This window comes from Telopea speciosissima, chromosome 9, assembly GCF_018873765.1.
Source record: "Telopea speciosissima isolate NSW1024214 ecotype Mountain lineage chromosome 9, Tspe_v1, whole genome shotgun sequence".
NCBI classification, from domain to species: Eukaryota; Viridiplantae; Streptophyta; class Magnoliopsida; order Proteales; family Proteaceae; genus Telopea; species Telopea speciosissima.
In genome coordinates this window covers 1,003,348-1,566,801 of record NC_057924.1, presented here as the reverse complement: position 1 = coordinate 1,566,801, position 563,454 = coordinate 1,003,348, and the positions used below count along the sequence as shown (strand labels likewise).

General features: G+C 38.9%; 40 protein-coding genes, 3 long non-coding RNA genes, 1 other non-coding gene and 4 pseudogenes across 64 annotated transcripts; 31 read left to right on the top strand and 17 right to left on the bottom strand.

Moving 5' to 3' along the window:
- The first annotated feature begins 3,566 nt into the window (after positions 1-3,566).
- Positions 3,567-5,351, top strand: LOC122639978 (E3 ubiquitin-protein ligase At4g11680-like). Its single transcript, XM_043833047.1, has 3 exons — positions 3,567-4,136; positions 4,264-4,642; positions 5,107-5,351. The coding sequence occupies exons 1-3, from the start codon at positions 3,646-3,648 to the stop codon at positions 5,251-5,253; spliced, it is 1,017 nt and encodes a 338-aa protein (XP_043688982.1). The 5' UTR covers positions 3,567-3,645; the 3' UTR covers positions 5,254-5,351.
- A 3,046-nt stretch (positions 5,352-8,397) lies between these two features.
- On the top strand, positions 8,398-16,434 carry LOC122639977 (farnesyl pyrophosphate synthase 1-like). Its single transcript, XM_043833046.1, has 12 exons — positions 8,398-8,559; positions 11,357-11,381; positions 11,575-11,690; positions 11,832-11,918; positions 12,074-12,190; positions 12,274-12,362; positions 13,100-13,151; positions 13,971-14,066; positions 14,166-14,210; positions 14,321-14,410; positions 14,502-14,573; positions 16,118-16,434. The coding sequence occupies exons 1-12, from the start codon at positions 8,428-8,430 to the stop codon at positions 16,244-16,246; spliced, it is 1,050 nt and encodes a 349-aa protein (XP_043688981.1). The 5' UTR covers positions 8,398-8,427; the 3' UTR covers positions 16,247-16,434.
- Positions 16,435-20,548: 4,114 nt separating this feature from the next.
- LOC122639974 (C2 and GRAM domain-containing protein At1g03370) lies at positions 20,549-30,031 on the top strand. The gene is made up of 9 exons (XM_043833042.1): positions 20,549-21,007; positions 21,303-22,550; positions 23,057-23,239; positions 23,433-23,716; positions 23,805-23,921; positions 24,179-24,441; positions 28,637-28,805; positions 29,174-29,446; positions 29,640-30,031. Exons 1-9 carry the CDS (start codon positions 20,662-20,664, stop codon positions 29,856-29,858), a joined length of 3,102 nt encoding a protein of 1,033 aa, XP_043688977.1. The 5' UTR covers positions 20,549-20,661; the 3' UTR covers positions 29,859-30,031.
- Positions 30,032-32,690: 2,659 nt separating this feature from the next.
- Positions 32,691-35,172, top strand: LOC122639976 (protein phosphatase 1 regulatory inhibitor subunit PPP1R8 homolog). Its single transcript, XM_043833045.1, has 2 exons — positions 32,691-33,309; positions 34,061-35,172. Exons 1-2 carry the CDS (start codon positions 32,837-32,839, stop codon positions 34,887-34,889), a joined length of 1,302 nt encoding a protein of 433 aa, XP_043688980.1. The 5' UTR covers positions 32,691-32,836; the 3' UTR covers positions 34,890-35,172.
- An 8,520-nt stretch (positions 35,173-43,692) lies between these two features.
- LOC122639975 (GPI ethanolamine phosphate transferase 3) lies at positions 43,693-60,318 on the bottom strand. The gene is made up of 20 exons (XM_043833044.1): positions 59,987-60,318; positions 59,095-59,129; positions 58,653-58,774; positions 57,345-57,434; positions 57,124-57,243; positions 56,933-57,016; positions 55,372-55,449; positions 54,589-54,714; positions 54,418-54,507; positions 54,165-54,200; positions 53,818-53,873; positions 51,825-51,963; positions 46,278-46,734; positions 46,083-46,174; positions 45,415-45,949; positions 45,117-45,252; positions 44,539-44,580; positions 44,153-44,318; positions 43,958-44,041; positions 43,693-43,870 (listed from the first exon to the last, which is right to left on the bottom strand). The coding sequence occupies exons 1-20, from the start codon at positions 60,301-60,303 to the stop codon at positions 43,706-43,708; spliced, it is 2,970 nt and encodes a 989-aa protein (XP_043688979.1). The 5' UTR covers positions 60,304-60,318; the 3' UTR covers positions 43,693-43,705.
- Positions 60,319-62,389: 2,071 nt separating this feature from the next.
- Positions 62,390-68,023, bottom strand: LOC122639431. Its single transcript, XR_006329509.1, has 2 exons — positions 67,988-68,023; positions 62,390-62,607 (listed from the first exon to the last, which is right to left on the bottom strand). It is a non-coding gene; the product is annotated as an uncharacterized LOC122639431 (long non-coding RNA).
- A 523-nt stretch (positions 68,024-68,546) lies between these two features.
- LOC122639429 (60S ribosomal protein L27-3-like) lies at positions 68,547-69,242 on the bottom strand. The gene has a single exon (XM_043832287.1). It carries the CDS (start codon positions 69,155-69,157, stop codon positions 68,750-68,752), a length of 408 nt encoding a protein of 135 aa, XP_043688222.1. The 5' UTR covers positions 69,158-69,242; the 3' UTR covers positions 68,547-68,749.
- Positions 69,243-71,112: 1,870 nt separating this feature from the next.
- On the top strand, positions 71,113-71,185 carry TRNAK-UUU. Its single transcript has one exon. It is a non-coding gene; the product is annotated as a tRNA-Lys (tRNA).
- A 12,626-nt stretch (positions 71,186-83,811) lies between these two features.
- Positions 83,812-86,306, top strand: LOC122640527. Its single transcript, XM_043833742.1, has 2 exons — positions 83,812-84,000; positions 85,870-86,306. The coding sequence occupies exons 1-2, from the start codon at positions 83,925-83,927 to the stop codon at positions 86,169-86,171; spliced, it is 378 nt and encodes a 125-aa protein (XP_043689677.1). The 5' UTR covers positions 83,812-83,924; the 3' UTR covers positions 86,172-86,306.
- A 1,657-nt stretch (positions 86,307-87,963) lies between these two features.
- On the top strand, positions 87,964-96,664 carry LOC122639801 (BTB/POZ domain-containing protein At5g47800-like). The gene is made up of 6 exons (XM_043832779.1): positions 87,964-88,127; positions 92,782-92,969; positions 93,068-93,137; positions 93,646-94,044; positions 94,149-94,883; positions 95,945-96,664. Exons 2-6 carry the CDS (start codon positions 92,911-92,913, stop codon positions 96,560-96,562), a joined length of 1,881 nt encoding a protein of 626 aa, XP_043688714.1. The 5' UTR covers positions 87,964-88,127; positions 92,782-92,910; the 3' UTR covers positions 96,563-96,664.
- An 82-nt stretch (positions 96,665-96,746) lies between these two features.
- LOC122639803 (probable E3 ubiquitin-protein ligase XERICO) lies at positions 96,747-97,572 on the bottom strand. Its single transcript, XM_043832782.1, has one exon. The coding sequence runs from the start codon at positions 97,509-97,511 to the stop codon at positions 97,059-97,061; it is 453 nt and encodes a 150-aa protein (XP_043688717.1). The 5' UTR covers positions 97,512-97,572; the 3' UTR covers positions 96,747-97,058.
- An 11,178-nt stretch (positions 97,573-108,750) lies between these two features.
- Positions 108,751-119,800, bottom strand: LOC122639802 (zinc finger protein CONSTANS-LIKE 9-like). 2 transcript variants are annotated; one of them, XM_043832780.1, is made up of 5 exons: positions 119,706-119,800; positions 118,105-118,876; positions 111,156-111,383; positions 109,426-109,736; positions 108,751-109,069 (listed from the first exon to the last, which is right to left on the bottom strand). In XM_043832780.1, exons 2-5 carry the CDS (start codon positions 118,690-118,692, stop codon positions 108,940-108,942), a joined length of 1,257 nt encoding a protein of 418 aa, XP_043688715.1. In that variant the 5' UTR covers positions 118,693-118,876; positions 119,706-119,800; the 3' UTR covers positions 108,751-108,939. The 2 variants fall into 2 exon arrangements, with proteins under 2 accessions (XP_043688715.1, XP_043688716.1); XM_043832781.1 differs by having other exon boundaries at positions 108,751-109,078; positions 109,426-109,718.
- A 10,880-nt stretch (positions 119,801-130,680) lies between these two features.
- On the bottom strand, positions 130,681-168,154 carry LOC122639690. Of its 6 annotated transcripts, XM_043832586.1 has the most exons (16): positions 167,700-168,154; positions 166,139-166,884; positions 163,304-164,809; positions 162,760-163,155; positions 162,568-162,639; positions 162,162-162,242; positions 162,003-162,010; positions 161,646-161,880; positions 160,983-161,174; positions 160,806-160,885; positions 160,625-160,697; positions 160,437-160,538; positions 159,806-159,911; positions 133,027-133,114; positions 130,881-131,066; positions 130,681-130,764 (listed from the first exon to the last, which is right to left on the bottom strand). In XM_043832586.1, exons 1-15 carry the CDS (start codon positions 168,061-168,063, stop codon positions 130,886-130,888), a joined length of 4,230 nt encoding a protein of 1,409 aa, XP_043688521.1. In that variant the 5' UTR covers positions 168,064-168,154; the 3' UTR covers positions 130,681-130,764; positions 130,881-130,885. The 6 variants fall into 6 exon arrangements, with proteins under 6 accessions (XP_043688521.1, XP_043688520.1, XP_043688522.1 ...); XM_043832585.1 differs by lacking the exon at positions 130,681-130,764 and having other exon boundaries at positions 130,796-131,066; XM_043832587.1 differs by lacking the exon at positions 130,681-130,764 and having other exon boundaries at positions 130,796-131,066; positions 162,003-162,007.
- Positions 168,155-170,349: 2,195 nt separating this feature from the next.
- Positions 170,350-184,285, top strand: LOC122639691. 3 transcript variants are annotated; one of them, XM_043832592.1, is made up of 11 exons: positions 170,350-170,559; positions 175,621-175,713; positions 176,215-176,336; positions 178,240-179,081; positions 179,821-180,473; positions 180,939-181,175; positions 182,070-182,149; positions 182,259-182,354; positions 182,439-182,512; positions 183,025-183,157; positions 184,030-184,285. In XM_043832592.1, exons 1-11 carry the CDS (start codon positions 170,475-170,477, stop codon positions 184,111-184,113), a joined length of 2,499 nt encoding a protein of 832 aa, XP_043688527.1. In that variant the 5' UTR covers positions 170,350-170,474; the 3' UTR covers positions 184,114-184,285. The 3 variants fall into 3 exon arrangements, with proteins under 3 accessions (XP_043688527.1, XP_043688526.1, XP_043688528.1); XM_043832591.1 differs by having other exon boundaries at positions 179,821-181,175; positions 184,030-184,284; XM_043832593.1 differs by lacking the exons at positions 170,350-170,559; positions 175,621-175,713 and adding an exon at positions 175,946-175,965 and having other exon boundaries at positions 179,821-181,175; positions 184,030-184,283.
- A 1,669-nt stretch (positions 184,286-185,954) lies between these two features.
- Positions 185,955-191,993, top strand: LOC122639338 (DNA-directed RNA polymerases IV and V subunit 4-like). 2 transcript variants are annotated; one of them, XM_043832167.1, is made up of 9 exons: positions 185,955-186,075; positions 188,149-188,223; positions 188,442-188,516; positions 188,734-188,835; positions 190,842-190,953; positions 191,080-191,157; positions 191,269-191,302; positions 191,411-191,479; positions 191,737-191,993. In XM_043832167.1, exons 1-9 carry the CDS (start codon positions 185,997-185,999, stop codon positions 191,809-191,811), a joined length of 699 nt encoding a protein of 232 aa, XP_043688102.1. In that variant the 5' UTR covers positions 185,955-185,996; the 3' UTR covers positions 191,812-191,993. The 2 variants fall into 2 exon arrangements, with proteins under 2 accessions (XP_043688102.1, XP_043688101.1); XM_043832166.1 differs by having other exon boundaries at positions 191,269-191,323.
- Positions 191,994-192,159: 166 nt separating this feature from the next.
- Positions 192,160-224,706, bottom strand: LOC122640025. 2 transcript variants are annotated; one of them, XM_043833117.1, is made up of 8 exons: positions 224,563-224,706; positions 224,061-224,329; positions 223,529-223,754; positions 222,544-222,636; positions 221,911-221,998; positions 220,084-220,373; positions 192,967-192,977; positions 192,160-192,170 (listed from the first exon to the last, which is right to left on the bottom strand). In XM_043833117.1, exons 1-6 carry the CDS (start codon positions 224,631-224,633, stop codon positions 220,092-220,094), a joined length of 1,029 nt encoding a protein of 342 aa, XP_043689052.1. In that variant the 5' UTR covers positions 224,634-224,706; the 3' UTR covers positions 192,160-192,170; positions 192,967-192,977; positions 220,084-220,091. The 2 variants fall into 2 exon arrangements, with proteins under 2 accessions (XP_043689052.1, XP_043689051.1); XM_043833116.1 differs by lacking the exons at positions 192,160-192,170; positions 192,967-192,977 and having other exon boundaries at positions 219,747-220,373.
- Positions 194,413-206,428, top strand: LOC122640026 (protein transport protein SFT2-like). Of its 2 annotated transcripts, XM_043833121.1 has the most exons (5): positions 194,413-194,815; positions 197,137-197,404; positions 197,511-197,615; positions 199,225-199,361; positions 206,408-206,428. In XM_043833121.1, the coding sequence occupies exons 1-4, from the start codon at positions 194,619-194,621 to the stop codon at positions 199,333-199,335; spliced, it is 681 nt and encodes a 226-aa protein (XP_043689056.1). In that variant the 5' UTR covers positions 194,413-194,618; the 3' UTR covers positions 199,336-199,361; positions 206,408-206,428. The 2 variants fall into 2 exon arrangements, with proteins under 2 accessions (XP_043689056.1, XP_043689055.1); XM_043833120.1 differs by lacking the exon at positions 206,408-206,428 and having other exon boundaries at positions 199,225-199,694.
- Positions 208,207-227,601, bottom strand: LOC122640024. Its single transcript, XM_043833115.1, has 4 exons — positions 227,504-227,601; positions 227,352-227,409; positions 226,249-227,276; positions 208,207-208,217 (listed from the first exon to the last, which is right to left on the bottom strand). The coding sequence occupies exons 2-3, from the start codon at positions 227,392-227,394 to the stop codon at positions 226,288-226,290; spliced, it is 1,032 nt and encodes a 343-aa protein (XP_043689050.1). The 5' UTR covers positions 227,395-227,409; positions 227,504-227,601; the 3' UTR covers positions 208,207-208,217; positions 226,249-226,287.
- Positions 208,259-213,569, top strand: LOC122640022 (leucine-rich repeat receptor-like serine/threonine-protein kinase RGI4). Of its 2 annotated transcripts, XM_043833114.1 has the most exons (3): positions 208,259-211,285; positions 212,687-213,078; positions 213,115-213,569. In XM_043833114.1, exons 1-3 carry the CDS (start codon positions 208,381-208,383, stop codon positions 213,184-213,186), a joined length of 3,369 nt encoding a protein of 1,122 aa, XP_043689049.1. In that variant the 5' UTR covers positions 208,259-208,380; the 3' UTR covers positions 213,187-213,569. The 2 variants fall into 2 exon arrangements, with proteins under 2 accessions (XP_043689049.1, XP_043689048.1); XM_043833113.1 differs by having other exon boundaries at positions 208,261-211,285; positions 212,687-213,569.
- Positions 227,602-231,259: 3,658 nt separating the features above from the next.
- LOC122640597 (kinesin-like protein KIN-14F) lies at positions 231,260-243,764 on the bottom strand. The gene is made up of 17 exons (XM_043833818.1): positions 243,584-243,764; positions 242,280-242,443; positions 240,442-240,585; positions 239,211-239,573; positions 237,860-237,928; positions 237,467-237,691; positions 236,652-236,733; positions 236,202-236,297; positions 235,909-236,088; positions 235,294-235,400; positions 234,218-234,396; positions 233,800-233,964; positions 233,454-233,707; positions 232,948-233,111; positions 232,669-232,863; positions 231,873-232,576; positions 231,260-231,461 (listed from the first exon to the last, which is right to left on the bottom strand). Exons 1-17 carry the CDS (start codon positions 243,732-243,734, stop codon positions 231,302-231,304), a joined length of 3,402 nt encoding a protein of 1,133 aa, XP_043689753.1. The 5' UTR covers positions 243,735-243,764; the 3' UTR covers positions 231,260-231,301.
- A 25,578-nt stretch (positions 243,765-269,342) lies between these two features.
- On the top strand, positions 269,343-282,467 carry LOC122640494 (uridine kinase-like protein 3). 2 transcript variants are annotated; one of them, XM_043833709.1, is made up of 16 exons: positions 269,343-269,379; positions 269,476-269,631; positions 271,190-271,281; positions 271,960-272,029; positions 272,430-272,548; positions 273,803-273,899; positions 275,384-275,463; positions 278,203-278,397; positions 278,582-278,665; positions 278,786-278,846; positions 279,144-279,204; positions 280,963-281,056; positions 281,145-281,217; positions 281,555-281,637; positions 281,943-282,128; positions 282,235-282,467. In XM_043833709.1, exons 2-15 carry the CDS (start codon positions 269,478-269,480, stop codon positions 282,114-282,116), a joined length of 1,437 nt encoding a protein of 478 aa, XP_043689644.1. In that variant the 5' UTR covers positions 269,343-269,379; positions 269,476-269,477; the 3' UTR covers positions 282,117-282,128; positions 282,235-282,467. The 2 variants fall into 2 exon arrangements, with proteins under 2 accessions (XP_043689644.1, XP_043689645.1); XM_043833710.1 differs by having other exon boundaries at positions 269,363-269,379; positions 269,500-269,631.
- On the top strand, positions 269,745-270,423 carry LOC122640495. The gene is made up of 2 exons (XR_006329669.1): positions 269,745-269,960; positions 270,055-270,423. It is a non-coding gene; the product is annotated as an uncharacterized LOC122640495 (long non-coding RNA).
- A 1,735-nt stretch (positions 282,468-284,202) lies between the features above and the next one.
- On the top strand, positions 284,203-309,393 carry LOC122639384 (fructose-bisphosphate aldolase, cytoplasmic isozyme 1-like). Of its 2 annotated transcripts, XM_043832228.1 has the most exons (4): positions 284,203-284,263; positions 284,350-285,035; positions 285,147-285,510; positions 309,367-309,393. In XM_043832228.1, the coding sequence occupies exons 1-3, from the start codon at positions 284,236-284,238 to the stop codon at positions 285,504-285,506; spliced, it is 1,074 nt and encodes a 357-aa protein (XP_043688163.1). In that variant the 5' UTR covers positions 284,203-284,235; the 3' UTR covers positions 285,507-285,510; positions 309,367-309,393. The 2 variants fall into 2 exon arrangements, with proteins under 2 accessions (XP_043688163.1, XP_043688162.1); XM_043832227.1 differs by lacking the exon at positions 309,367-309,393 and having other exon boundaries at positions 284,350-285,031; positions 285,143-285,644.
- On the top strand, positions 286,115-287,694 carry LOC122640204 (Werner Syndrome-like exonuclease). The gene is made up of 2 exons (XM_043833354.1): positions 286,115-286,258; positions 287,168-287,694. The coding sequence occupies exons 1-2, from the start codon at positions 286,115-286,117 to the stop codon at positions 287,651-287,653; spliced, it is 630 nt and encodes a 209-aa protein (XP_043689289.1). The 3' UTR covers positions 287,654-287,694.
- Positions 291,062-292,216, top strand: LOC122639385 (annotated as a pseudogene).
- On the top strand, positions 294,313-296,363 carry LOC122639381 (pentatricopeptide repeat-containing protein At1g28690, mitochondrial). Its single transcript, XM_043832223.1, has one exon. The coding sequence runs from the start codon at positions 294,426-294,428 to the stop codon at positions 296,001-296,003; it is 1,578 nt and encodes a 525-aa protein (XP_043688158.1). The 5' UTR covers positions 294,313-294,425; the 3' UTR covers positions 296,004-296,363.
- Positions 297,807-299,154, bottom strand: LOC122640203 (the record flags this gene model as incomplete). Its single annotated transcript, XM_043833353.1, is given in 6 exon segments — positions 297,807-298,113; positions 298,116-298,559; positions 298,562-298,650; positions 298,652-298,688; positions 298,691-299,012; positions 299,014-299,154. Coding segments are annotated over 6 exon segments (1,215 nt in total), but the record flags the coding sequence as incomplete, so codon positions are not given.
- On the top strand, positions 302,168-304,600 carry LOC122639383 (probable glycosyltransferase At5g03795). Its single transcript, XM_043832225.1, has 3 exons — positions 302,168-302,402; positions 302,817-303,171; positions 303,657-304,600. Exons 1-3 carry the CDS (start codon positions 302,176-302,178, stop codon positions 304,320-304,322), a joined length of 1,248 nt encoding a protein of 415 aa, XP_043688160.1. The 5' UTR covers positions 302,168-302,175; the 3' UTR covers positions 304,323-304,600.
- Positions 305,288-307,921, bottom strand: LOC122639382 (glucan endo-1,3-beta-glucosidase 6-like). Its single transcript, XM_043832224.1, has 2 exons — positions 307,467-307,921; positions 305,288-306,639 (listed from the first exon to the last, which is right to left on the bottom strand). The coding sequence occupies exons 1-2, from the start codon at positions 307,814-307,816 to the stop codon at positions 305,547-305,549; spliced, it is 1,443 nt and encodes a 480-aa protein (XP_043688159.1). The 5' UTR covers positions 307,817-307,921; the 3' UTR covers positions 305,288-305,546.
- A 2,871-nt stretch (positions 309,394-312,264) lies between the features above and the next one.
- LOC122641028 (ATP-dependent 6-phosphofructokinase 2-like) lies at positions 312,265-315,643 on the bottom strand. Its single transcript, XM_043834344.1, has 2 exons — positions 315,015-315,643; positions 312,265-313,103 (listed from the first exon to the last, which is right to left on the bottom strand). The coding sequence occupies exons 1-2, from the start codon at positions 315,606-315,608 to the stop codon at positions 312,282-312,284; spliced, it is 1,416 nt and encodes a 471-aa protein (XP_043690279.1). The 5' UTR covers positions 315,609-315,643; the 3' UTR covers positions 312,265-312,281.
- Positions 315,644-326,695: 11,052 nt separating this feature from the next.
- On the bottom strand, positions 326,696-362,602 carry LOC122639551 (splicing factor 3B subunit 2). Of its 4 annotated transcripts, none has more exons than XM_043832419.1 (19): positions 362,588-362,602; positions 339,999-340,265; positions 339,627-339,748; positions 339,413-339,541; positions 339,255-339,317; positions 338,838-338,945; positions 338,177-338,254; positions 336,323-336,415; positions 334,413-334,499; positions 330,878-330,979; positions 330,586-330,705; positions 330,423-330,485; positions 328,029-328,159; positions 327,877-327,958; positions 327,718-327,776; positions 327,549-327,597; positions 327,143-327,234; positions 326,992-327,061; positions 326,696-326,913 (listed from the first exon to the last, which is right to left on the bottom strand). In XM_043832419.1, the coding sequence occupies exons 2-19, from the start codon at positions 340,252-340,254 to the stop codon at positions 326,842-326,844; spliced, it is 1,776 nt and encodes a 591-aa protein (XP_043688354.1). In that variant the 5' UTR covers positions 340,255-340,265; positions 362,588-362,602; the 3' UTR covers positions 326,696-326,841. The 4 variants fall into 4 exon arrangements, with proteins under 4 accessions (XP_043688354.1, XP_043688353.1, XP_043688355.1 ...); XM_043832418.1 differs by having other exon boundaries at positions 339,627-339,752; positions 340,003-340,265; XM_043832420.1 differs by lacking the exon at positions 362,588-362,602 and adding an exon at positions 358,276-358,286.
- Positions 344,500-352,714, bottom strand: LOC122639555 (39S ribosomal protein L46, mitochondrial). The gene is made up of 6 exons (XM_043832424.1): positions 352,446-352,714; positions 352,201-352,266; positions 351,053-351,127; positions 346,704-346,833; positions 346,479-346,604; positions 344,500-344,915 (listed from the first exon to the last, which is right to left on the bottom strand). The coding sequence occupies exons 1-6, from the start codon at positions 352,595-352,597 to the stop codon at positions 344,772-344,774; spliced, it is 693 nt and encodes a 230-aa protein (XP_043688359.1). The 5' UTR covers positions 352,598-352,714; the 3' UTR covers positions 344,500-344,771.
- LOC122639554 (BTB/POZ domain-containing protein At1g55760-like) lies at positions 358,675-360,957 on the top strand. Its single transcript, XM_043832423.1, has 4 exons — positions 358,675-359,024; positions 359,306-359,451; positions 359,874-359,989; positions 360,263-360,957. The coding sequence occupies exons 1-4, from the start codon at positions 358,903-358,905 to the stop codon at positions 360,863-360,865; spliced, it is 987 nt and encodes a 328-aa protein (XP_043688358.1). The 5' UTR covers positions 358,675-358,902; the 3' UTR covers positions 360,866-360,957.
- LOC122640201 lies at positions 362,516-368,280 on the top strand (annotated as a pseudogene).
- Positions 368,281-369,624: 1,344 nt separating this feature from the next.
- On the top strand, positions 369,625-375,286 carry LOC122640200 (annotated as a pseudogene).
- A 21,471-nt stretch (positions 375,287-396,757) lies between these two features.
- LOC122640199 (subtilisin-like protease SBT5.4) lies at positions 396,758-402,426 on the top strand. The gene is made up of 7 exons (XM_043833352.1): positions 396,758-396,928; positions 397,042-397,151; positions 397,259-397,356; positions 397,464-397,628; positions 398,673-398,781; positions 400,567-401,744; positions 401,873-402,426. Exons 1-7 carry the CDS (start codon positions 396,842-396,844, stop codon positions 402,424-402,426), a joined length of 2,301 nt encoding a protein of 766 aa, XP_043689287.1. The 5' UTR covers positions 396,758-396,841.
- An 8,336-nt stretch (positions 402,427-410,762) lies between these two features.
- On the top strand, positions 410,763-416,087 carry LOC122639550 (subtilisin-like protease SBT5.4). The gene is made up of 7 exons (XM_043832417.1): positions 410,763-410,945; positions 411,048-411,157; positions 411,266-411,363; positions 411,471-411,635; positions 412,680-412,788; positions 414,231-415,408; positions 415,534-416,087. Exons 1-7 carry the CDS (start codon positions 410,859-410,861, stop codon positions 416,085-416,087), a joined length of 2,301 nt encoding a protein of 766 aa, XP_043688352.1. The 5' UTR covers positions 410,763-410,858.
- Positions 416,088-424,862: 8,775 nt separating this feature from the next.
- On the top strand, positions 424,863-456,938 carry LOC122639548 (subtilisin-like protease SBT5.4). 3 transcript variants are annotated; one of them, XM_043832412.1, is made up of 7 exons: positions 424,863-425,045; positions 425,148-425,257; positions 425,366-425,463; positions 453,210-453,374; positions 453,748-453,856; positions 455,060-456,255; positions 456,334-456,938. In XM_043832412.1, exons 1-7 carry the CDS (start codon positions 424,959-424,961, stop codon positions 456,885-456,887), a joined length of 2,319 nt encoding a protein of 772 aa, XP_043688347.1. In that variant the 5' UTR covers positions 424,863-424,958; the 3' UTR covers positions 456,888-456,938. The 3 variants fall into 3 exon arrangements, with proteins under 3 accessions (XP_043688347.1, XP_043688348.1, XP_043688350.1); XM_043832413.1 differs by lacking the exon at positions 453,210-453,374 and adding an exon at positions 425,571-425,735; XM_043832415.1 differs by lacking the exons at positions 424,863-425,045; positions 425,148-425,257; positions 425,366-425,463 and adding exons at positions 452,517-452,698; positions 452,779-452,900; positions 453,030-453,127.
- Positions 438,473-440,862, top strand: LOC122639556. The gene is made up of 3 exons (XR_006329531.1): positions 438,473-438,537; positions 439,363-439,471; positions 440,822-440,862. It is a non-coding gene; the product is annotated as an uncharacterized LOC122639556 (long non-coding RNA).
- Positions 452,517-471,015, top strand: LOC122639545 (subtilisin-like protease SBT5.3). 2 transcript variants are annotated; one of them, XM_043832410.1, is made up of 8 exons: positions 452,517-452,567; positions 467,498-467,634; positions 467,730-467,845; positions 467,970-468,067; positions 468,163-468,327; positions 468,489-468,597; positions 469,108-470,321; positions 470,420-471,015. In XM_043832410.1, the coding sequence occupies exons 2-8, from the start codon at positions 467,548-467,550 to the stop codon at positions 470,971-470,973; spliced, it is 2,343 nt and encodes a 780-aa protein (XP_043688345.1). In that variant the 5' UTR covers positions 452,517-452,567; positions 467,498-467,547; the 3' UTR covers positions 470,974-471,015. The 2 variants fall into 2 exon arrangements, with proteins under 2 accessions (XP_043688345.1, XP_043688344.1); XM_043832409.1 differs by lacking the exon at positions 452,517-452,567 and adding an exon at positions 458,001-458,050 and having other exon boundaries at positions 467,500-467,634.
- On the top strand, positions 460,695-464,221 carry LOC122639549 (subtilisin-like protease SBT5.4). The gene is made up of 7 exons (XM_043832416.1): positions 460,695-460,817; positions 460,904-461,025; positions 461,164-461,261; positions 461,356-461,520; positions 461,681-461,789; positions 462,314-463,527; positions 463,625-464,221. The coding sequence occupies exons 1-7, from the start codon at positions 460,734-460,736 to the stop codon at positions 464,176-464,178; spliced, it is 2,346 nt and encodes a 781-aa protein (XP_043688351.1). The 5' UTR covers positions 460,695-460,733; the 3' UTR covers positions 464,179-464,221.
- Positions 471,016-476,189: 5,174 nt separating the features above from the next.
- Positions 476,190-480,624, top strand: LOC122640198 (annotated as a pseudogene).
- Positions 480,625-483,357: 2,733 nt separating this feature from the next.
- On the top strand, positions 483,358-487,290 carry LOC122639547 (subtilisin-like protease SBT5.4). Its single transcript, XM_043832411.1, has 8 exons — positions 483,358-483,473; positions 483,572-483,681; positions 483,823-483,920; positions 484,038-484,202; positions 484,529-484,637; positions 485,246-486,444; positions 486,548-487,118; positions 487,254-487,290. The coding sequence occupies exons 1-7, from the start codon at positions 483,390-483,392 to the stop codon at positions 487,102-487,104; spliced, it is 2,322 nt and encodes a 773-aa protein (XP_043688346.1). The 5' UTR covers positions 483,358-483,389; the 3' UTR covers positions 487,105-487,118; positions 487,254-487,290.
- Positions 487,291-489,661: 2,371 nt separating this feature from the next.
- LOC122640197 (subtilisin-like protease SBT5.4) lies at positions 489,662-494,106 on the top strand. Its single transcript, XM_043833351.1, has 7 exons — positions 489,662-489,799; positions 489,904-490,019; positions 490,160-490,257; positions 490,365-490,529; positions 491,445-491,553; positions 492,245-493,440; positions 493,544-494,106. Exons 1-7 carry the CDS (start codon positions 489,713-489,715, stop codon positions 494,104-494,106), a joined length of 2,334 nt encoding a protein of 777 aa, XP_043689286.1. The 5' UTR covers positions 489,662-489,712.
- An 8,378-nt stretch (positions 494,107-502,484) lies between these two features.
- Positions 502,485-506,888, top strand: LOC122640196 (subtilisin-like protease SBT5.4). Its single transcript, XM_043833350.1, has 7 exons — positions 502,485-502,616; positions 502,715-502,824; positions 502,955-503,052; positions 503,163-503,327; positions 504,206-504,314; positions 505,030-506,222; positions 506,326-506,888. Exons 1-7 carry the CDS (start codon positions 502,530-502,532, stop codon positions 506,886-506,888), a joined length of 2,325 nt encoding a protein of 774 aa, XP_043689285.1. The 5' UTR covers positions 502,485-502,529.
- Positions 506,889-509,382: 2,494 nt separating this feature from the next.
- LOC122640195 (probable galacturonosyltransferase-like 1) lies at positions 509,383-510,321 on the bottom strand. Its single transcript, XM_043833349.1, has one exon. The coding sequence runs from the start codon at positions 510,319-510,321 to the stop codon at positions 509,383-509,385; it is 939 nt and encodes a 312-aa protein (XP_043689284.1).
- Positions 510,322-514,734: 4,413 nt separating this feature from the next.
- On the bottom strand, positions 514,735-549,210 carry LOC122639552 (protein DNA-DAMAGE INDUCIBLE 1). Its single transcript, XM_043832422.1, has 16 exons — positions 549,068-549,210; positions 548,847-548,879; positions 548,630-548,760; positions 534,754-534,862; positions 532,127-532,243; positions 531,828-531,893; positions 531,000-531,062; positions 530,832-530,876; positions 529,907-529,968; positions 523,166-523,259; positions 521,466-521,558; positions 521,321-521,390; positions 521,069-521,142; positions 520,880-520,934; positions 518,551-518,576; positions 514,735-515,010 (listed from the first exon to the last, which is right to left on the bottom strand). Exons 1-16 carry the CDS (start codon positions 549,131-549,133, stop codon positions 514,882-514,884), a joined length of 1,233 nt encoding a protein of 410 aa, XP_043688357.1. The 5' UTR covers positions 549,134-549,210; the 3' UTR covers positions 514,735-514,881.
- Positions 549,211-550,858: 1,648 nt separating this feature from the next.
- LOC122640557 (cytochrome P450 724B1-like) lies at positions 550,859-555,075 on the bottom strand. Its single transcript, XM_043833781.1, is given in 10 exon segments — positions 550,859-551,076; positions 551,170-551,291; positions 552,135-552,241; positions 552,390-552,468; positions 552,919-553,005; positions 553,698-553,785; positions 553,787-553,938; positions 554,060-554,212; positions 554,301-554,625; positions 554,738-555,075. Coding segments are annotated over 10 exon segments (1,548 nt in total). The 5' UTR covers positions 555,061-555,075; the 3' UTR covers positions 550,859-550,964.
- Positions 555,076-563,454: the final 8,379 nt, after the last annotated feature.

Sequence of the window (563,454 nt, the reverse complement as noted above, 5' to 3'; positions counted from 1 at the left end):
GTGATGGGTTGCTACTAAGAATCAATGGGCTCATTTCTCAAAGTAACTTATAGATATTGTTCTTATCATTTAATAAATGTTTATTAATAGATTGTGAATCAAGTAGAAAAGATCATTTGCTAAGGCTTGTCGTATTTCTATTGCAGGCAGATGGTTTCCAATTTTCACATTGGTTGGAGTTGTTATCAATGGAGCTTCGTTGTTTGAAGCACAAACTAATGACAAGCTTGCAGAGTATCTATATGTGTAATCCTATTTAGAAGTGTACTAGTGTAATCGTTTATTTCCGATAGTTTAGTTTAGAATTGCAAAATATTATGGTGTTTGTCTTTGAATAAGTGTTTGCTAGTTTTTTACGTTGAACTCATGCTTAAGGATTTGTTAAACCCATGAAGAGCTTCATTTTGGGGTTTGATTTGAAAATCACAGGTTCAATCTACACTATTGTCATTTTGAGCTTTATTACCTACATTTGGTGAAAAGTATTACTATTTACCATGGGTATAGTTTTCAGATGACAATGGTGTAAAAAACTTCATTTTGAAGTTTGATTTGAAGATAACAGGATCAATCTTTCCATTAATCTAATGATAATCCAATTTAAAGAACAAAATAACACATTTCTAAGAATAGACCAGCTTAATAAAATAGGCAATCGGAGTCGGAAATCGGTAATCAGAGTTGGAAATCCATAAGTTTAATTGTTCATGAATCGGATAGTTTATCGGATCGGATAGTATCTGGATATCCGATAAACTCTCGGATTCGGATACGGTAATACCATTTAAATATCCGTCGGATATCGGATCGAATTCGGATAGTGTATTTGTTAAACTGATTCGGATTCGGATAGTAGTGAATCCGACCCGAATTCGAGCCGTTTACAGCCCTAAATATATCTCAACAAAGGTCCTGTTCGGGCTTAGGGCGGACCAAGGCAGGCTCGTGCCTCCAGGGCCAAACTTGCACCCCTAACCTCATCATTTTTCCACGCGGCAGGTTGCATAGGAAAGGTTCCTAAATTGACGCGTCAATACCTTTTTCACAAATTTTTTTTTGGGTAGAACATTTTCAAAGCTATAAAGTATTATATAGTAAGTAAATATTGAATTTTTCCCCCCTTTTTACCTTGATCGAGGCATTTTATGTCAAAACAAATAGAGAATACAAACTTAAAAAATGGCATTTAAGCATTTGACTCATTTTTCCTAGTGTAGCCAATAATTTTGTTAAGTAATTTGATCATGGAATATTGAAGTATAAAATATAGGCTTGAAACTTGAAAGGATAAAATCCAAATCAATAAATTTTATTTTGTTCTCTTAATCTGGATAAGAATTCACCCGCACATCTTGTGTTTTACATAATGAATTTGAAATTCAAAAAGAGGATAGAGTTTGAGTATATCTGAACTACTCTATACAACATCACCAAGAGAGAGAATAGGAAGAGGAGAGATGGTCAGAACCGTGCATGGAATAAGTCAACATGCAATTCCGTTGATAAGATTCAAATTTGAATTTGAATCTTCGAAACAATTAGCAATGTTTATTTATTTATTTATTTTCATCGAATAGAAATCAACAATGTTCGATGAAAGATGATAAAATAATTCCAACCATTAGATAGAGAAGACACGATCTAAATTAGCTAGTGCCAAACTCAATTGGGTTATATTCAATTTAAGAACCAATTGACCAACTTGTTAATCAACCTTTAGTTTATATTTTTGCACAAAATACATTAATTGATCCTTAATCGAACGGGTTTGTATGTTCGTTCTTATTTGATTGGCTTGTCCGGTCGGCCTAGCCAAGTTGAACTAAGATCAATCGATTAAGCAATCGGTTTTAAACCCTCAAACTAAGACTGGGTCACTTATTAAATGGTTGGTTAGTCCTAATCTGATCGGTTAGTCCCAATTGTGCTAGATTTTGATGCCATTACCTATGTATTGGTATCCTTCCTTCCTTGTATTGTTAGCCACACTTCTTTTCATTTAAGAGCCCTTTATTAAGATTTGGAATTAGAATGAATTTGATAGCTTTATCTCACCACATGGCCAACTTCATTATATTTTTGGTTTCCTTCCAATATTCTAGGTGGCCCACAAAGGAAAGGAAGAACAACATACAAATAAATATGCCCATTAAAACTCTCTATGGTTGCAAGGAAATATAAGAGAATGAAAGTGAAATTAAATAAAAATTAAAATTGAACCTTTTGTAATAATTAGCTGATATGATTTATAACTATCTTGAAATAATTTAGAATTCGGTTGCTAAATTTTTTTTTTGCAATTAAATTCTTTTGATTTAAAAAATAAAATAAAATAAGTTCATAGGAAAAAATATATATAAAAAATGACAAAAGTTTAAAGTAGTTTATACAATTGTCCCTTATCAAATTTATCAATGTTTTTCCATCCAAAAGAAATCTAACAATGTTTGATGAAGGGTGATAAAAGAATTGAAAGTTGTGAAAATGAAAATGATTTTATTTTTTTATCTAAATATTTAGAGGCCTATTATCCAATATATAGGTCGACCAATACAACACTAGGTTGATCATCCTATGTATTGTTTTTTCGTTCATGTTTCAAGGGTAGCCAACGATGTTGATGACTCCCTTTCTGGGAGAGGTCTGTTCGTTCCGTGTTAGACAGTGTGGCCTCAATATTCCATTCCTTTGCTCCTCCAACTTTGTAATGCTATGCCTTGGCTTGGACATAGTCTCCTTTTGAATAAACTTCCTTTTTACCCCCAAAAAAAAAATAAAAAATAAAAAGTCGATATATAAGAAAAGTAGAAAAAAGGTTTATGTTCTCTGTGCCGCAAAGTAGGCTGCGTCCAGACACATGGGAACAGTATTTTTGCCATTTAGGGGGCAAAATGATAATTTTGCCCATACCATGTGTCTGGCACACAGGACCAAAAACATTTTCCCATAAAAAAATGGAAGCAAGTACACAAATTTTGGTCCACAAATAGGCCCCAAGATTCCTAGTCTATAGGTTTAAAAAAGCAATCCAATATGAATTTCTACACGTGATTAAAAAAGAGTCAAAATAATCATATGAAGGTCAACGGCTGAAGTTAACTAGATTGGATCACATCAAACTCCACATGGCTCAAACCGGCGGCGCAATGTGTCAAGTTGGCAAGTCCCCTTCACTCCTCTTCCAATGAAAACGCTTAGCATCAGAAAATCTGGTTATTTTCGCAGATTTTGTAGTTTTGATTTTATATTTTTTCTTTTTGATTTGGTGAAAATGCAGTTGAAGTTGAAGCGCTTTTCAAGTAACAGAGAAGTTAGGCCAACGGTCAGTTTTCATGATTCACTTCTAATGGAAGCAAAAACGGTTAGATTCTTGGTCACCATCTGAGCCCAACTCCACCTGCTTCCTTTCATTCCTTCATCCTCTTCTCCTCTCCTCCTCTGCTTCTCAATCTCATATTTACAGATCTAGTTCATGGTCTCTGGCTATAATGTGATCATCTATCTATCCAATGATTAGTCACTACTCAATACATTTCCAGTGTTTAAGAGGAAAGGTTTTCTCATGAAAAATCTGACATTTAAACAGCAACCATCCTCCTCAAAAGTGTAGGCCAATATCTGTTTGTTTTTTGTTCGCTGTGAAGTATGAATACACGTAACTATTTCCCACCGGATTCTTTGTTTGGCTCTGGCATTCCATTTTCATTTCCATCGATTGCTTCAACTGGAGGTGGTCATGTAGCCATTGGAATCCGAAATGGGTCAGCCCGAATCCCTCCCTTATCGTTCCTGATGAGGACTGCAATGAGGATCTCAAGAGCGAATTGGTTCAATTTTTTGAGAAGAGTGTTCCATTACCAGAATGGGTCAAGGTCTGATCTTGGATCAAATCCTTTCAATTCTGGGTCATGGATCACCTTGGAGTTCATAACCTTGGCTGTTCAGATAACCATCATATCTCTCACGCTTGCGACCTCTAGGGAGGAGAAGCCATCGTGGCCTCTAAACATATGGATTGTTGGGTATGACATTGGGTGCCTTCTCACTCTGCCTCTACTGTACTGGCGCTATAACCATTGTTTTGTGATCCAAGGAAACTCTGATTTAGAACAGCAGAGAAACAATGAAGAATCCAGGTAGTTACTCCACATTGATCCTCCTTTCATTAAATTCTCTTGCTCTCTTCAATGTAAAAATCATCCCATCAGATATTTGGAACCAAGGATTACAAGTAACCTTGATTGGTTCCTTCTTCGTGAACAGGTCAGATTTGATGAACAAATCCAGGACTTTTCTTGAATTGTTCTTTGCAATTTGGTTTGTGATGGGTAACGTTTGGGTCTTTGATTCTCGCTCTGGATCCTTCAATCAAGCTCCAAAGCTTCATGTGCTCTGCATAATGCTGCTTGCTTGGAATGCTGTCAGCTACTCTTTTCCCTTCCTGCTGTTCCTGTTGCTTTGTTGCTTTGTCCCATTGATCAGCAAGCTCCTTGGTTACAACATGGGCATGGGTTCAGCTGATCGAGGGGCATCTGATGATCAGATCTCCCAGTTACCCAGCTGGAAATTTAAACAAGTTGATAGCTGTTCAGAGCCCGGTGATGGTGCTGGGTGCAATTCAGACTCTGAGAATGAAAATTCAGTAAGTAATTTTCCCTACTCTATACTAGGAATTCTTGAGTAAAACAAAGGTGCTTTCATTGTTAGGACTCAGGTAGTTCAACCCTTAAAAACTACGTAAAGGAGAGAGTGTTCTAGTCCTTGTAAATCCGCACATAGGTATTTATAATCCTTAACATAGGCTAATCACATCTGATCTCCTTGTTTTGCTTTCCGCGTGGAACCCCAATAATCTTCTCCTCTATGCGGGAGCACAAGTGGGGAATTTTCTCACAGTTGCCACACTTTGGCTATGATACCACCTGTTGAGATTCTGATAGAACTCTTTTTAAGGAGGGTACCCAAGTCCTCATAAGCCTTAAGCCTTCACATCAGGGCTACTCACATCAGATGTAGAATCATTGTTTTTTGTGTGAAACTCCAATACTCATAATTTGTAATGAACTAATGGATTTCTCTTTTGCTTTTCTCACTGTTGGAATTCAGGAATGCTGTATTTGCCTTGCCAATTACAGAGATGAAGAAGAGATTAGACAGTTGCCATGTTCCCATATTTTTCATCAAAGATGTGTGGATCAGTGGCTCAGGATTATATCTAGTTGTCCTTTTTGTAAACAAGATCTGAAGAGATGATAGAAAATAAGAGGGGAGCTGAAGTGACGAAAACTTTCATTGTGATTGTTAATATTCATGTATCAACCGAATTATGTTAAGTGTGTATAGTTCTGGGTATGTTTGAATCCCAAGGGAAAATCAAGATATCCCTCAAAGGTGATACGGGTACAGATCAGGATGCATCTTGAAAGCGTGTTTGTTTAATTGTCTGACTCAGAGAAGGAAAGAGATTACACTCTTCCATATTCATATTCCCTTGTACACATTAACATAAGCCTTTAGAAAGAATGATTTAAGGAACTTTCAATGAAGTAAAAGTGACCACATTTTGATTACGAAAAGAAGCTTAACATATTTGCTGGCTCGCTTGTTAGCCTTCTACAGGCATTGACATTTTAAGAATCATGATGTAGAACTGAAAACCTAAAATGATGGAGAAAACAAATTGAAATCGCAAACAAAAAATCACACAATTGTGCACAAAGATTTATGTGGTTTGGAAAGATTGCCTATGTTCACCGTGAGATGATAACAACTTCTTTAACAATAGAGAATAGGGTTACAATCACTCGTCCTCATATGGGAGAAGAAAACCCTCGCTATAGATTTATAGCAAAACAAATACATGTACATTTTTACCAAAGTACCCATAGAACCCTAAAAAAATTCTCTGGGCCTCAAGCCCTCAGGCCCTATGAGCTTTTAACGGCCCTTCAGAATAAACCCACAAACCCATGCGATAGCATACAAGACAACCTACCTCCCCCACCCCACCCCCAACAATCTCCACCTTAGCTTGAATTCTGGAGAGCTTCCTGTGAAGATAACCTATAGATGCCTTCATCCCATACTTCCATAAAGGTACGGACCTGTACTCGTCGAGTGCATACCTCACATTCAATATCAAGTAACATTGATTAAATCCAAGCAGGATTTAAACTTCTCCAAAGTAACTGGCTTGGTGAGCATATCTACAAGATTGATATTTGTGTGAATTTTACTCAAATGAATGTTGTCTTCTAATAGAAGCTCCCTGATTCTGTAAAATCTCACATCAATATAATTTGTCCTTGCATGAAACACTTGATTCTTTGTAAGATGTATGACATTCTGATTGTCATAGTATGACACCATATCTCCTTGCTCCCACCCCAACTCAAGAACCAACAAAGCCAACCAAACACTTTCCTTGGCAGCCTCAACCACCACCATGTACTCCGCCTCTGAAGTGGATAGTGCAATTATGGACTGAAGCATCACCTTCCACGAGATAGGTACACTAACTAATGTAAGCACATACCCTGTAGTAGACTTATACCTATCCAAGTCATCAGCATAATCAGAATCGACATATCCCACCAACTTTGTGCAACTTCCCTTACCATTGAACATAATGGCCAAATCCATGGGCATGCTCAGATATCTGAAGATCCACTTAATTGAAGTCCAATGCTCTTTCCTTGGATTACTCATATATCGGCTGACAACACTGACTATATGAGACAAATCTGGCCTATTACAAACCATAGCATACATGAGGCTCCCACCTACGCTAGCATAGGAAACCCGAGACATTATATGTTAAGGGAGAGAGTTATTTGAGCAAGCAGCATAGAGGAGCGTACCAATGAGGTACGACAAAACGGCATCGCACATTGAAGGGTAGCGTGGTCATTTCATGAGAGAAGGAGAGAGATAAACATAGAGATGCTAGTATACTCTACCCCAATGGCTCTTAGAACCTTTTCCCATATATTAAAAAAGAAAAAAAAACATTGCCTCGTCGCTTGGCTCTTGCACCAAGGCACAACCCCGTGAAATGATCACCTTGCCCCCATACAAAATGAGACTCTTCGACACCCCTGCGTTTCCCATCATTGCCCATGTGTTGGTGTAGGGGCTATGCGACCAAGCATCTTTCTTCCCTATTAAAAAAGAATGAAAATAATTTTTTTTATTGGTTTTTGGTTTATTATTGATCGGTCCAATTCAATCCAGTTTCATAAAACCTCAAACCGAAACCAAACCAATAATGATTTGGTATGTCTGACAGGTTCAAGCTTAAAATTGACACCCTTCGTAGTAGGGCTGCAACAGGGTCGGGTTGGGCTGGGCCTTTTAAAACCCTAGCCCAACCTTGAGTTCCCTTTGCTGGGTCTAGGCTCAATCTTGACTTAGGGCCATAAAATCCAACCTTGACCCGCCCTTAGGCTGACCCTAATTGGCCCTGACCATGGGGGGGGGGGCGGAGGAGGGGAAGGGAGATGCATGGGCTGGCTTGGCTGGGAAGAAGAAGAAGAAAAAAAGAAAAAACAGGAAGAAGAAGACAAGGTTGGATTGGGCCACTCAACCCAAAGCCTCAACCCTAGCTCGACCCAACCCTAACTCAGGGCTGGAAACTTCCAATCCTGACCTGCCCTCAGGGCCAAGATATCTCAACCTAGCTTAGGGGGGGGGCTCAGGCTGTCACGGCCAAACTTGCACCCCTACTTCATAGTGGCTGAAGTTTTGTAGAGAAGAGTTTTATCAAAAAATAAATAAAAATTTGTAGACAAAAAGATGATTCTTTCTTGGATCCAAATCTTCAACAGCGCAGGCTGTCTGTCCTGTCGTGCTGCGCAGACACAAGGTGGCGCACATTGACCGCCTTACACCTGCCCTAGTGCCTTACCCGAACAGGGGCAAGGTGGTCAATGCGCGCCGCCTTGTATCTGTGCAGCACAAGCAGGACAAGGTAGCACACCGTAGAAGATCTATGTTGTTCTTTCTTCTAAAATGCAGAGCAGTTAGAACTTAGAACATTTGTTTGGGGTTGTGTGTAATTTGGTAATTTCTCTTCAATTTGAAATTTTGAATAGTGAAAATATTTTGTTTAATTATTATTTAAATATCCTGTCGTTTAACACAGTTCTCTTCTGTCCATACTCCATATATGAATATCTGAATCACGTGAAAGTTGCTCTATGCAATCTACAATCCTCCATTTTTTATGGGCAAGGAATTTTAATTGAGCTTTTTATTAGACTTTCAGCTTTCGAACAAACAAAAACAAAATAGTGGGCCACTTGTATCGGATTAAGACGAACACAGCTACGTCACAAGACAACTCAGAATCTAAGTATATAAACTTTATAATCTTTTTCGCAATTACAAGTCGCTCATTCGTCTCAGCCTCTCGCGATAATTCTCGTCATGGCAGCTTTGAACGGAGCAGCCTCCGATCTCAAATCTACCTTTCTCAAGGTTTACTCTGTTCTCAAGTCTGAACTCCTTCAAGATCCTGCTTTCGAGTTCACCGATGATTCTCGACAATGGGTCGAGCGGGTAATATTATTATTTATCCTTCTACTTTCTTTTTGCCCCATTTTAAACTTCTATTTCAATATTCTCTTGCGGACATCCGTGTCATTTTAGTTTATAAATAAAAATCTTGTCACCTGAATGGTTTCTTGCTATGGAGTTGAATCCTCTAAGTTCCATTTGATCTATTAGAAAGTTCAGTTCGTTGTATGAAGTCCTTTGTAATTACCATCGTAGAGCGGTATATGGAAATTGATGCACTAAATCTACCACTCATTTTTGGGCATAAATTGTCTGTCTCCCTTGCATTGTAAATCCTTTAATTAATGTGGATAGCTTATTTTACCTTAATGCTTTTTATGGATTTGGATTCAGAAGTTTTGTTTGATTCCTTGTAATTTCAGTCATTTTATGGTATTGTTTGCCCACTAGCCTTTCAGTTTCATTGAAAAGCGGGTATGAGTGGGAAAAAATACTACCCTTTTGTTGGTGAGACAACAGGGTAGATCACCTTTCTGCTGTTGTTTGAGTACCTTTCTCTGCTGTTGTTTGAGTAACTTTCTGGGTACATATCCCTCCAAGTGACATTATGTTATTGATACCGGAAATCAGGTATTGTGGCTCTGTAAAATTATAGATTGCCTAAAATACTTGGTCAAATTTTTGTGGCACATAATGTCATGATTTTACCATTGGGTGTGGTTTATGAGAATGATGCGCCACAGCTATTTGATGACATGCCATATTGTGGTCTGTTTTACTCATGAGATGTGGTTTTTTCATGAAATGTGATGAGTTTCGTAAACCAGAACAGTTGGCAACAGTTTAGCAGTTCTTCCAAAGATCAAATATCCTTGTGATGGTCTTGCTAGGAGTATTGAGATTCAAGTTTCACAATCATGGATCGACAAAAATGATTTTTCAGGACATGATTCTTCCAATTGGATGATCCTATATTACCTTTTGGAAGGTATAAAGAAGTTCAAAACCAAGTGAACCAGCTTGAGAAACATTTAGGCATAAATTCATTGTATAGGTTGGTTTGAGCCTGGAAGATCACCTTAAGGAAACCAATTACACATCTAAACATGCATGCACGAATAGGTTAGATGCTTCATTTCATTCCTGTATTCCTTGTACAGCTATTCGAACAAAAAAAACTGAGCTGACTCACCTTGTATCTTCTCATTGAATAAGACATGAAAATGCATTGCATGCCCAAGGGAATGGAATCTTGTGACATTTCTCATAGGTTTGGATAATTTTTGTTTTTCATACCAACAAAAAAATAGCAGAATTTACTTTGCCCCTTTCCATGGGGCTTTAATCTACATAATGGTCCAAAATGTTTCGCTGATATTGCAGTTGTTGCTGCCATACATGCATATGAACTAAAGGAGTATAGCTTCTCCCAGAGGCTAGGTTGTGTAGGAGGTCTAATACCATCATAACAATTCTAATTTTCCTATGGTATGTAAGACTCATGTTGTTGGTACATTATATTAATTTACATAGATAAAACTGCTATGGATAATCCAACTGCTAAAAGCATTAGAAGTTTAGCTGTCTTTTCTGTAAAGAAAATGTTCAAAGCATTAACAAAGATTCAATTTCTTCCCACCTTTACATTTAAGTTGGCCATCCCTTGGGTTATTAGTAGTTTAGCTAACTCTTGGCTTATTAGAAGTTTTGGTGTCTTTTCCATAAAGAAAATGCATCTAGCATTGACCGTATGATGAAATAATATTTTGTTGTCTTTGTTGCTTCAAGAAATTGCTTGAAGACCATATGCAAGAGCATTGACAAACTATGGAACCTTAGAAATCAAAATATTTCATCACTAAAAAGCCACCACCGTGTGCAATATAGATTTCTAATGATTTTTTTGATAGTTGAGCTTGCAAGAGAATATTTTTTTATTGCTGTGTCATGGGAAAACCAAATATAACGCGGAACATGTTGTTGACAGAATTGTTGACATGAGAAATCTGGTTGACTAGATAAGATTTTGTTAAAGCAATAAAGCCACAGTTACAAGGGTCCAGGTAAAAGAATAAGAATTGAAGCATTATAAAAATTGATCTGAAAATACTTTTGCGTTCATGCTGACTTGGTTTATTATTATTCAAAAGGGTTGGATCAGTGTTTGAAACTCTGACCAGACTGAACAAGTAGTTCGTTGACTGGCCATATTTTCAAGTCAGCTTTGCTTCTTGAGACAAAGTGCTTTGAGTACCAAACAGACCCATTTCAAACAGTTCAACCCAAATGGTTGATCCATTTAAACTGTTGGCATGGCTACCATCTATTCTAGATGCAGTGTGGTTTAGACCATTCTGATTTCATCCCACATTGAATCTATGGTGCATGACAGACACATGAACTAGTTCTGGATATTTGGAGTACACCAATTTTGTTCTAGATACTGTGATTTGTTGCACCACACATTACTTCTCAGATTCCCAATTTCATCGTAGAGAGTACATGAATTCATACAAAGATATTTTTAATTCCCTCCTTGGAATTTTAGTCTCTATGCCAACTGGATGTGCAATATTATTCATTTTTGGTCATTTAATTTTCACTTTTCGTAGGGATATGGATATATATAATACCATTCATGAATGTCATCATCTCATCACTTTGGGAGACAGAGTCATTCTACATATATCTTAGTTCCTTGAATTGGATAGTTATTGATTTGGAAGCGTTAGAACTCTATCTTTTCTGTCCTATTCTTAGGATTTGTTTCTATTATTATTTTTTATTCTTTTGGGGTGTTCGAACTCCTAATCATGTCTGTATGCCTTGTTTTTTGCAGATGCTGGACTATAACGTACCTGGAGGTAGGCTATAGTTTTTTATTCTTGATTCATCTGTTTATTAAAAGAAATTTTTGGTCAGTATATAATAATCTTTTTCTGTCTGAGCTTCTGTCCTCTGGGAAAGGGAACTAACTGCAAATGAGCATTAGTTGGAGGAACATGCTCCAATTTTTTTTTCCCGTACAGTCAATTGATTGAATCCTGTTGTTTCCAGGGAAGTTGAATCGAGGACTCTCTGTGATCGATAGCTACAGGTTGCTGAAAGATGGGGAGGAATTGACCGAAGATGAAAATTTTCATGCATGTACATTGGGCTGGTGTATCGAATGGGTATATATAGAGAGAATTCTTCTCCTGCTTTTGGTTGAGTTTGAAGTCATTTTTTACTAGTGCAACTGTTTCATCAGTTGTTTGCCTTTCAGCTGTTGTAGGTGATGTAAATCTAACTCTTTTTGAGAAAAACAAATGCAGCTTCAGGCATATTTTCTTGTTCTTGATGATATTATGGACAACTCCTTTACCCGTCGTGGTCAGCCTTGCTGGTACAGAATGCCCAAGGTGTGTGGATGTTTGTGCTCTGTACATGCATCTATACTGAACATATTCCTGGGTGATTCTGATATTCTCTTATGGTGGTATTTAACTGGTATTTCTGTGGTTGTCATTTAACTTAACATTGAAGATTATCAAAAATCATATGATGGTTGTCTTAGGTTGGTCTTATTGCTGTTAATGATGGGATCCTACTTCGTAACCACATTCCCAGAGTTCTTAAAAGACACTTCAGAGAAAGGCCATACTATGTGGATCTTCTGGATTTATTCAATGAGGTGGTTGTCTCTAATATGGAATTCTCAATTACATTTTGGTCAAATGCTGAAAGTTATGGCTGATTCCTATCATGAATTACCAGGTGGAGTTTCAGACGTCTTCAGGACAAATGATTGATTTGATTACCACAATTGAGGGGGAAAAAGATCTCTCGCGGTATTCATTGCCTCTGTAAGTGGGGAATACTGCAAGTGTCTCAGTAACAGGATGGATCTAGAGATTTTTTATGGAAGTGAAGCATCTGTGTCTCACATTCCGCACCATGCACATGATTCACCTCTTACGATCCTTACCATTCAGTTAGTTGACCTCATGCATTGTATTGATACAGAACAAAAAAATATTTTCCTTTCCTAACAGTCATATGAAGTACAAACTACAAAGAGTGAGAAATTTTCAGCCCTTGGTAAATCATTCAACTTTGTTATCCATAATGGGAACAGTGCATCACTACACACTATATATGTATTCCTCCAACACATCTATGACTGTTCCATTGATTGTCCAGATGTGTGTAATGGTATGGGACAAGATACATGCAACCAAAATTTTGTGCTCATGATGGATAGTAAGCAATTTATAGTCGGGAGACTCGGGATAGACATGCCACATTATTGTGCTGTGCTGTCCTGAATGCTACCCATATGAAGGGAATGGCAAGGTACTATAGAAAATCGTTGTATAGCAGACTTTGAGGCTTCTGAAAATAACTTTCTGCTCTTAGCCTATTACCAAAAAGAAAAAGAAAATACCTTTCTGCTCTTTTACAATTTCACTATGTTTGCCTGTATATGGCTCGTACTTACATTTGCGCTGAAGACACTGTCTATTATTACTTTTATATTTTAATCATATTACTCTTCTATTTGCCCTTTGCTGATGTATGAAGTGTTTGGGATTTAATGCAGTCATCATCGCATTGTTCAGTACAAAACTGCCTATTATTCATTTTACCTTCCGGTGAGTAAAAAGTTTTATGTAATTTATATTTTATTTAACCATATCACGTGGTTCTGATTACGTGAATTCACCCGCTCTACAAACTTGCTCAATAGAACATTTCAACATCCAGTGGTCTAGTACACATCTATTCAAGAGCTATTTCACTATATCTTAGAAGCAATTTGAAATGGAAGCTTTGGTTTCTGAAGATGTGTCTGATGTCCACTGTCTTGGTTCATCTTTGCTTCTTTCTTTTAAGTTTTCAGTCTTCTGTTGCACCAAAAATTGTGGTTTTGGGAGGTACACAACAAATATTCTTTTTTATTTGATTTTAGGCACAATATTCCTATTTCGTACATGTTTGAGTATGATGAATCCCAGTTACTTGGTTATGGTTGACCGATAAATATTTAGCATATTGTACTGTTGAATACATCTTGGACTGGGTCTTCCTTTTTTGGGTGTTTCCAACTTTGACATCACAGATTGGAGTAAAAGCTGACTTTGAAGTTCTTAAATATTCATTTCAGCCGTTTCCTGAGATTTTTCAAAAGCATTTTTCAACCCCTCCCCTCCTCCCCTCCCCCCTGGGTGGAAAGTTTGGTTACCAGGGGAAAGATTACACCTGCATTTGCATGTAGTACATACCTTGCTGTCTTTGTGTGATTTGTATGCCTGTATGCTCTGTGAATCTGCTAAACAGTTCTCTGCACAATTTGCATTTTGTGATAATTAGTTGCACTGATGAAGATGTTTTTACTACCAATAGCACGATTATTTATTTTTAGCTTAACATGTTGTTGACGTGTGCTGTTTATTTTCACTGCATATCAATAGGTCGCATGTGCATTGCTTATGTCAGGTGACAATCTGGACAACCATTTGGATGTAAAGAACATTCTCATTGATATGGGAACCTATTTTCAAGTCCAGGTGATTATTGTGTATAGAAATTCCTGAAATTTTTTCGTCCTTAATTTGCGTGAGAGTTTCTCCGTCTTTGGTTTTAATGAACTGCTGTCTTCTTTGTAGGATGATTATTTGGACTGCTTTGGTGATACTGCAGTGATTGGTAAGGTAAGATTCAAAGTTACACCTTTTTTCTTATTGGTTCCTTTTGATCTCTGGTTTATCAATCTCTGACCTGTTTGGGAGTCTTGACCCTGTGGTAATATGCATTTTATCAGATTGGGACAGACATTGAAGATTTTAAGTGCTCTTGGTTGGTTGTGAGAGCACTGGAACTCTCCAATGAGGAGCAAAAGAAACTCTTATATGTAAGTGGTGCAGTTCTTACTTCCAATTTTATTTTTTCCCCTGTTAAAAGAGGTACAAGATTTACTCATCTGACAAGAGGTTTCTTTCTAGGAGAACTATGGAAAGGTAAATCCAGATTGTGTTGCAATAGTAAAGGCACTTTATAAAGATCTTGATCTTCAGGTTTGAGCTCAGTCATATCTTTTCCATTTCCAGTTACAGGGTTTTAAAAGTTAAAAACAAATTTTGTTTCATATCAAAGTTTGGTGAATTAATACCACCAAAAAAAAATATTTTAGTGAATTAAGGGAACTTGTGTGATGATACAGAAATCTCAATTCTTTAAAAAGTTAATAGAAGTAATTGGCAACTATGGTGGGGTCACCTGCTATAGCTGCCACTTGGCATCTAGGTAGCACTCAAATTCAGTGGACATTTTGTCCAATCATCACCTAGTCATGTTGTAAATTCTGGAGGGTCACGCAGTAGAGATGGTCCACCAAATTTCTTTTGTGGCCTAAGACTTATACTGGGAATAGCCCTTCTGTACAATGGGCAGAATGCCAAATAATCTTATATACATGGCAAAAATGGAGGTCAAGTTTGAAAGGGTTCCCACAACAGCATGTAGCAACCTCTCTCCTATAATTTGTATCTCTAATGCTTTTATTTGTTTTAGGGAAAAATACTTTAGATGTTTTAATATGTCAATTCCTGCTACACATTGTATTTCTGCCGGAATAAATATGTGTGCGCGGATATATGCTTATGAATTTGTATTACACTTAAGGCTCTTTTTTGGATTTTTGAATCCAATCTGCTGAGCATTGGATCAGTTCAGTTTGTAGCAGGATTGGTTGGCATAGATCCCCCCCAACTCCGAGAATCATTGAAATTGAAATCTCCATCAAATAGGTGGATGTTTCAACTCTTATGAAACATGAAGGTTTGCCAATTAGTATTGGAATCTAAAATGCCACCTGAAGCTAAATTTTATCCTAATCTGATGCAAAATGCGAAGTGGTCAAAGTCCTGAGCTGGCCCTTCTTAATATTCTGGAACCAAAGTCTTGAAAGGTGGAACTTTCTGATTGGATATTTTACATTTACAGCCACCCTTGACATAGAGAGTCACCATATGACTTCCAACTATGGTCAGTCTCATATTTCTTTTCCAAATGAATGGTTGATGTATTTATATTTTTGTCATATCTAGTAAATCAATACATATTTCATTATGTTATTACATGCAAATGTGGTTCTTTAGACAACAGTTCTGATACGTTAGCAAAAACAGTGGTTTGGTTTGAGTCATGTGGGGGTTTGTGTGACCAAATCCTATCATGGGATAGGTAATGTTCTCTCTGAAGGACGTGATGCATAGTGAAACACACATGATCTGATCTTCAGGTCAAGTTGATTAATGTCATCTGTAATCTATAAATCTCATTTGTAATCTTTCGGGGTATTTGACCTAAAAGGGTGTTCGATGGAATTGGTAAGGATAAGTGAAGGATGGTATTGAGACTCTGAGATACCATCATATAACAGAAGGGTAGAATGCTGCACTCTTAAGCTTTTAATTCCTGCATTATTTATTGAAGTCTGCTGTTTCTCTGTGACCAAATTTGTGTCTTCCATGCACATACAGTGATTGCATATGAAGATTTGGTGTTTCTGTCTCCCATAAATATGGTACTGATGGTTTGCATAATTTTAATTCTGTAGGGTGCATTTGCTGAGTATGAGAGCAACAGCTACAAAAAGCTGATATCATCAATTGAAGCTCATCCAAGCAAATCATTGCAAGCTGTGTTGAAGTCCTTTTTGGGAAAGATTTACAAGAGACAGAAATAGTTGAAGTAAGAACCAGAGGGGCAGGGGAGGGCCTTGAAGTAGAATTTTGATTCTTTCCCCACCATAGTTTCTGTTTGTTTTTCTCCTTGCGGTGGTTGTATCCTATTGCAGGTTCCTTGCCAGCAAGGTTTCAACCCTTTTAACATTTTGCATTTTGTTGAATATCATTAATGTTTAGTGGGTAAGCTTTAGACCTCTCTCTTTCTCTCTCTCATATATATCAAGTGGTCACGGGTTCGAGTTTGAAAACAGTCTCTCTGCGAAAGCAAGGGTAAGGCTGTGTACATTATGACCCTCCCCAGACCCCGCAGTGGCGGGAGCCATGAGTATATATAATATGGAAAAGACTGGGTATGCTAGCGGTATACTGCAAGCTAGCACCTTATGTGTCTATCTCTCTTCTCCCCTTTGAAATGACACCCTTACGGTATACTGTTAGCATACCCATCCCTCTCCCATATATATAATATCTTTTATTGCAATTACTTGTCTCCAAAGGATCAATTTCCTGATTTAAGAAACCATTTATGCACAAATAACCAAGATTTTTTTTTTTTTTTTTTGGTGAATAAAATAATTAAGATTGAAGGGCTTTTTGACCATGTCTTTGACTGTTTAATCGGGGTGGTGGAATAATAAATCACAAATAGGTTTAAAGTAAGGGGCTTCAGAGTCAGATGGTTGAAATTATCAAGATTTTGTATCTTTTGACATGGGCAATCAATCTATTCATTAGGACCACCTTCAGTGGTGGTTCCCACTGTTCTAAGTATCAGTATTTTATTGATCGATACGTATCGCTGGAGCCCGATACTGATATGGAAAAAATACGGATCGGATAATATGGCCAGAAAAGTGGGGGTTTTTTGTTTTTTTAATCTTGAACCAGACTGATTCACGTCTGTTTCAATATGTGTCAGTATTTGTATCGGCTGAGACGGATACATGAACCGATACAGATCAGATCGGCATTCCTCCGCCCCAAACAGCCCTTTTATGCTAGCTAAGTTAGATATATGGATTTGATGAGTCTCTCTCCATATAGTGGTAGCCTTCTAAGCCCTTCTTTTTTGTCCTTTTTTTTTTTTTTTTTTTTTGGGCTAGAGCATTATATATCGGTATCCTTGAACCTCGATACTGATACAGATAGGATGCATTGGCCCAAAAGTGGAGCAGCCCAGGCAAAATGTTATAGATTGGCTCTTCAGCCTAATACCATGAAGGATTATCGATCAGCCGAAATCGGTCCCAAAAATCTTAGAATCGCTCCTTCACACCTGAAAACTTAGCGATCAAGTCCAAAAAAACCCTAAAATCGACCACTCTAAAATTTCTGGAATCGAGATCAGTAACAATTGATTTCAATCTGAATCAGCTGACTTGACCGATCTGATTCTGATTTTTGAAACTTAAATACCACTGGATTCATATTATATAAGTGATTTGAAGATCCAAGAAGAACCATTATTCATGCTGGAGATGAGTTTGATGAAAGAAGAATGTTCAAACCAAACATCTTGTCTTGGCCAACAGCCCAAAAGGCAAAAGAGCTTGGTACGCAAGCGTTGGTGTGCCGTGTGCCACACATTTACTAAAGATGCCTAGAATAAGCCTCATATATGACTCTCCTCAAGGCCCTCGCCGGCCCTCGCCGGCCCCATTTTACTTCAAAAAAAAAATCGGAATGGGATTGATCAAATTAGCTGATTCGGAAGATTGATCTCAATTCTAGATATTCTAAGCAATCAATTCTAGGGTTTTTGGAATCGATTCTTGATTTCGATCTGTCTTCAAAGATCAATTTGACCCTAGATTTTTTGTTTAAAATCCTTGAGCCCAACCTTAGCTAAATCATGAAGAATACTTTTCCTTTTCATAAATAATTTAATAATTCAGCTCCAATCATAGTCTATTGGAAATATTTTTATTTATTTATTTATTTTTTGGGGGTGGAGGGGGGAGGGGGGAGGGGGGAGGGGGGAAGGGGGTTGTTTGACTAATCCAGTAAGTCTTTGCAGAACTTAATAAAGTAATTTCAATTGTGGAAAAACTGATATTTTGGTCTTGAATATTCTAGTTGTAGTTTGTAGTTTTCTGTCTGGGAGTATGGCCTACAACAACATTCTCATGTATCTATCTCTCTCTTCAAAATAAGGGGGATAAAGGTGTCTTTTTATATGGAGAGGAGAGAAATAGACTTATGGGAGTGCTCGTATAGGCTACACTCCCGGATAGAGTTTTTTTTCCCATAAATTAAATATGAATTTGTCAAGTTATGATTTATTCCCTCAATACATATTTGCTAGCTATGAACCTATGAGATGGTATTTTATATTTCAGAGAAGTTCTTTAATTCATGAAAAAAAAGCCAGATTTCATACATAGTTGTGTATTTTGAATGGACCATACTTCATGTGTTTATAAAATGGCTAAAATATCTACCATTCAAAATATAAAATTCTTAGTTTCCTGTCATCCGAACCCCTCATAATCTACAAGATCTGACCTTTTGACCGGATTGAAAAAGAGTATTTCAACTTTTTTTAAATATAGGGGAGGACTAAATTAATGTTTTTAAGACTCAGGATTGGATCAGACTCATCTGGAATCGGGCGATCCTTGATTCAAAAATAGAATTAGGGCTTATTAGGATCAATTATGATAGATTCTTCAGCAATCTTGACCAATTTTGATCTGTATCAAATTAAAACTAGGGTTAGGGTTTATTGGGATTGATTTTGTTAGATTATTCATTGATATTGATTCTTGATCGATTTTTTTCTGATTCCTAATAAAATTCGAGGGTTAATTCTTATTGGGAATGATTCGGACAATTTCTTTACCGATCTTGGCTGATTTCGATCCAATTCAAATCCAAATCCGCTGAGATTGGCTCGGATCCTAATTCCAAGTATTTAGTCGTTGGATTCAATGATCTCCTTTATTTTATATATATATATATATATATATATATATATTGGTTCAAACGCACATACCAACTCATAAGGGTTAACCAACCTTTTAAATTGTAAAATGCAAATAAATACTATTGAGGTAATATTCCCACATCGATTGTGAGTGCTCCCACTATCAAACTATCAAGTATAAGAACCACAAAATAACAAAAAGCCACATCCCACAATAACAGAAATCCACCACATCGGATTTGGGAGATAAACCCCATTGCGGGGTGTAAGCCATATTTTTTTTTGGTCAAATGTACACGCTAGCTCAAAAGGGGTTAATCAACCTTTCAAGCCGATCAGTTTTACTATTTTAATAATCTAATAATAACATCAAACCACCTTTGTTGATGACATTCTCTTTTGAATGATGAAAAATTTACCCAAAAACTAATGCCTTTTGCTTAATTTTGAAAAAGAAAGAAAGGGGAACCAACGGAGGAAGGAAGGAGACGTAAGCGCGTTCTCTCTCTCTCTCTCTCTCTCAATGACCAGACCGTTTGGCTTTTGCTATTAAGAACATATATAAGGAACCTCCAACTTTGCATGAGTCAAACCTGATCTTTTTGTTTAGGTTTCTTTTTTTTTTTAAATATCTTGTTTAAGGATTTAATTTCTGATTAGGCGTTTACTCAGATATTTTAATTTCTCATAAATTAACTACTCATTCAAAGCTTCCAAAAAGTCTTCTGCGACTGCGTGCGTGCGAGCGAGAGAGAGAGGGAGAGGGAGGGGGAGAGAGAGAGAGAGAGAGAGAGAGAGAGAGAGAGAGAGGGGGAGAGAGAAATCGTTTATGTTCAAACTCTGTAGCTTTATAGCTTTAGAAATAAGGGCACATAAATCGTTTCAAACTCTCTTTGTCTCTATCTCTCTCGCTCTCGTTCTCGCTTTCATCCAACGTTGAAAATGAATCATGCACTTGAAGTTGACGTTGAGGTCCTCTGTAATATTTTTCTGTAAACTTATCTTTTATTTCACGGAAGAACTAGGGTTTTTTTATTTTTTTCTTCCTTCTTTATCTCCTCTCAAACCCTGCAATTCGGTTTGCAAATTAAGAAAAAAAAGTTAACCATATTTCTGTTGCTGCTTTGCTTTGTATTTCTTCTTTTTCTTCTCTCTGGCCACTCTTCTGCTTGATCTCATTCCTTCTTCTGCATTCTTCTTTTCAGTTCTTTTTCACATTTCCGTTATGCTTGTCTTTTATTGTATGCTGCTTTCCGAATTGTGCGGGAAATGAATTTTTATGTCGTAACAATCAGACTTCATCTCTTTACTATTTTTTGACTGATTGATAACTGTAAACAGATAAAGCATTTGCCTTGTTGTATTTTCCATTTTTTTTTTCTTCAAATCTTTAATTCGTCTTGTTTGTTCATCAAATTTCTTTGATCTCCTCCTCCCCTTTTCATCCGGGGAAACCTGTCCACGATTTCAAGTTCATATTTTGAAGTCATGAAGCTTTTAGTGCGCGTGATCGAAGGGCGGAATCTACCTGCAATGGATCCCAATGGTTTTAGTGATCCTTACGTTCGATTGCAGCTCGGAAAGAACAGGTTTAAGAGTAAGGTGGTGAAGAAGAACCTCAATCCTTATTGGGGAGAAGAGTTCATTTTTTGGGTTGAAGACCTCAAGGAGGAGCTCCTCGTCTGTGTTCTGGATGAAGATAAGTACTACGACGATTTTGTGGGCCAGCTGAAAGTGCCCGTTGCTAAGGTCATCGAAGCGGAGAACAAGACTCTTGGCCCTGCTTGGTACTCTCTCAAACCCAAGAATAAGAAATCTAAGAACAGGGAATGTGGTAAGTGATCCGTCCTACTTCGGCTTAAGATTTCCCCCATTCTGTTAATTGGGTTTCTGGGACGTCTTCTTTTGTCTTCCTCGTTTGCTGTTTTTTTTTTTAAAAAAAAAAAATTATCTTCTTGTTTTCGAAAATCAGCAATGTGTAGATTGTTCTTCGAAATGGCACCTTCCCTGGTTCGCTAGTACAAATTGAATTGGATCTTTATTTCTTCTTCTTGTCCTAGATTGTTTCAACTGACCTAAATTTTACTGGTATAATAATCCCAGAAAGTTGTTCTTCGCTTTACTTGCAGGTGAAATCCTTCTGACCATATCATTATCTCAAAGCAATTCTAACTTCGACCAGCCATTGCCCTCTACCGGTGATTTTGCTCCACAAATTGAGAAGCCTTCGAACCTAGCTACTGAATCACTTCAACATTCTTCCAGCGGACCCTCTAGATCACCTTCTGCTATGGGAACTGAGGAAGCTGATTCTGCAAAGGAAGATAAGACATCTTCATATACGTTTGCTGGTCGGCTTGTTCAACTTTTTCTTAAAAATGGAGATACATTATCCAAGACCAGTAAGGTTACAGTTTCAACAAACTTGCCTGAAATGCCAAAACCTGCTGTTCTTGAGGACACATTTGAAGAGCAGTCATCGTGTAGTAGTTTTGGAGAATCAGTGAGGATCATGATGGAAAGAGACCCTGGTGGGGAAGATCCGAGCAATTTACCTGGCGGGATACTTCTGGATCAATCTTATGTCATTGCTCCACTGGACCTGAATTCTCTACTCTTCTCACCTGATTCAAATTTTATGAAATCTCTGGCAGAGTTCCAGGGAACGACAGAACTGCAAGAAGGGCCTTGGAAATTTGAAAATGGCAGTGATAACTTAAAAAGATCAGTTACGTATATAAAGGCTGCAACTAAATTAATCAAGGCTGTGAAAGCCTACGAGGAGCAAATGTATTTGAAAGCCAATGGGAAAGTTTTTGCAGTTTCAGTAAGTGTGAGCACGCCAGACGTTATGTATGGGAGCACATTTAAGATAGAGTTGCTTTTCTGTATAACACCTGGACCTGAGCTTTCTTCAGGAGAACAAACATCAAGGTTGGTAATTTCCTGGCGGATGAATTTTCTGCAGAGCACTATGATGAAAGGTATGATAGAAAATGGAGCACGACAAGGTCTCAAGGACAACTATGAACAGTTTGCAGATTTATTATCACAGAATGTTAAGCCCGTTGAGATGAAGGAGCTGGTTTCTAGAAAGGATGAGGTTTTGGCTGATTTGCAAGTGCAACCACAGTCGGATTGGAAGCTTGGAATTCAATATTTTGCAAATTTCACTGTAATATCCACAATTTTTTTGGGCTTGTATGTGCTAGTACACATCTTGTTATCTGTGCCTAACGCAGTCCAAGGGCTTGAGTTTAATGGGCTAGACTTGCCAGACTCAATTGGTGAAGTGATAGTGTGTGGGATTCTGGTTCTTCAGGGCAAGCAGGTTTTTGAATTGATAGCGCGTTTCATGCAGGCCAGAGGACGAAAAGGTAAATTTCAAGTCAAAACACTCCTTGAGCTTATTTGTGCAAATTCTTTTCCTTGGAGCCTTCACAGGCTGTTTTGTCCTATGGAAAGCTTTGCATTGACTTAAATAGCATTTTAATAATTTTTTTAAGGAAAATCTCTGTTCATTGTACACTGCAGTTACAATGTATAGTTTCAGACTGTGCCATAAGCTTCTGGCCTTTGGTGTATCTTTTGCAAATTTTTAGATGAAACTGGAATCTGGACCTGTTGTCTTTCCTGGTCAGGTGTCAGTCATCTAAATTATTTCCCCCCGGTTTTCTTTGTATTATTTTATTCTATTATTTTTCAGCATGCTCCTCTTGCATCTTTCTAGTATGTTTGTTGTTTTCTACTTACTGGGAACCAGACTGTTTAGTGATCTCTTTGCTGTGATTAACTGCTAAAATTTACTGTTCTCATCTATGTTTGTAGCCTGAATAATTGATGTCCTTGTTAAGAAAATTTCCTTTAATGTTGTTAATTTCAGGCAGTGATCATGGTCTCAAGGCACAAGGGGATGGTTGGTTGCTAACTGTTGTCTTGATGGAAGGATGTAACTTAGCAGCTGTGGACTCAAGTGGGTTCTCAGACCCATATGTGGTCTTCACTTGCAATGGAAAAACAAGATCCAGTTCTATCAAGTTCCAGAAACTTGATACCCAGTGGAATGGTGAGCTATCTTCTTCTGTGGTTTTCCTTTTATTATCAATGTGCTGTATGGAGCTGTCACTTTGCGCATAATTATGAGCTGCCATTGTGCAATCCTGGTTCAATTGGACCAATATTTTTTGTATGCTGGACCTGATATGCTATTTTAGAGTTCTCTGTATTCATTTATGGTCAAAATGCTGTTGGACCTGCAGAGATATTTGAATTTGATGCAATGGATGAGCCTCCATCAGTGCTCGATGTGGAAGTTTATGATTTTGATGGACCTTTTGATGAAGCTGTATCTCTTGGACATGCGGAAATCAATTTTGTAAAATCTAATATATCAGATTTGGCGGATGTCTGGCTTCCTCTTGAAGGAAAATTGGCTCAAGCTTGCCAGTCTAAGTTGCACCTAAGAATTTTCTTGAACAATACAAAAGGCAGCAATGCTGTTCAAGAATATTTAACAAAGATGGAGAAGGAGGTCGGGAAAAAGGTGCATGGTTGTTCTTCCCTGGGACATCTTTTCTAGCACTTTCTTGCTTATGTGCTTGTTTGTTATTAACGATCAGAAATAACTGCAGATAAATTTGCGATCGCCTCAAACAAATTCAGCATTCCAAAAATTGTTTGGGCTTCCACCAGAGGAATTTCTCATCAATGATTTTACTTGTCACTTGAAGCGCAAAATGCCACTGCAGGTGCTGTTATGTTTAATGTTTAAGTTATGTTATTGGATGTTTGCTACTTCTGATCATTAGAGATCTTGACATTTTTATGACACCCTTCACTTTTTAAGGTCTTGCTTGTGCTGTATTTAGTAAGATGAGATTTGAATCCTATGTTCCATTCTTTGTCGTTGCATTGTACATTTGCTCTGAAGTATTCTTACAATCTTATTGGGAGTTTAGCATTCCTTATATTTAATCTTTACTGAGTCCTAGTCACTTCTGTATAGGGCCGCCTCTTTCTGTCACCAAGAATATTTGGGTATCATACAAACATGTTTGGACATAGAACCAAATTCTTCTTTCTCTGGGAGGACATTGAAGACATTCAAGTAGTCCCTCCCACATTGGCATCAATGGGCAGTCCAGGCATTATTATTACTCTCCGCCAAGGCAGAGGTATGGATGCAAAACATGGTGCAAAGACACGAGACGAGGAAGGCAGGCTGAAGTTTCATTTCCAGTCTTTTGTATCATTTACTAAGGGCCACAGGTACGTTTTATGTTCAATCTACTAATACAAGAACTGCCTCATCTTTTCTTCTCCCCTATTTTCGGCTCAACTCCTCTCTCTCTCACACACACACACACACACACACATACACATGCGCATGCACTCTCGAACTGCTGCTGAATCCATGGGCAGGCGAGAGACAACCTGGCGAACTGAAACATCTTAGTAGCCAGAGGAAAAGAAAGCAAAAGTGATTCCCGTAGTAAATTACTCGGGGCTCACGTAGCCCATGCCGAATTGATTGTATTCTGGGCTGGAGCAATGAACCTATTTGCAGTGGCTGATTTCATACCAGAGAAGCCCATGTATGAACAAGGATTAATTTTACTTCCCCATCTAGCTACTCTAGACATTGGTACATTGGAAATTATGAACGGCATAGAGCTATGTTAAGTTTAGAGGCCAAAAAAATAACTCTGAATTAGCTCCTGGGACACTGGCAGTACCAAGAGAATATGTGGAGGTGCAACTCAGGATGGCTCGGTTGGGCAATTGATGAATTTGGAATACAGCCCAAGCCTGATGACCAGCCCAATGTGGTGCAAATTTATGCCTGGGCTGGTCTGAGTTTCACCACTTAGAATATGTTCTAATCTAGTTATGGAATTTGAAGTTGTGAGACATCAAAACCCCGTTATTCCCAATTGGATACTGGTCCCTATCTATATCATGAATTCTATATTATTCAGTATATAGAAACCTTCAAGAGCAATCAAAAAGCATCAAACCTGACACGTAAGCAACTGGTATGACATATTAAAACGAGAGAACAAAACCTAACAAGTAACAATAAAACCAACTGAAAATTAAACATGAAACAAATAGACAAGCATATCTCTATGCAATGCATAGATCATTTAACAACTGAAAATAATAAATGGGGCTACTGTAATATGGTCTTACCTATCTTAACTGATACAGAACCTATGCAATACCAGAGGAAGAAGAAGCCTACTGAAGCCTGCGGTTCTGGACTTTCCAGATTTCCTAGTCTCTCTAGGAATCCTAGTCCTAGTCTGTCATGGAGTTCAGTATTAGGTTTTATTATCCCATTCTGACTGTTATTAATTGGTTTAAGTCAGGCTGGATTAGGATTTGTAATTCCAGTCTTGTTTTTGTTTGGTTTTCTTTAATTGTCAGAGTCCTAGTTGATTTAGGACCTCCAAACAGCTGGTCGATCTGAGGTAGAATCTGAGTTTGTTTCATTCTTTTTCTTTTTCTTTCAGTTCAGGATTGAATTTAGTATTTCCTGTTTTGATTCTGAGAGGGTTTTGCAACAGTTATAAATTCATGTAAGGGCTACAGCCCCACACATTGATTTTGGTAATTAAGAGAGTTCAGTTTTTTTCTGAAACAAGCTGCTGTGGATTCAGTAGCATACCTGATGGATTCTGGATGATACTCCAGTGGATTCCTAATCTGGTATCATTAATCCTTCTTCTTTCTCTTCTCTGTCAATTCAGGCCAGAATTCCTAACTCTTCTCCTCCAGTTTTACTGTTATCAGAATTTTTCAGTTCAGTTTATTCTTAGTTAAACTGATCATTGGTTACAGTTTCCTTAGTGATTTTGATTTATATATTTATTCTCAGATTTCAGTTTCTGTTTTGAATCCAAACTTTCCAGCGATTTCTGGTTGTCCTAGTTAGAGTTTAAAAAAGGACGTACCCATTGCACAAGACTCCCGCTAGGAGGGTCATAATGTACGCAGCCTTACCCCGTGACCACTTTGATTGTCCTAGTTAGAGACTTATAGTTACAATCAAATTAATTTTAAACCCTGAACTGTTGCTGAATCTGATTACATTCTGCTGTTATTTCTTCTGTCTGAATTCCTAAATGATCTCTGTTTTGTGAATCTCTGAAGGTCCCTAGTTGAAACTGCAGATTTTAAGCTTTCCTTGTTGAACTGTTGGGGTAGGTTTACTCCATGTCTTCAAATCTAACCATCAGAATTGGGTCAAACTTTGTAGGTCTCATCTCCCTGTTAAAGTGACCTTTAGGTTGCTGTTTCAAACACATCAGAACTGTTTTGCTGAAATTATTAAAGTTTTTAAATTCTGGTTCTCGTTTCTTTTCCATTTGATCCTAAAATTCTGGTTTTCTAATGATTCTATTCAATCAGGAGACTAGAAACCCCATTATCAACCAAGTGATTTCGCCACTGGAGGGGAAAAGAAAAAGATAACACCATTGGTTACAAGTCAGGCATTCAATGGAAATTACCATATTATTATACTTAGGCAGATTAGTATCTCCTTCATAGTTAAAAAGGCGTCACCTAGGAGTCCAGGCGCCCCTTGCTCTCCATAAGAAGAAAAAATTAATACTAACCAATCAATTCAGCCATAGAACTATAATCTATGTAATGAAATTACCACTTATTTTTGTGAGTAAAATTGAGAGAATTTCGGGGAAATAGGCGAAAGTAAAGAAGAATGTGGAACAATAAAATAAATTTTGTCTAAAATAAACTAGAAACTTGTAAAACACTAGTATAATCACACACAAAAATGTACACAGCCTAGTGCAACCTAAACATACAAACTAAATTCAACTTGAATAGACAATTAAAAAAAAAAAAGGAAAAAAGCTTCCCACGCAGCCAGTGTACCATACGCCTCCTCATGTTTTTTTTTCTTCTTATTTTCTCTCTCCTCCCCTAACCGTGTGGGCACTATGTGGATGATAACATTCACTGCCACCATTGGTGTGGCATGGGAGATTCCCCACACTGGCAGCGTGGGGTACCCTCTTCCATTTAAAAAATAGAAACAAGGAGCCTTTTCTGTTTTTCAACTTAAGTGGAAGATTCCCACCATTGGTGCCTGTCCTGCTTTTGCAGTGTCCCAGGATTGGTAAACTGGAGTTGGTCCTAGCCTTTTCGGTTTGTCAACTTCAGTGGCCACCCTCAAACTTGAACCCGCGTCTTCACGCTGGCAACTGAGCTTTTATCATACGACCAAGTGATGGCCTCCACTATAAAGGTAAAAATAAAATAAAAAGATGGCTCATATTAGATACTAATCATGCACCTTCATGTGTGGGTAGATTTCCCATTCTACTGTTTATTTCTGTTGTGCACAGGGATTAAAAATCGGATCGGATTGGCCGATTCCGATTCTAGCTGATCCATATCGGATCGGTCCTGACTGAATTGGTAGGGTTAGAGATCTACAGGTCGGTTCCGATTCCAGGTTTTTAAACCCTGGTTGTGCACATAGCACCTAACAAATTTTATGGTAGTTAGTGCACAAATTGGGTCATGTGGATATGGCATTTATATCTAGCAACAAGGAAGGATACCGATCTATCTTTCTGAGAAGAGAGTTTTGATGAAAAGGAGGTGTTGGGGTTAAAAATAAGTACATAAGAATTGAATAAAATTGAGAAGTTTGAAGAGCAAGGAAGAGTGAACTTTTGGGAAATTGGTTATAAACCAGGTACTATAGAAGATTTAAAGAAGAAGAATAAAAAAAAAAAGAGTTAGGAACAAATTGGTTGATCCCCAAAGTATAAAATACAACCCAGTAAAAATCATCTCTCTCTCTCAGGCATGTGCAAGATGCAGATAGTTTATTCATAATGAGTATTTCAAAATGAATAAAACTAGGTAACTGGAAAGAAGATTAGATCTTAAGATAGACATTAGAACATACAAATGTACTTATGTACATTGTTACATGCACATGTATGTATACGCAAAGACAGACACATTGACATGTTTTTTCCCTATAAATTGAAAATTTGGCAATTATTTACTGGGAACACTTTCATTCTTGTGACTATAGAATAAACCTGTCATAGAATTTCTTATAAGAACTTACGTAGATATTGGTGACATCAATTATCCTTCACAGGAGTATCAGCTAATAAGATGGAATTCATGTAAATTTCTAAACTTTAAAAACCATTAAAAATTTAGATCTCTTCAAACAGAGATCTTGTTATATGTTGGATATGCATGTCTGCCCTATTGATCTCTGTAGTGTCCTTGCGATCAGATTGGTGTTTTTGGTATAGCTGAGGTTTAGACTTGCAAAATTGGATGGATTCTGCATGTTACCTTTACTTTCTTTTTTACTTGGGTGAAGTGAAAGTACATAATACCTTTCCGTGTGTATCTTATATGGTCTTTATTGCACTGGAATATGACATTTGATGCATTCAAACAGGACAATCATGGCACTATGGAAGGCAAGATCCCTGAGTCCTGAGCAAAAGGTGCAAATAGTTGACGAATCATCTGAAACAAGGAGCTTCCAAACTGAAGAGAGTGATTCTTTCTTGAGTCTGGAGGATGTCAACATGTCAGAGGTTTATTCCTCTGTTCATCCTTTTCTTGTGAGCTCTCTCTCTCTTTGTGTGTGTGTGGGGGGGGGGGGGGGTTATGGAGTTGGACACTTTAGTTGAATTTTCTGCACGTGTATATCTGCTTTATTTCTGCTTTTTGCATCAGGATCCACCATTTGATGGTTTCTTTAGTGAAGATCTTTGCAATCAAGAACTGATCTAATAAAGTGTTGCTGTAGATCAACTGATTATGATATCTAGTTAGAAACCATCAATGGCAGGCCTTTGTGTTTGGCAAAGGTGGTGTTTGATCAACCGTCTTGCCATGGATTTTGGCCATTTCAGTTCAAGCATTTTGAATGGTGTCTTTCAGTAGCTGACTTTCATATTGTCTTTCTAATGTTTCGGTGCACTTCCAGAGCAACTTCTTCATGGAGTTGTTCAGTGGTGGTGACTTGGACTATCAAGTGATGGAAAAGGTTGGATGTCAGAAATATTCTTGCACACTGTGGGAATTGGACAACGATGATGTATGCCAAAGGCAAATTTGTTACAAACTACACAAGAATGTTTCTGGTTACAAAGGCGAAGTGACCAGTACGCAGCAAAGATCCCCCCTTCCAGACAGAAACGGTTGGATTATTGAAGAGGTTATGACCCTTCAAGGAGTACCCCTTGCTGACCATTTCAATGTATGAACACCTCCTTTATTACTCTTTCAGCATACACACACACACACACAAAAAGAAAAACACATGCACACACATGCAGGCATGGAGTTACACATTCGTCTGATAAATCTCGTTGTAAGTGGATGTTGGATCACAGCAGGCATCAGCTTAAAAACCTTGGTTGACGACTAACTGTTTCCCCCTTCATTTGCAGCTTCATTTAAGGTATCAAGCTGAGGATCTTCCATTGAAATCTAAGGGATGTCAGATCAAAGTATTCTTTGGCATTGCATGGGTGAAAAGCACCAAACATCAGAATAGGCTCACGATAAATATTCAATCAAACCTGCACGATCGCTTGAAGTTGATGTTCAGTCTGGTTGAAAAGGAATATCATAGCAGGAAAGTAGGTGGATCTGGTGTATCACTGTAGATATAATTCTTGGTACTCTACCAGAGGTAGTTTTCTCCAAGCCTATTTTTCGGTGAAGAACCACATTCATTCCAAAACTTGACCCTGGGGGATTGAGCATTTGATTGGAGCTGGATTCTTTCGTTCTGGAAGATGACTCGATGTGTATAAGACCTTTCAAAGTTCAGCGGTCTGCAGATGATTACACTCCAGTTTGCAGAAATGCTATAACTCAAGAGCGGCTCAGGTTTTCTTTATGTTGGCTCTACTCAGTTTATTCTTATGGGGCTTTCTTCGTTTCGTTCCATGTCAATATAGAATGTGGAACCCTGAATGGGTTTTAAGAAGACTGGACCAAGAAATTATGGTGGCTTCTTTTTCTGTTGCTGTACAATTCAGTGTAATCCCAGTGACCAGTGACATGCATAGGATCTTAATCAAGAACTTGGAGAGAGAAGTCATCTATTATAGACTTTGTCCTCAATGTACATGTATAAGTAGTAGTTTCAACTGTAGATAACTGTACACAAGGTTCATTTTCTTTTCTATTTAATTTAATGCCATTACTTTCATTCTATATCCTGCTATTCTGAAAAGCAGGGACTTTGCTTCTCGTTTTAAATAAATTTGAGGCCGAAAGACCTTGTTCTTGACTCCCCCAAAAAAAAAAAAAAAATATATTAAGTTTGGTCATAGAAGTGCCTTGATGCTTCATTTCAATGAATACCATTGTGGTTTTCTAGAGGTAAACATTTATTAGGATAAGAATTCAATTCCCTTTACCCCACCATTTCTTTTGGCTTTCTCATGTTCCGATGGATAATAGGTATTGCTAAATCAAGTTCCACTTTGTCTCTCAAAAAATTAAGGATTATTTGATCAGGGAAAAGTATTCTCTGCTCAAACCTTCTTCCTACTCATATATGGGCATTGCCTTTTTCTTTTTTTTTTCTTTCTTTCCAATGAAGATATTTGGCTGAAGCCTTGAAAAGCCATAAAATGGAACATATAGAGGTAGGTTATTGACACCTAATTCATGTATTTTAGAACCCTACCCCTGTTTTCATGGATTTAGGTATTAAGATCTCTAGAGTCCAATCTGGGATCTGATAGTGATCCCTAAAGACCTTGGTAATCCCTGTCATGCCCAAACAAACTTTGGTCTATCCTTGCCTCTATACTCAAGCTAATTAAGGACAGGATTTTTTTTTTAGGGTTAGAATTGGGACAGCGTTTAAAACTTGGAAGCTGTCGGCCGGTTGGAATCGGTCGCACAAAAATACCCCAACCCTAATTTTTGTATAGGCGAGTAGACCTAAAATGATTACAGGAGAAATTATGAGGAAGAACATGCATAGTCTAGGTCTTGGGAGCCTGAACTCTATCAACAAGGCACCAACCAACTGATCAAGCAATTGTCCTCCACACCTTACAGTTTCTGGAGTCTACTCTAGATATGAGTAGGGCATACCCTGCTTTCGCAAATAAACTGTTTCCGGACTCAAACCTAAGTGGTCACAATGGAGCAATCTTTACCGTTGCACCAAGTCCCACCCTCTGGATATGAGCAGACTCTTGAAAACTCGAATTGGTTGTCGCACTTTCTTTAGGCTCATTGGCATGGTTCGTGATCTCGGTATCGGCTGGATCGGATCAGATCTGGATTGGGATCGGCCAAACTTGAACAAATATGACACGTTTGTCCCTGTTTTCCTATAAACAAACTATTTTTTTTTACATTTTTACCCCTATCCTTACAGCTGGATCGGATCGGTATTGAGATCAGTCTCGGCCGATACAGATCCGATCCGGCCAAAATCGGCTGATCCGATCCGATACCTCAAACCATGCTCATTGGTTATCGCCGTTCCCATGTATCCTTGCGCAGATCAAACATGTGTAGCTGGACCCACCAGATAAGACTTATCTCAATCTGACGGTTGTGATAGGATCATCTGATTCAAGTAAAAAAAAAAAAAAAGACGGGGTGATTTTAGATTTTTAGTAAATGCGAAATTATTAGGAAAAAAAAATTAAAAAAAAAAACAAAGGAGAGAGAGAGAGAAAAGGGGGCGCCATATAAGAACCAGTGATTCCCTTCCAAGAGGAAGAGCCTCTCTCTCTCGTCGCTCTTTCCTTTTTTCAGTTTTGCCTCCCCGTCTGCTGGCTTTCAACGATTTTCTCTCTCTCTCTCTCTCTCTCTCTCTATATATATATAGATTTCGATATTGAAAATAGAAGATTTGAATTAGTAATTGGTATCTTTCAGATGTGTGAGGTAAAGTCTCTGACTGGAACTCGTCTTTATTCTTCATTTCGATATTCTTTTGATCCATTTTTTTCTTTGTTACTCTTACTGATAATTTGAACTCCCCCGAAAAATGTGGGGAAAAAACATAGTTTTGATCTGTCGTGGGCTATGTTTCATTTTGTGTTATTTGGTATGTCTATGTCTACTTGCAAAAGCTAATTTCTTCTCATCTGTCTGCTTCCATCTCTCTGGTTCTGTAGAATAAATAAAAACGGAGGATTCGTTTATAGTTACGCATTAGGGTTTCTCTTTTTTGCTTTATGTCTTACTTACTGAATAGGGATTTGGGTCATCTAAATATTTGCGTCATATTAGGGTTAATCTGCTACTCTTGGGTTTAGTGATTGGTAAAGCAACTGAGATGAATGGGTTTTCTTCGAGAATAACTAATTCCTTCTTCTCTCTCTTTTGCCCATCACCCCTGTACTCCCCTAATTAGTTTTTTTACTTTCAGTTGGTTTATTTGAACTTTGAATCTTAATCTTACTGTTCCGGTTGAGGATGTTTTGTGTATATAGATATGGTGCTTTGGTTTGGTTGGAGGAGATCCCTTCTGCTGTGCTAGGTTGGAGATGAGTGCAATGCGAGGTGGCTCGACTACATTGTTGCTATGAAGAGCTGCATCTTAATGCTGTATCAGGTGAATTGTCACTGAATTTTCTGTAAGGACATTTCTGAAAGAAATACAATGTATGGGAGAGCTGGACTTGATAGATTCAAGAAAGCTCAAACCGTAGAGCCATTCTCTGTGACCCTTAATTCAGCTTCTAAAGCATCTGGGGAACCCATTTCTAAGGCATCTACCCACCACTCTGCTCCATCCTTTAAGTCTCAACCGCTTCACCTACAGACGCAATTGCAGCAGCAACACCATGTTCCTCAAAAAACTTTGGGACATGAAGCAACATCAGTTGTGCCAGCGCAGCACATGACTCAGGTTGGAGGGGGACAGTCAACATGGCAGCCTCCTGATTGGGCTATAGAGCCCCGACCGGGTGTTTATTATCTTGAGGTTTTGAAGGATGGAGAAGTTCTTGATCGAATTAATCTAGACAAACGGAGGCACATATTTGGAAGGCAGATTCCCATGTGTGATTTTGTGCTTGACCATCAATCGGTTTCACGGCAACATGCCGTTGTTGTTCCACACAAGAATGGAAGGTAAGTTCTAAAAATCAATCTTCATTTACCCTTAACCTTATTTAGTTTCTTGACTATTGTCTTTCAATTCTACAACATGTGTATTGTTTAGCGTATATTGCAACTTACGGCTTCTTTGAAACATTAAGGGTATAACAAGCTTATCTGGATCCTAATTAATCATGCATGTGACCTGCTAATTTATTTACTGTTTATTTCATTCATCCGCCTTACATGGACCTCGGCCAGAGAAGAAAATGAGAAAAATGATATTGATGCTTTCACCAAATGATGGCTACTTGACCTTATGTTGCTCCAGAATCCATAGGTCAATACATGTCAACTAGTAAATTGGTATATGGAATTATTATTATTTTTTTAAAAGGAGAGGCATTTTGATTAATACAAGCTTAACTGCTTGTGTTCCATACTTCCATTAACTCACCAATCATTACCCAACCATCACCACATAACAGAAGCTACAGTCAAAATTCTAATGGGCTATTTGAACCATATGAAGCAAGGGATGTAGTTTAGTCGGTTTGTATTATGCAATTTGCATTCAGTGGTTTCAGGCTGAGTTTTATTTGAGAGGCACTCTGTGTGCGTAGTAATGATGGAAGCCACATTTTAGGTTTATTGTGTCTAGCTCCATCAACCTGTATGTATTGGCATAACCCATATGTTATGCTGATTGCCTTTAGTACTCTGGGAGGATTTTCCTTCAAGTGTGTGACTTTTTAGGTTCTTACTCCTTTTGTTTCTCTTGTAGCATATATGTCATTGATTTGGGGTCTGCTCATGGTACATTTGTTGCAAATGAGAGATTAAGCAAGGATAACCCGGTTGAGCTTGAAGTTGGACAGTCTTTGCGGTTTGCTGCATCAACGAGAAGTTACATATTGAGAAAGGACAATGCAGCTCTTTTTCCTCCCCCTCCACTACCAACAGAAATTAATCTACCACCTCCTCCAGATCCATCTGATGAAGAAGCTGTTTTGGCGTATAACACAATTCTTAACCGTTATGGTTTGGGTAAATCAGATTTATTGTCCAAGACTCCTGATAATTCAGGGAGCTCGTTGAGTGTGGACAATGATGACAGGTTTTTGGAGAGAGCCTCGAAAAGAATAAGGAAAACAAGAGTGGCTTTCAGAGATCAAGTTGGGGGAGAGTTGGTTGAAGTGGTAGGGATTTCAGATGGTGCAGACGTTGAAACTGAACCTGGTCCAGTTGGTGTGAAAGAAGGCAGTCTTGTTGGGAAGTATGAGTCCCTTGTACAGATTACTGTTGTACCGAAAGGGAAGGAGCATGTCTCATCAAGAGGAGATAACATCACCCCAAAAGGTGTGACTGATAAACTGCAACAAGTTTTGAATAAAGTCAAAGCTTCTCCAAAGACTGGTGGGATGTATAATGACCTTTATGGAGAATCATTCTCTGGGAAAGTGGGTTCATCTTGGGCATATGCTTCTAGTGGTGATGAGCAACCTGGTGTTTCTAAAGATACGGAAGGAAAACCTCTTGGCAACTCAATTGGAAAAGCAGATGCCAACTCCGGGTACGATGATGATGATGATTTATTTGGGGATTTGGAGTAGTAAATGCGAGAAGCCTCCGGTGATTTGATGATATGGACCATATGGTTGGAATCACCAGACTGAAAGAACATTAGGGCAGTGTGGTTTCTTTTGTACAAGGGAAATTTTGTTGTAATTCCTCGCGAGTTTATCTACCAAAATTCAAGCACCATTGAGGGGGTGGACATGTAATGTAACACATTGAATTTTAAGTTTGTGGGCTCAATCCCATGTTCCCCATGGAAGATAAAATGGCAAAAAGGAGAAACATGAAGTTAATGAATCATGGAAATTTTTTTATGGATAGGTGATCTTAGTGCAGGGTTGTCAATTTGGATGCTGTTTAATGGTTCAACTTCTTATACTTCTTGTTGAGTATAATGAAGATGTACTTCGAGTCTTCCACTGAAATTCTAATGTTTGCTTATGTTATATCCACATCATCTGATGACTTCTCATGTTTATGTGTAATCTAAAATTACCTTATTTCTGAAAAGATTAATAATTGGAAATGACTTCTTGGAATGCATTCTAGGTCTATTTAGTTTGGCCTAGATTTTTTCATTTGGGTGGAGTTGAGTTCTAGTGATCTACTAACAGCTTTTGCCGATATACTAGCACAGGAGGAACAGACAACAGTATGTAGATTCTATTGTCTGGCTTGGGGTCTTGAATCCTTTTTCTCAGAGGGGCCATCAGTTTGAGATTGGCCATCAATTTTTGAGAATGGTACCATTTATTTTGACAATCAAAATGCCCAAATGATTAAGATAGACCAAGGCAGCCAAAGGGCTCCTGGCTGGGGAGCAAAAAATGTATTTACAGAAGTTTTTTTTTTTTGGGTAAGTTATTTACAGAAGATTATGTCATGCCATTACTGCGATGGGGCAAAGATGATGGTAGCAGAATACTGAATGAGAAGGATATCAGAAATAATGATCCACGTGAGATATCTTTTGTTTTGGTATTTCTTCTTTTTAATCATTTACGTGACACCTTTTTTTTCTTGGTGAATCTAAACAAACAAAAGGTTAGATTATTGTGTGGGTTAACACTTGTTGGGGAAGGTATTCATGCACCAAAGGGTGAGTTACGATGTGTCAAATAGGGGGTGTTGGTCATTTCGATCCCATTTTGTCGAATGGTAAAAGTCTGTGCTTGATAGTGCATGATGCATGGTCATGCATAAAATCTTTTGCCAAACTTATTATTTCCCCTCCCCCCTCTTGTATGCTTAACTCTTGATTAAAAAATCCAACATGGAACTGCACCTATTTCCACGTTTAGTATTATCTAGTTTAAGTTTTGGGAAAATTACATGATTGGCTACTTTTGGGTTTTCATTTACAAAATTGTCCACCCTATGTTTGAGTTAACAAAAATAGACAAAAACAAGTTTAGTTTTACAAAATAGTGACTCTCCTTCCTTCCTTGGCAGGTACCCCCTGAAAAAATCTCTTTTTTTTTTCTTTTTTTTTTTTTTTCCCTCTGTTACTTGGGATAGCAGAGAATGGCGGTGGTTGGGACAAGGGTAGGGTTGCAGGGAACAAAGGATGCCTGGGCGAGAAGGCAATGATAGGGGTAAAAATGTCTAAAAAAGTAAGTGTGGGAGGGAGAGAAGTTATTTTGTCTAGTTTTGTAGACCTTAACTTGTTTTTGTCTATTTTTATTAACTCAAACATAGGGTGAACAGTTTTGTAAATGAAAACCCAAAAGTAGCTAATCATGTAATTTTCCTTTAAGTTTTTAACTCAAGCAGTCAAGTTCCATTTGGTTCCAAGTAAATGGAAGTAGATGTCCATTTGATTGCAAGTAAATGAAAATATAATGAAATCAATTTGAAAAAGTAAAAAGAAAGTTTTGTAACATGATTGTGTAATCTACCTCTTAAAATTATTAACATATTTGGTAAATATACTTTTTACTATAAAAATTATTTTATTTATTTTTAAACCAAAAGAATTTGATTACAAAGTATTATTATTATTATTATTATTATTTTTATTTATTTAAATTTGACAACTAAAATGGAGACTCGGGGGAATTATCGAGATACCCATAATGTAGAGCGTCCCTAATTACTATTAGCAACACGATGTTCAAAACTTTGCAACTCTTGTGACCTAAATTAGGAATGCAACAGTTTTTCAAGGCGGGCACTCCTAGAGGGGTTATTCAAGTCAGTTACCTATTTTTCCATTTTGCAGAGAGATGTAATAATTCCCACCGTTGGATATGTAGGGAATGGCATGAACTGGTTCCTTACGAAAATTTAAATACATATTTAGTAATAGGGCAAGAGATCTCTATTTGGTCGCATGGTCTCTACACAAGCGTCTAGGCCAATGGGTGAGTATGCCTGGGTATCTACCCCAGGGGGCAAAGGCGTCATCTAATAGTGCCCTGTGAGAGGGCATAGAAACATCATCAAATAGAAATCATTTTCCCTTAATAATATATCATCCCATGTATGTTCATGCATCCTATATATTACCATGTACCCTCTCCAATACTAGATATTTTTCTCTATTTTGTTTTTCCACTTGTTCCACTCTGATTGGACAAAACAATGAAACTTGACATGTGAGCAAGAGACTCTAAGGTCTATCCATTGACAAAATTACAGCCTTGCCTCACTTGCCCATAGTGGAACCAAGACCTACCTAGCGAACTGTCTCTAGACATACCCATGTAGAAATTCTGTCGGGTTTTCATTTGGCCATCGTTTTTGATATTTTATGTAGGGCCGTGCGGATTCTAACGGTACTCGTCCGTAGCTTGGTGGGCACTTTAGAGAGTGATCTATAGGTATTAAGGTGAAAGTTTTCCTTCACCCAAGACAAAGGAAACACCCAAGAATTTATGGATCTGTATGGCAATCATTCTTTTTCAAAATTTTGATTTTGTGTCAAAATCGATATTTTCTGTTTATGAATTTTTAGAGTAATTCTGTGCCAACAAATGTTGTATGGTAAACCTAGTAAAAAATTGTTTTTGATGGGAGAAAAACAAAAGGAACAATCAATGTAAACATCCATGATATTGCTTACCAAATGGTTGTTACAGTCAAGAATGATGGCCAAATCCTTCGTTCTCCATCCGTTGAATAAAACTGGACTAACGAGAGAAGAACGAAGGGAAAAATCACAAAAACCTACTGAGTTTGAGCCAATAATGGCAGACCTTAACAGAGTCGTAGGGTTGTAAAAGGAAGTTTTGTGATTCTTCCATTGAATCAGATTAGAGACCAAAGAGACAGAGAGATAGCGAGAGAGGTTTTTTTGGGCGAGAGCAACGGCGACCTTCCAATGGATGTAGACACGCAACGATGAGATCCGTTGGGTTGATTATCCCTCTACCCCTTTAGTTGCTTCAATCACACAAAGAGAGAGAGAGAGAGGACGAAGCAAATGATGAGGTATCTTGGCTACTCTAGGGTTATGCAAATGGATATTTATGTTTTTTGGAGCAGAGTTGTTGATTGTCGTTGATGGTGGAGCAGAGGTCGCAAGAAGATGGTGACAAGAGGAGTGAAAACCAATTCTGAGAAATGAGAAATGTGATTTTGGTGTTTCTCAAAACCCTGCCAGAATCTATTATATCACCCGGTCCGTTTCAAGAAAATCATAGAAATGGACCAACAACACATATATAATTTGTTTCAATTCTGCCCCCAGAATCAATTTTTTGGAAAGTTACCATACAAATCCTAAACAGTCCACATGTTTTTTCTAAGGCTGTGTCTGGTATGCATTCTAAGTCGATTTCGCATGCTCATATGATAAAAAAAAATAGTTGTTTTTATTGTCCAAGAATGCGAAATCGACCTAGAATACATTCCAAGAATGCATACCAAACGTAGCCTAAGTAAACTGATTTTCCATGCAATTTTCCAATCATTACTTGGACATATGGTTTTATGGGTTCTCTTTGTGCCACCATTTAAGACCACCTACCAGTCACATTTTAGCTCTAGAAATACAAATTAAAGCCTGTATAAGAAGAGAAAAAGAACCCCTAGAATACAATCAAAAGCTCCTCAGGATCATTTGATTCACACTTCTGCATACTAAGCCCTAACAGCTGGCTCTGGCTCAGCATATAATCCTCTATCTTCTTTCTTAATATTCATTCTCTTTACAGAATTATTAACATGTTAGTCATGTGCTTGCGTAGTTATATCTCATCATGTCTAGGGCAGATTTTAATTAAATTTCGTTTAATTAATGCGAAGTTCCTTAAAAACTTCTACCTTCTTTGAAATATCATGAATAGTTCCTGTAGGTTGTGCACCCTTTTCGAGTAAATATAGAATAAGGGGAACATTTAAATAAGTTTGATTTTTTATCGGGTCGTAAAAACGTACTTTCCGAAAATCTCTTCCTTCTCTTCGGGATCGAACATCCATTGCAACGATTCGATAGATGGCTCATTGGGATAGATATAGATGAACAATTCCCCCCTAGAACCGTATAGGAGGTTTTCTCCTTCAAGCCTATCCCAAGCCGGTCTGTTCACAAATCGGATGTTAGCCACGAATCTACTCTTATTGAATCCCCTGCTATTGTATTGAATCAGATGCAAGTCTTTTGAAATGAAATCTTGTTTTTCTATAGATGTTGCGGCGTAAAAAGCGATCATTGCAGTTGTTTAAAGAGGTTTAGGGCAAATAAGAGCTTTCCAAAAAAGGGCTCGTCAAAATAGCGCATCCAATCGAACTAGCATTGTCGGTGAAGAGGCTTCATCCAAAATTCGCGAAAGAAAGCAAATGTTTATGAAACGTTTGACGCGCTCTAACAATGCTGCGTTTGGGTGCAATCAGCGGGCGAGGCATCTCAACCTTAGTGCACTCCTGCACGGAGCCTTGTGTGGAATGGAATGCCCAGAAGGGACACAGAGAAAGTTACTAGGTTATATCACACGGCGAAGCCTGACCCCCAAACTGGAGCAGTTTCAGCTTGTCTTTTGTCCCCTTCTTTCTCATGGACGTTGTAATTGGTTTTCTGTTGGATTGATTGGGAGAGTGGTTCGCATATGATCTCTTCGTTTACGGCTCTTTCTTCCTTCTCTTATTGCTATTTGTTTTCCATTTGGTGGAAGGTTGATTTGGTTTGGTAATCAGATCTCTCTGTTCCCCTTTTCCCCACAAACAGAGACTAAAGCAAGTGTCGGATTTAGAACTGGTGTTAAAGATTACAAATTGACGAATTCTTTTTTCTTTCATTTCCAATTAAAGGGAGAGCACTAAGTTACTTACGAAACGGCACAGACAGGCAGGCCTTATACCATTACGCTCACGAGCAGAACCTTTGAAATTTTCATTTCTTCATCGGGCTTGGATCATGTCTCCCGAACAATCTCAGTACAAATGGCGCAAGATGATTCCACATTTCGAGGTCTGAATGGGATCGGGTGTTTTCACGTCTCACCGAAGTGCCCTGTTTGTCTTGATTTCCGATTGATGAACAAGAAGGAAACTTGGATTGGATTTTGTGACTCGCCCCCGGCTACCTGAAGAGCACCCTTTGCCCGCCCACCACCAGTGGAAGCAAGCCCCCAGCGTAGAAAACCCGAACTCGTTTAGGGTGGTCGTAGATCAGCTAGGGCGTTTAGCGTGAAGAAAACTACAGGGTGGTCGTAGATCAGGGCTTCCGTTTTCGTCGCTTGAGTGCATTTCGGCTTTTCAGCCTCCGCTAGCGTGCTACGGCTTTTTTTAAGCCAGCTGAAAAAATGGATGCGCACGTCACACGCGGCTCGGGTAGCAAGAGGGTGCTTATGCTCTGACGGTGGGGCCTTTTGGGGAAGGACCCAACCCAATAGGGACAGCTCTCCTACTTCTATTACCGGGAATTCGACCGATGGGTAATCCAGATGAGGAAGAGTACTCGCTCGATCATGAACCACACTGTCTGTAATAAGCACGTACCTTTAATGGTTGTCCAAGGGTTTGGTATTGGGATTCCCCCGGCGCTACATACGTTGATTGGTTTAGGCGAGCACTAGATAGATACCTTAGGGGGGGCTATGTTTATTCTACCTTCGAAATCATTCTGCTTACAGGCATGGAAAGGATGTTTTCGGGAAGCCCGGTTGAGGAGAGAAGGTTTTGGGGGAAATGGGGTCCCATGGAGTCTTTCCCGTTCTAAACACTCATGGGCTGATGCAATTCTTACTGCCGTATATATCATCCACAGGCAACAACCCTCTTCCCATTTAGGTGTCCCAAGCTTATTGGCTTTTCTCCTATCACTATCTACTTTTTTGTTGTAAATGCTATGTTCTTCTTTCCTCTTCAGAAAGAGACAAACTATCTTCTCGTTCTGTTCTGTGTATTTTAAAAATTGGTAAAAAAGAAAAAGGATAGTTGTGTTTTGATCCTGTGGCTAGACTACATGTCTAGAGATGTTCGTTTCTTGGCACCAAAGGCACTTTAATTCCAGGACATCTTCGAGACCTCAGCAACTATTTCCACCTTCCAAAACCAAGTGCCATTGAGGTACTGAATAAATGCAATGATGAAAAAGTATGAAGAATACAAAATGAACTGAAAAAGACCACAGTCGGATTGAAGAATCCTACACACTTGGTATATCAGATGGAAAATGTTTTTTTTTTCCTGTAAACCCTAATTTTTTCCCTTTTTCTTGACGGTGGCCCTCACCTATAATCCCTTCTCCATCTGTCAAAGAAATATTTCGTGCAAGGCCGATTTAATGAGGGCCGACGGTTTGCACATTACCATCCACCATCATTTCAGTAATTTCGTTTCTTACTTTCACCTCATTGTACTCTTTTGAGGGTGTGCCTGATGTAGTGGGTGTCCCTCCCATCCACCATCATTTCAGTAATTTCGTTTCTTACTTTCACCTCATTGTACTCTTTTGAGGGTGTGCCTGATGTAGTGGGTGTCCCTCCTAGTTTCCTTAATCTTTTAAAACCGAATGAATAAGGTTGGAGAACAAAGGCATCATGCCATTCTAGTCGGTCTTCCATTTCGCCCCTAACAAGCAATGGGCCCTGGAGCCTTATCTCTACTCATTTGACTGTGTGAAGCAGGTTGGATGGCGTACTTCCTACATGACATCTCACTATTGATTACGTTCTAGAATGTGGGTCGACTTGGGCAAACAGACAAGGGTAAGAGACGATCTCCCTTCCTCATCCCACATGGAAGTGAAGCAGATTCGGCATGTAGATGCTCCAGAAAACAATGACTTCACTGGATTCATGGCCCTACAATGCTGATCAAGAAATACTACCATGCACTTCACTGGATTCATGGCCCTACAATGCTGATCAAGAAATACTACCATGCACTTCACTGGATTCATGGCCCTACAATGGGTACCCTATTTTATCCGATTAGACTACACATCCAAGGATTTAAAATTGATTTCTGGGTGATACCATCTAGATCAGTATGGATCATAGATATTGCAAACAAAGAATCAACCAATTCTTTACCAGATCAACCCTCAAAAATATTATATGAAGTTGGATAAAGCTTTTCATAAGGTGACTTGAGTTGACAACATCTATGAGAACCTCATGAGTCTGTCAAGAACCGAAATATATCATTGTCATCATAGAGACACTATTTGAGCATGAAGAATCAAAATTCTAGTTTTAATGACATTTTCATCTGCTCTTGTGGAGACTATTCATTTTGATTGCATTGCATCAGTTTTAATTGGTGATTTATGCGATGAGAAAAAAGAGGCATTGCTTTAATATAAGTATGGAATGATAATAGGAAATATCCAACATTGAATCCTTTCACTGATTGCTTCCCCTTCCTAATTCAAGAAATACTTGGGATGAAGAATTTTCGAGCATAAAAGGCCGAAACATTTGATAGTTCTCCAAGCCATTCTGCTAGAGACACATTCTCTTTTGATTCACTAATACCAAGGCTTTGCAAACTTATGGATTTCGTCCCAGCAGACATCAACTTTCCTAGCCTCTTCATCAGCACAGCTAAATTTTATTGTTATTAAATTTGTTTCATTTATTATGTTTTTTGTTACTTTGAAAGAAAACAGTGTAAAGCAGATGTAGTTAAAGCACTAGATTTTATAAAGATGCACTAGCAAATCTGTAAGAAGAGGTTTTTGCCATTAATTAACCTTTTAATTTCTTGAGCAAGAACATGTGACTTATTTATGAATATAAAAATTCCCCGGATATTTTCATCTTCTTCAATTTCTAACCCTTTAGCTTTTATCAAATATCAACGGCCAAAATAATGAGACATGGGTTGAAGGTGTGAGGAGAGGGTACTATGTAACCATTAATTTCAGCTAGTGATAGTATGATTCAAATTTTTTAGTATCTTTGGTGGTTATATTCTATCAAATATGAAATAGAATACAATACTAATGAATGTTGAGAATATTGAAAATTTTGTGACAACATAATAACCTTTAAAAGTTTAGGAGATTTTGACTGATTCTTACCCTATACACACCCCTTGCATACATAGCTTAAGATCCAATTCGACCTAGCACATTCTGGCATGAGATTGGCAAATGTATTTCAACCCTAGCCCTAGCAATGTTTCATTCAATGAGCACAATATTTGAATCAATCAAGATAGATGAGTCAGAGAAACGCGTTAAGGGTATAGTGTATAGGATATTTCATCCCTAAATGCAAATCTAATGCACCAAAGATGCGTCCTATTTTCTCATAGGCAGCAGCCAATTAGAAGCATAAATTAGCTAATAAACATAAATAAAAAACCAAAAAGAAAAATTGAAACTGTTAATGAATAAATATACTTCTATCCACCCCTCCCCAAAATAAAATAAAATAAAAGGAATAACTATTCCAATAACCTATAAACCCTTTTCTGAAGAGGAACATTTTTTCATGACCCTATCTTGAGTCGTGTCATCTTCGATTTGACAAAAGTAGTAGAGAGATGCCAAACAAATTAAAACATCTGTTAGAATAAGGCCAATGACATCAAAAACATATTTTGGAGCAAATAAACCCCACACCTGCAAGGAATAGAACTAAATGAGTTGATTGTATGCGTTTTCATGGGGCTCATTGCCATGTAATATCAATGTCAAGAGAAGTCATACCATCAAATGTCGCCTTTGAATTGTGACACATATTATAGTGAACATAGTTGTCATTGCTGTAATGAGCCCATATATCAAAAATACCTAAAACAAAAAATTAAGTATCAATTCCTAACCCTTTAGAAGTCAATCATGATTCCTATGACCAGCTATGCTGAATTGGTAAACCATTTAATGTTTCTTTCATCAGTTTACCTGCAGCAATTTCACAAGAAGGATTCTCTTTGCTTGTTTACTCTGGAAACATGGATATTGGAGTGAGACAAGGAATGGGAGGCCAAAAATGGGAAGGATGTGAGAAACACCAAATGTGTCAATTGCGAGGAGGATTGCTTGACGAACAAGGATGAACTCATCAAACCTAATAAAAAGCAGGATAGAAGTAATTAGTCTACAAGGTAAAAGGACACTGTTAAATCTAAGTCCATCCTCCAAAACAGTTGAAAAGTAGACTTCAACATAAAACAGCACATTACAGCAAGGCCCCACAATTCAGGTTTCTGAATAAATTGCTCAAACAAAGCATATTTTTCAAGACATCCTTAAATTAATAAGGAAAGAGAATCCAGGACTTCACTCACCCAATAAATGCAGCCCCATACCGAAGACCATCGAAAGCACACCTGAAAAGGATTGTTTGGGAACAAAACTTGATCAAAAGCATGGACTAAACCAAGTATCAAACCCTTAAAAAAAACAAATATTAGCTCATCTTTGACCCAATGATTGCTCATTATTCCTATTCAGTGACAACTTCTGCCTTCTCAAATCAGCAACAGTTAAGGAATTTGAGCCTGGCTGGATGGCACAAACTCCAGGCTTTGTCAAGCTTGAGGAAAATGACAACCAGTTCAACTGATTTTTCCAACAGAAAGAACATTGACCACAAAGATTATACCTTGGCATACATGGAAAGTTGAGCCACACTTTTCTCATGGCAACCAACACCACTATTTTCAGTAATTATCATAGAAAAAAATATGAGGAAATCATCTTATTTTATGTGCTTTTTGCAAATCTGCTAATGAACTTTGATATTTGATGGTACCTGTAAGTAACCTTTAGAGCATATGAAGGCTCAGTTGAACTTTATTCTAATGACTATTTGGAAAAATGGCAGTGAAAAAGAAATTCCATAAGGAAATGCCAAGAATCTTACCAATGGCCACTGGAGAAAAACAGACACACAGCTAGAAGATTCCATTGTGTAACAGGAAGAGGATTGGTGGTTAAAGCTCCAACATTACCATGATTTTGATCCAGCTCTGAATTATGCAACCTTATTATGCACCATCCTGTTACAAGTGTGTACATGTTCTTGAAATCAGACCATTTAAATAAGAAGGTTACCTTTAAGATACTTTACAGTTCACCAACAATGGAATATATGAAATATCATCTAATAGACCAAATTGCAAGTAATGCAATTCTGAATTTAACACACACACAAAAGCTACCTCCAATTATGGATCCCAAAGAAACCAAAGGACCTTGTCTTCCGAGTAGGATTATAATTGTTGAACTCCATACAGATAACATGGCTACTGTTTTACTAACTAGGATTCCTCCATAATTCATAGCATCCTCTTTTGGCATGAACGCTTGAGCAAAGACCAATAATATTAGCAGTCCAAATCCAATAGCATAAATTACTTGTGGAGCAAAGTTCCTCCCAATGCCTTTGAACACCAGTTGCTTTGCAAACATGTCACTTTCTAAAGTCCAATGCAATGCTACAAAAACATAGCTTATCAAAGTTCCGGTGATAAGGAGATAACTCAAAATCCTCCAACAAGAGTTGCCATTAATGGTCTTATATAGTAAATATCCCAATAGAATAAGAGTTAGCATTGGCATAATCTCTGCAATAAAAATCAAAGTGATTTGACCACCAAAAATCCCCTTCATAAACACTGTGCTAACAGCATTCTTTGACAGCCCAATTTCAACGGTGAATCTGAGAATGGAGATTAAAAGAAGAAACACAACTACCTGCAAATATAGATTTTTTAAGATTTAGTTCAATATAGTAGTCATTGTCTCAAGACACTTGCAGATATAGTAGTCATTGTCCCAAGACACTTGCAGAAGAAATGGAAGTGAAAGCTGATGTAATGGTTCTTACTTCCATCAACATCTTCTTCTTCTTGACTGAGTATCGTAAATTAAGAAAAACAGTAGTGACCAAAAGAAAGTTTGCCACTTTTCCTTCTGCCACTATAAACAAGAGCAATAAACATAAGCAAAATAGAGATTAAAAAATGTTAGTAAAAGGCAAAGCATGTAAAAGTGAAGCTGGTATAATAGAGTAGACACTTACAAATGTAACTATTAGAAAGGACGCTGCATGCACGTATTGCCACCACAGAAAGAGCAAAGATGGACCTAAAAGAAATCCCAGAATCTCCAACTGAAGGAAAAGAAACCTGATGTAATTTTGTTGCCCTCCTAATGGCAACAAAATGGATGAAAAGGGAAAATACGAAAATGCCCAAACCCAGACCCATCATTTTTAAATCAAATTCAGTCCATTTGGAACGTGCAAGCTCAGCAACACTTTCTAGAAATTCTGAATATGCATCAATTAGCTTTCGGAGAGTAAATAATGAAGTATCAAATCTTTTGTCCTGGATTTCATTTCCAGATAAGAATGAATTGTTTAGAATATTAGTCCACTCATCCTGAGCTTGAGCATAGATATCAGCGACTCGCAGCAAATCTTCAGATGGAAACCCAATAACAGATGATGCTGAATATACATCAATATATCTTTTGACCTGCAGAAGCAAAACCCGTTGAATTTTCAAGGAACGAAAGGTGGAAGAAAAAAAAATTACAGTAGTTGATTAAGACCAACCTATAATTGAAGGCCAGATCCTAGTCCTTTTTTTTTTCCTTTCAGTAGGGGGGGGGGGGTATGTAGATCCTACCAGAAATAACTTCTGAAGATAGTATACAAAAATAGAATATATGCTCTAAGGACACTATAACTGAACTCACTTCAATCACCTTTACAATAAGATTCGATGAAAGAATAATAGCACCAGATAGGTAACGCAGTCTGAAAATCCAGATTAAGGATCTTCGTTGCAAGCAGGCCCAATAATCAAATTTGTGATCAAATCTAAGATAAAGAAACAACTGCATTGTCAAGGAAAGAAATCAAATTGATGGAAGGGGAGGGAAGAGAGATGAGACCGATCTTCTTGGGAGGAAGAAGAGAGAAGAAAAGAACAAAAGAGAAGAGAAAAAATCAGGTTTGGAATACCAATTGCGTATGCATTGCTCAAAAACACTAAAACTCTTAGGAAAAACTTATTTTTTACTCAAATCATCTCTAGTTGATGGGGGATGTAATACATGTATACAGACCTTCCAAAATTCCTAATTTGACTCATAAAAGGACTCATGATCACTCTAATACACTCAGCAAAGTAAATAAACTCAAAAAAAAAAATCTAGCTAGCTATTAAGCATCCTAATCTAACTAAAACACTCAACTTAACTACTAATCCTGTGTACTAATATTATCCTCACTTTATGGGCTTATAATTTAGGAGCATTACATCAATAAACCCAAAAATAAGAAGCCCAATGTCAATAGAGCCCAACCATGACCAAAATAAAGTCTTTTGAGGCCCAATTGACCCAATTGGGGACAGTTTTAACTACATCAAATCCCCTGGTGTTGAGAAAACGCACCCTCAAGTTTTGTAAAACAAGAGAATTAGCATCACTCGATCAACATCCACAATCATCGGCTTTAATGGGGAGATGCTCTAGTGCATCTCACGATCAACCCTCACGAACTCTTGATGATAATTAGCAAACGATGTTCCTCCGATTGGGATTTGATCGTGGGGTTTCACAACTGAAATCGGACCATCGATCAACTCCACAGCTTTAACCTTATCAAATCATTCACTTCAACTTGATCATCGCTTTCATCATCCATCTTTTCTATCACCTCTAATCCATCCATTGAAGCTTCTATCATGCTTAACACCTCATCACAGAAGTGGTTAGTATAATCGCCAAGCTTTCGAAAACCCGATCGGAGATACCCCAAAGTTCGATCGAAGATCGAACAATCCATCCTCAAATTGCTTCGTAAATCTTTCCATAATAGCTAGAAAATCATAGTCAATCGTCATCAGAAATAGAGGAATTTCGGCTCTGATACCAAATGAATGCAGTCTGAAAATCCAGATTATGTATCTTAGATGCAAGTAGGCCCAATAATCAAACTTGTGAACATATCTAAGATAAAGGACGCAACTGCATTGTTAAGGAAAGAAATCAGATTGATGGAAGGGGAGGGAAGAGAGATGAGATCAATCTTCATGGGAGGAAGAAGAGAAGAAATCAGGTTTGGTATACCAATGACCAATCCCGTATGTACTGCTCAACAACACTAAAATTCTTAGAAAAAACTCACATTCTTTATTCAAATCATCTCTAGTTGATGGGGGATGTATTACAGTTATAAGGACCTTCAAAATTCCTAATTTGACTCATAGGACTCCTAATCACTCTAATACATTCAATAAAGTAAATAAACTCAAAAAAGAAACTCCACCTACCTATTGAGTATACTAATCTAAGTCAAACACTCAACTACTAATCCTGCATACTAACATTATCCCCACTTCATGGAATTATAAATTAGGGTCATTACATCAATAAACCCAAAAATAAGAAGCCCAAGGTCCATAAAACCCAACCATGGGCCAAAATAAAGTCTTTTGAGGCTTGATTGACCCAATTAAATAATTTTAACTGCATTAATAAGTTCCATACATATACTGCAGTCTGTACTTTGTATCATAGAACTAAAACTCGCGAGATCTTGTTTTTTCCCAAGGTCGAGACGAGATGGCATACAGAACAAAAAAGTGCAACAACTCAAGCGAGATCTCGACCCAAACTCCTTTATATGAGTGTCATATCTTGAGATCTCGATGGGAAATCTATGTATACAGACACCTATCTATGTAAACCTTGGTATACAGACACTTATTTATGCCAGAAACCAGGACAGACACTTATTTATCCCTAATATTCAAAAGAAAGCTTTCCAACAAGTCCAAGATTGCATAAATCTGAATTATATTGGAGTTAAGTACCGGTCAAACTTAATTTGGTGTGCACGAATTCTGTCAAAATCACTCTGAATGAAAATATTTTTTTGGACACCAAAACTGTTAGGAGTTAGGGAGAGTCGTGAATAGGGGCTGACGCCAGCCTATTCACGATTCCCCCCAACTCCTAACAAAAACAAATGAATATTTTACCGCACTTTTGGTTTTTAGCAATATTTTACCATATTAAGATTTATGGAATTTTTAGATTTGAGAAAAGCCCCAGCATTAAAAAGTTGAAAATTGATCTACTGTCGAAAATCCAGTTTTTGTTCTTGAACTGGGGGTTGACTTTTTTTCCTTTTGGAATTTTATTTTTTAACTATTTTTATTGGATTCAAATAGGGGGGTATTTGCTTATTTATGAATAATATCTTAAGTAAATGAAATACAAATACAAAAGCATTTACTTAACTGATATTTCATTTACTTAAGATATTATTCATAAATAAGTGATTGTCCTGTGTCTGTCCTAGTTTCTGGTATAAGTGTCTATCCTGGTTTCCCACTAAGTGAAACTCCTATTTGGACTTTGTTTTTGCAAAATCTGATAATGTCATTGTGTTTAAATGGCCTAGAAGGGCTGAGTACCAAGTTTCACACCCAAACTAGGTCTAAAACCCACCAAAACCAGGTTTCGAGTTTAAAAAAAAAAATGCACCAACTCGACCGAGATATCTAGAGTCAACTTGGGTTTTTCCAGGGTCGAAACCTGGTCGAGTTCTGAGTTTTAGTTCCTTGCTCTGTATTACTGTTTATGTAGTGGCTCTAGCCTCTAGTTCAAGAGCTTATATATTCTTTACCAATTCAAAGTAGATGGTAACGTAGTCCTAGATTCGTAGGAGACCAACTAGAAGCCAATAAACAAGATCTGCTATGAACTAGGTAATTCAGCTAAGTCAAAATGGGTGAAAATTGAGAAATTAGGGTTAGGGTTTGATGGGACCTGGGGTTAGGTCAAGTCGATGTAGAGGAGTCTATCAGTGAAGGTTACATTAAGTTTTAATGGTGTGAAATGTGCTGGAATGAATCAGCAGCTACGTTAGTCTAGGGTTTTGGATTTTCAAAAGGAGGAAGAAGATGGAATCTAGGGTTTAGGATGGTTAGATGAGGACCAGGTTTGGATTGAGTTTCCCAGTAGGTGAAGGGATGGTTCGATCCAAATATGGAACAGATTGATGGATGGTTATGGCTGGGTGATGTTTAGGCATTGGGAAAATTGAAAACAAAAAGGGGGAAACTTAGGGTTAGGCTGTGAGAGGATAAGATGAAGAATTGTAGGGGATGGGGATGCTTTAAACTCACTGTTGTTGCAGAAAATCCTTGGCAGCAGCTTCTTCGATGGTGAAAACTTGAATAAAAATCAAAACTTGAAAGTAGAGTTTCAAAGGAACCACCAGGACTTCACACCGTAAGGTGTCGATTGGCTCAAACACCAATCCCACCAGCCTTGATCAGACAAGACAATCTCCTATGGAGAAGACAAATTGCAGCAGCAGCCTTAAGCAGAAAAAAATTTCAAAATTGTGAGGTCTGAAGGGAGTCCCCACGATTTTTATTATTTATAATGGCCAAAAGACCTGCTGTCCTAATGAGCCTAGGAGTCTAAAAGCTCTAATAAGGGTAAAATTGTCTATTACATTTCAAAACTAACACCGTCAACCTTCAGCGGTGCGGATGTAATTGTTCAAAACACTAGGGGTGTTTGTAATTGGAGTAAAGTCCAAGGGAGGGGCATGTGATTTGCTCTAATTAAATTTTACTTCATTTTCCAACCAAAATTTACTCCTTTTAATAGTAAAATGTGATAGGGTTAAGGAATGTATTTGAGAAGTCATTAGCCCAAGAAAAATGTGATAGGGGTTAAGAAATCTATTTGAGAAGCACAATTACCATATTTGGTAAGATTTTAAGTTAGTTGCACAATCATGATCACAAAACTTTCAATTTTGTTATTTTAAATTAATTTCACTTCCCTTAATTTCCTTTTACTCGTAACCAGATGGACCCTTAAGGGAGAATTGAAGGCACAATTGTTGAACAAGGAGTTAAGGATGAAGGGTCCACTGATGTCGGGACTACATCTCAAGATCCAAGTACTCTTATGCACCGCATCCCATGGCATTCCACCAAGAGCAAGTACAAAAAGCTATTGACCTAGTTCAGCCCGTGTCATTCCAATTTGTAAAGGGAAAACATGATTAAAAATTGGGAATTATTAAGATCAACAGAGAACCAAAATTGGATGCTTTGCCCATTATTGGAGTTCTGTAGATAATATTTTCATCTGTTGTGCCTAGTGGAAGAACAGAAAAAAAAAAGTCTAGTCAAAAGGATCGCAGTGACCTGATGGTCAACTTTCAGAACCTCATAAGGTGCTGACCTGAAAGACACCATAACCACTTAACTTTTTTCCTCTACATTATAAGGGAACTATTCTAGAATCAGCATATTGTGAAGCAGGATAGTAAGGTTGTATAAGAGTATACAGTATACCAAGGAGTTCAAGCAGCTCTCCTTCACATGGAAGCTTGAGGACCCAGCAGAGCATTAATAGATACCTATGTGAATTACAGCCTGAGATACTGATCCAGCATGACTTCTCTCAAGTTAACAAGCCAAAATAACATCTAATAACATAACTCACTGACCCCAAAGGATTGAGTAAAACTACAAAACATTGCAATTAAAATTATTAAAATTACTCCAGAAGAGTCAAAAGGTACCTGCCAGGAATTGATGCAGAGAACATTAACATATGTTTGCATCCATTCTTCTAAATTTGACCAATTTGTTGCATTAATGGTAGGTTGATTCCATGTGCCAGCACTTAAAGCATATAATTCAGGATTAACTCTGCCGATGCTGAAAAAGAATTTATTCCAGTGAGTGCTATTTCAGAAGAATTAATTATACAAGGATGATAGAAACAAATAAAAAAAATGTACATCTAGCATACACTTTCCATTGAACAAATATTAGCTAATGCCAAATTTGGTATGATATCTATTTCGACTTTGGATTGATTCCATGAAATAGTCAACAAATAGATTTTTGGTCAAGAAATTGAAATTGTTTTGGTTGCATCAATCTGAAATATTTCAAGAATAAGAAATCCATTTGGTAGTTCAATTTCTGAAAATAGACTCTATATTTCTTTGGGAGAGGGCGGTGGTGGCGGGACGGTGCCGGGAAGGGGGGGTGGTGGTGGCAACAGGATGATGATGATGGTGAGACCATCAGGGTGTTGTTTTATTTTTTAACATGAAATTACTCTTTTACGCATAAAATTAACCATGTGAAATCAATTTCAATTTCAAAATTGAAACAACTCCTCAGCTATTTCAGAATTTCTATTCCATTTGATTTCTATTTCACTGAAATAAGGTGCAAAAATCAAACCAAACAATTCCCGAAATAGGAATCACCCCATGAAATTGAAATAGAAATCATGCCAAATCTGGCCTTAGGCTTGATTTGGTACAAGTTGTATTTCAATTGCGGATTGGTTTCAGGAAATAGTCAACAAATAAGGTGGCAGTGGTGGGGTGGTGGTGGCAGTGGGGTGGTGGTGAGACCATTGGAGAAGAAGGGTGGTGTTTTATTTTTAACATGAAATTACTATTTTGCCCATCAAATTAACCATGTGCTCATTAAAGAGCAAGAGTGAAATCAAATGAAATAGAAATTCGGAAACAGCTCCTCAACTATTTCAGAATTTCTATTTCACAAAAATAAGAAGCAAAAATCAAACCAAACAATTTCCAAAATAGAAAGCACCCCATGAAATTGAAATAGAAATCATACCATATCAGGCCTAAGTTGTCAGGGATTAGACATTGTATTAAACAAAAGATTCCTAAAAATTTTTTTTTTTTAAAAAAAAAAAAAAACCTCAAAAAAGGTCCTAATGTACATAGACAACAGTAAAGTAGTAGTCAGAATGAGCATCTAGGATCTTTCCCAAAGACTAAACTAAGAAGTTGCAAATGCTGACTTCAATTCTATCAAAGCATACTGATCATAACCTATGCTTATATCGGTTAGCAACATCAAATAACGTTAGAGAACCCAATTACAGTAAAATATAACCATCCAAACAAGAAAAAAAGTGAATCTTGTTAAAAAAGAGGACTCAAAAAACTGATACAGCACAAGATCATCCACTTCCATATCCAAGATGAATCAGATTATGTAAAAATGTCAAGGAACAAGGTTATGGCCTATACTCCAACAGTCCAACTAAGAAATCTAATAAGACTTGTGCATCACCAACAGAATCTACTGGTACATGTTAAAGTACAAAGTTTAACCAGGACTCTACTACGTGCTGAATGAATTTAATTTGAAACCTAAATTAGTCACAAAGCCTTAGAGGCATCACAGTATGCAGCAAGAATAACATGTAGTCTTTAACACCTATCAAATTCACTCCACCAAAAAACAAATAGAGATAAGAGTAGCAACCAAAGTGAAGAAAACCAAGAAGAGTAAGCAATTTAGGATTGTCGGTGCCTATGTAACAAGAAATGCATGTGGAAGTTATACCCTATTTATAGTAATCATGTCAGTAAAATAGGACTGAAATAGTTAAGACTGTACTTTAAAATAAACTAGTTCATTGAAAAAAATACTGCTATCAAACACATTATAACACATTAATGCCAGAAATAACATGAAGATATCAAATTAAACATTAACAGGACGCTTACACTGCACCTTCCAAAAGGAAAAGGAACACCAAGTAGCGCCGCAATTGTCACTGCAAAATCAAGCTGCAAAGCATAACTGAGTAAAATACATTTCATAGGAGGGGAAAACAAAGTTGGATTTTTCAACTGGTCTGATCCATTTCCAATCCCCATGCCCATGATAATTTCCTAACAAAGAAAAATGCTTCTGATTGAAATTTAGCATGAGTAGATGTTGATGAGGCCAGAAAAAGAACCATTAGGGCCACCAAATAAGCTCCCACGTAGAAAGTTATCTAGATTTCTTTACTATATATATTAATAAAGAATGAAGAATTTCCAGATTTCCTCCTTAGAAAGAATGAGCAGTCTAACCTGTTGGATGGAGCTAAAACATGTCTTTGTTCCATTCTGCGGGGAAAACAGGAAAACAAAGAGAGAGACCATAAGTAGACAAAAAGAAATCTTAACTTGAAACAAATCTTACGCATGAATCAATTCCACCGCTAAGCACAAAAAGGCCCTTTTGCAACAGAACCTAAAAAAGGTTGATAATCTAGAGCACATAAATCTACATGCATGCAGGCACACACACAACTCTAATTTATGAGAGAGAGAGAGAGATTACAGGATCTAATTTGCAAGTAGACGTATCAAGTTCGGATGGCACAGAAGCAGGAGGCTCCTTCAAGCTCATTGCAAAAAGTGATGTCTCAACCTGCATAGCTTTTACTCAAATAGAGAACACCTTGATAACCAAAATAAAATCTGAAAGAACAGATATTAATGGATGTTACACCTCTTCGACAGCCCCTCCACCATGATCACCATTTAAGGTTTGGCCATGATCTCCCATCACAAGAAGAAAAGTATTTTCATGTAAACCACCAGGTCCAGACTGATTCTTGAGCACTTCTATCACTTTCTGAAAAGAAAAGGTGGTCAAATTTGTGAAGAATATTAGCAAAGCAACCAACTAGAAGTAAAGCAGCAGCAGTTCCAAATTTTAAAAGAAAATTAAACAAAGGAAATTCAGGAAAGGAGTTAAATAAATGAATTACTCCAGTTAATCAAGGTAAATGAACATTTTCATTTACATGAAGTAAAGCAAATTTGGCTAAGCTTCTCATGCTCAGCTTACGGTCGAGAAGCACGTTTGGATAGGATTCTGGAGCTCCTGCTTCTGAGAATTCTCATAATCTAGCTTATGGTGAGCCCGAACCTTGTCACATTAGGGAATCTTAAGTTCCTTACTGTCAGAAGCACCATATTATCCAGAAGCCAGGGGTGTCTCTTAAGCTGCTCTGGCTCATGGCAGTAAAGATTCCAAACAAAATAATCTCATTAGGCATGCTGCTCTTTTAACCCCCATAATCACCAGAAGCTGGCTTCTAAAAGCCAAAAAAAACTTTGCCAAACATGCACTTATAGTGAACCATATAAGTAAGAAAAACAATGCAGAAATTGGATTGCCTAAGAACAACCAAAACAAAGCCAAACAAAGAATTTTGAGGCATTCAGAAAAAGAACCTGTACGGAGACATTTAAAGAAGCTGCATAAATGCCATACAATAAACTTTACCTCTAAAATGGCATTGTATTGCTCCAACTTCTCTATCATTGGAGTAGAATCAACTCCAAATATGTGCCCTGCATGATCCTGAACCCGGAAGAGGATCATTAAATTTAGCTAGTGTAAGTCCCGAAAGCAACATGATGAGAAACAGATTGATGCAGTAACTAGGACACAAAGGAAGAAGAACCTCCAGGACTGTTCTTGGTCCTAAGGTTCCAGATTTGGACCAATTTTCTAGTTCAGTTATGGTTCTGTGGTTAAGAGTTGGTTCAGCTCTGGTTAGGCTCAATTTTCTAGTTCAGTCATTCCATCGGATGCCTAAATCAGTAAATCTGTTGGGAGAAAAAGCGGTCCAAGATTAGACTTCTGAGCTGACCATATGATTCCAGATTTATTTCATATAGTGGCAATCCACTCCTTATGCAATTTGATTTAGTTGCTCGATTTTTCCATCCTAGTAATATATATTGTGAAAATTGATGAAATTTTTAATAATATTGGAAAAATTTTCTTGTGTCTCACGATTATTCATATTGTGAGATGAAGAAAAAGGAGCAGCCACATGTTTATCTAGAAAAAGAAAAACATTGTACACCAGCATCAAAAGGTGCATATGATTCTTGTAGTAGCACCACTAAACCCTAAAACAAAAAATGTAAAGTTACCAGAAACAAGGACACAAAGGAGGAAGAACCTCCAGGACTGTTCTTGGTCCTGTGGTTTCTGATTTGGACCAATTTTCTAGTTCAGTTATGGTTCTGTGGTTAAGAGTTGGTTCAGCTCTGGTTAGGCTCAATTTTCTAGTTCAGTCATTCCATCGGATGCCTAAATCAGTAAATCTGTTGGGAGAAAAAGCTGTCCAAGATTAGAGTTCTGACTTCTGAGTTGATCATATGATTCCTGATTTATTTCATATAGTGGCAATTCACTCCTTATGCAATTTGATTTAGTTGCTCGACTTTTCCATCCTAGTAATATATATTGTGAAAATTGATGAAATTTTTAATAATATTGGCAAAATTTTCTTGTGTCCCACGATTATTCATATTGTGACATGAAGAAAAAGGAGCAGCCACATGTTTATCTAGAAAAAGAAAAACATAGTACACCAGCATCAAAAGGTGCATATGATTCTTGTAGTAGCACCACTAAACCCTAAAACAAAAATTGTAAAGTTACCAGAAAGCTAAAAATTCCAATTAACACTAATTGCTAGGTGTGTGCCTTTTTTTCCCTGCATTTTTTTCACCTGCATCATCACCTTTTCACATTGAATTTCATGTTAATGATATAACAATTCCATTGCTTTAAATGATGGAAGAAATTTTTTTAAAAATATTAAGAAAAGGGGAAGACCTAATAATACATTCCCTTAAGCAGGGTAGGAAGATGTAATAGGGTTAGGCTTGGAAGGAAGCATCTCATAGGGAGGAAGACATAATTGGGAGCATTGGATATTGTGAGGAAGCATCTCCTGAGATAAATGTCAATTGAATATATAAAAATTTATAACTATTTTTAAAATAGAAATTTATCCCTCACTTGGCCAAGATTAAAGACAACGTACCACACCAAGGAAATGCGCAATGAGAACATCCCAATCATCTCTATACAGAGAAGGGAACAAGTGTTCTATGCAACCATTATCTACCTGCAAAAGAATCTTATAACAGTTAAAAAGGGTGGGGAGGAATCCTTCCATCTAACAAAAAGTTACTTAAAATTGTGACTAAATTAAAAATAATTTGAAAGACATACAGTATGAAGATCTTTGACATTAAAGGATGGGAAAGGATAAGACTTTTCAAAATGATTGGGAAACAACTGCAACCAGGTGTCGTCCCCCATCATCAGAACCCGCCTTCCATTTTGAACCAGCTGCAAATGGCTCGTTTATGAAATCAAAAGAAATTATAAGTAACCATAATTAGGCTTACTTACTATAAAAGCATATAAAGTAAAATAAAGAGACTCAGAACCTGATTTATCAAATTATCTTCAACAATTGCTGGAGCCCCAAAGCTATTTCCTACATCAATAAATGTCGGGAGTCCACCAGTTGTCAAACCCTAAAACAATTTCAAGGGGCCAAAGCATCTTTTAGGGACAAAATCAAGTTGCATCAACGATTCAAGTACCATGCCAGTGAGACGGGGAATGAATTACGATTTCAGTAAATTAAAATACACATTTTGCTCCACTTTCCTTCGGAGACTGCATACATTGGGAGGTAATATGTACCTACCTATTAACCATTTTATTGAAAATTTTACTAACAAAAAGTAAGTAGATTCTTTCGAAAGTACAAAAAATTCAATCCAAAATTTTAGGAGACGATTTAGATTTTCATCATTACAAAAAGGTTGCCATAAAATTTAAGTAAACGAATTATTGAGGTGCCATTTGTTTGATGGGTGGAAAGGGAAAAAAAAGAATGTAGAATATCTCATCATAGAGTTTGTTTCTTAGGAAATGAAGACAAGAAACACAAGTATTTAACCAGGGTGCACTATATGTAAGAGAATTAAACTATTTCCCTTACTTTATTTTACTTCTAGGCATTTTGCGTCGAAACAAAAGGAGCTTTGAAGTGAAAATAAATTTACCAAGTAAAAGGGTTTCTTTGTACAATACATCTACCCATCATCCATTAAACTTTTTATAGAAGTAAATCTGCACAGTTTAAGCACAAAAAATGATGATTAACTGAGCCATAGGACTTTTACGGGTTAACAATTAACATATATTTTTCTTGATTAACTGAATTTAATGCTTTATGTAATTTTCATATACATAGACCTGAGACTGTTATGAAATGAAATACAGATATAGAACACTTCTTCTAAGCTATAATCTAGTATATAATCTTGTCACTGTTATTGAGGATAAAAATATTATTCCATTTTCTGTCCAAAAGCAAGTCCATCAGACTGAAGGGTAGGTATTAACTGTTAAAATCATCAGAGCTAAGAAAGTCCAAAAGGAAAATAATCTAATATACCACGAGCATGATTAGAATGGGCAAACCAACAAGCTACAAAAGACCTCATGAACAAATCTTGAAAGGTGATAAAAGAGAATTAAAGGAAAAATACTTTTTATGCGCAACCACAACTAAATGCATTTTACGTCGACTACAGTCATTATCCTGTTCAGAATGGTAAGGGCAACATTCACCTTCAGACAAGAATTAAAGGAAAAATACTTTTTATGCGCAACCACAACTAAATACATTTTACATCGACTACAGTCATTATCCTGTTCAGAATGGTAAGGGCAACATTCACCTTCAGACGCTGCAAACTAGTTGTAGGTGGATCTGCAATAGCCTTGAAAATCCGAGCCGATGATCCTTCATCAGAAGCCAACTTTTGTAGCACTTGTAACTTGTCCATCCATGGCATATTTTCTGGAAGAAAATATGGAGATCTCTTATCCTATATGAGGTTCTTAAGATAACACTCTCATTACCTGGCACTAGATAAATGAGAGGTGGAGCAGGCAAGAACGGAAACGACGCCTATGCCCATTCTAATCTTAGCAAATATAAATAGGAATTTAAAATCAACTAAGCCTATTCTCTCTTATTGCTGTAGTTTCATATCAAATTGAAATATCAAACATGAGAGCATTGACAAGTTAATAGATTCATTACATTACATGTGACACATGACTCATCTAGAGTCGGGAAAAGGGAATTTGGGGCAGGGGGAGAGCAGGAATGATTACCGTCAAAAAAGGTACTGGGGGCAACAAAATCAAACCTGCAAAGCAAAAAATGGAAGAGTGAGAAGAAAAGAAGGTATGGTTTACTGCAGGGACCTGGACTACTGACAACAGTCAGTTGTTTAATAAAAAATTGATAATCATTATTCATTACTCAAAAAACATAGCATCATTTCTTTTCACATAGCATTTATTGCCAGTTGGATATATTATCTTCCATTAAAGGTCAGCAACTGAGAAATAGTTGGATAGCTCCGAGCCTCCGACAAACACATGGACTCAAGTAAAGGATCCACTTGCAATAGCTTCAAGGTTGAACCCTATGCACGAGGCCCCCATCACTGCAGGGCTGGGGAGGGTCATAATGTACGCAGCCTTACCCCTGCTTTTGCAGAGAGGCTCCCACCTTGCATTAGCTTCAAGGAACTTAAAAATTTTTAACTTCTCTACTTGACATGTATGCAATATGCACATTAGAAGGCCGAAACAGTCACTCTTTCTATAACAATCCTCTTTTTCTTTTTTCCCTAAAAAGCTGGATCAGACCCACTATATCATGGCTGCAAAAACTAAGTAGACAGATTGACCAACGGGATTCAACCTACTATTACTAAAGAAGACCTAAACGGAATGCCTAATCATATACACATGTACTAGAATATATGCAAAAAGAGACTTAATCAGTTCTCATTCATTTTCATGAATATCAAATGGTTTCCCAATGTAGCTCTCAACTTGATTCTGTGTTTGCCATTAACCAACCCAATTCTGCAATTATTCATCAATCTTAAATTTAAATGTCTCAAAGCATCTTCAATATGGGGAGAAAATTCTCATCTATTCACTTTTGAAAATAAATCCAGCAACAAATTATGATTCAAGGAATGGAGTTCACCTCAAAGCATCAAGAATTATAACCACGAGACGATCGACCGCAGGTCGCGTCCAGCAACGCCCATTTCTATCACCTGCCTCTACTCGATCCGTCATAGAAAGATTTCGAGATGGAGAAGAAGAAGAATTGGAGAGATCCGATGAGTGACGAGGGAAACAAGGAGAGTGGGAGACATCGGAGCAGTGGCTGAAAGAGGAAAGCTCAGTTCGAGTGAGTAGAAACCCTCGAGTGTATAAGAGAATTGCAACACAGTGAAGGATCAGAATCAAGAAGAATGGCCATATTAGCTCCCATTTCCCTGTCGAGGATCCCACCATTGCTTCGAAGAAGCTCAAAGGTTGGTTCGGCCAATTTTCGGTCGGGCTGGCAATGATTGAATCCAAAGCCGAACTTTTAAGGAGTTTCCGGTTTTTGGTCGGTTTCAGGTTCCGTCTAGTTCAGGTTAATTCATCGGCTACTACGGTTTGGATCATTTACTTTTGGGCTATGTGAACCACCATTCCTCTGTTTTCCTGCAAAAATGAATAGCTACCATTTAGATACTTTGTAGTTATCCCATGTTACTCGTTTTGGTCATATAAGATCTCTCCATGCTAGTGTCTAGCCCATGTGTAATGAGAACAAATGCAGTATGAAAAAAACTACACAAAGAAATATGAAATATTGGTTTTGATACTTGTGAAAGTGAAACAACAAATCAAATGGATACTGGAGATGATTCAAGCATTCTAAGGTTAATACAGAAATAGTTGACTTGTGAAACTCACAGACAGCACAACCAAGTTCAGAAAAAGAAACTGAAATAGTATTGAGCTCTATTTGGAGAAGTACATTAGTCTGAGCATCAATATAATCTGAACGATGTAAACCCAGACATTTCCTGCTATAGAAACCGAAAAAGGAATAGTAGTATTATCAGAAGTGCTTCCCCAAAAAAAGCACAGATTATCACAGTTGTCATGGCACCTAAGCGACCCAAGGCATTGGAGGGCAGCATAAGCACTTAGGCAACAAGGTGCCCATCTATATATTTTTTTAATACATGTTATATCTAGTATAGTAAAATGCTTAATTGCTTATATGCTACATCAAGAATCAACACTTTAAGCCACATCAAGAGACGAGAATCAACATAAAATCCATCTAAATGCAAAATGAAATAATTATGATAAATTGCTAGTAATGACCTAAAATAAGAAAATCAACAAATAATTAACAATGTATAACATATAAAGAAGCATATGCACTTTTATTAAAAATAAAAATAAAAAATAAACAAAGTAATAAACTAAAAAGCATAATGACATATAATTTAGAAGCAGAATTATAGAGCATGTATATATTTATTTAAGTGTGTAGTGTACCATTCTTACCTATATGAATGCCACACTATTTTGATTTCCGCACAGAGAAAACATACTATGGCTGAATACTAGTGCGGATTCCAAAGATTCATTAATAAACTAATCTGTAAGGGGGGGGGGGAATTGATCATAACAAAGGAAACATCTGAAAATGGTTCTCTTAAAATGGATTCAAACTTAATTAAAAGTACCAAACTAAATCAAATCCTCAGTTTACATTCCAATAGTCATTTAACCATTTGAATTCACAAAGAACCACCAAATATATAAATGTAAGAAATTCCATAGGCAACCATACTTAAAACAGAAAAACATAAAACCAGAGAAGAATAAGAACTTCTTGCCTATATATCAGGTATAAAAATCCTCTCCAATTCTTTAATCTGGCAATACCCGGCAATGCTATCTTCACTGCGCGATACGTGGCACAAACAGATCTAATGGCCAAGAATGGCTTGCACCATTTCATGAAACTCTACCTGTTTTGGTAACCGGATCCTCTCACCCGAGTAGGTACATCCTAAAACGCAGAAAGACGAAAACCTGAAAATTTGAACAGAGGAACAAAGTGTTTGAAACTTTCAAAACTTATACAGAAGATTAAAAATCCATCTACTCAGAAAGATATAATCAATCAATCGACATTGTTGAAGCACTGCTGGAGATAACGGTTTTCAAGCTTAGAATGCCATTTCTTTGAAAAAAGCTTGAAAACACTGTAAGGGTATTTATGTAATATCCCTTCATATGTCTAACATAATCCAACTTGTATTAATACTCAAGCTGTGAGGGGCAATCTAATAATTAGCCCATCTGAGCTAAACCCTAGTTTTCCTATAAATACTAGGTGAAGGCAGCAATCTGGGTATTTCAAACTAGATACTCAGGATGTAACGCAACCTTGTGCTTAAACCCTAAACCCTAACAAGCCCATCTCCAGTTCTGCATTACTGAACTGGGTTTTGATCTGTTCCATACTATTTTCAGTAACAGGGCAAAATTACAAGCAAGAACATAAAAGAATAAGAAGGATAAAAAAAACGAGGATAAGGAACCTAAATGCCCATGTTGTTGTTGCTTTAGATTTTAACAGAAAAAACCCGAATCACCATCATCGAAGTTGAGTGCATAGCTGAAAGGGTCATAGTGGAAACTGAGCCTCTGCTGCGATCTTCCCTTGACTTGCCTTCGAATCTCTGCTCGAACGCTCCAAAATAAGCTTCTGAACTTCCTCTTCCCGCAATCAAGAACAATCTGCTCTTTTCCTGTCTCTGGTGTCTACGGCGCCAAGAAAAATGTAGAAATGCACTGGTTCACCGAGCAGATCCCCTGTTGAGGAGGACGAGGACGAGCTTTGCAGAAAAATAAGAAGGAAAGTGAATCTGGTGTAACCTCTGCAGCGCTCCAATGGTGGGAAGAAAGGATGAAGATGAACCGAAACCGAGTGTTTCCTTTTTGCTGCATTTTTGGGTTTACCCACTCGGGTTGAGAGGACCCGATTGCCAAAACGGGTAGAGTTTCATGAATTGGTGCAAACCATTTTTGTTCGTTAGGTTTGTTTATGCTATGTGTAGCACAGTGAAGATTGCGTTGCCAGCTGTTGCCTGATTAAAGAATTGGGGAGGATTTATCTGTCTAGTATTCGACTGTGACTGAGACAGGGGTGTAAATATGCTCTGTTGGGCCGAGCCTGCCATGAGCTCGAACAGGGTTGACGATTTGAGGTTGGGTTAGGGTTGAAACTAGGGGTGTTAATTGGGGATCTTTATCACCTCCAGTTTGCTGATCGGCCCATTCCCCAGTTCCTCTAACAAAAGGGGGCTAAAATGACCTCTCTACCCATGCCCAAACGCCATGCCCGGGTGGGGTCCACCATCCCCCTATTAGAGGAACTGGGGAACTGGGCCGGTCAGCAAACTGGAGGTGATAAGTTTCCATTAATTGGTCGATTCGATCTGGGTTCGGCTCGGTTTTTCCGATTTTAGTGTGGCTTTTAGGGAATTCAAAACCGAACCAATAAGGACGTTTTGGCTCGTTTTCAGTTTCGGTGCGGTTTGATTTCGTGTCGTTTCAGTTTATGATAATGGGTTGATAGTAGTTTGGATTCGATTCGATACCGGGTTTTTTAAAACAAGTTGGGTTCGGTTTGTGCCTATTTTCTTCTCTTTCTCTTTTCAACTACATAAAATATTTCATTAGCCCCACTTAAAAAGGAGATCAATGGAAGAAGCATTGTTACAAATCAATTTCTCTATTTTACTCATTGATTTTTAATAATTTTCCTTACAACCATGAATTTGCTCACTAATATTGAAATCAATTCAATTATTCATAATCTTTTACTCAGAATTTTATTGGTTTCATTCGGTTCGGTTTTCGGTTTGTTATCGGTCGATCCGGTGTGGTCCGGTTTTCAATTGATCCTGTCATACCCCAGTCCAAAACCAATCTAATAAGGATCAGTTCAGTTCGATCTTGGGTTTTTTCGATCGGTTTCGATCGGTCTTAACAGTTCGGGATAGGTTTTGACACCCGTAGTTGAAACTCTCAGGTCAAAGTTGAGGCCTCGGATTAAACCCAGCCTGGCCCGGCCCTTTGTTACGTTATGCTTTATAATTTATTGTTTATACTTTACAATTTTTGTGTACTATCTAATTATCCATTGAATGGATATATTTTCAATTTTAAGATTGGACTAAGTTTTTTAATCCAAAGAAAAATTTAATGGTCAATTGAGTATGAAACAAACCAATACCCAATTACATGTATCTCGTATTATTTTTTTATTTATTTTTTGGTAAAAGGGGATATTACTGAGAAGAGGGGGGATGTATCTTGTATTTTTAATACATAGGACAAAGTAAATGGCCAAAAATCAGGGTAAATCGGGCCAACCCGGCCTAGCCCGGCCCAATCAAGGTCAATCAGGGCCGGGTTGGGCAGGGCTGAGCCCGACAGGGGTTGGGCCTAGGCTAAGATATCTCAGCCCGAACTAGGGCCTGGTTGGGCTTGGGTTGAGCTAAGAGGACTTAGGGTTGGGCTAGGGTTTTAAGAAATCTGGCCCTGTTTCACCCCTAGACTGTGTGTACAAGCCAATAGCATTATTAGTAACAGTATTATGAGAAAAATAACGTTGACCGGTAGTGTCCCCCTATGCCCTCTCACATGGGACAGTGAAATGACCACCCCACCCTTCCCCTTGATGCATGTGTGTGAGCCGTGTGGCTCCAATTGACCCAAGTGCTGGTGTAGGCCATACAGCCTAGTAGCAAACCCCTTCCAAGTATTATTTATAAGGGAAGTAAGTTTCCGTCTGGGAGTGTGGCCTACGTGCAATACTCCCATATGTCTATCTCTCTCTTCTTCAAAACAAGGGAGCAGAGGTGTCTTTTCAAATGGGGAGAAGAGAGATAGACTCATGGGAATCCTGGCATAGGCCACACTCCTAGACAGAAAACTTTTTCCCTATTTATAAAATGGGCCGGCATGTGCTACACGATTGGTTGGTGTTCTTTCTCCCATAAAACAAAGGGAATGCATTCTCTGTAAGGGAGCATAGCCCCTGTGCTAGCATGGGGGCCAATGGGAGTGTGCACGGAAGCATCAACAAGGGTGTAGGCCATGCTCCCCCACAAAGAACAATTTCCCTGTCTTTTTAAGGAGAATAAATATCAGATATATTAATCGGGAAAAAGAATGCTACTGAGGCACGTGTGGTTTGTTTCCCCTGCGCCCAGACATAGGGGTGGGCAAAATAACCGTCACACCCCCATGGAAAGGTGGAATTTCTTGGGGGTGCAACAGTCATTTCACCCACCCCTATGTTTGGGCATAGGGGCAGCATATCGCACGCGCACAAGTTGCATTGTCTTTCCCATATTAATATTTTTTTTTTTTTTTGAAGAGAATGCTACCTGGGCGAGTGCGATTCTCTGCCCCTGCGCCCAGACGCAAGGGTGGGTGTAATGACGTCCATGTTCCAAAAAAATTCCGCCTTTCCATGGGGTGTGGCGGTCATTTTGCCCTAGACAAAAGGCGGCACACCACACACGTTGAAGTAGTATTCTTTCTCCCTTTTTTTTTCTTAATATATATTAGTGTATTTGACGGAAATTTATCTTATCAAGTGTCGTGCACTACCCAATGCACCACACTTAAAAGTCTAACTGTCCACTCAACACTTGAAAGGATAAAAAAACGCCACTGCCCATATTTTTACAATCAGATTTTAAGTGTGGTACACGGTGCACTGCCAATTGAGAGGATGAAATCCTGTGCGTATTACAAAAAATCAAAACTGAAACCCTTCTTTTCTCCCCCAACCTCAAGTCCGAGTCCCTAACTACATTTGCAGAGGTGATCATCCCTGAAGGGTCCGATCATTAACAAGTAGCAAAACCTAGAACAGGTTCTTTCTCTCTCTGTTCCCAAACCCAGGTGTCACTCCGCCTCTCCACCTCTGCCTTCTTCAAACGAAGAATCTAACGGCCCTCTTCCAGTTTTGATCTTTCAAACCAGTCCTGTCTTTAAGAATTGAACAATACTAGAGGATACAGAAGGTACAAAAAACATCGAATGGCCCAGGTGGCTTTTTGCCTCACAGAGAACTGCCATACAATTTCCAGTTCAATTTGATTTCTAATCCTTTGTGGTTACATACTTATATGCCCAGAATTAACTGAACATGCGTAATGCATTGAGAGAACTCTTTTTTTTTTTTTCCTTTGTGGCAAGATTAAGGACATGAATTTATTAGTGAAAATTGTTACTTGAAGATTCAGTGTAGAAAAGCTTGATTCTTGATATACCTAAAATACCCACTTATGGCAAATTGACACATGACAAGGTTAGAAAAAGGTCCTCGTCCCGCTTCTCGTCAAAGAAGTCGACAAAGGCTTCTTGCAGCTTGTAGGAGGCCTGTTCAGCCAAGGTAGGCAGACTGCTGAGAAAATACTCGTTGAAATAGAGAAAAACATCAGTGTTTCAGCTCCCAGGTCGAATGTCAACTCCTACCCTCTCCTCTCCTACTTCTCTTGAATCTTCTCTAGGATTGCCAGTACCAGATTCCCCGCCACTCCAACAAGCCGATGATGAAGGAGCAGGTTGGTCGTAGATTAGGTTACCTGCCTGAAAAAATGATTGTATTCCCTAACGATCAAGTTTTTGGTGATTCTATGACCCATATCCGAATCAAGTACTATTTTTGTTTTGGTCTCCTTCCTTCTTTACTTGCTCTATGGATAGAAATTCTAAATTATCATAATCATAAAAATACTTACCAATTGATTATAGGTTCACTAAATCAATGTTGTAGTGTGCCAGAGCTGTCAGAGCTCGCCACCTTCACCCAGAAAGGTCTAAGCACAACCTTCACGCAAACAGGCCTAGACACTCCACCATCATGCTAAGAAACCAGATTCATTAACTATTTCTCCGATAAATAGGAAGGTGAAAATACGAGATTCAAGATAAACTCTCTAGACGACATCCAAAACTATTCCATTCACTACTGCTCTCACATCATGTTATCCGGATTCTGACTTATAAACATCAGAGAGAACATCAGAGAATGTCCCACGGAGTCGAACTCCGTTTATCTCCTATGCTCATTTCCTGGTTTAAGGTGTGCAAGTCTCCCCATTCAGATTTCAGTGGCAACAATTCTGCCATCAGCAGAAAATGATGCAGCAATGTCAAATGTTGAATAGAATCGGTGGTAGTATTGGCATACATCCCACGCATGGGAGAAGAACTAGATTCATTAATGCCTTCTACACGAATTAAGCGTCTATAACACAACAAACTGATGAATCACTAGCTCCAACAATTCAATCTCACAAAGATTGAAACAAAGTGATTCCAAGCACCAAGCACATTATGATCAAGACAAGCTTATGGAGCTGGATCCGACCTTCTAAAGTAGAAGTGGCATCCACTGTTAGAAGACATTTTCTTGCATTTCTCAGCCCAGTGAAACTAATAGCTCATCTAATTAGATTCACACACACTAGTAACTAACCATACACAGTCATTTCCCTTCCAACAAGGAAGGAAAACACAAATGTTTATCCATTAGGACTGCACCCTCAGGGTTTCAAAAAATCTGTTTTGGATCGGGAATCGTGCTACCGATTCACTCTGACTTCGACCAGTTGGACGCCGATTCTGAGTTTTAAAACCCTGACTGCATAAGGTGACTGATACACCACTCTATAAGGTGAGAGTGGTGACTGATACCACGACCATACATAAATCAAACAGAATTTAGATCTTGGCGTCTTGGAACAACCCTATAGACAGAATTATGAACAACATATTCCATATACTAACACCACATCAAAATCCTTAAACCTTGAAGAAACCCTAACCCTAAACCAAAACCCCAGAACTCACCATTCTGTGACATTAGTGGACGCAACAGAGCACATCTGAATGGATAAATAAACCTATTAATCCAACAAATAAAGAACAACCAAAATCCAAAATGCTCATTCTCATTTTCCCATAATTAAGCAGAATATGTTCAAATCATCCTGTTTAACAAAAAATGAACTTCAATAGCTACTGTGATCGGGTTCAACAAGCTTATTCACAATCTTTAGATTCCTAAAGAGTAGGTAAAAACACCAATGCCCACTAAATCAAAATAAAGAAATAACCCAGACCCACCATTCTGTGACCAGAGTGTAAGCAATGAAAACACATCTTCATGGCAAAATAAACCTAATTATCCAACCACTTGGGAAAAAACAAAACTCAGTCATCAATAAACGTAAATAAAGCAGAAAAAAAATCATTCTTATTCACATTAATAAGCAGAAAATGTCCGCATTATCCCACGGAAAACAAAATGCACTTCCATAGCTACTGTATTAAGTCTAAAACCCCTATTATTCCAGATCTATTGATTCCTCAAATCAACATAGAAGGTGAGAAAATAACAATGGCCTCTAAAATTACTAAGCTTGGAGTGGCGTATTTATCTTAAAATGTATTCTGTAACATGCCTTGCCACACACCAAAAGCACATGAAAATACATAAACAAGATAAACCCCTAAACCAAAAGGAAGAAAAGACCCAGAACCACATTCTCTAATCTCAAACAGAGTACCTGTTCCAATTCCACCAGAAAGGAAAAATAAACCTACCAATCTAACCAAATAAGGAAAACAGAAATCCAATCATTAAAAAATGCAAATGAGACAAAGCAGAAATTCATTCTCATTTTCCGGTAATTAAGAAAAATATGTTAAGATCATCTTGATTAACACAAAATGCTACCGTGAACGAGTCCAAAACCCCAATTCTCGAACTATAGATTCCTCAAAATCAACAAAGTAAAGGCATCAATGCCCGCTAAAACAATAATCTCTAGCAGAGTGATTCTATCATTTTGAGTTAGAATCTGAGCTTGGTGAAGAACCACCTGTTCTTTCCCGTCTTGAACCGCTCCTCGAACCGACCCTTAGTCTCCTTCAAAGCCGTGACCTTCTTATCACGAGATTGAAAGATATCGAGAGTGACAACGTCTTTGAGATCGACATCAAGGGTATAACGAGTGGGCATTATGTGGTTGTAGTTGACGAGCTTGATGAATATCTTCACTCGAGACTTCTTCGCAGTCTTCTTGGCTGAGTCCTTACGAATCACCTTCTTTGGATATTTAGCGACCCCAGCAACTAAGCAGTGGCCATAGGGACGATCACGAGTGCCATCATCGAAGGATCGGATGATAACTGCTTTGCGACCTGCGAATCGACCTTGAAGGATGACCACGGCCTTGTTAGGCTTCAAGAACTTGACCATTTTTTGGCGAGCTCTGCAACGGCTGCTCTCTCCCTTTCTCACTTCCTTGGTTGAGCGCTCTAAAACCCTAGATTCTGAAGATGGCAATATAAACGAACATTTGATAGATAAAGGACCCTTTTACTTGATGAAATTACTAAAATATCCGATTACTACCCTGGTCGGCTAGGTTGCCCTAGGGCCTAACCCACCCTAAACCTGGTTGATATGCAAACGGACTTGCTAGCGAAAAAGATTGCTGCGCTGCCTTTTTACAGATTCCGTTATCCCCACACATACAAAACAAGGCCCCATCCATGTGGATCTCACATAGACGATGCCACGTTCTACCCCCTATTTGGGAATAATTATCACTTCCAATTCCTCACATAGGAGGGGAAATGACCATCCTACCCCACCTTGGGCAGTGTGTTCGGGCAGGGGGTAGGGTGATCATTTCCATTCCTATGTGAGGAATTGGAGAAAATTGGAGCGGGCAGCAAATTGGAGGGGATAACGATTCCCTATTTGGTGTAATATGCACATTCCTGCCTTTGTAGGAAACTCTCCCTCAACTTGTTATTATGATTCATAATAGGGGGAGAGTCTTCTATCCCGAAGCAGGGTACAAGGGCCAATAGGAGCGCATGAAAAAGTATCAACAACACTCTGTATAGACTCTTTTTTCCCTTTTTAATAAAAAAATTTTGAAAGAAAAAATGTTGCCCAATTGCATAGACCACTAGATTCTATGCCCAGGCATAGGAGTATGTCAAATTACTGTCTTGCCTTTCATAAAATAAAAAATCTCATCTGTGTTGAGGCCCATATGCACACTGCCATTGGATACTACACTGGTATTGGGGGCTAAACAACCAAACACCGAAAAATATTTTAATTGAGTTTAACTGATTGGAAATTTTTTTTATCACATCTATCATCTTTATTCATGTGGATTCATGATTTAATATGTTAACCATTGGATAGATTTAGAATTAATGAGTTTTTTTAAAAAGACCACACCTAACTTACTCATGCTAGATATAACATAACAAAATTAAGGTTTATGGTTTAGGATAATGATCTAAAACAATTGGAATCGGTTAAGACTTTCAACCCGAAATGCTTAGGAAAGAGATTTTCTTCAACACGCATCCGATGGCTGAAGGCACTCGAAGTGCATGCTCGAATGATCCTAGCCGTCAAATGTGAGGTAGAGGGGATGCAGGTCCAAATGCCTACGGTCTTGTCTTAAGTAGAAGACATTGCCCAGTTAAACGATCCACTATTAAATGATCCAAAAACTGAATCGAGAATTGGCCAAACCTAACCTTAAAGGCTTAATCCGAGTCTAATCTAATGGATATCTTAAAAGATCCATAATCTCATGGATCCAACAATTTTTTGGATCCAAATCATTCAAAGCATTCATTTTCCAAGTAAATGTTAAGCCAAAAAAGGTATCAAATTTGATATTGTGGGCCAGATTTGCATGAGGTTGTAATTTCCTTCTTAATTTTATTTGTTTAAGTAGATTATTCCGCTTAAATAGAATTTAAACCCAATTATTGAGATTATATACATACCAAGAAAAGGTTTGGTTTCGGCTGGTACTTGTTACATATTGTATCTTAAACTGAAGCAAAAAAACAAGGCCGAACTGATTGACACCGTATCTCTTATACAAGATTAAAGCAAGTGAGAGGGGAACTAAAAGATTCTACTAACCATTAAAATCAGGGTTTGAGGTATTGGATCGAATTAGCCGATTTTGGCAGGATTGGATCGGTATCGGTTGAGACCAATCCCGATTTAGTTGTACGGACATGAATAAAAATGTAAAAAAAAATAAATTAAGTACAAAAGTGTCATATTTACCCGAGTTAGGACGATCTCGATCCAATTCGGTTTAGTCGTTATCAAGATCACGAACTATGATTAGACTAGTATTTATTAAAAACATAATCATTATATAAGCCGTCTTAGCTCAGCTGGTAGAGCGCGTGGCTTTTAACCACGTGGTCGTGGGTTCGATTCCCACAGACGGCGATGTTTCATTTTTCCGCCGCCGGGAAAGCGATTCTCTCTTTTTGCTCTCTTCTACATTTACAGTATTTATCGTCTCTATTTCTTCTTCATCCAAAGCTTATGGGGAAGTTTCCATCAATGGCGATCAGGTAAATCCTCAGCCCTATTGAATTGAATATTTCGGCAGAATTACATTTTTTTAAAGAACTTCAATTGGTTGTATCGTGTCTTTTTAATTATTTATAATTACTGCTTCATATATCGAAATGCAAGGGGTTGGGAAGCATATCAGATGCTTTCTCTTAGTTGTTGTGGTAAGGGTTGAAGGTCTGTTAACTACACTTATATGTGATATAAACTGTCCTTTGGGTTTGATAAGTTTGGAGAATGAAAAGTTCCTTCTGGACTTTTCTTCTGACCAACACTCATATGGTGGCAAAAATGAGCAAAGTTTTCTTTTTTACGTTGAGATTCATTTACTTCTATGTTTGACAGACACCCATTCGAAAGACCTGAAAAAGGGCCTGATTCCTAATGAACACAACTTCAAAGGGCAATTTGACTAACACTCAGATGGGGAGAGGTTTTAAATTGGTGAATTTATTTCTGTGTTACTGAAAAATGTGGTATTTCATTTTCAACTTAAATGAATATTGATTTTAGGTTATTAACTTTTAACAAGTTTACATACAATAGAGTTGTTATTTTGCAGAATATTAAATGGTTGTTTTGTTTGGTCGAAATGAGTTGTAGGAGTATATCGATACGTCAGAAGCTCCAGAGCTGATGGAATGCGTTAAATCAAGCCCTTTAACCTATCCCATACTAGGCTGGCCCAATCTAGTGCCCATAGAGTAGATTGAGCCAAATTAGGCACTTAACATAGACGACATTGATAGGAGGGAAAAAGAAGTAACTCAACACTCCCCCTCAAGCTGGAGTATATACATCATCCATGCCTAGCTTCAAACAACCATCAAGAAAAGCCGGATGAAACAAGGCTTTAGTTACATATCACAAAGCTGATTCCCAGAAATAACAAACAGAGTTGAGATCAGTTTTCTCATCACAGCATCCCGAACAAAATGACAGTCCACCTCAATGCATTTTGTCCGCTCATGAAAATCCCGAACCAAGCTTTGTTACTGCTGCAGAGTGATGAAAGAAACAGAATGTCCTCTTGGCGTTGGAAGGAAGAAATTAGAGAACATTGATAATCATTTATTAGTCTTTGAATATGAATACTTATTTAATTCTACACTTGTTTGCTCTGGTTGATTACTCTATTGTTTGTACAGTTTATGGCTTTTGTAGGCTATGTGATTTTTAATTCAATTTTCTATTGATGCTAAGACAAGATTTGCTATTTTGCCTCTTTTTTTTTTTTTTTTTTAAAAAAAGAATTAGTTGTGGGGTACAATAAGGAACCAATGAATGACTATTGTAATGATGCAGAAGAATATAAAGGGATGAAGAGCCTTCTCTGTTTGTCCTTTTAGGTCCTTATTTCTGGTTCATGGATGTTAGTTTTTTCTGTTATCCATAATTTCATTGCTTTAGTTTCTGCCCCAGATTTCTTCCTCTTCATTCTGGAAATGAGTGTTATTGATTGATTTATCAACACATTGCACTTGGTTTATCGAAGCATATATAATTATATACTGGGAAAACAGTTGAAACGCACCAGAGGTTCACTCTGTAGTTGCAATGGATCTTCCTCTACTGATCTAGAATCTTCAGTTGATTAAGTGTAGCTCTGAATTTTGCAGCTCTCTTTCAATAGATAAACCAAAAGAAGAGCAATAAAATCAAAGCAAACACAAAGTCAGATATTTATGTGATTCAATTTTGTGGTCTATATCCATGCATGGGGTGTTCTCTTCTTATTCTTTAGTCTTTACCATGAGAAAGATGAGAAACAGTACTTCAAAGGGCGTACCCAGTGCACGAGGCTCCAGCCACTGCGGGGTCTGGGGAGGGTCATAATGTACGCAGCCTTACTCCTGGTTTCTCAAAGAGGCTGTTTCCAGAGTTGAAGCTGTGACCACTTGGTCGCAATGGAGCAACCTTACCGTTGCACCACAACCCTCTCTTTTCATATTCTCTTAAACCTGAAAAGTACAAATGTACAATGCCTATAACTATCCTGTACATTTTAATTGTTAGAGTTTCCACTCCTACTAAAATTTGATTTAGTCTCCTAGTAAGACCATAGATCACCTCACACAGCCCTTAGATTGGATGTCTATTCAATAGTTGGGATAATAGGCATCTTTCAACAAATAAGAAAGAACAAGCATTTACCTGCATTATTTCATCCGTTGTACCCTTTATCCTCTAAATGTAGGCTTTTTCGCAGCCACGATTGGGGCGGGGTAAGAGGCCTGGATGGGCAGACCTATTGCCCATGTTCGTTACACCAAAACCTGTATTATATATGTCTTTCGGACTAAACAACCTTATACTAGTAAAGGCTTAGTAGTCGTCTAGTTCCTTCTCAAGGTCATTTTACAAGAATAAGACGTAATAAGTGCAGTTCAGGTGAAATCGATCTGATTCAGCGCCTAACCAAGTCCAATCACCAATGAACCTGATATGCAAAGCTATAAGCTCTGCATTAATGTTGGTCTTGGTAAGACTTGAACTCATGTCTTCTCAGTTACATGCAACACCCTAACCTCTATCCATATCCTCACCTCACCAATATAAATACATACACATATACCTCACCCTGTTTTCTATTTATTACCCCCACAAAATACATTACAACTGTTTGTATGAATTTGATTTAAAAGAAGTGGAAATTTGGGACTGGATATGGACTTTGGCTTCAAAAGGAGTAAGTGGATATAGCTGTGCATTTCAATGATAGTCTTTCTGATAAGATTTATTCAAGGGTGTTGGAGGCATTTAACGTGGCAACCTGCTCTCCCAAATAGTGATAGAAGTTTTCTGTTGAAAGTGGATCAGCATCTCCATTACAATAACCATGTATTTCTATTTCTGTTCTACGTGCCATCATATATTAGTACAAAAATTTGATAAAATTGACCTGTGAATTTATCAATGATTTTAGGAAGAATCATTAATTTTGTAGATTGGACTTGACTGCTTAAGTGTGTCTAACAAAGGGGAAAATGGGGAGTGGGCTTAATACCCCTTAGGTTGATGGATGAGGCCTGCCCTAGAAAAAGGCTAGGAGATGTGGACAAGGACAAAACAGCTTATAGGGAGGAGCAGTTGCCATTATGGAAGTAAAGCCCCTTGGTTGGATACAGTAGACATCGGTTTAGCCAGTGTACAAGTCTCAGATGGTGGCAATGTTAGATAGCAAATATTGCTTATAGGGTGGATAGAGAGTGATAATGTATGTATGCTTGTGGGAAGACAATTATTGTAGTAAAAGAAGTGCCCCCTATATTTTTCTGAGTTTTGAGGAAGGTGTTTGGTGTACCTAATTTTCAGTTTTATGTAGTGGAAAAGGAGGCACATCAATGACAGGAGTGACCAGCTTAGTAACTTGTAAATGCACACCTTTAACAGAGGTCATTGCAAAGATGGAAAGTATTTGTTCCTTAGGCCATCTATCCTTAAAACTGTAGATCTTATAACTTGAGATGTTTTAGTATGATCGAGTGGGGCGGACTTATTTGATAAAAATTCTCTTCTAATCAGCTTGTCTATAAAGAGAAGGGAATTTTATTCTTATACATGAATAATATTCAGTTCTTTTACTAATGTCAAGATGTTTATATAGCTCTTGTTTGTATCTTGCTCTCCAGTTTAATTTTTGACCGACAAAGGCTGTTTACCACCACTTTCAATCCAACAAGTCTGGCTAATGGAGAAGGCTCCACATTGGAAGCTCTGATATTTGACATTGAAGAGTTGGTCAGCCTACGGCATCAGTGAGGTCAATTGCCAATATCATAGAATCAGCATCTTTATGCAGAAGCAGTTAGACAAGAATTTGGTAATGTAACCAGGCCTTTATCCCTCCCCCCCCCCCCTTCTTAGTGACAGGATGAACCCATGAGTCCCATCATTTCCATTGAATTTCTGAGAGCATATAAAAAAAAAAATAAAAAAAAATGTACACTTTTTATTTTAAATCAAAGGAATGAAAACGATAGTATAAACAAAATAACCATGTACACTTTTTTGTTTTTTAATTGAAGGAATGAAAACATTAGAATTGCTTATCATTTTCCTTCTTGGATGGAAGCTGTGCTATCTGTTATCATTTCAAACTTAACAATCATTAATTCTACTGGGGGAGGGTTATAAATGGATAATATATTGACTTCCTGGACATTAGGAATTGGGGTACTTTCCATAGGACCCATTTTATTTACGGGATTCATTACAACTTAGCGACTTGGTAGTTACTCGAGATTCCTGATTGTTCAATTTTCTTGATGTGAAAATGTACAATGGTCAAATCAGATAGTTTTCTTGACACCACCCTTTCCACCCCACCCCCCCAAAAAAAAAAAAAAAAAAAATCATGTGGGAGTTAGAATTAATTCCCATTTACCTACTTATTTTCATCGGGGGAGAGGGAGAAATGTCTATATTTGGCTACTTCCAAAAGGGAGATTTTTGTAAATAATTAAAACTAACAATATCCCAATCATGTTGTTATGAATTTCAAATGGTTTTTAGGTTACAAAAAAGATTTTAAATTGATTGGAATTTGGAAATTTCAATTTTGAAAGCTGAAACCAAATAAATAAATGTTCTAATTTTCAAGATCTTGACTAGAATTTCTGCAAAATGAATATTTTAATTACTTGGAATTTTGTTTGAAACAGTCTAATATTTTCCAAAAGTTTCATAGAACTTGTGTAATATTTTGTAAATTTAATTGGGTTTTCTTGTCTTTATGTTTTTTATTCTATTAGTACGTGACTACATGTATTAATCTAAGATAGTAATATAGTCCTAGGCTTGAATAGTCAAACTAGGAGCCAAATAATAAGGATCTGATTTGAACATTAGTTCTAGTAGGTCAAATTAGGTGTTTTGGTTAAATTAGGGTTATGGTTTAATGGGATCTAGGGTTTGATGGTAGGGTTAGGTCAAGTTGATGTTGGGGAGTCTTCCAGTGAAAGTCTCACTAAACTTTATCAAGTCAAGGATGGGTAATCAGAATCGGCAGCAGGTTTTGGGATTAGGGTTTGGGTTTTGTGAAGAGGGAGATTTGGGAAATCTAGGATTTAGGATGGTCAAAAGGGGCTGCAACCGAGTTTCTCAATGGGTGAGGAGAGAACTCGATCAAAGTATGGAGGTTTTTTTATGGCTGGATAGGTCTGGACATAGTTTAGGTCTTGGGAAAATTGAAACAAATAAAGGGGTATCTAGGGTTGGGTGTATGGAAGGTTAGAAGAAGAAAGGTTGGGGGTTGGGAATGGTTCAACTTACTATTGTTGCAGAATTGCTTGGACAACAGCTAACTTGAATGAAGAACCTTCAAGAAAAAAACCAAAACTTGAACTTGAAAGTATGGCTTCAAAAGAACCACCCAGGTTTCACACCGCAAGGTGTTGATTGGATCAAACACCAATTCCACTAGTCTTGATCACACACAAGACAATCTTCATCAATGAAGAACTAGTTGCAAAGCAGCAGCTTAAAGAGAGATTTCAAAATACGCCCCCCCCCCCTGAATTTTACTTTATTTATAATGGCCAAAGGCCTTACACCTATTCAGCCTAGGAGAAGGAAAGATTCCCCTTGCTGATTCCAATTACATATCCAAGAGAATATAAAAGGTCATGCGACTTTTAAGTAGTCAAATGACTCTAATCTAACCTAGCCGATTCTATCATGTGACCACTTAAAAAATAACTAATTTAAATTAAACTGAGTATGAAACTACAAACTGCTAACACTAAAACTACTTGGACAGCTTTGCCTTCTTCTTTTGAACGTAAGTCTTCAAACCTGCATCAGATAGCCTCCTCACCCCCCTCTTTTTGATGCTATAAATGTATTCTGTATATTTCTCATAAAAACATTAAAAAAAATATTTGTATCCTGTTTATAAATCTGTGCTACCTATTAGGTGTTGATGGTGAAAACCAATCAGCTGGTGAATCAGTAACAACGATGAAGTGGACCTGCTTACTAGACATCAGTAAACTTGTTTCTAAGCCATTAATCATCGCCTTTTCATGACAAGTATCTTTCAGTTAGTTCAAGCTCTGTGCCTCACCCATCCCTTTAACCAAAAATAGAATTTCCCCAAGTAGTTCAAGCGCTAAATATTTTTATTGTGATGGTTAGTCTTATTATGTTGTTAGGTCTTCCATCATTGTCTCTTTTGAAGCATTGATAATCCTGCTGCATGTCACAGTGCTTATGAACTCTTAAGGGAAACAAAGTCTTGCCCTCAGCAATCAAAAGTTCTTCTATGTGTCTCACCTGAAATGTCACACCCTGAATTTCGAACCATCGGAATCTATGATCAGAGCGTACAAATACGTTCCCACACTATCGCCAGAATCACAGATGCAATAGTTAAGCTAACTCATCCACACCGCACAAGACATAAATGATCAGGAGAGGATATAATATAAATAAATCAGAGTAACGGAAGCTAAATGATAATATAATAACATAACTTGTCAATGTTTATCCCTGTTCAATAATCCGTCACAAACACAGACGAAACCATGATGACATCCCATCAAGACTTATGTATTACATAGTGTATAAATAATACATTCTTCCTGACGGGATTAAAATAATGAGATAGTTAGTATCAAAAGTAATATCCAAAAAGAAAAATATCCCAAAAAGGGGCCACCGACCCAATATCTCAAGAAGCTACTCTCTTAAGTAGCAAGTCTCACAGTAGCAGTCTGGTCCATGCTCCCCTTCCTCAGGGGCCCACCAGTCCTCGCCACTGCCGCCCTCAGGGGTCATAGGCTCCGAGCCGATTGGCTCCACCAAACCTGTATCATCATCTAAAAAGAAGTTTCCACGAGGGGTGAGCTCCACTGAGCCCAATGAGTAAATCAAATCATGCAAAGGGTTACAATATGCATGGATGATAATGTTATGATGCATGAAGCAATGATTACATGTGCACCTAACTCTAACCTCTAAGTCAGGTATAGTACAACTACAACGCCCTAGGTAGCATCATCGGCCCTCCATCTCTCACACACGGATGGCCTATCTGACGATGTCAAACCCGAGTTGCGCAGGGAGCCTGCCGGTCCCGGTCCTCAATTGGACTCGCCGGTTCCAGTACCTCAACCTGAATCGCTGGTTAAGCCAGCTAACCCCCGAGGTTAACCCCACTGCCACGGTTCTGATCCTCCATCAGAATCGTCGATCTCAGTCCTCAATCGGAATCGCTGGTTTCCCTGTGGGGGATCATCCAACACGTAAACCCCTGATGGCAAGGGTCGTAGCACTGGGTACGCAATGCCTAGCCACAACACCTACTATCTAGTGGTGTATGTACACTATAACATATGGATTCCATCATTGTCAAATCGCATAACATTGTCTTTCACAATATACATCACCATATTCTCAATCAAATATCACATCATGACAGTAATTGAAAGTAAAATGCAACCTAGTGTCTACATTCAACATGGAAGAGTTTCCATCACTAAACAATAGATTTTTCAATAAGTAAACATACATGTACGTGTATGACAATCATATAATGAAATGCAAGTAGGTTCGGGTATCTGATTTCCTCACTTTGAATTTTGGTTTGATCGAACCGTGAATGATCCGGCGCGCTAAAATATGAGCCGACCCCCGTATTTGGGTGCCCTAGATGCACAAAAAGACACACAAGAGACTATTACTAAGGTCCCCAAAAGGGTAGGCATCAATAGGGTTTCAAAAGTGTAAATATTGTAAAACGGTAGGAAGAAATTGGTAAAATGGTAGATTCATTTCTGGACTGTTCCTACCATTTTTCACCGAGAGAAAAAGGTAGGAAGGCAGGGTTTAAAAAGGTAGGAAGGCACTTGGGCTGCTCCTACCGTTTTAGCCCGACTGCAATTACCTTTTTACATAAACAAGTTTATAATGCATATTTGGCTTGGCGCTTTGGTTTCATGGCCCAAATGGGTATGTTCTAAGGTCATGCCATACAATGATGGCCAAGAATGTTACCCTAGTCTAGGGTTTTAGATCTTACCATCAAGAGGGTTTATAAACCCAATCTTACACAAGAGATGGGTGATAGATTGGAATCAATGAACCCTAGCTCATGGATTCTTAAGCTAGAGTTGGCATTGATGGCTTAGGTCACCAAATGGGGAGGATGGAAGCTTTTACTTACCATATCAAGGAGATTTTAGTACCTTCCATTAATGGTTCCTCCAATAGATTGGTGAAGCCATTAATGGTAGGACACCATCCAAGATCCAAGAGTGTAGGGATTAATGGGGATGAGAGAAAGGACAATGGTTAGGTGAGGAACTTATCAAGTGGGGATGGTGAGTGAGTGAATCCTCCTCCCTTCCTCTCTTCCTTCTTCCTCTCCTTCTTTCTCTTCTTCTCTTCTTTTCTTCTTTTCCTCCCCAAATCGATTTAGGGTTAGAGTGATATGGGAATAGTGGTCTTAGCCCTATCTATTCAAAAAGGTCCCTAGGGCATGTTTGGCTAGGTGTTGGTCCTTAGGTCTAAATGCTCTAGAGTCTGTTTGGTTGGACATCAAATCATAGGTTAATGTTCAAGTTATTGGGCCTCAACTTTATGAGGCCCACAGACCATCTCTATCTTTAATTAAAGGGGGTGCTACACACCCAAGCCCAATCAATTATCTATGCTATAAATGGAGTATAAGAATAATGGCTTACTCCCAGTCATCGTAAAGCGGTACATTGAATCGGGCCAGGCCCCGCAGGTCAGCCTGCGGAGGGTAAGCCAAGAACACTCCTTTGTTGACAAACTTCCCTCTGTCCTTGTCGATGAACCTATCCTCGACGACCTCTCCCGTCTCAAAGTTAACGATCTTATGGGACAGTTTGAGTATCATTGCCCATAGCTCCCTGGTGTACACCGTTGTCGATTCTACACAAGTTTAACCAGACCGGTTAGACCGGGCTTTAAACCAGGGTTTGGGCACGGATTTAACATGAAACCTGAAAGAACCTATTGTAAAAGGTCTGTAGTGTACCTTGGCAATATCGACTCACCAAAGGAGGCCCTCTAATGAAACTGATTCTGATTTGATTCCTGGGTTTGACTCAGTGAAAGAACTTTGTTTCTGAATAACCGGGTTGATCGGTACCTTAAGGTTTTAACTTTCAAGAATGACTTCAACTAACTACAAATGCCAGCCCATTTGGTATAAGGCTTTCAGTTGAGTTTACCTCAACTAGCTTTAAATGACTAGGAAAAAAAATACACTTCTACCCTCTAGCAGTTGGCATTGTATCGATATGAAATTTGGACATGTTGACAATTATAGATGATGTAAATATGAAATTTGTATAGCTAAATCTAACATTTGCAATGTTTGATTTTTGAAGTTCCTAGAGTGGTGATTCATGTGAAAGTTTGACAACAAAGCCTCTTGGGGATTTAGCTGAAATATACCTCTTAGTCCTTTGATGTGTGAATACCAGCTCCAAAGGGCTTGTTTTCCAAGCCTAAATCATATACAGAATTACAGATATACTTTGGCCTTTTTTTTCTCTACTGAGAATTTTCATAATTAAAACAGAGGGATTGACTGAACCCAAAATATTTAATTGCATTTTTCACTAAATTGAGCATTCCCTGGAAGCAACGGGGCTCCAACAAAAGGCTGTAACACACACAAGCCCCAACTTTAGCTATTAGTTGGAAACTGGGATTGCCAAAGGGAAGGGGCAATCAAACAAAAGCTGAAAGGAAGCATGCATATGCACTTCCATAGGGTTGCCTTGAAACCATGACTCCATATTTTAAGACCCTGTCTTACATTCTGGGTTTTTTATTTCCTGAATTTTTACGATTTTTTTTGTATATATTAATTGTACTTTTAGACTTTTAGTTCAAAATGCTAAATTTTAAAAATGCTGAGTTGTTTGTTTTTTTAGATGATTCCATGTATGGATTCCAATTAGGCATAAAAAGGACTGCAATCGGCTGGATCATATTGAATCTAGTTTTTAAAATCTTGGCTTGTAGGGCATTAAATGGCAATGAGCGAGCTCCTTTTTTGGGGATTCAAACTGTGAAAGAAACTCAATTCTTGAAGAAACAAAATTTTTTAAAAAAGCTGCAGCAAAAAATGTTCAGCTTTAGGAGAGAAACAAATGAGCAGTGTGGAGTTGGAGTTGGAGTTGCTAGTGAAACCTATTGGAGACCGCAAATGCAGCGGAGAGATTGCTTTGGTTTGGGTTTGGGAACCAAAATTCAAGGACAATCGGAAGACGGAGAGTTTATTAAGGATGAGGAGAGAAGTACTGTCTACAATTTTGATTCTAATCATTCGTTCTTTTATCATCTTTCAAATTTTCTTTTCTTGCCAAAAACTCTCCCTTCTATGGAGGTTGGTCATTAAAAAATGGACTCAATGCGATTGAAAAAGGGAAAAAAATGATCAAAATAGAAATTATTCCATAGTAATTCGAGGAGAGTTCCATTTGTAAATAAAGTTACATGATACAGTTCCTATTATTTTACTCAAGAGTTGTTCAATGAATCTTCACCGCCAGCAGTAACAACAAAACATGCACCCACCTATACCAAAAGGGCAAATCCAGAGATAAGCATCTGAGAATCAATAAAACAATGTAAGAAATAAGCAGTGATCATGAAACTACAAGAGCTACATATTACTGCAAATAACAGAACCTTAAATCGAACACTGTGTAGGAGGTTTTCTCTTCGTATGGCTCGAGAAAGAATGTCATCTACGATAATAACATGATTCATACCAACTGAATTCACTACCTGTAAACAAAAATAATTAAACTAGTTAGTATATTAATTCTCAGTCTTGATAGGCAAAAGAATATAAAAGTGAATATAAGAAATATAGTTAATAACATAATCTCTTTACTTTTTACCTACCTCATAAAGTAATACAAATGAACAACTAAACACAGAAATTAAATGAAAAAACTTGGATAACTAAGTAAATTTGATTGTAGATTAACAATGTCTTGATGCCTGGAACTATCCTCTTAAATGATGACCAAATCTAATATAAGTTTAATTCATACTAGCATATTATTCAAGTATATACAATGCTTGTTCTTGCCGGCAATATAAACACAATATAGTACTCATGAAAGCTAGGTATGGTGCAGCTCACCAGTTGTATTTTTTTGTGTAGCATCTCTTGTAAGCAAAGTGGCCTAATTTTGCCACATCATCGTGTCGGTTACCCTAATTGATTAAGTGAGAATTATCTCATTTATGACTGTCCTATCAAAGAATCAAAATGTTAATATTTATGAAGTCCAATACTATGAATAAGGTAGCTATTGTGTAGGCTCAGGTGATTGAGTATTTGATCCTGATTATGTACCCAATTGTGCTATCCTCCTCTACTCCATTGACAACAATCCTAGCTATCAGTAAAGATATCAATTATCTGTCGTGATGAGAATGACACTGATAATCATACTTATGAAATTATTTTTTTTTTTTGGTGAAAATCATACTTATGAAAGTTGTCGCAATTATGATTGGTTATAGTGTGGGTATGTATATTATCATATCTGCATGAATATAATTGCATGTTTGTTTTTTCTTTTTATATATAAATATATATTATTTGGAGGTTTTTTTTTTTTTTTTTTTTCTTCTAAATTCCTACATTTTTCTTTTGGTACCAAATATTTATTTGTTTATTGTAATTAGACTACTATAAAATGGTAAATCCTAAATCACAAAAAAATAATTTTAACTTTTTTATTCTTCTTATATTCAAATTTATATAATTATATATCTTTTGAATTTTCTTTAAATTTTTCTAAACTTTACGAATTTTTTTGTACATATCAATTCTGCTTTTAGCTCAAAATGATAAATTTTAACAGAATGTAATCTTATTTTAAGATTTTATTCTTCTCATATTAAATATTATATTATTCGGGTTTTTTTTCTGAAAATCTCTATTTCTTTTTAAATTGTTTGTATATTTAATTATACTTTGAGTTTAAAATGATTAATTTTAGCAGATAATATATTATTTTAAGTTTTTTTTTTCACAGTCACATGTTAAAAAAACGTATGGATTTTTAGATTTTCTTTTTCAGTTTTTATTAAATTTTTAGCCGATTTATGGTCCGATTCCGATTCAAGCATAAAAATGACTGTAACCCGCTGGATTGGACCGATTCTGGTTTTTCAAATCTTTTGCTGGAGGACGTCATATGGCCGAACTCCATTTTCGGGGTTAACTGCAACAGAAAGTGTTCAGTTTGGGCAGAAAAACTAAACGATCGATGTGGAGTTGGAGTTCAGACCGCAAATGGAGGGGAGAACTGGTTTCGGTTTGGGTTTGGAAACCAAAATTCAAGGAACACTGAAGATAGAGAGTTTATTAAGGATGAGGAGAGAGGAAAAGGCTCATTGGGTAAGCGATCAGAGTATGAAGTAGGGAGAGAAGACAGAGATTGCTTAGCAGATTAGAATTTCTCTTCATTCATCGGCTGCAGGTAAATTCTAAGTGAAGTTATGAATAGCATTCTATTCTTTGTTTATTGTGATCATTATTTTCTTTACAATTACTTTGATAGAGGCAACAAAAGGAAGGATAAGGAATCAGGATTGATCATCGATGGAGACAGATATTGTAGTTGGGGGTTCCCATCCCTTCAAAATTGAAAAGGAGCATGAGACGTCATCTCATACAGGTTGTTTCACTTTCAAGTCATCTTCAATTGCATTCATTATCTGGTTCAAATTAAACAATCACTCCATCTCCTCTTCTCTTGGTGTGCAAATCACTTCATTTAATTTTGCTTTGGCGTCTAACAAAGATATCCACACACACACAAAAGAAAATGATAACCTCACAATTTGTGAGCGATGACACAGTTCAATTTCAATCACAGTCAGGAAAAACTTTTTTCTTTTTTAATAAAAACCCAATTTTTAGTCCTGATTGATCATCTGGATGTTAGTGTCCTCTTCATGGATGGTTTTGATGGTTAGACCGATTGTCAGCTGTTATCATCGCCTTGATAGTATTTACGTATGTAATTGTAAATTGATAAACCTTTTTGTGACCTTAATATGATTTTGTTCTGTTTTCCTCTCCATTTAATTGTTCAGATATTCAGAATAGCAGAAGAAAATATGTAGAGGTAGGGGAGACGTCTGTTTGGTTGGCTAAGAGAAGCAGATGGAAAAGTTGGTAAAATGTAACTTTCTTGTATGGGTGTGGGTTAGTCTAGATAGATAACAGAGGAGATATCATTCCCTTATCATTACATCTCCGTGACAGATTGCAAACACCAAAAAAAATTTGATGAAATTAGGGAATATGGGACTAAATTAGCTGTTCCATGAGCCCTTTTAACAGTGGGAACCATATGAAAGTAGATGAGAGATAAGTTTTCTGACCTTTTTGTATATGTAGATTTTCATGTCATTATCACCTCATGTTTAAAATTTTACATTCTACTCTGTATCAAAATACCAGGTTATGTTTATAGCAGATTTCAAATATACACTAAATCTTCTTCACCATGTTATGGCCTTGTTATATATATTAAAGATTTTTGTGTATCTCGTATCAACCTAACTCTCCTAGAAAACTAGGTTGATCAAGTTGGGTTATGATTGAACTGTGAGAGATAAGATTGGGTCAATGATGCTTGGCCTCAAATTCATAGACTTTGTGAGCAAGTTGGGCAATTTCAGCTGGTTGACACGCGCAGCCCAATTGCAGCATTATTTAGGTGGTACTTATTGAACTTTGAATCGAGATAAATACGGTAGTCTGAGAAAATCAGATTTAAATGATTCTTGTGGTGAAAATTTGATGTAACGTCCACAAGGAATAAGAGAAGGGGTAGAGGATGGAGAATAAATTAGGGATCAAGGATAGAGAAAGATATCCCATGAATTTCGAGTCTTTGTCGGAACATAAATTTTTTTGCTGTAGTTATACTTTCCTTTCCATGTAGGTGACCATTTATTTATTATCATCAAACATTATTGTCTAATGGTTTTAATCAATACTATGAATTTTAAGTATTTTCTTGTAGATTACTAACCAGAAAACTGCCAACCCCATTTACTTGGGATAAGGCTGAGTTGTTGTTGTAACCAGAAAACTAAAATTCCTTATGGATAAGACTGTGAAAGACATGAATTAGCTGCAAAATAACTAAATCATGTATCAAGTGGTTATCATTTACTACATACACACAGATGGTTAAAGGACAATTAATCTAACTGATTGGAAAAAAGTGTAGAAATTTGTGTATGTTGATAGATTTACATTTTTACAGCTAATAATAATAATACACCAAAATACCCTTGAAAATTATTAGCTAGAAGGTAAAAGAAATATTAGTGGTAAGTTATACAATCAACTTTTCCCCTTGGAATATTGCTAGATTACAGAGCCTATTTCATTGAAAAATGTTAATCATGAGGAGGCAGTTAAATAGGTCTCACATAGCATAAAACCTAGATGGTCTGTACATCAAATGTCGCACTGAACTAGGGATATGGCAGACGATTTCAACATACTGAACAGTTTAACTTTACAGAACTAAAGACGGAAGAAAAGCGCAGGATCCCCAAGATATTGGCTCCAAAGATTAATTTAGATGAGATGAAGAAGACTTCTCCATTGGTTGTCGTGACACCTACAGGGCGAGGGAGACTGCAGAGACAATCAAGTGTAAAGTTAAACTGCCTGTGTTCGCCTACCACACACGTCGGATCCTTTAGGTGCCGACATCACAGAACTTCCAGTCTTAGTCACTCTGGTGGCTCTGTTGGCTCCAACCTTTCCGAGTTAGCTGCAAAATCGGGTGGTTCAATCGGCAACTCACTACATGCTCAGTAGGGCCAAACTACTGTTGGAAAGGGTTTTAACCTTCCTTCCCTTTTAGTTCCATGATTGTCAAGGATGATGGATTTGATTATTGTACGCATTGTAATTGTACTTATATGTGTCAAGGGTTTGAGAAGTTTTATCTTGGTTTTATTTTTTCAGTTTCGAATTTCATTGTATATGTATTCATGTTGAACCGGGAGGGGTAATGATTGCCATAATACTCAAGTAAGCTTTATTCCAACTACCTGTTGGTCAGCTACATGAATATTATTCCACCATTTAACTCCATTTTGGAATATATGATGATTATTAATTCCCATAATCACCATCAAAATTGTTTGAGAAGCAATTATAAGAGGGTTTTTTATGACTAGTTGAGCAAAACCACCTTAGACACTGGTCATGTCTCATTAGTCTGAGTCACCAAGTTGAGTTACACTTCCATACCCCTTTAACCATTGCAATAATCCAATCCAATGGAGTTAACCTGGCCAATTCAGTGAGTCTTGCAACATTATCCTCCACATGACCTATAAAGGCTTTAACACAAAGGGAGTACCAAGCACATGAGTCTGTGAAGATTGAAGAAGTTAACAAAGAATAGTTATGAACTAAGTGTTGTACCTTCCCAACCTGGGAATGAGGCCTCCTTTGATACCTTGATTAGGATCATTCGCTCCCTAAAGTCATGATTGATAGATCAATTGATCATTAATTTTTTTTAAGCGGGCGGTATAGGGCATGCCCAGCATGATTTGATGTTTTGGCTGACTATATTCTGTAGTTGGAGTTGTGTGGTTTTCCAGCCAAGGAATGTCTCCACATGTATCTATACTGTACCTTGATTATCCAGTGCATCAATATCTTTCCATGATTTTCTTCTTCCCACCTTGTGCTTACAGTATCCCTAGCTAGATCTCAAGATTCCCAAATGATGCACCTTATGTAAGAGGCTGGTAATCATCCGATCGGTATCTTCTTGTTCATCTCTTCATTGTTCTCTAGAGAGTACTGAAGGTCAATGTATCAAATCAATAACAAAGGGGGTATATTCTGCAATTTGGATTGAACCATGAATGGACAAGAGCTTGTGGACATCTCATAAGCCTCTCTCTATCTGTACTCATATAAGAGAAGGCTAGAAGCACACACACACACAGACAGGGAGTCTTGTCTGGGAGTGGTTTCTCAAACAACCTACAGTACTGTTAGTGACCAAGAAGGCCCAAGAGTGATTCGGATCCAGATGCTATGAAGGTCAAAATGCATATTAGTTCCATGAGGACAAAGAGGGAAACGATGGGGCCAAGAGGTTGCATCATGATAATATGGGGCACAGTAGAAGGGTCAGCAGAGGGAAGGCATTTGATCGACAAGAAGATCGAGAGAAGCCATGAGGGGCCCCCTCAAGGGATAAGAATATACCCTGAGGCTAGTGGGGAGAAGAATGATGGCCATGAACACACAGAATCTTTCAAGTCTCCCCTCTATTTCCTTATATTTTCTCAAAGTTTCAGAGAAAACCCACTTTCATGCTTTTTTTCAATTTTAATCATAGAGTCACCAAATGGAATTGCAAAGGGAAGAGCACAGGAGACAAAGAGAGAAGGCCTTAATTTTCCTTTCCATCTATTCAACCAGAGCCTATGATAGTGACTGCATTATTCATGATGATGCATTACTATGTTGACTAAATCAATAAAACCAACCCAACCCCTTGACCTTTTCCTTCCCTTCTCTGAAGCTCACTATTTCCAAGGGTTATACTGGTATAGTAGAACACAAACCAATTCACCTCTTTCTCTATAGATTGATTGATTTTCATGTTATATACTAGCGTGTTTAAGTGTGTTCTGATCTGGGTTTTTGAATTCCTCCTGAGTTCGGAGCAGAAAGTATTATATGAAGTCAAGAGGAGTCTTTGAAGGACGGAGTTGCAGGTTTTTTTATTCTATCAAAACTGTGGTACTTCTTTTATCCCTCTCCCTGCTTGCTTTTTATTTTTTCACAACATTAAATTGAATAACCCAACAAGCGGTTTTGGAATTCACTGTTGTTGGCAATTTTGCTTTGCCTGATTGATTGACAGGAACCCGCTTGAATTGTGTGTTCTTTAACTGTTTGATATTTACGTTCACTCCAAACACACAAACAAAAGTTCCTTAATTTTCTCTTTGTCTTCATGGAGGAGCAGGAGGGATTCTGATACCCTGTTCAAATAAGAGTAAGAAGAAGAAGAAGAAAGAAGATTGAATCAAGAATCGGTAATAAAGATCTAAATGCAATAAAAACAATAGAGGAAGTAATGTCATTTATCTTTTTCGATTGTGTTGTGTTGTGTTGTGATATTATGTAAGCAAATCAAATGTAGCGTTTAATTTAATAGACAATCCAAACCTTCTTGATGAAAGGATTTGGACTTTCGAGCGAAAACACCAACTTTAATAAAGTGATCGTTGGGAGTTGAATTTTTCCCACCCACCTGGGTACATAAAGGTCATCATGTATTATGAAACAAATAATTTTGTTTAGGGAGAGGGACAGAGCGTTTATCTGAGCAAGACGGGTAGATCATGGTTTTAAAAAGAGTATCGAATCGGGTCGATACGGCCAAGATCGATATTGATTCTGATACTTATGCTTTCTCTCCGTTTTAATTTTTTGGTACTTTATATTTTCTCTGTATTGGAAAAAGTCTCTCAAACGGTGACTCTTTGTTTTTTTATAAGGAAAAAAGATGTTATATTAAGATAAGGAAGTATATACAATTTTATTTGTTAGAGCATTACGAGCCAAGTTTATCATTATCGTTATATAAAAAGGATCTCCATGATCTATATACTTAATGTTACTATATGAGTCAGAAATATATAACAGATCTTTAAAATACTGCAAGGGCCAGGCTGGTGTAGGTGTTCTCTACTCTACTCTCTCCTCATTAAATGTGTGGATTCCTTTCTCTTTACTCATTAAATATATTTTTCATGAAGTCACTATTGGTTGGGGGTATTGTGTACATCCCTCTCTTTATTTTGTATAGGAGCCAATGAAATCCTTTGCATTTGATGTATTCCCATGCGTTAAAGAAGAGGAAGAGACCTAAATTAGGAGCAAAAGATGAGAGGGCATGTAGGGCCATCTGTCTGGATGGGATTTTGATATCTGAACGATCATTTTGTGTACTCTTGTGATCATTTTGTGTACTCTTGTGTCTGAGCACAAGAACCACATTACCAAACAACTTTCTTTTTTATATTTCCTATCACTTTAAGATATTGGGAAAAAGTTTAATTGAGTAAGCAACTTAGCATGTCTCCTCACAGTGTTTTTTTTTTTTCTAATACATCTTTCCTTTTCAGTATTAGAGAGACTAGAGAAAAGTCTCTCTGAATAGCAACGTACCTTGTGCTTCCTCACATGGTTTTTTTATGGGAAAATGTTCTCTGTGGGGCGAAGGGGGGGAGGGGAGGTCACACTCAGACATAGTGGGAGGGCACCGCCCCTTATGAAAGGTAAAAATTCTGCCCCCGAGATGCCAATGTTTATATTCTCATTGGCTACATGAGTGTGTGATCCCTACGCTCTCCCTTTTTTGTATACATCTTCCCTTTTTGGTATTGGGAAAAATTTTGCCTGAGCAAGTGGCGTAGCGTAGGCCTTCTCATTTTTTTAATACCTTTTCCTTTTTTCAATATTGGAAAAAAGTCTATCTGAGTAAGCGGCATAGTCTATGCCTCTTCACATAGTTTTTCGATAATGTGAAAAAGTCTCATTGAGTAAGCGAGGTCGCCTGCACCTCCTCACATAGTTTTTTTTTTTTATTAGGGGCGCTGTTCTCTGTGCCGCAGCGCAATCTGCGCCCAGACACATGGGGGTGGACGCAATGACTACCCTACCCCTTGCATAGGCTGCCCATGTGCCTGGGGTTGGCTGCACTACGGCACAGAGAACATTCTCCCTTTTTATTATTATTAAATTTTTTAATTTTTTTTATTCATCCAAAAAAAAAATTTCTTAAAAGAATAAAAAATTTCTGTGATGAAGTGAAAGGTTACCTGCTTGCTTAAGAACCCTATCATTCATTATGGACATCTTTAATGACTAGAGATTTTAGGAGGTAGTTCTCAATATCTTTGTCTTCCCCTTGTTTCACAGAGCATTTCTTTATCATTTCAATACAATTTAGATGCTTCTAATACAGGGGACCAAAACTGTTTCTGAATTGCTCTATCTACATTAACCGTTTATATCTGTCATCATTAAAATAGATTTTAGCCTTTCTAGACTGTCTGTCTCCATGAATTCTGAATCCCATTTCAGTTAGATCGGTCAAAAACGGTCGGAAATTGATCAAAATTGGCTGGAATTGATTCCAAGCAATTCGATTCAGAATCCAATCGGATCCTCAATCATGATCCCTTTGGCATATCACCCAACTTATATGATATATACATATGGGAGAGGAATCTCTGAGCAAGCGGCATAGGGGAACACAATAATGAGGTGTGACAAAGTGGTTACATATATAAGAGGACAACAATATCATTTCATGTGAGGAGAAAAAAGATATATACAAAGGGTTAGCATAATCTCCCTAGTGGCTGAGGGAATTTTTTTCATGTGGGAGAGATTTCTTTGAGCAAGCGGCATAGGGTGAGCATACCAATGAAGTATGATAAAACGGTATTGTATATAAGAGGGCAACAATGTCATTTCATTTAACGAGAAAGGAGATAAGTACAAAATGTTAAGGTACCCTATACATATATAAGGGTGTTAATTGGTCGGTTCGATCTAGTTTCAGTCAGTTATTGGATCAACCCAAAGCCAAACCATTAAGAAAGTTCTTGGTTTCGATCTAGTTTAATAAAGTTTCTAATCTCATTTGTTTTTATCGGGTTGGTCCCGTGTTTGGTTTTCGATTGATGCATTTTAGTCGGTTCAATTCGGTTTCTACAGGTTCCAAAGACCCCAACCCGAAACTAAACCAATAAAGGTTCAGTTTGATCCAGGCTGACTGGGTTGGTTTTGATCTATCCCACCGGTTCGAGCTAAACTTTGACACCCTTGCATATATACTCTTGATGTGCACATGCTAGATATTAGGGTTATACAGGAAGCCCTTCCTGTGTGGAGTACAGGAAACCAAAGCCCTATTTCATAAAAGAACTTTTGTAATATATATTGAGCATCATCTTTTGGTCCTCAAGAATCTGATTGCTTCTTTCTTTATTGGGTTTAGTCATATCAAAATATAAAATATTTTTAACGAAAAGTGTACCTTTTTTCAATTCTTAATGCAAGATTGCCACATGGTGTTTCATTGTGGGAAGTTCCAATGACACATCCTGAGTTAGATTTGCTTGGTAATATACAGAGAATTCATCAGAGGAACTATATATTACTAAGAACTCTTCACAGACATCTCACATTTTTCTCTTCCACCATCCCATCTCATCTTCCATTTTCCCCTTCTCTTTCTCTTCTGTTTGGTTTCAGAATTCTGGTTTCCCATCTTGTGATTGATACCTAAAACTACTTTCTGAGTAGGGTCAGGTCCTGGAAAGAGGAGAGCTTGTGGGTTTCTTATTTATTTGAGGTATGTAACTTCCATCCAATTCTCATATATTTTTATCAATGGAATGAGTACTGCAATTCTCAATTCTTAACCAATCTAAGTAAAACAATGAAACCCAAAAGTAAAACAGTGAAACCCATTTTTTCTCTTCCTTTCTTTTCCCTTTGTAGTCTCTTTGTTCCTCTTCTCCTTCCTCTTTCTATTTGTTGTCCTTTAGGAAATATTGTTAATCTTGGCAATCCTTTAAAGAGAGTTTCTCTTCCCTCTCATGTACCACTCTAAAAACTGTTTAGTTATTTTTTATATTGTTCTTTGAAGAATTTGGGCAGATTCTTTTTTTTTTTTTTTTGGGGGGGGGGGGGGGGGTTGGTTTGCTTCCTCTAGTTTGTAGTTGATGCATATGTGAACTAGATATGGATTATCTCATGAAAAACATTTGACAGTTTCTTTATAATTCCACAGAAAGATTGGTTCCCCTATCTATATTTGATGGAGTGATTCGAATAATCACACATTGATTTTGTGAAAGGTAAATCAAAATGAAGTTTTGATATCTACTTTGATCAAATAAAAGTTCAAATTACTCGTTATGTGACTATAAACTTTGTGCAGTTGTCTGCAATAGCTAATATGTTCAGATACCAGCCTACTTCATTGTTAAATTCCTTGTGTTGGGTCACTAAACCATTTCCCAGGCCTGAAAAAAGAAGAACAAGAAGAGATAAAAGTATTTCTTTTGGTAAGTAAAGGAAAGAAAGAAAGTCTGAACCAAAAAAAAATTTAAGGTAAGGAAGGAGGACAGTATGAATAAGACCAAGACCATTTCTATGTTTGAAAATAGAAAGTGTTTAAAAAGGAAAAGTCTATGGCCTTCCCTTAAGAATATCTCAAACATAGAGGAATTTCGTGATTTACATGTTGGCACACTAGCACAAGTATTTTGTGTGATTTTTCTTTGTCTGTGTGTGTAACTTCATTATTTTCTTTTTCCACCATTTATTTTACCTTGCAGGTTTTTCTAATTTTTTACTTTATTCGCAGTGAGGAATAAAAATTGACAACCTTCAGAGGAGATTTTTGAAGGTCAAGGAAGCATGATTTACTTTTGAGATGAAAATAACATATGAGGGTATGTCATAACATTTATTAGGGCAAAAAACAAGCAGAAAAATGAAGTTTATGAAGATTGGGAACAGGTCAGATACCTTCTACACAGATGAGGGTAAAAGGTATCAGGGATCTAAACCAAATTAGACATATTATTAAACTTCATATAGTCCTTGTATTGGTAACTGTGGTGCTAAGGGATTTTGTTTCAATTGTCCAGGTCTGTATCTTCAGATGTACCCAGCGATCTCCTCATACAAATCAACAATACAACATATCTTCTTCACAAGGTAATTTCAACTTAATACCATATCTCCTAGAAGTAGATTTGGTACAACTACTGTGTTGAATTTGAATAACTTTAAGAGGCTCGAAAGCATTGTTTCGCTCATTCAATCAATCTATCATAATCATTTTTGCTGTATACAAATTGTCACTCATCGTGTCCTTTATGTGACTTATGTATGAGGGTTCACACTTATTATATCTCCTGGAAAAAAAAATTGATCTAATTTTCTGATCCTAACTATTTGATCTCTGTCATTATTATGGATTTATCAATCCAGGAGCAACAGCAAATGACCATCAAAAGTTCATACTTCTATACCATCAAATTGCTTCTGTCCTGTGATTGTTTGTTTACACCCAAAAAAGAAGGGCAGGGGAGGGGGAGGGTGGACTGCTTTGATTTAAACATTTCAAGAACCAAAGAACTACTGTAATTCATATAATTTCATAGATATTCTTTTCATATATAACCACTAATATCAATCTTAATTCCGCTATCCTTAACTGTAGTTTCCACTTCTTCCAAAGTGTGGGCTCTTACAACGACTTTGTTGTAATGCTGGCAATCCTAGCAAAGTTCCACTAGAGCTTCATGATGTTCCTGGAGAAGAAGAGGCTTTTGAGCTTTGTGCTAAATTCTGCTACGGAATTACAATTAACCTGAGTGCTCACAACTTTGTGCTTGCATTCAGTGCTGCAAAATTCCTAGGGATGACTGAGTCAGTTGAGAAAGGAAATTTTGTCTTGAAACTTGAAATCTTCTTCAAGTCGTGCATCCTTGAAGGTTGGAAGGATTCTATTGTCACTCTACAGACCACTGAAAAGCTTTTAGAGTGCGCTCAAAATCTTGGACTCATTAGACAGTGCATAGACTCAATTTCTGAGAAAATTCTTACTCACCCATCAAAGGTTAGTAAGAAACTGATTTGTTCGTAAATAGAAGGCAAAGATTGCACAATCTTTCTCCTTCAGGACTGATTTATCTTTTCTTAGCTAATAATGTTTCTTTGTAGGTTACATGGTCCTACACTTACACTAGACCAGGATACAAGGGAAAGCACAACCACTCCGTCCCTAAGGACTGGTGGACAGAGGACATATCCAACCTCGACATAGACCTTTTTCGTACCATAATTGCTGCCATCAGATCAACAAAGATAATCTCACCACGGCTTATTGGTGAAGCTTTGCATGTCTATGCATGTCGATGGCTACCAGAGACATCACAGAGCAGTCCACCAGAGACTTCAGCATCTCAAACTGAATCAGCAGTGGAGAAGAATAGGCAGGTATTAGAGACTATTGTGAGCATGATTCCAGCTGAACGAGGTTCAGTATCAGTTGGGTTCTTGTTGAGGCTCCTTGGCAAGGGAAAGATTCTCGGGGTGTCTTCTTCAACGAAGGCTGAGCTTATAAGAAGATCTAGTCAGCAGTTAAGGGAGGCAATGGTTAAGGACCTGCTCTTACCTTCACAATCTTCTGATCGGCATCTCTATGATACCGACTTGGTATTGGCAGTATTAGAAAGTTTTTTGGCTCGATGGCAAAGACAAACTTCTCGAGAAGATGGTGAGTCTGTAAAGGAGATAAGGAAGGTGGCACAGCTTATCGATTCTTACCTTCAGGTCATCTCAAGAAGGGATGTCAATGTGCCAGCATGGAAGATGGTAACTCTTGCAGAATCCTTACCGGAAATTGCCCGGCCAGAGCACGATGAGTTGTACAGGGCAATTAACATTTATCTCAAGGTAAACTAACTTCTTTGGACCATATATATTTTAGAAAACCTTTTAGTTCATCATTTCTACTCTATACCCTTGATGTGGTTTGAATCCTGTCATTCACTCAAAATGTCCAACCCCCTAGTTGGGTATAAATATTTGAGCTAAACTCCGATTCTGATGATTAGCTAAAGTCTGCAAGGTTAGAGAAACAATAATTATTTTTGGCAACAGTAAGGAGGAATTTTTTGGATTGAAAGGATTGTCAAATTACTAGGCAATGCTCTGTTCATAGTGTACCGGTTATAAGTTGACATTTTTACCATGAAATATCTGGTCTAACAGGGCTTACTATGAACGAGCACACAATGGTCAACCCCATTTTTGGGTTTGCAAGTTGATACCCTAGCCTCAAGCCTCTGCCCTCTGCCTGGCTCATTTTTTAGAATATGTTGCTGCTGATTTAGTTAATCTTGTTCAGGTTAGGATTGGCTTATTTATATCATATATTCTATATTCAACAGGTTTTTAGAATCCATGTCTGGAGGGCTCTTCATTGAGAAATGATTTAGAAAGAACTACATAGCTGATGTTAAGGTTTTCAACTACCTGATTACAAACACCCCCCCCCCCCCCACCCACAAATAAAAAAGGAAAAAGGGCATCCACCTGTTTGTATTTGAACAAATCTCCCTTAAATTCATATCTGGCTTTCGAGTCACTACCCTAAGTCATTTAACTTAATCATGGGCTATAGACAATGGGGCATATTGGCTTGGAAATTTGGTGTTTAAATTTTTCCCGTACTGCAACTGGACTTTGGTGGTGAGCTGAGCCTGTGCCCGGAAAAAACCCTCTATGAGGTGACCTGAGCACAACCCAAGAACCACAAACCCAAGTGAAATACATTGAGAGCACTAGATTTTACTAAGACCATAAACCATTGTTTTAATAGACATTTTTTGCTGGTTCGATTGGGAATGGTTTGTATGCAAGAAAAATACTTGTTTTTGTTACCTTGTGATATCACTACCTTCAAGTTTGAATTGCCAATGTCTTACCACATGAATTGCCTTCATGGGTGCCAGGATCACCCGGATCTAAGCAAGGCAGAGAAAAAGCGTCTCTGCCGGATTCTAGACTGCCGGAAACTGTCTCCGGAAGTATGTGCTCATGCAATAAGGAATGAACGACTGCCGCTGAGAACTGTTGTGCAAGTCCTGTTCTACGAACAAGAAAGAGGAGGCAGACCAACTCCTCATTTACCACTGGGAGCTAAGAAATTCCGTGGAGAAGAGCATCCACAATCAATTGCTCAAGGTGACAATCATGGAAAGTCAAAATCAGGGCTGCAGGATCAATTTGGTGGGGTTGAGAGTATAGGGAAGGCCACAAGTTCAAGCATTGTGGAAAGAGTTCATCAAAGAACAATGAAATCGGATGCAAGGCAGCAGTGGGATTCAGAAAGGAAGGTAGAGAATGGGAAACTAAAGAATGCCACAAGTCCAAGCATTGTGGAAAGAGTTCATCAAAGAACAGTGAAATCAGATGGAAGGCAGCAATTAGATTCAGAAAGGAAGGTAGAAATGGGGAAACTAAGGGAGACCAGAGAGGAAGGGATATCGAGAAGCCTGTCGGAGCCTAAGAATACCAGAGGAAGAAGTAAATCAGCCAACCATAAAAGAGGTGGAGACATAGGTGTATAGACTAGAGAGCTTTTTATATGTTTCTGCTTTTCCATTTCTCTTAAAACATTTTTCAATGTATAGTAAATAATGTTCTTATTCATTCTGAACTGGAATCCAATTTGTGTAGCTTGGATCAAGAGGGTTGCATAGTTGAATTGTAAAAGGTATGATGTAGACAATCTCCATTAAAGCACAGATCGTATGGTTCAATGTCTGCTTTATATATAAACTGTTCTTAGCCAAGACAAAGAGTGACTGAAGATCAAATACAGAAACAAGCTCAGACCTAGCTCAAAAAGAGAAACTGCCTCTGTACATTATAACATCTGTGGCAAAAAGGCTCGATCATCATCATCATCATCATAGGGCAAAACACACGTACAAGAAAGGCGTAAAAATACGCGGCGGCGACCACACAGACGAACAGAAACAGCTGCCACTGGGACTGTACAACACTGCTATGTAACACAGACCCAAGATGAACTCGGGTAGCTTCTCAATTCTCATGGCACATTCACCATGTGCAGGAAGCTTGTTCTTCGGGTAGCAATGGTGTTCTACAGAGCGGACAGGTGATGTTCAAGTAATCAAGCCACCTCTCCAAACAACTCTTATGGAACAAGTGGCCACAAGACAACTGGTTTACCTCCGATTCCGTTTCAAACCGATTCAGACAGACCGGACACTCTTGTTCAGTCTGATTGCAACTGCAGGCAGAGCCAAACCGGGTTGCCGGAGTCCGGTATTGGAATTCCTCTATTAAGGTATTTGATGGGGTTAGATGAAATTCAAATGGCTCTGATGCGGTTTCGACGGAATCATTTAATGTCGATGCTGATAATCGAATACCAACTATGTGAAGGATGGAACGGACTATGCCTTTGACGATTGAGATGGAGAGAGCAGTGTTTACCAGGAGAATACAGAGAACTCCTTCTGATGGAGCAGGGAGGCTTGAGAGACCCATTATAGAGAGATGGGGTTTCGTAATATTGAGATCAACCCAGAGGATGTAGTGACCTGGTCAGAAAGGTAAAAATGAATTGGGTAGAGATATCTCAAATGAGAACTTGAACTGAAACAAGAGTATATTTTGGAAGAGATGAGGAATTTCAGCGATGAAGAGGAGGAATGCAATGACAACGATGGATGGGGAAATCAAAGACTGCTGTGTCTTTCCGTCCAAAGGTTTTTTCTTGTTCTTCGATTTTCAGAGGAGCTGGAGATGCAGAAATTTTGTCCTTCTACTTAACTGCAAGAAAGTAGAAGCAAACAATGAAAGAATATTCAGAATCGATGATCACGAAAGTCATGGGATAGGGATATGATCAATTAATTAAGCTTCAAACCAAGAGCAAACTACAGAAAGCATTTATCTTTCAAATAGGCTATGCCAAGTTTCAATAATTAGAAAGTATCTATGAAACCATCGATCAATTACTGAATCAAACAACAGATCAAATTCCTTGAAGCCGAATAAAATTAAAAAATCTGATAATAAGAAATTGTAGATAAAAAATACGATCTTTTTCTTAGAATAATGGTTCCTTTCTTCCGGGTGGAATACCCAATTACCCAAAAAAGGAACAAAGGTAATAAATGCCTACCTTTTATTCGGAGAAAGTTCTCATGAACAGTGACCAAAACACATCCTAAACAGTACGAGAAAATGAGGTTTTTAAACCATAAGCAGGAAAAAAAAGTAAGAGGAGAGACTGTCTAAGATGTAGCATTTCTTGGCGGAGAAATCCAAAACGCAAAAAATAAGTATGGAAGAAACTCAGGAAGATTAGACACTAGGAAAAAAAAATCAACAATCTAAATTAGATAAAAATCAGATTGAGATTAAAAATCTCTTTTAAAAGTATTGTCTGTTACTCTGGTACAACAAAATTCATGAGGAGAGTAAGAGGGAAAAGAAATCGAAACCTTCTAACCCAAACAACATGAAACAACATGAAACATGCACGGAACCCAACAAGAAAAGACTCGATAACATTCGCAAAGATGGTCTCAAATAACAGAGATTTAAGTAATCTAATCCATAAGATAAGAGAACAGTAAAACTATTAAATACACAGACAGAGCGTAGAAACAGAGAGAGAGAGACTTACATCTTTGGGCGAGCTGTGATTGTCTGTGAGACAAATAAGAAGAAGAGGAAGAAGAAATCCCAGATAGATGAGTAGGAGATTGGTTATATTTTCTTGGTTGTAAAGTGAAAATTTTGTTGCTGAGGAAGATGATGTTCAGGCCGATATTGAAGACGAAGGAAACAAGAAAAAGGGCAGAGGAAGAAGAAGAAGAAGATTCATCGGATCACCAGATGGGGTGGAGTGGATGGACAGTCAATGGAAGTTCTCCTTTCTCTTTATATACAAGACTGGGGATGTAGCTAGGGCCTATCGACTAGGGTGGAGTAGAGTTAAGTTTAACTACGGTTAAGTTCTCACTCTCTTTAGTCTTGACTATGTGTTTTTTTGTAATTTTCACTTATTTATGTAATTATTTTTTAAGGGAGGATTCTCTGAGTAAATAGCGTAGAGTAAAAAAAAGGGTTATTTCATGTGAGAACAAGAGACATAAAAGCAAAAAGAAAAAAAAAGAATAGAAATGTGTGCTCTACTTGGCCGTTCAGAGAATTTTTTTTTAAAATTTTTTTTGATAGGGGTAGGGTTCTCTCAACCAGCGTCATAGAGAAACACACCAATGAGTTGTGACAGAATGGCTTCATACATAAGGGGAGCAAATATTTCATGTGAGGAGGAGAGAAATAGAGAGAGGGTGTTCATTCGATGTAGAATTTCCTTGCAAAAGTATTTTCTTATATATAAAAATTTTCCTTTTTAATGTCATTTTGTAAATAAAAAATAAACAGCAATTTTTTTTTTTGTTACATATGAAGAAACAATTCCCACCATTTTAGATTAAAACAAATAAAGCCTTTGAAATAGAAAAAAAAAAAAAATAGTTTTACTTGAAGTTATTAGCTTTAAATATTAACAATACTATCAAAATAAATTTTACCACGTCAAAGAATGCTTTGGTTTTTCCAAGAACAGTTGATACTATGAGTAGAGAACCATATAATTCCCCAATTATATATGTCTATGCATACTTATAGTATTCCTACGGATCATTATCCTCTCAGGTTTCTTGCCTGGTACTGTTGTTCGGTTCCTCTCATAGGGGGTCAAAAATGACGACCTAACCCCCTACCCAAACACATTGTCCGGATGTGGTTAAGTCATCATTTCCGCCCCCCTATGAGCGAAACAGGACAACCATACTGCACAGAGAACCTAAGAGGAAAAAAATTCGTACTCCTACCACTCACTATAGGGCACTTTTCCATAATCCTGACATTTCAAACATCTAGTATGTTACTTGACGATCTTTTTTGGGTTGAAACTTAATATTTGAGAAGGGACCTAGTAGTCTACTTGTCCATAAAATTTCATCCCCATCCAACATATCATGCATTACATTTTTCTTTTGACAAGATAAACTTAAATAGAAGACATGATTGGGATTAGCCTAGCATCAAATTTCAGATTCTAATTCAATTAAGGGCTCATGTTCTCTGTGCCGCAGTGCAGGCTGCGCCCAGACACATGGGCCTGCCACTTAGGGGGGCAGGGTGGTCATTGCGTCCACCCCCATGTGTCTGGGCACAACCTGCGCCCCCCCCCCCAACACAGAGAACATTCTCCCTTCAATTAAACATGAGGGTTTCCCACAACGCCAGTATGGGGAGAAATCTATCCACTACACCAATAATTGTCCTCGAAAAAAAAATATCATCTACATGGGGCCTATACATTCATAATAGAAGACAGAAAAAGAAAAACATCTGAAAGGAAATTAGAATCGGGCATCCTGGGGGAGTTTTTCCCCGAAAAATATCCATAGTTAGTAAATACTAGATGGGTAGCTTTAGAGAAGACCAAACCATCATGATTCTAATTTCTTCTATAAGAAAGTAAGGCAGGAAAAGAGAAAGTGAATGTTTTAGTTTCATTTGCTTATTTTGGGTTTGTTTCTTATTAGGTGTGACTAGTAACTTATATCAGAAAATATCCATGGTTGTTGGTAAAGACTAGTTGAGTACACTGCTGTCACCAAACCATGATCACTATGGACCATGGTCATCAAGTACATGAAAATACTTCTGTCTAGGTCCAATGCTCTCTTGAATTTGGATGACATATGTCCTTAACCATCTCTCTCTCTACCCCCATAATTATCTACCCTTCTCTCTCTTTTTTTTTTTGGGTAGGAAGAAGGTTATTCATTCATATGCGTCCAACGCCAAACGAAGGAGAACAAAATACATAACACTGATAGATAACATGATAAACGCGAGGAATGAATATATGATATCTAAAATCAAGGAGTGGAAATTGATCCGATCTCACATTCCATCGACTGGGTCATTCAGACTAGGGGTTGGTTCACAACTACTACCCTAGAAGACAGGCTGTAAACACAGCTTAGTTTAAGTGCATACACATACGTGCCAATAAATTTCTATCTACCTTTCTCTCTCACACACACAATTATATATCTAAATTTTTATCTACCTTTCTCTATAGCAATCTCACTACTCTGTCTCATCTGTCAACCTACCTGTCTGCATAGGATTTAAGATTCTAACCAAGAATGCATAAAAACAACCTAATAAACTCTTTGGATTCACATTTGATGTAAGCTTCTCTAAGGCTGTTTTGCTTTTATATAGAGAGAAATTGGTACTTGCATTGGATCACTACCATTTTGATTGCCAAGGTAAAGGACACTCAATAATATCACATTTAAGTGAGCAGATCAGAACAACACACATTCATTTGCCTAATCAAACCCATAATAGCAATGACTTGAGTTATTGAGCAAGATGATAAGTCACCATTTGAGAAAGTGATCCACATTAACTCATATAGGGATTTAAATCACGATATCGGGTATTGTATCGGTCATTGTTGATATTGATATTGGTATGGATCGACTATATCAGGCCGTATCCAGGGCTAAAAAAAAAAAAAGTCCAAATCTAAATCGAAATCAGCCAGAATTGATGGAAAACGATACAAAAAAAATCCTTAAACCCTAGTTTCCGTATAGGATCGGTTCAATCTAGATCGTCTGGAATCGGAATCAGCCTCTGCCAATTCCAATCCAGATGACCAATCCAATCAGATTTTTCAAACCTTGGCCGTATCGGACCAATTCAAGATCAGACCACTTGCTTAGTGAATACTTCTTCTTTTTTTTTAAGTATCAACCATTCCATATAAACTTAATGTCAGTATCGGATTCAATCGATACCGATACATATCGGCCAATATATATAGTATGGAGATTTAAATCCCAGCCCATACCAGTGAAGATAAAAGGGATAAAGTTGAACATATAATTGAGAGTTCTCTTAGACAGAAAGAGGTTCATGCACCTCCCTCTTTAGTAGTCATGGGCTTGCATTGATCATTGATGCTTCTAAAGGTAGTGAAGAAATAGCCGACAACGGTCCTTCACAATATTGTCAATATGTACTGTTTGTGTTGTAAAAATTATTTTTTTGTCTGAAACTAAGGTTGTGTTTGGTATGCATATTCTAGGTCGATTTCACATTTTTTGATGATAAAAATAGTTATTTTTATTTTTTAAGAATGTAAAATTTGCATAAAATTCATACCAAACACAGCCTAAGTTGTCCAAGGTTTTGCAGTACTCGTCTGCCTGTTTAAGCTTGATTAATGTGAAATATTACTAGTGAATAAACTCATCACATTGAATTAAGGGACTAACTTGTCACCTAATTAATCTTGGAGTCGTAATTAATCCGTTAAAGAAGGCATTAGCATAATATTTTGGTATTAAATAAGCTTAAATTAATGTGTAGTGTTTTTTTTTCCTATCTTGTTTTCTTCCATTTTTTCTCTCATCCATGTCAATAGATTTCTCCTAAAAATTTAAGAAAGTGCCAAAAAGAAGGCTTTTCCACAGGCAAAATCCTTGCAAATTTTTTTTTTTTTTTGCTTTAAATTAATTATTTGAAAAAAATATATAGATTGTCAATGTGTATTTTTCTCCCACAGACTGTCTCCTTATTGTATATGTGGGCCTTCCTTCTCTCTCCTCATTAAATATAGGGTTTTGTTGCTCACTAATGGTTTGGCATTTAAGATACCAATATAAGCGGAGATAGATATTTGGTTGATATTGGATACAAAAAATTAATGGGGGTGGGGTAAGATACTAAAAAAGATGTATCAAAATCTTGGGATGCAAAATTATTCGATAAAAGTTTATATGGCCAAAACGTATCAATATCAATTTATTGTTTTCACCGATACTGGTACTAATACAGTGAACTTAATGCAACTTTCTTTTTATTGCCCACTGTCTTATTTCCAAAACTTCGTCAAATCAAGGACCCATAAAAGCCTTAAGTCAACCTTATAAAAGATCAAATCGAATCAAATTAAAATTGATCGAAACTGATCGAACTTTGTCTTAATGGTTTGGCTTAATATCACATTGAAAATGATAATTTGATTTATATCACCTTGAAATCAGATCAAACCCACCAATTGACAACTCTATTCTTGAACATATATGAGTCATGCTTGGAGCAACGGTAAGGTTCAATATGTTTGGGCAAATGTCTGACTTTAAGCCTTGAAAATAATCAATTTTATGTGAACATTGTAAAAATTTAGATAAGACCTCCTAAAAACTTGCACTCTACAGAAGTAACCAACCAACTAATCAAGTAGTTTCTTTAGTTGATCGCTTCAGCTTGGTTTGTAGTAATTTGATGAGTATGACAATTCTATGTCACGTGGCTACTATTGGATTTAGGACATACCACGTGGCACAAATGATAGGCCCGTGGAACCATAATTGATATGGACACGTCGACAAAGATTTGAGGAGGGGGGGGAGGAACCCGGACAACGTCGAATCTTTTTCAGAAGTTTTCAAACTGTTCACGTGACTGGCCGTCTCCCATCGACCACGTGTCAGTTCATGGTTTAGAAGAATCTGAAGGTACACACGTGTCAACAGCACTAATCTTCCACTTGGCTTTCTCATCTCCTGAAATTTGCACTTTCAAGCACTCAGCCATCTGCATTCACGTGTATGTACTGATTTTTGTCAGTTTAATTATACTGCCACGTGCACCAGTGGGACCCACTGACTGTCCACGTGGCTTCATATACCTACATTCACGTGTACACTGCTTCATTATTTATTTAATGAAGAGGACACCCGTCACCCGTTGAACCCTCTTAGTTTCTACATGGCTTATTATTATTATTCCTAACTCCTAACGTCTTTTAGCCTTTTCTCTTTTGATGATAACCATAGCTTTCCTCCTAGGCTATGTTTCGATATCAGGAAAAGCTCACAAAAAAACAAAAAAACAAAAAAAAAGAAGGTGAAATTGAATATGAGGGGAGAGATAGATTCATAATCAATCATTGAATAATCATGATTTTCATTTTTTTATTTTTTCTTTGCTTGACATCCAAACATAACCCTAGGGCAGGGTTTAAAAAATACGGAATTGATGGGTTGGTCCGATCCAATTTGTTCTACAATGAGCTTAAGAGGAATAGAATGTGGATAACTATTTACCCTCTTTTTGATAAACGACAGCATGAGTTGAAGATGCGTACACATAACGATGTCACAAACACTCAAGAGATGATAAAATGATTGAATCTATCTGACTTCTAATCAGGAAAGAAAGGGTTTTTTCAATCGTTCCAAGGACTTTTAATGATAAAAATCACATTACCAAGAAGGAAAAAATATAGAAAAGTTATTGTGTTATTGAAAACAGATTTAATCTGAGTACAATCGATGCCTTCTGAAATACATGCCAAAAGACATATTGTTGTGAAGTTATTCTCCAAGTAAAACCTATATGAATGCCTATTAAAATACGAGTCAATGAGACATTGGTGGCCAGAATCCAACTCCTATAAAAACTACATCTAAAGACAAAGATGAGAGATAAAGATCTGCGATCATCTTGAAAGATAAAAAGACAAAGATGAGAGATAAAATTCGATCATCTTGAAAAATAAAAGACAAAGATGAGCTATAAATTTCGATCATCTTGAAAGATAAAAGATAAAATAAAATAACGATTCTTGAAGAGTGTTGTGTTGTTGATTCGAGGATGCCTTTCCTCTGTGGCTAAAACTCTCTTTTATAAGCATCCTTGGGGTAGTTTCTGCAGTTACTAGGTAGTTTCATAACTACCCATTTCTCAACCACGTTTCGGTCACACACATTTTGTTAATCTCTGACCGTTCGTCCGTTACTCACAATTCGTCGGTTACTGACCATTCATCAATCAGTCACTGTCCGCTGATCAATGACCGTTTATCGATCACTGTCATTGACCGTTTTCCTTTCCGGTCACTGACTGACAAGTTAGTCTTGACTGAAATTGATTTCGGTCTATTTCTTTGCTGACCGAACTAGAGCGAAAATGGGGTGTAAACAATAACTAAGTAGGGTTTGAGGTTTCTTGAAACAAGTAGAAAACCGAATCAGATTAGGCCGATCAAAATTGAAAATCAAACTGAAATAGAGAAAACACAATAAAACACCAAAAAACTAGTGCTTGGAGTGGGGTTTTGGCCATTTTGGCGTGTTTCGAAGGCGAACCAGTCCGCTGAAGAATCACCACAACATTTTCTGAACTTAGATCAGGCTTCACCAATAACATGTCATGTCTCCACACCTAAAGGTATTAATCGATTAATTGGTTTGATTTTGGCTCGGTTCAAAATATGAAGGATAGAAATCAAAATTGAATCATCTATTAAACGGTTTCAATATCCCAAATCGATATGAAATACTAAACGGTTCCGATTAAATGACTTTTACCGGTTTGAGTTAACAGTTTTGGACCCAATTAGGAACGAATCTGTTTTTGAAGTTCAATAAAGAAAGCTGATGTTTGTTGGGCTTGAACCATGGCATCTAAGTCCAAATTGTGACTTAGGAAATAAAAACTGTTTAAAATAATTTACGTGGTGTAAATCTGCTACAAAACACTAGAGAATGTATGTAGAATGTTAGGACTAACTGTTTTTGTTTTTTTTCAGTTGCTTTAGTATGTATAATCGATTCAATAGCACACCGGTAATTGATTTTAATCAGTTCAAAACCAACGGTTTCACTTCTTAAAATCAAAATCAAACTGATTATTAAAGGGTTAATCAATTCCATTTTAAACGGTTTGACATGCAATTTACTTCCTTACATGCTTTAAGTTCACATTTACTTATAGGAAGTAGTTTTCTGTCGAAGGGTGTGACATATGCCAGTACTGTCATGTGTCTATCTCTCTCCTGAAAAAACAAGGAGGTAAATTCATATGACGAGGAGAGAGAGACTCATGAGAGTACTGACGTAGACCATATTTCGGGACACAGTTCTTTTACGATAGACCCTAGGAAAGTTGGAACTTTGACACTTTCAAACATACCTAATTATATTCATTGTTCGTGCTAGGAAAGAGAAACTTACTCCGTGTGTAGTGTGTGGATGATGATTCGTTGCATTTACAGAAAATTGTCTCCTTCAATTCCCTGCCCGGCCCAATTGTTCAGTTCCTCTAATTGGGGGTGGTGAACCCCACCCGGGTAGAGTGTTTGGGTAGGGATAGAGTGGTCGTTTCAGCCCCCTTGTTAGAGGAACTTGGGAACTGGGCCAGGCAGGGAACTGCAGGAGATAAAGATCCTTGCATCTTACACCATCTACATGTACCTAGGGGTGTCAATAAAGCCCGGCTGGCCCGAACCCGCCCAAACCCGCCCTGAGCCCGGCCCGGGCCCGACCCTGATTTTTTGACCTTGAGGGCGGGTTTGGGTTTAGTTATAGTCTGACCCTGGCAGGGTCGGGTCGGGTCAGGGTTTAGATCCTGGGCCTAGCCCGGCCCGGCCCGACCCTGTATTAATTATAGGTATATAATATTACATATATATATATATATATATATATATATATATATATATTATATACTTAATATAAGTATTTTCTTGACAAAAAAAAAAAAACAGAAGAGAATTGTACATAGATAACTACTAGCTTTGTCATCATCATGAAGTGGGAACCCATAAAAAGAGTAGATCATCTACTATTTTGATCAGGACTATAAAAAGAGTCACTGACATGATTGTTATTTAGTTGTAGCCCCTATAAGCTTCCAGGCCTATTAAGGGGACATCGTTACAATTGTAGAGAGAGAGTTTATACACACGCCATTTTTTTCAACATATTTATTAGCTGTCCCATAGGTTGAGATCCTATGTTACAAAAACATGTTCTAATGAGACACGTGGACGGTGCCATAAATCAGAACCAACCCGACCCGGCCCGACCCGGCCCGACCCTGGCAGGGTCGGGTCAGGGTCAGGGTCAGGGTTAAGGCCTCTAGGGTCGGGTCAGGGTTTAGGCAGGCCCGGCCCAACCCGACCCATTGACACCCCTACATGTACCAATTTAACTCATGAAGGGCATAGAGAAGAAAAGAGAGAGATAGGACCTCCTCAAGCATTTTAACAGACCCTTGGTTGGTGGGACTCCATAGAAGTAGGGTGTCAAATTTCGAACCAGACCATCATAAAACCGGATAGACCGGTACTTCTAATGATCCGGTTTCCTGTTGTGGGTAATACAAAAATTAAGACTGTAAAGACCAACAAGCGAAACAATAAAAACACTGAACCAATCTGGTTTTCCTTATATGAGACTAAAATTTCCTTCATCCGTGGAGTAGAGAAATCTCCTCTCTTCTCCACTGCTGAAATAATCATGTGATTAGACTCCTGTATCATCATCAAACTCCCACCTCTTATAATACATGATCGAAAATATCCTTTCACATCGCTGAAATAATCATGTGATTAGACTCCTGTATCATCATCAAACTCCCACCTCTTATAATACATGATCGAAAATATCCTTTCACATCCTAAATCCAAAGGATTAGATGCTCTTAGATGTGGAGATTCCCTCTTCGCCACGGGTTAAGAGAAACTCAGTCTTATTTAGTACCCAATTCTGGAGCCTTCATCTTTGACCTCTTTGGGGTTCTCGCTGCCTGGGTCATCCTTGGATCAACGGTGGTGATGGCTGACTTCAGTTCAGGCCAACTTACCGGGCTTACGTTTGCAACCAGAAACTGGAGATCATAAACAGAAAGGAGTTAAAAGCCTAAATCCCATGAAGCTCAAGGAGTCAGAAACTTGAGTTTCAAATCTAATGTTTTAGTAAAAACTAACCACTTTGTTGCAAGGTTCAATTTCTAGAACTCAACTTGACTAACCCCATGGATCAATAACTAGTGTTTCACTGTACAGGTGAAATTGCCACCTAAAATGAAATATTAACATGTGACCCCACTAAAGCAAGATAGACAAGTTAAATCACCTCTCTGCAACAAGCCAGCTCAAAGATGTATCTCTGTATAATGCTAATAAGGTGCTAGCAATTTTATTCTCTTCCATCAAAAACTTACATCCTGTCAAGTGGTAATGGAAAATTGCAAATAACTATGTGATAAACAGCTTTAATTAGGTGTTTAGAGGAATTCACATAACTTAAAGTGAGACTACTATGAGGTATTAAACACTTTCAGGGCCAATCATCCAGGCCAATTTACACTCTACAAACTCAAATGAAAAAGCTACAACTCTTTTTTACACGAGCTCCTCCTATATCAACAAACTATATTGAGTACATAGATGATCCTCTGCTACATATCCCACACAACCCCCCCCCCTCCAAAAAAAAAGATGCTTAGAAAATAAGAATCTTCTGTGTGACCCGGAAGTAATGTATCATCACCCACGCTGTCATGGTAAATAAACCCCTCGAGTGCATCCGTTAGGGGAAAGTACGAGAACAAGAGTACATGATTGCATCACATCTGCATTGATTTGGTAGAGGGGTGAGGTTGCACAGAGATGAGAAGCACTTCCCTTTCCTAGAAAAGGTGAAACATGTAAGGGGATTTGGCAACCATAGGATGAGTTGTACAGAGGCAGGGGACTCAATTTCAGTATTGCAATCAGAAGACATCACAAACCTCCAAGGTTGTGAATTCACATCATTTGAGCTTCAGAATCAGAACTCACCTCCTACATCAGCCATTCACCCAGCTCCCCCCCCCCCCCCCCTTGTTCCTTCTCTTGATATTATTTTACAGGTGACGACGACACTGTGCCCCTGTGAAACAAGGGTATAATTTGTCATTGCAAACAGAAGCAGAGAACAAATCAAGTCTTTCAAATAAAATCAAGGAAATTTTAAAAGTTGATCTTAAGCCAGCCTGTTTTTTCTTAGAAGTAAAGTTTAAAACTTTACTCTCAGCAGCTTCTGGTTTGGCACAGTGGGTCATAGTCATAAGCATCGCCTGCCTTAATAAACCGGCCCTTCACACGCCTTCTTACATCAGCCCTGGCCTTGCGAGAGGCATACCTGATCTTCTTCTCGAACCTGTTTTGGCTGTAGAAGGAAATAAATAAAATCACCCTTTCATAACATGGAACTATAGGGATATAATCCATTAAAAATTACTGCACATAAAGGCCTGTGAATTATGTAATTTTCATTTCACAAGAGGGGTGCATGAAAGATGCACTGACCCATGGAACTAAAAAGGGAAAAAGAGAAGAAAAAAGTCAATTTAAGTCATCGATAGTACATAAGTAATACACTAAAGACTTGTACCTTGGAAAGACTACCTTCTTAATATATACTTCAATGCTTCAGGTTGAATAAAGGGAAATTGGACATAACAAAGTATTGAAATGTATATTATGTTAATGAAAATAGTATGTGGAAATATTTACCTCCTAGCCTTCTTCTTGGCCTTATAACGCAAGACAGCACTGTCCCTGCTAACTGATGATAATGAATTCTCAGGACAGGGAGTTAACCATGGAGGTTCACCCATTAATATCATTGATGAAGCACCGCAGTCTTGGTAATCTCCACCATTACTTTCTCCAGTCAATCCAGAAAATGAAAGTGAGACACTTGAATGGGCTTGCCTAGCTGCAAAACAGAGGTTTGGTTCGGTTTTACAGCTCATCATGGAATCAGCAGACTCTGGATTGCTACATGCTGGCTGCATCGCTTTGACCTGTCCAGACAAAGACCCCTGGAAAAAGAGATACTAGCTCAAATCATTGCCACCAATGGTGAATTCCAGAGTATGGATGTCACATGAGAGAGAGAGAGAGAGAACAAGACACTCATCAACTTCTGATTGAACAAGAATACACGCAACCAGATTATGTTCATTTAAACATGGCATAGAGATAGAGATCCCTATGGCTACTACCTTCATGTGATAAGACACTAATTATTTTCTTTTGGTTGGGAAGGGAATTTAAGCATAAACAAATCTTAAGCAATCTATGGAGTCTTTGGAGCAATATACAAGCACTGAAGTGGAGAGGAGGCACACAAATAGTGCAAAGCGGTGTATTTCATGCAAAGTGAGTGCAAGGATACAAGGTTCGGGTCTTGGAGACAAAATGCCAAATACTCTACCAGCTGAGCTTCCTGGCACCTTGAGACACACTTATTGATAAGAATATTTGCATCCACAAATATAGGAAATCATTACCTTGGCACCCAGAAGAATGCACCATGCAGCATGCACATCATGGGACCAGGCCCCGCCATCTGCTAATTATTTCACTGTCAGAAACAAATTTAATTAATCCAATAATTACTATCATTTGGGTTGGGCTGCCTTCTTTATCAAGAACTCTCCTAGGTGGACTTACAAATATTAATCATAACCAACCCAACTCCCTCTCAAGGCTTTTCCTTTCTCCCCGGGGGTTGGTGGTGGAGAGAGTTAATTTTACCTAACCGAAATTTCTTTGAAACACATTTTGACCATCAAGGTTGTATTTAGAAACCAAATGGAATGAAATTATTTCTTCTCTCCTTTTTTCTTCTTCTCCGTTCTTCAGTTCATAATGTTTGATTTGCTTTCCCAGATGATAAAATTAAGGATTTCACTATTCCACAGTTATCGTAGAAGCATTCCAATATACGGACAAATGGATTGTGTTCCTAAAAATATGCCCTAAGATGTGAGCAGATATTTGAACGGACAAAAAGGCTAATTTTTTCTTCTTATCACAAAATTTATTGTTTCTACAACAAGTACATAAAAGTATCTAGGCAGTTTCAGTGGAAAGGTTTCATATAATGAAATTTTGGTGAGTCGAAAATGTGAACAAATGATCATAGGCAGAGTAATACCTTTCCATGCTATTAGGTTTGGCCACACCCATAAAAATGAAAGGGTTTCAACTCCTTTTTTTTTCAACTTTTTAATGTTGTTGCATGAAAATTGTAGAGCAACAAAAATTGATCCAAAGGCATGTAATCCAGTGGAACATATCCATGAGACCAAATGGATCTATGAAGTAAATACACAAACTCACCTGAGCACCTAAAGTAAATCCAGTAACCCAGAAGTAACAAATTTAACCATGAGCTTATTCACCATAAGAAAGATGCAAAATTCTGCAATAAAAGAATGAGTTATGGAGCAAACCTCAGTCATAAATTCGCCCTGAATGTTGGAATCCGCAGCACATATATCCTTTGTTCCAAACAAGCTATCAATCCCACCATTTTCAAAAAGCTTTTCTTGATTATTTTGTGACATACCAAAGAGTTCTTCATAGTTCTCAAAGTTCAAATCGAAGTCATCTACATTGAGATCTTCATAAAGATCACTATCTTCATAGTCTTGAAGGACTTTTGTTCCAGGACAGCATAACTGTACATAAGATAAAAGAATAATTTTTACAAGTGATGAAGGAAAGGGGAAAGCTTAGTTTACAATTATAATCTTCTTTTTTTTTCTTTGGGGGGGGGGGGGGGGGAAAGAAACAGGGTTTTTGGTTTTTTTTTTTTTTAATGAAAAGGTTTTCAAGAGTTAAAAAACTATTAGAAGTGGAAAACAAAAAAAATTATCACTTACTTGCATATAACTGAACAGAATTAATCATAGATGTGTAACGATGGAAACTATTTTCTTACTTAAGAGGCTCATGGAACGATTTAGAGAGGGGAAGAATGATCTCAATATGGCTTTTATTGACCCAAAAAAAAGCATACGAGAGAGTCCATTGGGAGTTAATCTGGCTTATGCTAGAGAAGAGAAGGGTTTCAAGTAAATACGATGACATAATTTTAAATATATGTATGATGGTGTGATGACTAATGTAAGAACTAAGAGGGGTCAAGGTGGTGAACTCCCAATTACAGTTGGGTTACTTCAAAGATCAGCCTTAAGCCCTTATTTGTTTACGCTTGTCATGGATGATTTAATTAAAGACATTCAAGATGAGGTTCGAGGGCCGGCCTAGGTGCAACGTAATGTGACCTAGTGGTTGCAAGATCGATTCTAGAAACAGCCTCGCCACAAAGCTGGGGTAAGGCTGCATAACCCTCCCCAGACCCCCACAATGGCGGGAGCCTCGTATACTGGGTATGCCCTTTTTATTCAAGATGAGGTTCCTTGGTGTATGCTTTTTGTTGATGATATTGTTTTGGCGGATGAGACAAAGGCAGGGATTAACAGCATGTTGGAGTTATGGAGATCTACCTTGGAATCAAATAGTTTTAAGACAAGTAGAATAAAGACAGAGTATATGGTATGTAACTTTAGTTACACTAGGATGGCTAATGAGGTAGTAAAAATTGATTGAGAGGGAGATTCCACATGGTAATCATTTTAGGTATCTGCAAGTAACTAAAACTCGTCTCGAGTACAGGTATTGAGCTGGCCAAATAGTGAGTTGGGGTTTTTTTTTTTGTTTTTGAGCTGGCCAAATAGCGAGTTGGGGTTTTTTTTTTTTTTTTGAACTCTATGGCTGGTTTCAGTGGGCTTTAGACCTAGTTTGGTCATGAAAGTTAGTATACAGCCTATTTTTGGGCCATTTAAACACAATGGCACCATCAGATTTTGAAAAATCAAAGTCCAAATAGGAGTTTCACTTAGTGGGAAACCAGGACAGATACTTATTTATGCCTAATATCATTTAAGTAAATGATTCATTTACTTAAGATATTATTCATAAATAAGCAAACACCCCTAATGGGGGACAGAGTAGGGGAAGAGGAAAAGATAGAAAGAAATCAGAATTTCAAGGGGGGGGAAGAGAAGACACCGTGAGAAGAAGAAGAAGAAGCAGCAGCAAGGGGAGAAGAAGCCGTGAGAAGAAGAAGAAGGGTGGGTGTGGACATGCACAAACTCACTTCTTTTTTTTTTAATTCAGTCTTGCATATCAATACCGTGGATTACAGCCCAATTTAAAGAAAATAAAATCCTAACTATATGGAAACTAACAAAGAAACCAGAAACACAATCTTATCTCCTTACCCAAAATAAAAGATAACTAATAAAATAGATCTTAGCGCTAAGACTGGATTTGTGCAAAAGAAAACTAAAAACCCAAACTATCCTGTAGGCCCCACATACAGCTGTAGAAGCAATCCAAATCTGGAGGATCTTCCGCAATCCACAGGAAAATAAGGCTGATCGAATGCATCTCCAAGGGATTGGCCCATCTTAGTCGAGATTACTAAGAGGGTCAACCTGGTTCAGCACTTGTCCTGCATCAACTCTCCCGTGGTTAAGAAAAACTCGACCACAAGTTTTAAAGAAGGAAAGTGTCAGCACCACTTGATCAACATCCACGATCAAAAGCTTAGATGGGGTGATGATCTTGCACATTTCCTGATCAACCGTTACGATCTCCCGATGGTCGTCAACAAATGATACGACTTTGATTGGAATATGACCACGGGGTTTTGCCACTGTAATCGGACCATTGATCGGTTCCACGACTGCAATCTTGATCGGATCGTTCAGCTCCACCTTGTCTTGAACAACTATCGACGCCGTTACATCCATCAGTGGTGGCTCGCCTTTTGACTCTTCAGAGATATCTTCAGTAGAGTTTTCCATCAGTGCAATAGAATCTCCTGGAAGTGATTCAGTCGGTGATGCTTCAATCACAATTTTCTTGTCTTTCTGCGCTGAAGGCACGGATGTGTTCTTGAAACCCTTTGACCATTTATAGTTCGATTGTACCTCACTGAGGCATGAAAATTGAATGTCCAATATATAGCAATCATCATAAATATTATGCACTCAGGAGTGACTGATACTGGATAAGGGCTTGAGAACTAGCAGGCTTATGAAATGTTGTCATGATCTTTTCCACAAATCCATAAGGAGAAAATACCTGATGCAGTGCTTCCACCGTTACAGGACATAATAGGTGATGGATTGTAACCAAGATAATTCGGTTGCATTGTATCTGAGTCCTACTATTGGTCAATTCCCGTAAATATGGTGAAGTGTAGAACATTGATGGCACAATTGTAAATACAATGGGATTTATGATATCAGTGGCAGAATTGTAAATTGGGATGTTTAATTAGAAACACACAAGAAAAGTGTCACAAGTACGGGGAGGGTAAACTTGTAAACAAATTTAAAGTATGGGATAGGAGGGAATAAAGAAGAAAGGAGGGTGTAATATGGGAAAGTGGATTAGAAAGGGTACTAAATAAAAAGGTACTAAAGGGTAAAATGGGGGAAAAAAATAAAAAGAAAGAACTTAGATTTGTGACGGGTTACCGGTGAGGACTGAAGAGTGGAAATAACGAATCAAACAGACTTAACTTGACGAGGGTCTGGAAAGAGAGTTTTGCGGAGGAACAACGAACAAGAAGGAACGACGATGGAAAGCCAGGTTCGAGTTCTGATCGAGCTCGATTAGGACTCCAACTGCTGAGATATCGCAGACCGGAGCGTATCGGTTTGATTACGAGGAGCAGCAACCAGGTATGTACCTTCCCCAGACCCTGCTAAACGCGAGAGCCTTGTGTACTGGGTACGACCTTTTTGTTTCGTTACTCTGCTTCTCTTCTTGCTTCCTCTTTTTTTTTTTTTTTGGTTTTTGGTTTCTGACGGAACCAAGAAGAGGTGATGGGTTGGGGTTTTTGGCAAGGGAAATCGAGGCTGCAGTGGGGGGTGTGGTTACAGGATGTCGAAAAGAATTTTCTGTTCCTTTTTTTTTTTTTTTTGGGTTAAATGTGGGAGTGAAGGATGGGGTTGAGAGATTGCGGGAGACGCAAGGATAGGGCTTGCTGGGGGTGGGGTAGGGCTTAGTGGTATGGTTGCTGTTGAGGTTCGGTCACAACTGCAGCGAGGAGGAAATAGAAAAGAGAAGGACAAAGAATAAAATGGGGAAAAGTGAGACTGATGAAACAGCAGGGAAGAGAGACTGAGAGGATGAAGAATCAGAGAGAGAGAGAGGGAAAGAGATTCACCCAGGTTTGGAGTTTGATACCAGATAATGGGGGACAGAGTAGGGGAAGAGGAAAAGATAGAAAGAAATCAGAATTTCATAATTGCAAGGGGGAAATCTGAAAAGATATCAGAGGGAGGGAGAAGAAGAAGAAAGGGGGGGGGTGCACACGCACAAATTCACTTTTCTTTTAGTTCATTCTTGCATATCAATACCACGGATTACAACCCAATTTAATGAAAATAAAATCCTAACTATATGGAAATTAACTAACAAAGAAACCGGAAACACAATCTTATCTCCCAACCCAAAATAAAAGATAACTACTAAAATAGATCCTAGCGCTAAGATTGGATTTGCGCAAAAGAAACCTAAAAATCCAAACTGTCATGTGGGCCCCACATGCAGCTATAGAAGCAATCCAAATCTCGAGGATCTTCCACAATCCACAAGAAAATAAGGCTGATCGAATGCATCTCCAAGGGACTGGCCCATCTTGGTCGAGATTGCTAAGAGGGTCAACCCGGTTCAGCATTTGTCCTACATCCCCCTATTTGAATCCAGTAAAAATTGTTAAAAAAATCAAATTCCTAAAGGACAAAAAGTCAACCCTCCAATTCAAGAACAAAAACTAGATTTGCAGCGGTAGCTGCAATTTTCAACTTTTTAATGCTGGGGTTTTTTCTCAAATCTAAAAATTCCATAAATCTTAATATGATGAAACATTGTTAAAAACCAAAAGTGTGGTAAAATATTCATTTGTTTTGATGCCCAAAAAATATTTTCATTCAGAGCGCTTTTGACAGCATTCGTGCACACCAAATTAAGTTTCACCGGTACATAACTCCTTCAATATAAATCAGATTTTGGCAATCTTGGACTTGTTGGAAAGCTTTCTTTTTGGGCATCAAAACAAATGAATATTTTACCGCACTTTTGGTTTTTATCAATGTTTTATCATATTAAGATTTATGAAATTTATAGATTTGAGAAAAACCTTAGCATTAGAAAGTTGAAAATTGCAACTACCGCCGAAAATCCAGTTTTTGTTCTTGAATTGGGGGGTTGACTTTTTATCCTTTTGGAATTTTACTTTTTAACTATTTTTATTGGATTCAAATAGGGGGTATTTGCTTATTTATGAATAATATCTTAAGTAAATGAAACACATTTCATTTAATTAAATGATATTAGTCATAAATAAGTGTCTGTCCTGGTTTCTGGCATAAATATCTGTATACCAAGGTTTGCATAAATAGGTGTTTGTATACCAAAATTTCCCACCGAGATGACTAAAACTACCAAGATTTCCCACTGAGATCTTGAGATCTCGGCCTAGACATTGTAACTTTCCATTTCGCCCCTCATCTCATCTCGAGCATTTGAAAAAGCGAGATTTTCGTCGAGATCTCGCGAGTTTTAGTTCTATGGGTATCTGGGCTCAATTATAAATAAAGAAGGTGATATAGAGGATAATGTTGCTCATAAAATTAAAATAGGATGGATGAAACGGAGAAGTGCATCCGAAGTGTTGTGTAATTGGTGTATTCCTTTAAAGCTTAAAAAGAAAACTATATACGACTGTCATACGACCGGCTATGATGTATGGTGCGGAACGTTGGGTAGTTAAGAAGCATCAAATAGATAAACTAAGTATAGCAAGGATGAGGATGTTGAGATGGATATGTGGCAAAACTAGGAAGGATAAAGGAAAAATCATATTAGAGTTGATTTGGAAGTAGCTCTAATACATGATAAGCTACGAGAAAGTCTTTTGAGATGGTATGGCCATGTTCAATGAGGCCTTCGGAGGCTCCAGTACAGAGGAGTGATTTGATTCACATTGAAAGAACTAAAAGAGTCGGGGGCAGACCTAAAATGACTTTAGGAGAAGTGGTGAGGAAAGAGATGCATAGCTTAGGCCTTGTATCAAGTATGACTTCAAATAGAGTTGATTGGAGAGCAAAGATCCATGTAGCTGACCCCATTTTGTTGTTGTGCAACAATTTTACCTACTCTTTCTCAAGTGTAATAACTACAACAGTCATTTATACCTTAAAATTGCATCTAATAAAAGAAAACCTATTGCAGCATTGAACCACACCCGACTTTGAATAAGAAAACAATCAATTTAGCTACATCCTCAGGAGATGCCATCAATGTGATTGCCACAGAATTAGCTATACGCCAAATTAGAAAACATTCAGGATTTCAAGATTCTGGAGGAGAATTCCGGGATTCAAAATCAAGCAAAACTTAAAAGTAGTTGATGATTTAAGGAGTAATACTCATGTCAAAACTAGGAAACTAACATTAAGAAGTACACACAAAGATGTTCAAAAACCATCTGTCAACTCTATGAAACTAAGCATATGTCTACTATCTGCAAACATTACTGATTCCTGTAGTTGTTTTCCATTAAGACAGCCAGTTTCAAAAGCATTGCCATATTTTTTTAAATCACCAAGCTACTTATCAACATAAACTAAGAGCATCAGTAAAATTTATGAAGGTAAATCCAAGGTCATATGAGTTGTAGCATGAAACACAACAGATATATGCATAATAACAAGTTTCAAGTATTTGAGCGGTAGAATATAGTGGCAGTCTACCAATGACAACATCTCAATGCTGTACACAGGCAGGGGATTAGAACCTACATAAATGGGACCAGGCTGAAAGATTTCTGTCCAAAAGAAAAATATTTTCACCACCAAAATAAATTAAAAGAGAAGAAAAATAATATACGAGAGGTGAAAAAAGGAGTGGTTAGAGAAGAGCCTGCCCCATGTACAACTGATTCCAGTCTCTCATGCAACCAAAAAAAGGAGTGGTTGGAGAAGAGCCTGCCCCATGTACAACTGATTCCAGTCTCTCATGCAACCACTGAAACTGTTGGATTTTTTAGACGATCTGAAAACACAAGGGAACAATCCAGAGAAAATGTTTTTAGAAGGAATAGTTATGGTCATCCAGTCAGCACCAGCATAGGAGATCTCTTCCATGGAAACCAAATTGGATAGTGGCCCCATCTCCCTCCCTGCATGTTTGGAAATTGTGCCACGATGTTATTGGTAGACTGTCCTAGGCCCCTGCGTTCAGTCCCTGAGATTTCCAAGATGAAAGTCTTTGGACCCCTTAGATAATAAATATGTTCCAAAGTGATAAAGTCACCTTGGCAGTGGTTGGATCCACAGATCCAGATGGCTGATCTACAACGCATGGCATGGGGTTCGGTGCAGGCACTGAAGAAGATCCCATCCACATAGAAAACTTATCAACATTTTCCGCATCTTCCATTCCGCTTGCAACAGCAAGATCACTCGTGCCGTTATTTTCAGTAGGCCCCCAATAATTACTGGAATTGTTCTCGTCGATGCTCATTAAACCCAATCCCTGTTCGCAGTTAGAATCATCCATTGATGGAGAGTCCCGAACAAATGACCAGATCTTAGAAGTTTCTGCTGCAGAAGGGCACCCAGAATAACAGTCGATTGTCTGCCTCTTATGTGCTGAACCCAAGGTGGAGCTGCCGTGCCCATTCCAATCGCAATTTTGACAAAGTGATATGTTCTCTTCCAGACACCTAACTATGGCAGGTTGAGAATAGCATTTTTCACATAGAAGGGTCCTTGAATGGCGTTTAGAAAGGGCATTTGCCGAATGGACATTTCGGTCACAGGACAAACATAAGCAAGCAGCATCGGGCCGGCAGTATACAATTGATCGTTGCTCCCCACAGAAATCACATAACCGACCCATTATTACTCTCACCCTTCTATTGGATCAGAACCCCAACACAACCCAATAAGTTTTCCCAAAATTCTTGTCAGAAGATAACTCCTCAACTTCCAGAATTCATCTTCTTTAATGAACCATGATCCTAATAAATGGATACAATCTTCAAAGGATGTTTATATAGATGCCTAAACTTGCCAATATGCCACTGCCACAAGACGAATACAGAAAACAAAATAGAATTCGTTAAGAACAACTGAATTGTTTCAATGAGACTTCAAAGAAAATGCTTTACTTATATCTTATCATTAAAGTAGAAGAAGACGAACAATGATCCCTAATGGTTTTCATCTTCATTACGAGTGGCCTAGAAGGGGGGTTTGCTACAGCTTCCTTGTACAAGAGTAAAAGCCCGGGAAAAAAACATTTGGCTATAACCCTTACTCAGGAAAGTGATATCGACATACATAGATCCTTTAAAAGTTAGTTTACTTCAATTCATTTGGCAAATTACCTTTCACCATTTCTTTCTGCATAAAAAGTGTAGATCCCCCCATCCCCCGGGGGGGAATTGCCCAACACAACTCCAATCTAAAGCAAAGGAAGTTGTTAAAGAAAAATTTTTGCCAAAAAAAAATGTACAACATGTTGGGGGAGGGAGGGGGGAGAGAGAAGAATAGGAGAAACGCTTAAAAAATTGAATTCAGTAACAAAAAGAAAAGCAAACTACTAAGGTTCAGAAATGTCCTCCTAATGCCCGAGCTGGTACCCAACCTTAAGCTACCTACAAGGTTCACTGAAATTCTGCTAATATCGGAGCTAGTATTCAGCTTTTACGTTTTCTTCCTGCAGATCGGAAAATATAGGCATAGGAAAAGCAGAACAAAAGAGAATTTCAAGTAAAAACATACAAGAGACTGAAAAGGAGAACAAAAGAAAATTTCAGAAGTAAACACCAACCCATTCGAAAAGAAAGACATCTATGATCACCACTACCCCAAAAAGAGAAGAAGAAAGAGCAAAGGGAGATAAATTACCTATAGAAGCAGATCCAGAAGTGCAGTGATGGCGTGAAACAAGCAGGAAGAGCAGAAAAAAATGAAATAGTTGAAGAAGAAGAAGAAGAAGAAGAGATGTGCAGGAAGTATGAAATGGTAGAACCCTAAATTGATATCCAGAATCTGGGAGGTCTGGTGGAGATTTTAGGATAAAAGTGCATAAAGATGAGGCCCACCACACTACGCCTACCTCTTCCCCGGAAAAAGTTAGGTCCCCGCTTTTTCTCATCACTTTTATTTGTTATTGAAAACGAAAGAACAGTTCTTACCATTACCAAAACAAAAAAAAAATTGAAAAAGAGGGAACAGTGGTTCCCCGTTCGTTAACCATTACTTAGGATAGGCATCCATCCTCCACCTAAGCCCCCCACCGCCACCCCCACCCCCACCCCCACCCCTTCACGGATCTTTATCACCTTGGCTGCCCGGTCCAGTTCCCCAGTTCCTCTACCAAAGGGGGGCTGAAATGATCTCTCTACCCATGCCTAAATACTCTGCCCGGGTGAGGTCCACCATCCCCCTATTAGAGGAACTGGGGGACTGGGCCGGTCAGCAAACTGGAGGAGATAATTTCCCCCCCTTCACCCTATTTTTTGTGCCCTTTCCATCCATGCTATATTGAGAAAGTAATGAAAAAATTTCTTGAAAAAAGCCGCAAGAGTTCTTGTGGGGGAGTGAGTCTAGTGGCATCAACACGGCGGTCATTATTGCCTTTCATAAGGGAGGGATGATTATTTCTTAAATATTTTTCCATTTTTGCTGATTCGGATCAAAGTATCAGATCGATCATGTACAAAAATTAAGGTTTGGCCGATTTTTCCTTCAATTCAAATTGATTCTAATTTGATTCCAAGAAAGATGTTGATCATGATTCCTATTTTTTAAACCCAAGACGTAGAGTCGTAGACCATGCCAAGGTTTTGTATCTCTATCTCTCGTCTCTTCACACTAAAGAAGTCTCAACTACCTATTGTACTTGTAGGTTAATACTTTAGGTATGATTTGGTGATGATACATGTCCTTTGTTTTCATAAATGCCCATTTATGCTGCCATTGCAAGTGTTGAGAGAGGCATTTATGGAAGTAAAAGGACATGTGTCATCAAGAAAATATATGTAACTGCTCCATGTAATGGTAGGTGATTAGAGTTTAATAATCATCTCCTCTCCATCCTTGTTGAAGAATCGTGTCGTGTACTCTCCATTGGTTGGCTGCTAATTAGCTTAGGCTCAGAGAACTTTTTCTCTTAAATAATTAATGAGAGAGGGTTCCCAACATTGACAGTGGGAGGATCTCCCATGCTACACCAATCACGATGTAGAAACAATTTTATAGACAAAAACCCAAATCGTCAAGAGAGATGTCCATGCAATGCCCACATGATCAAGGTGTGGAAAGTGTGAGGATGCCTCCTCCAATTGTTGATGGAAAAAATATTTTTCTCATAAGGATTCTGAGTTTTGGTATGAAGAACCCATAAATGAGGAAAATAAGTTATGAGAGAATGTTTCATGTCCCGGGGAGATTTGATTGAATCGATAGAAGGACGTCCATTGGATCTCACCCAAGGTTTTAAAATGTGGAATCAGACAATGACAATTCTGATCTGGATCAGATCAGAATCAACCTTCAGGAACCCTAGATTCAGTCCACATATCTAAAAACATGGAAATTTCTAAGGTTTTGAATGTGAATCGACCATATCAGATCAGTGAAAACCATGGTCTCGCCTTCCTCCATAGCCTTTGCAACGCAAGAAACACCCTCCCTCCCAGAACAGTTTTTTTTTTTTTTTTTTGGGAGACAGGAGGGGTATCCGACTTTAGCCGTCTAAATCCCCCTAGGCTAGTACATGACCCCAGCGTCACGCACGAACCGGGGGCTTCTAGGCCCTAGTGAGCCTCAGGCGGGTGGCCCCAAGAAATTATGCAACGACGAAGGTATCAAGAGACCTCGCTCCCAGAACAGTTATATTCGTCAATGACTCAATGGGCGGTAGAGGAGAGAGAGAGAGAGAGAGAGAGAGAGTGGAAGCTGCTGATGTAACCTTCACCACCGGCTCAGACATACATAACCCTTTATTATAAAAAGAGAAACAGAAAACTGTGAGAATGTGACCAAAATAGTTCGAGTCAAGTGGATCTAAAAAGCAGTTCTACTTTTGGCATAAGGACAACATGCGACTTAGAAACATCTTTACCCAATGACCAGACGACACGTTGGAAATCTTTTCAGTAAAAAAATTGACATGCTACATAAGTCTATTTACGCTAATACCCTTTTCAATATTTTTTTTAATTTGCACCAACACCCTTATTAGTCCCATCAGATTTTTATTTTTTTTTTGTGTTGGAGGCATGCCAAACCAATTTGAGTTTAGCTCGTCTTCAGGTAGCCCAGTGCTACTACCAATCGTTGGGATGTATCGCACACATCCCTAGATGTGTCGATATGTGTGCGACACAGCTCAATCGTTAGATGCCCCCTGACAACACCCTAGACGCTGAACTCCTAGAAGATGATCTTGATCCAATCTTTTTCCCATATTAGGCAAGGATCGAAAAAATTCTAAGTTTCCTTTTTAAATCAATTTCATTTTCATTCATTTCAATTATACGAGCCAGTAAGATTTCCCATGCAAGGATCCTGTGTGACATGTGGGTCACTCCGGCCCCACATGTTTGGGCATGGGCTTGGCCCCACAATCCTAACTGGCACGGTAAAGCCTAGCATGAGCTTAGCCCCAACTGGCCAAATGCCACCTCTTCTCTAGACATATCATGTGTTTCTTATCTCAAACAGACTACCACAAACCTAATTATTTCCTTCCAAAGAAAGGGACTAATAATATCCTCAACGCGAAAAATATAGACAAAAGGTCATATTTGTCATTTTCATCTTAGACTCGAAATTACAATTTACATCAAACTTGGCATCGACCTAGTTTTGTCGAATGATTCGAAAACCCGGATAATATACAGGGATATTTTGGGTAAAGAAAAAGACCCTCTCTCTCTCGTTAATAGATATTTTCCTTGTCTTGTCTTATATAAAAAGTGGGTTTTGTCTCATATGTGTCATGTGTGAACTTAATATTGTTATTGACATTTTACACCACCACCCTTTATTTATTACACCTAAGATATTTTATCTTTTCCCAAATCAAAACAGGAATCCCACTTTCCCACTACGCTTTTTAGTCTTAGGGGACCTTTACATTTTCGAAGGCCTAACGCGACTTCTCTCTGAGAGGGGTGAATGTTCACGTCGTTCAGATGGAACATTCTCACATTCCATCTAAACGGCTGTGAGCCATTCACGTACGTGAACATTTCCTACCCACTTCTCCTTTTTGAGTTTTGACATTTTCGATTTAGTAGTCTCTTTCTTCCCACTCATGTCGGCACCCCCCTCCCATCTTCTTTCTTTTTACCTAAAGAAATTATATTATTAAGTTACATATAAAATTCATCCAATCTTACCTTTATACTTTTAAAAAGGGCAACTACACTTTTTTTTTTTTTTTTTTGATAAGAGCATTTCATTAGCGAGGGAACAACGTTCCCGATGCATCAACAAATAACAAGGGGGAAATGGAAGGGGGTGGAGGGAGAGCTAGGACATCGTGTGGTGGGTGTCCGCTGCCAGAGAGGCAAGGGAGTCAGCTATACTATTAGCCTGGCAAAATACATGCGAGAAGAGAATAGTATCAAAGAGTGGAATAAGAGAGAGACAATCAGAAAGAATAGCAGATATTCTCCATGGCACCGCAGTCGTGGTCCGTTTAAGTAGATTGATAAGAAGGAGATTATCACTCTCAATGATAAGGTATTTCAGATTGTTGGAGAGCACAAACGTCATCGCCTTCCTTGCCGCTAAAGCTTCTACCACTAATACATAGTTCCAGCCAATACCCTCCGAGAAACCACACATGAACATGGATTGAAAATCCCAACAATCTCCTCCAATACCTGCTGCCCCTGGGTTCCCTTTGCTAGAACCGTCAACATTAAATTTGAAGAACGGAAGGGAGGGACGGATCCAAGCAACCAGCCTTGTCGGACGATGGACTTGGAAATGGGAATGCTGGATTACCTCCTTGGTAGCTGTTATAGCCCTCAGGCGGATACCGTTTGAGTTGAAAGGCACCTGCCGAAAAGTGAAGTCCCAATAACTGACCCACACATTCCACATGATGTAGCAGAAAAGAGTTGTTGTTAAAGTGATATCTCTGCTAGCTTTGTTCTAAACATGAATTAAAGAATCCAGGGTATCCAGGAAGGTGTGATTCCCAAAGAGGTGATTTAACCCTGCAGAGAGCCAGATCTGTGATGTGAGAGGGCAGTCCCGAAACAAGTGATCCACAGTTTGTCGATGAGAAAGACAAAGATTGCAAGACTGATTAATGTTCAGGCCTCTGTTGATGAGAATATCCGGTAATTGGACTTTGTTGTGGAGGGTCTTCTAGATTAGGTGCTGAATCTTTGGAATGGTGGGGAGATGCCAAATTTTGAGCCATTGATGTTGAGGGAGCTAAGTGATGCGTCTAATGGCTATGCTATACGCTGAGGCCATAGAGAACTCGCCTGAGGAGGTAGCAGCCCAAACGTGTTTGTCTTCCACAGGAAAGATAGGGATCGGAATTGAGAGAATTCTTGAGGCAATATTTGGTGGCCACCAATTAAATACCGAGTCTCTGTTCCAAACCCCATTGTGGGCGTCAATAAGATCTTTAATCACTGTAGGGGCATCCCTCGGTAATGGGAACGGGCCTGCAGAAGGAGGAAAGGATGGTATCCAGAAGTCCACCCATGGGTTAATTGAGTTGTCGTTTCCCACTCTATAAAAGAGACCCTTTTGAATCAAATCTCGAGCTGAGCAAATGGATTTCCATCCCCAGGAGGTCATAGAAGGACAGCGAGCATCAAGGAAATTCGAATTTGGGAAATACTTATTTTTCATTATCCTTCCCCACCACGAGGTGGGAGAGACAAGCAATTCCCAAGCCTTCTTTGTAAGTAAGGCTTGATTCATAACTGCAGAGCGTTTGATATTAAGGCCCCCAAATCCATTCGGTTCGCAGATATCATTCCATGCAATGGTAGGGATCATGCTTATGTTGCCATTTGACCAGAAAAAGTTCCTGCTTGCTCCATCCAAGGCCTTGTGAATCGAGGCCGGAACTTGAAAACAGGGCATCATATATATTGGCATACCTGAAAGGTTGATTGAACCAGCACCACCTTACCAGCAGGGCTAAGGAATTGCGATTTCCACCTCTGAAGTTTCCTATTAACCCGAGAGAGCAGATCCGAGCAGTGGTTCTTAGCAATCTTCCCACTGATATATGGAATCTCGAGATAAGTATCAAAAGAGGATGAGGGGTAGATCTGGAAGTAATCACCGAGCTGCCTTTTCACATTTGAGTCGACATTGGGGCTGAAGTGAGCTCTAGTCTTGCTAAGATTGATGGATTGCCCAGAGAATTTGCAATATTCTTGAAGAACCTCATCAAGAGCTCGTGCCTCAGCCATAGATGCTTCGACAAAGAGGATTAGGTCATCTGCGAATGCCATATGAGAAATACGTTCCCCTCCTCGATTAATTGGGATACCATGAATCTTCCTATTGCTCAAAGTCACAACAATCTTAGTGGAAAGAACCTCAGCACACAAAACAAAGAGATAAGAGGAGAGCGGATCCCCTTGCCTAATACCTCTGGATGGACTGAAGAAAGGAAGGGGGGAGCCATTCAGAAGAATACCAAGTTGAGTACTTTCAACACAGAACATCACTTTAGTTACCCAATCATGATTGAATCCATACTTCAAAAGTGTGTCTCTGAGGAAGTTCCATTCTAATCTATCATAAGCCTTCTGCATATCAATTTTGAGGGAAAAATACCTTGTACGTCCACACCTTGTATTTTTCATTTTGTAAAGGAGTTCGTGACAAATCAGTATGTTATCTTGGATGTGGCGGCCTTTTATGAAGCCGTTCTGATTTAAAGAGATAATCTTGTGAAGTATCGGCCTCAGTCTGTTGACCATGATTTTAGAGATAATTTTGTAAATAAAATTGTAGAGGCTAATAGGCCTGAATTCATTCACCGAGGTCAGGTATTCCACCTTGGGTATCAAAGAGATGTAGGTTTGATTCATTTGTAGGGAGAAAGTACCTGTCTGAAAGAAGCTCCTGACACAAGAAATGATGTCCGTCCCAATCACATCCCATGATTTCTGATAAAAACATTCCCGAAAAGCCATCAGGACCGGGTTACTTATTCCCTGACATGGATCTCACAGTTTTTAGAATTTCATGGTCAGAAACTGGCCTTGTAAGAGACCGATTGTCGTCTGGGGAAACCCGATTATTGAGATGGCCCAAATATTCTGTAGCCGCAGGGGGGTGCTTTGTTAAGAAAATCTCCTTATAAACCCTTAAAAATTCCCGACCAATGTCCACTTCATTCCTGGCTCTCCTTTTGACTGTGGTAAGATGAAAGAATCTGATGTTCCGATCCCCATGAACACACCAATTAGACTGTGATTTCTGTTGCCATAAAAGCTCCTTCTTATGATTCAGTTTCCTCATAACGGCAATGTGGTATTTCTCAGTCAAGAACCAATCATCATCCCTAAAGTAGGTGGGTACCTGATAAAGAGAAGTGAGGATCTTTTTTAGTGTCCTCGATCTTTTGAAAGATGTTACCCACACCAAACTTGTTCCAATACCGCAAGTCACCCTAAAGATCCTTAAGTTTTGAGCAAAATTGAAAAGTTACAAATCCTCTATGATTGTGGGAAGCCCAACTGTGTGCTATCACATTGGCATACTCTGGTTCCACAAGCCAGAGAGCCTCCAAGCGGAAAGGACGTTTAGATGAAGGTCTTCTGTCATCTGTGTTGAGAATAAGTGCCCTGTGATCAGAGGATGCAACTAACTCCGATTGAACAAACGCTCGGGGGTAGCGAGAAAACCATTCTGCATTAGAAAGGAATCGATCTAGTTTAGCCTCAATTCTGTTGATACTGAACTGCCGGTTATTCCAAGTGTAGGGGAACCCAATATTTGGCAGATCAGAAATGCAAACATTATTAATAAACTGACTGAATTCACGAGTCTGCGACTGCATGATTGGTCTTCCACCTTGTTTATCTTGTGAGGTTAAATACATATTCCAATCCCCCACCAAAAGCCAAGGGTGCTGGATAGTTGCCGCAAGGTGGGTAAGAGATTCAAATTGAGATTTTCGGATTGCCTCCAAACAACTTAGATACTCAAAAGACATAGACCAGATTTCATTACTTTGAGAGAAGGAAATATTCACATGAAAACACTAGCTAGACTGCCAAACTACCTCCACCTGAACAGCATTACACCACAACAAAAGTAACCCTCCTACTCCATTGACAGCGGGGCTGCACTCAAAATTATCATAACCTAGTGAGCGGCAAAGGGAGTGAAGATGAGTGATAGCTATCTTGGTTTCAGATAGAAAACATACGAAAGGTCTAAAATTTTGAATCAGTAAGCGGATTTCCCGCTTTGTCGAGGGTTGACCGATCCCTCGACAGTTGAGAGCCATAACATTCATATCTCCCCGAGTGACCTATTATGGCTGGTCACCGGCGCCTCAGTATCAAGTTGCATTGCCGAGCTAGTGTCAAGCTTAGCTTTCTTAGACGGACCTGCTTCTCCACTTGGGAACAACTGCAGAGTAAGGGGATCATGATCTTCAATGATGATAGGCCTCTTCAAAGGCAGAATAGGGCGCAACCCACCACTAAAGGACCCATGAAAGAGAGGCTGCCCAGCTAAGGTAATCCCTCCAGCATTAGAAGACCAGAACTTGCTGAAGTTTGAGAGTGCCTGAGCCTGGATGTGAGCCAGAGAACCAGGTTGAGCTGCTAGAGGGTCTTTGGGAACCACAGTTCCCTTCATCTTCAAGGGGGAGGATTTGGGGCTACGAGCTGCCACCGTAGAACCACTCGTCCTTGTAGAAACAAATTGTGGAAATAACTGTTGCAGAGCTGGGTTGTTCTTGACCAAATCCACCATAATCTTCCTAGTATTTGCGGAAGTAAGAGGGAGCTCCACCCCAAAGATATAGGCCAGCTGAATAATGGATTGAAGGATCTCAACACGGCGCAGCTGGGAGTAGGGAACAGAAACCCTACCACTGGCTTGTTCCCCACCACTGAAAGGAGCGTGAGGACCACGATCCATGTTGGATGAAAAAAACTCGTCATAAACTCTACCAATTTCTGTAACCAAACTCAATCTGCGAGGTGGTATCGCAGCCTTAGGTAGAAGGTTTTCTTCAGCTGTGGAATCGGCATTGGCAATGGCAGTTAGATATTCAACTCTAGGCTTGAATGGACATGCTTGGCCTAGATGGCCAAAATGCAGGCAGTTGGAACAGATAAGAGATGGCCTGTTCTTATAAGCAAAATTCACCATGATAGCAGAATCAGAAGTTAAATTGACAATCACTTCCTTGGCCAAGGGGTGGGAGAGGGGCAAGATGATCCTCGCAGCAGGGTTGGAGTTAGAACAGGCGATACCCGAGGGATTCTCTATCTCTAGCCATCGGCCAGCATTGGTGAATATAGAAGAAAGTAGCTCATGTTCATGATACATCCAACCAAGATTCTCCGGTTGAACCCAGCAGATAGCCATAGAAAACAGCATTTGTTCAGGTGGGATGTCAGGGTGCCATCGTTGAAGGGCCACCAAATGACCCTGGTATAGCCATGGTTGAGAGAACAAGATCACACTCATATCACGAGCGTTTTGGAGTTTGACAATGAAGCAGTCTGGTGCATTATCCACCCTAAAAAGCTCTTCCACTCGAATTGCCTTGGAGCTCCTAGCCCTATAGAACATCGACTTAAGTTCAAGCAGAGAGAGAGGTACTTTGTCAAATACCCATCCCACCAGAGAAAACTACTGGTTAGTTTTGGCATTCTGTAAGCTTGCTTCGGAAATACGCACAGAAGGGGTATGTCGTTCTAGTAAATCCAACTTAGCAGCGAAATCAACTGCAAGATGATCGGCGAGAAGATCAGTTGCAGGATCCTCCCCCAAGAGGGAGCGAGATGGAGAAGGCGCAAGAGGATGCATTTTTCTGAGGAAGCACTGAGAAGTAAACAGCTGAATCACAGTGCCTATCACTCTAAGCAGAGGAGAAACAAGGATATATGAAGGTGCAACTCGACTTCCACATACACCCTTTAAATAGGAAAAACTCCATCCAGAAGAAGTCCAAGACTCCCAGAGCTTGCAGGGGAGGGAACCGTAACCATAATCATCCCAAAATATAGGGCCATAGAGCTTATGATGTCCACAAATATCAAAGAACCATAGAAAAGATATGCCACAGACCAGCGACATGGGAACCATTGGCTCCGCAAAAGAAAATCCAGGTAAAATAGTAACATGCAAGACTAAAGAACTAGTAAAAGAGGTAAGGGAGACTCACAATTGGAAGAGATAATAGCAAAATTCAAGAGAAATAAAAAACCTCATTGGGCACCGCTAGCAGTAGCCAACCACAATCGCCATCGCCATATGGGGTGCTTGACCAGAAGAGGAGATCATCCAACAGAAAAACCAGTCAAAGATCACAGATATCAAGCTCCATGCACAAAGGATAGAAGGAGAACTTCAAGTAAGCTATGATCTTTACGCCATACCGTGAAAGCCATACTGAGATTTGAAAGAAGCCTGCAAGGGGCAGTAAACTAGCCAAACACAGCGAACCACATCAGATGGAAGGCGATCAGAAAGAAAAGAGCGGTATGGCTCATGCTAGAAGGGATGGCGAAGAGGAGAGAACAAAAGGTAAAGAAGCGGTGACCGGATTCTTAGCCGTTAGATCACAGGTTCTGGCTAAACAAGGGAGAAGACCCCCCTAGCAGACTCCGCTTCATTAGGGTTTTTTTCCCTCAAGCTGTTCTTGCTGGGCAACTACTCTCCCCCACTAGATTCGTGGCCATTTCAATAACATAGTTTATCCCAATAATTTAGAGCGGTAGAATGCAAACTCCTAAGAGGTCATGGATTTGACTTTCCTATCTTCACCTTGTATCATAAGGCATTCTTATTCCCCCTCCCCTCCCCTCCCCTCATGTAAATATAGTTGAAGTCTCATTTGAGTAATGGGAGAATGTTCTCTGTGTCGGGGGCGCAAGCTGCGCCCAGACACATGGGGGTGGTTGCAATGACCACCCTGCCCCCCTGAGTGGCAGGCCCATGTGTCTATGCGCAGCTTGCGCTGCGGCACAGAAAACATGAGCCCTTGAGTAATTTACATAGGATAGACAAAGAAAAAAGTTGTTGAGCAGCTTTTCCAAAGAAACCACCTGAAAAGGCTCTGAAATATTGGACAACTTGGTCATTGATCCAATGAAGAATACAAGATCCCCCATAAATGGATGTGACTCGAATATTAAAAAGGAAAAGGAAGGAGAAAGAGGCAAGTGAGCCGCAAAAATATCAAAAAAATCATGTGGGTGAGAGAGGGACATTGTTTAGGTAGTTTTGTATTACCAATTTTAGTTTTGAATAATTTGGTTAAAGGAAAAAAATTCCTAAGAATCTAATTCTAAATAAGCATTGAAATTTCTTCACCATTGGTAATTAAATGATACCATCTCCTTTCATTCTTGATTTAATCCAATCCATCATAGGTAGAGTAATACTATTTGCCTTCCAAAAAACCAAAATAAAAGGGGAGAAAAACAGTTATACTAACCGTTTTCTAGGGCTAGAGTCTAGACATTATTGACACAACATTAAAAACAAGAACTCCTAATTCATATCTAGCAAGGGGGTATTTGTGAGTTCCTCAGTAGATGGTCACCTGAAAGATAATGGACAAAACCACTCCCAACCCCCCCCCCCCCATCCTCACCCTCCCCCTCCCCATGCCATATCAACAACCTCCATCTGTAGGAAGAAAGAGACAAGAGTGGCCTTTACGAAGAAAAGTCAGCAACTTTACAGTGAAAAAGAAGAGGCATGCATTTTCTTCCTAATGCATGGAAGACTAAATAGGGGATAGGTTTGGACAACTCATCAATATATGCAATACAATGCACAAACAGATTCCCAAGCACACAGATGGCAACCAAAACAATGTTTGTTTACAAAATCTACCTGCTCCAAGCTTGAACCACCTGGGAAACACACCTACAAAGCCTTATTATCCTCGCATGTCCAGCTTTAAGTCTGTCAACTGCCACTGTAATTTCAGGTGATGGTGACACTGGTGTTTCCACTCCATGAATGTTAGTTAATACAAGAGATGGGACGACATTAGAGGGATACACACCGCTGCTCCAAAACAGGTGAACAGACAAGTCAGGATTATAAGACACTGTACCAAGAGAAGTCTATAATAAAGGATATATATGTCTCATCATAGACCGAGACAACAGCACATATATCAGAGATATTCATAAAGTGTACCTAAGCGGTACAGAGATCCACATTGTGCTACAAAGCAGTTTATAACAAGTCTATACACATTATCACCCACCCACCCCCCACCCCAAAAAGACAATGTCTATATAGATGGAAATGTTTAAAACTAACACTCTTATAGACCACCTAACTGGCATCCAAAGCAATAAGGATAATCATAACCACTTGGAACTCCCAAAGTCCAACCAAACATCATTTTTCGATGTGCTAAGTTTTAGCCCAATCCATTTTTCACACATGGAGACAGCTTTGAGAACTGGTTGAAAACTCCACTGTACTAGTTATTTGTACAAAAACTTGTGAAATCTCGGTCGAGATCTCAAGAATTTCGAGTATCTCGACCAGGACGAAATGAAACGATACTTCGATATGAAAAAATACTAAATCTCAATCGAGATTTCGATCATCTCCTGATATCTCGAGATATTGTTACATCTCGCGCGATATCGAGATTCCCCTTTCAATTCACTTAATACAAAAGACAGAAACTCGTTAGTCTCGGTCGAAATTTCGACCGAGACTCTCAAGGCTGCTCTTTTATAGTTTTTTCTTCTGTGTTCTTCATTCTTCACCTTCCCTTGCTAATAACTCCAACAGTGATTACCTTCAACATGTTGATGATGCAATTTACATGGCAACTGTGGATGACTACACTCGTTTCTTCTCCCAGACTATGACGTGGCATTCATATGTCCTACAGTCGGAAAACAATGCACGTCAGCTCCATCGGACTATGAGTGGGGTCGATTCTGGACGGCAGAGTAATTATTATTAGAATATTTGTACACATTTGAGTCACTTGATGACTACTTGACTTGTATTGGGAATTTGGGCTATTGATATCATCTTGTTAAGTTGTTATTGTTATTGACTTATTGTACTTAATATTATGACTTATGAGTCATTGAATTTATGTTTCCAAGTGAATTTACTTGTTTAAATTGCTTATTAGTTATTATGTGACTTATTTCCTCTAGTACTTAAAATATTAAACAATGTGTATGTGTAATTAACTAAGTTATACATTAGGATTCGACCGTATACTGCCAAGTAATGGTGCAAATCTAAAACACCATTTTGGGTGACTATTTTTGCAATTTGGACATTTACATACATGTGTTTATATAGCCTAAAATAGAGTTTCCATGAAGTTTCAGGCCTTAACTTGGCCTAAAACCCACCAAAATGACCTACCGAAACCTTGCTGAAAAAGTACAATATTTCGACCGAAATATCCGAAATTGATATTTTGGTCAGCCCGAAATACCGAAACAAAACGAGTTTTCAAACTATGGTTGACAGTCGAACATAGAAGGTAAGAGATCAATGCAAATGAGTCATGTGGTACCCAAGTCTAACATATTGAAAATCCATGGTAATTCCAACACAAACAGCAGTGACCTGACCAGAATATGCTTGACCGCAGGTTTGGATTCCAACCCCCCCCCCCACGCAGGGGGAACCAAGCACAATCAAACTACCCGATGCCTTATTCCACATGATCCAGATATTAGTATCAAGATCCTACCATTGATTATTGGACCACAACATTTTCTTAGATGTAACCCACAGCGTGGTCCATCTGCATACCCAATGACCTGCAAAGTGCAAACTGTAAACCACAAGGGTGGAGGAGACTACCCACAGAAACAAGTATGCCTTCGTGTTAATATCTTCTTGATCCAAGATCTTTAATCATACACAACAGGCATACATTATGTATAAAATAAGGGAGCAGTTATGCTACAAAATTGTGAGCCCGTTATATGTCAGCTAGAGCAAGTAAAGAATGAAATCATATAGGACTTACCAATTCAAATAAGTCATGTCAAGAATCAGGATCACCTTCATACCAGTCTTGAAATGAATGAAACAAAGATGCAAATTGAGCTGTTTAGCTGCAAATAAATAAGCCAAAATGAAATTTGTTTTCACATTTACACTTTCAATTTTGTACAAAACAACCCCCCCCCACCACCCAAGACGTAAAAGAGAAAACTCAACCTGCTTGGAATTATAACTAAAAGCACAAAGCATCTTGAAATTTTTTTAAATTCTATTACAAAATTCACGTTTTTAATGCATTTTTTAAATGAAAACAAAAAAAAACTCAAGTACGCTTCTAAGGCATTTTTTGAATGGAAAGCAATTCAAGTACTCTTCTAAGGCATTTGCTGAATCAAATGCAATATAAGTACAGAACCATCAAGGAGATCAACTGAATTGTCAAAGTTAAAAAGAATGTTTTGTAAACTGTACCTAGCATTGTAAAACCTCAGGCCTACGGAGTTGGGACTAGGGTAAGTCAAGCACAAGAGTTAGTAACACGGACCTCACATCATGTCAGGTGTTAATGGGACCTTAAATCCAGGTAATATTAGAATTATCTGTTTTTTCCCTTCTTTTTACTTGTACCAGATAATCTGCTTATTCATTAACCCATGCTGCTCTATTAGTTCAGCGAAATCCTTCTAACAATACTGCCCTTCATCAACACTATCCACAAATTAAACCTAATAACTATCATAAAAGAAGCTGAATATTTCCTAGCCACAGTCTGGAGATTTCATTAGTTATTTATCAAGCTTCCATGAAATACCCAACCTACCAAGCCACCCCGGATGTTTCGACCTATTCCATCTTCAACTTCAACCACATAACCTAATTCAATCTCAAACCCTCGATTCCATCACTTAACCGGTAATTTGGGGAGACTTTCAAACTTTATATTGAAATTCTTGTATTTCAATCTTTTTCTATCTGCCCCATAATATTTGCCATAATAATTCGACCAATTTACATCCTCAAATTAGAACTGTAACTTTAGATATTGCCCTTTTCCTGAGTTACTTTTAACCCTAATTTACTGTCCTTTATAATTCATCTAAAAAACATACCTTTTATTATCAAACTCAATCCCTTTCTACCACATGAGTTAGTGTTGTTTTCCGATCACCAGGCTCTGAAATACTTGAGCGCTTAGAAGAACCTAAACCCAAGGCATGCATAGTGGGATGAGTTTCTCTAGGAGTACACCTTCATACTCAAACATCAACTCAGTGTTGAGAATACAGCAGCAGATGCATTAAGCAGGATGAACATGTTCCCCACTCCCATGAGTGCAAAAAGTCAGATTAATGTGCTACTCCACACAGTGAGTATTGAGGTCGTAGGTTTTGAGCGAGCCAAGGACCAGTACCTCACCTGCCCAGATTTTGGTGCTAAACTCAACAGGGCCAGGTCTTGGCCAACCTATCAGCAAGGCCTGGGCTTGGCTTAGTGTTGGTCTTGGACCAACATGTGGACCAGGTTCTGGAAAAGAACCTTGTGAGGCAATTTCTCCCTGCATCAACCTTAGGCTACGTTTGGTAAATGTCTGAACGGCGTTCAGAACCGTTTTTCCGTTCTTTGAGAACAAAAAAACATGAATTTACGTTTGGCTTGATGGTTCATTTTTCTGGTCTTTTAGAACGGACCGGATGAATCTTTCATGTAAAAAACAAGAACTAAAATTTGTCGCGCACAATTGTGAAAACCCGTGATTTGGGGTTAGAAGCCAAAAGCTTGCGATAGATCTGGGGAAGAGAAGTAGCAGGCGAAGAAGGTAAACCAGATGTCGATCACATCTCTCTCTCTCGCTCTCTATCCCTCTCTCTCTCGCTCCCTCTCTGTCTCTCTTCCTCTCACTCTCTCTCTCACTCTCTCTCTCTCTCACTCTCTCTCACTCTCTCTGTCTCGCTCTCTCTCTCTCTCTGGCTCTGTCCCTCACTCTCTCTCTGTCTCTCTCTCTCGGTCGTTGTTGTGTGAAGATCTGACTACATCTGAATTTTTTTTCTCCCATGTGTCTCAGGAATTGGAGCAACATCCCTAAAATTTGAAGGATTCAGCCAAAAGGTATGGAGTTTATGGATTTATTGAGAAAATTTGATTTTTTTCTGCCTATTTTGGAGAGGGGATATGAAAGTGTTCCCTCGTTCGCACATAGCACAAATCCAGATTGCTGAGAGACTGAATAACAGAAGGGGAGAAGATGCAAGGAGTATTTTATAGCTCTGGGGATTTTTCCTAGAGAGAAGCAGAGAGCCCAACATTAAACGTAACAAATCTTTGATTTCCTTTCTCATTTCTCTTTTCCCTCCTCTTTGTTTTTCTCTATATATCGTTCATTTATAGGATCTACAAACCTGAAGAGTTGCTCAGTTTGGATAGAGCAAAGTACAGTCAAGGAGGAGAGGGGAGAAAGGAAGCACTAAGCAGGATTGGATGTTAGTCAGATGCAGAGACAGTTGATTGATTACACAGCATCCTTGTTTCGTGAGGTTAGTCTTTCTTTTTCTTTTTTTCCTTCTAATTCTGGGTAAATAGACTGAAATCTTAAATGGGTTCTTTTTGTTTGTTTGTTTGTTTGGGATTTTTGGATTTCTGTTCCATTTTTTTATCTGTTTGTTTTGGATGGTTTTATGGAACTACAAATGGGCAAATAACATCCAATGAGAAATAACTGTATGTAATACATAGCAGCAACATAGCATAGGGGAAGAAATAGTGAACTCAGGAATATTTAGGTTGTGCACCAGAAAATATTCAAAGTTTGAACCACAAGGCTGGATTCTGCATTTGTCTTTTGGTGTTTCTCTGTATGTAATTGATTTAATACAGAATTGTTTCTCTGTACTCTATGTTTTAAAACCCAAGATGAATAGAAATCGCAAAGATACATACAAGTGATATTTAGTTCCAACTTCCAATCCCAATCTTGATCTTCTTAGGCCAAGAGGGGAGAATTAAGGGGCTGGGGGTGCTGGTGTCAAGCTGTAATGTTCATATATGACCTTAGGGTGATTTACTAAAAGGAAAGGGGTCATGGTCTTGACCTTATAATGAGAGGCCATCATTAATGGATCTTAATTAAAAAAAAAATTCTTCTAATGTCATGTTTAGACCAATGGGCTGTTGATGTGTGAGAAAACATATAAGAAGATCCAAAAAAAGGTAGGAATAAGTCACCCAGTACAGCCCATAAGGTCAGAATCAAGACAAAACCTATTGGAGATCTTTCTTTAGTTGGTTTTAAAACAAACAAGAATCTGTGAATGGTTGGGATTTGGGAAAAAGTTCAAGACTTGGAGGTAACAAGGAGAAGAGGGAAGATAAATCCATTAATGTCAGAAACTTAGAGAGGTGAATAAATATATGGAGAAAAGCAGCAAATTTAACAGCAAATCTGAGAAGTATCAAATATCAATCCCTTCCCCTGTTAAAATATTTTTTTTAGGTCCATGTCCATCTCTACAATGAGAGGGAGTTAGAGATTGAGAGTAACAAACAAGGGAAGAAGATGTATGGGGGGGGGGGGTGTTGAGATTAGAGAGTTGAGAAGCTTTCATCATTTACTCCATTGCTTTTCAAAATAACTGAGTCAGACAAAAGCTTCTATGAGGAAAGGAACTACTTTTGAATTTAAAGCGAACCCAGGAATCACCAGTCCCTAGTTCCCTTTCTTTCATCATTATTTCACAAATGAAATGATTAGCAATTTACTAGGACAACCAGAGACTATGAAAGTTTTTTTCTCCCTCTCCAATGGCCATTCTCCAACCCACCAAAAAGTGAAAAAAGAAGAAGAAATTATAAGATTTTGAGTAAAGAAAAGGAAACACCAACAGGAAAAGCAAGAGAGGAAAAGGTAAAGAAGACTTAAGGAGAAAAGAAAGAAGGATTTTTTCTTACTTGCTGTTTACTTGTCAAAATTCTCAATACATTCTAACATTGGATTTGTCTCCAATAACTGGTTTTGTGACAATGTAATCAGACGTCAAGAAGCTTCCTTTCCCTTTCTTTGATCCATAATTTTCAGTTCTCAGAGGCATGTATAAATCTGTTGATGATGATTTGGTTGTTAGAAGTTGTCGTAGTAGGGGGAGGGAGTCGTGAATTAGCGCTTGAGCTAATTCACGACTTCTCCCTCAGGGGTGTTTTGGTCTTTTTGGGTTTACCCTATTGTCTTTTGAATTAAGTTAATATATATTGAAGGTTTTGGGGGCAGTCAATCTCACGGCTGTGACTCCCAAACTGTTGCAGCAATTCTCTTCTATTTCTTCCTCTCTTCTTCTTTCTTCTTATTTTATTTCATGGTATCAGAGCTGGATTGATAGGGACTGATCTACACTTACAAATATCAGTCATTCTCTGTTTGATCGAGGCTCTACAGTGGCTGTAATCTGCTTCGACAAGTTGATTGGTTTGTAGGTCTTTTCAGGCTCTCGTTGGAAGGGGTACAGCACCCTATGCTGTTTTTGATGCGTGTCTAGGGACTAGTTCGAGTTTATATGAAGAACTAGGTCTGATTTGTTTGTGTTTTTTATGAAGAATGTTGAGCAGTGATTTTTTATGGTGAGTTGGTTTATGTTTTCTGGAGGAGAGTCACGATTTTTATTTTAATTGGTGACCTATTTGTTGGCTGCCCCTGTGGTTTGTGAGAATGGTTGAAACCAAGACTACCGTGGCTGAAATCTTAGCTTCTCATCGTATTACTGATCGCAAATTAGAAGGCATATCAAATTTCCAGCAATGGAAGAAAGTTGTTTGATTAGCTTTGATTGGCCATGATCAACAGGATCATTTAATTAAACCAAAACCTGATGGAGATACCACATGGGACACTGTTGATGCTAGGATTTTGAGCCAGATGTTAAATTCAATGGAAAATCAGATTGCAGATTTGGTGACTCATATTGATACAGTCAAGGACCTATGGGAATATTTGAATGTCCTATACTCTGGACACGATAACCTGTCTCGTATATATGATTTGTCACAAGCATTCTATAAAGTGGAGCAAAAGAATCTCAATGTTACCCAATATTTTGCTGACTTCAAACGTTTGTATGAGGAGCTCAATTCAGTCCTTCCTATCTCATCGGATGTACAGGCAATGCAAAATCAGCGAGAACAAATTGCTGTTATGGTATTTTTGGGTGGACTTCGTAAGGAGTTTGAGTCGGTGAGGTCTCAACTCTAAATACTTGGTGGGGATAAGGTCACCACTCTTTCTGACACTTTTTCTCGAGTTTTACGTGCTTCCCGTGAGAGCAGCCAAGAGACCACCACTGCTGAAAATTCTGCTCTTGCTTCTTTTCCACCAAACCGTGGTCCTACAGGAGGGTCCGGTAATAGTGGTGGTGGTAGGGGTCATGGGACTGGTACTAGTGAAGCCCAAAGCCCCCACGACTGGTGCTTCAGAGACTTCTGGACAGGTGCAGACCTGTCATCATTGTGGCAAGCCTGGCCACATTCAGCGCTTTTGTTGGAAACTACATGGTAAGCCACCTCAATTTGCTAACTCGGCCAGCAGTGAGTCGGGTGTTTCCTCTTCTTCCAAGTCCGAGGGTAAGACTGTGACGATGTCTGTTGAAGATTATGAGCGCTTTACTCGGTTTCAGAATTCCCAATCATCTCAGTTCTCCGCTGCCACTCTGGTTCAGACAGGTAATGCAACTGCATGCCTCTCCTCCACTTCTCGTCCCTGGATCATTGATTCAGGTCCTTCGGATCACATGATTGGGGTTCCAGGTTTTTTTTCCTCATTTTGTGAGTCTTCTTCCAATGTAGTGTTAGCTGATGGGTCTTTAGCTCAGGTTCGAGGTACTGGCACTGTGCAAGCTACCTCATCTTTGTCCTTATCATCTGTTTCTTATTTACCTAAGTTTCCCTTTAATTTGTTATCTGTTCACAAGTTTACCAAAGCTCATAATTGTTCTGTCACTTTTTTCCCTGGTTATTGTGTATTTCAAGATCTCAAGTCGAAGAAGACGATTGGTAGAGGTCGGGAATCTGGGGGGCTGTATCTGCTTGAAGACACATCAGTTGTGGCATGTTCGAGTGTGGCACTCCCTCATCAGATTCATTGTCGTTCGGGTCATCCTTCATTGGAGAATTTGAAAATTTTGGATAGTCGTTTTAAGTCTTTGTCTAGTCTTAATTGTGAGTCATGTCAGTTTGGGAAACTTCACCGTGTGAGTTATCCCCCTAGAGTCAATAAACGGGCTGCCCACCCGTTTGCACTTGTTCATTCTGATATTTGGGGCCCTTGTCCGGTTGTTTCTGAGTTAGGCTTTCGTTACTTTGTTACACTTGTTGATGATTATTCCAGAGTTACCTGGATTTATTTAATGAAAAATCGTTCTGAGTTATTCTCCAATTTTTGTGCTTTTGTTCTTGAAATTCAGAATCAGTTTCAAACTTCGTTAAAAGTTTTTCGTAGTGATAATGCTAAAGAATACTTTTCTGCTCCTTTTTCTTCATTTATGGTTCAACATGGCATTATTCATCAGTCCTCTTGTGCAGACACACCACAACTAAATGGTGTGGCCGAAAGGAAAAACAAGCATTTAATGGAGGTTACTCGCTCTCTTTTGTTTGAGATGAAAGTGGCTAAAAATTTTTGGGCTGATGCTGTTTTGACAGCCTGTTCTCTTATTAATCGTCTACCTTCTTCGGTTTTGTGTGGGAGTATTCCATATTCTTTATTGTGTCCTTCGCAGCCTTTGTTTGCTTTGCCTCCACGGGTTTTTGGGAGTATTTATTTTATTCGGGATCATCGTCCTGGTCGCTCTAAATTGGATCTCAGGGCTCTTAAATGTCTTTTTGTGGGGTATTCTAAAACTCAAAAGGGTTATCGTTGCTACTCTTTTGATTTGAAGAAATACTTTGTTACTGCTAATGTCAAATTCTTTGAGTCCACTCCATTTGTTGAGTCTTTGCTGCCTTCTTCAGATTTTGACGATGATCTGCCCCTCTATGTTGTCAAGCAATCTTCTCTTTTGCAGGATCCTTTGCCAACAGTGCCACCTCCAGCTAAGCCACCTGCTGTGTTTCATCGTCGCTCTTCTGACGAGCCGACAACTCGTATTTCAGCCCTTGACAAATATAGTAAACGGTTTGCTCCCTCTACCACGTCTTCTTCGCCTCCAGATCCGGATCCTCCAATAGGTACTTCCCCTTCACCTCCTGCTTCTGTTATTTCTGATTTGGATATTCATATTGCTGTCCGTAAGGGTGTTCGGAGTTGTACCCAACATCCTATCTCTAACTTTGTGTCCTATTCTGGTTTGTCCTCTAATTTTGTTGCTTGTCTATCCACTATTGAGAATCATCCTATTCCTAAGTCTGTTGTCGAAGCCTTGTCTGACCCTAGGTGGAGGGCAGCTATGACTGAGGAATTGTCTGCGCTACAGGAAAATCAGACATGGGACCTTGTTTCTTTACCCTCTGGTAAAACCGCAATTGGCTGCCGGTGGATCTTTGTGGTGAAAGTTAATCCTGATGGGTCTGTGGCTAGGTTGAAGGCCTGTCTTGTTGCTAAGGGCTATGCCCAAGTCTATGGTATAGACTATCTGGATACTTTTTCTCTTGTTGCAAAACTTACTTCAGTTCGCATATTTCTCTCTTTGGCTGCTACACATCATTGGCCTTTGTACCAGTTGGATGTCAAGAATGCTTTCTTGCATGGTGATCTCCATAAGGAGGTATATATGGAGCAACCTCCTGGTTTTGTTGCTCAGGGGGAGTCGAGTAAGGGGAGTCGACTGAAGAAATCGTTGTATGGGCTGAAACAGTCACCACGGGCATGGTTTGGCCGGTTTACTGAAGTTGTGTTGCAGTTTGGACTGACTCGATTTGAGAGTGATCATTCGGTGTTCTTCTGGTGTTCTGATGCAGGGAGGATATTTTTGGTAGTGTATGTAGATGACATTGTTATCACAGGAGATGATTCTTCAGGTATTGAGAGCTTGAAGACATATTTGGGACAACAATTTCAGACTAAGGATCTGGGACGTCTGAAATATTTCTTGGGTATTGAGGTAGCCCAATCACGGAAAGGAATTTCGATCTCTCAGCGAAAGTATGTACTTGACTTGCTTTCAGAGACAGGGTTACTGGGGTCTAAACCTTTGGATACTCCTATGGATCCTAATTTAAAACTCGTGGCTCATGGTGGTGACATCCTTGATGATCCAGAGAAGTATCGGAGGCTGGTAGGGAAACTCAACTATTTGACTGTGACTACGCCTGACATCTCTTTTCCTATCAGTGTACTGAGTCAGTTTATGTCCTCTCCTCAGACGTCTCATTGGGATGCAGTTATAAGAGTTTTGTGCTATATCAAGAAGGCTCCAGGCCGTGGTCTTCTGTATTCTAATCATGGTCATGGGAGGGTTGAAGGCTTTACTGATGCTGACTGGGCAGGGCCTCCAGTTGATTGAAGATCCACTTCAGGTTACTGTGTGTTTGTTGGAGGATCTTGTCTCATGGAAGAGCAAGAAACAGACTGTTGTAGCTCGGTCTAGTGCAGAGTCGGAGTATCGTGCTATGGCACATGGCACTTGTGAACTGATGTGGGTTAAACAGTTGATGGTAGAACTTGGGTTTGTTGATGATTCTCCTATGTTACTATGGTGTGACAATCAGGCTGCCATTCATATCTCTACCAATCCTGTGTTTCATGAGAGGACAAAACACATTGAGGTTGACTGTCATTTTATTTGTGAAAAACTGCAACAAGGGATTATCTCTCCTCGTCATATTCGAATTGGGGAGCAACTTGCTGATTTATTTACAAAGTCTTTGGGGAGTGTGAGAGTAGATTATATTTGTAACAAGCTGGACATGATTAACATATATGCTCCAGCTTGAGGGGGAGTGTTAGAAGTTGTCGTAGTAGGGGGAGGGAGTCGTGAATTAGTGCTAGAGCTAATTCACGACTTCTCCCTCAGGGGTGTTTTAGTCTTTTTGGGTTTACCTTATTGTCTTTGAATTAAGTTAATATATATTGAAGGTTTTGGGGGCAGTCAATCTCATGGCTATGACTCCCAAACTGTTGCAGCAATTCTCTTCTATTTCTTCCTCTCTTCTTCTTTCTTCTTATTTTATTTCAGTTGGCATATCTTTGGATAGGCTAGGTTCATTTTGATAAGGTACTTGCCGAGTTTGATAACTTGTCTCAGTCGTATGTTTTATCATGTATTGATGTTTCTAGTCATTTCAATGATTCTTTTTGAGTCCATGAGTTCTTATTGAGTAAATAGGAGGGCTTTAGGTGTTGGTGTGAGAAAACTCCACTGCCCATACTTCAATTATGGAAATCTTGCTTGTTAACTTTCTCATGCAAAGATTCATTTCATTGCGACTCTCTTGATGTATTTCTGTTTTAGACCTTTGCTCATTGCATTCCTCATGTAGAGATTCATGCTACTTTAATTTTTTTTGTTATATTTCTGTTTTGGATCTCTACTTGATGGGTCTTTAGCTCAAATTGGTAGAGCACTTGGCACATGAGCATGTTCCAAGGGGATGGTGGTTCGAATCCACTAAGGCCTTTTTTATTCAACTGTTCGTAGCATAGTCAGTTATGACACTAATCCACACAAGAACCCAATTTTAATGGCATCTTTGAAATTTGAAATATTTTTATACTTACTTTGGTTATGTTAATGAGATATTTTAATTTTATGCTAAGGTTGGTAAGAGAAAAGGATTTTACAAGTATTTTTTCGGTATAATTGACAAGGAAATGGCATTATTGTAATTAATATCAAATAGGGAAGAACAGGTTCTACCAAACACCATTTTCGTTCTGAACGGCGTTCTTGAGACCGTTACCAAACGGTCATTTTCGGTCTCAGAACACCGTTCCAAACCAGAAACGCCAAAGAACGTTTCTAGTCAAGAACGGGCGTTCTTTGTTCAGACATTTACCAAACGTAGCCTTAGCATGGATCTTGTGCTTGGTCTGCCGAAACTTCGAGAGGCCATGATTTAGTCTTCATGGTTGTAGATCGCTTCTCGAAGATGGTGCACTTCATTCCGTGCTCCAAGACTTTCGATGCATCTACCATTGCCAAGCTCTTCTTCCATGAGATTGTCAAGTATCATGGGTTACCAAAGATTATAGTGCCAGATAGGGATGCCAAGTTTACTAGTCATTTCTTGAGGACATTATGGCACACGATGGGCACTAAGCTCCAATTTTCTTCAGCTTTCCACCCACAGACTAATGGGTAGACCGAGGTCATTAATAGGAGTTTAGATAACTTGTTGTGTTGTCTCATAGGTGAGCATCTTACTAGTTGGGTCGTGTTCTTACCCATGCTGAGTTTGCGTATAATCTTTCCAAAAACCGAACCACCGGACTTTCTCCCTTTGAGATATGTTTGGGTTACCAGCCTAAGACAACCATAGATTTTGTCATTGTCATGTCTAACTCTAGGACTTCCTAATCAATCAAGTCTTTTGCACAGCATATATATGATTTTGCATGCAGAGATTAGATGCAGGATAGCATTGAACAATGAACAATGTAAATCTAGGGCAGATGTAAAGCAACGACTGCAAGAATTTCAAGAGGGTGATATGGTGATGGTCAGGATTAGACCACAATGTTTCGTCAGAGGAAAATCGGGCAAGCTACATGCTCATAGTGCAAGTCCATTAAAAATTCTTAAAAGGGTAGGTGCTAATGCCTATGTACTTGAGTTGCTAGCTGATATGGGGGTCAGCATCATTTTCAATGTAGAGGATCTTGTTCCTTAGCATAGCCCATCTACTCTCACCTCTTTCTATCCAAATGACCTTGATAATTTTCCTTTTGCCATTGACCACCCTGCTACTCAGACTACCCCACTTCTTGCTACTTCTTTACCACCTATACCCAAGTTTGACGCAAGAGCCGAAGAAGTTGAGGACATCCTTGATGAGAGAGGTTTTTCTACATGCATTGGAGGTTCCACAAAGTTCTTGGTCAAGTGGCGTGGACGACCCGAAATCAACAACACATGGATCACTGTAGAGCTGCAGGCCCAACCCGGCCATGCTTGAGTACTACACAAGTCTTTATTCACCGGAAGTGAATTCTTCCAAACCAAGGAGAGTTGATGAGGACATCACACCAACTGATCGTGGATTCAGAAAATACCAGAGGAGGCGTCGCAGATCTCAGCCATCCACTGCTTCTATGTATATCTCTATTTCAGTTTAGTTAGTTATTTCCAGGTGTAACTGCCCTGTAATTGAATCTAGTGGGCTCTTTTCTTTTAAAAGCCAAATGGCCATGTAATTTGGCTTAGTTGCTGAAATGAAGAACTAATGGAGCCCCTTTCTTTCTATAGAGTCTCTCCCTACCTCTCATCTTTTTCTTCTCAATTTCTTCTCTTCTCTTCTTCTTCCCCTGCACGGTTGCACATTTTCTTCTTTTTGCTGCCCATTGAATGCTACTGATTTAAAGGTAAGATTGAATTTACATTCTTATTTTTCACTCTTTTTTTTTAGTACCTATTGTCTATGTCATTTCTTTCTCTCTCCCTTTCAATTATTGTTCTGTTACAATAACTTTACATCGATATGCTGCTGTTCTCACATTGAAGTAGGCTGATAGTACTCTATTGTTTGAGCATCGCAATTTCTGGAATTTTGAATGTTCATGCACATATATTTGACTAATTGCTGCCTAGTTCTGATCCCTATACCATCTAATTGGTCTCTTGCTTAGTTGCATACATCTAATCATTAGATTTCTATTGTTCTTGTTCGATTAAGTACTGATTCTAAACATGTATGTATTCATGTATGTTGCTGCCAGCCCATGTTAGACAGTATTTAAGTATGGTTTTGTGTCAGCCTTAGGATAGCAATGTCACTCGTGTAGGAAAACTTAGTTTCTCGGTTTCCTCTTACATCAACATAGACCATGGTTTGAGGAGTGAGCAGAATGCTCAAACCATGGGTAAGGGATTGTATTTATATTGAATAAAAGAAACAAATTACAATAAGACCACCGGGTCCACTACTAATGACTATAACTGGACATAGCATACTGGTAAATTGTATCGTGTGGTAGTGTACCGAGGGATATTTGTGGTACTGTGTACCGTGGGATAATGTGGTAGTGTTGAGATAAACCCTAGACTAATGACACGATAACTCCAATAATCCAATTGCTGAATCAATTGATACCTGTGAAATTTCTAAAGGAAGAGGTGTAATTTGATCTTTAGTTATTTTACTTTTACTATGATTAGACTTGGGTTGTATGATTGTATCTAGATTTTGACTCATAGTTGGTTTCCTATATTTCTGAAGTTAATATAAACAGGGAACTAGACCAGCAACTCTTCTCTCTCAATCGTGGTTCTAGCTTACCCCCTTCTTTCTCCATCGATCTCTCTCTCCTTTCTTTTCTCTCTTCTCTTCTTCTTCTCTATCTTGTGTATAGGTGCTGATTACCAGTGCTTGCATTACTACATGGTATCAGAGCACTCTTAATCAGTACCTATACTATGTTATTTTCTGGTTTGAGGTTCTCTTGAATTTTTCCCTTCATGATTGCAACAACTTATGCTTCCATGTCTACCTGTTTTGCTACTTGCGTGGATCATCATTTGTATGAATTTTTGTTCTGCTAATGTCTTCTTTTCTGCAGAATCGATACTCTATATGAATCGTCATCTGGTAATCAATTTGATCTGAGGTTTCAGGCAATTATTGGCCCTACTGGTAAGGGTCTTCTATCCTATATTGAGGCTGGTTCAAGCCTCTATTTTTACAAATGCTTACTGCATATCTCTCACACTGGCAGCACTCTGTTTTAGGGCATTACTGGCCCTCATCTGATGTAAATAAGTCGCTTAGGGCTTATTTTAGTGGAAATAAGCTTTGGGTTGGGTCATATATGTATTGGGACTTTGATCACCTTGCATGTGACCTTCTAGAAGGGAAGAAGAATAATTGCAGAATTTCAATTTCAGACTTACTTGTTGTTTGAAAATATCTTGAAGTTGGAACTTAAGGATGGATCGAATCTAGTAAGAGAGATGAGATTTACAGCAAGAAGAAGAAGGAGGGAAGAGAAGAGAAGAAGAAGAGAAGGGGATGGAAGAATCGATTATGTGTGTTGAGTTATTCTCAACACACATATTACTTCATTAATAATCTCTTCCAAATTACACAGGCCTCCCTAGGGAGGTAAAGGGAAATAAAATAAGAACAAGAAAAATACAACTTGGTCATGTCTTATAACATGACAATGACAGAACTACCCCTATACAAGATATTCTAACAACTCTAACACTCCCCCTCAAGCTGGAGAATAAATGTCATACATTCCCAGCTTGCACAATAAGGTACTAAATAGACTAGGAGTGAGACCCTTGGTGAAGATATCTGCTACTTGATCACCTGTCTTCACAAAGGGAGTACAAATGCACCCAGAATCCAGCTTCTCTTTGATGAAGTGACGATCAACCTCAATATGCTTGGTTCGATCATGTTGAACCGGATTATGGGCAATGTTTATGGTAGCTTTGTTGTCACAATGAAGTCTCGTTGGCCCTTCAGTTTCAAAGTTCAAGTCTTGAAGAAGCCTTTTCAGCCATATAAGCTCACATGCTCCATGGGCCATGGCCCTAAACTCGGCCTCTGCACTGGATCTAGCTACAACTGTTTGTTTCTTGCTCCTCCAGGTAACTAGATTACCACCCACAAAGGTACAGTACCCAGAAGTAGATCTCCTATCAGAAACTGAACCAGCCCAATCAGCGTCTGTGTAGCCTTCAATCTGCAAATGGTCATGCCTAGCAAATAGAAGACCTTTTCCTGGACAGGATTTCAAGTATCTAATGATGCGATACACGGCATTCAAATGTCCACCTCTGGGAGCATGCATGAACTGACTCACCACTGCAACTGCATAAGAGATGTCTAGTCGAGTCAAGGAGAGATAGATTAGTTTCCCAACTAACCTTTGGTACTTGCTTGCATCTATAAGAGAAGAACCACATTCATCACCAAGTTTATGATTCGGATCACTGGGGGAAGTGGTTGGTTTGCACCCCATCATCCCTGTCTCTTTCAGAAGATCCAAGACAAATTTCCTTTGGCAAATGTTGATCCCTTTCCTTGATCTAGATATTTCAATACCCAAGAAGTATTTCCAGAGTCCAAGGTCTTTGATCTCAAACTGTCTAGCCAGATAAGACTTCAATCTTTTTATCTCAGCAACATCATTCCCAGTCACCACAATGTCATCAACATAGACAATGAGAGCTGTAACTGTACCATTACCTCTCCTGATAAACAAGGTGTGGTCAGCTTGACTCTGATAATACCCATTCTTCAGGATGGCTTGTCTAAATCTCTCAAACCAGGCCTTAGGAGACTGCTTGAGGCCATAGAGAGCCTTCTTCAAGAGACACACTTTCCCTTCAGCTGAGGGATACTTAAAACCAGGTGGAGGCTGCATGTATACTTCCGCTGCTAAATCTCCATGAAAAAATGCATTCTTCACATCTAATTGGTACATTGGCCAATCTTTATTGGCTGCCACCGAAAGAAGAACCCTGATTGAGTTATGCTTGGCTACGAGGGCAAAAGTCTCCTGGTAGTCAATGTCATACACCTGACTATACCCTTTTGCAACCAGCCTAGCTTTGTACCTCTCTACTGTACCATCAGATCTATACTTGACTGTATAAACCCATCTGCATCCAACTGGAGTTCTCCCCCTGGGAAGATCAACTAGTGTCCAAGTATTGTTCTTCTCTAGAGCCACCATTTCCTTAGTCATTGCTTGCATCCATTTTGGATCAGATAAGGCCTCTATGACATTTTTGGGAATAGAAGAAGACTCAAGGGCAGTGCAAAAGCAATACCTGTAGGAGAAATGGAGTCCTAGGAAACAAACTGGGCTATGGGGTTAGTACAGGCTCTCTTCCCCTTTCTGATAGCAATGGGAAGATCTAATTCAGAAGGAGAGGAATTACTTGACTGAGGAGGATGAGACTGAGGATGTGGATCCAAAGAGGGGTTTCGGCAGGGTTACTTAGACCACGGTTGCTTCCCTTATCCCTTTAACAAGCATTCACCTCTTGTGAATACACCATCTTCTTTGAATCTTATTCCCTTATATTCTTTTTTCCTGCTAGCATCACCACCACTACTAGCATCAATATCAACAACACCAACAACACCAGCAGCATCAGCATCATCAACAACATCCACTTCTTTGTACTTTCCAATATCAAATAGGAATGGGGAAGTAGAAGTAGGCAAGGGAGATAGAAAGGGAATGGCATCAGCATTCTGTTCACTGCTAGTACTCTCCCCCTGAATAGAATGTTGAGGGGAAGAAAAATAAGGGATAGACTCAAAGAAGGTGACATCTTTGGAGAGAAGTCGCCTTCGGGAAGGAGGATGGTAGCACTTATACCCTTTGGTTGAATCAGAGTAGCCCAAGAAGATGCACTTGAGAGCTTTGGGGTCAAGCTTGGTATGGGCTGATTTGTTGACATGAACATAACAAACACAACCAAAGACTCTCGGAGGCAAGGAGAAAGCTGAGGATTGAGGAGAAAGAAGAGCCAGGGGAGATTTGGAGCCAAGGAGTGGAGTTGGCATCCGGTTAATAAGAAATGCAGCGGTAAGAAGTGCATCAAACCAGAAGGTCTTAGGCACATGCATACCAAAGAGAAGACCCATGGTGATTTCCAGCAAATGGCGATTTTTTGTGCTCAGCCACCCCATTTTGTTGTGGGGTGTCAACACAAGCCAGTTGATGGAGGATGCCGTTATCAGTAAAGAACTGTTGGAGCCCCCCATACATGTACTCACCCCCCTTATCAAACCTAACAATTTGAATGCGGGTACCAAACTGAGTACTAATAAGTTGATAAAAATCCTTAAAAGCATCACCAACATCACTCTTTTGTTTCAACAAAACAGTCCAAGTAGACCGAGAATAGTCATCCACAAATGAAACAAAGTAACGAAATCCAGATAAAGAAGTAGTAGGAGAAGGCCCCAAAACATCATTATGAACAAGGGAAAAAGGTGCAGTAGCTCTATTACCACAATAAGGATAAGATGTGCGACAATGTTTAGCAAAAATACAAGATTCACACTGAAAAACATAAGATGAAGGGAAAGAAGTAAACGTCTCCTCATAACAACAAAAGAGGGATGACCCAAACGCTGATGCCAAAGCATTACAGACTCCAAAATACTATAGTCACTCCAACCACAAACATAAGCTGCAGCAGTAGATTGGGCAGGTAACCGTGGTTCAAGAAGATAGAGTCCTCCTTTCTCAATCCCACTGCCAATAACCCTCTTTGTCTCCAAATCCTGAAAGACGCAATAGGAAGGGAAGAAAGTGACACAACAATGTAAGGATTTGGTTAGGTGACTCACTGATAATAGGTTAGTAGCAAAATCAGGAACATGAAGGACAGACTCAAAGGAAAAAGAAGGAGTAACTCGCACATTACCCTTACCAAAGACAGAAGAAAGGGAACCATCAGCAACCCTTACCTTGTCCCGGCCAGAGCAAATGGAGTAGGAATCATAGTACTGTGACATACCAGTCATGTGATCAGAGGCTCCAGAGTCAATAATCCAGGAGGGGCAGATGAGACCTGCAAAGCTGAGGCAAAAGTAGCAGACGCTCCAAGGTGAGACATTAGCCGACGGAGGGCTGCAATATCATCCTGTGAGAGGGAATCAGGAGCCGGCTGGGGTCCAGGTGGCTCAGACTCAGATGTCACAGAGTGAGCCCTAGCTCCCCCTCGCTTTCCTCCACGGGCACTAAATGAACTACCACGCATATTAGGGGGTTGTCCATGAAGGTCCTGACACCTGTCCTTGGTGTGTCCAAGCTTGCCACAATGATCACATTTGTATCTCTCACGGTGATCTCCACGAGGTAGCCCTTGGCCTTTCCCCCCACTTTTCCAGTCTCTGTGGGAACTGAAAACAAGAGCAGATCTCTCTGTTGATGGTGCAATATCCATAGTGGTTCTCCTGGTTTCCTCACTTTGCAAGTAGCTGCACACTTCATCCAGAGATAGAAAGGGATATCTTCCTAAGATTTGCAGGCGAAGAGGCTCATACTCTGGGTTAAGACCTCCAAGCAAAATAAGGATCCTTTCCTTTTCTTGACTCCTGTAGACCTTTGCCTAATCATCAGAGTTGGACAACTGGAGGTTGTTATAATGATCATATTCCTCCCACAAGCTAATAACAGAGTTGTAGTACTTAGATATACTCCTATCACCCTGTTTCATATGGATGATCTTTTGGAGAATTTGATACACCTTTGTTGCATCTCCAACTCTATCAAAAACTTTGGAGACATTGTCCCAAATATCTTTTGCAATCTCCTAACTCATAAACCACCTACCTATCTCAGGTTTCATAGAGAATATCGGCCAAGTCATAACAGTGGAGTTCTCAGTCTCCCACTTGAGATAGCCTAGATCAGTTGTAGCAGGAGCTGTGATAGACCCAGTAATGTAGCCCAACTTTCCCCTACTGCGTAGGGACAACTTCACAGACCGAGACCAATCCAAGTAGTTGGTATTGTCCAACTTCACAATAGAGATTTGGGTGTTGGGGTTATCAAAGGAAGCCATGGTTGGGAAACCACTACTGAGGCTGCCAGCTATAGTTGGTCCACTGACCTCAGAATCTTGTCCAAACACAGTAGACATAATGGGCAGGCACTTCAACAAACAATAGTGGACTGCTCAAATGGGGAGTACCCTCAACCCAAACAAAGTAGGCAGACCAGCAAACAAGTCCCCAAACAGCCAAATCAACCAAACAGAGAACCAATACCAAAAAACAACAAGTGTATAGGGAGTAAAGGCTTGTATAACATCAACCAAACTGCTCTAATACCCAATAACCTTCAGTCCATAGCAACAATAGGTGTAAAAAGAACAAACAACTCCATTCGTATACACCAACACACATCCAATATACTGAGCTTCACAAAAAAAAACAAACCAGAGCCAAAAAACAGAGCTGGCGGTACCTTGAGAGTGTCACAATTTGGAGCTATGCTCCTCAAACAGGTTCTTTCTTCAACCGAGTGGTAGGGGGTTTAAAAGAGTACCCCTAGGCGATCCACAAGCAGCAAACCTCTTCCCAAAAGATGAGAAGATGAGGGAGAAATAGGAGAACCACTCCTTCAGCTGGCGGAAAAAACTGGGTGGTTGTAAGCGCTTCAATCTTCAACAACAGCCACTAAACTCCATCCATGGTGTGTAGGTTTGAAGAATAAACCCCCAAAAAGTGTAGTATGTGTATACTTCACATAGTACAGCCTCTAATGGAACCCCTTTGTCCTCTTAGGGTTCCAAAGAGAGGTGAAGAACAAGACAGAAAGCTTAGTCGACTCTCAAACCAGATTGCTTAGCTCTGATACCAAGTTGGAACTTAAGGATGGATCGAATCTAGTAAGAAAGATGAGATTTACAGCAAGAAGAAGAAGGAGGAGGGAAGAGAAGAGGATGGGAGAATCGATTGTGTGTGTTGAGTTATTCTCAACACACATATTACTTCATTAATAATCTCTTCCAAATTACACAGGCCTCCCAAGGGAGGTAAAGGGAAATAAAATAAGAACAAGAAAAATATAACTTGGTCATGTCTTATAACATGACAATGACAGAACTACCCCTATACAAGATATTCTAACAACTCTAACACTTGAACCTTACAGAGAAATTCCAGCAACTGAATATGTTTCTTCAAGAGATCGGCTATGGCAGAATTGAAACTTGAATGGAGCTTGATTGAAGATCGATGGAGGGGGGAAGGGAAGGGGATGGTTACCTCAGCTCACCCTGGGCATCTCACCCAACCTATCTCAGGATTTTTAACAAAGGCTAAAGCCAATATTTCATTAATGAAATTCGTGTACAATGTTGGCCTCCCTTACAAACTTATATAGAAGACTCAAAAATAGACTTAGACACTAAAAAGAAAAGGCCTAACCCTATCCTTAACTAATAAGGTAACCTAAATTGACTAAGAAAGTGAAATAATAAAGAAAACAAACTCAAAATAGGACTCTAACTAAACTAAGTAAATCCCATTTTCCTATTTTTCTACCCATATTTTAGGCACATTAAATTGGTCAATTACAAAATAAACCCATGGGATCACAGTCCCAATACATATATGACCCAACCCAAAGCTTATTTCCACTAAAATAAGTCCTAAGCGACTTATTTACATCATCATCATAGGGTGCTTCGGCCCAAATATCAAGCAGATCCAAACTGTGGATTCTCTGTGACATTAAAATCTCCTTAATCAGGCTTGAAAATTTTCTGGCAGAATTGAATTTTGATATTAACTGGACAATATCACCTTGTGGTATTCTGATTTTTTGTCCATCGGTGATTTGCTGCTGCTTTATCTTGTATTATCTGGTGATCAAAGCAATATCTAATGCAAAAGTCAACCTCGAACCAGTGAGAAACCAGCGGGAGATTGATTGCAGCCAAGATCAACACAATAAGGAAGAACAAATTGAATAACTGAAACTTTATTGCTTTTTTTTTCTGTTTACATATGAAAGAAGAACATTTTAAAAAAAAAAGGATAAGAAGAAGAAGAGGATATAGAGAAGATAGAAGAAGAAGGCGGTAGGGGATGGCTTTCTCAGCCTGGGTCTCTCATCCACAGCTATCCCAGCTGTTGAAACAAGGATATTCTCCCATACACAATGGCAACATGGCCTGAAAATTCTTTTCTCCAAAATTTGTTTCTTCATTACAATGTGAGGCCTATTAATAGCTTAGGCAAGCTTACATTAGAAAATAGAAACTTCTAAAATAAGAACTAATCTAAAATAGAAACTTAGTAAATAGCAACTACTAAATCCTAACTAAAATTAGAAACTACTAGGCTTTATAGTTCAGCCACATGTAAGAATAACTAAAATAGAAACTAATAGATTTAGTAACTAGGTACTATTAAGAGAATAGCAACAATAAAATCAGATCTTCACACCAGCTGTCCATATCAGTCCAAATCACTGTTCACATCAATCACTGTTCATGTGAACAGTACCTTTTTTTTAAATAAAAAATTCTGTCTTGGTCTCTTCTTCTTCATGCTTCTCTCTGGGCTGGGGCTGCCTTAGGTGATGCTCCATCGAACCAACGAAAACTTGTCACATCATCAGACCAGGCTGCTTCTCGTAGCAGTCAAATCCACAACCTTGTTGGGCTGGTTTTGGGGCTTGTTCTTATGGGTACATATGGACTTGTGATCTACAACAAGATTGCTTAAATCTGATTTATATTGAAGGAGTTATGTACCGGTCAAACTTAATTTGATGTGTGCAAATGCTGTCAAAATCGCTCTGAATGAAAATATTTTTTTGGACATCAAAACAAATGAATATTTTACCGCACTTTTGGTTTTCAACAATGTTTTACCATATTAAGATTTATGGAATTTTTAGATTTGAGAAAAACCCCAGCATTAGAAAGTTGAAAATTACACCTACTGCCGCCAGTTTTTGTCCTTGAACTGGGAGGTTGACTTTTTTTCCTTTTAGAATTTGAGTTTTTAACTATTTTTATTGGATTCAAATAGGGGGTATTTGCTTATTTACTTAAATGATATTAGGCATAAATAAGTGTCTGTATACTAAGGTTTGCATAGATAGATGTCGGTATACCAAGATTTCCCACCGAGATCTCGAGATCTGGCACTCATATAAAGGAGTTTGGGTCGAAATCTCAAGATCTCGCTCGAGTTGGAGTACTTTTTCGTGTCGCATAAGATCTCGAGGTCTTGAAAAACCGAGATCTCACAAGTTTTAGTTCTATAATTGATGGCTACTGATATGGTTCGAATTGAGGATAGAGATATACCACAAAGTAACTATTTTAGATATCTGGGATCAATCATAAGTAAAGAAGGTGGCATAGAGGATGATGTTTCCCAGAGAATTAAAGTGGGATGGATGAAGTGGAGAGGTGCGTCTGGAGTGTTGTGCGACCGACGTATTCCTTTAAAGCTTAAAGGAAAGTTCTATAGAATTGTGGTACGACCGGCTATGATGTCTGGGGTAGAATGCTGGGCAGTTAAGAAGTGTCATATTGATAAGCTTTATGTAGCAGAGATGAGGATGTTAAGATGGATATGTGGTAAAACAAGGAAGGATAAAGTACGTAACGAACATATTAGAGCGGATGTGGGAGTCACCCCGATCAGTGACAAGCTCCGAGAGAGTCGCTTAAGGTGGTTTGGTCATATTCAACGGAGGCCTAGGGACGCCCCAGTAAGGAGGAGTGATATGATCCCGATTGAAGGGGCTAAAAGAGCTAGGGGCAAGCCTAAAAAGACCATAAGAGAAGTGGCGAGGAAGGACATGCGTAGCCTGGGTCTTGTACCTAGTATGACTTCGGATAGGGCCTATTGGAGGGCAAGGATCCAGTCATCCAGATAGCAGACCCCATTTAGCTGAGATTCTCCTGTAATGCTGGGTTGGTCTTCTTTCCTCTTACTATCTTTCATCTTTCACTTGTCATTTTTCACTTTCCATTTTGTATCTAGTGTCATATTGCATCTTTCCTCAGTTTCCATTTCTTCTTTCATATTGCATCCCCTATTAGAACTTAGTTTTCTTTTATTGTGTTTGGATCCATGTAGCCAACTCTATTAAGTTGGGATAAGGCTGAGTTTGTTGTATTGAATGAAGATTGAAGCTATTTTGCTCAGCAATTTGAATTGTTTCTCAGGCTAGTACTGAAGGGTCGAGAGACCTGGCAGAGAGAGCCGAAATATCTTTATCCCTCTCCCCTTCTATCCCTCTGTTTGAGCTCTTCTATTGCAGCTGCTGTGAAGACTTCCTCTCTGATCAGAAGACATTCGAACCCTGCTGTTGCTGCTGCTGTTGAATCTCTGCTGGATACATCAAGTTCTCCTTGCTGCCTGTGTTTCCAGATTTGAAGCTGCATTTGAGGAGCCCATAACTCTCCAACCAGCCATCAACTTAGGCTGATTTTTGGAGAACACATCCACCCCACCAGCCCCATCACTCGATCTCCATCTTTCCCCCATCTCATTATCTCAATCTTTCATTCTCACACACTTTCTAATTTTCTGATTTCACTTTCTAATTTCATTCCACCCATCCATCCATCTATCTACCCACCAGAATTGATCCAAACTTGTTGGGCAGAGTCACCACACCAAGTACTACCTTCAGTTGCAGCTGGGAACATCCACAGCATATTTTGGAAAGTTTTTTCCTTAACCTTCTATTTTGGTGTTTCACAGATATCTTCACATCAGGCCACCAGAATTGATTTGAATTTTGAAGGCAGCTTCTTCCTAGCATTCTATACCTTCGATCCAAAGAGAGTGTCCATCTGCTGGCTGGTTTGACTAAATCCTAAACCTCTAATTTCTGGCCTAGTTCTATTCTGAATTTTGTGGGTTTTTTTTGGGACTGGTTTCAGTCTTACATTACATGGTATCAGAGCTGTGGGTGATGAGGAGAGTTCCAACAATCCTCTCCATGCTCCGTTGACTGATAATGAACTGGCTGTAGTTATTCGACCGTTGTCCGCAGATATGGCAACCTTGAAGAGGACTACTCTACAATTGACAACTGATATGCACGAGATGACAGGTCAGCCTACTGTAGGCAAACCCTCACCTCGTCTGCCCCAAGGAGTATCATGCAACCAATACCAGGATGATGAAGAAGCTGCTGGTTATGGTGATAGACAGCGAGACGGCAAACACAAGGTCAAGCTAGAGTTGCGAGATTATAATGGGAAGTCTGACCCTGTTATCTTCTACGATTGGCTGTGTGCGTTTGATGATTACTTTGACTGGTTTACATTGTTGGAGCAACGTAAACTCAAGCTGGCCCGTACAAGGTTGTTGGACCTGCAAGAGAGTGGTGGAGGAACACCGAAAACAGATTGCGCCGCCAACGCAATGAGCCTACTACGTGGGAGGAGATGAAGGGCCATCTAAGGGCAAAATATCTATCTTCCATCTTCCGTAGAAGGTTGCACGATCAGCTCAACACTCTTTGGCAAGGAACCATGTCAATAGAGGAGTATATGGATAAGTTCAATAACCTGGTTTCCCGCACTGGAGTTGATGAGGACGACGAGCAGCTCCCGTCCAGTTTCAAGTTGGGACTTAAAATTGAAATTCATGACAAAATTGTAGTGCCAATCACTAGCCTCAATAACTGTTTTGAGAAAGCCCTTAAAGCTGAGGATTTGTTGAAAGCAGCCCCAAGATGCTACACTGCACAAGCTGCTGAAACAAAGAAGGCCTTCACACCTTCACGGCCTAGTGGACAGCCTACACGACCTGCCTACACTGCTCAAGAGAAAGGCAAGGCCCCTATGTTTAATAGGGAAAACAGTTCTACACATTGCTTTCATTGTGATGGCATAGGACATGCTGCCAAGTACTGCCCCAAGACAAATAAAACAAACACTGTTATTTCAGCAATTGAGAACAACCCTGAGATGCTTGTTTGTGAGCCCCATATTGATGATACATGGGCTGCCGATGCTGGCCAAGAAGGGGACGATGATGAAGCCCTTTGGGATGATGATGGGGAAAACAACCTCTATGAGGTTAATGTAGTCACAAGGATTCTGGTTGCTGAACAGAAGGGAGAGGACTAGAGGCGCCACTGTATCTTTTTTACACTTATGACCAGCGGGGCAACTACAGTGCAGGTCATCGTCGACAGTACCAGCTGGGTGAATGTTGTTTCACAAGCCTATGTGATGGAGGGACAACTCAAAGTGGAACCACATCCACAGCCCTATAAGGTATCCTTGCTTAATAGTGACACTTTAGAGGTTAACCAACGCTGCTCTGTTCCTCTAAAAATTTCAGGTTACAAAGAGGATGTTTGGTGCGATGTGATTCCCATGGTGCTCACCGATTTGCTGCTTGGACGCCCGTGGTTGTATGACAACAATGTTTTGGGACTGGTTTCAGTCTTACATTACTTTCTCTTTCCAAACTCCAACGTATGGTTCCCAGTTGCAAGCACATCTCACGAATTGAGTGTGAGGCGTGTGAACTTGGAAAGCTCCATCGAGTTTCGTTCCCTTCTCGTGATGTCCCTCGAAGTACCTCCTTATTTTCTTTAGTTCATTCTAGCGTTTGGAGTCCGTGTCGTGTCAAGAGTCAAATAGGTTTCTTTTAGTTTGTTACCTTTGCAAATGATCACTCTCGAATGAATTGGTTATATTTATTAAGAGATTGATCAGAAATTCTGTTTGTTTTTGAACAATTTTATAATGAAATTAAGTCTCCGTTTGGTTTGTCCATTAAAGTTTTCCGCTTTGACAATGCCCTTGAATATGCAAGAAATATTTAGATTTTGTTCCGCTAATGGGATGATACATCAAACTAGTTGTACATATATATTCCTCAGCAGAATCGTGCGATTGAGAGGGGAAAAAACGGCATTAGCTGGAAGTTGCTCAATCTCTTATGTTTCACATGCATGTTCCAAAGTTTTATTGGAATGATGCGGTTTCAATTGCCTGCTATTTGATTAGTCGCATGTCCTCTGAAGTCCTTGACAATTTGTCTCCTTTTTCTGTGGGTTTTCCAAAATCATCTTTGTTTGGTTTACCACCACAGGTGTTTGGTTGCACGTGTTTTGTTCACAACCTTAGACCTGGCCTTGATAAATTATTTTTGTGTGCTACCAAATGTATGCTCGCATTCAAAAAGGATATCGGTGTAACGATCCTGTTACACATCAACACTTTTTCAATGGAATCAGTGCTAATGTTACCTTTTTTTATACCTTATTTTTTTATGCGAGTCATAAGTTGGACACTGATCTCCTTAATCCTCCACCTATTCTAGAACCAATTTCTCTCAATAGCTCCACCACTATTACTTCCCCCACCCAAGCAATTGCAAGTTTACAAGCACCATTCTAAGTCGACATCAACAGTTCTGGCTGCTCCTCCGATACCGCCCTCTACTTCAGAACCTTTGCCTGAGGATTCTACCTCCAATGACTTGCCAATCGCTCTTCGTAAAGGTATGAGAACTTGTACTAAAAAATCTAATATTTCCAATCCTATTTCTAAATTTGTTTCGGTTTCTCACCTTCCACCTTTACTTCGTAATTGTGTTGTCTTTTTCTACTGTGTTTGTGCCTACTATGTACCAGGAAGCATTGTTACATCCTGAACGGAAGAAAGCTATAGATGTAGAGATGGATGCCTTGTTAGATCATAAGACATTCCCTCTTACAGACTTACCCCTAGGGAAGGAACTTGTGCAGTTTCGTTGGGCGTACACTGTCAAATACCCTACCACATCTTGCTGTTGAGTGACTAAAAGCTCTCTTGGTTGCCAACGGATATACTTAGACGTATGGTGTCGACTATTTTGAGACCTTCTCTCTAGTAGCTAGTCTTAATGTTGTTCGGATTCTAATATCGTTGACTGTTAATGATGCAGATAAATCACTTAGAGGGCTTATTTTATTGGAAATAAGCTTTTAGTTGGGTTATGTAGGTGTTGGACCTTGGATCCCATAAGCTTTCTTTGTAACGGGCCAATTTAATGGGCCTAAAATATGGGTGGAAAGTAGGAAAACGGGATTTACTTCATTAGTTTAGTTAGGGTCCAATTTTGAGTAAGTTTCTTCATTATTTTAGTTTCCTAGTTAGTTTATGTTACCTTACTAGTTAGGGATTGGCTTAGGCCTTTCCTTTTTAGTGTTTGCGTATGTTTTTGAGTCTTCTATATAAGTTTGTAAAGGCTACAGCATTGTCGACGAATTTGATTTATGAGATTGAAAAAAAAACCATAGCTTTGTGCTTTGCTCTGTGAGAAAGTATGGTGAGATACCATTGGTGAGAGGCCATGGGTGAGCGACCCGAGTCTGAGAGACCACCCTATATTCTTCTTCCCTTCTTCGATTTTTTGTATTTTATTTTATTGTTCTAAAATTTCCAGCAAATCTGAGAACTGATTGAAGTATTAACTGTTGCTGGACTTGAAGTTTGCAATCCTCCTGAGGACTGGTTATCCTAAAAAGGAAAGGCCCCCCAATCCTTAACTAACAAGATTATCCAATTTGACTAGGAAACTAACTCAAACATAGTCAAACTTTAGCTCCTCACATGCCTAAGACTTTAAGTGACAATGAAATAACTAAAGACAAAGACTTAGAGTTGGATTGGGAAACCCATAACCGAACTTAGTTAAACATAGCCTATGCTGATGTGAACTCCACGAACTATGCTGATGTGGATTTCACCAACTCAAAACAACTTGAAAATAAACTAAGTCCTAATAGAGGAAATCCAGTATGCAATCATACTACCCATGTTATAGGCCCATGAAAGTGGCCCATACATTAAAAACCTAATGGACCAATGCCCAACATTTATAGAACCCAACCTCAGACTTATTCCTGATAAAACAAAGCCCATTTCGGTGACGAATCTGCATCAACCCTCTTCCCCACAATAAATAAAGATCACTTTGACCTCTCTCACCAAAAATCCCTCCTCATAAACGTTTCAATGGATGTAAAATCAATTCACCTTAGGGGTTTGATATTTGATTCAGTACCAAGTCATCAATCTTGATATGGAATTTCAAAGAAAACCATGTTTTATGAGTTTATAATAGTCCGTCAAAGGGAATATGAAAACAAATCTTTGTCCCAAGCTGGGAAAGAAATGGAAAGAGACAAAAGAGAATTATTTTACCACAGGGAGAGTGAAAACTTGTCTGGAATAGATCTGGAAGATCTATGCGAGCAGCCTGTACTTCTTCAACCACATCTAACAAATTACCCAAAAGAGAACTGGTAATCTGCACAAACAGAAACAGATGTGCTTAATAAAGATGCTTTGTTCTTCTTTTATTCACATTAAGGTCATTAATACAAAATGATAATTGGGATGCAATCATTTGAATGAAGAACAAACAAGAATACTCTCCCTCACAAAACACAACAACAACAGCAGCAGCAGTAATAGTAACACCACAGATAAAAATGATCATGACCATGGTTATCTTGATGATAATAACAACAGACTGAAGCTGTTAAACTGTGGTTGCCATCTTCAAATAGACAAATATGCTTTTTAGCATTTAAAAAACACTCCATAATACAATCAGTAGTGCTGTAGGTTTAAGCATTATAATTCCATAATCACTTTTTTAACAATGCTTACAAGTGAATTTCCCTGTTTTAGCCTATTCCACTATAGTCGTGTGCACAACATAAATCTCAGACATTATTTTAGACATATCCAAGGAAGAATTATAAATAAAGAAAATAAGTAAAGATATTCCATGTGCCAAAGAAAAAGTCTGGCTAGAGAAAATTGTTACTTGTGTTTCTTCAGTCAAACATTTAAAGACGCTCCTCTTGTCAGCTGCCTCAGCATTGAACACAAATGTGAAGGCTGCGCAAGCATTAATACTTGGGAATGCCTAACTTGACCAAAAAGGTATCTGTTATTGAAGTATAGCACCAAGTAATCAGAAAAGAAGCTTTAGGCAATGAATGATACCATTACCTTTATGATGTTTGTATCATTCAATTTGTTCACAACAACTATACTTGAAATGGGACGGACAGTTATTGTCAACCTGTTGGATATCAACCAAGAAAATATTACAAGAATTATGCATAGTAACGTTAAGCTCAAATTCCTCAACAGATACAAGAACAAATATGAATCAGTAAAAGGAAGCAACCTTTGGAAGAGGAAATTGTGATAATTGAGAGCAATGTTGTGATGACCACTCTCATTCTCCAGGTCATCTACACTCCATAGCTGATTTAATGCAAGACAAAGCAAACAAATCTCAGTCTCTTATGACATATCTATTGTGTTCTGAGACCAAAAAAAAAACACAGTTATAGTAGTGAACCTGCAAGTCCCGACGAATAAAACTGCAACATGTTCTCTTCTTCAGATGATCATTAACTATAACTATGTACTCATCATAGCTCAGTTCACCTTTAACGTGACAAGAATCATGGAAGCAGTCAATTATGGACTTTATTTTTTCATCTAAGGCTCCAATCTCCTGCTTCATTGTGATTACTTTATTACATACTTCCTGGAAAAGCAGTTCATCAACCACACGAATGATTCTTTGCATGGAACTAACATATTGGATTACGGTGTCTGGAACTAGAGGTATGTGTTGCGCAATTAAACAACCACATGAATGTTGTATGGGTTTGGGAATGGGGATTGGGTACAGGGTTTTTAGGAGTCAGATCCACCTGGCCTCAGAAGATCATGATACAGTATGTCTCAAAAAAAATGGATATCGGTACAGAGACTCCGCTAAAATGTTTTTTTTTTTGGGTGAATAGCCAAGACGTTTGAAAAGGTAAGGGAATACAATAAAGGTGATTATTATATCAGAAGAGGGATTAATCTTCCTCTTCTTCTTCACAGCCATGTCCAAGTGACTAACTTTTGGGCGCATGTTGGACACATATCCATATCAATATTGTGCCGTGTTCACTGTACTCCAGGGGTAAATGAGGTGTTTGGGTGACAAAGAGGAAATCTAATATACCTTATTTTTGCCATTAACAGAAAGTGATGTTAAATAAGTTCCCTTATTTTCAGCACCTCTAACACCAGGCACAAAGAGATGATGCAAAGAACATGACTTCAAATTTTGAAATTCCTGAATCCCTGACTGCAACATCTCTATTCTCTTCTGCATTATCTCATGTTTCACGCGCATTAATTGCAACTTTGCCTGTTCATAAACAAGCATCAGTTGCAAGCATCTTGCTTCGGCTACCCTGCACCATCATTAATTCATCAATGTTAATAATATGTTTTAAAGTAAAGCAGCTATTTCTACAACAACCAACAAGAGAAAATGGCATCCAATTTCAAAAAACCTGAGCAGTTAGAATATCACCTTTTCTGCTGAAAGTTTCCCAGATGATCATGAGTTGGCCAGGCATTAGCAGTAAGCTAACAAGTCAATAAATATTTAGCCATTCAAAGAAGCAAAGTAGTCAAAAAAAAATCTGCTTGAATTTCCCACAATACAATATGATGAGCAAATTTAGCATACCTGAAACTGGATCACAGCACAAAGCTTCTCATACTTTTTAGCCTTTTGCAGCTGATCCAAAATATCTTCCAGAATGCAAAGCTATGCATCAGAAAAAAACAAAACAAAATAAATAAATAACTAAATGCATGAGAACCATTGAAGGGTATTAATATCCCAACAGCTTGGATCCTTATTTGAATTCCTCAGCCCTAACCATCTAGGTCAGCCTTCCTAACATAGAATATGATTGTCATTAATGAACTTAGTTTCAATGAATAAACGTACATAAGCTACAGAAATAGACATATCATATTATTATTAGTGCTGAATATTTACAAATAATAAAAATTTACACAAACAAATTAGTATCATGTCCTTCAAATGACAAACAACAGAGAATATCAAACTGGAAAAACGAGATTACCTGCCATAAATTAAGTTCATGGCTTGATTCAGAAAGCAGCTGTTTCATAGCCCCATACAACTTTAAGAAAACCTAGAAGATAGACTCTGAAGTTATATTGAACTACAATTCACAAATATCACGTCTTCCAAGCAAACAAGTTTTTGACAATAGCTAGTCCAGCAAATCAGCAGCAATGTATAGGATACGTACATCAGAGGAAAGCTTGGGCACTCTGTCAACTTGATTCCTGTCCACTTCATTTTCTTTTACAGTTAAATGTTCGGAAGAAAACTCTGGTACACTACCATCCATTTCAAGAATTTTTGGGCTCTTCTGGGTCCTGACAGCTTCTTCTACCTCGATATTTTCCATGAGAATAACTTCTTCATTTTTTCTTTTTCTTCCACAATTCTCAACACATGCGGGTAATGATTGCAGTAAAATATGCAGATCCTGGCGGGAGCTACTATGACACTTTTGGTCTGAATATTTAACTAATTTAGGGGAAAGGGAATCTTTCCCAACACAGTGTTGCACCCTGTCGGTATATAGAAAATTAGATGCCTCTTTCAAGGAGGGGGTTTGAGTTATCTGATCCACCAGAACCTGCATGCCAACAGAGCTAATATCTAGTTAGTACCATTACAAAATAGGCTCTGAAAATGAAACCCTGCAACATTATATTAATATGCCCAAGGCAGATGCATTATAACACTAAAAGGAGATCAGGACTGAAAATTAGAAAACACGTGACCTTTTGAAATTGTGTAGTTGTAGCCTTTTCAAGCACACATGGGAAAGCAGACTCATATAAAGATTCTTTAAGGTCTTCTTCAGAAAGTCTATTTCTAAACATGGACAGGTCTGTCCCTGCTCCATGGTTCTGGACTAGACTTCTGGATTGGGAGTTCAGAGCAGCATTAAGTTGTAATGGTGTTTTACAATCCATAATGTTTCCAGATTCGTTTCGCAGATCATGAAAGAGTTGGTTATCACCCATCCCTTTCAATTTAGCCACATTTATTGAATCCCTACTATTGTTCCCAATGATGGATAAGTCAGAATGTGATCTCTTCTGCTTGACCAAGGAACCGAATCCTCCAGCTACAGGAGTCAAATAACTGACATCTTTTTGGGTGTCAGGAGTCAAACAACTCACATTGGCAAAAATTACTCCTGAATCTGCTACATCTTGTTCACTGCTGCTACTGCGAAGCTTGTTCCTTGGATCCTGCTGCGTCAAAGCCGTTGAAAGGATGCCAGTGTGTTCAGGTGATGCAGAGAACTTATCAGATGTAACAGTTAATTGTTTTTTTGCATTAACATCTTCTGTAATATCTATTAATAACGAACTAAGTCTAGAAGTGATGAAAGTTCCTTCGACAGGATCATGAGATTCCAAAGGATGCTCCTGCATTTGCTTTCCAGAGCTTGAAAACTGGGAAGGTAACACTGCCACTGCCATTGCCTTACTAGGTTGATCACTGTAGAGCATATTGTTAGATATCTGCTCCTCAAATTCTCCATCATGCACAACATGTACATCCTTTTCAGCTTGTCTAGGCATTCTAATGTTCTTAGACATCTCACTCCCATGTGCATCCATATTAACTGTATCTCTCTGTTCACTGTTCTTCTGAGCACTACATAAAAAACACCCTTCCAAACCAGTAGTGGAAATGTCCAGTTTCTTTAGTTTAAGATTTTCGCTATTTTCACCCAACGCAGTAGCATTTGAAGCCAGTTTACAATTATGACCAAAGAATGGAGGTTTCAAATTGTCAAATCCATCTTCAACAGTAACGGAAGTATCAAGAAACTTTAATTTTGAGATGCTTTTCTCAATAGAAGATTCAATTATTCCATGTCCTCTTTTATCATTCTTTAAAGAGGAAGAATGATGCTTCTGAGCAAATAGAATAGACAACTGTTCACTACCTGGTGAAACAGTTCCATCACAAAATAGTTGTCTTCTTTTGGCACATAACAAGGATACAGACCCAGCCCATGGAGATCCACTTTGTCGATGAGAGTTCTGTAGTGTTGTGGGAGTGAGACTTCCATCATCAGTAGGTCCTTCCCTCCTCAAGGTTCTCGGACCACCTAAAAATCCACAATCACGATCTGTGATCAAATTGGCATCAAGTGTTTTACTTGGAGGTTTCGAGGTGGCACAGTTACAAGCACCAACTTCCAATATCGATCCACTAGCTTCAAGAGCATCTCTAACAGGCACCTTATTCATGTCTAAGGGCATCTCCTGCAAGTGATGGAACAAGTTAAAATAGGCCACAATCTTAAATATACAAAAACAACATGCTGAAGAACATCTTCAGATGGTAGCCAGAGGAAATCATGATAATCAGAAAGGATTACGCATGCAACCAAAAGTGACCAGCTCTCATAAAAAAAACAAGGACAAAAGACAAGGAAGAACAAGAACATATCTACAACGGCAAAGAACAAGTTGAAAGCACTAAGTTATTGGACAAGTACAGAACACCTTACACTGAAACAATAAAGCTAGGAAGAATTAAAGCAATAAAATAGCTCTCTTCCACAATAATTCTATGAGAAATAAAATCAATATAATAGCCCTCTTTCTCAATTTCAAATTTTTACTCAAAAACTGACTCCATATATTAAAACATTAAAAAAACAAAATCAAATACATATTGGATTTTATAGAAAATTTAATAGCTACTCTACTTACAATTCTGACCTAAAATTCTAGATTTCAAACTGATCCTAATTGAATAGAATTAATAACAACTCGACTCAAAAGGCCTACTCCCAACTAAATGGGGTTTGGGTACAAGAATCCTTGCATCATCCCTAACACAAACTAAGGGAGTCAATCAGTTCAGTTTTGGTTCGGTTCCATGCCTTGATGGTGTGATCCGAAACCGAACCGAGAACCGAGTCGGTTCGGTTCGGTTATGGTTCTAATTCAGTTCTCCAATAAGGTTCCATTCTGCTAGGCTGTCAATTGTTGCTGCCTTGTTGTGTTCTCAAGATACTCCATTTGTATAGATAAAATGCTCACAAAACCTTAAAGGAACCAGAAATATTAATAAATAAATTAGAATCCCAAGTGAGTTCTCCACTTTCTGATCTTATCTTTCAGCTTACCCATCAATAAAGTCAGAGAAACACATCATTATAGTTCCAAAAGGAAAGGCAACACCATAAAAAAAGGATATAGGGTTTTGGATTAAATGTGGTATTCGGTTCGGTTTCGGTTTAAACCAACGGTTTTTGAACTAAAACCGTAACCAAACTGAACCGAATTAAATGCTCATATACCATAACCGAAACCAAACCGAAATTATTAGGTTCGGTTCGATTCGGCTAATTCGGCTTGGCTTGGGCTTGGATTTGACACCCTTAACACAGACTGTACCTCCAATGCTCAAAAAGTAATTGGAGGAAGAAAATCAGGAATTGGAAACTCTCTTCCTTGTCTTATCAAGAGTTGAAATTGTGAGAACTGGAGAGAAGTGACATTAGCAGTTTTCCAAAAAAATTCATGCAGCACAAGAACAAGAAGTAGACAAATACAAGACAGAGAACAGGAGAAGCATCTAACCTTCACTGAGTCACAGAGAATTTGACTATGGTCACCAGTTGAAGCATCAGTAGGCTGAGCATGTTTTGTACTAGATGAACAATCATGACTGATCTGGTCAATGGGAGGGGTTGCAGATCCTTCACGTCCCTCACACGATTTCATGCTGGCACCAGAAATCACTTCAACCGGCATATCATTGGTGACAATGTTGTGCAGTTCCTCACTTCCAGAATCCTTGAGGTCTTTATAGTTACTCTTACACCTATTGAACATGGGAAACCTACTGTTCCTACTTAGACTTTTAGATGAGTTCGAAATCTCAGTATCATTAGAAACAGAGATAACATGTAAATCCTTGCTGCCTTCAGCCAGAAACGCACCCAGCGTAGGTGAAAGTCTCCCATAATCATACCTATGAGGATTTTCTTCGACCAGGCTCAAGTCATTTGACTCACAGACACCGCTAGATTTTCCATCCAAAACAGAACAGTGAGGAAGTGGCTTCTTGACTCCTGTCAGTGTCATAAAACTGCTTTGGTTGGTTGGCATGGAAGTTTCGGATGGTGTCCTCTCTTCGAAGGAAAGATGATGTGCTGATGGTGTCTTAAATTCTCCTCCGGAGACAGACTGCGCAAGGCTACGAAAATGCATGGAAAAGGCAGTGGAATCCAGAGTAATATCATGGTTATTACCAGAGGCTGCAGAGTCTGATGTCTGTCCAGATTTAATAAAACTTGCTGATACAGGGCCAAAAAAAATTTCTTCTGCAGCAAGGCATATAAAAATTTTACGTCAACTGCCTCATATGCACAGATAGGAAGGCTTCAATGTTTCATACAATGCATGGAACATTTTATATAGGAATAAGCAACTCCATAGAGAAATATAATAACTTAAAGAAACCTCCTTATTTTTGTAATGTGTACAAGAAAAATTCCAGATGAATATGTGCATCAAGCAATCATAGTAATAGAATGCCAATGAATCCATGATAAATCATAAATGCATAAGTAATTAATGCATGTGTCAGCTCTGGAGACAAACTTTGTAGTCAAACCTTTAATCCAGTTGCATTAAAAGGGTAGATCCACTTGCACTGCTGTGTTTGTGCAATACTCAACCCTACATACAATTCCCAAGAGCCATATCTCCATACTCCGGTTCCACAGCAGGAAGAACTGACTACGCTGGTATATGGAGCAATCGATTATCTATCTCTATCTGTGCTTTAGAAAGAAAAAAAAATTGGAAAGAAGTTGTGAAAATAGAAGTGCACTGTAAGCAGGGTCGAATGGGATTTTGAAATTTGAATTCAGTTGAGTTCTATCGGTGCTTCAAAGAAACATATCCAGAATTCCAGATTACTAAATCACGAATCTGGCGATTCACAGTGATAAGAAGTAATATGCAAGAACGTTATGCCTATTGTTCTCTCTTTCGCAAAAGCCAGTGCATTTTCCTATGTTCGCATTGCTCGTTACCGTTTTGTGACTTATACATGTGAGCAGACAGATATCCATAAACAAACCAAGACCAATTCCGGTAAGGAATCAAAACTAAAATTACTTATTTAACTTGCCGTCATTAGAGGTGGCAGAACCGATGGCACTTCCCGGAGAAGATGAATCCATATCTCGAACGATTGCCTTCCTCTCATCATCATTATCGTCCTCGTCGTCTTCTCCGTTCTGTGTTAACTCCTTCCAATCATCGCTGCCGCCGAGATCGCTCAGAAACCCTAAATCCTCGTTTGCTTCTGCTGTTTCCGAGTTCTCAGAGTTAGGTTTGGAGTCTCGAGGCGTCTCATATTCTTCATCTCTGTCAAAAACGTGAACTGAAGTAATCTCCGCGAAGCTAACGCGTCTCGAACGGTTCTTTTGACGGGCCACTGTTTCTTCTTCAGGTCCAGTGTCGCAGAGCTCTTCGCGTTCTTTGGGGTCCATGGATCTAGACCAATTCGATCAATTTCGAAACCAAAATCAGAATGAAACACAGAGAAATAGATAGACAGATAGATATTGTGATTTGTGAGAGTCTGATCTTTTTCAGTTCCCGCTGGGACAGAGTGATGCGTTGTCGATTCTGGGAATTTAGTTTTTTTTGCGGGAAAGCCGATCGGTTCAAAATACCATAAATAGTATTTAGGGTCAGATTTGTTGTGATTTTTATTTCAACTTTTGTATGGTGATTGAGACGGATCCTTACCCGTTCCGGTCCAAAGGAGGTCAATCCCAGAACCGGCGCATTTACTAGACGGTCCCAAAACTATGATCAAGTCCCCATTTAAATAATGGGATGTTTCGGTTCCATTTCATTAATGTACAAAATTCTTTAAGTATACAAATAAATCTCTTAAGCATACAAAAATTGAATGAGAAAAGAAACGCTAACTAGTGTTGTGTGTGGGCGTGTACTTGCGCCTAGACATAGTCCATCGTGAAAAAAACCCGTTGCACCCCTAGACCTTTCCACCTTTTTCAGTGGGTATGGCAGTCTTTTCGCGTCGGATTGTGCCTAGGCGCAAGTACACGCCCACACACAACACTAGTTAGCGTCCTTTCTCCCTAATTGAATATATACCTAAACATTAAAAAAAAAAAACACAAAAAACAAAAAACATCAATTCTTAAGAATACACTTACTCAACTAAGTCTGAAATAATTGATAAGCTTTAATTTTTCTTTATAATTATAAGATAATTCTTATATAAGCGCTAACAATTAAACATTGAGTAATCATAAATAAGTAATTTAGGCATGTTAATTAGGTCATAGTTGTTTCGGTTCTAATCAGTTCGTTATTGGGCTTTTGGTTATGAACCAAGTGTGTCAATTTTGGATCAAAAATTGGGAACCGCACCAAAACCGGCCCAATAGGAACCATAACCAACCCACCCAATAGTTTATTGGTCCATATTTAGATCTACCAATTAAGAACCATTGGAATCGAAACAAATTCACATCTCAACTCTATATAATATATAATTCTTAAGACTCAAGGTCATGACTCATGAGAGTTAAGGTCAAACCTTTCTATTTTTAAATCTTTTAATTTTGGTTGATACCACTTGTCTCGTATAATTTTTTTACCGAAGATTTGGTTGTAAATTTAAAGGTCCATTTGGGAATGTTAACTTAAAAACATACCTTAAAATAATCGTAACTTATGAAGGTGATGGTGTTCCGATTTATTAATTGATACAAAACAAGAGGTAATATAAACAAGTTATATGATTTGAGAAAAAAAAATGAATCATATATCATATGATTGAAATTAATGTCAAATTATAATATAATATTATTAAATATATGTGGCATGTGTTAGAGAATTTTTTTTAAATTGTGGACTACTTGGAACCGTTTAGGAACCATAACTGGTCCACCCATTAGTTATGGTCTTGGATCTCAAGTTTAGAACCGATTAGATTATTGGTCCGGTTTTGGTCCTGACCCCTTAGGGCTTGAACCATTTTATGGAATTAGATTGATAGCCTAAAACCGGACCAATTGACACCCCTATTTTGGATCCATTGGGAAACCCATCCCATTTAATAATCAATGCCAAAACTAACTCCTAGAACCATCCTATTTAATTGTGGGATGGGATCGATTTTGGGTTTTAGCGGACGGTTCCCGGTTCCTAGTTCCTGACCCATAAGTTCACGATTTCTTGGATTATTATCCTCTCCAATTCCCTATAGCTCGATAGTGTGGCAATGTTAGTGTGGATGTCTGACACGTGGTAGCTCGGACATCCAATGGTCGAAACTCGACATAGTCAATGAGCTCAGACCGTTGGATGTCTGAGCTACCACGTGTCGGACATCCACACTAGCACTGTCGTATTGCCGAGCTATAGAGAATTGGAGAGGATAATTTTCCCGATTTCTTTCAACCTTGATCGAAGTATACCAGCCTGGGGGCATTTCAATCCGAGAATAAAAAAAATGGGGGTTAAAAAGAGGGGACCAGTTCCGGCCAGTCCGGTTCAAAACAATGTTTCAGATTGGGCTGGGCTTGGTTTGGCATGGATCAAGGGATGCATGGTCTCGGTCTGAAGTAGGACCTAAGTTGACAGTTGAAACCAACCCAGTGAAGCCCAACCCAGCCCGTTTGTACTTTGGATTGGATTCCAATCTGCGCCCGTACAACAGGCGCACAAGAATCTTTGGTTCATGAGGATTAACATCGACAAATACGTATATAAGGGTTTAGCGGCAGCACACCAGTGCGTTGTAAAGCCAGATAGGGCAACGAAAAACTTTAACCTTTCAGGGCGGTTACCTTCTCCATTCCAGAGAGCATCTCGAACGCGAAAACCTCAAGTTTTAATCGACATCAAAATTCCATCGTCGATGGGGAAGAGAAAGGAGCGCCGCCTTGCTGCTTTAAGCGGAGCTGGTCGAAGAGTAAAGCTTGATCTTTTCGCGGAACCCTCTGGTAATCATTATCGATCCGTGCACCAAACGTAGTATGACTACTGTTCATTAAATAGGTTACTGTCTCATGCCTCGTTTGTATCATGTTTCAGTTCTGTTTTTCGTCCCCTTGTACTGTTTTTTTTTGTGATCTTGTATTTGTCTGTTAGGGTTTACCTTGAGCAGAGTCTTTCAAAGATGTGATGTTTGTTTTTGTTTTTATGAAGTTGTTTGCTGTTATTTGGAGTTTTAACGTATTTTGGCTCACTGTTTGGTAGTTCTGTTTATCATCTTTGGAATTGGATTCAACAGTTCTTAAATAGCGTGATTATAAGGTGCAGTTATCGCTTAATAATTCTGTTTGGAGACATGTATGCTCAGTACTAGGAGTGATTGGGAATTCCTGTTTACCATATTCTTATCCATCATTTTTCAACGTTTTCTTGATCCCTCCTTCCGTAGTTCTTTATTTATTACCTTTGCTGGTTCACTGGTGACGTGCTCCTTTCATTATATTTATTGGTGCGTCAAATAGGCAGCCTGACACCTTAGTATATTCAGCCAATCTCCTTTTGCATGGTTCCTATTTTATGATTACTTTATTATTTTCGTACCATGTCCTACTGGCCTTTTTTCTAGGGCGTACCTTGTAAGCGATGCACCACGTCTGCGCCCGGATATGATGACAAATAGGCAACGGCTCTCGTACAGTGGACACGTGTGAGTTAAGAAATTAGTCCAAAAGTGAAGGATTAAATTAGCTTCTTAGAACATTGGATCCTTAACGGGTAAGAGTCTAGAGTTGATTGATGTTATGAGGAGAAGAAGGATTAATAATTTAATATTGCATTTATTCAATAGATTAGATGAGAAGGTAAGAAAGCTAAGGTGTTGGACGACTTCATACTTTGGTATACAAGAGATCAAAATAATAGAAGTGGAGTAGGCATAGTAGTGGACAAAGATATAAAGAATGATGTGGTGGATGTCAAAAGATTTGAAGATAAGATTATATCCATCAAGCTTATGTTGGAGAAAGAGGTAGTAAATGTAATTAGCGCCTACACACCCCAAGTAGAATTGGATGACAGTAGTAAGTTATAGTTTGTGAACACATGTGATGCAGATATATCACCAAAAGAGGCTTATTTTGATGGGAATATGTCTAGGGTTAGGTTATATACATGTTGGGCCTTTGATCCCATGGGTTTTTAATGTAATAGGTGTTCTTTTATAAACCTATAGTAGGGATATATAGGTTACAGATGAGATTAACTCTATACTTAGTTTATTTTTCTTTCAAGTGTTTAGTAGGGTTGGATTAGGACTCTATTTTGAGTCTATTCCAGTTTCCTTGTTAGTTTAAGTTACCTAATAGGTTAAGGATTGGATTAGGCCTTTCTTTTTTAGTGTAGGAGTCTATTTTTCAGTCTTTTATATAAGGTTGTAATGGGATTACGGGGGCGAACATTGAACACAAATTTTGACTTTAATGAAAAGCTTTTGCTACTCTTTTTCTCCATTGAAGATTTTTGTTTTGTGTTTGATCCGATTGACACCTTGCGGTGGGAAGCCGAGGTGGTTCGTTGGTGAGATTGGTGTTTGATCCAATCGACCCCTTGCGGTGTAAAGCCTGGGTGGTTCTTTGAAGCTTTCCTTCAATTCTTGGAAGATCTCCTTCAAGTTCAAGATCAATATTCAATGATCCAATCTTTAATCAATAACATCAACCAAACAAGCTGTTGCCCAGATTTCTCTGCAACGATAGTAAGTTTGATCCATCCCATCAATACCCATTCTTCTCCTAATCCTCCAAACAACCCCAAAACCTTAATTTTCCCACCAATCTCTTGAAACCACCCATTTCTCAAAATTCTTAACAAACCATTCAACTAACAACACCTTCACATAATTGGATCGAGTATTCTCATGCCCAATTGGAATGCTCGAACCAAGTTGTTTTCCCATTACCCAATTCAAACCACAATGTCCCACCTATTTTTGGAGATCATCCCATTATCCAATTTTTTCACAGACGAAGTCAACCTTCAGAAACACACCATACCTGAATCGAATTTAATTTCCTATACTAAGAATAATCAATCCAAACCCTAGCTCCAAATTCCCATCCTAAACTCCAGATCCCTCTCTTTTCCTCTTTTCCAAAACCCGAAACCCTAAACCTAAGTTGCTGCCCATTCAAATTTACACACTTCCATCCATTAAAACATCTCAGGACCTTCATTGATAGACTCCCCTACCTTGACTTGACATAACCCTAATGTCAAACCCTAACCCTAATTTCACCAAAAACCCTATTTTGACCTAGCCGATTCACCAATTCATATTAGATCCTGATTTACTGGCTCCTAATTGGTCTCCTACCAATCTAGGACTACATTAAGATGGATGAATTAGTGTAAAGTTTTAGTCAAGGAGAAAAGATTATTCTAGGGAGTGCTTGAATCGGCATATTGGGAGAGATCGTAGAGGATATGAAGGCGTCAATGGAGGCTAAGGTTTTGGAGAGAGGAATGAGGGGGGGTCACAGTTCTAGACTTTGCGGTAGCCTTTGACTTGTCCATTGTGAACCTTTTTTTTGGCCAAGAGAGGAGCATTTAATTACCGAGAAAAGTGGGCATCATATCAACCAAATAGATTTATTCCCAACAAAAAGGTTCGACAGACTACTCTGTAAGGACTGTAAGGTTATACCTGGGGAGAACCTAACAACTCAACATAGATTGGTGGTCCTTGATAGCTGCCTCATCCTGCAGAATCGCAAGATAGGGGAGCCTATTTGCCCTAAGATAAAATGGTAGAGTTTAAAGGGAGATTTCTTGAATTCATTTATGGATAAAATGGTCAAACAAGGAAAGTGAGACGTTGAGGGAGATTCTAACATGATGTGGAACGAGGTGTTAGCCTGTATTAAGAAGGTTTCTGAAGAGGTTCTACGGGAAATGAAAGGTATACGTCATGCCCATAGGGAGATTTTGTGGTGTGATGTTGAGGTCCAAGCAGCCATTAAGACTAAGACGTATAGTTTCAAGACTTGGCAACAGACTAAAGAGGTAGAGGACCTAAATTGGTTTAAATTTGCGAGAAACGAATCTAAGAAGATCGTGGGGAAAGTAAGGGCCACAAAATATGAAGATCTTTATGATAATTTGTACCCAAAGGAAGGGGAAAAAGCTATCTATAAGAGTAGAGATTTAGATAATGTTAGATGTATTCAAGATGATGATGGTAGAGTACTAATAAGGGACAAGGACATTTAGGAGAGTGGAAAATGTATTTCTATAGCCTACTTAATGAAGATTATTCGAGTAATAGGGCCTTGGAGCCCCATTACTAAGAGCTTAGGAGTTTGTGGTTTATCTTGGCTAACCAAGCTGTTTAACAAGAGTATGAGCATAAAGAAAATGTCAAACGAATTGAGAAGTGTTGTGGTAATATTCATAACTGTAATAACTATAGAAGCATAAATCTGAAGAGTCATATGATGAAGTTATGGTAGAGAGTTATTGAAACCCACCTAAGAAAGGAAACCACTATTTTAGAGAGCTGATTTGGTTTTATGCCAGGAGGATCCACGATGGAAGCTATTTTCTTACTTAGGAGATTCATGAAAAGATATAGAGAGGGCAAGAAGGACCTCCATATGGTCTTTATTGACCTTGAAAAAGAATCGGGGGGGGGGGGGAGGGAGGTGTAGGTAGTGAATTCCCAATTATAGTTGGGTTGCATCAAGGATTCTCTTTAAGCCCTTATTTGTTTGCTCTTATCATGGATGAGGTCCCTTGGTGTATGCTTTTTGCTGATAACATTGTGTTGGTGGATGAGACAAAAGTTGGAAGTAACTCCAAATTGGAGTTATGGAAATCAACCTTGGAATTAAAAGATTTGAAGATAAGTAGAATGAAGACGGAGTATATGATGTGTAACTTTAGTAACTTCGGGATGAATAATGAGGTGGTGAAAGTTGATGAGATAGAGATTCCGCAAAGTGATCATTTAGGTATCTAGGATCAATAATCAGTAAGGAAGGTGATATAAAAGATGATGTCTGATGGAGAATTACAATAGTATAGATGAAGTGGAGAGGTGCATCCAGAGTGTTATATGATTGATGGATTCCTTTAAAGCTTAAAGGAAAATTTTGCAGGACAGTCATAAGATTGGCTATGATGTATGGTGCAGTGTGTTGGGCAGTTAAGAAGCGTCATATAGATAAGCTAAGTGTAGCGGAGATGAGGATGTTGAGATGGATGAGTGGCAAAACCAGGAAGGATAAAATAAGGAAAGTTCATATTAGAGCTGATGTGGGAGTAGGCCCGATTCAAGACAAGCTTCGAGAAAGTTAATTGAGGTGGCATGGCCATGTTCAGTGGAGGCCTTCGGATGCTCCAGTTCGGAGGAGTGACTCGACTCAGATTGAAGGGTATTAAAAGAGCTAGGGGCAGGCCTAAAATGACTATAGGAGAAGTGGTGAGGAATCACATGCATAGTCTAGGTCTTGTTTCAAATATGATGTCGAATAGAGCTGATTGGAGGGCAAGGGTTTGTGTAGCCGACCCCAGTTAGTTTGTATAAGACTGAGCAATTGTTGTAGTCGTTGTTTTCCTTTCCTTTTTACTTCTATTATTACTTTTTTGTCTTTGCAAGAATCAATGTAGCCGACCCCATTTGGTTGGGATAAGGCTGTGTTGTTGTATATCGTCTTCTGAAACTTAGCACTTGTCTAGATTATGGATTTAGTCGCCTTCCCTTTGTTTAAACGAAAAGAAAAAAATGGAAATCCATTTGAAGTCTAATAATATGAGACCTTTTACTTCATTACCATTTTAATTGATGGAGTGTGGGATAGTGTTCACTTTGAGTAGAATTTATGTGCGTGTCTTCTTTTTCCCTTTCAATCATCATTTATTTATTTTTTCTATTGTATGATTGCATGTTGTCATTGATGCGGGATTGTTTATTGGGTTATTTAAAACAGGAAAACTGCACAAGTAGGAATAACTGGTTTGTGGTTAATTCATAAGGTAATAGTTAAATCTGATCACATTCCTGAATTTTCTAGGAGATCTGGGTGGCTCCTCTGTACACGATGAAGTTGAAGGGGATACAGATCCAAATAGTCGTGCTGGAGTCCCCCGTTCATCATCTACTTCAGGTGGGTTCCGTCAGTTTTCTTCAAAGGACTATGTAGAGAAGACATGCCTTCACAGCATATTTTTGGTGGAATTTGGAAATGTTGTACAAGTCATGTTTCAGACTGTAGGATGGCTATGGTATTGGGAACATTCAATGGTCAGATCAGGTCAGGACCCGTCACCGTGAAAAATTGAATGACTCCCAACCTGTTATGGCCTTTTTGGCAGCATCTAAGCGCTTGGAGATTTCGGCAGGATAATTTACCTTATCGGTTCGTATGTCTCTGGCTTTATTTGGTTTGTGCCTTCTAACAGCTTTCCTCTGTTTGCCAGGTACCCGTGGTCATTTGATACTAAGATGTACAGATATTCATTATAGGCTTTAACAGACAATATTTATTGTCTCTAATTTAACCAATTATCTTAGCGCATTTATATTCTTGATCTTTGATAAACTTGCTTATTGCTAAGTGGATATTTTCCTGATAGAAGTATGTGATGGTCTTTTATGTTGTCTACAGGTCAACTTGAGGAGAATCCTTTGCTGTTGCTTGGGCAATATAGTGACGAGGAATTGGACGAAGGAAACAAAAAGCCCAATCATGATGCCACCGAGAGTTCCTTGATCACTCATACTGGCCAGGTGATCTTATTGCCTTCATATCGTGGTACCGGTGCATTGATGTCTCTAACCACACATTATTCCATTGCATGCTAAAGTGTATCTTATAACAATTTATGTATGGAAATGCATCCTGTTCATTTTGTGGTATGTAGGAGATTGTGAGATGAGATTTAATAGTAAAAAATGAAGCACTTGAGAAAGAGATTAAAGTTTGAAGCCATCCCGGTGAAAGAATTTAAAGGATCACTGCACTATTTCAGAACAGGAATAAGATAATATAGTCAATGATTCTCATTTAATTTTCTACAAAGACATCTCTTTTGCAAGGCTGGCTTAATATAAGCTGGGTTTTACAGCGGATTGCTTGGACTCAGTGCTATGAATTTTTTTACTTTTTTGCCCTTATTTGTAGTCGTTTAATGTTCAATATTTATTCACTGTTTTACCTTATTTATGTATAAGTATAAGTGTTGATAATGCAGATTGATCAGATTTGATTGGCCTACGAGTAATGTACTCACTAGTAAATGGAAGAGATCCCGATCGACGTGGGTAAAGATCTGATCTCAGATCTAATGGTCAGAATTGAAGATGGAAGCTACAAGATCCTAACAATTAATTTCCATAATTTAAATATCATAAAATTGGCAAGTGTTTGAACAATGGATCGATGGGTCTCATGGAGGTGATAAAATGAGAGTAACTAATATAAATTACCAAAATAAGTTGCATGTAAGTTCAGTAATTAGTAAATTGCCAAAGTAGCCACCAAAGATGGAAGTATGATGTCACAGCACTCAGAGATAGGCAGTGAGTTAGCAATAGAAATTGACATCAATGGACTGGATTGAAGGCTATATTGGCACTGTAAACCTGAATAGAAAACTGAGAAGAAAAACTAACAAAAGATAGTTAACAAATTATCAACTTGTGAGAACAAACAGAAGCTGGAAAAAACTGATTTTTGCAGGAATAGGGAAAAAAACAGAATCTGAACTTGTATGCTCAAGGATGGAGAAATCAGAACCTGAACTTGGAACAAAAGTAGAAAAAGAAGGATAGGGAAGAAGTATATGGACTAGGCCTTTCACCTAGAACTTGACTAACTTCTCACCAATCCAACTTGGTATACCTTGGCATCCCACCATGATTCCCATTGCATCTCACAGAAAATCACAGCAAAGAGCTATGGTTTTGTCAAAGTTGTTGGTAGTGGCTATGATCCCCCTACTCTCTGTTTATAACTTCATGGAAATAAGCAAAAATAGGAAATCCCTATGTATGGTAGGTAGAATCCCTTAGAAATTGCGACTTATGTCTCTTCAAAATAAAAGCTATTTTAGACATTACAAAATAGAAACTAACTACTTAATCTCGTATCGGACTTTAATCCCTTATATTTGGGTTTATAGAATTGGCCCATTACAATAGTAAACTCAAAAACATTAAGCCCATGGCTCATATAATCCGTTGGAAACTCAAAATTAAATGTATTGGTCCATTTTGGTCCAGTCCAATGGCCCTGATTGCTGCTGACCTTCTTGTTCTTCTGAACTCCCTCAATACTCCAGTTGTAAGCTGGTTTTAATAATCAATTAGAGGGTTCCAACGTACACCTTCTCTCTCACCAGTCACCACAAGGACTTGCATTTGTACTTTCTAGTTTCTATTCAACTTGTAATTATTATATAATAGATAAGTTATCATTTTTGAAATATGTGGTTCTTGTGTTGGTCGGTGTCATATTTTTTTTATGGAAGCAGACTAGTTGTGAGTTTGTGACATGGCTGGCTGCATATTTGATTATGTAGTGTATCTGCTTCTGTGTTCTGCGTGTGCACTCGTGCATGTGTTAGTTCTTAGAATTTTTATGTCCAGTTATCTTCACATGACAATATAAATTTAAGTTGTGCTGTGTCAGGTAGAGGAAGCTGTGGTTACAGAATGTGAAGAACTGGTAGGAAATGCAAGCAAAGAAGTTGCTTCTCATCAGGTCAATGAAGAGGATGTGGGGAACGATTTTGCTCAACCTGATGCTGCCATAGACATGGGTAGCGCTGATACTGTAGAAACTAATGTTGCTACTTCAGGTGATCCGGGCAACCAAGCAGATTCGGGGGCACAAGTCTCTGATTCAGGGTCTTCTGGGATACAAGTTGTTGGAGATGTGACCTCTGGTTGGAAGATAGTAATGCATGAAGAGAGCAATAAATACTATTACTGGAATATAGAGACAGGTGAAACATCATGGGAAGTACCTGATGTTTTGACTCAGGGAACAGAAATGGCCAGTGAACAGAAAGTTCCTGTTGTTAATGAAGTCAAGGAGAGTTCTCATGTGGATAATTGTGCATCCAATCCAAATTTTACACAACTAAATGTGTTCTCAAACGTGACTGCTGGTGATGAGCCTAATGATTCTAAATTGATACCTGAATTCATGGAAAAGCATGAATTGGGGCTTGAAATGGATAATTGGAATGAAAGATACAAAGATCAAAGTCTAGATGATCTAAAATTGGGTGCCAAAGTCGAGCAAACAGAATCGGATGATGGCTCTGGTAAAGTTACTGCACCGTGTCAAGAAATGTCTTCGCTATGTGGTTATTCCAAAGAGCAGTCAACCTTTTCCATTTCAGGCCTGAAAGACCAAATTACTGGAATCAATGAACACCAAGAAAACTATGAAGCAGGGCGTGCTCTTTCTTCTGATCTTGTGAAGTATGGTGAAAGTTTGTTACAGCGTTTAAAGGCAGTAGAAGGGTATTACAACGTTAACTCTTTAACTTTCTCCCTTCTCCATGTGTCTACATTTTGGGTGCATGTATGTCTACATACACTAACACCACACATTTATCCACATGTGTGCAAACAAACACAAAACATGTCACTCGTGAGTCTGTGTGAATATCAAACTGCTGATACTTCCATATGGATTGATTATACGTTGTGGGTGAAACCTGGCCACCAAATTGGAGGCTCTTGTGAGGAATAACCTTTTCTCAGGATGTTTGTGAAATGAAATGACATACAAGTCATGTGACACATTGCAAAGAGAAATCTTTTCCGGCCAATCGATCTGACTTGGCCAAATGTGTGGACACCTCTTGAATTGTCCATAAATCAAGCTTCATGTTGATTGGACAATCGTCACCGTCTGGAAGTGGAACTTTCAGTTGCATAGCATCCAAGCTCTCCAATTTAGTACCGTGCATTGCATAGATTTAGATGGTCTGGATATTTAGTATATCAAGGGTATTGTCCCGTGCCCAGTACAGGGGTATGTTGTCCAACAATTGGACAGGTTGTATTGATGGTCATGTGTCTCATCTCTTGATGCAGGAAGTGAGAACTGTAGTTCTGCTGCAACGGAAAGTGTGATAAAATTTTGTTGACTGATATCTTTGGAAATTTGTTGTTCGTTCACCATTTGTGCTTCAGTCTGTTCTTGATTATTAATGCTATACCCTTCCCTAATACCTAAATATTTTATTTGATTCAGATACAAGGATAAACCCGAAGGACGTGACTGGTTGTCAAAGTATATCTTAGAAGTTGAGATCAGACTTTCTGATTTCAAGTCTCTCCTTGCTTATGGTCCTTCTTTGCTGCCATTTTGGCTGCACTCTGAAGGACAGCTTAAACGAATTGAATGTGCCATTGATAATGAGCTCTCCCAGTTTGTTAAATCTGAACAACTGCATGAAGCTGAGAACGTGCAAAGCATGGGAGACTGTAGATTGGATGAGAAGGAAGATGTAATAATCTCTAATTCTGAAAATCCACAGATCCTTCCCGCTGTTGATATGCTGAAGGTGGTCAATAAAGAATCACATGACAGATCTGCCGATGATCTTGGTAATGCTGAAGAAACCCTTTTAACACAATCTTCTACTCAGCATTTAGGCAGCAAAGCAGAAGGAAATTTGGAGAAGGCCAATGGTACCAAACTTCTGGACATATCGATTTCCAAAACGGGCCCCCATACGGGTGAAGATGTTGACATGGATGTTGACATGGATGTTGATGATGAAACTCATGCAGACAACACGACTTCTGGATATGCATTGAATGCCAAATCTTTACCGCGAACTGATCAACAAATTCAGCCAACTATCCCTGCAGAATACTTCTCGGTGCCTGAAGTTGAAAGTACTGCTCCACCACTTCCAGATGAAGAGTGGATACCTCCACCACCTCCTGATAATGAACCGGTTCCTCCTCCTCCACCTGATGACCCGCTCCCCTCATATCCCCCACCACCGCTGTATTCCGAAACAGCAGAAACTCCATACACGGAGCAGTTCAATTTGGCTTATCCAATTTCTAATTTTGACTATTACGGTACCACTATTACTGAAGTCCCAAATGCTAATTATTATGCCCATGTTGAAGTATGTCAACTAGTTGAGCCTCCTCCGCAACCAGCATATTATGAAACGATGGAGAACACATATCCAGAACCTGCACCTATAGTAGTAAACCCGCTTCCTGTGGAGTCCATTGTGTATTATGACTATTCTAACGGAACAGTACCCCCTGGAGCTGTAATCAATAGCATAGATTCCTCTGGTATGTACAGTGGATCTGGTTCTGTGAGTTACCATGATACTGCTGCGTCTGCTCAAACGTCATCTGTTGAGATCTTCACAGAATCCAGAAATAGTTCGGTTCCAAGTACAATGGTTGAGTCTGATGTTTCTGCTGTTGGGCATGAGAATGAGACGGTTATTCTACAAGTTCCTCCTACCTTAGCCACTACAGAAAACAAAGTAGCAAATGATGGTGGCCCTGCAACATCAGGAACTGTTGCTTCTGTTGCACAATCTGCTACTGTATCTAAGGTCCAGTCTAAAGGTATATTATATTGTCTAATCATTTGAAATATTCTGATCATACTATGATATAGTGGGAGTTCTTAAGCTTCTGTGTACAGTTATATCTTCAGTATGCCTCAATGTCATTTACTGTCCTGTAGATCCCAGATTCCCAGGGTTCAAATGTCAATTGTGGCTATATGAGCTGTTAAAAGGGTGAAGATACGGTCTTTATTGAAGTTGGGCCTGTATATGTTTTGGGTCCCTCCTTTACAATTTTACTGATGTTTGTGATTATATGATATGTATTAGATTCTATTTATGAAACAAAGTAGTCTAGAAGAGGATTCATTGCATGGACAATTATGTTGATCTGGAACAGTGACTTTCTGCTACTACCACTCCAGTTGGCCTGGTGTGTAGGGATCCAAAAATAACGTTGACATCTCATCTTGTGTCTGTAATGTCACTTCTCCCCCCCCCCCCCCCAAAGAGAAAAAACGATCATGCACCTATAATTTAGGAAATCACTTTCTACTGCCTTGTTGTGAGCCGTTTGATGCAGCAACTAAAATTATTGAATAGGGGCATTTCCAGTCTTTCCAGCACAAACTCTCAACAAGGCAGGCTTCTCTTCTCTCTAATTATTTAAGGTGTGCTAAGCTGGAACCTTTAGAATGATGGTTGCAGGTCTCACATGTCAACACAGGTTCCAATCTCCCCCTCCCCCCACCCCACAAAAAAAAAAAATTTGCCTCTATCATGTAATCAGACAGCATTTGCTCTCTGTGTGCTTGCTGAAATGTGATCTATATTTTAATTGTTTGTGATGTTACCACTAGTCCTAAACCAGACTCTCCCTTGTTCTGTTTGGAGACACAATTTATACTTTTCATTCTGAAGAATTTGTTTTATTTCCTTCTCCTTCTATCAGTTTTGCGAGGCAAGAAACGTACAGTTGCAGTGGCACCTACTTTGAGGTCTAACAAGAAGGTCTCCAGCCTTGTGGACAAGGTATATTTTGTCTCATTTCTTTATGGGCTGATGGATGTTATGCTGAAACTGAGTGCATGTTACCTGTAATGCTTTGTGAGGATTGAGATTGACTATTTTGTTTTATCAGTGGAAAGCTGCTAAAGAGGAGTTGTATGAGGATGAGGAAGATGAACCTCAAAATGCTTATGAGTTGTTAGAAAGGAAGCGGCAAAAGGAAATTGAGGTGCGCCCAGATTAGTCCCCTCTTTATGTCTCAATAACTGCTGCTCTGTGTTGGTTTTGGCAATTTACAGTTCTTTGCTTGCAGGAATGGCGTGCACAACAAATTGCTACAGGAGAAGCTAGAGATAATGCTAATTTTCAGCCACTAGGTGGTGATTGGTATGTTTGTTTTCTAACCTGCCTTGCATTTCTTAGTGACACTGGTAAATCTTGGTTTATTGGCTGCCATCCCTTGATATGCTGGGACTGTTGCTGAGTGTATTCCCCTCTTCAAAGCTACAGCAATGACCTGTTTTTTCCTTGTAAAGTGGACCATAGATGGACCTTATCAAGTGATTGCTTATACTGATCTTCTTTTCAAGGCTATCTTATTAAAATTTTAAGTTTTTGGACAATAGGTGGATGCACGTTATTTAGCTTTCCACACACCCACTGCATCTCTAGTGGGGTGCTAAACTGCTAAACCGTTTTTTTACTTGGTATTTGGGGTGAATTTGGCGAGAAAGTTTAGAGCCCTTGTGTTGCTTTATTTTGAACTCCATTTCTATGGTCTCCAAATGTTTAAATAATATTATTACCAAAAAAAAAATGTTTAAATAATATTTCTAATACTTATTGACACGTTGCATTACATTTCCTTTCTGCGATGTCTTATTTTTTCTATGGCGTAGGCGTGAACGGGTTAGGCGTAAGAGGGCTCAATCAACCAGAGAGGCAGTGGAAGCTGCACCAGAGGTGTCTGTGAAGGAAAAGCAGCAGCCTGATTTAATTGAGCTTTCAAGAGATCTCCCGTCTGGATGGCAGGTATTTCCACTTTCAAAACTTAGTTGACCAACTCCCATCAGTAATTGGCACCTCCCAAGTAATTTTGATCTATTTTTATGACTGCCAGTTGATGATATCTAATTAGTGAAATGGCAGCTGTAGACTACTGTGATATTGTGTCACCAATGTTAATGAAATTGGAAATTTATCAACTTAGAATTTAGATTCTTTGTTTGTACATGGGTTAGAGAAATGATGAGTTTTGTTGGGATCCTATTGAAGACGGTCAGATTTGCTTCGGATTAAAGCCATTGGAAAGGGACATTTCATGCGGAGGAGTGGCAGTGATAGCTGAAAACTGATTTCCTCCTGCCTATATACTGGATGAACATCCAACTATATCTCTTACAGGCTGGAATCTACGTGGGGTCATTTTACATCATATCAAACCAAGGATGAAAGATTTTAACCCAGTGGTTTTAAATTTAGAGTTTCAGCTAAAATAACTAGATAAAAGACAAAGGGAAGAGGTTCTCTGGTCAGAGGTAGTCATGGGTACTCTTTTTGGTTGGTGGATTAGTCCAAGATCACGATGTTCCATCACTGCTCCATCGACCAGAAAAAGTTTTGCGAAATCAAATTCCATATGCTCAATTAAGTTCTCTCCCCACCCCTTCCTTTCTGATAGTTGGAGACCATAAAATGTTGAATAAAATTGTGCTCACTATGCATTGTTTGTTGTTATTCCCAGAAAATGGTGTTTTAATTGAGAAGTATGCATTCAGTGCCGATGAACTTGAGACCTTTCACACTTTATTACCTTAGTATTCTTATTTTCAATTTCATTTTCCAATGCATTTTTTTTTTAAACTTTCTACTTTATTTTAGTCTAAGTACTTCTAACTCTTCAGGCATATTGGGATGAATCATCGAAAGAAGTATACTATGGGAACACGGTCACTTCGGAGACAACATGGACCAAGCCGACAAGATGAGGCATTTCGTGTTTTTGATACGTGTTTCTAAATTTCCAGGGCCCCCGTTTAGGAATTTACATCTCAATATATATTAATTTATTTATTTTTTAGTTCAGATAATGTAAGAGGGAAAAAGAAATGCTCCCCTTTCGTTGGCATGTAAAGGCACCCTCACTGTTTCTAGGTAGGGATTTGTATAATCTGATTCATCCTGTGGGCATTTTGAATTACGAGTAATTTCATTTTAGGGAATACCCTTTTTTTTTTCGATTTGATAGAATTACTCTGTTGACCTGGATCCAGAGGATTCTATTGTGATTTGTGAACCTTCCCATGGTCTGGAACCCACTTGTTGAGTCTACGAGAAATATATTACCAACCTGGGAAAGGTATTACAAACCAGGAAAGTCAGTGTACAATAAGATATTGACAGTTCCCTGGATCCCCTCGGCCTTATTTTACCATCCCGGTACATATCCAACACTCTACCCTCTATTCTTGCGTGGAAGAATTGAAAAAGACTAATGGTGAATGGAATCTCTCCTCTCTCAACGAAAGAACCAAATGATACGATTAAGTATCGGCCTGCTAGAAACAGAGAAGAGGAAGAAGGGATTATGCCACTTTGAGGGCATAATTTCAAATTTAGCTAATCTAATCCCAATCTAGCTAACTAAATAACAAACCACTTAATTAATTACTCAACAATCTAGCTAATCTAATCCCAGTCTCTAACTACTATTCTTTTAATTATACTGATCATAACAGTAAGGCTTTTGGAGACACCCCTTCTCTTGGGTGTCTTTTGGAGACATTTGATTGTATGCCTAGCACACTTGAGCTCTCGTAGTACATAATTTCAAATTTCAAGGATTTTAAACTTGGGAATGGGGATTGAATCGTTCCTATTGATCATGAAGAGGAATCGGTTTTGAATCGGTTGATTCTCATCGGTAGAGATCAATACCGATTCTTGGCCGATTTAGTATTGGTACAGAGTCAGACTAAGGGTCAAAATGTTAAAAAAATGTGAGTTTAAAAGAAAATCATGGGTAAATCTATCCAATTTGGATTGATACGGCGCCAATCCGGATTGGTATCAAAATCAACATTGGTCGAAATTGATGTTTTCGTTTTCAATCCGGATCAAACCGGAATCGACCTGAATTGACCCCTCATATCTGAAATGTAGCGATTCAATAAAACCCTAGAATAGGCTGTTTCGGAATAGTTGGAATCGGGATTGAGATCGATTGATTCCCATCTAAAATTGGCACAGTCGATTGATTCGATTCTTATTTTTGAAACAGTGAGTCTATTCAAGCTGTAACTTGTTGGTTGTAGATTCAAAATTTGAAAACACCCTCTCCTGTGAAATAGGGGTTAAGGCTGTGTACATCTACCCCTCCCAGATTTGGAGTAGCAGGATCCTTGCATTCGAACATTCTTTTTTCTTTTTTATGTATCCTTGGGCACACCAAGAGGCAGCACCAGCACCAGCACCAGCACCAGCACCACCAAATGGAGGGTGGTCTATGATCACAAACGGGGTCAACAAGTAACGACCCAACTATATTAAACGGCTAGTGCGCATGGTGATTCCGCATGCGCTTCAATTGGCCCCCTACGTGCAGGCTCCACGCTTCCCTACACGAAAAACTTCTTTTTTTTTTTTGTTTTTTTTGGTTATAAAAGTCTACTCAACTTGCGAAACGTTTCAGATATTTGAGCTGGTATAGTGGTATCTACAGTTTTTTCACTTCTTTGCCCCGTGCTAACCTGAACACGTGAGCACTGGGTATTCAAATTGCCACGTTTCAGATATTTGCAGAGTCAGGGGAAGACTTTGTAGGTGGCCCGTCAGAGGAAGCTCAGTTGTACAGTTTCTCCTTGCTGCAGTAATGGCGGAGAAAGGTGGAAAAGGATTCTCGCTGCCGAAAGAACGAAAGCTTTCATCGAAATCCCCCAGTAAGAAGGAAGGTTAGACCTTCTTTCTTGTTTATCCCCGCCCCCCCCCCCCCTTGCGATCCTATTAACTACATTGCAACATTGTTTGAACTGATCTTACGAATGCGACGTCTAAAACCAGAAATTAGGGTTTTCTTTAACTTGTAGTGCGCGTTTAGGGTTCTCTCCCACCCCCTTTTGGGTGGGTTTAGTTGGTCTGGAACACGACTCATCTTGGTTGTCATGCGGTATGTGGTTTTTGCAATATTTGAAAAGCAGATGCTTCTTTTAGATTTTGTTTTTTTTTTTTTTTATTAACTTCAGTTGAGAAAGTGAATATTTTCATTGAATGGTTCTCTGTGATGTGCATTGGGTTGGTAACTTGAGCTGTATTAATTTTTTAGTATCCACACCTACAAAGTGGACTATGTTTCTTTGATGTGTTATTTTCTTTTGAATTTCCTTAATGATGGACGCAACGGGTAAACTGGGCGGCGAAAGAATAGTAAGAATACAGTAATAAATGGAAGGCATCTCATTTTGCCCCCATAATTTAAGCAATTTTTGAAGTTGAAGCGTTTAGTTTGGTATTATTGTTGGAATTTTATATGAATTAAAATATATAATTCCAAATAGTATAGGGTTTTGGTCGTTTCCTAATTGACACCTAAATGATCAATGATTATGCCTATTGGAAGACTTGTTTTAATGGTCAACAAACAAGTCTTGTAGGAAAAGACTTGGTTTGTGGGCATATCTTTTGGAGACATCCCTTGGGCAGTTGGGGGTGCCTCTTCTTCTCGTATATAAAGAAAAGGGGTCTTGCCCATTTCTCTGACAATTGGAGACAATCTCAGTTTTTTTTTTTTTTTTTTTTTTTTTTTTGCTCTTTCTCTTGTTTGTTTATATCCAATTGAGTGCAAATCTTTGTGCCCTTAGTAGCTTAGTAAGTGAAGTGCATCACTACTAGATAGCTTCATGTCTGGAGTGCTTTATCTTAGAGACTGATTCACAAGGACCCGATTTGCACCATAGGAGGCGTCTACAATCTTAAGGAGAGTGACTTTTGTCACGACTCAGCCCCATCGATTCCTCTAGTTTCTTTATGTTTTTCAGATTTGTGTCGCGTTATATGGTGCTTGAAATTGCCATCATCAACCTCGGTTTGTCTATAATTAAGATAAATACCCTATCCCCTTTAGTTACATATGTTGATATGTATATTTTGGATTATTATTTCCAACAATTATTTTTATTGTTTATCATGTTTAGATTGTTTGACATCCGGTAGGTAAATTAACAGGCCTAGACATCTTGTAGCCTTCTTAGGTGTTTTATCACTGTGGTTAGTTGTGTTGGAATTGCACTTGCATTGCAGAAAGCAAATAGCAATTATTTTTCTAAGTTAAATGGGTTCCTTGGCTGGAAGTCGAGATAGAAATTAGAGGTCTACTCTTTTGTGGCCCTCAGTCTTGAAAGACTTCGGAGGAATTGTGAACAGCATACACATATTCACAGATGAATGGGATAGGTTGATTTATAACATCTACTTTCGACAGATAAGTAGTTTGTACTCTTTATTCTTTGTAATAGTTTAGTTCGTACTCGTTATACAACAACAACTCAGCCTTATCCCAACTAAATGCGGTCGGCTACATCTACTTTCGACAGATAAGTAGTTTGTACTCTTTATTTTTTTTAATAGTTTAGTTTATACTCTTCATATACCTGACATAATGTAAATCTGTCTATGGTTAGTCATACTACTTTCATTTTTTATTTCCTTTTGTTTGATAACTCAATGGATGGTATCATATATGTGTTTCTTCCATACTGATCCAATGCCTCTGAAACAAAAAAAAAAAAAAAAGAAGAAGGAAACCTGTTTTCTTATATGGGCTGAAACCCTACATATGTTTTCAGAGTGTAAGGCCTAGAATTGTTCAAAAGGGCTGGAAAAACTACTAATGACAGGTCTCCTCATTTTGTTTTTTCCTTAAAAAATTATGAAATGAAAAAGAAAACGATTACTTTCATTGCTATTTTGACATGAAATTGAACAATCACATTTTTTTTTTTCAATTTTTTTCCTGAACTTTTGTGTAGCTTCACTGAAAGGGAAGGATGGCTCATCAAAGAAGGGAAGGAGGAAGGTTCACTTTGAGACTTCGGATTCTGAAGGTTCACACTGCTTTTGACCTTGCTCTTTTTCTCCTCCTATTTTCTCAATTTTATCCCATGCATTGAATGGTTTTAGTTTCATATAAAATTTTATTCTAGAATTTGTTGGGTTTGGGTTCAATTCTGGTGCTAGGTTTCTTTCTTGGAAATATTTTCCTCTAATTAATTGGAACTTATTTTAGTATCATTTCTCTGATATGGTTCTGTGGATACTTTAGATTCGCCAACAGCAAGGATCAGAAGTTCATCAAAATCAGGTGGTAAAATCTTGTTTGAGAGCCCTGTAGCCAAAGGTATGACTTGTACCTTCTGTCATATGTTCAGATTATCATATTAATGGGTCCTTTGGTTACATGAGTTTCTTCTTTATGCAGAACTTTTGATTGTATTTGCTTCCCTTTTTCTATCACATGCTTTGAATTGTCATATTAATAGGTCCTCCGGTTAAATGTGTCTGATTGTAGTGAACCTATTGATAATCTGTCTCTTGTACAATGTTTGATTGTCAAGGAGATGGCAGCAAAGGAGGGAAGAACGATAAGACAGGAAAGACTGGTGGCAAGGGCACTGTGCCAAAGGAACCAACTGTTCTAGAGTTGAATGTGGAAGAAGGTTTGTATTCAAATTGTCTAAGCTCCCTTCCATATCCAAATTCTTATGTTCTTCAACTTGTTTTGAATTTTAAAATAGTTTTATGTGATTGTGTTTATGCTATGTCATTCTATTTTGTTTGCCACTTCGTATTTTTTTGTTTGACTTAGATGACTTTCCATTTTTTCCTGATAAGTCAAGCTTATAAATACAGGATAAAACCCTTTGCTCAAAGCTATAAGCTATAAAAAAAAAGCTACACGTGCTATAATGAATGCAGTGTAGTTTTCCGTTTAAGGGGTAACTGGAGGGAGAAGCTGCAATATTTAGGGGCTTGCTTTTTTGAAAGTCAGTGACTGGAACTTGTTGTCAACCTTGAGTTCATCAAGGCGAAAACCCCCTTATTGAAGACCGTTACCCATCTGGGAAACCTTGCCAATCCATCCATTGACATAAATCTTGGCCTAATAAAACTCCAGGTTAATTGATCATGAATTACTTCCCAATAGATCTTCACAAAGTCACCAACCCAGCCAGTTACTTTAACCCACCCAGTCTTGTTCCATTTACTACTCTGGCTTGGCCTGTTAGCTTGATCATTAAATTGGTTGGCCTTGGGAATGGCCTTGGATCCAATGGGCTAGTGTATACTCTTATTCCAATGTGGACACCTTAACCCATCCAGCCTGCCTTATTGGCCACCCAGACCCATCCAAATCTGCCTCATGTCCAATTAATGTATTTTTATGATACTGAATATCTAAAAACTAAGCTAAAATGTTATCTGTTTATATATTAATATCCGAACCAGCAACCAAAACCTACCCAATAATAAATGGGCTACCCGCCCCAAAAAAAAAAAAGACTCGGCTTGGGCTGGCCTACCCCTCCCCAATTAATAAATGGCTGGGTTTGAATTGGGAATATAACTCACCTAGTTCAACCTGCTCGTACTTGGCCCTCTGTGTGTGTGTGAAATCCAACCTGCCTGGTTGCCAAACCTAACCATATCCATATCCATATCCCCTCTTCCCTTATGGGACTTTACTGTGACCTGCCATCCTGTGGCACTTCTTGAAGAATCATGAAACAGCCTCTTTTGTTCTCCTTTCCAACCCATTAGACTACTTGAGCTTTATGTTAGTTTTGAGTACTCTTCAGTTTTGATGGCTTTAGAGGCTTCATCCACTGTCTCAGTGCGTTTCACATAGGAGTTATTCCTTACCCTCTGACCCTTTCTGTAATGCAAAAGAATGGGTTGTTAATAACTGAAAATTCCTCCAAGTTGAAGTCTTCAATTCAATAACTAGTACCCTTCCTTCTCTGCCATCTCAAAGGATGGCCAAGTCAGTTATTGTTGCACTCATGAACTGCCAAACAGTCAATTCATTCCAAAATTGCCAGTAAAATATTGTAAATTATTTTACTATAGAATGGTTAGGATGTTCAGATGCATGAGTGGAGCACCATAGGTGATAAAACAAGGGAATTTTTTTTTTTTGATAAGAAGCTTTTAGTAATGCTGGAACGAAGTTCCAGTAAAGTCAGCATACAAGGGAAGTTCGCTGAGTAGTTTGAGTGACTTTTATCCTTAATGTTGGTGTTTCTCTTGTTGTACAAAATAGGTACTATTGTACCTTTTGGTCACACTAATATTCTGAAAATACTGCCTATGGAATTCAAGTTAGTGTTGAGTACACATGGAAACAAGTTTTGAGCATGAGACTACGTATTAAAGAAACTGGGAAATAATAAAAATGTCCTTGTGCATTTTCTCACCTCGTAGGTATACTTGTTTTTTGTGCACAATGAGTTTAAATGGTAAAGGTACTGCTTGTTAAAAGTAGGTGAATCTTTGTGACTACTGCATATTTGCACATACCTCTCCCCTTCCTGCCTCCCTATAAGGTACTAATAACCATGTTCTGTAGATAATCCTGTAAAATTTTTTTACCAAACATAGGTAGATGATGGACTATGTGGTTTCACTTGGAAATACTTTTAACATTTTATTTTAATCATTCCAGAGCTTCCGAAGGATGCAAAATGCCTGATGGATTGTGAGGCAGCAGTCCTTTTACAAGGGATCCAGGATCAGCAAGCCAGTCTGTCTGAGGATCCAACTTTTAAAATGCCAGAGTGGGGAATCAGTTCAAATCTTAATTTCCTTTGCAACTTGAGTTTCTTACATACGACTTGCAGTATTGCTGCTTATCTTGATTGGCATTGATGGCTAAATATCTGATGAGATGTTCTGCTTTTCAGATCATTTGACAAAGGACTGCTGTATGCCAAAGCTGGTAACCATTATACGAGTCATCAGTCTGTGAGACGAGCCCTACAGTATCCTTTCTGATGTTTGGAGAACATTGATTACATAGTTTATATTTTGTATGCTTAATTTAGTATCTTTCTCAGGGTTCAACTGCTTTTGAAACATTAACTCATATTTAGAACACTCAAAAGACACGACATCTCTGATGGCGAGGTTTGGAGCTCAACACAAATGGTTTTCTTTTTGATGGATGGATTGAAAAAGATGTTTAGTTATTTAATATCACATGATCAATTAATATTTCATGTCTGCTGACTGCAGATATGCATGATCGCCAACATTTGCCCTGAATCAGTTGATGAAGTGTTTGCTCTTGTCCCATCTTTGAAGGTAATGTTGTTTCCAATTCTTTGACTGATCTGATTCCTGAAAAACTTTAGCGTTATTTGTTTAGATCCTATTATTTTTGGCAATCTGATATGGTTCTAACTGTATAGAGTCCCCCATAAAGTTTCTAAGATTTTGCTCATGAGCTTGTGTGCTTGCACCTATTATATTTGTTGAATGAGTTGGTTACATATCCTATGTTCTTTGGCTTCTAATTTTGTATCATACGACATGGTTACTCTTTGCCTTCCTCTCTACAGACTAACAGGCACAAGATTGAGGAACCCATAAAAGATGCATTTTATGAATTAGCCAAGTGTAAAAACTTCGACTAATCCGTGATGACATAGACAGATCCATGGTAAGCTGTTTCTAACACAACTTAAAGAGCTTGGAGGGGTTCCTTGCTTGGGCTATTGAAATTTGTCTGAAGAGCTGATTGAATTATCATGGTTTTCTGGTGGTATTGTACTCATTCACAAGACTTAAAAGTGATCCATGGATGCTCAATTACCTTTTTTTTTTTTTTGTGGTGAAGATGCTCAATTACCTTTAGTTTCTCACTAACTCAAAAAATGTTGGAATGCTACAATATTTTCTAAAAATAGTTCTACTGAATCGTCATCACACACATAGAGAGTTGGAGACCGATCTTATTCCATGCACCATCCACCTTGCTCTAATAATCAATGCAGTGCGGCAATTAGTGTGTGAATCATGGATGGGGTTAGTTTTGCAATTCAAATGCAGCCTCAAGGCAATGCGCTAACGACCTAAAATGCACTACCGAAGGCAGCCTTAGGCTGCATTTGGTATGCATTCCAAGTCAATTTTGCATTCTCAGATGATAAAAAATAGTTGTTTTTATCGTTCGAGAATGTGAAATCAACCTAGAATGCATTTCAAGAATTTATACCAAACACAAAGGTTATGTATGGAATGCATTCTGATTTGATACAAACTATTAAAATAATTGTTTTTATCATGTCATAGTGCATTACAGAGCTAGGACTTAGAATGCATACCAAACGTACATTTAGGCAGCATTTGGTATGCATTCTTGGAATGCATTTTAGGCCCATTTTGCATTTTCGGAAGTTGTAGGCTGTGTTTGGAATGCATGCTAGGTTGATTTCGTATTCTCAGACGATAGAAACAATTATTTTTATCATTCAAGAACGTGGAATCGACCTAGAATGCATTCCAAGAATGCATACCAAATGCAGCCTATATAGTTTTCCATGTCCACTAATATCTTTTGTTTGCATTCACAGTGGTCCAAAATATTCCTTCTTAGAAAATACTTGTTAGAACTAATTGAACACTAATGCAAAGGAGATCGAAAACAGGACATCCAATAGGAAGGAGTGGCTGATAAAACTGACTGAATCGAAATAATATGGGCATCATAGACGTGGTGATTTGACTTCCATTACCAAACTATTTAAAGCAACCCTCTTGGATAAAGGGTGAAATAACTGAGTACCGAGTTATAAAGACACTCCCTATACATCTCACGGATTTCTTGCAAATTTGAAAACATATTTCTATCCTCAATAGAAACAGTTCTACTATAAAAAAAATTAAAAAAAAAATCATATTTATCATAATTTATTTGTTGTCCTGATAAATCAGAAAAAAGATTCAAAATTGATTTAACAATCAAGACATCATCCTTAGTTGCTCTAACAAACACCCTTGGCGGATACCATAACTTTTTAAATTTGTACCGTCTGTCTGAATCGCGTTAGTGATCCACATCGGATAGGTATTGGTGTTGGTCGATATTGATACAATTCACGATTTTTGGAGAAGTTACATTGGCAATGCCGACCGACACTTCAATCACTGAAGTAGTAGCAAATTCTTGAAAAAATTCTCAATGGTGCCAAATTTCCCTAATACGGCTGATTTCGAACCGATACCTCAGACCATGCTCAACAGATGGAGTCATGTGACTACAAAATTTTCATGTGAAGACACTTAATTACTACTCTCATGGTCTCTCCCCATTGTTTCATATCGGGAGCTTCTGCAAGACTTCTACTTAGTTTCGGATGGCTTCCCCAAGGCAAGCCAATAAAGCCAATGTCAGGCCTAGACTGCTTAATATTCGGTTGAAAGCCGATCGTTTATAGCTTTGTCAGTCGATTTGTAGATTGATCAATCTATTTGTAGTTCAATTAACACGAGTCCGATTATGGACAAGTAATGATTGATAAAAAAAAGAAACGTGTTCATCTTTAGCTTATGAGACCTAATTGACTAAATAGTGCAATAACGTTGTGAGATCTTTAATTGGGAGGGTGGGGACCAATTAGGTCTGATGAAGACCAATTGATGGAGACCCCTATTCATGGTTCAAGTTATCGGTAATGTCAGTACCCAATATCGAACTGATATTTACTGTAGTGTTGGTATCCGTACAAGGGTGGGTAACGTGGATAAAAATTGAAAGAGAAAAATTCCTAGTGAGGGAGTGCATTGCCCACATTCGGACACAAAAGCGGATGAAATGATCGACCCACCCCCATCAAAGGTGGAAATCCTATTTCCATGATATCAATACGTGTGCTCTCATTGGTCTCCATGGGTGTGTTGGGGTCACACTCTCCCACAGAGATGGCCGACCCAATATTAAAGTATTAGTATTTTGAGGGGCAAAAAGGTCCAATCAAGCCAATAGGGCCGATCTGTATTACTCCTACTACACACTATGCTTGATTGTTTGACCCACGCCGAGAGGGGAAAAGGGCCAAAAAAGGTCGGAGTGTCGGACCGTTGGATGGACGGGTTGGGCTGTTTACGATTGGGGCTGACCGATCCACTGTCCGGGTCCGTTTTGGATCAACAGTCAGCAATAGTAGAAGAACAGAAAAGTGCTCTCTGCCACAGTGCCACACGGCTCACACCCCTTTTGGTTTCAGCAGTTTTTCCGATTCGGAAAATCGAACATCTCCGATAGGCTCTCACCGAGAGAGACGCCAGTAATAACACTGGACGGTGCGAAAGGATCAGATCTCTCACTCGAATTGGAACGCTTTCCACTGTCAGCTTCTTAATTTTCCGATTCGAAGCTGAGGATCTCTTTCTTCTTCTTCTTCTTCTTCGTCGTCGTCGTCGTCGTCTCTTACTTCGAATTATGCAGAATACTGCACAAGCTTGGTTTATGGGGGGACCGAGTAATACTGATCAGAAGGAATCCTCGTCTCTGCTCGCCGATTGGAACTCTTACGCGGCCTCGAAAGCTTCTGAAGAGACTGAACCCTCCAGCTTAGGGTTCGATCTCGAAGCCGCTGTAAGAACTGCCAACGATAAGGTCACCGGAACTTTTAATGTGTAAGTGCAAATCTGAAACCACCAATGAAATTTTGGGTTTTGAGTATTTTTTTCAGTTTTACTTCTCTTTCATGGTCGGTTCTACACTTATGACTCTGTCTCAGTTTCTTGTTTGGGACTTTTTGAATTCCGCTGGTCTCTACTTGCTTTTGCTCTAGATTCTGGATTTGTTTTCCTTGCATATTGAATTGTTTTCTCTGTTAGAAGGTTTTTCCCTGTTGCCAAATTGGAATTCTAATGTTGCTTTCATGTTTTCGTTGAGCTGGATTTTAGATTAATTTTCTTACTCTTTTTTTTTTTTTTTCAGAATTGAGAAGGATTTTCTTTCAATTTTTTCCGAGTTGGATCCGGGAGCATTTCTTCATTTTTTCCTTTGTTGCCGAGTTGTTCTTAGAACTGTTTTTTGTCAGAGACTCAGAGTTGTACATTCGCTTAATTTCTTTTACGAAGACACCCATTTTATCTCCAACCTCGTTGCCTTGGTTTTCAAGGTTCCTGCATTTCTTCCTCTCCAAATTGACCGAGCAATTGAAAATGCCAAAAGGCGCCTTCAAGAAGGAAAAAACGCTGATCCTGATCAGCATGTTGACCTCTGCAAATGTCGAACATATAAATCCCTTTTGAAATATAAGGAAAAATGAATATTCAAGGAATTAGAAAAAAGAAAAAAGAAAATATATTTGAAATAGAAAGAAAGACTGCAAGAAGAATGTCAACTATTTAACAATTGCAATTGACTAAATGGTTGATTTAGAGCTCAGAAAAGGCACCATGATAGATCACCCCGTGCAGGTGCAGAAACATTGGATTTGGAATTAGTTTCTGCTGGAGCTTCAGATAAAATGGAGACATAACAGAGTGCAGGTTTGCTGGTGGATCCAACATGTTATGGAGTCTTGTTGATACATTGAGTTGACATATGACAGCTAGATGGCTTCCTGAACTGATCCATCATCCATATTATTCTACATGTCACCCTCTTTCCTTATTGTGACTTTCTTCTGACCAGCTGCTTCCATAAGCGAATATGGATTTCTGTCTCAATCTATCTACCGACAAAGGTATATGCTGCAAAACATGAGCTACAATATCAAAGGATTCCTAGGCCGCCAACACATAATTCGTTCTTCTCTTATCGATGTAAACGTTCCAGTATTCCTCTAGATTTTAGGGATGCAATGGCATTGTCTGAGTGCTTCCCAACGGTTATCATCGTGTCATTTATATCCATAGAGTTGGATTGATAAACCTACTGAAGATCAGCACATAGTAATAATCAGCAATGAACTGCAGTTGCAAAATATAAGATCCCATCTCCAACTCATAGAGACCATGATTCAGCTGTACCCCGTCCTTTGCTTGCCAGAAATCCAGGTACAGGGACATGGTGGAATAATTTGTCATATATACACAGTACTTGTCCAACCTGGACCCAATCCTGACCCTTTCCAGTTCTTTGCCCCGCTAGTCTCTCAACCAGTATTATTATCATGACCAACTTTCTCTCGATGAAGCTGCTCTTGGAACCGTGTATTTTTCAGGAAGAAGGTATTAGCATTTTGTCCTCTAAAGTGAAGCAATTCTTGTGATTGAAAAAATAAGTATAGAAATTCTACCCAGGTTGCCTAGTCATAGTTATGCCTACCACTCTCAGCTGATTTCATCATAATTACATTCCTTGATTTAGCAGAAATTAGCATGAACACTGTGTGATGCAGGGGTTTCTACACAAAGTTTGAGGTTACTCTAGTTTGGGATTTTTTCCGAACTCTCATACCTTGCATCTCTGTTGTGTCATGAACAACAAGCTTTGTGTTTCCTGGTCTTCAGTGAAATAGAAAGTTCCAAAGGGTCCAGATAGCAGATTTTAGATTATTAATAGAGGACTTAACCAAAATAATTCCTCATAGTGGACTTTTAAGGATGGATATGTTACTGTGACTGTGAAGCAGTGGTTTTACATTCTTAAAATTTTGTTTAAAAGTTTATATTTCATTAGCCATTTATATGTGCATGGAGAATATCAGAATAGTTTGTGCAAGTTGGTGCTTGAACTCTCTGGATTAGGGCTTGAGAGTGTAGGACTGGAGGAAGGTGGGTTGTATGTTATGTTTCCCATTCATTATCCAATGCTAAACTACTTATAATGATAGGATTTATGTAGCTGACTCCTAATGCATTGATATATTAGACATGCATTCTTTACTCAATAAAATTGGTAGCAAGAATACATGAGTATCTTTATCTTCTACCTAAATTTGATATTTTGATTTCTTTTTCTCTGGTAGTACCTGCTGAATTTCCCCAATTTGATTTTGTAGGGTTTCGAAAGGAGTGAAGGATTTGCCAGGGAACCTCCAGTCTGCTACCACCTATGTCCCTTCTGGAAAATCTCTCATGTACTTTGGTTTATTCCTGGCGACTGGAGTGTTCTTCATTTTCATTGCATTTACCATGTTCCTTCCAGTAATGGTGCTAATGCCTCAGAAATTTGCTATCTGCTTTACCCTTGGATGTGCTTTCATCATTGGATCTTTCTTCGCCCTTAAAGGTCCAAAAACTCAGCTTGCACACATGTCAACAAAAGAGGTATTTTAACTTTTTGAATATTTACGGGTTAACATTTATCACTTATTCCTGAGAAGGCAACAATCGAATCAATTTGATCATCATGCTGGACACTTCTTTCTACCAGAGACTTCCTTTTACGCTGGGATTCATTGGCTGCATGGTGGGTACTATCTACGTTTCCATGGTGCTTCACAGTTATGTTCTTTCTGTGCTTTTCTCTGTATTACAGGTATGAAATTCCTCTTCATCCCATATACTCTGTCTGATTCTTGCTCGCCTTTTCTTTTTGATAATATTTAGTAAGCATTTCTGTATTATTTACTTTCTCCTTTTATTAAGTAGTTTTTCCATTTTATTCAATCTTGAATCACTGCATCTATTCTATTAGATAAACCAAATCCACCTTCCTACTCCAATGTGTAAAGCTGAACCCATTTTCTCATATTTGCTATATAACCTGCTAAACAATGAACAGTTCTATTTTCTAAAAAGGGAAATAGACCTTCCTACTCTAGTGGGCGAGCCTTGGTGCAACGGTTAAGTTGTGCTATTGCAACCTGTTGGTTGCAGGTTCAAACTTGGAAACACCCTCTCCTGCGAAGCAGGGGGTAAGGTTGCTTACATTTGCCCCTCCCAGACCCTGCAGTAGTGGGAGCCTCGTGCACTGGGTTGCTCTTTTGCTATTGCTAAATAACCTACTAAACAATGAACTGTTCTACTTTTGCAAAAGGGAAATATAGTTTTTACCCCCCCTGATGCAGGAGCTGTTCCATGGGCCAGTCCGAACCCATTTGACAACCCAAACCAAGGTGAACCGGGTTCAATTGGGTCAGTAGGATATTTAATTTATTAGGGTTTTTATTCATTGGGATTTATCTTGTAATCTTCTATTTTAAATTTAATTGATTAATTAGTGAGACTTGCTTTAGGAAATTATTATTAGCTTGTAAGCAACGAAAGGCAGATTTGATGAATGAATGTTTGAGTTGTTTTGCTACCAAATTGGTATGAACAATGGTTGTGTGACCATCTCTTTCGTTCTCCTCCCCCCCCCCCCCCCCCTTCTTCTTCTTTTTATATTTTCTCTTCTTCGTTTCTGGTTTCTCCTCTGTTTCTGGCGGTAACAGCAGGTCCTGTTTTGGGCCTCCATTATCTCTTCTCTCCTCTCTTTTCTCCCTGTGATTAGGGTTGAAGAAACCCTTTTCTGAGCGACCCAAACCTTGGAGTATTACTTGCAGAATCTTTTCTTCTCGAGAGAATCAAACTAAACTTCAGATCTGGTTTGTATTTGCATTAGACAATTGTTGCTGGCTATTTCTAGGATTTTTAGGTTGCTGAATTCTTCTATCGCATACTGAATTTAATAGATGAATAAACCAGCAACACATCTCTTGAATTTTGAGTTCATCTAACTCCATTTGATTGGATTCCAACTTCAAAGCCCATCTGGTATTTCCGCTTCTGGTTTGAGTTTAGTGGTTGAAGACAATAGCCTCCTTCCCACGATTTATCCTCTTTAAACCTTTAATTCCTATTATGCCCCCACCTTTAACCTTTAGTCCCTCTTGAGTGTCATTAATTTCTTCTTCCAACAATACCCCGCCTTCACCTTGCGTATTGTTCCATTCACTTGTTTCTTTTTATATAGTTGATTCCATTAAATTACAATCCTGTTAAAAAAAAATCACTGAGGTAGTCTGTTTAATAGTTACTCTGTCCACTGGCTTTATACCATTTGATTGTGCTTCTATCTAAATTTGTGGATATTTCTCATTTTCAAGGATAATAAGAGGAAACTTGTATTCCAATTTAACTGATGGTTGGTCAAATTTGACTAGGTACTCGCACTTATATACTATGCTATTTCTTACTTCCCTGGAGGATCTGCTGGAATGAAGTTCCTTATGTCGTCTCTCATGTCTTCAATAATGAAATGTTTTGGCAGATGATGTTGATGTCTTTCGAACAATCTCCTCCTGACCCTCTCCCACCACCACCACCACAAAAAAAAAGAATGCAAAATCAAAACGAAAAAGGATAAGCAAAGGATTGCATGTTTGTTCTTTAGATAGGTACCTGTCTATGAGAGTTGTAGTGTTCTTAGATACAACTTGCATCTGCCTTGGATCCATTGATTGGTTTAAGCCTTTTGTTTCATACTGTTTTCATAACAAATAGACAAATATGGATAAATTGGCATAAAGAACTTGTAGGGGTATTGTCCCATTTGGATTCTAATTAGTTTTGGCTATTGAAGATCTGGGTGCTGTAAATTAGAAAAGGGCTCTCTGAAGTGTGATGGTCCACAGTATTCATGCTTTTTTCATCCGAGCCCTTAATTGTTAGGTATTGTTTAACCTAATTAAATACTCTTAAAACATTCTAGCACCGGTGGTTCCATTTCGAGTAGTGTGTTATGATGTCCTGATCGAAGCGATGCAACTATCGTTGGTTGTGTTGGAAATATACATGAATGGTCCACAGATTTAGATCATGGAAACTTCATTCTCTTGGTTTTGTTGGAAATATACACAGAATGGTCCCCAGATTGTCAGTTGGATAGATGGCCAATCCTCTTTTAGTTCCCACGTAAAATCTGGTGGCCTATTTGAACCTTACTCAATGAATAGGATCTCTTCAGGTATGCTTTCAAATCAAACATAGCTGATTTTTAAAACATATTCTGATGCTTATCCTGACATGTGTAGGAGTTAAGTTTGGGTGCTAGTAACATTGTCACAAGGCAGAAAATCCAGAGTTGGCTGAGACTCCATTTTTGGCCATGGTGTACACTCACTGTAGTACTCGACCAATATGCCTGTTCCAGTCTTGATACTTGAATTGTCGGTTGCCACAACCCAATTCCTCTGTTGCTACATATATAGCAGCATGGTTGAACTTAATTTGAAGGGAAAACTCAAAAAATATACAAACAAAAGGAGGAGATATAACAGATTAAAGAAAATAAGTACATACAGAGTTCAACATGGGTCCTGTGTCAGGACCTGAAAACTAGGCAAATCTGGCATATTGAGCAGTCCTAGATGCTATGGAGACATGTAATTGCAACATAATATCACACATCAAAGCGTTCAATATCAAACAAAAGAGACAAAAAGAGTTCATGGCCAGGTTTTACAAATGGTTTGCAGTTGGACGTAATCCAAATCTGAAGTAGCATTAGCTGATTTGCTAGTTTCATTCCTTGGAGGATTCCTTTTATCTCTGCTTGTGTTGTTGATGCTGCTAGTCCAAACCCAGTTAATGCTGCGAAATGTGAGATCAGACATGAAGATTAATGCAGACCACCCTGCTTCTTTTGATTCCTCATCGAAGCTACCATCTGTTTGAACCACGGATTTAGAAATTGGAATCTGATCAGGTGAATAGTTGACTCCTGACATTCTGGAGGAAGGGATCCCATCTGGGTTTCTAGGGTTTAAGTGGGATCTGTCCTATTCCAGCCAATTTCTTACCAATACCGGCGGATCAAATCGAAATCAGTTCAAAATTGGCGGGACTCATTCAGATCTCGGTTTCTTGTTTTAAAACTCTGGTTCAGACTCTATTTCAATAATCCAATTTTAATCCAGTCCAATCCAACAATTTAAAAGGAAGGATGAGGTTTTGTGAATTATTGTCATTTGGTGAAGGACTAATTCCTGATGACAACATGTTTTGCTGTGTTTTAAAGAAAAAATTAAGAGTAGTTTTGCAATGATGATTTTCAGTTTTGGATCAATGGTTTAGGTCTGGTTGTTGCTTAAGCTAAACTGATTGGTTCCTTCCTACCCAAATCTTGTAGGGTAGGACTACTCCACCTGCAAGAAGGTTTAAGCTTCCTCTTTTTTAGATACATTGTGTGGCGATTTACTTTGCACTCACACCATACTCTGCTGTATGATAAGCTTTAGCCCAAATAGAATCTGCAAATAGATGGCTGGGTCTCTTACCATTCAGTTCGGGTTCCGCGGTGACACTTGACGCATGGCAAATCTAGAAGGTCACTCACAGTCTACCAGGTTTTAAAAGCCCAGAATCGGGATCCAAATCGGTGAGGAATCGGTTCAAATATGCCATAACCCTAGTTTTTGGAAGTGGATGGCTAAAATTGGGATTGGTCTTGGCCGATTCTGATCTGAATTGGCCTTTCCGGATCACCTGATCCCGATTTTTGAAAGCCTGCTTTCTACTAGGGTTTAAAAAATCAGAATTGTGTCGGTCAAATCTGTCAATTTGAATCTGATTGCTGCTGGCCTGAATTGGTTGATCCAAGAAGAATTTCTAGGGTTCAAGCTGATTTTGACTGACTTGGCTGAATTCAAAGTGTAATCAAACTGGCCGAGCCAAGAAGGGTTTCTAGTAGGGGAGTAAATGAATAGTCGAAATTCGTTTTTGTATTCGTGTCCGTATCCATTTAGTACTATCCAAATCCGTCCGAAAACTAAACGGATGCGGATATGGATAGGCTATAGCTATTCAAAAAGCTATATTTACATGTAAACGAATAAAATATCTAATCCGTATCCGTTTAGTAGTATCAGAATCCGTCCGAAAGCTAATCAGATGCGGATATAGCACTATCCAAGCCAAATCCGATCCGATTACATCCCTAGTTTCTAGGGTTCAGGTTGATTCTGATCGATTCCTGATTGATTCTGATTGATTTTGGCTGAATTGGAATTGTAATTGAATTGGCCGATCCAAGAACGGTTTCTAAGGTTCAGGTTGATTCCGATCAAAGGGCTAGGCTTGTAAATAAGGATAAGGTTGATCTCGTTGCCAATTCCACTACCCAAATGGTTGGAGTGGTCTGATCAGCAATCCTCAGAGGAAAATCGACCAAAGGAGTAGGCTGTAGGAGGTGTTTTCTTATTGACACCCCTTATAGTGTTAAATAATTTGTAACTTTATATTTTGTTTTTTTAGAATATATTATTTTTTTCCAATGAAGATAAATATTGTCATTTTACATGTACATTAAAAAAATGTGCATGAAAATGACATCTTTAAATAATGACATAATGATATTTCACTTTTAAAATTATTTCTAAAAATCTTTTTATACGCTTAACTTAAATAACCTTAGCCAATTAAAAGAAGATTATAAAATTCTAAATACACCTATAGAGGTGTCATTCAATATTCCTTTTAAAAAAGATAGGTTTTCCTTTAAACCATGGTGAAGCATGGTTCTCATAATCGGATTGGACGGAATGGATTGAGCCTGATCCTGATACAAATGGGGTGAATGGGGGGAAAAATGATTCAATTTTGAAATTATGCCCAATAATAGAGCTTGAATGGTATTGTATTGGTATCTTACTATCTTACTCCCCCCAAAAAAAAAGTATTGTATTGGTATCAGAGGTGATAATGGGGACACCGATACCTAAAACCTTTCAGTGATTCTTTCATCAATTTTATTATAGTGCGTAGATAGTGGTTAGGAAGAACGAAGGACATTTTCAGACTTTCAAGCAAGGATTTTAAACTCGGAATCAGGATCGAATCAGTCCCTAGTCTCTACTGATTTTGATCCAAATCAGTTCCAAAACCGTAGAATTGGCTCATGAGACTTAAAAATCAATGATCCTGTCCCAAAACACCCTTAGAAACTGATCTGAAACGTCTAAAATCAAAATCTATAACCATCAATTCCGATTCAAATTAGCCGATTCAATCGATCCAATTTTTTAAACCATGACGGTGGATGAAGGAAAACTCCCCCTCTCTCCCCCCTCCCCCCCAAACCAAAACAAAAAAAACAAAAAAAACAAAAAAAAAGTTGTAGCTTTCACCGGCTTAAATCTATTCCCAGCAATGCTCCCACCCCTCCCTCCCTCCCTCCCTCCCTCCCTGCATGTGCTGGGAAATCACCTCCTGAGATTTGAATCTGAGATCTTTAAGACTGGTTTTTGCAGATTAAACCGGTGTGATACTTTAGAGAACTTTTTATATATGTTAGGTAATTAGATCCAGTTTATTATTAAGTTAAAAAATAAATAAAAGTTTCACCACTTGACATCCATTATTGGCTCCCTTTCCAATGCTTCGATGAAAGAGAAAGTTTCAACAACAACCACCAAACAAGTGTAGAGAGAGAGAGAGAGAGAGAGAGAGAGAAATCCGGCAATTAGGAAAAGATAAGAGATGACAACCACTTAATTAAGGGACAACGATTTGACTTTAAATCTTTAATGGGAGCCTTTCTTTTTGGTAAACAATCTTTAATGGAGTTTAACCTCGACAATTAGTAATGGTAGCCCAGCCGGGTTCTTATAGACTTATTATCATACATGTGGTAACAACTTACTTTTCTTACACGTACATTTCAAATGAGAATAATTGTCACGTGGTCATGGATTTATTTGATGGTATTGGTGACGGCATCAATATCGAAATCGATTTGTCTTGATCATAGGGTGAATCAGGCCGGGTTCGACCGGTTTTTTTAAAAAAAAAAAAAGAAAAAAAGAAAAGCTCACCCAATTCTGAGTCCTATTAGCTCAGCTCAAGCTTAATTCGACCTAGAGGTCAGATTGATCTCAGTCTAAGCCCAACACTATCAGGCTCAGCTCCGCCTTGATTGACCCTAATTAGGTGGGGTTGGCCTGGGTTGGCCCTAGTTGATCATAAATGTTTTTTTTTTCTTTTTTTTGTCATTTGTGTCCTTATATGCACTGAAAAATGAAAATAAAACGAGACACCATCAACATCAATCATTGTTAAAAATAATCCTAAAGGCTTAAAGCTTTAAACATAATATGTAATAATTAAAATATAGATATTTAAAATCAAGGTGGGAATGTTGGATTAGGCTAAGCCTGGTTTAGCTCGAGACTTCAACCCAGGCTTGGTCTCAAGCTTGAAAACCCCAACTTTGACCCGTCTTGCTAGCTAAAAGCCCAACCTAGGCCCTTTTTGGGCTTAGGGCGGGCTCGGACACAGAGCCAAATCTACACCCCTAATTAGTCATATCAGATCAAAAACAATAATTTTCATTAAAAAATATCACATTTATATATCAATATCAGTATATTCACAGTCGATATTGATATGAATAAGCTGATATGGTTGATCCAATACCAATTCCTAAAACTACGCACGTGGTAGATAAAAAATGAGACCTAAATTTTATAGATAGATAGACCCCTTACATTTTCTATTCATATGTCAAGTTTCAGTCTTATCAGAGTTCTCCATATGGTAAAACCTAACTTTGAAAATCCAAGTCTATGGGAGAGTGCATAGTAATGCTTATAGGTGTAAGGTGTGTATAGAAATATATGAGATACATACCAATATTGACATGAGATATCTTTGATTGAATTAAGCTATGAAATTTGACTTGTGATTAAGCAAGATGATGACCTCTATATCCAACAATCGGACTAGCCACCATTTTGGGTAGTTGTGAACCATTTTTTTCCCCTTAGTTATGTTAATTTATTAGGTAGCTATTTATGTCAAAACGGTTTTATGACATTTTCGGAAGTCACAAGATAGTCGTCCAATTTCAGAGTTTTTCTATCTAAAGTGTCTATTCCTATTCAGAAATGGGCGAATGCATAAAAATGTCTAGAATAAAAGGGATACATGTTGATACAATGGGGTATTTGATTGAATTAAACCCTAAAATTTGACTCATGGCTTATCTAGGTCATGTTGTCTCTAATTAACAGTCGAAATAGATGCATCATCAGTCCATGTCACAAAATAGATCATTCTGAGGTTTGAAAAAATAATAAACCCTTATGACAATAATATTCCATCCCCCCCCCCTCCTAAACAGAATGCCAAGTGAAGCACAACAATGGACGGTTTTAAGAATCAATATCGAACCGACGATATCAAGCATGATACATACCGGTATCTATATTGATATTGGCAGTGATCAATACCGTGAATTGTTAGGTCTTGTTTTGGTCTGAAAATCATGATTTTAGTATTCAATATCGATATCGATATTGGTCTTGGATAATATCGATTCGATCGGACAGATTTACCCCTGTTTTCTGTAAAAATTAAAATTTATATTTTACATTTTTACTCTTGTCTGTACCGATCCACCGACATAAAAACCGCCTGGAGACTGATCGGATATCGATTCCTCAAACCATGCTCCCACCGACTTCCGTCACTTAAAAGGTAAGAGACAGTTGCAGCTTTTATTTCTTTCATAAGTTGCTCAGCTACAAGCATACAAGCCTACAACTGTGGAAATCCGAATCAAAGTACATTCTGTCTCTATGCAACAGATGGTGATGGCCCCATAGAGCAGAGCATGGTTGTGGACTGTGGGGGACGAATAGCTTGGGCCTTGGGGGTTTAATTTTTCTAGCTTCCTCATTATTTGATCATTTGACTCAATTATCCAATGATGTTGGATTCAGGGTTCAAGAGTTCAGAATTGGACCGGAATCAGTGGCATCCAATTCCATTCCGAATCAACCAGAATCGGGTAAAATCGATAACGAAAATATTAAAATCAACCATAAATCATTCTAGAATTGGATTCTGTACCGTTCCAGATTGACTGGGATCGGGATCAATCATGAGTTCGAATATTATTTGAGACCCAAGAAAACCCCTAAATTTTATTACGATATAAAGCCAATAAGAACAAAGGGAAACATAACATGCCTTACCCCAACCCATGAAAAAATAATCACTCTTTCAACTGGAAACCAAATCACCTCACCTCTCTCTCTAATATGATCTTAAAGTTAAGGGAAGGGAAGAGTAATAAAAGACTAAGACAACAAGGGGTTAAGGTATAGCGTGGTACCATCGTGGAAGTATATGTCCCTTAAACTAATCTTAAAGCATAAGCATCTCTCTTATTAAGTCTTAATTATTCTCCTCTCTCTCTCTCTCTCTCTCTCTCTCATGTGCATGTGACGGTGCCTTTCCAATCCTTCCCCAACAGATTACCCCTCACAAGTCACTCTACTAAAGCCCTTTTTCATTTCCCATTCCTTCTCCATCCACCCTCTTCAACCATAAAATAACCCACAAAACCATCTCTCTCTCTCTCTAACAGAATAGTGAAAATCAAATTAATAAAAAAGGAAGAAAGGAGGTCCTGCACAAATGCACTTGCAGGAGGGAGGGACCATTTCCATTTTATTTAATTAGTTTCTTTTCACTTTCAGTGGTGTCACCATCTCTTCTTTTAATGTTGTTGTCTCTTCATTTCTCTATCTTTGGTTCATAGTTTTTTGTCTTTTAATTCTTTTCTTGTATCCATCAACCTTATCAGGCTAAACTGTACAAGAAGAAGCCATTGCAGCACAGGCAGCTTCTTGTACATGAAGAGGAGCCAGCAGAGATGGATATGGAGATGAAAGGGTTAAGATGAGATTAATTACTTTCTCCTACCCTTTTCTCAGTTTAACTTATTTCTTAAAATTAATTAAGAAATCATATTGGTTTAATTGAGTTATTTATCCCTTCCACTTCCACCCAAATTAAAGTTTATTTTCTATTCACAGCAATGGCCAGTGACCACCCGACAACATGACCAAAGAAAGCATTTTATAGAAACTGTAGTTTTCTACTTATTCCCCCTCACTTCCATGTGCAATTCACTACGTTACAGATTCCACACACTGCCTCCATATTATAAACTAATACAATTAGATCTCGATCCATGAACCTCAAGTTTTTTTTTTTTTTTTTTGGTTTTATTTAAAAGGCCATGGAGCATGAACTTGAAATTATTGGTCTGCAAAACCCATTTTCTTAATACCCTTGTTGATTCACCAAAACTTAGGGGTGTCAATTTAGAACCTGAACCCAAAATGGGTCATTTAAAATTGAATCAAACCAGAAGCAATGGTTTTGGTTCGTACATATTGTATCCTGAACCAAATTGATTGATACCCTTATCGTTATCTGATCGACCCTGACTGATTTCGATCTGAATCAGATCGGAAACAACTGAAATTGGCTGCAAATTACCCTATCCCTAGATTTTGAACAAGGATCATCAACCAGGCGGATAGGCCGGAACCCGAGTACACATCTAATTTTCGAACACTTTACAACCAAAACTTGTATCAATTATGCTTCAAGCAAAGAGTATGACACACAATGAGGAACTACAATTTAATCGGGGAAAGTTTTCATATACAGCTGCGTAAACCGTATATGTGAGAGGGTGGGAGTTTCAATGCATTAATTAATAGGTGGGGGTTTATGATTTTTCCAACTTTTTGTGAGAGGGGACACGACCGTACATACTTACACGGTCTTATATGAAAACTTCCCCCTAATCATTTTACGTTTGTTTTACAACTCTAAAAATATGACCAGCCATCTATAAAACTGAGGGAACTTAATGCAGTTAAAATATGGAACAACAGATGAAAGGTAGAACTAGAACCTCATTATTGCACAATGTCTTGTTTAAGAGATGGCCCATCAATTAAACAAATCAGATCAAGAAGTATGAAGGCCACCTGCAATTTATGGGGTTCTGTGAATTGACTTTCAATGTATAAAAAGAATTCCTTCCTTAATTAGTTCTGTTTATTCCAACTCTTCTTTCATTGAAGGAAACCATTTCCATTAGTCCAAGAAATGACAACCCATACAATATATACCACAGAGCTCAAAAGAAGGTAAAGTGAAAAACTCCATTATGCACCAACCAACATTTCCATATTTACTCATGGAGTTAATGTGGTACTATAAGAACAACTAAATTACCTGATATAAACTATAATGCACCTCCACCTGATCTATCAATTTAGAGATGAAAACAACAAAAAAAAACCCACAAGATCCAGTTAACATTAAGCATTAATCAAATCATAAAACCCATCTACATCACCATTCACCATCTCTTAATAAACAAATAAACAGTAAAATAATAGGAAAAAGAAGGTGCTATTGGATCCAGATCTTCTGTTTTTCCTCTATAAACAAAACATGGGGTTCACCCCTCAACAATCCCAACACAGATCAGTGTTCTTTTCTCATCAGCAATGCCTGCAATTCCAAAGAATCTCTTCCCTTCTCCCAATGTCTTCTCTATCACTTTCCTTCTTTCAATAAACTCTCTCTTTTTCTTAAGGTGTTTATCCATTGATGTACAGGGCCAAGCTCTTCTGGAATGGAAAAACAGTCTAAACAGCTCCACAGACATATTAAGGACATGGAATCCTTCGGACCCAAGTCCCTGCAACTGGTTTGGGATCGTTTGCAATTCGAATGGCGAAGTAACCGAGATAAGTTTAAAATCAGTCAATTTGCAAGGTCCACTGCCTTCAAATTTGCAATCTCTCTCGTCTTTGAAGTCTCTTATCCTCACAGGAACCAATCTAACAGGGTCCATACCGAACGAAACTGGAGATTATCAAGAATTGGAACTCATAGATCTCAGCAGCAATGCTATCTCCGGTGAAATTCCTGTTGATATTTGCAGGCTAAGCAAGCTTCATACTCTGTTTCTCAACTCGAATTTTCTTGAAGGAGGAATCCCTTCTGACATTGGAAATCTTTCAAGCCTAGTGTATCTGATGCTCTACGATAATCAACTCACCGGCGAAATTCCCAGGAGTATCGGAAGACTAAGTAAACTTGAGGTCTTCAGAGCGGGCGGAAATCAAAATCTGAAAGGAGAGTTGCCATCAGAGATTGGGAATTGCAGTAATTTAGTGATGTTGGGCCTTGCAGATACCAGCATTACAGGAAGTCTTCCTCCGTCGATAGGGTCACTGAAGAAGATTCAAACCATAGCGATTTACACATCTCTGCTATCTGGTCCCATTCCAGAAGAGATCGGTAACTGCAGCAATCTTCAGAACCTGTACTTTTATCAGAATTCAATCTCTGGTCCCATCCCAAGGAGTGTTGGGGAATTGAAGAAGCTTCAAAGCATGCTTTTGTGGCAGAATAGCCTTGTGGGTACCATCCCTTTTGAGCTCGGGAACTGCAAAGAGCTTATGTTGGTGGATTTATCAGAGAATCTGCTGTCAGGAAGCATACCTACGAGTTTTGGAAATCTCTTGGGGCTTCAAGAGCTTCAGCTGAGCATCAATCAGTTAACAGGTACTATACCTTCCGAGATCTCAAACTGCACAGCTCTGACTCACTTCGAAATCGACAACAATCAGATTTCTGGTGAGATTCCAGAAGGCATCGGCAAGTTACAGAGCTTGACATTGTTCTTCGCTTGGCAGAATAAGTTGACTGGTAAAATCCCTGAAAGTCTTGCAGATTGTCAGAATCTTCAAGCTCTTGATCTCTCCTACAATCAAATTTTGGGTCCCATACCAAAGCAGATCTTCGGATTGAGGAATCTTACAAAGCTTCTGCTGCTATCCAATGATTTATCGGGTTTCATACCACCAGACATCGGAAACTGCACGAACCTATACCGGTTTCGAATCAATGACAACAGGCTCACGGGTACGATTCCGGCCGAGATTGGGAACTTGAGGAATTTGAATTTCTTAGACATGAGCAATAACCGGATCGTAGGTGGGATTCCTCCGGCGATCTCCGGATGTGAAAACCTCGAGTTTCTCGACCTCCATTCTAATGGGCTCACCGGTTCTGTGCCGGAAACGCTTCCGAAAAGCCTGCAATTCGTTGATATATCCGACAATAGGCTAACAGGGCCATTGACTCCGAGCCTGGGGTCGTTAACAGAGTTGACAAAACTCGTTCTTGGGAAGAACCGAATCAGTGGTGGAATCCCCGCAGAGCTAGTGTCGTGCTGCAAGCTACAGTTATTGGACCTCGGGGACAACGGTTTCTCAGGCCAGATACCAAAGGAATTGGGTCGGATACCGGCACTGGAGATATCTCTGAATCTGAGCTGCAATCAGCTCTCCGGTGAAATCCCATCAGAGTTCTCTGGTTTAGACAAGCTTGGGATTCTGGACATCTCCCACAACCAGCTTACTGGGAAAATGGACATGCTTGCGGGTCTCCAGAACCTAGTCCTTCTCAACATATCCTTTAATGGCTTTTCGGGAGAATTGCCAGACACCCCATTCTTCCGGAAACTCCCGCTAAACGACCTGATGGGGAACAAAGGGCTTTACATCTCCCCCAATGGCGGCGTCGTGACACCAGCTGAAAGGGGTCGGACCACCAAGCCCGCAATGAAGATGGCAATGTCAATCCTCGTCAGCGCCAGTGCGGTGCTGCTGCTGCTGGCGGTTTACTTGCTAGTGCGGGAGCGTATGAGGGCGAATGGAGTATCGGCGGAGGATGACAGATGGGATATAACACTCTATCAGAAGTTCGATTTCTCCATCGACGACGTCGTCCGGAACTTGACGTCAGCGAATGTGATCGGAACGGGGAGCTCAGGGGTGGTGTACAGGGTTGCGATCCTTAATGGGGAGACGCTGGCGGTGAAGAAGATGTGGTCTTCTTCTTCTTCTTCTTCTTCTCCGTCACCGTCGGAGAAGGAGGAGTCGTCGGAGAAGGGAGAGATGGAGTCGGGAGCATTCGGGTCGGAAATCAGGACACTTGGGTCGATCCGACACAGGAATATAGTGAGGCTTTTGGGTTGGTGTGCCAATAGGAGCAGAAGCATGAAGCTGTTGTTCTATGACTACCTACCAAATGGAAGCTTGAGCTCTATGATCCATGGCGATGGTGGTGGGCAGGAGCAGGTGAAGAAGGCGGCGGAGTGGGAGACCAGGTACGAGGTTGTGCTGGGAGTGGCGCATGCACTGGCTTACCTTCACCACGACTGCGTCCCTGCCATATTGCACGGTGATGTCAAGGCCATGAACGTCTTATTGGGTCCGGGTCTGGAGCCCTACCTAGCGGACTTCGGGTTAGCCAGGCTAGTGAATGTTGCTGATGGTGACTCCACCAAGTTGAGCCTCAAGCCTCACCTTGCTGGATCCTATGGCTACATGGCTCCTGGTACGTCTCACATCTTTTACCATTCTCTCTGTCTCTTTTAATTTCCATTCTAGTTTTCCCACATTCTCTTTTGCGGGTTTGATGGAGGTAAGGTTGTCAAAGTTCTGCCTGGACCAAATCAAACCAAACCTTTATCCGTTTGGTTCCGGGTTGGATTTTATGGGATTGGGCTGAACCTGATAAAAAACCAAGACCGGACCAATAGTAACTCAATAAGAAACCCCCCCCCCCAACCCCCACAAAAAAAAACATGATTTTTCCTTTACTTTTCTTTTGTTTAAATGTAAACCTTGAAACTGGACCAGATTGAACCTGATTATAAATGATAGAAATTGGACCAATTGGACCGAAACCGAAAAACTTAATGGTTTGGTTTCGGGTTGGCCCACTAGCAGAAAACAGATCAGCCCAACTGAAACTGGACCAAACCGATTGATTGACACCTTTATATGGAGGGTTGCAAAGATCAGGTGGTCGGACCAGATTGGATGATAGCCAATTCCCCGGATGGTCAGTATCACCCCAAAACTAAGGGTTTCAATTCAGAACCAGAGCTGAAACTGGCCATTAAAAACCGAATCAAATTGGTTTGAACCAAATCAAATCGAAAGAATTGTAACCTGTATGAACTAGGGTTATAGTAATCGGTATCAGTCTCTACCGATATTGATCCGGATTGGTCCGTATTGGTTTGGATCGGTCATATTTTCTTAAAAAAACTTTGCTCTTTTTACATATTTAAACTGTGTCCATACTAATCCACCGATATGGGATCAATTAGGAATCATTATCGTTCTCCACCGATACTATTGGCCGATCTGATACCAATTCCTCAAACCATGGTATAAACCAAACCTAAAACCCTTACTATAGTGTCTTTGTTCTCTATCAAAGAAAATTTCTCGATTGAGTAGAGGGAAGTTACATACTATGAGTTTCGTATTGAGTAGTACTTCGTGAGATTGTAATTTTTTTCCTAACTTTATTTGTTTTAATAAAATATTCTATTTAAATCGAATTTGAACCGAATTATCAAAACCGTACATGAACCAAATAAAGAAACTAAATAAAACATTTTGGACTCAGTTTCGATTTGAGGTTATGAATATATTCAATTTCTGTTTGTACATATTGTATCTGAACTAAATCGAAACCAAACAAAAAAAATAAAACCCGAACCAATTGAAAACCTTCCCCAAGACCATTGAAAACCGTTGGTTGTCCAATCCGGTCAGGCCACCAGCCCATGGTACATTGAACCAGAAACCATCCGGACCATTGATCACATCTGGTCCGAGTTTAAACAAGTTATTGTCCTCGCTCTATTTTCTTCAAAAGAAAAATGAATGGTAGAAGCTAAGAAGAGTTTTGGGTTGTGGTTTGTGGTTTGTGACAAAGCAGAGCATGCATCAATGCAACGAATCACAGAGAAGAGCGACGTTTACAGCTTTGGTGTGTTAGTATTGGAGGTACTCACGGGAAGGCATCCATTGGACCCAACCTTGCCAGGAGGGGTACATCTGGTCCAATGGGTCCAGGACCACTTGAAAAGGAAAGGTAACCCAGTGGACATACTTGACCCAAGGCTCCAAGGCCGGCCTGACCCTCAGGTACATGAGATGCTTCAGACGCTGGCTGTCTCCTCCCTATGCGTCGGCACAAGGGCCAGTGATCGCCCCATGATGAAGGATGTTGTGGCCATGCTCAAGGAGATCCACCATGTAGAAGTTCCAAGGTCTGAAACAGATTTAGTGAAGAAGGATGCATCATCCATGGTTGTTTCTTCTCCTCAGGCTCAGGCTCAGGCTCAGGCTCAGGCTCAGGCTCAGGCTCGGAAACTGGTCTTGGAAGGATCTTCTAACTGCTCATTCGCCTTTTCTGATGACTCCATCTCCATTTAAGATTTTAAAACCAGAGGTTTCAGGTTTCAGAGCTCAGGATCATGGAAGTTAATCAGTACCAGGCCACATTGCAGTGGAGAAGTTTGAGAAATAGTATTGTACTTGCATGGGTATCCAATCACCGGATCGGTGCCAACCAATCGATCTCCGATCAACCTAATTCCGATTCCCGATACTCAAGAAAGTCCAACTCCATTGTCAAAACAAGCAAAGAGGAACAGAGGAGGTCTGGAATACAAGCATGTGATGGAAGTGAGTCAGTCCGTATAGCAAACAGATGGAATCTCTCTGAAGTCCAAAACCCAATCCAAAAGGATCATGTAAATTTTTTCTTAATAAATTGATTAATTAATTATTTTATTTCCTTAATGTAATTTCTCATCTAATGCTGCACAATCTTACCAATTCTTTTGTCAGTCACTCTTTCGTAAGGTAACAGTGTAACTAACACCAACTCCTAAAAAATGCAAGAAATGGGTGGAGAAGAAAAAAAAACACATAATAAGACAGAAACAATGATTAAATAATGAATGAGTTTGTGTTTTCTCTTCTTTTTTTCCAAAAAAAAAAAATTCTTTTCTTTTCTTGCATTACAAACATAGCCAAAATGAGAGACCGGAATCAGAAAAAAAAACGCTCCATTAATAGGAGACTTATCTGGTGTAATAGAAACACTTTTGCAACCGAGATTTCATAATTGTGTTGATTCAATGAAAACAACTTCCCTAAATTTTAACAGTTTTAGTTCATAGCTCATATGCATGCATATTAGCTCACATATAATTGGGTGTGTTGAGATGTGTTACCCGATATTATAAGGGTATTTTGGGTTTTTTATTTATGTTTTATTTATGTACTTTTGAACAAGGATAGGATTGTAATTTGGGCTGTGACACTGTTCACGTAAACAGTGCCGTGAACAGTATCGTGAATAGTACTGTGAAAAGTGTTTCCCTTTGTAATCTCTTTTATCATTATTATTATAAATAGAGAGTTTGACTGATCTCATTGATCATTCAAGCCATTCACGAAATTCCTGTTTTGTTAACATGGCATCAGAGCCAAATACACTCTGATCTAGGTTTTCAAAACCCACCTCCCTCCCTTCGATTTTTTTCTCCTTCCCTCCATCGAGCTTCTTCCCTTCTTCTTTCTTCCTTTCTTTTGGTTCTTCTTCTCCCATTAGGGCAGCACTCTGAGGTGATCGTAATGATCTAGCTGCTGCCCCAATATACCTCCTTTTTATGCCTCTTTTTGGATCAAGTAGAGTGAAGCACTGTCTGCGATTTGAAGATTCCTATTTTTTGGAGATCGACCTCTACATCTGTTTCACATCTTCTATTGTGGGATCTTTATTTGATATTGTTCTCATCCCTATTCACTTCATCGATTGGTTGAAGACCCACCCCTTATCGATCTCTCTTCTCGGGTTTTTTCAAAACCCGACATTAATCGATCTTGGGGTTGGGTTCTTGGTTCTCTGCGATCTGATTGGCACCCTTGTCGCCTTCATTCGACATCATTCCCGACCTACATATCCGAGATTTTTGCTCCAATACACCCTTTTCTATTGGGGGTCGATTCCAGAATTTTTTGGATATTTTTGGTCATCTTTCGCTTCATTGAAGATTGGTTACTGCCGCAATGACTGGTTCGATTCTTCTTCGGCCTCTTCGGCATTGATGGCCAGCCGACTGATTTTCTTCCCCTTGCTGCCCCAATCCAACTTGATGGCTCTAACTACCGAAGTGGTCTCGGTCTACCTATTTGACATGAGTGGCCGTGGCCTCACCGGCCATCTTCTTGGGACAACAACTAAACTAGTGGAAGAGGGTTCTCACTCAACAAGTGGTTATCGAATGATGCGATGGTGATGTCCTACTTGATCCATTCTATGCAAGGGGATATCTCGGACAATTTTCTTCTCTGACACTTGCCCATACTATCCGGAATGGTGCCAAAGAGACTTATGGTCGCACGGGGAATGATGCACAGGTCTATGAGATTAGAAAGAAGGCTAATGCCACTACCCAACAGAGAGCTCTCTGTCTCCAAATACTATGCTGCCCTCAAGAACATGTGGCGGCAATTGGATCATTACTCGACTATCGACCCTCTCATCATCGTCCGTCTGCCTATCGCAAACACGTTGACAAAATACGTGTCTATGATTTTTTGGCTAGGCTAAATATGGAGTTTGATCCTATTCGGGTGCAAGTACTTGGGCGGTCCCCTTTTCCATCCCTAGAACAGGCCTTTGCCTTGGTTCATAATGAGGAATCTCGTCGGGCTGCTATCTTGCATTCCTCTCTGTTGATCGCTCCACCTTGCAAGTTGCTTCCAGATTCTCCTTCTCTTACCACTACTGATGGTGGTACTGCTGTCCCTAAAGGTCCTGTCAAGTGTGAACACCAAGGCTCTATCATACTAAGGCTCAATCTTGGAAGTTCCATGGGAAGCCTGCTGATTTTGAGGAAAAGAAAGCCCGTGGGAAGTTTAAGCCCAAGGCTCATATGGCTGATTCTCCTACTCCTGCTCCGCTACCCCTTCATCTGACATTGGGCTTACTCAGGATGAGCTCCTAGCTTTCCGTCGCATGCTACAGGCCTCTTCCGCTGCCTCCACTACGGCATCTACACCCTGCCCCTCCTGGTTCTAATTTTGCCTCGGTACTCCAATGAGTCCGTGTGCATCGGCGTATCCATCCTTGGATTATAGATTCCGGTGCCACACCACATGACGCTCCTCCCATGTATTTCATCTTTATTCTCCATCTTCCGCAAAGACAGTGTTCGAGTAGCTAATGGTTCCCTTTCTCCTATTAATGGGAAGGGTTCCATACGCTGCTCCCCTACCCTTTCATTAAAATCTGTTTTGCATGTTCCGTCCTTTTCTACCAACCTTCTCTCTATTAGTAGTCTCACTAGAGATCTGAACTGCAAACTGACTTTTTTCCCTTCTCATTGTGTCATACAGGATCTGGAGACGGGGTGTACGATTGGGAGTGGTAAGATGCAGGGTGGTCTCTACTTACTTGACCCGGGTCAGCCTTCTACTTTGCATTCGGCTTCCTCTACCACTCATCATTTACAGTCCACCTCGTTCCCTGACCTTCATCTCTGGCACTGCCGACTTGGTCATCCATCCCTTAGTACTTTGTCTCTTTTGTTTCCGAGCTTGATTAAGCATTGTAATAGGAATGAGTTTTTATGTGAGGCTTGTGTTTTGGCCAAACAGACTCGTTCTAGTTATTCTTCATTAAATAAAAGAAGTGAGTTTCCTTTTGCTTTGGTTCATTCTCGATGTGTGGGGCCCGCCTTGTACTTCCCTTTCTGATCATCGATGGTTTGTCTCGTTTATTGATTGTTATACTCATGCCACTTGGGTGTACATGATGAGCCATAAAAGTGAGGTCTTCCGCTGTTTTCGGTTATTTCATCGTATGGTTCAGACCCAATTCAATGCCACCTTGCGCATTTTACGCAGTGATAATGGCAGAGAGTACATGGAGGGTCAGTTCCAACTTTATTTGGCTGCACATGGTATTGTCCATCAAACCAGCTATGTTGACACACCTGCCCAGAATGGGGTTGCTGAAAGGAAAAATAGACATCTCCTTGAGGTCGCCCGGGCCATTATGTTTGCACGGCAGGTTCCTTCTCACTACTGGGGTGATGCCATTCTTACCGCTGCTTATCTCATCAACCGTGTGCCTACCCGTGTCCTTGATGGTCGTTCCCCCGTTGATCTCCTCCAGGGTTCCTCCTCCTTTGTGGTTCCCCCCAAAGTTTTTGGTTGTGTTGGCTATGTCCGCAATCATCATCCTCATGGGAAATTTGATCCACGGAGCATTCGGTGTATTTTTCTGGGCTATTCTGCGACCCAGAAAGGATACAAGTGTTACCATCCACCTTCTCGTCGTACTTTGTCTCCATGGATATTGTCTTCCATGAGTCCTTGTCATATTATTCCCAGACACCTCTTCAGGGGGAGCAGGATCAGGGTTTTGAAGATGTGTCTGCTATTCTTCCGGATTCTATTCAGGGGGAGCCCTCTGTAACTTCAGCTCCTATAGTGGCTCCTATTCAGGGGGAGCGTAGACCAGTCAGTCAAATCCCTGTTGATAAGGTATATACCCGGGAGCGCACAGGACAAGTTGAGACTACCACCACCACCACCATACCACCTCCACAATCGTCTGCACTTGATCCAGATCCAGACCCTACTACATCATCTGGTAAGGATCCTTCCCTTGACTTACCTATCGCTGTTCGTAAAGGCGTTAGGTCATGCACCCAACACCCCATCTCCAATGTTGTTTCCTATGATGCTTTATCTCCTTCCTATCGTGCATTTGTTTCTTCTCTTTCCTCTGTTTCTATTCCTCAGAAATGGCAGGAGGCGATTGCAGATCCAAAGTGGAAAGCAACCATGATGGAAGAAATGACGGCCTTACTTAAAAATGAGACATGGGAGCTAGTTGTTCTTCCTTCGGGTAAGAAACCAGTCGGGTGCAAATGGGTATTTGTTGTCAAGCAGAAGCCAGATGGAACAGTAGATAGATATAAAGCCAGGCTTGGGCGGAGGCTTCACTCGGACTTATGGGATCGACTATCGGGAGACATTTGCCCTGTTGCAAAGTTGAACACTGTCCGGGTCTTCTTGTCTTGTCTTTGTCAATTTTGGTGGGACCTACGGAGTTGGATGTAAAAATGCATTTCTTCATGGGGAGTTGGAAGAGGAGGTTTATATGGATGTTCCTCCGGGTTTTTCCTCTGACAAGACCCATGGGAAAGTTTGTAGGCTCAAAAGGGCACTCTATGGGTTGAAGCAATCTCCACGGGCATGGTTTGGTAGGTTTCATAAAGCCATGGTCTCCTGTGGATACAAACAAAGTCATGCTGATCACACTCTGTTCATCAAGCGAAAGGGAGAAAAGGTCACTCTTCTCATAGTTTATGTTGATGACATAGTTGTGACTGGTAATGATACAGATGAAGTTTCTCACCTGAAGGCTTTCTTGGGACGAGAATTTGACATAAAAAATCTAGGACAGCTAAGATATTTTCTTGGGATTGAAGTTGCCCGTTCTCCAAAAGGCATCTTTCTCTCCCAGAGAAAGTATGTTCTAGATTTATTATCAGAGACTGGTTTGCTTGGTTGTCATCCTTGTGACACTCCCTTGGAAGCTACTACCCGTCTGCAAGAGAAGGATGGTGAACCTGTTGATAAGGGCAGATATCAACGATTGGTGGGCAAGCTAATTTATCTCTCCCACACTGCACGATATTGCCATTCTTGTGAGTCTTGTGAGCCGGTTCATGCATGATCCTTATTCCACTCACATGGTCATGTTCTTCGTATTCTCCATTACTTGAAGTCGGCTCCAGGAAAGGGGATCCTTTTGTCTCCTCATGACCATCTTCGCATTGAGGCTTACACGATGCTTGGGGGTGGTAACCCGACAGAAATCTACCTCCGGCTATTGTACTTTTGTTGGAGGAAATCTAGTCACATGGCGGAGTAAAAAGCAAAATGTTGTGGCAAGATCTAGTGCTGAAGTTGAATTCCGTGCTATGGCCCAGGGCATATGTGAGTTACTGTGGCTTCAGAGTTTACTCCTTGATATTCGTGGTTCTGTTCATCTTCCAATGATGTTGTACTATGACAACAAAGCAACAATTAGCATTGCCCACAATCCAGTGCAGCATGACCGTACCAAACATGTGGAGATTGACAGACACTTCATCAAGGAAAAGTTAGAGAGTGGGCAGATTTGTATTCCTTTTGTGAAGTCTGGAGATCAACTGGCTGATGTCTTCACCAAAGGGTTGAGTGGGAAGTTGTTTTATCCTAGTCTAGTCAAGTTGGGCATGTGTGATATCTATGCCCCAACTTGAAGGAGAGTGTTGAGATGTGTTACCCGATATTATAAGGGTATTTTGGATTTTTTATTTATACTTTATTTATGTATTTTTGAACAAGGGTAGAATTGTAATTTGGGATGTGACACTGTTCACGTGAACAGTATCGTGAACAGTATCGTAAATAGTGCCGTAAATAGTATTTCCCTTTGTAATCTCTTTTATCATTATTATTATAAATAGAGAGTTTGACTGATCTCATTGATCATTCAAGCCATTCACGAAATTCCTGTTTTGTTAACAGGGTGTTTGCTGGGTTTTGTTCCGTCTTCTTTCATTCTATCATGAAGGATTTAGGTGCAGTAGTTTCTCTCCTAGGCCACAGATGCTGGGATTCATCCAACAGAAGATAAAATACAACAATCAATTTTCATCATATTATTTTCATGTCAACCCAAGAAAACCAAAAAAGAAAAGCTTTCATCAACAAAATTCATGCTACATTACAACAACAACAACATCCAAGCCGTATTCCAACTTAATGGGTTCATGCTACATTACATAATAAAAACATACATTAGAACTTTGAGAACTTAGGTAAGTAAAACATACCAATCCTATCAACATTCAATAGTTGCTAAATTGTCCCCCAGCTTTTGGCCAACCCCATGGCACCAGACACTTCTTCCCTCACAGTTTCGTAGTGTGCTAGTCATTCTCATACAATACCTGCCTGGCCAACATAGGCAGCACCTTCTATGTGACAGGCAGGGCAGAATTTAAAGGCAACAAATATCCTTGGCTTTTGCAGTGTATCACATGGAAACTGATACTCCTGTGACCATACACATGAGAAATTAGATACCAGATTGAAGTCGTCGTTTCATATGATCCTCAAGTTATGCAGTGGCTCGGAACTTCTGGATCACAATTTGCATAAAGTTAAAACTCAAGAGGCCTTTATGATGGCATTTTCCTCTTGACTTAACCTGAGAAATGAGGAACCCCTTCATCATATTGTCAAAAATTTTCTAGTGTGCTCTATGGTGGATACTGGGTTTCCAACTTCTTTACAATGTAAATGGTGACGCTCCAGTCAAACCCTCGATACTGTAGCCACCTAATGATTCGTGATTTCCGTGTCTCATGTGGCACATCTCCACCCCGAAGCCATTGCTTGGAGGCCTGAACAAATAGACGTTCCAATGAAGAATCAGACATGCCAAATCTCAACTCCTGATCACTGCCAGAATCAACATGCTCAAAAGTGACTTTCATTGCCTTCTCTGAATCTTCTCTATCTACTCCCTTTATGTGCAGTGCCTGATTCCAAAAGATGAACCATATATAGTAATTATAGAAAATAAGAAGAATTAGCATAAAATTTTCTTATTTTTAAACAAATGGAAATAAGAAGATACTTCCACCTGTATAAGTGTTCTTGACAATCCAAAAAAGGCAGCTGCCATAGTGCCTTATAATATCAATAAACCAACAATACATCTCTTCTAATATTTAATAGGATCTTTCTGAATGACACCTAAAGAGCTGGTGTCATCAGAAGTTGTAACTGGCTTCCCTCTACCCCCATAATAGTAAGGTCAGAAATGTAAAATTCAGTTTCTTACCCATGCCAACAATGAGTCCCTACTTTCTTTGGAAGCACCAATTTTAGGAAAAGAACACGAATTAAGGAACTGCTATTTTGCTACTGTGCTAGGAAGGAATAGTGATTAAGGTTTTGTAACTCAAGGCAACTCGTTGTGAAGGGCAAATTGGAGGTTAAGAGGTCTATATTGGAGTGATTCACTTCAACTTTGTGCTGAACGAAGGGGGAGCAGCACCATTATCATATGGGCATGCAAAATTCTGATCCCATGGCATAGTTAATCTGCTCGGCAGCGACTGAAATGCTGAGTCATGGATCTCAGTGTTCACAATGCTAGTGATTGAGACTGTGCAGCGGCTATATTTCTGGTCGGTTTCATTATTTTCATATCATTCCCATTGGTTTCATCCCATTGTTGCAAAAGACAAGGCTATATTTTGGCCAGTTCAAAAGAGAAAGAGAAGGTTACAATGAAAGAAGAGGGGCGTACAGTCCCCCTTTTTTATTTTACGATTGTGCCCCAATTTGATTTTAGAGTTCTGCCTCATTGACGTGTGATTGAGACGAAGTATTAAAATGCCACAAACTTTTCGGCACTTACATGGAAATCACCACCATGCCCTTCAACAGATTACATTTGTTCATCAGTGCACGATTGCCTCGAGGCAAAGAAAACAAAGTTATAATTTTATCAACAACTCCAACGGTGTCAATCAGATTTCCCGATTTAATAAACCCTAATAAAACCAGAAAGGCTTAGTTGACTGACCTTTAGATGTTCAAGTTTTCCAGCTAAATCAGTTTAGTTCCATGTGATCTTTTTTTTCCCCATTTTCCTCCCCTCCCTTTTCACTTTAGAACTGCACGACATTGGGTTCTAACCCATTCTTAGATCATCTCAACTAACTGATCTTGAGTTATTGTTAGACCATTAAAGGTGCCAAACTCTCTATGTTTCAGGATTTCAAGGACTCCCAGACTGACTTTCGGCATTTCAAACCAGTTCCTCAGGCAGCATGAGAACTATAGATCAAGGTCATATCATACCTTACTGCCAAGGCCTTGGTATCTTTTTTTATTTTGAGATATTATACCCAAAGTTCTGACATTTCAAACATTACTAAAAAGAATATTCATTAGAGCCTAAGCAGCACCAACAAATTTGTATAATACACTCAAATAAGAAGGTAATACTGTGAAACCTCATTACATCCGGAATGGAAGAGCAGTCAGAAATGAGCATTCACTTACTTGCTTGATCCTCCTAGGCCCCCAAAATGACGAAGACCATCTAGACCGTGAAAAAGATTCTGCATATAAGTAATCATTGATCAACCCCCTACAAGAAACCAGAAAGGTTGAGGAGGATCCTGTCAGCATGAAGATAGGTCTTCATCTATCGCAATTTGGTCTGAGCATTTCAAAAGGAGAAATACCATTATCTCAATAGAAAAATGTGGGGAAGAAAACGCATCTATCTGCAAAGGACAGTAGATGAAACATATCTATGGACCTTCAAGAAGATGATCACATTCCTTTCTTACTCACTCTCATCTAAATGTCTACTTTTGATGAAGATGAAGCTCCTGGACTTGTATAGTTACCAATCTAGTACCTATTATTCAATGTTGGTCACTTAAGATTGGTTGATGCAGTAATGAGAGTAATCTCTGTAATAGTTTGTCAAAGTGTCCAAGGAACCACCTATTTAAAATTTAGTTTCAAAAAATTAGCCCAGATCAATGGACATAACAGGAAGACCACATCAGATGGATAGTATCAATCTGAAGGTGGAGAACCTTTTGGTGTCACATGTATGGCTCGGATGCTCTGCCTAAAGTGAATGAGAGCCATTGGGATGACAAGGGGGAATTCGCTACACACCTGCAGCGGCAATCAGTTATTACTTCCTCAATTATATTGTGAGGAAATTTCTTTCCACGCAGTTTTTTCCGCAGCTCAACTTCTGTAAATGCTCTGTGGAAGTATAGAGTACAGTTCAGATTATTGACAGAGTACTTATAGATTGAGACTGCATAGCTAACAGCAAGAGACTAAGTAAAGGCAATGCAGTCAGCTAGACAAAGCATGCACATGCAGTGACAAAGAAAAGCATTTTAAGATTCACAAAGCATATGTGTCATATACTCTCAAGTTTTTCAAAAGACTAATGAATTAATTATTCAACTTTTAAGAGAATATGGTGGTGAAAAAATTTACCCACTCTACAAAAATCGATAGATTAAGATAGCAATTTCTCGGTCAAAAGCAACACTTCAGGCAGTCAACTAGCGGCACGTCCATCTCTAAAAAACTAGTCTAATTCATAGTATTAAATAACTGAATTTATTTATTTAATTTTTAACATATATATCGACCAACTTTACCTTAATACAGTCAATGACATCATGGCTAGTCAAGTCATTACCTAGGAAGGGTTTAACTACATTGGTGATGAGTTCAGTGATAAGGAAAACATCAGCAGCTCTTAAACTTCAAAATTCTCTTACCTGATTTTCCGATAAAATAAAAGTAAGTGGCATTTAGGAAACAAAAAATTTGTCAGAGCACTTTATTGTGGAGTGATCTGAAGAAAAGTCAGGCCGCAAAAAGAACCCAATTATCAATTCAACCACTGAGAGTTCACAATCTATACCATTCAAGATCAACAGTAAAAGAATTTATTTGCACTCAAGTTTTCCTTTTATTTTTTTTCCTGGTAAGGTTTAATTAGAAATACAGAAGGAAAAGAGAGTAACATTTTTTATGGGGAAAATTTTTTTTGACCATGCAGGAGCTCTCAAAGGTAAGAAGTGAAGGAATCGATTCCACTTGAAATTACAAGAAGATACTAATGAGATGTTCTAACCTCCTTCCAAGTGCTTCAATGACTACTTTCTCGGCATCTTGTTTAGTTTTGTTGGCTTCTACTGCATCCTCTTCATAAAGATTCTTCACAAAAGAAGTTCCAATTTCTTCTTCAACCATTTCAAGCTCCCCCATTAAATCATGATCAGGGACCTCCAGCTCAGTATTAATGTCATCATTCAACACTAAAGATTGGATGGTATTCCCAAACTCTTGGATTGAATTCACTATAATAAGAAGAAGAGCACAGATGAAAATCCAGAATAATGATCAGACAATCATAAAAGTAACAGAGACTCTGAATGTGAAAGATTAGGCATAATAAACATATTAAAATGGTAAATTACATAGTACTTCTGAGGCACAATGTGCACCCAAGAACGGCGATACATCAGGTGCGACACAGATTGTAATGGAGCAAAATACTCAAGCAAGCCATGCACCGTAACAGCACTATTGTATACACTTTAATGAAGAGAAATTTGCTTAATGGAGCAATTTATGCAAGCAATGTTTGTTCAGCAGAAGTATACCACTTTCAGCATGACACACTCTATCAGCAAAGGAAGGTTGATCTCGATATTCCTCATCCAAGCCCGACATTCTCCGCACACCTCTCCCACCCTGAGGATCCCTCTCTCTTAAAGAACTGGAATCCGAACAGTTAAACATTTCTTTGGAGCTCTTCGTAGGAGGAGCAAATGATTTCCCGTCGACCTGGCGATACTTCTTAGGAACGTATCTAACGGGTCCGGAGGCTCCATAACCTCTGCAGCAGCTGATGATACTGGCTCTTTTTACCCTAAATTGAAAACCCATAAAGAATTAGCACGAATTGCATGCTTTACAAAAATTTCGTTGAAGATCAAACATCATTTTCCGCAATACCCAATAGATTTGCAAACCAGAGTGGAATTGTTCTGACGTTCTCAACAAAACCCCCCTCCCCCTCCCCCAAAAAAAAAAAAATCTTCAAACATGTTCATTAAAAAAGGATGTAAATCTGTATCAAAAAATCAATAGAGCGAGACATACTGTGGGGATAGGACATGAAATCCAAGCTTGACTGAGAATTTGATGGAGAAGTTCCCCAGAACAATCGCCATTTCGCGCCCTTCTTCAGGCTTCAGGAACGAAGCGGAAGTGCGGAACCCTAATCGAGCGGGAAATTTTGATAAGCTTATTAGTTGGTAAAGTGCTTAATGAACTCTCTTAGATGGGCTACACTTCTTTGTTTGTTTGTTTATTTGTTTGAGCCCACTAAAGATTCAAGATTCGGCATCAATGGGCTTGGGGCCTTTACAACAATTGCGAGGCCTATAATACGTTTAGCCCATTTCTCCCTTTAATTTGGGATGCCCAATGTTAATTAGAAGAGTTTCTTGTTCCTAGTTCTTACTTATTTTCTATAATAGCTTCATTTGATTGCAAGAGAATTGAAAATTTTCAAATCTATAAAAGAAATTTTTATAATTATTAGCCCACATGAGTGTATAAACTATTTAAATTTCTTACCATGTTTAATAATGATACTTTTTAGATGTAATATTTACTTTACAATTCAAATCCAAGGGATTTATACGTTAAAGAAAAGTGAAATTTAATAACCAAATATAGAATGATTTAGAATTACTGAATAACCACTTGGGGTAATGATTACAAAAGTTTTATTAGGTTTGAAATTTTCAATTTCGTTCAATCAAACGAAGACTAAAAGTGAAAAAATGCATAACAGGAAATCATTGGATTGATAATCTTGATTCACCACGGAGGTTCTTTTTTAGACAAAAGTTTTTCGTCACGCAAGACAGATTCTCCTTTCATCGTGGGAGAAGGAAAACTTAGTCCTATTTTCTATTCCCAAAAAAAAGAGAGTGAACTTTAAATAGAGTATACAGAATGGCAATAGTAGATTACCAAAAAAAAAATGGCAATAGTAGATTTACTAGTTGGGATTGAGATAAAGCTTAGTTGAGTTGTATATAGATCGACCTTCATTAATGGATTTCATGGTAGTTCGACTCCCATGATATTGACATTAAAAAGGGAAATGACAAGTATGTATTAATTATGATTTATGGAAGGGGAAGAGGAGGAAACACATTTTGACGTTTTATAAAAATGTTTGAAGTAAGTTTCTCATAACCCACGGTGAAGCGAGAATCTCTTACAGTAAGAGATTCTCAATTGGACTGGAAAAGGGTATTTTGAACCTTCATAAATAAAGACAAGTGTTAATGTTGACATCAGTTAATGTTCATGATCATTTTAATAGAACAAAGAAAGAAAATTTTGAAAGCAAAAGAAACAATTGTTGAACATTGGCCGTACGTGCATGGAGTCAGACTCTCCATCCATAGCATCAAATCATGTTTTGTATTGCTTCAAAAAGAAAAGAAAGAAATAAAAAAAAAACATGTTTTGCAAGGTGGATTTGTGGTTTAGGTGAAGACATCCATAATGTACAGATGAACCTCATGATCTGAAGTAGAAATTATACAACAAGAAAAGAAAAAGGGAAAAAAAAATAGAAAAATAAGGGAAGTGATCAATTAATCTAAGAAAACTATCTAAATTTACAAGATAATGACAATTTAGATTATATTTTGTGTCATCATACCAGGTTGAAATTAAATTAAATTAAAAAGGGCTATCTTCCATGATGGAATTACATTACTCCCCTTAATTTCTTGCCCATGCATCCACTAATCCAAAGAAAACCCTGTATGAGTCTCAGAGACTGATCATCATCATCATCTCTCACTCAAGCTTCCATGCATATAGGAACAGGCAAAAATCTGGTGATGTTGGAACACTCTGCGTGGAGAAATATGCACTCCCACTGTTACTATCACCACTGCAGACACTGCTGCTTCCATCTTTGAAGTCTTGATCAATCCTATACTCAGGTGCACCTGGTTTGAATATGAACACACCATGTCCTAATCCATTGCTGCTAAACAACCAATCATGAACATCCCAAAAGACTTGAACTGGTGTTTTGTTCACTATCACTGTCTCATTTCCCCTAAATTTCCATTGCAGATTTCTAACATGGATCAACACTATCCCATCTATGCTAATCCACATTTCAGGATCTCTTGGTCCAGTTATCGAATTCTCTACCACAATATCATGTTCTTTCTTCCTCTCATCAAATTTAGCTCTTGTGGAAAAACATTTCTTACCAAATACATTCTCTTTCTTGCAGATTAATACTGCATCTATTAAAGAAGGTCTTGATTTTGTTCTCTTATAAGCTTCTTTCTTAGAATCTCCCAGTAACAAAACCACCTCTTCATCTGAAACCAAGGCTACGTAGTAATCTCCATTTGGTTCTGGGCTACCTGAGAATTTCGCAGAACGTAGATCCCAGAAAACATCTACTCGTTTTCCACTTACAGTGAATGATTTGAATCCCTTCTTGCTCCAGAAATGCCATGGCTTTAGGTCAATCTTGCAGGTGTAATTTGTTTCTTTATCTCCAGGATTATCTACTGAGATGTTTAGAGAATGGTTGATGAGATTCTTGCACCATGTAACCGTAACATTGCGACACATTCCTGCAATTTTTGTTAGATACACACACATAACAGTACATTGTGTGGCGGATTTGTTCGTGGTTGGTTCATCTGACCGTTTCTCCCCTGAAGCCCCACTTGAATCTTGAAAACGCCCAGATTGCTGACTTGGCATTTCAGACTTTTTCTTTTTCATGGTCGAATTCTTATCATCATCGAGCTCCTGACCTAAAAAAAAATGGCGAAATTTTAAGAAGAGGAACCAAATTAGGTGAAAAGAAATTTGTTGAGGTTTTGGAATACCTGATCCACCATGGATTGCTTTGTGGAAGATGCTATAGATCATGTTCGCATTCAGGAAACTTAATTACATAAAACCCATAAAAGAAATTTTGATTATCTTTCTTCTAATCCTTTCTGGGTCTAGAGACCTGGAATTCTGATGGAATCATGAATTCTTCACACAGAACCTGTAAACGGTTTCCAAGTCCCAAGTTTCTTATGGGGACAATGGAGGGGACTAGCTAATTCGCCCAAAGTTGCAGAAAATTAAACGTTAACTTGGCATGGATCGAGACAAATACAGTGACCGGCCACCATTCTGAGACCGAAGAAGAACGACAATTGGAGAAGAACCTCAATTGGATTAAGAATTCATTCATTCACAGACACAGATTGAATCTTGTTCTTCTTCCCATGTCGATCATTCATTGTCCGCAGAATGGAGCAGAAATCGGAGATCAACCGGAAAAGGGTCTCAATAATTTTTGGGAATAATGAGGATATCGAGGAACGGAGGAGGAGGGATTGGTTTTGGAAGAAAAGAATTCTCGTCCATAGATCGTAATTGAATTCCCGAAACAGAAGGAGAGAGAGATTTATAACTAAAACGTTCTTTTATTTTTTTTAGATCAACACAAACGAAGCAGTTTCTTCTCCCACGATTCTAGACCACATGGCCGGTTTACCTAATTTTTGCCACTTCGAGAATCCTTTTTGTCTAGGAAATTTTTAACTTACTTTGGCCAAATACAGAGCAGAACATCTTTCTACCCTTTTCTCCACCCTATATTTTATAGGGTTTCTCAACGGAGGAGAACTGTCACGCTAGCGAAGCACACATTAATTACCCTTTTTTTTATAGCTAATATGAGCATTTAGCGAGGTTGACCAAGTCAAACTTTTGACAATGGCCTGTGAGATGTAGCAACCTGTTCGTGTTCCCCCAGCTAATTGTCTCTGCGGGGAACATAGAGTCTTGATTAGTCAACATGTCAAATTTCAAAAAGAATATTTCTATATTTGACATACATGTATCTTTTCTATAACTCAATTTTTTCAATTCATGAATTTCATTTTGGTTGAAATTTGAAGCAGCCAAAGGGTTGCTAGCGTCCCCCTTTTTTGTATTGGGTAAATGCGAGATTTATTGATAGGGATAAGAGAAGTTCGAGGTATTCCAATTACATAGATCAAGAAGCCAAAGATTGGAAACAGGCCACATTCTCTTGTCAAAGACAGGGCCTTCTTTGCTCTAGAGAATGTGCAACATCATTAGCATCTCTAGAAATGCAACAGAGAAAAAGCATTCTGAAATCTATGCTGCCAAAGAGAAGATGAATTTTTGCTATTTCAAAAGGTGGGGATTCATGCGAGCCTTGAAACAAAGATATGAGGCAGAAGTTATTAGATTCGAATAGCAACCCAGTTCAAATAGCTATTGCCTCTCCCAAAAAGGCATCTGAGAGGACAGATGGCTCTGAGAGAGCTATTAAAGGCTTCCCGAGATGGTTGCGGATAACAATACCAATGCCTCCAATATTTGTGTTAATAGGCAGAGCAGCATCGTAGTTCAGTTTCAAGCGGCCATTAGGAGGTAGAAGCTAGTGATGTGGAGGATCCACAGGCTCCCTGCTTGAAGAGAAGCCAGCATGCACCGCTTTACACTCAAGGAATGCTGCTTGTGCTCTAGAAAATACCTCAATAGGTTTACTGTCTTTTCGATCGAAGACTTTAACATTCCGGGCAAGCAAAAGGTGCCAATAGATACAGAAGAAGAGGCTTAATACTTTAGTTTCAATCTTCTTACTTGGGAAGTTGAATTGGTTCCAAATCTGCAGCAGATGGGACAGACTTGGGGTGGTATCAGTAGAGGTGATGAAAGTCAAGTCACTTCCAAACCATGTAGCCTTGCCAAAGGGACATCCCAATAATAGATGATCACTTGTCTCCACCTTGTGTCCACACCATTTGCAATTGGCTACATGGTTTGGAAGTGACTTGACTTTCATCAACTCTACTGAAAACCATCTGCCAGCGTGAATTTTTTAAAGTTAATTTCTTGGCCATTAACCTTGCAGTAGATTTCCAAACAAGCCTTCAAATGGTTTATATCTTTCAACTTCACTTCAAAAAAAAAGAAGCCAATCGTCCGCAAACAAGAGGTGGGAAATTGGAGGCGCCTGATTCCGCACTCTGATGCCCTTGATTAAATTATTTCTTTCCGTCTCTCCAATCACCAAACTTAGTTCCTAGGAACATAAGATAAAGAGAAAAGGAGACTGAGGATCTCCTTGGCGGATATCCCTAGAAGGGGAAAAGGAACATTTCTCCACCCCATTAATAAGCAAAGTATACAAGACAAAAGAAATGCATTCCATAACATAGTCCATCCACCGATTACAAAATCCCAAACTACTAAGGATCGTTCGAATGAACGGCCACTCCAACCTATCATATGCTTTCCGCATATCGAGTTTGAGGTCCAAGAACCTCTTCTTACCTTTTTTCTGATGTTTAATCTAATGGAACAATTCATGTGCTATAAATATGTTATAAGAGATAAGACGATCAGGAACGAAAGCAGACTGGCATGGGGAAATGATATCTTGCAAGGCTTCCTTGAGTTTGTCAACAAAAATCTTTAAACAAGGCAAGACGGTAGAGAGAGCTTGCTGCAAAGATTCCAGGTCCACCCCTTACGAACGTATGGCCTCACTGAAATGGAACAATAGCTCTGAGGTCACCTCGTTTTGAGATCGTGTTCACTCCCCAGATGGTGATTTCAATTTCAAAATATGATTATGTTGTCTATGCTGCACCGTAGAAGCGTGAAAAAAAGGCCGAATTCTGGTCACCACTTTTAATCCAATCCATCCGAGCTAAGACTTCTTTTGGTGCCACATAATCTCCTCTCGGGCTAAGACTTCTTTCAGTTGTCTCACAACATCATTTTCATCATTTTGGCCGTGAGAATTAGCAGAGCAACTTTGAATGTTTTCAAGTCGATGTTTGAGAGCCTGAAGTTGGGGCGAAATGTCACCAAATGTCTTTTTGTTCCAACCTTTCAGGGCAAGACTACAATTACGAGCCTTTTGTGATAGTGGGGACGAATCCCTACCTTGTGGGGGAATATTTCATGATTTAGAAACGACATCTTGGCACCCAGATTGACTAATCCATATTGCTTCAAACCTGAACGAGCGAGGGCCAGTCGATGTGCCTCCTAAGGTATGAATTAACAAACGGTTGTGATCCAAGCTTATGGCCGGTTGTATAAACACTGCCGCATTATCAAACAAAAGCTGTCATTCTATGTTGGCCAGCGGTCAATCCAGCTTGATTCGAATGTTACGTGCACCAGTTCTCTTGTTGTTCCAAAGTATAGATCGGGCCCATTCGAACCCAGGTCCAATAGGCAACACTGGTTAAGTAAATTTCTAAACTGGTTGATGTCACGTTCCCCTTGCCAATTACCACTTGACTTCTCGTGCCATCCAAAAAAGGAGTTAAAGTCACCCATACACATCCAAGGTTCTTGCCGAGATGCTCCCTAGCTTCTCTTTCCTTTTACAACGCAATTTGTTTTAAGGAGTAGAATTATTTTCTTAGCCAAAAACCTGTTTAATGGTTAAGAGGCAAAATGTTAGCATAATAATTAATGATACATTATGCTCCATAAGTCCATATCATTTACATACATAAACACTGCATAAAAGGGTGGGGCAGTTCTTTAGACAACAAAAACAGCAAAAATATAAAATATTACCAACTCCTCCACCCCAAAACCCCCCCTCAAAAACAAAAAGGGAAAACATAAAAACGAGTGTTCTCACCTATTTCAATTTTCAACCCGCCCCCCCCCCCCCTCTTTTTTTGGGATAGAAGAGCTTCAAGCCTCTCTCTCTCTTTCTCTTTACAACCTCTAAAAAAATATTCAAGCAAATTAATGACTCCCTCCACAATATGAACTTTCAAGGTAAATTGGTAAACTTTCCATGAGAGGAAGAGTGGCTTCTTCTAAAAGTAGGCATGGAACTGTTAGTGCCTTCCTTCCCATTGCAAATTACGCCAATTGGTTGCCTGTTTTCATGCTTCCCTATCAATAAAGGTTCCGCTGCCTGCGCTAATGCTCTGCAGTAAAAGATGGAAATGCAACTTTTATCAACTCAAGAAATAAAAACAGAAGGTTTATGTTTCTCTCTGGCCAAATACAATTTATGCATCCATGATCTCTCTGAAGAGTGATGAATTTACTCAGATGGGTCACAACTGGTATAGCAGCAGACACCTCTTTAATGTAAATATTCATCCCAAAAGCTCAAACTATTGGAAGGAGGAAGTCACAGGTATATGAGAGGACGGAAAGCCTCAGGGAAAACCAATGTGGGACTATACTCCCAACACTTAGATTCAGTGCCACTGTAATGCATGTTATCTGAGCTACATGTACAGCCATACCACTAGTATACCATCCATATAGAGGCAACCTGGATGTTAGCCAAGAATTTTTTGACACTACAGCTTAATGCATGATTGGTTTACCTTGGTTCAAGATTTTGAGAATTTCTAGAAAAATTTTGCTGAAACTTTTTCATTCTCCAGCTACCATTTGCTGGCAAAGCAGTAATCCCATTCTCGTTTTCTGTCTCAGAAGAATCGCTTTTTTGAGCGTCCTCTACCTTTCCTCCCATGTCCATTTCAGAAATTAATGTCAATGCTGCATCAGACTTCTGTGTGCTAGCTGTAAGCTGATGCTTGATCTTAGCTTTGGGCTCAGGCTTGATTTTCCTAATGCCACCTTGCCTGACATTGAGTGCTTGCTTAAGCTGCTCTTCCTGATGTTCCAGGTGGACTTTCCTCAAGTTGCCCCTATGGAGGCTGTAGATCGCATCAGTTATGTTATCCTGCTTTAATGGCTCTTGTGGACCCCAAAATACTCTGGAGTTGCTGGCATCTGATGGGTTCACTGGAATTGCAGCGACAGATTTATTCACAGCTACTCTGGCTGGAAACTGTAATTTCACTGTTGGTTGAATGTCAAGTGTATCTTGCTTCATCCTGCTTCTAATAAGGGCTCCCCTATCAGTGGATAAAGATCTCCTCACAGGAGGGGATGGTGACCTTGGTTTTCCAGAGTTAATGGAGCTCTCTTCACGATGAAAAGACGTCTTTGGAATTGGATCCTTATCTGACAATGTAGAAGGAAAACGGGATTTCCTCTGCTTCCCTGAAGAACAGCTTCTGGCCTACAATTCAATTTGAACTGCTCAATAAAGACCAAACTTCCACAAATTTGCATACAATTCTTTAATTAAGTTACCATGGATGTTAAACACACCTCAAAGCTTCTAGTTTCATCCACAGGCCGCTGACTTATTTCAGGTTTCAAGCTGGCACCGATACCATTTCTAGGTAAACGCAAAGGTGAAGCTGTTCTCAGTTTTTGAGGGTCCATACCTACTCGATTATTCCCAACCTTCACTTGTTCCAGCTCAGCTTCCTTTCTCTCCAATGCCAATTTGAGGTTTGCAACCTGTATATATCGAAAACAACACACCAAGTAATTAGAAATTTTCTATTTCCAATTATAATATACTAGTTATAACAATGGACAAACCTCTTCTTTCAGTTCTCTAATTTCACCGGTTTCTTTATTAGCACGGGCAGCCCCTAGCTCTATTGAAGCCACCCTCTCAGCGAACTTAAGTGTGCTAATTGTCTCCCCAATGGCATTAGCTTCAGGATTTATATGTACAAACATCAAGGTTTTTGCTTGGCCACCTAATTAAGTGAAAATTGATGAGAATAATGAGAGTCACAAAGAAAAAAGGGGCATGAACCTCCAAACTTGTGACTGGATGGGTCTCATATATCTCTCCACTACAATAAATTATCAACTCATACAATAAATACACCCATCTTATATGTTGCATTTTGTGGTAAAAAATATTATCAAGAACCATCCTGGATGTGTTCTATATGGATAGATTAAAACTAAAATCATCCAAATCAATTGAACTTCTGAAAATTATTAATGTGCCCATCCAATGGAGGTTTGAAAATCGTTATTTGCGTACAAAGTTGAAAAAAAGAAAAGAAAGAGGATAAGAAGTAGATTATTACCTAAAGAATCTTGCAATACTTGAGTAAGCTTGCTATTGCGGTAAGGAATATGTGTACTCTTTTGTGCAAGAGCAGAGATAACATCTCCAAGAGCTGAAAGTGATTTGTTTATATGTTGGGCTTCCTTTAATCTTTCCCCCACTGCCTCAGATTTATTTACTCTCTCACTTCCAGCTAAATCTACTAGATGAAGGCAACCACGGAGGATAGATCCAGAGGTCAATTCTTTCCCTTGGACATGGACTGTTAACACACTTCAGAAGACCAGCAAAACATACAAAATGAATTGTTAAGGATCATAGCATAAGAATAGAATTAGGAGGAAATAAAGACACGAAAGTCATACCTATGAGAACGGCTGCTCCGCTCATTTAATGCAGTAGCACCCACGGCACGATTCTTTTGGCCAATTTTCATCAACTCTAGAACATCTTGTGTACATTTAACAGGAACCAAGCTTGCATCGGGAACATTAAGGCCATTCAACTGAGAATTGTTTCGTATATCTAATGTGCAAGAAGTTAAGGTACTGACAGCGAATTTGTTCATGGACTTACTGGGTGCAACCTCACTGATGCAATTTATTATATTGACCAATTAAGCTACTGCTCGAACTCAGAAATGAAATGAACTTTGCTAGAATGATTTTCATTCAATTCTGTAAGCCACCCAAAATGGGGGGAAATCCAATGCTGATGTGAAGTATATCTTTGTTAGTTCTTGAAGATATCTATGAAAAAAATAAATAAACTACAAAAGGATATCTTCTGTTAGAACCATCAACAACCAATAGATCCCTCACTTGTTCATTGTATATTTCAATCATTTGAACACTGACTTCATATTCAATAATATCCATCTTTGCATTTGACATGTGGAACAAATCACTCAGGGCTCGATAATTTACACCCCATGTCTCTTCGGTTGTCAAATCAGGTCCACTCTGTGAATACAAAACCAGGGGAAATCAACAACTTTAGATTCAAGAATAAACACTGTGCTGGTATTCAACGGTACGGAACAAAATAGGTTGGATCTCTGCAGTTCTTATTCATTATCAAGTGCTCATTAACATATCCAGATTGGATTGCATCCAACTCAAAACCATGATGATGGATGATATCTATCCAATATTCAAATATATTCTGCATATGAGTCGGATCTATATACTACGTGCCTAGATCGAAACCTTTTTAAAGGATCCAAATCCAGATCCAGGTCCAACTATGATATGAGTTGTTCAACCAAGATACAACTGAAATCTTTAAAGGTCAGATTTTGAGATCCAAACCCAGTTTAAATTGATGCATATCAGATATTAGATATGACTCCGATGTAGGTCTTAGCCATCAAATTATGAAATTTTTCTAAAATTGAAAATTGCAAGGAGTTGCACTTTTATTTTTTGGAAAGTTCATCAAGAGGGGGAATTTGGGTTCCAAAAAAATAAAAAACCTCATGAAAAATTTTCATCTGAAAAACTCATTGATCAAAAGGACTAAGATCTATCCTTTGTTCCAAAACATATAGCCCGATGATGGCTCAACTCGTGAATGTGGTTTTATCCAAATATAAACTCAACCGGCCACTTTTAATAACAGTGACTGATGAGATGCTGGTTATTTACGTCAAAGGCTGTTCTATCATCTTATTTTTGCCATAGAGATCGGAGTGAAAACAATATCCTGTGCTCTAGTATGCAAAAGGATTTTCAGATAAACAAATTTTGTGTAAGGGTTATCTAGGCAATTCCTTCAAATACTTGGGCAATATAAAGAAACTTGCACAAAAAGAATTTTTCTTGCTGCTTTTCCAAATATATGGTTATAGTTCATATTACCATTGTATACGTCTTCCCCGATCCTGTTTGTCCATATGCAAAGATGCAAACATTGTAACCATCTAGAACAGATTTGATCAATGGTTGGGTGTCACCAAATACTTGCTCTGCAAAGCAAAGAACACAATTAGTTTGATAGTATATGAGAATCACCAAGCACAGAAAGCCTGCAGAATCTGTAATAACTCTGCACATTCTTCCCCGTGGTAAACATAAGATAACAGTCTTTTACCTACAAAAATCATACTTAAAAACAATTTGGAAATTAAATTAGGTACATATTGGAACAATGGAAGGGTATGTTGTTGGGAAAAGTATCTCTGCATATACTTGAAGGTTTTATTTAGAATTGGCTGTTCACTGAATTGCTTCAGGTTTTCTTCTTTGCTCCATAAATATCTTAAAGTTGAAGAAAAAAAAGGATAAATTGCTCATTCTCATTGCTTAAGATTCCTTTTCTTGTTCTATTTTGGTTCATCAATTTGCAATATTTCTTCTTGTTATAATTACTACAAGGAAAAAAACCTCAATCCATCCCCTTGACTTCTAAGAACTTGCAAATACACTATATTATGGATAAAAAAAAATAAAAAAAAATTGAGAGAAAGAACTTACGCTGTGTTGCATTGGTTCCAAATACTTTATTAAACGAAAAAACTTTCCTCGCATCTTTGCCCTGCTTATGGGGATTGACAATCATGATATTCCCATTTTCTCCAATATATTCTACAGTAGACTGCCCCATAGATTGCCCTGGCAAGAAGGGCCTCACTCTACAGTAAACCCTGATGCTCCCTGTGAAAACGCATTCTCCATCAGATATGCCTCACCTCTCAGAGAAATAAAAAGAATGAGAACTTTTCTCTCTCTCTCTTGGGAGGGGGTGGGAAGAGGGAGGAAATTTTTACCTTTTAGATCTTGTACTTGATTGTAGAGCATACGATTTTCCTCTAGAACTTTATGATAGGAAGAAGAAGCCACTTCAAGGCCCTTAATGTGGTGCTCTGAAACAAGGTATGCAAACAGCATGAGTTCTGGGAATGTTTTGGCTTGGCAGTCCTGGTCCAACCTAGTCATTAAGGACGTCTCAGAACAGAGTCTAACCCAACTGATTTTGGGTGCCGCTCAGGCCACACCTTGGCCCAGCATGGATTCAATTGCAGAGTCGAAGATTCCAGATATCCAAAGTATCTAGAAATAAGGCCACTGGACAATCCCAAATTCGTTGGTACATCACAATTTTTGTGGGTTTGGGGGGTAAGGCCAGTGATATCCTCAGGCCTTGGAAGGAAATAAAAAATTTGAAGATTTCCTATTTATTTAGATTATCAAGGTCTAACATATGCCCCAATGCTCACCAAGCCTTTTGAGATCATCCTCCCAGTTCAATTGATCCTCCTCAACCTCAAGTTTTGTCCTTTGGAAGACTGACTTTAGCTCCTGAAAATATCCAAAAGAGAAGAAACGGAATGGTATCATAAGAAATTCAATAGACATATCCATTCATTAAAACTAAGTTGGCACTAGAAAACATGTCAAGATGATAACATAGCTAACACAGAGAATAGATATTCTATCTGTGATAATTATCAGACAGGAGAAAACAAGAGCAACAGGTGTTCTAGTGTTCTGCACCACATGTTTATCACTAAAAGCAGAAAGCCATCAACCTTAACTTATTGAGTAAATTCAACACACCTATCAAGTGAAAGGCGGCATTGGCATCTAACAAAATTTGACCTCAGATCATTCCCCCTCCATCCCCTTGCTCAAAAAAAAAAAAAAGAAGGACGATGATGGAAGTATAACATCAATAAAAAAGATCTTGTGAAGAGTTTGCCATTTTTTCTGACCGTATGTAAATAATAATGTAGATGGTATTTTAGAAACATTCAGTTGGGACTGCCAGTGTCTCATCAAATCTTTTAGTTAGGATCGCTTTAGTTTGCGTCCCAGTATCTGTGCCACATATACAGCCACACTATTGGAAAACCTATAACCCCCCAAGTGTTGTACACTTCCACTACGCCAAGACCCTGGTAGGGGGGAAAATCATCAATCATGACAAACAAATGACAAATAAAGCAATGAAGTGAACTAAAAGAACATCAGAAAATTAAACACTAGTACACTTTCAAGCAAACAGAGAAATGTTTTCCAAATGATACTCAACCTCAAGCTGTTTCTGTTGATGATCAAGTCGTTCAACATGGCTGGCATTGTGAATATTGTTGATTGGGGCTTTGCCAAGTTTTCCACCACAAATGCAGAATCTAGAGAAATCAAATGAAATCCCACCATTTCTCTGGAGAAGATATCTTGAAATTGCTTCTCTGAAGTCTTCTTTTGATACAGAACTATTTTTAGCATTCAATATTTTCTTCAAAAGCAATCCAAGCTGCAGATATTGGTAATAGAGATAGGGAAAGTTACGTTATATTTATCTAACTGAATAATTGGAAAATTTTCAAAACTTTCAGAACACAATTCCAGATAAGTACACTTCATTAAATCCCAATAATAAAATACACTATTATTTCAAGTTTAGTTATCTTTACTGTAGTACCTGATTGCTCTGTGAAACAAATAGCTTTGTAAAATCCTCAACTACCTTTTTGAGCACTGTATCGATGAGCTACAAAATTTCATCAGTGGATGATATTAGATCTTGTATAATCTCCATTGAGGGATAAATTATAGTTTATTCTCAATCATAAAAAATAATAAAAAGTATAAATGCTACTGCAGGGAAGAAAGAGTATTTTCAAACTCTTTCCATAGGTCTCTTTCAATTGTTCTGTCAGTTAACTTGGTAACACGAATCAACAAATGCAGCCAAAATCAACCTTACTAATTGACTTTCCATATTTGGTACTCAGATCTGCAAACCTATCACCTAGGTTAATACTGGTTTAATCATGGGTGATGGATAGTGCAAGAGGAGGGCGGGCCTACCTGCATTGTGACCAAGTGGTCACGGGTTCGAGTCTGGAAACAGCCTCTCTGTGAAAGCAGGGGTAAGGCTGCGTACATTATGACCCTCCTCAGACCCTGCAGTGGCAGGAGCCTTGTGCACTGGGTACGCCCTTTTTTTATGCATAGTGCAAGAGAGAAATTTCAAGAAAACTGTGCTCCACTTATTTTTTATTAACAAACTTCTTTAAAAAGAGCGTCCCAGTGCAAGAGGCTCCCGTTACTGCAGGGTCTGGGAGGCACAAATGTACGCAGCCTTACCCCCTGTTTCGCAGGAGAGGCTGTTTCCAAGTTAACATGTTGCATTAACAAACTTTTTTATCGACTGAAAATAAAAACATGCTAGTGTAGCAAGTAATTTGTTAAATCTTTTTTTGTACGCGGAACTTCTCTCATCAGTGTCATTTTGTGTGGTATTGATTGGAGATAGCGTTCAGGTTGAAGTGACTGTGGTTGAAATTGAGCTGAAACCAAAATGCATGAATTGTAATACATGTCAAATGAGTTAATAAGAGAGGATGAATGCATTGATAATGTGCCAACAGGAACTAGGTTACAAAAAGCTCTAAGCTTAAAGCTCCACCACCCCTATTTAAGTATCTCGAACTATAGATTTTATCGATAAACAGTTCCCTATTTGTGTAGATGTAAACGTAGAATTCAATTCATTAACATATTCAGGGGATGGTGTTGCTGGTAGATTAAGCCAGTGTTCAAAAACTTATATCCAGGAACTGATCACCAAGTTGGTTCCAGTTGAATTATCCAGCACAAAAGGATAAGTTATTAGGTGGAGAGGTCCAACTGGTATAAGAAGTCATTCAAGGTCCTAGAGTTAGTTGATGTGGGACTATTCCCAACAGTTCCTCTTACTGGACATATGTACTTTGAAGACAGATCGTGTAAAAATAGTACAGGTACAATAGGGGAAGGATCTTACCTACCATTGCATTCAAAGGCAAGTCTCTAATCCCATGCCATTCTGAAAGATAAGCTCTCAGAAGCTCAAGCCCAAAGCGATCAAAGAGGAAAGTAAGAGCATCTGCTTCTTCAGATTCTTCGAGTGAGATCTTACTAGAAAGATGTAGATACTCTAAGAGTTGTTGGTCATGAGTCCCACTTTCAGAGTCATCTGATGACTCATCAACACTTCCACTATTAATCAGAGAGGATGGTGAGCCCTTAGGCAATGAAGTGATCTTCACAGTCCCACCATACCTCCAAACCCCAATTCCACCTGCTAGCTTCCACTCATGGTATCCTTTAAGACACAAAATGCAGTCTACTACTTTACCTGAAGAGCCCCCCTGTAAAGAAAGGTTTCCAAATTTCAGAGAACAAGTAACTAGGGTAGGCAAAGAACTGCACAGGAGATGAAATATGCAAAAAGAAGTTTTAACAGGTACAAAAATAAATAACTGCATACTAATTAAGTCCCAAATTGTTTTTGGCTTTACCCTAATTCTTTCATCTTGTCACTGTAGGATATGTTACTCCTTCCAACTGCTGTCACCATTGTTCATTAGATTTTCTTTTACACATTACAGAACTATATCAGTCTGACTATCCCTTATTAAATCAGCTATTTTTGCCACTCTTAATTCTGTCTATGTAGTCGGGTACCAGTCCTACAATGGGCAAACATCTAATTGCCAGGTTTTACTAAGGGCAGTTTACCAAACCCTTTGCAAACAATTTCAACCTGAGGAATGCTAGCAATATGAATGGGGTATGTTTACGAGTACTATGAATCAACCCTCCCACTGACACATGGGTTTAAAAATGTGAAAACAGAAGGTAAAAATTATAGGACTGACGTATCAGTGGGAGGCGAGGTTTGTGGAGTTCTTAGTCTCTTCTTGTTCATAGTGCTGACATTCCTCTTTCATTCTTGGGATATTTTTCAATGTTAAAACGGAATAAGAATGGAATCAAATGGGACGATAAGAAACGAGAGATCCTGGAAGGTCTAGCTTCACCTACACAGGAGCCTAGAAAATTAGAAAGTAAAATTAGAGCCCATGTTTACATACAACAACGTGTTTATACGGTTGCATAATGAACCCATTGGTAGTCTTAGGCTCTTGGCTCTTTTTTTAGTTCTCAGCCTGTGTGTATCATTAGTTGTTCTTGGTAGGTAAAGAAAGATTTTGAGTCATTGCAGATCAATAAAACCTTCTCTAAGTCGGATGCTTCAAATGTCAAGAGCTTCATCTCTCCAACTGCCACAAGAAAATTTCTCATGTTCTCAAAGTATTGGATTGCTGACTGAGCCCCGCCATCTGTTGATTGAACATTAATAACAGGACTTTCTACGACCTGTTGCATGAAAATATATCAGATCTTCAAAATTATGAGAAAATTTTGAAATTTTTTATGGGTGTGGGTCGGGGAGAGAGGGGGGGGGGGGGGCGAAGGGGGCTGTATTCTTGGAGTTAGGTAGTGTACCAAAGCCCCATTGTTTCATCAGAAAATATTTTAGAAGAGCTATCTTAAATATTTGGAAAACAATCAGAAAGTCAGATTTTTTTGCCATGCAGTAGTAGAATTTATTGGCATTGAAAATTTGTGGATATGTTTTTCTTGGCGTTATCATCTTAGACATGTGTTCATGTTCAATCCAATTCAATGTTAGGACATGTGATATTAATGTTGTGAAAATTGTTTGTAAAATCATATTTAAAGATAAGAAAATATTTGAAAACAAGGGAAACAACTCTGTAAAAGAAAAGCATGCGGCTTAGCAGTTTAGGTAGGCTACTAAATTTGATACGTCCATGTATTTAATGATCAAAATGACTATTGGTCTTGACAAAAATAGGTAAGTGCCCTATTAGACATCAATGGATGAAGCTTTCATGTATTGGCTGAATAATGTGCTACATGGAAAAATAGTTTGATAAAACCAACCATCGAAGAGGAAAGGCATGACATGTTCTAGATTGGCCACACGTCACTTTTCACATCAAAACTCAATCATTTATTCCCGATATATTGACTTCTTTCCCTTGTATTTTAAGTTATCCATTTGTTTTTCAAAATGTAATGAATCTTCAAAGCTTTATGCTGTCAATAGACAATCTTGATTGAGTTCAAATTTGACAAATAATTAAGATACCAAGGAATTTACATCTACACAAAATTTGGGCCCTGAGTGATCTACCATGTCACGGGAATTAGGTCCAACCATATATCATTTTTATGGTGGATAAACCACTAGACCGGTTCCCAAATAAATAAATCTATCTGACATTTTATTTGATTTATGAAATCACATATTAAAAAGAACTTATACATTAGAAATTCACTTTCTGGGAAATATTTTTTCCCCAAACTGTAAAATGGGAAATATAATTTAGCTGACGTTTGATTGTATTACACCACAGATCTACACAATAAGAGGGGGAAACAGATCATATGCAAATTTTATTTTTTGAAATAGAAAGTGATTTTACTTGAAAAGGTTTTTTTTCACTTTTTTTTTTTAGGGGAGGTGTGAATAGAAATTTTATTGATGCCAAGAAAAAGAAGAAAAAATTCAAAAACCATTGAATTTAAGGAGAGAAACACATAAATCAATCATTGGGTCATCACGATTTTTGTCTTGCTATGTTTTCCCCTTTTTTTTTCTTTTTTTTTTCCTTTTCATTTCTCAACTTCCAAACATAGCATTAGAGAAAAAAGCTATACAAAGACATCCAAAGGGAACAAATACAACTGAAACCAAACAAGGAAAAACAAGACTATTAGATAAGCCGATTATCAAGCCCCATGAAGAAACAATGTGATGGTTCTTGGCGCGCACAATCTGAGTCTATGGCATGAAGATATTTTTAGTTTTAATTAAAAATATAGCGAAAGAGCAAGGAAATTCGGTGGATTATCAAAGCTCAGAGTGAACATGTCGTTCATTCATCGAGAATTCAAATAGTACTTCAGGGGGAAGGGAAATGGGGGAATGTTAGCGAAAGGAAGGCGAACGCAGGAGGAGGAGTTGGTGAAATGAAATTTACCTTGAGGATGGCGCCTGGATTGACCTTGTTGAGGACATTGCATAGAATGAGGCCGTTGCGCAGTTCCTGACAGAATTCCTCTTCCGATGGTTTTCTGGGCAGTGCTTCGGACGCACCTTGATCCATCTGTCTCAGCCATTCTGCCGCCTGCGACCTTCTCAATGCTGGACATGTTTTTACCAAAACAAATATTCAGATTTCATTCATTTTCCCCAATTCTTCCATGAATCACAGGTTTGTTCACTACACTAGTACAGTTCGCTTTCTCCTCACTTCTCCTTCGTTTTACGGCTTTTATCCCTCTCTCTCTCTCTCTCTCACTCTCAGTGTCTCTCTGAGTCCAGGCTCCAACAAACACGTGGATATGTGGATATGTGGACACATGGCATACGGTAAGACCCAACTGCAAATCGTACACGTGTACAACCCCATGGGCATATCCATGGCTCAATAATTTGCTATTTTGTGACGGTTTGAAATTTGAATTTAGTTCCGCTCGGGAGTCTCGGACATCTTGCTATCACATGATGGCACGGAATTATAGGTTTTAGCATTAAACATATACCTCACTGAGTAGCTTGGGGGTGTTTGCAAATTGCAACCCAAAAAAATCCATTTGGGCTCGTGGGCTGGACCGTTTGTCTATTTTTTTTTACAAAAAATAAAAATAAAAAATAGAAGTGCAGTTCAAATTCTGGCCAAGAACACCCAAGAATACCCTAAAACATTTTTTTTAATTAAAAAAAAATCCTAACACATGGAGCCGGATATGGATGGGGTTTGGATCATTCAGGGGTGGATCGATCATTTAGCCCACCCCTATGTGCCTGAACGTACCATGCGTTCCAATGCAGAGAACTTTATCCCTAACAATAATTGTACAAGAAACATTTTAATATAATTATCAGCTTGAACTGGTGTAAATAGGTTATCAATTATGTACTATGAAAAAAGTTAGTTGAGATAAATATACATAAAAATAATTAAAGAAAGTGAAATAGTTATAATTTTCTGTATCATATTTCGGTATCTTATAATATTTATTTCTTTGGTAGGTTGGTTGTAGACTATATGTTACTAAATTAATTATCCACTATAGAACCAATTTAGATGACATGTTTCATACTTTCATTCTTAAATTATCAATGTTTTACCCCCAAAAAAAAAAATTCTTAAATTATTAATTAATAGAGGCTATCATCTCGGTATATTTGTTATTAGGTGGCTAGTTGCAGAAGAGCGGAAACGGACTAGAGAGAAAAGTGAGCACCAACTGACCAACTACTAAAAACAATTACTAGTACCTGCTTCATCTGCTTTTCTTTGAGCCAATTCGTCGTCGTTGATAACTTCATCGGCAATGTAAGCGTCTTCAGAGTTCAATCCTTTCAATCCTGGTCTCAAGTTCTTACAAGGAGAAGTGAATATGGAAATGCAGTTAGCTTCTCGTGGCATCTTCGCTAGTCTCCGATCGAGGAGATGATTTTTGTGTAAAGGAACTCCTCAAAAAGGATGATATCTGTCCATTGACAAAAGCACGCACTCACTCACTCATTCAGATCCTCAACAAGTAAAGACTAAAGAGCATTACGAAGTGGGATTGTAAAATTCTGTAGCACAGAACAAGAACAGAGCCAAAATCTAGCAAAAACTACTCTGTTTTTTGTTTCAACGATTCTACGGAAAGAAATTCCTTCATCAAGAATTGTACAAAAGACATTCATGCTTAAAAGATAATAAAAACCTCAATCTGATCGACGGAATTAGGCGACACATAAAGGTATATGAAGGAAACAGTGGACTAAGATAGCTCTAGTGTTGAATCAAGAAAGAATCTTGATCGGAGGAAAAAAAAGAGAAGCAAAGAGAAAATACAGAGTAAGCTACTGTTTCTGTTTGAAACCGAAGAAGTTCATACAAGTGGTTATGGATCAAAATCGAGATAAACGGCAGAAAAATGATATTTCCTTTTCATTTGCAGTAGTTCTCCTTACCTCCGAGAGGAATTAAGTTTCTTCGTTTAACCGGAGAACCACCGTGGATTCTTTGGAGGCTAGAAGCGGAGAAGCAATAGACACCGGCTTTAAATGGTTTCCCGTCCAATTCTGACGTGATCTTGATGGCGATCTGGAGAAGAAAACAATAACTGAAACAAGCTTCTCGTGTACTTTAGCAACGAAGAGAGGATCACAGTGGAAATATTGAATGCGAGAGTGGCCAGAGGAAAATAAAAAGCCGCTCAAAACTACTCTTTTTTTGAGTTTTTGAGTTGGGAGAAACTTTCCGTTGTCTTACTTTGTTAGACAAAATTAAACGACTCAATGGATGGTGTTTTGACGGAGACATAACGCCGTCAAGCGATCAGCTAGACTTTAGACGGCAAAGGGAAACGACGTTAACGATATTAAGTGCAATCACCATTCACTACCGCCACTTTCCGATTGAAATAATTAGTATGGACATTTTAGTAATCTTGCTTTTTAACTTTTAAGACTGAGAAGATTCCAGTTGACTAGACGTTATCCCTCCAAGTGGCAGGTGATGATGCCTTATCAGGTTATGACAAGTGTCTAAGACGCCAATCGTTTTGAGTTTTCTTCAACTCAGGAGTGATGTGATCATAGCATTAACTCTCTTACCTTTGATTGTCAATCCGACGGCACTGAAAGCCATGGTGAAGGAATGAGTGAAGAGAAACTCGATCCATAATAATACATTAATACGTATCCAATGTTATAAAAAAGAAAAAAGTATCCAATGTTATTAAAAGATTAAATAATGTAAATAAAGTGGGCAAAACTTATCAAAACAACTTCCCTTGGTAAGTTTATCCAGCTAATCTAAATATTTGTCATATGAGAGACTTTGTCTCCACTCATATGTAAAATTTTAATCCAAATAGAGTTTGTCAAGCGTTAAAATAGACGTTTGACATCTCTTTTTTTGGTTTTCTTCAATTCTATCCAGTGTCCAAGGCCAATTAATGGGGAGGGGAGGGGAGGGAAGTCTCGAACATGAGACATGCCAACAACCCACTGTTTCGACAAGCAACACCATTACCAATTGTGCTAACTAGTTGACGTTAGAGATTTGACAATTAAGACTATGAGAGAACGCACAATGGGGATTGGAGTATCATAAATGTGCATAGACATAGAATGGGATGCATAACAATCCATGGAAGGATAATTGATTAAATTAGCTAGACCCGAAATTTCACATATGGCTAATCTAAAGCTTGTCCTAGCTACTTAATGGTTAGGATTGTTACATAGTCATTTCACATGACATAATGAATTCATTTAAATGAGGTTTTTCCCCTCTAAACAATTGAAGGGTCTAATTCCAAACCTTAAGGTCTTGTTTGTTTAACTGAAAATATTGGAACAAGAATACAAGGATTGAATAAATATAAGTTTTTTCATAAAATTCTAAAAAAGAAAAGAACTTATCTGCCTACATGGCAAATCATTTATTCTATCTAACGTTTGCAAAGTCCCACCATTCTAGGTAGAATTTTAGGAGAAAATTGAAAAAAAAAAGAAAGAACGACTTTGTAACATGTGGGACCTATAATTTCTCATTTTTTATTTTCTTTTTGTCTACCAAACAAACAGGGTCCAAGGATATGTTTGGATGCTAACAAAAATTGAATTTAAAGAGAGAGATAGACACAAAAATCAATCATTGCATCATCGTAATTTTTGTCTGATTGTATTTTTTCTTGTCTTTTCTTGACATCCGGACAAAACCTAAAGTATTAGGTGGAGAGAGCTCTAGAAGTATATAATGACACCAATAACCAAAACAAACTGATGTAGAATTATAACACTAATTCTTACTTCAGAATGCACTCTAGACCGAAAATCTATTCTGAGAATACATACCAAATACAATTTATAATTTTCCAACATCTCAACAAAAATATTGATGGACTTTGATTAAAACCACTAAGAGCAATGTATATTGGGCTCGATCAGGTCAACCAACATTTGAATTCTAAAGCTAATGTGCTGAGCTTACCCCGCCTGAACCCCCACCAAAAGCAAGCGAAAACCCTTGTCCGTTCTATTGCTTCTGGGGTGAAGTAGTGAGAAGCTGATGAGCATATGGGTGATGGAGAAGACAAAGCATGAGATTTGATGGTGAATTAATGCACAGTTTGACATCATATTCTTTTACCTAGAATTCCATATGAAATTGGACTTTTTGGTAAGTAAAGTATATATTCAATGATGTTACAACATGCTTCTTCCCTCATTAGTCATTATCAGATCATGAAACCTCTTCTTAACATGAAATTCTCCTTTTTTTTGGGTCCCTCTGTGTAGCAATACTTGGTAGAAGAAGAGGGGAAGGGGGATAATAGTGACATAAAGCCATTCCATCTCCATAGGCATTATTATCTTTACGAGCAATTTGGACAATACTTTTATTTAGAGCCAATTATGTTATTCACAATTTCCTCTGTTTTTTTTTTCAATTTAATTGAATTTTTTTTTATTATTTTGTGAATGAGTTTTCCTTTATTTATTGTAAAAGAAGAATTCCCTCACCATTGCATGGTACCATACAAATGAACTAGGAGGGTTGTTTGCGGTCCTAGATTATAAGGAGTGAGTGGGAGTTTATGATGATCCAAGTGTCAAATCATCAATGATAAGGGCTTCTTTATTCACCATGGTTGAAGGAAAATTTTATCTTTTTGTTTAATACATTGAAAATTGATTTAAGAGTCAATTCCTCCTCAAAATATTTACATTGGGGTGGGAATTAATGTTGGTGTAACCATGGCTTGGTTACCTTAGGATTGTCAATCAGACGGACCCAAGCGTTCTTGGTTGGGCCTGATTGATCTACACCAATTTAAGTACTACATCGTTTCCACCTGTTAAGGAAATCGAGCCTTGTGGATTAGGGCATGAACACATTTCGATTTTCTGTTGGTTACCGTTCTATAATCAGGCTTTAAACGAATTAGTTGACTAATTAGACTATAAACATGCCATAAATAGTCTACAAAACGGGCTAAAAAGCTTAAATGGACTATAAACGGTCAGTTTTTAATTGATCATAGTATTTGATCAGCCTCGATCAAGCTATCATCAGGCTACTACCTTGCACCAAGAACGCCCAACTATTAATCGTTTGATGCTTGAGCCAAACACGTTTAGTAATATCGGTTTAAGTCAGGACTACCAATGTAGGCCACTACCTTGCATTAGGAACGCGTGATTATTAATCGTCTAGTGCTTGATCCTGATACATAGTACTAGATCAGTCGATCGGACCGATCTTGGGTTTCAACAGATCGATTCAGGTTAGGTCTACCGCAGTGCGGGCCACCTTATAACACGCCTAGGTTACACCAAGTTGCCATTAAGGAAAAAAAAAAAAGAATTCAAGTCATTATGACACTGATATCAATATATATCAATATTAAAATTTTGAATACCAAAAATACCCTTTATTGCATGAAGATCTATCTTATGAGTAAAGTAAAACCGTTATGCCGATTTTTTGGTGAGGCTCATTGTAAATTTGTAACTAGTGTTGGTTTACATCATTTTGCACATTTTTCTAAGCTTTTTTTTTTTTTTTTAAAAGAAAAAAAAAAGAGGGCAAGGCCGTCGTGTGCAGTTTCAAGTGTTGAAGGAGATATTATAGAAGACTTTTTAAATAAGAAGGATATTTAGGACATTTAATAGGAGGTGTGCTACAATAACATGGGTGAGGGCATAAAGTTAGGGTTCTAAGCTGCGTTGTGTTGAAACAAACATAAACCCTTAACAAGAATAGAAATCCCTCCCTCCCTAACAAACAGAGAGGAAAAGAGAGAGATATCAAATCCCCGATGGGTCCATGTTGGTTAAACGGTCATTGCAAGGCTTTTTAAATGTGCAAAAAGAATTATGACATGACCCTACTACTTATGGTATTTTCCTAATGCCTCCTTTTTGTTTATGTTAATGAAAGACCCCAGTTATAGGATTTTTCTAATATTGGCTCTGTTTGTGTTTGATGAAATTTTTTTTGTATAAAAGAATAATTTTTTTAACTAGAAACCTAACTATTTATATTGATTTTAATCTCCTAAAAAAACCAAGTTTAATTAGAAATATTTTTCTACCAAAAACAAAAAAAAGTAGAAATATTTAACTCTTTATTGATTGTAATTTTTAATATACAATTTTCCTTCTAAATGGTTTTTTCTTTTTCTTTTTTTTAAAGCTGAAATCAATTGAAGAAACATATATAATTGAATGGGGATCGGCATGCAAATGCAATGGTCCAGTACGGCGTACCAAACTCATAAGCTAATAATATGTATAAGAAACAAAATACACATACCGACAAGCTTATCCCTTACATACTCAGCTTTGGATTTGGTGAAAGGCTTAGAAAAATATATACGTTGGGGACTCCTTTTTGAAATTAGAAAAGGAGGCAATATGGAATTGGAACTTACACTTTATATGAGTGCTGAGATAAAGCTTTCATCATATCTATGCCTACACCTTGTCCCCCGTGGTCCACTAAGAGAAGCCCCCCTCTCTCTGATGAAATGGAATCCGAAATGAGATTGGTTTAAATAATTGGAATTGATCGGTCAAATTAATCAATTTGGATTGAAATTAGTGGTAATAGACCTCAAATGTTAGAAAAATAATGTCAAAAAATGAGGATTTTGCAAAAGAAGAGTGAACAAACACACACGCTTATAACACCAAGGATTTTTATGTGGTTCCACCCTTAAGAAGGTAGGATATATTCACAGTCAGCGATAGAAACTGGTTTCACTATTTCTCTGAAGTAAGTTACAAACCCTCAGTTGTATCCATTTTTTCTTAACGAGATAAGAACACTTTATAAGGAAACCCTAATAAAAAAAAATACAGAAATGTCTCTAGAAACCCCTCCAAAAAAAGTCACTCGGCCTGGTTCGAACCAGAACTGAACATATGTCAAAATACATATCGATTCGAAGGTTTCAACGAGCTCTACAATGATTGGCATTGACATATGCACTTTTAGGCCTTTCTTGCATGTTTCGAAGCCGAAATGCCCCTCCGAAAGATTCCCCACAACACTTTTTGGACTGAGATCAGGCTTCACCAATAACATAAATCCCTCCCCCTTGAGTGATCGGGTTTTTTGAATCAATTCCAAGTAATTCTAATTTTCTGAATCACAATTGGTAGGGACAAATTTGACCCAGGATTCAGAGTTTAAATGGTCTTCATCAATTTTGATTTAGTTCAATGTTTTAAGAATTGAGATTAAATTGACCTGATCGACCGATCTAATCTCTCTCTCTCTCTCTCTCTCTCTCTGGTGAGTCGTGGTGCGCTTCATGCCCATGCTCACCAAGAGGTTTCAAGTTCTAGTCTCATGGCTGTTACCTTTCGCCCTCCCTCCCTATTCCCCCTAAAAAAACTCTCTGTCTCTCTCAAGAAGCAAAATTGATCTCTGATTTCAATTTGACTTAAGATCTTTAGAATCGGGATCCGATTAGTAGGAATGACCAATTCGAATAGATTGATATGTACTAAATTTCTAGGGTCAGGGCATATTTTGATTGATTCCAAACCGATTCTGATCTGAGAAAAAAAATGGAATTAGTCGAGATGGATCAGGATCTCGATTCGGTTTTATTTAACACTGATTTGGTTGGAATACACCTTAGAAATCAATCGATTTGTTTTGTTTTTTTTTTTTTTAAATATGATTAAACTAAAATTGGAAAATCAGATCCAGTCGATTTTGATCCGATTGGATCGGAATGGACAGTCCACTTCCTCTAACATTAATGTTCTCTCTCTCTCTAAACTATTTATTTCCACTTAAGATCAGCTAAAAAGTCTTTTGAGAACAGATGACTTCCCTTTGAAGCACAAATAATGCAAACTGAGTATGTTTGCATTAGATTAACATCGAATTAATAAGAATCGATTAACCTTTTCTTTTTGATCTTTCTAGTTTCCATTGCTTTGGACTGTAGAGGGTTGGAAGACCTTTTTGACTTTGGGCGGGGAAGAGGGAGTAAATGTTGGAGCAGGTGGCAACGGTAATGATGAGTGACTCTCTTCCACAAGTGGGTCCCTCTCCTTAGCTTTCTTTTTTGGACGAGGTTCTCGTTTTGAAATGAGTGGACATGATTATGTACGTGGGTCCCTATGATCATCCATGCGTTATCAACAATCCATGCCTTTGCTCGCATATGCCGGCCTCTCCCTCTCCAGTGAGACACAACTACTCTTTAAGCCTCTGATCCAGGGTTATGAAAGGGATTGAGTTACTCTCCAGGTAGCCTATCACGCTCAGGGAGCATCCAACCATTGGATTTTGCCACACACATCTTTAGGTGTGCACTGAGATGTGTGTAGTACAACTCAACCCTTGGATGCTCCCTAGGTGCTGAGCTCCTTGAAGAGGAGCCAGATCCTTATGAAAGTCGGGATCGAATTGGTCAATACCATGCATGGTTTTAGGTATCGATAACGATATCGGATCAGCCATACAGTTGTTTTATATCGATATCGACCATGATTGATAAGCATATTCCGATCAATTTTGATTAGATTCTAGATTATTTCGGTTGATTTCAATCAATTACATTCGATTCAGATTGGAATTGACACTATCCTATTATATCCTGGTTCTGATTTTCAAACCTTGATTAGTGTCAATTTGAATCGATCTTAGAAACCCTAGAATATGTCTTTTAGATATGTAAACCCTATGATCTAGTGAGGAAAATTTCTATGATCCCATACAAAAGCAGGATTGGTTACCATTGATTATGATCCCAATCACCAGACTCAACCAACCAATCTCATTCTATTTTTGAAAAGGAGCTTAGATTAGAGTTTTAAAATTTGGGATTGGAATTGGCCGAAATCGGATTGGAAAGACTCAAAAGTCTAGCCCAGACCTTGGATTTTTTGCACTTTCAGAAGCTCGAGTGTCAAACTTGCACCCCTACCTATGCTTCAATGAGTTCTTAAAGGAGTTAAAACTAAGGGAAAAAGATCTCTGTCCGGGAGTGTGGCCTACGCTAGTACTCCTATGAGTCTATCTCTCTCTTTCTCATATGAAAAGACACCTCTACCCCTTAGTTTTAAAAAAGAGAGAGATAGACACATGGGAGTGCTAATGTAGACCACAATCCCGTACAGAAAATTGCTTCCCTAAAACTAAATCAACAAACAGACCGTTGTGAAAGAGAAGCTTTAAAGTTTGGAATCTCTATAGTTGCTTTAATCCTGAAGCTATTGCATAGGCACAGCTATCATTAAAAGTGGGTCAAAGATCATGGAGATGTTTCTTTAGTCTACAAGATTTAGAAGGTATCTTAGACCTGTTCCAATATCTACTGCACGTTAAATTTCACAAATAGGTAAATTCTAAGATCTCTTGCTCACATATCAAGTTTTAGAGGACACGATGAATTGATTAAGTGGTAAAGTAAGGCTTTGAAAATTTGATGTAAAAAAAAATTTTTTGTTAGAATAAATAATCAACTGAAAAATGCAAATTTTTATAATCATTACTTTCTCATGATTGTATAAATAACTCAAACATACCAAAATTTGCTCATTAAATTTTACCTTATTTTGCAATCAAATTTCTTTTGATTTGAAATGCAAAATAAACTTTATATTTTAAAATTATATTTACTAAATATGGTAAAAATATTAAATAGGTTAAACAATTATGATTATAAAACTTTAATTGCTCTTTTCAAAAGTGATTTCATTTCCTTTCACTTTCCTTTACTTGCAACCAAACGGAGGCATTAGAATTGGAGGATGTTATGTATGTAAAAGTCCATGGATTACAAATTTGAATTGCTCTTTATCTATATATTGACCTGACATAGATTGTCCAAATTTTCAATATGAAAAAATAAATAAATAAAGAAATGGAAGGTGAAGGATCATACTTGATGGTGCTTTCCACTTGGCAGGTGTGTTACCCAGATGTAGGGGTGTAAATCAATAGCCGAAATTCGTTTTCGTATCCGTTTAGCATTATCCAAATCCGTTCGAAAGCTAAACGGATGCGGATACAGATAGGCTATAGTTATCTGAAAAGCTATATTTACATGTAAATGGATAAAATATCTGATCCGTATCCGTTTAGTACTATCCAAATCTGTCCGATAGCTAATCAGATGTGGATGCGGATGCGGATGCAGATATAGCATTATCCGAGCCGAATCCGATCCGTTTACAGCCCTACCCACATGTGATACCTTAGTTTTTCAAAATTTTGTGTCTTAAACATATACTATCATATGTAGGCGAGTCTAAATGTGAAAACCCAGGCCCAGCCCTTTAAGCCACTGAGATGATGGGCCTTGGTGGGCCGGGCTAAAAATTCCCAAATATGGGTAATGCTTTTCACATGTTGTTTTCCAATGGTTTGTTGTACCAACTAATGTGGTTACTTGTCCCTCCTCTCTCTCTCTCTCCCACAGGTAGGCAAGCATGAGAATGGATCATCTGCACATACCAACAGGTGAACGTACATCTCAGAGCCAATCATATTTTAATTTTGTTTCCATAAAAACCCTTCCTCCCCTTGTAAATGGCAAAAATAGGACAGGTGGTTGGCTCTCTCATGTACGTTCACCTGTTGGTACCTGCAGAGGAACCGAACTCGGCAAGCATTGGCATATGAACTCAAGTTTTCAACTCCCCTCTCCCCAAGTAGGGGTGTTGAGAGCAGGAGGATTTGAAACATCAGATCGGATTGGCTGATCGGGTCAGAATCGATCAATGTTGATCTTGATTCCGGCTGATCCAAATCGAACCAGTCCTCTGCAAAAATTATGGTTTAGGAAGCTTTTTGTCAATTTCCACTGATTTTAGACCGATTGGCCAGGGATCGATCTGGATCCTGATTCCTAATTTTAAACCTTGGTTGAGAACAAGAGGGCAAAAGGCCTCGTTGACCAATGAGTCCTCCATGAAATCATTAGACTATAAATTTAGGTGTCTTACTTAAGAAGTTGATGTGGCAATTCCAACCATTGGATATCTAAGGGATGATGTGGATGAGTGTCAAATCTTAAACTCGAATTTCAATGGTAGACTCACCCAATTATATTGGCAAACGCTCAATCAATACTCCAAGATTCAATGCTTTATTTGTCACTTACCCAACTCCATTTAGTTTGAAACTTGATGTGTGAGCAAGGGACTTTTAATGCTTAGTCTATAAAATTTGAACCAACCCACCATGCTTCTAACGAGCTGCCTATATAGGAAAAACAAGACAAGCATTACAGGTAGACATGTGGCACGGAACGCGTATCCACCGTTTATGAATGAACGTGACAATTAGTGGTCCGGCAAACCCGTATTGATTAGGGCTGCAACAGGGTCGGGTTGGGCCGGGCTTTTTTAAACCCTAGCCCAACCCCTTGGCTGGGCCAAGCCCAGCCCAAGCCCGCCCTGATTGACCCTGCAATAAGCAAATTAAAATAACAAGTATAGGGAAAATGTTAATGAAATGGCTTGAACCCAAGACCTCCTTATAGCAATTTGCTTTTGTGCACCACAATCTACCAAATGCGCCACACACTTCTTTGTATGTATAATACCTTCTATTATTTAATAATAAAAAATTTTCTTCAGGGTCATCAGGGTCGAAATCAGGGTCGGGCTGAGCCCGAGGTCTCAACCCTGACCCGACCCGACCTTGACTTAGGGCCAGAAATCTTAGCCCAGACCTTGTTCGGGCTCAGGCCGGGTTAGAGCCGACAGGACCAAACTTGCAGTCCTAGTATTGACTTTAGGGCCAAGCTGATTCTGGCCAATGGACCTAATAAATAATCTTATAACACGGTCAAGATTCAAGAACCCCAAGCCTTGAAAGCCCATAAAAGTGTAGTTATCACTAATGACAAAATTAGCCATTAGATTATTGGATGGATACGGTGTTCCCGAAATGAATATCTAAAGGCATAAGGGTGTAAATTTTATATTTTGGTTTCTTTTGGGTCTAGTTGTAGGATTTAATTTTGATTAATTAATTGGTGTCTCACATCACAGGACTTATTAATTATTGACCAAGTATATCTTAACATAGACTTGGATTTATATTAGGGAACCCAATCATAGTTAACTAAAAGGATTAGAGAGTTCTATTTCTATTCTAATTAATAATCCTTGATAGGAGAAGTGTATCACAGTATCTATATAAAGGACTCTAGATTTTCTTTCTACAAGAGGAAGAAACTTAGAAACTCCATTATTCGTTCTTGTTGCAGCAATTCAAAGACGAACGTCACCATGACTAGTAAAATTCTAGAATATTATTGGCAAGATCCTTATGTATTCGTGTGTAATGGGGTTATCAATCCCACATTGGCATGATAAGATCAAAAGATCGATCAAAAACTAATCGAATATATCAAAACTGTAAGGACTAATAAAATCTTGGGAAGTAGTTTTCTGTTTGGGAGTGTGGCCTACACTAGCACTCCCATGAGTCTCTCTCTCTCCTCCTCAAAACAAGGGAGCAGAGGTGTCTTTCATATGGGGAGGAGAGAGACAGACTCATGGGAGTGCTAGCGTAGGCCACTCTCCCAGACAGAGAACTTTCTCCCTAAAACCTTTTATTACTTAATTGATTGTCCCATCTTATTTTCAAAAGTTATTTAATATAGTGTTTGATACATCGGTAAAGGGTTTTCAAAAAAATTGGAAATTAAATAATGTAGTATTTATGTGAAATGAAACGATTTACTCTCATTGAAAAAAAAAAAATGTGTGCTATAATAAACAGGGAAAAATGTAAAGTTACAAATTTTTTTTACCAATCTTGATTACAACAAGATTTTATCATATATTTATATTGATTTTTATATATTTTAAACCCGTTAAAAGGATCACAAGCCAATCGATAGAGCAAACCGATAAGGGGCTAAGCCCAAAATTTAAAGGACTAGGTCAGCCCGACCAAAACCAACTAGAATTGACCGATTGACTGACCTATTATACAAGGACAAAAATCTTTAGTCATTTGAAAGTATTGGTGAAACAAGAACTACTTGTACACATCTTTAATACACATCTTTAATCCATTGCTTAAAGATCTTGCGTAACTTACATCCTTTGGTCAATTTTTTTATTTAAAATTAGATTAAGTTTTCCTTCACCAACAACGAATAAAACTAAAGCAAAAAAGTTTATTCTTTAAGATAACAACACCAAAACATAGAGTTGGCTCATTGGTCACAATCATAAACGTAAATTCTTAATCAGGATAGATGCTTTATTACCTTCAACTGGTAATGGGTTTGAACTACACGTCTAGGTGCATTCAATCATGCAAACCAGATGTTAGTTGTTTAAATAAATTATTTAATGCAAGGTGTGTGAAATATAACCATAAATTAAATTCTAATCCCACCACCTATGGTCCTACTTCTATCAATAAAAAACCACATATGTGTGTCCATGAATATTCCAAGAAAGGTGGCGTGTAATGGCATTGTCCTATTGTTGTTGGGGATCAAATCTTACCTTCACCTTGAGGGGATTGGTTGGAACTTGGAATGGATAAAGGGTAGGAGGAATAATAAATTTGAGGCCGAAAGGCCTTGTTCTTGACCCCCCACAAATAAAGGGAAGGACGAAAAAAAGAGGCATTTGTCGTCAAATGTGGTGGCCCCTATATAACATAGGACCCATTTCTTTTCATCAATGGTCAAGAAAGAATATCTTTAATCATAAGATTTGACTCTTTTATTGGACTAGGGAAGGATAGTTTTTCCCTATACAATAAGGGGTGGGAGTTTAGGATGATACTAGAAGCCAATCAAAGGTCACTCTTCTCCATTGGAGGATGAGAACTTAATCATGTAACATAAACTCCTTAGATATAACACACAAATCTAATCCGTAAAACAAAAAAAGGAGAGGGTTTTGGAGGAGGAGAGAAAAGCTACAAAAAGTTGAAGAATTTACCTTGACTAGAAATTCAACTTCAACAAGAGAGTTTTCCTAATCCAGTAGTAATACTTGTTGCATGATAGATTAGAATAAAGTTTCAGCCAAAATGGAGTTGGTGAAATGTGAAATAAAACTATGAAAATCCATTGGAAAAACGAAACATAAAAAAAAATAATCAATGACTGCAAATATATGGGAAGGTGTATGATTAAATTTGAGTCTGGAATTTAGCATGTGATAAATCTAAATAATTTCTAATTTTTGACACGGTTAAAATTACCATCACTATTTCACACACAATTTAAAAAAAAAATCAGAATCAGATCCGTCCAATGTGTTGATTCATATCAAGATCAGTCGTGATTGATGTCAATTCTGGCTGTTTCAGAGCAACTGTTTCTAGTTTTTTTTTTTTTTTTTTCTCTTTTTGGACTAGATCATTGAGTTTCAGATCGAAGGGTTCGCTTCTAGGATTTTTGGGACTAATTAAATTTTCAATTTCCAGTTTAAAATCCTTGCTTCTACATGACACAACTTAGTATTGACTAGAGAAATCCTCTAATCATGCTAGACTAGAAAAACTTTTTTCCACAAGAAAATGGTATTAGGGTTGCAACAAGGTCGGGTTGGGCTGGGCTTTTTAAAACCCTAGTCCAACCCTGAGTCCCCTTATTTGGGTCTAGGCCCTTCTCGATCCTGACTCATGGCCAGAAAAATCCAACCCTGACCCGCCCTCAAGGTCTGGTTGGGCTGACCTTGATTGACCCTAATCATGGGTGGGGGGGGGGGAGAAGAAGAAGAAAGAAGAGGAAGAACAAGAGGAAGAACAAAAAAAAAAAAAAGAACAAGAAAAAGAAGATAGGGTTGGGCCGGGCTGGGCTTACCCTGATGCCTGACTCAGGGCTGGAAATTCTTGACCCTGAGCCATCCTCAGGGCCAAGGTATCTTAACCCAAACCCTGTTCGAGCTTAGGGCAGGCTAGGGCGGGCTCGGACCGTCAAGGTCAAACTTGCACCCCTAAATAGTATGTATAACTTGCTATGTAACACTTTTTTGTTTTTTTGGTAAGATATGTAACACTTACATAAGAGAGATAAGAAGAATGACATGTAAGGCCACAATTTTCCTAGATGATATTTTGAGTTGCTTTCACCTCTTTGACATATTCATAAATTATGGCCCACTTATACAGTTAAACCACTTTCTCTTCTCTTTATTAATGAATGAGATGGGTTAGCCTGAATTTATCAAATTCCACGGTGACGTGATGAACACCAACTGTTTTAATGGCGTGGATCTGAACAAGAACAGAGATAGCCGTTTTTTTTTTGTTTTTTTTTTGGGGGGTAAAGAGAGATGGCCGTTTATTTTATTGAAAAAAAGACATAGTCATGTAAAACGTTTCCTATTAAATAGATGTGACAGCTTATTAATCACTAATAATTGAAGGTTTTGGAGGATTCTATTTCTGGCATCATCTACTTTCTTTTTCTTCTCCGCCATGGAATTTATCTAGCATCACCTTTAAAAATGTGTATACGGATCTCGGTTAAGATTTTAGTTCACATTTTCTTTTGATGAGAAATAAATATATATATTAAACAAGAGAAAAATAAAGACTGTACAATACTATTTTTTGGGTGAATGAATGTACAATACTATGTGAGAGCAGTATATGTTTTTTTGTTAATATACATATATTTTACCAATTCATAAAGTAGGAGAAAGAGTTTGGTATCAGACTGATTCTATTGAAAAAAATCACTTTAAGAAAAAAAAAACATTTTTTTTTTATCATATCGACCGATACATAGCATCAATCACCATCAACCAATGCGCATCGGCCAATTATACTGATACCTAAATCCATGACCTCGGTTGATTCTTGTTTCAAAGTTTAAATTATATTTGGAATGCAAAAAAATAAAAATAAAAATATTAAAAAATTAAAAAGAGAGAGAAAGAGATTATCTATGTTACTTTTATCATTACTTGGGTCCGTCTAGGTTTTAGTATACCTAGGGAAGTATAACGTCATTATTTGCCACTTGAAAATACATGGGTTAGTCTATGTGATAGAGGACCTCACATACGTCTCAATGAGTAAATTTTAATCCAAAATAACCAAGGAAAGTTGTTCAAACTCAAACTTTAATTCAAAGTTTTCCTCCACCCGTAGAGGATAGTTCATCCACCATCTTAGTGTTTTGGTATGTTCCAAATTACCCTCCCGATACTCATTCCCGCCCTCTCCCACCCCTTGGTGAATGGGATCTCATTCACCGTGGGTGGAGGAAAACTCAGTTCTTTTTCAAAATGTCATCAAATTGAGAGGAATATAAAATGACATCTTTTGTAATTTTTGCTACTTCCTCTACTCATTTTAAGTTGACATTGTATCCATGAGATGCTTGTGTAGTCCTTATACTATATGGAGTCATGGACTAAAGATGTAAAACATGTACTGCCATGGGGCAAATAGTGATAGTGAAATGTTATATTTCACTAGGCATATTGCCAGATAAGAAAACCCTTATTTTTATATTATGATGTGTTTCTTTTCTTTTGTACCCATTTCCTATGTATCATTATCATATTTATTTTTTTATTTTAAAAATAATATTTATTTACTTATTTATATTTATTTTGGTGAAATGAAGCTTCCCATCTACAAAAGTGTTTTGAATTATTATTTTAGAATGAGGAAAAAATCAAAGTAGTATTTCCCTTGGTAATGTAAATTTACCATTGACAAAACAAAAGATCGTGGGAAGTATTGACTTGACCCTAAACCATTTACCAACAACCACAAATATGGAGAGAGAGAGAGAGAGAGAGAGGTCTAATTTGTCATGTTTTTTAGAATTGTCATATGTCAACACTTCCTTTTGAAATTGGGGGTGTTGGGATAATAGGTTGATTGAAATTTACTATATTTAGGACCATGGTATATAATTGACGTGGCAGGACAAATTTCCACCGCAATCATCTTGTATTGGAGCTGTGCTTATTGAAAGAAATTAATGTCTAAATATTTATGGGGAAAAAAGTGCTTATAACTAAAATACGATGAATATGTTGTCCACATAATCATTATTTATCTATATTCTAAGATTAAAATACGATGAATATTCATGTATATGTTGCTCCAAATGGAAAATATTCCCTGCCTGATCTCTGCAGTGCAAATTCCTCCGACCTATGTTTCGGCTCTTGTTGATGGTTCTTGGTCAACGGACAAGGAATCCTCTTGTTGGATTACATGGGGAATTCTTAGTTGCCCAAAATAAGGCCTCATGGGCAATTCCGCCTCTACCCTTGAAGCTGAGATTGTTCAAAATGCCATCATCATGGCTAGTTGTTTTCAGATTCCACACCTGTAGATCTTCTGTGATTGTTCTAACTCTCCAGGGTTTGAACTTATCTCTTGATTGGACCTCTTTAGTTGTTATGGTTGACATTTTATTTATTGGTAGTAGCTTTGTGTCCTTCTCGCATGTTACTTGAAATTGCATTAAAGGAGCACATCTATTAGTCAAATGGGGTTTCTAGGTGTTCTATGTCTCGCACTTGGTGGGTGGGCTTAGCCACCACCTATCCTTGTACATTTCAGGCAGAGTTTCTCTGTTTTCGACTTCATTTAATAAATTTTATGTTTTTTACCGTAAAAAAAATAAATCGATACTTGAAATTTTAGACCACATTGTAACATCTCAATGCATCATATGAGAGGTTTAAAAAAACAAAAAAAAAAAAGAAAAAAATCTAAAGAGTAAATTCGACACAAACAATTGAAAAATTAAAGGCATCATATTTAGTTCATCCAATTATTACAAGTCTCAAATCACATGTGTGACTTTTTTGGCATATTTCATAGCCCCCTTTCAAACCTTTTTAACACAATGCAAGGATTAATAAGTGAGATAAAATAACCTCCATTTATAGTAAATAGCTTTTATGCATTTTGCATGGTACAATGAATTTTTTTTTAATGTTTAAGGCTTACATAGAAATTTGGGGGATTTAGTTTGTTTCCTAAAAAAAAACATATAAAAATAATTTGGTAGTAAGATTTGTTTACCATTTGTAGTTAATTAAATGAACACTGCTTCATTAAAATAATAATATACTAATTAAAATTTATGCACATTTTTTATTGGTACTATTAAAAAATTTATTTGGTTTTCTTAAATATATATTTTTTTAATGTTTAAAGTAGTTCTTTTTAAATCCCTCTTCCCCATAAAAAACATATATATATATATATATATAAAATCATATAACGCAATCAATTGCTTTCATGGTTTAAGGAAGATCCTATCATATATTCTTATACTTGTACTAAAAAAAATCTCATTACAACAAATACTTGTGAAACAAGCTTGAAGAAAAATGTAATTTGTTCATTCAAAGCAAGACAATCATAATATATTCGTGTAATGCTTTTAAAAGTACAGAAAACAGAATGGCATAATATGTTGGATCGCTTATGTCTAATGCACAAAAGGTTAGTGATTTGAAAGCACAAAAGCACCCAATATAATGTTTGGACCTAACATATTCCCGAACAACCATCGATTGTTCAACTAGTGTATTGTCACTAGTTCCAAACTAACGATGGCTTTGTATCATAACTGTAAGTAGCATTGGTCAAGTTTTATTACACTTAGGCTATGTGTCATGACACGTATGGACCCAGCGAGGTGATATCATGGAGACGGTGGAGTGGTGAAGTACTGTCCTAGGGAGTTATCTATGACACCGAGTCATTCGCGGGAGTAGTAGGCCAAGGAGACAACCACTTGCACTTAAGGATTACGTGTAAGAGCGACACTTTGTGTATGGGAAGTGGTTGTAACGGTTTGTAATAGGGCCTGACATGGCTATATAAGATAGGCTAAGGTCACATGAATGATAGGAATAGTAATTTCTCTTTCTCATTCTCGTCTTCTACTTCTCTCTCTCTCTCTCTTGTACTTCTCTTCCTCTGTCTCTTCTCTTCTACATTCCTCGGCTATAGTGTTACATTGGTGCTTTCGTTTCGCTTTCCATGGGTGAAGGGACTCGTTTGCGCCAACTCGATGAGAATATCAAGACCACCAAGACTCCTACACTTCCCATGGTGAGCGTCGAACTCGTTGCAGGCTGCCTTCGAGAACAGAGAAGACCATGTCCGAGATGGTTTCCGTTTTACGGTCATGGACCGGTCGCCTCGAGCAGATTCTTCGGTTTTCACCACCGAATTTGGCTCCGCCGGTGAGTCGCGGCCTTAGTGGTCTCCTTCCCATTCCCCTGCTCCCCATTTCAGCCCATTTCCACTCCTCCACCCCGGATCAAACTTCTTGCAGTCAAACTCGATTTCCCTCGGTTTGATGGCAGCGATCCCTTGGGTTGGATATTCAAAGCTGAAAGGTTCTTCGACTTTCATCACACGGCGAGGATCACCGTCTCCGATCTCCTCCTTCCATATGGACGGTCGTGCGTTGCAATGGTTTGATGGATGTTCCGCGGCCGATTTTCCACGTGGCGGCTTTCACCCAAGCTCGCGGAGATCCGATTTGGGCCCTACGAGTTTGAAGATCATCGAGGTGCTCTCGCCAAACTCACCCAAACTGCCTCTGTGTCGAGTTTCAGTCCCAATTGAAGCACTCATGAATCGCACCACCAACCTTCCGACCACTTTTCTCGTTAGTTGTTTTATTTCGGACTCCCCCGATATCCGAAATGAGGTGTTGGCCTTTTGCCCCACTTCCTTGACTCGGCCGTTGCTCTTGCTCGTCTCCGGGAGACGAAACTCTCTGAGTGTCGCCGTTCCTTCCGTATCACCCCTACCATGGGACCACAACGGCCATTAGCCTTGCCGGCACCCCCACGGCGTCGCATACCTCACCTTCCACGGCCCGAAATTACATTCGTCTACCGATTCGTCGCCTCACCCCCGCCGAGATGCGGAGCCGTCGTGAGAGGGGCCTTTGTTACAATTGCGACGAACGATTTGTTGCTGGCCATCGTTTTAAAACACGTCAACTCTTTATTATGGATTATGAGGATATGGTCATCAATGGCGTTGCTCGAGCCTGATGACCCCCGATTCACCGGATCCGGATCCCACCTTCCATTCTCGAGCTCTCTTATCATGCTTTAGCGGGTATTCTTCTCCCACAACGATCCGCTTCACGGATTCATTGTTGTTGCCCCATCCAGGGTTCTCGTCGGCGGCGGCGGCACTCATAATTTTTTTCGAGCCGTGTCGCGCTCCATTTGGGCTTAGCAATCGAGGCATCACCCGGGGTTGGCGTTCTTGTGGGCAATGGGGATCGCTTATCCAGCGAAGGTGAGATAAAACAACTACGAGTTCAACTCTTGAACCATACTGTGACCATTGATGCTTATGTCTTACCATTGTTTGGGGCTGAATTGGTCCTTGGTGTTCGATGGTTGGCCGTTTGGGCCTGTTATTTTTGATTATCGAACTTAACTCTTGAATTTGTGTCGATGGTATGAGGATTATTCTCAAGGGAGAAACCCCGATCTCAACCACCGCTCGATATCAACATCGCGACGTATTGTTGACACTTGGTTCCTATGTGGCGCGATGTTTCAACTGGAAGTGCAATATGCGTGCTCCTTCGCTCCAATGTGACAACCCCTGCTCTTCAGCATTTGTTGGAATCTTTTGCCTCTGTGTTTGAGATTCCTCATGGGTTGCCCCCACGAGTCCGGGATCATGCCATTCCAGCGCAACCGGTTCTCTACCGGTGAATGTAAACTGCCGTCATTACCCTCACTTTCAAAAAACGAGATCGAGCGCTTAGTGGGATCAATGTTGGAAGATGGGATCATAAGACCCAAATAGCCCATTTTCTTCGCCAGTTCTCCTCGTTAAGAAGAAGGATGGAACCGGCGCTTCGGTAGATTACAGAGCATTAAACTCGGTGACCATTAAAGATCGATTTCCTCTCCCCACGGTGGATGAACTTGAATGACGCATGGAGCAAAGATTTTTCCAAATTAGACTGCGGTCGGTATCATCGATCGCATCCAACCCGATGACATCCACAAGACACTTTCCGCACTCACGATGGCCACTTGAATTTTTGGTCATGCCGTTCGGCCTCACCAACGCTCGGCAACATTCCAGGCTACCATGAGCGATATTTTCGGGCCATTCTGCGTCGATTTGTGTTGGTTTTTTCGACGATTTGCTTGTCTACAGCACCACTTGGCCGGATCATCTACGTCATCTTACCCAAGTCTTAGAGCTCCTCCATGCCAACTCCTGTTTGCCAAGATGTCGAAATGTTCATTTGGCCAATCCTCCATTGAGTATTTGGGTCATATTGTCTCCGATCGGGGGTCACTAGGGATCCCTCCAAGGTTGCGGCGATGTTAGGCGCCGCATGCCACAAATCTCCCGAGCACTTCGTGGCTTCTTGGGGCTTACAGGTACTACCGGCGTTTTATTCGCCACTACGCTCAAATTGCAGCGCCGACCGGACTTACTTCGCGGTGGGGGATTCAAATGGAGCAAGCTGCCCAAAGCGCCTTTAAAGCATTGCAGAAGGCAATTACCACAGCTCTGTCCTCGTGCTCCCCGATTTCACGGTCCCCTTTACCCTCGAAACCGATGCGTGCGGAGTCGGAGTGGGGGCGGTTCTCTCCCAAAATGGCCACCCGGTGGCTTTCTACGATAAGAAATTGGGCCCTAAGTTGCGGTTGGCTTCAGCCTATGTTCGAGAGATGTATGCAATCACGAGGCGGTAGCTAAATGGCGCCGATCCTTCTTGGGCGCATGTTCCACATACGCACGGATCGCGCAGCCTCAAGGACCTTAATGATCAGGTCATCCGGACCCCGAACAACGGCGGTGGCTTTCAAAATTGTTGGGCTATGTGTTCGACATTTCTTATAAACCGGGCGAGAGATAACGTTGTGGCCGATGCTCTCTCGTTCCCCGTGGAGTTCTTTGGGTTCTCCATGCCCACCTTCGATTTCCTCTCCCAATTGAAGGCCGAAGTACAGAACCACCACTGAATTGGTCGCCATCTACTCGGCTTGGTCCACGACCCCTCGGCTTATCCGGATTACTCTTTTCGTGATGGTCTCCTCTACCACCGTCACCGTCTAGTCTTGGCTTGGACTCCCCACTCAAAGAAATGTTTTTAAGGGAATTCCATGACTCTCCGATTGGGGGCCACGCGGGCTTCTGCGCACCTTTGCGCGACTTGCTGCGAATTTTTTGGAAAGGTATTCGTGCGGATGTGAAGCAATATGTCGCCCATTGCCAAGTATGCCAACGGTCAAGACCTCCAACACTTCCCGGCCGGTGCATGTTACAACCCCTACCTATCCCCACACAAGTTTGGGAGGATATTGCAATGGATTTTATCACGGGGTTGCCACTTTGTCATTTGGCAAATCTACAATTTTGGTGGTGGTGGATCGTTTAACCAAGTATGGCCATTTCTCGCCTTATCGGCTTTCACGAGTTGTAAAGTTGCGAGAGGTCTTCACGGCCATTGTTGTTAAACTCCATGGCATCCCCGTTCCATCGTGAGTGATCGTGACCCCCTCTTTACTAGCTCGTTTGGCGCGAATTGTTTGATTCAGGAGCGACCTTGGCGATGAGCGGCGCTTACCACCCTCGGTCAGATGGTCAATCGGAGGCTTTAAATAGATGTCTCGAAATGTATCTCGGGGTTTTGTTTTGGGCGAACCCAAGCAATGGGTACGTTTCCTTCCTTGGGCGAAATCTTGGTACAATACTTCTCTTCACCCGACCATCGGTATGCCCCCTTTCAAGCTCTATATGGCGGCTCCCTCCTGCTATTGTTCATTATCTTCCTGGTACCTCCCCTAACGAGCGTTAGGCCGTGAGCTTTTGGATCGTGATAACATACTTCATCGGCTCAAGCACAACCTATCTCGTGCCCAGGCCTATATGAAGCATCGGGCCGGCGAGAAGGAGGGCGGATCTGCGGAGTTTGAAGTAGATGATTTAGTCTTTGTTAAGCGCAGCCATCCGGCAACATTACTGCACTTTGCGCCTTAACCAAAAATTGGGGCGCGGTTCTTTGGTTCCTTTGGTTATCTTGAAAGCGGCGTGGGTAAGGTGGCCTACAAACTCGACACACTGCTTTGGCTTGCGAATCCACCACTGTGTTTCATGTCTCTGTGCTCAAAAATGCATTGGGCCATCGGATCCTTCGTCGTCATCTCCCTGCTACTCCTGTGGGAACCCACCCGGCGGCGATCCATACGTCCGTCGTCTCTCTCGTCGGGGCAAGTGGGTTCGTCAGGAGCTTTGATTCGATGGTGCAGTTTTACCTCTCGAGGAGACTTCGTGGGAGGGCGTTTACGTATTACAACGGCTATATCCCTCTTTGAACCTTGAGGACAAGGTTCTCACGGATGGGGATAGCAATGTCATGACACGTATGGACCCGGGTGATATCATGGAGAGCCGGTGGAGTGGGCTGAAGCTGTCTAGGGAGTTATCTATGACACCGAGTCATTCGCGGAGTAGTAGGCCAAGGAGACAACCACTTGCACTTAAGGATTACGTGTAAGAGCAGTATGGGAAGTGGTTGTAACGGTTTGTAATAGGGCCTGACATGGCTATATAAGATAGGCTAAGGTCACATGAATGATAGGAATAGTAATTTCTCTTTCTCATTCTCGTCTTCTACTTCTCTCTCTCTCTCTCTCTCTCTCTTGTACTTCTCTTCCTCTGTCTCTTCTCTTCTACATTCCTCAGCTATAGTGTTACACTATGCTTTGTATACATTATGAAAATAAACTCTGACTTTAGAATGTATTCTAGACCGCAAATATATTCCGAACATACATACCAACACAACCTTAATAAAATATAAAACGAAAATTTATTCAATAACTTCGTCTATTGGTTTCTTAGATGTCAATGGAAAACATTAGATATTCCCACACAGCTGGATTTTAGAAATCTAAAATTTCACATCTATAAGAGGAGGGAAGCTTTCCCCTCTCCCTCTTTTTCCTCTAACCCTTAGTTGTCATCAATGAAATATTATATATAATTATTTTGGTCTCATAAAAGAAGTGTTTCATATAATAAAGTTATACCATAGAGGTTAAAATCATTAGAGTACCTTACCAAAAAAAAAAATAAAAATCATTAAAGTAATGATTTTTTTTTAATTTTTAATTTTTATCAATTTGGCAATTTGCAATAACAAAACTTGTTGAATTTAAACTCGTAAATTAGAAAGATGAGAAAGAAAAACACTTGAGCCATGTTTGTTTGGCAATAACTAATTAGACAGAAAAGAAAACTAGATATATTTCATTTATCCTGTTGTTTAGTCATCAATGGAAAAAAAATAAAAAAAATATTCTTCTTTAAAATTTGAAAAGATCTTGAGAAATAAGGAAATATGCTTTGTTTCTACTCACAAAGATTTTAAATATTTTTATGGGCTCATGTTCTATGTGTCGTAGGCGCAGGCTGCACCCAGACACTCATTAATATTGAAGGGGGCAGGGTGGTCATTGCACCCACCCTCATGTGTCTGGGTGCAGCCTGCGCCTATGGCACAGAGACCATTCTCCCTATTTTTATTTATTGAATTTTTTTTTAATTCCCTCTCATTTTTAACTAATTTACTGTCAACCAAATACTTTTCTTATAGTCAAGTAGGAATAGTTATTGAGAGTAAAATTGTTCCAAAAATAATGGAACATGAAAACCAAACCCAAACCACTACCAACCAAAAAATCAGAAAAATACATGTTTTTTTTTCTTTCTCCGCAATAATGTATATACATATACATGATAAATGTAGACCAATCCCAACCCAGACCAAACCCGATAACAAACTGATAAGAAACCGAGTCCAAAATGGACTGAAACCAAAATCAAACCTTTTTGTATTGATTTGGTTTCGTATTCCCCCATTCCCACACTAAAACCGATTCAATCCGATCAAAATCGGACTGAGCCTACAATTGACACCTTTTCTTTGCATTGAAAAGTGAGGATTTTTATTTATTTTTTGGGTAAAGAAAAAGTGAGGATTTGAGCGGCCAATGAGAGTGGTTCCCGTATGTTACCGTTTGTTAACGATCCGTAGGGATAACGATCCCGTAGGACATACGTAAAGCTTTATTTCCGCCTTGTATTACTTATCGTACATACCGTGGAGGCGTTGATACAGTCAGTGTCTATTCAACTGAGCCCACTGATGAATGGTTGCCTACGTGGAACCTTCATCCTTCAATTTTTAACTTTCCATTTTTAATCTATTTTGCCGTAAATTATCATTTCTTAGTAGACCAAAATGACCTTATACAAATTACAAAATGCCTGAATTTTAGTCCTCAGTCGGTCAGTCCTCACTTTTCACGGCACTCAAGTCTGCGTACGATGGAAGAAAAAATTTCCAACAGAAATAGTAGTACACAACAGCTGCCAACTGATAAGACACAGTAACAATCCAAAATTAGGTGTTCATCGTAATTTCATCAACCTCAAGGGGTGTTTTTAGTAAATTAAAAGTTTCACAATCTCTCTCAACGATTCCCCCTATAAAATTCGCCAAGATGTTCGTGGTCTTCCCTGAAATCAAACTCCATCTCCGTCGGAATTACTGAATCTGCAAATGCATAATCTTCTTAAATAGCAAATCCAAAAAGTAGAGGATTAAGAAGCCTCAAAACGGTTTATCTCAGAGAAGAGAAAAGTGTTAGTTTGCAAAAACTCTTGAATTCGATTTCAGTAGGGATATTTAAGAATCTACATTTGCTCAGTTTTGTTTAATCTGCATTAGTGTTTAATCTTTTTTTTGCTTGTTAGTTTCTGTATGATATGCAGACTTATTGATCTGTATTTGTACTTGTTCATCATCTGGGTTTCACCGGAATAGCATCTCTAAAGATTCAATTTTTTTGTGGATATTAACTTCTTCTGATCTCCGTATTGCGGTGCAACTAGTTAGGTTTGATTCACTAACATGATTTATCCTTAAGATTAGTTCATATTGGTTCTTATTCCTTTAAGCTCATATCATGAATGTGTGAGCGATTATATTACTGTTGCTGAAAGTCGTAGTCTTGAGTACACCAAATTTTATGGTTACTAATGGTGAATCATAATAAATTATGGCCCATTGCTGTTGGAGCTAATGATATTTAGTATACTGTCATTTTGGATTGGTGATTTTTAGAAAATAAAGGCTTAGAAAGAAGAGGTTTATCGAATCTGGATTCTTATTTCTTTCTTTCTTTCTTTTTTTTATTTGGGGGGGGGGGGTGTGAGGGGTGTGAGACTGCCATTTATTTTTTAAACTCATTAGCACTCAATCTCTCCCATAATCATGTCAACCTAAATTATTTTTGATCCATGGGGTTTTAACACAAACTTGCCTAATATCTCACTAGTGCATTCTTTCCCTGTTCTTGTACTTGGACACAACCGTCTCAATCTTCTTTTCCTCATCCTCTCATCCACTAATATTACTCTCAAGTTCCCCATGAATGCATTCATTTTTTATTCTATCCTTCTTAGGTTGTGCATCCATCCATCCATTCTGAGAGAACCCTTGCTTAGTTCTCATGGCAACTAGGTGCTGATATTGCATGATGCTTCTAATGGACACTCCTATCAGTCATTGCTTGTGTATCAATCTAACTGGGTTATAATTTAGTATGTCTATTATAGGAAAATATTTTGTTTAAGTTTAAAACGTCAAATTTTCAGAACTCATGTTAGAAAGGTCCAGCTAAATATTCTTGAATGCCATTAGCCATTTTCGTGCATTTTCTCTCCTTGGTGATCTTGGGACAAGCAATGCAAAAAATTCGGAACTTTTCAATTAGATATTTCACATGATGTGCTTGATTTTTTACTTCTTAAAAAAAAAAGGGAATGCCATTTTATTTCGTGTAAAAAGTATTTACTGTCCAAATATGTAGTATTTGATGATTAAAAACCCAAAAAAAAAAAAAAAACCCCAATAGAAAGGATTCCATGGATCCCACCCTCGAGTGTGATGATTCATGTCATTGATTGCTATTAGAGGGTTTTCTCTCAATATACTTTTTTGTGTCTTTGTACCAGATAAGCAGATAGCTTGGTGTAATTTGGCGTACAACAGGTAAGTCTGAAATAGAAATCAGGGATCATATTGTTGATAAGATTTTCTTTAAGGTTTTGATATTTCTTTTCTTTTTGTATTGTTCGAGGGTAGCAGATATGGCTTCTAAATCTGTTGTAGATTTGCTGGAAGCTTCATCAGGAGTTCATTATTCTGGATTTCATTTAAATGGATTAAAGACACGAAATTCAGAGGTGGAGCAACCAACAACCTCAGAAACTGAAACTGTGCATAAGCAACCTTTTATAATTGGTGAGCATTCAATTAGATTTTTCAAAAGGAAAATAAATATAATATTTTGTTTCTTGGTTGGTAAATGAATTTACCCTCAGAATAGAAACTATCCTTTTTCACAGATAGTTGCTTCAAATGTAAAAACCATCTCACTCTTAACAGTGAGATCTAAAGAATATATATATAATCCATATAATTGGAGAGAGAGATCTGCATATAGGTACAAATGCGGTGTCAGGAGGATGTAAAACTGTTATGTAAGATGCATAAAGTCCCTGGAAGAAGTCTTTCATATTGCAGTAATGAGACTGACATTTATATGAAGTTTTCGAAAACAGTCAGTTGGCGTCCTCTCATTGGGAATCAAATGACTTTATTTATTTATTTATCTCCTTCCCAGTCGAAACGATCGATCCCGGTCAAAAGTCTTGACCGGTCGAGCTTTAACTTTTCTGCAATGAAAAAAATCTATTGAACAAGCCACCTTTACTTGTCTAGGTTGCACTTAGTGAAGAGAAAACTGTGTGACAGTGCTCAAGAGGCTTCCTATAAAGAGGGAAAGTTCTCTCCCCTGTCTAAGAAGGAATCCTTTGCACCTATGTTGCTTCCCTCTCCACCCCCAACCTAAAAAAAGAAAAAAAGAAAGAAAACATAAAAGCAAGAAGAGAAAAAGTAGTGCTTTGTGATAATTATTCCTCCAATATAGGCCCTTCTGTGTATTTTGATAATACATATGCCCACTCTTTGACTTAAGTTTGTATTGAGTTCAGCACAGTAATTATCTACCACACACATCGACTCCCACCCCCCCCCCCCCGCGGCAAAAAAAAAAGAAACATTTGTGCACCAAATCATGTTGTTTTGAAGTCTAACATAAATACCTAATTCCTATGAAGAGTTCTCTCAATAGTCTAGTTCAATGTTTTGAACGATTATTGGATCATGGACTTTTCATTGTATGATCCTCTAGAAAACCAGAATAGTCCGTCTTTATTCTGATCAGATCATCATACTGGAAAGTTGGACCATTTGGGTCCGACCGGTTTCCTGAGCAATTCAATGCTTGGTTTGTTTTTTAAAAGCATGGGCTTATAGAGCCATAGAGGATTCTTTGACAATATAGATTGCAGTCTAATTGCAGGAACCAATGGAACTCTTTAGACATGGAACCGATTGCATGTTTACCTATGCAATTATGTGTCTTTTTTCTGGCCTTTTCCCCCTCCTCGCCCTTGCTTGGGCTTCCTATCATTTTTATGGCTTTTGTTTTCTTCTTTGAATTTTTGTCCATCTTTTTGTTGGTGAATTTTTTATTGGCCTCTATCAAAATGAAGGAATTTATTAGTAAATCCATGTCCATATTTGGGAGCTGTTGTAACATAACATGATAGTTATGAATTATTAGTACATACTGGAAGTTTCTGCATCATTTGTTTTCTTCTTGGTATTTCAATTAATTACAGCACATTGATATGATTTGGACTGAAAAGTATTTAACTTCTTGCTGATCCAACAACCCTTGGGTTTTGTAAGACATCAATTCTTGTATAAAACTTAATTCTTCTGAACATTACAGGGGTTGCGGGTGGTGCAGCATCTGGGAAGACTACCGTCTGTGATATGATTATTGAGCAGCTTCGTGACCAGCGTGTTGTGCTTGTTAACCAGGTATTTTCTGCTTTGAGAGACTTCTAATTCTAGTAATTCTAGGGGTAAAGTCGATTGAGTGAGACTCCTCTGTTGTTCTATATCAAATCTTCTTAACTAACAAAGTTACCCTATCCTAAGAAGATTCACATTTGCATTCAGCACCAAAATCTTGGAAGCATTGGTTGAAAAAGTGTTGGCTCCATTTTATTAGTTGTTAATTCTTAATTGGAACATGGTCATGTCTCTATCTATCCATTAAAAAATTTGATTGTACTGTAGGAGAGCTAAATGATGGCATTGGAATATATTCTTTTGTTGTAGCCCATCTATCATCATCCACGCCCAGCATAGAGGTGGTTTCTACTATGTAATATTTGCATGGCACATATAGAAATCATCTTTCATTTGTCATTTTCCATTTTTCATTTCTCATCTCTTTTCCCGTCTCTTTATCCCCCCCCCCCCTCTTCTTTTTGTTTAGACCTCAGTTTTACCTATTTTGTTTTGTCTGGATCCATGTAGCCGACCCCATTAAGTTGGGATAAGGCTGAGTTTGTTGTTGTTGTTGTATATAGAAAACATCTTGAATTTTAATTTTAGAATAGAGCCCAACTGCCCAACTTTCTTCGAGTTTCTTGTTGATTCAAAAATTATTGCAAAAAATGTTTCTTAAGTTTTTAATGGATGATATTGCAGGATTCTTTTTATCAAAATTTGACCAAAGAGGAGCTGACACGAGTTCATGAATACAACTTTGACCATCCTGGTAATGACCTTTCTTTGTCTTATGTCAGGGAAAAAACTACTATGAAAATTTCCTGTGTGCAAGGATATAGCAAATTATTTTCTAATTTCTAATATATATTGGCTTGATGGTTTCTGCTTAATTTTTCAAGTTTGATCCTTTATATGAGTCCTATGTAAACCATAAGTTCACCGTTTATGTGTTCATTTTCAAATTTATATTGATTATGCAATTAGCTTGCTTTACCATATTTGCTCAACATATTCATTACACAGGGCATAGATTTGTTTCTCTTGAGGTTTGAGTGCAAAAGAATGTGAAGAAGAAGCATGTTGATGGTTTACAATCATTAACATTTGCTTGTACATGTTTCATGTTGATTTTGTTATTTTTCTTACGATATTCCTTTTTCTCATGTTAGATGCTTTTGACACTGAGCAATTACTATTTATTATGGAGAGGTTGAAGCATGGCCAACCAGTGGATATTCCCAACTATGACTTTAAGAGTTACAAAAACAATGTATTACCAACAAGAAGGGTACGATTCTTGTACTTCTGATTTGTTAATGTCTTAATGAAGAGCATTGGATTATGAACTTCTTCTACTTTTCTTTCTTTTTTTGTTAATAAATTAAGGGCTTAGACATAGAAGAGAAATGTATGATTTATTGTGTTTATGTGGTTTTAGTTTAAATTATGGATGTATTGGAATATGAGGTGGCTTTTGCTGAGAATTTCTAATATTGAGTTTGAGAGGTCTTTCCCTTGGTCTTCATGCAGGTTAAGTGTCTGTGTTCTAATGTAGGTTTTATTTATTTATTTTAATTTGGATAAGTGGAAGTGTTTTATGTAATTGGTAAAATTGTATGTATGGCAAGGCTTGCTACATAGTTTTTGTAATATACTGTTTCTTTTTTGGTTGCATGGAGACGGACATGTTGGGGATATAACTCAGCAAAGTTTAAAAGCATGGGTTTCTGGACTTGTCCAAGAATAGTATTTTATGTCAAACAATGTGGGATGTCTTGTGAATTGCATATTTAGTTTTGATACCTATGACTTTTGTGCTATATATCCATTTATTGCCAAACAAAGCAAGGACAAATAAGGCAACAAATCTAGAATTGTCACATTATAACCCATGGATTGTTAGAATTCGATAAGCGTCCATAAGTGTGTATCATCCATTTATTTTGGACAGAGAAATCTTTGACTCGGCTCCAGTTGCTTCCTCTCTGATACTTTCCACCTGCTTTAAGTCATCGAGTGGTAAACTTTGTTAGTTTCAGTAGATAATAATGCCTTTATTTCATGTATAACTATTGTGGGGTCTTGTAAAAACAATATAGTGAATCAACATTAGAATTTGGATTTCTGCCTTCCATTTTTGTAGAATTATTATTGAGAAGTCAATGTTACTGAAAAAATATCTCACAACCTCATCATTCTTGGAAAATATTGTCAAATTTCTCACTTGTTCTATGTGTACTCTCTTGCCTTCTGCCTTCTCTCACTTTTTTATATCAATGAACATCTTTGGTCCTATTGACAAGCAATTCGGCTGTGAAATTAATTTATTAGATGCTTTTGAGCCTGTTACTCTTGATTTTTTTATTTGGTATGTATCATATTCCATGTGCCTGTGGTTTTTGAAATTTTGTCTTAAGAAGCTATTGTGAAGCCTCCTAAAAAGGGTTTGTACTGGTTTCAGGAGTCAAGTTTATATTACCTGCTGTCTTTGTTTTTTTTATACATACTGGAGGTTCTCATTTTTTTTAAAAATCTACTGCAGGTCAATCCTTCCGATGTGATAATTTTGGAAGGGATACTGCTTTTCCATGACACTCGTGTCCGTGAATTGATGAACATGAAGATATTTGTTGATACAGGTTATTTTTGCTTCTTCCCTTTCAAGTACATGGATTCCATTATTTGTTGTTCTACTTGCTAGGTCGACCTCATTGATTTAGGGGCACAAGTTACAGAGTTTTACCTTTAGACCTTTGACAAGACACTACACCTGATTCATTTAGTTTTTGTGAAACAAAATTACTTTATTGCTCTTGTATGATATTCATAATCATAGTTATCAAGGTGTCGCCTAGGCTGGGGCGTTGGTCCGCCTTGTTGGTGTCGCCTTGATTTTGGACCCTCTCCACCGCCTTGATACGTGTGTTCATAATGCATATGGTGTTGATGATGGGGGTTTAGGTTTTGGTTTTCTGATGGTCATTTTGCCGTGTTGGTGTCGCCTTGATAACGGTAACCTGATTATATATACAGTTTTAATATGTCTAGGAATTAGGAGTTCCTGAATGTTAATTGAACATGTCTACATGTTTTCGGATCATTTCTCTGAAGTTAGATGGGATTTTCCAGCTTCCCAAGTGGCTAATCCCCCTTCATTTGTGACAGCCAAGTTTAAACTAGTGTTCAAACGAACATTTCTTAGCTTCTTTCTTGTTTCTTCTCAACAGGTTATCTAGAGGTCCAGGTCTCAGTTTATAATGTGAAAAAAGTAATTTAGTACACTTGTATAATTTAGGAAATGTCTACAATACTAATGACACTTTGTGGGAAGTTGTACATGTCATTGAAGATATTTTACTTCTAAGCAAAATTGCCTTCTTAGGGATGTGCTTGGGCACTGTAATGCTATGCATGTATATATAAAATTGAAAATATATTACACAACTCCACCTCACCTTATCCTATTGTTTGTGTTAGCTACATGAATTATGTTCCATCGTTACACTCTATATTGGCCGTATTGTTTTCAAATCATGTTGAAGAAAGCCAAATGAGTTGTATGTTCAACCATGTTCATTATCAAAGAGAATGTAACCAATAAGAGGGGGAAGTGGGAGGAAGAAAAAATTCAGTGCAAAGAAATGAGCTTCCTATGATAAAGTACTCACCTTACACATAAGCCTTGAACCTTTGTAGGCAATGTTTGGACATACATTTATTATGCAAAATTCAAGTATGAGCTGTAGCAGAAAATGATGATATGCATTGCTGCATTCATTTTACTTCTGTCTGTAAATTTCACTGCATATGCTGGATTCGTTTTACTGCTGTCTGTTAATTTTACTGAACAAAATTTTTACTTGTATTGTTGATTGTTTACTGGCCATCAGGGTTCTTTTTACTTAAATTAACTGGGGGAATCTTGTGTTTCTGTAACGTCTGTCTGATATATTTTTCATGCTGTCAGTGCAAACTCTGCCTGATTATGTGCACCAATTGTTTTGAAAATGGGTTTTGTTTCAAATTAGATTTGAACTTTTGATTCCGTTTTATGTTGATCCACTGTCTTCGTGTGTTAAGTTTCTACTTATTTGTTATTCACAATAGAAGTTTTTCAGTGCAGATGCTGATGTACGCTTGGCGAGGAGGATAAGACGTGATACCGTTGAAAAGGGCAGAGATATCAGAACAGTACTTGACCAAGTTAAGAAGTTCCCATTTGTTGTTTTGCTCATGCATTTTTCAGTTTAATTTGTTTTGAACTTTATTTTCTTTATATAAGGATGGGTTGATTTGATTCACTTGGGTGGTGGATAGTGTTCTTGAGGATGACTTACTAATTTTTATGGAAGTAGTGTTATTTCAAATGGTGCCAACCTTTTTTTTTTGATTGGTAGGCCCCTAGGAGAGTTGAAATCATGACCTCTTAATTGTGAGGTGTTGGTCCTTGCCAACTGAGCTATCCCCTTGAGGTTCTTAAGATGACATTAACTGGTGCCAGCCTTGATTAAGTTTTGGAATATTGCATATCTGTTTTAGTTCATTTAAGCTAGAAGATTGGGCTTAAAAGATATTGCAAATTGTGATGTTCTATGGTTTACCTTGCATTAGAGATAGTTCCTTGTAGGTGAACAAAGCATGTATATTGAGTACATCTTACTTAGGTCCTCGTGATACTTTATATTACTTTACAATGGCGAGTTATAGAATTTTGATGACCGTAGTTGATCACATAATTGGTTCCTATACCATTATTTTTCCTATGGTTCGAAATTTAGATTTTGATAACGGTCGAAACGAAACGCATGTCGAATCACTAGGGATGCAGAATTTTGACCGAACTTTCACAGTTTCAGACAAAGTTTTGGTTTGGACTCGGTTTCAGTATCGTTCCGACTGAAATGATACAAAACAGTGCATGTAAAAGCATGGTTCTAATCTTTTTGACACATTTCGTGAGTTTTGAGTGGTTTCACCCGTTAGAGGGGAAAAATAAAAAATAAAAACCAGATTTGTACTCTTTGCCAAATCACCTACATTTCTTGATGGAACAAATTGTTGGGGACTATTACAACGCATCTGCAACGATAATTTACTGCATCAGAACCCTTGGTGTATGGTTTTTGCTGATGGTAATATTTTCATTGATGAAACAAAAGCAGAGATAAATGCCAAGTTGAAATATGGAGATCAACCTTGGAATCAAAAGGTTTTAAGATTAGTAGAACAAAAACAGAATCTATGGTGTTTTAACTTTATTAACAATATGATTGATAATGAGGTGCTGAAAATTGATGATAGGGAGATACCATAAAGTGAATATTTTAGGTACATGCGCTCAATCATACATAAAGGAGATGTCAAGTTATGGTTGTAATACTGTAGGGATATTATTGTCTGACCCTGTGGTACTGAGTGTTTTGTTCTATTTTGTATTCTTAGTCTTATTAGCTAGTCTGTCTGTCTTGTTTTATCGTGTAACTTAGTTAGACTTCTATTACTGCATGGACTGAAGGGTAGTCCTTGTAGCTTTGTACTTAGGTGGATATATATAATAACATTGGGGGGACAGTAAAGAAACAACATATAGATAAAGTTAGTTTAGCCGAGATGGGGATGTTGAGATGGATGAGTGGTAAAACTAGAAAGGATAAAAGAAGGTATGAACAAAATCACAAATTAGAGCTAAATTAGGAGTAGCTCCTATACATTATAAGCTGTGAGAAAGTCGTTTGAGGTGGCTTGGACATGTGCAACGGAGGCCTAAAATGGCTCTAGGAGAAGTGGTGAGGAAATGCATGCATACCTTAGCCCTTGTAAGAAATATGGCTTTAAATAGAGCTGACTGGAGGGAAAGGATCCATGTAGCCGACCCCATTTAGTTGGGATAAGGCTGAGTTGAGTACATTTTTATAGTTCTGATGCAGAAACTAAGGTCCTGCGGCCAGAGGAGAAGGAATTCGTAACAGCCAGCATGACAACTAGTGTGACAGCCATCTTAGCTGTCGTGGGTGCGCCCTTTTTTTTTCTTCTATTTATTTATATGCCATCATCTTCCATTCAACACTTGTTATATAAATTTAAGTTAATTTCAGGAATTTTAGTATCTCTTTATGGATGGGTAGTCTACATTAAATGCATTAGTTACGACTCATACAACTCATCCTTGTGGACTGGTAAGGAATTTTCAGACCTTGGAATCTGTGAGGACAAAAGATGTTTAACCAGGTCCACAGGACCACTGCCCCACACAAATAGTGAAAGTAGCCTCTAAGGTCCTGGGATCCTTGATGATGTCCAACTGATTTTAGTTGTTGGAGATTACCGATGCCTCAAGCTAAATCTTTCAGTTTTCTCTTGCTATTGGACAAATTCATATTTATTACGTTTTAAGATTTTAATTTTTAATTTGTTATGCAGTACTCGAAGTTTGTGAAACCTGCTTTTGATGACTTTATTCTTCCAACAAATAAGTGGCATTCATTATGACCCTCCCCAGACCCCGTACTGGCATGAGCCTTGTGCACTGGTGCGCCCTTTTTTATTTTTATTTTTAATATATGCCACCCATCTTCCATTCAACACTTGTTATACAAAGTTAGTTAATTTCAGGAATTTTAGTAGCTCTTTCTGGATGGGTAGTCTACATTAAAATGCATTAGTTACAACTCATACAACTCATCCTCGTGGACTGGTAAGGAATTTTCAGACCTTGGAATCTGTAAGGACAAAAGATGTTTAACCAGGTCCACAGGACCAGTGCCCCACACAAATAGTCAAAGTAGCCTCTAAGGTCTTGGGATCCTTGATGATGTCTAACTGATTTTAGTTGTTGGAGATTACCGATGCCTCAAGCTAAATCTTTCAGTTTTCTCTTGCTATTGATCAAATTCAAAATTTATTACATTTTGTTAAGATGTTAATTTTTAATTTGTTATGCAGTACTCGAAGTTTGTGAAACCTGCTTTTGATGACTTTATTCTTCCAACAAAGAAGTATGCGGATATCATCATTCCCCGAGGAGGAGATAATCCTGTGGCCATTGATTTGATTGTGCAACATATTCATACGAAACTCGGTCAACATGATCTTTGTAAAATATACCCAAACCTTTATGTCATCCAGTCAACTTTTCAGGTATTGCTTATGTTTCTCTTTATTGACTTAGCCTTTTTTTCCTTTGGGTATTTGATGAGGTTCTTCTTCTGAAATTTTAATGGACTTTTAATATCAATCAGTATGTTATTAAGATTTAGAGTCAAATTTTTCTATCTTATTGTGCTTCTTGTAAGGTCCAGAAACTTTTACCTGCTCTGTGCAGATACGTGGCATGCATACGCTCATACGTGATGCTAAAACAACAAAACATGACTTTGTGTTCTATGCTGATCGGTTGATTCGTTTGGTATGTTTTAACTTTGCATTAATATTGGTCGATTCGTTTTATTACGTTTTGTTGTTTTTATAGGATATAAGTTTTGGTCTAGGGTGTGTTTGTTGACCAAATATTTTTCTTCATTTACAGGTTGTTGAACATGGCCTTGGGCATCTTCCTTTTACTGAAAAGCAAGTTATCACTCCTACTGGTAAGCCACTATTTTTCTGTGAATATAAGTTAATACTATGCCAATTTTCTTATGTATTTTTATAAATTTTCTTCTTTGGAATGGATGGTATTACTTGATATCAACAATTTGATATACAAACATTTAATCTGAAGTTTATCTATGCTTGCATGTGCTGTCCTTTTCTAAAATTGTTATCCACTAACAAAAATGAAGTCTTCCTTGGGAGGAACATTTTAATATTCATGTTTTACAATTGTAACAAGGAGTCAATGAGTATGGTTTCTCATGTTTGCAATTTCATTGGTGTAAATGCAGGATCAGTCTATACTGGGGTTGATTTCTGTAAAAGGTTATGTGGTGTATCGGTAATTAGAAGGTACTTTTTCAGTCTTCTTTCCAGTTCTAGTGTTCAGTTTTATTTGATGTTAACCTTTGAGTTGTTAGTTATGATCTCCTCTGGTGGGAAAAGCATGATATGCATATTATTTTTAATTGAGATAATTTTTTTTTTGTATCTGTAAATGAACCAGCGATTGAAATGTTAGGTCCAGTTCTTGCTGGTATGCCTTTCTTGCTTTAAACATTCTAAACCAAAGAAAATTTGATAATATTTGATTATAAAATAGCCATGGTGGTATCCTGTGGCAGTCTGACCATCTGGTCTGGACTGTTTTAAACAATTCGACTGTTTAAACTGGATACTCCCTTGAGCAGCTAATGGTTTTCAACCCTAAAAGGTTTTGGCCAATAACTAGACCATTAACCCTTTGGACTGGATGGTCGAACTAGGTGGTGTGTACGATCTGTCAAAATATACATGGGATGATGGTATGACAATCAATTTCTCTTCCCACTTCCACTATTAGACTCTGGTAGTCCTGTGCTGCTGTTTCCGGGCTTGAAACAGAGAAGGGATGTGTCATGTTGAGAGCTGGCTCTAATACTTTCAGCAAAACCTTTCAACACAAACCTGAAAATTTTTTCTTTCAATGTTATGCAAGGGTGTTAGCATAGTTGTGAGGCCGTCCTTGAGGTCCAAGGTGGGTGCTTGCCAAGTTGTTTAGTTGCCCAAGACTTCAAACCCAGCAGAAAAATTGGGGAAAAAAGAGGAAATCCCTGGGAAAAGGGTGGAAAGGAGAAGAAATAAGAGAAAAAGAAAAAGGGGGAGAAGAGCAAGAAAGGGCAGCAGCAACAGCCAATGCCACCGCCGGTGAAGTTGACTGCAGTAGTGACTGTTGTTGCATCTCCCAGAGAAAAAAAAGAAGGGGTAAAAAAGTAAGCAGCATCAATAGCAACTAAAATCACCGCTGCTGCCAGAGAGACTGCAGTCATGGCTGCCGCTGGAGAAGAAGGAGAAGAATAAGCAGCAGCAACAGTTGTCACCACCACTGCTGGAGAAGAAGGGGGGGAGGGAGGGAGGGAGTCTTCTGAGGCTTATGCCTACAACATGCATTCTACTTAACTGGAAGCTTCTTATCATAGTGTTTGAAAGAACAGATTTCCCCATTTGCTCCATTAAAAGGCAATGTACATATCTCTTTTCTGACTGATCTACAGATACTTTTGTATAGCCTGTATAAGGGCATAGTATGAATCCCTTATAAAAAGAAAAAGAGGCATATGCTACAGATATTGGCGTTTTCTTTTGGCATATGCTACGATATGAAACCTGCAACCAATCTATATATTGGCGTAAGAATAGCAACAAATAATTCAGAGATTGTGGCCTTGATGTGGATTTGATTGTTGACTTGCATCATCTGAGTCAATGCCTCAAAAAGGGAAAGGTAGCCTCTATATGAAAAGCTTAGGAGGATGTTGCAATAGATTTTGGATTGTAGCCTATGAAGAGCCTAAGTAACCAAGTAATACAGTAGGATTTCCACTACTAATATCCCAGGTTACTAAAAACATTAGTAGCTGCATATAGCCCTCTATGGTTTCTACTTAAGAGATGATTGATCTATACATACTGAAGAGTGTATTGTAAGCCCTAATCAAAGAATTCTCTACGTAACTAGCCATTCCAAAGAATTGTTCAGTTCTTATTTCATACTCCAAACTTTAATGGTCTTTTTAAGTTGTCTGATGGCATTTTTGTTGTCCTTTTTTTTTTTTTCTTAACTGAATATAGTGGTGAGAGTATGGAGAATGCTTTGCGAGCATGTTGTAAAGGCATCAAGATTGGGAAGATTCTTATTCACAGGGAAGGCGACAATGGGCAGCAGGTCTGCATGGAGCTCCTGGACTATTCTTTCCCTTCTTCCCTTTTCACTTGTTTTCACCTCCTTTTCTGAAGTTTGAAATATTGTACAGTTAATCTACGAAAAACTGCCGAATGATATTTCAGATAGGCATGTGTTGCTTTTGGATCCTATCCTCGGCACAGGTTTGTCCATTCTTACAATGTATAATTCTAATTTCTCATAATAGTATGTTGTTTATATGATTTTGTGCTACTATATAATCATAGTTGCAGAAATATGAACCTGGGTCCAGCATCCTCAATTTATTCACCCCTTTACAGTCCAGACTGAGATAACACACCAAGTCATAAACACATAAATATGGAGTGATTAATTGAGGATGATGAATCTTGGGTTTATCATATATTCTTTCACATTTGTCTTTTTTCATATTATGGTGAGATTATTGTTAATTTATTTTACTGCTTGTGCTTCACTGATTCCGTTCGAAAAATTATTTATAGTTATTTTTTTTTACAGGGAATTCAGCTGTTCAAGCTATTTCTTTGCTTGTAAGGAAGGGTGTGCCAGAGTCCAACATCATATTTCTCAATCTTATATCTGTGAGTAATGCATAGCTTAATGGAGTTGCACCTCTTCCTTTTCTTCTTTGCACAACCTCCTCCAGTTATTTTTTTGAGGTTGCATTGGGATTGGAAGAGTAGAGGTTCTTATCAATATTTTGGCTGAAAATCTACGAAAAATCTAAAATTCTTTTATTCCTGATGGTGGTTTTCACTTTTTATGATAAAACATTGATTATACCATCATATAAACCATATTTGTATACATGAATGCTTGAGTTGGTTATGGTTATATACTGTTCTTGACTTGATTTTTGCATAACTAATTTTATTAATCTTGACAGGCGCCTCAAGGAGTGCATGTAGTCTGCAAAAGCTTTCCAAAAATTAAGATTGTGACATCTGAGATCGAAATTGGTTTGAATGAAGAATACCGTGTCATCCCTGGCATGGGTGAGTTTGGGGACCGATATTTTGGCACAGATGATGATGACCAGCAAGTTGGGTCCCCGGTATAGCTCAAATGAGAGGTGCTGCACAATAATCCAAGTCTCTTGGTATATGTATGTGTGTACATATCAATATACCAGCAAGGCCTAATCTGCTTTGGGTCTTTCTTTTAATTCTCTTATACAGGTATCAAGTTCTGACATTGAAACCAGGGTGGATTCCAACTGGAATAATGAGACAGTCAATTTTGTAGTTTTAAATTTGAGTGAACCTACATTTGAAATCTCTGTCTCCTTCCAGCTTTAGACACAAGCTGAGGGATATTTGGTTGCAGGTTTCATATCGTGCATATGCTACATGAGCTTGAGTCCCTCTTCAATATATAGATTGTACAGCATACCAGTAGTGTCTAGGAAAAAGCATTTTCCAGGATATTTTTGGTAGATGAATTTGCAAAAGTGTACCCCTGAGGCCTGACATGCTTCACCCCCTGGTGTACTGTTAATATTTAATTACATGGGTATCTCACATAGCTTCAGCATCCTTTGGTATGTAAAACTATTGCTGGTTAAATCCCCCTGGTTTCTCAATGGGCATTGTCAATGTTGTCTTCTTTCCTACTGTTGATGATTTCTTTTTTGCATTTGCTTGCACATATCAGAGCATGATTTTAGTTTCGCAGTTTTGTTACAGAAACACTGCTATATGAGATTTATCGTTGTGGGTTCTGAATTCTGATCCGATCAGTGATCAGCCAGTGGCATTAGAGTGTTGCTTGTAGGAGGGAGGGAGGGACGGAGGGTTATGTGCCTAATGGTACCCGGTCTAGTGTATGGGCGTTAGATTGGACGGACCACCCTAGTATGGGATAGGTTAAAGGGTTTGATTTAATGTGTTCTATCTGTTTTGGGGTTTTTGGGGTCTGGTTTACTGTATGGGTGTTAGATTGGACCACCCTAATATGAGATAGGTTAAAAGGTTTGATTTAATGCGTTTCATAAGTTCTAGAACTTTTGGCATGTATAGGAACAAGGGTGAGAAATAGAGAAAAGAAAGAAAAAAAATGGTAGGAGAAATGTGATATGATAAAGAAAATAAAAAGAAAAGATGGGCGAAAAAAATAGTGGATTTGGCTTTATGTTGTCCCTCCTTGGGTGATGAAGCAATACCTCACATTTTTAGAGATATTTTAGAAATTCCAAAAGTTCTAATAGTTACAATTGCAAATCAGTTTGGCTAACGACATCTAGTTACAATACTAATAACTACTCGTGCGTACATAACTTCTTTAATTGCTACATATATAGTCATTGATACAAACTACTACTGTTGCTTCGTACACAAATCCCGTACAGTGTGGATGAAAGGAGAGAGATGATAAGCCCATGCAACTTCGTACGATGACTATGCAAGGATAGACCAGCCGAGAGAGAGAGAGAGAGAGAGAGAGAGAGAAGTAATTTGCAAATTTTGTTAATACATCGGAGGAAACATATCTTACTAGTTACAATTTGAATCCTCTATTGTCGAGCTGCTTGACAAAATCATGTTTTTGAGACACAACAAGATAAGGAATGACCGTTTTACCCCTATTAGTTACTCCTAGTCATTGTGACAGAACATAAACAAGCAATGGCCACTCTGATCGATGTGAGCTGTAAACGAAGGGAGAGCCCATACTCTGAATCAACAGTTTGGACTTTGCATGCATGGTTCATATTTATGAAATTTTAAATTAAAAAAACAAACAATGAAGTGAGACAACAGCTACGACGAGGGAATCCAAAAAGGTCGATCGAAAGTTCCTAAGAAATAGTTTATAGTCTACGCCAACCAAACCTCATCGTTAATTGAGTTATGTCAAAAGAGAGAGAATTATTTTTTTTTTTTTTAAAAAGGTCCAGGTTTGCACCAGCTGGCAGTGACATGGCAGTGAGGGTTATCACTCGTTGCTCTATCCAATCACGCTAACTCTTCATGGGCTAATCCTGTGACAAGTGTCAATTCTTGCTTGAGGATCCTTTTGGTATATTCCTCCACTGCTGATCTATATATAATGGTTACTGCTTATATTGGTTTTCGCATTTTTCCCTCTCTCTCTCTCTCTCTCTCTCTCTCTCTCTCTCCCACTTCCATATCATATTAGGATTATCCATTAATTCCACCCTAAAGCTCGAGGAGCTAGAGATGTCGGCCTTCATAGGAAAGTACGCAGGTATTAAAATTCTACCCATATTCCATACATAACCATTCATTTAAAGAGCTTAATTAATTGGGTTTTTTTGGTAATTAACTTCTCAGACGAGTTGATAAAGAATGCCAAGTACATAGCAACACCAGGGAAGAGCATTCTTGCTGCAGACGAGAGCACAGGAACCATTGGCAAGCGACTCTCTAGCATTAACGTTGAAAATATAGAGTCCAACAGACAAGCCCTTCGAGAGCTTCTCTTCACCTCTCCCAACGCCCTTGCTTACCTCTCTGGTGTCATTCTTTTCGAAGAGACACTCTACCAAAAGACCACCGATGGGAAGCCCTTCGTGGATGTCCTCCAAGAGAACAACATTGTCCCTGGAATCAAAGTCGATAAGGGCACCGTCGACATCGCTGGCACCAACGGTGAGACCACTACCCAAGGTTTCGACTCCCTTGCCATTCGTTGCCAGCAATACTACAAGGCTGGTGCCCGTTTTGCCAAGTGGCGTGCCGTCCTTAAGATTGGTCCCACAGAACCATCCGAGCTGTCTATCCAACAGAACGCTCAGGGCTTAGCTCGTTATGCCATCATCTGCCAAGAGAACGGGCTTGTCCCCATTGTTGAACCGGAGATTCTCACCGATGGCAACCACCACATCATGAAATGCGCCGCCGTCACCGAGACTGTATTGGCCGCTGTTTATAAAGCGCTTAACGATCACCATGTGCTTCTGGAAGGAACTCTCCTTAAACCCAATATGGTCATTCCTAGCTCTGATAGCCCCAAGGTGAATGAGAGAATTTTCCATCCTCTACCTGTTTGACTTATTTCCTCTGTTTATAGATATTGTTGGGTTTGCTTCATATATTATTAGTTCATTAATTTTAGTACTCCACCGGTGGCTGCGGAGGTGATTGCAGAGTACACGGTTACGGCATTACGTCGAACAGTGCCACCGGCGGTGCCGGGGATTGTGCTCTTGTCGGGAGGGCAGAGTGAGGAGGAAGCAACACTGAATCTAAACGCCATGAACAAGTTGGAAGTATTGAAGCCATGGACGCTGTCCTTTTCCTTTGGGAGAGCTCTGCAGCAGAGCACACTCAAGACATGGGCTGGCAAGAAGGAGAATGTGAGCAAAGCTCAAGAGATATTCTTGGGAAGGTGCAAGTCTAACTCTGAGGCTACCCTTGGCAAGTATTCCGGTGGTTCTGGTGGAGAATTGGCTTCTGAGAGTTTGTACGTTAAGGGTTACAAGTATTGATTAATTAGTAATTAATATTACTGTAATCCACTCCCAAGTGAAAATTTGTTCTTCTTCTTCTTCTTCACCCCTCCTTCAATTCCCTATCCTTATGGACCTTAACTAAACTGAATTCATAGTTTTGTATCCTTGATCTCACTTCATTATGCATATTCTGTTACGTGTAAGATAATCTGAAAATAAAATAAAATAAAAGAGAAATAGTAAGGATAGAAAGAGAGGAAGAGAGAGATAAATTTGGGATAGAGTTTGTTTTATAGACGAAGCAATGGCGTCCTGGCGCAATTGGGAGGTCGTCAATCCTCTCTCAAGATAAACTCTTAAGAATTAATTAATATTTTTCTCATTTTTTTCTATTTCTTCATACATCAATAAATACACGGTTAATATTAACTACCCATTTCGCTACTCCTACAATTTCTCTTAACTCCTAAAATATCTCTCTGAACTTATCCCACTTTTAATAGCTACATTTAATAAATAACCACCATCCTGTAGATACATATAATTAATAATAAATTAATAATAACTAACTCTAATCACAAAGAACTACACCTAAATAAAAATCGACACATAACATATTCTCAAGTAACAAATATTACAAGATCATGGCTCTTCTTAATGTCTCAAACTCTGAAACTTTCTCTGCCATTCTTAGTTTGAAATCCAAAGATAGCCAAAAACAGGATTTAGAAAGGTTGCAATTTGAGTTGGATCATCATGGATGGTTTCAATTTGATTGTGAACCTTGGGTTGGGACCCAAGGGATTATGTCCACGAATTTTGGCTAGCGTTTGCAGGGTCTAACTCTTATCTAACTCGATAGCGCTCTCTCTTGTAGCCACTGGACTTAATACTGCACGATTTTTTTGGGGTAAATCGTATGTGAGTGTCAAATTTCAAATCCAATTAACATCTTTAACTGCTTCTCCTACAATAGGTAATGATAAATGGATCATCTCTACGGTTAACCTTTTGGGATTGGTGCGTGGTTTGTGTGATTCCACTTTCATAAAAAAAAAAAAAAAAGGGTAATTTACACATACCACCTTTGAGGTTTGACGAAAGGATAATTTTACCCCCCAGTTTTGAAAAATTCTGCGTACCCCCTTAGGTTTGCAAACAGTAACAAATAAGCTCATTCTGTCAGTTTATGACTAACAGTGTTAAAAATAAGAGGTGAACTGACAAAATTACCCTTGCAAAAAAAGGAAAAAAAAACTCATCTTCCCCAAATCGATTGGGGAAGATGAGTTGTAGGTTTCAAAACCCTTTCAACCCTTAAGGAATTTAGGGTTTCAAATTGGGAAAAAATCCCAAATCAAAACCCAATTTCTAGCAACATCTACAACCTACCAAAATTGAAGCTAAGCCTGCAGTTACCGTTGATTTCAATTTCAGAAATCTGTAGTCCAAAGACCACTTGATTTCTAGAGATGTGGTGTTTTGGATCGTTCCAGCAGACCTAAGCGACACCAAATATGGAGATTTCAAGCTGTTTGAGACGGTTCTAGAGGTTGCAATTCGATTTCCCCTCATCTTCCCCAAATCTTTTAGGGTTTGAAAAAGGGGAAGATGAGTTGGGCTTTCTTCTGGGGAATCATGAGGAGAATAATAGTTGCTCAAACTGGATACTTCAACATTGGAACGATCACAAGCAGCTCGTCGTGGGTCTTGATGTCGAATGGCATCCAAGTTTCAGCCGCAGTGTTGAGTACAAGGTTGCCATTTTACAGCTTTGCGTGGAACGCACTTGTCTGGTATTTCAACTCCTTTACGCAGATCACATACCCAATTCTCTCATCGATTTCTTGAAAAACCCGAATTTGAAGTTTGTTGGAGTAGGAATCGAGGAGGATGTCGAGAGGCTATTGGAGGATCACGAATTGAATGTCTTGAACAATCTGGATCTTCGTTCCTTGGCTGCAAAGAGGTTGAGTATGCCGAAGCTTAGGAGTTCTGGGTTGAAAGAGCTAACAAGAGAGGTACTTGGAAAAGAAATAGGGAAGCCCGAGAAGGTAACGATGAGTAGATGGGATGCAGAGTGGCTCACATACGATCAAGTTCAATATGCTTGCCTCGACGCTTTTCTTTCTTTCGAGATTGGAAAGAGTTTGTTGCAGAAGAGACGAAGAACTGGAGAATGAGACCTAAATTAATTCATTATTGAACGACATATGGGTTTTTGCTCTTTCTTTGATTGAGCCCATCTGAGACTTTGGAATCTGAATTTTGGATTGAATCGGCCATACTTATTGTTTGTTTCTCTTGCTGTTTTCCAATTTTTTTTTATTTTTTACTTCAATGGAGTTCTTGTGTATCGAATGGCCTTGATTGGGATGAACCAAATTGTTTCTGAATATGGGAATGTGATCACTGTATGCTTTGTGAGTATTTGGATACTTGCAACTCATCTTCCCCAATCGATTTGGGTAAGATGAGTTGCAGGTTTTTTTTTTTTTGTTTCTTGCAAGAGCAATTTTGACAATTCACATCGTATTTTTAACGGTGTTAGTCATAAACTGACGGAATGGGCTTATTTGTTACTGTTTGCAAACCTCAGGGGGGTACGCAGAATTTTTCAAAACTAGGGGGTAAAATTATCCTTTCATCAAACCTCAGGGGTGGTATGTGTAAATTACCCAAAAAAATATGGATCATCTCCATGTACGTGCAGGTGAAACGTACATGTGTGAAGCAACCACTTGTCGCTTTTTTTTCCCCCTCATAATAACCCCTCCTCCCCTTGTAAATGGCAAAAATGGGACAGGTGATTACCTCTCACATATATGTGCATGTGCCCCTGCACGTACGTGCAGAGGAACTGGATTGGAACTTTATCCTCAATGAATTGTTTAGTCAAGTTTCAGGGAAAATTATCCCCTCCAGTTCGTTGTCCGGCCCAGTTCCCCCTAGTGCTTATAATAAGAAAGGGTGGATCCCACCTGGGCGGGTAGTGTTGTCATTACGCCCCCCTTTATTATAGGCACTGGGGGAACTGGCCCGGGCAAGAAACTAGAGGGGACAAAGATCCCAAGTTTCAGATGAAATATAGATAGCCAATCCCTTGCTAAAATGACCAATGAAAATTTGGGACTATAGAATGGTACATGGACTCGTGCATGGATATGCATGGGATGGTTAGATGGTATATATGATTGAATTTGAGTTTCAAATTTAACTTAGTGTACGATATTGGATCGGGTATCGACAATCTTAGATGGACATAAATCAGCTTGTATCATAAAGTTTTGCCCTGATTTTCCTAACAAATCGAGTTTTTGTTGACATTTTACCTTTGTAGACTGGTTGGCCTATGCTGATCATATCGATACTGGATTGGCTTGTGCTAATAGCAAAATGGATTGCCGATATGGTGAATCTGATACCGATACCTCAAACCATGGTTGGAAGAGTTTGCATGGTAGCATAAAACAACGGAAATTTAAGAGTATAGATAGGGTTCATGGATATATTAAGGGTCTCAAAGTTCAGTCCGAGTTGGTCGAGCTGACAAATAAAGATCGGTTCAGTCTAGACTGAATCCAACGAGACCTTTAACAGTTTGTCTTCAGCTTGAGGTTTTATGGAACCAGTAGAAACCAATCCGGGACTACCAAATTCATCAGTCATAGAAAATAGGACATGCAAACTCAAAATCGGATCGTATCAAATCCAAATCCGATAGTAACCGGCCAATTACGAATCCATAACAAAAAATCTGATAAGAAGCCAGACCAAAATTGAAGACTTCTTAATGGTTAAGTTTCAGGTTGCCCTATTAAATGATCAAAACCGATTCAGCTCCACCAAAACCGAACCAAATTGACCGATTGACACTCTTTAATTGGACACTATGAGGGTATATAATTCAAATTTGGCATGTACAATTGAGTCCTAACCGTGGAAACAAACTTGTCTACACTAACCGTGTAATTGAGAGGCCAAGCCCAGAATTTTTTGAACAAGTTGGAATGCTCTTTGGGTAGGCCTTGGACAGTCTCGGATTTTTTTGGCCCGGCCTAGAGTCCCAAAAAGATCCCGTTCAGCATCCTGCCCGGGCTGCATGTGCAGTACCGGATAGAGTGAGGTGTGAAAAGATCGCTTCACCCTTGCTTGGGTAGAGGTGAGACGGTCTTTTCACGCCTCACTCTGTCCGACACTGCATGTGCAGCCCGAGTAGAGTGCTGGACAGGAGCCAAGTCCGCCTAGAGTCCAAGTAACTTTCAACATAACAGTATTATAAAACATCTTCATTAATGGATAATAAGATTCGTTCAATCTAGTTTGGTAGAAAGACTTCTTTTTATTCATTAAAACTAGAAAACCTCGTAGACCTCTCATTACAAGATTTCGTCAACGACAGAGTGCTATCGTGTGTCCATACTTAAAATTGATTTCTCACTAGAAATATAAGAACAGAGTTCTTTGCAATTCTTCCCCACTTGCTTAGCAAATGTAGTCGAACGATAACCACTTCTCTTCAGATTCAGACATCAGTCAAGAACAATAAAAGAGTGATATGAGGCATCCTAACAAAGCCCCTTCCTCTTCTTCTTCTTCTTCTTCTTCTTTATATACCCTTGTTTTAGTTTTAGCTCCTCTGGTTCTGCTTCCCGTAGTTGTATTTACAGTGGGTTCTCAGAGTTAGTCTTGGGTATCTTTGTCATCTTCTCAGTGGGGATGGAATGGTGTTCAATGGGTATGTTCTTCCTTAAACATTTTTTCTTTGTTTCTGTGGTTTGGCAATGACATAAATCTAGTTTTCAAGGGTCAAGACTCTGTTTTTTCCTTTTCAACAGAGGATAGAAGAAGAAAGCAAGACGTATTAGAAGTTTCAGATGTGGTCGGTGTGAGGTCTGGGACAGATAGCAAAGTAGAGAAGCTTGAAGCAGGTCTTGCAGGCGCTCGAGCTTCCATTAAAGAAGCTGTTTTGTCTGGCAATACATCATCACCTCATCAAGATCCAGATTACATCCCTGATGGCAACATTTATTGGAACCCTTTCGTATTTCACCGGTAATGATAAGACAAGATATCTGCCATTTAGATTGAGTTAACCAATTTGTTTCCTTTTTCACCAAAGAACTCTGATAATTGCTATAGTCTATCTCCATGATCTAAACTCCTAACACGGAATACAAGAATCAAAGAACCCATTATAAGATACATAGAAATTAAGTACTAAGTGATCAATGTGGTTGACTCGGTTCTTGGTTCTTGGTTCAGCCCCAGTTGGGAGTTGAAATACCAATGTGATGTACTGAGCAATGGCTCTGCTTTGCATTTATGAGTGTTTAAACCAAACCAGTGCACCGACGATACATCGGTATTAGCAAAAGAAACAGAAAAGAAAAACAAAAAATCTCTTCTTCTGCTTCTTCTTCCCCTTCTATTATTCTGGAATCTGGATTCTTTCCTTATATTAATTCCATTTTGGGTAACTCAGAATCACATGCAGGTTTATCTAGAAATGCTCTCTCTCCTCTGTCTGTGTGCCCACTGAGCTATTTCTTATTGGTGTTCATATAATTTGTATCGTGTAGGAGTTATCTGTCAATGGAAAAGCTTTTCAGAATCTACGTGTATGAGGAAGGTGAACCTCCAATATTCCATGATGGTCCCTGCAAGGACATATACTCCATGGAAGGACTGTTCATTCACTTGATGGAGCTCGATACCAAATTTCGCACCCGAGTCGCTGGTGAAGCCCATGTCTATTTTCTTCCCTTCAGCGTCGTTATGATCATCAAACATCTCTTCGACCCCTTAATCAGTGATAAAGCCGTCCTTGAACGTACCGTCGTAGATTATGTTCGGATCGTCTCTGAGAAATATCCTTACTGGAATCGGAGCAAGGGAGCGGATCATTTCATGCTTTCTTGCCATGATTGGGTAAGTTACGATAAAATTCACCTTCGTATCTTCTTCAATTTCAACTGAAACTATTAAAAAATGGAACTTTTGATGATTCTGATTCTTTTATGTGAAGGGGCCAAGAGCAACATGGTATGTTCATCAGCTTTACTTCAATTCGATTAGGGTTCTCTGTAATGCGAATACCTCAGAACGATTTAACCCTAGAAAGGACGCATCGTTTCCTGAAATAAATCTGAAAACTGGGGAAATCAAAGGTATTATCGGAGACCCTCCACCATCTTCTCGTCCAATTCTGGCATTCTTTGCCGGTCCTCTCCATGGGCGTATAAGGCCAGCACTGCTAAAACACTGGAAAGAAAAAGATGAAGATGTGAGAGTTTACGAAAGCTTACCAAAAGGAGTATCTTACCATGATATGATGAACAAGAGCAAGTTTTGCATCTGCCCGAGTGGACATGAAGTTGCGAGCCCAAGGATCGTGGAGGCTATCTACGCAGAGTGTGTGCCGGTTTTGATTTCACAGAATTACGTGTTACCGTTCAGCGATGTTCTGAACTGAAATTCGTTCTCTATCCAGGTTTCGGTGAATGAAATCCCTAATCTTAAGAAGATATTACTGGGTATTCCTGAGGATCGATATCTGAGAATGCAGGAGAAGGTGAAGCAAGTACAGAGGCATTTCGTGGTGAATGATCCTCCCAAGAGGTATGATGTCTTCCACATGATCGTTCACTCTATCTGGCTTAGAAGGTTGAATTTCCGCATTCATGACTGATTCGGAGAGAAGTCTCACACTCCAGAGATTACTCATAGAGTCACGGTGGATCAGACACTAGACCGGGAAGAGTAGTTGAGTTGTAGAAGACGATACAGGGCAGAGATAATGATAAATAAAGAATTCTCTGTGGTTTCCAGTTTTTACTTGGTTTTTTGGGACAATTTTTTCGCCACCCATAGAGGACTGCATCAACCGTAACCCCTTCTAGGGTTTTAATATATTTCAAAATACCATCTTAATACCCATTCCTGTCCTCTCACAGTCATCCCATTCACCGCTGGTGTAGGGGAATTTGATCTTATTTGTTGTAATAAGCATTGATTTTAGAGAAGTACTAAAAATAGGGATGTACACGGATCGAATTCGGCTCGGATAGTGCAATCCGCATCCACATCCGATTAGTTTTTGGATGGATTCAGATAGTGCTAAATAGATACGAACATGGATACGGATCGGATATTTTATCCGTTTACATGTAAATATAGCTTTTCGGGTAGCTATAGCCTATCCGTATCCGTATCCGTTTAGCTTTCAGACGGATTCAGATAGTGTTAAACAGATATAGACACGGATACGGAAACGAATTTCAACTATTCATTTACATCCCTAACTAAAAGGAATATTGATACTGATACTATAGTGATGGTATCAGTATAGATGGTATGATGGTTAAAAAAAGGAAGGTATCAATATTTTGAGGGTAAAACGAATAAATGAGCTGATCCAGCCTAATACAGCCGATCCATTTTGTACCCTGATGCGGCGATGCCCATACCTAACCTAAGACCATGACGATGGGTGGGTGATACCAAGGATTCAAAACTCGAAATCAGGATCCAAATTGGGTCTAGTTGATTACAATGTGAACATTATACTAAATCAACTCGAATTTGCCACCACCCTTAGCAAATGGTTCCTTGTTCAACCATTGATTAAGGATCCTCTTTATGTCCAAACTCCAAACTCGGGTGAGTTGAATTGGGATTGGATTTGAATTGAATTAGGATGATTGTTTCCACCCATGGTTTGAGGAATCAGAATAAAATCGTGTTTTGGGATGAATCGGATCAGAATTGACCTATTCATACTTTATTTCTAGGATTCAGATCGATTCCATTCATTTCCAATCAGAATTAATAGAGGTCAATTCCAGTGCTGATTCTAGTTACGTTTTTATTTTTTGATGAAAGCTGATTCTAGTTACTTGAATCATGATTCTAGCTAGCATTAGGACAATGGGAGTCTGTTAAGAGGGTTGTTTTTTTTGGTAAAAGTCCTGTTTAAGAGTTCTAAGGCATAACAAATAGTGTTCATTTCCAAACAAACACACTCTACTGAGTGACCATGGATTTAATTCAAGGTATCATCAATGGTATCCATCATGTACTGATGCCAGTATGACACATGGGACGGGTGAGGAACAAATGACCACACCACCCTCATGAAATATGTAAATGACGTCTCGTTTGATGCCCTGTTGCAAGAGCCATACTCCCAGACAAAGAATATTTTCATTTATTTATTTACTGGGAAAAGTTTTCATACAAACTGTGTATGTGAGAGGGTGGGAGTTTCAAAGCATTAATTAATGGGTGGGGATTTATGACTTTTTGAATTCCTTGTGAGAGATCCTCTCACATATTTATGGGAAAAGTTTCATATACAGTAGTATAAACCCGTGTATGTGAGAGGGTGGGGGGTTTCAAGGCATTAATTAATAGGTGGGGATTTATGATTTTTTCAACTCTTTGTGAGAGACACTCTCACAAAGATGATTTACACGACCGTGTATGAAACCTTTCTTTTTTACTTATTCATTTATGGAGATAAATAGCGTGATCGCGTAGTACAATATATACTTGTGTCCAGACACAACCACCCATGAGATACAAAATGATCGATGCACCCCTAGAAAGGCAGAAAAGATCAGGGTACGTCGATCATTTCGTGCGTGGCTGTCCCTTGTTGGTTGAATCTTTTGACAAACCCCAGGGCAACGTTCAGCTCCTTAAGGACGAGACTAGCTAGCCAGTTAGTCAAGAACGACCTCCCACTCCACAGTTCACGTGCCTCACTGAGTCTGATCAGTTCCCATCTTAATTTGTGAACCCATGGCCCAAAAACATGATCGATCGGTCCCTTACGACTCACGAACAGTGAACAAAAAAGGACCAACCGAAGTCTGAGGAAACTCAACACCGCTGAGCGCTGTTTAGCCGTGAGCCAATAGCCAGAGGTGGGGGGGATGAGAACTTGAGAAGATGAAAAATGGGACACTTCGATTCTCAACATATATAAATTTCCCGCGAAATTACGACTACATATCCCGTCCAAATACCAACCCTCTATCTGCAGCTCTGCAACACTACATCCGGTCCGATTCCCCTTCCCATGGCCAGAAGATTCATGCCCACATTCTCAAAATTGGATTTTCACCCAACACAGACATCTCTATCAAACTCCTCATTCTACATATAAAATCCGGTTGTTTATCTTATGCCCGAAAGGTATTCGATCGAATGTCCAAACCAACTCTCTCCTGCTATAATTCATTGATTGCAGCCTACCTCAAACAAGGCCAACCAGTAGAATCTCTGAATTTGATCCGCAGACTCGCTTCCTCTGATGAAAAACCAGATGGGTTCACGTTTTCCATGATTTTGAAGCTGTCTACAACCGCTACGTGTAATGTAATTTTGTCCGGTGATGTTGGGAAACAGATCCATGCCCAGATACTAAAATCTGATGTCCAATTGGATGACGTGCTCTTCACTGTTTTGGTTGATACATATGCAAAGAGTAGAAAGGTTGATTATGCAAGGAAAGTGTTTGATAAGACACTGAAGAAAAATGTAATCTGTTCTACAGCAATGATCAATGGTTACATGAAACAAGGATCTGTGGCAGATGCAGAAGAAATATTCCAGAGGACAATTGATAAAGATATTGTAGTTTTCAATGCAATGATTGAAGGCTACAGCAAATTGCTTGAAACCGCCAAGAAATCGATTGAAATTTACATTGACATGCAACAAATCAATTTCCGCCCAACAATCTCCACTTTTGTCAGTGTGATTGGGGCCTGCTCTATCTTGTCTGCTTTTGAGATTGGTCAACAAATCCAAACACAATTAATGAAGACTGAGTTCTTCACAGATGTGAAATTGGGTAGTGCACTTATAGACATGTACTCAAAATGTGGGAGGACTGAGGAAGCACAAAGAATTTTCGACTATATGCCAGAAAAGAATGTCTTTTCATGGACTTCTATGATTGATGGGTTTGGGAAGAATGGAAATCCTACTGAAGCACTTGAACTCTTCAACAAAATGCAAAGGGAGTATCAAATTAAACCCAATTATGTTACATTCCTTAGTGCTCTCTCAGCTTGTGGACATGCAGGGTTGGTTGCTAAGGGGCAGGAGATCTTCAACAGCATGGAGAGAGATTATTTATTAAAACCAAGGGTGGAGCACTATGCTTGCATGGTTGACCTCCTAGGACGTGCTGGGAGTCTACAGCCAGCATGGGAGTTCATAATGGCAATGCCTGTGAAGCCTGATTCTGATGTGTGGGGAGCTCTGCTTGGTGCATGTAGGCTTCATGGTGATGTAGAAATGGCAGCTATTGCTGCCGATGAGCTCTTTAAGTTGAGAAGTGATGGGAGGCCTGGAGCTTATGTTGCCTTGTCTAACACTTTTGCAGCTGCTGGGAAGTGGGAGGGTGTAACTGAAATTCGGGAGTTGATGAAGGAGAGAGGGGTATCTAAAGATGCTGCCTGCAGCTGGGTTGGGACAGACAGTGGTTTATGTGGTTTTCATGTTGCCCAAAAGATCTGAAAAGCATGTAAAATAGGGTGGCACAACCTCTTGCAGAACTTTGTATCGTTGAGTTCATGCAATGTCGCTATGGAAGTTTTCCATCTGGCAGAAGATCCTTTAAATTCATTGTGCAGTTGTGTATCCTGCTCCAACATTAATTTGTTAGAGACTAATCATTTTGTAACATTGGGCAGAGTTGACTCCGTTATGATTATGAAAGCCTGAATTTTGGCTTGATCCTTTGAAGAGATTTTCATGCCTAATTGTATACATCATTCATTTTCTGCTTGGTAATTTACCTTATTTGGATTTTTTCTGTCAGTTTTACCCAACATTATAATAACTCATGTTTATTGCTTGAAATGAAAATCCAGATCATACATGGTGTTCACAATGGACTCCTTCCTTCAAATAATGCTTTTATGTTGCATGCAATTGGAAGATGAGCAAGTTTATAATGATCACATGACTCTTAAATATGTAAAACATACTCCAAGTATGTATTCTGCATGCTTACTGCAATTTCAATTCTGGAGTTATATATGTAAAGGGTCAAAGTGCGCCAAGCCAATTATAGAATGTGAAGATTTTCTTTGTAGCATTGACTATTTGTTTATGTTCTTTGTGTATTCAGTTTTGGAATGCAAAATTTGGAATTTGGGATACTAATTTCTTGTTTTCTGTAAGTCCAGCTTCATACAATGCCTTCTTGCCTACTCCACTGATTTGTTATTAATTATCCAAAATTTCTTGCACTCTTTTACTTTGATATGTACTGCAGTTCTAGGTAGTAGTATATCTTTCTCTTTGGAATGCTTATTACTATTGGTTACATTTGATTTGTGGTATTTCTCTGAATTTCTGTACTTCGTTTCGCAACTTGATGTTGATAATTGCACTATCTAACAAGTGCCATCATGAAATTATGTGCATGACCAACTAATGAAAAGTAACACTTGGTTCTTTAGAAGGGAAAATAAAATGCAATGCAATGGTTTGATTGTTTATATCTTAATCATTCAGTGAACAAAATTTCAAGTGAATCTCAATCATGGAAACTACCTGGAATACATAAAGAACGACTATAAGTGCAAAGACTGGAATTACACTTATTAGTTGGTCATATTTTAATAACAATCACAGGCTACAGTCACTAATTATTTGTGGGAATGATAATGTTTGAAAAATTATGAAAGATGACAAAAACAAGACATTTACCCTCATTGGAAAGTGAAAAAATTTCTGAACATGGTCAAAGCAGAAGATTGGCATGAAACCCCTGTATTTCTAATGTTGTAAGAACTCTTATTTAATTCTTCTTCTTTGAAACTTACTCATATTGTAATGTTGGCAATTGGGAGAAGTTCTTGTAATCGATTGAGGGTATTGTCCTGAGATGCAAAGGTATTTAAAAAAATTATGTCAGTCCAGTAAAGTTTCTAGGAGAGGGGTTGGTCTCAAATTTGTGCATGTAATGCTGCTTTTATAAAATAATTGGTACTGGTATTCATTTCTCCAGGAAGGTTATTTAATTGGTTTTGAGGCATACCTCTCTCTTGAATCTTGTCTGTGTGGTCAAAGAAGTGTAGCAGTATAAAGCGTTGGTTAAAGAAAAGTTTTGTTCAAGCATTGTTTTAGGCCTTTGACATAAAGAGCTCCCAGCCAGGCTGTATAATGTATGTCTTGTCTCAAAAACATACTTTATCTTAGAATTATTGTACAATATTTCAAGCCATAATCCTTCTTGCAAAATAGTCATTAAATCTCTCTCTCTTTCTCTCCAAAAGGTCACACGTGCATTTGCCTGTGGGAATTTGCTGGTATAGCCAAAAATACATATCTAAACCCTCTTTCATACCTTGATTCACCCGACATTCCTTGTGTCAGTGTAAATAGTATGAAACATTAGTGTTTTTACCTATATATTACAAGGGGCTTGTTTTCTTCTAATAATCAGTTGGAAGGGGATATTGGCAATATTTATTGTTGTTCATGCAGAGGAAGAACCACTCGTAGATTGCAGCCATCTTTGTTGCGGTGAACATCAACAATGCATATGCCCTGCACATTTTATTATGCAAAATGATTGGCCCATCTCTTATGGCTGGCTCCAAGGCCTCAATAAAGAACCCACATTGGGAGAGAATGTGTACCCAAAGTCAACATTCACCACTACTGTGCCTGTGATGCTTGGGAAGTTGGTTGCCAACACTGGCTTCCCACATTGCATCGCTTCCATCAGTGTCAGATCAAGCCCTTGAGGCCTCAAGGTAGGATTCACAAACACATAGAACGCATTGTACAACTCAGAGAGCTGAGAAGGATCTAGTGCACCTAATACCTTTACTCTGGAACCCAAATCTGTATAATGTTTTGCCCAAGGCCCTGAGCCAGCTACAAGCAGAGATAATCCAGGGTGGCATGTGCTTACTGATGAGAAGGCCTCGTAGAGAAGTGGGTGTCCTTTGCCCCTCACCAACCACCCTGCAACTCGTATCACCATGCTCACATTAGAAGGTATGCCATTTTGTTTCCAAAACTGTGCTCCAGCCACTGGATCATGAACAAACATTTGTTGTCAACTCCATTGAGTATGACATGGGCATTACTTCTTGGGAGCTGGTAAAGATTAACTAGGGCCTCTTTGGCACTGTTGCTAATACATGTGTTGTGTGTAGCTAGGAAAGAACCTGATCTCATCACTAGCCGTGGCATTGTATTGTGAAGTTCAGTATATGATCCTGGGTCTGACAGTAGCTATTGGAACAACTTGGAATGCATGATTTCATACCATATCCCATGCCAATGTGGGAGAGACAAGCTCTCGGTATGGACATAATCAAATGCCTCTGCCATGTTCTCCTGGTTGAAGCTCTCAAGTGCTAGGGAGCAATTGATAGAGCCATGTTTGTTGGCCACAAAGTGAAAGTGAAGATCACCATTGTGGATGTCCTGGTGATGCTGTCTATCAGAAAGGATGATGAAGATATGGACCTCATGTCCTCTAGCTGCTAGAGCATTGTATTGGGGTCAAGCCATGGCGTTCCATTCCCACAGGAGCTGCACCAACTGGCAATGTCTTGGAGAAGACTGTAAGCTTCAGCTTCGCAAAGGCAGGACCAAAGCAGAGTTTGTTCCTTGGAAACTGGGCATCCAAAAGATCACCATGAATTCATGCTTGCTGGGTTTTGGAGAATGCAGGACCCTCTCACAGGCACAACTACAAGAAGAAAGTAGGTAGTGCTGAGAACAAACATGAGGCAGGCTATAGACCTGATGGTTAGAACGGAGGGAAACGTCTAGAGGTCTATAGAGGTCTGGTGCTTCAAGCTCATTGCCTGAGAGCGAGAGAGAGATTCTAATCTGATCTGATCCATTTATGACTCGCCTGGTTCTTGGAACAATATCTGAACCAGGGTTTAAAAACCAGAATCGGGATCTAGATTGATCCCTGGCATCCGATCCAATTTTAAACCCTGATCCGAACCATGTTGAAGTTTTAAGGAAGGAAGAGAAGAGTTAAGAGAGAAAGAGAAAGGAGACGACACAAGGGTTGAATCTACAAGGATAAGTGCAAGGTGTTAGTGTTAATCTTGAACACTTCTTAGCATGATCCTTGAGCCTTAGAGAGTTGGATGATGACTCAAACACTGGTTTAGATTGAAGTGTTGAGTTGGAGATAAGATCTGTAGTAGCATAAGTGACGCCAGATCCATTATCATATGCGGAAGCATAGTTGGACTCTGATATCTTAGCCCTTGCAGGTAAGGAATGATCCTTATCGTTTACAGTTATCACTCAAGCCTGTGCCGAAAAGCCCATTGAGAATTAGCCCATCATGTCTACTTCATAAATTAGATAGCAGGTCAAACCAAATACCCAAATGGTTGCAGTTCACCACAATCCAAAATCCAAAATCCAGTTACCTTGATGGTGAAGGTGATCACTCTTCTTTAATGCAGTTTCGTTGGAAGCTACGGATCGGGAGTGTCAAGACACACTCTTCTAGGTGTGTGTTATCGCATAATACGAACACAAGAGAGAAAGGGAAAGTCGCAGTTCTTTTAGACTGTAGTGATACTTTGTTTCAAGGGGAAAACTACAACTCTTAATTTAAAAATGCAGTAAAACTTTTTGTGGTTTCAAGGGTTTATACACTAAGGGTGCCTGCTCAAAGCAAATTCAATTTTTTATTAACTCAACTCTCCTTTCAATGAGCAAAAGCAGAAATCAAAACTCAATTGAAACCTTAATCTAAACTATTCTATAGATAAGATTAAATAATAAAAAACTAAACCTACGGTTAAGAATTCGTATAGAAATTAAATTTAAACAAGGTTACCTGTATGTAGATTTCTTGGCAAAAAGGACATACTAAAATAAAAACCAATTAAAGGGAAAACTCTTCAAAATCATCCAAAGGATAGGGGTATCAAAACCTAGCCTGAATCAATAAAACCGATCGGAAAAACCCAGATCAAATCAATCCTTATTGGATTGGTTTTGGGCTGGGGTATGACGGGATCGGTTGAAAACCAGATCGCACCGAACCAATTGATATCTAAATCGAAACCGAACCGAATAAAATCGACAAAAAAATCATTGTGAATGAGGTAATGAATAAGTGAATTGTTATCCATTGATTTCAATATCAGTGAGTATATTTCTAGTTGTAAAGGAAATTGTTACAAATCAATGAGCATGAGGTTATGAGTATGGAAATTGATTTGTAACAATGTTTCCATCGATTTCCTTGTTCACTATACAAAATTAATTAGACATTAAAATGAATGATTTGATAGTAAGATTCATTTTATAATTGCAATATTAGTTACCTTCTCACTAATTGGTTATCCATATTAGTGATTTGATTTGTAACAATGATTATTCTACAAATCCATTGATTTTTATATTAGTTATCTTCCCTTTACAATATATTTCCCTTTGTTTTGATTACACAACATGAACACATCGAATCAATTTCTTCGTTACTTTTTGTTTCCATTTTTATTTGGGGAAAATGATTTAAATTGTTTTTATTAGATCTTTTTTCACTATAGATTATGAATGTAAAATTTCAATGTGGTTCAAGGTCGAAAACTAACTGATAAAAAATGATATTAACCCAATATTGAAAATCAAAATAAATCGTACCAGACCAAAAATCGAAATTCCTTAATAATTTGATTTTGGTCTCATAATAGACTGAAACCGATTCAACCCGACTGAAACCAAACCAAACCAAACCAAACCACCCGTTTATCACCCCTACCAAAAGGGGATGCTTCTTGATTGTGATATTTCAATCAGTCAAAATCCTTCCAAAAAATAAGAATGTGAAAAGATCTTTGTTGTTAGTATGACATCTTGACTGATTGAGCTAAATTTACTTTCCAAATATAAAAGTTGAAAATATTACTATTTTCATACACCAAAGATATGAAATAATCTTTGATTGAGCTAAATTTACTTTCCAAATATAGGAAGGTGAGCTTAGTCTGAGATTGATCCAAAAATCTCAAATCGATTAAGAAACTTTCTTTTTTATTTTTCCACCCTAAATCTTGATAACCCACCCTGCATCATACTTGCTTGCTTCTTTCAAGCAATAATATTTCGTTTTTTATAAGCAGCACCGCAATACTCGTTTGCTTCGGCAAGGAATCAACTCTCCCTGAAGCAATGAATCTTTATCTGATCAAATACTTTTAATAAATTACTTCCAACTTCTCAGTTCAAATTCATATATCCACAGGGACACAAACAGAGACGTATCAAACGCCGCCTAAAGGGAGAAACAGAATGAGGCATTCTCTTGTTTCTTTATCTCATTCGTTTCTGTTAATTTCATCAATAGCAGTTCTTTTGATTGTGGTTTCTGGGATTGTTTCCATTCAAACTTCTGAGAGCCCTTTTGGGTTCTCTTTGTCTTCTTCTTGGACATGGAGTAATGGTGTTCACACTTCTTCGTCTTCTTCTAATTTTTCTGGAGATCATATTTGTTCCACGACTAACTGTTCTTCTTCACTTGTTCCCCTCCATAGACAATCAAACCTTCTTCCGCAATTGGTAAGAACTGAGAACACCCAATGCACCAACCCATCTTCTTTCTTCCATACACCTATTATTTCTTCCATTAATATACTGTCCTAACCATGAAACCTTATTCAAGCAGAAGGAGAAACCAGAGATGTCAGCGACTTGGGAGAAAGGGTTGAAAAAAGTTTTCAAGCCCACCAGAGTTACAACAAAGAGAATTATTAGCAAACTAGAGAGACTTGAAGCTGATCTAGCAAGAGCACGGGCTTCCATTAAAGAAGCTGCTGCTCAAAGCCGAAGCCTCAACTCAACTGATCATCCAGACTCAGATTACATCCCACGAGGCCCAATCTATAGGAACCCTCATGCTTTTCACAGGTAATTACAACCTCGAGTAGTTATTAATTGTTATGTGTGACTCCAATTCTTCTTGTACCTATTTTGAACATTTTCTGTGGCTATTCGAATGGGATTTTTTCTTAGGTCTGTGATGGTAGCGGAGGGCTTGGGCTGATAAGAGTATATATATTTGTTTTACCGTCTTGTTGTACAAGCAACCGAAAAGGCGTGATTTTCGGGGTTTTTGTGTTGGGATTTTGAGAAAAGTTCTTGTTGTCAAGGTAGCACATGATATTGGTGTGTGAACCATATTAAATTTTTGTGTCATCTCTGCCCTTTTTCGTTTCTACTCGTTTTTTCTGGTGTTTGCTTTTAACATTAGTTTATCAATGCGTCTCTTATAATGTTCTTAACTTTGTTAATGTTTACTGTTTCATTAAAAAAAAACAAAAGGAGCTATCTAGAAATGGAGAAAGTATTTAAGATATTTGTGTACGAAGAAGGAGAACCGCCCATATTTCATGATGGACCTTGCAAGAGCATATACTCCACAGAAGGACGATTCATTCACGAGATGGAGAAGAAGAATGAGAACCCTTATCTTACCAGTGACCCTAACAAAGCTCATGTCTACTTCCTCCCATTTAGTGTTGTGAATATGGTTGAGTTTCTGTTCGTGCCTGGTTCTCATGAGATCCACTCTATAGGACGCACTGTCATGGACTACATTGGCGTTATTGCTTCCAAGTATCCTTACTGGAATCAAAGCCTTGGAGCTGATCATTTCATGCTTTCTTGCCATGATTGGGTAAAACATTCACTTTCCTTCTCCTGTCTCTTAGTTATAATACAAACTTAAAGTTTAATTTCAGGCCACTTTAATGCTTTTACTATCTACCATGGTATGGCCGAGCCTAGATCACCTATCCATACGTGTATGCTTCAAGTTCGATTGGAGGATGACATGTGTATCATACTTTTGCTATCCCAATAAGACGAAGTCGATAATACCCCCACCCCTTGCACAATTCTCACTCAACATCGATCGAAGGCCTCGGTCATGTCACCTTATCATTCCCTTGACCGTGGGTGAAGGAAAACTCGGTCAAAATTCAATCTTACCACTTCATGTCCCTGATTAGAGCCTAAATTCAAGTATGCAAACCTCATGAGCCTTACAAACCATATTTTTTACTCTTTTTTTTTTTCATATTCCATCCCACCCCCCCCCCCCCCCTCCCCGTATTTTTCTTCAACACAAATAAATGAATCTTTGGTTGTATTACTAATCAGGGGCCACGTACATCTACATACGTTCCTCAACTGTTCAGCAACTCCATACGAGTTCTGTGCAATGCTAACACCTCGGAAGGATTCAATCCTTCTAAAGACGCATCCTTCCCAGAAATTAACCTCAGGACTGGTGAGATCACAGGTCTGATTGGCGGTCCTTCTCCTTCTCGCCGATCCATTCTTGCATTCTTTGCTGGCCGTTTGCATGGCCACATAAGGTTGTTGCTTCTAAAGCAGTGGAAAGATAAAGACAGAGATGTGCAGGTCTATGATCACCTACCAGATGGGGTATCTTACAGAGAAATGTTGAAGAAGAGCAGGTTTTGTCTATGCCCAAGTGGGTATGAGGTTGCAAGCCCAAGAATCGTTGAAGCCATCTATGCCGAATGTGTTCCAGTGTTAATTTCCGACCATTACATAACCCCTTTCAGTGATGTTCTCAATTGGAACTCTTTCTCTGTTCAAATACCAGTAAGGGACATCCCCAACATAAAGAACATTTTGATGCGTATTTCACAGACACAGTATATAAGAATGCAGAGGAGAGTAAAGCAAGTGCAGAGACATTTTGTGGTGAATGCACCGCCAAAGAGGTTTGATGTCTTCCACATGATCACTCACTCCATTTGGCTCAGAAGATTAAACATTCGGATTCATGAGTCCTGACATTTTGAGGAGAAACAGACATGGCTTCTTATTTCTTAAGTTCAGGAGAAACAGGGAAATCTAATACAAATACTCAGGTGCCAGGGCAAAAAGATTATTTAACTGGATTTGGCAGTAACTAGCTTAGCTACAGAGATAGCCCACATGAGGGAAGTTGAGGATGAAGAGATTGAACTTCTTAATACTGTGAAAGAAGTGTTGGCTCATCTTGGTTGCATCGATTCCATGCAAGACCAAGCAATCCATCTACTCTAGCTCTCTCACATTCCCTGCTCCATAGCGATACTTATTCACCAATTGTTTTCATCTTCCTGCATGGCCTCTCAATCAAGGTTTCAAGTAAAGGGGTTGTATGGTTCACACAGAGTTTATTCAAATTGGATCCCAATATATATGATGTCTTCTAGCATTCCTTCCTTTCATTAGCATTTCAGTTTACACTCCTGTAAATAGTGAGTTAGAAGCTGCTTTTTTTTAACAGTTCCGGATACTTGTTTTGTGTGACCTTGATTCTACTTTTGGCTGAATCCAATTATTCATTGTATATTTTTGAAATAAATATACCACTTGTCATCGTCCACCATTATTACCTGAAGTATTCTCAAGGGAGCTTAAAGCTGGGACCTGTTTGACTAGAGAGAGAGATTGCTTCTTTTCTGTAGTGAAGGTGATGAGAATAAAGGCTAAGGTGATAAACTTACTAGTCAGTAGTCACTACTAATCCCCTTTGCTTTATTCTTTTGACTTGGCAAATACCTTTCTCCCCTCACCACAGCTAGTGTTTCCCATACCTTTATATGCCCAGAAGTTGGGTTACAACGCACCCATGACGGTGTTTTATCAAGTTGCCAAACGGATAACAGTTAAAACATGGTGTCCCCAAACTCCATCAGACAGTATGTCACCAACTTGGGACATCAGGTCTCCCTCCAGCTTAAGCAGAAAATACAGGCACCACATTCAAGTGTTCCAAACATTCAACCAAAAATCCGTTAGTTTCCCAAGAGAGAAGCTTTCACAAATGAATCATAACAGTTACAAAATGATGATGAACTACTTTGTGTTCTCATGACTGTAAAAAAATACAACGATACATATCTATTTCTCCCTCTCTATATGTATTACACTATATGTATTGTGCAGTAACTCATACCGGTTTCAGAAGAAGGGACCGTGAAAAAACCACACTTATGAAACCATTTCACATCATAGAAAACCAGATAGTCATAGTAAAACAGAAACCCCCAATAATATACCCCAAGCAGCAAAATATTCATGATGTAGCCGGACACCAGAATTCTTGTCATTGATCCCAACAAGGAACCTGCAGTCGCCAACGGAAGGATCAAGGAAAGTGACCATACCAAGCCCATCGAAATCACAACTATGTGCATCCTGCTTTTGCAGCTGATAATAACTGTTGAAGGCATATGAGATGTTCCCCTTTGCTCCAATTCCATTGCATGATCCCCCATAATCGAGTGTTGTGCAGTCTGCAACGCTGCAAGCAAGTTTGAAATGGTTAACCACACCTGAGAGATCCATCAATGGATCCGCAATACACCACTTTGATGGAAGGTACTGAACGTCCTCCGCATCCTTCAATAGCCCATTGCCCAAGCCAAGGTTCAGTGGGTACTTAGCCTGACCATCGAAAGAGAATATCCCCCAGTGCCTCTCGAAGTTCCCAGGAAGTACGCTCTTTGCTCCTTCATCAAGAAGGCTGAAAAGATAGACATCTACTGGTGGGGCACCTGGTCTCAGAGGGGTTCCTTTGTTACTAAGGACATGATTTATGAGACCCTGGTTGAAGGCCCTTGCAGCAGTGAGATTTGCACTCAGAACTCCATCTGTGGGCCAGCCGATCTCACCAATGACTATGGGCATCTGACCATATCCAATTCTGTTAAGAGCAGCTACTAGTGTGTCGAAATTGCCATCAAAAGCATTAGAATAAACATTTTGCCCATCTGTGACAGAGTGAGATGTGCCATCAAAGAATGCGTAGTCTTGGGGGAAATCTGAGTTTCCATAGAGGCTCAGAAAAGGATAGATGTTGACAACGAAGGGGGAACCATTCGAGTTGAGGAAGGAAACAAGTTGAGTCATGATTTGGGTCAGTTCAGGGCGGAAGGCTCCTTGAGAAGGAACAGTAGACTCATATGCATCAGCATTGCAAGGGACTACTAGCTTTACAAAATTTGCCACATTTGCTTTTACTAGGGACTGTTGTAGATTGAGCAGAGCAGGGACAACATAGGATTGGAATTGACCTGAATAGCTGGTGAGGAATGGCTCATTCCCAACAGCAATATACCTGCCAAGACAAAGTAGGCAGTAAGCCAGTTACCACCAGTGGAAAATTTAGAACCTTGGCAGAACTAAATTAACCAAACACGAAATCAATGTGCAACATAACCACTAAGCTTATATAACATTCATTCAGCAGAACTATGGGTAAAAAAACACATCTCTGTGAGGTTACAAATTTCAGCTAGTCTTTACTTCCAAAGCTCAATTCTCAGTAGGCCATCAAGTGTCTATTTCATAAAGTTTGTTTTTTCTGCCCATCCCAACCCTCGCCGCCCAATATTCCTTTAAATCCTCTCAAGATTCAACTCTGTTAAGAGAGTCAAAGAAAATAATAGAAGGATCTGGTTATTTCATAAGGGCTAATAAGTTAGGAATAATGGACCCTTTTTCCATTCATATAATGTTATTTGACATTGGATTATGTGCATTAATGCTGGGGATGGGTATTGAATTCATCCTGAAACATGGGAAATCACTGAATAAACCAGATCCTTTTCAACATCTCTCATGGTTTAGACAGTAGAGGATGACTATCAAGTTTAAATGGTCAAAAATGGTCTTCAATTGATCAATCCCTCTCCACATCCCACCTAACTCTTCTTCCATGCTGTTGTGTCAGCATAAATTGCCAAGCCACGCCACTCCACCCCCACCCCCAAAAAACACAAAAGAAAAGATCAGGTGCTTGAATTTTGTTCTTCAAAGTAGACATACGGATTAGAAAAGTGAGTTCTTGAATTATCCTTCCTAAAATACCAAACAAAATATCAAGGCTGAGTAAATAATCGAACAAAGTAAATAAAAAAAATGGAAACTTCTTGATAAACATACCTGATATTAACACCACCTCTAACCAAATATCTGGATATATTCTGGCGAACCCACAAATCTGCAACATTAGGGGACGAGCTTAAGTCGGACAACATCTCGTTGGGAATGCCCACCATAACCTCAATCCCAGTACCCATAAGAACTGAAAGAATATCTGGGTCCGCACCAAAGAGTTTCACTTTCGATATCTTGTTGTCCTTGAGGAGACGGACGACAATGGAGGGAGTGAGCCGGTGAAATGAAACGGTTCCCCAATTTACTCCAATGGCGGACTCCACCACCACCATTAAAGAGGAGGTCGAAAGGAGTAGAAGGATGAGAGGAGCTGCACAATAGCTGGTTTTCGCCATTTTACAAGCAAAAATTTGTTGAAAAAAAATGGGTCAAGAAATTGTAGATTCAAAACTCAAAAGAATATCAGGGGGGGCATAAGGGGTTGTGAAACCATTCCTCACTGTACTATTCTAAGGTTCAAAATGGGATTTTGGGAGTGCTCAACTGCATATCTTTTGGGAAGTAGGTTTGAAGAAACTTCCGAGTGAATCTTGTTGGGCTTCAGCTTTTAAGTGTGGAGTGAGCAATGGCTGTAACGTTGGAACTTGGAAGTGTGTAGTAACTGCTTCACATGGCAAAGTGATGAAGAAGCTTCCAGAAATTTTCTCATTTGCTTTTATGCAGATATCTAATTACAAAAATACCCCTCCTTCCTCTTCCTTTCTGTTCCTCTGGTTGGTTATGTAAAAGGACCCCAAAAAAGGAAAATAAAAAAGTGATGGTAGGAGGGTATATTCGGTAGTTGGGAGATCCCCCTCCTTGGGCCCATGGGCCCCAATAAAATACATCAATAATTCAAAATTAATCGTCCCTTACCTTTAATCATTACAGATAAATTAATATCAGTACTGGCTTGTCTTGGCTCTTTCTTAATCTTCCTTTCTCTCACTGTGGAAAAGGAAAAAGAAAAAGAAAAAGATCGAGATTTCCTTTGCTCTCAGGTGAAGAGAGAATCTCTTAATCCATTGAATCTCTCTTTCATTGGATCAAGAAAAAATATTTTGGATCCTGACAAAAAGCAGGAGTTGGTGATGATATTCACTATTTTAGGAGTTCAATCAAAATGCTTAATCACAGAGGCTGAAAAAAATGGGCCATAGTTTATGAAACGCTCAATTTGTGGATGAGTTACCATGTTCCATCCCCACTTTGTGTACGATAATTTGACCTATTTCTGATTCATGGATTATGGAGTTAGTTTATGCTCTATCTATGTGTAATGCACGATAGTATCAATAAATATGTTATTTCCTACCAAAATTAAAAGGGAAAAAGATCTCTACTTGGTGATGTTTCCTACGCCCTCTTACAGGCACCGTGATACCTAGATCTACAAAAATTGTGTCAAAACTCTTTAAACCTAACAGTGAGAGAAATATTTATAGTCCCCTCTTGTTCCCATTTTTGTTGTTTCTAGTCGATTATTTCCGATTCTTTACCACTTCAAATTGGAAGTCATTCGTATTAATGGAGTTTATTTTAAGTCCCGATTCCGCTTTTTTAAATCCTAGCATACAATTGACCAAGGGGTGCAAGTTTGGCCAGATGAGCTTGAGCCCACTCAAACCTCATAGAGCCTAGGTTGGGTTTTTCAATCTGTGGGCTGCGTCAGGGCTGAGATTTTCAAGCCTGGGGTAAGACTTGGTCGGGCCTAGGCTAAGGTCTCAGTCTGAGCTTGGCCAGCCCTAACCCTATATTATTAAAATATATAAAATGATAGGATTTTACTTTCATTGAAAGAAGTGTGTAATCTTTATTTTCTTTCATTGACATCCCTCAAGATGTCAAATAATTTGTAATCTTATTTTTTTTTCTTTTTAATATAATATACAATTTGCATGATAGTACTTTGTATAACACAATTCTTTTTCCATTAATGGTAAATATTGTCATTTCACATATATCTACTTAGAAAAAGTGCATGATAATAACTTAATTATATGTCATTTTCAAATTATTTTTGAGAACTTTTTTATTCCTTTAACTTGAAAGAACTTTTGAGAATAATAAAGAGTTGTTAACAGGTCTAGGTATAACAAACGACACTCCTTATCTTAAAAGGGTAAAAAGGGCAAAATAGTAGGTTACAACATATTTCCATCAACTTTGGTTACAATAATATTTTTCCATTATATAATACATATATGACCATATAATGGCAAAAAGGTCTGAGTACGGTTGTGCATGACCGTTTGATGGGCACAATTGTGTACTCGACATGGCTCTTCACTCATCCAATATTTAGTATATGACCGTGCACAAAACCTCTCCCCATATATAATATAGAAATAAATATACATCATACATAAGTATTGCAAAGGTCAATCAGGGCCAGGTTGGATTGGGCTGGGCCTGGGCTGAGTTAAGGGGACCAAGGGTTGGGTTGGGTTTTAAAAAACACGGCCATCCCAAACCAATTGAACCCTAAGTTGATCCACAATTGCAGTTCTCCAATTTTATTTTCTTGAACAAACAAATTAATCACACCATTTGTTCCTAATTTAGAATTGTAAAGAAATAAAAAATTCTTTACGGAAGAACTCATTCAGGTACTCTAGGAAGTTGTTTAACTTAATCACTGATTTAGCCTCTAATGCTTCTCGATCTCAAATCTATTCTCACCCAAATAGGTAATAAAGTTGCAGAGGTAGATGATTCGATTCATTTTGCTTTATTTCTTTTCTAAAGCTTTAAAAAAAAAGAAGTTGAAAGCATAATAATGTTCCCAGTAAAAGCACATACAAATCTCTGCAGTGACTCTGAGAGACCACCAAGTCTTCCATTATTCCCGTTTTCATCTTTTTATCATTGATTCCTGAAAGTGAGGGGAACAGAATTGGGAGCCGTCAAAAATAGGTAAAATTAGAGCGAAACAAGCGCAGAGCTAATAAAAAAGAAAGAGAATATGAATCACAACGACTAAAGATAATGGGATTCATGTAATTGGATTCGTTTTGCCCTCAAAAGAAACTCCCTTTTAACTTCCCCAGCTAACATCTAATTTTACTAAAATGCGTAGAACGAGGGCAACAGTATCAAATTTGGATACTCCATGAAATGTTTTTCTTGTTTTTTTTGGTAAGAGATGCTCCATGAAATCTAATTTGCTTTCAAGGCGCTCATCGTATATGTAAATTTTTTTTGGGCAAGACATCTCTACTTGGTCGCATGATCTCTACACAAGTGTCTGGGTCAATAGGTGAGCACGTCTTGCTGTCTATCCCAAGGGCAGAGGTGTCATCTCACAGTGCCTGGTGAGAGGGCATAGAAAACACCACCAAGTAGAGATATTTTTCCCATTTTTGTAGGGGAAAGGTTCCCCACTACACTAATCACTAGTGTAAGAAGGAATCTTCATGTTACATTAAGGAATGGTATAATCTATATGGGTTTAGATGGGCCCACATCATCAGAATAGGAGAGAGACTGTCAGTGTAAATTCCACTGTTTCTTATGTGAGGGTGGGTATATTGGAATCTGCACATGGGTGGGGCTTGTTTCCTTTCCCTTTTATTTTATTTTATTTTTAATATAGATTGGTCTTAAGAAGAATTGAAGAAACATATTACTATACAAAGCGGAGGGGTGTCAACAAGTCCAACCTGGTTGGTTTCTGCTGGGCCTAGTTCATGCTAATTTAAATTTAAGACCCCATTATTTTTTTACCCATTTAGTACAACAAACTTTTTCTTTGACAACAATAAAATATTATGTAAGACAATGACAATTTTTTATAATGATATAATGACAAGTCACTATCAAATTATTTTGAAAATTTTTTTTTATCTCCAACTTTAACAACTTTTAAGAATAAGTCAAAAGACAATTAAATAAAGACGTCAAATTCTAAATACACCTATTGTATTATTAACATAAATAATCTACGTAAAGCAAAATACCAAGAAGGTGTGTGAACTATGAACCACCAAGGGTATGCATGGACACACACGAGGATACCTCAATATCAGACGATTGAATTTAAGTCTCTAAAGGTCTCCAACCAGAGATACTATTGCCAATTTTAAAAGGTAAAGGTTATCAGAAGGGAAAGCTATTATAATATGATCATTCTCTTTAGTGTTTACCCTTTGAAAAAAGAAAGTAAAAGTAAAGACAATAGAAGGGGGAGCAAAAGTTGTGAAAACCCATGTTTCATGAAGTTTTGAAAGAGGGAAAGGGAATATCAGACAAGAAAAACGGTCTCTCCTGTAATGGAAACTCTCTAATTGAAGTTTTAACGAGCAAGATAAGAGACCAAAGGCTGTGTATGGTATGTATTCTTGAAATGCATTTTAAGTTTATTTCACATTTTATTTTGGTAATGATTTAATAACATTTTTTTTTTTTTGGTAGAGAGAGAACTTTATTGAAGAAAGAAACAGACTACAGCAAGCTTGATGTTCCAGACGGAATGCTAAAGCAGGATCGAAAATGGGCCAAACAATCCTCTCCGTACAGGATTGAGCCCTCCTGGCAAGGGTATCTGCCAAATAATTAGCAGCCCTTGGAATGTAAATGAAGTTGCAGACATCAAGATAGGAACTGATGTGCCGGATATCCTCCAGAATGGACCTCACCACCATTTTTATAACATTTTTTAAAGTATAAAATAATTTGTAACCCTATTTTTTGGCCCTCTTGGTATAACACACTTCTTTATTTCACACGTGTACTCCAAAAATACGTACAAGCCAATGACAACCCTTGAGAATAGACATATCCGGTGTCAGCACCATCAGAGATCAAAGTAGAACAAACTCTCTAGCCCTTCACAAAGTCTGGCTGGTTAGTCACTGATCTAACCCATGCCCACTTATGGTCCTTCAAATCAACTAAATTCTTTGCCTTTGCCACCTCAACCACCGGAATATATGCGTAAACGCCATTAATAGGTCCGGCGACGAACCCAGTGTAACCAGCCATGACCCCATGTATTGCAGAGTGTGCCAGAAGTGTGCAATATAAGTTATCTGTAGCATTGGCCGGGACTGCACGTATCATATATGTGGGATCTATGTACTTCACAGTGACTAACTCCCCTGCGTGGTCTCTGTCCCACCACCGTTTCAGCTCAGACTTCAACCAAACTCCAACATCCAGGAACACTGGGTTGCCAGACTCGTCTTTCTCTTCCTTCTGAGCAGCCGTCCTCGGTATCAAATCCTGCCCAGCTCCCTCAGCTACTACTAACACAGCATGTCCATTCTCTTTCAGTTTCTGCCCAAGGAATTCAAAAAGGCCCCCCTTTCCATCCAAGTAAAAATCAGTCTCTGGAAGTAAACAGCAATCCACATCACGGCTGCTTAATGTAGCATTGATCGCAATGTGACCTGCACTTCGTCCCATCAGCTTCACCAACCCAATACCGTTAACAGCACTCTCAGCCTCCACATGAGCTGCTTGTATTGCTTGCTGGGCAGTCTCTACAGCCGTCTCAAACCCAAACGATCTGTCTATGATTCCAACATCATTGTCAACAGTCTTAGGGATCCCTGCAACTGCTACATTCAATTTCCGGCGACGTATCTCATCAAAGATTGCAACAGCACCCCGCATGGTGCCATCTCCACCTATTATGTATACCTGTCATAATAAAGAGTTCGTGAACAGAGTAACAAATCAGCAACAGCTTATGGTAATCTACCACTATGCCAAACTGTGTTGTGGTTCAGAGTAAAAGAAGAATTAACAACAGAACAATATACAGCATATCTAAAGAAGCTAAAACACTAAAAGAATAGAAGTCAGTTATTACCAAAAGGACAAGATTCTGTAAAAAGAGCAGCTGAGAACTATGGTTTCGGAAGCCATAACCACAACACATTAACGACTTTTTCATTGTCACTTCTATCAATTTCCAGAGAAGTAAATTACTAATACTCCACTTTTCTTTTCCCACCTCACTGAAGGGATTTGTATCTAATCTGCTTAAAATTGATGCTTCATCCTATCCTGACATCCCTTTCACAGCTTCAACAGCATATCCTGTAAGTTGGACAATTTTTCTACTTAATAGAACACTCAAAACCCACTCACAAGAAAGGGCTTGGGCTGGTGGCAGCATAGACAACCAAAGTTTATTGACCACCAACTTCCGCTTCATAATGTTCTTTTCACAACCACCATCAATGACCAGATGGAAGAAGTGCTTGCTGAACACTTCTCATGGGTGCCATCTACTTCTTTAGACTCCTTTGTCTCCACCAATAAAACATCCAAATTAGAATTGTTGAATTCAATTGTTTGGATATCAATATTCTCCTCAATGTTACTAGAATCAGGTGGCTAATAGCTGTTGTTGGCTTCAGCCCCTGCCTATACCATCAAATCATTTCCTTCATTTGATTCAAGTTCATCACTTGTAGTCAACTCATAGAACTCTATTTTATGACCTTCCAACCACATGCTACATGACTATAGAGTCAGAAATTGCATCAGAATACACTAGGAAGAACGCAAATTTTCAAAACCTCTTTCATCCCATGCATGTCAAGTTGTCACCCCACCAAGACAATCCCACGATTGTTGTCTTTACATTTTACAAAGATCAAACTGTATTTTTCTGCCTCCTTTAGCACTTACCAATCGGAAAAGATTTCTAGGCTACAAATCTTATCAACAAAGACACCATAAATGGGCTTGCCTTCAAAACTTAACACTACACTTTTACATTCAAATCTACCCCAAAACCAATGTTGTTCCAGTAATTGATGAGAGCTGAACATGTCAAAGATGCTGATTTCTCCTTTTTGAGACAGCAACCAAACCCAACTGAATGGTTTCTCTAGGGTGATTAGAAGGTCCACCGATGGTCATTTTGTTGATTAAACTATCCATATTGGTCAGTGATCACATAAGGTATGTTGGAAAAGAATCCCACATCAAATAATTTTGGACCTTGGATGACTTCATATACCAGTCGGACCACTCCACCTAATAGATTAAGATTTTATGATGGAAAATTCAACAAGGCGCAAACTTGAAGACCTCATGATCTTGTTGAACTCCATTCCCAATTTCCAATATCATTCTTTGTTGAACTCCATTTCCAATTTCCAATATCATCATTAGCCTGCAAAAAGTTGCTGTCAGGCTATCTATCTATTGAAGCTTGGAAGGAGTTCATGTAGTGTGATGAGCTTTTAGCAATATGCATAATGAGATCATTGTCTTCTTTAAGAGGTGGTAGTGAGCTAGTCACAGTATTAGCTTGTTCTTCTATAGGTTTCTCTGCTTCTTCCCATCTTAACTTTGGAGATTACCTAATAGTTTTAACCCCAATAGTTATCCAATTTAAGTTCCACAGGGAAGAATCAAAGAATATATCACCAATTACCAAAACACATCCATGGTCATTCTTCCCAAAGAAAAGAGTTAATTGAAAAAAATAAAATAAAAAACCCTTCTCTGTTCCTGACTATTGTAAGAAATGCAGAGAAATGTAGAGTTAATTTATGTAGATCAAGGATTGAAAATGAAATAAAGAACATCAACCTGATTATAACCGCGAGATTCGATGGAATTAACGATCTTGTGGAGATCGAAACCACCTCTAGAGGTCTCAAGGACGGTGCCACCCTTCAAATGCAAGCCGTTCACAAGCTTGGGATCAAGCAGCACGGGTTCCATGGAGTAGAAACCTCGGTAACCGGCCATAATACCGAAAATCTGACGAACACCGTAAAGGTCCCACAAAGCCACCACCAGTTCCCTAATGACGGTATTCAGGCCCGGACAGAGTCCACCGCAGGTAACGATCGCCGCTCGGACAGTGGAAGGATCGAAGAAGATTTGCTTACGGGGGCCAGCACGATAGTAGGCGAAGGGAGGGTCGAAGGCAGAGGTGGAGAGATCGAAGAGGATGTGACGAAGAACGACATCGGAGGAAGAGATGTAGAACTCCTGGGATGGGTGGTAGAACTGGTTATGGTTTAAAGGGTTAGTGAAGGTTGGAAGGTTTTGTAGATAGTCGGTAAGGTGCGGTAATCTTTGAAGTTGAAGTTGAAGTTGGAGTTGGAGTTGATTCTCCGGTTTACCGTCGCCGGAGTTGGTATTGGAAAGAACGGTAATGGAATGGGAATCAGCCATGGCGAGTTTGAGGAGAGATAATTTGGGATTGAATGATGGATTCGGAGATTTGGGAGAAACAACAATGAAATGAAAAGCTTTGCTTCTAGGGAGAGACTTACTCTTACAAACAACAGGGGATCCGCCAAGAGACTCGGGGGAACTGTCAGAAAATGAAGGAAATGGAAATCAACTTGACACGGGGAAAAGGGAAATGGTAACACGTTTGCATAATTATCGATGCTAATCCAATCCTAATCAATTTTTAAAAAATGCTTTTGGAAGTGGGAGAGCCATGTCTGGGTGTCAAAAATTAGCCGCCACCACTCACCAGTAGGTCCGACCTGAACCAACCGACTGTGTTTCAAGTCCTGAGTCCCGATTCCACTCGGAACATTTTGACGAAAGTGCATGGGCCTAACCACGAGATGGGTTTTTAAACCCATGTACCATTTTGTAAATATTTGTCTGATTACCTTCCTTTGTTCAATGATCATTCTATGGCCCATCATTATTTCATTTTCTCCTTATTAATTTCTCAAACAATTTTTTATTTTTTAAATTTTATAAAAAATTCTTTAAAGTATCTCATCTTTTTACTCCCACTTTATTATTATTTTTTTTCCATTAATCAAACAGGATCAACAATTCAAAATTTTTCATCAAAGATATTTGTATATTTACCCACTGGGAAATTGAAAATTTTCATTCTATTTTTTACAGATTGTGATCCTCTGCTCCCCCTGTCTGTGCAGTTGACGTGCAGCCTCACACAAGCAAGGACAAAATGACCACCCTATCTACTGCCCGAACAGCAGGTCGCACAGGCAGTGGCAGCAGAGGAAGCTGCTCCTATCCGTTGGTGTTATCTCCAACCCCTGAACCTGTCACATCGATCCAAATGTGTTCAAAGCCCATCATGTTAAGAGGGATACAAACAATACTGACTTTGACTTGATTTGATGTGCTTTAAAGCTTTGGGCCGGCTGAGTTTTTCTCATGAATGAAGGTGTTAACCAAGCCCATCGGTATCCATAAGTTGAGCCTGAGTTCAATGTGAATTTAAAGCCCTAATTCTGAACCAAGAGTTAGAGTTTGCTAGCAACACCTTATTAAAATTCCAAACATAGATTTAGGTATCGGTATTAGTATTGGTAGAAACCGATACGACTCTTGATATCGATTACTAAATCCATCAATGGAATTCGGCATTTGGATGGTAAGTTGCAGAATTGGGGAGGAATGGCGGAGTCAAGAACATTGAGTTGAGAGAGAGAGAGAGAGAGAGAGAGATGAGGTCCAAGGGTGTTAATGAGAAACCAGGAATCAAATATCAAATCTGGATTCTGATCGAATAAACTGAATCGATTCGGATCGAATTTAATATGGTTTAAGTCCTAGATCTAAAAATGTCTTTATAATTCGATTTTGTTCATATTTGGATCTATCCACTAAACCGACGGATCTAACCAAATCTAAATTGAATACCCACCTTAAAAGTTAACTTAAAATTCTAATAATTTATTAGGTTCAAAGTTTTAATAGTTTTAGACTCTAAGTTGATAGTTAACCTTTAGTGCCTTAAAGCCTTACTCACTTACTCCTTAGTACTTACATCTTACTAAATGAGGATTTCTTCATGGTCACGATTTCTTCTGTAATTCTTCAATTCTTCACTTCTTTCTCTTTACCGCTTCATCTTCTCCATCTCTAGCAGTGTTGCAATGGCTTCATAGCCGATTCTCCATCTTCAACAGTCTTACAATTTCAACCTCCATGCAAGTTGAAGTTAATCTCTGTCTAAGCTTTTTCTGTGCTCATGAGTCTTGAACGAACACAGTGAAGACCGAAGGTAGAGCATGTGAAATCATCCTTCTAGTTCTCCATTTCCTCCTCCATTGGTCTTATTGCATTGTTCCAAGGCAAGCAAATGCTGCAACGTTGTCTATTGAAGAAATAGAAGTAAGAGTCTCTCTCTCTCTCCATGAGTTTTTTTTTTTTTATATAGTAAGTGGATGTAGTAATTAGATAAGAATCGAATTGTAACTAGATCCAAACTGAACCAACCATAATCGATTAGAGTATTCAATTCTAGAACTGATTCGAGACTTGGTCCAGATCTGGATCCCACTACCACTATTTGGAACCGAACCAGATCCGAACTAAATTCCCGATTCCTTACCAAATTCTAACTAGATCCAAACTGAACCAACCAGGATCGATTGGAGTATTCAATTCTAGAATTGATTCGGGACTTGGTCCGGATCTAGATCCCACTGCCACTACTTGGAACTGAACCAAATTCGAACTAAATTTTCGATTCCATACCAAATTGACACCCTTAGATGGGGCTAGGAAGCCTTGAGCTTAGTATGTGCTAGGTTAAAATGATTTGATATAATTCGTTCCATGAGCTCTAAAACTATTAATGTATCGATCAAATGCCTAACATTAGTTATCAGAAAACTAAACATCACGTCAATGGTTTGAATCACGAAATATGCTATTTGCTATCAGACAAAAATCCTAGGGAGAGTAGAGCCCTTGGTGAGGGCTACCTTTCTCAAATGTGAGAATGCATCAATTTTAGAATTTTTGACATATCGATCAAGTCAATACCTTACGCTCTTACGCTTTTCCATTTTGGATTTGGCTCCTGCCCTGCAGTGGCGGGAGCTGGAGCGTCCAGCCCAGCAAAACCACCTAAAAACAGGGGGGTGAGATGGTCATTTCACATGTGGGGCCTAGGTGGGACCCACCAGTGAAATGATCACCCTACCCCTGTTTTTGCCATGGTTTTGCAGGGCTGGACGCTCCAGCTCCCGCCACTGCAGGACAGGAGCCTTTTCCCCACATCTCTCTCTCTTCTCTGTTTTTGTTTTGGGTAATGAACTAATGACCCTCACCTCTCTTTCTTTCTTCGGTACACACGTAGATTCCCAGTTGAGGAAATCCAGAGATGTTCAAAGTCCAATTATTCAATGCCTGACAGCCGGTCTCCTGATGTATACTGTTACTCCATCATAATCTGTTCCTCTCTGTCTTCTCCTTCCCTGAAAACGGTTCAGTACTTCACAACTTCTGAAGAAAAGAAAAAAAGATTTATTGACGTGTTCCAGAATTAAACAGAGCTTCAGAGCTTTTGACCCTTTTTCGCTCTCTCTCTCTTTCTGTTGCACTGGCACCCACCCTCCTCCACAGTTCTCATCAGTGAAAATGGCTACTTGTCAGCTAGATTTCATAAGTTTTCCAGGAAATAGAAGAAGAAGAAGAACAGTTGGAACAGTAACCATGAATTAAAATAAGGGGAGAATGTTCTCTGTGCCTTGGGTGAAGGCTGCGCCCAGATACATGGGAGTGGGCATAATGATCACCCTGCCCCTTGAGAGGCCCATGTGTTTGGGCACAGGCTGCATTGCGGCACAGAGAACATGAACCCTAAGATAAAATAGATACGAATATCTGAATTAGGGCCACACCCAGCTTCCCAAATCCTTTAAAAGGTGTTTCTGATCATTTGAATCCACAACCACAAAGTCACGTTAGCATGCAAGTACTACCAACAGTCTACGTATCCTCTTTATCTCCTTTGGGACTTCAAATTCCCTCCCCCCCCTTCTTTAGCTGGAGTCCGGGTAGGGTCCCTCCTCCGAGCGTAGATTGTGTGCTTGTACAAGTATCGTCCAAGACCCTCCAAGCCCACTCACATGGAATCTATTGTGGGATCCAAAGGAGGAGTGGATTCCATGTGGGTGGCCCTAAAGAGCCTTTTGGACCTTACTTGTACAAGGACACAATCCAATTTTGCTCCCAATCAAGGTTATAATCACTTTTTCATAAAAAATAATAATAATATTTGACCTATACAACCAAGGACATTGAACGATAATTTCATACAATCTTGTGCCTGAACACAAAAAAACCACGCGACTGACTAACATTCTTTTTTCCTTTCTTAGAAGTTAGTCCCAAATTAATTATTCACTTTGCAGTTCCAACTTGCACCAACCAAAATATGTGAGGACACAGTTTTAAGAACTAAATAGCCACTCCATTGAAACTATAGTCCAATCTATAAAAATAAACAACATCCAACTGATTACCACACATTGTAACTTTTTTTTATACCATTTTCATGCTCTTTTATTGCAATTTGGATCCTCTACTGCCGAGCTGCCCAGCAGGATCGTGCTGCCCAGTCACGGTGTTGTGCGCAATATCCTTCTTATCCCTGCCCAAATGCCTTGCCTGAGAGAGGGTAAGGCGGTCATTGCGCATAGCATCATGTCTGGGCAGCACAGTCCTACCGGACAGCTCGACAGTAGAGGATCTAGATCCCTTTTATTGGCACTTTTTTGGCTGTTTCCATCAATCCTTCGGGGCTAAGACAACAATTTTGAACCCCAACCCCTCTCTCTCTCTTTCTCATTGGTTTTAAAATTAAGTGGTTGCGCTTGCCTTTTGATGAATTTAGCTCGTCTCCAGGGAGCCTGGCCAGCACGTCTAGGGTGCTGCCAGCCATTGGGTTGTGTCACACACATTTCTAGACATGCGTCAAGATGTGTGGGACACAGTTCAACCGCTGGACGCCTCCTGAGCGTGACCTAGTCGCTGGGCTCCCTGGAGACGATCCTAATCCCCTTTTGATGGGTTGAATGTTAAAGAGGTTTTTAAATTATTGTGGAGACTAGTCTCAAGAGCAAGAAGGAATGGAAACTAGTCTCTGTCTCACATATGGCACTTAAGAATATGCATGCATGGTAAGTAAAGTTTATAAGAAAAGATTATCTCTTAAAACCTAAAAAACAAAGAAACAGAAACATGAACTAAAAAACATAATTTTAGAAGTTGACAAGCCAGTAAAATATTATCTCCTCGATCTCTTGTTGTTCCAGCTTAAAATAATAGCTTAAGCCGCCTAAATTTGTTAGTTTTCCCTAATTACCAGGGTAGTGTTTTGTCCATATTAAAGGGTTGGAAGCAGTTCAATACTTTCCCACTGTAGTTGTTACAAAGATGAGATTAGGGCTGTGTTTGGTATTCATTCTCAGAATATACTTTGGGTCTACAATATGTTTTGAACCTGGATTTTTCTTTATTTTTTGGCTTCCAGGACTTATTCTAGACCCAAAATATATTCTAAGAATACATACCAAATTAAGAAAAGAAAAAAATATATAAAAATAAGAACTGGGTGTTAGAAAAAACAACGCAAGAGAATGACGATTTTTTAGAAGAAAATGAAAAAGAAAGAGATCGACATCACACACACAAGCTAGACAAGATTTTAATGGTTCAACCCCCCAAGAAGGAAGGCTACATCCACGGTCGAGTGATAGAATAAATCTACTATTTCTGTGAAGCAAATACAAACCCTCACTCTCCCATCTCTCAAAAGAGATAACAACAATACATCATATCAAATCGAAGATCTCGACGAGCTCTACAGGAACAAGCACCTATGGTGTTGATGAATGCACTTTTGGGCTATTCTGGATCGTTAAATCACCACAATACTTTCTGAACTGAGATCAGGCTTCACCAATAACACTGGGTTACTGTAATTGTTAGTAAAGAAAATCACCCTACATTTTGAAATATATTCTGGGTCTAGAACACGGTTCTTCTCTATTTTCTCGCTTCCAGAACGTATTCTAAACCCAATTAAAATCTATTCCAAGAATTGATACTAAACAGTCTATAAAATTAAGAAGAAAAAAAAGTACAAAAAATGAAGGAGCCTAAAGTACTAAAGATTCAAGCCTTCAAATTCAAAGTTTCTTATCTTCTGCACAACTACAGTTGCCTGAGTTTAAATTGAGGGAAGACAAAGGAAAAGGAAGAATCAAAGTACAAGCCTCAACCATGCATCCATAGTTTTCTCTTGGGATTAGGGTTTGGGGTTTGGGATCGAACTTTTCCCCTTCACTGTATAAGAAAACCAGAGACAAACTCCAATGGGAAATGGAATAAGAGATATAACCTTTACAGAGATAAAGCAAAACACCAAACAGAGCATTCTTCATTGCCCATAAAAAGAAAAACAGTAAAGAAGTCTTTAATTAACCAACACCTGATTCCCATCAATCACTGTATACCTCAAGGGTCTTGATTAGACTTGAGGGTCTCAAAATCTGATAACAGCCTTAATTAAACTTACCTGGGCCTTGAGGTCTCACACACACTTCCACATTTGTATTAGAATACTGAAAAAGAAGAAAAAAAAGAAAAAAAAGAAAAAAAAGGGAAATATTTGTGACAGTTAATAATAGTAATTCACCTGAGATGAGATGAAAAGCCAATCTAGTGATTGGTTCTGAGACCTGCATGGCTCCCTAAATGCCAACTAGGAACAGTGTCAATAGAACTTGACAAAAGCTTCATAGATGGCATGCAGGGAGCCAGGCAGATCACCAATTCATGAATAGGCATTTCACCAAAAAAGCAAAAAGAAAGAAAGAAAGCTGCATCTTCTTCTACTTTTAGTCACAATAGCCATTGTTTTCACCTCCACTACAAGGATCAGAACCTACACAAAAGTACACCAACAGAAGAATGTTGTTTCAGTAATAGAACTCACTTTTTCATTATCAAATAAAGAAGAAAAGAGAAATAGGAAACCTGAATCACCTCATAAGATCACGGTTGGAGGAAGGGAAAAAAAAAAAGAAGCAAGTATGCAGAAATCAAGATCTAGAAAACTACAAAGGTTTCAGGAAAGCCCCTAAAGAAAAAGATTAAAGTCTCAAGTGGAGAAGAGATCGAAGTACAGATGAGTTAGGGAAACTTAGAGAGTTATAGTTGCCTGGAGCTGCTGAAGATTGGGAATGATCGAAGGCCAAACATCACTAGCTACTTTGATGAATTAATAGGGAAGATGAGAAACATGCACGTGAGAAGGATCCAAAGAGGTAGCTGCTAAAGTGGGGTAAGGATACAAAAGTAATAATAAGAAGAAGAGGTGAAAAGCAGTTCAATCATCCATGATAAAGTTTGGCAAATATATATAGAACACTGGGTTTTCCAGGTAGACCACCAGGTTTGGACTTTGGATTTTTCCTCTGATTGGGGGAAACCAAAAAAAAAAAAAAGTGTTAAAAGTGTTGCCTAAAGAAACCCATAAAGAAAAAGGGTAAAAGATTGGGTTTCCGAAATTTACTTAATTGCTCCATATGTTACTCAATTTTTTACTGTCAGATGATAAAGCAAGTGAGGTAGATTGAAATTTCTTTTTCAATAAATGTACAATAGAGTTCCCCACTGATAATGTTAAAGTAAGACCAGAGAAGATGCACGGATTATCCAAGAGGGTACATAGATATACATGTGCGAGATAAAGATTGAATTTAACACGTGGCTGATCTAAATTATGTCCTAAATATTGAACATTAAGAAATACTATATGACCCTGCTACGTGGTACAACTAGACAGATGGATCAAATTCTTTTCTCTTTTGGATGAATAATAATTATAACAGGGTTTTGTAAATGTCACATATATAAATGTGCCTTTAGACATCGCAAAACTCCTGTTTAAATAAGAGTAGGAAATTAAAATTTAGGAAAAATTTTCTTCACCCGTTTTACATTTCTTTTTTTTTTTCGTGTTAGAGCTTAGCTTTTCTTATTGTGTTTGGATCCATGTAGCCGATCCCATTAAGTTGGGATAAGACTGAGTTTGTTGTTGTTGATAAACCACAAAATCTCATTCCAAACCAATGTGATCTCATCATTACTGATGATTAAGGATCAAAATGTTTGTTTCACTATTCTAAGAGTTCCATCCAAATGTCAAAACCCATAAATGAAAGAATCTGTAGGTAAGGGAAAGCTATATCATAAAATTTTATTTAAAATTATTTTTTCAAATTACTGATTGTTGAGCTGACAAATCCCTAACACCCTATTCGAATTCTTGAGGTTATCATTTTCCAGAATAATAATAATAATAGAGGGTTTAGGTTTGTGGGGACTGGGGATATAGGAATTGGGGTGGTGGGGGGGGGGGAGAAAGGGAGGGAAGGGGCCTGAGTGATTGAGTGAGGGCTGTTGTTGCTTTGTTGGTAGGTGCCCTCATGGGTGATGGGTCAGTCCGATGGTCCCCTTTCCAGGTATGGCATGCATGAAAAGTGCCCTTCTCCAGCTCAATAAAGAGGGTATACAATACATGAACCTCTGTGATAGATATTGTATTAGGTATGCATATAATGTTAGATATATATATATAAGTAATCACTATTAAAGGGTATCAAACCCCAAAGGTTCATGCATGAACAATCCCCCTATTAACCAAGTCAAATCATCTTTTGCCTTGATGCTTTTATGGTTTTTGGAGTTTAGGTAGATATAATACGAAACAAATAAGTGCACGACACCCGAGTGCAGATACTAGCAAATGCCCTCTCATATAATGAGATGTGAGCTGGTACATTCTCTAGTTTTGACCTATGTGAATCTCATGTGAATCGATGATATCATTCTTTGCACTATCATCATTGGTATGGTGTGTAGATTCTTCCTCACATTGGCATCCTAGAGAATCCTCTCGCATAGTATATAATCATTCAAATTGCATTCTTTTTTTGTGAGGTACATGGGTAATATTAGTATAAGAGAGTGATCTATAAACTGCTCACTTATATTGACATCTTACGCATCAAGTCAATAATAATTATATTTAATAAGAAAAACGAATAAGAAGGAAGAGGAGAGAGGAGAGAGGAGAGAGGAGACAGACTTCTTTTTCCTTTTGGTGATATTTACACTTTTATTCTTTGGTAGTATACGCTTGTCTCTCTTGGGAGGTAGCATCCACTTCACTTCCTAAAATATCTGCAACAGGTTTAGGTAATGTTCTGAGTTCTTTACTAGTTACATAGGTGATAGGACCGAAGTTTAGGTAATCCAAGTTTTTAATTCCTTCTTGGATAGAATTAGGTAATCCAAGTTGCTGCAATGCAGGCTGTTAAAAGCAAAATTTAATTGTTAATGGGGCCTAATATATTTTTAAGGATCCTAATGGCCAATTTGTTGTTACAAAGGAAATTTTATTATAAGGGGAAGATTGTACCAAAACCTTTAAGTAAAGACAATTTTGAATGCTCTGCAATTAGTGTTCCTAATCTATTGGAACAGAGCATAGCCGCTACCAGCTGACCCTCCTATAAAATAATTCAAAACTCTGTTGGTGAGTTGTGGGCATTCCCTGCACTCAATGGGATCCTGCCTCGTCACCAATCCGTACCTATATGTTTCACTTATGGCCTAAGTTCATGGAGGATGATGGTGCGACATTTATGGCGGTTAAAAAACAAAAGGAGAAAAATTACATGATTAGCTACTTCTGGGTTTTCATTTACAAAACTGTCCACTCTATGTTTGAGTTAACAAACATAAACATAAACAAAAACAAATTGAAGTTTACAAAATTGGACAAAACAGTCTCTCCCTCCTTCGCTTACTTTTTTAGACATTTTTACCCTTGCCATTGCCTTCTCGCCCAGGCATCCTGGGTAATCACAGGAAAGGGAAGGGAGGGGCGCGTTTGGGTAGTAGAGAATGGCGGTGGTGGCAACAGGGGTGGGTTGCAAGGAACGGAGGATGCCTGGGTGAGAAGGCAATGGTAGGGATAAAAATATTTAAAAAAGTAATTTTGGGAGAGAGAGACACTATTTTGTCCAGTTTTGTAAACCTTAACTAGTTTTTGTCTATTTTTGTTAACTCAAACATAGGATGGACAGTTTTGTAAATGAAAACCCAAAAGTAACTAATCATGTAATTTTCCCAAAAAAAAAAACTATGTCACATTGTCACCCTCCAACCGTACATGAAACGTACAAATACAGGTAGGTGATCCGGACTCGATCAAAGCAGTACCTTGGGTCCAGAACTTCCACATGTGCTAGGGAAGTTGCAAAGGAGTGTCCCTTAAAAGCAGGACCTATCCATGCACAGATATGAGATCCACCAAACAAGGAGAATATTGGCCGTGCATTGCTTTAGGATGCCCTTCACCTTCAGACTTCCAACCCCTCCTCAACCTCCTGGCCCCCCTACAAAAAATACCAGCATTCTCAAATGGGTGCTTCTTATTATAACCAAATTCTTACCCAAAAAAAAATTTATAACCAAAATGGTTTAGTTTTTTTTTCTTAGGTAGAAAAAGTTGTTTACCTGGAAATTATAGTCTTTTTCCGTTGTTTCAAAAGTTTTTTAATCGTTTAAAAGATTAAAAAAATAAATAAATAATTTAAAATAACTTATCATCATATCATTATCAAATACTATTATCATTGTCTTGAATACTTTGGCAGTTTTGTTGGCCCGGTCGGCCCTTTCGATTGAGTCCCCAATTGATTGGCTTATTACCTCTCAATGGCTTCTGAATCTTTGTGAAAAGGATTCCACTGCTTGTAACTATTCTTTTTATCAATGAATTTCCTTTTTACCCAAAAAAAAAAAAAAAAAAAAAAAAAAAAACTTTGAAATATAACATGTGAAATGATATTGAGAAAGAAGTGTTATAAAAATATAACCAAATTTTCCTTCATCCGTAATGAATGAAATCCCATTTACCGAGGGGCATGAGAGGGCACGAATGAATATCAATAAAGTAATTTGGAACATACTAAAACCCTAAGAGTGATTTGTGAACCCTAAGATGGTGGGTGAACCATCCTCTCTTGGTGGTGGAAAACTATCCATAAAAGATTTTTATAAAAAAAAATGACAAAAATAACATCAAAATTTCTCTCACCACCTTTGGTTACAACTAAATTTTCCTTCTCAAATAACAAATCCCATCCTCTCAAGTGCACTACCCAGTAAACATTTAAAGCACATCCGACGGTGGACACTGCACTTGGGAGGATAAAAAATCAAATGAACAAGTGACGAGCATTATCTGATGCACCTTAACGGCTTAACCCCCAAAAAGAATTATTCCACCAGTTCAAATTCTTGCCCAAGCAGAATCTCTGGATAAATGAAAATTTCTCTTCCAAATAGAGCTTCTTAGATTCCCCCAGTGAGGAGAGTTGGCTCTAAACTGGCCTACTACACATATATATCACTTACAGGCAACACAACAGTACACGAAAATAGTAAACAGCTCCTTTTCTCCCAGAAATAGTTCCAATCGGGACTCTGTGAAACTACAAGCCTATTAAGACAGTCAAGAATTCCTTCTACAACGAGGCTATTGGTACAAAGTTAGGAGACTTCAAAGATGACAAAATATGAAATATCAAACGCACTAAAATTTGAAGTCCTTCTTCTTTGACTTTCCATCCTTCTCCTGCATCTTCCGCTTTCTCTTCTTCTCATTCTACAACAATAGCATACCCAGAATTAGTTAATTACCTTGAGACGACAAAATAAAAACAAGAAGATAGCTAAATCTCACCTCTGCAACCATGTCACTGAAATCCTCCCGCTGGCTTCGCAACTTCTCCTCTTCCCTCGCTTCCTCATACCTGAGGTGAAACTTTAATAATTAGAAAATAAACAAAAAGCAGTCAAGAGCTAGAACAAAGCAACTATGTAGTTCTTCTTACTTAGCAGCCACAACATTGTCCAAAACTTCCAGTTCTTCAGGCTGTAAAGTGACATCCACTTTGTCTGATTTTTGGCCACGAAGCAGATCGACCTGTACAATATAGCATCAAAAAGAGATTTGTCAAGGAGTACCAAACATGATTATGTTCAATTATGGATATCATGTATTAGATCCCCTCCCTCCCATCCAATTTCCTTGTAGTTCCAGTAAAATAAAATAAAAAACACTCATTGGACAACCAATAGCGATATGAAAGCAACATTGAACATAGTTGTTCTGTCATTTTTCCTCTCCTAGTTTGCCGAGAAAAATCATGAAGTACCATCAACCTTTCAGACACCAGTTTTAATCTTTAGAAATGGATCAATTAGCAGTCGCAAAGAAAAATGTTTTTGATTTCATACCCTTTTTGCAGCAGCTGCTTTGTCTTGCGTGCCACTGCCAAGTACGTATCTGTATCAAATTTTTTTAGGAGGTTGTCAGAAGTTGTCTAACTCTTAACATGCATACCAATAAGTATAGACATACATATGGCTTCAATTAGAAAAAAATAAAATAAAAAACAAAACTTACGTGTGGGTTGTTCCAAGCAAAGTTCCTGGAGCAATCTTTTCTTCTTTTTCTTCAAGAACCTTCCAAATAAAAGAAACAAGAGAGAAAAAATTAATTTGATTTCCCTAGATGTATGATCAAGAGAAAGAACAATGCCCCAAACAAAAGTGATGAAATTACTTGATAAAGAGGTTTCTCAGGCTCCTTTCTCTGCTGCTTCCGGAGGTCAATGACATCAGGTGTCTCAACACCAGTCGGAGTACTGAACAAAGATAAACAGTATCACAACCAAAATAAAACAATATCAAATGAGCAAGGTAAAAATCCAGTACCTTGACAGGCTGTCCACCGATTGAATGCCTGCCTCTAGCTCCTCCTCTTCTATCTGTTCTTCCTCTTCCTCTTCCTCCTCCTCTTCTTCTTCCAAATCTCCCCAGTGTTTGCTCCTATCAACAGGTTCTTCCTGAAAAAGGAGCCAATTTTGAAAATAACTTCAAACGCCCAAAAACAGGGGCAGTTTTGACAATGTCTACTCATCAAGCAAATCTAATGTCATTTTAAGTAACTCTTTTGACTGCCAGAAAACAAGAGTAGTTTTAAGTTCCCCAGATGATAAATATTTGAAGTACAAGCATGTAAAAGCATAGGCGAATGCATTCCCCTATCGCCAAATTCCCTCCTATACCACCATCAAATACACAAAGTAAAACAGTAACAGTATCTATACATTCCCTGCAAGATGATTACCAGTTCAATGCCAGATAAAGTAGGAGTTTGTGGCTAGTTTATTTATTTGATTGATAAGCAGGACTCTGTGGGATTTGATTGTCCAAAACCCTAGATTAACAAATTAAGGAATTAAAAAAAAAACAGCTGGGAGTAGAATCCTTCCAAGTCCCAACCACAAAGTCTGCATGGGAGATATCGTATTTCTATCAGCATAAGAAAACATATCAACTCATTTGGACAGATGGGAGTAGCATCCTTCCAAGTCCCAACCACAGTCTGCATGGGAGATATCATATTTCTATCAGTATGAGGAAACATATTCATTTGGCTCAGGTGATGGGACAAGTCCTCTAACCAATTGAGCAACAAGACTAATTGCTTATGTGAGAAGGAACAAACATTCCACTAGATTTCTAAGAACTTATCAAGTCTTATTATTCAATCAATTCTATGAGCCAGTTAGTTTGAAAGTTTTTATGGTAAAGTAAACTAATAGTGTATGGCTGAGGACCATTTGTTTCTTTCCACCCCTCCCCCCGCCCCCCCCTCCTCTTGTGGATAGATGAAGGACTATTTTTACAATTTAAGATCAATCATAAACAAGGATAAAGATATTGAACAGGATGTTATTGATAAGACTTTAGATGGTTGCAAGTGAAGAGAAGATTCTCAGTGATCGATGCAATCCATCAAAGCTAAGAGGTAAACTCACAAGAGATCTGTACGATAAAAAAATGTTATATCAAACCGAATGTTGTAATGTTGTGCAACAAAGGAAAAATATACATTAAATCAATGTTAGCCAAGATAAGAAGGTTGAATTGAATGACTGGAAAGTACTTGGCAAACAATGAAAAATTAATGAATGAAAGAGAACCATAATACCAATAGTTGCAAGATGAGGGCTAGGAAATGGTAATGGTTCAATAAGTGTGCAATGAAGACCAACGAGTACACATACTGAGGAGTGAAAAAGGTGCAACTAATAGTACGAATAAAAGTTGGGAATAAAGGTGCAACTAAAAGTATGAGTAAAAGTCAGGAATAGAAATGGGTATAGAGATGCTGCAACTAATAGTATGAGTAAAACTTATGAATAGCACCAATAAGTAATACACCTGTTAAGTGTTATTAGGTGTTACCACTATTCTAAGGTATCTTTGGTAGTATGTAGTGAGTTATGTAGAATTGTAATTAGTTAGTTCAAGTCATGTCCTTATTTGTAATTGCACACACAGTTAACAATTTAAATGCATTAAGGGTATCGGCTAGGTATTCTATTCCTAGCCAAAGACAACTCCTTTCCTCCTTCAGTTCTTCTTCCTCTCTTTTCAGTCGCTGGTTTTATTAGGTTGATACTGTTACAACACCAATACGAGAGAATGTAACATGTAGGTGCTAAAGGGACAAGAAGAAGGCCAAAAATGGCAATGGGTTGATCTGGCAAGGAAAGAGCAGAGCACTTGTGAGTTAACAGCAGATGCATGCTTAAATCAAGTGGCATTATGGAACAAGATTCAAGTAGAGCTGAGCCCAAGTAGTGGCCACAAGCTTAATGAGTTGACTTGTATAATAATGTTCTTATACTAGCATCTCATAGTTGACTTTTTGGTTGTTGCTGCTGAATAAAATAACGTCATTATCATACACTATTATAAAATACTACATAACTTTTACGATAGCAAGTACGTGTCAGTAGATACTATCAGTACTCATCGCTTGTTTGGCATGAAAGTTTTGACACCATCCAAATGTTATATTTTTCACTTCTGAGCTGAAAATAGAGAAGGGACTGCAAACAAAACTTCTTCAGCAAACTTTGGACACAAGATTACATCTGAAAAGTAATTCAGATTAAGAAATAAGAATGAGTCACTGTAATCCAATGTTAAAACTCCAGTTCAAAATGCCAATATCTTGACTTACATTCATCATTATCGGCCTTTCATAAAACCAACATAATATAAGTATAAGACAAAAAGTTAAAGAGGAAATACCTCATAATTAGGCTGTTCTTGTTGCTGGACCCCAAAGACATCTCCATATAAAGGACACCCATACTGATCAATGAAAACATTACAACTTTCAGCATTGAACACAACAATTTCACCTCCAACTAGGAAAACAGGGCAAAGAAATCTCCATCGTTGAAGCACTTACTTCATCAACGGGAGGTTTACCCCAACCTCCAGGATGATACCCAAAGCTAGCACCAGGTGGAATGGGAGCATTCAAGCCAGGAATCTTAAGATGTGGATAAGATGGTGGAGGACCATACCTCTGTTTAAAGAAAATTGTCAGTCAAAATAAGAAAACTACAAAATAAATGGAAATCCCCCCCACCATTCACAATAGATTGCACCGTGCCCAGCACACAACACAAACAGGTTGGGTCATTAATAATTTGTTAAGAAATATAAAAACCCACAAGAGAGAGAGAGAGAGTAGCAACCTGCATATTGATAAGCCATGGAGGAGGGGCACCCTCTGGCATCCCAAGAGCTTCCTTTAGCTCTTGAGACAGCATTCCGGGCTTCATCTCCCTTAGCTTCACCTGAATGACCATAAAAAGGAAATGCAAGAAATAGTATTAATTTCTGAATTTTTGTTAAGCTTCTCCAACATAGAAATGTTCAATAAATCTATTCTCTAGCAAAACCAAAAAAACAGGACTTTTTCATAGAGGGTTCAACATAAATTCCTTTTCTTTGGGGTTCCTTTTTTTTTTTTTTTTTTTGGGGTGGGGCGGGGGGGGGTTGGTTTTAGAATCCAAGGCCAATTTTAATTGACATACAATGCATAAGAGAACTATCTTTTAATCATCGCCAACAAATATAGATTCATAGTGCATGTATTAAGGTGGCCAGCCATTGACTAGGTGATCAGATAATACTAGGCTAATCAACTGACTAGTCTAAACCAGCCCACAGTATTTGACCCCATAATAGCGCAGAAGATTAAGAAGAAAAAAAAAAAAAAAAAAACTTGGTGTAGTGAGCAACGTTGGTTGAAAATGATTGGTGATTAATAATTGGATATAGCAACCACCTTTTAATCATTGACAACAGATGTAAGGTAAGATAAACAAAGAAACCTTGGGAGTCTTGAACAAACATTAAACCTTTAATATGATGTACTAAGTGTATAAGATAATACTAGGCATGTTCTTGCGAAGAGAGGGGTGTCGAATAAATATATAGAGGTAATTATAGATATGTATGAGAGTGTGGTGACTAGTGTGAAATATGTGGGAGGCCAGGACAAGGAATTTCCAACTACAGTTGTGTTACATCAAGGATCAGCCCTAAGCCCTTATTTGTTTGTGCTTATCATGGATGAATGAACCAAGAACACCCAAAACGAGGTGTCATGGTGTATAATCTTCACCGATGATATCGTATTGGTGAATGAAACAAAAGCAAAGATTAACGCTAAGTTAGAGTTGTGGAGATCAACCTGGGAAACAAGAGGCTTTAAGATTAGTAGATCAAAGACGAAATATATGATGTGTAACTTTAGTCACACACTCACACTATGATGGATGATGAAATGGTGAAAATTGAGTGAGGAGAGACATACCGCCAAGTGCCTATTTAAGATATTTGGGGTCTATCATACACAGAAGGTGAATAGATGATGATGTTTCACAAAGAATTAAAACGGGATGGATGAAATGGAGAGCTGCAACCAGAGTATTGCGTGACCGACATATACATTTAAAGCTTAAAGGAAAGTTCTACAGGACTATTGTCCGACCTGCTATGATGTATGGGGTGGAATGTTGGGCAGTTAAGAAGTGCCATATAGCGAAGTTATGTGTTGCAGAGATGAGGCTGTTAAGATGGATGTGTGGCAAAACTATGAAGGATAAGGTATGCCATATAGCGAAGTTATGTGTTGCAGAGATGAGGCTGTTAAGACGAATGTGCGGCAAAACTATGAAGGATAAAGGAACGAACGTATTAGAGCTGACGTGGTAGTTGGCCCAATCAGTGACAAGCTCCGAGAATGTCGTCTAAGGTGGTTTGGCCATGTAAAATGGAGGCATGAGGACGCCCCAGTAAGGAGAAGTGATCTTATGCTGATTGAAGGAGCTAAAAGAGCTAGGGGCAAGCCTAAAATGACCATAGGTAAGGTTGTGAAGAATGACTTGAAAAAACAAAAAAATTGGAACATTGTAAGGGGAGGGGAGGGGAAATAATGGATGGATGTTGGTGGTTGGCATTTAATGCCTTCCACCAACGTCTTCATCAATAGTCTGGATCTTATGCCAAGTATGATCTCAGATAGATCCTATTGGCGGGCAAGTATCCACGTTATCGACATCATGTAGCTGAGATTTTCCTGATTTCCTGGGCTATCCTCTTTCCCCTTACTTTCATTTTCATTTTTTTTCTTTCCATTTCCCACTTTTCTTATCCCATTTCTTCATTTTTACTCTTCATTCCTATTAATTTCCTTTCCTTTTGTAAGGACCTCAGCTTTCTCTACTTTATTTTGAATGGATCCATGTAGCCAACCCCATTTAGTTGGGATAAGGCTGAGTAGTTGTTCTTGTTGTTGTACTAAACTAAGTGTATAAGGAAATCATTACAGTTCTTAGCAACAATTGGATCCAAAGCAAAATTCTAAGCTGATAACGGATCCAAGAAATGGTTTCCACACTACAGAAAGTAGTAAAGATAAAATTACTAGAGCCAGGTCTCCACGATCCAACAAAACAGAAAAAGATGGCATGCTCACGCTAAATAGGAATATAGGATACAATATCCTCCATCCACAATCAAGAAAAGAGTGAATTCTCTTTTTCACAAAAGTTCTAAATCATTTTCATATTGACCAACACCAAAAACAACGCAACCTTATCCCAACTAAATGGGGTCGCCAGTAGCACCTCTCCACTTCATCCATCCTTTTTAATTCTTTGGGAATCATCATCCTCTATATCGCCTTTTTTATTTACGATAGAGCCAAGATATCAAAAGTAATCACTTTGAGGTATCTCTTCATCAATATTGACCACTTCACATAACTCCAACTTTGCATTAATTCTTGCTTTTGTCTCATCCACCAACACAATATATCAGCAAAAAACATACACCCAAATAATGAGAGGAATCTCATTTTGTATGTCTCTAGTTAAATCATCCACGATAAGCGCAAACAAATAAGGGCTTAAAGCTGATCCTTAATGTATCCCAAGTGTAATTGAGAACTCATTACCTTGACACCCAAAGTTCTAACGCTAGTCACCATGCCATCATACATACCTTTAATAATGTCCACGAATTTACGTGGCACCCTTCTTTTCTCTAGTATGTGTCAGATTGGCATTTTCATATTGACCCATACACTCAAATACTAATCAAATACAGAACATTTCTGTACATCAAGTTCCAACAAGGGCATTCTTTCCTTCTATTTTTATTTTCCCCCCTTTTACTTTGGTGTGTTAGGGGTGTTAGGGACACTCGACTTTTTGGGTGTTTAATGTGAATGAAATGTTTTGTATTAATATTCAGTTTCAATATGAAAATAAAGGCATTGGTCTCTTTGTCTAAACCGAGATAAGCCTTGTAAGATGAGTGTTTAGAGCATTGTCAAGGGTTCATTCTATTATTCATAGAAATTTGAAACAAAACATCGGACAATAACAAGCTAGTAATATGAACTGCAACTTAAGAAAATATTATTTAACCTTTAAAAATATCACTGGAATCAGGCTAGTCTAGTTTATTGAATCTTTTAAGACAATCATTTTCAGTATACCCAAAAAAGAATATCACCCATTAAAATAGAAATAGAATCCAACAGACAAATTTATATTATGTTATATGAAGAATTCTAGTGGACATAAATCTCTATTATGTTATATGAAAAATTCCATCCAAGCATAAAATGCCAACAAAAATGACCACAGTACAAAGACTTGAGCTTTTTGGAAATCATGAGTTCAGCCATAAAAAATATTACAGCAGAAATCATACCTCGAATTCTTTCCCTTCATGATACAGGTCACCAAATGATGTCAGTTTTGGCTTAGTTTGGTATTTAAAGAAGGCATCATGAAGAACCTGCAGCATGCAAACAGCTTACTTGCATTAGACAATGAAAGAATGTAACTTGATGCACATAGGTATCAATCCATCATAGGGACCTTTATCAACTTGAACCACCAGAAAATTTTCATGGAGTGAGAGAAAAAGGAAAAAGAGAGAACTTGCTTAATAATATTTGGAGAACAAGGCATTGTGACAGGCCTAGCGCAATGTCCACCCCATTCTGAGCCACATGGAAAGCTATATAGCTGATCCGAACCACAGATTAGATACACCACCAACTGGATTATCCACATGTCAAAGTTGCTGGAGATCCAACATGGCCATATTGGCCCTTGTAGTAGACTTGTCCTCGTGTCTTTTCAACTGTTAAACTGTTTTCCACCTACATCGATTTTTTAGCAATTTTTAACCTACTTTAACTATGGTAGTAAAGTTCGCAGTAATTGATAACAAAGACCTGGGCTCAAATCAATCCCACCTCACCTGGGTGAGTTTGGTCAGATTGGGTATAGGTCTTTGTACTACCACCCCCTCCTCCCCCACACCCAAAATTAAAAAATATTCCATCTGGGCTGAAATATTACATCAGAGATGTTGCATTGCTGCCACGTTGCAGCAACAGACTGCCCATTGTTATAAGAGAAGAACAATATTGCAACTGTGCTGCCACCTTCCTTCTTATTTTAGATGATTAACATGCTGAAGAGTGAAGCCACTGTTTCCCTTTTCTTTCTTGGAACAAATTTAGGTCCTATCTTATATTTTATTTTTGCTACAATAACTTTTATCTATGATGGGTCAGGCATCTAATATAAAATCATAAGGTAACTTAACTAGGTTTGTTTGAGTGGATGACTGGATGTGTCAGCCCTAAAAAAATATCACAGGGACAGATCTGACTCTCAAATCTAAAGATAGGGGAAAATGCTAATGCAGATCATCTAATGGAGTTCATGTACACAATCATCAAACATAACAATAATATAGAATTTCCAAAATAAGGAAGAAAACTATGTTTAATGATATAACTGTATCCAATATTGATATCCTAAAAGAGGGAACATCTAGCAACAAAAGAATGCAACTATAAACTTAGCAACACAAAATTAAGAACTCCAAAAAATAATGCTATTCTATATCGCATGAGGTTTACAGGCCATGAATGTAATATTCAGCGGTTGCAAACATACAAGCTTCAATAGCTAACGGTATATCATGTAACAATCAATACATAGTTTTTGTTGGGTGTGTCCCTTTTGTGGGAGGGGAACCAATTAACAAATTTTACTGAAAAAAAAAGAGATTGAGATTTGGTGAGGTTAACAAATGTACGACACCAATGTTGTGTTGCATCTTTGACAGGTATTTCAGGTAAAGTGAAGTTTCATGTATCATAATCATATAGCTATTCAAGTTATCAATTTTTTCAGAAATGGACCAGTGGCCAGATTGTTTAGGCATGAACAGTTGAAGATACAAATCTTGTAGGTCTGAACCATGACACCAGAAACAATAAGAACATATGAAGAACATAGATTGTGCTTCGGCTCAATTCTTTCAGTGTCCTATGCTAAAAGAGCTCAGGGGTAATCTCACTATCGAAATCAAACAATGGACAGTTTAAATTGATATTTCAAACGGTTATGATCAAATAAATGCCTTCCCTTGCAAATGGAAATTATAGGTTTTAGTATGACCAAAACCCTGAAAAAATATGGTTGGTCCAAGCATCTATCCTTGTATGATTTCCAAAACATTCATCCTAGAAACAACTTGAAAAGAGAAAGCAAAACCACCTAAATATGATAAGAAATCAAAAAGAGGTATCAACATACCTGATAATCAATATCCATTTTTCCCATCTTTGGTTGCATACGTTCACGCTGCTTCTGCTTCAATTTCTTGTTGTCTTCCTTTTCAATGTAAGCCTACATAGAATGTAATGGAAAACAGAGATTACATTCGAGCCCAACAGCTTCAACAATTAGGTGAAGGATCAGGTAGAATAAGTTTCATTTCCAGCTATTTGGCATCCAAGGGGATTTCTGGTTAGCCATGCAGGAAAAGGAAGATAATAAAACCCATGGATCCAATTATGAAGAGAAACACCTGGATAATAGAGAATTGAAGGAATCTCACCCATGCATATAAGCTATTGGGAGCAGGAGAACGAAAGTTAGGACCAAGCATCGGGCACATTAAGAGAATTGAAAATGAGGATATGGTTTACATTCACCAAGCATTAAGGAACAGAAATTCTTGCAATGTAGATTTTGTGTGGTATTAGGTTCCACATAGGAGATTAAATTTAAACAATGTCTTGATCAGTTTCACAAAAAATGACAAGTTCAGGCGCACCTTCCATGATGCAGAAAATTCACAGAAAGGGGCTTACTTTAGTTGAAATAAGCCTTGGGTTGGGTTCTACATATGTTGAGCCTTTGGTCCACTGGGTTTCATTGAACTTTGGCCACTTGAATGGGTAGAATCTAGGACTACGAGATTAGTCAAGTAGGATTAGTTCAGAGTCTATGTTATGATAAAATTTAACTATGTCAAGTCTTAGAATCATTAGGAATGTAAGACCAAATCTAATCTCAAGTCCATGTTCTTTTTTAGAGTGCCAGTTTGAGTAGGACTGTCAAATACTAGTCTGTTCTGACTATTCGAACTAGTACTTGGAATTCCAAGTCAATTTAGGAATCAGGACTGTTCGAGAGTCAGTATATGAATTCTTTTTTTTAGAGTGCCAGTTTGAGTAGGAGTGTCAAATACTAGTATGTTCTGACTATTCGAACTAGTACTTGGAATTCCAAGTCAATTTAGGACTGTTCGAGAGTCGGTTTATGAATTATATTGTAGATGTAGCGGCCTATTGCCTCGGACACAAACTTATGAAATCTGGCTTTCAGTTTTTCTGAATGTGCTTGGTGGATTCCAAGTGAAGCAAATTTTGCTAAGCTATTTTGGCCTAGAGACGGGTTTGCATTACTCCAGGATATTTTGAGAAACTTCTATTTCCTCCAGTAATAAATTGGAAAGATGTTATATGTCGATTCAGAGGTGAATTTTATGGTCACACCATATTGAAAATGGGGTGCAAGGAACACTTGTCCAGAAAGATGAAAGGAGTTTCAAGGAAAAAGATTTAGTTGTGAGGGGGGAAGCAAATGCAACAGATGCAACTAAAGTCAGCGATCTTGCTAACACCTTCACGTAATGGTAAGAACAATACCCAGAGGATGGTCCCACACTAATTGTTGCAGCATGAATCTATATTATTTCCTTGTTAAGCTAACCAAAATGGCAGCAGAAAATTTAGTATGTATTTCACAGCATTTTCGTCTGAGGTTTACTCATGGAGCAATGTAAATTCAGAAGGATATTACCACTCAACAGAACTTCTTCCACAATGCTACATATATGACCTCATTCCTTTCAGTCAGAAAGAAAGAACCAAAGAATCAAATTGTAGTTCAAGTCTTGAGGTCAATAAAAGCCAAAACCAAAATAATTCAATGGTTTCAGTTTAGGTTTTGGTGATTTCAACCAAACCTGTTACATGTAGAAACCTAGAAGAATAATTTCAACATATAACTCTAAATTACCCAGAAACGTTAGTTTGGGAAAAAAATCTAGATGCAAATTACACACATGAACATGGCCAATTTTCACTCATAACTGCTCACCTGTCTTAGTTTTTCAATTCCAGTGGCAGCAATGAAATCAGGAAGTTGAAAAGGCTGTTTCTCAATACCCCGCTTCCCCTGCAAATACGTTAAAGAAACAGATGAGGGAGAAGTTCTTCAATAAAGTAGAAATTGTAAATTGGTTTATCTCGTTCAATCCTAATCAGTCATATGGAGAACATAGAATTCTAGGCAGTGTAACAGCCCACATCATCTGCAATGTCAAAGGAATAGATTCAGGTCAATCACCACACAAAATGACCAGATTTTGAGAACTTAGCATGATACTGGATGCCAAAGAAACTCATTGGAACACTGAATAGAGGACAGTCCACAAATCTCTGGCATACTATCACGGCATCTAACCTAGAGAGATAATGATTGCAAAAGCAAAGCATTATACACAACTAAACACAACCCCACCCACCCTAGCAATATCTTAAAATAAAACGATTCAAGTGGCCCCTGTAGCCGACATGTCGCCTCCATGATTGTTATAGCCGGTCCCCTGCAAGAACCAGATATACACATAAGAGGGGTGAAACCTTATCGACTCTACTTACCTTCTCCCCCCCTTGTGTGAACCCCAATGCATCATACACCCTTTATCATGCATGCACTTAACAACACAGCAAGTTTATGTCTACTTTCAATCACTCACCTGTAAGAACTTCCTCTTTTGACTCCAATGCCTTGGGACAGGAACAGTATTGCGGTATGATTTCAAAAACACAAGAAGTTTTGGGTCTGCTGCTGTCACGTCCCATATCTGACAGGAATAGTATAAAAGTGAGATAATGAAAAAGTGAAACAAAAGCAAGTAAAAACTATTGCTGCAGTACACAAATCCAAATAGAGACAAGACATGTTCCAAAGGAATTATAACTTTACTACTGATGAAACCAATGGATTACATAAGTACCTAAAATAAAAATACTGTGAAAATCAAAGCAAGATGAGATACCAAATATGAAAAGACAAAAACGGATAATCACCATGAGCCTCCATGGTATGATGTAAAATTCGGAAGGTTAAAAAGAAACCATGGCATAACGCAAGAGTGGCATTTAGACAATACCTCAACAACATCCGGCCTTTGGCAAATTTGTTTCAACTCAGCAATCTTCATCCGGCGTTGGAGCTAAAGAACAATACAAACATCGTGAAATCAGTAAAGACTGGTTATATGAGACATATGGCAGTAATTATTTGGAAGTAGGGCATCAATCATGGAACCTTTTTCTTCTTATTCGAAAGCCCACCCTTCTCTTTCTGTTGCGTGTCCTGTTCTTCTTCATCAGAGTCGGAAGTTGCTTTCTTATCAGATGCCGCATTTGCAGCCGTTTCATCCTTCTTGACATTGTCCTGCTAAAAAAGTTAAACATCTTATCGATAATCTCAAACCAACTAAAACCGATATGGCAAAAATGCACAACCCTCAACTGCTTACCTCAGCGCCGGCAGCAGCATCACTGAAGGTGAATTTCTCAAAGACCTTTTTGAAATCTTCCAGCAGATCATCCTCTATGTCTGCCTTCTCAGGAACGTATTCCACTTCAACTAGGGTATCCACAACCTAACGATTTCCCAACGGTATATTATGCAATTAGAAGTTGCAGATGCAGAAAAAATATCGAACACGAAATTATTGAGTAATAATTAGTCATAATAGTTAAAGGAACAAACCGTAATAACAAACGTAAACAGATCGTAAGAAGTCGGTGACTAAAGGCACAAGTAGATGAAAGGGTTTTCTTTTTAATTCGTGAAAAAATAAAATTATACCTAAAGGAAAGTTAATAGGGTTAACGAGGCATTGTAGGTACCTGCTGCGGATCGTTGTTCTCTTTAACGTCATCGGCATCTTCGCTCTCATCGTCGGCAGCGGAGGAACCATTGGTGGCGGCTATTTGGGATTTTTTGTTGGCTTTCTTCTGCTTCCTACGGCGTCTTCGCCTATCGCTCTCCTTCGATTTCTTGCCGTGAATTCCTCCCACGGCGTTTTCCTTATGAAACTCAGCAAAGCCATTGGAATGCCCGAGGGCTTCCGTATTTCCTTTCACGATCTCCGCTGTCATCTTTCTCTCTCGAGTCTCAAACCCACTGGAGCAGTGTTAAAAGAAACGGGTGGATAAACAGTAACACAGCCTAATATATAGCCTCCTCCCGGGTGTTTGGTAAGATTATCGGAATAGATTTGACCTATAATGCATTCTGAAGTAAGAAAATAAAAAAACCTAATTTTCAGAATGCGTTATAGATTCAAAATATATTCGGAAAAAACATACCAAACACAGCGTAATATATACTCCTAATTATTATTTTTTATAAAAATAGAAAAGCTTTAAATTAGAAACACATTAATACAGTTCTCTTCAGAAATTGTGTCACAATTTTGGTTTTTTCAAACCCATATAGCTAAATTATGGGCCACTCCAATAAGCGTCGAGCTCCTCTCTGGCGAGCACCCCACTCAGTGAGTGCCCAGTAAGACATCCAATGGCGGGGTTGCTCTGCATGTGTCATGCCTAGCCCCACCCTAACACGTATCTCAACGCGTGCAAAGCAGCCCGCCATTGGATGCCTCACCAGCACTCCTCGTACAAAATTCTCAATTGTGCATTATATAGATGGAATATGATTTCAATAAGAAGATAATTTGATTTCTCTTAGAGGAGAATGGAAAAGCAAGATACTTGTAGCAGAATCCAACAATTTGAACAACCATTATCCATCTTTAATGTTACTTGTGATTTAAACTACACATCCAATAAATGTTGTCTAGGGGAAGAGGTTTTTGAACTCCTGTATGTAACACCAACACTCACAAATGCTGTCTAGTTCTTTGTTTGTCTATTTGTGCAGAACTTGCTGAGGACAACTTCAATTCATGGTTATATGATTAGTGATGTCCACCTAACATAGTCTGATCCAATATATGATTATTGATGATGGTGGTAGTACACCCCACTCCCAAATGGGGCAAAAAAGAGAAAATTTTCTCACTGATGTCATTTATGATTTTGATTTCTTTTTTGAATATTTATTGATATGTTTCTCAGCATGGGTGCCTTTTAACTTGTTATCTAATGAAGAAACAATTCATTTTGATATTCTTCTTCAATTTTTTTTTTCTTGTTTTGTTACATGATCTCTTGTTTTGTTCAATACATGTGCGAACATTAGGAAGGGTTGTGGCAAGGTCGTCATTGGGTATTATCATTGAAGTATGATTTGTGGCATAGTCTCATGGTTACTTCTAAATTTCTAACTTTACTTGTTGGGTCTTTAGCTCAAATTGGTAGAGCACTTGGAACATGAGCATGTCTCAAATATGTTCCAAGGAGATGGTGATTTGAATCCACCAAGACCTTTTTTATTCAACTGTTCATAACATAGTCAGTTAAGACAATCATGAGCATCATACAATGTCTGCTTAGGTGAGCAAAATACTGATCGAGTGAGTGAGGCTTGGAATTTGGAGGCCAATGAATCCAAGTGCTCATTTTGTTTTCTTCATTGTGGTAAGCTGAGCAGAATACTGATCTCATGGTTGCATTGCAGGGGGTCAATTAACTCAGAGAGGACCGGAGGGGTGATTGTCAATCAAGATGTGTGGCAATCATATTCGCTCGCTGTGAGAAAGAAGCTTGTTTGCTTCTTCTTTTTTTTTTTCCTTCAAAAATCCACAAGCATAAAAGCCACGGTGTAGGTGGCAATTACGTAATTTTTTTAAAACAATAGAAACAATTATGTTAAGTGCGACCCATACAGATTTATGTTTCTTCTAAACTTTAGAAACGTTTTTTTGTTCAGGGTTACCATACAGCATTTCAGGACCCAGAAACGCTCAAAAAACATAGAAACACATAAAAGCGTGTCGAATCCAAAAACACTAAAAAAAACCAAAAGTGTTACCATAGAGAGCCTTGCCGACCAAAAGAATTAACTAGTGATGTCCATGATGCTAAAAATAGAAGAGACTTCAGATGTAGAGAAAGAATTGAAATGGTGAAGGAGCAAAATTGGAAAAGGATAATTCTCTCCCTTCAAAATCTTGTTCTTAATCCCAACTGCTATGCAGCCCATTTCCTCTTAGAAAACTCACAAGATAAGAACATGTGACAATGAGTTTCAATGTCCTTGTGACAAAATATGTTAGGAATTTGAGTCTCATCCTCAAATGCTAGTTATTAAGGAGAGGGTGCCCAAGTACCTATTAACCCATCTACATCCCCTTTTATATCTGATGTGGGACTATTATTTTTGTCTTATGTGTGGATATCCCAACAATTTCCTCCTCCACACGGATGGCAAAAGCGTAGAGCCTGAGATCCCGATCTCTCCCTCCACGCGGGAGCTGACGTGGAGCCTGATATCAAACCCTGAGAATCATCGGTCAAACGGGAATTTCCACGCCCCGGCTCTAATACCACTCTGTTGAGAAAAAACACACTTCCCTCTCTGATTGAACCTGTGAGAAAACAATCGAACACAAGCAATGGCAATATTCCAACTACAAATGTAAAGAATCACAGTAACCATAACTACACAAACGCTTTTTTACGTGGAAAACTCCTCCAATACGAAGGTTAAAAACTACGGGACTGATCTCGGAGTCCACCCAAATTTTCACTATAATATTTTAGGTACAAAACCTATTCTCAAGACTTTGAAATGGAAAACAACCCCACATCTAACAATAATAAAAGCCACAAGAAGAAGTGAAGATAAAACAACAATAACGATTCGGATGTTACTTAATCATATTTATATAATCAGATCAGATAATAGAGTTTCCAAACAGATTCGGATGGTTTCCGGATAACGATTTTTCAAATATGGTTCCCCTAAACGGATACAATAAGGATTCCTATACGGATTTTCAATTATTCCTCCAAGGATTCACCCATGAATCTACTGTTATAATTACATGCCCCTCTCCCTATGAATTGTTATCACCTCCAATTCCTCACATAGGAGCATAAATGACCACCCTATCCCCTGCCCAAACACACTGCCCAAGGTGGGGTAGGGTGGTCATTTCAGCTCCTATGTGAGGAATTGGACGGAATTGGAGCGGGCAGCGAATTGGAGGTGATAAAAATTCATCTCCCCTATATGATGGAGATCTGAAACACCCTTCATTGTTCTCAGACTCGTCGAAGCACAATTATAACAATTGATGAAGGGATTCCTCTTTCAACATTGATGAAGTAAAACTCAATCCTTATTCTGTTGTGCTTGATCTCTTGAAGTGGCTACCCTTCTTGGGGTCTTCTGCTCCCCCACCTTTTGGGTGGATTGCTCTCAATTGAAATGGTTCAAAGAGGCCAGACGAAGCTGCATATGCTGTTATTGGCTGAGATCATAACCTATTTTTGCTGTGGCGAGAGGTGGTGATCAATCAAAATCTATCATTTGATTGGAACTTGAAGGTATAACGGAAAAAAGATACAGAAAAGTCAATATCTACACAGATTCTAAGAGTGCAATTCATTATATTAAGAGGAAATCAAGAGCTCTATGGGTAGCTTGGTGGCACGTGGATCAAATTGAGTTTCTTCGTTCCCTCTTTTGGCCCATACATTTCTGTTTTCTTTACAGAGAAACTAACAAGACAACAAACCTTTTACAAAGGCTGTTGTCCTATGTCGGAGAGTAGATTTTCGACATCAGTGGTTTACCTGAAGAACTCAGCAAGTGCAAGGCAAGAGGGAGATAATAGGAAAGAAAGAGAAAATAGGAAAACATAGAAATTTAAGGGAGGAAGAGAAGGAAGAGGAGAGAAAAAGATAGGGGTTTTCTTGTGAGAGATAGCCAGCTTCTCTCAAGATAATCTCTAGACATAAATTAGGGATTCCAAAAGTCCCCTTTTATTCATCGAATACTATTATAAGTAAACAAATAGTTACGTAACTCCATCACTTCTCCCTATAACTTCTCCTTCCACTATTATCTACTAATAATAACTCGTCACGACTAATAAAATAACTACAACAATACTTACATAATGACCAACAACAAATAACCACATGATAACCAACATCACTCATTGCTAACAATCTCCTAATTCTTTTAGCATTAATACAATACTCTTTCTTTACTCTGAAAACCAAACAGAAAAAAAAAAAAAAAAAACACAGTGAGGTTCCCCAAAGGCCATAAATACTAGTCCAATATAGTGAAGGCAACATGAAAAGCAGGTTCATAATTAAATTTCAACCAAAATATAAATGGTGGAAATATTTGTAGAGCATTACCCATGGCAGTTCCTGTTAGTGCATCGAAAAAAGATTTGCAAAGACAATGGCACCTTAGGGCCTTACATTAAACCCTTTTTATTCTGCAAAACTTTGTTTACTTGATTAGCGAACAATTGTACATTCCATGACAAAAATGAATAGAACAGTCGATAAATAATTCAAATACGCTGAAAATAGGGTGTCATCCCCATGACCTAAAAATCCTTGTCCAGAACATGAAATCTATGTTGATTACTGCTAGGTGTGATCAAGCTTTCCAGAGCTCAAACTCACTGGAGAGAATTGTTTCAGGAAATTTTGATGAGAACTTGAAGATGGGAGCAGCAGCCTCAACTAATGATCATCTGGTTAAGGAAGGCAGCTTGCTCTGGAAAATATTCCATTAATTCATCCTTCGTAACCCATACATGATCCTCGCTTTTGCCAATCTGGAACTTGTTAGCAGCAATTACTTGAGACTTGAAGAAGAACCGCTGCACCAGATACGGTTAAGCACACAAAACAACAAGGGAATTATATAGCAAGAAAAAGAAACCTATTCACATTCTCAAAAGCTGTTGTAACGGAAAGAAACCACCTAAAAGAGGAAATTGATAAGGACCACAAATCAGTGAGTAGCACCTACACCTAAGGAGCATTAACAACGGGCCAGGAGAATCACAAGAACCAGCTTTATACTCAAGAACATAAAGGGAAACAATTCTTGATGGCATAGATCAATCAACCATTATTAGTTATCAAAAGATCTCTTCACCTTCTAATAAGAGCCCATTATGGGATATCAGTACCATACTTCAAAGAGTCAAAAATCCAACTCCAAATAACATCCTTGACAAGATTTAAAGTGACTCCTTAAATAGGAATTTTTAGAATTAGAATTTTTCTTCGATTGTACGACCCTACATCCCTCGACTCATCAGCTTCTAACCTGATATTTGAAAAGCATGCACAATTCAAAAAAAAAAAACAATTGTACATCTTGCACATCTAATCATATCAACCATGTTGGCCTGAGACTGAATTTTCGGAAAAGAATCACTCACAGCCATTTCCTTCATTAGATCCATCACAGGAGCCAGGCTGCTGGACAGGCACCTAGTTCCTTGCCACGTTAGTAGGTTGGGTGATGCTAAAATTTTGTGAACAGGTAGACCCCCAAGGTCACCTGCTCACATGTGACTTTTAAACCCAAACAGACTTTACCACATGGCAAAGCATTAAAAATACAGGACTATAGATAGGGTACATGTATAGAGAAGGTTTATGCATGAGAGGATATGCTAATACATGAGAGTGTCTACGATTCAAATTTGAGTCTAAAGTTTGACCAGTGGCCAATCCAGACAATTCTCGAGATATCCAACAGTTGGATATGCCACATCAGCCTTCTACGAGGCACAATTAGTTAAGCTCGTCTTGTAATCTTGTATGGGTGCGCCATCCATAAAACCTCTTACCACCTATTAATCACAGTAACTCAGGTCTCTGACAATCCTTTGTTTCTTCCTTCACCCTACTTGAGGATTTGATAGTAATTATGATTTCTCTTGGGGAGACTGAACATAGAGTAGCAGAACAAACTGTACTCCAAATCCTCATATAGCAGAGACACTAGCCAGTTTAACATCATTCCTAAGGTTAAAAAAAATCCAAGCCATGGAAGAAAGTAAAAGGACAGAGAACTAAACCAACACATAACAGACTTCAAGTATGATTTAATACAATTGCTAATATAAATAGTAATAACTGGCACCACCTCCCATCAATATTATTTTTCTTCCCCCCCCCCCCCCCCCTCCCCCAACCCCTTTTTATAGATTGAAAGACAATAACAATAACAACTCAGCCTTATCCCAACAAAGAAAGAAAGAAAATTTTTTCTTCCCTTTTTTCCTAAAGGGAAATAATAAATGTTTTGAGAAGAATGTAAACAGATGAGAGCATTGTTCATTGAGAAGAATTAAGGAAAAAATAATAATATGTATCATGTCTGCAGCCAGAAAACACATAGGTATAGGTAACTCCAAAATAGTTACCTTGAATGACGGAAGGTCAGGCACGTCTTCTGTTGGCTGTATAACCATATGGGCAAAAGGAGCATTCCCAACAAAATACGTGTGGGAAAGGTCTCCAATAATCGATTTTAAAGCTGACTCGGCACACTGCAAATTATAGGGTGCAAATAATCAAAAAGTTAACACCACACACCCTCCCCCAACCGAAAAAAAAAAAAAGAAGGAAAAAAGTAATTGTGCTACTACCTTGCGCAAGGTCTCTTCCGACTCATAAACCTTTTCTGGAAAATGCCAGACAGGTTTTCCTCCAGGAGCCACATAAGTGGTACCATAGAGGAGAAGATAGAGTCGTCTGTCCAGTGCCCTCTGTAATGACCTTAAAGATGGTTGAACATAAAACATTAAGAAGAAGGGAATTAGATATTTGCAGGATTAGCATACAATATCCAGAGCAATTTTTTAATGACAGCACAAATCAGACAAGTTTTCAAGAGTATGCCTCAAGTTTTTGCATAAGAATGATTCCTAGCTACGAATGAACTCGTAATGTAACTGTCTGAATGTGTTAAATACTTAAATGGCTATAATATGCTTTATATTAAAGCTCTTTTGCATATGGAGCAGGATACAGGCTTTCCTGCAGAAGCCCAATAAGTACTGCCATAGAGAAGAAGATAAAAGTCAACTATCCACCACTCTGCAATCACCTTAAAGATTGTAGAAAACAAACTACTAAGCAAATGGAATTATATTCATATAAATGTCACAACAATATTCAGAGCCAATTTATACTGACACACAATTTAGACACTCCTCCAGTTTCTGCAAAAGATTGATTCCTAGCTACAGATGAAATTACAATAAAAGCACCCAATGTGTTAAATGACTAATGTATGCCATATAAATCATATCAAAGGAGCCTTTGAGTAAAAGCAGGGTTCCACCAAATCCTTACCAAAAAACCATTCTACCACAGTCCACACACGCTCTATAAAGTTCCATGTGGCAGTTCACTTACGGCACAAATTTAGTGGACATGTTCTCCAAATCATCATATAACAATGATTAAAGTTGCAGACTAGTCTAACATCCCTACATGTGTCATTCTAAAGGTTTGAAGAATGTCTTTAAAATCAAGTGAACTTAGCTCAACAGCAACAGCAGAAAAACGATGGGGAAACCCCAAACATAGTGTGGATCACCAAAATTTGAAATGCACCTTATCTAGGGAGTCTCCATCTATCCAATGCACAGGCAACCAAATCATCAGTCCACACAGTAGAAAAAATCAGAGTTTGGTGGAAACGCCAAAAGGTAAGGGTGCACAAGAGATATTTCCCAATACATATAGATAATTTGTTTCAGAAAACAGCCTCTCTGCGAAGCGGGGTAAGGCTGTGTACTGCGTACATTATGACCCTCCCCTGCTCCCCAGACCCTGCAGTGGCTGGAGTCTCGTGCACTAGGTACGCCCTTTTTAAAATAAATTATTTGTTAAACTTCATAGCATGAAAATCACAATATATCTAGTAGTGCTGTAAATGGATAACCGAAAATCCGAATTCGATCTGCATCCGTATCCGTTTAGGGAGATCCGTATTTGTTTAGAGATATCCGAAAAAAATCCGAATACTCCGATAAAAATCCATCCGGAAAAAAATCTGAATACTTAATAATAAAAATTTAAGTAAATAATGATCTTGGGGGTTTTAGAAGATTCAACAGGTTCTAGAATATGAGGAAAAGAGAATCATGATCTGAGAGAGATGGATTGAGAGTGAATTGTATCCACTAGGGGGAGGAAGTTCCGGGTTACACAAGGCAGAGATGTAAACGGATGGTCGAAAATCCGAATTTGATCCGCATCCGAATCCATCCGAATCCGTTTAGAGGTATCCGCATTAGGCTAGGAAATATCTGAATCCGATCACATCTGATCCATATCCGAGCCGAATCCGATCCGTTTACAGGCCTAAATATAAGAGAGAAAGCTGCCAAGCCTGTTTAAATTATAGTGACAACCTAGAGGTGTTTATTATGGTGGAATCTCAAATTTGAAACTAATCAGAACAGAGGTTTTTCTTTTCGGGTAAAAATTTTACTAAACAGAAGTTGGAGCACCATGAAATGGAACACTTACGTAAGTGAATCCAAAAACTTGAAGATAAGGGTATCAGAATTCAGAACTAGGAGCAAAAATAGGAATATGGCAAAATGACATACAGTTATTAAAAGGAAAGCTCATTCACATTTCTAATGTACAGGATATAGAATCATGACCTATATTCCCCAAGAATGAGTAAATTGTCTCCAACACTTGCTCATATGCCAAATTGAGTTTGACTCTTAATATTAGGGATGTGATCTTTTTCAGCTGAGCACATACTTTAACTTACAGCTAATATTATAAAATTGGGATAGGATTTCGTCACTCAGGTAAGTGCGTTTTTGAACTCTGTATTAAAGAAATATCCATTTTCTCGCACTCTGGACACATACAAGTTCAGACTTCAGTGCAGTATATTAGTTCCCTCAACCTGGGAAAGAATCCCTTAATAACTTCTAAATTTTTTCTTAGTATAAAATTACATAATAAAATTCAAAAAGTTTAACAATCTGGTCTATATCTCCTACAGATCCAACTCCTTCTCGCAAAAATAAATAAATAGAAATGAAACTATAACAGTAATGACAATTTGAATGGAATGTGGACTATGAAGCAAGACATTTCAGCAAAAGATATTGATTTAGAGGAATTGTTACAGAAATACGTGCTCAAGGTATTGTTGGATTGTTTACAGGATGCACTGAGTCATTAACTTAGGGAAAAAAATTAGAGGCTCAGTGAGGCGTACGATTAAAAGAAAGGGAAAAGGGTTCCATCAAGCCTGGACTCATTCTACCACGTCTGGACCCGGAACTTATTCCATCACACCCTGGATCTTTTGTGCCACATGGACTGATAATTCAGCAAGTTGACCGTTCGATTGATTTGGGTCCCCTTGATTTGCCACATGTCAAATTGGTGCCCTATCTCTTTTGTGTGGCCCACCATGCATGGGCTTTCTTGTCCGATGTTTAGGCAGTCCTTGTTGAGTTCATTTTCTTAGATATCTCAAACTATTTTTAAACCTTTATTGTGAGTATCAGATTTATCTAAAATTTTGACCATGGATAAATGATGATGTGGACAACATGTCCACCAGATTTGAGCTCCAACCCGACTGCCAAATAGCAGTTATACAAGGCATGCTGGAAGAAGTCCCAGAACCAGGTGAGGTGGAACCCCACTCCTGTAAAAGAAATTGGTGAAAGAAAGCAATATTGGTCCTCTAAATTGAACTAAACAGCACAAGAATGACACAAGGTGGAAATAAAGAATAAAGAACAAAAATAAAAAAGAAAGTCAGGAAAGATCAATACTCTATGGAAATCCACCATCAAACCATGGATGCACATGGCAAAAAAACATTAGAAGTGCAATCCAATAACTAAAAATAATTAAAGACAATAATAAAGAAACAAATATTTAAAGCAAAATCTATATATATATATATACCAATCTTGAACTCCTATTATGACTTAAACAAACTTCAGACCCTCAGTAGACTGGACATCCAGCACATAGAAACATATTAAAAAGACCATGCAACCAACAACTTGTTAACATTGGCTTCTGATAAAAAAAAATTAAAAATACAAGAGGTCCAAAACCACATACATACATAACCACCAATATTAGGAGATTACAAGAATATCACAACTGACAGAAAAATGCAGATCTCTGATCCAACCCACCAATCAAAATAATAACAACTCGAGAGGGAGAAGAAAGAACAAAAGCCAACCCATATAAGCCCCTCAAAAACATCACCCCTTTCCCCCTCTCATATCCTCTCTTCCTCTTCTTGTATGCTGATCCTATAACCATTACTCTTTGCCCATATTCTTAATAGATACAGAAAAACTCATCAATGACCTCTCTTAGCTATGAAACTCATCATCCCCTCTAAAGAGAACAATCTAGGTTGGCATTGCACCAGATTAACATCCCAGGACTAAGGTAACAGCAACGTGGTAGGCACCCAAGAAATCCCATCAACATAAGTAGAAACTGATAGTTTGTACCACATCATATTAAACTGCACAAAGTTATCAAGTTTCAGATTTTTCAATCAATTACAAAAAATTTCATGATTCAAGAGCATAGTATGACACATGGCAGCAAACTCCAAGGAAGCATTGACACCCTAGAATAAATCTACAGATTCACCATGCATATCATCAAATCATAAGTGTTAAAAAAGACTTTATAACCAACAAAATAATTCAGTATATGAATCAGGGAAAAAAAAATAAAGAGAACCTCCAATGGATAAAAAAAATTGACACATACATGAGAAATACAGAAAGGAAATGGCAGCACTCACATAATTGATGATAAAAAGTAAAGGCCTCCTTAAACAAGTTGCAAAGTTCCCATAAAACTATTTAGAGGCTATGCACATTTGGAAAGTATTACACCAAGTAAAAAAATAATAATAATAATTAATGCATATCCTACCGGTAATGTAATATATAAATCCATTCTTTACCTTCGGTTGTTTGTCCTGTCATCATCAGTGACCCGCGATGCAGGAACATAATCAATCTGGTAGTCACCTTTTCCCCTGATAAAAAAATGTTTCAAGAAACATATTTGTGGGAGTGCATTAAGCGAGGTACTGAAGTGCTAGAGATCAATGCTATTATATAGAAATTATAATTAAATTATGTAAACTGAAACTAATAAGCTCATCAAGTTTTAACTAAAACATGCATATTAGCAGAACAATAGAGGCAATCGCTAAGATAAGCAAAGCAGTAGTTTAGAGGATCCAAGAGACCAGATCACAATACCACCATTTGAAACGCAGACCAAGAAATGCCAAAAGACCAAAAGTTTTTGAAGAATACTCTTATATTGGACTGTTGGGCCAGGAGATCCGATCACTTAGACCGCTGACAACTGGACCAGAACAATCTAATAACTGTCCTGTTCTTAGAAGCATTTTAACAAAGTGAATCATGAATCAGGCTACGGAACTATACCAAACTCCATACCTACAACATCTCACAGGATGCTTTACGTTCCTTAGAAGTTAGAAGTTGAACACTCCTCATTCTACGAATACAGATACAGGGCGTCTTAACTGAGATACTATGGTCGGACCAAATTCCCAAGGCCATTTCGGTATAATTTCTGAAAACCCTTTTTAAAGGATGATTTGATTTCTTCATAAGGGCAAAAATATCCTATTTTCCCAAAAATAGCCTACATTGGTATTTAAAAATTGCATCCTTGCAAACCATCCAGTAGCAATGATATCTAAAAATAGCATCCTGAAAAAAAAGTATAAAAGACAATGGATATCAGAAATACGATGGAACAAGGACCTCCCCTAATGCACCAAATTTTAGACACGGAGTTCCTGAATTCCCTCATTCTTGGTGCTCCTAGTCGAAACATGATCCCCACTTTGATTACCCCGTTAATGACTGATTGATCTAGTAAAATTTAACCATCCAATTCCCTCTCCTTATTTCTTGATTGGCTAATAATAACAGAATAAGAATTGGATGCTTATGCTCAACTCAAATAAACTTATCAGAACCCACGAAGAAAGGAGAAGTTACAAATAGAATGAAAGCGATAGACATCAAGCATGATTTAACAAAGAGGTCAATCAACGACATTATTCACCTAGATTCAGACTTTGTTAGGACCTCATCCGGATATTTCCGTCGATATTGTTGCCCCCACTTGAACCTATACAAAGCATTCTAGAGTAAGAGAACTTCAGCAACTTACGGCCCCTTTTATTTGACGAAAATAGAAGAGTACAATAATATAAAGTAGAGAACCACCATCAACAGTGAGCAATCATTTTTTCCTTACAAAAACTAAAGTCTCGAAAGACATAAAGGGAAGAACCAAAATAGACTCACGAGAACTCCTGAAATGCGTAGATGACAGGGTCGATCTTAGGAATGACTACCGGCAATCTCTCGAACAAGACGGCAGCGACGATCTTATCGGTATTAGATGAGGTGCAGAAGCCGCGGGCAAGAGATCGAGACAACAAAGTGAATCCCCGCATTTTATTTCAAGAAATTTCTCTTTTCATGGATCCCTAAAGCTCAATGGGTTTCACACGATCATCCCAAAACCCTGCTTAAACCCTAAAATCCGAAATGGCTCATCGTCGGAGAAATGTCTTGACAGTCGAGTGAATCGTCAATAAACTTTGAAAAGAAAATCACCTGCGGGTGGCTCACCCAAACAAATCAGGATAAAAATCCTCTCCAATACTTTGATCTGGTAGTAACTCGCAGTGCTACCTTCACTGTGCGACAGCTGGCACAAAATGAAACTCTTCCCGTTGTAGGTACTCTTTGGTATCATTTTTCTTTTTCATTTTCATTTTTACCTATTTAACATAAATCATTAATGAAAACTATTTTTATTAAAACATAAAAATGGTTTGGTAACCAATAGACATAAAATGGTTTTTTATTTTTTGTGAAAAAATGTGTTTGGGATCTCTATGTGCAAAATGGTTTATTGAAGAAATAGATTAAGAGATATCCCATTCACCCATCTTCTTTATAACTCTCTCAGTTCTCCTTGCATTATAGTGGTGTTTTCTAGCCGTTTCCAACACTTTTCCATCCTCTCAATTTTGGCCGAATCATCACAGTAGGTGGGTCTCCCTTCGCTGGGACTTATTGGCCCCTGCTACTCCGGTTAACTGCGAGTTGCAATGATGGGAAATAAGTTATCTAGTTTGGATTGCAGTCTTGCAACCTTGTTGGATCATAGCTTCCTCCATTTTTTTCTTTGGACAGAGGGCTTTGATCAAAATTGTGATTGAAGAGATTGGATTTGTGTGTGTGTATGTGTGTGTGTGGAGAGAGACTGCATGTTTGATCCTGCTAAATTATCAAGTTTTCACCCAAAAAGTACTGCAAAACTGAATCATGTTTGAAGAGAAGTTTCACATAAATTTAGAATGTTCTAAAAGCAATTGGTCCACTTAGAAGTTCAAATGTTTTGATAATAGAACTTTTGATCAAAATAACTGGGAACTCTTTATATTTTGGATTAAAATAATCTCTTAATCATTTATTTAAGTATGAATTTATTAATAAAAAGACCCACATAGCTTCCTCCATTTTTTCTTTGGAACAGAGGGCTTAGAACGAATTTGCATTTGGGTCACATCCCTTCCTCCTCATCTGTTGCACGAGGTCCAATGCATCTCCTATTTTCACCGCCATTGCAAAACTAGCCTTGAAAATCCTAAAATCTGCAATTGATATGGGAACCAACGATGGTTAGCCGCGAGTCACTGCTATTCTCTTTCCGGTGTTTGAGGGTGGCGTTTTGGTCATTAGAACCTCGAGAGTATTCATCAGAGGGTTTTGAGGCAAGTTGTTGCTTCGGTTGTTGGAACCTTGCAGGCGTTCGTTAGGAGCCCCGTACATATTCAGATATGATCCAAACCCAAGTTTATTTGGATCTTGGATTATGTGATCTAACAATTTGAATCGACAATACTCTCTGCATTGTCCCAATACCCCATTCCAAGACACATAAAACCCATGGATAAGAGATTCTTCATTCACCGTGGGGTTGTGAAACTGCCTCCTTTATATACAAAAACAACAACTCAAATCATTTAATGAAGAACTGAGGGCTTCTTGGGTTTAAGTCTTGAAGAACTAGTCCACCAAGCAACTTTGTAGCAATTAACACCCATGTAGCTATCGCAAGGGCCTACCCAATTTTCAAACAATCTCCCAATTCAATCTGGCTCCTATTAGAAGCTTATTGGGCTCAAGTTATTTCAACATATGGGCATGTTATGGGCTTCAATTAAAGAACATAAAACAGAGCTTATCTTAGGCACTTTAAAAAAACTTGTGTGTGGACCTGTCTTTAACCAAACTGTAGGGATTAGTTGGGCTAGTCTTGTACTGCACCAATTTCCTCACAAACTTACTATAAGTGATAAGAGAAGACAAAAGTGTGTGACTCCCCACATAGTTTCTCTTTTAGTATTTCTATTCATCTTCCACATAATGGTTATACATAATGGCTATAAATGGATTTCATAATCCATAAGCTGACTTTAACTACCATTCAACTAGTCTAATGTGGACCTTTATCCGTTGCTGTGCACATTGTGCGGTACAGCAGCGGTCATGTGTGCACAGTAGAGCCCGTTGTACATACATGGCCGCTGCTGCGTCGTACGATGCGCACAGCAGCGCTGCAGTTACAGCAGCGGATAAAAATTCATCCAATATGGGAAGGCAATGGTGGAAGGAATCTCGTCCACTTGTTCCTTCAAATTTAATAATAGAATTATTAAAGTGTTTCCAACATCAACCTCACAATAACAAATAAAAATAAAAACCATAAGCATTCAAAAACTATGGAGGAAAGACCATTGAACAAGCCTCTCAGCCCTGACCCACCCTATCTCCCATTCTCCCTCACAACAAAGCTAACTCCACTACCAATTCTTAGATTCTTACACTATCTAGTAATCTATAAAAGCTTTGACAATCAAATACCTATGTATAGCTACCTTATTATTTTCTTCATTCATCAAGTATCTACAAAAGCTTTGACAATCAAATACCTATGTATAGCTACCTTATTATATGTAGGTCATAATGATGAATGAAGAAAATAATATGGACAATAGGGCAAAGTATTGCCATGCCGGCAGTATGGAATGGAATCTTCATACCCAACCAATGGGGGTACGAAAGAGGATGTCAAAAGAAGGAGAGAGTATAAGAGGATTCCCACATCCTTGGTGTGTGGATCATTTTCCCATATAATATATCGAGTTTCCCTTCACTCATAATGTAAAGAGAAATTCTTAATCCACTATAAAAGGGTATTTATGACCATTACAAAAACAAAAACAAAAAATAGACAGGAGATAATGATGACATTTACTAAAATCACCTCAGATGAAAAGATTTTCAGTACTTTGGGTTGTGGAAAACTTTCTCCAATGAGAGAAATATGAAATAAGATACCAACAACTGCCTAGTGCAGGTGGTGAGCTGTGGTACGCTTCATGCCCATGCTCACTAGGAGTTCTCAAGTTTGAGTCTCCTGGCTGGTGGTACCTTCCACCTCCCTATTCCCTCCCCCTAAAATAGTAAAATATATATAAAAGCTCCCAATTCTAAAAAAAAAAAAAAAGATTTCCTTAATCAGCCTCAATTAATTAGGGCAAGACTTAATTGAGTTGAAAGCAATTAAATGATTACCCACTAACCATTCATCATACCATTGCATTGATGGACCACATAATTTTAATAGCGTGCGAAAAGATTGTTAGTCATATAATCTTGGATTAGAGTCAAGACATTGAGATGATCCACTTACCTATTTGTTATATAAAAAATACGAATTGATGACAATGATCAGTAATGTTGAAAATCAGTTTTAAAAAAAAATGTTTTCCATTCAATTGCGAATTCAACTATGACATATGGAGAATGGCTTTTGTACGTATTGGATTATTTACAATGCTTCAATATCTATAGGGATTCAAATTTATTGAACATGTTATCCTCGACAAGTTATGAGCTAGATCTTTAACGAATCAAATTTTATTGCATGTTAATGTAATATTTTAAAAATTATTTAAGAAATCAAATCTATTACAACATATGGAGATTGCCAAAAAAAGAAATCACTCTCGAAATAATCAAAGTTAAGCATTCGAAATTGAAAAAGTTGTAAAGCCAATTTTTTATCTTTTTGAAAAAGGAAAAATTGGAGTCATTAAAGATACAAATGGAAGATGGAGACTTTAATTTATCTAAAGTGGGGAAATCCAATAGCTCAAGTGGTAGGAAACTGGAAGACATGACTTGTGGAGAAAATCATACATAAAAAAAGCTTATTACCGTGGTTATCTTTCAACTTGAATCCACAACCATTAGATTGCAATGAAGTAATTTTACCGTTGCACCAAGGCCTCTCGCCACAAAAACCTATACATACAATCGTCAAAATAAATTTTCATCTTAAAATAGTTATGAAAAGAAAATATAAAATGTCAGAGTGCGTATTCTACCATGCACCCTGACATAATAAAATGTGGGACATACATTGACACCAACTCTTATATTCTAATCCATGTGAGCCTCGTGTGGTTAACACCACTCTCTACACTCCCAATGGTGTAGCTTACAGATCTCTTCTCACCATTGACGTCGTGGAAAACCCCCTCCCTATTATTGAAAAAGAAGCATAACAGACCGTAGTGTAGTGTAGATTCCAAAATACACCCTGGCCTCTCATATAATAATAATGTGGGTCCATACTGCTACTTGCTCTTCTAATCTGAGTTTTGCAAATTCCTCCCTACAATGGCGTCATGGAAAATCTTATCCCTTATTATTATTATTATTATTTACTTATTTAAAAAATGATTATTATTATTATTTACTTATTTAAAAAATGTGAGAGGATATAAGGTGGGACCGTGGGCGTGAGAGAAGGGGATTACTTGCAGTAATGGTAGTGGTTTAAAGATTCCCGGTTGGGATGTCCCACACAGAATGAGAGGATACATTTCTTGTCGATTTGTGTGTATCCGAAAGCAACGGAGTAATACTACAGAGTGGACGAAAGGAAAGAGACAAATCCAACACCCGTCCCCTCCTCCTTCAATTCTAACACGACAAACCTTTTAATTAATTAGCTCTTTAATTCATCCAATCGAATCATAATAACTCCTTAATTAATTCCATACTAACTTCCTAAGCTGATCATCCAAGTTTAAACAAAGTATCAGATGCGGTTTCATTTACAAAACTGTGAGATGAGTATTAGATTCCAACCTAAAAATTCCAACTATTCCTTTTTTAGGTGAGACGAGGCTTTTCAATTAGACTTGGCTCTCCTCTCTCGTTGTGGCAGGAACTGGAGGATCTAGCCTAGCAAAAATAAGGGTGTTTGATTTATTTCATAGGCGGACCGAATACTGGTCAATCAATGTTGTATGTATGAATCTCGTCATCATAGCCATCGGAAGAGTTCCAACACACCAACTTAGCTTAAAAAAACAGAAAATATATTAAACAAAATGAAATTCCACATAAGGGGAAAACCCAAATAAACAATGATGAGAGATTCAAGTTTAGAATGAAATTTTATTAGGATTCTTTCTGAAGATATTAAGTCAATTTTTAATACTAATGGGTACTTATGATGGTGCCATATAGTTTAATGTCACAAATTATTAATCAAGAAGGGAATCGAAAATAATTCTATAAATCAAAATCAAAATGTTGAAAACAAAGAGTTGGAGAAGGAGTTAATTGGCAAAGTCAAGCATAATTTAAGGGTTTTTTTTTTTTTTTTCTTCTCCTTTTTCTTTCTCACAAGCATGGTCAAGGTATTAGTATCGTTTCAACATGTACACATCGATTTGCTGGGGTCTGATATTAATATGATATCAATACATATCAAAAGTAGTGGCAAAAAAAAAAAATTTATTTTGAATTTGCACAAGATATTGATCAAATAATCGTAAAAACAAGACCAATCAAGGTCAGGTTGAGTGGGGCGTGGTAGGGCTTGGCAGAAATATTTCTGCCTAACCTTAGGGCTGGATTGGACTTGAATTGAGCTAAGAGAATGAAACTGAGATTTTAAAATCCAGCCCAACCTAGTCCTATTTCACCTCTACTTAAATCAATGCTAAAACAAAACTCTTTTTTTTTTTTCTTCTTTGTTTCTCTCTCTCTTTCTCTTAACGATTAATCACTTGGTTAAACAAGGAGAAAGAAAACAGGAGAAAGAGAAAGAGATATTTTGGTAATTTAGCCATAATAGAATATAGATACTTTGCTTGGAATTTGGGAGTAGTTTCTTCCAATAAAAGAATGGGAAACAAAAACAAATGGAGATAATTAAAAAAAGGGGGAAGATTTTGCTCAAAAGAGAATAAATTATAAAGAAACCAAACCAGACTGACCCGCGCTTAAATAAGACACATCTCAGGAAGGAAGCCGACGACAGAACCAAAATCTCTCTAGCTCTGCAACTTTCCATTCATTCAATGGCGTAAAGCAAACTCAAAATCCTTGCGTGTCCGAAACCTGCAAAAGGAGAAAAGACAATTAAAAGAAGAAAAAAAAAATAAAAAATAAAGAGGAACAGAAGCATTTCTTTTAAGAGCTTCCAAGTATCTCTCATATCTAATTGAAGTGTGTTAAGAGATCAGTGAGAGTATATCTGTAAGTAATTCTTCCATGTTTAAGAGTGATTTCTCTCTTAGTAAACCTGGGAAAGCCTGGAGAACTCTTGGACGGCATCTTCGACTGCATCCATGAGATTACCTCTGCCCTCGCCTTCGCTAGAATGAGCGACTCCACCGCTTACAGAGTCGAAACCACCTCTCGTCTCGCTCAATGGAAGATCGAAAACTTCGCTTCTTGCACTTACAGGAAATCCGATCCCTTCAAGATCGGAAACTGGAATTGGTAAGCTTTCCTAATCACAAATCTCTTCTTTCTTAATCTTCGATTCTATAAACATTCTTTAAGATAAGATGAAGATGAAGATGCCTTTCAAGTTCATTTTGATAGTTTCTCTACCCTGAACCTGAATTCCCAAATTGAAAAGTGAGGAAGTAATATTTCTAGTAGTTCTTCCCTTCATTCTCGTTCTTTCTGTACAGTTAATTACATTATCTTATCAGATTTAGAGTGAACAAACCAAGACTCTTTTTTTTTTTTTTTTTTTTTATTTGTCTTATTTTTAGGCGTTTATCATTGGAGAAGAATCGGACATTATCGATTAAACTATATCCAGAGATTTCGAACCTGACGAGAGAGCAACCCCCGATTGCCTCCTTCATCATTCGCGTCCACTTCTCTGTTGGAGATCGCAAGGCTCTTGTTCACCCAGGTAATCAAATTTTTTAAAAGAATTTCTTTCGTCTATTACCATGTAAGGATATACTCTGAGAGGACCAAATAATGCAAATTATGGCTGGCTCTCCAAAACTCAAAATTAATCTATCTTCTCGATTGTTATGGGCCATCTGTTGCTCTTTTTACCTTTATTAATGGTAAATTAAAGCAGAGTCTGAGGCAGATCATCCTCACCCCTGAGATCCTTAGCTAGAAATTAATACAAGAGTATATGGGCGAACACAGAATCAAAGAACAATTTGATTACTGTTTTGGAGAAGAAGATCCTAACCTATTAGTAATGAGTTCCTCATTTTATTTAGTTCTTCTTCGAATTATATGCCTTGCCAGTTACAATTGAGGAAACTAATAAATTCTTGCTCATTCTTCCATTTTTTATGTCCCTTGAAAGTGCAGGGATAACAGACAAGCCGCTAAAGAACGACGACTTCGTCTGGACGATTGAAACTCCATTAACAGGGAAGTTCATCATCGATGTGGAGTTTCTTGATCTGAAGATCGCATCCCCAATCGTATGGTTTCTTCTTCCATCGTCTTATTAATGTCTCTGTTCTTTGTTAATAAAATTCCTACTAATTGTAAGAGACTCTATGTCCCTATGCAATTGTACACAGTACCTAAAGGTCACCCTTTCAGCTAATTGCCCATGTCTGTAATAGTCATGGAATTTCAAAATTTTCTTAACCCTGTAAAGGATTGTTAATGTCCTTCACATACCAAGTGCTTGGTCCTTTTCCCCAGAGCCCTCTTTAAGTTTATGTTTTGATTCATTGTTTAATATGCAGGGTGGTGAGCCTTGTTCAATTTGGGCACAAGGATTCATCCAGAAGCAGTCAAATGCAGCAGGTTTAGCATCACTTGGTCGAATGTTATCCGAAAGCATCCACACGGATATCACGATTTATGCCTCTGATGGGAGCATTGGAGCGCACCGTGCTGTCCTCGCAACAAGATCACCTGTTTTCTGCAGTATGTTTTCACATGACCTCAAGGAGAAGGAGCTATCAACCATAAACATCTCTGACATGTCAATTGAAGCTTGCCAGGCTTTCCTTAATTACATCTATGGAAACATCCAACATGATGAGTTCCTCATCCACCGGCTTGCACTCCTTCGTGCGGCTGATAAGTATGACATTTCGGACCTGAAAGAGGCATGCCATGAGAGTCTTTTAGAAGACATTGATACTAAGAATGTACTTGAGAGGCTACAGAATGCATCTCTTTATCAATTACCAAAGCTAAAGAGTAGTTGCATGAGGTATCTTGTGAAGTTTGGTATGATATTTGATATTCGAGATGATTTCAATGCTTTTCTGCAATGTGCAGACAGGGAACTTATAGCAGAAATCTTCCATGAGATACTTACCACTTGGAAAGGTTTCTGAAATACTGTTACAGGATATGTTTGTGAAGACATTCTTTTGTTCATGATACTTGGTTAAGATGATGATATACATTATTCTTTACGTGAAACAAATATGTAGCATGAACTAGATTGATTACTTAGAAGAAAAAATGTAAATGAACAGAAGCCAAAGCAATGTTGCAAGAAATGTAGGCAACTAGCTGATTTGCTATCTATTCAATAGATTTAGACTCTCAAGTTGATTTGGTTCTTAGGGTTGGGCTCAAAGTGATATTGCAAATTACTAGCCAGCTACATAAGGCAGGTATGCATCTTGGGCTTAAGTCAGCTCTTATTGCACTTCTTCCCTAGAAACTAACTCATGTAAATGAAAACATGAAACTAAATAAGGATTATGGATTTAGTTCATGGCATACTGTCACCACCGATACCGATACGTATTGTATTGGTCATATTGATTGATTCCAAATCAAAACAACATTTTTATTTTTTTTTCCTATAAAAAAAATCCATATTTGTACTGTATTGGCTGATCTGTATTGATATCAGCTAATATCGATACGACCAATCCGATATAGTTTCATAAAACCATAACAAAGATACTGTGAAGAGCTCAATTTCTTGGTTAGCAACACCAAGTTAGAAAATTTTCAGTTTGACAACCATATGATGAGCTATTTTGTTCTTTTCGTTTTAATGATTCAAAATTGAAGATTTCTTTTGACCCATGTGTATATGAGAGAGAGAGAGAGAGAGAGAGAGAGAGAGTGATCTTTATGTGTCCACAAGTTTTTGTTCCCACTTGACCTGTCATGTGGAATATAATAGTGTCATATAAATAACCTTTCTTATGTGGGCTGTGCAAGAAATCAAAGCTTTGAAAATATAAATGGAAAGTTTACATGTATCTCTCTTGAGGTATCGATTAATTACCAATGCATCTATCTTTTTTCACTATTTACATATACTCTTATTCTTATATACGGTATGCAAATTTCAACATCATTTTCTTCTAAAGTTGTGGCAAATTTTATTTCTTCACTATTTTCATATTGTATCTATTTAAATAGGACATAACAATATGAGTAGATTCTTCCTCCCCCACGAGAAAAGACAGTAAGATCACGAAATACAACATGTTATTTTGGACATGTCACTATTTTCATATTGTATCTTTTACGAATTTGAAATTTGGATAACTTATTCGTACGTACACATTTTGTTTTATATATGGATAAATAATGACGTGTCCTTTTGCTTCTATAAATGTTATTTTATATTACTATAAAAAACGCATAAAGGAATATTTATTAAAACAAAATGACACATATCATCACCTCATCGACATAAAAGTTATGATCACAACCAGTTCCGTGAGATTGGTGGGTACCAATGCAAAAGAATTAAAGAAAAGAGAAGGGAATGACCCGAAGACAAAAAGCCATCCGTCCAACTAACCAACCAACCCGCGGAGTTGAACACAACACACTTGACTTCGGCCTGGTTCTTACATTAATCTCTTGACCCTTGCAACACTATTCGTCCTGTAAAAATAATTACTTGACCTTCTTGTTTTTTTTTTTTGATAAGAAGACCTTCTTTTTTTAAGGAAGTTAAGTTTAGATGGTCAACAAAACTAAAAAAAGCAGTTTGAGGCTACCATTTGAGGATGGTTTTGTGGGATCTGGATCTTAAGGTGTGGTCATATCAATGGTTGAAGGGTTCATGTTAAGAAATTCGATCTCTCTCTCTCTCTCTCTATATATATAATCCATAGGAGAATTGCTTTCAGTGAAACCCTTCCACCACTTCCTGCCGTTGTTGGGGAGTAGGTTTTCTGCTCCAAGCACAGCTATTAAAAACAGGGGAAGGAGAAGCAAATCTACAGAGAACCAATTGGGGGGGGGGGGGGTTCTCAAGGCTTCCGCTTTTCCTTCTTCCTTTTCTGGTTTTCTCTATGTTGCAGAGACCCACGTTCGCTGTTAAAAAGGCAAGCATTCATCTCTTACTGTTCGGCTTCTTCTATTTGAGTAAATTAATTCTGATAACCCATATTTTAATTACTCATTAATGTTGCAGTCTTATGTGGTATACTTGGGATCACATTCACATGGTCCGGAAATCACACAAAATGATATGGATCTAGCAGAACAGTCTCATTACGAGTTTCTAGCAGATTACGTTAGAAGGTAATTAAGAACTGGGAACTTTCTTACACTGCAAAATCTCTTCTGAACTACTCTTGTTTAATATCTTAATTCTCCACACTACTCCTTCCCTTCTCTTCTCAAATACAGTCCTGAGGCAGCCAAAGAATCGATTATTTACTGCTACACAAAACATATCAATGGTTTTGCTGCGATCCTTGAAGAAGAGAAAGCAGCTGAGATCGCAAGTACGAAGCATCGATCACTCATCATCATCATCTGTTCTTAATTTTATCATTTTAATTTTAATGGGTATTCATCTTCATCATTGCTTGCTCCTTCATTCAATCAATGCAGAACATCCCAAGGTCATATCAGTCTTCCCAAACAGAGGAGTGCAATTACATACAACTCATTCGTGGGAATTTCTTGGACTGGAGAAAAATGATGTAGTTCAACCTGGTTCGATCTGGGAGAAGGCCAAATTTGGGGAAGATATTATTATTGGGAACCTTGACACTGGTAAGTTCTTCTCAAGTTTTGTCTTCGTTCTGTCACCATTTGTCTCTGAAATTCTCTAAATCATGCTACCTACAGTCTTTTAAAAAAAAAAAAAAAAAAAAAAATTTCAGATTGTTGTCAGATCAATGTGAACAATTTTAAGCAATTATTTTACTGCTTATCTATCTTCTTTTTCGTTTTTGTTTTCCCCATTAGCTTAATTCCTATGACTCTACACTATCCAACAGATTAAGAAAGAAGTATCTCTTGCTAATTATAAATAGGGAGAGGGTTATCTAGCTAATGCACTATTAATTTTGCATTTTTTAAAAAATTCAGGGATGTGCAAGTTCGATTTTTGAAATTTTGGGTCAAGTAGTACTTAAGGCAAAGTACAAGGGGTGTATGCATAATTTTTCCTTTTACTTATTTATTGATATGGATTACAACTAGGCATGGCCCCGACGGTCGTTGGGTTTTTAAATGCGATGATTGTTGTTCTCAAATGTGGACATAACTAAGTAGGAAAACCTGCTCCGTACCAATTGAAAGCCAAATACCTAAAGTAGAGGAATACATTACTTATCCTTATTAGGATTGACAAGCTCACAGTTCTGTCTAACGTGCCTTCTTACGTTCTTCCAGCAACGAAGATTGCATGGGCAGATAAATGGAGAAAAGGTGTTTCTGGTTTGTTGTTTCTCAGGCATAGAGAGAGATGAATTCCTCTCTCTCAACCACCTCCCATCAAGATGATTACGTGATGGTTGTTTCACAACTCCAACTTAATTGCATAAATCGGTTAATGTTGATGTGGCAATATAGGCCACATCAGCGCTTACATGCATTTCGCTATGAAAATTAATTCATGAATTTAAGGAAACACGAACTGATTTAGCTTTTGAGAGTTAAAAGTAGAAACTTCGAACAAAAATTGAGTTTCTTGTTTCATTTTTGTATTGTGTTCTTTTCCATTATTTTCTTTACCTCTTTCTCTGAATAATATGTGTTGAAATGCTTTGATGGTATTGAAAGGTGTTTGGCTGGAATCAAAGAGTTTTAACGACGATGGGTATGGACCCATTCCGTTAAAGAGGAAAGGAGGCTGTACAGACACCAGACCGGACGGAGTCCGTTGCAACAAGTGAGGCCTCTTTCTCTCTTTCTCTTTCCTCCATTTTCCCTCACTCTCTCCCACTTGTCCCCACCTTTAGGGTGATGATCATTATGCATTTTCCCATCAATATTTATGAGAAAAACAAAGGACTAAGTTTCCTTTCACCCTCGATGAAGGAGGTATTCTCTTGTCACTTTCCACGGGTGTCTAGGAACAGTGGCGAGCATTTCAAACCTCCAACATGTAGGGGGAATAATGATGATGGTAAAATTTATGGGTGTTTCTTTCACCCGTTATGAAGGAAAACTTTAACTGAAAAGAAATATTGACTGTTGTTGGGAGACGTCTTTGTTTTGCTCTTAAACTATTATAATAAGAAAATAGCATAGCCACACTCCTGGATAGAAAACTTCTTCCCATAAAAAAATAATTATTTTCTTATACTTACATACATTAGCATGTTCTAAGGTTGAAACCGCCCAAATGTGCAATTTTTTCTTTACTTCATATGGTAGTCAGGGAATTTTCATTCTTTTTTGCCCTCCTTTAAAGAAAGCATATATTATATTCAAAAGAAAATTTCTATTACTTTCCTATACTTATATCCACTCAAACTCCCCTACTAAAAGTTTCTCTTCTAATTCCTCCAAAAAAAAAAAAAAAAAAAAAAGACATTTTTTTCTCCCCAGTTAATTCTAAATCCCTAAATTATCCTTTATCTCATCTCCTTTCGGCTCCGTTTGATAGCAAAGGAGAATTAAAGGGAAGGGAAGGGAAAATTTTCAAACCTAAAAAAGAAACTTTTGGAATCATTACCCCATGTGATTGTATAAACTACTTAAATTTCTTTCCATATTTAGTAATGACATATTTTACAAGTAATATTTATTTTACATTTTAAACCAAAGGGAATTGGATGCAAAGTAAATTGGAATTTAATAACAAAATATTGAATGATTTGGAGTTAGTGATATTGTCACATGGAGTAACGATTACAAAAATTCTTTTTTTAAGTATAACAATCTCGCTTCCCTTCCCTTCCCTGTAATTCCCCTTGCAACCAAACAGAGCCGAATCACAAATGATTTAGTAAGGGTGGTGTTTGCATGGAATGGGAAGGTGTCAACCGGTAAGGGTGAGGGATTGTAGATTACGTAGTTTGGCTGGAATATTTTGGGACCATGAAACTAGAAGGATGTGTTCACGCCTACTCATTAGCCAAGGCCTAGTTTTGGTTAGCGTTCTTTCTCCCTATTTAATATAAAGTATTTATGTCAAATGACAGGATTTACCTTCATTGGAAAAAAAATGTGTTATGTTAGTTAAAATAGGAAATAATAATGTTACCTACAATAAGATTTTCCATATAGTTATAGGTATTGATTTATTAATAAAGGGAAACGATTTCGGGTTTTGCACAACTCAGGTGTAAGGAATAATCTACACGGCACACATTAATGGCATGAAGAAAATAATAGTGTACACCCTAGATTTGACTTGCTCCCCCATCGTGATTGAATGAGAATGGATAAGATGCTCATGGGATTGACGTGGGGTGGGGCAAGGATGACTATATTTTTGGGAGCGAACTCGAGGTGAAGATGGAAAAGAAAATTAATTACAAAACAACTAGGTTTTTTTTTTTTTGGGGGGTAGAAAAATAGGTTTGTTTTTATTTTATACTTACATTGTCTTGTGAAACACTGTAACTACGTGTTTTGTAATTTATTTTTCATTTCTCATGCAAATTAGAAAATTAATATTTATTTATTTAATTTTTGGATAATTGGCATTCGAAATGGAATGACACAGGAAGCTGATTGGTGCCAAGGCCTTCTGCAAAGGATATCGAGTGGTCAATGGTAAATCCTTCAAAACGGCACGTAACGATGAGTTTGGTCATTGGACCCACACATTATCAACGGCGGCTGGAAACCTCATCCAAAACGCCAATGTTTTCAGATTCGGCAATGGCACGGCCAAATTAAGGAGGATCACCAAGGGCACGCGCAGCTGCCTATAAGGTGTGCTGGCCTGTCGGACATAACTCGTGCACCGATGCAGACATAATCGCCGGTTTTGATGTCGCCATCCACGACGGCGTTGATATTCTCTCCGTGTCCCTGGGAGGCTCCTCCGCCAACTACTTTACAGACGGCATTGCCATCGGCTCTTTCCATACCATCAGGAATGGTATCCTTGTGGTAGCCTCGGCTGGAAACGACGGTTTGGTTGGAGATGCCACCATCGCCAACACGGCCCCCTGGTTGTTAATGGTGGCTGCCAGTACCATGGACCGCCAGTTCTCGGCTTACTTGAAGCTTGGCAACAATAAGCAATTAAAAGGGTAGAGCCTCTCTAAGATTTCCATGCCCACGAATGACAAGATGTACCCTCTAGTGACCGGTCTTTAGGCAAAAGTGAAGGACGCTTCGTTCAAGGACAGCCTAACTTGCAATGTTGGGTCATTGGACCCGAAACTGGTAAAGGGGAAGATAGTGGTGTGCATTAACGGTGAGATCTTGACTGTGGACAAGGGAAGATAAGCACTCGCAGCTGGGGCTGTGGGGATAATATCGATTGACGCTGACGCTTTGATCGCTGAAGCTAATGTGCTCCCTGAATCGCATTTGACAATCACGGACAGTCATGCATTGTTCCAATACATGAAATCGACGAAAGCACCCATGGCTTACATCTTATTGAGTACGACGGAGCTGGGGACAAAGCCAACACCTATGATGGCCGCATTCTCCTCCCGAGGACCTAACAGTATGACTCTCGAGCTTCTCAAGCCAGACATCACTGCTCCAGGTGTGAATGTCATCGCTGCCTTTGCCGAAGTAGCTGGAACCAAACAGATTCCTTTCGCCACAATGTCAGGGACGTCCATGGCCTGCCCTCACGTGGCGGGTGTTAGTGGCCTCCTCAAGAAACTCTACCCTAATTGGAGCTCCACCGCCATCAGATCTGCCATCATTACCACCGATATTAATTAACCTTCTCTTTATCTGCAATACTACTGATCTTGAGATTTGAGACCTCTTGATTCTTCTTCTTCTTCTCTCTTTGGTTTTGTTTTGGCGATTTTATCATTTGTGTGGTGTGTATGCAGCAATTACAAGGGATAATGCAAGGGAGTCGATGTTGAATGGAACAAATGTGAAAGCAAGCCCATTCAACTATGGCGGTGAACACATTCAACCAAACCGTGCCATGGATCCTGGTTTGGTATATGACTTAACTCCCATCGATTACTTGAACTTCCTATGTACCCTTGGCTACAACCAAACTTTAATCAGAGTCTTCTCCGAATCGAAGCTGCCTTACACATGCCCCAAGCCCGCCATCAGTCTCCTTGACTTCAACTATCCTTCCTTCACAGTACCAAACCTCTCCGGCTTCGCCACTTTGACAAGGAAAGTAAAGAATGTTGGGTCATCCCCAGCTACATACAAGGCCATTATTCGCCCTCCCTTGGGAATTTCAATTTCTGTGGAGCCACAGATTCTGACATTCGATTCGGTTGGACAAGAGAAGACATTCAAACTAACCCTCAAGACCAAGCGGCCTGGTTATGCTAAAAACTACGTATTTGGCAAGCTTAAATGGACTGATGGTCATCACGTGGTCAAGAGTCAGATTGTGGTTAAGGTAGCTGTAGCATAGAGATCGATCGAGTTTCCTGATTCTAATTTTTCTCTGCTTAGATGAGAGGAGATGAGGAGATGAAATTAAATCATCCTTTGTTCTTAGTTTCAAAGAGACAAAGACACTACTTATCAATTATCCTCTCAATCTCTCAAATCTTAGAAATCAATTATGAATCCAATGGTTTTTTATTTATTTATTGTTTTCTCTCTCTATCCTGACAATGTGAGCCTACGTGGATGATATTACTATTCTTCTTATTGCTATTGGTTTGCCGTGCAAGATTCCTACTACACTAGCATCATGGGGAATCTTGTCCCTTAAATTTTAGAAGTTGGAATCACTAAGGTTGGTGTGATTAGCTCCAATTCTACATCTAAAACCAATCCTCTTTCTTAATTTCCCCCATAGAATAAAATATGTGTTATTATGTATACACATATCTAAGGTTGGAGAGAGCTCAAACTCAACGATTGAAGTGGCCACACCCTTAAGATCTGGATCTAACAAAAGCATTGCTGAGGAAAAATACGTTCTTTTCTCTAAAAAAAAATTTGCCCAGTCAATAAACATGAGTACCATTCAATTCCTCAATGAAATGGTTACCTTCTTCTTCTTCTCTATGGTAATTGCAAATTTCAGCATCATCTTCTTCTAAAGTTTGGGCAACAATTGTTCTTTTAATTCTAATTTTCATATTAGATGTATAAAAAATAAGTCATAAAAATAGGAATTGGATTTCCCCCCCTAAAATGATAGTAAGATTATGAAGTACATCATGTTATGTTTAGTTGATTTGCAATCATTTGGAAGAGCAAGATTAGAATTTCTCCATTCATTAAATTTGAATAAATAGTATGAAAGTACACCAAGAAGTAAAAATTTAGGAGGGGAGTTTCCCTTGAAGGAGGAACTCCTTCACCAATGGCCATCATTGTGCTTCGATGAGAGTCAATGAACAGCGAGGAGCAGTTTTGAACCTTCAATATATAAGGGATGTAATGGTGTTCTTACATTCATGAGTATTGGAATTCATAAACTATGGAACATAGAAGCAGAACAGTATCAAACGGATCTTCATTATTCTTTCATATTTATTGATTACAAAGAAGGGGCCTATTATATATAGGCCTAAGAGAAACTACTTACCTGTAATAGTAGGTGTATATATGGGTGAAGGAATCCACATGTTGGAAACTCAATCACCTATAATACACATTCCAAGACTAAAGGATTACAATATGATATTATACTATTCATGAAAGATTGAGAGAGATACAATTGAAGATTGCAAAAGATTATGCTACTAATATATTCTAATACTAATATATTCCTAATATATCTCTAATACTCCCCCGCAAGATGAGCGTGGATAGAAGAGAAACGCTCAGCTTGATTATTGAATTGAAAGCCTACACAATCTACAACACGTGTGTAACTGAAATGGAGAGAGTCAGATGGCGAGAGTTAATAGCGAGCTTGAACGGCGAGGTCATGGAAGACATAGATGGAGATTGGTTGTATGTCGTGGGAGCTCGTAGGAGCTTGGTGCGGTATGATTCATCGGTAGAAATTGGGGTGCCCGCGAGCTATTGAATGGCTCCTGGTGCACAAATGAGAAAAGGAGTGAGAAGAAATTGTTTGCCCGCGTGCTGTGGAGCTGCTGCTGGAGCACTGATGAGACAAGGAGTGAGAAGAAACTGTGTGTGCCCGCACGCTTTGAAGCTGCTGCTGGTGCACTGTTGAGACAAGGAGTGAGGAGAGACTGTGTGCCCGCACGCTTTGGAGCTGCTGCTGGTGCACGAAGAGAGAATGAAATTGAGATTTGTGTTTTTTTTTTTTTTTTTGTGTGTTGTAGGCCTAAGTCCTCTACCTGAGGCATGCCCCTAAAAAGGGACCTCAACTCAGGCATGACTTAAGGACGACAGAAATAGAGCAATCAACGTAAGGGAGGAAATATTGTAGCGTCGACCTACGCAGACTACGGGAACCTCCAACCATGATCGATGGGAGAGATGGATGAATGCAAAAGGTGGAAAATTAAAGAAGGGCAATAAAAGAAAGGAAATTAATATGGCAAAGACTAGCAATGGTGGATGGGTTGTTTTTTTTTTTTGACGAAAGGGAATTAGGCCATGATAGATGAGGTGGTGATGTTAGTGCGGTTGCGGATGCGAGATTTCAAAGAGAGAAGGGAGTAAAAGAAACTTATAGATCTAAAAAGGAAAAAGCAAGGGAATCATAAAAACGAAAAACTAGAGAGGGAAGAATGGCGGATCGAGTGCTCATTGGAGCCTTGAAGGCTCTGATACCATATTGGAACTCATAAACTATGGAACATAGAAGCAGAACAGTATCAAACGGATCTTCATTATTCTTTCATATTTATTGATTATAAAGAAGGGGCCTAATATATATAGGCCTAAGAGAAACTACTTACCTGTAATAATAGGTATATATATGGGTAAAGAAATCCACATGTTGGAACTCAATCACCTATAATACACATTCCAAGACTAAAGGATTACAATATGATATTATACTATTCATGGAAGATTGAGAGAGATGCAATTGAAGATTGCATAAGATTATGATACTAATATATTCCTAATATATCTATAATAATGAGTGAATCGGTGAAGGAAAACTTTTCCAAAAAATTTACTTGGCGAACTTTTAGGCCCCGTTTGTGGTTTGTTTAGCGGAATAGTTTGCAAGGAGTGGGATATAGTGTTGTGGTAAAATGTTGATATGTCATTGCAACAATCCGACCCCAGGCTGATTGTTTGCAAGTGGGTGGGAATATTGCGATAATGGAGGGAACATAATCATTACTATTGTCTACTGACATGGCATTGCAAATCCCATAATTTTCTCAGCTCTTGGCTTTACAAAGTCCCATGAAATATGTGGGATTTTGCAACTTTCCCATGGAATGCTACAGTAATCCATCAACTCTTTACTTTTCCAAACACATGGGATCCACCCGTCAGTAATCCCACAACTCTCTCACCCCATAAATCCCTCTAAACAAATGGGGCCTTAAGAGTTTGGAATTTGGATCACCTACTTGTACGGGTTGTCACACCGTAGCTCTGATAAACTCAATGCTGCTCTCATGAAGTGTCTATTGGCCCCAAATCTCTGAAGTGTGTGGGCATCATGAATCCTTCTCCAGTGCTACTCTCATGTTGTAAAATATTTAATCAAGATGTATGGAAATGCTTGTTTATTCCATTGATGAGAGGTTATATTTATATAGCCAATGAAGAAGAATAAAAATAGAAAGGGAATCGTATTACAAGGAAGAATAAAATCAAATAAAATCAATCTTGTAGAAAGAAAGAATGAAAGAATAAGATCAAGATGAGATCAATCTATATAGGTGTATTATCACATGTGATGAATGTGATAAATGTGACGTGCATGAGCTCCAATACTCCCCCTTAAGTTGGGCTGTGAATGTTGGGAACACCCAACTTGGCCTTAAGAGTGGAGAACAAAGTAGCACCCAAAGCCTTAGTAAAGATATCCGCGAGTTGACCAAAACTTGGAACATAAGTTGGGCGGAGAAGGCCATTGGTAATGTTATCGCGAATTCTATGGCAGTCAATCTCAATGTGTTTTGTACGCTCATGGAACATAGGATTGGCTGCAATATGAAGAGCAGCTTGATTACCACAAAATAGGGGAATGGGGTAGGTCCATGGAATTCCCAAATCCCGCAATAGAGTGGTCAACCAAAGAAGTTCACAAGTTACAACGGCCATTGAACGATATTCGGCCTCGGCTGAGGAGCGGGAGACAGTGTGCTGTTTCTTCGACTTCTGTGAGATTGGACTAGAACCAAGGAAGATACAATAGCCAGTGGTTGATCTTCTGGTTATTGGATAACTGGCCTAGTCTGAATCACAGTAAGCACGTAGATTGAGGGAGCTAGAAGAGGATAACAAGATGCCCTGGTCGGCGGTGCTGTGCAAGTACCTAAGGCGTCCATGTGAGGTTACCGGGGTTGATGCGTGAATTGACTCAGGACCGTAACAATATGAACAATATCGGCCTAGTGATGGTAAGATAAATGAGCCAGCCAATCAAGCTTCGATAAGGGCTGGCATCGTTTAGTAAATACCCTCGGAGGAGGATAGCTTAAGATGCTACTCCATAGGAAAGGTAGTAAGGCGAGCCCCAGTAAAATTCATGTCCGAAAAGATATCCAAAGTATATTGGTGTGGATTCAAATAAATTCCTTTGTGAGACCGAACGACCTCAAGGCCAAGAAAGTATTTGACGGGGCCGTGATCTTTAAGGCAAAATTGCTGGTGCAAGGTGGACTTCAAGGCAGTGATGGCGGTGGAGTTGGGCCCTGTGATGAGGATGTCAATGACGTAAACCAAAATATAAATGGCGGAGGCATCACGACCTTTGAAGAACAAAGAATAATTGGCCTTGGACTGGGTAAAACCAAGTCCAATTAAAGCTATAGAGAGCTTGGCAAACCACTGGCATGAAGCCTATTTGAGACCATATAGAGAGCAATTGATACGACAAACAACGTTCTCCCCCTGTCCCTGGTAACCAGATGGAAGTTTCATATATACTTCTTCATCAAGGTCACCATGTAAAAAAGCAATTTGCACATCAAGATGGTAGAAAGACCAATGTTTGACAGCCGCAATAGCAAGTAAGGTACGAATAGTAACAAGTTTCACAACTGGGGCAAACGTTTCATGGTAATCGATGCCCTCAGTTTGGGTGTAACCCTTGGAGACCAAACGAGCTTCGTAACTTGGGGGGGGGGGGCAGGGATGACTATATTAATGGCATGAATAAAATAATAGTGTACACCCTAGATTTGACTTGCTCCCTGCCATGATCGAATGAGAATGGATAAGATGCTCATGGGATTGACGTGGGGGGGGGGCAAGGATGACTATATTTCTAGGAGCGAACTCGAGGTGAAAATGTAAAAGAAAATTAATTACAAAACAACTAGGTTTGTTTTTTATTTTTGGGTAGAAAAATAGGTTTGTTTTTATTTTATACTTACTTTGTCTTGTGAAACACTGAAACTACGTGTTTTGTAATTTATTTTTCATTTCTCATGCAAATTAGAAAATTAATACTTATTTATTTAATTTTTGGATAATTGGCGTTCAAATGGAATGACACAGGAAGCTGATTGGTGCCAAGGCCTTCAACAAAGGGTATCGAGTGGTCATTGGCAAAACCTTCAAAATGGCACGTGACGGTGAGTCCGGTCATGGGACCCACACCTTATCAATGGTGGCTGGAAACCTCATCCAAAACACCAATGTTTTTGGATTAGGCAATGGCACGACCAAAGGAGGATTGCGAAGGGCACGCATAGCTGCCTATAAGGTGTGCGGGAAGCACGTCGGAGATAACCCGTGCACGGATGCAGACATAATCGCCAGTTTTGATGCCGCCATCCACGACGGCGTTGATATTCTCTCCGTGTCCCTGGGAGGCCCCCCCACCAACTACTTTACTGACAGCATTGCCATTGGCTCTTTCCACGCCGTCAGGAATGGTATCCTTGTGGTAGCCGCGGTTGGAAACGATGATTTGGTTGGAGACGCCACCGTCGCCAACACGGCCCCCTGGTTGTTAATGGTGGCTGCCAGTACCATGGACCGTCAATTCTTGGCTTACGTGAAGCTTGGCAACAATAAGCAATTAAAAGGGTAGAGCCTCACTAAGATTTCCATGCCCACGAATGACAAGATGTACCCTCTGGTGATCGGTCTTGAGGCAAAAGTGAAGGACGCTTCGTTCGAGGATGGCCTGACTTGCAATATTGGGTCGCTGACCCGAAATGGGTAAAAGAGAAGATAGTGGTATGCATCAACGGTGAGATCTTGACTGTGGACTAGGGAAGACAAGCACTCGCAGCAGGGGCTGTGGGGATAATATCGATTGACGCTGATGCTTTGATCGTTGAAGCTAACGTGCTCCCTGCATCGCATTTGACAATCACGAATGGTCGTGCATTGTTCCAATACATGAAATCGACGAAAGCACCCATGGCTTACATCTTACCGAGCACGACGGAGCTAGGGACAAAGCCAGCACCTATGATGGCCGCATTCTCCTCCCGAGGACCTAATAGCATGACTCCCGAGCTTCTCAAGCCAGACATCATTGCACCAGGTGTGAATGTCATCGCTGCCTTTACCAAAGTAGTTGGAACCAAACAGATTCCTTTTGCCACAATGTCAGGCGTCCATGGCTTGCCCTCACGTGGCGGGTGTTAGTGGCGTCCTCAAGAAACTCTACCCTAATTGGAGCCCCGCTGCCATCAGATCTGCCATCATTACCATCGGTATTAATTAACCCTCTCTTTATCTACAGTACTATTGATCTTGAGATTTGAGACCTCTTGATTCTTCTTCTTCTTCTCTCTTTGGTTTTGTTTTGGTGATTTTATCATATGTGTGGTGTGTATGCAGTAATTACAAGGGATAATGCAAGGGAGCCGATGCTGAATGGAACAAATGTGAAAGCAAGCCCATTCAACTATGGAGGTGGACACATTCAACCGAACCGTGCCATGGATCCTAGTTTGGTATATGACTTAACTCCCATCGATTACTTGAACTTCCTATGTACCCTTGGCTACAACCAAACTTTAATCAGAGTCTTCTCCGAATCGAAACTGCCTTACACATGCCCTAAGCCCGCCATCAGTCTCCTTGACTTCAACTATCCTTCCTTCACAGTACCAAACCTCTCTGGCTTCGCCATTTTGATAAGGAAAGTGAAGAATGTTGGGTCATCCCTAGCTACATACAAGGCCATTATTCGCCCTCCCTTGGGAATTTCTATTTCGGTGGAGCCACAGATCCTAACATTCGATTCGGTTGGACAAGAGAAGACATTTAAACTAACCCTCAAGACTAATCGACCTGGTTTTGCTAAAAACTACGTATTTGGAGAGCTTAAATGGACTGATGGTCGTCACCTAGTCAAGAGTCAGATTATGGTTAAGGTAGCTGCAACATAGAGATCGATCGAGTTTCTTGATTCTAATTTTTCTCTGCTTGGATGAGTGGAGATGAGAGAGATGAAATTAAATCATCCTACGTTCTTAGTTTCAAAGAGACAAAGACACTGCTTATCAATTATCCTCTCAATCTCTCAAATCTTGGAAGTCAATGATGAATCCAATAGTTATTCTTTTTTTTTCTTTTTTGATGAAAGAAAGAAAATTTCTATTAAGCAGAGAAAAAGGTACAACTATCGTTTAACCATGGTGCATTAGTAGCCAGAGTTTTCTGTGCTAAGGACTTAAGCCAACATAATAGATGGGGGTCCATCATATGTTTAGACAAGATACCTGGTGAACGATCCAAAATTTGTAGAAAGTATTCCAACACTTCTAGAGGCCATGGAGAATGGGATGAAGTTGGAAGAAGTCCAGGTAGCACCTTGTTAGAGCACCAAACTTCTTTTAGCTTCAAACCTCTCAATTTAGCCAGATCAAAACCATTGAGAATAGCTAACAGTTTTGGTTCCAAGTCATGGTGGCTTTTAACTCTTCCTATATTTAACAAAATGAATTTCCCATCTAACAAAATGCCAAGAGTCCATCCGGAACAGCCTATGTCTGTGGAATCAAGCCCTGCGCATAACAAAACAGAAAAGTCCAAAGTAGATAAATGAAGCTTATGATTAACATGCATATCCTGATTATTAGAAAGTACAATATTGGGTGTGAATTCACCTAGAGGGGGGGTAAATAAGTGAAGGTTGGAAAACAAAAAATTATGTGGAAAATAAACAAGTAAAGATAACCAATTGACAAGCAATAATTAAAGAGAGACACAAAAGATTTATAGTGGTTTGGCTAACACGTGCCTACGTCCACTCCTCTCAACTTAGAGAGAATTCCACTAAATTAAATCTTAAGTAAGAGCAAGAGGACTAGTACAAATCTTGATTAAGAGCAAGAGAACTCAACTACTCTTGATTCCGAGCAAGAGGACTCCTTCTCTTGATTTCGAGCAAGAGGACTCAACAACAACTTTAAACAAAGTAAAAGAACTATTAAATGGTTTAGAGTTACCTTAAAATTTAGTAGAAAAGATGCTACCTTTCAATGTATGCAACTTGGATGCAAGTGTGTATGAAGGAGCAAAGATGAGATTAAATTTTCTTCGATCTTCTTGATTTTGAAAGAATAATCTCACAAGGGAGTGCTTGATTGCTTAGAGCTCTTGATTGATGATTGTTGTAGTGTTTAGAACCCTAATCAAGAGGGTATTTATAGGCTAGAGGCTTAGAACCAATTAGGAATCCAATTAAGAAAAGAATCCCACATTCTATAAGTGATCCGGTATGCTGGATGGGAATCCGGTATGCCGGATTACCTATTTTCCTTAAGAGATAGGAGAATAACGGTCATAATTAATTAGTCAAGCACTGATCCGGTATGCTAGATTGGGATCCGGTATGCCGGATTAGGGCAAAATACACCCAAGAGAGGATCCAGTATGCTGAATCCTTATCCAGCATGGGTAAAGGGGTTATTGGAGGTGTTTCTCTGAGACACCCATTAATCCGGTATGCCGGATTGGGATCCGATATGCCGGATTGGGCAATTATGGTGTAACTTTAGTCTAATTTCCTCAGCGGTTATTTTGGGTATTTCAAACCCAATTGGTCACATGATCAGGAGTTCGAATAACCTCCTAGGGTCATTCTAGATGGATGCATGCGTGTGTGTATGCATTACATCGAATGTGACTCAAGAAACAATAGAGATTACATATTTGTAAATAGACAAAGTCTTCAATTAAAAGTCTTCAATTCTTCAATGCTTTAAGCTTCTAAACATGTCTTTGACTTCCAAGCTTCAATCTTCTTTTGAAAGTGGTTTTTGAACACTTGTATATGCTCCCCCTCACTTGATGTTATACTTTGACTGTAAAACACTTAGAACATAAGCATTAGTCCAAGTCTTATTTGTTATCATCAAAACATCATCATAGGGATGTCTTGGAGGAAGTAGAGTGTAGGACCAATTTCCTAACAATCTCCCCTTTTTTGATGATGACAAATAATCCATAAAAGATATAAATAATAGAGGGCAATAATGAGCAATAATGTATGCAAGGAATAAGAGACAAGAATAATAATAATTCTTTAAACCAAACAAATTTATTTATAAGACCATAATCATTATCCATTACAGCTTTCAAACAAAATATAATATACTTCTGCCCCTTTGGCATTATAAAAAAGAAAGTCAAAACATATCAAACAGGAGGATCAAAGGGTGGAAGAGGTGAAATAGAACTGGATGCACCGGCGAACGGCGGTGGAACTCCTTGTGGAGTTGCTCCTGGTGTATCAAGAGAAAGATGTCCAAGATTGAGAGCAAGAGTTTAAAAAGAGTGAAGAAGCTTGTCTTGGAGCAGATACATGTTGTTAAAGCCGGTCTTCACATCATCACGGAGAGATGCCACATCATCTTGAATCCGTTGTTGTCCAAGTTCAGTTCCATGATACGAGTGTTGGCTTCATCCATGTATTCATCAATGCTTGACGCCCAATCGTGTAGAGATGCCGGTAGCCCTTCTCGAGCAATAGGAGGAGGAAGCATTTGGTCTCCCAATTCTTCTTCGACGAACACATTGGAAGGAGGAGGAATAGCTATTGTATGAAAACTATTCTGAGTGATGTATTGGGAGGAAACAGGGGCCACTTCCTCACGATCAAGATCTAAGTTATACTCCCAAAAAACACGAGTGAGGAGCCTACCATAGGGAAGGTTAGTGCTCCTATGAGGATGAGTACAAGATTCCATGTATCGCATGATGAAGTAAGGAAGATTGGTAGGGTTATTGGTGTAGATGCAATAAGTGATATAAGCTTGTGGCGTAAGACTCTTGTTTCTATCACCACCCCTAGGAATAATGTTGTGTTGGACTATGTAAGAGATGACATGAGGTATAAGACGAAGGCGACCAACAACAACAGTTCCGGCATTTGGATCAAATTGTTTTAGGATGGAGGAGTATATCTCTTCATGGTTGATCAAATCACCGAAATTGGTATTCTTTGGAGTCCAAAAGATGCAGGGGCCATCATTTGGAATGTGAAGGATGCGAGCAAGATCATCAAGAGAAAGGTCTATGTGAGTTCCCTTCACATAAGAATGAAGTTTCAAGTCTTGTTCCACTCCGCTGAAGTAGAGGTTGGTGTAGAAATACTTGACAAGGTTTGGATAGCAAGGGTCATCCATGTTGAAAATGGGCTCCCAACCGCGGTCTTCGAGATGAATGCTATTGAAAGAAAACACATCCACTTCACATCCTTCTTCAATCTTTCTTGCTTGGTAGAGATGCCAATTTGCTCGGCATTCCCTAGACCGAAACAAATGATCTTCTCCTTCAGCATATGGTTGTCTTGATCCACTTCCTCTTTCTCTTTTGGAGGGTTGTTGTCTCTCCGGCATAGGGTCCTTCCCTTTTCTACTCATGGTGGAGAGAGGTTTGAGAAGAGAAAGAGATTTTTAAAGTAATAGAAAGAATTTAGATAGAGGGAAGATGATATGATGAATAGTGAATCAGAACAGGACAAAGAAATGGGGTTTAAATAGGCTTGAAAAGAGGTCCAACAGTTATAAAATGGGAAGATATTCAAACATCCCGTATACCATTTCCTAATCTGGTATACCGTCTCAGACAATAACGGTTAAAAAACTGCCAAAGAAGCTGATCCGGTATACCATTTCAAGCAAGAACAGTAGGAAAACAGCAATTTTGAAAGAAATAAGTTTTAGAAAACATTTTTAGCTGAGATAAAAGGGTCACACAACCCAAGATCTCTTCTAAGAGAGCAGAAACGTTCTTCACTCAAAGGTTTTGTGAAGATGTCCGCAAGTTGCTTCTCGGTTTCAATATAGTCAAGTCAGATTTTACCTCTTTGAGCTGTATCACGAAGAAAGTGATGACGAATATCAATATGCTTAGCTCGAGAGTGTAAAATCGGATTCTTGCTAAGATTAATTGTACTTATGTTATCACATTGGATTGAGGAGGTGTCAAACTACACTCCATAGTCTTGGAGAGTTTGCCTCATCCAAAGCACTTGTGCACAACACCGTCCGACTGCAATGTATTCAGCCTCAGTGGTAGAAAGAGCAACTGAATTTTGCTTCTTACTAAACCACGACACTAAACACGATCCCAAGAAGTGACAAGTTTCACTTGTACTCTTACGATCCACATGACATCCGGTAAAATTGGCGTCGGAGAAGCTAACAAGATCAAAGTCATTGTTCATTGGGTACCATAGTCCAATGCTTGGAGTTCCCTTCAAGTACTTAAAGATTCTCTTTACAGTACTCAAATGAGATTGCATAGGTTTGACATTCCCAGATAGTATGTCCCTTCTTGTTGCAATTATTGCATACAATAATTTGAGGGATACAGGGAGTCTTCCCTTTGGGATTGAGGTTCTTAACTTGAAGACTTTTCTTCTTGGAATAGCATTCCTCAAGAGAATGTCCCCTCTTTCTGCAGTAGTTACAATATTTATTTTTCTTAGCTCATTTGCTTGCTATCTTACTTGAACTTGGCTTTTGGGTTTGTTTTGAACTCATGTTCACATCATAGCCTAGCCCTTCCTTGTTGAAAGGTGCTTTAGATTAAAGTCCAAGTAAAATGTCAAGAGTCTTTTTACCATTGGTGAAAGATTCTAAAGCTTTACACAATTTCTCTTTTTCTTCTTCTAAGTTATTAACTTGAGAAGTTAGAGTTGTATTTTGGTCTTTGAGGGTATTTATCTCTTTTAAGAGATTCTTTTTAGTAGTAGCTAACTCCATGCTACTTTGGTAGAGGTCTTCAAAAGCTTCTTCTAATTCTAGAAAATCCTTATCCTTATGAGATAGAGAAGTGGGGGTAGAAGTGGGGGTTGCCTCATTTTCACTTTCTTCATCTTCAATAGCCATAAAAGCAATGTTGGTTTGCTCTTCTTCTTGAGAATCTTCATCTTCCTCTTCTTCATCGCTTGAATCGAATGAGTGTTCAGCTTTGTATACCTTTTTGTATTTCTTTATCTTCGGACAGTCTCCCCTAAAATGTCCTGGCTTCCTACACTTATAGCAAACAATGTCTTTTGAAGAAGAATCATTATTTTCTTTAAGAGCATTTTTACCTTTTTGGTCTCTTGAGAGTCTTCTCTTGTTGAATGTGGCTTTGCCTTTGTTCTTCAAAAACTTTGAGAACTTCTTTGAGAGATATTCAATCTCGTCATTAGATAGTTCTTCTTCATCATCACTTACTTCATAGTATGATTTGAACGTTACAACCTTCTTCTTTGGTTCTTTTGGTTCAATCTCCTTGGTGTCTTGTTTGAGCTCCATCTCATGAGTTTGGAGTGATCCCAGCAGCTCATCTAGACTTAGTTTGTCAATGTCTTTGGATTCTCTTATGGCTGTAGTCTTGGGTTTCCATTCCTTTCAGAGGGATCTTAGAATCTTTCGGACTTTCTCACCATTGGAGTGGATCTTACCTAATCCTTTCAACTTGTTCACAATGTTAGTAAAATGAGTAAACATTGCATATATATCTTCATCATTTTTCATTTTAAACAATTCATATTCATTTACTAACATGTCAATCTTGGATTGTTTCACTTCAGAAGTACCTTCATAAGTTACTACCAATTTATCAAACATCTCCTTAGCGAAGTCACACATGCATGTCCGGTTATACTCTTTTTCTCCCAATGCACATTGGAGATAGCTTATAGCAACATAGTTGAGTTATATTTTAGCCTTTTCAGGTGGAGTCCATTATTCTTTGGGCTTGTCTATGGTATTAGGTCTATTCTCTATAACTTTCCATGCGTCAATGTTATTGGCACACATGAAGTTCTTGAAGCGATTCTTCCAATAGGAGAATCCTTCACCTTTAAAGAAGGGAGGTCTAGTAATGGTGTATCCCTCAATCTTTCAATTGCTAGAGGATCCCATGATCTTTAACTCTTAAATGGATTGAAAAACAATCACGATCTTAAGCTACCGCTCTAATACCAAATGTGAATTCACCTAGAGGGGGGTGAATAGGTGAAGGTTGAAAAACAAAAAATTATGCAAAAAATAAACAAGTAAAGATAACCAATTGACAAGCAATAATTAAAGAGAGACACAAAAGATTTATAGCGGTTCGGCCAACACATGCCTACGTCAACTCCTCTCAACTTAGAGAGAATTTCACTAAATAGAATCTTGAGTAAGAGCAAGAGGACTCGTACAAATCTTGATTAAGAGCAAAAGAACTCAACTACTCTTGATTTTGAGCAAGAGGACTCAACCAATCTTGATTCCGAGCAAGAGGACTCACTACTCTTGATTCCGAGCAAGAGGACTCACTACTCTTGATTCCGAGCAAGAAGACTCTTTCTCTTGATTTCGAGCAAGAGGACTCAACAACAACTTTAAACAAAGTAAAAGAACTACTAAATGGTTTAGAGTTACCTTAAACTTTAGTAGAAAAGATGCTACCTTTCAATGTATGCAACTTGGCTGCAAGTGTGTATGAAGGAGCAAAGATGAGATTAAATTTTCTTCGATCTTCTTGATCTTGAAAGAATAATTTCACAAGGGAGTGCTTGATTGCTTAGAGCTCTTGATTGATGATTGTTGTAGTGTTTAGAACACTAATCAAGAGGGTATTTATAGGCTAGAGGCTTAGAACCAATTAGGAATCCAATTAAGAAAAGAATCCCACATTCTATAAGTGATCCGGTATGCTGGATGGGAATCCGGTATGCCAGATTACCTACTTTCCTTAAGAGATAGGAGAATAACGGTCATAATTAATTAGTCAAGCACTGATCCGGTATGTCGGATCAGGGAAAAATACACCCAAGAGAGGATCCGGTATGCTGGATCCTTATCCAGCATGGGTAAAGGGGTTACTGGAGGTGTTTCTCTGAGACACCCATTAATCCGGTATGCCAGATTGGGCAATTACAGTGTAACTTTAATCTAATTTTCTCAGGGGTTGTTTTGGGTATTTCAAACCCAATCGGTCACATGATCAGGAGTTTGAATAACCTCCTAGGGTCATTCTAGATAGATGCATGCGTGTGTGTGTGCATTACATCGAATGTGACTTAAGAAACAATAGAGATTACATATTTGTAAATAGACAAAGTCTTCAAGCAAAAGTCTTCAATTATTCAATGCTTTAAGATTCTAAACATATGTCTTTGACTTCCAAGCTTCAATCTTCTTTTGAAAGTGGTTTTTGAACACTTGTATATGCTCCCCCTCACTTGATGCTATGCTTTGACTATAAAACACTTAGAACATAAGCATTAGTCCAAGGCTTATTTGTTGTCATCAAAACATCATCATAGGGATGTCTTGGAGGAAGTAGAGTGTAGGACCAGTTTCCTAACATTGGGCATAATAGAGGGGGGCGCAATACGAAGGTCTTGCATCCAGAGTTCAATCCTCTTTAACACAGTTAGAGGATGAGGTTTAACAAAGTAGAAAATAAAATTGTTCCTGGAGATCCAAATAAAATAACAAGTTATAATAAAAATAGAAAAAACTAGACAAGAGATGGCTTATCAAGCTTGCGATTGAGGAAAGTAGAAATGCAGAATTGTCTTATAGATGGGAAAGAGATGAATTCTGTCCTCAGACCCAAAGGACCAGCTGCCCAGATATGTTTAACCTAGTCACAAGATAGCAGTAAATGCTAGAGGGTCTCATTACAAGTGCCACAGAATGCACAAGTTGGGTCGATCTGAGTCCATTTCGAAATAGTATCCTTAACTGGAATCCCTGCATTTAATACACGCTAGAAAAAAATTTTAAATTTCGAATGGAGATTGAGTTACCAAAAAAATTTCCGCCAAGCGGATAAAGACAAATCAAAGCAAGAGGAGTTAGAAATGAAATTAGCTGCTTTTTTAGTGATAAAACGACCATCCCTAGTGAGGGTGCACCACCATGAGTCCGAGGAGTCGATGTAGGGGATGTGAATGATGTGAGGTCGATAAGAAGGGAGAGAAATCCTCAAAAAATCTAGATTCCAGCAGTTGTTTGAGATAAACAAATTGACCTTTTCAGGAAAAGACCTCTGAGATTCCTCAGGTTTGAGGGAGAATAAGGGTTTTGATGGGATCCAAGGATCGGTCCAAAATACAGTGTCCATTCCATTTCCAATTTTCCTAATACAAAAAGATCTCAGAGTAGGGATAATTTTGGTGATGCTATTCCAAACCCATGATCCCTTCCAATTTTTAGTCCTAGGGTCAAAAAGATAGGTTTTAAGAAAGTATTTAGCTTTAAGAACTTTGGTCCACAAGGAATTTGGTTCAGCCAGAAGTCTCCACCCTAACTTAAGAAGAAGGGTAGTATTTTGGATACGAGTGGGTCAAAAACCTAGACCCCCACGGGCCAAAGGGGGTCTAGGTTTTATTCTTGATCATTTTGTTGTGAAAAATGTAATTCATCATTTGATTATATAGATTCCATATCATCTTCATCTTTTATTTATTTTACTTTTTTTGATGAAAGTGTAATCACACAAACCACACACCAATCTTAAAAGGTTAACCGACTTTTAGGACCGTGGAATGGCGGATATACACAACACACATTTTATTTATAGGAAATTTACACATACCACCCCTGAGGTTTGACGAAAGGATATTTTCACCCCCCAGGTTTGGAAAATTCTGCATACCCCCCTGAGGTTTGCAAATGGTAACAAATAAGCCCATTCCGTCAGTTCATGACTGACACTGTTAAAAATTAGACTTGAACTGACAGAATTGCCCTTCTAAGAAGAAACCAAAAAAAAAAAAAACAAAAAACAAAACCTACAACTCATCTTCTCCAAAATCGATTGGGGAAGATGAGTTGCAACCATCCCAGCGCCCCATTGATTCGTTAAAACATTTGCCACTCAATCACTCCTCTTCAACCTCTTTGCCTGAACCGAATCATCACCATCTTCACCATCACTCTTTGCTACACCCTCAAACCCTAACCCTAAACTCAATTCAGGAATGTGAAATCTGGAATCGCGCCGTGCAACTTGTTCCTGAACAAATTCAACAGCGTTAGATTCTTCAACTCCGTAAAAGATTTTGGAATCTCACCAGAGAACATATTGTTGGAGAGATCCATTGATTTCAAGCTCTTCAGATTGCTTTGGGGGTGTGAAAGACATGTAAGGGTATTTATGTAATATCCCTTCATATGTTCTAATATAATCCTACTTGTATTAATGCCCAGGCTGTGAGGGGCAATCTAGTAATTAGCCCATCTGACCTAAACCCTAGTTTCCTATAAATGCTAGCTGGAGGCAGCAGTCTAGGTATTCCAAACTAGATACTCAGGGTGTAATGCTTTAAGCAACGTTGTGCTTAAACCCTAACCCTAACAATCTTAAAGCATTAGGTTTTTCGTTTCCCTGCGATCAAGATCTGCTTTAGATTTTGGATTAACGTTCGGCTTCGGTGATTTTCTCCAATCGATTTCGGGTGTGATTGATCATTTTTCTTTTGAGGGATCAACGTTCATACATATCATTTCTGGTTTGTTGATCGATTTGTATGATTGGTTTCGATTTCATTTTTTAGAAAACAGAATCGTGTTTCTACACTATAGATCAACGAATTGATTACCTAACCAAGGCTGTGGATCAAGGCATTGATTACCTCATCGATTTTAGCATTCGGCTTCACTCTCAGTTTTGGCGATCGGCATCTGCCACCCGCAAAATCAGTTGTACAAAGAGGAAGTAATTGATTGCTTTGATTGAAAAAAAGAAAAGAAAAGTAAACGTTGGCAGCTTCTCAAAAGCATTGATTACCTTTTTTGATTTGAAAAGGGTTTTGTCCTTTCTCATAAACCTTTGATTTGACAGGACATTAATGCTTTCTCTGATTTGATTAAAAAAAGAAAATGCAAATCAAAAGCAGCTTTTGGCAGAGTACGTTGGCAGAGACTTCTCTTCAAAGTTTTAATTGGCTGATTACCTAATTAAAAAAAGAAAAAAAAAAGAAAAGGGAGAAGCCGCTAGTGACCGTACCAGAAGCCAGTGCCAGTGACCTGCACCAACAGACAGCGACATGCGCCAACAAGCACTACGAGTGTGGACGCCGCTGTACCGCCGCTATCTTTTTCTTCGTCGTCTAAATCCAGGGTTCTCCATATCAGGTGTGATTGTTCCTTGGACCATTTATTTTTATTTGAATTTTTTCCTTGGACATATAAATAAATCACATAATAATGGAGAAACATGCTGTTCCAATTGAGATGATCAAATTTGAAAGCTTTAGTGGCTCTGAGTTCAGTTCTTGGAAAAGGAAGACTCAGATTGGACTGAAGTTCCTTAATATTTTTCTACACTGTGGTAAATACCTTTTCTAATTGTACGGACCTAACTGAAGTCCAATGGATAAGTGATGAGGACTTTTGCAAAGACTATCTATTGAACTGCCTGTCAGATAGGCTGGCAGAGACCTATAGTAAATATGAGACTGCAAAAGAGATTTAGAAAAACCTTGATGCCCAATTCAAAAAGGAGGAGGAACTATCAAAGACCCACTTAGTTGATAAGTTCATGGATTTCAAGTTTCAAGAAGACAAGGAAATCACTCCTCAAGTTACAGACTTTGAGAACTTGAGAATAAAACCGAACCAAGAAAATATCCCTGTTGTTGATGCATTTTTAGTGGGTGAAATTATTTTTAAGTTACTCTCTACCTGACATTCCTTTAAAACTGAGATGCATAGAAAAAAAACACAAGTGGGGCTGGATGATCTCAAACGGTTCATTAGAATCGAAGATGACAACATAGCCAAGAATAACTTGGAAATGGTGAAACAACAACAGGCATCTGCTAATTTGGTTTCACAACCCAAGAAATATCTTAGGCAGTCCAAGCCACCTAAGAAAAAACCCCAACAGTTGGAGGCCAAAAAGACTAATTTTAAAAAGAGGGGCAAGTCCCGCAACTATGGAAAGTGGGGTCACTATGCATCTGAGTGTAGGAGTCTTAAGAAAGGAAACATTGACACATCCCAGAAGGAAGTTCACATGGTGGTAGACAAGACTGAGCCTACTAACTTTGTTGCCATGGTTGGCAAGGGTAAAGGGTTGGTTAGTACATCTTCAGATTAGTGGTTAGACTCTGGGGCTACTTGTGATGTTTGCAATAACAAGGACCTGCTAACTGATATTGTTCAAGTAGCAGAGACTGTCACTGTTGCAAATGGAGACGTCGTGAAAGTGATACAACAAGGGACAACAAACTTGGTTCTTTCATCATGTAAAATACTTATTTTGAAAAATGTTAAATTTTTTTCTGATTTTAAAAAGAATTTAATTTCAATTGAAATTTTGCTTGATGCTGGCATGTCTATTACTTTTAGTAGTGGTAGAGTAACATTATCTGTTAACTCTTTTTATTTTGGATGTGCTTATAATTTGAATGGTATATTTAGGTTGAGTTTAGCTAATGAGACAATAAATCAGGTTAACCATAATTCACTTGATCCCAAAATACTATATTGTAGTTAAGACATGTGAACTATAGGAAAATGATCAAACTAGCTAAAACTCATAATTTATCATTAGACACTTCAATTAGATTTAACAGATGTGAAGTATGTCCTCAAACCAAAATAACTAGAAAATCTTTCAGACCGATTTCTAGGAGCACTCAACTTCTTGAACTTATACATTCTGACATTTGTGACTTTAAAAGCTACACAACTAAAGGAGGTCGAAAGTATTTGATAACATTTATAGATAATTTTTCTAGATGTTGTCATTTATACCTGTTAAAATCTAAAGATGAAGCATTTAAAAAATTTAAAATTTTTAAGAATAGGGTAGAAAATTAGTTCAACTTGAAAATTATAAGATTTATAAGTGATAGGGGAGGAGAATACAAATTGATAGGGTTCAAGAAATTTTATGCATCTGCGGGCATAATCCTTGAGACTACTGCTCCTTACTCACCTCAATCAAATAGCATAGCTGAAAGAAAGAACATGACGTTAACAAAGATGTTAAACTCCATGTTATTGACAACTGACATGCCCTCTTGCTATTGGGGAGAAGCAGTGTTGACTGCAAATCACATTCTAAATAGACTACCACATTCAAAACTGACTTTTACACCTTATGAACTATGGCATAATCATCCATGTAGATATGACACTCTTAAGGTTTGGGGCTGTATAGCTTATGTTAGGATATAAGACCCTAGGAGACCTAAGGTGGGAACTAGAACAAACACTTGTGTATATCGAGGTTGTACAGAAGATAATACTGCAGATCGATTTTTGGATCTATCAACCAATGTGGTGATAGAATCTAGGGATGCTATATTCTTTGAGGATAAATTCCTTAGAGATAAAGGTCTGAGCTTGCCTGGTCTGACTGAAGTGGTTACAAAATCACTTTTGGAATCTGAATCAATTATTTCTGACACCACTCCCACAATGCTCCTTGAATCAGAATCTAGAAGAGTATCTACTAGAGATCGAGTATCCAAGAATTTTGGTGATGATTTTGTGACCTACCATTCAGAGGTTGATCCATCCACCTATAAGGAAGCGATGAGATCTAGGGACTCACTGTTATGGAAAGAAGCCATTGATGAGAAAATGAGCTCTTTAATGCAGAATGAGACCGGGCACCTTGTTGATATGCCTAGAGGGGCCAAGACAATAGGGTGTAAGTGGGTACTGAAGAAGAAACTTAATCCGGATGGGTCTATAGCCAGGTATAAAACACGGTTAGTAGCTGAGGGCTATAAACAGGTGAGAGGGATAAATTATTTTGACATCTACTCCCCAGTCTGCCATTTGGCAACGATAAGGATTCTTCTTGTCATAGTATCTATTGAGCACTATGTTGTGTATCAAATGGATGTAAAAATGGCTTTCCTTAATGGAGACCTAACAGAAGAAATCTACATGAACTAACCTGAAGGGTTTATCATGGAAGGTTCTGAAAAAAGAGTTTATAAATTAAACAAATCTCTCTATGGTCTTAAACAAACACCTAAATTGTGGCATAAAAAGTTTGACAAGACAGTAAAGAGCCTTGGTTTTCAAACCAGCAACTCGGATAAGTGCCTTTATTTTTTATCTAAGTCAAACAAGGTCGCAATTGTTTAAACAAATTTGCTTGTATGCAGATGATATGCTGATTCTAGGTTCTGATCTCTCTGTAGTGAGTGACATTAAAGAAACATTGTCCAAAGAATTCGACATGAAAGATCTTGGGATGAGAGTAAGCTTCAGTGAGTAAGGGATCACCCTTAGTCAGACTCGTTACATTGAGAAGCTACTTTCTAGTTGGGGATACAGTGATTATAAATCGATTGAGACACCCTATGACTATAACAAACGGTTAAAACCTAACACAGGTGACATAGTGAATCAGTTAGATTATTTTAAACTGATTGATAGTCTCATATATGCAATGAGTTGCACTAGGCCAGACATAGCCTTTACGGTAGGCATGCTGAGTCATTTTACTAGCAATCCTGAAAAAGAGCACTGGGATGTCCTATCGAGGCTGATGAGATACCTTAAGGGTACTCAAGGTTATGCTCTATGTTATATTGGACATCCTTCAACTTTGAAAGGATATTCTGATGCATGGTGCCCAGATTTGGGAGACATCAGATCCACCAGTGGTTATGTATTTACACTAGGAGGAGCAGCTGTAGCATGGAAATTCAAGAGACAGACTAGTATTGCTCTGTCATTTATAGAATCGAAACTTTATACTCTAGCTTTTACGGGAGATGAAGCAGAGTGGATAAAGGATCTGATCATAGATATTCCATTGAGGAGTTTTAAGTTAAACTTTATATCTATATTTTATGATAATCAAGCAACAAAGATGATTGTGAATAACTCACTCTTTAATGGTAAGAGGAGACACATCAAGTTGAAACAGGCCATGCTGAATTATAGAACAGAATAAGGGATTATCACTTTGATTGATGTGAGATCGAAGGATAATACGGCAGATGCCCTTACAAAGGGATTGAACAAAGATTGAACATTCAAAACTATGGGAGAGATGGGGTTAAAGACCATTTAGTCAAGTCTTAACCTGACCCAGTATTATTTTGAATTATTCGAATCTCATCTAGCCTTGGTAAGCATTCGGGACAGTTTACATGTTTCAGATAACTTAGTTAGGTTACTAAGTATGGGGGTTTGTGAAACCATTCCAAACTTGATGGTATAGCAAATTTTCATGTGAAGTCTCCTTACTTTGTTATTCCACAAAGGAATATGAAAAATGTCTGATATGTTTCAATGATATTGTGCTAGCCTTTATGTCATTCCAAATTTGATGACATGTCTTTTATAGTATGGTATACCATTTCAAATTTGATGATACAACATAACTCTATGATTGATATAACGAACATAGTATTCCAAATGGAAACATGATACGGTCCTTATGATAGAGACTATATAGGATCGAGTTCTTGTAAAGAAACTTGATGATGATGCTTATTGTTTTTTGATTTACCTTCAGTCATATATGAAATATACTAAGTTCTTATTGTTGAACTAGATACTATTGTGCAAATGATTGAATTCATATTATCTTATGAAATTCATATTTGATAAATTACAGAAAATGACGAAGATAGAGGAGAACGGTTGAATCTGGATCTCGATGAGGATGACTTACTTGATGAGTAAAGTCACATGGATTGCAAGGACTTTTCCTTTTGATTATTTCTTTTGGTTTAGCCATTTGCATGTGGAACTTCGGATTTATTGTTGGATTTTGTTTTGATCTAAAACCCTAGTTTTATTTCTTGAAGTTTACTTATTACTTACTTGTTTTATTGGATTATTGATATTCAATTTATATTGATTCAATTACTAATTGAACAATGGTTTCTATACATGTGTGATGGATATATGTAGAACATAGGAGGAGATTGTAAGGGTATTTATATAATATTCCTTCATATGTTCTAATATAATCCTACTTGTATTAATGCTCAGGCTATGAGGGGCAATCTAGTAATTAGCCCATCTGACCTAAACCCTAGTTTCCTATAAATGCTAGCTGGAGGCAGCAGTCTAAGTATTCCAAACTAGATACTTAGGGTGTAATGCTTTAAGTAGCCTTGTGCTTAAACCCTAACCCTAACAAGACAGAGTGACTCAAAAGAATAAGAAGAAGAAGAAGAAGAAGAAAAGGAAGGGAGGAAGTGAGAAGAAGTGTGTGGTGATGAGGAAGGTGAAGGAGATGTCCTGTGCTGCACTTTTCAAAATATTTCGTAAGTTATTGTCATGTACCACAACAGTGGATGTGGCAGATCATCGGGAGTTTTGACAGAGTCACTCGGATTCACTCCCTGCTCCTCTGTTCTTAGTTGCCTTTTGTTTTGTTTTATTTATCTTTCTTCTAATTTTATTTTTGATTATATCTTCAATCAGGGTTGGGTTTTGGGTGTCTCTAGTCTCCTTCTCTGTGTTCTTTGTTGAAAATTTAGCAGAACATGTAGATGCCCATAATGGGTTGTAACTTGTAATTACTTAATAGTTTCAGTCTTTGCTTAATGGGTTTTTTTTAGAGGGAAGTGGGGTATCTGGAATTGATGGGATTACAGGGAAGAATGATTAAATTAGATGTTGTGGCTCAGTGGGTCTTCGGCATCTCCGATGCCTCAACAGGTAAATCCCCAGTCATATTGTTGTTACAGAAATCAAGAACTTCAAGGTACTTGAGAAGAGAGAGTTGGGAAGGGAAGCTACCATTGAAGATGTTAGAAAGGTTCAACTGTCGGAGACCGCTAATGTGAGAGAGTTCGGAAGGGATGGGACCAGAGAGAACCTTAGCAGCGACGGTGAGATTAACAAGGTTGCGAAGGTGACCTATATCAGGGGATAAAGTGCCAGAGAGGTTCATATTGGAGAGGTCAAGGGAGACGACTCGACGGTACCCATCATAAGAAACTCCAGTCCATGTGCAATAGCTTGTGGAGACATTCCAGTTCTAGAGTGAAGCTCCTGGGTCGTCTATAATGGCGGATTTCAGGGAGAGTAGAACTCGGTATTCCGGGATATGAGATTGCTTCTCGGCAACAAATAGGTTGTTGAGCAGGTAGAGCAGAAGTAGAATTAGAAATTGCATTTTTTCTTCTTGATTTCTATAAATCAGAGTTTGGAGAAGATGAGTTGCAGCTTTTGTTTTGTTTTGTTTTTTTTTTTTTGGTTTCTTCTTAGAAGGGCAATTCCGTCAGTTCAAGTCTAATTTTTAGCAGTGTTAGTCATGAACTGACGGAATGGGCTTATTTGTTACCGTTTGCAAACCTCAGGGAGGTACGTAGAATTTTCCAAACTTGGGGGTGAAAATATCCTTTCTTGAAACCTCAAGGGTGGTATGTGTAAATTTCCCTTTATTTATTTTACATGCTTTTTTATTGAAACTTGACATGTGAAAGAGTCATCCTAGACTCTGGGGCCTTCATGATTACACTTCATTTTTTTTAACTATAAGAATAAAAAGTATAGAAATCCATTTCTTAATACCGTTTCATCTTCTTTTTGTTCTTGGGAATAAATCAATATAAAAAAGTTGCTGAGAAATAGAAAAAAAGAAGCTCTAAATTTGAAACTTCTGTGTGGCAAAAATAAAAGGAAGAACTAAGGGGGGAGTTGCTCTTTAATGAGCACATGGTTAATTTTATGGGTAAAGCAGTAATTTTATGTTTAAAATAAACCAGTTCCTCCAATGCAACTTCTACCACTACCACTACCACCTTTTCGTTTCTTATGTGGGCTGCATACACAAGAAATCAAAGCCTTAAAAGATAGAATCACATTTGTATACATTTAAGACACATTTCAAATTTTGGTTTAAAGTTTTACCCAAGATAAGAGTGAGATTCTCTCACATGAACTCAATCTTTTACCACGATGGAACACGTAAAATGAAGCGCAAAATTTTAATAACACTTAAGCTATGTTTGGTTTCCAAGAAAAGAAAAGAAAAAATTTTAATTTTTTTTTGAATTTGAGAAGAGAAATAGACACATAAATCAATAATTCTAGCATCATGGTTTTTGTCTTATTATTATTTTTTCTTTTCTTTTCATGTTTCTCTTAAAAAGAAACTAATAAGGTAACTATTATAACATATCATGAGTTGCATATAACAACATTAATTCTAACAAACTACAAAACACTATACTTATTATGGGGCAAGAGATCGATGTCCGGTTGTGTAGCGTCTGCACCAACGCGGAGCCAATTAGAGTGAGTACCAAAGCATTTGACTAAATGGGATTTTTTATTTCACTAGGGCCTGAGTGATAATTTCGTGCGATCCTATGTCTTAGTGCAATAACCACGTGACCGGTTAACGTTATTTTTTCCATCATTATAATAGGGAAAAAAATTTCCCGTGATGTCAGTGTAATATTACCTTCTTACATGGTTTTTTTTTTTTAATTTTAATTTTATTGTTTTCTCTCTCTATCCTGACAATGTGAGCCTAAGTGGATGATATTACTATTCTTCTTACTGCTATTGGCTTGCCGTGAAAGATTCCCACTACACTAGCATCATGGGGAATCTTGTCCCTTAAATTTTAGAAGTTGAAATCGTTAAGGTTGGTGTGATTAGTTCCAATTCTACATCTAATGTAATGCCCCTAAATCCATCAAGGAGTTTAGGTCGTTAACGGTCCACAAGATCTAAGTCTTAGGGACATAGGAACCGAAATGTGAACCAAATTTATAAATCATCTAGTAACCTCAAAACATAAATTGCAGCGGAAGTCTTTAACCACATCCATTCAATCAATATAATAAAATTCAAGTCTCCAATAGTAATAAAAATTTAACTGACTATTACATCGTCTTAAAACCCAAATTAATCAAAGTTAAATGTCCAAAAAAATTCAAGTCTGAAAAAGAATTTAAATCAACTTCAAGATTCAATCTTAATGATGTCTTCTTCACAATCATAAGCTTCATCCTCATGATTCTCCACACAGGTCTGATCAATATCTACGGTCTCTCCATCTGAAACATAATTGGGGTAAGCTTCAGGAAGAAACTTAACAAGATAACATCTAAATCTCATACGAACATTTAAAAAAACAACATGCACGATAACAAAGTTGGAAAAATATATACATAAAATTAGGGTTACTCATCTCTATAGCATATTTCATAAAAACTACAACATCGCATATACATAATTAAGTACCAACACCATGCTTACACCTGGTCAAGATCATAACCACGATATCAATTTTTAATCATGAACATGCACATTAATGTAATCACAAACACCTGCCTTGCACTGTACTACAAGCGCAGCTCACTCACCAAAGGTGAGAACAAGAAGTATGCCCCGTACCATACTACAGGCTCATCTTCTCAATCACAATTCAATAAAAAAAAAACATCCATACATCTATAAACATGCAAAAGATTATCATGTTTCCATAATCATGAAGAATATCATCATAACATCCTTCTCACTATATCTCATGCTATTATGTCTATAAATCAATGAATTTTTCAACATAGTTTTTTCAAATAAAGTTGTTAAACACATGTTTGTAAAATCAAAATTTTAAAATCAAGAGAGGAGAATATTTTTAACATAAAATAAGCACAAAGTATGGATGTTAATTCACAGGTTTGTTGAAAATCGAATACTAAAGAAAAAGCTTGAAGGTGCTAATGGTGGAAGACCTCCCTCCTTCTTGTTTTCTTTCTTTCTCTCTTCCTCTGTTTTTTTTCCACGATTTCTGCCTCTCTTTTTTCTTGTTCTTTTTTTTTTTTCACGGTTTTTATCTTTCTCTTTTACACTATTTCTTTCCCCCCCTTTCCTATTTTTAATTCAACTCAATCTCTCTCTCTCTCTCTCCCTCTTCCACGTTTCTCTAAACGTGGGAATCTCCACCCCTATTTTCATCCTATGTGGGGTCCACCAAGCTGCTTAAGGAAAAAAATAGATACAATTCTTTATAATTGCTTCCGACATGAGTTGATCCCTACACCTCTTTAATTACTTTTAAGATTCTAACCACTAGGCTAACAAGTTTACAAATTTATATACTTATAAATAAATATATTTAAATAAACATTACATAACTAAGTATGGGAAAATAAATAAGCAACGCTACACTAATAAAATACTAGTAAGGTTTTTACCTCTAGCATGGTAATCAATCAAAATTCATCCATCATTAGTCCACCATTGATATAAATTCTGCACACAAGGTGAAAAGTCTAAATTACCCTAATATTTGGAATACGAGTATTATTATATCACAAGTTAAGCTTTAAATTAATTCCTCCATTATGCCGGGATATTACATTTAAGCCAATCCTCTTTCTTAATTTCCCCCGTCGAATAAAATATGTGTTACTAAGTATACACATATTTAAGGTTGGAGAGAGCTCAAACTCAACGATTGAAGTGGCCACACCCTTAAGATCTGGATCTAACAAAAGCATCACCGAGGAAAAATACGTTCTTTGCTCTAAAAAAAAAAATATTGCCCCGTTAAAAAACATGAGTATCATTCAATTCCTCAATGAAATCGTTACCTTCTTCTTCTTCTTCTTCTCTATGGTAATTGCAAATTTCAGCATCATCTTCTTCTAAAGTTTGGGCAACAATTATTCTTTTAATTCTAATTTTCATATTAGATGTATAAAAATAAGTCATAACAATAGGATTTGGGTTTTCCCCCCTAAAATGATAGTAAGATCATGAAGTACATCATGTTATGTTTAGTTGATTTGCAATCATTTGGAAGAGAGATTAGAATTTCTCCATTTATTAAATTTGAATAAACAGTATGAAAATACACCAAGAAGTAAAAATTTAGGATGGAGTTTCCCTTGAACGAGGAACTCCTTCACCAATGGCCATCATTGTACTTCGATGAGGGTTAATGAACAGTGAGGAGCATTTTTGAACCTTCAATATATAAAGGATGTAATGATGTTCTTACATTCATGAGTGAATCGGTGAAGGAAAACTTTTCCAAAAAATTTACTTGGCGAACTTTTAGGCCCCGTTTGTGGTTTGTTTAGCGATAGAGTTTGCAAGTGGTGGGACAGTTGTGGTAAAATGCTGATATATCATTGCAACAATCCCACCCCAGGCTGATTGTTTGCAAGTGGATGGAAATGTTGAAATAATGGAGGGAACATAATCATTACCATTGTCTACTGACATGGCATTGGAAATCCCATAATTTTTCCACCCCTTGGCATTACAAAGTCCCACGAAATACGTGGGATTTTACAACTTTCCCATGGAATGCTACAGTAATCCATCAACTCTTTACTTTTCCAAACACATGGGATCCACCCGTCAGTAATCCCACAACTCTCCCACCCCAAAAACCCCTCTAAACAAACGAGGCCTTAAGAGTTTGGAATTTGGATCACCTACTTGTACGGGTTTCACACCGTAGCTTTGATAAACTCAATGCTGCTCTCATGAAATGTCTGTGGGCCCCAAATCTCTGAAGTGTCTGGGCATCATGAATCCTTCTCCAGTGTTGCTCTCATGTTTCTTCTCTTCTAGTTTTTCATCTAAAATCTGAAAGTAGCAAACCCACCAACCAATTTCATTAGTAATTGTTATATTGAGTCATTGACTATTGGGGATGAATGATGATGGGTCTGGGTTGTCACATCGTAGCTCTGATACACTTGAATTATTCACATCTGATAGACTTTATATTCATGAATGAACTTCCACCGAGGGAGAAGAAACACTTTCCCAAAAAATTTATGTAGCAAAAATTCAACAATAGATGACTAATGATTTCTAACTTTTAAGAGTTTGGAATTCGGATCACCTACTTGTACATGTATGCTTCATGTACGATTAAGTGATGACATGTATCATTTTATTTTCATAAATATACCTTTTCATATTGCCATTAAGAACGTCTTGAGGGACATTAATAAAAGCAAAATAACACATATCATCACCTGATCTTATGTGAAATGTATAAAAAGAGGTTCGCCATATAATCTTGTGATCACAAAACTTTCAGTATTATCTAAAGTTCGGTTTTTTTGCAGCCAGTAGAGTGAGATGGATGGGGTTCCAATGCAAAAGGTAACAAAAAATAAAAACACCATTTCCAACAGCAACAAGTGTGGAATCTCTATCCATTCTAGGCTTTCCTATTTTGATAAGATGAGGAATGGGATCTCTAACCAGTCAAGACCTTTTTTCAAGGAAGTTAAGTTTAGATGGTCAACAAAATTTAAAAAAAACAGCTTGAGGCTACCGTTTGAGGATGGTTTTGTGGGATCCGGATCTTAAAGTGTGGTCATATCAATGGTTGAAGGGCTCATGTTAAGAAATTCAATCTCTCTCTTTCTCTCTCTCTCTCTCTATATAATAATCCATAGGAGAATTGCTTTCAGTGAAACCCTTCCACCACTTCCTGCCGTTGTTGGGGAGTAGGTTTTCTGCCCCAAGTAGAGCTATTAAAAACAGGGGAAGGAGAAGCAAATCTACAGAGAACCAATGGGGGGGTTCTCAAGGCTTCCGCTTTTCCTTCTTCCTTTTCTGGTTTTCTCTATGTTGCAGAGACCCACGTTTGCTGTTAAAATGGCAAGCATTCATCTCTTACTGTTCTTCTTCTTCTTCTTCTTCTTCTTCTTCTTCTTCTATTTGAGTAAATTAATTCTGACAACCCATATTTTAATTACTCGTTAATGTTGCAGTCTTATGTGGTATACTTGGGATCACATTCACATGGTCCGGAAATCACACAAACTGATATGGATCTAGCGGAACAGTCTCATTATGAGTTTCTAGCAGATTACGTTGGAAGGTAATTAAGAAATGGGAACTTTCTTACACTGCAAAATCTCTTCTGAACTACTCTTGTTTAATATCTAATTCTCCACACTACTCCTTCCCTTCTCTTCTCAAACACAGCCCTGAGGCAGCCAAAGAATCGATTATTTACTGCTACACAAAACATATCAATGGTTTTGCTGCAATCCTTGAAGAAGAGAAAGCAGCTGAGATCGCAAGTACGAAGCATCGATCACTCATCATCATCTGTTCTTAATTTTTATCATTTTAATTTTAATGGGTATTCATCTTCATCATTGCTTGCTCCTTCATTCAATCAATGCAGAACATCCCAAGGTCATATCAGTCTTCCCAAACAGAGGACTGCAATTACATACAACTCATTCGTGGGAATTTCTTGGACTGGAGAAAAATGATGTAGTTCAACCTGGTTCGATCTGGGAGAAGGCCAAATTTGGGGAAGATATTATTATTGGGAACCTTGACAGTGGTAAGTTCTTCATAAGTTTTGTCTTCCTTCTTTCACCATTTGTCTCTGAAATTCTCCAAATCAATATACCAACAGTCTTTTAAAAAATTAAAAAATTAAAAAAAAAATTTCAGATTGTTGTCAGATCAATTTGAACAATTTTAGGCAATTATTTTACTGCTTATCTAACTTCTTTTTCTTTTTTGTTTTCCCCATTAGCTTCATTCCGATGACTCTACACTATCCAACAGATTAAGAAAGAAGTATCACTTGCTAATTATAAATAGGGAGAGGGTTATCTAGCAAGCTGAATATACATTTCATGTCCACTTTAGCACCCACATCGTCACTTAACGTGGTATGGCTAATACATTGTTAATTTTACATTTTTAAAAAAATTCAAGGGTGTGCAAGTTCGATTTTTGAAATTTTGGGTCAAATAGTACTTTAGGCAAAATACAAGAGATGTACGCATAGTTTTTCCTTTTACTTATTTATTGATATGGACTACAACTAGGCATGGCCCCGTCTGTTGTTGGGCTTTTAAATGCGATGATTGTTGTTCTCAAATGTGGACATAATTAAGTAGGAAAACCTGCTCCTTACCAATTGAAAGCCAAATACCTAAAGTAGAGGAATACATAACTTAACCTTATTAGGATTGACGATCTCGCAGTTCTGTCCAACGTGTCTTCTTACGTTCTTCAAGCAACAAAGATTGCATGGCCAGATAAATGGAGAGAAGGTGTTTCTGGTTCCTTGTTTCTCAGGCATAGAGAGAGATGAATTTCTCTCTCTCATAACCACCTCCCATCAAGATGATTACGTGATGGTTAATGTTGATGTGGCAATATAGGCCACATCAGCACTTACATGCATTTCTCTATGAAAATTAATTCAAGAATTTAAGGAAACAAGAACTGATTTAGCTTTTGAGAGTTGAAAGTTGAAACTTTGAACAAAAATTTAGTTTCTTGTTTCATTTTTGTATTGTGTTCTTTTCCATTATTTTCTTTACCTCTTTCTCTGAATAATATGTGTTGATATGCTTTGATGTGTTGAAAGGTGTCTGGCCGGAGTCAAAGAGTTTTAACGACGATGGGTATGGACCCATTCCGTTAAAGTGGAAAGGAGGCTGTACAGACACCAGACCGGACGGAGTCCGTTGCAACAAGTGAGGCCTCTTTCTCTCTTTCTCTTTCCTCCATTTTCCCTCACTCTCTCTCATTTTTCCCCACTTTAGGGTGATGATCATTATGCATTTTCCCATCAATATTTATGAGAAAAACAGAGGATTGAGTTTCCTTTCACCCTCGATGAAGGAGGTATTCTCTTGTCACTTTCCACAGGTGTCTAGGAACAGTGGCGAGCATTTCAGACCTCCAACATGTAGGGGGAATAATGATGATGGTAAAATTTGTGGGTGTTTCTTTTACCTGTTTCGAAGGAAATCTTTAACCGAAAAGAAATATTGACTGATGTTGGGAGCCGTCTATGTTTTGCTCTTAAACTATTATAATAAGAAAAGCATAGCCACACTCCCGAATAGAAAACTACTTCCCATAAAAAAATAATTATTTTCTTATACTTACATACATTAGCATGTTCTAAGTTTAAAACCGCCCAAATGTGCAATTTTTTCTTTACTTCATATGGAAGTCAGGGAATTTTCAGTCTTTTTCCCCATCCGTTAAAGAAAGCATTATATTGAAAAGAAAATTTCTATTACTTTCCTATACTTTTCTTTTATCCACTCAAACTCCCCTACTAAAAGTTTCTCATCTAATTCCTCCTCCAGGGGAAAAAAAAAAAATGAAGACATTTTTTTCTCCCCAGTTAATTCTAAATCCCTAAATTATGCTTTATCTCACCTCCTTTCGGCTCCTTTTGATTGCAAACGAGAATTAAAGGGAAGGGAAGGGAATATTTTCAAACCTAAAAAAGAAACTTTTGTAATCATTACCCCATTTGATTGTATAAACTACTTAAATTTTTTACCATATTTGGTAATGATATATTTTACAAGTAATATTTATTTTACATTTTAAACCAAAGGGAATTGGATGCTAAGTAAATTGGAATTTAATAATCAAATACAGAATGATTTGGAGTTAGTGATACTGTCACATGGGGTAACGATTATAAAAATTCCTTTTTAAGTATGAAAATCTCGCTTCCCTTCCGTTTAAGTCCCCTTGCAACCAAATGGAGCCGAATCACAAATGATTTAGTAAGGGTGGTGTTTGCATGGAATGGGAAGGTGTCAACCGGTAAGGGTGAGGGGTTGTAGATTACGTAGTTTGGCTGGAATATTTTGGGACCATGAAAATAGAATAATGTGTTCACGCCTATTCATTAGCCAAGGCCTAGTTTTGGTTAGCGTTCTTTCTCCCTTTATTTAATCTATAGTATTTATGTCAAATGACAGGATTTACCTTCATTGGAAAAAAAATGTGTTATCTTAGTTAAATTAGGAAATAGTAATGTTACCTACAATAAGATTTTCCATTTAGTTATAGGTATTGATTTATTAATAAAGGGAAACGATATCGGGTTTTGCACAACTCAGGTGTAAGGAATAACCCAAACGGCCACACATTAATGGCATGAAGAAAATAATAGTGTACACCCTAGATTTGACTTGTTCCCTCACTGTGATTGAATGAGAATGGATAAGATGCTCATGGGATTGACGTGGAGGGGGGGCAGGGATGGCTATATTTCTGGGAGCAAACTCAAGGTGAAGATGGAAACGAAAATTAATTACAAAACAGCTAGGTTTTTTTTTTTTTTTTTTGGGTAGAAAAAGGCTTGTTTTTTTATTTTATACTTACATTGTCTTGTGAAAAATCGAAACTATGTGTTTTGTAATTTATTTTTCATTTCTCATGCAAATTAGAAAATTAATACTTATTTATTTAATTTTTGGACAATTCGCATTCAAAACGGAATGACACAGGAAGCTGATTGGTGCCAAGGCCTTCAGCAAAGGGTTTCGAGTGATCGCTGGCAAATCCTTCAAAACGGCACGTGATGATGTGTCCGGTCATGGGACCCACACCTTATCAACGGCGGCTGGAAACCTTGTCCAAAACGCCAATTATTTCGGATTTGGTAATGGCACGGCCAAAGGAGGATCACCAAGGGCACGCGTAGCTGCCTATAAGGTGTGCGGGAAGCGCGTCAGAGATAATGCGTGCACCGATGCAGACCTAATGGCCGGTTTTGATGCCGCCATCCACGACGGCGTTGATGTTCTCTCCGTGTCCCTGGGTGGCCCCCCCACTGACTACTTTCATGACAGCATGGCCATCGGCTCTTTCCACGCCGTCAGGAACGGTATCCTTGTGGTAGCCTCAGCTGGAAACAACGGTTCGGCTGGAGTTGCCACCGTCACCAACACGGCCCCCTGGTTGTTAACGGTGGCCGCCAGTACCATGGACCGCCAGTTGTTCTCGGCTTACGTGAAGCTTGGCAACAATAAGCAATTAAAAGGGCAGAGCCTCACTAAGATTTCCATGCCCAAGAATGACAAGATGTACCCTTTGGTGACCGGTCTTAAGGCAAAAGTGAAGCATGCTTCGTTCGAGGACGGCTGGTCTTGCAATGTTGGGTCGCTGGACCCAAAACGGGTAAAAGGGAAGATAGTGGTGTGCATCATCAGTGGGATACCGACTGTGGACAAGGGAAGACAAGCACTCGCAGCAGGGGCTGTGGGGATAATATCGATTGACGGGGACGATGTGCTCCCTGAAGCTAACGTGCTCCCTGCGTCGCAATTGACGTTCACGGACGGTTATGCGTTGATCCAATACATGAAATCGACCAAAGCACCCAAGGCTTACATCTTACCAAGCACGACGAAGCTGGGGATAAAGCCAGCACCTATGATGGGCCAATTCTCCTCCCAAGGACCGAACAGTATAACTCCTGAGCTTCTCAAGCCAGACATCACTGCACCAGGTGTGGATGTCATAGCTGCCTTCACCGAAGCAACTGGAACCAAACAGGTTCCTTTCGCCGCAATGTCAGGGACGTCCATGTCCTGCCCTCACGTGGCTGGTGTTAGTGGCCTCCTCAAGAAACTCTACCCCAATTGGAGCCCTGCCGCCATCAGATCTGCCATCATTACCACCGGTAATTAATTAATCCTCTTTTTATGTGCAGTACTATTGATCTTGAGATTTGAGACCTCTTGATTCTTCTTCTTCTTCTCGCTTTGGTTTTGTTTTTGTGATTTTATCATCTGTGTGGTGTGTATGCAGCAATTACAAGGGATAATGCGAGGGAGCCGATGCTGAATGGAACAAATGTGAAAGCAAGCCCATTCTACTATGGAGGTGGACACATTCAACCGAACCGTGCCATGGATCCTGGTTTGGTATATGATTTAACTCCCATCGATTACTTGAACTTCCTATGTACCCTTGGCTACAACCAAACTTTAATCAGAGTCTTCTCCGAATCGAAGCAGCCTTACACATGCCCCAAGCCCGCCATCAGTCTCCTTGACTTCAACTATCCTTCCTTCACAGTACCAAACCTCTCTGGCTTCGCCACTTTGACAAGGAAAGTGAAGAATGTTGGGTCTTCCCCAGCTACATACAAGGCCATTATTCGCCCTCCCTTGGGAATTTCTATTTCGGTGGAGCCACAGATCCTGACATTCGATTCGGTTGGACAAGAGAAGACATTTAAACTAACCCTCAAGACTAATCGACCTGATTATGCTAAAACCTATGTATTTGGCGAGCTTAAATGGACTGATGGTCGTCACCTGGTCAAGAGTCAGATTGTGGTTAAAGCAGCTGCAACATAGAGATCTGTTGAGTTTCTTGATTATAATTTTTCTCTGCTTAGATGTGAGGAGATAAGAGAGACGAAATTAAATCATCCTTCGTTCTTAGTTTCAAAGAGACAAAGACACTGTTTATCAATTATCCTCTCAATCTCTCAAATCTTAGAAGTCAATGATGAATCCAATGGTTTTTTTTTTTTTGATTTTTTGATTTATTGTTTTCTTTCTCTATCCTGACAATGTGAGCCTATGTGGATGATATTACTATTCTTCTTACTGCTATTGGTTTGCCATGAAAGATTCCCACTACACTAGCATCATGGGGAATCTTGTCCCTTAAATTTTAGAAGATGGAATCGCTAAGGTTGGTGTGATTAGCTCCAATTCTACATCTAAAGCCAATCCTCTTTCTTAATTTTCCCCATAGAATAAAATGTGTTATTATGTATACACATATCTAAGGTTGGAGAGAGCTCTAACTCAACGATTGAAGTGGCCACACCGTTAAAAACTGGGTCTAACAAAAGCATCGCTGAGGAAAAATACATTATTTTCTCTAAAAAAAAATTTGCCCCGTCAAAAAACATGAGTACCATTCAATACCTCAATGAAATGGTTACCTTCTTCTTCTTCTTCACTATGGTAATTGCAAATTTCAGCATCATTTTCTTCTAAAGTTTGGGCAACAATTGTTCTTTTAATTCTAATTTTCATATTAGATGTTTAAAAAATAAGTAAGACAATAGGAATTGGATTTTCCCCCCTAAAATGATAGTAAGTTCATGAAGTACATCATGTTATGTTTAGTTGATTTGCAATCATTTGGAAGAGAAAGATTAGAATTTCTTCATTCATTAAATTTGAATAAATAGTATGAAAGTACACCAAGAAGTAAAAATTTAGGAAGGAGTTTCCCTTGAAAGAGGAGCTCCTTCACAAATGGCCATCATTGTGCTTCGATGAGGGTCAATGAACAATGAGGGATGTAATGATAATCTTACATTCATGAGTGAATCGGTGAATGAAAAATTTTCCAAAAAAATTACTTGGCAAACTTTTAGGCCCCGTTTGTTTAGCGGAATAGTTTGCAAAGGGTGGGAAAGTTGTGGTAAAATGCTGATATGTCATTGCAACAATCCCACCTTAGGCTGTTTGTTTGCAAGAGGATGGGAATGTTGAGATAATGGGGGGAACATAATCATTACCATTGTCTACTAACATGACATTGTAAATCCCATAATTTTCCCACCCATTGGCTTTACAAAGTCCTATGAAATACATGGGATTTTGCAACTTTCCCATGGAATGCTGTAGTAATCCATCAACTCTTTACTTTTCCAAGCACATGGGACCCACCCGACAGTAATCCTACAACTCTCCAACCCCATAAACCCCTCTAAACAAATGGGACTTTAAGAGTTTGAAATTTGCATTACCTACTTGTATGGTTTGTCACACTGTAGCTCTGATAAACTCAATGCTGCTCTCATGAAGTGTCTGCTGGCCCCAAATCTCTGAAGTGTGTGGGCATCATGAATCCTTCTCCAGTGCTGCTCTAATGTTTCTTCTCTTCCAGTTTTCCATCTAACATCTGAAAGTAGCAAACCCACCAACCAATTTCATTAGTAATTGTTATATTGAGTCATTCACTATTAAGGATAATGATGATGGGTCTGGGTTGTCACGTCGTAGCTCTGATACACTTGAATTATTCACATCTGATAGACTTTATATTCATGAATGAACTTCTACCGAGGGAGAAGAAACACTTTCCCAAAAAATTTATGTGGCAAAAATTCAACAATAGATGAGTAATGCTTTCTGATATACCTATTGACTGCCTCACCATTGATGTTGTGACATGTGTCCCTATAAGGCCGGCTCGGTCATGCCAATCCAGACCACGGTGGAACCACGCAGGTTGAGGACGACCCTCAAATAAAGCGGCTCGAAACCGGTCCAACCCCAAGTGAGGTCCATGCCAGGTCAATCCAGGAAGGGCTCGGGTTGATGTTAGCCGAGCCAAGCTTATTAGAACCAAGGGTCTTGGAAACTTGGGAGAAGGAAGGATCACTCCACCCAGGTCTCATGGAACAGGTGAGCTAGGGTCATGCCTTCGGCATGACCCCTTAGGACAGGTGAGCTAGGGTCACGCCTTAGGACAGGTGTCCATTCAAATGGCGTTCCACCTCAGCACTTCCTGGACCGAAATAAAGGTCCACTGTCGATAAAAGCCTATGGTCTGCGATATGAAACCTATAATAGGCAGGTATGCCATAGTTCAAGGGAGGTTCAATCTTTCAAGTTCTTATAATATCTATGTGTGCGCGATCTGATTTAAGCATTGGAGCTCAATCGGTCGGCCCAGACCGGCTAGGATTGACCGGTACATTGTTTTGTAGGGTGATTTGGCAAATTCGAGGTCGGCTCAGGTCGTGCACTAACAGATTGGCGTTGTCTATAGGAAACATGGATTAAAAGCTATGGTAACTGAGAGGACAGAGACGTCTCAGGGAGGATGACCCATCACCCGGCGGGCCTCAAAGGAGGCACAACTACCACCAGTAGAAGGTCAGCACGGGATTATTGAACAGGGAGGACCAAGTATCCTCCCAGCAGCTCAGGGAGATCTGGGAACCTTGCTTCTACCCCTACAGCGTACGCTACCCGAACTTGCCAGTCTGGATCCAAATGCACTGGCCACCAATGCATAGGTCCAACAACTGCAGCTCCAAATTCTAGAGAATCAGACGTTGTTCCTAATATGCCTAGAGGGACTGGATACTATAGCTCGGCAGTGTCGACCTGAGTAGATCATTCCCCCACCACCAGCAGGAGATTCAACCCGACTGTCAATGAGTCCTTGAGGGTCCAAAGCTGGGCATCACGCCCAAGAGGGGGGACGAGACCATCAAAGAAGTGCCCGACAGGGAAACAAGGAGGTAGGGAAACATATTGGGTCGGAGAGCCCACGAGCCGAGAAGAACAAGATGCGTGGGAAGTTGAGATCGGTGGGTCAAAATGCAAAAACCCTGAGCATGATCTTCTTCATCCGTAAGTAGACGAGGCCGACCTCCGGGTTGGTAAAGACCTCAATTTCGAGGCAATCATCAAAGATCATCCTCATTCATGAGTAGACGAGGCCGACCTCCGGGTTGGTAAAGATCTCAACATTCGAGGCATCAACGAAGATCGTCCTCATCCATGAGTAGACAAGGTCGAGCTTCGGGTTGGTAAAGACCTCAATTTTGAGGCATCAGCGAAGATCGTCCTCATCCGTGAGTAGACGAGGCCGACCTCCAGGTTGGTAAAGACCTCAATTTTGAGGCAATCATCGAAGAGCGTCCTCATCCATGAGTAGACGAGGCCGACCTCCGGGTTGGTAAAGACCTCAATATTCGAGGCATCAACGAAGATCATCCTCATCCGTGAGTAGACGAGGCTGACCTCTGGGTTGGTAAAGACCTCAATTTTGAGGCATCAACGAAGATCGTGCTCATCCGTGAGTAGACGAGGAGGACCTCTGGGTTGGTAAAGACCTCAATTTTGAGGCATCAGTGAAGATCGGCCCCATCCATGAGTAGACGAGGCCGACCTCTGGGTTGGTAAAGACCTCAATTTTGAGGCATCAGCGAAGATCATCCTCATTCGTGAGTAGACGAGGCTGACCTCTGGGTTGGTAAAGACCTCAATAGTCGAGGCATCAGCGAAGATCGTCCTCATCCGTGAGTAGACAAGGCCAAAATTCGGGTTGGTAAAGACCTTAATTTTGAGGCATTAGCGAAGATCGTCCTCATCCATGAGTAGACGAGGCCAACCTCCGGGTTGGTAAAGACCTCAATTTTGAGGCATCAGTGAAGATCATCCTCATCTGTGAGTATACGAGGCTGACCTCCGGGTTGGTAAAGACCTCAATTGTGAGGTAATTAGCGAAGATTGTCCTCATCCGTGAGTAGACGAGGCCTACCTCCGGGTGGATAAAGACTTCAATTTCGAGGCAATCAGCGAAGATCATCCTCAATTTCAAAAAAAAAAAAAAAGGAAGGAGGGAAAAGGAAATAAAAAGAGGAGAAGATATACACGCCATGCGATTGGTCATTTCATTTTAACAAAAAGAAACGGAGAAAACGAGGGTTGTTACAATTTGCATGATTAGTCACTTTCACAGAGTGACCTTTACAAAAATCATCAACAACACTATGCCTTTACATTTCCAAAAAAAAAAAAAAAAGGAGAGAGAAAGATTGCAGTATCCACACAAAAAAGGAGAGAGAGATCGGCGGCACTATCAATAAAACTGGTCGACAAGTTACACTTCCTCGTCCTCCTTAACATTTATCGGATCGTTACACTTGATCACGTCATTCTCACAAGCTTGAAGATCTTGATCAACTTCCAAACCCACTTCGACCTGACCATCCACACCATCAGCCACAGTGGTCTCACCAGTAGGAGTATAATAGGCATAAACAAAAAAATTGAAGGAGGGAAGCTTCGATAGCATGTGTCGACAGGCGTGATTTGCACCCATCTCGAAGGCTTCAGCATTAGAAGACGTAATGATTGCGCCAATCCTCAGAACTTTTGAAATCCTCGATAACAGATATTTTCACTGAGAGTCGATCCTCCGCGGTCATTCTGACAGTCTCGTGAAGCTCGATGCGGGCATCCTCAAGGAACTTGGTCAAATCAACCGTTTGATTGTGATACCGATCGCTCTCTTCGGTAAGTCGAGTGATCTGGATAGAGAGGGTAGCAGGCTTGGCTTGAAGCTCAATTATAGTAGCGTCTGCTGCAGCCTTCTCCTTCGTAAGGGCCTTTTTTCTTGCCCAAAGCCGTGCTGAGCTTGAGGCTGGTCTCTCACTACTTGTGAGAAAAATTTTCCACTCAAAAGCCAGCCTCGGCCGCATAAGCAAATCCCTGACGAACAAAAGAAGGGTATTTTAAAGACCGGATCGGTAAAGCTGATTAATGGAAGAGAATCTATGATGGCGTACCGTGCTCAAAACTTTGAAAAAATTGATAGAAAAGGCGCCATGAGACAGACTTCTTAGCTCGTCTCAGTCGCGGGGGAAACGACACTTAGAAACCCACTCTCTAGCAATGGCACCATCATCCATGGCAAAGTCAACAGTCTTTAGATTCCATCAAACGGAATAGTTTAGCTCTGAATCCTTGTGTTTCAACTTTTCTCTCTTATCCTTGTCGGTGGGCGACAAGGTGGACTTCCCTTTGCTCGTCTTGGAGGGGGAGGGAAGCTCATCCCTTTTTCTCTTCCCATCCCTCTGGTCGCCTTTTCCAGGGCAGCCCTCTGAGTCGAGGACGACGACGCCAGATGGGGGAGGCACTTTTGGATCGCCCTTGATCGGCCTTGGGGGAGCATTGTCCACAGCTTTACCCTTTTCTTTATTTTAAGGGGCCGTTGGATGGCTTGTATCTCCTCAGCCCTTATCTTTTCCATCTGCAGCAGTCTTTCTTTTCTTCTCCAGGGCGGCGCGGGCAAGTTTCTTTGAGTCAATCTTAAATGTCACTGGAAAGGAAATGGGACGCGTCAGAGCATGGATAAGGAGTAAAAGGCGTGCCATGGACGGGTCTAAATTACACTCACCCAAGTTCATCGCTTGAAGAAAGTCGTCGGAGTTCAGCTTCTGGACGTCAAACCTCTTTGCCTTAGCGGCTCGGGCCATAGCCCCTTCCTCCTTACTCAAGGGAAGAGGTCGGTTCACGACTCTCAACTTGACCTCGAGCCATTCTGACCTACAGGGTGACCCGGGAATGTCGGCATAGAAGAACCGATCCTTCCATTTTTTCACAGAGGGGGGCATAGCTACAAAGAAGCAAACTCCTTTCCTATTCTTTCCAGGGTTATGACGGGTGAAGTAATACCACCAGTCCAAATTACACTTTTTGAGCATGAAGTATTTCGAGAAAAGAGACAAGGTCGGCTCTCAGTCGATCCGTTTGAAGAATACATAAAATCCCAGAATGATCCTCCAGGAATTCGAAACCAATTGGCAGGGGGTGAGAAGCCAATGGTAAAACATTTCTTTCACAAGGCCCAAGGCAGGAAGCCTCAGCCCATTATGAAAGGTCATCTTGTACAGGCTGACCCATGGGGTTTGGGTATGACACGCCATCTCCTCCTTTGAGGGAAGCCTTAGGGCGACCTCATCAGGAATGGAATACTACTTCCTGATTCGGGTTAGGTCGGATGAGCATAGGATACTGCCAAGTTGTGCACACTCTGCTCCGGTTCGTCGAGGGCAGCCTCGTCGCTACCATCATTATCGTCTTGGTCGTCATCATCCTCATCATCTTCGGTATCGCTATCCTCGTCATCCACCTCTTCAGAGGCGACCCGACCTTCGGGGGCTACCTTACATTGAACTCCGTGGTCGACCAAGCCTTGGCTCTCCACAGCTAAAATATCTATCTCTGCCTCCTCCTCAGCCACCATGGCCGGTCTCGCCATTTGAATACATCCCCCAAGATCAGGGAGCAACGATAGAATGTTAGAGATCTCACGATCGGGCTCCACTACAGCATTTTGGTCGGGCCGAACGTTGTTGAGGTCTTTAGAGACCAGACTGAGGATATCCTTAAGGTTTAAAGAACTAGATGAGCTCGGGTCAGAGCCTTGACTATAACCCCTGACAATGGAACTTACCACGGGCAGTTTATAATCACTAACACTATAAGCCATGAGTAGAGAGAGGACTTACTTGTAGCCGACGTGATCCGAAAACGCCTCGTCGAAAGAAAGAAGATATCCCGACCTTACGAATCACCCAAGCAGAGGAGCAGCGCAACCTTCAAAAATGAATAGCAGACATAAAATTAACTTTAACTATTCTCCTATTTATAGCCGGGGGACACGGAGATCCAACGATCGAGAAGGCGCAAAGCGGACGGACGCGATTATGCGACGGTCTGGCTACCTGAGCCACCATCATAACGCTTTGACACGTGGCTGACTATTGGCATGAAGCTCGAGGATAATAATGAAGGCCAAGCTCCAGTCGAAGCGCGGCCTGCCAAAGGACGGTTCGGCCAAAAAAAAAAAAACAATAAAACAATAAAGTAAGTACTAAGCTACTCACCCAGACCATGAATGGACTAGGTGAGTGGGGGGGCATATGATATACCTATTGATTGCCTCACCATTGACGTTGTGACACGTGTCCCTATAAGGCCGGCTCGATCATGCCGATCCAGACCACAGTGGAACCACGCAGGTTGAGGACGACCCTCAAACAGAGCGGCTCGGAACCGGTCTAACTCCAAGTAAGATCCATGCCAGGTCCATCCAGGAAGGGCTCGGGTCGATGTTAGCCGAGCCGATCATATTAGAACTGACGGTCGAGGAAACTTGGGAGAAGGAAGGATCACTCCACCCAGGTCACACGAAATAGGTGAGCTAGGGTCACGCCTTCGGCATGACCCATCAGGACAGGTGTCCATTCAAATGGCGTTCCACCTCAGCACTTCCAGGACCGAAATAAAAGTCTACTGTCGATAAAAGCCTATGGTGTTTTGCGATATGAAACCTATAAATAGGCAGGTATGTCATAGTTCGAGGGAGGTTCAATCTTTCAAGTTCATATAATATCTGTGCGTGCGTGATCTGATTTAGGCATCGGAGCTCAATCGGCGGGCCTAGACCGGCTAGGATTGATCGGTACATTGTTTTGTAGGGCAATTCGGTAGATTCGAGGTCGGCTCAGGTCAGGCACTAACAATTTCTAACATTTAAGAGTTTGGAATTCGGATCACCTACTTGCACGTGTATGCTTCATGTACGATTAGGTGATGACATGTGTCATTTTACTTTCATAATTATACCTTTTCATATTGCCATTAAAAACGTCTTGAGGGACATTAATAAAAGCAAAACAACACATATCATCACGTGATCCTATGTGAAATGTATAAAAAGAGGTTTGACATATAATCTTGTGATCACGAAACTTTCAGTATTCTCTAGCGTTTGGTTTTTTTGCAGCTAGAGTGAGATGGATGGGGTTCCAGTGCAAAAGGAAAAAAAAATAAAAAAAATCCATTTCCAACAGCAACAAGTGTGGAATCTCTATCCATTCTAAGCTTTCCTATTTTGACAAGATGAGGAATGGGATCTCTAACCAGTCAAGACCCTCTTTTTTTAAGGAAGTTAAGTTTAGAAGGTCAAAAAAATTAAAAAAAGCAGTTTGAGGCTACCATTTGAGGATGGTTTTGTGGGATCCGGATCTTAAGGTGTGATCATATCAATGGTTGAAGGGTTCATGTTAAGAAATTCAATCTCTCTCTCTCTCTCTACACATATATATATAATCCATAGGAGAATTGCTTTCAATGAAACCCTTCCACCACTTCCTGCCGTTGTTGGGGAGTAGGTTTTCTGCTCCAAGCAGAGCTATTAAAAACAGGGGAAGGAGAAGCAAATCTACAGAGAACCAATGGGGGGGTTCTCAAGGCTTCCGCTTTTCCTTCTTCCTTTTTTGGTTTTCTCTATGTTGCAGAGACCCACGTTAGCTGTTAAAAAGGCAAGCATTCATCTCTTACTGTTCTTCTTCTTCTTCTTCTTCTATTTGAGTAACTTAATTCTGATAACCCATATATATTTTAATTATTCATTAATTTTGCAGTCTTATGTGGTATACTTGGGATCACATTCACATGGTCCGGAAATCACACAAACTGATATGGATCTAGCGGAACAGTCTCATTACGAGTTTCTAGCAGATTACGTTGGAAGGTAATTAAGAACTGGGAACTTTCTTACACTGCAAAATCTCTTCTGAACTACTCTTGTTTAATATCTTAATTCTCCACACTACTCCTTCCCTTCTCTTCCCAAACACAGCCCTGAGGCAGCCAAAGAATCGATTATTTACTGCTACACAAAACATATCAATGGTTTTGCTGCGATCCTTGAAGAAGAGAAAGCAGCTGAGATCGCAAGTACGAAGCATCGATCACTCATCATCATCTGTTCTTAATTTTTATCATTTTAATTTTAATGGGTATTCATCTTCATCATCGCTTGCTCCTTCATTCAATCAATGCAGAACATCCCAAGGTCATATCAGTCTTCCCAAACAGAGGAGTGCAATTACATACAACTCATTCGTGGGAATTTCTTGGACTGGAGAAAAATGATGTAGTTCAACCTGGTTCGATCTGGGAGAAGGCCAAATTTGGGGAAGATATTATTATTGGGAACCTTGACAGTGGTAAGTTCTTCATAAGTTTTGTCTTCCTTCTTTCACCATTTGTCTCTGAAATTCTCCAAATCAATATACCAACAGTCTTTTAAAAAATTAAAAAATTAAAAAAAAATTTCAGATTGTTGTCAGATCAATTTGAACAATTTTAGGCAATTATTTTACTGCTTATCTAACTTCTTTTTCGTTTTTGTTTTCCCCATTAGCTTCATTCCGATGACTGTACACTATCCAACAGATTAAGAAAGAAGTATCACTTGCTAATTATAAATAGGGAGAGGGTTATCTAGCAAGCTGAATATACATTTCATGTCCACTTTAGCACCCACATCGTCACTTAACGTGGTATGGCTAATACATTGTTAATTTTACATTTTTAAAAAAATTCAAGGGTGTGCAAGTTCGATTTTTGAAATTTTGGGTCAAATAGTACTTTAGGCAAAATACAAGAGATGTACGCATAGTTTTTCCTTTTACTTATTTATTGATATGGACTACAACTAGGCATGGCCCCGTCTGTCGTTGGGTTTTTAAATGTGATGATTGTTGTTCTCAAATGTGGACATAATTAAGTAGGAAAACCTGCTCTTTACCAATTGATAGCTAAATACCTAAAGTAGAGGAATACATAACTTATCCTTAGTAGGATTGACAATCTCACAGTTCTGTCCAACCTGTCTTCTTACGTTCTTCCAGCAACGAAGATTGCATGGCCATATAAATGGAGAGAAGGTGTTTCTGGTTCCTTGTTTCTCAGGCATAGAGAGAGATGAATTCCTCACTCTCATAACCACCTCCCATCAAGATGATTACGTGATGGTTAATGTTGATGTGGCAATATAGGCCACATCAACGCTTACATGCATTTCGCTATGAAAATTAATTCAAGAATATAAGGAAAGACGAACTGATTTAGCTTTTGAGAGTTGAAAGTTGAAACTTTGAACAAAAATTGAGTTTCTTGTTTCATTTTTGTATTGTGTTCTTTACCATTATTTTCTTTACCTCTTTCTCTGAATAATATGTGTTGATATGCTTTGATGGTGTTGAAAGGTGTCTGGCCGGAGTCAAAGAGTTTTAACGACGATGGGTATGGACCCATTCCATTAAAGTGGAAAGGAGGCTGTACAGACACCAGAGCGGACGGTGTCCGTTGCAACAAGTGAGGCCTCTTTCTCTCTTTCTCTTTCCTCCATTTTTCCTCACTCTCTCCCACTTTTCCCCACCTTTAGGGTGATGATTATTATGCATTTCCACATTGATATTTATGAGAAAAACAAAGGATTGAGTTTCCTTTCACCCTCGATGAAGGAGGTATTCTCTTGTCACTTTCCACGGGTGTCTAGGGACAGTGGCGAGCATTTCAGACTTCCAACATGTAGGGGGAATAATGATGATGGTAAAATTTTTGGGTGTTTCTTTCGCCCGTTATGAAGGAAAACTTTAACCAAAAAGAAATATTGACTGTTGTTGGGAGCCGTCTTTGTTTTGCTCTTAAACTATTATAATAAGAAAATAGCATAGCCACACTCCCAGATAGAAAACTACTTCCCATAAAAAAATAATTATTTTCTTATACTTACATACATTAGTACGATCTAAGGTTGAAACCGCCCAAATGTGCAATTTTTTCTTTACTTCATATGGCAGTCAGGGAATTTTCTATTACTTTCCTATACTTTTCTTATATCCACTCAAACTCCCCTACTAAAAGTTTCTCATCTAATTCCTCCTCCAAATATGGAATGATTTGGAGTTAATGATATTGTCACATGGAGTAACGATTACAAAAATTCCTTGTTTAAGTATGAAAATCTCACTTCCCTTCCCTTTAATTCCCCTTGCAACCAAACGGAGCCGAATCACAAATGATTTAGCAAAGGTGGCATTTGCATGGAATGGGAAGGTGTCAACCGGTAAGGGTGAGGGATTGTAGATTACGTAGTTTGGCTGGAATATTTTGGGACCACGAAAATAGAATGATGTGTTCACGCCTACTCATTAGCCAAGGCCTAGTTTTGGTTAGCGTTCTTTCTCCCTTTATTTAATAAGTATTTATGTCAAATGACAGATTTACCTTTATTGGAAAAAAAAAATGTGTTATCTTAGTTAAAATAGGAAATAATAATGTTACCTACAATAAGATTTTCCATTTAGTTATAGGTATTGATTTATTAATAAAGGGAAATGATTTCGGGTTTTGCACAACTCAGGTGTAAGGAATAATCTAAACGGCCACACATTATTGGCATGAAGAAAATAATAGTGTACACCCTAGATTTGACTTTCTCCCTCGCTGTGATTGAATGAGAATGGATAAGATGCTCATGGGATTGACGTGGGGAGGGGCAGGGATGACTATATTTTTGGGAGCAAACTCGAGGTGAAGATGGAAAAAAAAATTAATTACAAAACAACTAGGTTTTTTTTATTTTTTTTGTGGGTAGAAAAATAGGCTTGTTTTTTATTTTATACTTACATTGTCTTGTGAAAAACTGAAACTACGTGTTTTGTAATTTATTTTTTATTTCTCATGCAAATTAGAAAATTAATACTTATTTATTTAATTTTTGGATAATTGGCGTTCGAAATGGAATGACACAGGAAGCTGATTGGTGCCAAGGCCTTTAGCAAAGGGTATCAAGTGCTCGCTGGCAAATCCTATAAAACGGCACGTGACGATGAGTCCGGTCATGGGACCCACACATTATCAACGGCGGCTGGAAACCTCGTCCAAAACGCCAATTATTTCGGATTCGGCGATGGCACGGCCAAAGGAGGATCGCCAAGGGCACGCGTAGCCGCCTATAAGGTGTGCGGGAAGCCCGTTGGAGGTAACGAGTGCACCGATGCAGACATAATCGCCGGTTTTGATGCCGCCATCCATGACGGCGTTGATGTTCTCTCCGTGTCCCTGGGAGACCCCCCCACTGAGTACTTTACTGACAGCATTGCCATCGGCTCTTTCCACGCCGTCAGGAACGGTATCCTTGTGGTAGCCTCGGCTGGAAACAACGGTTCGGCTGGAGCCGCCACTGTCTCCAACGTGGCCCCCTGGTTGCTAACGGTGGCCGCCAGTACCATGGACCGCCAACTGTTCTCGGCTTACGTGAAGCTTGGCAACAATAAGCAATTAGAAGGGCAGAGTGTCACTAAGATTTCCATGCCCACGAATGACAAGATGTACCCTCTGGTGACCGGTCTTGAGGCAAAAGTGAAGGACGCTTCGTTTGAGGATGGCCTGACTTGCAATGTTGGGTCGCTGGACCCGAAACGGGTAAAAGGGAAGATAGTGGTGTGCATCAGAGGTGAGATCTCGACTGTGGACAAGGGAAGACAAGCACTCGCAGCAGGGGCTATGGGGATAATATTGATTGACAGGGACGATGTGTACCCTGAAGCTAACGTGCTCCCTTCGTCGCATTTGACAAACACGGACGGTCATGCGTTGTTGAAATACATGAAATCGACAAAAGCACCCATGGCTTACATCTTACCGAGCACGACGGAGCTGGGGATAAAGCCAGCACCTATGATGGCCCCATTCTCCTCCCAAGGACCTAACAGTATAACTCCCGAGCTTCTCAAGCCAGACATCACTGCACCAGGTGTGAATGTCATTGCTGCCTTCACCGAAGCAGTTGGAACCAAACAGATTCCTTTCGCCGCAATGTCGGGGACGTCCATGTCCTGCCCTCACGTGGCGGGTGTTAGTGGCCTCCTCAAGAAACTCTACCCCAATTGGAGCCCCGCCGCCATCAGATCCGCCATCATTACCACCGGTAATTAATTAACCCTCTTTTTATCTGTAGTACTACTGATCTTGAGATTTGAGACCTCTTGATTCTTCTTCTTCTCTCTTTGATTTTGTTTTAGTGATTTTATCATTTGTGTGGTGTGTATGCAGCAATTACAAGGGATAATGCGAGGGAGCCGATGCTGAATGGAACAAATGTGAAAGCAAGCCCATTCTACTATGGAGGTGGACACATTCAACCGAACCGTGCCATGGATCCTGGTTTGGTATATGATTTAACTCCCATCGATTACTTGAACTTCCTATGTACCCTTGGGTACAACCAAACTTTAATCAGAGTCTTCTCCGAATCGAAGCTGCCTTACACATGCCCCAAGCCCGCCATCAGTCTCCTTGACTTCAACTATCCTTCCTTCACAATACCAAACCTCTCTGGCTTCGCCACTTTGACAAGGAAAGTGAAGAATGTTGGGTCTTCCCCAGCTACATACAAGGCCATTATTCGCCCTCCCTTTGGAATTTCTGTTTCGGTGGAGCCACAGATCCTGACATTCGATTCGGTTGGACAAGAGAAGACTTTTAAACTAACCCTCAAGACTAATCGACCTGGTTTTGCTAAAAACTACGTATTTGGCGAGCTTAAATGGACTGATGGTCGTCACCTAGTCAAGAGTCAGATTGTGGTTAAGGCAGCTACAACATAGAGATTGATCGAGTTTCCTGATTCTAATTTTTCTTTGCTTGGATGAGAGGAGATGAGAGAGATGAAATTAAATCATCCTTCGTTCTTAGTTTCAAAGAGAAAAAGACACTACTTATCAATTATCCTCTCAATCTCTCAAATCTTAGAAGTCAATGATGAATCTAATAGTTTTTTTTTATTTTATTTTTTATGAAAGAAGGAAAATTTCTATTAAGCAGAGAAAAAGGTACAGCTATCGTCTAACTATGGTACATTAGTTGCCAAAGTTTGCTGTGCTAAGGACTTAAGCCAACATAATAGATTGGGGTCCGTCATATGTTTAAACAACAAACCTGGTGAACGATCCAAAATCTCCAGAAAGTATTCCAACACTTCTAGAGGCCATGGAGAATGGGATGGAGTTGGAAGAAGTCCAGGAAGCACCTTGTTAGAGCATCAAACTTCTTTTAGCATCAAACCTCTCGATTTAGCCAGATCAAAACCTTTGAGAATACCTAACAGTTCTGGTTCCAAGTCATGGTGGTGTAGACACCTGATTTTTGCTATCCCTTGGTGATGACGATACATGGAGTATCGGAAATCTCTGTCTCAGATACCAAAAAATAAATGATAATAAATAATCATCATAATAATAATAAAATAAAAAAAAAAACTAGATTACCTAGGTTCCGACCCATGAAGGTCTACTGGATCGAGCCCATTGAGTGTTTAATCTGGTAGGGATAAAATGGAAAACAAAAAAAGAAAGTAATTTCTAAACTCAAAAGGAGGAGGATAAAATAGAAAAAATACATTTTAAAAAGGAGACATCTAAGATGGGATTCTATTTAAGGCTAAAATGAAAAAAAAAATAAAAAGATTCCTAATCCTAAAAGAGGGCAAAAAGTAAAATGGAAAAAAAACAAAATAAAAACCTAGACCTAGATTGAAAAAGAGGGTAAAATAGAAAAATAACGTAAACTCTAAATGGATTGGGGGGAAAAGAATTTTCTAATTGGGGAGGACAGTCGTCATTCAAAGGGGATTTTTCCAAAAAGAGAAAAAGCTCAGAAAGAGAAGAGAGTCAGTAAGCCACATGGGAAAGGGAAAACAGAGACCCAAAAGAGAGAGGAGAGTGACGAAAAAACGGATTTCAGAGAAAAACAAAAACAGATAGGGGTCATCGTCGTTGGGAGAAAACCAGAGAGAGTGCCAAAAAAAGCAAAAGAGAGAAACGGAGAGCAAAAGAAGAGAAAAAAGATAGAGAGAAAAAGAGAGCAGAAACGGATGGAGAGAAAAGAGGGAAAAGAGTGTGGAAGAGAGAAGAAAGAAGGATTTCGAAGAAACAAAGGAGTGGACTCAGACAGAGCTGTTGGGGCTCCCCTGATTCTCATTTTCTCTTATTTTATTTTATTTTTTTTTCCTCTGTGACCAGAAACCCATCTTCGTTTTCCTCCACCAAAATCCCTCCATTAAACCCATTTAATCGATTCACCTGAGAATCGTCCTCTTCTCCTCTACTTCTTCTTCTTGTTTGTTTTTTGTTATTTCTATTTTATTTTTATGAAAACCCTTCATCTTCATCTGCTCCTTTCTTTCAATTTAACCCAAATCCATTTTCACTTCCTACCATCTCTTACCCACTAAGCTATTCTCTTTCTTTCCACTAGGCAAACCATCATCCATCTCAACTGACCCACTTCATTTCCAATTTTCTATTCTTTTCCTTCCAACAACCTTAACCAATTTCTCCTCTGTAATCCTAAAACCGACTTCTCTCTTTTTTTCAAATGTGGGATTCGAGCAACGACAGTAGCTGAGACGATGCATCTCTTCCATTTTTTTAAGGGAGCTTGAACCAAGTGGTGCAGTATATAGATGAATTCAAGTGTTGGCTGCCGATCTCTTCAGATTTATAAAGACAGCAGTGATGGCGATGAAATAATGATGAGATGCAGTGCCAATCCAGTTCGTGAAGTGGGCAAGAGTTCTAGCTTCTTCTTCTGGCTTCGTTTTGCTCATTTTTAGAGTTTTCTTTTAATTTCTGAAATAATTTGTAATTAAATCCCTTCCCTACTTTCAATCCCCAATTTGTAAAAAGTGTTTATCCTTCGATCTCGAGTCCACTGCCGATTGTGTCGTGGAGTCACACGAAGACCTCAGGTAAATGCCCTTCCCTTTTATTTTTCTGATTTCAGTAGTGTTTATTAAACCTTCAATGTGCTTGACTGCTGTTATTTGTTTTTGTTTATGATTTTTGCCATGAATGTCTGTGTTGCTGTCATTTATTTTTGCTTATGATTCTTGCCAGGCATGATGGATCTGTAACTGCATTGCTGTCACTTATTTTTATTGATTCTTGCCATGTGTGACGAATGATCTTTTATCACTCTCTGTGTTTAGCTTTAAACCTGGAACGAGATATGTGTCTCTGTGGTCTTTGTGATGATATTTTCAAATTCACGATTCTAAGGGAAACCAAGTGTGACGAATGATCTTTGAATAGATCCCAACAATTTGGTTTACTGTACTGGGCATTGTATATATTTGGCTTTGGAGCAGAATGGGCAATCATGGATGTGTTCCAAGGCCCAAATCTGATGTTCATAACAGCCCATTCATAAGTTCATTCTTTTTAGATCCTTTTGTTAAAAAGCACCTGTAAAATCTGTCCAGGCCCATTGATAAGGCCCATTTCCCAATTTTGGAAATCCCAACAAGGCCCATTAATGAATCTAGTTGTGAAATCTGGGCTGTTTCAAGATCAGATGGGTATTTCAATCTTCTTTGATTCTATTATCTGGGTCAGTTTTGGGTCAAATCTACACTAATTGGAAAGTCCTTTATTTTCTTTTTGTAGTAACATTTGTTTGAGCCCATAACCCATCAATAGATTAAGGCCCATGTTTGATAAAATTTAAACTGAGGTTGGGGCCCAAATCTGACTCGTCCTTTTGGTCCTCGGCCCATATCGGATTGAATCACATGAACCCCATGAGTTCGACCAATTTAGCTTCAGGCTTCACTTTGAGTCAATTTGGAAGGCCCATATTGATTTGGGCCTTATTGGTTTGGATTTCGGTATGGGCATTAACCAATCAACCAAGGTTAGATTGAGTGGGGGAGTTGGAGCCCATGCTTAGGCCCATGAGTGGACCCTATCTAGGAAATCGAGCAATTGTTTAAGCTTCGACCCTTGATCGATCGTAGAATTAGGACGTGTGAGAAGGAGTGAGGATGCCCATCTAGTGGCCCGAGTTGAAACACGTTGCATGTTGGGATCCCGTGGGATGTAGGCGCGTAGGACGGGATTTGGGTTAGCCCATCGTCTAGCACGTAGTTGTTTAGCAATTCTTTTATTGTTTACTTGACATGAATGGGATAAGTAGATTTGCTTTCATTGTGTGAATTCCATGCATGCTATGTCTAGCCAAGTTAGAATAATTTGGCCATATGTTGATGTGATTAGATTGTATATATATTCATCATTTTCTAATTAGCTTAATTGTTTGTTATGTCAATTTGATACCTTAGGGTAGAATGATATAGGAATTTGGTTTCGGTTGTAACTCTTTGTACATAGATACCACCTAGCCTTAGGTAAGGGTGTCAATTGGGACGGTTCCCGGTATTTGGGACGGGACTGTACCGGTACCGGTACCAAAAGTGCCTATCCCAGTACCGTCCCATTTAGTTAACGAGACCAAACCTAGATCCCAGTCCCGATTACTAGCGGGATGGGACGGTATCGGTTCTTAAACGGTTCTAGGCATTGTAGAACAAGGGAGAATAAGTTTAATTGTTTTTAACGAGATGGGTTTATTAGCGTTGTGGAATTTTTTCACTATCATGAAATCTAAGTTGTTTATTGCTTTTTATAAAACAACTTAAATTATGAAATCATAGTTTTACTTCTTCAAACTCCCTAAGATCACATGTAATAAGCTTCTCATTTTTTTAAATCTAGAGAAGTCCTATAAATTGGAAGAATCCCGTTGTGCAAAAAGGAAGAACCTGGTTGATGTAGTTGGTCGAGGGAGTAGCACTGTAGCAGGTTCCATGAGGAGAGACTTCAAGCTATGGTTGTTGACCTGTTGTTCCTCTTCGTATTCAAAAGGCAATTAGTGAAACCCTAATGAGTCGTAATTTTTATACCCTTTTTTTTATTTTTAAAAAAAGATCTTATATATTCTTTTCTTTTTAAACGGTACTAGTAGTTTCGGTACCATCCGGTACCTAATTGGTATTTCGGTACTAGTACCATTGGGAATCCCGTCACAGAACTGTCCTGTCCCATTTATCATTCGGTACCAAAATCAGATACCAGTACCGTCCCATTTACTAATGGGACGGTCTGATACCGGGTTTTAGTGGGACGGTATTGGGACAGTTCCCAGTTCCGGTCCCAAATTGACACCCTTAGCCTTAGGTGCCCAGTTTCAGGATGACTTAGATCTAGAATAATTAGTTTTAGGGTTGCAAGCAAGACTTATTCAAGCAAATGGTCAAAAGAAGGATGACCGGCTCTGGGCCGGGCGGGGGTGCCTAACACCTTCCCAGTCCGTAATTTGACACTTACCCAATGATCTGGGTGGACCTCAGCCTTTATCCATTGAGTCATTAGTCTTTCCCCCCAGTGGGAACATTTATGGGTCCTAGACCCTTTCTAGGTGGCGGCTCCTATTTGCCCGTTTACCCTCTTAGGAGGGATCAGGGTCTTTTCTTTAGGGTTCACCGGTGAGATTCGGTGCGCACATTGAGAACCACCCCCTGTCAGGGAAATTTGGATTTCCAAAATCCATGGTTCTTACAGGTGGCTTTTAACCCTTCTTGTATTTAACAAAATAAATTTCCCATCTAACAAAATGCCAAGAGTCCATTCAGAACAACCTATGTCTGTGGAATCAAGCCCTGCGCATAACAAAACAGGAAAGTCAAAGTAGGTAAATGAAGCTTATGATTAACATGCATATCTTGATAATTAGAAAATACAGTATTGGGCATAATAGAGCGAGGGGGGGGGGGGCGCAATACGGAGGTCTTGCATCCAGAGTTCAATCTTCTTTAACACAATTAGAGGATGAGGTTTAACAGAGCAGAAAATAAAATTGTTCTTGAAGATCCAAATAACATAACAAGTTATAATAAAAATGGAAAAAAACTAGACAAGAGATGGCTTATAAAGCTTGCGATTGAGGAAAGTAGAAATGCAGAATTGGCTCATAGATGGGAAAGAGATGAATTCTGTCTTCAAACCCAAAGGATTAGCTGCCTAGATATGTTTAACCCAGTCACAAGATAGCAGTAAATGCTAGAGGGTCTCATTACAAGTGCCACAGAAAGCACAAGTTGGGTCGATCTGAGTCTATTTTGAAATAATATCCTTAACTGGAATCCCTGCATTTAATACACGTCAGAAAAAAATTCTAAATTTTGGATGGAGATTGAGTTTCCAAAAAAATTTCCACCAAGCGGATAAAGACAAATCAAAGCAAGAGGAGTTAGAAATGAAATTAGCCGCTTTTTTAGTGATAAAAGGACCATCCCTAGTGAGGGTGCACCACCATGAGTCTGAGGAGTCGGTGCAGGGGATGTGAATGATGTGAGGTAGATAAGAAGGGACAAAAATCCTCAAAAAATCCAGATTCCAACAATTGTTTGAGATAAACAAATTGACCTTTTTAGGAAAAGACCTATGAGATTCCTCAGGTTTGAAGGAGAATAAGGGTATTGATGGGATCCAAGGGTCGGTAAAAAAAAAAGTGTCCATTCCATCATCAATTTTCCTAATACAAAAAGATCTCAGAGTAGGGATAATGCGAGGGAGCCGATGCTAAATGGAACAAATGTGAAAGCAAGCCCATTCTACTATGGAGGTGGACACATTCAACCAAACCGTGCCATGGATCCTGGTTTGGTATATGATTTAACTCCCATCGATTACTTTAACTTCCTTTGTGCCCTTGGCTACAACCAAATTTTAATCAGAGTCTTCTTCGAATCGAAGCTGCCTTACACATGCCCCAAGCCCGCCATCAGTCTCCTTGACTTCAACTATCCTTCCTTCACTGTACCAAAACTCTTTGGCTTCGCCACTTTGAGAAGAAAAGTGAAGAATGTTGGGTCATCCCTAGCTACATACAAGGCCATTATTCGCCTCCCTTGGGAATTTATGTTTCGGTGAAGCCACAGATCCCGACATTTGATTCGGTTGGACAAGAGAAGACATTCAAACTAACCCTCAAGACTAATCGACCTGAATATGCTAAAAACTATGTACCCTCAAGACTAATCGACCTGATTATGCTCAAAACTATGTATTTGGCAAGCTTAAATGGACTGATGGTCGTCACTTGGTGGTCAAGAGTCAGATTGTGGTTAAGGCAACTGCAACATAGAGATCGGTCGAGTTTCCTGATTCTAATTTTTCTCTGCTTGGATGAGAGGAGATGAAATTAAATTATCCTTCTGTCTTAGTTTCGAAGAGACAAAGACACTGTTTATCAATTATCCTCTCAATCTCTCAAATCTTAGAAGTCAATGATGAATCCAATGGTTTTTTTTTTGTTTTTTTGTTTTTATTGTTTTCTCTCTCTATCCTGACAATGTGAGCCTTTGTGGATGATACTACTATTCTTCTTATTGGCTATTGATTTGCCGTGAAAGATTCCCACTACACTAGCATCATGGGAAATCTTGTCCCTTAAATTTTAGAAGTTGGAATCACTGAGGTTGGTGTGATTAGCTCCAATTCTACATGTAAAGTCAATCCTCTTTCTTAATTTCTTCCATAGAATAAAATATGTGTCATTATGTATACACATATCTAAGGTTGGAGAGAGCTCAAACTCAACGATTGAAGTGGCCACACCCTTAAGATCTGGATCTAACAAAAGCATCACCGGGGAAAAATATGTTCTTTTCTCTAAAAAAAATTTGCCCCGTCAAAAAACATGAGTACCATTCAATTCCTCAATGAAATGGTTACCTTCTTCTTCTTCTTCACTATGGTAATTGTAAATTTTAGCATCATCTTCTAAAGTTTGGGCAACAATTGTTCTTTTAATTCTAATTTTCATATTAGATGTATAAAAAATAAGTCATACAATAGGAATTGGATTTCCCCCCCCTAAAATGATAGTAAGATCATGAAGTATGTACATCATGTTATGTTTAGTTGATTTGCAATCATGTGGAAGGGCAAGATTAGAATTTCTCCATTCATTAAATTTGAATAAATAGTATGAAATTTAGGATGGAGTTTCCCTTGAAAGAGGAGCTCCTTCATCAATGGCCATCATTGTGCTTCGATGAGGGTCAATGAACAATGATGGTTGTAATGATGTCCTTACATTCATGAGTGAATCGGTGAATGAAAACTTTTCCAAAAAATTTAATTGGCGAACTTTTAGGCCTCGTTTGTTTAGCGGAATAGTTTGCAAGGGGTGGGAAAGTTGTGGTAAAATGCTGATATGTCATTGCAACAGTCCCACCCCAGGCTATTTGTTTACAGGAGGGTGGGAATGTTGAGATAATGGGGTGGAGGTGGAGGGGGAGGGGGGAACATAATCATTACCATTGTCTACTGACATGACATTACAAATCCTATAATTTTCCCACCCATTGGTTTTACAAAGTCCTATGAAATACGTGGGATTTTGCAACTTTTCCATGGAATGCTATAGTAATCCACCAATTCTTTACTTTTCCAAACACTTGGGATCCACACGTCAGTAATCCCACAACTCTCCCACTCCATAAACCTGTCTAAACAGATGGGGCCTCAAGAGTTTGGAATTTGGATCACCTACTTGTACAGGTTGTCACACCGTAGCTTTGATAAACTTAATGTTGCTCTCATGAAGTTTCTGCTGGCCCCAAATCTCTGAAGTGTGTGGGCATCATGAATCCTTCTCCAGTGCTGCTCTCATGTTTCTTTTCTTCTAGTTTTCCATCTAACATCGGGAACTAGCAAACCCACCAACCAATTTCATTAGTAATTGTTATATTGAGTCATTGACTATTGGGGATGAATGATGATGGGTCTGGGTTGTCACGTCGTAGTTTTGATACACTTGAATTATTCACATCTGATAGACTTTATATTCTTGATTGAACTTCCACCGAGGGAGAAGAAACAGTTTCCCAAAAACTTTATGTGGCAAAAATTCAACAATAGATAACTAATGAATTCTAACTTTTAAAAGTTTGGAATTCAGATCACTTACTTGTACGTGTATGCTTCATGTACGGTTAGGTGATGACATGTGTCATTTTACTTTCATAAATATACCTTTTCATATTGCCATTAAGAACGTCTTGAGGGACATTAATAAAAGCAAAATAACACATATCATCACCTGATCTTATGTGAAATGTATAAAAAGAGGTTCGACTTATAATCTTGTGATCACGAAACTTTCAGTATTCTCTGGAGTTTGGTTTTTTGGCAGCCAGTAGAGTGAGATGGATGGGGTTCCAGTGCAAAAGAAAAAAAAACTCCTTTTCCAACAGCAACAAGTGTGGAATCTCTATCAATTCTAAACTTTCCTATTTTGATAAGATGAGGAATGGGAACTCTAACCAGTCAAGACCTTTTTAAGGAAGTTAAGTTTAGATGGTCAACTAAGTTTAAAAAAGCAGTTTGAGGATACCATTTGAGGATGGTTTTGTGGGATCCGGATCTTAAGGTGTGGTCATATCAATGGTTGACGGGTTCAAGTTAAGAAATTCAATCTCTCTCTCTCTCTCTACACATATATATATAATCCATAGGAGAATTGCTTTCAATGAAACCCTTCCACCACTTCCTGCCGTTGTTGGGGAGTAGGTTTTCTGCTCCAAGCAGAGCTATTAAAAACAGGGGAAGGAGAAGCAAATCTACAGAGAACCAATGGGGGGGTTCTCAAGGCTTCCGCTTTTCCTTCTTCCTTTTTTGGTTTTCTCTATGTTGCAGAGACCCACGTTAGCTGTTAAAAAGGCAAGCATTCATCTCTTACTGTTCTTCTTCTTCTTCTTCTTCTATTTGAGTAACTTAATTCTGATAACCCATATATATTTTAATTATTCATTAATTTTGCAGTCTTATGTGGTATACTTGGGATCACATTCACATGGTCCGGAAATCACACAAACTGATATGGATCTAGCGGAACAGTCTCATTACGAGTTTCTAGCAGATTACGTTGGAAGGTAATTAAGAACTGGGAACTTTCTTACACTGCAAAATCTCTTCTGAACTACTCTTGTTTAATATCTTAATTCTCCACACTACTCCTTCCCTTATCTTCCCAAACACAGCCCTGAGGCAGCCAAAGAATCGATTATTTACTGCTACACAAAACATATCAATGGTTTTGCTGCGATCCTTGAAGAAGAGAAAGCAGCTGAGATCGCAAGTACGAAGCATCGATCACTCATCATCATCTGTTCTTAATTTTTATCATTTTAATTTTAATGGGTATTCATCTTCATCATCGCTTGCTCCTTCATTCAATCGATGCAGAACATCCCAAGGTCATATCAGTCTTCCCAAACAGAGGAGTGCAATTACATACAACTCATTCGTGGGAATTTCTTGGACTGGAGAAAAATGGTGTAGCTCAACCTGGTTCGATCTGGGAGAAGGCCAAATTTGGGGAAGATATTATTATTGGAAACCTTGACAGTGGTATGTTCTTCATAAGTTTTGTCTTCCTTCTTTCACCATTTGTCTCTGAAATTCTCCAAATCAACCTACCAACAGTCTTTTAAAAAAAAAAAAAAAAACAAAATTTCAGATTGTTGTCAGATCAATGTGAACAATTTTAAGCAATTATTTTACTGCTTATCTATCTTCTTTTTCGTTTTTGTTTTCCCCATTAGCTTAATTCCAATGACTCTACACTATCCAACAGATTAAGAAAGAGGTATCACTTGCTAATTATAAATACGGAGAGGGTTATCTAGCAAGCTGAATATACATTTCATATCCACTTTAGCACCCACGTCATCACTTAACGTGGTATGACTAATGCACTATTAATTTTGCATTTTTTGAAAAATTCAGGGGTGTGCAAGTTCAATTTTTGAAATTTTGGGTCAAGTAGTACTTTAGGCAAAATACAGGGGGTGTACGCATAATTTTTCCTTTTACTTATTTATTGATATGGACTACAATTAGGCCTGGCCCCGTCTGTCGTTGGGTTTTTAAATGTGATGATTGTTGTTCTCAAATGTGGACATAATTAAGTAGGAAAACCTGCTCTTTACCAATTGAAAGCCAAATACCTAAAGTAGAGGAATACATAACTTATCCTTATTAGGATTGACAATCTCACAGTTCTGTTTAACGTGTCTTCTTACGTTCTTCCAGCAACGAAGATTGCATGGCCAGATAAATGGAGAGAAGGTGTTTCTGGTTCCTTGTTTCTCAGGCATAGAGAGAGATGAATTCCTCTCTCATAACCACCTCCCATCAAGATGATTACGTGATGGTTAATGTTGATGTGGCAATATGGGCCACATCAGCGCTTACATGCATTTGGCTATGAAAATTAATTCAAGAATTTAAGGAAACACGAACTGATTTAGCTTTCGAGAGTTGAAAGTTGAAACTTTGAACAAAAATTCAGTTTCTTGTTTCATTTTTGTATTGTGTTCTTTTCCATTATTTTCTTTACCTCTTTCTCTGAATAATATGTGTTGATATGCTTTGATGGTGTTGAAAGGTGTCTGGCCGGAGTCAAAGAGTTTTAACGATGATGGGTATGGACCCATTCCATTAAAGTGGAAAGGAGGCTGTACAGACACCAGAGCGGACGGTGTCCGTTGCAACAAGTGAGGCCTCTTTCTCTCTTTCTCTTTCCTCCATTTTCCCTTACTCTCTCCCACTTTTCCCCACCTTTAAGGTGATGATTATTATGCATTTCCCCATCAATATTTATGAGAAAAACAAAGGATTGAGTTTCCTTTCACCCTCGGAGAAGGAGGTATTCTCCTGTCACTTTCCACGGGTGTCTAGGAACAGCGGCGAGCATTTTAGACCTCCAACATGTCGGGGGAATAATGACGATGGTAAAATTTGAGGGTGTTTCTTTCGCCCGTTATGAAGGAAAACTTTAACCAAAAAGAAATATTGACTGTTGTTGGGAGCCGTCTTTGTTTTGCTCTTAAACTATTATAATAAGAAAATAGCATAGCCACACTCCTAGATAGAAAACTACTTCCCATAAAAAAATAATTATTTTCTTATACTTCATACATTAGTAAGTTCTAAGGTGGAAACCGCCCAAATGTGCAATTTTTTCTTTACTTCATATGGCAGTCAGGGAATTTTCTATTACTTTCCTATAGTTTTCTTATGTCCACTCAAACTCCCCTACTAAAAGTTTCTCATCTAATTCCTCCTCCAAATATGAAATGATTTGGAGTTTGTGATATTGTCACATGGAGTAAAGATTACAAAAATTCCTTGTTTAAGTATGAAAATCTCGCTTCCCTGCCCTTTAATTCCCCTTGCAACCAAACGGAGCCGAATCACAAATGATTTAGTAAAGGTGGCGTTTGCATGGAATGGGAAGGTGTCAACCGATAAGGGTGAGGGATTGTAGATTACGTAGTTTGGCTGGAATATTTTGAGACCATGAAAATAGAATGATGTGTTCACGCCTACTCATTTGCCGAGGCCTAGTTTTGGTTAGCATTCTTTCTCCCTTTATTTAATATATAGTATTTATGTCAAATGATAGGATATACCTTCATTGGAAAAAAAATGTGTTATCTTAGTTAAAATAGGAAATAGTAATGTTACCTACAATAAGATTTTCTATATAGTTATAGGTATTGATTTATTAATAAAGGGAAACGATATCAGGTTTTTCACAACTCAGGTGTAAGGAATAATCTACATGGCTACACATTAATGGCATGAAGAAAATAATAGTGTATACCCTAGATTTGACTTGCTCCCGCGCCATGATTGAATGAGAATGGATAAGATGCTCATGGGATTGACGTTGTGGGGGGGGGCAGGGATGACTATATTTCTGGGAGCGAACATGAGGTGAAGATGGAAAAGAAAATTAATTACAAAACAACTAGGTTTTTTTTTTTTTTGGGTATAAAAATAGGCTTGTTTTTTATTTTATACTTACATTGTCTTGTGAAAAACTGAAACTACGTGTTTTGTAATTTATTTTTCATTTCTCATGCAAATTAGAAAATTAATACTTAAGTATTTATTTAATTTTTGGATAATTGGCATTCAAAATGGAATGACATAGGAAGCTGATTGGTGCAAAGGCCTTTAGCAAAGGGTATCGAGTGATCGCAGGCGAATCCTTCAAAACGGCACGTGACGATGAGTACGGTCATGGGACCCACACCTTATCAACGGCAGGTGGAAACCTTGTCCAAAATGCCAATTATTTCGGATTCGGCAATGGTACGGCCAAAGGAGGATCGCCAAGGGCACGCGTAGCTGCCTATAAGGTGTGCGGGAAACTCGTCGGAGATCACGAGTGCTTCGATGCAGACATAATGGCCAGTTTTGATGCTGCCATCCATGACGGCGTTGATGTTCTCTCTGTGTCCCTGGGAGGCCCCCCCACTGACTACTTTAGTAACAGCATTGCCATTGGCTCTTTCCACGCCGTCAGGAACGGTATCCTTGTGGTAGCCTCTGCTGGAAACAACGGTTCAGCTGGAGCCGCCACCGTCGAAAACGTGGCCCCTTGGTTGTTAACGGTGGCCGCCAGTACTATGGATCGGCAGCTGTTCTCGGCTTACGTGAAGCTTGGCAACAATAAACAATTAAAAGGGCAGAGCCTTACTAAGATTTCCATGCCCAAGAATGATAAGATGTACCCTCTGGTGACCGGTCTTGAGGCAAAAGTGAAGAATGCTTCGTTCGAGGACGGCCGAACTTGTAATATTGGGTCGTTGGACCCGAAACGGGTAAAAGGGAAGATAGTGGTGTGCGTCAGAGGTGAGATCTTGACTGTGGACAAGGGAAGACAAGCACTTGCAGCAGGGGCTATGGGGATGATATTGATTGACAAGGACGATGTGTTCCCTAAAGCTAACGTGCTCCCTTCGTTGCATTTGACAATCACGGACGGTCATGCATTGTTCCAATACATGAAATCGACGAATGCACCCATGGCTTACATCTTACCGAGCACGACGGAGCTGGGGATAAAGCCAGCACCTATGATGGCCCGATTCTCCTCCCAAGGACCTAACAGTATAACTCCCGAGATTCTCAAGCCAGACATCACTGCACCAGGTGTGAATGTCATCGCTGCCTTCACCGAAGCAGTTGGAACCGAACAGATTCCTTTTGTCGAAATGTCAGGGACGTCCATGTCCTGCCCTCACGTGGCGGGTGTTTGTGGCCTCCTCAAGAAACTCTACCCCAATTGGAGCCCCGCCGCCATCAGATCCTCCATCATTACCACCGGTAATTAATTAACCCTCTTTTTATCTGCAGTACTACTGATCTTGAGATTTGAGACCTCTTGATTCTTCTTCTTCTTCTCTCTGTGGTTTTGTTTTGGTGATTTTATCATTTGTGTGGTGTATATGCAGCAATTACAAGGGATAATGCGAGGGAGCCGATGCTGAATGAAACAAATGTGAAAGCAAGCCCATTCTACTATGGAGGTGGACACATTCAACCGAACCGTGCCATGGATCCTGGTTTGGTATATGATTTAACTCCCATCGATTACTTGAACTTCCTATGTACCCTTGGCTACAACCAAACTTTAATCAGAGTCTTCTCCGAATCGAAGCATCCTTACAAATGCCCCAAGCCCGCCATCAGTCTCCTTGACTTCAACTATCCTTCCTTCACAGTACCAAACCTCTCTGGCTTCGCCACTTTGACAAGGAAAGTGAAGAATGTTGGGTCGTCCCCAGCTACATACACGGCCATTATTCAGCCTCCCTTGGGAATTTCTGTTACAGTAGAGCCACAGATCCTGACATTCGATTCGGTTGGACAAGAGAAGACATTTAAACTAACCCTCAAGACTAATCGACCTGGTTTTGCTAAAAACTATGTATTTGGCGAGCTTAAATGGACTGATGGTCGTCACCTAGTCAAGAGTCAGATTGTGGTTAAGGCAGCTGCAACATAGAGATCGATCGAGTTTCCTGATCCTAATTTTTCTCTGCTTGGATGAGAGGAGATCAGAGAGATGAAATTAAATCATCCTTCGTTCTTAGTTTCAAAGAGACAAAGACATTGTTTATCAATTATCCTCTCAATCTCTCAAATCTTAGAAGTCAATGATGAATCCAATAGTTTTTTTTTTTATTGTTTTCTTTCTCTATCCTGACAATGTGAGCCTATGTGGATGATATTACTATTCTTTTTACTGCTATTGGTTTGCCATGAAAGATTCCCACTACACTAGCATCATGGGGAATCTTGTCCCTTAAATTTTAGAAGCTGGAATCACTAAGGTTGGTGTGATTAGTTCCAATTCTACATCTAAAGCCAATCCTCTTTCTTAATTTCCCCCATAGAATAAAATGTGTTATTATGTATACACATATCTAAGGTTGGAGAGAGCTCAAACTCAACGATTGAAGTGGCCACACCCTTAAGATCTGGATCTAACAAAAGCATCACCGAGGAAAAATACGTTCTTTTCTCTAAAAAAAAATTTGCCCCGTCAAAAAACATGAGTACCATTCAATTCCTCAATGAAATGGTCACCGTCTTCTTCTTCTTCACTATGGTAATTGCAAATTTCAGCATCATCTTCTTCTAAAGTTTGGGCAACAATTGTTCTTTTAACTCTAATTTTCATATTAGATGTTTAAAAAATAAGTCATACAATAGGAATTGGATTTCCCCCCCTAAAATGATAGTAAGATCATGAAGTATTTACATCATGTTATGTTTAGTTGATTTGCAATCATTTGGAAGAGCAAGATTAGAATTTCTCCATTCATTAAATTTGAATAAACAGTATGAAAGTACACCAAGAAGTAAAAATTTAGGATGGAGTTTCCCTTGAAAGAGGAGCTCCTACACCAATGGCCATCATTGTGCTTCTATGCGGGTCAATGAACAGTGAGGGATGTAATGATGTTCTTACATTCATGAGTGAATCGGTGAATGAAAACTTTTCCAAAAAATTTACTTGGCGAACTTTAAGGTTCCGTTTGTTTAGCAGAATAGCTTGCAAAGAGTGGGAAAGTTGTGGTAAAATGCTGATATGTCATTGCAACAATCCCACCCCAGGCTGTTTGTTTGCAAGAGGGTGGGAATGTTGAGATAATGGGGGGAACATTATCATTACCATTGTCTACTGACAAGACATTGCAAATCCCATAATTTTCCCACCTGTTGGCTTTACAAAGTCCTATGAAATATGTGGGATTTTGCAATTTTTCCATGTAATGCTACAGTAATCCATCAACTCTTTACTTTTCCAAACACATGGGACCCACGCAGTAATCCTACAACTCTCCCACCCCATAAACCCTTTTAAACAAATGGGGCCTTGAGAGTTTGAAATTTGGATCACCTACTTGTACGGGTTGTCATATTGTAGCTCTGATAAATTCAGTGCTGCTCTCATGAAGTGTCTGCTGGCCCCAAATCTTAGAAGTGTGTGGGCACCATGAATCCTTCTCCAGTGCTGCTCTCATGTTTCTTCTCTTCCAAGCTTCCATCTAACATCTAAAAGTAGCAAACCCACCAACCAATTTCATTAGTAATTGTTATATTGAGTCATTGACTATTGGGGATGAATGATGATCGGTCTGGGTTGTCACGTCGTAGCTCTGATACACTTGAATTATTCACATCTGATAGACTTTATATTGATGAGTGAATTTCCACCGAGGGAGAAGAAACACTTTCCCAAAAAATTTATGTGGCAAAAATTCAACAAATAGATGATTAATGATTTCTAACTTTTAAGAGTTTGGAATTCGGATCACCTACTTCTATGTGTATGCTTCATGTACTATTAGGTGATGACGTATGTCATTTTACTTCCATAAATATACCGTTTCATATTGCCATTAAGAACGTCTTGAGGGATAAATATACCTTTTCATATTGCCATTAAGAATGTCTTGAGGGACATTAATAAAAGGAAAAGAACACATATCATCACCTGATCTTACTTGAAATGTATAAAAAGAGGTTCGACATATAATCTTGTGATCACGAAACTTTCAGTATTTTCTAAAGTTTGGTTTTTTTGCAGCTGGTAGAGTGAGATGGATGGGGTTCCAGTGCAAAAGATAAAAAAAAAAAAAAAAATTCATTTCCAACAGCAACAAGTGTGGAATCGCTATCCATTTCCTATTCGTTTTTTAAGGATTTTAAAGTTTAGATGGCCAACAAAATTAAAAGCAGTTTGAGGCTGCCATTTGCGGATGGTTTTGTGGGATCCGGATCTTAAGGTGTGGTCATATCAATGGTTTTTAAAAGGTTCAAGTTGAGCAGAGCTTTTAAGAACAGGGGAAGTAGAAACAAATCTAGATACAGAGAACTAATGGGTGGGTTTTCAAGACTTCCGCTTTTCCTTCTTCCTTTTGTGGTTTTCTCCATGTTGCAGTGATCCACGTTCTGTCAAAAAGGCAAGCATTCTCTTACTGTTCTTCTTCTTCTTCTTTTTGAGTAAATTAATTCTGATAATGCGAGGGAACCGATGCTGAATTCATCGAACATAAAAGCAACTCCTTTCAGTTATGGAGCTGGACAAGTTCAACCAAACCGTGCCATGGTTCCTGGTTTGGTCTATGACTTAAACACCACTGATCACTTGAACTTCCTATGTGGCATTGGCTATGACGAAGACCTAATCAGCTTCTTCACCGAGACGAGGGTGCCTTATAAATGCCCCAAGCCCGCTATCAGTCTTCTAGACTTCAACTACCCATCCATCGCAGTTCCAAACCTTGTAGGCTTCGCCACTTTGACGAGGAAAGTGAAGAATGTTGGGTCATCCCTAGCTCCATACAAGGTCATTATTTGTCCTCCACCGGGAATTTCTATTTCAGTGGAGCCACAGATTTTGACATTCGATTCGGTTGGATATGAGAAGACATTCAAACTAGCCCTCAAGACTAAGCCACCTGGTAATGCTAAAGACTACGAATTTGGCGAACTTAAATGGTTTGATGGTCGTCACCAAGTCAAGAGTCAGATTGCGGTTAAAGTAGCAGCCGCAATATAGAGTTTCAAGTTTCTCTTATATGCTTAGATGATATTTTAGAGATGAAATAGCCTATTCATCCAGTATCACAGTAGGACATCAACCTTCGTTCTTAGTCTCAAAGACACAACGACATTGCTTTCAACCCTCCCTCCTCCCAATCCAGAAGCATAGATATTGATCTACCAAGAATCTTACAGTTATTCTTGACCATCTCATTAAGTTGTATATTTATGAAGTCAAGACTAATGAAATTTATACGCTATACTTCATTTGATTGAATAAATTCCTCTGTTGGATCATTGGTAGACCATAAAACAATCTCCATCATCTCATTAGAAAAAAAAAAAAAGAACTCCATTCACAAGTTTTAATTTGCATTACCTTTCTCTGACATCTCCAAATGATGAAACTAAAGGTTTGGGAACAAATTAATTATCCGATTAATTCTTCCAAATTTTATCATCGTCACGATTTTAAAAAGGCCTCATGAGGGAGTGAGGACTCCAATCGTTATATAAACCAGTCTTCCCTAATGTTTTCCCAAATTCAAGAGATAAAACAACAAGAAGCTTATAAAACAACTTTTAAACTGATCCAAAAAGTATTCTAAGTAAAAAAACTAACCCAAATATATGTAAAAACAAGGGAAGCGCAAGTATATGTAGAAAAATCTCAACTTTTCTTGAAAATTAGAAGAGAATCAAGATAAACAAACCAGGAATTCACCTTGAAACCTGGAACTTGAATACCAGCCAATAGTTTTCGAAAATTCAAACCAAAATTCAAGATATAAAACAACAGGAAGCTTATATATCAACTTTAAAACTGATCTAAGCAATATTCTAAGTCAAAAAACTAACCCAAGTATATGTGAAAACAAGGGAGATGCAAGCATTAGTAGAATAATGTGGATTTTTCTTGATAATTATAAGAGATAGATCAAGGTAAACAAGCCAGGAATCCACTTGAAACCCCCTTGGAATTAATCCACCAAAAATAACTCTGAAAATCCACTCAGCAGGACAGAACTGAATACACAGTACTTCCCAAGAAAACTGATGTTTTCCCAAGTATAACTAACTGTAACCGTATGTGATTTGTAAGTGTAACCAACAGTAACAGTATGTAATTGGTAAGTGATTCGAGATTCAACATTGAAGCTTGAGATCACAACACATTTCAATGGACTTTAAAGTTTGGTTTTTATACAGCCTGCAGAGTGATATTGATGGAGTTTTAAAAAAATATGAGAAAAGAAATGCTAACCGGTGCTGAATTTGGGCGTGTACCTGCGCCTAGACACATTCCGACACGAAAAGACCGCTGCACCTTGGACCTTTCAACCTTTCCAAAGGGTGTGGCAATCTTTTCGTGCCGGTCTGTGCGTGGGCGCAGATACATGCCCACACACAACACCGGTTAGCGTTCTTTCTCCCAAAAACTATATATTATTTTCTTTAATTAATGGTATGTATTCTAGGTTGATTTCGCATTGTGGGACGATAAAAATAACTATTTTTTATCAGCCGAGAATGCGAAATCAACCAAAAACGCATTCCATGAATGCATACCACATGCAAAATCAACCAAAAACACATTCCATGAATGCATACCACACATTGCCTTAGTGTTCCTATTTTAAGATGGGGAATGGGATTTCTATCTAATCTAAACTTTCTGTTTTTAAGGAAGTTAAGTTTTGAGGAATGCCTTTTTTTGAGGATGATTTTGTGAGAACCGGTTCTTAAGGTGTTGTCATATCAATGGTTAAGCGGTTCTCTAGAATAAATCCCTAATAAGAGAATTGCTTTCAATGAAACCGTTCCATATGAGAATTGCTTCCTTGTTGAAGCAGAGCTATTAAAAACAGGGGAAGGAGAACCAAATCTACAGAGAACCAATGGGGGGGGGGGGTTCTCAAGGCTTCCGCTTTTCCTTCTTCCTTTTTTGGTTTTCTCTATGTTGCAGAGACCCACGTTCGTTGTCCAAAAGGCAAGCATTCATCTCTTACTGTTCTTCTTCTTCTTCTTCTATTTGAGTAAATTAATTCTGATAACCCACATTTTAATTACTCATTAATGTTGGAGTCTTATGTGGTATACTTGGGATCACATTCACATGGTCCGGAAATCACACAAACTGATATGGATCTTGCAGAACAGTCTCATTACAAGTTTCTAGCAGATTACGTTGGAAGGAAATTAAGAAATGGGAACTTTCTTACATTGCAAAATCTCTTCTTTATTCTTGGGAATTGAACTACTCTTGTTTAATATCTTAATTCTCCACACAACTATCCTTTCCCTTCTCCTCCCAAACACAGCCCCGAGGCGGCCAAAGAATCGATTTTTTTACTGCTACACAAGACATATTAATGGTTTTGCTGCAACCCTTGAAGAAGTGAAAGCAGATGAGATTGCAAGTATGAAGCATGATCACTCATCATCATCTGTTCTTAATTTTTATCATTTAAAACTTTAATATATGGGTGTTCATGGCTTGCTCTAATTTAATCAGTATTTGTTGAACACACAGTGCATATGGCAGGGACTGTGTGTTGGTTGTCATTGTTGTCAACACAGTGCATGTGTGTTGTTGTGGTCAACACAATGCATCTTGGTGCAGTTATAGCGCTCAGGCCAGTTCAGGAAGCATTCTGGTTGAGTAGACATGCTTATGGCAGTGCAGGCAGTGACTGGATAGTGTCTCCACCATCCCTAGTAATTCTTACAGTGTTCACGACGGCAATGATATCATTACAGGGGTTTGACAGTGTATACAGAGGTCCCATAGTGGTTGGGAGTCATCCATGGGCATTTTTGTCAGTTTAGGCATGGACAGCATTCAAGGGCATTTATGTAATTTTGTAGAGTACAAATGGCCCAGACAGGTGACAGAGTGCATCCAGCAGTATGTTGGTGATTTAATCAGTCACAGAGGTGTATGGAATGTTGACACAGCTCACAGGGGCATTTTGATCATTTTGATAATGATGTGACATGTTGGCAATGATGCTGGAGCATCCGGGGATTATGTGGCAGCATAAGATTGTTCAGTGCTGTGTTTGTAAGCCTTAAACAACCTTGGATGAAGGCTAGGTGTATTAAGAATGTTGATTTCATAGGTTTTCGCACTGGCAGCATGTTCGTCAGCATTTTTGGAGGATATAATGACAGAACTTGACAGAACATTTTGCATGAAAAAGTTAGTTCGTTGAGTCTTCTTTCCATCGGTTCAAACGGCTCGTCAATCCAACGTTAGACGAGGGAGTTATGAATTTTTTCGTATGGATACGCAATATAGAAGCAAATCTGGAATTTTTTGGATTTCATCTCATGCTCTCGGCCAGCGTTACAGATTCATTTTTTGTCTCAGGGGTTTATTTTTCAAATATATATAAGTGCTGTCTACAATGATATAATTGAGTGAAACAAGAAGGGTCTTTCTGAAATTATCAAAAGTTAAAGAGAATTCAAAAAGTGGAGTCATGAGTGGTTTTTTGAAAAAGGTTGTATAAAGTATTTGATTCCTTTCTAGAGCTTTTGATTGGTTCTTCAAAAAGCATTTTGAAATCCGTGCAAGTCACTCTCTACCTTTTAAGAAGTTTTTTTAATCTATGCTAGATTGAAGATTCCCTTTTTGAAAATCCCATTGGCCCATCTAAAAAGGGCTATTTTGACCTTTACATGGCTCTTGAAAAAAGTAGAGAAGGGTGGTCTTCTTCTCCATAGAGAGAGCCATAGAACCGTGGAGAGCTGTAGAATAGAAGAGAAGAAAAAAGAAAGGAGAAAAAGAAAAAAAGAGGGTTTTTCCATTTTAGAAGAAAAAGGGTAACCAAAAAAAAAAATGGAATGATCTCATCTCTCTCAAGCTTTGATTTTAAAATAGAAGGCTCTTTGGATTGCACCAAAGTTTATTCTCAATGGGTTGGAGCCCTAAATAGCACCTCTCTTCGTGGTTGCAGCCAAGGAAGAAAGGGGAAAAGAGAAAAGGAAGAAGAAAGAAGAAGGAGAAAGGAAGAAGAAGGAAGGAAGGAAGGAAGGAAGAAAGAAAGAAGAAGGGAAGAAAAAGAGAAGAAAATGCAAAGAAGTTGAAGCTCAATCTCAGATTCGGTGGAGTAAAGAAAGAAGAAAGGAAAGGGACAAAGAAAAGAAAAGAAAGAGAAAAGGAAAAGAAAGGAAAAGAAAGGAAAAGAAAAGAAAAGAAAGGTGAAGGGAAGAAGAAAGTGGTTTCCCACACTGCCAAGAACCACTCCAGAGCATCAATGATTTAGCACACTTGAAGATTCCAGTTCTCCATCAAATTGGGAGAAGTTGAAGATTCCAGTGAGCTACCAGAGTTGCCAGGCTCGATCTACGGATACCAGGAATCAGAGACACTACATGGTTGTGAGAATTTCTATCTCTTGACTTTATAATTTTTGTATTTTGGTATTCATTGTATATGCTAGCAGTAGGGATGCATATTGAGACCTATGCTAGATGTGCTTGACATTGTAGGGCAATCATATAAGTCCAAGTATTTTTGTTGAGTTGTCTAGTTGCATCTGGATACAGTGTTGGTTACCAGTGGGTGCTGGAAAAACCATTGGGGGTAACACCCTTATCTCTATATTTAGGGATAGAAGCAAGTCAGATGTCCTAAGTCATAGGTGTGACTAAAACATCATTTGCCGTGGGTGCGGCCTCTCAGTTTTATGCTGGAAAAATTAGTGATGAGTAGATGCTGATGTCCAAGTGACCATTACTCCGTGCATGTAGGCAACTTGCTGAAGCACATATTTCTTTGTGTTGTGGATGCTTGCTTGCTTTTTTAGAAGTGCTTTTCTGTAGGATGGGTGTACACACCTGGTAGAGCCTTTGACAGCCAGGCTGGGGTGTGTATGTGTATATGTATGCCATCAATGAGGTCCTCTAGTTGTGATTGAGTCAGTGTGCTTGAGTGAGGGATCTCCAACAGTTGACATAGCAGCTCTTGGCAGCAGTATCAGTAATTGTGGTTGTATGTGACTGTGTCAGGATTGCTAGTTAGAGTGTGGTTGTGTGCCTATGTTCCTTTTGAGAAGACTATGTGGGTGGTTGTGGTGAGTGTTAAAGATCTCAACAGCTGAACTAGGAGGTGAACCTGTTAGAGGGAAAAGTTTTTATAGTCCACTGATTCACCCCCCTCTCAGTAGCCATCACTGTTCAACAGTATTACAGAGCATCCCAGGGTAATATCTGTCTTCCCAAACACAACCTGAGTCAATCTGGGAGAAGGCCAGATTTGGGGAGGATGTAATTATTGGGAACCTTGATTGTGGTAAGTTTGCTTTACGGGTTGTCTTCTTCTTAATTTCATCATCAACTCTTACATTGAAGAAAGTCGGTTAATGTTGATGTGGCAATGTAGGCCACATCATCAACACTTACATTCTTCCACTTGACCTATATATATATAAGCACACACCAAGCAAACGAGGTAAAGTTTTTAACTAAATATATGATCATATTGAACTTTACCCTTTAAGAACTATTGTACATTCGAAACAACTTATAGCACGCCACAATTAAGTTTCATCTCTACTACGGAAGAAAAAGCTAGCCTTACTAGAAAGCCCAATGGTGAAGATCAATGGTGTTCTCTTCTTCAATACCTGCAACTCATCTTCCCCAAATCGATTTGGGGAAGATGAGTTGCAGGTGTTTTTTTTTTTAAATTTTCTTGTAAGGGCTTTTTTATCAGTTCACCCCTTGATTTTAACATTGTTAGACCTAGATTAACGGAATGGAGGAATATGTTAACTGTTAAGAACCTCAGGGGGGCACGCAAAGTTTTGCAAAACTGAGGGATTTTTTCATAATTACGACAAACCTTAGGGAGGGTACGTGAAAAAAACCCAAATAGTAAAGTCTTACATACAAGTCTAATTTAATTTCAGCACTAGGCTTATGTTTATCATGAAAATTTGTTCAATCATTTAAGGAAGCACATACGGATTGATATAGCTTTTGAAAGTTGAAACCTTAATCAGAACAAAAATCAAGTTTCTAGTTTCATTTTTGTTATTGTGTTCCTTAAATTCCCATTATTTTATGAACCTCTTTCTGATTTATATGTGTTGATGTGCCTTGATGGTGTGGTAAGGTGTTTGACCGGAGTCAAAGAGCTTTAGCGACGATGGGTATGGACCCATTCCATCAAGGTGGAAAGGAGGTTGTACGGACACCACACCTGATGGAGTTCATTGCAACAGGTTGGATCCCTTTCTTGTAAAAGATATATGGTAACATTAATTGTGTAGTAAACTTTTTTCCTTTAACTTTATTTTGATAAACTTCAAAAGTTGATATTCATTAATTTACCTAATGATTGTGTGTTTTCCGTTTTAAAAAATAGTATAAGAAAAATTCACTCTCTGATTCTTACATTCATTAGAGTGTTCTAAGGTTGAAATTGAGAAACATGCAATTTTCCTTCACTTCATATGCATTCAGGGGATTTACCTTCTTTTTTTTTTCCCCCCACCTATGAAGAAAGCATTATATTAAGGGAAAAAGAAAATTTCTTTCACTTCCTCATACTTTCCATATATTTACTCAAATTCCACTACTCAAAGTTTCTTTTCCAATTCCCCCAAAAAGCAAACTCTTACTTTACTTTCTTCCCTGTTAATTCTAAATCCCTAAATTACCCTTCTTCATATGTCCTCTCACAATGAATTAGTAGGAGTGGCGTTTGGCATACAATGGGAAAGGTGTCAACTGATGGGGGTGATGGATCGTATATTATGTAGTTTGAGTTAGAATATTAGCCTAATCGTCAGCCCAAACCCAATTTTCGGCCAAACAAATATGTATAATCATTGATACAGCTTAGTGTCACTAAAGTGGTGAACTAAGAAGCTGTAAATCTTCTTTTAAGTGCCCCTTAATTTATTCTCAAATATTTAATGTAGTATTTAATGCAGGGTTAAAAAAAAAAGGTTTTTCAAAATTAAAATTATTTAATGCAGTATTTATGTGAAATGTGAAGATTTACCCTTAGTTGAAAAAAATGTATTCTCTTAAAAGGGCAAAAAAAATAAAGTTACAACTTCTCAGTACACCACTTTGATTGCAATAAGATTTTCCCCCCTAGTTAAAGTTAATTAATTATTGATTGTATCAATCAAGGGAGAGGGATCCCCACAAGTCTAAGGGAAAGTCTAAGGATGACTCCCTGACAAGGAAAGCCCTATCGGAAATGTGTACGATGGTTTGGCCTAGTTCCGATCCATGGCTATTTAGAATTATATAATTCACTGCCATGAGCTCTCACGTTCTCAATAAATGTTTTTTTTTTTACCTAACAAAAACAGAAAAGAACCGAAATACTACCCCAAAAAAAAAAAAGTAGATCGGAAATTGAAACTGGCAGGTTAAAATCGAATAGAAATAAATCAATTCAGTTTTGATTTCAAAACATGGAATTTTTCTCGATTCGATTCAGAGGTGAAACCGACGGTTCGAATTGACTGAAAGTCTGAAACTAATGAATTAGACCGTCCATTCTTTCTCTCTATATTTATTTTTGGTAAATTGTCGTGGGAAATGGAATGATGCAGGAAGTTGATTGGTGCAGGTCTTCAATCTAGGGTACCTAGCGGCCAATGTTGATACCTTCAACATCAAGTGACGATGATGATGGTCATGGGACCCACACTTTATCTACGGCGGCCGGGAACATAGTCCATAATGCCAATGTCTTCGGATTAGGCAACGGCACGGCCAAGGGAGGATCACCAAGGGCGCGCTTAGCCTTTTACAAGGTGTGCGGGAAGAGCCTAAAAAATGGCCAGTGCTTCGGAGCCGACACCGTGGTTGCTTTCGACGCTGCCATTCACGACGGCGTCGACATTCTCTCCGTCTCCCTGGGAAGGCCCCAAAAAGACTACTTCAGTAACACCTTGGCCATCGGCTCTTTCCATGTCGTCTTGAATGGTATCCTTGTGGTAGCCTTGGCTGGAAACAACGGTCCGATGCCTGGCTCCGTCAACAACGTGGCCCCCTGGTTGGCGGCCACCGTCCCCGGCCTACGTAAAGCTTGGCAACAATAAGCAGTTCAAAGGGTAAAGCCTCTCCTCGGTTTCCTTGCCCTCGGACGGTAAGATGTATACTCTGGTGACCGGTGTCGCTGCGAAGGCGAAGGATGCTTCGGTCGAGGACAGTACACTTTGCATGGTTGGGTCTCTAGACCCGGACCTGGTAAAGGGGAAGATAGTAGTGTGCATGAGCGGTGGGATCTCAAGTGTGGACAAGGGAGTGCAAGCACTCTCAGCCGGGGCTGTGGGGATGATATTAGTTCACAATGACGATGTGATCCCTGAACCTCACATGCTCCCTGCAGCGCATTTATCACACACAAATGGTTTTGCTGTGTTTGAATACATAAAATCTACGAAAGCACCAATGGCTCACATCTCATTGCCCATGACGGAGCTTGGGACGAAGCCAGCACCTCTAATGGCCTCATTCTCCTCCCAAGGACCCAACAGTGTGACTCCCGAAATTCTCAAGCAAGACATCACTGCACCAGGGGAGAGCGTCATTGCTGCCTTCACCCAAGCAGTGGGGCCCGTCGATCAGCCATACGATACCAGACGGGTTGCATTCAACATTATGTTAGGGACGTCTATGTCCTGTCCTCAAGTTGCTGATGTTGCAGGCCTTGTCAAGACACTCTACCCCCATTGGACCCTCGCTACCATCAGATCTGCCATCATGACTGCAGGTAATTAACCCTCTCTGTATAATGATTAATTTCTGTCTTTGGTTTTATGTTATTAATTTTATCGTCCATGTGATGTGCAGCAAGTACAAGGGATAATGTGAGGGAGGCGATACTGAATTAATCAAACACGAAAGCAACCCCAATCAGCTACGGAGCTGGACACGTTCAACTGAACCGTGCCTTGGACCCTGATTTGGTCTATGACTTAACTCCCATCGATTACTTGAACTTCCTATGTACAATTTGGCTACAACGAAACTTCAATCAAAGCCTTCTCTGAGTTGAAACTGCCCTCACGGTACCAAACCTCTCTGGCTCTGTCACTTTGACGAGGAAAGTGAAGAATGTTGGTTCATCCCCAGCTACATACAAGCCCATTATTCGTCCTCCCTCTGGAATTTCTGTTTCAGTGGAGCCACAGTTCTTGACATTCGACTCAGTTGGACAAGAGAAGATATTCAAACTAACCATCAAGACTAAGCGACCTGGTTATGCTACAAACTATATATTTGGCGAGCTTAAATGGACTGATGATCTTCATCAGGTCAAGAGTCAGATAGTGGTTAAGGCAACTGCTATAAAGGAGAAGGTTAACTATAGTTAACCTCAGATTAGTTATGGGTCGGTTACATGTATCTATCAGTATTTCTTTCTGTTTCACCAACTTGTGTTTGTACTGTACACGTCACCTGAAGCTACACCTGTACTATATATATTCCACTATTGTCATTTAATAAAATCATGAGAGGTTACAACATGGTAATCGGAGCCCTCTCCTCTTACGAGTTTTCTTCTTTTTTTCGTTCTTGCTTTTCCATTGCGTGACTGCTGTTACAACAGTTTCCATCTTCTTCTTCTCCGGCGATTCTTGCTTTCTTACTTTTCATTACGTGACTTCCGTTACAATAGTTTCCATCTTCTTCTTCTCCGGCAAGCGATCGCTTTGTTTTCGATCTTTCTTGCTTTCTTGCATCCGTCATTGTCCTCTGCTGCTCCAGGCAATGTCGCCCTCCATTGTTTCTCTGACTGTCTCTCCGGCAGTGCCTCTCAAACTCACCGGCACAAACTATCCTCTCTGGAAGGCGCAATTCCTTCCTCTGTTGCGTGGTCATTGCTTGCTCGGTTATGTCGACGGCACATTTCCACGTCCATCGTCTTCGTCGCCGGACTCTGCGGTTGACGCCGCTGCCGAACTCTGGGATCGGCAAGACCAGCTGATTTTAAGCTGGCTGATCTCCTCATTATCTGAGGAAACGCTTCCGCACGTCATCAGTGCTCCGACGTCGTTCGACGCTTGGCACACTCTGGAACGGATCTTTGCTCCATCATCGTGATCTCGCATTATGGATCTGAAAGATCGTCTCCTTCGCATCACTAAAGGTTCCTGTACAATAACAGACTATCTTCTTGAGGTGCGGTCTCTCGCTGATGCACCTTCTGCTACAGCCAATCCAATCTCTGATGAAGACTTGGTGTTAGCAGTTCTTCGTGGTCTCGGTGATGAATACCGTGACTTTGCGACCTCTGTTCGAATCCGAGCCGAACCAGTTTCCTTCTTGGATCTCTCTGGTCTCTTGCTGAGTCACGAACTCTATCTTGCTACTTCTTCTGCTACGGCCACTGGAGGTATTATTACTGCGAACACGTATCGCGGCTCCGATAACTCTAATGGCTCTCGTTCTCTTGGGGGTCGTCGGCAGTATTACTCTCACAATCGGCGCTCATATTCTGATGGCCGCAACTCCAGTACTGAGACTAGATACAAAGGCACATCAAACTATAGAGGTAATTCTTTTAGTTACAAAGGCAATTCTGGTACTGCATCTGGCCGTTCTAATGACTATCGGAGGCAGCAACGCTACTATCAACAACAAGATTTGTCTCCTCCACCCGGCCAATAAGATTCACCGTCCTTTATGAATACACCTCGCAGCATTTGCCAGATTTGTCATCTTGAAGGGCACTTGGCTTCTCAGTGCCCACAGCGCTTCAACCATGCCTATCTCGGTAGATCTTGTTCTACTGCTATTTTGCCTACCTCATTTTCTTCTTCTCATTGGCTTATCGATAGTGGTTCTAACAGTCATGTTACTGCAGACCTTTCAAATTTAGCTTTTTGTGAGTCTTATAATGGGATTGATAATGTGATCGTCGGTAACGGCCAAGGTCTGACCATATCTCATTTTGGATCTGCAACTATGTCTTCTTTTGTCTTTCGAATGTTCTTCACGTTCCATAAATGCACTGCAATCTTCTCTCTGTGTCTCGTTTTTGCTTGGATAATAACGTGTATTTTGAGTTTAACTCATCGTCTTTCTATGTCAAGGATTGCCAGACTCGACAGATACTCTGCCACGGCCAGAATGCTAATGGCCTGTACCATTTATCTTTAACGCCTTTACAATCTTCTACCACAGCCTGCTCTGTTGCTGCTGCTCCTGTTGCAGATTGGCACAGACGGCTTGGCCATCCCACTCGTCATCGTGCGCACCAGCTGCTACGCACGCAGGGTCTTCCAGCTACCGATACCACTGTTCCTTGCGATGCATGCTATCGTTTCAAGTCCCATAGATTATCGTTTCCTAATTCTTACTTCTTCTATTGCACCTTTGGATATCATCCACAGTGATGTCTGGGGTCCAGCCCCCCTATAGTGTCTTTTGATAATTTTTGATATTACGTCATTTTCATTGATGATTTTACTTGTTACTGCTGGTTCTATCCAATTTGTAATAAGTCTGATGTCTTTGCTGTATTTCAACGGTTTAAGTGCTTAGTTGAAAATTTCTTTACTCGTTCCATTAAGACATTTCAATCTGATGGATGGGGGTGGGGAGTTTCAAAAACTCACTCCATTCCTTGCCTCCCATGGGATTACACACCGTTTTTCCTGCCCACATACCCAGCAACAGAATGGTGTTGTCGAGAGAAAACATCGGCATATAGTTGAGACTGGTATTGGTATACTCTTACAAGCTGGGGATGCCTGGTTGTTTTGGACTGCAGCATTTCAGACGAGTGTGTATTTATTCAATAGATAGCCCCTCACTGGGCTTGGGAATATCACACCCTTTAAGGCCCTTTTTGCCACCTCACCAGACTATGATTCATTGCGCGTCTTCGGATGCTTATGTTACCCGTGGCTTAGGCCTTATGCTGTTCATAAACTGGATCCTCGCTCACGACCCTATGTCTTCTTGGGTTATTCCCCATCGCACAAAGGGTACCGTTGTTTTGATCCCTCGACAAAACGGATTTTTATATCATGCCATGTCCATTTTGAGGAGTCTCAATTTCCATACTCCACCATGGTTTCCACTCGGCCAGCACTGTTACCTATTTCTTCGTGGCTACCATCCAGCCCAGTTGTGCTATTTCCATGTACAGATGGTGGCCCAACACCTGAGTCTCCACATGAGAGTTGTCCAGGTGTGGATAATGTTGAATTAATTGAAACTGATGGGTCCCCTAATGATGATGGGCCACATGATGCCACTATTGGACATGATGCTAATGGGGCTACAATGCCCAATGTTCCAACAAATGCTTTACCCACTAATGGGCTCTCTACAACGTCCAATGTTCCAACAGCCGCTTTCCCCACAACTGGTGCTATTACAGTGCACGATGGACCAGACCCACCTGAGTCCCATGGTGCGCCTGTTGCCGCTGTTGGGCACCCCATGGTTACGAGGTCACAGACTGGATCCCTACGGCCATCGACTCGCCTCAATCTCATCACTACTGTTACTGATTCTAGTGTTCCAACCTGCTACACTGAAGCAGCTAAGTCTTCCCATTGGAGAGTTGCAATGCAAGACGAGTTTGATGCTCTCTTAAAGAATGGTACTTGGGTGTTAGTTTCGCCTTCATCGGACCAAAATGTCATAGGTTGCAAATGGGTTTTTTGCATCAAGCGCCGCCCTGATGGCTCGATAGAACGCTATAAAGTGCACCTAGTTGTAAACGGCTTCAATCAACGCCCAGGTTTCGACTTTGGTGAGACATATAGTCCAGTAGTGAAGCCCGCAACCATTCGAGTTGTGCTATCTTTGGCTGTCACCCACGCTTGGCCAGTGCGACAGTTAGACGTCTCAAATGCATTTTTACACGGTGATCTTATAGAATCTGTGTTCATGATGCAGCCACCTGGATTTGTGCACACTGCCTTACCTGATCATGTTTGTTGTTTACGCAAGTCGCTATATGGGCTTCACCAAGCCCCTCGAGCGTGGTATACTAAATTGAGCACATTTTTGCTAGCTCAGGGGTTCACGACCTCTCGTACTGACACATCACTGTTCATATTTCGCCAAGATGGTGTTGTGATTTACTTTCTTGTTTACGTAGATGACTTATTGGTTACGGCCAACAATCCAACAGTAATTTTGGCTCTCATTAGAGCCTTGGCATCCACGTTTGCCTTGAAGGATTTATGCGAGTTGCATTGCTTCCTTGGAATTGAGATGTGTCGCACTACTGCTGGTCTACACCTCACCCAAAGGAAGTACATTGAGGACCTTCTCTCCCATACCAACATGCACAATGCCAAGCCCATTTCTTTACCTATAGCTTCTGGTGCCCCACTCTCTTTGCACTCTGGCAGTCCGCTCTCTGATGGCAAGCTGTATCGCAAGACAGTTGGGGCCTTACAATATTTGTCGGTTACTCGTGCTGACATTGGGTATGCCGTTAATCGTGTGGCATAGTTCATGCATGCTCTCACGGACACTCATTGGTCGGCTGTCAAGCGCATACTGCGCTATCTTCGTGGCACGACCTCTCATGGTCTATTTTTTGGGTCTACATCCTTTGTGGTCCTATCAGCTTATTCCGACGCAGATTGGGCTGGTTGTCTTGACGATCGGAGGTCTACTACTGGTTTTTGTATATTCCTTGGTTCGCATCTTATCTCTTGGTGCTCCAAGAAGCAGCGCACAGTTTCCCGGTCTTCTACAGAGGCGGAGTATCGTGCTGTTGCGGCCACTGCTACTGAGCTAGTTTGGTTATGCTCTCTTCTTGGTGAGCAGGGGGTGTTTGTACCTGCCACACCTATTGTTTGGTGCGATAATGTGGGGACCACATATCTCACAGTCAACCCGATGTTCCATTCTCGTACAAAACACCTTGAGATTGACTTTCATTATGTTCGTGAGTTAGTTGCTTCTAGGCGGCTCCATGTTTGCTATGTCTCTACCATTGATCAAGTGGCCGATGCTCTGATGAAAGGTCTACCTCGTACACGGTTTCTGCTCTTACGTGACAAGCTTGCGGTCGTTAATCCTCTGCGCTTGCGGGGGCGTGTAAAGGAGAAGTTGGTTACATGTATCTATCAGTGTTTCTTTCTGTTTCACCAACTTGTGTTTGTACTGTACACGTCACCTGGAGCTACACCTGTACTATATGTATTCCACTATTGTCATTTAATAAAATCATGAGAGGTTACAACAGCTGCAACATAGAGAGTTTCTTGTTTCTAGACTCTTATTTTTGGTAAATTGTTTCTCCCACATTTTTTTTTGGTCTCACTGCACCTGTCATGTAGAAGATATTAATGCCATATACAGAACCCTTCTTATGTGGGCTGCTCACAGAAGAAATCAAAGCCTTGAAAATATAGAACCATATTTTTCATACATTTGAGACAAATTTTTAATTTTAGGTTAAAATTTTACCTAAGATTAGATTGAGATCCTCTCACATGGACTTACTTTTTCCCCACCACGGCATAGGTAAAATGAAGCGAAATGTTATTTACACTTAGTACTTTTTCTTTTAAAAAGAAACTAATAAGGTAACTATTATAACATATCATGAGTTGCAAATAAAAAACATCAATTCTAACAAACTCCAAAACATTATATCATTATAGGGCAAGAGATCTTTGTTCGGTTATGTAGCGCATGCACCATCGTGGGGCTAGTAAGAGTGCGTGTAAGAACATTTGACTGAATGAGATATTTTATTTCACTGGGGTTGAACGGTAATTTTGCACGGTCCTTCATCTTGTAGGCGCAAGAATGATGTGATTGATTAGCATTCGTTTTCCCATTGTCATAATAGGGAAAAATTTTCCCCTGACATCACTGTAATATTACCCTCTCACATGATTTTGTTTTGTTTTTGTTTTTATTGTTTTCACTCTCTATCTTGACCATGTGGGCCTATGTGGATGATAGTACTATTCTTCGTACTTGTATTGGTGTGGTGTGGAAGATCCCCCTTACACTAGCGTCATGGGGAATCTTGCCCCTTAAAAATTTTAGAAGCGGGAATCGCTAAAGTTGGTGTGATTAGCTCCAGTTCTACATCTAAATTCAATCCTCTTTCTTTATTTTTATATATTTATACACATTTTAAGGTTGCAGGGAACTCGAGCTCAACTATTGAAGTGGCCATACCCTTAAGATCTTGATCTTTCAAAAGCACCACCAAGGAAAAATACCTTTTTTTTTTTTTTAAAAGATGGATCATGAAGTACATCATGTTATATTTTGTTGATGGACAAGTCATTTATCAATATTTGGAAGAGCAATATTAGCATTTCTTCACTCATTAAAATTTGAATGAGTATGAAAGTATACCAAGATTGAAGTAAAAAATGTAAAAATTTAAGACGGAGTTTCCCTTGAAGGAGAAACTCATTTCACCAATGGTCATCATTGTGCTTGGTTGAGTGTTTTTGTTTTTGTTTTTTTTTTTTTTTTTTATGAAAAAATCAAAATATTTATAACTTAAAGGAAAGGAAGGCTTGTACATCATATGAGAAGGGGGATATAGTGGTTCTATTTGTAAGGCAAAAATGGGTTAAGGATTTTAGTGGTGACCATTGGGTTTTTTTGTACACAAAAGTTGCTCTGGAGAAGTTTGCAGTCACTTCAGCTAATTCAAAGAAAAAAGAGATTAAGTTCCAAGGGATATACATATTCCTTCGAGGATTCAAAAGGTCCTTTGGTCTATAGTTAGTGAACCATATGTCTTTGAGATGGATTCCATCCTTCCAAGCGTGTTTTCACCCCTGCAAAATTCCAATTAGCTCAGCCTCCATTTTGTCAGTTGAGCTTGAAAGTCCTGCAGATGTTAAAACACTTTGGCCATCTAGCAAAAAGCATTATGCCCAACTCGTTAAGCCTAGTGAAGGTTCAAAAAGGCCTGCGCAACATAAAACAGGGAATTGTAAATCATGGTTAGATAAATCAGAAAGTGCTGAATCAGTTGGAGTACATATATAGTGGTCACATAGAGATGAATCAGTCATTGGGGGATGTAAATTTAGATCAGAAAGCCATTTGGAAGTATTTTAATAACAAAGAGGGGTCAGCTGTTGCTAGACCACGAATTGCTTTGTTCCTTACAGACCAAATAAAGTAACAAGTTATTGCAACAACAGAGAAGAACTAGGTAGCGATTGATCTATCCAGGGCTTTAGATTCGAGGAGGGAAGCACAAAGCTGTGCAAGAGCAGAGCTGCTAAGATGCTCAGATCTCAGTCCGAGGGGTCCAGAAGTCCAAATACGCTTAGTCCATTCACAAGATAAAAAAAGATGCCAGTGGGATTCATCACAAGCATCACAAAAAACACATGTAGGCTCGATCGGGATCTACTTTGAGAGAGTAGCCTTGACAGGTAAACCTGCATTTAAAACACGCCAAAAGAACATTTTAAATTTTGGATGTATCTTAATTTTCCTGAAAAATCGCCACCACTTGGAGAGAGAGGGCCTGTTTTGTAATGGAGAATATAAGAAATTTGCTACATGTTTAGTTGAGAACTTTCCAGTCTTTGTTAAGGAATATCTCCATTGGTCCTCGACATCTGAGATATGTACTTTAGATATTTCATAATTAAAAGCATCAGGAATATGTTGTAAAGGAGAATTATAGTGCCAATGTTGATTAATGATGAGATCACTTACTATTTGTACTGAAGTGCAAGCAAAATTAGTAGGTAAACAGTGGTAAGGGATGGTAGGGATCCATGGGTCAAACCAGCAGTGAGTAGTCTTTCCATTTCCAATTTTCCTCCAAATGATTTTCTTCAAGGTAGGTAAGATGGTTGTGATACTATTCCAAACCCAAGAGCCTTTCTTCCTAGTAGTAGCAGGGTTAAAAATAGAGGTCCGGGGAAAGTATTTTGCTTTCAGCACTTTAGCCCAAAGAGAATGTGGTTTAGTATGCAATCTCCATCCAAGTTTTATGATTAAGGCTTTATTGTGAGTGAGGGACTTTCGAATTCCCAGGCCACCCTGGGTCAAGGGGGTGCAGACTTTATCCCACCCAATAAGATGTGCTTGTTTCTTAGATTCAGTGTCATTGTTCCAAAAGTTGAGGTACACAGAATCTAAAGAATGGCAAATTTTTTGAGAGAAAAGGAAGCAAGACATAAGGAAAGAAAGGGTGGAGGCTAAGACTGACTGGATTAGCACTCTCCTTCCCACAAAAGAAAAACAATTAGCCTTCCAGGTGCTTAACTTTTTCTGAACTCTTTGGACAATGTAGGTTAAGTCCTTTACCTTGGATCTGTGGTGAAAAAGTTTTGTACCAAGATAGAGATAATCAGTGTTCATATCTTTTATTTTGAGAATGGAGCAGATTCTTCTGTTTTTGTCCAAATCAGTGTATTTGCTGAAATAGATTTCACTTATGGAGAATTTAATTTCTTGTCCAGTGAAGTCGGAGAAAAGTTTGAGGGCAGATTTGATAGAAAGGATAATCTCCTCAATATTCTTGTAGAAAAAAAAAGGTATCATCTGCAAAAAGTAGATGCGAGATCTCGGGTGCTCCTCTTGCAAGTTTGATGCCCTTGAAAGCATCGATTTCCCTAAAGGCATCCAGAAGCCGAGAGAGGATTTCCATGATAAACAGGAAGAGGGAAGGGCTAAGGGGGCACCCTTGTTTGAGACCTCTAGAAGGTTTAGAAAAACCAAAGGGACTCCCATTAATTTTGAAAAAGAAAGAGGGAGTGAAGAGCATTTTCAAACTTTCAAAATATAGGGGGAGTAATGATGGACTTTATATTCATGGGTGCGAACTTCGATGCGGGGGAGTAGTGATAGACTTTATTTTCACCAATGGTCATCATTGTCTAATGATTTCTAACTTTTAAGAGTTTGGAATTCGGATTACCTAATTGTACGTGTATGCTTCATGTACAATTAGGTGATGGATGACATGTATCCTTTACTTCCATAAATACCCTTTCATTGTGTCATTTAAGAATGTCTTGAAGGACATTTATGAAAGCAAAAGAAGACATATTATCACTGTTTTTTTTTTTTTTTGGTAAACACACATATCATCACTTGATCTTACATAAAATGTATACATAAGAGGTTCGACTTATAACCTTGTGACCATGAAACTTTTTGTAGTCTCTAAAGTTTGGTTTTTCTGCAGCCAGTAGAATGAGAAGGATGGGGTTTCAATGCAAAAGGGGGAAAAAAAAAATCAAGGCTAAATTACACGTCGCCCCCTGATTTTCAAACGAAACTCAGATCACTCCTTGGTTTTTGAAAAAACTCAAATCACCCCCTCTATAGTAATGGTGTTAGTCTACTGTTAGTTATTGGTGTGAAAGGACTATTTTACACTTGTACTAAAATATTAGAATTAAATTTACAATACTACCCTTCCTTCATCTTCAAAATTGGTCAAGGGTAGTTTAGGAATTTAAATTTATTTAACTGGCTGACATCATCACTTAACAGCATAAGACTAATGGTAGGTGCTAATTTGTCATATTGGGGTCTCAACCAGGGGGTGATTTGAGTTTTTTCAAAAACCAAAGGGTGATCTGAGTTTCGTTTGAAAACCAGGGGGTGACAGGTAATTTATCCAAAAATCAATCCAGATCCTCTATGGCACGGGCTGCCCAATTTGGATCCTCTACTGCCGAGCTGCCCGGCAGGACCCTACTATCAAGACACAACAAGGCGGTAAATGACCACCTTACCCCCACTCGAGCAAGGCACTCAGGTAGGGGTAAAGCGGTCATTCCCCACCTTGTTGTGTCTTGGCAGTAGGGTATTGCCAGGCAGCTCGACAGCAGAGGATTAGGGTCCCGGGCTACCCCAATGGCCGTGGTGCGCAGACACAAAGCAGTGTGCAATGACTGCCTTACCTCCACCTGGACAAAGGCGCTCGACAGGGGTAAGACGGTCATTGCACACTGCCTTATGTCTGTGCAATACAACCGTTGGGGCAGACCGCGCCGTAGAGGATCTGGATCCAAAAAAAATTCCATTTGCAACAGTAACAGGTGTTTAATCTCTATCCATTCTAAGCTTTCCTATTCTTAAGATGGGGAATAGGATCTCTAATCAGTCTAGACTTTCTTTTTTTAAGGAAGTTAAAATTTAGATGGCGAGCAAAATTAAAATGCAGTTTGAGGCTGCCATTTGAGGATGGCTTTGTAGGATCCGGATCTTAAGGTGTGGTCATATCAATGGTTAAAGGGTTTTTAGAGTTAAGATCCTCAATTTCTCTCTCTTTATATATAATTCGTGGGAGAATTGCTTTCAAAGAAACCCTTCTACCACCTCCTGCCGTTGTTGGGGAGGAGATTTTCTGCTACAAGCAGAGCTATTAAAAACAGGGGAAGGAGAAGCCAATCTACAGAGAACCGATGGGGCGGTTCTCAAGGCTTCCGCTTTTCCTTCTTCCTGTTCTGGTTTTCTGCATGTTGCAGAGACCCACGTTCGCTGTCAAAAACGCAAGCATTCATCTCTTACTGTTCTTCTTTTTCTATTTGAGTAAATTAATTCTGATAACTCGAATTATTCAATGTTGCAGTCTTATGTGGTATACTTGGGATCACATTCACATGCTCATTCACATGGTCGGGAAATCTCACAAGTTGATATTGATCTAGCGGAACAGTCTCATTACGAGTTTCTGGCAGATTACGTTGGAAGGTAATTAAGGAAGAAATGGGATCCTTTCTTACTCTGCAAAATCTCTTCTTTATTCTTGGGAATTGAACTACTCTTGTTTAATATCTTAATTCTCCACACCACTCCTTCCCTTCTCTTCCCAAACACAAGTCCTGAGGCAGCCAAACGATCGATTATTTACTGCTACACAAGACATATTAATGGTTTTGCTGTGAGACTTGATGAAGAGAAAGCAGCTGAGATCGCAAGTACGAAACATCATCATCTGTTAATTTTTTACATTTAAAACTTGGATGGCTGTTCATCTCTTGCTCTTTAATCAATTTGCAGAGAATCCCAGGGTCATATCAATCTTCCCAAACGGAGCACTAAAAAAACATACAACCCGGTCGTGGGATTTTATTGGACTGGAGAAAAATGGTGTTGTTCCACCTGGATCAATCTGGGAGAAGGCCAAATTTGGGGAGGATATAATTATTGGGAACTTTGATGGTGGTAAGTTTGCTTTACGGGTTGTCTTCTTCTTTCATCAATAAACGTTTACATTCTCCTACTTGGCCTATATTAATACACGTACACCAAAAAAACAAGGTAAGTTTCTAACCCCAATGCATATTACCCTTTAAGGTGGCCAAATGTTGATGTGGCAATGTAGGCCACATCAGCGCTTTCATGCATTTCACCATGAAAATTTAATTTGTACAATCATTTAAGGGAGCTCGAATTTTGATATAAGTTTAGAAAGTTTGAAACCTTAGACCAAAAATCAAGTTCCTAGTTTCATTTTTATTATTGTGTTCTTTACCATTAATTTATGAACCTCTTTCTCTGATTTATATGTGTTAATGTGCCTTGATGGTGTGGTAAGGTGTCTGGCCGGAGTCAAAGAGCTTTAGCGACGATGGGTATGGACCCATTCCATCAAGGTGGAAAGGAGGTTGTGCGGACACCAGTCCTGATGGAGTTCGTTGCAACAAGTTGGGTCCCTTTCTCGCTTTCTCTCTCCTCTTGTTTCCCATAACTCTTGTCGTATCTGTTTTAATTGTTTATAGAAAGATTTTGACTGAAAAATTTTATGGCCACCGATCTTTGGGTTGGAATTATATATAAAAGATGGGAGAAAGAACACTACCATGTTGCGTAGTGTATGCTAGCGCTTCCCTGTGTAACACGAAATGACATATGTTTCCTATTGTGGGAGGAGAAAGATCAAGACTAGGAGGCTTCAATTTTATCCTTAGAACACTCTAATTATTTCAAAAAAATCAATTCACATTTTTATCCTTCACTTCATATGGCAGTCCGGGGATTTGCCTTATTTATTCCCCTCCTATGAAAAAAGCATTATATTAGAAAATTTCTTTCACTTCCTTATACTTTCCATATATTTACTCAAATTTTACCACTCAAAGTTTCTTCTCCAATTCTTCCCTCCCCCGCCCCCCAAAAAAAAAAAAAACTCGTACTTTCTTTCTTCTCTGTTAATTATAAATCCCTAAATTACCCTTCCTCACATCGCCTCTCACAATGAATTAGTAGGGGTGGTGTTTGGCATGGAATGGGAAAGGTGTCAACTGATGGGATTGAGAGATTGTACAGTGTAGTTTGGACTAGAATATTAACCTACTCGTCAGTGCAAGCCTAGTTTTCAGTCAGACAAATATATATAATAATGGGTACAAGTTACTGTTATCAAAGCGGTGAACTAAGAAGTTGTAAATCTTCTTATTTTTATTTTCAAAATTTTAATGTAGTATATGCTGGAGGGTTAAAAAAGGGTTTTTCAAAAATTACATTATTTAATGCAGTATTTATTTCAAAAAGGGCAAAGAAAGTAAAGTTACCACTTTTCAATACACAACTTTGATTGCAATAAAACTTTCCCTCTAGTTTTTTTTTTTTTTTTTTTGGGTACCAAACTTTCTCTCTTGTTAAAGTTAATTAGTTATTCATTGTATTAATCAAGGGAGGGGGTTCCCCACAATAGAACTGAAATACTTCGAACATAAATAAATCAGTTCAATTTTGATTTCAAAACATGGAATTTTTCTCGATTTGATTAGACATAAAGCTGAAACCGACGGTTCGAATCAAACTCAATGAATTAAGCAGTCCATTATTTCTCCCTTTGTTTACTTATTTATTTTTGGTAAATTGGCGTGGGAAATGGAATGACGCAGGAAGTTGATTGGTGCCAAGGCCTTCAATCTAGGGTACCTAGCGGCCAATGGTGAAACCTTCAACACCTCACGCGACGACGATGATGGTCATGGGACCCACACTTTATCTACGGCGGCCGGAAACATAGTCCCTAATGCTAACGTCTTCGGATTAGGCAACGGCACGGCCAAGGGAGGATCACCAAGGGCGCGCGTAGCTTCTTACAAGGTGTGCGGGAAGAGCATAAAAAATGGCGGTTGCTTCGACGCCGACGCCATGGCCGCTTTTGATGCCGCCATTCACGACGGTGTTGACATTCTCTCCCTCTCCCTAGGAAGCCCCCCAAGAGACTACTTATATGATGCCTTGGCCATTGGCTCTTTCCACGCTGTTAGGAATGGTATCCTTGTAGTATTCTCGGCTGGAAACGAAGGTCCGGGGGATGGCACCGTTACCAACGTGGCCCCCTGGTTGTTAACGGTGGCCGCCAACTCCATGGACCGCCAGTTCCCGGCCTATGTGAAGCTTGGCAACAATAAGCAGTTCAAAGGGCAGAGCCTCTCCTCGGTTTCCTTGCCGTCGGACGGTAAGATGTACCCTCTGGTGAGCGGTGATGCCGCGACAGCGAAGGATGCTTCAATCGATGACAGCACACTTTGCACGGTTGGGTCCCTGGACCCATCCCTGATAAAGGGGAAGATAGTGGTGTGCATGAGCGGTGGTGAGAACACGGGTGTGGAAAAGGGAGCACAGGCACTCTCGGCAGGGGCTGTGGGGATTATAATTGTTCACGATGACGATTTGATCCCTGAACCTCACATGCTCCCTGCAGCGCATTTGTCACACACAGACGGTTTTGTGGTGTTTGAATACATAAAATCAACGAAAGCACCAATTGCGTACATCTCACCGCCCACGACGGAGCTGGGGACGAAGCCAGTACCTAGGATGGCCTCATTCTCCGCCCAGGGACCCAACATTGTGACTCCCGAAATTCTCAAGCCAGACATCACTGCACCAGGGGAGGTTATCATTGCCGCCTTCACCGAAGCAGTGGGGCCCGCCGATCAGCCTTACGATACCAGACGAGTTGCCTTCACCAGTATGTCAGGGACATCTATGTCCTGCCCTCACGTCGCCGGTGTTGCAGGCCTCCTCAAGTCACTCTACCCCCAATGGAGCCCCGCCGCCATCAGATCTGCCATCATGACCACCGGTAATTAACCCTCTCTTTATCATTATTCTTCTCTCTTGGGTTTTGTGTAGGTAGTTTTATCATCTATGTGATGTGCAGCAAGTACAAGAGATAATGTGAGAAAGCCGATAATGGATTCATCAAATAAAAAAGCAACTCCATTCAGCTATGGAGCTGGACACGTTCAACCGAACCGTGCCATGGATCCTGGATTGGTTTATGACCTAACCCCCATCGACTACTTGAACTTCCTATGTACAATTGGCTATAATGAAACTTCAATCAAAGCCTTCTCTGAGTCTGAGCTTCCTTACAAATGCCCCAATCCTGCCGTCAGTCTCCTGGACTTCAACTATCCTTCCCTCACAGTACCAAATCTCTCTGGCTCCGCCACTTTGACGAGGAAAGTGAAGAATGTTGGATCATCCCCAACTACATACAGGGCCATTATTCGTCCTCCCTCGGGAATTTTTGTTTCGGTTGAACCACAGATCCTGACATTCGATTCTCTTGGACAAGAGAAGACATTCAAAATAACCCTGAAGACTAAGCGACCTGGTTATGCTCAAGACTACGTATTTGGCGAGCTTAAATGGTTTGATGGTGGTCACCATGTCAAGAGTCAGATTGTGGTTAAGGCAGCTGCAACATAGAAGGTTTCCTGTTTTGATCTTTTCTTTGCTTGGATGAGATGAGAGAGAGAGATGAAACTAAGAAGGGAATCATCCTGTCTTAACGAAACAAAGAGAGAGTGTTTATCAACTCTCCTCCAATACCTCCAGTCTCAGAAGTGGAGATATTGATCCAAATCCTACAGTTATTCTTGACCACTTCATTGTGAAATATATTTCATCATTTGATTGAACAAATTCTATCTCATCTAGGTCCTTTATTTTACTTCCATTTTGATTGAAACTTGACATGTGAGAGAGTGATCCTAGACTCTATGTGCCCTCAATTTTTTGGTCTCAATTGATCTGTCATGTGGAAGATAATAATGCCATATAAAGAAGAACCCTACTAATATGGGCTAGAAAAGAAATCACCCATTTCCCATCATGGGACAGGTCATGAAGCGTAGATTGGTAATAACATTAAAACTGAGTTTTCTCCAAAATGAAACTAATAATATTGTTACTATTAAAGCATATTCTGAGTTACATATATATAACCACATTAATTCTAACAAATTACAAAACACTATAAAAAATCACGTGTACTGTATTACCTTCTATTTTTTTTTTTTAATTGTTTTCCTTCTCCTATCCTAACCATGTGGGCTCATGTGGATGATACCATTCCCAATACTGTCATTAGTGTGGCGTGAAAGATCCCCCCCATTCCAATTGGTATCATGGGAACCATGTCCCTTAAAAATTTTATAAGCTTGAATATCTAAGAATGGTGTGATTAGTTCCAATTCTACATTTAAATCCAATCATCTTTCTTAATTCTCGCATATACGGTAAAAGATTTATTAATATGTATACATATGTTTAAGGTTTGAGAGAGCTCGAGCCACACCATTAAAATCTTGATCTTACAAAAGCACCACCATGGAAAAATAAGTTCTTTTATTATAATGATGGGAAAACGAACGCTAATCCCGTCTTTCATTCACAAACAAAATGACATTGAAATTGATTTTCACTTTGTCCGTGATATTGTTGTCAACAAATAATTGATGGTTCGTTTCATTCACTGTTGGTTAGGCTGTTGTGACTCTATGTAAAGCTATATATGTAACACTTCTTAGCTATATAATTCCACAACCACCAGCCATTGTTGAGGAGGTTTTCTGCTTCAAGCAGAGCTTTTAAAAACAGGGGAAAGAGAAACAACTGTATCAGAGATTACCAATGGGGCCCTCAAGAATTCAGCTTTCCCTTCTTTCTGTCTTGCTTTTCTCTTACTGTTCTACTTCTTTTTCGTCTTATTTCTTAGTATAATTATGATAAATTTTACTCAATGTTGAAGTCTTCTGTGGTATACTTGGGATCACATTCAAATGATTGGGAAATTTCACAAGTTGATCTTGATCTACCCGCAGATTCTCATTACGAGTTTCTGTCAGATTTCATTGGAAGGTAAGAATGGAACTTTCAGAAATTTACTGCAAAATCTCTTCTTTACTCTTTGGAACTTTTGTTAAATATCTTTTTCTCCAAACCCTTCCCAAACACAGCACCGAGACGGCTAAAGAATCGATTATTTGCTGCTACACAAGACATATTAATGGTTGCTGCGACCATTGAAGAAGAGAAAGCAGCTGAGATTGCAAGTATGAATGTTCCAGAGACTCGGAGAGGGATAGAAAAAAGGTTGTCAAAAAATTAAAGTTAATACACAGGGCTGTGAAAAAAACTATTTTTTAAAATAGCTAAAATTAGAGAAAGGAAGAATAGAGACTTCGACGAGATGAGATGAGTATGTTTGTGAACTACTAAATAGAGATAGTTCGAGTAGGATTGAATTGGAGGATTGTTTTATTCATCAAGACACCATTCATTATAGATATGTACGAAAGGTTGGTATGACGAAAGTTAAGGAAGCCTTAAGAAAGATGAAAGTAGGCAAGACACCAGGCCTGGATGAGATCCCAATAAAAGTGTGGAAGACCCTAGGAGTATGTGGGATATATTGATTAGCCAAGTTATTTAAGAAGATTATGAAGACAAGGAAAATGCCAGATGAATGGAGGAAAAACATTGTAGTTCCAATCTACAAAAATAAAGGTAATATTCAGAGTTGCAATAACTATAGAAACATAAAACAAATGAGTATACTATGAAACTTTGGGAGAAGATTATTGAAACCCGTCTGAGAAGTGAGACTCATATCTCGAAAAATCAATTTGATTTTATGCTAGGTAGATCTACGACAGAAGCTATCTACCTAATAAGGAGATTCATGAAGGGATATAGTGCTAGTAAGAAGGATCTCCATATGGTCTTTATTGACCTAAAAAAAGACTTGACAGAGTCCCCAGAGATTTAATCCGGGATGTTTTTATGAAAAGAGGGGTGGCTAGTAAATATATAAATGTTATATTAAAAATATGTATAACGGTGTGATGACTAGTGTGAGAACTGTGGGAGACTAGAGCAAGGAATTCCTAATTACAATTGGGTTATAAGCTCCGAGAATGTCGTCTGCGGTGGTATGGTCATGTTGAACGGAGGCCTGGGGACACCCTAGTAAAGAGGAGTGATTTGATCCTAATTGAAAGAGCTAAAAGAGCTAGGGGTAGGACTAAAATGCTTATAGGAGAGGTAGTGAAGAATGGCATGCATAGTCTGAGCCTTGTGTCAAGCATGACCTTAGATAGAGCTTATTTGTTGGTAGACGAGCTCCTCAACGGCCGTGTATTTTTTAATTTTGAGTGGCAATTTTGAATTTTGAAATGGTTAGATTCTACCAACCATTGGATTGGCATGAAATCTACGTGGGGACCTAAGAGTTGAGCACAACACGATGGCCACTCAACCCCAGGTTGTAGACGATCTCGATCCTTATTTTTTTCCATTTAACTGTAAAATTTAATTCATTCATTTGATTGGATAAATTGCATCTCACAATAGTCCTTTATTTATTTTGGTTCCATTTTGATTGCAACTTGACATGTGAAGGAGTGATCCAAGACTCTATGTGCCCTCAATTTTTTGGTCTCACTTAACCTATCATGTGGAAGATAATAATGCCAATAAAGAACCCTTCTTATGTGGGTTGTACAAGAAATAAAAGCCTTGAAAATATAGGACCACATTTTCATACATTTGAGCCACATTTCTAATTTTGGGCTAAAGTTTTACCTAAGATTAGAGTGAGATCCTCTCACATAGAGCCACCCATTTTCCACCATGGGAAAGGTCATAAAGCAATGACAAATTAGTAATTTTTCCCTTAAAAAGAAACTAATAAGATAACAATCATATTGTATAATGAGTTACATTTAACAACTTTAATTCTAACAAGTTACAAAACACTATAATCATTATAATAGGGGAAAAAATATAACACATGTCATCACCTAACTCCGAGTATAATCGTATGTGATTTGTAAGTAATCGGAGATTCAACATTGAAGCTTGGGATCACAACACTTTTCAATAGTTTTTATTTTTATTTTTTGGTATTCCTGTAGAATCTCTATCCAGTCTAAGCTTTTCTATTTTAAGATGGGGAATGGAATTTCTAGCTGAGTCTAAACTTTCTTTTGTTAAGGAAGTTGAGTGTAGATGGCTAACAAAATTTTTTTGTTGTCATATGAATGGTTAGGCCGTTCAAGGATTCCAGTTAAGATCTTCAATGTCTATCTATATAATCCATAAGAGAATTGCTTTCAATGAAACCATTCCATCACCACCCACCCTTGTTGAAAAGGGTTTTCCACTCCGACCAGAGCTGCTTCTGTTTTTGGATTAATACAGAGCAGAGCTTTTTACCCAAAAAAAAACAAAAAAAAAAAGGGGAAGGAGGAGCCAATTTACAGAGAACTAATGGGGTTCTCAAGGCTTCCGCTTCTCCTTCTTCCTGTCTTGCTTTTCTCCATCTTGCAGAGACCCACGTTCGCTGTCAAAAAGGCAAGCTTTGTCTTACTGTTCTTCTTCTTCTTTTTGAGTAAATGAATTCTGATAACCCATATTTTAATTGGGACACAATGTTGCAGTCTTATGTGGTATACTTGGGATCGCATTCACATGCTCATTCACATGGTCGGGAAATCACACAAGTTGATATGGATCTAGCGGAACAGTCTCATTACGAGTTTCTGGCAGATTACCTTGGAAGGTAATTAAGAAATGGGAACCTTTCTTTTTTCTTACAGAAATTGACTGCAAAATCTCTTCTCTATTCTTGGGAATTGAACTACTCTTGTTAAATGTCTAATTCTCCACACTACTCCTTCCCTTCTCCTCCCAAACACAGCCCTGAGGCAGCCAAAGAATCGATTATTTACTGTTACACAAGACATATCAATGGTTTTGCTGCAACCCTTGAAGAAGAGAAAGCAGCTGAGATTGCAAGTATGAAGCATCAATCATCACTCCATCATCATCTGTTCTTTTTTATCATTTAAATTTTAATGGGTGTTCATGGCTTGCTCTTCAATCAATGCAGAGCATCCCAAGGTCATATCAGTCTTCCCAAACAGAGCACACCAATTACATACAACCCGGTCGTGGGATTTGCTTGGACTGGAGAAAAATGGTGCAGTTCAACCTGGATCGCTATGGGAGAAGGCTAGATTTGGGGAAGATACAATTATTGGGAACCTTGATACTGGTAAGTTCGTTGGAATCTTTGGAATTAAATGAGTCTGAATCAACTCCTAGTACGTGAAGACTTCACATACAATTTCGTGACTATATGTGTTCTTTTGCTTCCACAAATGCCTCACCATGTTACCATTTATATACGTTGATATGCCTTGATTGTGGTTAAGGTGTATGGCCGGAATCAAAGAGCTTTAGTGACAGGGGGTATGGACCCATTCCATCAAGGTGGAAAGGAGGTTGTACGGACACCACTCTTGACGGAGTTCGTTGCAACAGGTCGGGTGCCTTTCTTTCTTTCTCTTTCCTCCACTTTTTCCCACTTTCGGGTGATGATTATTATGCTTTTATACCACTATCAAGGTCAAAACTCATAACCAAAAGCATCGCCTACAATTTTTTAGGAAAACGAAGGATTTAGTTTCCCTTCACTCACGATGAAGTATGTTGGTATTCTTTCATCATTGATCATCATTACACTTGGATGGGTGTTTCGAAACTATGGAAGGCATTTCAGACCTCTAATTTTAAATTTCTAAACAATCCACTAGAGAGGGATTGCATATTGCGTATCTTGGGCTTGGAACATTTTGGGGTGGGAAACTTGAATGAACTGCTCAAGCCTACACATCAGCACATGCCCAGTTTTTTTGCACTCACATAGGCAGTAAATGATTATGGGCTGCACATCTCATTACCCTGGAATCTACACTTGGCCTTATCTTTTTCCATTATTTAATTAGTTAATTAATTAATTATGCATTTACTTATTGATTTCTTTTTTGGGTAAATGGAATATGCAGGAAGCTGATCGGCGCCAAGGCTTTCAGTAAAGGGTACGCAAAGGTCGTTGGCCTAAAAAATGCCTACAATACCACATGCGACGATGATGGTCATGGGACCCATACGTTATCCACAGCCGCCGGAAACTTCGTTCATAATGCCAATGTTTTTGGATTCGGTAATGGCACGTCCAAGGGAGGATCGCCAAGGGCGCGTGTAGCTGCCTACAAGGTTTGCGGGAAACCCGTCTTAGGTGCCGGTGCGTGCTTAGATGCTGACATTATCGCCGCTTTCGATGCTGCCATCCACGATGGCGTCGACGTTCTCTCTTGCTCCCTGGGAAGCCCCCCAACCGACTACTTCAACGATGGCATGGCCATCGGCTCTTTCCACGCCGTCAAGAATGGTATCCTTGTGGTAGCCTCAGCCGGAAATGACGGTCCGACGCCTAGCACTGTCTCCAACATGGCCCCTTGGTTATTTACGGTGGGTGCAAGCACCATTGACCGCGCGTTCCTGGCCTACGTGAAGCTTGGCAACAATAAGCAATTGAAAGGGCAGAGCCTCTCCCAGAGTTCCCTTTCCTCTAACGGCAAGATGTACCCCCTGGTGATAGGTGAGGTTGCGAGAGCGAAGACAGCCTTGCCCGAGGCAGCCTTGTACTGCAACACAACGTCACTGGATCCAAAGCTAGTAAAGGGTAAGATAGTGGTGTGCTTGAGGGGTGGTGGGAGCGCAAGGGTTCAAAAGGGATCGAATGTACTCTCGGTAGGAGCTATGGGGATGATATTGGTTAATGATATAAAATCGGGCAACGATGTGGTCGCCGACCCTCACATACTCCCTGCATCGCATTTGTCATTCATTGAAGGTCTTGCATTATACAAGTACATCAACTCGACGAAATCACCCATGGCTTACATCTCACCGGTCACGATGGAACTTGGGACGAAGCCAGCGCCTTTGATGGCCGCATTCTCCTCTCAGGGACCCAACATTGTGACTCCCGAGATTCTCAAGCCTGACATCACTGGTCCAGGGGTGAGCGTCATCGCCTCTTGGAGTAAAGAATCGCCTCCCTCAGGTATGCCTGATGACACCAGACAGGTTTCCTTCAACTTTGAGTCAGGGACATCCATGTCCTGCCCTCACCTTGCTGGTGTTAGTGGCCTCCTCAAGACACTCTACCCTAATTGGAGCCCTTACGCCATCAGATCGGCCATCATGACCACTGGTAATTAATAAGCCTCTCTTGAGTCTTGAAACTCCTGATGATTCATCTTCTCTCTTGGTTTTGTTTTGGTGATTTTATTATCGTGTTTGTTGTGTAGCGAGAACAAGGGATAATGCGAGGGAGCCGATGTTGAATTCATCAAACGTGAAAGCAACCCCATTTAGTTATGGAGCTGGACACGTTCGACCAAACCGTGCCATGGATCCTGGTTTGGTCTATGACCTCACCACCATCGACCACTTGAACTTCCTATGTGCCATTGGCTACAACAATGACCAAATCAGCCTCTTTACCGAGATGGTGGTGCCTTACAAATGCCCCAAGCCCGCTATCAGTCTCTTGGACTTGAACTACCCATCCATCGCCGTTCCAAACCTTACTGGCTCCACCACTTTGACGAGGACACTAAAGAATGTAGGGTCTCCAGCTACATACAAGGCCAAGATTACTCCTCCTTCAGGAATTTCCGTTTCGGTGGAGCCAGAGATCCTGACATTCGATTCGGTCGGACAAGAGAAGACATTCAAACTAACCGTCAAGACTAAGCGACCTGGTTATGCTAAAGACTACGTATTTGGCGTGCTTAAATGGTCTGATGGTCGTCATCAAGTTAAGAGTCAGATTGTTGTTAAGGCAGCAACTGTAGTATAGAGAGAGTTTCAGGTTTCTCTTATCTGCTTAGATGATAGAGAGATGAAATGGCCTATCTATCCAGTACAGAGACAAAGACACTGCTTTCAACCCTCCTCCCAATCCAGAAGTGGAGATATTGATCTACCATGGATCTTAATTACAGTTATTCTTGACCATCTCAATAAGTTGTATAACTGTGAAAACAAGACTAGTGAAATGTAATTTACTCATTACAAAAAAAAAAATGATCTGCATCCATAAGTTTTAATTTACATAATCTTCCACTGATATCTCCAAAGAATGAAAACTAGAATTGTGGAAACACAATTAATCAAGTTTGGATTTGATTTTTTTCTTTTTAACTCTCTAAATCTCATATGTTCATAGCAGAGCATAATTACAGACACAACAAACGAACATGTAAATAATGCCAAAGCAGTTCCAAAATATAAGACCCAAAACTGATAAGTAGAATTATGATCACCCAAAATAGAGAAACAGAACAACTGTTATGTGCCTAGTGGGCCCAATCTGCTCCAGGATTTTTGTTTGGCGGTGGATAGCCCTTTCTTGAGTACTTTCACTCTACTCCAAGTAGCCAGCCCTCTCCTAGGTTGTCCTTTCCGTGACTTGAACCCGTGACGTGGTGTCCAACTCTAATACCAAATACTAGGTTCTTGACCAATATGCCAAAAGCTTCGAAGCTGATGGAACGCATTAAATCAAGCCCTTTAACCTATTCTATACTAGGCTGGCTCAATTTAGCACCCATACACTAGAGTGGGTCGCACTAGGCACATAACAATAGCTTAGGGAGAAAACTGAGATATCAAATAAGCCTACTTTTCAGCTCAAGTGTTTGTCCTTAACAATAGAATGTCTGCAAAAATATCCATGAAAACGAGCTCTAAATTGGGCTAAGCAGACAAGTTTTATTTGTACTAAGAAGCACTTGGAGATCTGGAACTTGAATACCAGCCAGTAGTTCTCAGATATTCAAACCAAAATTCTAGAGATAAAACAACAAGAAGCTTACATATCAACTTTGAAACTGATCCAAACAGTATTCTAAGTCAAAAAAAACTAACCCAAATATATATGAAAACAAGGAGGTGCAAGTATATGTAGAAAAATCTCAACTTTTCTTGAAAATTAGATGACATAGATCAAGATAAAAAGGCCAGGAATCCACCTGAAACCCCTTGGAATCCGTAAAAAATAACTCCGAAAATTCACCCAGCAGGACAATACTGAATCCACAGTACTTCGCAAGAAAACTGAAGTATTGCTTCATAAAATCCTTTCTTCTTCTTTTTTTGAGGGGGGGGGGGGGGATGTGTCTTGTATTCCTTTACATATATCTATGAAATGGGAATGGATAAAGACAGAAGACCAGCCTAGCCCAGATCCTCTATATGAAACTGAAAATAAAAAATCAAAAGCTGAGATCAGACTATGAGATCTCCTATTCCATTTCTGTCATGCCCCCAAACCCGTTAAGGTCGAAAGGGGCGCGATGGGACCCGCAAAGGGGTAATGTTGGTGTGAATCTATCTTTCTTTTCCATTGCAGCAGAAAACTCATATATAAAGGATAATGAGAGTCCTATTTGGAAATTCCATCATAGAGTTTAAGACTCTACCCGTGGTGGTACCTATATATAAAAAATAATATATGTCTAAAATATTACATATAGAGATTTTCCTATCTATCTACAAATTTGTATGTTTGTCTGAAATATTTACATCTATCATTGCCTACCAAAGTACATACTATGCCAAAAAAGAAACCAAAGTGTATCTCTAGTCCTCCGAGAGATGGGATACTCTCGACCAGGGAAATCCTGACCCTTGTCGCCAAACTTGCACTTCATGCAGCGACAATTCTCATGCATGGGCTCTGAAGAAAAAGGATAGATCTCGATGAAAATTCGGTTGTTGTGAATAACGTATTAAAGTCAGTTCGTCCACATATAATTAATTGGCATAATTTCATCATAGCAGTTTTTCCTGATTACGACCATAAAACATGCATTATTGTTATCATATTAAATTTCACATTATGCAATTAAATAAACATGCTATAAAATTATAAAATGGTGATAACCAAATTGAGCCACATTTCTAAATTAGGGCTAAAGTTTTACCTAAGATTAGAGTGAGATCCTCTCACATAAACCCCCCATTTCCCACCATGGGAAAAGTCATAAAGTGCAGACTGTTAATGACAAATTAGTAATTTTCCTCTTAAAAGGAAACTATGAAGATAACAATCATATTGTATAATGAGTTACAATATTTTACAATTTTAATTCTAACGAGTTACAAAACGCTATAATCATTATAATAGGGGGAAAATTTTTCCACAATGTTAGTGTACTATTATCCTCTCATTTTTATTTTTTTTAGTTTTTTTTCTCCTATTCTGACCATGTGGACTATGTGGATGATACCATTCTCCACACTACCATTGGTGGGGCATTGAAGATCCCCCCCCACCCACTGGTGTTGTGGGGAACCAAGTCACTAAAAATTATAGAAACTGGAATCGCTAAGGTTGGTATGATTAGCTCCAATTCTACATCTAAATCCAATCTTCTCTTAATTCTCCCCCTATATGATAAAAGATGTATTATTATGTATAAGCATATTTAAGGTTGGAAAGAGAATAGGCGAAGGGCAACAATAGAATATGTATGACGAAAATGCAACAATAAAAGACCAATGGTTTCTACATATACAGCTTCTCGTATGGTTAGAAGATGACATGGTTTCTTTCTCTTCCATACATACCCTCCATATTGCCATTAAGAGTGTATGGAAGGACATTTATGAAAGCAAAATGACATATGTCATCACCTAACTCCAAGTATAATCGTATGTGATTTGTAAGTGATCCGAGATTCAACATTGAAGCTTGGAATCACAATCCTTTTCAATAGTCTTTTTATTTTATTTGGAACAACACTTTTCACATCTTGCAGAGCGAGATTTATGGAGTCTTAAAAAAAAATTATTTTCCCTTGACAACAGCTGTACTGCTGTAAAATCTCTATCCAGTCGAAGCTTTTCTATTTTAAGATGGGGAATGGGATTTCTAGCAAGTCTAAACTTTCTTTTGTTAAGGAAGTTGAGTTTAGATGGCTGACATAATTCTTTTATGGTCATATCAATGATTAAGCTGTTAAAGGGTTCCAGTTAAGATCTTCAATTTCTCTCTCTATATAATCCATTAGAGAATTGCTTTCAATGAAACCATTCCATAACCACACACCCTTGTTGAAAAGGGTTTTCCATTCCGAGCAGAGCTGCTTCTGTTTTGGATTAATACAGAGAAGAGCTTTTAAAAAAAAAACAGGGGAAGGAGGAGCAAATTTACAGAGAACCAATGGGGGGATTCTCAAGGCTTCCGCTTTTCCTTCTTCCTGTCTTGCTTTTCTCCATGTTGCAGAGACCCACGTTCGCTGTCAAAAAGGCAAGCTTTCTCTTATTGTTGTTGTTGTTGTTCTTCTTCTTTTTGAGTAAATTAATTCTGATAACCCATATTTTAATTGGGACACAATGTTGCAGTCTTATGTGGTATACTTGGGATCACATTCACATGGTCATGGTCGGGAAATCACACAAGTTGATATGGATCTAGCGGAACAGTCTCATTATGAGTTTTTGGCAGATTACGTTGGAAGGTAATTAAGAAATGGAACTTTCTTACAGAAATTGACTGCAAAATCTCTTCTTAATTCTTGGGAACGACTCTCGTATAATATCTAATTCTCCACACTACTCCTTCCCTTCTCCTTCCAAACACAGCACCCAGGCGGCCAAAGAATCGATTATTTACTGCTACACAAGACATATCAATGGTTTTGCTGCGACCCTTGAAGAAGAGAAAGCAGCTGAGATTGCAAGTACGAAGCATCGATCATCACTCATCATCATCTCTTCTTTTTGTCATTTAAATTTTAATGAGCGTTCATGGCTTGCTCTTCAATCAATATTGCAGAGCATCCCAGGGTCATATCAGTCTTCCCAAACAGAGCACACCAATTACATACAACCCGGTCGTGGGATTTGCTTGGACTGGAGAAAAATGGTGCAGTTCAACCTGGATCGCTATGGGAGAAGGCTAGATTTGGGGAAGATACAATTATTGGGAACCTTGATACTGGTAAGCTCGTTTGGAATCTTTGGAATTAAATGAGTCTGAATCAACTCCTAGTACGTGAAGACTTCACATACAATTTCATGACTATATGTGTTCTTTTACTTCCACAAATGCCTGTTCATGTTACCATTTATATACATTGATATGCCTTGATTGTGGTTAAGGTGTATGGCCGGAATCAAAGAGCTTTAGCGACGAAGGGTATGGACCCATTCCATCAAGGTGGAAAGGAGGTTGTACGGACACCACCCCTGATGGAGTTCGTTGCAACAGGTTTGGAACCTTTCTCCCTTCTTTTTCCCACTTTCGAGTGATGATTATTATGTTTTTCTACCACTAGCAAGGTCAAAACTCATTACCAAAAGCATCGCCTACAATTTTTTAGGAAAACAAAGGATTTAGTTTCCCTTTACCCACGATGAAGTATGTTGGTATTCTTTCATCACTGACCATCATTGCACTTGGATGGGTGTTTCGAAACTATGGAAGGCATTTCAGACCTCTAATTTGAAATCCTTAAACTATTCAATGGCGTGGGATTGCATATTGCGCACCTTGGGCTTGGAACATTTTGGGGTGGGAAACTTGAATGACCTGTTCAATCCTACACATCAGCCCATGCCTAGTTTTTTGCACTCACATAGGTAGTATATGATTATGGGCTGCACATCTCATTACCCTGGAATATACACTTGGCCTTATTTTTTTCTATTATTTAATTAGTTAATTAATTAATTATGCATTTACTTATTGATTTCTTTTTTGGGCAAATGGAATGTGCAGGAAGCTAATCGGCGCCAAGGCTTTCAGCAAAGGGTACGCAGAGGTCGTTGGCCAAGAAAACGCCTACAATACCACACGCGACAATGATGGTCATGGGACCCATACCTTATCCACAGCTGGCGGTAACTTCGTCCAAGACGCCAATGTCTTGGGATTCGGCAATGGCACATCCAAAGGAGGATCACCAAGGGCGCTCGTAGCTGCTTACAAGGTATGCGGGACACCCATCTTAGGTACCAGCGCATGCATAGATGCCGACATTATCGCCGCTTTCGATGCTGCCATCCACGATGGCGTCGACGTTCTCTCCTGCTCCCTGGGAAGCCCCCCAAACGATTACTTCCATGATGGCATGGCCATCGGTTCATTCCACGCAGTCAAGAATGGTATCATTGTGGTAGCCTCAGCTGGAAACGACGGTCCAACGCCTGGCACCGTCTCCAACACGGCCCCCTGGTTGTTTACGGTGGGTGCAAGCACCATTGACCGCACGTTCTTAGCCTACGTGAAGCTTGGCAACAATAAACAGTTGAAAGGGCAGAGCCTCTCCCAAACTTCCCTGGCCTTTAACAGTAAGATGTACCCTCTAGTGACAGGTGAGGCCGCAAGAACGAAGATAGCTTTACCCGAGACAGCCTTGTACTGTAATGCATCGTCGCTGGACCCAATGCTGGTAAAGGGTAAGATAGTGGTGTGCTTGAGGGGTGGTGGGAGCGGGAGGGTTGAAAAGGGTTCAAATGTACTCTCGGCAGGGGCTGTGGGGATGATATTGGTTAACGATATAAAATTGGGGAACGATGTGATTGCCGACGCTCACATGCTCCCTGCATCGCATTTGTCATTCATTGAAGGTCTTGCGTTATACAAGTACATCAACTCGACGAAATCACCCACGGCTTACATCTCACCAGTCACGACGGAACTTGGGACGAAGCCAGCGCCTTCGATGGCCGCATTCTCCTCCCAAGGACCCAACGTTGTGACTCCTGAGATTCTCAAGCCCGACATCACTGGACCAGGGGTGAGCGTCATCGCCTCTTGGAGCCAAGCATCGCCTCCCTCAGGTATGCCTGACGATACCAGACAGGTTTCCTTCAGCTCTGAGTCAGGGACGTCCATGTCCTGCCCTCACCTCGCTGGTGTTAGTGGCCTCCTCAAGACACTCTACCCTAATTGGAGCCCTTATGCCATCAGATCTGCCATCATGACCACCGGTAATTAATAAGCTTCTCTTTAGTCTTGAAACTCCTGATGATTCATCTTCTCTTTTTGGTTTTGTTTTGGTGATTTTATTAGCATGTTTGTTGTGCAGCAAGAACAAGGGATAATGTGAGGGAGCCGATGTTGAATTCATCAAACATGAAAGCTACCCCATTCAGTTATGGAGCTGGACATGTTCGACCAAACCGTGCCATGGATCCTGGTTTGGTCTATGACCTAACCACCATCGATCACGTGAACTTCCTATGTGCCATTGGCTATAACGAAGACCAAATCAGCCTCTTCACCGAGATGATGGTGCCTTACAAATGCCCCAAGCCCGCTATCAGTCTCTTGGACTTGAACTACCCATCCATTGCCATTCCAAACCTTATTGGCTCCGCTACTTTGATGAGGACATTAAAGAATGTCGGGTCTCCAGCTACATATAAGGCCAAGATCACTCCTCCCTCGGGAATTTCCGTTTCGGTGGAGCCAGAGATCCTGACATTCGATTCGGTCGGACAAGAGAAGACATTCAAACTAACTATCAAGACTAAGCGACTTGGCTATGCTAAAGACTACGTATTTGGCGTGCTTAAATGGTTTGATGGTCGTCACCAAGTCAAGAGTCAGATTGCGGTTAAAGCAGCAGTTACAGTATAAAGTTTTAGGTTTCTCTTATCTGCTTAGATGATATGAGAGAGATAAAATGGCCTATCTATCTAGTACAGGGACAAAGACAGAGCTTTCAGCCCTCCTCCCAATCAAGAAGCAGAGATATTGATCCACCATGGGTCTTAATTACAGTTATTCTTGACCATCTCATTAAGTTGTATAACTATAAAGACAAGACTAGTGAAATGTAATTTACTCATAATAAAAAAGATCTCGATTCGTAAGTTTAAATTTACATAATCTTTCACTGACGTTTCCCAATAATGAAACTAGAGTCGTGGGAATGCCACTAATTATCCGATTAATTGTTCCAATTGTCCTTAAATTGGGAATTTTAATGCACTTTTAGGTTGTGTTTGGTATGCATTCTTGGAATGCATTTTGGGTCGATTTTGCATTCTCAGACGATGAATACAACTATTTAATCATTTGAGAATGCAAAATCGACCTAGATTGCATTCCAAGAATGCATACCAAACACAACCTTAGTTTCACTCTACGTATAATTCCTCAAGTTTGAATGCAAATTTCATTTTGAAAAAAAAAAGATTCCTATTGATTTTTTTTTAATTTTCTAAATCTCATCGATTAATAGCAAAGCATAATTATAGACACAACAAACGAACATATAAACAATGCCATACCAGTTCCAAAATAGAAGACCAAGAACTAACCAGTAGAATCATGATAGCCCAAAACAGAGAAACAGAACAGCTTAGGGAGAAAACTCTGATATCAAATAAGCCTACTTTTCTGCTCAAGGATTTGTCCTTAACAATAGACTATGTTTGTAAAAATCTCCATGAAAATCGAGCTCTAAATTGGGCTAAGCAGACAAGTCTTAATTGTACTAATAGAATATGTCTGCGAAAATCTGCATGAAAACTGAGCTCTAAATTGGGATAAGCAGACAAGTCTTAATTGTAATAGGAAGCTCTTGCAGATCTGGAACTTGAATACCAGCCAATAATTCTCAGAAATTCAAACCAAAATTCTAGAGATAAAACAACAAGAAGCTTATATATCAACTTTGAAAATGATCCTAGCAGTATTCTAAATCAAAAAACTAACCCAAATATATGTGAAAACAATGGAGATGCAAGTATATATAGAAAAATCTGAACTTTTCTTGAAAATTAGAAGAGATATATCAAGTATATACATGGATAATGGGACTCCTATTTGGAAATTTCATCATATATAGGTCTAAAATATTACATCTAGAGATTTTCCTATCTACAAATTTACATTTTTGTCTAATATATATATTGTTAGTCCATTGGAGTGTGTGAAATGTTGTTGTCATTGTTGGCAACGTATTTGGTCATAGTGGTTTTGTGGCAGTAGCTATTGGTGCTTTGGAAGAGCTGAAATGGTCAAATAGTCACCTACACAGCTTTAAGGGTATTTTGATCATTTGGTAGAGTTACAAGGGTACCCGCACTTGAAAAATACCATTTAACAGCATATTAAGTCTTTATATAGTGTTTGGCAAAGGGGCGAAGCAGCAGGTGAAGGTTTCATACTGTTAAAGTTGTGATTTCACAGGTTCATGCAATGATAGTGACTTTAAGGTCATTTTTGGAAGGGTTAATGGAAATTCTGGGTGAATTTTTCTTCACAAGAAATGAATTTCGTTGAGTCTTGGTTCCAACGCAACTGGTCTCGTATCATTTGAGTGTTGGACGAGAAAGTTATAGATGTTTTCGTGTCGATACGCAAAAATGGAGCAAATCTGGAATAGGCAAAAGTTTATATACTTAGCCAAAATTTTTGGCTTATGTTTAAGTGCTATACTGTAGAAAGACGTTCTCCATTATTTTGTTAAAACTCCAGAATCTCCTCGAGCGTCGGATCGGTATCTTGCATCAGATTTGATTCATTAAAAGAAAAAGAAAGAAAAATGAAAAAAAGGAGGAAATAAAGGAAATAACTAATGTGTAGTGAAGTGTGATGTTGGCATGACATCACCCCCATTTCTTATGAAGGAAGAAAGTGTGAACATCTCTGACGTGTTTTTCCTTTTGGGCACCGTTTGTCACGAAGAATCTCTTTATTTACGGATTTGCCACTGGTTACCAATTTTTGAAGCATTCAACTTTGGAAGGTCGTATCTTGGCCATCCGATGTCCAAATGGGACGAAGTTTTTTTTGAAATTGGGTATTTTTTTTAGAGGAAGCCATTGGAAGGAGTTTCAGCATCATTTGAGCACATAAAGTCGATGATATTACTGTTTTATGCTCGATGACTCCGTATTGAAGATGGTTTGAGCAGTGGAGCGTACATAGACATGATTTCTATGCGTCAGAGGCTTCACGATTATTGGATTACTCTACAAGAGGTAATCCTCGATTGTAAATCCCCATTTTGAGTTTCTAGGTTGCATGTTTAATTGAAAAAAAACCTAGTTTGATTGTAAGCCAATATTGGCCATTGTACTGGGGGATTTGGTTATGTTATTAGCAATTAATTATTGTAACTCTGTCAAGTGGGGACTTGTACAGAGATTAGGGTAGTTGCCCTCGTTTGTGTTGTTGCACAAACCGAAGCAAGGATTGTAGTTCCTGGGCTGTTGTTGCAGTCAAAATTTAAGTAGTGTATTGAGCAATATACGAAACCCTGGGTAGGGTATTGCTCCGTGGACTTAGGTAGTTTGGCCGAACCATGTAAATTTGGTGTCTTGTCTACTTTACTGTCATTGCATATATTGGAGTGTGTTTGTTCTGCAGAGTGGGGCGCACTGTCTGGTAGACCTGGCCGCACAGTGGTTGCGAGGTGGACGTGCATGAGTGTTGTGGAATTGGTAATTACAGTATTGCCCCGGCCAATCAGGTTTGCTTGAAGTCTTCTGCATCGACACCAACACCGAGTTGGAATTTAGGGATTATTTTTTAAGAACACTGATTCACCCCCCTCTCAGTGTCAACCTGGGATCAACATATATATATATAATTTTCTACCAAAATACATACCATGCCAAAAAGGAAACTAAAGTGTATCTCTAGTCCTCTAAGAGATGGGATACTCTCGACCGGGGAAATCCTAACCCTTGTCGCCAAACTTTAACTTAATGCAACGACAATTCTCATGCAGGGGCTCTGAAGAAAAAGAGTGTACAAGAGAAGTGAGCTTAACTTGCTCAGTGAGGGAAGCACGACAACCATGCATATGCACATGAATATCTACATCATAAAACATGACATTATTATAAAATGAGTTAATAGAAACATAGAATCATAGATCATGAATAATTTAGTCCATAAGTCAAGTCATTACGGTGATCTGCCAAAATGCGCTTCAAAGGAGTGAGGGCACTCACCAAGATAAATGGCTGCCTCATGTGCCATATCACATGGCAAGTGCAGAATACACAATCATAACATTAGTCTGTCCCAATCATCGAAGCATTGGGACCTCTAGTCGGCATCGTTGGACATTCCCAGTAGCAGGTGGGGAAAACATAACCAATCATGCCAAAATAAATCATCTTCGCATGTTGGCACCAGTCATGCTAGAACGAATCACTATCAAACACTAGGGTCATCCTGATCACCGAAGCACCAAGGCATCCAGTGATGAACTGAGCATTATCAGTGGCCAAGCGAGGAATCTACATGTGAGCCTCATCCAGTATCTATCCTCCTACTAGAAAGGGGTGGCAGTCACAGGGTCTAGGTTATATCTTTTGCATTCCTTTCATTTCCTTTCTTTCTTTTTCTGTACTATTCTTTCCTTCCTTTTTTCATCTGATCACATGACATTATCATACACATTAACATCATAGTATTTTTCTTTACCATAATTCATAATCTCATAATTAACTTGCATAATTTCATCATAACATTCTTTCCTGATTAAGACCATAAGACATGCATTATTGTCATCATATTAATTAACATTCACATTATGCAATTAAATAAACATGTTATAAAATTATAAATTTGTGGTAACCAAATTTCCACTCACATACTTTACCATTTCATAAATCTATAAAGCTCTTAAAACTCGAGAAGACATGCATGCGAATAAAACATGAAGGGGGATAAAAAGATAAAACTATCCCGCTTGGAGTGAGTTCTTGAAGACTCAAAAGAATAAATCATCCTAGGATCAAGTCAGGTTTTCCTCCTCCTTGTCTTCGATAGTACTATCAGTAAAAGATCAAAGTAATCAACCTAGAGACCTCAATTATCAACTCTGTTAGGCGACAAGGATAAACATATTTTAGAGAGAGAGAGAGAGAGAGAGAGAATCTAGCAAATGTAAAAAATTTAGGACAGAGTTTTCCTTGATCGATGATCATCATTGTGCTTGGATGGGCGTTAAGAGAATAGTGAAGGGCATTTTCGAAGCTTCAATATATAGAGGGGAAGTAATGATGAGCTTAGATTCGTGGGTGAAGGACAACTTTCCCAAAGAATTTATGTGGCGAAAATGACACAATAGAAGATTGATGATTTTTAACTTTCGAGTTTCGAACATCTACCTGGACATGTACACTCCACATATGGTTAGAAGATGACATGTGACATTTCTCTTCCATGAATGCCCTCCATGTTGCCATTAAGAGTACATGGACGGGCATTTATGAAAGCAAAATGACACATGTCATCACAGTATGTGATTGGTAAGTGTAATCAACTGTAACAGTGTGTGATTTGTAAGTGATCCGAGATTCAACATTGAAGCTTGGGATCACAACACTTTTCAATACTCTTTAAATTTTGGTTTTCCTACAGCCTGCAGAGTGAGTTATAGAGTTTGGCAACAGCTGTAGAATCTCAATCAGTTTAGGCTTTTTCTATTTTAAGATGGGGATGAGATATTTAATCAGTTTTAAGTTTTCCTATTTTAAGAAGGGGAAGGAATTAATGGGATTTCTATCCTGTCTAAAGACTGTTCTAAACTTTCTTTTGTTAATGAAAGTTAAGTTTTTATGGCTAACAAAATTATCAACAGTTTAAGGTATTGTCATATCAATGGTTAAGCAGTTTAAGGGTTCCAGTTAAGATCCTCAATTTCTCTCTCTATATAATCCATAAGAGAATTGCTTTCAATGAAACCATTCCATCATCACCTACCCTTGTTGAAAAGGGTTTTCCACTACGAGCAGAGCTGCTTCTTTTTTGGATTAATACAGAGCAGAGCTTTTTTTTCTTAAAAAAAAAAACAGGGGAAGGAGGAGCAAATTTACAAAGAACCAATGAGGGGATTCTCAAGGCTTCCGCTTTTCCTTCTTCCTGTTCTGGTTTTCTCCATGTTGCATAGACCCACGTTCGCTGTCAAAAAGGCAAGCATTCATCTCTTACTGTTCTTCTTCTTCTTCTTCTTCTTCTTCTATTTGAGTTAATTAATTCTGATAACCCATATTTTAATTATTCAATGTTGCAGTCTTATGTGGTATACTTGGGATCACATTCACATGCTCATTCACATGGTCGGGAAATCTTACAAGTTGATATTGATCTAGCGGAACAGTCTCATTATGAGTTTCTGGCAGATTACGTTGGAAGGTAATTAAGAAATGGGAACTTTTTTCTTACAAAAACTGACTGCAAAATCTCATCTTTATTCTTGGGAATTGAACTACTCTTGTTTAATATCTAATTTCTCCACACTACCCCTTCCCTTCTCCTCCCAAAAACACAGCACCGAGGCGGCCAAAGAATCGATTATTTACTGCTACACAAGACATATTAATGGTTTTGCTGCGACCCTTGAAGAAGAGAAAGCAGCTGAGATCGCAAGTACGAAGCATCATCTCTTCTGTTTTTTTTAACATTTAAAACTTTAATAATGGCTGTTCATTGATTGCTCTTCAATCAAATTTGCAGAGCATCCCAGGGTCATATCAGTCTTCCCAAACAGAGCACACCAATTACATACAACCCGGTCGTGGGATTTTCTTGGACTGGAGAAAAATGGTGCAGTTCAACCTGGTTCGATCTGGGAGAAGGCTAGATTTGGGGAAGATACAATTATTGGGAACCTTGACACTGGTAAGTTCTTTATTATACGTTTTCTCTTCTTCTTCTCCTCCTCTTAAGTCTATGAAATTATCTAAATCTTCTCATTGATGTGAATTTCCAACTCTAAACTACTTACCCTTTTGATCTAAAGAGTTTTGAGACTTGAGGCTTAAGCCTCATTTAGAATGTGAGAATATGTGGAGCTTGTTGTGTACTCATACCTCATGCAATATGTTTTAGTTTCTTCTCCACTCTTTTTGAGTTGATTGATCCTTTTGGCACCAAAACTTAATATAATAGTAGTCAACACTTTATAAAGGAATCCTTTTCTTGAATTCTCTCAATGAACACGTAAGGCTATGTTTGGTATGCATTCTTGGAATGTATTCTAGGTTGATTTTGCATTCTCGGATGATAAAAATAATTGTTCTTAACGTCCGAGAATGCGAAATCGACCTAGAATGCATTCTAAGAATGCATACTAAACGCAATTTAAAAGATCACATTAAATTCCTCATTTCATGACATAAATATTTTCCAAGCAAGCTATCCTACTTCCTTGCTTGTAGCCGTTATGTATGCATTTCACCATGAAAATTTCTTCCTAACATTTAAGGGACTGGGCACGAATTGAATCTCAAGATTTGAACGTGTCCGGATCAACTCCTAGTACGTGAAGACTTCACGTACAGTTTCGTGACAATATGTGTTCTTTTGCTTCCACAAATATGCTTCTCCATGTTACTGCATTAAGTGTTTAGAGGGGTATTTATGGAAGAAAAAAAGATGTGCCATCATGAAACAGTAGGTAAAGATCGCGTCATTACACTCCACACATGGGGAATTGATTCAGACTCAAACTGATATAGCATACAATTTTTAAAACATCAACTATTCATAACTTGCCCTATTCAAACTAAAATTTGCACTATCTAGTTTCATTTTTTGTATTGTGTTCTCTCCCATTATTTTCTGACCCTATTTTTCTGATTTATATCTGTTGATATGTCTTGATTGTGGCTAAGGTGTATGGCCGGAATCAAAGAGCTTTAGCGATGAGGGGTATGGATCCATTCCATCAAGATGGAAAGGAGGTTGTACAGACACCACCCTTGACGGAGTTCGTTGCAACAGGTCGGGTTCCTTTCTCTCTTTCTCTTTCCCCCACTTTCCCCACTATTGGTTGATGATTATTATGCTTGTTCTACCACTACCAATTAAGTTCAAAACTCATAATTAAAAACATCGCATACAACTTTTAAATCCTTAAATTATCTTCTCACAATGAATTTACAAGGATGATGTTTCGCATGGTCGCATGGAATAAAAAAGGTGTTAGGAGTGGGGGGAGGGATTGCAAATTGCCTAGTTTGGGCTGAGAACATTTTGAGACCAAGAAATTCAATAATGTGTTCAAGCCTACTCGTCAGCCCATGCCTAGTTTTTTTCTTAAACAAATATAAAAGATCTGCACATTGTCTGAGTGTAGATTCTTGTCAAGAAACAGAAATGGAGGGAGGACACTTGAATTAGTACTCGGGTGTCATAGGAAATCCTTCTCCCATAAAGTTAGTGAGAGTGTTCCCACACACTGCCAGCATTAGAAAGAGTTTGCACTCCACACCAATTACGACATAAAGAATGATATCATTACTCTAACATTGGTAGTATATCAGTGTGGGCTCCACATCTCATTTCCCTGGAATCTACACTTAGACTTTCTTTTTTTTTCCCTTTAATTATGCATTTTCTTATTGATTTAGTTTTTTTATTAATGCCTATGGAAAATGAAATATCCAGAAAGCTAATTGGCGCCAAGGCCTTCAGCAAAGGGTACGTAGTGGTTGCTGAGCCAGACGACTACAACAATACTACACGCGACGATGATGGTCATGGGACCCACACCTTATCAACGGCTGGCGGAAACTTTGTCCAAAACACCAATGTCTACGGATTCGGCAATGGCACGTCGAAGGGAGGATCGCCAAGGGCGCGCGTAGCTGCCTACAAGGTGTGCTGGAAACCCGTCTCAGGTAGCAACCGATGCTTTGACATTGACATTATTGCCGCTTTCGATGCTGCCATCCATGATGGCGTCGACGTTCTCTCTTGCTCCATGGGAAGCCCCCCACACAATTACTTATACGATGGCATGGCTATAGGTTCATTCCACGCCGTCAAGAATGGTATCCTTGTTGTAGCCTCGGCCGGAAACAGTGGTCCGACACCCGGCACCGTATCCAACACGGCCCCCTGGTTGTTTACGGTGGGTGCCAGCACCATTGACCGGCAATTTGCGGCCAACGTGAAGCTTGGAAACAATAAGCAGTTGAAAGGGCAGAGCCTCTCCCCAACTTCCCTACCCTCAGACGACAAGATGTACCCTCTAGTAACAGGTGAGGCCGTGAGAGCAATGGCAGCTTTGCCTAACACAGCCTTGTTCTGCAACCCAACATCGTTGGACCCAGAGCTGGTAAAGGGTAAGATAGTGGTGTGCTTGAGGGGTGGTGGGAGCGGGAGGGTTGAAAAGGGTTCAAATGTACTCTCGGCAGGGGCTGTGGGGATGATATTGGTTAACGATATAAAATCAGGGAACGATGTAAGCGCCGATGTTCACATGCTCCCTGCATTGCATTTGTCATTTACGGAAGGTCTTGTGTTGTACAAGTACCTCAACTCGACGAAAGCACCCACGGCTTACATCTCACCGGTCACTACTGAGCTTGGGACAAAGCCAGCACCTTTGATGGCCTCATTCTCCTCACAGGGACCCAACATTGTGACTCCCGAGATTCTCAAACCCGACATAACTGGACCAGGGGTGAGCATCATCGCTTCCTGGAGCCAAGCATCGCCCCCCTCAGGTATGCCTGACGATACCAAACAGGTTTCCTTCAACTCTGAGTCAGGAACATCCATGTCCTGCCCTCACCTCGCTGGTGTTAGTGGCCTCCTCAAGACTCTCTACCCTAATTGGAGCCCCTATGCCATCAGATCTGCCATCATGACCACCGGTAATTAACCTTCTTGAGGCATCCTCACCAAACTCCTGATTCTTATTTTTCTATCTTTGGTTTTATGTTGGTGATTTTATCATCTGTGTGATGTGCAGCAAGTACAAGGGATAATGCGAGGGAGCCGATTTTGAATTCATCGAACATAAAAGCAACCCCATTCAGTTATGGAGCTGGACACATTCAACCAAACCGTGCCATGGATCCTGGTTTGGTCTATGACCTAACCACCACTGACCACTTGAACTTCCTATGCACTATTGGCTATGACGAAGACCAAATCAGCCTCTTCACCGAGACGACGGTGCCTTACAAATGACCCAACCCCGCTATCAGTCTCTTGGACTTGAACTACCCATCCATCGTAGTTCCAAGCCTCGTCGGCTCTGCCACTTTGACGAGGACATTGAAGAATGTCGGGTCTGCAGCTACATACAAGGCCAAAATTAGTCCTCCCTTGGGAATTTCCGTTACAGTGGAGCCAAGGATCCTAACATTCGATTCGGTAGGACAAGAGAAGACATTCAAACTAACCCTCAAGACTAAGCAACCTAGTTATGATAAAGACTACGTATTTGGCGAGCTTAAATGGTCTGATGGTTGTCACCAAGTCAAGAGTCAGATTGTGGTTAAGGCAGTAGCAACTATAGTATAGAGAGTGTTTCAGGTTTCTCATCTGCTTAGATGATATTAGAGAGAGATGAAATGGCCTATTCACCCAGTAACACAATAGGACATCTCGTTTCGTTCTTAGTCTCAAAGACAGAAAAACACTTTCAACCCTCCTCCCATCTAGAAGGAGAGGTATTGATCTGCCATAAATCTTATAGTTGTTCTTGACCATCTCCTTAAGTTGTATACCTGTGAAGATAAGACTAGTGAAATTTGTACATTATACTTCACTTGATTGAATAAATTCTTTTGTCGGATCATTGGTAGCCATAAAACGATCTCCACCATCTTGGAAAATTATCTCCTCCAGTTCCCTACCCGGCCCAGATCCCCAGTGTCTGTAATAAGGGGGGGTTGGACCCCGCCCAGGCAGGGGTAAGATGGTCATTGCGCCCCCCCCCCTACCCCTACCCCCAAATATTATAGGCACTAGGGGAACTGGGCCTGCCTGGAGGGGACAAAGATCCCACCATCTCATTTAAAGTGGGAAAAAAAAATCTCCATCCTTAAGTTTTGATATACATGACCTTCACTGACATCTCCAAATGATGACATTAGAGTTGTGGGAACGCAACTAATTATCCGATTAATTTTTCCAATTGTCCTCAAACTGGAAATTTTAATTCACTTTTAATTTCATTCGCCATATAATCAGTAGCAATTTGACAAACACATTCCGCATGTTTGGATGCAAATTTCATTGCAAAAAACACAAAAGAGATGGTGTCTTCTTTATTGATGGCTGAGATTCCTATTGAATTACTTTTTTGACTCTTTGAATCTCATCTGTTCATAACAGAGCATAATTATAGAGACAACAAAAGAACATGTAAATAATGCCAAACAATTCCAAAATAGAGGACCCGGCCAGAACTGATTATGGAGAAAATCAATAGTTTGTAAATGAGGTTAGGAATTCGTCTCCGCCGAAGCTAGCTTAATGTCGGTCTCATGGTTTTTAAAAAACTTCATGAGGTAGTGAGGACTCCAATCCATATATAGACCACGGTCTTCCTTTACTCACTGATGTGGGACTATCTTATAGTCGCCCCTGAGGACTGAGGCTAGTTTTTACCTACAACACCTACTTTTCTGCTCAAGTGTTTGTCTTAACAAAGGAATTTTGTCCTTAACAACTGAATATGTCTGCAAATTCTCCATGAAAACCGAGCTCTAAATTGGGCTAAGCAGACAAGTCTTAATTGTACTAGGAAGCACTTACCAGCCAATAGTTTTCAGAAATTCAAACCAAAATTCAAGAAATAAAACAACAAGAAGCTTATATATCAACTTTGAAACTGATCTAAGTAATATTCTTAGTCAAAAAACTAACACAAATATATGTGAAAACAAGGGATACACAAGTATAAGTAGAAAAATCTGAACTTTTCTTGAAAATTAAAAGAGATAGATCAAGGTAAACAAGCCAGGAATCCACCTGAAACCCCCTTGGAATCTACCAAAAATAACTCTGAAAATCCACCCAGCAGGACAGAACTGAATACACAGTACTTTGCAAGAAAACTGATGTATTCCTTCATAAACGTCAAGCGAGAATGATAAACGTAAAAGATCAGAATAATCAAACTGATCAGAGACCTCAATTATCAAATCTGTTAAGCGAGAAGGATAAACGTTATTTAGAAAGAGAGAATATAGCAAATGTAAAATATTTAGGACCGAGTTTTCCTTGAACGATGGTCATCATTGTGCTTAGATGGACGTAAACCGAATAGTGAAGGGCATTTTCGGACCTTCAATATATAGAGGGGAGTAATGATGGTCTTAGATTCGTTAGTAAAGTAAAACTTTCCCATAGAATTTATGTGGCAAAAATGAAACAATAGAAGACTGATGGTTTCTAACTTTCGAGTTTGTATCATCTATCTGGATATGTACACTTCAAGTATGGTTAGGAGATGACATGTGTATTTTCTCTTTCATGAATGCCCTTCATGTTGCCATTAAGAATACATGGAGGGAAATTTATGAAAGACAAAAGGACACATGTCATCACCTAAGTATAACTTACTGTAACTGTATGTGATTGGTAAGTGATTCGAGATTCAACATTGAAGCTTGGGATCAGAACAGATTTCAATGGTCTTTAAAGGTCGATTTTCCTACAGACTGCAGAGTGATATTGATGGAGTTTAAATATATATATGGGAAAAGGAACGCTAACTGGTGTTGTGTGTGGGTGTGGCTATCTTTTCGCTCCGGGGTATGTCTGGGTGTAGGTAAACGCCCACACACAGCACCGGTTAGTGTTCTTTCTCCCAAAAACTATATATTATTTTCTCTTACCAACAGTTTTAGGCTATGTTTGGTAAGCATTCTAGGTCGATTTCGCATTGTCAGGCAATAAAAACAACTATTTTTTATCATCCGAGAATGCGAAATCAACCTATAACGCATTCCAAGAATGCATAGCAAACATTGCCCAAGTGTTCCTATTTTTAGATGGGGAATGTGATTTCTATCTGATCTCAACTTTCTTTTTTTAAGGAATTTAAGATTTGATGGCTAACAAAATTATCAACAGTTTGAGGAATGCCTTTTTTTGAGGATGATTTTGTGAGATCCGGTTCTTAAGGTGTTGTTGTCATATCAATGGTTAAGCCGTTCTCTAGAATAATCCATAATAAGAGAATTGCTTTCAATTAAACCGTTATATATGAGAATTGCTTCCTTGTTGAAGCAGAGCTTTAAAAACAGGGGAAGGAGGAGCAAATTTACAGAGAACAAATGGGGTTCTCAAGACTTCCTCTTTTCCTTCTTCCTGTCTTGCTTTTCTCCATGTTGCAGAGACCCACGTTCGCTGTCAAAAAGGCAAGCTTTCTCTTATTGTTGTTGTTGTTGTTCTTCTTCTTCTTTTTGAGTAAATTAATTCTGATAACCCATATTTTAATTACTCACTAATGTTGCAGTCTTATGTGGTGTACTTGGGATCACATTCACATGGTCCGGAAATCACACAAAATCATCTTGATCTAGCGGAACAGTCTCATTACGAGTTTCTGGCAGATTACGTTGGAAGGTAATTAAGAAATGGGAACTTTCTTTTTTTCTTACAGAAATTGATTGCAAAATCTCTTCTTTATTCTTGGGAATTGAACTACTCTTGTTTAATATCTTATTCTCCACACAACCACTCCTTCCCTTCTCTTCCCAAACACAGCCCTGAGGCGGCCAAAGAATCGATTATTTACTGCTACACAAAACACATCAATGGTTTTGCTGCGACCCTTGAAGAAGAGAAAGCAGCTGAGATCGCAAGTACGAAGCATCGATCATCACTCATCATCATCATCATCTGTTCTTAATTTTTATCATTTTAATTTTAATGGGTGTTCTTCATCTTCATCATCGCTTGCTCTTCAATCAATATTGCAGAGCATCCCAAGGTCATATCAGTCTTCCCAAACAGAGCACATCAATTACATACAACACGGTCGTGGGATTTTCTTGGACTGGAGAAAAATGGTGCAGTTCAATCTGGATCGCTATGGGAGAAGGCTAGATTTGGGGAAGATACAATTATTGGGAACCTTGATACTGGTAAGTTCGTTGGAATCTTAGGATTTGAATTGAGTCTGAATCAACTCCAAATACGTGAAACTTTACATACAACTTGGTGACGATATATGTCCTTTTGCTTCCACAATTGCCTCTCCATGTTACCATTAAGTGTTTAGAGGGGTATTTGTGGAAGAAAAAAAATAGGTCGTCACGAAATAGTACCTAAAGTCGTTACTCTCCATGTACGGGAATTGATTCAGACTTGAATTGATATAGCTTATAATTTTGTATTGTATTCTTTCCCATTATTTTCTGACCCTATTTTTCTAATCTATATCTGTTGATATACCTTGATTGTGGTTAAGGTGTATGGCCAGAATCAAAGAGCTTTAGCGACAAGGGGTATGGACACATTCCATCAAGGTGGAAAGGAGGTTGTACAGACACCACCCCTGACGGAGTTCGTTGTAACAGGTCGGGTCCCTTTCTCTCTTCTTTTTCCTCCACTTCTCCCCACTTTTCAGGTGATTATTATTATGCTTTTCTATCACTATCAAGGTCCAAGGATTTAATTTCCCTTCACCCACAACGAAGTAGATTTGTATTCTCTCACATCACTAATCGTCATTGCACTTGAATGGGTGTTTGGAAACTATGGAAGGCATTTCGGACCTCTATTAGCTTATTGTGGATGTTTCTTATAGGACTGGGATCTCGTGTTTGGAACCGATTAGATTATTAGTTCAGTTCTGGTCCTGACTCCTTAGGATCGGAACCATTAAGAAACCGAACCGATAGCCCAAAATCGGACCAATTGACACCCCTAATTGCACATCTCATTACCTTGTAATCTACACTTGGGCTTCTTTTTTAGATCCACCTACTCTCCAATGAACATCCCCGAGTGTGCACCGGCATGTGTGCAAATTAGCCCAGACGTCAGTTGCCTCATTGGGCACTCAGTGGGCGGATTCCTCATTGGAGAGGAGCCTGACGCCTTCTTTTTTCCATTATTTAATTAGTTAATTAATTAATTATGCATTACTTATTGATTCATTTTTTTGGCTAAATGGAGTATCCAGGAAGCTGATTGGCGCCAAGGCCTTTCACAAAGGTGCCGCAACAGTGGTTGGCCTAGAGAACGCCTACAATACCACACGTGACGATGATGGTCATGGGACCCATACCTTATCAACTGCCGGCGGAAACTTCGTCCAAAATGCCAATGTCTTCGGATTTGGCAACGGCACGTCGAAGGGAGGATCGCCAAGGGCACGCGTAGCTGCCTACAAGGTTTGCGGGAAAGGAGGGTGCTTCGACGCTGACATTATCGCCGCTTTCGATGCTGCCATCCATGACGGCGTCGACGTTCTCTCCTGCTCCCTGGGAAGCTCCCCACGCGATTACTTTAGAGATGGCATGGCCATCGGTTCATTCCACGCTGCAAAGAACGGTATCCTTGTGGTAGCCTCAGCAGGAAACGACGGTCCAACGCCCGGCACCGTCTCCAACATTACCCCCTGGTTGTTTACAGTGGGCGCCAGCACCATTGACCGCCAATTCATGGCCTATGTGAAGCTTGGAAACAATAAGCAGTTGAAAGGGCAGAGCCTCTCCCCGACTTCCCTGCCCTCTGACGGGAAAATGTACCCTTTAGTGATAGGTGAGGCCGTGAGAGCGAAGACAGCTTTGCCTGAGTCAGCCTTGTTCTGCAACGCAACGTCGCTAGACCCAAAGCTAGTAAAGGGTAAGATAATAGTGTGCTTGAGGGGTGGTGGAAGCGGAAGGGTTGAAAAGGGTTCGAATGTACTCTCGGCAGGAGCTGTGGGGATGATATTGGTTAACAATATACTATCAGGGAATGATGTGATCGCCGACGCTCACATGCTCCCTGCGTCGCATTTGTCATTCACGGAAGGTATTGCATTGCTCGAGTACATCAACTCGACAAAAGCACCCACAGCTTACATCTCATCGGTCACGACGGAGCTTGAAACCAAGCCAGCACCTTCAATGGCCTTATTCTCCTCCCAGGGACCCAACATTGTGACTCCCGAGATTCTCAAGCCCGACATCACTGGACCAGGGGTGAGCGTCATCGCCTCTTGGAGCCACGCATCACCTCCCTCAGGTTTGCCTTCCGATACTAGACGGATTTCCTTCAACTCTGAGTCAGGGACGTCCATGTCTTGCCCTCACCTCACTGGTGTTTGTGGCCTCCTCAAGACACTCTACCCTAATTGGAGCCCCTACGCCATTAGATCTGCCATCATGACCACCGGTAAGTAATGAACCCTCTTCATTCAGGCCTCCTCATGAAACTCCTAAATCTTCTTCTATCTTTGGTTTTTTGTTGGTGATTTTATAGTCGATGTGATGTGCAGCAAGTACAAGGGATAATGCAAGGGAACCAATGCTGAATTCATCGAATATAAAAGCAACCCCTTTCAGTTATGGAGCTGGACATGTTCAACCAAACCGTGCCATGGATCCTGGTTTGGTCTATGACTTAAACACCACTGACCACTTGAACTTCCTATGTGGCATTGGCTATAACGAAGACCGAATCAGCCTCTTCACCGAGACGAGGGTGCCTTATAAATGCCCCAAGCCCGCTATCAGTCTTCTAGACTTCAACTACCCATCCATCGCAGTTCCAAACCTCGCCGGCTTCGCCACTTTGACGAGGAAAGTGAAGAATGTTGGGTCATCCCCAACTACATACAAGGCCATTATTCGTCCACCACCGGGAATTTCTATTTCGGTGGAGCCACAGATTTTGACATTCGATTCGGTTGGACAAGAGAAGACATTTAAACTAACCCTCAAGACTAAGCGACCTGGTAATGCTAAAGACTACGTATTTGGCAAGCTTAAATGGTCTAATGGCCGTCACCAAGTCAAGAGTCAGATTGCGGTTAAGGCAGCAGCCGCAATGTAGAGTTTCAAGTTTCTCTTATATGCTTAGATGATATTTTAGAGATGGCATGGCCTATTCATCCAGTATCACAGTATGGCATCATCAACCTTCGTTCTTAGTCTCAAAACACAACGACATAGCTTTCAACCCTCCCTCCTCCCAATCCAGAAGCATAGATATTGATCTACCATGAATCTTACTGTTATTCTTGACCATCTCATAAAGTTGTATTTTTGTGAAGTAAAGACTAATGAAAGTTATATGCTATACTTCATTTGATTGAATAAATTCCTCTGCCGGATCATTGGTATCCCATAAAACAATCTCCTTTTTTGTAGGTAAAGATCAGCTTGTATATTAATAAAAGGGGAAAAAAAGGATAATACAAACAAGAACACAATCTCCATCATCTCATTAAAAAAAAAAAAGAACTCCATTCATAAGTTTTAATTTGCATTACCTTTCTCTGACATTTCCAAATGATGAAACTAAAGGTTTGGGAATAAATTAATTATCCGAATAATTCTTCCAAATTTTTTATCATCCTCACGATTTTACAAAGCCCTTATGAGGGAGTGAGGACTCCAATCATAAACCAGTCTTCCCTAATGTTTTTCCAAATTTATTCGGTCTCAAGATCGTTGTTGAATGAGGAAACTATTCTGATTTTGCTTCAGACGATGATGGATTCTACGAGTATCTTGGTAATCCAAGGACTTTAAAAAATGCAAAGATTGCAATGCCAAGAAGAAGAATGATAGAAAAATGATAGCATTATTGATAACAGAGTGTCAACTCTGAATACAAACAATGCCTTCTGAAACACAGGCCACAAAAGATTTATTGTTGTGGAGTTATTTTCCAAGCAAAACCTAAATGAATGTCTCTTGAAACACGGGCCAATGAGACATTGGGGCCTGGACCAACCCCAGCAAAAACTAAATGTAAAAGAAAAAGAAGAATGATAAAAATAAAGACTTGTTTGATTGATTTGTGGATCCCTTCTTTATCATCAACATCTCTTATATAGTTGTTGGTGGCAACTCCTTGTAGTTAAGTAGCTTCCCATGATCCTATCTTTTTCATCGATTATAACTACCTTTGGAAGTAGACCAATGGATTAATTTTTTCTTGTTCTTTTGTTCAACTTTGTTGACTAAAACTGGGCATAAATGGTATTTCAGTCAGATGACTGAAATAGGGTAAAAAAAACCTTCACTTACCCTTGTGGGACTATCTTAGTTACCCTGAGGCTAGTTTGTCCTTAAGAATAGAAGTTTGTCCTTAACAATAGAATATGCCTGCAAAATCTCTGAAGTTCAAACTAAAATTCAAGAGATAAAACAACAAGAAGCTTATAAAACAACTTTTAAACTGATCCAAGCAGTATTCTAAGTCAAAAACTAACCCAAATATATGTGAAAACAAGGGAGGCGCAAGTATATGTAGAAAAATCTGAACTCTTCTTGAAAATTAGAAGGGAATCAAAAACAAACCAGGAATTCACCTTGAAACCTGGAACTTGAATACCAGCCAATAGTTTTCAGAACATCAAACCAAAATTCAAGATATAAAACAACAAGAGAATCTTATATATCAACTTTGAAACTGATCTAAGCAATATTCTAAGTCAAAAAACTAACCCAAATATATGTGAAAACAAGGGAGACGCAAGTATTAGTAGAATAATGTGAACTTTTCTTGATAATTAGAAGAGATAGATCAAGATAAAAAAGCCAAGAATCCACTTGAAACCCCCTTGGAATTAATCCACCAAAAATAACACTGAAAATCCACTCAGCAGGACAGAGTACTTCCCAAGAAAACTGATGTATTCCTAAATATAAGTAACTGTAACCGTATGTGATTTGTAAGTGTAACCAACTGTAACAGTGTGTGATTGGTAAGTGATTCGAGATTCAACATTGAAGCTTGAGATCACAACACATTTCAATAGACTTTAAAGTTTGGTGTTTATACAGCCTGCAGAGTGATATTGATGGAGTTTTTAAAAAATATGAGAAAAGGAACGCTAACTGGTGCTGTATGTGGGCATTTACCTGTGCCCAGACACATTCCGACACGAAAAGACCGCTGCACCTTGGACCTGTCAACCTTTCTAAAAGGTGTGGCAATCTTTTCGTGCCGGGCTGTGCCTGGGTGCAGGTACACGCCCACACATAGCACCGGTTACCGTTCTTTCTCCCAAAAACTATATATTATTTTCTCTTATTAATGGTATGCATTCTAGGTCGATTTCGCATTGTCGGACGATAAAAACAACTATTTTTTATTATCCGAGAATGCGAAATCAACCTAAAACGCATTCCAAGAATGCATACCACACATTGCCTTAGTGTTCCTATTTTTAGATGGGGAATGGGATTTCTATCTAATCTAAACTTTCTTTTTTTAAGGAAGTTAAGTTTTGAGGAATGGCTTTTCTTGAGGATGATTTTGTGAGATCCGGTTCTTAAGATGTTCTCATATCAATGGTTAAGCGGTTCTCTAGAATAATCCAATAATAAGAGAATTGCTTTCAATGAAACCGTTCTATATAAGAATTGCTTCCTTGTTGAAGCAGAGCTATTAAAAACAGGGGAAGGAGAAGCAAATCCACAGAGAACCAATGGGGGGGTTCTCAAGGCTTTCGCTTTTCCTTCTCCCTTTTTTGGTTTTCTCTATGTTGCAGAGACCCACGTTCGCTGTCAAAAAGGCAAGCATTCATCTCTTACTGTTCTTCTTCTTCTTCTTCTTCTTCTTCTATTTGAATAAATTAATTATGATAACCCATATTTTAATTGGGACACAATGTTGCAGTCTTATGTGGTATACTTGGGATCACATTCACATGGTCATGGCCGAGAAATCACACAAGTTGATATGGATCAAGCGGAACAGTCTCATTATGAGTTTCTGGCAGATTACGTTGGAAGGTAATTAAGAAATGGGAACTTTCTTTATTCTTACAGAAATTGACTGCAAAATCTCTTCTTTAATGTTGGGAATTGAACTACTCTTGTTAAACATCTTATTCTCTACACAACCACCCCTTCCCTTCTCCACCCAAACACAGCCCCGAGGCGGCCAAAGAATCGACTATTTACTCCTACACAAGACATATTAATGGTTTTGCTGCGGCCCTTGAAGAAGAGAAAGCAGCTGAGATCGCAAGTACGAAGCATGATCACTCATCATCATCTGTTCTTAATTTTTATCATTTTAATTTTAATGGGTGTTCTTCATCTTCATCATCGCTTGCTCTTCAATCAATATTGCAGAGCATCCCAATGTCATATCAATCTTCCCAAACAGAGAACATCAATTACATACAACACGGTCGTGGGATTTTCTTGGACTGGAGACAAATGGTGCAGTTCAACCTGGATCGCTATGGGACAAGGCTAGATTCGGGGAAGATACAATTATTGGGAACCTTGATAGTGGTAAGTTCGTTAAGTTGAATAGAAAATTTGAAATAGCAAAGGAGCTATTTCAGAATTTCTATTTCATTTGATTTCATTCTTGTTCTTTAATGAGGACATGGTTAATTTGATGGGCAAAGTAGTAATTTCATGTTTAAAATAAAATACCACTCTTCTTCTTGGGATACATCTACTTACCCTTTTGATCTAAAGAGTTTGAGACTCGATGCTTGAGCCTCGGTGAGAATGTGAGAATATGGGGAGCTTGTCGTGCACTCATAAGTCATTCCTCAACACCGTTTTAGTTCCTTCTCCACTCTTTTTGAGTTGATCCGTTTGGTGCCAAGTGCCAAAGGTTAATATAATAGTAACAACACTTTATAAAGGAGTCCTTTTCTTGAGTTCTCGCGAGTAACAATTAAAAGATCATGTTAAATTCCTCAATTTTATGTCCCTAAATATTTTCCAAGCAAGTTATACCCTACTTCCTTGTTTGTAGTTGTTGTGTATGCACTTTATCATGAAAATTTGTTCCTAACATTTATGGGGGAAACAAAATGAATCTCAGGAATTGAACAAGTTCGATTCAACAACTCCTCGTACGTGAAGACTGCATGTACAATATCGTGACGATATGTGTTCTTTTTGCTTCCACAAATGCCTGATACCATAAAGTGTTTAGAGGGGTATTTGTGGAAGAAAAAAGATAGCTCGTCATGAAACAGTACCTAAAGAGTCGTTACTCTCCCCGTACAAGAACTGATTCAGACTTGAAATGATATAGCTTATAATTTTTAAAACATTGACAATTCATATCTCGCCCTATTCGAACTAAAATCCAGTTTCTAGTTTCATTTTTGTATTGTGTTCTTTCCCAGTATTTTTTATCCTATTTTTCTAATATATATCTGTTGATACACCTTGATTGTGGTTAAGGTGTATGGCCGGAATCAAAGAGCTTTAGCGACGAGGGGTATGGACCCATTCCATCAAGGTGGAAAGGAGGTTGTGCAGACACCACCCCTAACGGAGTTCGTTGCAATAGGTCAGATCCCTTTCTCTCTTTCTCTTTCCTTTTTCCTCCACTTTTCCCCACTTTTCGGGTGATTATTATTATGTTTTTATACCACTATCAATGTCATAAGACTCAAAACTTATAACTAAAAGTATCGCCTACAATTTTTGAGGAAAACAAAGGATTTAGTTTCCCTTCACCCACAACGAAGTAGATTGGTATTCTCTCATCACTAGCCATCATTGCACTTGAATGGGTGTTTGGAAACTATGGAAGGCTTTTCGAACCTCTAACATATAGGGGGAATAACTATGGCAGTAAATTTGTGGGTGTTTCTTTCAGGACTTGGATCTCATGTTTGGAACCGATCAGCTTATTAGTCAAGTTTTGACCTTGACCCCTTAGGACCGGAATCATTGGACCAATTGACACTCCTAGCTACACATATCATTACCCTGTAATCTACACTTGGGCTTCTTTGTAGATCCAGCTCCTCCCCAATGAGCCTGCAAACCAGGGAGTGTCCAATGAACATCCCCGAGTGTGCATCGAGATGTATGCTAATTAGCCTATACATCGGATTCCTTATTGGGCACTCATTGGGCGGATTCCTCATTGGAGAGGATCCTGGCACCTTCTTTTTTCCATTATTTAATTAGTTAATTAATTAATTAAGCATTGCCTTAGTGATTCATTTTTTTGGGTAAAATGGAATATCTAGGAAGCTGATTGGCGCCAAGGCCTTTAATAAAGGGGGTGTAGCAGTAGGTGGCCTAGAGAACACCAACTACACCGTACGTGATGATAATGGTCATGGGACCCATACCTTATCGACTGCCGGTGGAAACTTCGTCCAAAACGTCAGTGTCTTCGGATTCGGCAACGGCACGTTGAAGGGAGGATCGCCAAAGGCGCGCGTAGCTGCCTACAAGGTTTGCAAGAGAGGATGCTTTGACGTTGACATTATCGCTGGTTTTGATGCTGCCATCGACGATGGCGTCGACGTTCTCTCCTGCTCCATAGGAAGCCCTTCACTAGATTACTTCAAGGATGGCATGGCTATCGGTTCATTCCACGCAGTCAAGAACGGTATCCTTGTGGTAGCCTCGGCCGGAAACGAAGGTCCACTCCCTGGCACTGTCTCCAACACAGCCCCCTGGTTGTTTACGGTGGCCGCCAGCACCATTGATCGCCAATTCGTGGCCTACGTGAAGCTTGGTAACAATAAGCAGTTGAAAGGGCAGAGCCTCTCCTCGACTTCCCTACCCTCTGACGGCAAGATGTACCCTCTAGTGACAGGTGAGGCCGCAAGAGCAAAGGCAGCTTTGCCCGAGAAAGCCTTGTACTGTGACGCAAATTCGCTGGACCCAAACCTAGTAAAGGGTAAGATAGTAGTGTGCTTGAGGACGGTTGGGAGCATGAGGGTTGACAAGGATTCGAATGTACTCTCGGCAGGGGCTGTGGGGATGATATTGGTTAACAATATACTAGCATGGAACGATGTGATCGCCGACGTTCACCTGCTCCCTGCATCGCATTTGTCATTCACGGAAGGTATTGCGTTGTTCGAGTACATCAACTCAACGAAAGCACCAATAGCTTACATCTCACCAGTCACGACAGAGCTCGAGACCAAGCCAGCACCTTTGATGGCCTCATTCTCCTCCCAGGGACCCAACACTTTGACTCCTGAGATTCTCAAGCCCGACATCACTGGACCAGGGGTGAGCATCATCGCCTCTTGGAGCCAAGTATCGCCTCCCTCAGGTATGCCTTCTGATACCCGACGGGTTTCCTTCAACTCTGAGTCAGGGACGTCCATGTCATGTCCTCACCTCGCTGGTGTCAGTGGCCTCCTTAAGACACTCTACCCTAATTGGAGCCCCTACGCCATCAGATCTGCCATCATGACCACCGGTATGTAATTAACCCTCTTCATTCAAGCCTCCTCATGGAACTCCTAATTCTACTTCTCTTTCTGGTTTTGTGTTGTTGATTTTATAATCGGTGTGATGTGCAGCAAGTACAAGGGATAATGCAAGGGAATCAATGCTGAGTTCATCAATCATAAAAGCAACCCCTTTCAGTTATGGAGCTGGACACGTTCAACCAAACCGTGCCATGGATCCTGGTTTGGTCTATGACCTAAACACCACTGACCTCTTGAACTTCCTATGTGCCATTGGCTACAACGATGACCAAATCAGCCTCTTTACCGAGACGGTGGTGCCTTACAAATGCCCCAAGCCCACTATCAGCCTCCTGGACTTGAACTACCCATCCATCGCGGTTCCAAGCCTCGCCGGCTCCGCCACTTTGATGAGGAAATTGAAGAATGTTGGGTCATCCCCAGCTACATACAAGGCCATTATTCGTCCTCCCTCGGGAATTTCTGTTTCGGTGGATCCACAGATCCTGACATTTGATTCGGTTGGACAAGAGAAGACATTCAAATTAACCCTCAAGACTGAGCTACCTGGTTCTGCCAAAGACTACGTATTTGGCGAGCTTGAATGGTCTGATGGTCGTCACCAAGTCAAGAGTCCGATTGCGGTTAAGGCAGCAGTAGCAAGCGCAGTATAAAGAGAGTTTCAGGTTTCTCTTATCTACTTAAATGATATGAGAGAGATTAAATGGCCTATTCATCCAGTAATACATTAGGATATCATCCTTCGTTCTTAATCTCAAAGACACAACGACACTGCTTTCAACCCTCCTCCCAATCCAGAAGCAGAGGTATTGATCTACCGTCTATCTTACAGTTATTCTTGACCATCTCATTAAGTTGTATACCTGTGAAGACAAGACTAGTGAAATTTGTACATTATGCTTCATTTGATTGAAAAAATTCCTCTGCCGGATCATTGGTAGCTCATAAAATGATCTCCATCATCTCATTAAAAAAAAAAAACCAGGAACTCCATTCATAAGTTTTTATTTGTATTACCTTTCACTGACATCTCCAAATGATGAAACTAGAGGTTTGCAAACACAATTAATTATCTGATTAATTCTTCCAAATTGTCCACAAATTAAAAGCTAGCTTAATTAATGTTGTCCTCACAGTTTTAAAAAGGCCTTATGGGGGAGTGAGGACTCCAATCCTTGTATAAACTAGTCTTCCCTTCACTCAATGATGTGGGACTATCTTAGGTCGCCTTGAGGCTAGTTTTTATCCAAAACACCTACTTTTCTATTCAAGTGTTTGTCCTTAACAATATAATATGTTTGCGAAATCTCCGAAATCCAAACTAAAATGCAAGAGATAAAACAACAAGAAGCTTATATATCTACTTTTAAACTGATCCAAGCAGTATTCCCAATATATCTGAAAATAAGGGAGGCGCAAGTATATGTAGAAAAATCTGAACTTTTCTTGAAAATTAGAAGAGATAGATCAAGATAAACAGACCTGGAATTCACCTGAAAACTTATGAGATCCCCTATTCCCACAAAAAAAAATAAACTTGCACTCTGCACTCACAATACAGAGGATTAGATAAATGGTAAAAAAAAATAAACACCTGTTCATAAGGCAAACCCGCAAAGATCCCTTTATTTGATGAAGATGACGAAGACAAAGCCATACAATAACATATGGGAATGGGAATGGACCTGCAAGCATTGCTTCTTACCCATAACCATGCTTTTTCATGTTCACCAATCTCAACATCTTGAAGTATCGATCCACTGTGTGAAGACTGCAAAAGAAAGTTCAAGAAGGTGCTAATCTACAGTTTCTTTCATATTACAATCCAATTTTAAACTCAAAATTTCATTATTTACTTCTTCCATCTGGGTTTTCTTTATTCTCTTCTAAATCACGCAATAACTCGGATTTTTTTGTTGTTATACTGTGGTTATACTATTTTTTTAAGGGGTTTACACAATGACAATCAATTCCCAACAACAGAAAGATACAGCGACTGGAAACGTCGACGCAGAGACCCTAATCAAAAAAGTTTTCAAAACAGAAAAAAACACGCGGAGCTCTAGCCTGAAGAGAAATGAATTTAACTTTTCCAACATAGCCGTCCGATTCACTTTTGCCATATGTCGCCCACTAATGGCGATCAATATCTTTGGATAAGTACCATGGACCAATGAAGGGCATTTAGACCTTTATCATAAATTGGAGAAGTAATGATGATTTTAGATTTGAGGGTGAACCTTTCAAAGTGGATGAATTAAAAAAATTAAAAATTTTCTCCTCTTTTATTTTTTCCTTCCCATTTTTTTTTCTCCACCCCCTATTCATGCTTTCTCATGTGTTCTCATTGGCCTCGTGCTGGTGCAAGGGCCACACTACTGGATAGAAAACTCTTTCTTTGGTTGGTTGGACTAGGGTTTCCCATGCTACCCTCATGAGGGAATTTTTTTCGCACCACTCCAATCAGCATTCGTGAATCAATTTCATCAATTGGGAACCCATAAGGTTAGGAAGGAGAGCCTAAATAGAGGATGAGACAGAGCGTATGTTAGTTATGTAAGAGTACATGGGAAAAAATTCCCACTATGTTAGTGGAGAGAACATTTTCCCCCAAAAGGAAAATAATATACACACCACTAGTTTATATTGACATCTTATACACTAAGACAATTACACACTGAAAAAAGATTCAGCATTCTCTATGGGGGAGTGTGGCGATACATATGTCTGCATGGGGACCAATGAGTGCATGCATGTTGGCATCATGGGGTGGGATTTCCGTCTTTCATGGAGTTTAGGGCAATCATTTTGCCCTCCCCCCCCCCCACTCCTCCCCTTGTGTCTAGGTGTGGGCGGTACACTCCTCCTCAAAGAACTTTTCTCTGTGAAAAGCTGCCAATGATATACTGGAGGAAGGTGAGGATGACGTCAAATCTGCATGGCCCTTATGGGCTGGGCCACACACGTGCTACAATGGCAATTACAATGGGAAGCAAGGCTGTAAGGCGGAGTGAATACCCATTCATTTCCAGACTCGACTGTTACTATACGGATACAGACTCTGTAGTTCTAGGAAGTCCTCTTCAAGAAGATTTAATCTCTTCCACGGAATTAGGTAAGTTCAAGCTGGAGCATATATTTAATTAGGAGAAGAAAGAGACTCACATGTTTAACAAGGAGAGAGATTGTGAGAAGGAATTACAATGTGTTGTTCCTTTACCCAAAAGCTATGTCAAAAAAACCTAAGGGTGTCAAATGGTGTAGGTCCGGTTTGGTGCACATTTTGCAAGATCGAAATCAAAGCTGCACTGGATAAGAATCACTCAAAATTAGAATCGTTTTATATGTGGTGCGGTTTAAGTAGTTTCTATTCGGTTTTCGTTATTCGGTTGACAAGCGGTTTGTAATATTGGTTTCACCTTTGAACCCTTTAATTTTATTTTTCATATCCATGTTATGTGGGAGAAATTATATTGTATTCAATCAAATGGAAAACGAATACAAAAGATGAATATGAATAGTAAAACTGAACAGATTTGATTCGTTTTGATCTGAGGTTATAAAAATTATTCGGTTTCAGTTTGACATATTGTATCCTAAATTGAATCGAAAATCATAACCAGACCGATTGAATCGTTAAAACCTCCTGGCTCTAAGAGCTATCAACTAGGGGTGAAACTAGGCTGAGTTTTGCTGGGTTTTTTAAAACCCTAGCCCAACCCTGAGTTCTCTTAGCTCAGCCCAAGTCCAACCCTGTCGGCAGGTTCAAGTTCAACCTAGCCCAGCCCGGCCCTGATTGACACTAATTGGGCCGAGCTGGGCCAGGTTGGCCCTGATTGACCCTGACTAGCCCTACTTTTTTGTCATCCTCCTATGCATTAAAAAAACGAGACACAAGTGATTGGGTATTGGTTTGTTTCATACTCAATTGCCTATTAGACTTTTCTTTGAATTAAAAAACTTAGTCCTAAACTTAAAGTTTTAAATACTTTCATTCAATATATAATTAGACTTTTTTTGGTAAATTAATAGATAGTTAAATACTAAACAAAAATTGTAAAATGTAAACACTAAATTGTAAAGCATTACCTAACACAACTATTATGGAGAGATGGGGTTGCTTGATCTTCCCAATCTCAGTCCCCCAACCAGTAGCTTTTAGAACAGATTCTTCGTTTCATTTCTGAGTCCAAGAAACAGGTTCTTTAAGTTGATGGAGGCTGTTTGAACTCTAGTGAGTAGCTCATGAGGTTTGTACAGCTCAAGAGTATACCAGTTGCTAGCACTTGATGTGTATTGGAGCTTATCCCAGTTCAGATGAGCTTTCTATGCAAATGCTTGGAATGTATGGCACCTTCTATGCTAATTATGTTGTGGACAAATCAGATTGGTAGGTTGCATTCGGAGTCAAGTTCGATGATCGTATTATAGACAAGGTTTGTTAAACACATTAACACATAGTGCAGATAGCAGTGCTTATGTGTTGGTTGTCATTGTTGTCAACACAGTGCATGTGTGTTGTTGTTGTTGTCAACACAATGCGTATTAGTGCATCACTGTGAGATACAGTGTTCAGTGGCAGTCCAGGGCAATTATAGAAGTCAGGATAGTTCAGGCAACATTCTGGATGAGTTGGCAGACTTCTGGTACTACAGGCAGTGATTGGACAGTGTCCTAACATCCCAAGTAGTTTTTACAATGTTTACAGTGGCAGCGACATCATTACAAGGGTTTGGCAGCATACACAGAGGCCCCACAGTGGTTGGAAGTCATCCAGGGGCAAATTTGTCATTTACAGGAATGGACAATATTGTAGGGGCATTTTTATAACTTTATATAGTAATATGTCCTAGAAAGAAGACAGTGAGCATCCAGAGGTATTTTGGTGATTATGTCAATCAAAGAGGTCCGTGGAGTGTTGATACAACTCACAGGGGTATTTTTGACACTTGATAGTCATATGACATGTTGCTTGTGATAGGGCATCTGAGCTTATGTGGCAATATGGGACACTCTATTTCAGTGTTATTCAGTGTTTGGCAGCCTTGGACAACCTCAGGTGACGGCTAGATACATTAAGAATATTGATTTCATAGGATCACGCATTGGCAGCGTGTTCATTGGCATTTTTGGAGGGTCTAATGGAAGAATTGGATGAAGAAATCCACATGGCTATTTTAGTTCGTCGAGTCTTCTTTGAAATGCAATTGGAATCGCAGAATTCCGAGTTCAGACGACGAAGTTATTTCGATTCCTATTTCGTCACCTAAAAATGAAGGGCATTTTAGGTGATCAAAATTGTTTTTGGCTTTTTTAAGAAAAACAGTAAATTTTTTGCTGATGTGGCCAATTACGATTGGTAGTGCTCATCGTCACGGACATGTGGCCGTAAACAACACTCAAATCGGAGCTAAAACAAAGAACTTATCGCATAGGTTCCATTTGCATGCAAATTTCTCTCTCTCCTCACATTTGCATGCAAATGCATTCCTCTTAGGGTTTCAATAATCAGGGAATCGGATTGGGAATCAGCAAGTCAGATCAAGAATCAGCCGATTCACAAATTCCGGTTTCTACCATTTTGGATCAGAATATTCACCCCAAGATTCCCCCGATTTTTACCATTCCAGCCGACCGGTTCTGTCACCTATTTCTGGTTTTAAAGCCCAGGTTCCACTATCCTAAGTTTGATGCTTCAATGGCATCTGCTTTTTTAAGTTAAGATTCTAAATAAATATTTGAAGGGGGAGGAGCTGTTCTCTGTGGGGGAACGCAAGACCACACTCATGCGGCAGCCAATGAGAGTGCGCTGAAATTGGGGGCGAAATTTCCGCCTTTGAAATACACCAGATCCTGTTTCTTCTAAACCAGAAGAATTTCTGCATTTCAAACGTTGATGCCCAAAGTGGTATATTTGCTGAGGAACTGTTAAAGCTTCAGCCAGACCAAGAGGGAGATGAAATGGCTTGTTGAGTTTCGGTTTAAAAGGAAGGAAAGTTGCAATTCTACATAGTTCTCTTCCCGATGGTCAATTGTGTCTTTTTCTCAAAGGAGGAGAAAAAGAAGGAAATTACAAGAAGAAATGGGGAAAAGCCTTTTGATCCAAAATTTCCCCATTTTTTAACTAAATCATCACTAAGGCAGCGAAGAAAAGACCGCCCTACCTCTGCCCAAGCGGGGGGGTAAGGTGGTCTTTACCGCCTTACTGTGTTTGGGGCGCACAGCTTGCAGTAGGGCTGGGCAGCTCGGAAGTAGAGGATCCGAATCTTACTTCCAAACGCTAAAATATTCAAGAGAGAAATTTGGTTTTCTTAAACAGAGAGAAGAAAAAAAAAATTTGTTAGGGCAGATTGCACCTTTAGTGCACAAGAAACATTTAAAAATTATTAAAATAAAAAATGGACATCACATACCTTTAACCTCCAAAAAGATAACCAGCTGCCCTGTTCTTCATTAATTACCATAAAAAAACTTGAGATCGAGCTTGTATTACTTACTGCATCTCTTCCAAATCCAATTAAGTTCAACAAGTTTGGAAACTTAATTTGGCTTCAAAATTAGGATCCTGTTGCCAACTTATAATGTCAGTATATAGAAAGAGTGGGAACAGATGAGGAAACAAGCTAACAAGCTTACTACGTACATCTTCTGTCCATGGTTTATATGGACCATCCATCACTTCAACAAAATTTTCACATTATGGAGCATCATAAAACCCCAATTTCAGGAAGGTGAATTAATTAATAATTGAATTGTCAAAAAACATTGTAGACCACATTAATTAATGGAGTGAATATAGCTAGGCAGATCAGATCCCCATTGAAATGTCAGGAAGGTGAATTAATATTAATTAAAATGGGCAGAAAACTACAAATTCCAATCCACCCGACTTACTAGTTTAATTTACATATAAAGCTAGTCATGCCTTTCTCATACTTTGAAAATTACATATATAATTCCCCTAATAACATACTTTCTACATATAAAACTTAAATAATTATTGGATCATTATTTCCCCAGCTACATACAAGGTCATTATTCGTCTTCCACCGGGAATTTCTATTTCGGTGGAGTCACAGATTTTGACATTCGATTTGGTTGGACAAGAGAAGACATTCAAACTAACCCTCAACACTGAGCGACCTAGTAATGCTAAAGACTACGAATTTGGCGGGCTTAAATGGTTTGATGGTCATTACCAAGTCAAGTGTCAGATTGCGGTTAAGGCAGCAGCCGCAATATATATGGAGTTTCAAGTTTCTCTTATATGCTTAGATGATATTTTAGAGATGAAATGGCCTATTCATCCAGTATCACGGTAGGACATCGTCAACCTTCGTTCATTCTTAGTCGCAAAGACACAACGACATTGCTTTCAACCCTCCCTCCTCCCAATCCAAAAGCATAGATATTGATCTACCATGAATCTTACAGTTATTCTTGACCATCTCATTAAGTTGTATATTTGTGAGGTCAAGACTAATGAAATTTATACGCTATACTTCATTTGATTGAATAAATTCCTCTGCCGGATCATTGGTAGCCCATAAAACGATCTCCATCATCTCATTAAAACAAAAAAAAAAAACAGAACTCCATTCATAAGTTTTAATTTGCATTACCTTTCTCTAACATCTCCAAATGATGAAACTAAAGGTTTGGGAACAAATTAATTATCCGATTAATTCTTCCAAATTTTTTATCATCCTCACGATTTTAAAAAGGCCTCATGAGGGAGTGAGGACCCCAATCGTTATATAAACCAGTCTTCCCTAATGTGTTCCCAAATTCAAGAGATAAAACAACAAGAAGCTTATAAAACAACTTTTAAACTGATCCAAGCAGTATTCTAAGTCAAAAACTAACCCAAATATATGTGAAAACAAGGGAGGCGCAAGTATATGTAGAAAAATCTCAATTTTTCTTGAAAATTAGAAGAGAATCAAGCTAAACAAACTAGGAATTCACCTTGAAACCTGGAATTTGAATACCAGCCAATAGTTTTCGAAAATTCAAACCAAAATTCAAGATATAAAACAACAAGAAAAGCTTATATATCAACTTTGAAACTGATGTAAGCAATATTCTAAGTCAAAAAACTAACCCAAATATATGTGAAAACAAGGGAGACGCAAGTATTAGTAGAATAATGTGGACTTTTCTTGATAATTAGAAGAGATAGATCAAGGTAAACAAGCCAGGAATCCACTTGAAACCCCCTTGGAATTAATCCACCAAAAATAACTCTGAAAATCCACTCAGCAGGACAGAACTGAATGTATTCCTAAGTATAACTAACTGTAACCGTATGTGATTTGTAAGTGTAACCAACTGTAACAGTATGTGATTGGTAAGTGATTCGAGATTCAACATTGAAGCTTGAGATCACAACACATTTCAATAGACTTTAAAGTTTGGTTTTTATACAGCCTGCAGAGTGATATTGATGGAGTTTTAAAAAAATATGAGAAAAGGAACGGTAATCGGTGCTGTATGTGGGCATGTAGCTGTGCCCAGACACATTCCGACATGAAAAGACTGCTGCACCTTGGACCTTTCAACCTTTCCAAAGGGTGTGGCAATCTTTTCGTGCCGGGTTGTGTTTGGGAGCATGTACACGCCCACACACAGCACCGGTTACCGTTCTTTCTCCCAAAAACTATATATTATTTTCTCTTATTAATGGTATGCATTCTAAGTCGATTTCGCATTGTCGGATGATAAAAAATAACTATATTTTATCATCCGAAAATGCGAAATCAACCTAAAACACATTCCAAGAATGCATGCCACATATTGCCTTAGTGTTCCTATTTTTAGATGGGGAATGGGATTTCTATCTAATCTAAACTTCAATTTTTTAAGGAAGTTAAGTTTTGAGGAATTCCTTTTGTTGAGGATGATTTTGTGAGAACCGGTTCTTAAGGTGTTGTCATATCAATGGTTAAGCGGTTCTCTAGAATAATCCCCAATAAGAGAATTGCTTTCAATGAAACCGTTCTATATAAGAATTGCTTCCTTGTTGAAGCAAAGCTATTAAAAACAGGGGAAGGAGGAGCAAATTTACAGAGAACCAATGGGGGGATTCTCAAGGCTTCCGCTCTTCCTTCTTCCTGTCTTGCTTTTCTCCATGTTGCAGAGACCCACGTTCGCTATCAAAAAGGCAACCATTCTCTTCTACTGTTCTTCTTCTTCTTCGTCTTCTATTTGAGTAAATTAATTCTGATAACCCATATTTAAAATTACTCATTAATGTTGCAGTCTTATGTGGTATACTTGGGATCACATTCACATGGTCCGGAAATCACACAAAATGATCTTGATCTAGCGGAACAGTCTCATTACGAGTTTCTGGCAGATTACGTTGGAAGGTAATTAAGAAAGAAATGGGATCCTTTCTTACTCTGCAAAATCTCTTCTTTAATCTTGGGAATTGAACTACTCTTGTTTAATATCTTATTCTCTACACAACCACTCCTTCCTTTCTCCTCCCAAACACAGCCCCGAGGCGGCCAAAGAATCGATTATTTACTGCTACACAAGACATATTAATGGTTTTGCTGCGACCCTTGAAGAAGAGAAAGCAGCTGAGATCGCAAGTACGAAGCATCACTCATCAGTACTCAGCATCATCTCTTCTTTTTATCATTTAAATTTTAATGGGTGCTCTTCATCTTCATCATCGCTTGGTCTTCAATCAATATTGCAGAGCATCCCAATGTCATATCAATCTTCCCAAACAGGGAACATCAATTACACACAACACGGTCGTGGGATTTTCTTGGACTGGAGAAAAATGATGCAGTTCAACCTGGATCGCTATGGGAGAAGGCTAGATTTGGGGAAGATACAATTATTGGGAACCTTGATAGTGGTAAGTTCGTTAAGTTGAATAGAAATTTTGAAATAGCAGAGGAGCTATTTCAGAATTTCTATTTCATTTGTTTTCACTCTTGCTCTTTAATGAAAATATGATTAATTTGATGGGCAAAATAGTAATTTCATATTAAAAATAAAACACCACCCTTGTTCTTGGGATACATCTAAAGAGTTTGAGACCCGAAGCTTGTGCCTCGGTGAGAATGTGAGGATATGGGGAGTTTTTCGTGCACTCCTAAGTCATTCCTCAACACCGTTTTAGTTCCTTCTCCATTCTTTTTGAGTTGAACCTTTCGGCGCCAAAGGTTAATATAATAGTAGCAACACTTCATAGAGTAGCCCTTTTCTTGAGTTCTCGCGAGTAACAATTAAAAAGATCATGTTAAATTCCTCAATTTTATGTCCCTAAATATTTTCCAAGCCAGCTATATCCTACTTCCTTGTTTGTAGCTGTTGTGTATGCACTTTACCATGAAAATTTGTTCCTAACATTTAAGGGGGCACAAATTGAATCTAAGGAGTTGAACAAGTTCGATTCAACAACTCCTCGTACGTGAAGACTGCATGTACAATTTCGTGACGATATGTGTTTTTTTCGCTTCCACAAATGCCTCTCCTTGATACCATAAATTGTTTAAGGGGTATTTGTAGAAGAAAAAAAATAGGTCATCATGAAACAGTACCTAAAGAGTCGTTACTCTCCCTGTACAGGAACTGATTCAGACTTGAAATGATATAGCTTATAATTTTTAAAACATTAACTATTCATATCTCGCCCTATTCGAACTAAAATCCAGTTTCTAGTTTCATTTTTGTATTGTTTTCTTTCCCAATATTTCTGATCCTATTTTTTATACCTTGATTGTGGTTAAGGTGTATGGCCGGAATCAAAGAGCTTTAGCGACGAGGGGTATGGACCCATTCCATCAAGGTGGAAAGGAGGTTGTACAGACACCACCCCTAACGGGGTTCGTTGCAATAGGTCGGGTCCCTTTCTCTCTTTCTCTTTCCTCTTTCCTCCACTTTTCCCCACTTTTCGGGTGATTATTATTATGTTTTTCTACCACTCTCAAGGTCAAAAGACTCAAAACTCATAAATGAAAGTATCGCCTACAATTTTTGAGGAAAACAAAGGATTTAGTTTCCCTTCACCCACGACGAAGTAGATTGCTATTCACTCATCACTAACCATCATTGCACTTGAATGGGTGTTTGGAAACTATGGAAGGCTTTTCGAACCTCTAACATATAGGGGTAATAACTATGGCAGTAAATTTGTGGGTGTTTCTTTCAGGACTTGGATCTCATGTTTGGAACCGATTGGCTTATTAGTCAAGTTCTAACCCTGACCCCTTAGGACCGGAACCATTAAGGAACTCGACCGATAGCCTAAAATCGGACCAATTGACACCCCTAGCTACACATCTCATTACCCTGTAATCTACACTTGGGCTTCTTGTTAGATCCAGCTCCTCCCCAATGAGCCTGCAAACCAAGGAGTGTCGAATGAACATCCCCGAGTGTGCATCGAGATGTATACTAATCAGCCCAGACGTCGGATTCCTCATTGGGCACTCAGTGGGTGAAGTCCACATTGGAGAGGATCCTAGCACCTTCTTTTTCCATTATTTAATTAGTTAATTAATTAACTATGCATTACTTATTAATTCATTTTTTTGGGTAAATGAAATATCCAGGAAGCTGATTGGTGCCAAGGTCTTTAACAAAGGGGGCGCAGCAAGTGGCCTAGAGAATGCCAACTACACTGCACGTGACGATAATGGTCATGGGACTCATACCTTATCGACTGCCGGTGGAAACTTCGTCCAAAATGCCAGTTTCTTCGGATTCGGCAATGGCACGTTGAAGGGAGGATCGCCAAAGGCCCGTGTAGCTGCCTACAAGGTTTGCAAGACACGATGCTTCGACGCTGACATTATCGCCGGTTTTGATGCTGCCATCCACGATGGCGTCGACGTTCTTTCCTGCTCCATAGGAAGCTCTTCACACAATTACTTCGAGGACGGCTTGGCTATCGGTTCATTCCACGCAGTCAGGAATGGTATCCTTGTGGTAGCCTCTGCCGGAAACAATGGTCCAATCCCCGGCACCGTCTCCAACACAGCTCCCTGGTTGTTTACAGTGGGCGCCAGCACCATTGACCGCCAATTCGTGGCCTACGTGAAGCTTGGTAACAATAAGCAGTTGAAAGGGCAGAGCCTCTCCTCGACTTCCCTACCCTCTGATGGCAAGATGTACCCTCTAGTGACAGGTGAGGCCGCGAGAGCAAAGGACTCTTTGCCCAGGATAGCCTCGCACTGCAACGCAAAGTCTCTAGACCCAAACCTAGTAAAGGGTAAGATAGTAGTGTGCTTGAAGGGGGGTAGGAGCGGGAGGGTTGAAAAGGGTTCAAATGTACTCTCGGCAGGGGCTGTGGGGATGATATTGGTTAACGATATACTATCAGGGAACTGTGTGATCGCCGACGGTCACCTGCTCCCTGCGTCGCATTTGTCATTCACGGAAGGTATTGCGTTGTTCGAGTACATCAACTCAACAAAAGCACCAACAGCTTACATCTCACCAGTCACAACAGAGCTTGGGACCAAGCCAGCACCTTCAATGGCCTCATTCTCTTCCCAGGGACCCAACACTTTGTCTCCTGAGATTCTCAAGCCCGACATCACTGGACCAGGGGTGAGCATCATCGCCTCCTGGAGTCAAGTATTGCCTCCCTCAGGTATGCCTTCTGATACCAGACGGGTTTCCTTCAACTCTGACTCAGGGACGTCCATGTCATGTCCTCACCTCGCTGGTGTCAGTGGCCTCCTTAAGACACTCTACCCTAATTGGAGCCCCTACGCCATCAGATCTGCCATCATGACCACCGGTACGTAATTAACCCTCTTCATTCAAGCCTCTTCTTGAAACTCCTAATTCTTCTTCTCTCTCTGGTTTTGTGTTGTTGATTTTATAATCGGGGTGATATGCAGCAAGTACAAGGGATAATGCAAGGGAACCAATGCTGAGTTCATCAATTATAAAAGCAACCCCTTTCAATTATGGAGCTGGACACGTTCAACCAAACCGTGCCATGGATCCTGGTTTGGTCTATGACCTAAACACCACTGACCTCTTGAACTTCCTATGTGCCATTGGCTACAATGAAAACCTAATCAGCCTCTTCACCGAGACAAGGGTTGCTTATACATGCCCCGAACCCGCTATCAGCCTCCTGGACTTGAACTACCCATCCATCGCGGTTCCAAGCCTCACTGGCTCTGCCACTTTGACGAGGAAATTGAAGAATGTTGGGTCATCACCAGCTACATACAAGGCCATTATTCGTCCTCCCTCTGGGATTTCTGTTTCAGTGGATCCACAGATCCTGACATTCGATTCGGTTGGACAAGAGAAGACATTCAAATTAACCCTCAAGACTAAGCTGCCTGGTTATGCCAAAGACTACGTATTTGGCGAGCTTAAATGGTCTGATGGTCGTCACCAAGTCAAGAGTCCGATTGCGGTTAAGGCAGCAATAGCAGCCGCAGTATAAAGAGAGTTTCAGGTTTCTCTTATCTACTTAGATGATATGAGAGAGATTAAATGGCCTATTCATCCAGTAATACATTAGGACATCATCCTTCGTTCTTAATCTCAAAGACACAACGACATTGCTCTCAACCCTCCTCCCAATCCAGATGCAAAGATATTGATCTACCATCTATCTTACAATTATTCTTGACCATCTCATTAAGTTATATACCTGTGAAGACAAGACTAGTGAAATTTGTACATAATCCTTCATTTGATTGAATAAATTCCTCTACTGGATCATTGGTAGCTCATAAAATGATCTCCATCATCTCATTAAAAAAAAAAAAACAGGAACTCCATTCATATGTTTTTATTTGCATTAACTTTCACTGACATCTCCAAATGATGAAACTAGAGGTTTGCGAACGCAATTAATTATCTGATTAATTCTTCCAAATTGTCCACAAAATAAAAGCTAGCTTAATGTTGTCCTCACAATTTTAAAAAGGCCTTATGAGGGAGTGAAGACTCCAATCCTTGTATAAACTAGTCTTCCCTTCAGTCACTGATGTGGGACTATCTTAGGTCACACTGAGGCTAGTTTTTATCCAAAACACCTACTTTTCTACTCAAGTGTTTGTCCTTAACAATATAATATGTCTGCGAAATCTCCGAAATCCAAACTAAAATTCAAGAGATAAAACAACAAGCAGCTTGCATATCTACTTTTAAACTGATCCAAGCAGTATTCTCAATATATCTGAAAACAAGGGAGGCGCAAGTATATGTAGAAAAATCTGTACTTTTCTTGAAAATTAGAAGAGATAGATCAAGATAAACAGACCTGGAATTCACCTAAAAACTTATGAGATCCCGTATTCCCAAAAAAAAACCTTGCACTCTACACTCAAAAAACAGAGGATTAGATAAATGGTAAAAAATATAAACACCAGTTCATAAGGCAAACCCACAAAGATCCTTTTATTGGATGAAGATGACGAAGACAAAGCCATACAATAACATATGGGAATGGGAATGGACCTGCAAGCATTGCTTCTTGCCCATAACCATGCTTTTTCATGTTCACCAATCTCAACATCTTAAAGTATCGATCCACTGTGTGAAGACTGCAACAGAAAGGTCAAGAAGGTCCTAATCTACAGTTTCTTTCGTATTGCAGTCCAATTTCAAACTCAAAATTTCATTATTTACTTCTTCCGTCTGGGTTTTCTTTATTCTATTCTAAATCACGCAATAACTCGGATATTTTTGCTATTATACTATGGTTATACTATTTTTTTTTAGGGATTTACACAATGACGATCAATTCCCAACAACAGAAAGATACAGCGATTGGAAACGTCGACGCGGAAACCCTAATCAGAAAACTTCTGAAAACAGGGAAACACGCGGAGCACTAGCCTAAGGAGAAATGAATTTAACTTTTCCAACATAGCCGTCCGATTCACTTTTGCCATATGTCGCCCACTGATGGCGATCAATATCTTTGGATAAGTACCATGGACCAATGAAGGGCATTTAGATCTTTATCATAAATTGGAGAAGTAATGATGATTTTAGATTTGAGGGTGAACCTTTCAAAGTGGATGAATTAAAAAATTAAAAATTTTCTCCTCTTTTATTTTTTCCTTCCCATTTTTTTTTTTCAACCCTCTATTCATGCTTTCTTATGTGTTCTCATTGGCCTCGTGCTGGTGCAAGGGCCACACTACTAGATAGAAAACTCTTTCCTTGGTTGGTTGGACTAGGGTTTCTCATGCTACCCTCACGAGGGAATTTTTTTCGCACCACTCCAATCAGCGTTCGTGGAATTTTTTTCACAACATATCTTATGATTTTTAAACCCAAATTATCCATCATATTCTGTGGAACAACCAATATAATTGATAGAATACAGTTTATTTACTTTTTTATTTGATAGATGATTGAGAGTTGAGACCATTTGATCTGCCTGTTCTGAAAATTTTCACGCATGAATGGCATGATTAACAGTAGTTACCAAATTATTTAAAATGTATTTTAAAATAATTAATTTATTCTATTACTCTTAATCCATTAAGATCTGATTAAAGCCCGATTGTGGGCCGTTCAGAGTTACACATGGCCACAGCCCGGATAAGGATCGATTACACTAGCCCAATTATAGCCCGAAACCCGACCTAGCCCGACTAGCCGACCAGGCCCGGCCCGAAGACTTAAATGGACGGTCACGGTGCAGGCTTTAAGCACCGTGAGACCCGACCAGGCCTGATCGAACCCAACCGAGCCCGATCGGTTGACACCGCTACCTAGAATCATTAAGAATAGGGTTAATTTCACAGACACCCCCTGTAAGTATATGAAATATCACGGACATACCAAACTTGGAAAAATATCACAGACTACCCTTACTTTATGTTTTTATTTCAACTTTGTCCACTCTGTTAGGTCTATGCAGTTAAATTGCTTTAATTCTTTTATCATGGCGAAATTACACTTACCACACGGTGAACTTACCATAATATAAAACCCCAAATACAAATCATTCTCTTCATCGGTCGGGCGTGTTGATTCCACCGGTAATCTACTGGGGCAATATTCCCTGCAAAGACAAGCAGAAATGGAGGCAACGAACCCAATTCGTAAATCCTCATTCTCTTCTGTAACTCCATCCACTCCACAATCTTGGTAGTGTAGTCCCCAGCACGCCATCGCTCGAGATCGATTACCATGACTCCGGTGTTAAAGTAGCAAGCTTTACGACCCGCGAAGGTCAAGGAGAGAGCAGGATTAGACCAGAAGGTTGGAGTGAAGGAAGAGGGGAAATTGGCATTGCAGTACTCCGGAGCTGCTAAGACCGAGTGGTCACCGAGTGGGATAGCGGCGAGTTTAGCGATGTCGTCGACGAGAACAAGATCCGAGTCGAGGTAGACGACTCGGCGGACACAGAGTGGTAAGAGATTAGCGAGGTAGTTGCGAGCGTAGTTAAGTGGGCAGTCGAGTGCGGCACGAATTGAGGTGGAGATGAGACCTGCCACGGCGGAGTCATCAAAAGTGTAAACTTGGAACCTCAAATATGGGAAGGATTTGGCAATGGTGCTTCGCAGGTGAACGGCGTCGGCGGAGGCAGAGGCGACGAAATGGAAGACAACGTTTTGAGGGCAGTAGGAGTGTTGGAGAACCCATTGGATGGCTGCCATGGATCCCCTTATGTAAGCTGCGTCAAGCGTCATTGCTACGTGAACGGTATGATCGGAGCAAAAGTAGGATCCTTCATGGTGGTCGCTGCTTTCATCATCTGGGATCGGGGGACATTCTGGAGAATTGTAGAACTCAGGGGCTTCTCTAAAATTGGGAGAAGCAGACGAGGTGGGGGTTGTGATTAATGAGAAGCTTAGGCTAAGCATAAGATTCAGAAGATAGAAGATGTAATAGGGTGTTGGTTTGGGCATGTTTCGGTTCTGCCTCAGCCAGTGTGTTACAGAGAAGAAGAAGAACTGAGAAGGAAAGGGAAGGTGGGGGGAGGGGAAGTTCGCTTTCTTCTTCCTTGTAGAACTGATGTTGTAGTAGTTAGAATTGCCGCTGGTAATGGTCGCCGGAGTTGGAATTACCACTGGTAATCGTCGCCGGAGCCGGAGCAGGTGATGGTCGCCCAAAATGGATTTGCAGCAGTTCTCCAAAACAGAAAGAATATGGAAGAAGATGGAAGAAGATGGAATGACAGTTTTTTTATGGGGTAATTACTATCACTATCCTACACTTACCCTATATTTATTAAAACTATCTTATCTTAAACTTCTTTTCTAAAACTACCTTGCTTTTAAACTTTTACATCTCCTTCTACCCTCATATTTTTAAATATCCAGATTGCCTTTTCTTTTCACCTAGTAACTTGCTAATCTATTTAACCTACTATTTATCTTCTACATTTAACTATTTTTGTCTTTCAAATAATAAAAAATGAAGCAACCACCCGCTTCTCTCCCATTTTTTACTCCATTCAAATTTTTTTGCTGTTTTTTCTTTAGTTTCTTTATTTAATTAACTTTTTATTCAACATTTCATCCTCATCGTTCTTCAAACAGATCATGTTTCTAAGTATCAGTGTCGTATCACCCGTATCGGACGATGTACCGATTTTGTTAGTCATCGATATTGATATCATTCTGATACCGTATCAATAGCACAGTACTGACAAGGGGTAAAAAGGTCAGTGAACTCATTTTTTTAAGGAGATTCAGGGGTAATTTTGCCTGATACAGTCGATCCAGGCCGATAACGTATCGATATCGTATCATTTTTGCAGGTTACCGATACCGTGCACTAATACCATGGAACAGATCGACTCTCTTCAAAAATAGTAAAAAGTAAATTGAATAAAAAGAAGAAGAGAGAGAAGTGGGGTGTTTTGAAGAGAGTCCATCCGTTCCATGGTTTTAGTGTACGGTATCAGAAAGGGTATCGGTAACCTGCAAACCGATACAGTATCAGCCTGGTTCGGCTGTATCAAGCAAAATTACCCCTGAATCTCCTTTAAAAATAAATTTTTTGACCATTTTACCCCTTGTCAGTACCGTGCTACCTATACGGTATCGGTGACTAGCAAAATCGGTATGTATCATCGATACGGGTGATATGATACCAATACTTAGAACCATGATTTGTTCAAAGAAGAACGATGAGGATGAAATGTTGAATAAAAAATTAATTAAATAGAAAAATTGAAGTAAAAAAAAATGGGAGAGAGAAGAAGCAGGCGAGTGCTTTTGTTTTTCACTATTTTAATGACAAAAATAGTAAAAAGTAGAAGATGAATGGTAGGTTAAATAGATTAGCAGGTTACTAGGTGAAAAGGAAGGGCAATCTAGGTATTTAAAAACATGAGGATAGAAGGAGATGTAAAAGTTTAAAAGCAGGGTAGTTTCAGAAAAGAAGTTTAAGGTAGGGTAGTTTTAATAAATATAGGATAAGTGTAGGGTAGTGATAATAATTGTTCCTTTTTTTATTTAAATAACTAAGGGGTAAAATGGATATTTCACCTTTGGGTACTAACTGTGCTTAACGTCAGGGGGAAGGTTACCATTTTGACCAAGTTTGGGAAGTCCGTGACATATTGAATATTTACAGGGGCTATCCGTGAAATTTTCCCTTAAGAATATTGATTTCATAGGATCACGCATTGGCAGCGTGTTCATTGGCATTTTCGGAGGATCTAATGGAAGAACTGGATGAAGAAATCTACATGACTATTTTAGTTCGTCGAGTTTTCTTTGAAATGCATTTGGAATCGTAGAATTCTAAGTTCGGACGACGAAGTTATTTCGATTCCTATTTTGTCACCTGAAAATGAAGGGCATTTTAGGCGATCTGAATAGTTTTTGGCTTCCCTAAGAAAAATAGTAAATTGCTTGCTGATGTGGCCAACTACTATTGGTAGTGCTCATCGTCACGAATGTGTGTCCGTAAACAGTGCTCAAATCGAAGCCAAAACAAAGAAATTATCACAGAAATTATCACATAGATTCCATTTACATGCAAATTTCTCTCTCCTCACTTTTGCATGCAAATGCATTCCTCTTAGGGTTTCAAAAATCAGGGAATCGGATTGGGAATCAACGAATCAGACCAAGAATCAGCCGATTCATATTAGAATCGGTTGGATCAATATCCGATTTCTACCATTCTGGATCAGAATATTTACTCTAATATTCTCCCAATTTCTACCATTCCAGCCGACCGGTTTTGTCACCTATTTCTGCTTTAAAACCTAGGTGCCACTAACCTAAGTTTGATGCTTCAATGGGAGGCATCTGCTTTTTTATGTTAAGATTCTACATAAATATTTGAAGGGGGAGCGTTCTTTGTGGAGGAACGTAAGGGCCACACGTGTGGGGCAGTCAATGAGAGCGTGCTGGAATCAGGGGCGAAATGTTCGCCTTTGAAATACTCCAGATTCTGTTTCTACTAAACCAGAAGAATTTCTGCATACCAAACCTTGACGCCCAAAGAGCTATATTTACTGAGGAACTGTTAAAGCTTCAGCCAGACCAAGAAGGAGAAATGGCTTGTTGAGTATGCTTTAAAAGGAAGGAAAAGTTGCAATTCTACATAGTTCTCTTCCCGATAGTCAATTCTCTCTTTCTCAAAGGAGGAGAGAAAGAAGGAAATTACAAGAAGACATGGGGGAAAGAAGAGCAGGGATAAATGGGTTTTGGAATCCGGTCCCCCTTTTCACTTTTTGTTTGATATCCAACAGCAAGAATGGAAAGGCCTTTCTTTATGTCCAAAATTTCCCCATTTTTAACTAAATTATTACTTGCGTCGGGGTCCTCTACTGCCAAGTGGATTATTATCTTCTTCAATTCCTAAAGTGTGGCAGTACGGCAGTGTTAGGTGGAGATGTTGACACCTGGCACCTGCCGTATCCAACGGTCTAATCTCATTGATATGAACGGTTGGATGAGACAGATGCTAGGTGTCGACATCTCTACCTAGCACTGCCGTGCTGCCACACTTTAAGGAATTGGAGAGGATGATTTTCCCTATCGAGCTGCCCCTACTGTCGTGTGCACCCCAGACACAGCAAGGCAGCGAAAGACCACCCTACCCCTACCCGAGCACCTTGCCCAAGCACGGGTAAGACGGTATTTACCGCCTTGAACCTCCCATTCTAGATGGGGTGGATAGAGTTGTCGACTGCCCCGCCGGTGCCCATCATTCCAGAGCTTAACTCTCCTTTAATATGAGCGACCTCCCTCACCGGGTCCCCTCTGTAAAGATCTTTTCGTGGTTAGGTTAGCTCTACTTCCTAGCCTGCCTTGTCTACGCCCATCCAAATTTAGTATTGTGTCTCGATGGCAATATCTCTTTAAGCTGAGTAAGAAGCAATATCTCCATAGGTTGATCGTCTCAACGCCTAATACGTAGATAAGCCGACACGAGCTCTTACTCATTGAATTCTGTCTCCCAAGTTAAGCACATTGAAGGAGTCGACCAGGTTTGATCTCAAAGAATTGATTAGGCCGTGGTTGGTCTTTAAGGGAGAGATCTTGATTGGGGCGCACAGCAGTAAGGGCAGCTCGGAAGTAGAGGATTCGAATCTTACTTCCAAACGATAAAATATTCGAGAGAAAATTTTGCTTTTCTTAAACAGAAAGAATTTAAAAAAATTTGTTAGGGCAAATTGAACTTTTAGTTATAGGGGGGAACTTGCACAGCCGTACTCATGCACCCACTATTATTTGGGCCACTTTCTTGAAATGAAACATAAACTTTAGAATCTTGTTCCATCGTTGTCCCATCGAAGAGTTTCTTTTGAAATGCCAAATCTTATCCACATGGCAAAAAATAAGGCTTGGTAAGAAGTTCCTTGGTCATATTTATACCAAAATAATTTAAAAAAAAAAAAGGTTTCATGTACGTTCATGCAGGGTTGTACTTGAAACCCTAAGATGCGGATAACTTTTACAATACCAAGACTCAAACCTCCCTCCCTCCCCCCCCCCCCTCCCCTTCTTTTAGACGAGGCTTTCGATCTGTGAAAAAACCCTTCCCCCAGAAAAGGTTGTCTTCATCTGCTTAAAAACTTTAGCTGCTACTCTTACAACAGTTTTTATAATACTACGAGACTGACCCCATTGACAGGACAGTCCCGAGTGCCTACATTTTCCTTGGTATCGCTGGGGCGAAAAGGATTCCCAAAACAAAAGAATCAAGGGTTGTCAGATACAAGATTTTACTGAATTAATAGGAAAGTAAGAAAAGGAATATAAAGAAAACTTAGTCACTATCTGTAGTACTGAAGAGTGAAGACCTACCAGTAAACTGAATTCAATATAATTTTTCAAATTTGGGGTTAGTTTTTGATTAATTTTCAGGACTCCTGATTGATACAAAGAATTACTTTCAAGTTCGCAAGGAATCCTGACATTTGGAGAATTTGTAATTAAATCACAATATTTCCACAAGAAACATTTAAAAATAATTAAAATGAAAAATGGACATCACCATCTTTAACCTCCAAAAAGATAACCAGCTGCCTGTTCTTCATTACCATCAAAAAACTTGAGAGCTTGTATTACTGCATCTCTTCCAAATCCAAGTTCAACAAGTTTGGAAACTTTGGCTTCAAAATTAGGATCCTGTTGCCAACTTACAATGTCAGTAGATAGAAAGAGTGGGAACAGATGAGGAAACAACCTAACAAGCTTACATCTTCTGTCCATGGTTTATATGGACCATCACTTCAACAAAATTTTCACATTGTGGAGCATCATAAAACCCCAATTTCTTTCAGTTAAGTTGAAACATGAAAACAATAATGCTCAATCCCAACGTCATTGCATTGAGAATGATTGTGCCAAAGGGCCACTCGCAACTGAATTGTAAAATCATGCTCATTCACATGTTATCATTTTGAAATGATGAAGAGGAATGCTCAATCCAAACACCGATGTTGTAAATATCGTTTCGATGCCTTTCAGTTTGAACCCCAAAAATGAAATACAGGCTCTTGAAAAGTTTAGTTCAAAATATACAGCAGTACAAACTACAATAGCAATTTCAACCCCCCCCCCCCACCCCCCCAAATGACCATTTATTTTTAGCTGAAATTGATCAAATATTGAAATGAAACTTTTTTGAAGCTGCAAGGTGTATTAGGCCCCACAATGGCAAAAGTTCAAAACCCAAACTGAATTTACACCTAAGGTTGTGGTATGAAGGGTAAACATTTAAAGACAATTCTGACACAAGGCAGGTGAGCCAGTAACACAAAAGTCCAGACATTTGTCAGAATCAGTTCAAACCAGCTACCCTTACCATAGGCACAGAATATCGGCGAACCTACCTACACTTCAAATGAGATTGTCTAAATCATATGGAGTGACTTCCCCAGATGTAAATAGAAAATGAAACTGAATTCATTTTGTTAAGAGATATGTAACACAATAGGGGGAGTCCCCCTATTGTGGTTTCCTTTATTAGTTTATGTCTTTAATTGTTAGTTTCCTAGTCTAAGTAAGTTTCTTGTTTTAGGCTTTAGGCTTAATTAGGTAAGAGTTATATTCCTTTTGTAATTCTGTTTTGATTTAATATAAATATATGTTGGCTGGTACGGTAGAATAAACATTCTATCGCACAGCCCTTTTCTCCCATTGTTTCTCTCTTCTTCTCCATCTCTTTTTATCTTCTCTCTTCTCTTTGCCAGGCACTGGTTACAGGTTCTGGGATTCTTTACATGGTATCAAAGCTGTTGTAACCAGTACTTGATTCTCTCCGTAATAGCCATTTTGAGAGTCGTTTAGGGTTTTTGGTTTGAAGAAAGAAACCCTAGTTCATAGAAGAAGAAGAACTAGGGTTTCATATACTGATTTCAATGAAGATTCTTGTATGATGAAGCATGTTCTGCTATCAAGGTTTATCTGGGATTTTTTACGGAGTCGATGGAACTGACCCATATTTCCGCCTGTGGCTCCGCCTGTATGATACCTGCTGCTATGTTTGATTTATTTTCGTCTGGTTTGCATCGATTGCTGTCACGATTTGTTGGAGACTGTCGCTTGCTTTCGCTGGAAGTTTCTTGGATTTGCTGGTTTGCATCTATTTTGGACTAGGGTAGACGTTCTTATCTGACGTATTGGAGTTATCGATTGTTGCTGCTGGTTGAAATTCTCCCTCTTGTAGTTGATCTCATTGGTGCTACTTCTGATCTCAATCGAAGTCTGATGTTTTTGATCGATTAAGTCTGGTTTCTCCTCCAGCTGGTTGAAGAGAGAATCACATCTGGTTTCTCCACTGCAACATCATCGAAGCTTGTTCATCTATTGCTGAGGTTTGTCGGCTATTTGTTGGTATCGATTTGACTCTGCTGGTTTGTTGTGGCCTGGTGTTTTGTGGAGTCCAGAGATTGAAGACGAGATTTCTACCTCTGGTTATGCCTCCCTTTTTTTTCTTTATTTGGTTTCCGCTGGTTCCTCTTCTTCCATTGCCAGGAAGAAGATGGGGTGTCGCACGTGTTGTTACCGATGGTTCAATTTCACACGCTGCTGCTTCTTGTGTTGTGCAATCCGTGTGAGACTCTGTTTCTCTTGTTTACCATGAGATCAACCTAGTTCTTGAATCTGGTATCTTTTTGACGTTGCCTTTCATTGTTTGTCACTTTGTCTTTATCTTTAGATCTTTTTCATTTCCATATTTATCCTCCCCTTTAACTCTAATTCAATGCCTATCCTTTTGTTTCATGTTTCTCCTTTTTCTTTAATTTTAATTCCTCCTCTGTCCTTCTTCTTAGTCTTCTCAAGTAAACCATTGAAATTCTGATTTATTACAATTTTGTCACTCCCATGAGAACATGATATATTTACCAAACCGCCAATAACCCCTTGCATTATTGTTTATTGTGTACTTGGTTGGTCTACACCGAATCCAATTGGACATTTTGATCTGGTTTCCGCATTGCTTGGGGATTGCATAAAGTAGTTACAGAACTGCCATTGGGCTTGTGTTTTTTATGGAGTGATGATTGTGCTTGCCTAGCACTTTACTGTGAGGGGGAGATTCTGTTACCGTGTGGGGTGTGATTGAAGCTTAGTTTATTGGGATCTTATTTGCTGGTGCTCTTGCTTATAAGAATTGTTGAGATATTATTGGTCATTATCTGTTCACGTGTAATGCTACACGTGAGGGGGAGATTGAAGATGTCTATTGTCTGTGAAGGTGTCTACTACAAGCAATTTTATCTGAGACCTTTTTACGTGTTCAGGACTCAAGAGTGAGTCTGATTGTTGTTGGAGTGCCTTCCTCGAGATGGACTTTTGTGTAGCCATTGGAGCTGCACTTTTACGGGATTTTGTGTAACCATTGGAGTTTCACTTTTGTTTGTCTTTGTTGGAGCAGGTTACTACTTGCATTTTATTGCCTTCATTAGGAAGGACGTTTAGTGTAGCCGTTGGGTGTTCCATTTTATTGACTTCCTTGGGAAGAGCTTTTGGTGTTGGCGTGTTACTGTTTTTTATTGGATTTGTTTGGACTGCTATTGTTGATGGATTTATTGATTGGAGTGCTGCTTTGAGCTCGCTGGCGTCTATGACTACATGTGTTCAAGACTAGTGCTGCCTTTCATTTTTTATCTTGTTGGTCCAAGCTGGAGCTTTCTTCTGATATGTGTATACTCCAGCTTGAGGGGGAGTGTTAAGAGATATGCAACACGATAGGGGGAGTCCCCCTATCGTGGTTTCTTTTATTAGTTTGTCTTTAATTGTTAGTTTCCGAGTCTAAGTAAGTTTCTTGTTTTAAGCTTTAGGCTTAATTAGGTAGGAGTTATATTCCTTTTGTAATTCTGTTTTGGTTTAATATAAATATATGTTGTCTGGTACGGTAGAATAAACATTCTATTGCACAGCCCTTTTCTCCCATTGTTTCTCTCTTCTTCTCCATCTCTTTCTATCTTCTCTCTTCTCTTTGCCAGGCACTGGTTACAGGTTCTGGGATTCTTTACACATTTCTTAAAATTCATAAAATGATGTATACTAAATTTTTTTGTGATACCTACATTGTGGATGATGATTTGTATGTCAAATTCCACATAAAAAGCACAATGAAATATTTTAGCTGAGGATAATTCCCAGATGCAACCTAAGGAAATTACTGAAGCTGAAATAATGGGCAGTATCAGTACTTACCTGTGTTGTGTCACCATGCGTAGCTCCTGCAAGCACAAAAATGCACCATTTGGCAATGTTACCAGCAGACATAAAAGAGAAAATGTGCAGAGGCAGAAGAAAGAAAATAGTGATGTGACAACAAAGATTAAAGACCAAAAACAAGCAGTCCATGAGCAACCCTATGAAGGCATCTACAAATCTTACAATTCGTAGTGCTTTAATAGTGTTGAGTTAGGCAACCAACAAACTATTTCCCATGGTCACATGGTTTATTTAACTAGGATTAGAGAATCTGCAAAATTAAATTGAATTGTAAAACATTGTGGACCACAGGCGGGGCCATACACAAACTGGTTATGGAGTAAATATAGACAGATCCCCATTGAAATATCAGGAAGGTGAATTAAGATTAAAACGGGCAGAAAACAACAAATTCCAACCCGACTTACTAGTTTAATTTGCATAAGCTAGTGATACCTTTCTTATACTTTGAAAAATACATAATTCCCCTAATAACGTACTTTCTACCTATAAAACTTAATAATTTCTCCATTAAACATATAAAGCCTTCAGAATTCTGTAACTTCATGCAAGTCCCTCTTTCACAGGATCCTGGGAAGAGTGGATTGGAGCCATTTTGGCATGAAGCGGCTGCTCTCAGACTCAAATACCTTATTGCTATTGTACCATATGACAGCTCCTATTAAACACAGGGACCCTTAGTGATGCAGCTCCAAGAACGAAGAAGAAGAAGAAGAGGCCCTGAAGTTAGGGTTTGAGTAGGGAGCCTTAGATTAGGGTTATTATTTTCCATACTTAGTTTATTTTCTTGTTTTTAGATTGAACCGGTTTAGAATTGGTTGCATCCAATTGGTTCAATGGGTCTAATTTAAGTGAAGTGTTCCTATTGGTTAATAGGTTCTTATATCCTATTGGCTAATATGGAATCTACTTTCAATTAGTTGTTTTTAAGTTAGATTCTTTTATTTTAAGTTAGTAAGGGTAGTTAGGACATTTACTGTTTTAATTTAATTAAGTTAGATTAGATCTCTCCCTTCCACGATTTTAGAAGGAAGAGACATTAATTTATACTAGGATTTGGCTTAGGCCTTTATTATAAATAAAGTAGATCGTGGAGGGCTCCCCCACAGATTATTTGAATTTAAAAAACAGATTTCGTGGCTGCCGTTGCTGCTGTTCCTTGCTCCCCTGTGTGAGTGTGCATCCTTGTGGATTTCAAGGTGGAAGGGTGGGTGGATTCCTGCGACTCTTTACGCCGTGACGGCTGGGAGGATCTCTCTTCGAAGGTGGTTTCATCCTTCAAACATTCAAGCTACTGCCGGTGGATTCCAGTGTGAGTTTGAATTTTAATTTTCTGTTTTTATCTTTCCTTCCCTTCCCCATTCGATCCCCTTTTCTTTTTCTGTTTTATTTTCATAAACCCTAGGAGGATCTCAGTTCTGTCCAGATCTGTTTACCCATCAGAAATCATCCAAACTTTGACCACAGCCTCCCCTCACCATTGTCTATTCTCGATCCTGACTGCTGCCCCCATCCCTAGTTAAAACCCTAATTTCTGTAAAAACTCCATTAACCATTAAACCCTAAAAATTACAGATTCCACACTTCTAACCATCAAAACCCTCCCATATTTGGATCGAACCTCCCTCTCACAGTCCCCTAAACTCGATCCCAAGCCCAGCCCTATCCATCCATCTAAACCCTAGCTTTAGTGGTTTCCCTAATTTCTAAAAACCCGAAACCCTAACCCTAATTCTGCAGGAATTTTAAACTGATCCAAATCCCAGTATTTTTTTTATCAAATTAACCCCCTAGGCCTGCCGATCATTACCATATATTACACTCACCCCTAACCCTAGCCTAAACCCTAGATTTGACCTAAACAGCCCCAAATCTGACCCAAACAGCAGGCTTAGCCAGAACCTGATTCTACTTGGCTCCTAATAGGATTATTTCCTATTCTAGGACTACATTACTTAGTACTTATATAACTAAACATATTGGATATGCCTCAAATCCTATCTATAGTTTTATAATATAGGTTATAAAAAATATATATATGTCAATAATATTTGGACCAGATATTAAACAGATCCAATAAAATCAAATCCTAAATAACCAAACTGAATATGCATTTGACCCAGAATAAAATCCAGTATTTGACAGCCCTACCTACAGGTCATTAAATTAATTTTGGCCCTGGACAATTAAATCCAACAAAAGGATAAGCAGGCAGTCTAAAGAAAAAAAGGAATAGGAACAAAATTGGGTTAAAATGAACCCCAGTGACAAAAAGCATTAGGGCTATCCAATTTTCAAAACTAACCAGACCGACCTCCTGTGGACAAGTTATCGTTCTTCTCTTTTGTTCCCAAGGATTCCTGCATGACACAAGTAACCAAACCAAATTCACAAATAGCCCATCCAACCTTATATCAAAAAACATTAATCATCACCTATGCATAATTAAAACAATATCTCTTCTTAAGTCACAGTTTGCAAATATTTTACTTACTGGAACAGATCCTGAACCAGAAGCTTGCTTGGATAACCTCTCTTCATCTAGAAAATGCGTTGGGATGTCCTTCTCTGAAAACAGTTAGGCTTTCAGATATGCATATGGAAAAGAGTGAAGAATAAAAATACAAGGAACTTGGGAATGTTAAGTAGAATAGAATACGAGCAAACTCAAGCATAAATGGAAGAAACTGAGAGCGGTAACAAACTACTATCAAATAGAAATGAATGTAAGGAATACATGATTAACCTTGCAAGAATGGAACTGAAACCTCGCCTCCACCGACTCTTAAGACATTCTCCTTCAAATCAATTATGCACTGCATCCAGTTGCTTGGTTAGAAACTGAGACATGATTGAACAGAAACCAGAAATCAGATATAGAGAGGATGTACCTGATGTTTACGGAGCATATCAAGCCCAAAAAGAAATTCCATATTGGGAGCATCCAACACCATAAAGGAGCAAGGATAAAATATATTCCCAATCTATGGCAGAAAGAAAAAAGGCAGTGGTCAAAGACAAATTTTCTTTCTTTATTGGTAAGTAAACGAGGTTATTGTATTGAGCAGTAAAGGCAAACACGAGTGTACAGATGCACCTATAAAACCTAGCCGCAAAGCCAGGAGATACACAATGAGTGAAAAATATTCCACCACCAAAAGCAAAGAATTCCACCACAGTAATCCGATTGGATTACAAGCGCAAACTCCATAAGCTCTGAAGCTTCAAAGCTAAATGACCCAACAATTCTTTAATCTTCCTTCCCTCCACCTTAAACTCATTGAATTTATCCATGAACACTCATACTAGTTCCAACATATAGCCTAGAGAAAATCCCAATGCACCGCTGTCTGGGGAGATAGGTGTAGAAGATTTCAGCTACTCAATGATATGCCCAAGGAATGTGGAGACGCCCCACAAGATGACTAAAAAAAGCTCCAAAGACACCTAGCAAAACTAGAAAAGAATTAGGAGTTGCCATACAGGCATACACTATCCTGATGTAGGAGAACATACAGTGTTTAAGATCCAGGCACTGGAAAGAGTGGTGGAAAAAGGTTAGTTTTCTGTACAAGGAATTTTTAAATGATTGAATATGGTAGATTTATGATATAGGGTTTACTGGAGGTTGGGAAAGTGTGTAACTGTACAGAAATTGAACATATTATGAGGAGAGAGGTAAGAATACTAGAAAAGGGAGGAAGAAGAAGAATGATTCAACCATAAGAAAATATATTTATTATCATATTGTTGCAGACTGCCAGACTCTATGATTAAACTGACAAGCAATGTGAAATTTTAAATCAGCACTTTAAGAATAGAAACCGAGGAACTGCAAATAATTAGCATCATATATACATGTGGGAGATAGAGTGATGTAGGCAGCTATCCTGTGGATGGATAAATGTGCTAGGCTTTTGAACCCCAAGCCCAGGAAGAAATTGAGTCCAAATTCCGAGGTTATACTTGGCCCGTAAAAGAGTCCATATGGGTGGTTGAGCTGTAAGCATTGGGCTAGGTACTCTAGTAATAGGTGGGGCCTCTTATTTTCAAGAGTATCTTTGTAATGGGCCTGGCTCATTAGTTAAATGAATTTTGAGATTTACAAAATCGTCTACTGGCTTGGTTGACTGCCTGGAGCCATCAAACCTGATAAAGCTGTCTCTATCGATTATTGCAACCCCAGTTGCCCTTAAGGCTTCAGATCTAATCTATATCAGTGGATTCATCTACTGATCCGAGAAATCAGATTTCAGTGTGCTGCAAGGTTCAACCATTCGTGATAAGCACTCGAATAAGGTATTGGTCAGCTCCTATATAATTCCTAAATCAATCTCTATTAATTTTTTTTATAAGCAATGCAACAAATTCCAAAATCAATCTCTTATGATTTTCTTATCTGTTTATTGTCTCTGTTGCCCATTTACTCTCCTTATTCGGTCCTTTGTAATAGCAGTCGAAGAATTCCTAAACTCCTTATTTGGAAATTAGGATACTAGTGCACTGCGTTGTAGAGAGAGAGAGAGCACCCTCTAAAGGGCAATAAGTAGCACAGGGATGGTTAGACTTAAGGTCTAGAAAGAAGGATTACCTTGATTGGTGCGACATGTATCCGACCCAGTATCTCCGACTGGCCAACCCCATGAGCAATGCCCTTATAACGTTGATCTAAAAGTCTTAGCAATCTGAGAAAGAAAAAGGAGATCAACCAAAAAGCAGCATGCAAGGCAAACATTTCAATGTAATAATAACGCCAAACATGAGGCACGAATCTCTGTCATTTAAAATAACAATTAGATTTAAATTTCAGTTCCATTTCAAACCAGCTTAGATCTTAAGGTCAGGTCCAATTTTAATTAAGGTTATGCACAAGTTATGTAGGGATAAACTAAGACTAATCTAAAAAATCCAAATCCAATGCGAATCAAATCATTATTCACAGACCGTATCAAAAATTTTGGATTAGATATGAATCCAACCTATGGATTCATTATGATTTGAATCATGTTTGGATTTGTAAGCGAAAAATAAGATCTGAACTTGGATATCTCTTGACACGCGTCCAACCCATATCTATAACCACCTTTTTTTTGTTTGGGGGGGGGGGTGTGTAAGAAGAACCACTTTTGATGTGGAACAAAACTAAAACACACGTCTACGAGGAAAAAATGGGGTGTGTTTTTTGGTGGAAATGTGGATGTGGTTATGAGGACTTCAACAAGGCACTGGATGAATTTAACAGTTTGACAACAATGAAGATGATTTTATTTTACTTTCCCTTTTGTCATTTTTGGGTCATTATATAATTGAAGTCTACGGATTAAGAAGCAAGGATTCTAAATACATGTTTATTTTTTAATTTAAAATTTCTTGAATGGTTTATGGACTTCTGTCACATGTGCACAGAGTGATCATCATGTATGAATGCATAGTTGTCAAGGCGGTGGAGGGGTGCCTAAGAGGTTAGGCGACAAGGCGCCCGATTAGGGTTTGCCTAGGCGATTAAGTTCAACTATGAAACGGTAAATAGAAAGCAAGTTGGCACACAAGTTAGGCACTTAGGCACATGTAAAACAGAGAAGGGAACGGCAGAGGCAGATGCAGGGGTGGACAGTCAAATCTGAGAAGTATCAGTAGGCTCAGTGAGATGTGCCTGATGGCGAGTGGAACTCTATTTCCCAACACAACCCTCTCCTTTAAGACGATCATGTAGCTTCCAACATGTCTCTCAGGTATGTCGGGTTTTTGTTGCAATAGTCACATTAGATTGGTTCTCTGGTACTGGTAGGTGCCTTAGGAGCAAAAGGCTCCCCATTGGCAGGTATAGAAACCAGAGCTGAGCAAGGTGGTGCAACTGATGACATCATAATAGAACGGCGGCGATCTTCATGTTGAAGTAAGTTATATGCCTGGAGAAGGGTGGGAAATTTGGCCTTGCCAAGAATCTGAACTTGAATCTGGTCATACTCTGGATTGAGGCCAGTAAGAAAACCGTGGACCCGTTCCATTTCGCACTGTTTTTGAAAAGTAGCGGCATCAAAAGTACATGCCATGGGAACAGGATGATAAAAATCCAGTTGTTGCCAGAGAGCATTCAGAGCAGCATAATAGGAAGTAAGAGACAAATCCTTCTTAGTACTTTAGTAGTCTTGCGAACCTAACGACGGGCACATAGATTTGAACATAGTTACTAGTGTGAGCATATGTGTGCTGTATTGCATCCCATAACTCCTTTGTAGAATTCTTAAGAATGAAATTGGCACTGATATGAGGATCCATGGAATTGAGGAGGAATTACATAATCAATGCATCATTAGCTAGCCATGTAGTTTTGGCAGTGCCTTCCGTCGGTGTAGGGATGTCACCCATCAGGTACCTCGAAAAATGATTCCACGAATGGTCATCAGACATGCCATTAACCAAGCAAGGTAATAGACCCATTCAATTCTGTTGGTCCCAGTTGGAGGGATGGGTAATGGCCATGAGTCCCAAAACGACTCACGTCACTACATCCCAAGGAGTCGATAGTACCATTACTCTGCCATAGAGTCAGAATCTCAAACAACCTGATAGGTGTTGAAAGTATATGGAAGAAAATAAAGAGAGGTAGCGACTCAGTGAGGGGCTAACATATCATAGAAGAAGAAGTAGCTCAAGGGCACAGGAGACCATTAAGGGCCAGCAGTAACCCGGCGGATGAAGACTGAGTGGCTTGAACAGAAGGTAGGTAGAGGCCTGGTTGCCTTAACAATCGAAGGGCGGGGGCCTAGAGGCTTGGCGGACCTTGGCAAGGGCTTCGAGAGGTCAGGCAGACAAGGCAGCAAGGGCTTAGAGGCCTAACAGACAGCAGCAAGGGCCTCAAGAGGCCTGGTGGACAAGCAGCAGGGGCATCAGGAGGCCTGGTAGACATGCGGGAAGGGCCGCAGGAGGCCAGACAGAAAAGGCACGGGGGGCCAGCGAACACATAAAGAGGCGACAAGGCCAGGCCATAGTTGTCGCATCGTCACGGCAATCCAAGTCGGTGGAGGGGTGTCTAATTGATATGTCGACAAGTCACCTGCCATAGCGTTGACATGGCGATCATGGCGACCATGTTTTATTTTCCCTATTTTTAATGTCATTTAGTATGCTATAATATATACCCTATAACCTCAAAAATCAACATGAAAGTGTACTACTCTGGTTTAATTCATGAAAGTGTAATATCCATTAGTGTTGCTTTACCAAACAAAAAAATTTGTTCTCTCCGTCTGTGTCTGTGAGTTAGTGGTGGTGGACTACTGGCTGTAATAAATCCCTCCCCCCTTCTCTGTCTCTCCCTCTGTCTCTGTGTGTGTGGCTTTGTGCAAGGGAAGAAGAAAGAAAGAAAAAAAAAACCCTCTCTCTGTGACTATGTGCAAGCCTGCAAGGCAACAAGAAGAAAGAAAATATATATATATATATATATACCTACCAGTGACTGTGTGCAAGCCTACAAGGCAAGAAGAAGAAAAAAGAAAAATTAAACCCCTCTCTGTCGACTGTCTCTCTCTATCTCACGACTCTCTCCCTATCTGTCTCTCTCTGCGTGTGTGTGTGGTCTCGACTATGAGAGTGGCCTTGGCCTCTCAAGAAAGAAAAAAAAAACCCTCTCTGTGACAGTGTGCAAGCCTGCAAGGCAACAAGAAGAAGAAAAAAAAAAAAAAAACTACCAGTGACTGTGTGCAAGCCTACAAGGCAAGAAGAAAAAAAAAACCCCTCTCTATTGACTGTCTCTCTCGCTGCATGTGTATGCATGAGTGAATGAGAGTGGTGGTGGTGAGTGGTGTGACAACAGTCAAGTGTGACATACTTGTACAAGAAAGAAAAAAAAACAGTCAGCGGGACTGAGAATAGTCGTCGGAGGATTGGGAGGAGAAGAAGAAGAACCAAATAAAAAAAATAATAAACAAAAAGGCAATTTACTTACCTGCTTGAAGAGGTTGTCGTAGCCGAGAGTCGCTGAAGAGGGGTTTGAAGAACTGCGTCGCCGTCGCCGTCGCCGTCGAAGTGTTGAGCCGAAGAAGACTCTGTTTTCGATTTCTATTTTTCCCAATTTAGTGAGTTAGGGTATAGTATATTAATATTTAGTGCTTTTTTATGTTAATGTGTATTGCAGGTGTAACTTGAAAAGTTACACCTCCAATACACATTAAGGAAAAAGCATTAACTCTTAAATGGTTACAAAAAAATATATTGTTAAAAACTTAAGTTTTATAATCTGAAACATGAATATCGTCCGATATGGCCATATGTCATGGTATGGCATCCATGGCGACACCATGGAGGCCTTATCGGTCGGCATTCTTGACTCACCCATATCGTTGGTCGATATGCACCCATCTCCACCGATATGACGCCATGACAACTATGGGCCTGGCAGGTTCATGGTTGGAGCATCAAGAGCCTAGGGGCCTCGCGGGTAAGCGGCAGGATCTGGAGAGCTCGTGGCGGCAAAGAGAGAGGCATGGGGCCTTGCAGATGAGCCAAGTGAGAGGGCCTAGGAGCCAGGACAGGGGACGGAATGGGTCAGCGAGTCCATCGTGAAGGCCTAAGAGGCCTGGCGGTGATTGGTGGCAATGGACGACGAGTGGCGGTGATGGTGGTGGTGCAACATGCATCGGTTAGTGATGGTCAGCGGTGATGTTAGAGTCACACGTGGTGCGACATGCGTTGGCGCATGTTCAATCAACCATCTTTGACTAGGGAGGTCGGAGCCTAGAGAACTTGTGGTGGTAACCCTACTGGCAGCGGATTAAACAAAAGCAAAAAAAAAAAAAAAAAAAAATCTTTTTCTAGGGATTTGGGCTCTAATACCAAATTGAATATCAGAATGATTTGGCTTGTCTATAGATGACAGAGGCCACTTTATTTATAAAAGAGAAAGGAAAAACAAATAAGGTATGCTAGGTGGAGATGACTCGGCTCCACCCTAGCACACACGAGATACATTGAACCTAGACACATTAACACTAGGTGCCTTGGTAATGCAAGCCTAGTTTAAATCTGGGCCAGGTTTTAGAATAGGTTTGGATTGAGCCTCAGTTTTTGGATTTTATAATTGTAATGGACTGCATTATAAAACCCAAAAATGGGGGTTAAAGGAGTGCATGAAAATTATTATTTTATTAATAGATCCATGTCTAGAGTCCAAGTTTATCTTAACTATACAAGAGTCCTAATGTTAGTTATTTTGGGTTAGTAAGAGTTCATTAATTTTGATTGTTTATTTAGTGTAAGAGAGTGTTAAGAATCTTTTGTGTTTCAATATATAAACAACCCCCCCCCCCACACACACACACAAAATTTATAGTTTTTAATGGAATGAATTGATTTGGCTTGGGTGTTTGGAGAGTATTATCTCTCCTCCCCATGCTAGCCCTCTCCCTTCTTTTCCCTCTCTTCTCTTTCCTATTTCTCCCATTTGTTTTCCCTTCTCGGATGAACTGGTTCTCTCTCTCATCCCTCAGTTACTCTCTCATTACTTCTTTCTTATTTTTTAATTTCTCCTCTCATATTTCTCTTTTTATTTACTTCCCTAATTTCTCTCTCTTGCGTGGCTGTCTTATCTCTCTTGTGTTTAGTTTGCTTTAAATTTCAGATCCACTTTTTCAGGAAAGCTGATCTCTTTTCCTCTCTCCCTCCCACCACAACCTACTTCTTTCCTATTTTATCTTTTCCAAATTTCAAATTGATACCCCTACTCCGCTACCATCGACTCTATTCCATCTCATCAAATTCAAAGATTAGATTATTTTATCACTGATTTTTTATCTGGAAAATCAAATCAGATCTGATAGTTATTTGCTTAAGATCTGACCATTAAGATCAGATATGACCTAAATCTAGCCATCAGATCGGGGTCTCTTCCATCCCATAATTGAGCCCATTACTTGCAGGCCAATCAGATCCGTCGGATCTGATCGATCCTGCATCACTTGGTGCCTGAGTGGGTGCTACTAGTTGATCAAAACATGGTTTTTTGGTGTAAAATACTTAATTTTTTCTTCTAAAACCTATAATTTTAAAGAGGCTTATTTAAATAAAGAATTCATTTCCTTTACTTATAAATATAAGCAGATGATGTATAATTCAAAAAATTATTTCCTTTTAACTTATTATACGGAAATAATATTCACTCCTAGAAGAAGATGCAGTGTCTTCTTCCTCTACTCGAGGCCTCGGATAATGGAAGCAAATGCCGGAAGATGGATCAGATGCCAGACAGGAAGCTAGAACAGGTAGGTACCATAGTTGTCACGGCGTCACGGCGATCCAAGTCGGTGGAGGGGTGTCACGTCAATATATCGACATGGCGAGCATGTCGACCATGTTTTATTTTTTATTTTCTCTATTTTTAATGTTTTAATAGATGTATACTCAAGCCATGTTTTATTTTTTCTCTATTGTTTCTCAAGTTTTAAGAAGAAAATTCAGAAATCGAAGAAGAAATCGAAGAGAGAAAGAAGAAATCGAAAGAAATCGAAGAGGGAAAGAAGACAGGAAGAAGAAATCGAAGAGGGAAAGAAGAAATCGAAGACGGAAAGAAGAAATCGAAGAAGGAAGAAGAAATCGAAGACAAGAAGAAGAAATCGAAGAGGGAAAGAGAGACAGGAAGAAGAAATCAAAGAGGGACGCCATGGCGTAGGTCGCCATGCAACCTTCTCCAGCGCCAGGACGCCATGGCGACGCCATGACAACTATGGTAGGTACTATTCCCCCCCTCTTCCTCTGCTTCTTCCTTCTCTTCTTCTTCCACTTTCTTCTCGCAGTGGCAGTGGCAGTTGCTGCTGCTGCATCTGTTGCAGCAGCATCAGCGGCTGCAGCAGTCTTCTGCTTCTTAATCTTCTTTGTATTCTGCTGCTGCTACTGCAGACACCAATGGTGGCAATGGCTGCTGTTTTTTCCTACTTCTTCTATCCTTCCCAGCCCCTTTCCCCTTTTTCTGGTCTAGGCACCATGACCAACATGGCAACCGTTGACCCCTCGCTGCCTAGGCGTCACCTTGGCAACTATGTCATCTACTATTAAGGACCAAAATTTTAAGGCTTTTTTGATGTCCCAAGAAGACATCTTTCAGAACTTGCAGTTCTTGGACCCAGGTTTTTTTTTTTTTTTTTTTTTGAGGTTCCCAGTTCAAGAATCATGATATAAGCAATATTAATGAGATGATTATCACAGTAACAGATCATATGCCTCCAATTAATCAAACTTTATTTGGAAATGCATATATATTGTAGTGCAAGATGCACAGCAGCCCAGAGCAAGAGAACCTTGAGTAGAAAGTTGAAAGTTCAAACACGAAAGAACATACCCACAGCGCTCAGCACAAGATTTGGATATTATTGTTGACTGCGCTCCACTATCAACAAATGCCTGGAATAAGAGGAAGCAGAACTATAATTACAAATCGTTCTTGTTATGTGTTGTTAAACAATGCAAAGGGTCATGACCTTCATCTTCACCACCAACTTGCCATGTGGCAACACTTAGGGTCCATGTGATAGAGAACTCAACATCCATCTCATTAATCATGTTTCAACTATAAACAAGAGGAGGGCCATAAAAGTGAATCCAAAGAGACAGAACATTACAGAAATGCCACTGGCTTCCAGCACCATGAAATGAAACTCCTATAAATTTATAAAACTTTAAACTCAATGTTAAACAATTCCTTTTATTTTTCAGTTTGAAATTTGACCTATGAGATGGTTGTGGGATTCTCTGTCACATGGACCAAACATCGTCTTGTCCACGTGCGCCGGCAAGAGAGCATGAGTTGGTGACAAGGACAAGTCCATTAACCTTTGTAATGTTTTAGATTCTTCTCTTAGTAGCAAGGAGATTAGAGAAAAACCCATGAATGAGAAAAAAATGTCCAAAATTATTAAGACAAGGTTATGTCATCAAGTCATGACAAATTTGGTAGAGTCCAAATTTTAAAGTTGACCTTTTGAAGTTTGCATGACAAAAATTCAATTGAATCAACCAAATCAAAATATATATCATACATTCGGATGTTCCAAAGTGGACAAGGAACACTTGTCAAAACAGAAAGACACCACACAAAGGAAATGCTGAAATAATCTCATAAATGGAATTACACAACCAAATAGAAACACAAAAGACTGTAAGCCTTTAGCACTCCTTCATCATCTAAACAATATTTGGAGGTAACCAGAAAAGAACAATGAGATCAACATTGCTGACAAGCATTGGTTATCATAACTTCTTACTACCTTCAAAGGCACGCCATTGACTTCCATGTCTACATACAACATTACCTGAAAAATCACATGAGAAAATATGAAGTCAAGCGTAGATTATATATATATATATATATAGAGAGAGAGAGAGAGAGAAAAGAAAAATCACAGTACATGTGTATGATAACATATAAGACATACCACTCTTGCAAAAGCTTCAGGGTTGTGTTCCAGTGCTGCTGCCCAGTTCTCATCAATTCCTTTCTGCAATCCAGTAAATGAGACTCAAATATATATATATATAAAGACCAAAAGCATAAGTTGATAGACGAACTTTCAATAATCCCCTGAAGCTATAAGGGCTGAAAGAAGAGAAGTGTAAGAAATCAAACTTCAATATCAAATGATTATTATTGCTTGCTGGATAAAGTTTATTTAATGATTACTTAAAATATCAACAGCTGGTTTCCATTTTCCAGGACCATAACAGGATTCTCCGTACCCACTGGTACTCTGACTATGAGGCACAAGTACTGACAAGTCCAGACCTACTGCATCCCTAGTCATCAATCCAAAACATCAACATTTAGGCCATCCCAGTGATTGAACAAAGTTTCCAAGTTCCCTCCAATCAACCATGCCTGGAGCCAACACTTTAGATGGGCCTTAACAACTAACAAATATCAAATTTAGGATCTGAGGTTTTGCTTTTCCCCTTTTAAGGGTTGCTCTCTTTTATCACATACTGTCGGTGTTTTAATTATACTATTGGTAAGCATACATCAATTACCAGAGGTCCCGCTGTATTTTAAAGGTCCATACTTATGGATTTTAAGAAGGGCTAATAAAGAAATCTGGAAGGTTTTATACCGAGTTTGGGATGAAGAGAAACATCACAGGAAAACTGAATTAGTGATATCTGTATCAGAATTATCTTCACAATTTCTCAGTTCCCAGTCCTTGCCTATTCAAAACCTCTCAAAATATTTATCCCATAACAAAACAAAACCACAAGAAGAAGGAACTGACCTGGCGGATGGCAGCTTCAATTTTCTTCTGTGATTCCACATCAAAGGGATCTGCATACAGAAGTGCCTAAAGAACACAAACCCAATATGTAGAATCAGTTATTTTGTCTAACAAATGTATTATATTAAAATGACAAGACTAAGGTAACAAAACTGATCAACAGAACTTCAGACTTTGCTAAATATTTTTTTATATATAATCTGAGCTACAATTTCAAGAGACAAAAACATGATAACACACATAATGAACTCATTAAGAAAGAAATTATCAATCAGTAGAGAGAGAGAGATGATTCTCACAAGCTCCTCTTCTTGCCTACGCCTTAATTCAGACCTTTGATGATGACGCTCACGCAACAGGTCCTGAAGCCTATTGAGATCATTTCCAAGTACTAATTGCGCAAATTCAGGATCTGTCTGCAGGTTCAAAAACCATCAATGATGCCAAGAAACTCATCAGTCATAACAAAAAGAAAATTCATGACAACAAAAAATTGAAAAGAAAAAGGAAATAGAAAAATGAAAAGTCATAATTCCAACATAAAGCAAGTATAAGCATTAGAATACAATTAACTTAATTCATGCAAACATCTAGGATGAAAAATAGCCATTCCTTTACTTTTGAACAGCAAGAAACTCATTATTACCTTCAATTGAAATAAGGTAACAGCAGCAATAAAGTTAATAATAAAGGTGGTGTTGCCGATGACTAGAAGAAAAATATATGCTAATTGACTATGACCTTTACAGCGGTGAAGCGGTTGAGATAGGGGATATTGTAGACTGTGCTCAGGCAAAAGAAGATCTTATGGCATCAAATTGCAGCAACTCTGGGTAAAGAGACTAATTACCACGCCTCCTGTTAAGAAGGAAGTTTGCGCCATCCCCTAAATTCTGGACATAAAAATATCCCCACACATTATCTAATTAAGTCTGTGTCTTAACTTTAGAGATAAGGACACTATAAATTATCTCCCTTTCTTCTTCCTGAAAACAACCAAATCAGAGACAACACATAAAGGATCAAGAAATAAAACTTCTGCATTTCTAAGACCATTGCTCTAACCCTCTTCACCACATCTACCACAATCATCACTTGCATCCTCGAGCAATTCGCCCGTGGATGTCACAACCACCTCCAGTGCCCTGCCTGGTTACCTCACATGCTATTCTGATCTCAAATAGAATCCAGCCAAGAGGGGTGTGACTTACAAGAAAGTAAACCTCTTTCTTTCCATAAGTTTTTGTCGTTACTAATTTAAAATAAGAAGAAAAATTTAAAGAACAAAGCATGGAGCACAGTTATCAACTCAGTTCACATACAACTGGTAAAAGTTGAACATGTAAAATTATGCATTATACATCAACAATACCCAATCACGGTATTTTCAAAGAGAAATTTGTAGCAGCTCCCCCCCCCCCCCCCAAAAAAAAAAATATCCATATTAGTCTCAAGACAAGACAACTAAATGGCCAAAAATCTTTAAGGATTGTTCCTCCGATTAGAATCTTGAAGATTGACCTTGATGGGTAACCTTCCAAAGAAAATTCTTGAGCAGCTTCACTCATCTTTGAAAATATAAGGCTCAAGATAATTACATGTCCATCCCGAAATAATCTAATAGAAAGAAAGAACTTAACTAAGACATTGGGCTCTTAATACCTTACAAAATCAAACTATAATTAGTAATTAAATATTCTCCCCAAAGATAAAGTTTTATATTACAAATACCACATTTTGTTGACAAAAATGACATATAAGTCCAAGTAACAAAGAAAATTAAGGAAACTCCCTTATTAATTGAGACCTCAACTTTTCCCTCTGCCTCTAAATGGATTCCCAATCATGGTTTTAGATCAGCTGAGTCAACAACGGATCACTACAGTCCAATGCCAAGCTGACTCAGCAATACCCAGAACTTGGTTTTATAAGTCCTGGGTACCCCCATGCTGCTCCTAAACTCAGCTGATCCAGCAAGTATCGACCAGGTTACTAAGGATTGGCCATGGGCAATATGAGTCCGAAGTCTAAGTGCTAAATCCTTGTTCCCAAAGGCTCTCCTAATTACCATAAGATGAATGGGAAGGACCTTTTATATAAAAGCTATAACAGCATACAAGGAATGTGTGTTCCCCTCGATCTCCATAATGGTTGCACATTAGGCCACACCTCAACAAGGTTCACTAATGCCCAGAGAGAGATCTGTAAATTCTAGAGAGGCACTAAACATAACTCATTGTCATTTGAAAACAACTTTAGAAGCGATCACCATACTTCTAAAGCCCTTCATAGCTTTCTTGTCTCTCCATTTGACGAACAAGACAAGTTTGGCATGAATCTTATGGATACATACTTTCAAGCACATGTATCTAAAACTGCTAGCCCTTCTCTTATTAATAGCAGAATTCAGAAAATGGACTTGATATCTCAGGGATACAAGATTGTATCAAAATCAATACTGGAGAAACTAACTTACACATTGGATGCATATCGATAGCATTAAACTCATACAAGCTACAATGTGGCCCTACAAGGCTTCTTGCAACATGCTCAAGAATTACTGCTGATCAACTAGCTAATGATAATGATTCCGCATAAATTGCAAGTTTAGAATACTATTTATAAATCTTAGTCATTGGTAGATTTCATTCTCATTTTAATGCTACCATTGTTTTACTAAATTTTGGGAAGCCCTTAAACAGTTGACAACATCAACCTATAAAAATTAAAAAATATAAGACAGAGAACAAGATAAAAGACACGAGTGATTTATAAGAATGTTTGCATGAAAGCAGCATTGGAATCTTGACTCACTTCACACAATGAGGGATTCAAAAGAATGGAAATAATGATAAAAAACGCGGCGGGGGGGGGGGGGGAGTTTCCAGATCAGAAGACGTTCACAAGGCTGAGCGACCCAATTTACCTGAAGCAATTGAGTCATCATATTAGAATCACGCCGAACATGCTGCTGGAAGGCTCCAGGATTGACAGCAGATCCATCTGGGTTAAAGCTCAAATCATTGGTAGATGCACTGACATAATTTCAAGAAAATAATAGTCAGCAAGCTGGCACAGGATTAGATTTTAGTAGACCCACTTCAAGTTCAAGCCCATGCAAGAGAACTAGAGGATTTTTTTCTTGGGAGCGTGGGTTCAGCTGTGGCCTGTTGGATTGAGTACACATGGAGAATCATATCTGAACCTTTAAATGGACATCAAGTATGCATCATTATATTGAAAAGGGATACCAGTCACAAATAGGCACCTAAACAGTAAACAATGATGCAATACCGCATCATAAATACCGAGGCAACTACGCATGCACCAAGGCTGTCATTTTGACAACACGAGCCCATCCACCCAATAAAATGTTTGCATATGCTATTTTATTGTGGTTTACTTGATGAGACGTATATGAATCATAGTTATCTGTTAAACCATCATTCAACTTGATAATAAATGAATTAATAAGTGATGAGGACATCACGCGGGGATTTAGGATGACATCAGAGGACATGCAGACACACACAGCCACACATCACTTCATGATGTCTAGATGTCCCTTTTTAACTTGTGTGGACTGTGGATGCATATTTTATTTTATTTGTATTGTATGAACGGCGTATTCCTTTAAAGCTTAAAGAAAAATGTTATGGGACTGTCATAAGACCAGCTATGATGAATGGTGCAGAATGTTGGGCACTTAAGAAGCGTCAAATAGATAAACTAAATGTAGCAAAGATGAGGATGTTGAGATGGATGTGTGGCAAAACTAAGAAGGATAAGGTAAAAAAATGACCATATTAGAGCTGAATTGGGAGTAGCTCCGATATAAGATAAGCTACTAGAAAGTCGTTTGAGGTGTTATGGCCACATGCAACGGAGGTCTTGGGATGCTCAAGTACAGAGGAGTGAATTGATTCAGATTGAAGGAACTAAAAGAGCTAGGGAAAGGTCTAAATTAACCATAGCAGAAGTGGTGAGGAAAGACATGCATATCTTAATACTTGTATCATATATGATTTCGAAAAGAGCTGATTGGAAAGAATTGGAGTTAGGCCTTCCGAGTACATCTATCAGAGAGTTAGGCCGAAATAGAGTATTGATTATTATATCTAAAAAATGAGGCTACAACTTCTCCATATCCATCCGGTAATCCCGACCTCTCTATCCACAACCGACCCATCTCCTTGAAGCCGGGTAGACTGATCGATTGAATTCTTTCATGGTTGCGACCTTCCTAGTACATCTATCAGAGAGTTAGGCCTTCCGAGTACATCTATCAGGGAGTTTGTCGCATGGGTTTTGCATGTCAGAGGTGCATCAGCACACTTCGGTAGAGACAAGACGATTCTCATGGTAGACGACGGGTTCTTTTGCCATAATCTGAAACGAAATGTGGAAAAGATAATCAAATATTGTCACACTTGCCAGATGGATAAACAGAAGAGGCAAAATACTGGTTTGTATAAACCAGTGCCCGTACCACATGCACTGTGGCAAGATTTTGTTGTATTATTATCTTATAGATGCACTTTGGGTCAAAGCACTTGTTTCAAAAAAGCACTTTTTCAAGTGTGTGTCAAAGTTTCAAAATTGTGTTTTGTTTCATTCCCTCCTTTTTTTGTTTCCCTCCTCTATTTTGTTTGAAATTGGTTGTACTCTCTTGTGTGCAAGAGGCTAGAATTGAGCTCAAGAATAGTCCCACATTGGTTGTGGGAGAGTTACTTGAGGGGTATATATATAGGATTGTTTCCTTAAGGTGTGAGCCTTTTGGAGAGGAAGACACCCTACTCTCTAGTGTGTGGGGGGTCCTTGGGGTGCTTTTGAATCGCGCGCGCGCCGAGCCGAGCCGAGCCGGGCCGGGGCCGAGGTCGGGGTCGGGGTCGGGGTGTGGGTGTGGGTGTGGGTGTGGACAATACCTTATAGGAGTTTTAATGTTTTGTTTAAAACTCGATTTGGTTCATCTATACGGTTGAACCACACTTGTCTTATTCGTACATATATATGAATAGTTACACCCCCTCCTGTACGTGGAGGTATACATACGGTCACACCTCCCATGTAAGGGTTACACCTGTATCGTATATCACCTGTATTCATACGGATGTATCCCTTCATGAAAGGGTACTCGATTATATATATACACCATGTCATGCTTGTTTTTATATAGAAAACAGAGACGTATTGTCCCCGCAACAGATCCGTTCAAACAGACAGGAGCATCGTATTTTTGTTTAAGTAATAAGAGGGTTGTATAGCCGTTTGATATCCCTGGTACTCGTATTAGGTTCTGCAACCTATACGTGATGTAGCCTAGGTGAAATAAATCTCACTTAGGACCAGGTTCTGTTTTAGGGTTGGCCGAATGGGCAGTTTAGGGTAACTAGGGCAAAATTAGGGTTAGGAATGGGAGATTGAGTTAGGGTTTTATTGGGTAATGGTCTGCAGAATTTTAGGAGTCTATTAGAATAGGTTTTAATGAGGTTTGAATAAGAAATAGAAATTCAGAAATATTAGGGTTAGGGTTTTGGGTTTTCAGATTTAGGATCTAAGCTGAAACTAGGGTTTAGGAGCAGATTTAGGGGCTGGGCTTTAGGTCGAGTTTTCCTAGCGGGAGGGTGGTTCGGCTGGACTTTGGTGGGGTTTTGATGGCTGGTTAGGTCTAGGCAGATCTTAGGGTTTCTGGGTTTTTATGTTGAGGGAGGGATTTAGGGTTTGTAGTGGATAGGTGAGGCTGCAACTGAGATCGAGTGGGAGGGTTACTGTGATGGACCTGTGGTTAGGTTTTGAGTGTAATCTGATGAGGGAATAGGGCTGTGATGAATGTAGATGAAGCTAGGGTTTGGGGAAGTCGATTAGGTTAGATGGAAGTAAGAAGAAGAGATGATAAAGTTGCAGGAACTTGTAACTCTTACTGGAATTGCAGAATTTCAGCAGCAACAACCTTGAAGAACTTGAAGGAAGAAGAAGACGAACCTCCCGATCTGCAAGATGCAAGGAGTCGCCGGATTACTCCAGCCCTAGCCCTTGATATTACTCACAAGGGGTCTTGATATGACACACAAGACAGGGAAGCAGCGGCGATCATGGCGGCAAAGCAAGAAAGAAACAAAATTTCAAACATAATAGGTGGGGAGCCTCCCACGATTCTACTATTTATAATAATAAAGGGGGCCTAAAGGCCTTACAAATAATCAATCTAAAGCAATCCTAATCAGATTAGGAGTTGGGATTCCTAATCTGAATCCTAATTATAAAACATAGAATAGACTTATACTCTAAATAGGAGTATAAGTGTAAACAACTAAAACAAATAAAATAAAATACTAATCCCTCTAAAATCATGGAGGGGAACTAAGAAGATAAACCATGAAAAGACTGTTTTAACCCTAGGCTAAAAGAACAAACAAATAAAAAGGCTCCAACGAAAAATCAAAGAACAGCCAAATTAATCATGGTTTCGCTTCACGCATCAACTCTCCCGACTTAGAAACATTCATCTCCGATGAATGGGTGAAATCCATGCAACGCTCGGCAACTTGGGGTGAGCTTGTTGACTTCATGAATGGGAGTCCACGTACCATGCTTGTGTGAAGAAACTCGTCCACGAACCTTGTGATGAGGAGGAGGAAGTAACAAGTGGGCAGCAGCTTCAACACTTCCCCGGCAGTCTTTGAAGTTATAACGATTGGGAATATGGTCTTCAAGTCGTGGGGCCTTCTCTTCGAAGAACCAAGGGGGCATCACAAAATCAATGTGTTCAACCTCCAAAAGGTCTTCAATATTTATAACCTTCTCATTCAGCCCCACCTCTTCAAGAACAGCAACTTGCTTGATACTGTCTCCCGTGAAATGTTCCCAATTACCTTGTCACAATCAACCACATCATCCATGAGAACTGGAGCAATTGAATGGACACCTTGAGCACCACCATCTAGATCTTCAAGGTGACGGTCTAAGTCTTCATCACTATCGGGGGTAGTGCATATATGCCATGCTCATCGTGCTCTTGAGAGGTTTCCTCTGCCTTGGCAGCCACATTAACGTGTCTATGCTTTTGTGGGCAATCTTTGGCATAGTGCCCAAGTTCATTGCAATGGAAACACTTGTGGGGTTCATTGCTGTCCATGGGAGCTTTACCTTTATAATCAGCACGTGGAGGACGGGAAGAACTACCAGTGGAGTAGCTTGATCGAGTAGGACCAGCGGTAGAATTTCCGGTTCGATTGTGACTAGTGGTAGTAGACTTGAATGCTGAAAAAGTTTTGGCAAGTACCCTCGGTGGAAGAATCAAATCCTCTATTCCCAACCAATAATTCTTCACCTTCAATGCCTTCTCAAAACAATCCTTGACGTCCGGAACATCCACAACGCCAATAGCCCCGAGGATGTCGATCTCAATCCCAACCGGAATCAGGACAACATCCGAGTAGCACTTTCTATTGTGTCGGTGCGAGATGAGAGAGAGTCAAACTTTTGCATGTACTCGGATACGATCATGTTCCCTTGACGAAGGGAGTTGAATTGATCTTACATCCGAGCGGTGTAGTGTCTTGGTAAGTACTTCTCTTTCAAATCATACTTCATATCCTCCCGGTTGGTAGGTGCTTTACCTTCACGTTCCATGTCCCGCTCCGCCTTGCGCCACCATTCTCGAGCGAAACCAATTAGTTTAGTGCGTGCGTCTCATCTTTCGGTCTTCAGCAAATCATACCACAAAGTAGTCATCTAGGGCAGCAAGCCGGTCATAGAATTTTTGTGGATCACCATGCCCATCATACTCTTTCAATTCTAGCTTGACCTTCATGTGTATTGAGCCGCGGTTAGTAGCTTCATCTCCAGTGAAGTAGGACCTCAAATATTCCTCAAAGTTAGGTCTTGAGGTGCTTGATGGTTCTGTCCCTGTCTTCTCTGTAGTCATCTCGTCATACCTACGTCGATCCCTGTAGTCTCGGTCATGTCTAGACTGATCTCTTGTGGTCCCCGTGACGTGGGATGACTTCTATGATATTCATCCCTTCCCGAGTTCCATGTACTTGAGAATGAACTTGGAATCTGTCTTCCTCTACATATAGAGGGTTGCTTACAAGAGGCACAGCTTGCCTTTGTTCTATTGTTGTCATTCGATCACCAAGAACTTGCTGGTCTGTTGAGATCTTCGCAGCATAGCCATGATTGAAGCAAGGGAATCGAGTTGGGGTGGTCGTGTGGGATCCATAGCAGGGCTGCCATGTTCAGCCATGGCTCGATACCAATTTGATGTAGCCTAGGTGAAATAAATCTCACTTAGGACCAGGTTCTGTTTTAGGGTTGGCCGAATGGGCAGTTTAGGGTAACTAGGGCAAAATTAGGGTTAGGAATGGGAGATTTAGTTAGGGTTTTATTGGGTAATGGTCTGCAGAATTTTAGGAGTCTATTAGAATAGGTTTTAATGAGGTTTGAATAAGAAATAGAAATTCAGAAATATTAGGGTTAGGGTTTTGGGTTTTCAGATTTAGGATCTAAGCTGAAACTAGGGTTTAGGAGCAGATTTAGGGGCTGGGCTTTAGGTCGAGTTTTCCTAGCAGGGAGGGGTGGTTCGGCTGGACTTTGGTGGGGTTTTGATGGCTGGTTAGGTCTAGGCAGATCTTAGGGTTTCTGGGTTTTTATGTTGAGGGAGGGATTTAGGGTTTGTAGTGGATAGGTGAGGCTGCAACTGAGATCGAGTGGGAGGGTTACTGTGATGGACCTGTGGTTAGGTTTTGAGTGTAATCTGATGAGGGAATAGGGCTGTGATGAATGTAGATGAAGCTAGGGTTTGGGGAAGTCGATTAGGTTAGATGGAAGTAAGAAGAAGAGATGATAAAGTTGCAGGAACTTGTAACTCTTACTGGAATTGCAGAATTTCAGCAGCAGCAACCTTGAAGAACTTGAAGGAAGAAAAAGACGAACCTCCCGATCTGCAAGATGCAAGGAGTCGCGGATTACTCCAGCCCTAGCCCTTGATATTACTCACAAGGGGTCTTGATATGACACACAAGACAGGGAAGCAGCAGCAGTCATGGCGGCAGCAACAAGAAGAAACAAAATTTCAAACATAATAGGTGGGGAGCCTCCCACGATTCTACTATTTATAATAATAAAGGGGGCCTAAAGGCCTTACAAATAATCAATCTAAAGCAATCCTAATCAGATTAGGAGTTGGGATTCCTAATCTGAATCCTAATTATAAAACATAGAATAGACTTATACTCTAAATAGGAGTATAAGTGTAAACAACTAAAACAAATAAAATAAAATACTAATCCCTCTAAAATCATGGAGGGGAACTAAGAAGATAAACCATGAAAAAGACTGTTTTAACCCTAGGCTAAAAGAACAAACAAATAAAAAGGCTCCAACGAAAAATCAAAGAACAGCCAAATTAATCATGGTTTCGGCTTCTGCATCAATACGTTTAGGAGTTGTATTTATCTTGGAGGGTAAGGTGCAAGGTCAACCCCGTTGCAGAAGAGGGGGCATCTAAATCCTTAAGGAAAGTATCTTACAGATACGACTCAACTCGATTGTCCGTGCTTCTTCCTTTCTCGTTCGTTTCACTCTCAAGCGGTGTGCGATAACGGTATTTCTCTATTTCTGTATATCTGCTTTGTCTTACAGTATATGCCTAATATAACAATCTTAAGGATGTAAACATTATTTGGCTTATTTTCTGTGTAAGACTATGGCTGGGAATAATACTGTGGATACTACTGCTACTGTGGACCTTCCCCCTACTGCTGCCGCTGCCCAAAATACTGCTGCTACCATACAACCAAGTATGGAGAAACTGAGAATAGTCTCAGAGTTTGATAAGATAGCACAGTTCACCGGGCAGAATTTTAAACGGTGGAAGCAGATGATGCTATTTGCATTAACGCAAATAGGGGTGGCGTTTTCATTGACTGATCCCAAGCCTCCGGACAGTGAGGATATTGATCTTGATATGAAGAGGCTTGCTTGGATCGAAGCAGACTTTCAATGCAAGAACAGGATTCTGAATGCTCTATCGAATGAATTGTATAATGTTTACAATTCCTTTGATCATGCCTACATGATTTGGAATGCTTTGGTCAACAAATATACTCTGGAAGATCTTGGCTTAAAGAAGTATGTGGTGTCAAATTTTACGAACTTCCGGATGATGAAGGTGAAACCATCTCTTCTCAAGTAGACAAATTCCAGGTTATGGTTGGGAATTTGGCTAAAGAAAACATGATTTTACCAGATCTGTTTGTCACGAGTTCTTTAATTGATAAACTACTGACTCTTGGAAGGATTTCAAAACTACAATGAAACACAAGAGGAAGGACTGGTCTTTTGATCGGTGGTAGTTCGCATCAAAATAGAGGAACGGAACCGCATTAAAGACAAAGGTGAAAAGCCCATTGGATACATTCGATCCAATGCCCATCCGTGGAAACAGAGAAGAAACCAAATCTTAAGAGGAAAGGCAATCCTGCCTTGAAAAGTTCAAACTCAAAGAGGAAGAAAGGAAATTGCTTCATGTGCGGCAAGCCGGTCACTTCAAGAAAGACTACGGGAACAAGAAGAAGGTTTTGCCGATAAGGCAAAAGTCAATCTTCTTCAAGAGGAAGTCTTTGCAGCAATGATAACAAGTATTTTTGGTTGAAAAACCAAATGACTGGATAATAGACACGGGTGCTGCGAGGCACATCCGTGGGGACCGAAACTCTTTTTGAGTTATTCTATTTTAGATGATAAGGTCTATATGGGCAACTCTGGTCCAACCAAGGTTATCGGCAAAGGGAAAATTACTTTGAAGCTCTCTTCAGAAAGACACTTGTTTTGGACAATGTGTCTGCATGTGCCGAAATAAGACGCAATCTTATTTCAGGGCAGCTTCTCAACAAGGCAGGAATGAAGTTACTTTTTGAGTCGACAAGCTTGTAGTTCCGAAAAATGATGTATTTGTGGGCAAGGGGTATCTTAGCGATGGTTTATTTGTACTAAGTGTTTCGAGATAATAAAAAGAAAAGCCTAGTGCTTCTTCCGCTTACTTTATTGATTATTATGATTTATGGCATGGTAGATTAGGTCATCAGAATGCATCTTATATTTCTTATATGCATAAGAAAGGCTTAATAGACAATCATATTAAGCAACCATTGACAAAGTGCCCCACATGTGTGGAGGCAAAATTCACTAAAAGACCACATAGGTCAATGGAACGACAAAGTGGCCTTCTTGATTTGGTGCATAGTGATCTTTGTGACTATAAGTCACTTGAATCTAGAGGAGGTAAAAAATATGTTGTTACATTCATAGATGACCACTCTAGATTTACCATGGTTTACCTTCTTAAGTCCAAGGATGAAGCAAGTAATGCTTTTATATCCTATAAGGCGAGGTGGAAAATCAATTAGGGAGGAAAGTGAAAAGGCTTAGAACCGATAGAGTGCTCGAATACTCTAATCTTTCTCGCTTTGTGAGGACCATGGTATTATTCATGAGACCACCGCCCCTTATCAACCTCGAGTCTAATGGGGTGGCAGAAGGAAGAATCGAACATTGAAGGAAATGATGAATTCAATGCTCATAAGCTCAGGGTTACCCCTAGACATGTGGGGATGCCATGTTATCGGCATGTTATATTTTAAATAGAGTTCCGCACAAGAAAACCGGATTGTTACCCTTTGAATTATGGTATGGAAGAAAACCTACCATAAAGCATTTAAGGGTATGGGGTTGTCTAGCCAAAGTGGCTATACGGAACCAAAGAAAAGGAAACTAGGACCAAAGACATGTGATTGTGTTTTGTTGGATATGCAGCTCACAAGATCGCATATCGATTTATGGTTATTAAAACCATAGATGATGTGTTTGATTTAAAATGATATCATTGAGTCAAGGGATGCGAATTCTTTGAGAATGTATTTCCTCTTAAGTCTAACCTATTAGAAAGGAAGGTTGATAGTAGTGTATCATCTTTTGGCCAAGAAGTGTCAAAGAATATTGAACCTATATCTAGTGATTCAAGTCAATTACGGAAGAGTAAAAGGCAAAAGAAAGCTACTTTTTCGGATGGTGATTGGGTTGTCTATCTTTTAGACAATGATCCTTTATCGTATAAAGAAGCGGTGACATCTTTAGATGCCGTGTTTTGGAAAGAGGCCATCAAAAGTGAACTAGATTCCATTTTAGCCAATCACACATGGATATTAGTTGACTTACCTAAAGGTTCCAAAGTGTTGGACACTAAGTGAATATTTCGAAAGAAATTGAAACCATACTAAAGAAGTATGGTTATAATGATTTATCATCGGTTAAAACACCTTTGGACATTAATTGTTTTTTACAAAAGAATTTGGGGAACTGTCTCCCAAAAGAAATACTCACAAATCATTGGTTCGATTACATATCTAATGAACTGCACTGCACCAAATATCGCTTTAGCGGTTGGGAAATTGAGTCAATACACTCATAATCCAAGTATAGAGCATTGGCATGCTATGACAAGATTATTGCGATATTTAAAGGAACGATAGCCTATGGCCTTCACTCTGATGGAAGACCAGCCGTGTTAGAGGGCTATTGTGATGCTAATTGGATTTCGGATACCAAGGAAACATTAGCAACTAGTGGATATGTTTTCACACTAGGGGAGCGATTTCGTGGAAATCGGTAAAGCAATCTCGTGGTACAGATCCACCATGGAAGCTGAGTTTATAGCTTTGGAAAAGGCGGAACCGAAGCGAGTGGCTCGAACTTTGATGGCGGATATTCCATTGTGGCCAAAACCATTGCCTTCGATATCACTTCATTGTGATAATCAAGCGGCAATTGCTAAAGCTAAGAATAAAATGTACAATGGAAAGAAGCGCCACATCCGCCTAAGACATAATTTTGTACGAAGATATTAATGAAGGAACAATAGCTATTGATTTTGTGAAATCAAAGCAACTTAGTGATGTTTTCACAAAACCGTTGCCTACAAAAATAATTCATGATTCATCTAAGGGAATGAGCTTAAGGCTCGTGACATAGGTCATGTGATGGACACCCAACCTATGTGAAGAGGTAAATTCTAATTAGGTTCAAAGGGTACAAACGAAGTCACTTGGATGACCTGTCTAGTACTACTACATTTTTTTGCTCATTCTAGGTAGATAGGAAAAGTAGTACCACCACAAAGGAAGGAGGATGAGTCTTATAGACTCTTAATCTAGTCGGATCTCATGTAAAGTGGGGGTGTGTTAACTGTGGTGCACACTATGGACTGACCTAAATAGATGTAGGAGGTGAGGCCGCCACCGATGAGAATTTTATAGGCGAATTCTCTAAACATCTATGAGACCAGGATAGGGGACAAGGCCGCTTAAAAAATGTCCATCTTTATAAAAGGGATATCACAAACGGTCGACTAGTAGGATGTGGTGGTGAACTAGTCGGCTACACCGATGAGGAAAGGTTCAAGAAGTCCGACTTCACCGTACTGTGGCGTAGTTCATCGGACCTAGTGTAGGTTCAAGTCCCTCAAGACACCCGCAACGATGTGTCCTACTATGTCTAATATACTTATCACTCGATATGTATCACTATTTTGAAACTTGTGGGGGAATTGTTGTATTATTATCTTATAGATGCACTTTGGGTCAAAGCACTTGTTTCAAAAAAGCACTTTTCAAGTGTGTGTCAAAGTTTTAAAATTGTGTTTTGTTTCATTCCCTCCTTTTTTTGTTTCCCTCCTCTATTTTGTTTGAAATTGGTTGTACTCTCTTGTGTGCAAGAGGCTAGAATTGAGCTCAAGAATAGTCCCACATTGGTTGTGGGAGAGTTACTTGAGGGGTATATATATAGGATTGTTTCCTTAAGGTGTGAGCCTTTTGGAGAGGAAGACACCCTACTCTCTAGTGTGTGGGGGGTCCTTGGGGTGCTTTTGAATCGCGCGCGCCGAGCCGAGCCGGGCCGGGCCGGGCCGGGGCCGAGGCCGAGGTCGAGGTCGGGGTCGGGGTGTGGGTGTGGGTGTGGACAAAACCTTATAGGAGTTTTAATGTTTTGTTTAAAACTCGATTTGGTTCATCTATACGGTTGAACCACACTTGTCTATTCGTACATATATATGAATAGTTACACCCTCCCTCGTACGTGAGGTATACATACGGTCACACCTCCCATGTAAGGGTTACACCCCGCACGTATATCACCTGTATTCATACGGATGTATCCCTTCATGAAAGGGTACTCCAAGATTATATATATACACCATGTCATGCCTGTTTTTATATAGAAAACAGAGCGTATTGTCCCCGCATAAATTGCCCAAATGGCTGATGACAATCGTATTTTTGTTTAAGTAATAAGAGGGTTGTATAGCCGTTTGATATCCACTGGTACTCGTATTAGGTTCGCAACCTATACGTTTAGGAGTTGTATTTATCTTGGAGGGTAAGGTGTAAGGTCAACCCCGTTGCAGAAGAGGGGGCATCTAAATCCTTAAGGAAAGTATCTTACAGATACGACTCAACTCGATTGTCCGTGCTTCTTCCTTTCTGGTTCGTTTCACTCTGCAACTGGTGTGCGATAACAGGTATTTCTCTATTTCTGTATATCTGCTTTGTCTTACAGTATATGCCTAATATAACAGATTTGAGTATGGATTTCATGTTGGGACTGCCTAGAAAGTTAGAGGACATGACTCTGTTTTTGTTGTTGAAAACCATTTATTTTAAAATGGCACACTTCATACCATGTTCCAAGACATATGATGCTTCACATGTAGCCAAGCTATTCCTTAGGGAAGATGTTAGGCTACATGGTTTACTCAGAACCATGGTGCTCAATAGATACATTCAATTTGTGAGTTCTTTTTGGAAAATGTTGAGAACAAAGCTGCAATTTCCATTTGTTTTTCATCCCCAAACAGATGACCAAACTGAGGTGGTCAACCGCCGTCTTGGGAATTTGTTGCATTGTCTAGTGGGTGATCATGTCCAGACCGAGGTGGTCAACCACCGTCTTGGGGATTTGTTGCATTGTCTAGTGGATGATCATGTCTCAAGTTGGGATTTGATCGAATACATGATATGTAACTTTGGCAGCTCTGAGTCGGATAATGAAGTGGTGAATATTGAGGAGAAGGAGATCATGCAAAGTGACCACTTTAGATATCTGGGATCAATCGTTAACAAGAAAGGTGACATAGATGACGATGTTGCCCAAAGGATTAAAATAGGATCGATGATATGGAGAGGCTCGACCGGAATACTGTGTGATCGGCGCATCCCTTTAAATCTTAAAGGAAAATTTTATAGGACTATCATTAGACCAGCCATGATGTACGGGTCGGAAAGTTGGGCTGTGAAGAAGTTCCATATAAATAAACTTGGGACTTGCAGAGATGAGGATGTTGAGATGGATGAGTGGGAAAACTAGGAAGGATAAAGTAAGGAATGATCATGTTAGAGCTGGGTTGGGAGTACCTCCGATACATGATAACTTAGAGAGAGCCGATTGAGGTGGTATGGTCATGTTCAATAGAGGCCTTCAAGGGCCCCAGCCCGTAAGAGCGATATGATCCTGATTGAGGGAATCAAAAGAACCAGGGGCAGGCCTAAGATAACCTTAGGAGAAGTGGCGAAGAAAGACATACTTAGCTTAGGCCTTACTCCTAATATGACCTCAAATAGAGTTGATTGGAGATCAAAGATCCATGTGGTCGAACCCATTTAGTTGGACTTTGTGATTGTGATGCTGTTTTGTATTCACACCTCTTCGAGACCTAGAACAGAATGTTGGGCAGTTAAGAAGCAGTACGCAGCTAAGCAGGGTGGACGCCCTAGAGTTTGTGTCGATGTTGTATGTTCCCCCCGCTTTTTACTTCTTTAATTTTATTCTATCGACACCCTTGTAGTTGTATCCATGTTGTTCCCCCCCCCCCCCTTTTTTTACTACTTTATTTTTTGTATATTGTCTCTTATTGGATCCATGTAGCCGACCCCATTAAGTTGGGATAAGGCTTGGTTGCTGTTTTGTTGTAGAGAACAGACCATTGAACGACTATCTAATGATAATGTTCACCATGCAACCAAAAAATACAATTCTCTGCATTTAAGACAGGTTGATCTGGGGTTCCATAACTGTGTGGCCAATAGGGTCAGTTATCTATCCACAAAACTTGAATAATGGTATACAAATTGTCAGCTAAGCCACGACTAGAAAAAACTGAGGCGGGTATGTGCACCATGACTAGAAAACACTTAGGTAGAGGTAGCATCTGTTGGTCTTTAATTTTTAATGGAGGATAAAGAATAGATGCAAATGAAACAGAAAATAAGCAACAGAATAAAGTCTCCTCTCTCTTTGTGCTCTAACCTTCATTAGTAAATACACATTTGATTGTGTGATATGACTTATTTCCTCAATTCCTTTCACCCGACTAATTTGAAGAGCATTAATGAAATTTCAACATCATATCCCCAGGAATCAACTATAATGTGAATTTAAAGTTCAACAATCAATTATGAAAACCATAATTCAGCAAATTAAGGAATGATGGCAGTTTTTACCTTCCTGAAAGTACTTAAATAGAAAATTATCACATAAGTCATGAACAATATGTTTTAACCCGAGTGTTCTGCCTTTAAAATAGAGAAAAAATGTCCATATACACTACGGCAGACGCTAGTTGACATCAAATTTTGAAATTTTACCACACATTAAGTTACCATCTGTTCTAAATGTTATCCTATGAGTAGGGTCGCCACAACTCGAAATACATATGCAGTTAGAAAGCAAGTGAATCGCATAAGTTATACCTGGATGAGGAAGCACGTGAGACCATCATCACTAAATCTCCATCTCTAATACCAAGGGCGCTTAGTCGATCAGAATTCCTTATCTCATTTCCATTGAATAGCAACTGCTGCTGTTGGAGAGGAACACGCATCTGCACATATAAAAAGCAAATCTTGGTTTAGGGAGATACACACAACACACAGACAGCGGGGGAAAATAGGAATTGTTTCGTTTCACCTCCACTTCAAGCAGCGCTTTCACGTTCTCTACCTGTTACAGATAATCACACCAAAAGAATATTAAAATCAAAATGAATGAAGATAAAGATCTCCCACCCCAAAAGGCCAAACAAAGTACTTCAACTGGGAATTGATTCATGCAACTGGAATCGAAAAATGGATGTGCGGTAGCAACAGCACAAAATTAATTAGGGTTTATAAATAAAAAACTGAGATTACAAGTTCATCTGGATCGACGTCTAATGTGATGAACTGTTCGTCCGCGGACATTACAGTAATCTTCATCTTCTCGGATTGAATGGTATCAGGTCAGGTCAGGTCGAGTCTTCACTCTTCAGATTCGTTCGAAATCGCAGCTCAACGAAATTAGAATCTTCCGCCTTTCTCCGCAAGTCATTCAGTTTTGTTGACTTCTTTATCCAAGCATATATAAGGGCATAAAAGTAAATGTACAATGCACGCCTCCAAATTCCTGTGACATCACGGTCCAATCAGATAAAATAACTTCTGTAATGTTACAAACCAATCACATGTCAGCTAAAATGCTTGCTATGCCCATAATCTGGGCCCCAGTTCCCCTGTAACGGGTTTAGAGTTTAGACCATGGTTTTAAAAAACCGTATTGGATCGGTCTACCCGCATCGGTGTCGGGCTGCCCGATTCCTTATTGGTGGAACAGTTTTAATTGTGGTAAATTTGTTTTAAAAAATAACTTTTAATTTAATTAAAGGGTACAAGTGTAAAACCAGCCTGAAACGGCGAATCCGTATCAATATCAATATACGTAAATAAAGTTTTTAAAACCATGGTTTAGACTTTATATAGACAGGTGAGGCCTTGTCTGTGGCATGTCGGACAAGTTGGCCCATTTTCTCTCCATGGGTTTCCAATATTTGTAATTTAGACATCATGCGCTGGACATGTTTCAATAATTAGTCCACTCTTTACCCAAAAAAAAAAAGGGTCTCATAGTCCTTTCTGTAAAATACCATAGCCCTGCTTGTTTTTCAGATTCTGAAAAAGAAAAAAAAAATTCAGTATCATGGAATTTTACTATATGTATTAATATAAAAACTAAATATGAGGATTGAAAAAGTACAGAATTTAACATGAAACAAAAATTTTCATGATAGATATTACATGCATAAAAATTAGGATCGAGTTTTCCTCCACCGGTGAAGAAGAATCATCCTTCACTATGGAAGATGGAGAGGATCTAATGGATGTCATTATTAAATTCTGGGTAAACCATTCCCCATGATAAGGAAAATTTTCTCCAAAACAATTTTATAAATAAATAATTTATTTTTGGTCCAATCAAGATAGGCCATCTGGACACCAACTCAACACTATTTTGAACACGTGGAGAATTCTTAGCGGCAAATAGGTGAATCGAAGAAATTCACAATCTATAGATTAATTTAGTAAATGATGATATGGACAAAATGTCCACATCATTTAAACGCGAAAGATCAAAACTAACACATGACAAGTATTTGAGCCATCAAGGAAAAATTGGATAGTTACCAAGTGGCTTAATTATTAATCTTAAGTCATAAACTTGCATACAACCAACATTGAAGAAGATACCAACTGCACCCCCGAAAAATGATACCTTGGTTTCACTATTTATATTTCGTCATATTGTCTAGTCTCAGAGGGCGGGCATGCAATGATAAGATTACTCATTGCCACCTAGTGTTTGTAGGTTCGAATCAGGAAACATCCTCTCAGCAAAGTATGGGGTAAGGCTCCATACATATCTGCCATTCCTCAAACCTCGCAATGGCGAGAGCTATATCATATTTTCTTGTCCCACTTGGCCTAGTTATGGTGTAATCAAGATCTATATTGTGATAATAATTAAGTTCATGTATTTGATCTCAAGATCTGAATGTGACTGATCGATGTAAAATAGAAAATGACTACTGCCCATGTTCTTATATAATCACTGCAGATAGAAACTTAATTATGAATTTGTAGGGAAGTAAAGTTCTTAAAAAAGCTTAATTTCTTTCCTGGAGGAAATTACAATTAAACCCATCTACAGGTGCTCTAGTGCCTCTCTCTAAAGTCCAAAAAACAAGCTTCCTTCAATACAAAAATGAAACTTCACTCATGGTGAAAATGGTGATTCAGTTAAAACTGGCTCCACTCTCAATGGTAAACCTCTTTGAAATTCAACGTAAGGATAGGCCAAGGGATGGTCAACACCTTCAGTTCTCCATCTACAAAGTTCAAAAAGCAAAATACATTATCTCTCTATCCATAATTCCATCTCAAGAAGAAATTTATAACTAGATGAATAAAAGGATTGTTACCTGAAATTTAGGACAAGGTAGTGAAGAAAGAATGCAGTCTCAACTTTGGCAAGTTCAGAACCAGGGCAAAATCTTGGTCCTCCACCAAAGGGAGTGAATTTCTTGCTTGTTTGGCTTTGTGTCTGAAATTTTAGTTAAGAGAGAGTTATTTGTCTGGAAGATAAGGAAAACATGATGATCTCTCACATATGATTAGAAAAGAAAAGCTACACCATCCATGAATTCACAAGGGTAAGCAACTTTTATGAATTCGAACCTAATGCAAGGAAAAAAAAGACTTAGTTTTTCTTCGTCCACGATGAAAGAGGAATCTTCTCACCACCACCATCAGTCTTGTTTGATTGGATTAGGAAAGGATGTTTTCAACCCTGTATAATAGAGTGTTCGTGAGGGTTTATGATGAAACAAGAGTTCAATCACAAATCCATATCACCAGTGACAAGGAGATTCTTCTTTCTTCAATTCATAGGTGAAGGAAAACTTTCGCAAAAAGATATGGCAAACATGGTTCAAGAAATCGGGATTAGATTGGCCATGACCAATTCCAACCCTGGTTTATTCAATTTGGCGATCCTAAATTGATCATCAGATCAAGATCAGCGATGACCAATTGAGGTGCCAGATTCCACTCTCTTGAATCATGATGGCAATGATCCTACAATAGAAAAGGAGGGATAAGAGAGAGAGAGAGAGAGAGATAGTTGGATATGCTGCTAGCTAGTTTTCCTAAAACTAGCAGTTGTGCCCAATGGAGAGAATGGGATGGGGGAAGGCAGGGATCATTTCCATAAGGGTGGGAGAGAGACAGACTCAGGCTGGGCACAATGATGACGTGTACAACCTTCACCCCAAAAAAATTATGCATATAGAAATCAGGGTAGTATCATATCAGGGGAATCCCCTTGGGGATCCAAAAAATGCATTCATTAAATTTAAATTTCTTGGAAGTAATGACATGCAATTACCTCCCATCTCCAAGGATGGAACTCAAGAGTACTTGCATGGACAGATGGATCCAGATGTACTGCACTGAAAACTGGTAGGACCTTCCAACCAGATGGAATTAAATAATCTGAAATGTCAAAAATGCCTAAAATTAATGTAACAAATTAATATTATTCATATATAGTAAAGTAAATAAATGAAAAGCTCAAACATGCATGATTATGCATACACATATATATAATTTAAGATCACTCAACAAGTGGAAGAAAATTAACCTTTGAATCTGACATCCTTGAGTGCCTTTCGGTGCACAAATTTGACTATATTCCCACATCTGAGAGCTTCACTAATGACGTAATGGTTTGAAGAAATAAAAAAGTATAAAAAGCTCAAAATAGAAGGTGCCCATCAAAAGGAAACATGCTATAAAGTATAATCAACATGGGATTGTTTATTATTTTCTCTCTTCTGCTCTTGATTATGTGGGTCTATGTGAATGATATTATTTTCTGCACCGCTTTTGGTGTGGCATACAGATTTCTTTCATATTTGTGTGAAGAACCTTATCTTAATTGTATCTATAGGAAAAAAGAACTTTATCTATGCTAGCACTCCTATGAGATTATCTCTCTCCTCATATAAAAAGACAAAGAGAATATGTGTATAAAACTACTATTTATGCCCTTTATTGGATGAAAGACTTGAGACATTGACAATGTACATACACGACCGTGCATAAAAACCCAACCCAAATAGATATATGGTTTCAAGGATTCTATAAAGAAAAATCAAAAGGCCACTTACATTTTGAGTAAATTCCATTTTCTTATAGTCTTCCCAATTCAAATATTCATCTTTCTGTTTGATGCTTCTAATGCTCCAATGTTCTATCTGAGGAAATAATAACAAAGATGTAAATATTAAAAATGTAGGGCCGAGCTAGTTTCCCTTCACCTAAGGTGAATGAGATCCCATTCACCGAGCAGCGGGAGAGGAGGACGAGAATGGGTATCGAGAGAGTATTTTAGAACATACAAAAACCCTAGAAGGGGCTTGTGAACCCTAGGATGGTGGGTGAACCGTCCTCTATGGGTAGAGAAAAATTTTGTCCAAAAATGTATATATTTGTTGGGAGAAAGAACGCCACCCGGTTGCACCAGGCATGCGCCTTTGCGCACTAACACAGTGGCACGAGAAATGACTGTCGTACCCCTAGTCATTTTCGAAATTCTAGGGGTTGCGGCGGTCATTTCGTGCACCTCTGTGTTAGGGCACTGGGGCGAGGTGCACTGCACGATCAACCGGGTGACGTTCTCTTTCCCATATTTGTTTTTAGCATAAAGAAAGAATATGTATTGAACTAGGACTAACTTTTCCCTCCACCCATACTGTATGGTTCACCCACCATCCTAGGGTTCACAAATCCCTCCTAGAGTTTTAGTATCTTCCAAAATACCCTTTCCCACCCTCTCGTGCCCTGCGGTGATCAATGGGATCCCATTCATCGTGGGTGGAGGGAAACTCGGTCCTTTGAACTGTTATTCCATGACTTCCGCTATCTTAAACTAGAAAAGGGTAGTCACCTTCAACTGTTGAAGTGCAGCTGGTGATTGACTCAGAAACTGAACCGCCATGGCCATCAACAGAGAAGTAGTTTCATAGCCACCCAGAATCCAGAACAAAACTCACTTTCTCATCCTCAGAAAGGTTGTTAACTGATAATAGTATCTCAAGGAAATCACCCTTTCTCTTAGAATTTCTACCATTAATTCTTCTTCTTTCTTCAATAATTGCCTTGACTGTAGAAGATATTCTGGTTCTAGCCTGTAAAGAGAGAGACCAAAAGTTGATCCATTAATTGAGTGTTCTCTCACAGAACCCAAAGGAGAAATCTTTATTTAAAAATAAAAAAACTATGGATTACAAAAGGGCCAGCTGTGCATACCTGAACAGCTCGTGCATATGGGGTACCAGGAATATAAAGTGGAAAAGAGATTAGTCCTCTCATGAAAGTGAGGAAATCTTCAAGAATTTCTGTAGTTTGTGGTTCATATGGTGTTAATCCAAGGACTTGCTTTATTATCACATTGAATGTGAACTGGGAAAAAAAGAAACACAAAGATAAGATTAAAGAAGAGAAGAAATCAGAATTGATCAAAACCATGGATTTTCTACTTTTCTATTACCTTTCTTGCTTCATCACAGAATATGATTTGTTGCTTCCCTCTCCATGAATGTAAGATCTGAATGACAGTTCTCTCTATGTCATTAAGATACTCAGGCTTTGATTTTGTTGTGCTAACAAGAGTTAGAGCCACACTCCTAAGCCTCTTGTGGGTTTCACCCACAACCACAAGCATGGAAGATTTTCCAAGAACTCCATGGATGGGCTTGGGGTAACTGCATTGGAACAATCTATCTTCATTTTGAAGGATAAAGTAGTTGAGCTCTTGATCACAAGAGACAATTGTAGGAGAGAAGAACATATGGGATTTGAACACCTTCCCATACCTGCAGCAAAATCCAAATAAGATATTGATAATAGAGATGCAAGTGCATGCATGGCCTCCTCATATGTAAATTAATGGAAATTCAAAAAATAAAAAAATAAAAAAATCATTACCTAGAACAGTGTTCTTGAAGGAAGGTGCCTAGAGAATTTGAAGAGTGGAGCTTCAAGAAACTAAGGGTTTCACCCAGTAAAGGCCAGCCAAAAGTTCCCCTTGGAGTATTGACACCAAACTTGAGCAACAAGGGCAAGAAATGGTTCAAAATGACACAGAGAACAAACCCAACAAAACCAACCAAAACCATAATACTAAGATCTCCAACCATGGATGGTATAACTTCTAATTCTACTCTCCTTAGTTCAGTTTTGAGCCTTGGAGACTCTGCAATTCGAGCACTTGGTATTGTATGTAGGAGAGGGGTGAGAAGCAAGCGCATGAGCTAGCTTGGTTGTATTCTATTTATGAACACAATTCAAGGAGAAAAGCAAAGAGGCTTTTTGCAGATTGTTACAGCAGGTCATGAAGTTAACTTTATTAGAAGACCTAAGAAATGAAATAAGAAACCTAGCCTAGGATGTATGTCCCTGCTTAAGTGGTAAATGTAAATAAACTTTGAAGGAGGAGAAGATTCAAGGAAATAGGGTGAGGTGGGTTTTCTGTAAGGGAGTGTGGGCTACACCAACACTCCCATGTGTCTATCTTTCTCCTCCTCAAAACAAGGGGCAGAGGTGTCTTTTCATATGAAGAGGAGAGAGATAGACTCATGGAAGTGCTGGCGTAGGCCACACTCCCCTACGAAGAACTTTCTCCCAAAAAGAAAATCCACTTTTTGTTACTGCATGTCAAGTGTACCATAGGCTAAATCATGATTCTTTATGTAGTAAAGCATTCACCAATTCAGATCCTCTACGTCGCAGTTGCCCTGGCGGCCTGAGCGGCCCAGACATAGCTGCGCGCACAATGACTACCTTACCCCTGCTTGAGTGCCTTGCCCTAGTGGGGGTAAGGTGGTCTCATTGCACGTGCAACTGTGTCTGTGCCGCTCAGGCAGTTAGGGCAGTTGCACCGTAGAAGATCTGGATCCAACATTCACCTTTGCTCTGCACTTTTTCACTGTCATTTCTTTATTGATCTTAATAAGGAACTACTTTGGTTTTTCCATCATATATAACTAACTATGTTCAAACTTCTCTATCGTGGTGTATGATGTGGAAAACATGAATTTAAGACAATGTGGAAAAGATTAATTAATGGAAATCTTAGACAAGATTATTTACGTCTGTAGTGAGATGAAATCTGTTTCACAATCAATGAAAATTAGGATTACAATCGTTCTTCCTCACACCTTCCTCAAATTGATTACAAAAAAAGAATCTGTAAATAAAAAGTGAAACCCTATACACGAAATTTATGGAAATACCCACATATGAGATCTTAATATTTTTTGTTTAGTTAAACCACTCACGCTCAAATGGACCTTACAATAGTCTATAGTCTCATGCTAAAAATTAAGGGAATTGTTGCCACCTCTCTCTCTCTCTCTCTCTCTCTCTATCTATCTATGTGCATGTGTGTGTGTGTAAAAGCAACCAGGTTTACTATGAATTAATGATTAATAGGGTCGGGGGGTGGGAAAATGAAGTAAGAAGAGAGCTTTTGTTTTCATAGGCTTCCTAATTTGGGAGGGGGGGGGGGTTTGGTTTGGTCATGGAAAATGATGGCTAGCTGTTTGAAGAAAGTAAGAACGTGTATTAATTAATTAAATTGTAGAGAGACAGACATACTTATTAGAACCAGAAACTATTTTCAAGTGGTGGGCACCCTCTAATAAGTAATATTAATGGAGCTTATTGTCTTCCACAGCCAATAAGCTGTTTAACCTAATTAAAAATTAAAAAAAACTATGGATTAATTACAGTGGTCTTTGTAATGGAGGTGTTTGAATGTTCTTTAATTCCAATCCACATACCACAATTCAGGTTATAACTTGATGAGAGTCAAAAGGAAATATTTTTCTTGGGTTTCTCAAATTATAGTATCTTTGTACCTCGTGGGCGCCAAAAGAAACAATCCCAAAAATAATACTTTTTTCCCTTTCCGAGAAATGCTTTGGAACACTTTGATTTAGTTAAAAAAAAATTATATTATATATCTCCGCTGGATTTCAAAGACTTCTTGTTAATTAATAGTAAACAAAATATAATTTAACACAAGTACATAACTATATATTCAGGTCAACATTAATTGGGGAAATCTTAATTTGGGTAGAAGCACACGTGACACGTAATGCATCATTTGTCATGAAAACCAACTTAATTTTTTTGGTAAACAAAACCAATTTAATTTATGCTCTTAAGTCCTAACTCTTAAGGCCAAATTTTGTATGATTTTTATTTCAATTTTGTATTCATTTTATGAAATAGTCAAATTCTCTATATTTCTTTGGGAGAGGGTCGTGGTGATAGTGATAGCATGGTGATAGAGGTGGTGGCGGGGAGGTAGTGGTTAATTTGCTTTGCTGATCAAATTAACCGTGTGCTCAATAAGAGCAATAAGAGTGAAATTAATTTCAATTTCAAAATTGAAATATCTCCTCATCTATTTTAGAATAAAAACTTCTCCATTAATTTTGGGGAAAAAAGACTAACCTGTCTTGTACGCTGTAGCTTCTGCACCCAGACTCAAGAACACATGAAGTTACCATTTCATCCCATGGAAATTAAAAATTCCATCCATACTGATGTTTGTATCTCATTGGCCTCATGCTATTGCAGGAGCTACACAGCTAGATACTGATCTTTGCTAGTGTAGATGTTCGACATATGACAGTTCGGATATCCAATGGTCTGAGCTCATTGACTATGTTGAGCTCAGATCGTGGAATGTCCAAGCTGCCACATATCAAACATCCATACTAATAATGCCACACTGTCGAGCTGTAGGGAATTAGAGCAAATAATAATCGAATTAAAATCCTCTATAATACCGACGGAGTGGTAGATAATACACATGGCCTTTACTGTACCATCGGATGTGCATTGTCACCCCGCCGGTACTGCAGAGGATCCTGGTCCATAATAATCCTGCTCAAAAGTGTTTCATGCATCCTAATCGTTCTAATGACACCCTACCCTCGTGTCAGCTGCTGCCGTACCATATACGTTTTGTATATTTGTTTCTTTCTTTCTCTTTATCTTGGGGCAGTCGTCTCGTTCTTCGAGATGACACGAGGGGAGGCCAGTTTGGAATTTGGACAGATGCTCTTGTTTTTCTCAAAATAGTTTGACCCTCCACACCCTTTAGAAATAGTCAATGGTCTCTTCTTCCCTCACTTCGTGCATGGTTCAGTGCGTAGTGCACAGTGCGCAGTAAAGGCAAAAGGCCAAAATGGATTATTAATACCCCAAGGTACGTAATAAGTAAAGTAGGAAGTAGTGTTTGGACCGCACTATGCCCAGTCCATTTCAAAACTCGATAATGGATTATTAATACCCCAAAATAGTAATGGTGGTGGTTCTAAACATCTAGAAAAAGGAAGTTGGGGTCCACGGCGATGGAAATCCTTAATCCTTCATTTGTCCTATATCTTTGTTCTTAAATCCTATTTCCCAAAGTTTTCAAAAATTTTCTTCCACTATTCACCTTTTTATGTAGAATTTTGGCAAAAAGTATGTTGTTTGATTGCGTGACTCTTGCACTTAGACGTGGGGGCACACAAAATTACTGCTCAATCCTTCCTATACTAAAAATATCTCATTAAAAATATCTCATTTGTATTGATGCTCTTATGCATACTCTCGTTGATCCTTGAGCTGGTGCTAAATCTACATGTCCAAGTAATGATCTCTTGCCCATTTAGATTTTATATATAATTACTGGTTTTTCAATGATCAATATTCATTTTACTGTAGCAAAAATAAACCTATAATGATGTAAAAAAGAAAGAATCGTTACATGATTCAACAAGATTGCCTATGCCCATGGTAAGATGAGATCTGTTTTACTATCAATGGAGAATAAGGTTACAGTCGAAGAACCCTTGTTACAATTTATAGCAAAACCTTATATATGTAATTTATTGAAATACCCATATAGCCCTAAAACAAATTTTCAGGGAGATCTATGGCTTCTTAACGATCATTCAAAATCAATCCACTTATACAAATGACAAAATACAAGGCATCGTACATCAACAACTACAAGGAGAATCGGGAATTGTATATAACACCATACTTTTTGACTTTGTATCTTTTGTTGTTCGTTACTTGTTTATAGACAAATCTCGCACGAGCACGGATTCAAGACACCCACGCCATTGGAGAGAATTATCATTTTCGCTATGAATCCAAACTATAGTGAGTATAACACCGTTTAAATAACAGTACTGCATGTTGTATCAAACTACCCACCAGAAAAAATTAAGGATATATAAAATAAAAAATGAAGAAAGGGATTAATTGTTGGAAATCCTAATTAAAGACATTGAGTGGAGACAAACTCCTCAAGTATATGAAGGCATACACTAGGGACATGAGCAAATCAATGTAAGACTATAAGTCAAAATTGTAAAACCTTCAAGTGGAGATAGCTCATCAAGTATGTGAGTTGAGGTTTGACAAATTTTTTTCCTTTCTAAATTTGTGTATGTGGCTATTTTTTTTCTTGTTTTCTTTATTAAAATGAAATATAAAATTGATAAGGCCTACCGAACCAGAGGAATTCACAAGCTAGGCAACTGAAGGCTTGTTGATAAGCTGCGTCGCCCAACATTTTGGTACAAATAACATAGCTGGTTTTATTGCTTTCTTTATAATTTTCTATTTATTTTAATGATATGGACTGTTGAACAAGTATCTCAGAAGCCACTTTGCATTATCGTCATTTTCAATATCTCCCCTCATATGACCAAATGAAGCAAGGTGATATAAGTGGTTGCCTTGCAGGATCCGTAGGTCATCTCTCTATAGTGATCCCTTTTGTTTTTCTCTTACACACATGTTCTTTTTTCGTCCAGTTTATCTGAAAACCATTTCATTTTAAACTACCCTTTGTATTCATAACCACATTTCTCCCTTATCTAGCATTGTTGACAAAAGTAATCTCATCAACAAACAATGCACGCCATGCGATATTTTTCTTCTCACTCATAATTACGGCAAAGAGATGCAAGAATCAGTGCTCCTTGGTGTAAATCTAACTTTGTCAGCAATTCCTCTTCGACAAAGTCATTCCAACGCGAGTTACCCACGTAGTAAGGATGAATGGGTTTCTAATCACCTATGGTTACTTAGTTATAGCAACACAAAGAAACCAGAGTCGCAGACAAGTCAAAAACCAGATTTCTGTAGATCTTTAATATCAGAAAATCAAAGACTCTGATCTGTTCCAAAATCTGGTCAAGCCTTCTATTTGGGTATTATGATAAATGGATAATAAAATATCAAAAGTTGGGCCCAATTCGAATATCGGATTCCAGAATCTGAAGAATCCTACTTGAGATTTAATAGTAAGACATAAATCTGAAACCAGAACTTGAAAGCAGATTTTCGAAACTGAGTTGAATAAAATCAGACTTGAAATGGGATTCTAATAAATCAACAGCAAGTTCAGATTTTGAAATCAGGGATGCCTTGAGAACCAAACCCGGTTCATGAAATCTGAAAACAGATTTGAAATATCAGATCTGAAACTCAAGTTATCAGGAAGTTCTAGTGCAAAAGGACTCTTTGTTTCAGTGAAAAGGTTGGATTTTTAATAATCAAATTATCAAATAGTAAGTAGTAACAGAATTTCAGGTATGGTTTAGGAGAATGAAACAATAACAAACTCATGAAAATCTAAGTTCAGAGTACTATCCTGATTTTGATGAAGGAATTAATAAAAGGAGTAGAAGGGGAGGATATGAATCAAGCTTCTCAGTTGATCCTGGGCTGGAATCCCAACAGCCTTACCTTAGCATCTCACCAAGGGTGCTGCTGCATCTCACAGCAACCACATAGAGGCAGAAAGCCAATCTTTATTCAACTAGTAAAATCATGGAGACTCTTTAGGTGAACCAGAAACTTAATCCACGAGCCAGTTCTGAATCAGAAAAAACTGGTTCAAACCAGAACCACAAGAGGTTTTGATGTAGATCACAGGTCCATGTGTAGCTGCAAGAACAAGCCCCAAAACCAGCCGAGTGTATGGGATTCAACTGCTGTGAGAGGCAGCCTGGTCTGATGATTTAGCGGGTTTTTGTTGATTCGATGGAGCATCTCATAAGGCAGCCCAAGTCCAGATTGCGTGGAGAAACAGGAAGAAGAAAAGACCAAAACACTGTTTGCGTGAATAGTGTCACAGCCTATATTTGCTCAGTTTGGGAATACTTTTTAGTAGATCTGGTGGGCCCCATAGCCAGCTGGATGAGATTAGTTTGAAGACTCAATTGCCAATGCGTGGAGGACTCCTACAGCTGTTTTAGATAGGTTTTTAATTAGGATATTATTCAGTTATTTGATGTAATTAGAGTTAGAGATAATTTAGGATTATTTCCCTTGATACGGTAAAGACTATAGTGGAGGTATTTTCTCAGATTTGGTGGGTCCACATGACAGCTTGTTTAGAGTACTTTGAATCCAAAAAGGTTGCTGCCTTGCTTGGGGTTTTAGAGTTTTATTGTTTTAGTTATTTTCTAGATTAGCAATGGTAGTTTTATTTTAATTGAATTTTGTTCTGAGATATTTCTGGAAGAACCTAGGATGTAATCAATTGGAATTATAAATAAAGGAATAGGCTGATAACCAGCCAAGTCTAGTTTGAAGAAAAAAAAAAAAAGAATGAGCTTGGTTAAAGCCATTAATGGCTGTGAGAGACAGGTACGGTGAGAGGCCGGGGGTGAGATACCCAGGCTGAGATAGCCAACCCCTTCTATCCTTATTCCCTTCTCTTTTTTTGTATGTTTTTTTTTTTTTTTTTTTAAAAATATTTCAATCCCTGCAAATCTGAGATCAACCGAGGTTCCAATCTATTGCTGGGTTCATTCATTCAATAGAAGATTTCATGCTACCTTAGTTGCTGATTGAAGAAAGCCTCAAAATACCCTGTGGATGCTGTTCTTCATTGAAGAGTTTATGATCCTCCTGTAGAATTAGTTGCAGCCTAGCTATTCTACATTAGGTTTTACTGGTCTGGTTCTCTGACTGCATTCGTACTTGATAGACTACCTCTGATCTGCATCAGTAAGGGTGTTTGTGGATGCCACAACTATCATATCTTCAAAGTGATTTTCCTCCCAAAGGATATAGTGACACACCAAATGACTACTCTTGACGAAAAGGAATCCATGTCCAGGACATCTGAGTAAGAGAAATCTGAAATCTTTCAGCTTAGTAATAGAATAATTATATAGCCTATTTGCAGCTTTTTGCCCTCTTGTTCTCTAATGTGTGAAAGTGGAGTTTTGTGGCAGGGACATCCATCGGGGATGGTTGATTTGATGCTGTTTTACTGGTGGTAAAGAGGGTATGGCCTGTGCTAACTGGGCTCTTGTTTTCCTGTGTGTAGTATGAAGGTTCCTCCCTAAACCCACTGATGGGTTTCTAGAAGACTAAAGGATTAGGTTTAGAAACTCAGTTGAAAACCAGAATCGCAGTGAGGTTTGGAAACCAGATTTCAGAAGAAATTGAATAACAATTAATCCAAGAATCAGAATGGGCTAATATTCTGGTTGAAGGTCAGAATAATGGAGAAGAATAATGAATGGATTCGATGGATAAACAGTGGCTTGAAACTATAACAGAAAACAGTAATCAAATCTGAAAGACCAGGCACAAAACTGAAGAATTCAGAAAATCCTAGTGAGAGAAGGATTTCTGGAAATCAGTGTAAAAATTGGATTTTTAAGTTCCAAACGAGAGCAGAACTTTAGAACAGAAACCGAAAGCTTAATGTAAAATCAGATTTGAATTCCAACGGTTAAAATTTGAGTCTCAGGAATTCCTTGTTGGAATATGAATTCAAAAAACTTGAAGGAAAACTGGGTTTTATGCAAAGATCAGAACCAGAACATTAATGGAAGTTTAAGCAACTGGCTAGCAATTTTAGACCATTAACTAGTAACAGATTCAGCAACTAAAAGATATGAATGAAAGAAAAGTTAAGTTTATGCTACTTAATTAGAATTGACGGAAGGATTAGAGAAGAGAAGAAGAAGAAAAGAATAGGAGGATATGACCAGGCTTCTCACCTAGCCTTCCTGGAATCCCACCAGCAATATTGGAGTCTCACCTATAGAATAGTTGAATCCCAAAATCAGATTCTGAGTCCTGCAGAAAAGAGCAGCAAAAAGCCATCTTCATTCATTAATAAAATCCGTGTGCAAGGCTGGACCCCCTTACAAACTTATATTGGAGACTCAAACACTAAAAAAGAAAGGTCTAAACCAATCCTTAATTAATTAAGTAGCATAAACTGACTAGGAAAATAAAATAATGAAGGAAACTAACTCAAAACAGGATTGGACTTATAGAATCCTAATCCAACCTAACACTTAATAACAATTAAAATATAGAAATAAAGACACTTAACTATTTTCATAGGCCTAGCTTCTACCCATATTATAGGCCCATTAAAGTGGCCCATTGCAATGAAAACATATTGGATCAAAGGCCCAACACATACATAACCCAATCCAAAGCTTGTTTCCATTTTTCCATTAAAATTAGCCCTTGTGTTTTATCTACATCATCCACCCTGTGGTGTGTGGGGATTGCCTTTTACAGCTTTTCGTAAGATCTTTTGGCAAGGCTTGTATGCATTCACCTTTTCCTTCAATAAATTCATCATGTTA

Excerpts from the sequence above, each read along its gene's own strand:
- LOC122640199 (XM_043833352.1), top strand. The coding sequence starts at position 396,842 with ATGGGGGGGTTCTCAAGGCTTCCGCTTTTCCTTCTTCCTTTTCTGGTT. Across the intron at positions 397,152-397,258 it reads CTAGCAGATTACGTTGGAAG|CCCTGAGGCAGCCAAAGAAT; the intron begins GTAATTAAGAAA and ends TCTCAAACACAG. Across the intron at positions 401,745-401,872 it reads ATCTGCCATCATTACCACCG|CAATTACAAGGGATAATGCG; the intron begins GTAATTAATTAA and ends GTGTGTATGCAG.
- LOC122639338 (XM_043832166.1), top strand. The coding sequence starts at position 185,997 with ATGGCGGAGAAAGGTGGAAAAGGATTCTCGCTGCCGAAAGAACGAAAG. Across the intron at positions 188,836-190,841 it reads AGAGTTGAATGTGGAAGAAG|AGCTTCCGAAGGATGCAAAA; the intron begins GTTTGTATTCAA and ends TAATCATTCCAG. Across the intron at positions 191,480-191,736 it reads CTCTTGTCCCATCTTTGAAG|ACTAACAGGCACAAGATTGA; the intron begins GTAATGTTGTTT and ends TCCTCTCTACAG.
- LOC122640494 (XM_043833709.1), top strand. The coding sequence starts at position 269,478 with ATGGCTTCTAAATCTGTTGTAGATTTGCTGGAAGCTTCATCAGGAGTT. Across the intron at positions 269,632-271,189 it reads TAAGCAACCTTTTATAATTG|GGGTTGCGGGTGGTGCAGCA; the intron begins GTGAGCATTCAA and ends TGAACATTACAG. Across the intron at positions 272,549-273,802 it reads ATGTATTACCAACAAGAAGG|GTCAATCCTTCCGATGTGAT; the intron begins GTACGATTCTTG and ends AATCTACTGCAG.
- LOC122640597 (XM_043833818.1), bottom strand. The coding sequence starts at position 243,734 with ATGCCACGAGAAGCTAACTGCATTTCCATATTCACTTCTCCTTGTAAG. Across the intron at positions 242,444-243,583 it reads AAGAAAAGCAGATGAAGCAG|CATTGAGAAGGTCGCAGGCG; the intron begins GTACTAGTAATT and ends AAACATGTCCAG. Across the intron at positions 237,929-239,210 it reads ACTTGCCTTTGAATGCAATG|CTCATCGATACAGTGCTCAA; the intron begins GTAGGTAAGATC and ends GAAATTTTGTAG.
- LOC122639382 (XM_043832224.1), bottom strand. The coding sequence starts at position 307,816 with ATGGCGAAAACCAGCTATTGTGCAGCTCCTCTCATCCTTCTACTCCTT. Across the intron at positions 306,640-307,466 it reads AGAGGTGGTGTTAATATCAG|GTATATTGCTGTTGGGAATG; the intron begins GTATGTTTATCA and ends TTGTCTTGGCAG.
- LOC122639550 (XM_043832417.1), top strand. The coding sequence starts at position 410,859 with ATGGGGGGGTTCTCAAGGCTTCCGCTTTTCCTTCTTCCTTTTTTGGTT. Across the intron at positions 410,946-411,047 it reads CCACGTTAGCTGTTAAAAAG|TCTTATGTGGTATACTTGGG; the intron begins GCAAGCATTCAT and ends TTAATTTTGCAG. Across the intron at positions 412,789-414,230 it reads GACGGTGTCCGTTGCAACAA|GAAGCTGATTGGTGCCAAGG; the intron begins GTGAGGCCTCTT and ends GGAATGACACAG.
- LOC122639978 (XM_043833047.1), top strand. The coding sequence starts at position 3,646 with ATGAATACACGTAACTATTTCCCACCGGATTCTTTGTTTGGCTCTGGC. Across the intron at positions 4,137-4,263 it reads AGAAACAATGAAGAATCCAG|GTCAGATTTGATGAACAAAT; the intron begins GTAGTTACTCCA and ends CTTCGTGAACAG. Across the intron at positions 4,643-5,106 it reads ACTCTGAGAATGAAAATTCA|GAATGCTGTATTTGCCTTGC; the intron begins GTAAGTAATTTT and ends GTTGGAATTCAG.
- LOC122639547 (XM_043832411.1), top strand. The coding sequence starts at position 483,390 with ATGGGGTTCTCAAGACTTCCTCTTTTCCTTCTTCCTGTCTTGCTTTTC. Across the intron at positions 483,682-483,822 it reads CTGGCAGATTACGTTGGAAG|CCCTGAGGCGGCCAAAGAAT; the intron begins GTAATTAAGAAA and ends TCCCAAACACAG. Across the intron at positions 483,921-484,037 it reads GAAAGCAGCTGAGATCGCAA|AGCATCCCAAGGTCATATCA; the intron begins GTACGAAGCATC and ends TCAATATTGCAG.
- LOC122640025 (XM_043833117.1), bottom strand. The coding sequence starts at position 224,633 with ATGGCGATTGTTCTGGGGAACTTCTCCATCAAATTCTCAGTCAAGCTT. Across the intron at positions 222,637-223,528 it reads ATTGAAGCACTTGGAAGGAG|AGCATTTACAGAAGTTGAGC; the intron begins GTTAGAACATCT and ends ATACTTCCACAG. Across the intron at positions 221,999-222,543 it reads ATAACTGATTGCCGCTGCAG|GGGGTTGATCAATGATTACT; the intron begins GTGTGTAGCGAA and ends GGTTTCTTGTAG.
- LOC122639690 (XM_043832586.1), bottom strand. The coding sequence starts at position 168,063 with ATGGACCCCAAAGAACGCGAAGAGCTCTGCGACACTGGACCTGAAGAA. Across the intron at positions 166,885-167,699 it reads TTCTGCCACCTCTAATGACG|AAGAAATTTTTTTTGGCCCT; the intron begins GCAAGTTAAATA and ends GCCTTGCTGCAG. Across the intron at positions 159,912-160,436 it reads GTTTGACTGAAGAAACACAA|ATTACCAGTTCTCTTTTGGG; the intron begins GTAACAATTTTC and ends CTGTTTGTGCAG.
- LOC122639803 (XM_043832782.1), bottom strand. The coding sequence starts at position 97,511 with ATGGGTCTCTCAAGCCTCCCTGCTCCATCAGAAGGAGTTCTCTGTATT.
- LOC122640196 (XM_043833350.1), top strand. The coding sequence starts at position 502,530 with ATGGGGGGATTCTCAAGGCTTCCGCTCTTCCTTCTTCCTGTCTTGCTT. Across the intron at positions 502,825-502,954 it reads CTGGCAGATTACGTTGGAAG|CCCCGAGGCGGCCAAAGAAT; the intron begins GTAATTAAGAAA and ends TCCCAAACACAG. Across the intron at positions 506,223-506,325 it reads ATCTGCCATCATGACCACCG|CAAGTACAAGGGATAATGCA; the intron begins GTACGTAATTAA and ends GGTGATATGCAG.
- LOC122639545 (XM_043832410.1), top strand. The coding sequence starts at position 467,548 with ATGGGGGGATTCTCAAGGCTTCCGCTTTTCCTTCTTCCTGTCTTGCTT. Across the intron at positions 467,635-467,729 it reads CCACGTTCGCTGTCAAAAAG|TCTTATGTGGTATACTTGGG; the intron begins GCAAGCTTTCTC and ends ACAATGTTGCAG. Across the intron at positions 468,598-469,107 it reads GATGGAGTTCGTTGCAACAG|GAAGCTAATCGGCGCCAAGG; the intron begins GTTTGGAACCTT and ends TGGAATGTGCAG.
- LOC122639976 (XM_043833045.1), top strand. The coding sequence starts at position 32,837 with ATGTATGGGAGAGCTGGACTTGATAGATTCAAGAAAGCTCAAACCGTA. Across the intron at positions 33,310-34,060 it reads GTTCCACACAAGAATGGAAG|CATATATGTCATTGATTTGG; the intron begins GTAAGTTCTAAA and ends TTTCTCTTGTAG.
- LOC122639555 (XM_043832424.1), bottom strand. The coding sequence starts at position 352,597 with ATGCGGGGATTCACTTTGTTGTCTCGATCTCTTGCCCGCGGCTTCTGC. Across the intron at positions 352,267-352,445 it reads TACGCATTTCAGGAGTTCTC|GTTCAAGTGGGGGCAACAAT; the intron begins GTGAGTCTATTT and ends TGCTTTGTATAG. Across the intron at positions 346,605-346,703 it reads CGGAAGAGACCTTGCGCAAG|TGTGCCGAGTCAGCTTTAAA; the intron begins GTAGTAGCACAA and ends TATAATTTGCAG.
- LOC122641028 (XM_043834344.1), bottom strand. The coding sequence starts at position 315,608 with ATGGCTGATTCCCATTCCATTACCGTTCTTTCCAATACCAACTCCGGC. Across the intron at positions 313,104-315,014 it reads AATCTCGCGGTTATAATCAG|GTATACATAATAGGTGGAGA; the intron begins GTTGATGTTCTT and ends TTATTATGACAG.
- LOC122639552 (XM_043832422.1), bottom strand. The coding sequence starts at position 549,133 with ATGAAGATTACTGTAATGTCCGCGGACGAACAGTTCATCACATTAGAC. Across the intron at positions 534,863-548,629 it reads TCACGTGCTTCCTCATCCAG|TGCATCTACCAATGATTTGA; the intron begins GTATAACTTATG and ends AAATTATGTCAG. Across the intron at positions 532,244-534,753 it reads TGATGACTCAATTGCTTCAG|ACAGATCCTGAATTTGCGCA; the intron begins GTAAATTGGGTC and ends TTGAACCTGCAG.
- LOC122639549 (XM_043832416.1), top strand. The coding sequence starts at position 460,734 with ATGGGGTTCTCAAGGCTTCCGCTTCTCCTTCTTCCTGTCTTGCTTTTC. Across the intron at positions 461,262-461,355 it reads GAAAGCAGCTGAGATTGCAA|AGCATCCCAAGGTCATATCA; the intron begins GTATGAAGCATC and ends CAATCAATGCAG. Across the intron at positions 461,521-461,680 it reads TATTGGGAACCTTGATACTG|GTGTATGGCCGGAATCAAAG; the intron begins GTAAGTTCGTTG and ends ATTGTGGTTAAG.
- LOC122640026 (XM_043833121.1), top strand. The coding sequence starts at position 194,619 with ATGCAGAATACTGCACAAGCTTGGTTTATGGGGGGACCGAGTAATACT. Across the intron at positions 194,816-197,136 it reads GTCACCGGAACTTTTAATGT|GGTTTCGAAAGGAGTGAAGG; the intron begins GTAAGTGCAAAT and ends TTGATTTTGTAG. Across the intron at positions 197,405-197,510 it reads CACACATGTCAACAAAAGAG|AGACTTCCTTTTACGCTGGG; the intron begins GTATTTTAACTT and ends TCTTTCTACCAG.
- LOC122640197 (XM_043833351.1), top strand. The coding sequence starts at position 489,713 with ATGGGGGGGTTCTCAAGGCTTTCGCTTTTCCTTCTCCCTTTTTTGGTT. Across the intron at positions 490,020-490,159 it reads CTGGCAGATTACGTTGGAAG|CCCCGAGGCGGCCAAAGAAT; the intron begins GTAATTAAGAAA and ends ACCCAAACACAG. Across the intron at positions 491,554-492,244 it reads AACGGAGTTCGTTGCAATAG|GAAGCTGATTGGCGCCAAGG; the intron begins GTCAGATCCCTT and ends TGGAATATCTAG.
- LOC122640527 (XM_043833742.1), top strand. The coding sequence starts at position 83,925 with ATGGAGACAGATATTGTAGTTGGGGGTTCCCATCCCTTCAAAATTGAA. Across the intron at positions 84,001-85,869 it reads TGAGACGTCATCTCATACAG|AACTAAAGACGGAAGAAAAG; the intron begins GTTGTTTCACTT and ends TTAACTTTACAG.
- LOC122639554 (XM_043832423.1), top strand. The coding sequence starts at position 358,903 with ATGAGCGACTCCACCGCTTACAGAGTCGAAACCACCTCTCGTCTCGCT. Across the intron at positions 359,452-359,873 it reads CAAGGCTCTTGTTCACCCAG|GGATAACAGACAAGCCGCTA; the intron begins GTAATCAAATTT and ends TTGAAAGTGCAG. Across the intron at positions 359,990-360,262 it reads TGAAGATCGCATCCCCAATC|GGTGGTGAGCCTTGTTCAAT; the intron begins GTATGGTTTCTT and ends TTTAATATGCAG.
- LOC122639551 (XM_043832419.1), bottom strand. The coding sequence starts at position 340,254 with ATGACAGCGGAGATCGTGAAAGGAAATACGGAAGCCCTCGGGCATTCC. Across the intron at positions 338,255-338,837 it reads AAAAGAGGAAGTTCTTACAG|GGGAAGCGGGGTATTGAGAA; the intron begins GTGAGTGATTGA and ends ACGTATTTGCAG. Across the intron at positions 327,959-328,028 it reads TCGGTGGACAGCCTGTCAAG|TACTCCGACTGGTGTTGAGA; the intron begins GTACTGGATTTT and ends ATCTTTGTTCAG.
- LOC122639384 (XM_043832228.1), top strand. The coding sequence starts at position 284,236 with ATGTCGGCCTTCATAGGAAAGTACGCAG. Across the intron at positions 284,264-284,349 it reads CTTCATAGGAAAGTACGCAG|ACGAGTTGATAAAGAATGCC; the intron begins GTATTAAAATTC and ends TTAACTTCTCAG. Across the intron at positions 285,036-285,146 it reads GCTCTGATAGCCCCAAGGTG|GCTGCGGAGGTGATTGCAGA; the intron begins AATGAGAGAATT and ends ACTCCACCGGTG.
- LOC122639429 (XM_043832287.1), bottom strand. The coding sequence starts at position 69,157 with ATGGTCAAGTTCTTGAAGCCTAACAAGGCCGTGGTCATCCTTCAAGGT.
- LOC122639975 (XM_043833044.1), bottom strand. The coding sequence starts at position 60,303 with ATGGTGGGATCCTCGACAGGGAAATGGGAGCTAATATGGCCATTCTTC. Across the intron at positions 54,201-54,417 it reads CTACTTGCAAATTAGATCCT|AATGGAACAAAGACATGTTT; the intron begins GTAATCTCTCTC and ends TTTTCCCCGCAG. Across the intron at positions 51,964-53,817 it reads GTTCCTTTTCCTTTTGGAAG|CATCGGCAGAGTTAATCCTG; the intron begins GTGCAGTGTAAG and ends ATTCTTTTTCAG.
- LOC122639977 (XM_043833046.1), top strand. The coding sequence starts at position 8,428 with ATGGCAGCTTTGAACGGAGCAGCCTCCGATCTCAAATCTACCTTTCTC. Across the intron at positions 12,191-12,273 it reads TTCTGGATTTATTCAATGAG|GTGGAGTTTCAGACGTCTTC; the intron begins GTGGTTGTCTCT and ends ATGAATTACCAG. Across the intron at positions 12,363-13,099 it reads TCGCGGTATTCATTGCCTCT|TCATCATCGCATTGTTCAGT; the intron begins GTAAGTGGGGAA and ends GATTTAATGCAG.
- LOC122639802 (XM_043832780.1), bottom strand. The coding sequence starts at position 118,692 with ATGGGTCGGTTATGTGATTTCTGTGGGGAGCAACGATCAATTGTATAC. Across the intron at positions 111,384-118,104 it reads TGGATCCAACCACTGCCAAG|TTATGCTGTCCTGGAACAAA; the intron begins GTGACTTTATCA and ends TCTTATGTACAG. Across the intron at positions 109,070-109,425 it reads GCCAAGAAGAAGGCTAGGAG|GTTCGAGAAGAAGATCAGGT; the intron begins GTAAATATTTCC and ends CAGCCAAAACAG.
- LOC122640204 (XM_043833354.1), top strand. The coding sequence starts at position 286,115 with ATGGCTCTTCTTAATGTCTCAAACTCTGAAACTTTCTCTGCCATTCTT. Across the intron at positions 286,259-287,167 it reads AATTTGATTGTGAACCTTGG|CTCGTCGTGGGTCTTGATGT; the intron begins GTTGGGACCCAA and ends GATCACAAGCAG.
- LOC122639548 (XM_043832415.1), top strand. The coding sequence starts at position 452,612 with ATGGGGCGGTTCTCAAGGCTTCCGCTTTTCCTTCTTCCTGTTCTGGTT. Across the intron at positions 453,128-453,209 it reads GAAAGCAGCTGAGATCGCAA|AGAATCCCAGGGTCATATCA; the intron begins GTACGAAACATC and ends ATCAATTTGCAG. Across the intron at positions 453,375-453,747 it reads TATTGGGAACTTTGATGGTG|GTGTCTGGCCGGAGTCAAAG; the intron begins GTAAGTTTGCTT and ends TGGTGTGGTAAG.
- LOC122640022 (XM_043833113.1), top strand. The coding sequence starts at position 208,381 with ATGCCTGCAATTCCAAAGAATCTCTTCCCTTCTCCCAATGTCTTCTCT. Across the intron at positions 211,286-212,686 it reads CTATGGCTACATGGCTCCTG|AGCATGCATCAATGCAACGA; the intron begins GTACGTCTCACA and ends GTGACAAAGCAG.
- LOC122639383 (XM_043832225.1), top strand. The coding sequence starts at position 302,176 with ATGTCAGCGACTTGGGAGAAAGGGTTGAAAAAAGTTTTCAAGCCCACC. Across the intron at positions 302,403-302,816 it reads AACCCTCATGCTTTTCACAG|GAGCTATCTAGAAATGGAGA; the intron begins GTAATTACAACC and ends AAAAAACAAAAG. Across the intron at positions 303,172-303,656 it reads TGCTTTCTTGCCATGATTGG|GGGCCACGTACATCTACATA; the intron begins GTAAAACATTCA and ends ATTACTAATCAG.
- LOC122640024 (XM_043833115.1), bottom strand. The coding sequence starts at position 227,394 with ATGATCTATAGCATCTTCCACAAAGCAATCCATGGTGGATCAG. Across the intron at positions 227,277-227,351 it reads AGCAATCCATGGTGGATCAG|GTCAGGAGCTCGATGATGAT; the intron begins GTATTCCAAAAC and ends ATTTTTTTTTAG.
- LOC122640195 (XM_043833349.1), bottom strand. The coding sequence starts at position 510,321 with ATGCCCAAACCAACACCCTATTACATCTTCTATCTTCTGAATCTTATG.
- LOC122639381 (XM_043832223.1), top strand. The coding sequence starts at position 294,426 with ATGAAAAATGGGACACTTCGATTCTCAACATATATAAATTTCCCGCGA.
- LOC122639691 (XM_043832591.1), top strand. The coding sequence starts at position 170,475 with ATGGGGAAGAGAAAGGAGCGCCGCCTTGCTGCTTTAAGCGGAGCTGGT. Across the intron at positions 179,082-179,820 it reads CGTTTAAAGGCAGTAGAAGG|ATACAAGGATAAACCCGAAG; the intron begins GTATTACAACGT and ends TATTTGATTCAG. Across the intron at positions 182,513-183,024 it reads CAGCCACTAGGTGGTGATTG|GCGTGAACGGGTTAGGCGTA; the intron begins GTATGTTTGTTT and ends TCTATGGCGTAG.
- LOC122639974 (XM_043833042.1), top strand. The coding sequence starts at position 20,662 with ATGAAGCTTTTAGTGCGCGTGATCGAAGGGCGGAATCTACCTGCAATG. Across the intron at positions 22,551-23,056 it reads GCAGGCCAGAGGACGAAAAG|GCAGTGATCATGGTCTCAAG; the intron begins GTAAATTTCAAG and ends TGTTAATTTCAG. Across the intron at positions 23,922-24,178 it reads AGCGCAAAATGCCACTGCAG|GGCCGCCTCTTTCTGTCACC; the intron begins GTGCTGTTATGT and ends ACTTCTGTATAG.
- LOC122639801 (XM_043832779.1), top strand. The coding sequence starts at position 92,911 with ATGAAGTTTATGAAGATTGGGAACAGGTCAGATACCTTCTACACAGAT. Across the intron at positions 93,138-93,645 it reads CAACATATCTTCTTCACAAG|TTTCCACTTCTTCCAAAGTG; the intron begins GTAATTTCAACT and ends CCTTAACTGTAG. Across the intron at positions 94,045-94,148 it reads TTCTTACTCACCCATCAAAG|GTTACATGGTCCTACACTTA; the intron begins GTTAGTAAGAAA and ends GTTTCTTTGTAG.